The sequence below is a fragment of the Podarcis pityusensis genome, assembly GCF_964106645.2.
Source record: "Podarcis pityusensis genome assembly, chromosome: 7".
Taxonomy (NCBI): domain Eukaryota; kingdom Metazoa; phylum Chordata; class Lepidosauria; order Squamata; family Lacertidae; genus Podarcis; species Podarcis pityusensis.
In genome coordinates, this window is record NC_138031.1 from 88,897,021 (window position 1) to 89,440,455 (window position 543,435).

At 44.1% G+C, this 543,435-nt stretch overlaps 4 protein-coding genes and 5 long non-coding RNA genes across 27 annotated transcripts; 4 read left to right on the plus strand and 5 right to left on the minus strand.

The window, feature by feature from the left end:
- Positions 1–109,993: 109,993 nt before the first annotated feature.
- On the minus strand, positions 109,994–112,775 carry LOC308481175. Its single transcript, XR_013988504.1, has 2 exons — positions 112,682–112,775; positions 109,994–111,407 (listed from the first exon to the last, which is right to left on the minus strand). It is a non-coding gene; the product is annotated as an uncharacterized lncRNA (long non-coding RNA).
- An 89,254-nt stretch (positions 112,776–202,029) lies between these two features.
- Positions 202,030–205,557, plus strand: LOC308481176. The gene is made up of 3 exons (XR_013988505.1): positions 202,030–202,109; positions 202,554–202,632; positions 205,393–205,557. It is a non-coding gene; the product is annotated as an uncharacterized lncRNA (long non-coding RNA).
- Positions 205,558–209,357: 3,800 nt separating this feature from the next.
- LOC308481022 lies at positions 209,358–417,552 on the minus strand. 7 transcript variants are annotated; one of them, XR_013988404.1, is made up of 5 exons: positions 228,814–228,893; positions 228,244–228,343; positions 227,247–227,351; positions 215,792–216,962; positions 209,358–212,394 (listed from the first exon to the last, which is right to left on the minus strand). It is a non-coding gene; the product is annotated as an uncharacterized lncRNA (long non-coding RNA). The 7 variants fall into 7 exon arrangements; XR_013988399.1 differs by lacking the exons at positions 215,792–216,962; positions 228,814–228,893 and adding an exon at positions 417,525–417,552; XR_013988400.1 differs by lacking the exons at positions 215,792–216,962; positions 228,814–228,893 and adding an exon at positions 228,964–228,981.
- KIZ (kizuna centrosomal protein) lies at positions 228,979–414,068 on the plus strand. 8 transcript variants are annotated; one of them, XR_013988396.1, is made up of 15 exons: positions 228,980–229,130; positions 241,482–241,544; positions 245,050–245,212; positions 246,377–246,466; positions 251,469–252,096; positions 253,246–253,489; positions 257,601–257,735; positions 265,135–265,299; positions 266,540–266,690; positions 267,039–267,195; positions 268,334–268,399; positions 287,183–287,287; positions 295,416–295,501; positions 296,891–296,934; positions 298,239–298,308. XR_013988396.1 is itself a non-coding variant. In XM_081012953.1 (15 exons), exons 3-15 carry the CDS (start codon positions 241,513–241,515, stop codon positions 298,340–298,342), a joined length of 2,079 nt encoding a protein of 692 aa, XP_080869079.1. In that variant the 5' UTR covers positions 228,992–229,130; positions 232,536–232,571; positions 241,482–241,512; the 3' UTR covers positions 298,343–298,931. The 8 variants fall into 8 exon arrangements, 7 of the variants coding, with proteins under 7 accessions (XP_080869076.1, XP_080869074.1, XP_080869077.1 ...); XM_081012953.1 differs by lacking the exon at positions 295,416–295,501 and adding an exon at positions 232,536–232,571 and having other exon boundaries at positions 228,992–229,130; positions 287,183–287,282; positions 298,239–298,931; XM_081012950.1 differs by lacking the exons at positions 295,416–295,501; positions 298,239–298,308 and adding an exon at positions 414,053–414,068 and having other exon boundaries at positions 228,979–229,130; positions 287,183–287,282; positions 296,891–297,016.
- XRN2 (5'-3' exoribonuclease 2) lies at positions 312,023–384,040 on the plus strand. Its single transcript, XM_081012946.1, has 30 exons — positions 312,023–312,185; positions 323,760–323,887; positions 323,966–324,077; positions 326,434–326,545; positions 327,342–327,400; positions 329,397–329,486; positions 330,611–330,683; positions 331,661–331,711; positions 332,474–332,631; positions 333,255–333,329; positions 334,878–335,011; positions 336,776–336,833; positions 336,923–337,030; positions 338,002–338,046; positions 339,748–339,882; positions 341,173–341,291; positions 343,525–343,660; positions 346,670–346,777; positions 346,876–346,965; positions 349,142–349,214; positions 362,505–362,588; positions 363,848–363,945; positions 364,031–364,110; positions 364,939–364,995; positions 366,146–366,214; positions 366,402–366,536; positions 369,978–370,114; positions 374,345–374,414; positions 378,822–378,966; positions 383,464–384,040. Exons 1-30 carry the CDS (start codon positions 312,111–312,113, stop codon positions 383,518–383,520), a joined length of 2,871 nt encoding a protein of 956 aa, XP_080869072.1. The 5' UTR covers positions 312,023–312,110; the 3' UTR covers positions 383,521–384,040.
- On the minus strand, positions 320,591–327,180 carry LOC308481038. The gene is made up of 3 exons (XR_013988422.1): positions 326,563–327,180; positions 325,790–325,896; positions 320,591–320,658 (listed from the first exon to the last, which is right to left on the minus strand). It is a non-coding gene; the product is annotated as an uncharacterized lncRNA (long non-coding RNA).
- On the minus strand, positions 394,623–396,963 carry NKX2-4 (NK2 homeobox 4). Its single transcript, XM_081014360.1, has 2 exons — positions 396,513–396,963; positions 394,623–396,152 (listed from the first exon to the last, which is right to left on the minus strand). Exons 1-2 carry the CDS (start codon positions 396,895–396,897, stop codon positions 395,431–395,433), a joined length of 1,107 nt encoding a protein of 368 aa, XP_080870486.1. The 5' UTR covers positions 396,898–396,963; the 3' UTR covers positions 394,623–395,430.
- Positions 417,553–447,634: 30,082 nt separating the features above from the next.
- On the minus strand, positions 447,635–471,283 carry NKX2-2 (NK2 homeobox 2). Of its 5 annotated transcripts, none has more exons than XM_081014385.1 (4): positions 470,113–470,474; positions 460,480–461,186; positions 458,903–459,211; positions 447,635–447,916 (listed from the first exon to the last, which is right to left on the minus strand). In XM_081014385.1, the coding sequence occupies exons 2-4, from the start codon at positions 460,805–460,807 to the stop codon at positions 447,798–447,800; spliced, it is 756 nt and encodes a 251-aa protein (XP_080870511.1). In that variant the 5' UTR covers positions 460,808–461,186; positions 470,113–470,474; the 3' UTR covers positions 447,635–447,797. The 5 variants fall into 5 exon arrangements, with proteins under 5 accessions (XP_080870511.1, XP_080870510.1, XP_080870509.1 ...); XM_081014384.1 differs by lacking the exon at positions 447,635–447,916 and adding an exon at positions 449,050–449,546; XM_081014383.1 differs by lacking the exon at positions 447,635–447,916 and adding an exon at positions 453,386–453,783.
- A 58,617-nt stretch (positions 471,284–529,900) lies between these two features.
- Positions 529,901–543,362, plus strand: LOC308481029. Of its 2 annotated transcripts, none has more exons than XR_013988412.1 (5): positions 529,901–530,000; positions 536,449–536,568; positions 536,732–537,161; positions 538,144–538,203; positions 543,289–543,362. It is a non-coding gene; the product is annotated as an uncharacterized lncRNA (long non-coding RNA). The 2 variants fall into 2 exon arrangements; XR_013988413.1 differs by lacking the exon at positions 543,289–543,362 and having other exon boundaries at positions 536,732–536,789; positions 537,122–537,161; positions 538,144–538,307.
- The last annotated feature ends 73 nt before the right edge of the window (positions 543,363–543,435 follow it).

Sequence of the window (543,435 nt, forward strand, 5' to 3'; positions counted from 1 at the left end):
TTTCCATTCCTTTAAGTAGTTCAGTCGGCTCACGCTGAGATACATGCTTTCTTCAAACTGGTACAATTCTACTGATACTGAAGCAGCACGAGTTTCCTTAATGTCTTCATTTTCCAATGTTACTCTCTTTCAGCAAAAACAACATTCTTTAAGGTATCATCACCATCTTCAATTATCTGAAAGGCTGTCACGTGGAGGATGGAACAAGCTTGTTTTCTCCTGTTCCAGAAGCTAGAACCAGAACTTATGAATCCAAGTTACAAGAAAGGAGATTCTGACTAAACATCAGGACGAATTTTCTGACAGTAAGAGTTGTTCAACAGTGGAATGGACTCCCTCAGAAGGTGGTGGGCTCTCCTTCCTTGGAGGTTTTTAAGCAGAGGTTGGATGGCCATCTGTTATGTATGGACTAGTTGAGATTCCTGCATTGGGGGGGGGGGACTAGATGACCCTAGGGGTTCCTTCCAACTCTACAATTCTATGGTTCTATGATTCTGTGATTCTAAGGTGCCACAAATAGTCTTTGCTGTTTTTGCTAATGTCAATTATGTCAGTGTAGAATTGATTATACACTTTATGGTAAGCTGCATTCATTAAATTCATAAAATTGTTGTTAGCATTATCAAACCAAACCAAATAATAATCTGCTTTATTAGTTTTCCATGATTTATTATCCATGTTACTCTATATGCATTCCCAGATGTCTGAAAATAACAATATTTTTTCTTTACAAGCACACAGCTTAGATATCCATTTCAGTCTTGGCAGGCTTGGAAAAAATTATGCCAAATACCCTTTCTATCTAAGAGTAATGTTATAAGCTTAATGAAGACAGAACTTTGTGGAATTGTGGACCATGCTCCTGTAATCTTGATCTAGAATTATTTTTTTGAGACAAAATCTAACCCTTAGAACTAGATCATGCTGCAGAATGAAAACTTTAAATAATGAGTATCTGGTGTCTAAACTGGTCACATTTTGCTGTAAAACTTTGATTCAGCTGAGGATTTTACTATAATATGGAGCAGCTTTAAAGCAGTAAAGTCATATCTGCTGCTTCATTCAAACATAAAAAGCAAAACAAAGCTATGAAATCCTCAATGAGGTGGAAGAAAGGCACAAAACAGACTATTCGGGGAGTTACTCATGCAGTTACCTGTGGTAAAGAAGATGGTGGACTTCTTGGACACATCTAAAGTAGAAATATCAAAAGCCTACCTCTACACTAGTTATAACTAGTACCAGAAGCATGCAAGTGACAACAGGGAAAAATAGATGACAATACAAAACCCTGGAGTTTGCCAACAGATTGAGGAAATGAATCAAAGAAATGCTCCCCAATAGAAACATGATGGGAATGGCTGGAGTGGTAAGATGATAACCATGCAGAACAGCACCCTAAAAGCTAAGTTTACAAAATGATGACAAAAGAACAGCATGATTAGCAGCAGGAGAAAGATCCAACAGCAAGAGAAATGAAAACAAGTGACACTGTTCAGATAGGGGAGAAGTCAGTAATATATGTTAAACAAGTTTTCAGTAGAATTAACAGGCTAAAAACTAGATGAATCAGAGGAAAGAAATTGTAAACCTTGTGCAAGCACAAGCCACTCCAAAATTTTAGGAACCAAAAGCAGTAGGGGCCCTGCTAGAAAGAGAAGAGGGTCCCCCCCCCCACACCAATAGGAGTATAAAGTTATTCTTATAGGCAAAGTTTACTTGATTTGACCCTACTAGCACAATGCACTTGAATGCTGTGAGAAAGTAAAGTAAGAGGCCCTCAAAGAACAAAAAACGGAAGCTGTTTTTGCTGCATTGGCTTTTACCGTGCTGCAAAGGCAGTGGCGATGTCTGACAGGGCCAATTCAGGGAAGGTAAACCTTCAGACCCCTAGGTGACATGACACTTTGCACAGATGCTCATGAAAAGTGAACTAACAGGCTGTTCCTCTAGAAATGATCCAAGGAAGAATTCATACACACTCCAATTTGCTCTGTATCCTGTGCTCCCACCACTTTTTTAGAAAGTGGTGTACACATGATGTTAGCCACAATCCATAACTTTTTATCCATCCTGTTGTTTCTTAGGAAATACTCTTTTTTAATGTATCCTACCCCCTGCTAGCTTTAATCCAAATTGAGAAAAATAATGGCCTAGTTGCATTTTCAGCCTGTAATGTGTACACAGTCTAAGTCACTCTTTAAAAGTGTTCATCTGTGTCCATGCAATTTCCCATGAGAATATGTTTGAGAGAAGGAAAGATGCCTCTGAGTGAATCATGAAATACACTTTGCCCCCTGTTCATAATTTCAGAAGCGTAGTCTGTAATAAATAGAAAACCTGCTAGGGACACATAGTGTCTGTATTTGTGTGAAGGCAGAATTACAGGTATGAACAAACTTCTGTTAGAAATATCCTCCTTTTCTGTCATTAAGGTCATCAAAACAGCTAATAAATATAGATACAGCAAGATAATACACTTACATTGTAAATAAAAATGTAATCCAAACCAACCCAACCAACAAAAACAGTGAAGCAGAAAACAGCATCATGTTATATGCCACCTAAAATCAAAACTAGTTTTCAGTTCCAAGAGAATGAAATTTTCATTTTTTTTTAAATGATATTTATTAAAGTTTCACAAAAATACAGAAAACAAAGAAAAAAGTGTAAATTACAGCAAAAAAGCAAAAAGTAAGAAAAAACATACAAAATAAAACAGTTAAAAACACAATAATGTTCCATAACCTATCTTCCTTACTCTTATTTCCCCAGACCTCCTCATACCTCCCTTCTTTGTATTCCAATTCAGTTTGTTGGTTCAGCAAATCCTTACCATTAATCTTTTACCCAATTGTTAACCTTTTTTTTCCATGTCTCTTAAAGCATTACAGCTAAAAACCTCTTAATTTCTATCCAGCATCCTTCTAAAGTTCCTTAATTTTACAATATTTCTGTAAATAGTCCTTAAATTTTTTCCAGTCTTCTTTCACCGACTCTTCTCCCTGGTCTCGGATTCTGCCAGTCATTTCCGCCAATTCCATGTAGTCAATCACCTTCATCTGCCATTCTTCCAAAGTGGGTAGATCTTGTGTCTTCCAATACTTTGCGATAAGTATTCTTGCTGCTGTTGTAGCATACATGAAAAAGGTTCTGTCCTTCTTTGGCACCAGTTGGCCGACAATGCCCAAGAGAAAGGCCTCTGGTTTCTTCAGAAAGGTATATTTAAATACCTTTTTCAGTTCATTATATATCATTTCCCAGAAAGCCTTAATCTTTGGGCACGTCCACCAAAGGTGAAAGAATGTACCTTCAGTTTCTTTACATTTCCAACATTTATTATCGGGCAAATGATAAATTTTTGCAAGCTTGACTGGGGTCATGTACCACCTGTATATCATTTTCATAATATTCTCTCTTAAGGCATTACATGCCGTAAACTTCATACCTGTGGTCCATAACTGTTCCCAGTCAGCGAACATAATATTATGTCCAACATCTTGTGCCCATTTAATCATAGCAGATTTCACCGTTTCATCCTGAGTATTCCATTTCAACAGCAAGTTATACATTCTTGACAAATTTTTAGTTTTGGGTTCTAACAATTCTGTTTCTAATTTTGACTTTTCCACTTGGAAGCCTATTTTCTTATCCAAATTATATGCCTCCATTATCTGATAGTAGTGGAGCCAATCTCTCACCTTATTTTTTAATTTTTCAAAACTCTGCAGTCTCAATTTATCTCCTTCTTGCTCCAAAATTTCCCAATATGTCGGCCATTTGGCCTCCATATTGAGCCTTTTCAGAGCTTTTGCTTCCATTGGTGACAGCCACCTTGGGGTTTTATTTTCCAATAAGTCTTTGTATCTTATCCAGACATTAAACAATGCTTTCCTAACAATAAGATTTTTAAATGCTTTGTGTGCTTTGACCTTATCATACCATAAGTATGCATGCCATCCAAATACATTGTTAAAACCTTCTAAATCCAAAATGTCTGTGTTTTCAAGAAGTAGCCATTCTTTCAGCCAGCAAAAAGCTGCTGATTCATAATAAAGTTTAAGGTCTGGCAGGGCAAATCCACCTCTTTCCTTGGCGTCAGTTAATATCTTAAATTTTATTCTGGGCTTCTTGCCCTGCCAGACAAATCTAGAAATATCTCTCTGCCACTTCTTGAAACAGTCCATCTTATCTACAATTTGTAATGTCTGAAACAAAAACAACATTCTAGGCAATACATTCATCTTTATCACAGCAATACGGCCCAGCAACGAGAGTTTCAAATTTGACCAAATTTCTAAATCTTTTTTCACTTCCGTCCAACATTTTTCATAATTATCTTTAAATAAGTTCCCATTTTTGGCTGTCATATTAATCCCCAAGTATTTCACTTTCTTTACCACATTCAGTCCTGTCTCATTCTGAAACCTCTCTCTTTCAATCGGTGTTAAGTTTTTCTCTAAAACCTTAGTTTTTAACTTGTTCAATTTAAAACCTGCCACCTGACCAAATTCCTGAATTAATTCTAAAACTCTTTTAGTACTAGATTCTGGCTCCTGTAACGTCAATACTAGGTCATCTGCAAATGCTCTCAATTTGTACTGTTTAGCTCCGACCTGTATGCCCTTAACCAACCGGTCCTTTCTAATCATATTTAGCAAAACCTCCAGGACCGATATAAAAAGCAGTGGGGAAATTGGGCACCCCTGTCGTGTCCCTTTTTCTATCTTAAATTCTTCCATAACCACATTATTTACAATTAATTTAGCCTTTTGTTCAGAGTATATTGCACCTATACCATTTTCAAAACCTTGGCCTACCCCCATCCCATGCAGATTCTTCTTCATAAAACTCCAAGAGATATTATCAAAAGCTTTCTCCGCGTCAACAAATATCAATACTGCTTTGGTGTTTATATTCACTTCTAATTTTTCCAAAATATCAATTATATTCCTCAAATTATCAGACAGGTGTCTTCCCGGGAGAAAGCCCGCTTGGTCTTTATGAATATAATAATAATAATAATAATAAATTTTATTTATATCCCGCCCTCCCCAGCCGAAGCCGGGCTCAGGGCGGCTAACAACACTAAAATAGTGCAACATTATAAAAACATCAAAGAATTAATTAAAATCAAAATTGATGGCAACCATAAACTAAAGTATTGTAAAGATTGCCAAAGGAGGGAGTCAGGCTGCGCCCTGACCAAAGGCCTGGTGGAACAGCTCTGTCTTGCAGGCCCTGCGGAAAGATGTCAAGTCCTGGAGGGCCCTTGTCTCTTGTGACAGAGCGTTCCACCAGGATGGAGCCGCAGCCGAAAAAGCCCTGGCTCTAGTTGAGGCCAGCCTAACCTCTCTGAGGCCTGGGACCTTCAAGATGTTTTTATTTGAAGACCGTAAGTTCCTCTGTGGGGCATACCAGGAGAGGCGGTCCCGTAGATACGAGGGTCCTAGGCCGTATAGGGCTTTGAAGGTTAAAACCAGCACCTTAAACCTGATCCTGTACTCCACCGGGAGCCAGTGCAGCTGGTATAGCACCGGATGAATGTGATCCCGCAGCGAAGACCCCGTAAGGAGTCTCGCTGCGGCATTCTGCACCCGCTGGAGTTTCTGGGTCAGTCTCAGGGGCAGCCCCACGTAGAGCGAGTTACAATAATCCAGTCTGGAGGTGACCGTCGCGTGGATCACAGTGGCTAGGTCAGGGCGAGAGAGGTAAGGAGCCAACTGCTTAGCTTGGCGGAGATGAAAAAATGCCGCCTTTGTTATAGCTGCAATCTGCGCCTCCATGGAGAGGGAGGTATCGAAGATTACACCCAAACTCTTAACGGACGGTGCTGGCACTAATTGCACCCCCGCAAGAGATGGGAGTTGCCCCCTCAATCCTATATCGTCCCGTCCCAGCCAGAGGACCTCTGTCTTCGAAGGATTTAACTTCAACCGGCTCCCACGTAACCATCCAGCCACAGCTTCCAAGCATCTGATCAGTGTGTCTGGGGCCGAGTCAGGATGGCCATCCATCAACAGATAGAGTTGGGTGTCATCAGCATACTGATGGCAGCCCAGCCCAAAACTCCGGACAAGCTGGGCGAGGGGGCGCATAAAGATGTTAAAAAGCATCGGGGAGAGTATCGCACCCTGGGGCACTCCACACACCAAGGAGTGGCGGGATGACAGTTCCCCCCCAAGCGCCACCCTCTGTCCCCGACCAGAGAGAAACGAGCGCAGCCATTGAAGGACTGTGCCCTGGATCCCCACGTCGGAATCTCTTTCATCAATATTTTTTTCAATCTCTTGGCCAAAATGTCTGCAAAAATTTTGTAATCCACATTAAGTAACGATATAGGGCGATAATTCTTAAGCTGAGTCTTTTCAGTCTCTGTTTTCGGTATAAGTGTGATATACGCCTCTTTCCACGATTCTGGTGCCCTTTTCCCCTCCAGTATTTCATTGCAGACTTCCTTCAAAGGTTGCAGTAACCACTCTTTCAAAGATCTATAGTATCTGGAAGTCAGCCCATCCGGTCCTGGAGATTTGCCCAATTGCATATTTTGTATGGCACCTTCTACTTCCTGTTCAGATATTTTATAATTCAGCATTAATTTACTTTCTTGAGAGATTTTTTGTAGGCCATTTGTCTTCAAAAATTGGTCTATGTCCATTTCCTTCTGTGGCCCTTGTGTGTATAATTGTTTAAAGTACTTCTGGAAGCAATTTCTAATCTCATTTGGATTATGTATACTCTTTCCTTCCACTTCTAAATTTATAATAGTATTTAATTTTTGTCTTTTTTTCATTTGCCAGGCCAACAGTTTTCCACATTTATTAGCTGATTCAAATGTTTTTTGTCTTATTTGTTTGATTTTCCATTCCATTTCCTGATTCATCATTTCCATATATTGTACTTGATATAATTTTATTTCTCTCAAAATCTCCTGGGACTTTGGTTTTGCTCTCAATTTCTTCTCTCCTTCTTTTATTTTTTCCAAGATTTTATCTTTCTTTTCATTTTGACTTCTCTTCTTTATTGCATTCTGTTGTATCAAAAACCCTCTCATCACAGCTTTGCTTGCGTCCCAGATTACTCTTTTTTCTACATTGGTATTCATATTTATTTCAAAATAGTCTCTCAAAGTCTTTTGGGCCTTTTTGTAAACTTCTTCATCTCTAAATAAGGTGTCATTCATCCTCCATCTAAAGGATCCGGTTGTTGTTTGTTTCATCTCCATCCTTACAGCATTATGGTCGGAACAAGTTTTTGGGCAGATTTCTACCTTCTTTATCTTTGGTGCCATTCCTCTAGTTATCCATATTTGGTCAATTCTAGTCCATGTCATCTTGGCTTCAGAAAAAAAGGTTCCTTCTCTTCCCAGGGGGTTCTTTACCCTCCAGATGTCCACTAAGTCCATATTGTCTGTCATCTCAAAAAATGTTTTCGGTAGTCTACCATCCTTGGTGACTACCTGTCTTTGAGCCTTGTCCATATTTGTAGATACTACTCCATTCATGTCCCCCATCAAAATCAAATTATAGTCCAAATGATCCAATAAAGTCTCATGCAACTTTTTATAGAATTCAGATTTCCCCTCGTTCGGTGCATAAATTCCCACGATTAAGAATTTCTCTCCTTGTAGTTGAATTTCAATTGCCAAAAATCTTCCTTGATCATCTTTAAAGATAAATTTCGGTAAAAGTCTCTCCTTTGCATAAATCACGACTCCTCTTTTTTTAACTTTGTCAGATGAGACAAACTCCTGTCCTAATCTTTTATTAATCAATAACTTCCTATGTGCCCTTGTTATATGTGTCTCTTGTAGACAAATCAAGTCCAATTGTTCTTTTTTTAATAAATGAAACACACTTTTTCTTTTTCGCGGAGAATTCAAACCGTTACAATTCCAGCTTAATAGTTGCAGAGCCATGGTGGGGGCTACTTCACTTTACCTCCAACTGCCCCAAGTGCCGCTTCTTGTTCTGTGGGTAGTATCACTTTTTCTGGACCGTGCAGTCCAAAAGATAAATTTGATATGTCTAGTATGCCTTTTGGTTCTTCTTCAGATTCCCCTTCTTTCAGTAGATCTTCCTCGTGATCTTTCAAGAATCTGTCTTTTTCCTCAGTTGATTTTATTTTTATCTTTCTCCCTTTATATTTGAAGGACAGGCCTTGCGGAAATTCCCACCTGAAAAGAATTCTGTTTCTTTTCAATAAGGTCACTAGGTCTCCATAATTGGACCTTAAGTCCAGCAAATGTTTTGGGATGTCCTTAAAAATCACTAGTCTTGAGTCATCAATTTCCAAAGTTTTTTGATAGTGCAAATTCAGAATTTTATCTCTCTCTTCTTTTGTTCGAAAGGTAATCAAACAGTCTCTCACCTTGCCCTTGCCTTGTCTTCTTCCGAGCCTAAATGCATTCACTATCTTAAATTCTTCCTTCCCCGGGTCCAATTGCCAAAAATCTGTAAATTCCTGTGTAAGAAAATCAGCCAAATTATCTTTCTGGCGCTCTGGAACAGCCCTAATTCTCAGATTTCTCTGTCTATCTTTTAATTCAAACATGGAAAATGTCACATCATGGTCCTCCAATTTCTTATATACAGGTGGAATTTTCTCCTGAGTAGCAATTGCAATATCTTTTGCTTCCTGTGCAGTTTGTCGAATCAAGGCAGATTCCTGTAGTAATTTTTCGATAGTCTCTGTGTTGGCATTCACCTTCTGTCCCAAGGTATTTATACTCGCAGTATTTAAATCAATTTTATTTGATGCTTCCACAACTTGTCTATTTGTCTCAACTACTTGCCTATTTGTTTCTGCTACTTGTCTATTTGTCTCAATTACCTGTTTACTTAGGCTTTCCAAAGATTCATTAATTTTTGCCAGAGCCTGTGCCAAAACTTCTTCTGACGTCACAACTTTTGATTTAGACTGTGGGAGTGGGGCCCCTAATGCTCCGGATGCTCCAGATGTTGAACCCCTTCGCGGCAACGCAGTATCTATCCGATAATGTCTGCCAGATCTAGTAATTTTTTCCTGCGATTCCGCCTTCTTATCCTCTGCCATAACAGTCTCATAGACATTCAAGGTCGCTCCCACAGTCAACCAATTGTTTTGACATAGAGTGGAATTTTCCTCTTTGTAACTATTGTTGTAACAATGTCCAATCTCCTCTAGGGGGACACAGTAACAGCCAGAACTTGTAACTTTTTAGAAACAAAAATAGTCTTTATAAATCCCCCAATTTACTTTCGAAGTCCACAGTCTCAATACATTTAAACGGTTACTTTTAAGCCAAAAGAGGTTCGGAAACACTGTATCACTTTTGCAGAATTGGCTGTCAGAAACAAACTTTCACTATAAACCTCTATCTTAAGGCAGTCCGTTCTGAATCTTAAATTGTAAATTCTTCCTTCCTCTCCCCTTCTTTACTGCAGGGAAATTCAGCTCAGTCTTTTTCCCCCTCCTCTCCTGCAATCCGGAGGGGGAACCACTTTCAAGATGTTGGAATTTAGCACATTTAAATGACTTTCCGAGTTTCTGCTTTGAAGTCTCTTTGCTTTGATCTATTTACAATTCAGGGGAGGTAGACTTCCTGCTTGTACTTTCCCCGCTCGTGCCAAATTAACTTTTTTCCCCCTTTAAATCCAATTTACTCCTACTCACGGGTAGTTGTTTTCAGTGCCAATTATCCCAGGAAAAAAGGCAGAGCTCTCCGGTAACAGCTTCGCGGCTTCACTCCACGGAAGAAGCAATTTGCTCACAGCACCACGCCACCCCCGCTCCGCTCCGGAGCCCGTTGCCGAGCTCCTTTAGCAATTGGGGGGGCGCAAACGGTGCCCGCTGAGTCCCACGTTCACAGGCTTCACCCGCCTGTGATTTATTTGGGGGTCCCCGCTGCGCCGTAGCGACAGGACCCAAATTCCGTAGAGCTAGTTCTCTCCAAATTAGAGAGAAGCAGCCATTACCGTTGGCTCCACCTCCGGAAGTCGAGAATGAAATTTTCAAAAGCCTTTTGGAAGACAGTGGTGTTTCCCAAATGCTAGTGATGTGGATGTATGAAAAAAGTCTAATAGTTAGCTTCTTATGTAACCCACCACTGTATATTGTTCGGTGGTAGAGTTGAAGCAGCGAGTGGCCTCCTTTATGGGCAACTAGCTTATTACCTCAGAACAGTTTGGACAATACATGTTGTCTCCTTTCTGCAGTAAGATTTCCCTAAAGTTTTAAAATGAGTTATGAATTTCCACAGCAGTACGATTTACTTGCTTATTGAAGTTTTTCTATTATTATTATTATTATTATTATTATTTATACCCTACCCATCTGGCTGGGTTTCCCTAGGACTGTAAGGTTAATTGCTGTGTCACAGCCCATTTGAGCCCTCTAGGTTACTGTAATACTTTATATGTAGGATTGCCTCTGAAAATGGTTTGGAAACTTCAGTTGGTACAGAATTTGGCAGCCAGGTTGCTCACAGGGACAAATGGCTCAGGACTGCAATACCTGCTCAAGGACTGCCTCTCCCTATATGAACCAACCTGGTTCCTGAGACCATCATCTGATGCCCTTCTTCATGTGCCTGCTCCTCAAGAAGTCTAGAGGGTGGCAACACCAGATGTTTAAGAGTTTTATGTTATTTACCTCTGTATAAGTCCTTTCCTGTGAGTCCCTTAACTTTTGGTAAACTGAATAAATGAATGAACAATATAAAGGATAATTTCACTTATATATTGACTATTTAGATAGAGGTGAGAAATACTACAGTTTTACCTGAAGGGGGAACTGCTACCATGCAAATGATTTATTGGTTTTCATTTTCCAGTGTGCAGTCACACATAAGCACCAAACTACATGAAATGGGAGTGGGGGGCTTGATGAGATCTCAGGTGTTTTTATTCAAAAGCCGTTATAGGGGACACCAAATTTGATCAGAGTACTGGTGGTAGGAGAGTTGGTTGTTGCTGTTTTCCAGTTTGGGTATGTCCTCTTCTCCTTGTGCCACCCCCTCAAGAAATATTGCTATATCACAGGGGAGACGGGTTAAGCAATACTTCCTTCCCCAGAACCATTGTTCCCATCAAATTCAGAAGCCCTCAACATAGCTATATTCAAGTTAAAATCAAAACATTGACAGTTCTGATCACAGATCTGCTGTACAGTTTCTTATTTGGACAATAAAGACAACTCGACGGTTTGTTTTAGTGAAAAGAGAGCATTGTCTATTGTTTGAGACCTTGAGCATAGTATAGATTCTGGGGTACTAAGCAGCTTGGAAGCTACATTTCTTGTTCGGAGCACCAAGTCCAGGTGTTTCCTAGACTACCCTGGAGAAACTAAAAAGTCCAGCAGCACCTCTCAGTGCCTCTGGAAGGCATTCCAATGGTTTAGATTATCTGCAAAATTTTAATTCATGTTTTTGAAATGCCAGTTCAAACAATGCATAGGTAACTTTAATAGTATCAGAGAAAGGGGCAATTCCCACCAAGCAGGCCCTGCCTCCTACCAGAATATGCTGCAGCTGTTTAATCAGCCCTTGATGTTTCATGGCTGAGTAGTGGTCTTCACCCTGAATTCCCAAGTCCTGGTCCACTTATCCCTGCACTTTATTCCACTTTCGGGGGGGGGGGAGATGTAGAGATGAATAATGTGGGGGTATGGGGGATAGTCTTTTCTCACCAGTCTGGAAATGTATGGCTTTCTTTGTTAACAGTACTGTGTTGCAGCTTTAAGACTAATTCAGACTGCAATCCTGTACATATCAGGGAGCAGTCCCGGTGGAATTCAGTGATGCCTACTTTTGAGTAATGTACAATTGTTGTAGGATGAATCCACACTGCTGGGCCCCCACTATCCATGCACAGGGGAGGAAGTGGGAAGAGGGGAATCTACATGTTCTGGGCTTCTAAATCGCATGGGGAGTCCACACCTATAAATCAGCTCCATGTCTCCCAGATTCTCCCAGCAGGAGACTGGGGTAGCAGGGGGTGCAGGAAAAGCACTGAAGCCTAATTTGATTAATAGAATACCTGGCCTCTCCTTGGCAGGTCTTTTATGCCGTCCTCTAGAATCGGGCCCTTCCTTCAGGTCGTCAGACTAACTGTCCCTTGTCTCAAGATGTGTCGTTTCTCTCCATCAGTATGTTACTATGTTGCATTTTTCTACTATTAAAGCTTTGTTTCATGTATGTACATGAGCTGTTTACTCCACTGGATGAAAAGACACTCTGCTAAAGAAGGAGAAGGTGGAATATATTGCACTGGGTGAGTAAGGAGACATTCCCCTGACAGGAGGACTCATTTTGAGTCACTCCCCTCCACAACAGGGGTAGGGGCAGCAATGGGGGGAGAAGCAGGGATGGTCCCATTTCATGCGCTCACATGCGTGTTAATCATATGAGAAGCAATGAGTGAATTGTGCTAGATTCTGCCCTGTTTTTGTTACCAATTCAACCTTAGCAGCATCACCCGGCTGCGACTGGAGTGAGTGCTCTGATGGGGCAAAGAAAGTCAAGCTTTTCAAACTCCTAATGAAAGCAATAAGAATACCTCAGGTTACATACGCTTCAGGTTACAGACTCTGCTAACCCAGAAATATTACCTCGGGTTAAGAACTTTGCTTCAGGATGAGAACAGAAATTGTGCGGTGGGGGTGCGGCAGCAGCAGGAGGTCCCATCAGCTAAAGTGGTACCTCAGGTTAAGAACGGTTTCGGGTTAAGAACGGACCTCCGGAATGAATTAAGTACTTAGCCCGAGGTACCACTGTATAAGAAGATTACTGACCAGGCCAGGCCAGCAACAGAATTGTAGAGTTGGAAGGCAGGAGCAGAGGAAGGGGGTGCGGTGGGTGCAGGCTGCCCCAGGTGCCACCACTGAGGGGGGTGACAAAATGCCGGGCGGCACTCGCCACAGGGTCTGCAGTGTGCCTGAGCCACGCGTCTCTCCAGACGCTGCCCAAACAGTCCTCCCACTGCCTCCCCCCCAGCTGTAGGGTGGCTGTATGGGGGGAGGCAGGCAGACTCCGGCTCTCCCCACCCCTGGGCACTGCCCCAGGCACCCAAGTGGCTTCCTCCACCACTCTTGGAAGGGACCCCAAGGGCCATCTAGTCCAGCCCTCTGCAATGCAGGAATTTCAACATGTGGTCCCCAATCCAATTTGAAACCACCTTGGGCCCTGCTTAGCTTTGCAAATGTTCCAGCACCTGCAGTTCCCAGCAACTGGCATTCAGAGAAAATTATGTGCTTTCCATGGAACATAAGCATGTCTGATTTTTTCTGGAATAAATCCAATAACTAAGTAGCTTTACATATACAAATTTTAAATAATTTTATTATATAAATTGTTGGAAGAAAGATAGACAGGTTATTTGAACACTTGTTTACCCGGAAGAGCAGAAAATATATGTTGGTGTCACTTGGACACCCACTTTTTGGCATATCCTACAGTGCAATAAAGAAACCTCACCACTTCAAAGCATCTGCTTCTATGAATCACAGCAGTGCCCTGAAACTTTCCTAGTTAAAGCAACTGTAATCGGTTTCTTGGAGGCATGAATTAGGATGTATAAGTTCAGAAGCACAGCAGGTGTCCACAAGGAATCAATATCACAAAGATACACAGTCCAAGCTTGCTTTGATGTGTAAGGTCTTATCTCGTTTAACATCAAAACATTCTGAGTTTAAAACAAAAAAGAACACGTGCTGCTTTTATATCAAAGAGTTCCCAATTAAAGAGAACACTTGCATATCACAGTGTCTACCAGTAGCAGCAGAACAGATGATATCAAGATCTAACTTGCATTGTCTTGAATCAAAATTAAGTACAGATGGTGGCATATCAGGGCGAGGGAACCTTTTTCAGGCTGAGCACTGTATTACCTTACTGAAAGCTGCTGGGGCTGTATTTCAGTACTAGTGAATGGGACCATAACCACACACACACACCCCACCCTTAATACAGAACCACACATATACAATTACACATACATGCACAACTCTTTTCCTTGGAAAGAGACATATATTTAATTTTAGTAGCTCCACTCAAGTTTTACCTTCCATTTTCTCCACAGAAGTGTGTGTGAAGGCTCCTCCCAGCAGGAGGGCCTCGTCATGTGACCCCTGAGCTTTTCCACAGAGGTGGGACTCCCATGCAACCAGTCCAAGAGTGGTGTAGATGACTGAGCCTGTGGCATGGCTGTTTTATCTACACTTTAGAGATAGTTTTGATTAGCTGGTTTCTAAAAAAATAAGGATGCCCCATGAAGATTTTTCTGTCACCCAGCTAATGTATAGTGTATGTACTATTCCTGGCACCTCCCTGACATTTGCCTCTGATAGGGCTGTTTCTGGCAAGTAGCAAAGCCAGATGTATCCATGGTGCAACTGAAGCAAGGCCCTGAGCTTGCTTTCTTCTCTCCCCCGAGTAAGTCTCCAGTCCTTCCAGAAGGCAAACTGTGAATCAAAATGTTGCCCTGAAGTTGGCAACACGGGTTTCACACCACTCTGCAGAGCAGTCCCAGAAGGGGCCCCTTCCTTTCCTCTTCCCCTTCTCTTTGGAAGGAGCTGTTGTGAGTTTGTGTGGTTGCAGCCGAAGGTAGGCTGCCTGCCTCTTGTGGGTTTTTTGGAGGGTCTTTGGGGGCACATGGTGGTGGTGGAGTGGTGGCAGAAAGGTTTTTGAAGGGTCTTTGAAGGAAGGGAAAGAGAAACAGAGTGCCATGGGGGTTCCTTCCCACTTTGCTTCCTTTTATCTTGCCTACCTAATGGTGGTGATGGTGTCTGGGAGCTTTGCCAAGAAGGAGAGGGGGGAGAGAAAGGTGATTTCCCTCCTTATCTCACTGTATCTGCTGCTTTGCCCTTTGGAAGACGTGGGTTAAAGGGTTAAAGCGATGGTTCTTTGCCTTGACATGATCTGATGATTTGCCCAGAAGGGGTTTCTGATGAAGGTGGGAGGTAGAGGCAATGGGGTGGTTGCTTCCCTCACTGTGTTCTGCCTTTGCCTTTTGAAAAGGAGGAAGTGAACATAAGAAGCGCCTCCTGGATCAGGCCAGTGGTCCAGCTGGTACAGCATCCTGTTCTCACAGTGGCCAGCCAGATGCCTGTGGGAAGCCCACAAGCAGGATTCAAGAAAAGAGGGCTCTCCCATTCTGCAACTGTCCCCAGGGCTGGCCCACCCATGAGGCAAGATGAGGTAGCCACCTCAAGCAGCAGGATCCACAGAGGCAGCAAATCTGCTCTACAGGGAATGCATCCCCTGCTACTGCGGCCACCATCACTGTCACAGTGGCAGCAACAGCTGGGCTGGGCTTCTTGGAAGCCAGATCTTTGTCCTCCTTGACGGCCCCCGCCAATGCCTCCTCCACAATGGCCCCTTGGGGAAAGGGAGGCACTGCTGGTCTCCTCCCACCCCTAGGAAAGAAATGGTGGGGTCTCCTGGGCTCTGCATCCATCTGGTGTGATTTAGAGCGCCCCCTCCTGCAACAGCCTTTGATTTCTACTGCAGCCACTGAGGACGGTTTATTTGACCCCCCCCCCCCCATTCCTGGTGTAGATCTTCACTCCCCCTTCTTCTCTGGCTTCTGGGGTGTGCCATTTTATGGTTTAGCTCAGGTGCCAAAACTCCTTGAGCTGCCCTGGTCTTCCTCTTCCTGTCTGCAGGCTCTGGTTGTGCAATTTAGGCATGAAGAGCTATTACTGCAGTAATATAACTCCAAAACCTTCCCTCATCCTTCTCACCTCAACCACCCCAAACCATATTTTTAAAATGCCATTTTCCAGGCAATTTACAGTGCAATCCTAACCAATCCTAACTCAGAGGTAAGTCACATTGAATTCAGTGGGACTTATTCCCAGAGTCCCAAGTATACGGAGTGTGGATTACAGGTTTTATTTTACTGGAAGTTAGGAATCTAAAACCAGCTTGATAAAGATTGGTTGAATTCTTTGAGCTGTTTCCAGCTTCTGAGGGTGAGGTGCAGAAAAACACGACCCTTTATTAAAAAAAACCCCTTTATAAAACAACCTCTGGTTATATCTGGTACATTTTAATAAGAGATGGAACACTTTTTTTATTCATTTCAGTGTTTCCATTCTGGCTGGTCATATGTGAGGAACACTCATTCACATTGTGTTGGGGGTGGGTGAGGGAGGTTTATATATGTATATTTCCACGGAAACTCTTTATCGGTGCTTTTTTTCTAGAAAAAATATGTGCCAGTACTCACCATGAAGTTGTTACAGCAAGTGTCACACTTTTTAACCTCCCCAAAAGAGGTGCCGGTACTGCGTACCCACGAGTACCTCCTGATAAAAAGGCCTGCCCTTTATAATAGAGAAGCTGAACTAATCAGGAGCTTGCATGGGAAGGCAGATATTAAGGCCACTGCTCTGGAATTCAACTGTACAACCACAAGGTGGCAGTAAACAGAAGCAAATAAAAATGTCTTTCTATTAGCAACAACAGCCTTAACAGGAGAGGCACAAGGCACAGCGATTGGACCATGACAACTAGTACTCAGGTACAAAATTCTCCTTGACCATGGAGAAGTTTGCCAACACCGTGAAATCTTGTTGCAACCTTTCATTCATAAGTGGATTACGAGGATCACGGTTTGAAATTGGAACACTTACATATAAAAGCTTGTACCCATTGGCCTTAACCTGTGTTTCAACTCAAGAGCTCCAGCTATTTGAAAGGTAGTCTGTAAATGTGGGATGTATGTGCACAGAAGAATCACAATTCATGATTGAAGCAGTGGGAAATTAAATCCAGCTGCGTTTAATTGTTAAGTCAGGGCATGCAGCAGGGCAACTCAGTTTCTTTACACTGGTGCATGTTAACAAAGGTGGTATCCAGAGTGGCATCTTCATTATCCTATTTATTACATCAACCAAACTTTTTCTAGGCGCAATGAAAACCTTTACCCTTGATTATCTAAGGGCAAATGCCACACATTCCCTCTCTCCCTGAGTCAAGCGTTGCTTTTGTTGTTGTTTTTTACCACGAGCATGTTAAGTAACAATCTTATCATATATGGACACATACCCATTATAACCTTACGCAAATATGGTTGCACAATCTTATGCTTTTGTTGAGCCAAATATCAGGTTATAATGTTACACACACACACACACACACACACACATACAAGGCAGCTCAGTTTCGAGCCAACCCGACCGTTCAGAAGTAAACTGGGATTAGCAAACAAATGAAGATATCATACTGTGTCACACACACACACACACACACACACACACACCTTGTATTAAATATGTCAAGCAGCAAAACATACAATTGCAACCAGAATTAGAAAGACAATCCTTTGAAAAGGAAAGGGCAGAAAGATTGTTCTACAAAAACAGACATTCAGCTCTTCCATGGTTAGACATAAATTCCATTGATGTCAATGGGACCTGCTTTCATGTAACATGCTTAAAATGGGGGGGGGGGGGTTCCTCATAGAAACCCCTGGAGATGTTTTTCCGACCCTGTGGCAGCTGGTGCTTTACTTCTGTCCCGCTATGCTGCCCTTACTTAAGCCTCTAACTTAACAGGGTAAAGTCCAGCCTGTTGTTTACTGGCCATGAATAAGTGCAGTTCTTACACAGTCTGTGAGCTTGAGGTGGGGAACGCAAGTAACCAAAGAACAGCAAAAAGGGCTACATCATGGTGAGTGATGGTGCCACTATTTCATTGTTATAGGATTGCCAATAATCCAGTTTTCTAGTGCTTCAGCCCTTCAGACTGGGGGTTGGCAAGCAACAAGCACTGGGTGAAACAGCAGTAATAAACAGCAGTTATAAAAGCCAACTAAGCAGAGTATTCTCCTCTTCAGCCAAGCCCTGTGCCCCAGCAGGCTTTTGCCTCTGACTGCCAGATTCCCATTATATGTATAAGCATATAAGAAGAACCTTATATTCTGGACTGGGCCAATGGCCCATCTAGTCCCAAATCCTGTTCTCCCCGTGGCCAACCAGATGCCTGTGGGACCTGAGCACCTCGGTCATCGGCCTCCCTACCAATCCTGGCAGCTGGTGCTCAGAGACATCCTGCCTCCAACTGCGGAGGTAGAATGGAGCCCTAGTGGCCAGGAGTGGCTGATGGCCTTATCCACAGTGAATTTGTCTCAGCCTCTTTTAAAGCCAGCCAGGTTGGTGGCCACCACTGCCTCATCTGCAAGCGAGTTTCAAAGTTTAACTCTGCATTATGTGAAGAAGAACTTTCTTTTATCTCTCCTGAATGTTCCCACATTCAGCTTCACTGGGTGTCCATGAGTTCTAGAAGAAGAAGAAGAAGGAGGAGGAGGAGGAGGAGGAGAGTTTGGATTTGATATCCCGCCTTTCACTCCTTTTAAGGAGTCTCAAAGCGGCTCACATTCTCCTTTCCCTTCCTCCCCCACAACAAACCCTCTGTGAGGTGAGTGGGGCTGAGAGACTTCAGAGAAGTGTGACTGGCCCAAGGTCACCCAGCAGCTGCATGTGGAGGAGCAGGGAATCGAACCCAGTTCACCAGATTACGAGACTACCGCTCTTAACCACTACCCCACACTGGCTCTTCTAGTGTTTTGAGAGAGGGAGAAAAACTTTTCTTTAGTCACTTTCTCCATGCATTTAAAATAATGAGTTGGTGATACTAAGTATGTTGTTGTTGTTTAGTCATTTAGTCGTATCCGACTCTTCGTGACCCCCTGGACCAGAGCACGCCAGGCACTCCTGTCTTCCACTGCCTCCCGCAGTTTGGTCACACTCATGCTGGGAGCTTCGAGAACACTGTCCAACCATCGATACTAACTATACAGTACAGCAATGCGGGATTCTGTGTCTTACTCACTGTACTGTATTTAAAGCTACATCTCTCTGCCTATTATGTTTGATTTACTGAAACCTCTGAAACTTGCAGAACCGGCCTCCACATTTTTATTTGTTCCTTTCTTCCTACCCACAAAGTTGTACAAACTGCTTGGAAGGGTTTAGTTAGTGTCTGCCACGGAGGCTGGGCAGGGTTAGAAATTCTGTACCCTTCATAGCCCCCTAAGGCAAGTATTTCCTCTTCCTTCCCATTTCCTAGGACCTGACATTTTGAAAATCTGAAGCACTTGAAAACATGAGCTTTCAAGGAAGAATAAAAAACACAGATTAAAGACATGCAATTAAAGAGGTGTCCTGTCATATAAGTGTGCTTAGGATTGCAAGCAAAGTAATATAGGTATCTTAAATGTTCAGTATTGTTGTAGTATGAAAAAAGAGGGAAATTATTTGGAGTATGAATGCCAACCCCCTGGCGATATTAAAATATCCATCTTTGCCACTAAATTATGTTTTGTTAGGCAAGTTTAAGAGCACCTTAAAGGTAAAGGTAAAGGGACCCCTGACCATTAGGTCCAGTCGTGGCTGACTCTGGGGTTGCGGCACTCATCTTGCTTTACTGTCCGAGGGAGCTGGCGTACAGCTTCTGGGTCATGTGGCCAGCAGGACTAAGCCGCTTCTGGCGAACCAGAGCAGCACACAGAAACACCGTTTACCTTCCCGACGGAGCGTTACCTATTTATCTACTTGCACTTTGACGTGCTTTCGAACTGCTAGGTGGGCAGGAGCAGGGACCAAGCAATGGGAGCTCACCGCGTTGCGGGGATTCGAACCGCCGACCTTCTAATCGGCAAGTCCTAGGCTCTGTGGTTTAACCCACAGCGCCACCCACGTCCCTAAGCTCATCTCTAAAAATGTGCTGTAGAGTTCAAGACCAGAATTATGCACAGATTTACAGAAGCAGCTAAGTTCTCCCAGTTGATACTTGAACACAAAGGTGGTGATGGTGGTAAGATACTTTCTGAACAGGAAATAGTTCCTGGATGGCCATTGAAATATTATTCTGAAACTAGATATACTATAATGTTTTATCATACTGCCAAAATCAGTGTGTCCTACTTACTCCTTTGTCATGTTTCTTTTCCAAACAGTAATATGTCTTGTTACATTCACTTGAAATATATTCAGGTGTGTACTAAACCACTAAACCACCAGATGTCATCCTTGGCCTAGGGGTGCCGCAGGGCTCCATTCCCTTCACGCTTTTTAACATGTACATAAAAGCAGCTGGGTGAAGGCAACTGGAGATCTGGACCAAGGTGTTGTAACAAGTATGCTGCTACTCAGCAGTATCTAATTTGCATCAGAGGCAGTGGAAACCCTGGAATGATGTCTGGTGGTGATAGGGATTGGATGAGGGAGAACAATGAAAGTTCATTCAGATAAGACCTAAGGACTGCTGGTTTGGGGTGTGGGTGAGTCTGGGGTTAGATGTGCAGTCTGCATCTGGGGTCAAGACACAGGTTCAAGGTTTGATGGGTCCTCCAAACCCCCCTCATGCGAATATTGTTAGAAGCTATATTTGGGGTGTCTGTAAATTTCAACTGGTCCAAAATGCCACAGTCAGACTTTTGTCTGGGACTGGTTGGAAGAGCATATTACTTCTGATGGTTATGATTACTTCACCTGCTTCATTATGGGTTGAATTCAAGTATTGGCTCCTATATTTAAAGCACTACGTGACCCTGACCTGGGAACCTCAAGGACCATCTTCTCCTGCCTGTTCTGTCTTGTGAATTCCATTCATTACCTGTGGATTTGCACTGAGTTTACCCACTGACTCTTAAGATAAGGTGTCGTGGATCCTTTATGTTATGGTGCCAACAGTGTGGAATGCCCTCTCCAGACAAGTCTCCCTGGTCTTCCTTTCTTCCTTGTAACCTTGCCAAAAGGTGGTTCAGCGGTTTAGTCATGCTGACCACATGACCCGGAAAGCTGTCTGTGGACAAACGCCAGCTCCCTTGGCCTGAAGCAAGATGAGTGCCACACCCCATAGTCACCTTTGACTGGACTTAACTGTCCAGGGGTCCTTTACCTTTTACCTTTACCTCTTTAGGAAGACATTTTAGGGAGGCCAATGACTGACCTGTCTCCTTTTTTCCTTCTGCTCTGAGTGGAGATGGCCCTTTTATTTTGCTGACTATTTTGGTATCTGCCATTTTTTTTAATGAATAATCATTTGCCAAGTTTACTTAATGCATCATGTTGTTGCTATTTATATTTTATTGTTAGCCACTTTGAGTTCCTATAAGAAAGCTCGGTACAATTTTGTAAAATAAAAGATTAAATAACAATAAGCTATATCGACTCAGTAAAACAGTCTACCACTTCACCACCGGGTGTCAATGTCTCAGTAAGATACCATTTTGAACTTTGCATCATCCTGGCTGTTGATTTCATATACAGTCATACCTCGGGTTGCAAATGTGATGCGTGCGGGAGGCACGTTCGCAACCCACGGCGTTCGCAGCCTGAAACGCCACGTCTGCGCACATGTGTGACATGATTTGGCACTTCTGCGCATGCGCGTGATGTCATTATATGTGCTTCTGTGCACGCGTGAGGGCCGAAACCCAGAAGTAACCTGTTCCGGTACTTCCGGGTTCGGCATAGTCCTCAAACCAAAACGCGCAACCCGCAGCGTTCATAACCTGAGGTAGGACTGTATTTATTTTCAGTCCTGATTTTCTGATACCTGACCAGTCTGGTGAGTGGCTGGAGTTTTGGGGAACTGCTTCCTAGTGTGAGTTGCAGGCATCAACTCATTCCATTGGCTTTTGTTTCTTTTTTGAAGGAAAAAGTCAATTAATCTGGGAATGAATGCCAAATCAAAAACACTTGTGCCCTTTCTGGTGCATGTAAGAATACCTGAGGTTAGGTCCATTCTTGTCTCAATTGCACATGCATACAATGCTGTGAACCTGCCATTGCACTTGCTGCAGCTTGCATGGCCTATTGTGAAGAAACAGGACAGGACAATTGTTTAAAGTATATTGTCATCATAAAGAACAAAATTCTCATTGATTTTAAATCAGTGCAGATTAAGCCATTGCAGAGGGTGATAGAACACAGCATAATTCAAGCAGCCCTCAGCCAATGCATGACATGGCAGTGCAGGGGAACAGAAGTGTTATATGCACACACACAAGTGATGCTGTTTTCATTTTTGAATGCTGCAGAATATAAACAGCATTTTATCCAGCAGGGGGAGCAGGAGCTACATCATTGGGTTCAAGATATTTGATGCATAGTAATCCCGGAGATGGTTTCTTCTTTGGCTGTTGTCCACTGCAACTAACCTCACAGAGGGAGTGAGTCACTGGTGGAGTTAAGCACAAGGCTCAAGCAGGACATTTTTTTATTGCTTTTTGGCACTTTGCCTTGTTAGCCCCCCACCCCACCCCCCACTCCAGTGCTTCATCTTAAGTTGATAAGACGGTTTATTAGTGGTGTGTGTTCAGCCTAAGGAACGGCGCAAATCCCTGGAAATGGTCATTGAGTAAGCTATGGGCTTCTCTGTGTTATTGACAAGTCACTAATTAATTCTGCTTATATATACACAACATTTGTGAAACTTGTTAATCTGGTGTTTTATTCATAGCACTCTGCAAGCTTGAACAAGGCCATCCCAACCACTTACCACAACCCAATACTATAAAATGGGAGCTGACAGAAAGGGACGTACAGAGATTGTGCCTGGCTCTGTGAGTGAGGTCTTATTAAAGGGGTGAAAGGTTCAGTGACATCCATGCAGCATTTGCAAAGCTTCCATAGTTTGCCTGCTAGCTGCACCCTTCATCAGTGGAAATGGTGAACCAACAAGGCCTGGTCTGAAATGCACATGGCTGCTTACAGAATCCTGTGCTGTGCTAAAGAAACAGAGCATTCACATTCAATATACTGTAGCTGCTTAAGAAAAAAGTAAGCGCCAATTCTTAAATGGTTTCTATCACTAAAGTACGTTTGTGTTGCCCTCTCCTTTACTTACCCCTGTATCAAACATACATCACTTTTTTGTATGTTGTATGGGCAGAAATGAACATTCCCCCAGCAAATTTGTGTTTCCAAACCCATGTTTGCAGAAATGTGAGGTAGTTGAGTGGGAAAACTGGGTAGGATTCAGCATTGCTCCCTTGCCCACTCTGTGTTTGTCTTGTAATATGTAGTTCTGTCTGTATGTGTTTATGGACAGGGAACTAGGCTATTCTCACCCTCAGATTAAAAGTGAAAGAGATGAGCTAGGTCCCTTTGGAGAAAGAGTGAAGTTGATCCAAGCATATTCATGACCTCTGCCCTGCTGCATTAGCTTTGCTGAAGTAATTTCCTAATTACTGCCTGAATATTTTAAAAATGGATGCCAAGACACAGCTTGACAAACTCCAAGCTCTTCATTTTTATTAAAGATTTTTGTTGACTTTGAGTCTTGCAAGCAAAGATGATGGGAACACAGTTATTTCTGTTCATGTATCTCAGTCTGTCTATTATTTGGGCTAGGGAACACCTGCCATGAGCTGAAAATGAGTATTTGGTTTGGATGTGAAAGTTGATGGAGGTTCTACAGAAAAAAGGCTTAATTGCTTGCGATGCTGCCCAGGAAGAAACTGAATCCCCAATTTAAATAGGAGTTTTGTAATACAACTAGTATTTCTGCAAGCAGCAATTATATTTCCCGCACTGGTATGTTAGAATTTGGGTCTTCCCAGAAAATTGTATTTTTAATTCAACAAGTTGCACAGTACTACCTCCTCATTTGTTGACTAGGATCCAAACCTCTGTCCACCAGATAGCGCTTTTGTTGTAGGAATGCAACACTCAAGCTACAATGTTTTGTTGCTATGATAAACAATTGTGTGTTCTTTGGCAGATGACTACAGCCCATGCAATTAAGTAAAGTTAATTAGAAAGAAAGTAAAATTAATTAGAAAATATGACTGGAAAAACAGTATCAATCCATTAACTGTTACTGTTCAAGTTTGCTAATAAGAAAGTCAGTACTAAACTGGTCAATGTTCTAATTATATTCTTTAAAAAAGAAAATGGTGGCATGATGGCTATAACTGACAATTCTGCTGAGATCATGGCTGACTCCTGGAATGAGAAAATGTATCGAGACTCATTTGCTGTCACTCATAAGAGTCAACACAGACCCCTGTTTTATGGGGGAATCTGAGGGTGATACAGTGGCAGGGATGATGGCAAGGATGATTCCACTGAAATCTTTGCAGCATGTTAGCTTGAGACTCAGCAGAGGAGAAGTTAATGTTATGAAACACATTTCCAAAATGTATAAGACCTGGATGAGGGGCTTTTGTTTCTCCACCGCTGAGGCTGTTCCGTAGGTGGAAACAGACATACTTGGGTGGAGGGAGGCGGGACCACTGTATTGGCTCTGTTGAGCAACCAGTTGCTTTTGGCTCTTCCGCATTTGCCACCTAGCTGCAGTCATGCTATCAGAGGGAGAAAGTGGAAGCAGGACCCACTCTTTCTGCTCTGCTGGAAGACCAACTCCATTCAGCTTCTCTCTCCTTCAGCTGAGTTGTGGCAGTAGGTATTCTAGCAGGGAGAGATGGCAATCAGGGCTCACTGCATTGACTCGACAAGAGAGAACAGCTCCATTTGGCTCCACAAACCTTTTGTGCATTCCAGCTTATCAATATACAAAATAGAATTTTAAAAACTTGTACCTATGTCTGCTTTTCTTTTCCCTCATTTTCTTTTCATTTTGTGTTGTGTATTTTAAATTGTACACCTGAGAGCAGAGACAGGCTTTTCAGCTGAAGAACAGGGTACTAGATTGCTGGACCTTTAAAATAATGGCCATTTGGCAACACTACCTTAGGGCAGCTGTAATGGTGGTGAATGTGCAGACTAACTTTTCCAGCCTCCTTCTGGAAAGGAACATCATGGAAATTCTGGAAATTCCGGTCTTGAATCTCAAAGCAACAGTCACGTCTTTCCCAAAAGAATTCTTGGAGCTATATTTGGGCAAGATGCTAAGAATTCTGTTAGAAAACTCTTCAGAATTATGAGTTTCCTAGGAAGAAGCAATGACTATAAAATCACTTTAAATTAGTAGTGCAGATATGTTGTAAACTGCAGGGACTATATTTTCCTTTTTCCAGTACAGCAAAGTTTATTTGAAATTTTGTACATAACTATGTACAAATCTTGTGAATATTTCAACAGGATTATTATAAAGAGGAAAAAAATATGGGCATATTTGTTTCTAGACCCGATTTAAGGGTTATACTGTCTTGAAGCCCTGGTGCCACATCAAGTTCCTTGCTCCCCCCCCCCCCAAGCAGACCTTGGTGGATTATGTGCACTGTGCTTGTTCTCCTGATTGCAACATCATTTATCAGATAAAATGCTGGAGATGGTGTTTGGCACAATTTCAAGTTGGCAGCCATCCAGCTTTTCTCATTCAAAATATTACATATTATCTCCAGATCTGGAACACCATTATTCAGTGTTGAGCTGGCATATGTTCCAATGAAATTATTTTTGGAGGTACAGATTTTTTTTTAAAAAAATGTGAATCATTTCTGCCTGATGAAAAGGTTTATGTAATACAAAAGCTTGGAAATTCCTACCCCCACCAGTAGTTTACTTGCTAAAAACACAGCAACTTTCCCTTTCCTTAATTTTGGAGGCAAAGAAGGCAACTGTTGCATACAGCACAAAGCAAGTAATTTTTTTAAACAATATCTTAGTGCTTTGACAGAATAAAACAATTTTTATATCTCAGAAGTGCTCCCCCCAACACATATGGGCGCCTATTTAATTGATTAATTTCTTCTAAGATGTTACAGAGTTGCTAATAAGCCTACCTGATTTGTGCATCTGTCTCATTGATAACAAGACAACAGTGCTCCCACAGGGAGATGACATCTGCTGTTGTGAAGTCAGCTGGCAGATCACAGGACTGCAACGGGTTGGTTTTCATCTCTAGGTATCACTTCACATTCCTTGGCTGTTCTTTTAAAAAGAAAAGTGTTGATGATAAATGTTTTATTTATTTATTTCATTTATTTAATAAAATTTATACACTGCTTATTATTATTTTAAAAAACCCTCAATGCGGTTTACAAAAAGATAAAACAAGAAATCAAGAAAAAAAATCACAACCATGCTTTAAAATATACAAAAATTGCTTTCTAACCATCTGGGTAAAGGTAAAGGTAAAAGGACCCCTGACCGTTAGGTCATGGTGAACGACTCTGGGGTTGCGGCGCTCATCTCGTTTTACTGGCCGAGGGAGCCGCGTACAGCTTCTGGGTAATGTGGCCAGCGTGACCAAGCCATTTCTGGCAAACCAGAGCAGTGCATGGAAACACCGTTTACCTTCCCGCTGGAGTGGTACCTATTTCATAGAATCATAGAATCATAGAGTTGGAAGAGACCACAAGGGCCATCGAGTCCAACCCCCTGCCAAGCAGGAAACACCATCAGAGCACTCCTGACATATGGTTGTCAAGCCTCTGCTTAAAGACCTCCAAAGAAGGAGACTCCACCACACTCCTTGGCAGCAAATTCCACTGTCGAACAGCTCTTACTGTTCCTTAGTAGTGAAAGTGCATACTTCACTCATATATTATTTCCTTGCACATTATTTGAAAACTTCACTTTTATTAACTCTGCATCAGAACTTGGGATGAATTCTGTTGTATTACTAGCAATGGATTCTGTTGTGTCTATAAAATACGCATGTTATTGAAGTAAAATTAGCCCTTTGGCATAGGACTATTTTTAGGATTAGGAATCTGCGCCCAGTGGGACAAAGTAGATGTGGCAGCAGGAGTTCCGTGTGAGGCTTTTGCAGCGCAAGGGGCCTAGAGGCAGGGAGGGCTGGATCTTCTGCATGTCCGCCTCCCTCTCCTCCTTCTCCACAACCACGTCTCACCCAGTTGAGGTGATGTCTTATATCAGAACGGGTGGTGCTGGAGACAAATGCTGCTAGAAAAAAGGATTCTGCAGTTGTCACTCAATACCCCCTTTTGCAGTACACTAGATGCCCACTCTGCCTTTCTATGGGATATGAATACAGCTCCGTCTTTAAGCACACAATACTTTGCCATGATTTGTCTGCAGAGTGCACAGTAAATAGTGGTGATGGTTGGATGACAGCATTTCCCCCAAGCCTGAAGAACATCATTGTGTGAATTACAGACTTCTTAGCACATCTTCATACATTGGCCTTGAGTGTATTTGTCCATCCTCCTTCCTCTTTTTAGCTCTGAGCAGTGGGAAACCCCCAACCACACGGCCTCATCAGCTGCCCCTGCTGCTTTAGGTGCATTTTGATATGAGATTCTAACTCATGTGGAGGCATTATGGGGGAGCAACCAGGACTTTTCTTCAATGCACTGACACTGAGAGCGCAGGTGTGCAAACACAGCTGTAGCAGCTGCTCTGTGCAACTGTCACTTGTAAATGATTGTGGTGACCCTGTCTATAATACAGATCAAAAAATCCAAGATAAAAGCAATGTGGGTGCAAACAAGCCTGATTTGAATTATGCAATGTGGATGATGCCCGAAAGAAAAGTGACTTGTGATTTTAAATGGAACATTATCAAACACTAAAGGGACAAGAGAAGCAGATGAAACATTCTTGTAAGGTACAGCGACAGACCAAACCCCAATTTCTAGTGCTTTGAACAGAATTTTACAAATCACTCATGCTCATAGGGATTTTAATATTGTTTTGACATTCTAAGTTGTAACTTCTAATGTCCTTGAAAATGTTGGTTTTACTTAAGATATTTTTTGTTGCATTGTCTGTTTACTAAGCAGCTCCAAAATAATAAGATGCTAAGTGCACATAGGTGTGATGTCATGACTCAGGTAGGGTTAGGAAAGAGGACAAAAATCAGTGGGTTAACTATGTATTTAAAGCTGTTTATGTGTTTGGATGGAAATGGTTTGAGAATGTTAAATGTACACGAATGCTTTTTACAGGCTGCTTTGTGTGTGTGTGTGTGTGTGTGTGTGTGTGTGTGTGTGTGTGTGTTTCCTGGCTTGTGGGGAGGCACCATGCATGTTGACCAGCTACCGTAAGTCTTCTACATTTCAAGGCAGGTATTAGGCACCCAAAGATAAATATGTTAAGTGTGTACTTTATGTTTAAAGGTTCAAAGCTCTGTTGATAATCTATTTTTCAAGTGCCTGACTTTTGTTGGTTTTATAATCCCTTAAGGTGTATAACAAGGTTGTTGTTGTTGTAATTTAATGTGTATTAACAACAATGTACTTGGTGTTTATATAGTGGTTCTTGTGCACTGGGTGGTGCCTTACGCTGAGCTGTGGTGTGTGTGTGGATTGAGTGGAGTCATCCTTCTGTCTGCTTCTGCCAGCTCAGACAGCCACCTCCTGCTGACCACCCCCTTCCACCCACCAAAAGGGCATGTGGGCAGAAGGTATCCCTGCCAGTGGAGCCCAGTGGGAATCCTGAAACAATGTGTGCTGGGCATGGGGTGCGGCTGAGCCAGCCCAGGATCTGGTACTGCTGATCACTGTGTCTGCCTGGAGCTGGTGCAGAGACTGGGCCCAATCTGTCTGCCCCCCCCTCCCCCGCTGTTGTGAATGTCTGGACTGCGGATGTGACAATGGCTCCCCAGAGCCCTGGCAACTGCAGCAGGGACTTGTGATCACTCTGCCAGTGTAAGGCCCATTGAAATCACTTTGGGCACATAGCTGAGGGCACCCACCTGCCAATCACATGATGTCAGGCAATTCAGAGTACACTCCAGTTTCTCCCTTTCTTCCTTTGTAGGCGTGGCTTCTTCAAGCTGCACCTGCAAAGAAATGTTTCTTCTTTGCAACCATGGCTTGAGTTGAAGCTGTGACTGCAGTTGCAAAGGGAGAACTGAAGGAGTGCATTCTATCTGCCCACTGCTGCCCCAACATTTTGGGAGGAAAATTTGGGGCATCCCCTGTCAGGAAAAAGCAGCAAGGCAAAAGCCAGCTCCAGATGGCTGGAATGCAAAACAGGATGTTGTGGTTTACAGATGTACTATTGGGGAAAAGGTGGAGCCTATTCTCTGTACTGAGCACCGGATGTTAGCTCAGAGTGTCATATGACCTGTACTGGAAGTACAGGGGAGGAGTGTGAGACTCTTCTAATGGAGACTGAAGGGTGCAGTCACATTTCTATGTACTGTTGAGTGACAGGAATAAAACATGTAGAAAGGACTCCTGTCTGTCTCATTTCTCCTCCCTGGGAGAATGCAGGGAGGGAGAGAGAAGCAGAGAAGCAGAGGGTGTGTTCTATCTCACGACTAATGAGAAGAATCGCCGGGTTTGTTTACCTAGCCTGCCGGAGGTCGCAGACGGACGGTAAACACAGTATCTCGCTCAATTGCCTCGGGGGAGGCCAGGTACCTCTGACTGTGAGCCGAAGATACTAACATCCCCCTACCACCCCACCAACCCCGTCACTCACCCCCTCCTGCCAACCCCTTCCTTGCCTACCCACTCGCCACAGCATCCCGCTCACTTGCTCACCCCCCTCACGCTCCCCTCTCCTTCGCCTGCTGTTTTCTGTCTCCTGCTCCACAGCCTCAGGAGATGGCAACCGGCACAAAGAGGCCTGCTGGAAGGTTGCCCTGGCCTGCACAGCCTTGGGAGATGCTGGGGGAACCAGAACACCCTCCACCTCCTCCTCTGGTGCCACATTCAAGTTTATTTGAATCAATAGCTGAATAATCACTTTTTGTATAGTGGCATACCTTGTAGGCTTATTTTCTTCAGACTTTGTTGTTGAACCTGTGGTGGTTGCTTTTTGATCATTAACAGTTGTTGTTTTTAAAAAAATTGCTCTTACCCTCGTTAATTTTTCTACATCTTTGAGTCTTTGCTGATTCTGGAACCATGTGATTATTCCCTGCTGTGGAACAGGTATGCATGCAATATAAAAATATGTTTTTGAAATCAAGTAATCATCTCAGAAGGAATGTCAAGCAGAACTGCAGCTAAATTTAGTGTTTGCTTAGTTAGAACATTTGCAAATAAGCTGCATTGTGTAGAATCCAAACAGTGTGAACAAATAATACACAGGGATTATAGTAAACAAACCTACTTCAAAAGAAAACCCATCTCACATTTGTGAGTTAGAAATGCTGTTGACTTCCTTTTTCAAGTTACTTCGAAAAAATAAAAAAATGAATTTGTCTAAACAATGTAACTCTGAAGTAGATATAATGAAAAAATGTCAGTATCTGTGTCTCCAAATGTAATAGTGAGGAACTTCATGTTGAAGGCAGAAGTATGGGTCATGTGCCCTACTTTATAGTTCTCTTTTGGGGCTTGTAAGCACATGTGGAATTCTGATAAGGTGTTGTGGGCACCGGTCATCAAATGTCTGCAGCGGAGTTGTGGCAATTCAGAAAATGACAAGCTCTTCAAGGGACTTTTTAATAAAGGTGTGTTGATTGTAACATTCTGCAAATGTTTGTTGCTTCTTGAGAAGAGAAATTGTCCAGAAAGTGCATGCTAAAATCTTAATTATATTTCCAACATGAGGCATACGTGGGTTTTTCTTATCCTAATTTTTCCTGATAATTTGTGAGTTTCCCATCTGCATAGGAAAGCAGTATTGCTAACAGAACATCCAAGAAACAATTTTTTGGACTTTATGCCTAAATAGATATTTTTTCTAGAAATACAGAGAATGTCCCTTTGTTTCCCTTTGCTGAGTCCCCCCCCCCTCTTAATGGCAGTATCATTGTGCACTTCAAGGATAATATAAATTCTTTCAGTGTTATGTGCTGGTCTTCAAGGCCTAACTACAGATGCTCTCTATCAAATCACCAGATGTTTTGCCCTCAGGAATTTGTGCACAAGAGCAATTTTGTGATTATCTACATTGCATGCAAAGGACTAAGAGTTATGTCAGCTGCTGTCTCTTATTTTTCAAGATTCCTTGTCAGGACTGTTTTTATTTGTTTTCCTCATGGTGCCATCTTAGTTGGCAAGAGGGCAGAGCAGGTTATGTAATTGCTTCAGAAGTATTTGCTTTTTATGAAGGGATTGTCGATGCCCTCTCTGATATATCAACAGTAGAGACTTTAGTTCTCTCTCTCTCTCTCTCTCTCTCTCTCACCATCCAACATTACAAGAGGCTGTCTCTTCTTGAAGTTAATCATAACAAGAATCACATTAAGTTGGATAAATTATATGTTGTGAAGAAACGGATGTATTGTTATTTTTGTAAACATACAGCTTATAACAGTTTTTCACATATATATGATTTAAATTAAAAAGCATAATAAATTATTTCATATGTAAGCTAAGAATGATTAACCTTACCTATTTTGTAATCTAAGAATCAACTCCTAGCCCCCCCCCCTTTTTAAGAGAAGATAAAGAGTTATCAAATTATAATAAGTATTCTTTGGAGGACATAGACTGATAGCACAGAAATTAAAGATCCAATCTGTGTAATCAATCTCTATGGTTAATTTTTTCAGCATATTTTCTCCATCTCAAAAATATGGTAGAGTAACATTGCTTTTTGTTTTTGCTAAACATTCTCACTCATCATTTGGTTCCATAAATGTTGCCAGCACAGAATAAGCTTCAGAACCCCTGAGGTTCACCTACTTGATTGATGTGCAGGTCTGGATCTTTCTGTGTGTAAGCTAGAAAGTGTGCTCCAAGCGGCCATTAGGTTCCCATGGGAAGCCATCAAATTTGCTGTGGACATTTATCTAAGCAAAACATTGTTATAGTAAACATGCAAGGATTTGTATGATCGTCCTGGATATAAGCTCAAAAAGCATCATGAAAGGGCATCTTCCATCTTTTTGTTGTTTTTGCTAAGAGCTATAGGGCAACAGGACACATATATTTTCTTTTTCAAGAATGCCAGGTGATGATTCCCCCACCTCCATACCTCAGAATGATGCAGCAGTTGTTTCCTCTAGAGTGTTACATAGCTTCAGACCACTCTTCGTACTTGAAAGGAGTCTTCCTGCCCCTTAACTAAGCGCTATTGCGGGAACTTCTATCTGACAATGTTGTGGTGTGTGCAGAATGCAGTAGAAAATAGTATGAAAACAATCATAGTGCATTTATACAAATCTGCAGTATGCCCTGACAGACAGTGGTGCTGTGGTCTAAACCAACAGCCTAGGGCTTCCCGATCAGAAGGTCGGCGGTTCAAATCCCCGCGACGGGGTGAGCTCCCGTTGCTCGGTCCCTGCTCCTGCTAACCTAGTAGTTTGAAAGCACGTCAAAGTGCAAGTAGATAAATAGGTACTGCTCTGGCGGGAAGGTAAACGGCGTTTCCGTGCGCTGCTCTGGTTCGCTGGCCACATGACCCAGAAGCTGTAAGCCGGCTCCCTCAGCCTATAGAGCGAGATGAGCGCTGCAACCCCAGAGTCAGCCACGACTGGACTTAATGGTCAGGGGTACCTTTACCTTTTACAGTATGTGCTCCCCTGAAATACAGGGCATAAACACACGGACACACTACTAAGTTGGGTGGGTTAAGAGGAGAGATGCGAAGATGGCTGAGGATTTAAAGAAGCATAGATGGAAGAAGGCTAGAGACCTAAAACATGAGAAAACATGATAAAGCAAAAGGAGTAAACTAGCTCTGAGTCAAACTAAATCTGTAGTGAGGATACAGTGAATAGTATCAAAGGCAGTTTTCCTCTATTTTATTAACTGCTAGGATTCTTTACTATCTGCAACCTTTTAAGTAATATTTTGAAAATGTTTGTGTCCTCATACATGCATCTGAAGGCAATCATGTATCAGGAAGCTTTTGATGTGTGATGTTCTGTTGTATTTTTATATATTCTGTTGGAAGCCACCCAGAGTGGCTGGGTCAACCCAGTCAGAGGGGCAGGGTACAAAAAACAAATTATTATTATATTATTATATGCATCTCCCAAGAAAATAGCTTGTTTGCTTTGATCTAAAATTCCCAAATCACTGGCCAAACAACTATATTTCTTATTTTTTAATTACTTTTTATTTACAAGCGTACTCTACAAATGTCAATTAATTTGCCCCTTGTCCTCCACATTATGTCCCAATAAAACTTAGGAGACTAATAGGAGGAGAAGGTAGTGTTGTGCTTTGTGGGGACTATCTCATTGGCTTGCAATAACATTTATACTGCAAGATATAGCTCACAAAGGTTGTAATTTTCCTATCATCTAAATTGCAGGCTGAAAATTGTGTTAAGAAAGGATTGTCGAGAATGAATCACTGCTTTCAGAATGAGTCCTGTTCACTGACAATGTAACTGGCAAATGATTGCCAAAAACAGGATGTTTTTTGTTTATAACGTTTCATCAGTTGCAGACTGGATTTCTAAATGCAATTCAGTTTATAGTATGTCCATGATAATTCTGAAGTGCAAATGACGACAGTCCATCAATAAAAGGAAATCATGGTACAGTGGCAGTGAAGTACAGGATCTAATTTGTTCTGCAGGGAACAAGATTAATATCACGATGAAGCTGAGAGTTAGGTCTCCTTCAGCCTATTTATTTCAATGAACTGAGGCCTAACTCTGTCATAGACTGTGGCCTAGAGTTGATAGATGGCAGGTTTGGCTTTCCATTTCAAGGTTTTAGCCTTCTTTTCAGGGTCTTTAAGGGAAGAAATACAAAAAAGGCCAGAATTAATGTGGCATATTATTTTATTATGCTTGGCCTGAGAACTTCTTACCTCCCTTTCCATGTCCTTTGGGCTCCACCTTGAGACACGTCCACACTCTTCCTCTCACCCGCCATGACAACACTGCCATTTAGTCTCGGGATCTATACCTGGATCTCCATTGTGACCCAAAATTGCATATTAAAGTGGGAAGCAAAATGGAAATTACAGGTGAGGTAGTAAATTTCCCATTTGTAAACTTTGGACACTTCTTTTGCCACAGAAACTAAACATTAGTGGAGGCCAACAATGGCCAGTTCAGAGTATTGAAACTAAAATGATAGAATGGTGTGGTACACCCATTTCACTATGCCCCCTGTTTAAACAGGTTATTCAAGGTTTGTTTTCATTTGTTTGTTTTGTGCCTGTTACACAACAACCTCTCCAACAAAAGTGAGAGGACTCTGTATTAAAAGAAAGTCTCTGTGGTTTTAGGTACCACTTGTGAAGAGTTTTAAGACCCAGTTTTCTGGCCTGGGCTGATACTGATTTAAAGGGAGGTTTGGGTTGTATTTGATTCCAGTCTTCTTCATCAATTTATTCTCTCACATCCCTTTTAGGTCAGAACACTGCCTGAAGTCCAGTTTTTATATTGCTTATACTTGTCCGTTTCCCAAGTCACAATTTTCTCACTATCGGTTGTACCAGTTGCCTTGTGGCGTTGTCATGAGTCTGTGCATAAAAGAACACATCTGAGCCCACAGTAGCCATGACAAAATAATTTCCTTCAAAATATTTTTGAGTTCTTTTGACAAAGGATAGTTGTTACAAAAATCCTCCAAGTGGTATACATATTTCAGCCTTCAGCCATCGATATTATACAATCTGCATTTATTTTTGAAGGATGTGTAGGTGGGTATAAGATCAGGCTGCCTTGAGATGAATCATGGGGCTGGCCCTGGGCAGTTTGTTACTTGAGGTGAAGGGCAAAATTCCTCCCATTCTTCCTTAATGTAGCACTAAACTGTTTTCTCCCTGCCCCTTTACCTTCCAGTAAGCAGCAGGGGAGTGCTGCCCTGCTGTATGCTACTGCCTGGTGTTAAGGTATTTTTTAAACCTACAACTCTTCTAGATAAACCTTACTTCCTGCATGGAATGAGTTTGCACGTTCACAGGTTTAAGGATTATTCCAGTTGCTAGTGTGACAGGTGAAGTTGGGGTAGTGGAAGAGAGGGAGGAAAGAGGAAGGCAGGGGTGGCTAGCAAGGAAGAGGAACGTGCTGCTGTGAGTTTGTGAAGGGCATCTGCTGAGGGGAGAACCTGTGATCAGGTTCTGGGTTTGGCGGTGGTGGAAAGGGACAGCTGACACAAACAAATGTAAGGTGCAGGAGGACAGAAACATTTGGACAACACCTTGGCGCCATTAGGGACTCAACTGTGAGAAAGAACTGGAGTGTTGGTTCAAATACCAGAAAGAATGTTGCCTTGGAGGGGTGTTATATACTGGAGGAAAGTATATTCCTTCCCTCATTTATAATTAAGATGGTTTTCACCATGGTGTTTGTGTAGGTTTCCGAATTGCTTTCCTAGATTGTGAACACTAGCCTGGTGTAAAATATTTTATTTAAGTACATTTTGTTTTTCTTTCTTCCAAACAAGAGCAAATAAATATATGTGTATAGATATTTAACCTTTAAAAACATTTTAACTCTTTCTTGTAGGACTTTCTGTGTGACATGTCACCAGAGTCCTGAAAGACTCAAACTGTCTGGTGAAGAAAGCACTTTCCTGGCCCATGCCATCATGTGTGCGTGTGTGTTTAAAAAAAGTGTTTTGAGACCAAAATGATTTTGTTTAAAGTGTGGATAATGAAGGGTTTAAGTTTTTGGTTAAATTAAATTAGCAATTATTGTGCAAAGACAGTCCCGTTTTCCCTTTCAGCTTGTGTAGATTACCTGCAAAGATAATAAATTAGTGAGCATTACAGGTGCCTCTTTATTTGAGCTAAGGTGGAGAGTGTTCATTTATTACTAGCATCAAATGTGTGACGCTGGAAGTCAAAGCTCTCTGGTTTTTTTGCTCGCTGTTAGTCTGGACCACGAGGCAATCAAGCCATAAGGGTCATTTTCTGCATGAGCTAACCTTTTCCTCTGCTATGGTTTGAAGCCTTTGTTGACAATGAGATGCTCAGTGGGAACATTAAATTAACACTCCATATTCGTGCCTGTAAATTTACTGACAGGCTGAGGAAAAGTCAGGGAAAACAAACACTTCATCATTTCTGCTTCATTTAGCTTGTGAAGGGGGACACTCTCACCTGCAGAGAAAAGAGGTCAGGGCAGACAGGGATAATTTTAATCTGACTCTTAGCTGAGTCTTTAGTTGTAGTGGATTGTGTTACACTCTATGCTTAAAGTATAGGTGAGAGAGAGGTGAACACAAGACAGAGAAAACTAAGTACTAGTTGAAATGCATGGGAGAAACCTAGTTGCAGACAGTAACTTGGAAACCATAGAAAGGTTATATTCAGTTGTTTAAAAAGTGAACAGGTTAAATACCATTTGCTTACTAATGTCTGTAAAGTTTTATCATGTTTTCTATATGGGCACTGATAATAATTCTCAATACCCACCACAAAACTCTTAAATGCAATGTACAGTTTCTAATAAATAAACTGATGTTTGTTTATTGATCTCTCCTCTGCTCTTCTGTCTAAAATAAATGGCAGCTACAGATCATAGACTCTTTAGAATGAGATGGAGATGTGTGAAAGCTTGCTTTTCAATGTAGCATGTGCTTTTAAGAGATCAATGATTTTCAATGTATTTGGTGAGTTGCACCTTTTTAAAGAAGTTCCTCTCCATATATATATATATATATATATATATATGTATATATATATATATGAAAGCCCCATTCACATGACCAAACAAGGATACTAAATGTGTACTATTTGTATGCATCTACAAGAGTTGACAAAGACATGGATGTTGTCTTTGGTTCCCCTCTACACATTGGTTCCCCTCTTTGGTTCCCCTCTACACATTGACTGTGCTTGAGCACTAGAACAGAGCTGGAGAGGAAAAACTCATTCAGGTTCAGAAACAGTCAAGAAGCTCATATTCAGGGAGACTTCCTTGTTCATTTTAGCCAGGGGACAGGTCTCCACAGGCAACATATGAATGAGCAGGTGTGTCTTTAGTCTTGAAGTGACTGAGGGAACAGGTGAGGATCCCTCTGGACACATTGAAGTTCCTTTATCCAGAAGCAATTGGCGGATCTGGGTGAAAATGTATTTTTATCCAAAGATTGTATATGTGATGAAATCTGAAATATAGGCTGATTGAACATGCCCAATTGATCACCCAATATGACTTCTATCTGGAGAGGGACAGGGGAGTGCAACCCTCTTGCTCTTACTAGATCTCTCATCAGCTTTTGATACCACCAACCATGGTGCCCTCCAAGACTGTCTACTAGAGAGGGGCATTGGGGCACTGTTCTGCAGGATACTCTGCTCCTTCTCTCTGTAACATCTGCATAAGGAATGGCTAAGAAGGCCCTGGATGATGTAGCGGTGGGCTGGAAGAGGGCTTATTAACTGAGTCTGAATGCTGGGAAACTGGAAGCTCTCTTGGTGAATAATTCCTGGTTCTAGAAGTTGGTAAATTGCCTGTCTTGGCTGGGGTTGTGCTGTCCCTGAAGAAGCAGGTGCATCACCATCATCAGTTATTTATACTCTGCCCATCTGGCTGGGTTTCCCCTGCCACTCTGGCTGGCTTCCAACAAAATATTAAAAATACAATAAAACATCAGACATTAAAAACTTCCCTAAACATAGTGTATAGTTTGGGGATGCTCCTGGATCAAACTCGGCCACTGGAGACACAGGTGTCCTTCTACCAACTTTGGCTAGTAAGACAGTTACAGTCATACCTCGAGTTGAATGTGCTTCAGGTTGAGCACTTTCGGGTTGCGCTCTGCGGCAACCCGGAAGGAATGGAACGTGTTACTTCTGGGTTTCACTGCTCGCGCATGCGCAAACGCTCAAAATGATGTCACACACATGCACAGAAGCGGCAAAATGTGGCACGTGCAGATGCACCGTCAAGTCTTATGTTCCATTCAGGATGCAAATGGGGCTCTGGAACGGATCCCGTTCGCATCCTGAGGTACCACTGTATAGCTGTTCCTGGATTGGGATAGCCTGACCAGTTGACTGTGCATTGGTAACCTCTTGGTTAGATTTCTACAGATGGTCAGAGCATGGCAGCTAGGCTTTGGGGGATGGATTACCTCCAGCATATAAAGACTCGCTTGCAGGGTTTTCACTGACTGCCCATTTGCTGCTAGGCCAAGTTCAGGGTGTTTGTGTTGACATATAGATCCCTATACAGCTCAGGACCAGTTTACTTGAGAGATGGCCTTATCCCTTATATATGTATACCCAGTGTTGTTTTTTTCTAAAAAAATGTTTAGGGATACTCTCATTTTGACTTAAGGAAATCACCATTTTATAGTGCAGATCAGGGAAAATAAATACAGTATATGGAGAAAAGTACAAAGATTCACACAATGTTTAGGGGTATGTGTACCCCTGTGTACCCCCAGAAAAAAGCACTGTGTATAGCTTATGTAAAGGTAAGGTAAAGGACCCCTGGATGGTTAAGTCCAGTCAAATGGTGACTATGGGGTGTGGCGCTCATCTCGCTTCAGGCCAAGGGAGCAGGTGTTTGTCCACAGACAGCTTTCTGGGTCATGTGGCCAGCAGGACTATACCGCTTCTGGAGCTGTGGAACACCGTGAGAAGCTGGGACAGGGCAACGGGAGCTCACCCCGTCACGTGGATTTGAACCACCAACTTTCTGATTGGCTTATGTATACCCAGTAGCTCACTGTGGTCTGCAGTACAGTTTCTCCTGCAAGCTCCAAAAACCTCAGAAACCCAGTCTGCAGGGCTTTCATGGTCTGCTCTGTGGAATAGCATACCTGTCAAGATATGACAGGTCCCACTAGTTGTACTTTCTGGGGGGAAATGGAAGAAAATGTTGTCCCAACTGGCTGTCCCAGATGTGTGTCTACTTTGCATGGTTTTACTCTTGTTTTAAATGTGTTTGATGCTTTTGTGTTTTTAACAACTTTTAATTATCTATAGTGTAAATTGCATTGAGTTAGTTGTTTAGAGGGTGATCAATAAATCCTTGATGATGAGGATGATGATAGTGATCAGAGTTGATCCTTTGTCCCTAGCAACATGTGCATAACCCCAATCCAGTAAGAGCTCCTGTGTGCCCAGCTCCAGCCCTGTATGCAGAGGTCCATTGGCACAAAGAGTGAAAATGATGGCGGTGGTGTAAAGGATGCTACCTTGTTTCTATGGATGCCTTAGCAATGCCAGAAACAGAAAAGCATGTTTTAAAGCCTTTTTAAATTTGCATTTCATTTCCCCAACCCACAGTTTACCATGTTGTTGAAGCAGTTTGAAAAGCACTAATGGCAGCGCTGCAAAATTTTACTTGTCTTCTGCAATGACAGCATCTTCTTGGAGACAGATAGTGAAAAGTAGCAAAGCCCATTCATATTCCTGGGGTTGTTTAAGTGAGCAAGAAGAGTCCGATATGTCATGCTGCTTCAAGTAAATTTGTGATACTTAGTCTTTATGGATGGGTTAGCAGACTGCTGTGATTGAACAAGCAAACATGAAAAGGTGTACATTTTGTGTGGCCTAATTATTGCATGGCCTATTTTGCACCTCCCCACACCACTTTTTTCTCTCCAGGTGTCGCCACAAAAGGGGGGGGGGAGCTAAATTCATGTAATCTATTATTGCATAGTCTGTGTTATGTTACTTTTTGTTTAATTTGAACTCTTCCAGTGGGTTAGTGAATTGAGGAATTCCCCTGCCTTTCGGCTGTGTGGGAGAGCAGAGCACTAAGTGGGGGTGCTGAACTGGTGTCATGTTAAAATTAGCCTACCAGGTGGTCCCAGAAAGTAGACACAGTGTGTCAAGTAAACTGAAAAGCCGGGGCTCTTTTGGAAGAGGGGGCAAGGCTGTGGGGGTGGCACTGCAATAGCTATTGAGAATTCAGACAACTCTGTGTCCGGCTTGGTTTACTACAATCAGAGCAGTGATTAGGCCTCTTTTGATCACAGGTTTAGCTTTCAGCCTATCAAGGGATTCGGAGGGTAGGGGGCTGGGATACATATTAATGTCTTGCACTGGCCCACATAATTTCCCAGGGGGTCATGGGGTCAGGTTTGTATTTAGTTAGCATTAATGATCTCGTTAAGGATCTGAATGGACCACCATCCAAGCTCTTTCAGGGATCTGAGCATATCCTGGCTTCACCGTCCTCTCCCTTCGTTGTGTGGGCTTGCACAGGGCATGAACTGTGATTAATAGACTTCCAGTGCTTAATAATTTGCAAAACAGTATTAAACAAGGAACGTTGGGGACAATTGCGATTGGACACAGCAGGGACAAGAGGTTGTTGTAAACAGAACCAGTGCAATCCAAGTGTATGGAATTAAATAAGATGCTTGCATACAATGTCACAGCTGGCAACTGGCTGGGAGCCAGACCTGAGTGTAAGCTCCATTGCTATGCCCAGGTGGTCAGACTGAGTCTAGTCCTTTTAACTTTGGAAGCATAAAAAGAGAGGGGAGGGGAGGGAGGGAGTCACACAAACACACACACACACACACGCAAGGGGGGAAGGACTTACTTCTGCAGTGGGAAAGCAAGCAAGAGGCAACCATTGAATAAGAGAAAGAAAGAGATTAAGAAGCTCAGAAAGTGACAAGCAGATAATGGAAACCACTTTCAATAGTAGTAATCCTTGACATACAAGGACAAATATGAATACTTTTGTTCTTGAATTTAGATTAACTTTCAGCTCAGGGGTAAAACTTGAAGTTACTTCATGTGTTCATATCTTTTGGTCTACTGTGCAAAATGGGAGCCTCGTAGTTCATTACTAGTGACCTTGTAGAAGTGGCACTTCAAAGATAATTTAAGGGAGACAATACGAGTTCGGTGGCAAATAAGATTAAAATATAGGGAATGATCATTTTTAAAGGGATCTGTGCTGATTTCCGCTGAATTACACTACCATGGGTGTCCTGTATTGTTCTGATATATGCATACCATTGCTGATTACATAATGCAGATCTGATATTGTAATATATTTCTAGAACAAATGTGCTTAGGAGAAATATAGTTGATGAAATATGTTCACTCAATATTCACTGGTATTTCATCCAGAATCAAATCTTAAACACATTCACATTGCCCCTCTGGAAGATAAAGAATGAAAATAAAAAGGACAATTGGCTCAATCTCTGGCACATTCTATCAGTTTGAATGGTAGCTGCACAGGAGCCCTACCCTATAAATCAGGGGTGGTGACCTGTGCCCCCCAGATGTGTTTGCACTCTAACTCCCATCAGCTGCAGCCAGCATGTCCAGGTGGTCCGTGATTATGAGAGTTATAGTCCAGCCATCAAGAGGGTTCTCCACTCCTCCTGTAAATGAATGGAAGCTGTCAATGAACACTGTCCCACAGCTGCCCTTCATTTGACTTGGGTTTGCCCAGGAGAACTTCCGGGGGGGTTGTGTCCTCTCAGATAAAACATACATAACATGGCAGACCTAAACCCAATTATGCATATGTTTAACTTGTTATTTTAACTGTCTGAATGTGTGTAATATTAGCTTGTGTGTGTGTGTGACTGTAAAAGTGTATGGGATTTTTTTTAATTTATTGCTGTTTTAAGGCTGAATATGGTTTTGTTTTGTTACCTATTTTGATAGTTTAATTTGTGAACCACTCTGGAGTTTTCTAAATTAAGAACAATATATAAATGAACCACATAAATACTTTTTAACCCTCTCTGAAATGAACGGTACAAAGTATGTGTAATTTGTGCAGAACTGCATCCTGACTGAATGGACTTTGGCATTATATGTCACAGAAAGAAGCATAATAATGACTTAAAATGAAAATATGATGAACAAGCACAAATCTTTTTGCTCCCTCAACAAGGTTAAGTTTCTGAACCAAACACAATAGTATTAGAGCATGATGTTACGAGTATGCTTTTCTTGTATGGAAACATCATATAATACATTTTTCCCCTTTTTCTTTAAAACTGATGTACATGTGGGTCTTGATATTGTTATGTAAAGCCAAAAAGCAACAAAATATTTCATTAGGGTCATTAAAACATTGTTCCTCAAAAAATAGCCGGTGAGCTTCTTCTGGCTTTGTGTCATTTTTCTTCCATGTGGAAAATGCCAAATGAAGTACACGAAAAACTAAATATTTTTCCAGTTTTTCACCATTTGGTGGCCTGGGAGTGAGGAGAAATTTTGAATGCTGATAAGAATTCACAGCAAGGCAAAGACACACTTAAATGATATATTTATGACATAAATTGTAAAAAAAGAAGAAGCATATGTTGTAGTTGATGCTATCTATACAAATCCATCTATAGAAATCTATACAAAGCTTTCTTCCCATTTGTTGTTAGAATTTAATGTTATTATTTCAAATCATGTATAGCTCACTCTTCCTGTATGCAATAGTAAGCAACAAAATTCACAGCAGCCAAAATACCTTAGAAGGCTTAAAAGCCTGATTTAAAAGAAAAGCTTTAACCACTCTCTCGTGTCACATGCAAGCAGTGGCAAAGCTGTGCAGATCTGCCAGGGGAAAGGGCTCCTTTGACTTTGGTATGTCTCTCTGGTGCAAGTCCCTTTCTAAGAATGATCAATCAATGTGTAGAACCCATAAGCTAGTGAGAACTATAAGTCCTCCTGGGAAGTGATCACATGTGGTCTGAAACATGGTCAGGTGCACTGCTGCCATTGAGTTTCCCAAATGACACTCCTAAATATTGCAGGGAGTAATAATAATATTATAATATTATTTATATCCTGCCCATTTGGCCAGGCCTCTCCAGCCACTCTGGGCAGTTCACAACAGAATATTAAAAACACGATAAAAACATCAAACATTAAAAACTTCCCTAAACAGGGCTGCCTTCAAATGTCTTCTAAAAGTTGGATAGTTGTTTATTTCCTTGACAACTGATGGGAGGAGGAGGAGGAGTTTGGATTTGATATCCCGCCTTTCACTCCTTTTAAGGAGTCTCAAAGCGGCTAACATTCTCCTTTCCCTTCCTCCCCCACAACAAACACTCTGTGAGGTGAGTGGGGCTGAGAGATTTCAAAGAAGTGTGACTAGCCCAAGGTCACCCAGCAGCTGCATGTGGAGGAGCGGAGACGCGAACCCGGTTCTCCAGATTACAAGACTACCGCTCTTAACCACTACACCACACTGGCTCTCACAGGGCCTTTCACAGGGCGGGAGCCACTACCAAGAAGGCCCTGTGCCTGGCTCCCTGTAACCTCACTTCTTGCAGTGAGGGAACTGCCAGAAGGCCCTCAGAGCTGGACCTCAGTGTCTGAGCTGAATGATGTGAAGGGAGACGCTCCTTCAGGTATACTGGGCCAAGGCCGTTTAGGGCTTTAAAGGTCAGCACCAACATTTTGAATTGTGTTGTTTGGTAAGAGATTGTGTGTTTGTGGGGGGGAGGCTCGTTTAATTTCATTTTACACAGGTTGTACAATAACAATAAAGGTATTGTTGTTGTTATTATTATTATTATTATTATTATTTGAATTGTGCTCGGAAAAGTACTGGGAGCCAATGAAGGTCTTTCAGGACCAGTGTTATATGGTCTTGACAGCCACTCCCAGTCACCAGTCTAGCTGCCACATTCTGGATTAGTTGTAGATTCTGGGTCACCTTCAAAGGTAGCCCCACGTAGAGCACATTGCAGTAGTCCAAGTGGGAGATAACTAGAGCATGCACCACTCTGGCGAGACAATCTGCAGGCAGGTAGGGTCTCAGCCTGCATACCAGGTGGAGCTGGTAGACAGCTGCCCTGGACACAGAATTCACTTGCGCCTCTATGGACAGCTGTGAGTCCAGAATGACTCCCAGGCTGTGCATCTGGTCCTTCAGGGGCGCAGTTACCTCATTCAGAACGCTACACCTGTCTGTCCTCTGTCTGCCCAAAACAGTACTTCTGTCTTGTCAGGATTCAACCTCAATCTGTTAGCCTCCATCCAACCTCCAACCGCTTCCAGACACTCACACAGGACCTTTACCTCATTCACTGGTTCTGATTTAAAAGAGAGATAGAGCTGGATATCATCCACATACTGATGAACCGTAGCAGTTTCATGACCACCTCTTTCAGTGGGTCTGGGAAGGCTCCCTCACAGAGGAAAGCATTCACCACCCCGCAGAGCCCATCACTCAGCCCTTCCCAGCTCGCTTTTATGAGCCAGGATGGGCAAGGATCAAGGAGATAGGTGGTTGGTTTCACTCATCCAAGCAGTTTGTCCACATCCTTGGAGGTAACAGTTTGGAATTGATCACATGCAACTTGACTAGACAGGACTTTACAACTCTCCCGCCCTAGCCCTGCTCCCATGGTAGAGTCCACCTCTTTCCGAATCTGAGCGACTTTATCTGCAAAAAAAAAAAACAAAAAAAAAAAAAAAACCTTTGCAAAATCATTGCAGGAGATCTTTGGGTCTTTACCAGGCCCCGATGGCAAAGGTGGTTCCATTAAATTGCAAACCATCTGAAAGAGTTTCCTGCTGCTGTTTTCTGCAGATTCAATAGAGGCAGTGAAGATGGTCCTCTTCGCTGTCGCTATCGCCACTTAGTAGGCTCAACGCTGAGCTCTAACCAGTGTCTGGTCCGATTCAGAATGAGCTTTTCACCACCAGCGCTCTACCCGTCTCAGCAATTGTTTCATCACCCTCAGCTCTGGGGAAAACCACAGGGCTGTCTGGGCTCCATGCAATCGGAGAGGACGCTTTGGAGCCAGACAGTTGATAGCCCTGGTTAACTCTGCATTCCAGTGGACTACCAGGGAATCAGCTGAAAGGCCATCAACAGGGGATAAAACATCCCCTACCACTCTCTGGAAAACATTTGGATCCATTAAGTGGCGGGGGTGGACCATCCGAATCAGTTCCACCTTCCGACAGAGGGGAAGGGCTGCGGAGAGGTCCAGTTGCACCAGGAAGTGATCTGACCATGGCCCTTCTTTTGTTTCACTTTTACTTAGTGTCAGATCACCCACATCCATAAATGTGAACACCAGGTCACACATGTCCACAACTGTGAGTTGACCAAACTTATTCAGGGACAGCTTTCCATGAAGTCCTGAGCGGCCCCTTGTTGTGTCGGCATGGATGTTAAAATCCCCTAGGACAACCAAACTGGCTGTCTCCAGGAAAACATCCACCACAACCTGAAGCAGCTCGGGCAGGGAATCCTTGGTGCAGTGGGGAGGTCGGTACACCAGAAGGAATCCTGTACTGCGCCTATTGCCCAACTTCCAGAACATCAGAGAACTGGGTCTTCCCAATAGGATGCCTGGTGCAAACTAATGACTTCCTAAAAATAACTGCAATCCCCCCTCCTGCCCACATGACCTGGGTTGCTGTGCGTAAGAGAAACCTGGTGGACAAGCAGTGGCAAGAACAGGCCCATCTGCTTCATTCAATCAAGTCTCTGTTACACATGCCAGATCAAGTCGTGGTTGACAGCAGTCTTATGAATCATTGACCTGGCATTGCACGGCAGCACCTTCAGGTCATGTGGGTCTCCCTTGCTGATTCCAGTATCCTTCCGTCAAGACCAGACCTGGAGGCAGGGATAGTCTTCAAACAATGACTAAACCTGCGTCCTCGGTAATGACATGGTTAGTTAACTAACTAACTAACTAACTAACTAACTAACTAACTAACTAACTAACAAAATTTACAATTATACTAAAATTAAACTAATCCCCAGCCCCAACTAAATGTTTATCCCATCCTCAACAGAGCAAAAACAAACCAAACCAAAACCAAAACTTAAAATGCAACTGATTGCTTAAGAACATTTTAAAACACATTCGACACTTGGAGCAGGGAAGCAATAGCAGAACAAGCCCCCCCCCCCGCACTTCCCCAAGGGTTTGTTCCAGTGAGTCCAGCCCCACCCTCTAAGCCCTGCAGTCCTCATTGCTGGAGCTGGGCCAGGCCTTGTGAGGAAGCAGGCCCTGCAGTCCTCACCGCAGCTGATGGTCCTTAGTAGTGAGTTCAAGAAGTCTGTCATGCTCTTTTCAACATGAGTAAAAGCAGCCTCACTACCCTGTTCTTCTGCTCCAGAATCCTGACTCTTTGGCCAAGAAGGGGAGCAAAGCTTTCCATAAAAAGACGGACAACAAGTGGAAAAATGAGTGGGAGTGAGACTAGCACATAGCCTATGGTATTTACTGATGGCGAGAGTGCCAGTTGTATTATCCTAGTCATTTATTAGAGTTTTACTGATGTAATCCTTCATGTCCTATGTTTTGTCCAACAAGAATGACTGACAGCTTTATTTAGTGAGGATTTTTTCTTTGACAGATATCCATACAAGGTTTGTGTGCATCCTTTCAGGGAATGTCAGGCTGTGTGGGGAAAAGACTTCAACAATTCCTTTCAGCCCCATAAGCCACCTTGGAATTGAGTGAGGGTGCAGGTGTGATAACAGGCATATGGTTTTGGCAGGTACACCCGAGCTTGTCTCTTTATCCCCTAGCTGGGAGCTGCTCTGGTCCCTGTTTCCTCACAACAGAAGCACCAGGACAAGCAGTGGTGGGATGACTTTTCCACATGCCAACTTTTTCTAAAATTTTACTTTTTCAGGGCCAACTGTTTTGAACACTTTGGCATGGGCAAAGTTTCTTTTGGACACTGCCAAGTGGAATGTGGCTCATATGATTTAAAACTGGCCACAAACCAGCATACTGAAATTGTTGGTACTTCTTTCAGCTTCAAATATCTTTCCCACAAATGTATGCATTTAAAATGTTAATTTTCCCATATATTAGGCACTTGAACGTTAGCACCCTGAGTAACAAATGTGAGAAAATGTGACTTCCTATGTGTCTCAGGAAATAATGTATGGTCCCATAAGTGAGGCCTCAAGAGAACTGTGGTTTAAAGCATCAGAAGGCAGAAGTTTGGAGTAGGCTAATTTAAAGAATGAATGTTGCTGGAATCAACAATGTCCTGTAATGGTTATTTCACTATCATTAGTTTCAAAGTTCAAACAGATGTTCATAAGTACTTCAAATTCAATAGAATTTACAATTTCTTAATCGAAAATGCGTTTTATTTTCAACTTTTAATCTCATTAAAAACAACAACTAAGAACTTTAGATTCATTGGTACATCTTAAATAATATTGACTTCCAGCTATCAAATATAGTGACATTAAATAATGATATATATAAAAGGTCAAATTCAGCCAAATATTCAATATAGTTGCTATTTGTTATTGCTGTTGTTACTGTTTCATGCTTAGAGTGTTACAAGTGCTCCATGTGCGTTGACGTAGGTCAGACATGATGCCCAAGCAGTGTTTGTGGCAGATGCATCAACTTCGCCAGGGAGCAGGGATTGGCTGTGCTTCCTTTTTCAAAAGGAACTTTGCTCAGTGGCAAAGTTGAGTTTTCTGGTGCGTGTTGTGTGTGTGGGTTGGGTGGGTGGGTGGGGGGCTGCCGATCAGATGAGGGAAAATAAAATATACTTTCAAGGAAGTGTCAAGAGCAGCTGCTCCTTCTCTCACAGCTTCCATTGAATTTGTGTTGTTCATAAGAACTAAGCCGTATTCTCAGTTTCGGTCCCTGAAGTACCTCAGAAGCTTCTCAGCTTTTGCTTTATCAGGCTCAGCAATGTGATGTCATTCTACACCAGCTGAGAGTCTTGGGCTGTCAGTTAGTCTTCATTTCTACAAATAAATTTATTTTACAAAATGGCTAAACAACTCTACAGCCCGTGGACCAGGTGATAAATAGAGCAACTAATAGGCATGCACTCTTATTTATATGTGATAATTTTGTACAGCCATGTTTTATCATCTTGTGAGAATTAGAAGATGCTTTATAAGGTATAAATCATAATGTCAAGACCAGCCAGCTTTGTCACTTTGCACTAGTTGCAGTGTCTAAAATCAAGCATATCTTGTGTATCCTCTTTTATTAAAATCATGTCTTTCACTAACAAAGAATTCTGTTTTTGTTCAGATGCAAGAGAAGTGCCCTTGCATAAGTATCATTTTCTAGGAAACATATTGTGTGGACTTCCTTGACCAAAATGCCTTGTTAAAATTAAGCATCATTCAATACACGGCCTGCCATTAATATTTGTTACTTGGTCCCCAAAGAACACCTACCTGCCCCCTACCCAAGACTGGATGTCAGGCACACACTTCTGCCACACAACGCAAAACAAAAAGTAATCACCTTAGCAAGACCGAATAGTTTCCTCTTTCCAGTTATGTTCCACTCACACACCTGGACCAGGCAGGTTCTCCCTCCCTTCACAGCAGCTGATGCTGTGGGGTTTGGGAGCAGGGAGCTCTCTTGCACACCCAGACCAAGCAGCTCTAGCTACTTTTCTAGCTGTGGCTTTACCTTTTTAAAAGAAGTGAGCTGGATCTCAAATGATTGACTGCCAGTATAATTTGAAATAATTAAGGAGGATGAAGAATGCCAGATAGTAAGGGACTGTCAACTCTGCTGTTAATGTGTTGAGTTAATTTATAAGTGGGTAGAACCTGTTTTATTCATTTTTGTTTATTATTATAAATAATAATAATAATAATAATAACAACAACAATAATTGTAAATAAAAAATAGTTTGGATATTGCAGTGGATTATACTGTTGGCTTATGCTTATTTGCTTATGAAGTTCAAAACTTCTGCTAGAGAAAAAAATTGCATTTATATTTCTTGAAAATAATTCACAATTTAAGGAAGGCTTGTGTCGGACTCCCTGGGTAGCTATATCCACTTCCAGTTCCCAGAAACAGAGTTTCTAACTATTTATGGGTAATTAAAATTAATGATCTACTGCTGCATCTAGCCTTCAAAGAGGAATTCATCTTTGAATTTATAATGACATATTAGAAAGTATGGCACAGGTCTTGTAATGAAAATCCAGTTTACCTCATCACCATTACTGTACATTTCACTTCTGACTGGAAAGTACCGCACTTCTTGATACTGAAGGATCTGGATCTGAAGCTATGTGTTTTTGTAGGCATCCATGTTCATCTGTATTGCAAATGTCATTGTTGCAACAATGCTCTTTGATCATAAAAATATTACCTGTTTTCTAGGTAACAGCTTGGTCTTTGATGGGTCATCAAGCCACGATCACAAGATGCACGCACATTTTGAATGGCAATGTCCATCAACTTTGGGGGAGTCTGGCCCCCTCAAATATTTTATGGGGGGCTGAAGGGACCTTGACCCCTAGCAGTTGGCTCCTGTGACAACTACTAATGTCAAATCCAACGTCCTGGGTGGGAAGAAGAGACACGTTTTAATTTGGCTAGAAAGAAAGGAAAGCAGTTGGAGTTTGGAGTTTGGAGCTTAGGGTGCTGCAAGAGTCATGCAGTGGTTCTTTTGAGGGACATGGCAGTGCTGCTTTAATCATAGCAGTACCTGTAGGTTAGTCTACTTCTGTGGTGGAGAGCCTCCAGCCCGTGGGTTTAAGTAGGTTCACCATTTGCCCTGTGATGTGACATCAGGTGTGGTGCAGGTAAAGTTGCATACAGGCACTACTGGTGCTTTCAGAGGGCTGCACATGGTGCTCCTACTATCAGTTGATTGTCTGGACTTCAAAGTGCCACTCAAGGCACCTCGTGACAAGTGACTGACTGGTGGGCAGCTCCACCCACATATCAAACTTAGCTTGGAGGGGAGGAATTGGATTTGACCTGCTATCTCCCCATCCCAGCCAAATTGCTTCCCATCTACCCACCTACACACTGGGAAAAACAGATATTACAAGAATGCCATGTCACCAGTGCTTATTCTGATCCCTTAAAATACTAAACCTTTAAACCTTAGGCCTAAGATACAAGAACTGCTGTTTCCATATAAACAATTCAGTTTACCGGTAGGTCTTCAGTAGTTATGTCTTCAGCATTAACAAAAAATGGAAGTACATCACCAAAAAAGGGGCACAGATTCGAATACAATTTACAAGCGCCAATTTATATGACCAGATGCACATTTAGGAATAACTACTATTCCTGGGACGCGGGTGGCGCAGTGGGTTAAACCACAGAGCCTAGGACTTGCCGATCAGAAGGTCGGCAGTTTGAATCCCCGCGACGGGTTGAGCTCCCGTTGCTCTGTCCTTGCTCCTGCCAACCTAGCAGTTCGAAAGCACGTCAAAGTGCAAGTAGATAAATAGGTACCACTCCGGCGGGAAGGTAAACAGTGTTTCCGTGCGCTGCTCTGGTTCACCACATGACCCGGAAGCTGTATGCCAGCTCCCTTAGCCAGTAAAGCGAGATGAGCGCCGCAACCCCAGAGTCGGCTATGACTGGCCCTAACGGTCAGGGGTCCCTTTTCCTTTACTATAATTTTAAATAGAAATGCATCTCACCATAGCAGGGAGGTCTGGCTGATCTGTGTGCCTGCCCAGTCTGCTGGCAACAGTATTGTAATGATCTCAGGCAGGCAAGCAAGCTCTGATAAGAATTAGTTAGTCTCCGGCAGTTTAATGATACAGTGGTACCTCGGGTTAAGAACTTAATTCGTTCTGGAGGTCCATTCTTAACCTGAAACTGTTCTTAACCTGAAGCACCACTTTAGCTAATGGAGCCTCCCGCTGCCGCCACGCGATTTCTGTTCTCATCCTGAGGTAAAGTTCTCCACCCGAGGTACTACTTCTGGGTTAGTGGAGTCTGTAACCCAAAGTGTTTGTAACCTGAGGTGTTTGTAACCCGAGGTACCACTGTACTTTCAACTTGAAAATGAAACACTGTGAGAAATGGAAATTGTCAGTTTAAAGACTTTCAGAGATTATGTTAAATGAAAGCCAAAAATACACTGAGAAGTTAGTTGTTATTAGAAAATCTAGAGGAAGTCAAACCATGAGATTACATAATGTCTGCTCATTATTTCCTCTTCTTCCCCATTTTTTCCCTATCAAACAAACAAAAAAAAAGTCAGGCAAGAACAGGGAATAGAAATGCCACTTCAGAAATTCTAAGGCAAATATGAAAACATTCCAGCTTGGGGGAAGAATCCAAGAAATTTTGCAGGAGGCAAGAAAAGCTTTGATTAAACTTATATCATTTTTTTAGGGAAGTTTCTCCTGTTGGAAAAACAACCTGAGGTGCCTGCAAGCCCCCAAAACTCTGAGCGTCCTCCGGTATGCGCAGCACTGGAAAAGGCATTTCATAGAATCATAGAATCATAGAGTTGGAAGAGACCACAAGGGCCATCGAGTCCAACCCCCTGCCAAGCAGGAAACACCATCAGAGCACTCCTGACATATGGTTGTCAAGCCTCTGCTTAAAGACCTCCAAAGAAGGAGACTCCACCACACTCCTTGGCAGCAAATTCCACTGTCAAACAGCTCTTACTGTCAGGAAGTTTTTCCTAATGTTTAGGTGGAATCTTCTTTCTTGTAGTTTGGATCCATTGCTCCGTGTCCGCTTCTCTGGAGCAGCAGAAAACAACCTTTCTCCCTCCTCTATGTGACATCCTTTTATATATTTGAACATGGCTATCATATCACCCCTTAACCTCCTCTTCTCCAGGCTAAACATGCCCAGCTCCCTTAGCCGTTCCTCATAAGGCATCGTTTCCAGGCCTTGGACCATTTTAGTTGCCCTCCTCTGGACACGTACCGGTTTGTCAGTGTCCTTCTTGAACTGTGGTGCCCAGAACTGGACACAGTACTCCAGGTGAGGTCTGACCAGAGCAGAATACAGTGGCACTATTACTTCCCTTGATCTAGATGCTATACTCCTATTGATGCAGCCCAGAATTGCATTGGCTTTTTTAGCTGCCGCGTCACAGTGTTGGCTCATGTCAAGTTTGTGGTCAACCAAGACTCCTAGATCCTTTTCACATGTACTGCTCTCAAGCCAGGTGTCACCCAACTTGTATTTGTGCCTCTCATTTTTTTTTGCCCAAGTGCAATACTTTACATTTCTCCCTGTTAAAATTCATCTTGTTTGTTTTGGCCCAGTTCTCTAATCTGTCAAGGTCGTTTTGAAGTGTGATCCTGTCCTCTGGGGTGTTAGCCACCCCTCCCAGTTTGGTGTCATCTGCAAATTTGATCAGGATGCCCTTGAGTCCATCATCCAAGTCGTTGATAAAGATGTTGAATAAGACCGGGCCCAAGACAGAACCCTGTGGCACCCCACTAGTCACTCTTCTCCAGGATGAAGAGGAACCATTGATGAGCACCCTTTGGGTTCGGTCAGTCAGCCAGTTACAAATCCACTGAGTGGTAGCATAGTCAAGACCGCATTTTACCAGCTTCTTTACAAGAATATCATGGGGCACCTTGTCAAATGCCTTGCTGAAATCAAGGTAGGCTACATCCACTGTGTTCCCTTCATCTACCAGGCTTGTAATTCTGTCAAAAAACAAGATCAGGTTAGTCTGACATGACTTATTTTTCAGAAATCCATGCTGACTATTGGTGATCACAGCATTCCTTTCTAGGTGCTCACAGACTGTTTGCTTAATGATCTGCTCCAGAATCTTCCCTGGTATTGATGTCAGACTGACTGGGCGGTAATTATTTGGGTCCTCTCTTTTCCCCTTTTTGAAAATAGGGACAACATTTGCCCTCCTCCAGTCTGCCGGGACTTCGCCTGTTCTCCAGGAATTCTCAAAGATGACTGCCAGTGGTTCTGAGATCACATCTGCCAGTTCTTTTAATACTTGGCTGCTCCTTTCCACTGTATAGTAAACTTCAGAAGAGCATGATCACTCGCGCCTAATGATCCTTCCACTTCTACCCCACTAACCAGGTCATCAACATTGGTTAGGACCAGATCTAAAAATGGCTGTTCCTCTTGTTGCTTCTCCCACTTTCTGGACAATGAAGTTGTCTGCAAGGCCAGTTAGGAATCTGTTTGACCTTATGCTCTTGGCTGAGTTTGACATCCAACAAATATCCGGGTAATTGAAGTCCCCCATTACTACTCTCTCCCTTCCTTTTGCATGCTTGGCCATCTGTTCCAGGAAGGCATCATCTATGTCCTCCGTTTGGCTTGGGGATCTATAGTAAACTCCCACAATGAGGTCACTGTTATTCTTCTCTCTCTTAATTTTGACCCAAATGCTCTCAATTTGGCTTTGAGGTTCTAAATCTTGGATCTCTTCACAGGTATACACATCCCTGACATATAACGCCACTCCTCCTCCTTTCTTGTCTGGTCTGTTTCTCTGAAATAGATTGTATCCCTCCATTATTACATTCCAATCGTGGGACTTATCCCACCAGGTTTCAGTGATGCCTATTATGTCATATTTAGTTTGCTGTACCAAGAGCTCAAGCTCATCTTGTTTATTTCCCAAGCTTTGCGCATTAGTGTACAGACATTGAAGTCCATTAATCATTCCCCCGTGTCTCTTATTTAAGGATTTTTTCCTCCCACCACTAGGTCTGTGTGCTGTTTGCTCCATTTGGTCTATGACATTTGGATGATCATCTTCATCAATTGATAGACTCCTACCTTCAGGAGCACTGTCTCCCTCCCCCACATTAGTCAGTTTAAAGCCCTCCTGATGAGGTTTCTGAGATTTTTGGCAAAAACATTCCTCCCAACCGTTGTGAGGTGCAGCCCATCGCTTGCCAGAAGTCCATCTTCAAGAAACTGCAGTCCGTGATCTAAGAATCCAAACCGTTCCTGTTTACACCATTTGCGAAGCTAGCTGTTCACTTCCACTATTTTTCCCTCTCTCCCTGGGCCACGTCGTTCAACTGGGAGGACAGATGAGATTTGTGCATTTAATTGCTGCATTTAATGCAATTTGTGCATTTAATGTTCCCCAATCCTCTTCTCTTGAACCAGGAGCTGGGTTTAAATGCACAGAAAGATGCCCTAAGCTGCAAAGCCTATGCATACTTAATTGGGAATAAATACATTTGAACTGGGTTGTCTTACTTCCAAATAAACAAGCATGGGCTGTAGAATCACAGAATCATAGAATTTTAGAGTTGAAAGGGACCCCAAGGGTCATCTAGTCCAACCCCCTGCAATGCAGGAATCTCAGCTAAAGCATCCATGACAGAAGGCCATCCAACCTCTGCTTAAAAACCTCCAAGGAAGGAGAGGCCACCACCTCTCATAGGAGTCTGTTCCACTGCTGAACAGCTCTTACAGCCAGAAAGTTTTTCCTGATGTTTAGTCAGAATCTCCTTTCTTGTAATGTGAAGCCATTGCCTCAGGTCCTTCCTCTTAAGAGCAGGAGAAAACAAGCATCCTCCCTCTTCCATGTGACAGCCCTTAAGATATTTAAAGATGGCTATCATGTCTCCTCTCAGTCTCTTCTTTTCCAGGCTAAACATACCCAGCTCCTTCAAGTGCTCCTCATAAGGCTTAGTTTCCAGATCCTTGATCATCTTGGTTGCCATCCTCTGCACACGTTCCAGCTTGTCAGCATCCATCTTAAATTGTGGTGCCCAGAATTGGACACAGTATTCCAGATGTAGTCTGACCAACGCAGAAAAGAGTGGTGCTATTACTTCCCTTGATCTGGACACTAGACTTCTCTTGATGCAGCCTAGAATAGTGTTTTTGCTGCTGCAGCACACTGTTGACTCATGTTAAGCTTGTGGTCCACCATGATCCTTAGATCCTTTACACATTTACTGCTAGTAAGCCAGATGTCCCCCATCCTATATTTGTGCATCTGTTCTTCCTGCCTAAGTGCATAACCTTACATTTGTCCTTATTGAAATTCATTTTGTTAGCTTGCACCCAGTTCTTCAATCTGTTAGACTCATGTTGAATTCTGATTCTGTTACTCCTCGCAGTTTGGTGTCATCTGCAAATTTGATGAGCATCCCCTCAATTCCTTCATCCAAGTTATTTATAAAGATGTTGAGCAACAATGGGCCCAGGACAGAACCCTGTGGTACCTCACTTGTCACTTTTTTCCAGGATGATGATTAGCCATTAATGAGTACTCTTTGGGTTCGGTCACTCAACCAGCTGTATGACCAGATAACTATATCTTTTGGCTGATGCGCAAAGTGGTGAACTCAAATCTATGCCTCCTTTTTCTTCCTAGTGTTTGCAAAACATATGGCATGACTTCATGGTGATGCCATTTCCACTACCACTGCAAATGTCCACTAAGCTAAGCACCTGGAAATTAGGTGTTCCAGTGTTCCTGTCCTCCAACCCAGACACAAAATGCAATTTTCCAACTTGGGAGGTGGGCTAGAGTTGGTATCCAGTTTGTACTACATTAATCCAATCTGGGGTTTTTAAAGCACTTCTTACACTGTCAGTCAAAAACAGTATCTTCCTAGTAACAAATCAAATAAAACCATAAGAGTGTGCTAAAGGATGTTGTAATCAAAGCTCTCCTGTGGCTTTGTGATATCTCACAGAGGCCATAACTTGCCTTTAAGGACACTGCTATAAAATTTACTTGAATCAAACATCCTTAGATAGTCCAGCTAAACAGCACAGGGTTTCACAGCAGAGCCTGCTGTGCATTAGAGATTATGCTTAATAACTTTCCAATTCCATCCCACTTGCAAAAAGAAGGGTGTAAGTATGTTCAAAAAGTCAGTGACCCTGCTCATTCACTCTGGAAGGGCGTTCCTGAGATTTGTTGAAAAGTTTGCTACATTTTTTGTGGATCAAGAAGATGGTTACTGTATACCATGTGCTGGCAAACTAAGGTTCGCGGGCCGGATCAGGCCCAATTGCCTTCTGGATCCAGCCCGCAGACGGTCCAGGAATCACCATGTGTATCACCAGCATGCGTGTTCTTTCCCTCTCCCTCACACAGCGGCAGCGGTGCCTCCTCCCTCCCTCCTCCTGGCTTCTCCCCACCCTGCCTAGAGGAGGAAGGGGACTGGGCTTTGTTGGTGCTAGAGCTCAAGCGGCCGCCATTTTAAGCAGCCCCTCTCTGGAGCCCTTTCATGTGCCACTCATTGTCCCCCCCGCTGCCGCCGCCGCCAGCCCCTGCCGCTCGCAAGACACAGGTAAGCAGCCACTGGTGCTCTTGCATCATTTCCCCCCACAAAATATAGTCTGACCCCCCCACAAGGTCTGAGTGACAGTGGACTGGCCCCCTGCTGAAAAAGTTTGCTGACCCCTGCCGTATATGAACGAAGGTATGCAACAGTTTTGACTACATTCCAAAATTTACACATCAAAACTGCAGAAAATAAGGATTTCAAAATATTAATGAGAGTAATGAGAATTCTTGTATATTATTAGAGGGGCATTGTGCCCAGATAGGTGCAGTTCATTCCCGTTTTTGTTTAGATATTGGTCCTTTTAGAGCAGGGGTGGAGAACCTCCAGTCCATGGGTCCAATAAGTCCCAGTCTGGGTCCCTATTTGGCCAAGGCCATTTCCCTAAAATCACACCCACCTGCCCCACACCTGCTGTCATATGTCATGTCAAGTGATGCAGGTAGCAATGCAGCTGTGCATGTATGGCCAGGAGCCTTAAAGTGTGCCTTGAATTGTGTATTGGCAGCAAGGAAGGCTTGCTGCTGCCCCCAATCTGCTGGCTGGTGGTGAGAGAAAGCCCACCCGGCTCAGCGGCACTGCAAGGTTCTCCAGAGGGAACTCAGCAGTGCAGCCTCTCCCTGTCCCAAGTGGGGCTTCAGGTCATCACTTATCAGCTGACTGGCACTAACGTCAAGCTGTGCTACTGAAATCCTCATGGATAAAAGTCACCTATGGGTATCACCTGTTCTCCTGTGAATGTATTAGACACTTTGAACAGCCTTCTACAGATGCTTCTACTCTAAGAGTTTTGGCAGGGAAAGAGTTAGGATTGCCTAGTTTAAGTTCAGAAATGTATCAGAAGGGAGAGCAGAGGCCAGGAAGCTGCCCCCACCAACAGTTAGTACTTGTCAGAGATGTGGCTGAATCGAATGTCTGGGAAGAGTCTGACTCTGGAGATGAAGGAATACCAGTACAGAGGGAGCCAGAATCTGACTCTGGAGACAAGGGAATGCAGTCACAGACAGAGCAGGATTGGGTTAGTTTGGCCTCCCCACAGCAGGAGGGAGGCAGCGTTTAGAGGACTCTTCATTTGAGGGGGGAGAGTCCACCCACCTTCTCCCCAAACCAGAAGAGCTGAAAGGGTTAAAATGCAACGGAAGTACAAGAAAGGAAGGACTGGACTTTGACGCCCTTCGTGCTGCAAAAGGGGCGGAGACTCAGAGTGACCAACTCATAGCTAAGAGCGGCAGGTTCGGAGCCGCTCTCTGGATGTTAATTGTAAATAAACATACAATGGTACCTCAGGTTACAGACACTTCAGGTTACAGACTTGGCTAACCCAGAAATAGTACCTCGGGTTAAGAACTTTGTTTCAGGATGAGAACAGAAAACACACAGTGGCAGCAGGAGGCCTCATTAGCTAAAGTGGTGCTTCAGGTTAAGAACAGTTTCAGGTTAAGAACGGACCTCCGGAACGAATTAAGTTTTTAACCTGAGAAGAAGAAGGGTATCCAAGAGTATTAAAAGAACTGGCAGATGTGATCTCAGAACCACTGGCAGTCATCTTTGAGAATTCCTGGAGAACAGGCGAAGTCCCGGCAGACTGGAGGAGGGCAAATGTTGTCCCTATTTTCAAAAAGGGGAAAAGAGAGGACCCAAATAATTACCGCCCAGTCAGTCTGACATCAATACCAGGGAAGATTCTGGAGCAGATCATTAAGCAAACAGTCTGTGAGCACCTAGAAAGGAATGCTGTGATCACCAATAGTCAGCATGGATTTCTGAAAAATAAGTCATGTCAGACTAACCTGATCTCGTTTTTTGACAGAATTACAAGCCTGGTAGATGAAGGGAACGCAGTGGATGTAGCCTACCTTGATTTCAGCAAGGCATTTGACAAGGTGCCCCATGATATTCTTGTAAAGAAGCTGGTAAAATGCGGTCTTGACTATGCTACCACTCAGTGGATTTGTAACTGGCTGACTGACCGAACCCAAAAGGTGCTCATCAATGGTTCCTCTTCATCTTGGAGAAGAGTGACTAGTGGGGTGCCACAGGGTTCTGTCTTGGGCCCGGTCTTATTCAACATCTTTATCAACGACTTGGATGATGGACTCAAGGGCATCCTGATCAAATTTGCAGATGACACCAAACTGGGAGGGGTGGCTAACACCCCAGAGGACAGGATCACACTTCAAAACGACCTTGACAGATTAGAGAACTGGGCCAAAACAAACAAGATGAATTTTAACAGGGAGAAATGTAAAGTATTGCACTTGGGCAAAAAAAAATGAGAGGCACAAATACAAGTTGGGTGACACCTGGCTTGAGAGCAGTACATGTGAAAAGGATCTAGGAGTCTTGGTTGACCACAAACTTGACATGAGCCAACACTGTGATGCGGCAGCTAAAAAAGCCAATGCAATTCTGGGCTGCATCAATAGGAGTATAGCATCTAGATCAAGGGAAGTAATAGTGCCACTGTATTCTGCTCTGGTCAGACCTCACCTGGAGTACTGTGTCCAGTTCTGGGCACCACAGTTCAAGAAGGACACTGACAAACCGGTACGTGTCCAGAGGAGGGCAACTAAAATGGTCCAAGGCCTGGAAACGATGCCTTATGAGGAACGGCTAAGGGAGCTGGGCATGTTTAGCCTGGAGAAGAGGAGGTTAAGGGGTGATATGATAGCCATGTTCAAATATATAAAAGGATGTCACATAGAGGAGGGAGAAAGGTTGTTTTCTGCTGCTCCAGAGAAGCGGACACGGAGCAATGGATCCAAACTACAAGAAAGAAGATTCCACCTAAACATTAGGAAGAACTTCCTGACAGTAAGAGCTGTTCGACAGTGGAATTTGCTGCCAAGGAGTGTGGTGGAGTCTCCTTCTTTGGAGATCTTTAAGCAGAGGCTTGACAACCATATGTCAGCAGTGCTCTGATGGTGTTTCCTGCTTGGCAGGGGGTTGGACTCGATGGCCCTTGTGGTCTCTTCCAACTCTATGATTCTATGATTCCTTGGGCAGAAAGACGCTACTAGAATTTGATGTGTCCAGCAGCACACCCAGCACACTCAGACATTGCTCTCATGGTTTATTATAATGTTAACAAACTCATTCAATGTATTTAATTCACAGTTAGCCATTATTTATTCTCTCCGTATGCATTGTGTGTTTATGTTCTACATGTATATTTATATATATTGCTATTCACCAGGTTCATAAAATATCTTCTAAGAGAGTAGATGTGAGTCTGACCCAGATGTAGAAGAGAGGAAATGTTTCATATCTCAAGGAGTGCCTTATGTGCACCCTAGACAGCACCTCCCCCTTGTGTACCAGACGTACAACTTAATGGTTTTAAAAATTAGAACATCTGCTTTGCTTAGAATTTATTACCTGCTGTGCGTAATGAGTGGAATTTTAACACACAATTAATGAGGCTGCTTCTTGGCAGGTTAGGGAAGTTTGCCTTTGTTTTAGTACCACATTCAAGGTGCAAGGATAATTTTATGAGATATCAAGTTTCTGATCTGTTATCTATTGCTAGTTGCAGTTGCCTGGAGCAGAGGGGAGGGTGTGTAATTAGTATATATTGATGGGCGATTTGCATTAGAGTGGCAAGGATTTCTGACTACCAATGTTTAATAGCAGCAGCAGGGAGCCAGCCAGCCCTACCATTGGGCAGAAGATGGGGTGGCACTGCCTACCTTGACTCCTGCCAGTGCTCCTGCCACTGTTCCTGCCCTGCTGCCCTGCCAGGCACTACTGCTTCACCTCACTGTCCTATGGACCACAGGCTTAACTGGGGTTTTAGGGTTTAATTAGGATTGAGGGGCCATGCACAACCCTAATTTCTACTATAAGGCATCCTGGCATCTTTGACTGGTGCTGGTGCCAACCCTGCCCAGGTATTGTGGTTGCGCAGCCTCTGCTGTCTCTGTCATGCCCTCCTCTCTATATGATCTCATATAGGCTTGCAATGGAAGCAGTGGGGGCAAGCAGGATAGGGTGACAGCATATCTGCAACTGGCGTTTGAAGGGAATTTCAGCTGCTCGTTAATTACTCTCTTTTTTCATCATTAGGAACTGCAATGGATTCCCCTGAAATGTAACAATAATGCACCTTGTTCTTTGTTCCTCTATCTCTTAAGCTGTTTATTAAAAGAAGTACTATAAACTATTGCTATTTTTTTGTTTTAATAACCCCCTGCTAAACCCTCAATGTTTCTATAATCTTGCCATTCAGAATTATCTATCATTTACTCTGTTTTTCAGGCACTCAACAGGAATTATTACAGTTAAGGCTCTCTAGCCACACACTATGTGTGCCAGATTAACATGCTTGTAATAAGAAAGTAAATGAAGTCAAATACAATGGGGTACTTTCTTATTTTAAATGAGAACCTTTGTCTTTTTTTAAGCAAGTTGCTTATGCAAAGCAATAAACTTTCAAAATATAACAAAAAATAGAAATGGATAGAAACCCTTTTAGCCCAGCAGGTCAGATCCTTATCTACCCCACCCCTGGGGGACCATTTTGACATGTTGTCTAGGTCACACATCTATCAATCACTTGAAATCACTATTACGTCAGATAACCCACTTTCCCTTTGCTGCAAAGGAAAATCTCAGCTTATCCAAACAGGGCTTGGAAGTCACTGCAAAGGAAGATCCCAGCTTTACGGCTTGCCTTGTGTGGCTGCACCCTGGGCAGCGCATCCTTGGCAAGTTCGGCACCTGAGCCTCCCAGCCTGTGAATGCAAGAGGGTTAGGGTTGCCTGCTTTGTGGGCAAGTTGTGGTGCCAACTGCAGACCTAACTGGAGGAAACTGATTATCAAGTCCAATTCTAGTCTGGATTCAGACCTGGGTTTGGGAATGAGTCAGTCTTTGGGAGCAGCAGGGGGGATGCAACCCTGAAGCTTGTGCTCATGCTTCAGTTTTTGATACTATCTACTGCTGCACTGTCTATGAAAGATGAGTATTGCAGGCATGGCTTTGCAATCTAGGAAGTCGTTTTTCTCAGCCTACTGGCTTTTGAGCAATGGGGTCCTGCACGGCCCTAAATCGTCTTCAGTGCTATTGAAGTTGTTGGGCGCAATCATTAGGAGCAAGGTGACATTAACATGTTAATGATATCAAATTCTAATTCTCTGTAACATCTGAATTAGAAATGGCTGAGAAGGCCCTAGGCTATGGATGGGATGGAAATTTGGTTCAGTCTGGGTTTAAAGCCAAATTTATCAAATTCACATTTTCCAAAACAATATGAGAACCAAAACATAGTCTTATTTCAAAATTCACGCTTAAATTTTGCAAAGCAGCTCTCCATGCAGCCAGTGTTTACAAAAATGCATGTATCGGGTAAAAGCATGCTTAAAAGTGGATCTGTTGGTGAAAATAATGTACAAAAGTGTATTATATTGCAAGAAACTGCTTGTAAAAGCGCATACATTGGACAAAACTGTTTATCAGGTGAAATTCACCAAAATGCTTAAGAATTTTCACGAGGGCTTTTAAAAAGAAAATTAGCAGATTACTGCAGAAATGTTCAGACCCACATTTAAGACCAGAAAGAATAAGAAACACAGAGAGCCAAACTTAACAGATCCTTCTATCCCTTCCCTGTCTGGATGGGGGCAAATGAACTGGGTTTGAATGCTGCCAAGATGGAATCTCTTGTTGGGATTTGATTAGATGCTAGGAGAGGATATATTTATTATGTATTATCCTTCCTTTCTCATGATTGTCAGTTCAGCAGAGTGCTACCCCTTTGCAGCTTAAAGGGAAGCTAAAATAGCCTTTTAGTTTAAGTAATTCAGGATTCTTTAAGGCAGACTGGATTTTCCTTTTCTCCCCCTTAAAATAATAATTACAGTATTGTAAAAGTAAAATAAATAAATAAATAAAATTTGCTCACTCAGAATATGTCTTGAAGAGTAACAGGTACAGTAGCTTGATGCAGGCAGGCTTACAATGGTAAGCTTAAAAATGGTAGCTTAAAAATGGAGCCTGAATATGGATGTTTGGGGAAGGGTGAATTTATCAATTTGAGGAAGAGTTTCAGTTATGAAAATGAATGTATTGCCAAGAAAGTTATTCTTATTTCAAACAATACCCGTGGTCAGAGAAGTGGGACACTTCAAACAATGGCAAAAATACATTTCTAAATTTATCTGGCAGGGGAAGAAACCAAGGATTAAATATAAATTATTAACATATACAAAAAAAGAGGTGGCTTCTCTTTGCCAGATTTGAAATTATATTATGAGGTGTCATGTCTCTGCTGGCTTTGGGAATGGACAACTTTAAAAAATACAGATATCTTGGAGCTTGAGGGTCACGATGATGGACTCAAGGATGAGGATGATGGACTCAAGGGCATCCTGATCAAATTTGCAGATGACACCAAATTGGGAGGGGTGGCTAACACCCCAGAGGACAGGATCACACTTCAAAACGACCTTGACAGATTAGAGAGCTGGGCCAAAACAAACAAGATGAATTTTAACAGGGAGAAATGTAAAGTATTGCACTTGGGCAAAAAAAATGAGTGGCACAAATACAAGATGGGGGACACCTGGCTTGAGAGCAGTACATGTGAAAAGGATCTAGGAGTCTTGGTTGACCACAAACTTGACATGAGCCAACAGTGTGACGTGGCAGCTAAAAAAGCCAATGCAATTCTGGGCTGCATCAATAGGAGTATAGCATCTAGATCAAGGGAAGTAATAGTGCCACTGTATTCTGCTCTGGTCAGACCTCACCTGGAGTACTGTGTCCAGTTCTGGGCACCACAGTTCAAGAAGGACATTGACAAACTGGAACGTGTCCAGAGGAGGGCAACCAAAATGGTCCAAGGCCTGGAAACGATGCCTTATGAGGAACGGCTAAGGGAGCTGGGCATGTTTAGCCTGGAGAAGAGGAGGTTAAGGGGTGATATGATAGCCATGTTCAAATATATAAAAGGATGTCACATAGAGGAGGGAGAAAGGTTGTTTTCTGCTGCTCCAGAGAAGCGGACACGGAGCAATGGATCCAAACTACAAGAAAGAAGATTCCACCTAAACATTAGGAAGAACTTCCTGACAGTAAGAGCTGTTCGACAGTGGAATTTGCTGCCAAGGAGTGTGGTGGAGTCTCCTTCTTTGGAGGTCTTTAAGCAGAGGCTTGACAACCATATGTCAGGAGTGCTCTGATGGTGTTTCCTGCTTGGCAGGGGGTTGGACTCGATGGCCCTTGTGGTCTCTTCCAACTCTATGATTCTATGATTCTATGATTCTACGATAATAGATTTGGTTGGCATGCATATTTATGATATGAGAAGACCAAAGTGCATGAAGGGTTTTTGAATCACTTGGTAAGAAAAGCAATTCATGGTGTATGGGAAAAATGTAAAAACCTGTTAGAGCAGAAGACACCATGGTGGCTTTCCCCAGTGGGAGTGATATCCCTGAAAATAACTAATGCAAAAAGTGAATGGGCAACCTATAAAGAGTTGCTCATGGAAGTAGAACAACAATTGAAATTGGAAAGCTTTGAGGAGATAAGACTGTTAGTAACAGACTGGTTGCAATACCATCAATTAAATGATGTGTTTAAAATAGATAAGAAAAATGGATATAGTCAAGAAATTTCAAGGTTTGAAAAATATTTAATGGAAAATAATATGAAGTTACTTTCAAAAATGTACAAATTGTTGGTAGAGTAGCATACAAAAGACAAAGAAGTTAAATCTGTAATGATACAATGAGCACAAGATATTGGGCACAATATCCAATTTTCATCTTGGGAAAAGTTATGGAGGGAAGATTTAAAATTTACAGCGTGCTGTATGTTGAAGGAGAATTATATGAAAATGATGTATCAGTAGTATTTAACACCTGTAAAATTAGCAAAGATGTACAGAACTACTTCAAATGTTTGTTGGAAATGTAAGAAGGAAGGCACATTCTACCACATGTGGTGGACGTGCAAGATAACAAAAGCATTCTGGGAAATGATATATAATGAGTTGGAAAAAAATGTTTAAAATAACTTTTGTGAAAAAACCAGAGGCCTTTTTGCTAGGTATTTTAGATGCAGAGATACAAAAGGAGCAGAAACAAATGTTTATGTATGCGATGACAGCAGCGCGGATACTACTGGCCCAGAGATGGAAAGAAGATAAAGTCCTGGCCAGAGACGAATGGCTGATGAAGATGATGGACTATGCCGAAATGGTGAAATTGACCTGGAAAATCAAAAACCAGGAAGAGAAGAACTTTTAGAAGGAATGGGAAAAATTATAATGTATTTAAGAGAACACTGTAAACAACTAAAAACTTTGGCAGGATTTGAATAATGCTTGTAATGTGTGAAAAACTATGGTAAAAATGGATTATTTTTTAAAAATAGAGAAAATAAGAGAAGCAGTTGGGAAAAAAGATTGATAATGGTAACCATGGAAGGGTGGAGGGGAGTCAAAGGATTCAGGGAATCCTAAATGATGATTTTGATCTTTAATGTTTGAATTTAAATTTGTAATGTAAAACTTTATACACACACACACACACACACACACACACGGAGCCTGACCTTGATCTCAGGTTTGCTGTTGTTCTTATGTCTTAGGCATGGTGAAGAAGAGCAGGAAAAGAGTGTGCCCAGGCAGGGAGGAGCAAATATAGCCACGCCCTCTTCCTGTCAGGGCACAGAGGGGAGAGCTCTGTGAGCCTCGGCCCCTTCATGCGTCAATCTCTCAAAACATGAATTGTGGGTCTGACTGCAATTTAAATATCCCACAGCTCTGTGGGTGACACTTTAGTATGGGACGCTGAACAGTTGCCTGCTCTGGATGGGGTTGCAGTCTCCGCAGCCCCTTTTACTAGCTTTGACAGGCAAGATAGGCTGGCATCCAATGACCCAGGATTAGACAATATGCATCCTCATCAAGGGATGCGTGTGTGTAAATAAATAAACAAATAACTTAATGTCAGGGGTTCAGGGACAGAGGCACAGGGTAGGCAGGAGATGGAGAGCGATGGGGATGAATCCCAGGACAGCGAGGAAGAGGATGACAATGACTCTAGAGATTCCATGAGTCTTTCCAGCGAATCAGAGGATTCCCAGAAGGGGGCGCCGGTGGTCAAGGCCAGGGGAGCCCCAGGGGGGACTTGTCTTTGGGTGGGTGTTTGATTTTCGTTGTTGTGTATACTGTGTATATATGGACAATGACAATAAATTTATCTTAATCTTAATCTTAATCTTAATAGTCAGGAGCAGGGGGCCAGCGGGGGATCCCAAAGTGGCAGCTGGGCGTCAGGACCAGCCTCCCCGCCAGAGTGCAGCGAAGGGGGTGGAGGTTCCAGTGTATCAGGGGAGGCGGCTCCGGCAGTAGAGAAAGGAGGGAGGTCGGAGCAAGCCACCCTCCCGGAAGGGGAGGGGAGTAGTGAAGGGAGTAGCGTAGCTGTCAAAAGGAAAGTTAGAGGTTGGGGGCGCGCGCCAAGTTCAAATGTAGAGGCGCGCGGAAGTACAGGGAGCCCGGAGGAGGGGCCAGGTCCCAAAGCCCGCAGGAGGGGGCAAGAGCAGTCTGATTCCGCGTCGGAGGAATCCAGGAGGGGCGAAACCCCAGCGGGCAGAAAGACCCTGCGGAAAAGGAAAGAGAGAAAGAGGTGGAGCAGCGCAAGCCTCTTAAACTGGTGCAGGGGAGGGACAGATTCAGAAGGGACTTCAGCGGTCTAAGCCTAGCAGACGTAGGGCCGCGCGCCTCGGATCTGAAGCAAACAATGAACTGCAATAAACACTTTTGTATATAAGAAAAGAAAGGCGTTGGTCTTTTGTGAGCTGAGACTTGAGGCAGCCCTGACACTTAATATAATAATAATAATAATAATAATAATAATAATAATAATAGGGATAGCCATGACCATTCCTGTATCGAGATCACTTAACCACAGCTGTCTATTAGAAGACATACTTTGAAGAGCGAAATTGAGGATTTGCCGACTTTTACATTTAACTATGACGATTCTCATTTTACATACCCATGAAAAAGAGGATGTGTCCTGGAAAAAGAGGACATATGGCAACCCATCAAGGCTGGATTACAACCATGTGCTCTATGTGGGGCTAGCCCTAGCAGCTAGGTTGCTGGGAGCAAACTACTGCCAGCATAGAACACCTTGTTTGTAGGATTTTCACTTGCTGCTGATCTGCTGCCATGCCAAGTTCAGGATGTTGGCACTAACACGGAAGGCCCCCCAAAGCCCCAGAAGTCCACTCCACAGTAACTCAGAAAGGGACTTTCACTGTGGCTTCCCCCTGTGTTGTGAAACCACATTCTTGTTGAGATACAACAGGCACTCACTATCTGCACTGTCTGGAAACAACAGAAGGCTTTTTTTTTTGTTTGTTTCAACAAGCTTTTCCAGCTGGATGAAAAGGACTCTGCTTAGATATTTATTTTGTGTTGTTTTTGTGCTGTTTTTAAAACTATGTTTAGCTATTTATATGATATACTGTAAATTGATTTGATATGTGTGTGGAAGGCTGATTAATTAATTTAAAATAATAACAGCAGGGAGAGAGCCATCTTACCGGATGTGAATACTAAGGGGCCAGAATACATCCCTCTTTAATGTCTATAGCATTTATTATGTATTCATTATTTCCATTTATATCCCATGGTTTTACCAACGACACAATAAAAACAAAAACACAATAAGCAATAATAATGCACATCAATTGATAATTACTAGAGCAAAGTGGGTTGGGGAATTAATCAAGGATGACACAATAAAATAATAAAACACCAAGCAGCAGCTAGTCAAAATATATTGAGCTTTAAGAGACTAATCAGCTAGAAGGCCTGTCTTAAAAGAAGAAGAAGGTATTTGCCTGATGGTGGAAGGATAGCAAAGAGGGGGACAAACGAGTGCTCTTGGGGTTCAGTCAAAGTACATGAAACATGGAGGGTTGTAATACACAAAATTGAATAAATAATGGGAGGAGACCATGTATGCTGCTTTGAGCTTTCTGGAGGAAAGGCAGAATATAAATGCAATAAAGAAGAAGAAGAAGAAGAAGAAGAAGAAGAAGAAGAAGAAGAAGAAGAAGAAGAAGAAGAAGAAGAAGAAGAAATATGACTGTAAAGATAAATGGGTTTAATCATTACAGAAACAGAATATTCCTTAACTGTGACGTCAGACACTGACAACAGCACTCTTAAATTAAAGGGAAGACTTCAGTTATGATTTTGTTTATAATCTCTTTAGTAGCAGTGTGTGATAAGTGGATTATATGTCAGGCCAAGGAAAGCCTGTCACAATTAATGCGCTAATAAACTGGCAGCATGCAATACTATTAACTCAATCGCAAGGGAATTAATGTATTTACAAAACCTAATTAGCAGTTTGTTACTGTGCTAAGAAATTTAAACAAATCTGTAGCATCACTGACCATCTGGGTTAGAAATCTCAGTTTGGGATTTAATTAGGAAATAATTGTGATAGAAAATTAGTCCTTATTAGTTAGCTAATGATCAGCTTTGCACTAATTGAAATGACTCTCCTGCAGTTTGGGAAATCGTTTACATGTGGGGGTGAGAAATCAAAAGACTCTTTATCCTTTGGGACACAGAAAAGCACAACAATTGATTAAATTTAAAAAGTAGATATTGTATCGACTAAAATGCAAATGACATATTTTTAAAAATGTGTGCAAAAAAAGCAATTAGAGGGAGAGAGGTTGCCTGTATTTATTTTCCTGTACATACACACACACACACAAATTTTTGCAAAGCTACAACAAAGCAAAACAAAAGCTAATAGGATGACAGTACTTATAGTTAGTCTGAAATTTAAACCTCAGCCCTGAGTGGAGGTCCAAGACTGATTTCCTTTAAAGTTGGAATTAAGATAACAAAGGTGCTGCAAGAAGATAGCGTGTGTGATCAAAAAGGGTTTATTCTCATCTTGTTTCTTCTTCTCCGATTCTCCCTCTCCATGTGACATGGGATGTCACAGAGCAACATGACATTTCCCTTCCCCTGAGCTTTATATGTGGCTCCTAAAGAGGGTGACAAATTAGGCACCACCACACACAACCCCCCCCCCAAAAAAAAACATTTGCATAAAATGTGCATCATCTGATTTATATTTCTTGGGTCAGATTCAGTGAAATAGCTGCTTTAGCAGGAGCCAGCAAAAGTCCCACTATGCAACTGGGCTTTCCATGCCCCTCTTTTGCCCATGCCATCCCAAATCAGTTCAGGGGTGAGGGTGGCTGTCAAGAGAACCCCCAGAACAGCAAGCAGGGGATGGAGAGGGGATGCAGAAATGCTTGCCCTGATGAAAAGATCATAATAGTGTGACACTGAGGTTCTCCCATAGGAATTATTATTACAAGTCAAATACTGTAGAAATATTATACTTCTCAGAGAAGCTGTCCCAGTTTCTTATTTGATCCCAGGATGTTCCCCTTTTCCTTAGGATGTCCCTATTGTCACTGGAGAAATGTTGGAGGGTATGGAGTTACCCGACCCCCGGGGATCCCTTTAAATAAAGCACAACCCACACTCTCTCTGTGCTGCAAGAACAGCAGATTTCCCCAGACCTTTCTGTTAAACTGCTTTTGTCTATTTAAAAACTGAGCCAGGCGGCAGGGATTCAAAAGGGCGCCTTCCCCTTCTGACTCTTGATTCCTTGACCTCATCGCCAGAGGAAGGGGAATCGGACACACAAACCTGCTGGGATCATTACATGAGAGGACTTAGTTGCAGCACAATCCTATGCACGTTTACTCAGAAGTAAGCCCCAATGTGTTGAATGAAGTAGAGCCTTACATGGTACTCTGTGGCCCTTCAGCTGGTCTATAGAGGCCAGATGCTTGCAGATGTTGTGTCCCAAACAGTACTAAATGGATTAATAGCATTTACCAGTTAATTACATACCATCCAACATTCCTCAGATGAAATTGGGGACATTTCTCACTCCCCACAACAGACCTCCTCGACTCCCCATTTTTGTCTGCTTCCTCCCCCCCCAACAGAGCATTTCCTATCAGAGGAGGGGCGAGTGCCGCCACCACGACACCAACGGGACACAGCACACACGCCCTCCACCGTCCTGAGGAAACCCCTTCATCCCAATTTTATTATATTTTATTCTTTAGTTGATTTACAAAAAGAAAAATACATACCAATAAGTTTTAGAAAGGGGCAAGATTAACACAGATGCACAAAGCATTTTTTTAAACACACACACAACTCCTTATGCTCTTCCTTTCTTCCCAGCCAGGGCAGCCCTGTCCTCTGCCTGCCCCTCAGAGTCGGTGCCTCACACGGGGCTGGACCTCAGCAAATGCAGCCTCTCCTCCTCCTGGCCCCTCTCCAGCAGCTGCTAGGAGCTGCCCAAGGAAGGAGGCCGGCAGCAGCAGCAGCAGCCATAAAGAGACCAGAGAGGCCACGGAGAGGCCAGAATTGCTCCCTCACAGCTGCCATTATCGCTAGGGACAAGTGCCGGCTCATCCTCCTCCCCAAACTTCGCAGCAGCAGCAGCACTGATGGGGGAAATAGGGACATTGCAGGATCAAATCAGAAGCCAGGATGGCTTTCATAACTTGGGGACTGTCCTTGAAAAATTGGGACGCTTGGGGGTATGTAATTACATTGGGGAGAAGCAGGTATGGCAACAGGTTTAAGGGAGTTCCAGTCATGGAGCAACCCAGGACAACCTCTGGGTGCCTCTGCGGCTTCCCCATCACCCACACCTGCCTCCCAGGTGATCTGCACCTGCCCCTCAGCCAACTTTGAGGAGAAATGCCACTTAGATCAGCCCCCAGGCCACTGGATAGAAAGGACTGGGAAATACGATAGCCACTGCAGCTGCCTGGACCCATACGTCTTTTTACAGCACCAATTATAGAAAAATGTAAACTTTTAAAAACTTTAAATAATAATAATAAAATAATAATAGGGCTGCCTCGGTCAGGAAGAAAAGGGGACTGGAGCGGAGCACAAGGAGTCTTGTGTTTTTTAAACAAAAAAATACTATGTGTGTCCATGTCTAATTTTGCCCCTTTCTAAAATTTATTAATTGGTGTGTGTCAAATAATAAAATAATAAAGTAAAATCAGGATTAAGGGATTTTCTCAGGACGGTGGAAGTTATGTGCACTGTGTCCCATTGGTGTAGTGGTGGTGGAAATGCTCTGCCGGGGTGTGGGGACAAGAAAATGGGGGTTGAGAAGGGTCATTTGGGAGGGGAGTGAGTAATGTCCCTATTTTCATCTAAGGAATGTTGGAAGGGATGACAGTAGCTCATTGAAGTTCACTGTTTTAAAATAGCTCTCTGTGAATTGCTGGTAAGTGTTCCAGATTAAAGCAAATTGTATAAATTGAACATTTTTAATGACCAAATTGTTACTTTTTCAGTAACATGTTATTTAGTACCAAGAAGCTGTTTACATATGCGAAAAACTGAATCAGGGGTCTTGTGAGGGGGGGAGGTGTAAATCACAAAGTATTGAAAGGAACTCTCAGCTGGCCTTATCAGTCTCTATGTAAAATTGTTAGAGGTCTTCACCAGCTAATAAATTTGATTTGGGACTGGTTCTGTTGACATTTGTGCAAACTCTCCAAGAATAATTGTTGCTGTAGTGTACTTTCACAAAATGTATTCAGAGCTGAAATGCTACATTCTGCATTTATAGTGACTGAAGAATGAAACTCTATAGTAGTTCTTTACATCTGTTCATTAATATATTTCCAGAAAGTGTTGGCGTATCATCAACAGCTTTAAAACTGGCATCTTTTGTAATCTTGAGAACTGCAATAGGGAATTCTTAGCACCCCTGCAAAAAAAAAACCAAAAACAAAACACCACAAAAAAACACCCACCGATCCAAGGATTCTTTAGGGAGAAGCTAGGATGGGTAAATTGGTTTGAAACCAATTTATGTTTGCTGTAGCATAGATATATCTTTAGAGCAGGAAGCAATAATTCTTACAAAACACGACTGCTGCAAAAGTATACAATTCAAATGGATTTGCCAGCATATTTTGAAATACACCACCAAGCAAAGAAATCAGACATTGAGTGAACACTAGACTGATGAGCGTGCACTAATGCCTCAAATATTTATTTTCAACACAGGCTGGGCCTGTGCATCTCTCTATTTATGCTTTGCCCTTAGGACCAAGAGAAGAAATCCTTACATCCTTGGTAAAATTTGTGGGGAATAAAAAGTTAAAATCTCCCTTTCTCATGACTTGTGTGTGGAGCATCTGCAAAGCTGCACTGAGACTGGCAAGTGCCGCCACTTCCAATACTAATAAGGTAGCAAGCACAGACTGAGGCCCTGTAATATGCAAATATTTCACAGAAACATAGAATTGTAGAGTTGGAATTTCCAGAAAGATTCTTGGTTACAAATTATATCTGCATTCTAAAGGCTAAGCTTCTTAAATTCTAGGTCCTTCAAAACTAAATGTTCAGATGATGTTTTCCAGAAGAAGCGTTCTTAAATGGAGAAAATTGCCTACTGGTCATTAAGAAGAGTCTGAAATTTGGGGCAGTTATCATATGGCTAACTGTGTGTTGGTGCCACAGAAACTCTGTTGGGGGCAAAGGAGGCAGGGCTGATCCCAAAACCTTGACTGCTGGAGGTGGGACAGCAAATGGTGCCTCAATGCCCCCAAGTAAAGGTGTATAGTATCCAAGATTGGTTAAGTTGTTGTTTTGGTACACAAGGCAGGATATCTCGAAAATGCATCTTCACCTTGCTGGCAGTAAAAATACAACAATAAATTAAGTAATAAACCACTTGCTGTCCTTTCATTCCACCCCAAATCAGCCACTGGAGGTGACCACTTCCCTCTACCTAATTGTAGGGCTGGCCCTGAATACCGGATGACCGATTTGGATTCCTGTTACCTATCCCCATCATAAATGCATCTGTGTTGTTTCTTCATAACAGCACTGGCAATTCTTTGCCTATCAGCTTCTGAGGCAGCACAAACAAATAATGGGATGAGGCGCCTCATCACCAGAAACTGCAGGGACTTTTTCTTCACAAAATGTTCAAAGTCCTCAAATACACTCTGAACATCAGCATTTTAAAATGCTGGCGTTTTAAAATATGAGAATGGGCTAGATTCTGAACCTGAGTAAAACAGCATATGTGCATGTTTATTCCAGTGTTCATCTCTGCTGCTTCTCCTTGTATTGTGTGTTTGCTTTTTTAGATCATTCACCTAAATGAGAGGTTTGAAATTGTCTCCTCGATTGGAACTCTGAGTGAAGCTCCTCATCTGCACATCTGCTTGTCAGACAAAGATGGCAAGACTGTTGGGGGGCCTGTTGTCAATGACCTGGAGGTTTTCACCGCAGCCGAGATAGTGGTTGGGTAATGTGATGACCTGAACTTCACCCGGGAGATGGATGGCAGCACATGCTTCCCAGAACTTGTTATTAGTTCTTGCTTAGCAGTTCCTGTCCTGTAAATTATGTGCCCCCTTTGCACCAAAAAGTGGATTAAATAAATGGGGCTGGAGCATGCCTTTCTTGCTCTAAGGCTTGAGCTTATTGATCTGGGCATATTTTCACTTGGAGAATAAGGCAATCCTTCAGTGAAAGGACAGAATAAAATAATTTCAAATCAACTCTTTGTCATTAATTTGCCTTTTGCCAGCACTTGTTCACGCCAAACGAGCTTTGTTTAGCTTTCTCCAAGTATGAGCTGAGCAGAGCCCCTGGGAGATTTGTGGCACTGATTAACCATGAAGAAGGGGCTGGGGCTGGGGGTGGGGGAGGAAGGTTTGAGGTTGGCAGGGAGCTAATGAATGCACTATGTTTGCTCATCTTTACAGAGTTACTTATTACCACTAATTGGGAGGGACAGTTCAAACAAGCACAGAGAAGCAGTTGTCACACAAGCGTGACATGGTTTTAAAAAGGCAGTTACGGAGGATTGCACTGCCTGGTCCTGGCCCCTGATCTCCTCCTGCATCCTGGCTTGGAGCCTAGCACACATCCGACTCAAAGCGGAGCCTTTGTCAGGAAGCCCCATTACAAGTCAGCAGTCTTTTAAAAAAATCAGGGCAAGACAAGTCATTTGAGGGAACTATAGACAGACGCACAGCTGTCTCAGACACTCAGAAAGTCAACAGCTGACGGAAGGGGCGGACTTCGGCTTTGGCTCCAAAAGGATATAAAGATGTGATTGGAATTAATTAGTTGTGCATAGTTTGGAGTTGTTCTTTATTAAAAGCCCTTTCCTTGAAGAGCACCTTGTGGCATTAGGAAGCAAGTATTGATATTAGAACAGGAATTGCTCATTATTTCTCAACAGCATGGTGACATCTTTTGATTTCAAACAAATCCAGATATATTTCTGCCTAGTTTAACTTTCTTCTTCCAAATTGTATCAACAAAGAATATTTATAGTTAAATGTATGGTACTATATAACCTTAAAAAACATAAAAGCCCACAAATACCACTTTATTTTACATATTTATATTTCCTTGTTGCTTTTCTTTACAAGCATTATTGCTGTTTCTCTTGGCGTTGTAGAAGTGTATCTTTCACTTCAGTTCAACTCTGTTGTGTTGTTTTGTCGAAAAGATGGCACGGCATTTACCAGCCTGGTGGCACTGCTTTGTGCCAGCAGGATTGACTCACTAAGGCTACCTGAGCAACCCAGCAGCTCACAGAATCAGGCTTTTAGATTAACATTGAAATTCTGCAACTATTATGCCTTAAAAGCATTTCACAAAAATAGAGACACACCTCTCCCATTACAGAAACAATGTATTGTAAATTCATTGTTCAACCCAGGTTTTTCTGTGATTAGCTTCTACCCATTTCCATGTCCCCCCAGCATGGATATTCAGTGCTATTTGGCTGCTTACCAGTGGATGGAACTTTATGTAGGTTTTCATTTGTCCCTTCCCTCACTCATTCCTCTCTCATCCCCCATATATGCATGCAGATAGCTGGGCACACATATATTAAAATAAAAAATATCAGAAAGTACACAAAAGCAAATGTTTCATGTTATCATGTTTCACAGTGGTCAAAATGGAAGTTTGTGGTTTTTTTGTGGTGTGGGGCAACATCAATTTCCATTTGGTGCTTTTAAAAAAGAAATAGTACTGAAGTATTGCACCAGCATGATAAAGAGGTCATGCACGGGACCTATTTCTTAAAAATAAATAAAGTGCAGGTACTGAGCACAGTTTCCAAAGTATTCATTTTATTTTATTTTTTTAATTTGTACACAATCCTTCATCTGAAGATCTCAGGGCAGTTCACAGCATAAAAATATAGACTAAAAACACAAAATACGTAATAACCTCCCACATGGAGATCTTGAGAGAACTGCTCTCTCAACAGCATCAGCTCTTGCTTTCAGCATATGCCAACTGGTGAAAATAGCCCTATGTTGTGCTCAGGTGAGGAGCCAAGAGAAGTTGGGTGTGATGTTAGAGGCCTCCCAATGAAATGTCAGCACACACATGACAGACCAGCCACCATAAAAACGTGTTGATGAGCTTCCACATCACCAGCAGTGACAGCAAATGTATACTGGGTTATTTTTGCTTAAAGGACAATTAAAAAAAAAGCATGAGAATCCATATTGATGATCATGACTGTATATGGACACTGGGAGGAAAACCACATGCCTGCATAGGCAGCACTAATTCTACAATAAACTCCCATTTGGGAGCATTCTAAAGTAGGAGCTTGACAGACCTCTTTGGGAGGGTATTTCACAACCAAGGAGCCACTGCTGAAAAAGCCCTCTCTCTTAAAACCACCCACCATATCTCAGCTGGTACTGGCCATTGGAGAAGGCGTCTGACAATTATCTCAATACACACAGATGGATACATGTGAGAAGAGGCAATACTTTCAGATGCCAAGGTCAAGATCTAGCATAGTAGGGAGCCAAAGCTATTTGGTGCTTTCATTTTCCATTTTCATCAGCTGCGTTTTTGTTGGCAATGTGTCCTACTTTGCAGAGGATAGTTCTCTGTTTGAAGGACTGTCTGGTCCAAATCTAGTTTAAAGTTAAACTGCAAACATAAAGTGTGTGGTGGGGTCTGAGTTAGGGGGTGGGAGGATGAGGAAGGAAAAATATGTTTCCCCTCACCTAACAAGCACTGTTCTTAAATATCCCACTAGCCTACCAAGGAAATAATCTCAGCACAGACTTTTAAGTGCAGCAGTGGCAGGAATACCAGAGACCTGTGGAGATGTTTAAAGAAACATCTGTGCCACTTCAAGGCTTTGAGGGGCCTTTAGGCAAGATGTCCTCACTGGGGTCCTGTCCCTTCTTGCCACTGTCACTGCTGTTCATTCAGTGATGCTCCCTCTCTGGACCCTCTCAGTAGCACTGCCAGAGGGGAACAAAAGGCTAGTTGAAGGTGCTGCCCCATCTCCTCACTCCTGGGGAAGGCACGTGAGCAGACAGCAACAGCAAGGAGGAGGGTAGGTGTCCTATTTGACAGAGGGCAGCCCTCCAGGTGACAGACTGTCAGAGGAGAATCTTCTGTTTGAAGGATTGTCTGGTTTACAGACAAAAAGCCCTAAGAAGGGAGAGGAGGACCCTTGAACCTGCCCACCTACATTTAGCATCTGGACCACACTCAGCAAGCCCAAGGTCACCTGGTCACCATCTTCCTACTCTGTGGTGAGATGTATCATATTTTTATTTAAATTATACTAATTATTTCTAAATATGCATCTATGCATATAAATTAACATGTACACATTTTATGTAAATGTGCATCCTCTTTGGTCCTCTCTTTGGTGATGCCCTGTTTCTTTGTTTTTCAGCAGTATGTAAAGCGGCCACCCTAAGGAAGAGGAAGAAGAAGGAGGCCTGGAGGCCCTGCAGGGTCCCTGTGAGGGGGAGGGAGGGGGCCCACCAGATTCCCAGCCATGCTGCCTCCTGGTGCCAGCCTGCTTAGCATCATGTTGTGCCGTGTGCTCTCTTGGACTCCCCATAGTCCATCTGGCCTGCATGAGGAATAGGGCTGCCAGACCTCCAGGGCTGACCTGAAAGGGTGAAGTAGGATATATTTTTGATATAGACAATAAAGGGCTAAGGGACTTTGTGGTAGCAATACCTCTCCGGCAGCGACTGGTTGACCTGCTGTGATATCCGGGCAGTAAATTGTTTTATGTGGTATCTGTTGTAGGGAAGGGTTGTTGTTGTTTTTCCTTGGCTTTTATTGCTGTTGTTTTAGATTAGTAATAGTTTCTTGCAGTAAGCCACCTGGGGAATATTTACTGATGGTCAGCTACATAACTTTAAAGAAGAAGAATATATTTGATGAACATAACTATTGAAGGCCATTCTGCAGGCCTGACTTGACATTGCAAGGGGCAGAGAGGCACTGATGTAAAGGGAGGGAGGGAGGGAGGGAGGGAGGGAGGGAGGGAGAGAAAATAGGAATGTGTCAAAATGGACTTGAATCAAAAAGGTAAACAGGGCCTGTACAATTTGTGACAACACTGCAGTGTATTCTGGCCTGCTTGGTGGTTGATAACTTTCATCTCTGTTGTTTTGCAGTTCCAAACAGACTGTGGCTATCATTGCATCCAGAATTGCCATATTCAAGTTCTCCAACTCTGGGCAGCCTAATTTGGGGTAAATGTATGAAAGGTGTGTGTTAATAATGCAAACCAACCACCTTACTATTGGGTGGGTGGGTGTTCTTAGCGCTTGCTCCTGGCAAAGAGCAAGGGAAAGATGACTGACCATTGCTTGTGCCAGTTCCATACCCTCCAACATTTCTCTGATGAAAATAGGGATGCCCTATTCCATAATGATAATAATAATAATAATTTTATTATTTATATCTCACCCATCTGATTGGGTTACCCCAACCACCCTGGGTGACTTCCAACATATATAAATACATAATAAAATATTAAAGAACTTCCCTATGCAGCGCTGCCTTCAGATGTCTTCTAAAAGTTGTATAGTTATTTATCTCCTTGGCTCAGGGGGTCGCATAACTCCATACCCTCCAACATTTCTCCAATGGAAATTGGGATGTCCTAAGGAAAAGCGGGACATTCCGGGATCAAATCAGAAACCAAGACAGCTTCTGTATATCTAGGACTGTCCCTGGAAAATAGGGGCACTTGGAGGGTCTGCAGTTCTGCCTGCCCTTTGTCTCTGACTGGGGCAAGATGTGCCCTCCTAACATGAAACCTGCCTCCCCTAACATAAATCCTGGCTATGCCCATGGAAAGGGTAGATGGGGTGAGCCTCATGCCCCTTTGGGTTCAGCCAGATAAAAGGGGGTTGTTTTGCCAAGCTCCGCCTCCTCCGAGATGACCGCTTCCCTCTCTGACCATGATGGCCAGAGGTAAAAAACAAAACAATGATTAGGTGGAAAGGAAATGAGGGCATCCTTTATTCCCAATATGTTTGAGAAAGAGTTTATCTTGAAAGGCAGTTCTCTGTACAATTAAGTAAGTCTGCCAATGCTGATCTTTTTTTAAAAAACACACACCTATATTGCTAACGGGATAAACTACACATTGCACTCAAGCCCCCCACCCCCACCCCGCTGCTTTAAGAACTGAGTGGCTGCAGTTGTCATTAGAGGGAGGAAAGGGTTCTCAGACTTCTTTCCACAGGCAATTTTTCCTACTCATTGTCCACCCGCAGCCCCACCTGCTTTCCCCATGGGATTTCAGGTGCATATTTATAATTACATTTTTATATGCCAGGTTTGCAATTGGTACCAACCAGTCCAAAGCTTCCCATGTTTACAAAGACAAAAACAAATTAAGACAGCCTTTGGAAACAAATCGTGCACCGTTTAAATGGCTTTTTAAAAGAATTAAGATGTGTCCATTAAAGACCATTAGCCAGGTGAAACTTCCTTGTGCAAAGGCCGGTTGCCTTTGAAAGCCAGGACCAATCAAGAGAGGAAGAAACATCTGCCGGCTTTGGAAACAGAAGGCTTGACAAGAGATGGACTTATGGCCTTTAATAACAGTCAACCCCAACGGCCACTCCTTACATATTCATTTCCTTCCCAGACTCCTCCCCAAACCATTTTCCTCCAAATATTTATTGCTCCTAGAATCCCTTCAAATAAATTTTCCTCTCTGCTTCCTACCCCCATCAAATTATTTGTTTCCAAAGTACAAAAAGAACAGAAGCTGAAATATACAGGGAGTCGTGTAGTGATTTCATGCTCTTTATGGCAGCTCATACAACAGTGAATCTTATTTCCCCGCAGACCTCAGGCTTATATCCATTATTTACACAATGGGTTCCATCTGATTGGCTGATTCTGCTTCCCTCTTGGAGCCTGATTGGTCTGCTCCTGCAGGCCAATCAGTTGTTGCATTCTCGGATCCTACCTGCATATTGTTCTAGGATCCAAGCTTAGCACATAACAGAAGCTCATCTCCTTCTCCGCCCCTCATAAACTATTAAGGGAATATGCCATTCCCACCCACTCCAGCTCATGCTGGCTCTGTTCCTGCTTACATCTTTAACTTGAATGCAGCCCAGTTGTATACGTGCTTGCTCAAAATGCCTCTGTTCTGCTGCCTCCAGTATTATTTTACAGTTCAATCAAATTAACAACCAACATTTATACCAGGGCTCACTAGTTCTGGAACTTGTGTTCAGTACCGGGGCATGACTCTGAAATATGTAAGTAATGATGGACATCCCTTGAGCATGTCAAAAGTGCCTTTCCTCCTCTGATCTTCCCCTGCTTTGCATAGATACAGGAGGTGAATGGATGTGTTCCAGGGCACATGCTTAATTAATCAAGGGCAGTGATGAGGACACCAAATTTTGGCAGGTACTCAGCATAAACTGAATGTGCACCCTCCCTAGAACATGATTCAGAATTTCCTACACTGCACAGAGGTTCTGCAGGAGAAAATGGGAAAGGTTCCCTGAAGGCAAAGATTGAGAGCCATTGTTGTAATAGACATATGAGACCCGTTTTCAGTCTGCTTCGTTTATTTTCCCTTCAGAGATAATCTCAGTACACGGAGATGCACCCTGGCATGTATGTTGTCCCTTGTGAAATATCATGCTACCCACAAGTGTGTCAGGAGGAAAGTCATGTTATACATTTAAGTGTAGGAAGGTCATGTGTGAATTGACCCTTAGACAGTTTAAATTGTGTAACTGAATCAGGAGTGCCTAGCAAAGCATGTCCACATGTTTGAATAGGATGTCTCTGGCTTATATAGCTGCTCCCTGCCCCCCACTACAAGGTTTTGAACGAATTGGCACTTACTTAGTGCGATAATCGGGGGGGGGAGTATTTTCTGATAGAACTTCTTCATTCAAATCTTTTAGAAATAATATAAGAAATTAATGGTTTACAGTAATAATTTTAAACACTTGAAAGGAAGAAAGCCAACCTGGAGACTTCTGCTGTTCCATGAATAACTTTTGCCTATGCCTAAAATTGGTATTTGCTTTTTATTTAAACCCTGAATGTCTGATGTTCTTAAATGATATTTGAAGGGGGGGAATCAGCCCCCCACATCTGCAGATTATGATTAGCATTTTGAAATAGACTGCTTGAATTGAAGAAGGATGAATGCTGCTAGTCTCCTTTTATTCACTCAGTTTATTTAATGAAATGCTAGAGGTCAACCCTTTGTCCTTAAATTAGTTACTATAAAAATCTTTTTGTACTTTCCTACTTGTTATGATGTCTTATAAGCGGAAGAAAAGGTTGCCATTAATTATGCCTTTGTTGAATATGGATAGCTATTCAGAGTTAGTTAGACAGTTTCAAACAAAATTAGCATTGAACAACTCTTAGGCCGGCGTTAGGTTGGTTATCAAGAATTTTTTTTCCCTAAGAGAATGCTCTTCTGCAAGTGTGCATTATCTAATATATTCAGCTTTCAGCTGCTAATTTTTTTTCCAGATGAAGATGAGCTTAATTGAGGTTGTGCTTTTAAGTTTGTAGAGCTCTTCAACGCCTTATACAAAAGCATCTAGAGGCTTTTCATTTGTCTTGAGTATGTTTCAGATGTACAAATATTATTTACTTTAAACTCTAAATCAAAAGGCATACTGTAACTATTTTAAATAAAACATTACTCTTGCCTGAATATCTGAATATATATGTATACACAGACATATGCATGGGTACATGCAAAATTATCTCTCAATATGTTTGGAAGGACACCTTAGAAATTATAGTGAGTGATATTTGGGCAGCTAGCTTTTATTTGGCATTAAATACTGTACTTTTTGAATGCTAAAACTAAGATGAACCTGCAATCAAGGCTTCTGTGAAGTGCCGTTTTGAGTATGGATTTGAATATGTATCTGTTTCTGGACCTTTCCAAGAGGTCCCTTTGTGAGTATAGTGAAACAGCAATGATCATTTGCTCATTGTGCTAATTTACACTGGTGTTTTTTATATATAAAATTGGACTCCCAGCCACTATTCCAAACTCATTTCCTTTTTCATCATTCTGTCTGAGTTCGGTATCAGACTGGAGCCTCCCAGCTAGTTGGGCTGTTGTCCCTGTGCCTAAAGAAGGGAGTATCAATCCATCCTTTCAGCACATTTCTGAGGAACAAAATTGCATGGTTAGTAATGACTTGTTGTGCAGTGTTAAAGTCAGATAATAAAGGACTTGATACTTTTTTAAAAAGCATAGAGTAGAGAAAAAAGCAAAAGCTACTAGGCAGGCAACTTAGAAGATAATTAGGGAAAATAATATGAAAGCCCTGCGCTAGCAGAGGATTAATCCTGGCCATTGTGTATGTAAATGAGCATTTTAAAATATAAAGTGTATATCTAATTCCCCCCTTTCAATCTCCTTCCAAAGCTTCTCTTGGATTAGCTTCTTTTCTCAATCAACATTCCATATTCTTGGAGATGAGACTGTAACCTTGTAATGCTTTTAGGTATAATGTACATTTCACTCCTGCCCCCCTACAAGTACACATATTTTTTAAAGGCTAGGTTCTAAAGACCTTGTGGGGAGGGGATTCCAAGTCACTCTTATTATAGTGGTGTCTACTTGAGCAGAACCTCGGAAATATGTGTGAGTGAGACCTTTTGAAATGTACAAATCATTTAGTTATATGTAATATTTTTATTAAGACTGAGCAGACGCACAGAGCATGAGAAGAAGGGAGGCGAAATCACTCTTAATGAAGCTGTTAAAAACATCATAAGGAAATATTTTATAAATCACCCATATGCATTTCTTTCATTAGATATGTATCTAAAGAATGTAACATCCACGTTGGATTTAGCAGTGAGACAGGTATAATAAAGAGGTGTTCTGATAAAATTGGGCAAAGAGGTTTGTGAACAAAGCAAAACTTACTCTTACAACAGCCCTGTTCCCACTGCCCCCTTTTTCTTATGCTTTTCCACCAAAATATTAAAATAAAGTTAGAGCTCATAAAAAGATCTCATAAAAAGGCAGAGGGTCCTATGGGTGGTGGTGCATTTGATAAGTAAAACTTTGGGATTGTTTTATTTAATGATGCACATTCATTGTTGCAAACTGATTTTGTTTTGTTACTTAAAAAGCCCTCTCTCACATCCCATTTCTATATATTGTGGGGGGATGGTAGCACAGGGGATGCAGCCTTCGCCCTATTTGCTGGAACAAATTATAAATTTAGTAGACCATTTAAAAAAAATCTTCAGAGGTCAATTCTCCACTTGTGCCTTGTCTCTTCAGCAAGTGCTTTTATGGTTTCCTCTAATATATAGGATTTATCTTCAGCCATGTGAAGAGCTTTTAAATTTAATCCAGCACTGGAGTAGCAATTTGTTGCCACAGCTTTAAAATAAGATTTTCTTTTAACTTTCTCAAGATGCAGACACTTTTGTCTAGGCAGTTTGAAAATGAAGTGTTAGTTTCGGGGGGGACAGGGTGTGTTGTGTCTCACTCTGTAACTCATAAAATATGGGTTTACATTGTTACAAGGATGATATATAATTGTTTAAGATGTGATACTCTAAAGTTAAAAAGAATTCTTCTGATTGGTTTAGACACACAGTTTTCTTAACTCCATCAAAACACTAAAAATCAGAAGTCTAAAAAAGATGTTAAAATCTTTTTTCACAATTTTACCCTCACATTTGCACATGGTAAAGATTGGTATCTACCTTTTTAAAATTAAGCTTTCCTATGTCTGCTCTTACTTGTAGCTAGATCTGTAAGCACAATTACTAATCTCTACTGAAATCTAGAGGAGTGTTTGGCTCGCGCTAAAAAAATTGCAAGACTGTCTTACTTGATCAAATATTTATGAATCTCTAATATAAATGTACATTTTGTGTAAGAGTTTGGCGGCACAGAAGGTCAAAATGATGAGTATGAAAGAGGAAAATCATAACAATTGAAAATGACCTCTTAAAAACTAAAACCTTAGTGTAAGTGATTTACAAAAAATAATAATAATCAAGGAAAGGCTTTGGTTAAAAAAAAAAGGCTTTTGCTAAAACAAAACAAACAAACACCTAGTCTCAAATGTAAGAAAATATACCTTTGGCAGAATATTAATAGCATTTTTTGTTCAAAATGCCAAATCATAGCTGGATTTTTTTAAAAGACACACAGTATTTTTGAGCCAGCTTTATAAAATAACTTCTCAGAAATAAAGTTGCCGAACCCCAAATATTAAAGGGAATAACAGAGGCAGATTTTATGTTTTATTGATATATTAATCTTCACTAGGGTGTATTATTGCAGTGAACGTTTCTGTAGCAAGATCTGGGGATCTTATAGCATTTACTTACCCAATTAGCATTGTAGAACGCCATATATATATATATATATATATTCACATGTTCATATGTTCTCACAGGCTAATTGCTATTTTTTGCACAAGCTGAGAAATGTACTAAAGGGGTAAAATAACAATCTGGAAGATAATACGGTTGCAAGATGTCCCCATATTTTTTCATGGGGGGAAATAACTGTTCTCAGACATGTCTGTTTTTCTGCTTACCACACTTTTTTGTTGAGCAAAATCATTAAAGTATCACTGGCAAAAACTATGAGGGGAAATATGGGCCCAATGTTTGATATAACTAAATGAACCCTGTGCTATAGCAGGTATAAATTGCAAATGAAAGGGGCAGGAGACCCCACCCAACCTCAACAGTCAAAGGAATGCTAAGTGAACATTTTAACTCTATTGTTTAAACTCAGGAACGCACAAAAATCTTCCACATCTATTTGTCATGTAGTTATTTTAATGTAAACATTTGCCCGTTTAGATGAAGTGTTTTCATTATTAAGCTAATTTCAACATGTTTCAGATAGACTGATGAGTAAGAAGCAAAGCACTTGCTGATGAGAAACGAAATCCTGTCTTGGCTCTGCCTGCTGTCAGATACATCTTCATTAGTTTTTGTCATTCACCGATGGCAAATGCTGTATAAATGAGATGACGATCAGGTCCGCCTTGATAACTTGCCTTATCTCATTAGTTTTCACATCAAAGTTAATCAGCAATGTGAATTGTAATTGCTGGAAGAGACAATGCAGTAGATCACTGGCCCTGCTCTCTCTCCCCCCCCCCCCCCAAGCCCGGTATGGCATCTTGAAACATCAGCAGGCTGGTGAGCGGAGATAGGCTCAGAAAGAAAATGATGTGGAAAGCATAATAAGCAAGCTGCTCAGAATTAATGAGCTTAGCCAATAAGAAAAGAATAACCAATCAATGTGAGCTGGGCAAATATAATTTAGGAATAATAGCTTGATTGGTTGTCTATAGTAGACTGATTTGACCACACACAAGGATTAAGAATTAAGATGTCAAGGCAAAAAAAAAAAAAAAAATGGCAACGAAGGGCTTGTAATTTTTGTTTCTTTTTCCTTTATAGCTGAAGAAGACGGGCGTTTGATATGTTATTCCCCAAGAATGAAAACATTAGCTAGATACACACTGTCTCTCTCCTTTACGGGTCCCATATAATTAAGGGTTTTTTTTCAAACCCCACCGGTGATATTTCTCTATGGGACATTTCAAATAAATAGGTTGTTTTAAAGAGGGGAATAGTTCTAAATTTGTTAATGTAGAAGCCATGATTTAAATATCTGTAGCTGTGTCAGACAGAACACATTTTATTTTCTTTAGAAATTACAGCAACTGCCGTGTGAAACCAGAAAGCAATTCTTGTTGTACCTTGTCCTTTTGGTATAATTTCCCCTACAGCCTTCACCAATTACTATTAAATGCAACCCTTATATGCTACTGTCTAAACTATTGGGAAGGTTCCACCAGAAGGTAAATTTGCTTTGATCTACATTACACCTAATTGAGTCACCACCGATGTCTCTATCCTAACATCAAGAAATGTGAAAATGTTAGATTATTTCACTGGGGATTAAACCTAATTTTCGCGTGTTCTGCATTAACCTATTAGGCTGACTCATCTGCATTGCTAATGTAGCTCAGGCAGCTGTCACTGCTAAAGAAAAACATGATCATGCAATCCTTGAATGAATGATTTCAGCTCTGATTAGTGTTACTGAAGTTAGCTGAGCCCTAGTGATAAGGAAAGAAAATTCCCAGGTTGCCAATAGCTTTGAAAATTATCAGACTGTAGGCAAAAAAAAAAATGCACCTCCTGACTCACAGGCTCAAGTCCAAATGGAGAGATGAGTGACATTATTTAAGGCTGCTGCCTATTAAGGCTAACAAAAAAATATGCCCTGAATAAATGTGTTTGTTTCTTTTAAGGAGAACTAATGCAAAAGATACATATTAAAATGCTAATAGAAAACAACCCAAAATAAAAAAATGAAACTGTTTACCTTTACTCTATTAGCATTTTTAAATGGTTAGAAAGCACCGCATTGCTTGTATATAATATGTTTCCATGTAATTTACATATTCACTGTTACTTTAAGTCCCCCACCCTTTTGTATTCTATTATTAACAATGAAGAAAACAAGACAGGAAAATAGGATTAACATATCTTGTATTATCTTTTAACATTTAGTTTAATTGCAATGTGTATATCAATATATTTTACTATGTTACAAACACTCTTGTAACCTTGAGCCTTCCTTTATATCTTCCTATCAGATTTAAATAGTAAGAAAACAATAACGAGACATCTCCTTGAGATGTGAACATTTTTTTGGAATGAGTTCGCCTCCTAGCAATGGAACCAGGAGCCAATTTAATCCGATTAGCACCTCCTAACAATAGATGTTCCTCACCCATTGTGGACAAAGGCTTTTACTTTATTTGTTTCTATTAACCACGCAATCTCCACCATCAGAAAAGTGGAATTTCACCCACAACAGAATGCTCAGGCAATCAACAAAAAAACAAATTTGAGAAAATAGTCTAATATGTCAATATTTATCTTTTGCCCCTAATTGTCTGTAAAGAGGACTTGTTGAGTGTGCAAAGTTTGCTGCACTGGTTTATCTGTGCGCTATTGATTCTCCCTATTGTTTGGCTTTAGTGGTAGCTGTTTGCCGTGTATTAGGAAGGGCAGCAGCAATAGCAGAGGCAGAATAGGCACATTTTAAAGGAAAAGCACTTGGACTTGTAGACCAAACCATAATCCTAGAAAGAAATATATATAGAGAGAAGTTTAAATAGAAACCTCCATCTCATTCAGAATGAATCTGTGAAGCTGCATATCTATGTAACTTTTTAAACGGCATGGATTCTTGCAGTAGCTTTCAAGTTAACCGTTTAACTTCTGCCGAGTCCTTGCCCACTAGCCTTTTCACCTCTTTTCCTGTAATGAGTTTCTGTTCTGTTTCTGTTCCAGAGGAAGCCGTTACTGTGAATCTCAGGACCACCTCTACTTTCCCCACTTGGAGGAAAGACAGTGGGCGCAATCTGGTGCATTTTGCATACAGCTCACCAAGCCAGACAAGGACTGGCTCTGGAGTCCAGGTGGAGCTGTGCAGCCTCCTTTGCACCAAAAAGCCACATCCAAACAGATTCATTGAGGCCCAGATGACCTTTGCCATGTAGATCTGAATGCCCATCTAGAGGCAAATCAGCATCTTCACTGAACATACACACAGAAACCCGTTTCCACATGTGGATCTATCTTCCTGAAATGGAGTGACATCTTTCAGTGAAACATGCTTGCAAGTCTGTATGTAATTGGAAACCCAAACTAATTTAACATTTAACCACTAGTGAGGAGGCTCCCTGTCCTTCCTTTCTGCTTATGTGCATGGAATGCTTGCATCTCATTTCCCCCCACAGGTGAAATACAAGACACCTCTGCACCAGGAGACTGCTTAGCACCCACTGGTGAAAATGCAAGTGCTGCATTTCTGATGTGACATAGTTGCATAAGAGTAGGCAGTATGGCAAATGGGCATGTTATCCACAGCCTCTTTTAGAATGGCATTTCTTCCAATGTAGATTCCAGCTACAAATAAGCAGTGAATGTGACAATCAAATTTGCCTTATATTCTTGTAGAATATTTGGAGAAATTTCATAATGGTTCAGGTCATAGCACTTTTTACCTTTTTTGGCATAATGCATAGTTTGGTTCACTTTATTGAAGTACCTGCAGTTATCTCATGTGCAACGCATCTTGTGCAGCTCCTTTCTGTTCATGGCATCCTGCAGTCTGGATTATGCAGGTTAATCTGAAGGGCACAGATATGATGACGTGAGGGCAGTTGCAAGGTTCATTAAGATTTGATGGCCTCTTTCTTGCACCATACAGCAATGCATCAAACAGCAGTATTTCTCAAGAAGCTACAGGATACATATGGGTTCTAGCTAACACTCTGTTTACTGAACTTTAAACATCAGTTGTGGAAGTGTACTGGAGCTGCAATAGGCAGTAATATGTACACAGCTTCAGATTTGGTGCTGTTTTTTACCCTCTCCCATATGGGTGCTACTTCTTGCCTGAGTGATATCACCTCCTGTATAAAGTTTCCAAACTGACACTTTTCCTCACCTGGATCTGAGACACCTGCCACCTGGGACCATTGCTCCTGATGAGCTGTTGGATAGTTATAACATGGTTTATAGCTAGTTTCCACCTTGAAGGGCATCTAGAAGGAAGGCATGGTTGTCCCAGGTTGCATTCTGCATTCTTGTCAGGAAAGACGAGGCTGGATAATCATTCACAACATGATCTTTAGAACTTTCTTTGCAATAAAAAAAAGAAAAAAGTTTGTGTAGCAGCAGTGTAAAGGGCTGCTGGTGGCACAGTGGTCTAAACCACTGAGCCTCTTGGGCTTGCCTATCGGAAGGTCAGTGGTTCGAATCCCTGCAACGGGGTGAGCTCCTGTTGCTCGGTCCCTGCTCCTGCCAACCTAGCAGTTCGAAAGCATGTCAAAGTGCAAGTAGATAAATAGGTACCGCTGCGGCAGGAAGGTTAATGGTGTTTCCGTGCGCTGCTCTGGTTTTGCCAGAAGCGGCTTAGTCCTGCTGGCCACATGACCCGGAAAAACTGTCTGCAGACAAACGCCGGCTCCCTCAGCCAGTAAAGCGAGATGAGTGCCACAACCCCAGAGTCGTTCGCGACTGGACTTAACTGTCACGGATCCTTTTTAGCTTAAACTTAAGCTGCACCTCCTGCCTCCCCCAGCTGAAGGCCTTGTATCAAGGGAAGTGACTGAGTATTGCTGGGATGACATGAAAGATCAATGTGTGGGAAAGTGAAGGTCATGCTGAGATGCATATGAAGCATCACTTTAGAAAGGAGTAGCACTGCCCATTCTGACCAGCACTTGACCTGAAAGGTGGTGCTAACTTCTGGTCCAGTCTTTCAAATGTCTACATCATTGTCAAAAGTCTGTATGAAAGGCAGTGTCAACCCCAGCCTGTTCATGCTATGACAGAAATAGAAATATGGGATCAAAGAATGGTAGGTCCTCACACAAAATGGTAGCTGGAGGTGCTACCATTCTGCAGCCAAAGAGCCTTTCTGGACAAACAGCTCATCATGTCTTCCTCAACCAGACCCTTTAGGCTGCAGGTGGAGTTTATATACAGACATATATAGGAGTGCTTATTCAATCATGTGAACTCTCCCATCTGCAGTCTGGAATTGTGCTGTCGAGAAAGAGCTTTATCATGTGGTCAGCTGTGTCCTCTCAGGAATCTTTGCTTCCTTGAAAGTTGGAGCTGGTGAGAATTTTCACCCCTGGCACCATTTTTATCTTATTTTTTGTTTCATATAATAGGTGCCTGGGGGCTATTGCTTTCATTTTCCAACACTGTGTTTCCAACAGCTACAATCAGAAAAAAGTTAAGGGGAGAAAAGCAAAACAGAAAACAGAAATGGTCATTCTGCTTTGCATGATGAATAAGAGGTTAGCTAAGAAACAACTGCCACCCATCCAATAATCTTCTGCAAAAACTGGAGGAACATTCATTTATGAAGTGGAAAATGCATGTTATATCAGTCTAATTAAGGGATGGAATTAAGAGGAATTTGAATTTTGCTTCTTTATGGGAGAACCACTAATTTACAGTTTTAAAATCTCAACAGGAAAAAACATCACAAAGTACTCTGTATGAGTCAATCACACACTGACACAAAAGTGAAATAATGGAGTGTGTACTTTTCATTGCTACAAATTTTCTTCTTTTTTGTCTCAAAAAAACAAGTAATAGGAAATAGAATGATCTTTGAGCCCCTGATATCTCCAATCTTTATACTGTTCCCTACAGCCAACCATTTATTAAACAACTTACATATTAAATACATTTTATTTGGTTCTAGAATTTTGCTTAATACACTTGGGAGATCTGGATTCAAATCCAGCCTCTTTGTATAACATTGACCACGCTACTTCATTGCTCTGACCTCTTTTCCTTGTCTCTACAGTAAGGGTAATCACCTCTCATCTCCTGCTCCCAAGCTCAGAGTTCTTCAGGTAGAAGAAGCACCTAACTCTTTGTTCATATGGCATATAATATAATGTGTTTTGAATCTTGATAAGATTTTACAATTATTTCTGAGAATACCACAATGGACCAGAAAATCTACTTGGATATTTCTAACCTTGTTTTTAATGTAGTTCAAGTAAAACTGGGATTTACCATTTCAGAAAAAATGAAGAATAGGAAGGGATGCAATCATTAAAAGTGAGGTGTAGAGAATACAAGATGTTCAGCATAGTTGTAAAAGTTACATTACAAATGCAACTATAGAGGACATGCATCAAAAATATTGCGCTACTAACCCTACCCCACAAGCACAGAAGAAAACCATGAAGAAGACGAGGAGAAATAACAAGGAGGAGTGTGTAGCTCAGCTGGTGAGAGTGTGGTGCTGACCATGCCAAGGTTGCAGGTTCGATTCCCCATAAGGGACAGCTGCATATTCCTGCCTTGCAGGGGGTTGGACTAGATGATCCTCAGGGTCCCGACCAACTCTATGATTCTATGAGATAAAGCTTCTGGATTTTTCTTCTCCTCTAGCCTTATATTTGAACTATTCTTATTGGCTGCCATGCATCCGTATATATACACACAGCCTTGGGTATGTAACAAGTTTGCCCCCTCCCTCTTCTGCGCCTGAGAATGTGGCCCTCAGGCAGGATTCCCCCCAACAGATCATTGGTTTATGACTGCTGTGGTGGCAAACTGATCAGTTCCTGGCACACGTTCCTGGTTCAGGCATAGCAGGGAACCCTGCTTGATGCAAACCAGTTTTCCAGGGTCAAAGCCCGCACATGAGTGGGTGCGAGAAGAGGATGCAGCCACCATGGTTTTATGAAGCCACAGAAGAACGTGCAGATGCAGCCTTAATCTTAAGTGATGCCCAGTACGAAATAAGGTAACAATGCAATCAAAAAAACAAGCTAAACACTGGTCTGCATTGCATCACTGGTGAAAATGGGGAAGCCTGCACTTGAGGAAGGGGTTAGTGCATGCGTAAAAATATAAGGAGAGCTATGCTTGCTCAGACCATCAAGGGCTTGTCTTGCCCAGCATTCTGTTTCCAGCAATGGCCAGTGATTTGTAAACTAGTTCATAAGCAACCGTCCTCTACCATCCGCCCCGCCCCCGCCCCCCACAATCTGGTACTGTAACATATATGCTGCCTCTGGTCATGGAGGCTCCATTGAGTGTCTGGTAGTTGTTAAATAGACCTGTCCTCCATTAACTTGTCATTGTAGCACCAACAGAGCCACAACGGTTGACGGTTGTCCCCAAGTGACTTAGAAGCTCTCTCCTAGGGAACCACTCTCCTGCCTTTATTAAATACAATAATGTTTAAAGTAGGGAATTTTAGGCTCATTAACTCATTCCTGCTACGTGGCCATTCATATTGTTTTCCTGTTTCAGTGGTTGCTTATATTTGTAGTCAATCTCTTTGGATTTGAATATAATATTAAGTAATCTCATCACACTTAGTTCACATTATCTCAACAAGCCTCACAAACAATCCTGTGAGGTAGGTCAGCCTAACGACCCTCATAATGCAGACTGAAAGACTTAGAAGCATAGTTTGCCAAAGGTTACTTAGTAAGTTCATGGCACAAACAAGATCTGAACCAGATAAAATTCTGGTTCACCCAGCACATCTTGTAGCCACAGTGCTTATACAAAAAAGATGAAAAATCGTATCTCCGAAAAAAGAGACTGAAATGGCTCCTAAAATACCACCCTGTTATTCTATCAAAAAGAATTTGTCTGCAGCTTCGCTGAAGCACACACCAGCCAAGTCATCTGGTTCTGGTACTGAAGAGAGTGATGGCTGAACAGTGTTGCCAAACAGATGGTAATTTATTGTCCTAGCCATTGCTTTGATTTACTGGCACGCTGACAGCACTGTATTTCCTTGAATGGATGTCTCGGTCTTTATTTCTTTGTTTTCAGCTGTGCAATGTGGGTGGTGTTGATTTGCAGTGGGACAGCAAATTGTAAGAGCAAGAGCTGCATTCCACTACTTTCTCTGTGCTCTTGCCTAAAGCAGATTTCCTTGAAATTTGGAATTTGACAAGATTCCTAACTCTAAAATATCTGAATTCTCATTTTGGCTTTCTAAAAAGCTTATAAACTTTGCACTTTTAAGCACACATTTAAGCACTGAACCCAAAATTTAATGTTGATGATGCTCACGTTTCCTCAAACACAATTTGTTACAAGTTTGTGTTCAATCTCATGTTCTGAAATTTTGATTCTCTACTTCAGGGGCAAGGCACTCATGGCCTTACAGAAGTTGTTGACCGCAAACTTCTTTCAGCCCCCACCAGCAGAGACAGAGATGAGGAAGTTGCCATCCAACAGCACCTCTGATCTACTTTATTTTCTCCTATTTGGGGGAACAATTGATGGTAGCTTTTAAAGCTGTGACCAGTTTTTAAATGTGGCCACAAGCCACCCAAAGTAAAGTCTTTTTATTGGTAGCAGAGAGTAGGCTGTGGTGCTGCCACTCACCTGACCAGGAGGAGGTTGCATCACTGCTGCTTACAGGGAGGAACAAGACCCTTTGGGGGTGTTTGTGAACCCCTCTCTTTGTAGGCTTAGGTTGTATTTATGTGAAAATAAGCCATATATTATAAAGACACCACGGTCTGCTGTGCCTCATTCCCAAAGGAAACACAAACCCTGGGCAAATGCCTGGAGCCCCTGGAAGCTCTCATCGCTTGGAGATCGGGGTGGCATGCAACAATATGTTTCCATTCAGCCTGCTAAAGAGAGAGAAGTCTCAAATAAACAGCTTTCTCAAAGCTTTAATTTGCTGGAGCATGTTGCTAGTATATCCTGCCATGAATTTCAGACTGCAGAAGATTCTGGTATACCCACTATGGTGCACACTCCATTTGCATAGGGCAGACACCAGGCCTCGTATGCACCCAAGTCTCCCCAGAGGCTACATATTGTAAGGGAAAGTGGATAATGGCAGACAAGCTGTCTTTCATGGAAGCTTATCCACTATTACAGATCTTTTAATTGAGGAAGCCCTGATAAGCTTCTAAGGAACCACACGGAATATCACTGGTACTGCATGCTGTGTTGAATTATCAATGGACTGGGAAGGTGCCATGGGGCTTTTTTTAAGAACACACACAAAACAACACAATTTCAGTCAGACACAGAGCCAAACATTTATTATCATCTAATCCTGTTAAGAATTTGTACACCATATGTCAAAACGACGGGACATGTGATGTGTGTACTAATAACTGCAGCCCGTGTCATGTGTGTACATTTTTTATACTGTCCCTGACCTTTTAGTTAATGACTTCACATTATATTCATTGACCTGAAAGAAATTGAATTCCGTTGCAGTCACTCAAGATCTGAATTACAGAGTCATCTTAATTGGTCTATTACGTAAATGTAATAAGAGTTTACCAACTGGATTCCACCCCCCCTCACCCCCCAAGACATTCCTTAGGTCTGTGTGCCTGGGTTAATAATAGTCATACTAACTACTAAAGCTGTAGTATTGGCAAAATATATACTAATGAGGGGGAGGGGAAGCAGCAAGTCAAAGAAACAGAAAGCACTTCCATGAGTGCTTGAACATTTCCAAGATTGCAACTGCCCTTCCAGCAGACAAGGTGCTTCCAGAGACCCCACAAGCTGGCTCACGAGGCAGAGAGAGGGAAGCCTGTGCTCTCCGTCTCTCGGTGTGGAGAATTTCTAGTATGGCTCTTCAGAGCTTTCAGATGCGATTTAAGCAAGGCTGTTAAAACAGACGTGTGGCAAGGCACGCTCCCCTTTAGTCAGCTCCCCATTAGGCACAGAATATTTGGGGAGTCAGAGATGTTGCTGCAGATTGGGCAGGCGTCATTCCAGAAGCTCTCTCTGTTATTATTTCTGTAGGCAACGGGGAAGGTGGAGATGGATTGACTGATTTCTGACAAGGATCATATCTGAATAATTCCAATGGAACATTAATTGCCAAAACTGCAGAGAAGATTCTTTACTTCCTGTGTTGAAGTTAAAAATGCAAATGTTATTAGTGCCCCGATCGTTGATAGGAGTGCTTTTTTGTGCAGTGCTTTAACCTCCATTAGGGGGGATTAGGAGGACACAACCGCATTGGCATTTTGTAAGTGTCGCTATGACAGCACTTGCTGCACAAATGCCTGGCTGTCACACTGAGGTTTATCGCAGTTTTTCCCCCTCCGAATGCAGACTAATAAACCCAGAAATTACAATTGCCTCCCTGCCGAATCTGTGATAGGCGGAAATAATGATATCAGTGGCCCGCTAATCTCCTTGCCTCCACGCTTGGCACTAGCCTATTGAGGCACCTGTCACCCTCCGCTTTGATGAGGCGAATTCAATCTCAGCACTGTAATGACAATGGAGCCATTTTCATGTTGGGAAATGATTAGGGGAAGGGTGTGCCTTCTCTGGCATGGGGAGCGCAACTGGGCACTTTGCTCTGTGAGGGGGACATGTGCCAGCCTTCTCCAGGGAAACAGGGGACAAAGCTGCAGCCAGAAGCTGTTCCCTTTTGCTCTCTTAGGTTTTTATACCTCTGACTGCTAGTTACTGGTGACAAACAATGGGGCCTGGTTGTTGCCTCGTGCCCTGCAGTCTGTCAGCTTCTGAAAGCATCTCTTTGGCTACTCTAGGAGACACAATGCTGGAACAGAATGATCCTTGGTCTAGGCCAGCAAGGCAATTCTCATCTTTGCTTTCAAGCAGCCTCCTGTTCTCTCTCACATTCACCCTCAGTATCACCATAGCCAGCAGACATCTGAGGAAATATTCATCCCACTGCACTTCAGGCACCCAAACATTTATGCACATACCCCTTTCCCTCTGCACACTTGCAGGGCACGTCCAGCACAGCATATAACTGCACTAGTTAAGCACACACCCTAGTAATAGGGACAACAGTGACACTCTTGACAGAGTCCTCTGTAGTAAGGATGCTCTGTTTTCATGAATCGGACCCAGACCTATAATGCCTTTCCCTCTATGGTCTGCCAAAGTCTGAATTTGGGAATGCATTGTAACCTATAGATAACCAATTTATTCATTGATGTCTGGTTGGTTGATATTCTGCTCCATCTGAAAGGTTCTGAGGGGCTTACATGTTTTAACATCTACATTTCTTAAAAGGGGAAAAGACACAAATAAATTTAATTTTCCCTGAACACCTCCAAAATAGCTTTTCCCCTCAGTGATTCTGAGAGTAGCTTGTATCTGTTACATGTATCTGGAATTAGAAGGACATTAATGCATAAATTAGGATATGAATTCATTGAACAGAGGCCATTGTTACATTTTCTGCATAGGACTACGCAAATAACATGACACAATTAATAAATGTTATTGAAAATATTATTACGCTTGGAGATGACTGGCTGGTGCCTGAGGCCAGATTATCTTCCTGTTCCCTTCTGCAGCCATGGGGCAACTGAGGTCTTCCAGGAAAGGAGGAAAGGAGAGGCAGACCCCCCAAATAGTTGTTGGTCCTCTGGGTGATCTTTAAATCAAAGTGTATTACTAGGTTTGCTTAAGATACTTTTAAAAAGGCACCTTAATTACCTATTTTGTTCGCTTTTTAATATTTACATTTGTTTTGTCATACTGTATGCTCTCTTAAAATTCCCACCTGTTGGATGAGACAGTTAGGATGAGCAGCTGCAGGCATAGTCAGTGTTTGCCGAAGTAAATATATTTCAAAAATAAAAAGCTAACTAATGAGGTGTATTCAGTAATGTCAGCTACATAAGATTCCTCCAGGCTATAAATCTACTTCCTTAAGGGAATGTGATCCAATGAAGAACAGGAAATTTCCTCAACTAACTGTTCCATTAAGTCATCCCCCCCCTAAATTCTGTCTTATATGGATTGACCTTTGTTTTGTGGGATGTAATATAAGCAGTCAAGTACAACGCTTCCTGTTTGCCCAGAGTGGACACGCAGGGGGGTGTTACTCCAGCCAGGAGGACTTCCTGTCACACCTGGTCTGGAGTTTCCTCCCCCGGCATGTGACCAGGTAGATGGGCTTGACCCTGGGAGACCCCATAAAAGCGCCTAGTCACACAGCCATATCCCCCCCCTTTGTTGTTTTTCTTCTTCTTTTGTTGCTGATACTGATGTATTTTGCTGTCTGCTGGCTCTCAGCCAGCAGCACATGGGCTCAATCTCCATATGGGATGAACTCAAACTGTCTTCTGTAACTACAAGCTAAAGCCTGCCTTCAGGGATCCAACTGTGAACTAGATGTGAGTAAACTTCTTATTACTTTTCAAAGAAGATGGTTGTGTTTTTATTCTTTTTAGGAGGGATAAAAGGGGACTTGCCAGGAACAAAACCCAATCTGGACAAAGCCAGATTGGATTGCTTAAGTAAAGAGATTCAAACGAATCTACCAACTAGCTTCCTGCTATATACTGGGGAATGTCGTTCTGCTGCTGACTCACAAGTGTGAGTTAGGAAGGATACTATTAAATCAATATATCCTCTCCTAGTATCTACAACATTCCCACATGTTTATCCTCATCCAAGCTTCTAGATGCAGATACTTATTTCGGAAAGCAGCTGGCTCACCTGAACTGGATGAAAAGAAGAAGCTGGGTGTTGGCAGCATATTGGTAGCATCTTGCTACATAAATCCAGATGATCCCTCCTAGCATGTAGATGTTAAATAGGGTGGAGGACAATACCAAACCTTAAAAATGCAGAATGGCAGCAGTTGGAGAGAAGTAACAGTACCTCAGTATCATAGTCTGAAACTTGTATCTCAAGAATCAGAGCCTCTACAAAGCAATGCATCCCAAGTCCTATATAAGCAATCCCAATTGCGGACAGCCCCTGCTGCTGTATCCCTGTCAGTCTAGCCACCCTGCCATTCATGAGTTTGGGGGTGGGTAGGTAATCTGTAGGGAGGAGCCTGCATAGATAGACTCCCTTGTGATGTGGAAACCTGACTGAACATCACAAGAGGAGTCTATGGATGTAGGACAGGTTCACCTTTACAGACGTTGCCTCCCAAAGTGTAAACAGTGGAGGAGGGAATGTGAGACTACCAGGCAGGGGCCCCCAGGTGAATCTAGGGGAGCACAACCAGTTCAGTCACACCAGGTGTGGAGCTTCTGTCACACTGCAACGGGCTTCATAACTATGGTGTTCAATGGAAGGCGAGAGGCGGTGTGGGGGCACTGGATTTTGGCGTCACACAGGAACTGCTGAAAATTGAGACACAAGGTCTGTCACTGATGACCCACTCTCCTGCTCATAAAATTGTGGAGCGGCTAATTTCTCAATGCAATGCAATGGATCAGAAGGGTACCATGATAGATTGCCGACAGCTCCAGAGGAATTGACAGGGCCATGCCCCCCACCTTTTACTCTTGGAGCATCTCATCAACCAGCGTGATCTCAGAACCCAACCAGGCTTAAAAGCAGATTGAAATGGATCCAGATAATCAGCTTAATTTGATTATTGGGTGTTCCCTGTGTCACATGTGTTACTGTCCCTTTGAGATAGCCATCTATCAGTTGTTTTTTTCCACTTAAGAGAAAAGAAAGTTGTAGGAAATGTCACTTATGTCACTCCCAAGCAAGCTGTTTATTGAACATTCATTCCAATTTGTCTGCAGGGACCTTATATGATGTTGCATCAAGAAATTGTTTGCCCACGTTTTCCAGTGCTCTTCCCCATCACTTTTTGAAATATACTCAGAGTCGCAAAGTGATTTCATGCTCTTTATTCAGCTCATAGTAGTGAGGAGGAATGAATGAATGTCCCCTCACAGTATCTGCTTTATATACATTATTTACACAATGGGCTGCACATGATTGGCTAATTCTGGAATTCTACTGTAAGCCAATCAGGTTGTGGATTCACTTCTATCTGGAGCAGGATTGGGTGGTTCCTGCCAACCAATCATACTGCTGCATTGTTCTAGGACCAATCAGACTGCTGCATTCTGAATCCTATTGTTCTAGGACCAATCAGACTGCTGCCTTTTGGATCCTATTGTTCTAGGACCAATCAGACTGCTACAGTTTGGATCCTATTCAACTCAGTACATAACACCCCTCCCCTCTAAGTTCCAGTCCTGCCCGGGAGGTCGCATTCATAGTCCTCAAGGTATGCCGGCGGCCTACGTGTGCGTTGTGGCCTGGGGTGTTCCCTGGTCCGGGCTCCGGGTTCTGGCTCGTGTTCCAAGGATGCTGGCTGTGATGCGGCTGTTTGGTCTGGTGCAACCGGCTCGCTCAGTCGTGGTTCTGGTTCCGGTGTCCTTTCGGCCTCACGGGTCCTCTCTGTATTTACTGATTCTGCCTCTCCTGCTGGCCCCTCCTGCTCTATGGGCCTCACTGCCCCGCTGTTCCCTTGGGACTCCTCTGACCTGTCCTCCTCCTGGTTTTCTCCCGGGAATCGTCGCCGTATCTGGTCGCAGTGGCGGCGCCAGCATTGCCCCCCATCCGTTAGCACCTCGTACGACACGGGGCCAGTGACCCTGGTGATTGTGGCGGGTACCCATGCTGGGCCTGCCCCAAAATTCTTTGCGTACACTGGGTCCTGGGCCTCGAAGGTCCGGGGGTTCCTGCCTTCCCCCACCACTACCTCATCCTGAGCTCTATCGGGGTGAAGGCGGTCCAATCTGATTGCAAGGCGCCGACCCATTAGTAGTTCAGCGGGGCTCCGGCCAGTCGTTGAGCTGGGGGTGCTGTGCTGTGCTAGAAGGAATGTGGCAAGGCGGTACTCCCAGTCCCCTTGCGTCATGCGGCGAAGGGTGTCCTTGGTGGTCCGCACCATGCGTTCTGCTTGGCCATTGGTGGCAGGGTGGAACGGCGCCGAACGGATGTGGCGGATGGCGTTCTGCGCTGTGAAGGTTTGGAATTCTCCTGACGTAAATGCAGTCCCGTTGTCTGAGACGAGAGTGTCAGGGAGCCCGTGGGTTGCAAACAGCCTGCGTAGTACCCGGATGGCTGCGGACGTGGAAGTGGACGGTACCAGTGCGACTTCCAGCCATTTGGTGTAGGAGTCCACCACTATGAAGAATGTTTTCCCCTGAAAGGGGCCAGCGAAATCCACATGCAGGCGTGACCATGGTGCTCGGGCGGACTCCCAGGACTGGACTGGGGCCCTTGGGGGATCTGGGCGGGATTCTTGGCAGGCCTGGCAGTGTTTGACCCAGGCCTCTATCTCTCCATCGATCCCCGGCCACCACACATAACTCCTGGCAAGGGCCTTCATTCTTACTACCCCTGGATGTGTCTCGTGTAGGGCTGTGAGGACCCTTTTGCAGAGGGGCTGGGGAACAACGACTCTGCTTCCCCATAACAGGCACCCCTTGTGGGCCGACAGTTCATGTTTGCGGGTTGTGTAGCCGGCGAATTCTGGCCCGGGGCTGCTGCTGGGCCATCCCCTCCACACCCAGTCCAGGACCCGGGAGATGACCCTATCTTTCTTGGAATGGTGTGCAACTTCTTGTGCCTGAATGGGGCGGTCGGGAAGCAGCTCCAGGCTCATAACCTCTTGTGCAGGTGCTGGGTCAGGGCCTGTTTCCGGTAGTGGTAGCCTGCTGAGGGCGTCCGCATGGCCCATCGCCTTCCCAGGTCGGTGAATCAGTGCATACTGGTAGCTGGCAAGGAAAATTGACCACCTGAGGACGCGAGGAGACAGCACTTGGGGGGTCTGCTTTTCGGGGGCAAACAAGCCAAGCAACGGCTTGTGGTCAGTCACCACGGTGAAGGGCCGCCCGTACAAGAAATCATGGAATTTTTTTACTCCCTTTACGATTGCCAGACCCTCCTTGTCGATTTGCGAGTAGTTCCGCTCGGTTGTGTTGAGTGTCTGGGAAAAGTACGCCACCGGTACCTCTCTTCCATCCGGGAGTTGGTGCCCCAGGACAGCTCCAATGCCATAGGGTGAGGCGTCGCATGCTAGCACCACCGGCAGCCTCTCGTCGAAGTGTGCCAAGACCGAGTTTGAGACAAGCAAGTCCTTGACTGCCTGGAATGCGGCCTCCTGGCGCTGGCCCCACACCCAAGGGGCCCGCTTGTCCAGGAGTCTGTGTAGGGGCTCCGCTACCGCCGCCTTGTGGGGAAGGAAGGAATGGTAAAAGTTCAATAGTCCCAAGAAGGCCTGAAGTTCAGTCTTGCTCTTGGGCGCTGGGGCATCACAAATGGCCCGTACCTTGTCCCCAGTCGGGTGGACCCCTTCTGCGTCCACCATAAATCCCAGAAAGTCCACCTGAGGCACTCCTAGTAGACATTTTTCCCGCTTCACCTTGAGACCCGCCGTCTGGAAACGGTGCAGAACGGTGCGGAGGCGGTCCTCAAACTCCTCTGGTGTGGGGCCGGCAATCAACACATCATCGAAGAAGGGGGTGACGCCAGGAATCCCTTTAAGGAGAGAGTCCATTATATTCTGGAATATGCCTGGTGCCACGCTGACACCGAATTGCAGCCGCTTTACCCTGAACGCTCCTCTGTGCGTCACAATCGTCTGTGCCTCTGCTGTGGCCTCATCTACTGGCAGCTGTTGATATGCTTGGGCCAAGTCCAGCTTGCCAAAAATTTTCGACCCAGCCAGGGTGGCAAGGACATGGCTGACCACTGGCACTGGGTATGCGTGGGCCGTGAGGGCCTTGTTTATGGTACATTTGTAGTCTGCGCAGATGCGGACCGAACCATTAGGCTTGACGGGTGTGACGATTGGGGTTTCCCAGGGAGCATTAGGCACCGGCTCCAGCACTCCTTGCTCTACGAGTCGGTCCAATTCCTCGTCTATACGGGGTTTCAAGGCGAACGGGACCCGGCGGGCCTTGAGCCTGACCGGTCGTACTGCGGGGTCAAGCTGTAGCGCAATGGGGGGGCCCGTATACTGGCCCAATTTCCCATCGAAAACCCCTGGAAATTCCTTGCATATGGCGTCCACGTCCACTTGTAAGCTAGTGTGGTTCACCCCGGTGACAGCTAGCCCCAGTGGTCCAAACCATGCCAATCCCAGTAAGCTAATGTAGGGGCCCTTGACCACAAGCAAGTCCAGTTGCCGCGTCCGCCCTCGGTATTGCACCCTGAAGGTCCCCACCCCCATTGTGGGGACCTTACGTTTCTGGAAGTCCCGGAGGGTGAATGGGGCCGGCCTGAGTTTGGGACCCCCAGTGGGACACAGTTTCCTTAAGGTCCTTGCCGAGATTATGGATAGAGTTGAACCCGTGTCAAGCTCCATGCGGCATGGGGCCCCCTCTATCTGTACCTCTACATAAATTTTCTCTACGTTGGGGTGGGGCAACTGGTATACCTGGAAGTCCGTGAGCTCCGTCGAGTTGCCTTGGTGCGTTGGGCCCCGGGACCTGGGGCTCTTGGATTGGTCATCTGATGCCTGGTGTCGGGTGGGCCGAGCCCGACACACCCGGGCGATGTGTCCCGATTTTCTGCACTGCCTGCACTCTGCGTTGCGGAAACGGCAGGTCCTCCTCTCGTGACTCTCCCCGCAGCTTGCGCAGTTCCCTCCTTCTCGTCGAGGCAGCTGTGGTCTGTGCGCTGCTTGAGTGCGCTGCTGTACTCGGTGCACCTCCTCCCTGTTGGATCCTGAGTCGTCGGTGAGGTCTTCATGGTGGACCCTCGGTTGGGATGGCAGGCTCGGCCGTGCCTCTTGGGTCGACCTCTCGGCAGCTTCTGTTGCCAGGGCCTCCTCCAGAGCGACCTGGAACGTTAGGTCCTTCTTAGCGTAGAGGCGTCGTTGCAGCTTCTCATCCTTCAGGCCACCGACGAGGCGGTCACGAAGCATGTTCTCCAGCTCTGAGAAGTTGCAGAACCGGGCGGCTTGGCGGAGAGAGGTCACAAACCCAGTTATGGTTTCCCCAGGGGCTTGCCGCTTTGCGTAGAAGGCATTTCGACGAGCCACCACTGAGGGCTGCGGCGAAAAGTGCCCCTTCAGCTGTTCCATTATTGTTTTGTATGGAACAGTAGCGACGTCTTCAGGCGCAAGGAGAGCCCGGGCGATTTCAAACGTCTCCTCTCCGCAGACGCTGAAGAATATCGCCCTCTTCTTGGCGTCTTCTTCGTCGGTGACCCCTTTGGCTTCTAGGAGGAAGGTGAAACGGGAGGCGTACGCTTCCCAGTCTCCAGATGCTGGGTTGAATGGCGAGAAGCTGCTGTTGGCTGCCATTCTGAGTTCCTTGTGCCCCGGAGCTGAAGCCTGGATACACGGTGCGAGGCAGCGGTGCGGCAGTTGGCGGTGCTGCGGTGCTGTGTGTGGCAGTCAGCTCAGCGGGATCCCATCCTCGTCGCCAGTGAAATATACTCAGAGTCGCAAAGTGATTTCATGCTCTTTATTCAGCTCATAGTAGTGAGGAGGAATGAATGAATGTCCCCTCACAGTATCTGCTTTATATACATTATTTACACAATGGGCTGCACATGATTGGCTAATTCTGGAATTCTACTGTAAGCCAATCAGGTTGTGGATTCACTTCTATCTGGAGCAGGATTGGGTGGTTCCTGCCAACCAATCATACTGCTGCATTGTTCTAGGACCAATCAGACTGCTGCATTCTGAATCCTATTGTTCTAGGACCAATCAGACTGCTGCCTTTTGGATCCTATTGTTCTAGGACCAATCAGACTGCTACAGTTTGGATCCTATTCAACTCAGTACATAACACTTTTCTTACTGCAAAAAGACTGGAAGTGATAGAAGCAAGTTTATTGTGCAAGAGCATCAAATCCTTAGATTGTGAAAGAGCATCTTAGGGGGACAGAACTGTTCACATTTAGAAGAACTCCAATATGCCACTCTGAGTTATGGGAGATAGCAGGATATACCGGTACATCAATTCACAAAAACAATCTGTCTGGGTCAGTTCAGTACTGTATAGATTGAATTGCATAGTGACAAGAAAGCTTGCCAAATCAATAGAAAACTTCTCAAGCTGGGCTAGAAACTTACTGGAAAACAAGATATGCTGAGTTGGGGTGTGTGAATTTTATTGGGGAGAATTTCTGCTATAAAAAGGAATGTGTTGCCTAAGATGTCATTTTTATTCCAAACAGTACTGATAATATGTAATATTGGGTGTTTAAAACAATGGCAAAAAGAGCTGTAAAAGTTTATCGGGCAAGAGAAGAAACCAATGATTAAATTTAAAATATTAACAGATGCTAAAGAAAGAAGTGGATTCTCCCTTCCAAATCTAAAATTATATTATAATGCAGCATGTTTAACATAGATAAAGGAATGGATGGTATTTAAAAATACTAGATTGTTGGATCTCGAAGGATCTGGTATGGCAAGCATATCTGTAGTATGAAAAAGCAAAGGTCCATAAAGACTTTTAAAACTGTAAGGAGTTTATTTGGCGTATGGGCCAGGCATAAGAATCCACTAGAAAGGAAAACACCACTGTGGTTATCCCCCTACAGAGGCTTGTGCCCAAAAAGAAATAAATATGAAATAAAATAGAATTGGGGGAGTTATAGAGATATATTAAGTTATACTGAAAGCACAAAAAATTAGAAGAAATCCAAGACCTGGTAGCAGGTTGGTTTCCATATCATCAAGTAAATGAGCTATTTAAGAAAGATCTGATTTTGAAATGGGGTTGCTTAAGAGTAATGAATAACTGATTTTTAAAATCAGTATAAAATGTTATTAGAATGGGACACTGAAGATGAATTAGTTAAGACAACAATGATACAGTGGTCCAGACAGGCCCAGGTCATAAGATTGATATGGCTTCTTGGGAGAAGTTATGGGAAAAGCATACAAAATTTACTGCGTGTTATACATTAAGAGAAAACTATCTTAAAATGATGTAAAAGTAGTATATAACACCCATAAACTGGCCAAGGTGTATAAAAATATGTCAAGTAAATGCTGGAAATGTAAGCAGATAGGTGGTTCATTGTTACGTATGTGGTGGACATGTAAAAAAGCCAAAGGTTTTTGGAAAATTATATATATATATATATATATAAAATGAAGAAAATGTTAAAATCAGTTATTCCCAAAAGACCAGAAGTCTTTCTTATAGGTATAATAGGGACAGGTGTTCTAAAGAAGATTTCCAAACTATTTATGTATTTGACAACAGCAGCTAGAATATTATATGCTCAGAAATGGAAAGAGGAGGTTCCATTGAAGGAGGAGTGGCTTTTGAAAGTAATGGAATATGCAGAAATTGCAAAGCTGACAGCCAAATTAAGAGATCAAAACAATGAACTTGCCTTTTGTGGGCTATTTAAAAATACATCAGTCAGATGAAATCGCGAGCAAGATTTGATATAAAAGCAGCAGCATAAAAATGACAAAATAATTGTAATAGAGAAACTTTTGTAATAAAGATATAATGCAGTAGAAAAGTTTTGAGCAAAAACACTGTGGGAGGGTGGGAGGTCAACTTATGAAATGTATTGTGAAAATGTGTGAGAAATTTAATTTTAAAAATTACATATGCATGGAACTTACTGGCTCTATTGGCCTCCAGGAGTCCATCCCCTTAACCAGTCCATCACCCCTACACTCATCCGGTAATGAATTGCATCCAGTTGTGTCCTGGCCTTCACACGCAGAAGGTTCTTTGATCCAGTGGAGGCGTCTGTGGGCAGAAAGGCAAAGGAGGTGGTTTTTACCCCAAAAAACCTTTCTTCTGTAGCCCAAACACCACTTTCCATGCTGTTCCAGGGAGTTCTTCAACCCTCTAGAGCAGATAATAAGAAGGCAGGAGGGTGAAGAGAAGGGAAACAGCAAAAATACCTCCCCACCTTTCCATTCACAAAAACCTCTGCTGGATCAAAGAGCCTTCCACCAAGTAGAGGGACACAATGGAATGCAATCCTGTTTGTTTGTTTGTTTGTTTGTTTGTTTGTTTGTTTGTTTGTTTGCTTGCTTGCTTGCTTGCTTGCTTGCTTGCTATTGATGTTTCTTAGTTGCATTATGATGAAACCCCAGACGTCATAAAGTAAAAATGTTTTAAAGCATCCAATAGTTAGGAGGATCCAATATCATCTAATTATTTACCTGATCCAAGGAGATTTGAGATGTCAAGGGTTTTGAATAAGGGAGTTTGTCAGGGTACTCTCTGTACCATCATGGTAATCTGCCAGAGGAAGGCACTGTTAACCTCTTCTCTGCTCTACTACTTCACCACTACCACCCATTACCAGAGAGTGGTATTGCAGCTACCTGGGACTCCAAGAACCAAGCCCTATCAGTTTGCTGACTGGGGTCTGACTTACTACTCCCAGCAAATTGTTGCTTAGGCACAGGCTTGTTACAGAGATTGCAGACCTCCCCAGTCTCAGTCAAGCAAGATTCCAGCACTGGCGGAGGAAGAGGAGTGCGGGGGGAGCGCACCGCACCCGGCAGCGCAATCCCGGTGGGGTGCCATCGCAGCTGCCCCCCCCCGTGCTGGGTGCCCCGCCCCTGGGACGCGCTCCAGCCCCGCCCCGCCCGCTCTCTGCTCCGCCCCTGGATGCCAGGGGGTTCTAGGTGCTCACCCAGGGCTGTGTTTCCGTTGGGAAATCAAGGCACAGGGGAGACTAAAGCCTTCAGTGGAGGGGGTGCAGAACATAATGCCTCAAGAGCATCCCTCATAGCTGCTGTCCTAGCTTCAGCAGGCTGGGGTCCAAAGCGGAAGCCGGTCATGCCCCCTGTCTCTCAGCACATCCTCCTCCAGCCAGCGTCGCATGGACTTGCCCTTACTTCCTCCTTCTTGTTCCCAGGACCCCATCCATCTGTTCACCCCACTTCTCCAGACCTCTGTGTCCTGTGACCTCCCCCTCCCAACTCTGCTGTCTATTCTGCTAACACACACAGAGCTGCAGGGGCAGACAGCACCTGCATGGTCAGGTACTGTCAGGGAGCCAGCCAGCAATAAATGACAAGGAGTCAATGGAAGTTAACTCTTTATTAGAAGAAACAAGGCCTGTTCTTAATGGCATCGCTATCAAGGATCTCCTCAGAGGTGGTGATAGGGTAGTGTGACAGGTTCAGCTACACTGGGCACCGGTATTGCAGCGAGCGCTGCAACAATGATGTAGAATGGAGCACGGGAAGAGAAAACTGCTTCACCCTGTGTTTTAAATCTAATGCCTTTGGCATCTTCCCTTTAATATTCCAAATATCAGCTAATTTCTACCCCTTTGCTAGTTTCTAATATTCAATGACTCTTGCAGTTGTGGGTGCCCCTGCACCCCCAAACTGTGTTACCCCAGATCTGTCACAGGCTCTTAGATTTGCTGCTAATGGATGTGATCGTTTTCAGTTCCAGCTAAACTTCCTGTATGATCAGGCATTTGTAAACAAATGAATTCAGTTTGGCTGTCATTTTCACTCTCTTTTGCAGCTTTGTTTCTGCTTATTGGTTTTTCTTTCTTTTGTGTGCATTTACTGTTCCTGCTGCAGGACCAGAAGCCTAACCTGCCCCTCCCATGCGCAGATGCAACAAAGGTGTGTGTAGAATAGAGGCAATGTTCATGTCATTTTTAATGTCTGACGCCATTCATTTCCTAATTATGCCCATTGATTAATACAACATTAATTTTCTGAAATCTTGCCTAACTCTTTGATAGGAGATGAATAGAGAGGTGGAATTTCAGGTGTCAAGCTTCTTATTAAGGAGAGTGTTCAAGGCCACCTCTAGATGGATATTACAAACTGCATTTACTCTGCTCTCTAGTTTGTGAAAAGCAATTGTTTAGCTGTATAGGGAGTACAGAACAGAATTAAATTGACCTGCATCATACAGAAAGTAGCACTGAGCCCATTTACCTAAGAGTCTTTTGAAAGAATTCTTTTTCTTTTTCTTGTAGATGAGTGCTGACATGATTTCAAGGAAGTGATTATCTGTGTAATAGTTTTAAATGGATGAATTATTTCAGTGTATGAACATTAAGGTCAGCTTGAGCTATCATGTTCTTAGCTTATGTTTAAAATGTGAAAAGCTATCCAGCTATGTTGATGTTGTTGGGTTTTTTAAAGGTGGTTTGGGAGAGAATTATTTCTGGCAATAACAGAGGGTCAGGGAACCGAGGCATGTCATGGAAGGAGCCCATGTTTGTGTGCTTTGGCAACCTTTGGCTCAAATCAAATAATAGTAATAAAAAAATCCACCACTGTTTTTAAAGAGCACAGATCTGTGGTTCTTTGGAAGCGGGTATTCATAGAATGGCAGAGTTGGACGAGACCAGTCATCTAGTCCAACCCCTGAACTGCAGGACTCATTTGCCCAACATGGGGTTTGAACCCACAACCCTGAGATTGAGTCTCAAGCTCTACTAACTGAGCTATCCCAGGCTTCTCATAATGGTGAGTTTTAAACGATTTGCAAACCAGTTAGTTGGACCAGTGTGACATAGGCAGCCCTTAGCCCAGACTCTTTATTTGTGCAGTGTTCAAGTTTCTTTGGAGTGTGACTCCTTTATATATTCATGATGTAAATGCACTGATCATACTCTTCCTACACCATCTTTTGTGCTGGAAATTAACCAAGGGTTAGTTTTAAATGTTTATAACTGGTAGGAAAAACAGCTAATATTTGCTGCTAGCCCAGCTAGGCAGTCTCTCTGCCACTGTGGGCTTCTCCGCTTAAAGAGAGGCTAAAGTAGATTTATTAATAGGCAGGAACAATCGTCAGTCACAAGGGGCGTGTGGGCCAGTTCACCCAGATCCAAAGGACGCTATTCACACTTCTTTCCAACAAAGCCCCATTGAGAGCCTCGTGTTTGGTCAATGGTCCCATTGAGAGTGTGGCTTGTTTTTCACAGCAGACTTTCAAGAGGGGACAAATAGATTACTAATGGAGGGGGGCAGGCAAGCACACACAGTGGGCTATGGGAGAAGGTGGGGACTTTTATTATTGCAAAATTGGAATCTTGAAAAGTTGCCAAAGATGGGGGTTTCTTAATAAAGCAAACTGATGCCCGTTAAATGAGTGCCTATTTTTGGCAATCGACCCTGGACAGGAGCCTAAAAGCACAGTGTGGAAGTGAGTCCCATTCTGGACACAAGGAACTCTTCGGGGTTGGGGGCCTTGCATTCTGCTTTCTAGCTTTTCTGGGGAGAGCTATGGGCCATTACAGCTTGACCACTGTTATGGTACACTTCCCATAGCAGGGGGGAGGAATCAAAAGTGGGGAAGAGGTTGGATATGGTTTTAAAGAAACACAGGCTGAAATTTTCTCCTGAGGGCACACATTAATTTGGTGACTGAATTCAGCTTGATGTTAACTGTAGATCAGGATTTCATAAAAACAGTGAAGACTATGGCCCACTAGCCTGCTTTTCATTAGTGCTGCAGGATGCATGCAGGGGACTGGTTCTTGTAACATAAATGAATTGGAGGACAAAGGGTCTCTAGCTGCCAGGTACACTGATCCAGCCCAGTAGACACCTATCAGACTGTACCAGTGCAGTTCCCAAATGATACACTGGGGAATAGCAAGATATTTGTGGGTTTTGAAGTCCAAAACAGCAACTCTAATGCAATTTCTCTCATTCTACTTTTCACTCACTGTGTTTGTGCACACACACTATTTGCATCTGTTCCTTGCAGGGTCTTTCCCCTACCATTAACAGGAAAAAACACCCATGGGACAAGGTCTAACTTTGGCAGGGACTTGCTTTTACACTGATTCCAGATGATTACTGCAGAATTACTGAATTCAAGCAGTCACCCCATGTATGCAGCCACAATACACTCAAAGTGACGCAAGGGATCCAGACAGGGGTGAGGAATCTGTGGCCTTCCAGTTTGCTTGTTTATAGCACCCAGAGCCTGTAACAAAAATCATTCCTTGCCCTCAGGTTTATAATCCGAAAGCATGTACTATGAAGAAAAGGGAAGGGGGTGAGAAGCAAGGCCAGGCACCCGTTCTGAAAGTTATAGTTCTTACGATGCAGTTATATAGTTCTAAATTTGCAGATTCTGCTGTCTAGCAGAGCAGCCCCTCCCCCTCTCCCTGTTCACCACCCACAATCAGATCCAGAAGAAGAGAAGGGACCATGTTCCAAGTCAGGAGGACAAGGCACCTTCTCTCAGAGAGCTGGCTTGATGGCATTTGGTATTCCCATAGGAGAGAACTTGATGGAGCTCCCTTTCTCCCCTCGTGAGGCCTGTGGCAGCTCTGACAAAGAGCAACCTCACCAGTGGCATAGTGTGGGTGGGTTTTCGCCCCAGGAACATTTTGGGAGGGGCACAACCAGATGCCCTCACAAGATTCCTTGCCCCCAGCCACAGTTCCACTCCCAGGTCAGGGCAGAGTGAAGGAGAGTCAGGGGCAGCCCTGCCACCCCGCTGCTCCACTGGGTTACAGTGAGCCACAGTGGGCTCCCTCCGTGCCCCTGGTGGTGGAAGCATACGCTCTGCCACTGAACCAGGCCCTGGAAATATCACCCTTCACAATCAGGTATGGGAGCAGAAAAGAATGACCTGGCTTGCACATAACCACAACATTAAGCCATGGCTTATTAAATCATGGCTTTGTTCTCTGAATACTACACAGTAGCTTAACTATCATTTTGTTTACTGAAAGCTATGGTTTGTTGTTGGCTTTCAAAGTTTGGTTTTTAAAAACTATCACTCAGTTGCATGTTAACCCAGCACTCTTCCTTAAACATAGGTTGTTTGGTCACCATGCCCCAGATGTATATCAAGGCACAAATGCAAGGGCAGCTGGAAAACAAACCACACTTTGGAGTAACATGCCATGGTTTGTCTGTGGACCACTCATGGTTAAACAAACCATTGCTTAGTGTTTTATACAACTACAAACCAGTCAATTACAAGGTCAGGAGGACAAAGCTGCTCCTACCACAGTTCTTGTTGGTGGCCAATGGCAGCTGTTGTTGGACTCACTTTCCCATCAGCCCCTACCAGTGGTCAGAGATGATGGGAGTTGTAGTGGGAACACCTTAGAACTATGTGTGGGGTAACTGACACTCTTGAGAGCCAGTGTGATGTAGTGGTTAAGAGTGGTAGTCTCGTAACCTGGGGAACCGGGTTCGCGTCTCCGCTCCTCCACATGCAGCTGCTGGGTGACCTTGGGCTAGTCACACTTCTTTGAAGTCTCTCAGCCCCACTCACCACACAGAGTGTTTGTTGTGGGGGAGGAAGGGAAAGGAGAATGTTAGCCGCTTGGAGACTCCTTAAAGGGAGTGAAAGGCGGGATATCAAATCCAAACTCTTCTTCTCTTCTTCTTCTTGATACTAATCTTATGCATATGATCAAGTGGTTGGCATAGATAAAATCAGGAGACACTTCTGATCTTCTCACTTTATAAACATACTGACTATAGCATAGGGGAAAGAGATACGTAAGATAGAGAGAAATAACAAGGGATAAATGAAAGCAAATATAGGTACACATACTTGGGCTTCATTTCAGTTGGAGATACAGGCTAAGGAGTTAATCCACTGGCTTTATAGAAAATACTGTTTTTGAGCTAAGGTTTGAAAGGAGGGAGCTGCTATCACAGTTGTTCTAGGAGTCCCAAGAACAGGGGACAGCAACAACAACAAAAAATGTTTTACAGCATAAGCCTATTCATGTTTACTCAGAAGTAAGCCCACTGAATCCCAGTGTGACGTGGCAGCTAAAAAAGCCAATGCAATTCTGGGCTGCATCAATAGGAGTATAGCATCTAGATCAAGGGAAGTAATAGTGCCACTGTATTCTGCTCTGGTCAGACCTCACCTGGAGTACTGTGTCCAGTTCTGGGCACCACAGTTCAAGAAGGACATTGACAAACTGGAACGTGTCCAGAGGAGGCCAACCAAAATGGTCAAAGGCCTGGAAACGATGCCTTATGAGGAACGGCTAAGAGAGCTGGGCATGTTTAGCCTGGAGAAGAGGAGGTTAAGGGGTGATATGATAGCCATGTTCAAATATATAAAAGCATGTCACATAGAGGAGGGAGAAAGGTTGTTTTCTGCTGCTCCAGAGAAGCGGACACGGAGCAATGGATCCAAACTACAAGAAAGAAGATTCCACCTAAACATTAGGAAGAACTTCCTGACAGTAAGAGCTATTCGACAGTGGAATTTGCTGCCAAGGAGTGTGGTGGAGTCTCCTTCTTTGGAGGTCTTTAAGCAGAGGCTTGACAACCATATGTCAGCAGTGCTCTGATGGTGTTTCCTGCTTGGCAGGGGGTTGGACTCGATGGCCCTTGTGGTCTCTTCCAACTCTAGGATTCTATGATTCTATTCTAGGTAAGTATGCATAGGATTGCAGCCTCAGAGGGCAGCATATGGTGGTAGAACGAGCAGAATAAAGATCACGGGTGGATATATTTTATAAGGAAGGGCTGCAGAGAGTCTTAAATGTAAGGACAATGTGCATTTTGGTATAAGAGAAATGCGTTCTTGCTCTAGTCTAGAGAGATTGCATGGCGGGGCAGTGGGGGAGGGCAGGGGAAGTTTTTTTAATGGGAGGATATTCCAAATTGCATGGGTTGGTGATGTGTGTGCGTGCTTCTTGATGTAAAGCTCTGGTGTGACTCGGGGTGAAGTCACTGGTACTATCCAATAGCTACCCATGAGAAGTATTTTCATGCCATATTAGCACAAGGACAGTTACACATATTGAGGCAAAAATAATTGATTTAGTGCTTGGGGTGCTGAAGAACTGTGATTCCCCCACAACGGAAGCACTTGTTGGGACAATGTTGTCTAGGCCTATTAATGACAGCTGTACAGTCCCCTGTCTGAAAACAACAGTGTCTTTTTCTCCTCCTCCCCCCCCCCCCACTTGTTTTTGTGTGAAAGGAAGCATGGAGCTGGAAACCTCTGCCCAGGGCTTGAATACAAGGAGTTTGTTTGCATGTCCATTGTTCACTGCTGTCCTTTTGCTCACTGCTGCTGTCCTTGGCATTTCAAACTATTTGTGCATGGGGTGGGGGTGGGAGCCAATTGTGCATGCGCCGTTTTCAAGCTAGGCCTCATGAAAACCAGGAAAGCTCATTCTACTGCATTTGGTGAACAGTTCCCTTCTTCCACCCACCCTCACATAACCCACTTCATTGCAAGTTTTGTGCAGGAGGATGTTGTGTCTGGTGCAGATTATGGCAGACTAATAAAAGTGTCCCCTTCAGATTGTCCTGACGTCCTAGAAGCAGGCGTTGTGACAGAAAATGCACACACCCCATGTGTACAATATTTTCTTTTCCTTTAGTAGCTCCACCTGAAAGTCCACCATGTATTTCCCACATGGACATCTCCAGCGTAGTGCTCAGTCTTTAAATCAATGCTGGAACTTGAACCTGGGGCTCAAAATAACCAGGCCTAAAATTCCATATTCCCAATCAGAGCTGACTGGCAGTTGTCTGTGAGGATTCTGTGTTGTAGAAAAGGCATTCTGCACATGCTCAGAGGCATGTTCATACATCCGACACTTGAAAATCTCGACAGTTCAAATAATTAAACATTTGCACAGCTCGGTTTGCTCCTTTCATGTGCCTTTAAAAACAGTTTTGCCTGCAGAAATGTACCAGATAAAACTACTCCCATCACTCCTCTCCATGCCATGAGAAGCGTCACCCGACAATTTCTTTCCAACTCATATTATATGCAATAAGTTCTTTATGTGTGGGTACATTTAAAAATATGCCCGCCCCCCGCCTGACCTGCGAAAAATAAAAGCAAGCAAGCCCAGTAGAAAGTCTGGTGGGCGCAGGGCCACAGTGTTGCTCCACTCTCCAATTCAAGAGACGCTTTTTGATCAGTCTCCAAGAGCCAGTCATAATCATCGAGAGTCCTGGGAAAGATCTGAATAATCACCATCATTTGTTCTGGCTGCAGCTTTGTCCTAGGAAGCTTTGGTGCAACCTGGAATCTTTGGTGGCTAATCCGCCTACAAGGGAAATCCTGCATCTGAACGGCCATCGCGCAGGCATCAGATGGGCTTCCTTTATGCCCTCTGCAGGCATCCCCCCCCCTTCCACTTTTGCTCTGACACCCGGGGGGGGGGCATGGGCGTAGCCAGGGGGCAGGAGCCCCTCTAAATCAAGGAAGAAAATAGAAAGGCTTCACTACCTGATCACTTGCCTCACAGATCTCTTGGTTCAGCCCCCCCCCATGAAGCCTGGCTACGCCCGCGGGTGGGGAGCCTCAGGCCGAGGGGGTTCAGCCTCCCGCCCCCCCCCCCGCTCGCCCGCCCGAGGCCGGATCCGGGCGGCGCAGGCGGAGGCGGAGGCGGAGGGGGGCTGGCTGGTCCCGGCGCCTGGCCGCCTTGCGCTGCCTGGGAGGCTCCGCCGCGAGAGGCCTCCTTCATTTGCTCGGCTGCCTGCTAGAAAACCAGGCGGACGCAATTAGCCGGAGTTCAGACAACATCCCTGTAATTAGCAAGCCAGCTCCGAGCACAAGAAATGGAAATTAGTCACAGGATGCTAAATTAGCCCGTGCATCCATTAGGCGGCGCCGGGCCCCTCGGGGCCTTCCCTGCGCAGGCTTCGGCGCGGAGCCTCGGCGCATCGCAATAAAGCGGGCCGTCCCTGGCGATTAGGAGGCAGCCGAGGAAGGAAGCGTTGCAAACCAGCGCATTACAAACGGGGCACAATTTGGATTTGGTTCCTTGGGTGAGGGGAGGTTGGAAGCCCACTGCCGCCCCGTCTGCCTGCCCGCCTGCCCGCCTGCTTGCTTGGTGCTGCTCTTTCTCTCTGTGTATAGGAGATAATAATTCCTTTCTAGGTTTTTCAAGATCCCTGCCTTGTTTTTTCCCTTAATTAGAAGCAGGAGTTGAAGAACTTATTTCCATCACCCCAATTTTTGCACTATTTTCCTGTCTGTGCAAGAGAGGAGAAGAGGAGGGGCGCTGGTTGAGGCAAGGCAGGAAATTGGACTGGAGCAACACATAACATAACATTTGCATCAAAATAATACGGCGGGCAAGAGAAAAATCACAATCGCATCACTCGGAAGGAAGGAACGGAATACAAATTAAAGGGAAGAATGTAAATGTTGTGCCATTAAGCTTCAATGGCCATTGGAAATGGTGCAAAAGCACAAAGGGGTTTCTTTTTTTATATGAGCATCATCCACTTTGATTATTCATACTTGTGTTTCTGCTTGAATTAAAGCAGGAGTGCTAGAGCCTGTTAAAGCAAAAATATTTGAATTGATAGTGAACTCTCACCTTTTCTTGCATCCATTTACTTTTCAAATGAATACCAGATAAGTTAGTGCATTTTCTAATCGGCCTGTTTTTCCAGTGAGTGCTGCCATTACATACCAATTTCTTTGAGAAGTGCCTCCTAAGAAACATTAAATACTTACAAATAAGGATGTGTCCATCACTTTCAGCCAGGCTGCAAGAGCTGCTTGAGCTCCAAGACTCAGGCTTGTTTGCCCCCTTCTTTGATGGCCTTGCTTCAGCCTCATTTGCATCTTCTTTCTGAGGAGGGGACAGACATAAGGACAATTGCTCCCTTTGGGGGGGGGGGTTGGTTGGTTTTGTTTCTTTTCACTGGCCCTGTGACTCAAACCGTAGCCTGGCATTCAGAATTGATTTGGGGAATCTTTTCCTGCTTAGAAAGAGCAATGCTATCTCTATGCTAGGAAAAGCTTAATCTGCTCAATTTCAGTGTGCCAAACTGCTGGTAAAATAATAAGAGTCAGGGATCGGGGTCTGAGAGGGTGTCGAAATTGTAGCCCTTCTGCATGGGTCTGTCTTCAGAGCGGGGCAAGTTCAAAGTGGTTGGCGCTCACATTAACATGGCAAAATCCAGTAAGGAGGAGAGAAGCCATGGCTCAGTGGCAGAGCCAGTGACAAAGGATCTTGGGTCGCAGCTGGACTGAAGAAGACTCCTACCTGAAGCCCTGGGAGATGAAAACACTGGGCTGGATGGACCAGTGATCTGAATAAGTATCAGAGAGGTTTGTTTCTTTCCTGTGAAAGCCTTCAGTGAACAGGAGTATGGCACTTATACTGGATAACTTAAGGGTAGATTGCATTCCTGACTACTTTGCCACTTGTGCAGACTGATCCTGTGTGTGTTTGTGCAATTACTCAAAAAGAATTCCAACTATGTTGTAACGAAAGGGGCAGGGAGCCCTTTAGCTCCCTTTCATGACTCTCAGCCTGGGTAAACCAGTGGTGCCACAGGCTCTCAGGCTGGCTGCCACAACCCCTTCGAGAGGCTCAGTAACAGTAGTAGCTTCTTGAGGCTCCAAAGCATATTGTTGCACACCACCCCAATCTCAGAGCGGTATGAGATTCCAGGGGTTCCAGGCACTTACCTAGGATTCGTGTTTCCTTTGGGAATGAGAGATAGTGGAGACTATGGTGTGTCTTTATGATATATTTACACTCACACAGAGAGAGCCTGAGTCTGTGATGGTCACAGCATCAATACCCCAAAAGGGTCTTGTTTCTCCCGTAGCTGCAGCCTTGGATTCAAAGAGAAATCAAATGTTGCTCTGACTCTCTCTCCAACTTGCTGCTTACATCACTGCAACTCTCCCAACTCCCAACTCTGGCCTTTTGTTTTTCTAACAAATAGTGCGTTGGCAGGGCACCCATTTGCCATCTCGCACAGAGGCCACTTTCCTTTGTAGCCCTTCATGACCCATCACATCAACAGGAAGCCAGCCTGGCTTATATTTTAACACTTGCTGGATCCAGGGGTTAGGAGGGTCTCTGCATACTGCCCCCCAACTCATAATAATATTCTTAGGAGGGGAAGCAGAGGGTGCATCCAACTTACCCCCCTCTCTCTCAAAACCAAGATAGCTTGCCTTGCTCTGTCAAACCCCTTGCTCTGTTAAATTTTGTGTGAGGACAAAATTTCCTTTGCATCTGGCAGAAAAGCACCCAAGATCCCAACAGCCAGATTTTAGGAAGTTTATTAAGAATAAAAAAGATACTAAAGATAAACAAAGCAAAATGTTGCTTGAAGAAAATAATAACAAACCGTTTAGTTCAAGTCTATACGATAACAGCTATAGTTACGTTCTGGACTCCGTGTGCACTGCTGGAGCGTGGGTAATCCCGCTCCACTCCACCCAGCACCTGTTCCTCCCCCTTCCATCCCTTTTCAGGATGTCTTCACGATGTTTTGGGGCTACTTCCAGGCTCGATGCCATGCATGCCTGTGTGTCTGTTTGTCATTCAGACATGCCTGAATCAGTTGTTGCCTGTATAAACCATATTTATATTTATTATGTTAGGGATCAGTAATGAGAGCCAATAAACAAGCTCAACCCTGACAAGATGGAGCTACTACTCTTGTAGGTTTTCTGCAGTGCAACTAACCCTACATAACTGGGAAACTGATGGATCCTCCTTTATAACTGGGTGCCCAAGTAGCCTCCATATTCCACCAGCTGATAACCACCTTTCCTGGACAGAAATAGAGCAGTCATAGTTATCCATGCATGAGAAAAACAATAACCCTTTTTTATTTTTGCAATATGTTATACTAGTGGGAAGTATCCTGCGGCTGCCCAGGAATTTGAAGAAAGAAAAACATATAGTGGTTTTTTAATTGGATGGTGCAATGTGTGAGTTGTCAGGCTGCATGCACACACCCACCCACCCACCCCAACCTAGGATTCTGACCTGGGGAAGACCTGATCCATCCCTGAATCGATTTGGTTTTTGTGGGAGCTAATATTGGGGTTGATTTGGTCTGCCATCTTAATTCAACGAGGCACCAAGTGGCCAAATGTACATAGAAGAACACTGCCTCTACTTTGGGAACCCTTGAAACAATATCTCAAGAGACATCCAAATTGGCACAAGTTGGAACTATTTTGCCAAACTGGGCAACAACCCCTTGAGAACCATCCAGTTTGGTGCAGTTTGGACCATCTGGTTTTTTCTGCCATCTTGATTCAACACGCTGGCCAGCATCCAAACATAAATGGAGATTGCTGCTTCCCCCTTGGTAACCCGCATACAGAGTTGGGTGACAATATCTAAATTGGCGTTGGATGGAGCTGTCCTGCCAAATGGGCAACACTATCTTCAGAGAAATCCAAATTAGCAAGATTGGACCTGCCACATCCAAAATCAGGTGAAGTCACACCAAAGTCATGTTTCTGTCTGCCACCTTGATTCAAAATGACAGCCCAGTGTTGACAAAAACCACTGCCCCCACCTTGGGAACCCTCATGCCACTTAGCGATGATACCTTTAGAGGCAGCCAAACCTACTGTATAGAGAACAGATGGACAGGCAGACAGACAAATCACTTTCCAAAACATATAGCAGATGCTGGGCTGCCTTTGAAGACTACTCAGAAACTTCAGCTAGTACAAAATACAGCAGGACTGAGCTCATAAAACAAATCCTACCAGTCTTAAAATAATTGCCCTGTCTCCTAGTCAGTTTCAGGCATAATTCAGAGTGCTGGTTTTAACAAATGGTTTGGGACCAGGATGTGTCATGGTTGAGACTTCTACCACAAATTCTTGCCCGCATGCTCAGATCATCAAAAGAAGCCATTCCGTGTACCTTTGCCATGGGGCTAATGATGAGGTGGATTGTGATGATAGCCAGAGGTCTTTTCAGTTGTAGCACCCAAGCTTTGAAAAGCTCACCTTAAAAAGCTTGCTTGGCACCAGATCACTTGTCCTTTCAGGACCAGGTGATGACCCTTTTAGGTGGCTAGGTTGCTGTTTCTATCCGAAATGCAACAGACATGTTTCTGAAGCTCTTTTGTTTTTATTGTATTAATCTAACTGATGCTCTGTTATTCTTAAATTATGTTAGCCACTCGGAATGTCTTCAGGCTGAAGAGTAAGATAGAAACCTCCCAAATAAATTAATTTTGAAATGGAGTTGCCAGTTTTTATTCTGCCTTTGCATCTGTACCTTTCATTATTAATATTTTGCTCCCCAGGGAAGGGAGGAAAGTACAAAAGGGATGGATAGGTTTAAAAAAAAAAAATGGAAATGGGGTGGGTGGGGGAAACAACTAAAGGGGTATTATTGTGGCCTTCACTATGCCTTTAGCAGCTGTGTGACATACTGAAATTAAGCAGATGGATTTCCCCCCATCCATTTATCTGTATGCTCAGAAAAGATTCACCTGCTTAAATTTCTATATGTCAGGCTACTGCTTGTAGCTTAAAAACAATTCTAGCTCACCATTTAATTGTGAAAAGCCAGACTGCTTGAGGATGGTCTTGCTGTTGGAGGAATTCATCAAAACAGCTCTTTTTGAAACAAAAAAGCAAAACAAATAAGCAATGAAAGGGAGAAAGAGAGGGAGACATAAGGAAATGAAGTTTCTGCTGCAGTTGGTGGTTCACATGAATCTTTGACTGGCCTGTTCCTTTTCTTGTTTCCTTTATTGAAGAAATAATAGAAGTGTGTATTCCTAAGCACACAGATGAGAACTTTGAGAATAATGCATATTCATCTAGAAAAATAAATAAATAGAAATTAATTGTAACAATGGTTTGATTTAAAACGCACCTGTGTTAAAGTAGTTTTTGCCACAGTTCATTCCTTCTGGGCTGCAAAAGAAGTTGGTCTAATGAATAGTATCCCTGTATGTGTCCAATGGGTTCTTTCATTCATTCTTTTAAGCTCAAAAATCAGTATCTCTTTTCTTAATTTTTTTTGTTAATTGTATTGCTTTACTGTTTTTCTGGGGTGCTGAATTGAAGCTGGTCTCTATTTGAAATTTCATAGAGAGTGTGGTGTTGTTGTTTTTTACAGATGGCGTTTACAGACTTAGATGACTTTTAAACTTCTGCAGTACTAATAACCCCTTTCCCTTCCCTGGGCACAAGAGAGAGCAGAGAAAGGAGAGCCATGGCTGACTTTCAGTCATAATAAATTTGGTAGCCTTTAATGTGCCGCGGGTGGTGCTGTGGATAAAACCTCAGTGCCTAGGACTTGCTGATCGTAAGGTCGGCGGTTCGAATCCCCGCGGTGGGGTGAGCTATCGTCGTTCGGTCCCAGCTCCTGCCCACCTAGCAGTTCAAAAGCACCCCTAAGTAAATAGGTACCCCTTTATAGTGGGAAGGTAAACGGCGTTTCCGTGTGCGGCACTGGTGCTGGCTCGCCAGTTGCAGCTTCGTTACGCTGGCCACGTGACCCGGAAGTGTCTTCGGACGGCGCCAGCTCCCGGCCTCTTGAGCGAGATGAGCGCGCAACCCTAGAGTTGGTCACGACTGGCCTGTACAGGCAGGGGCACCTTTACCTTTTTTAATGTGTCACAGAACAATTTGCTTTCCCTACTTCACTGCTAGTGTTTTAACTATTATTGTTCGGTTTGAGGAAGGCTCTGCCTCTGATTTATTTTAATTTTCAAAATACTGTAAAGGTTACACACACTGCAATATCCTCTTCTTTGAGCAATCCTTATACAGAAGCAGAATATACAGCTACGCTACTAACTGATTTCTGTGAGATCAGCCAGCCTGGCTGCTCCCACCTTTCAGTGTTTTTTAGCCACTGAGTGAAGTCAGAGTTGTGATTGCCAAGTGAGTTGTTTGGCACCTGTAGTAGGAATCTGTGGGGTCCTTTAGACTTGCTGCTTTTCACTCAGTGGTAGCACACTTTTCCAGCTTCCGACTTGTTTTCTAGTATTTGAAGCCGCTGTAGCTTTCCCTTCCTCCCCCACCCCCCTCAACAAGGATGCAAGCCTTCAGGATTCTAGCCTAAACTTTAGGTAATAGTTGGCATTGGGTGAAAGCAAGGTTGCAGTACCTTTAACAGCTATGTGGGAGGCAGAAATTCAACAGGTTAAACTGTTTCTAGTATGGAAATACAATCATGTGGAAAGCTTTGCCTATTCACATTCTGTCTGTCAGAGACTGTATAACACGTGTGGCCACTAATTTGTTTTTGGGCCCTCCACTCCACCTGCAAAGGAGGACGCAAATTTCCGTGTGACACAGAACATACGCATTTTAAAAATGCAAATCATTGTCCTCTTTCATTACCACAGGATGCCTGGATTAACTCTGCGGGAAAGTATAGCCTATAGCTTAGATTGCTGAAAAGTAGTTGCCAGTTGTCAAAATACTATAAAACAAGTCTTAGGTTCATGCACACTTCCGCTTGTCCCATGCCTAGAAAGCACAGGTCTGAGCAGTTTTCCCCATGCCCAGCTCCATTCCCAGGGAAAACTTGCTCTTTAGCTTTAAATTGGAGCAAATGGCAATCCATGGAAACCCCAATTGCTGTTTGCTCTGATAGAGCACTAGAGAGCGGTTTTCCTCCCAACGGGATAAGACGAAGTGTGAATGAGCCCTTACTGATCCTCATACAGCAGATGTAACACTCTCACACGGACTTACCCTTGTACTTTTTGCCCCATAACCAATCAATGGCACTGAAGTTTTAGAGGGGAAAGGATGGGAACTTATAATATGATAATAAAAATTTATTCTTTATACCCCACCCATCTGGCTTGGTTTCCCCAGCTACTCTGAGCGGCTTCTAACCGAATATCTGAATAGATCAAATGTACTGAATGCAAAATGTCTGTACATTTCAAGAGATTTAGCAAATATTCTTGTATGAGTGGCAGTGTGATATGTTTTGCTTCAAGAATATCTGAAACTATATCATTCTTTGTTTTTTCTCCCTGTTTGTTTTGGTACTTGGGAAAGAAGTGGGATTGTCATCTTCTATTACTGACCTCAGACCAGAAGTACTGCGTTCAAGAGAAGAGCCTTTTAGATTTCACTCCATAGCAGAAGTTTTAGCAATATGACACTGTAATACCCAATATGAAAGTTTGTATAGTATTTATTTTATCTTGGGGAAAACTGATGAACCTGCCTAGTATTTGCTGGGAGTGCATTTTGGTACAACTTAGAGCTGATCTTTTAAATGCTAGTACAGTATCAACTGGAACTCCATTCTGCTTTACTTGGTAAAAAGAAAAAGAAAAAAGGCAACCCTACTGGATCAGGCCAGTGGCCCAGCTAGGCCAGCACCCTGTTCTCACAGCAGCCACCCTGACGTCTGCAGGAAGCCGGCAAGCTGCTCGTGACTGCTGCAGTCCTCTGCCCACCTGCAATTCCGAGCAGCTGGTGTTCAAAGGCATAATGCCGCTGCACTTTTTATTACAAGGTACTAATTTTGCAGGCTTTTTGCAGGCAAGAAGGCCACTTGCTTTCCTCAGCAGTAGATCTCCCTGGGTCATGCTGACAGTATCCAAACCTGCTGATGTTTTAATGGTAGCTGCTCTTGTAATAAGCTCAGACATGGGGCACAGTTAGGACAAATTTTGTACTCCGTGGTATTTCTTTGTTGTTACAACTTGTGGTGTAATCAGTTACTGACCCTGCTATCATGCCTTTAAACCACAGCTTGGTGGTCTTGAAATCTGGCAATGATATGAGTCCATACAAGTGTATTTACTTTCCCAAAAGTATGATATGCAGAATTCTACAAGGATAAGTCTGTGATCTTACACTGATGCACACATGGAGCACAGAACTGGAAATCTTCAGGTCAAATAATACTTCCTCAGCTCTCAAAGCATGCCATATATACTATATCTTCACCAATGTCTGTGTTGCTATTCTCCCTATGTTGTGTGATGCAGAGATGAATAGACAGTGACTTGCCTGGGGAAACCTGCAGCTCAAGTTCATTGAGACTTCCTCCCAAATAAGTGTGTATCAGTGCAGCTCTTGCAAGTTGGTTGCTGAAGTGAGATTTGAACTGGGTGCTTTCCAGCTTATGCTCTTAGCATTCTGCTATGCCAGCTTTGGAAGGTACCACCCCTTATAGCAGGGGTGTAGGCTGCTTATCCCAGATCAACCTTCAGAAAAGTGCTTAGAGTAAGTAGCTCTTAATGCATACCCTCTGACATTTCACAGAGAGACATTCTTTTGTGTTTTACAATACATTTATTCTGAAACCCAGGATCACTGCCTGAGCTCTCCCATCCCACTAGACATTAAGACTCTTTTCTGGCTGCTGTATTCTGTATTCATATCCTCTGCAATAGTTTGTCCTGCAGTGGCTTCTAAACCAAGTTGTGTTAATAAACTGACCATTAAAAGAGCCCTTTTAGCTTCAGAATGTAGAATGGAATGCTTTAAGATTCCACTGGAACTAGTTACTCTTATTAAATAAGTTACACATTAAAGAACCTCTTCAAAAACATTAGTGTCTGGAAAGGTGTTCTACTCAGAGTTGACCCACTGAGATTAATGGTTGGTCATGCTTATTAACTTCACTGGGTTTACTCTGAATGAATACCACCCATAGTTACAGAGGGGGTGGAAGGAGAATGATACACAAGTTTTTAATGTCTGTGTGCGTATACTTATTCATATTATTATTTCATTTTATAATGTATATAAATTTGTTGTTGGCATCAGTCTGTCTCAGGAGACAATGGAAGAGTATGCCTTTGGGGTTAAAGTAAAACTGTTGGAAAGTTATAGCTCCTGCTGTGGCTGTGGAGACATGTTTTATTACAGGTGGGGCAGAGGAAGGCGTTCATTTTTGCTGCTCCAGGTGCACCTGGTGTCTCTTCTATCTGCACTCCTCCCAGTGATAATTTAGTATAGAAAACAGAGATAACAATTATAACAACAGACAAAAGATCCCAGGTTCACTTCCAGGTTGTCTCTAGGTAGTGTTATAAGAAAAAAAAACCTGCTCCTTTTCCCTGGTGGGGTATCCAAGAGCCCGTATGGAGTCCTTAAGTGGGTCCCCTATCGGTAGGAGAAAATAACAGAGGCCAACCAGAGTATATTAAAAAGCAAAGTAGCTAGCAAGCCTGATCTTTATTAACTGTTGCAACACGGTCCCCACTCACCACATACAGGAGGGAGGAGAAATCCCTGGACAATGGTGTGCAAGCCCTTATACAGACTTTTGAAATTGCCCATCCTGTAGCCCAAGACCACCCCCCTGAAACATCATACATATATCACAGAAGGAGGTGGTCTACAGCAGAGGAGGTGGTCTACAGCAGAAATCCTGTTTGCCAGGATACCTGATAATGGTCACTGATTGCATTACCTAGGCAGTCTGGCCATTCTTTTGTGATGGTTAATAGTTAGTTCCTGAATCCAGGTCACAGGCTCACCCTATTCATACCCAAATGTGGCCTAAAGACAGGATTTGCAAGCAAAAGACAACGTTTAGGGAAGTTTTTAATGTCTGGTGTTTTATTGTATTTTTAATATTTTGTTGGAAGCTGCCCAAAGTGGCTGGGGAAACCCAACCAGATGGGCGGGCTATAAATAATAAATTGTTGTTGTTGTTGTTGTTGCTCTTTCTGAAGAGGAAAATTTGGGGTCATTGGGAGAGTCAAAATGGTTTCCGGATTGCTCTCCTGTACTATTTCAGACACGAGGTTTATATACTTATGTATGTGCGTTGTACATTTAAGAACATTTAATTTATATTTGAGACCTTAGAATTCTTATAACAACTGGAATTCCTATAACAATAGGGATGGGTATGATCCTTCTGGAAACCCCGGAGAGCTGCTGCTTACATGGGGACTAACACAGAGCAGCTAGTGACAGAATGGAGCTTACCCTCTTAACTCTCCTCTTTCCTCCGTGTTGCAAAATGGTAATGGAAGAGTACATTTTGAGGCAAAGAAATGGTGCTCTGGAAGAAAGTGCTTAATCCTTTCACTTACCACATTTGCCAACGCTGCACAACACCACCTAGCACATTTTATCCCCTCCCCCAGCACCCAATGGCTGACTTTGGGCTTTAAAGTTTCAGCGGTGCGTGCCCTGTGCAGCACCAAAATCCTGTGCCCCCCAGCCTCTTGCATGCCATGGTTTGCCACTGTTGCCGTGTCCCCTGTGGCATCCTCTGGGCTTGGTGCCCAGTGCAGGCAAAATGGTCATTCTCCCCTAAATCTGCCTCTGAGGCAGCTCAGGTTCACAAGCAGCCCCATGTGTCTTGTGGGATGCCTGTTGGTGGAACTCGCAACATGGCAGTGAATGGATATTTTTCAGGTTGCAGTTACAAACCTGAATAAGGCAGGTGAACTCTCATGTCATTCTGCCTTATTGCAGTGCCACAAAAAACCCTCTGGGGCGAGCCAGTGTAAGGATGATGGGTACCAGAAGAGAGCTCACTCTAACTCTTCATCCTGAGGGTGTGGAAGCTTTTTGGCCTGCAGAGCCACATTCCTATCCCGCCCCCGCCCCGCCCCCTTGCCAGTCATTTGCAAACCAGCTGCCCTGTCCTGAGCACTGAGCATACGGCCAGCAAAGTGCCTTGCACAGCAGTGCCCAAGTGCCCAACAACCAGCTGGTGGTTGGGTGTATGGGGAAAGTTGCCCAAGGGATTTTGGCAGCTGTCAATCACCTGTGCAAGGGGCTTTGCTACTGTTTTGCATATTTTTCCATTTCATTTGCTTTCTAACTTTGTGTCCTATCCTCTTCCATAAGCTGGCAATTCTAGTTTCTTTTTTTTTTTTTTAAATGATATTTATTAAGATTTTCAAAAATACAGAAAGTAAAGATTAAAGTACATTCAAAGCCTTATTTTCATACATCCACTTTCCGGGACTCCCCCCTTCCCCCACCCCTACCATATTCCCCTTTCATATTGTTGGCTCCACAAGCTCTCAGTTCTAATTGAAACTTAATTTGTTTAGACCATTATTCGAATTTAAAATTTATACACTCCTCATCAATACCCTTAATAAAAGACAAAAGTTCTCTCCCCAGGGCCCACCCCATTTTCATTCCACAATTTCCCTTTTTTTAATGATAAGGACACCCCACACAATAGAAATATAAGAAATAAGAAATAAAAAGTATAATAGATGAAAAAGAGCCAATTCAGAAAAAAAAAGTTGACAAGCCTTTGGATTTTAGTTCTCCCCCCCCTGTCCCCGGTTTAATTTCCCCCTGACCACCAAACCATGTTATCCGCCTGGAATTCTTAAAGTCCATAAATCACCTATTTCCCCCAACTCCTTGCTGGCTTTTTCTTTTTATAGTTATTTTTTAAGACATTTAACTTCAGATCTTTAATAAAACTCCCCCCATTGTTCTTTCCAAGTTGTAGTCCAATTTCCTCTTGTTCCGCTGCTGAAACGTTCTAATTCAGAAGTTTAGTAACTCTGCAGGGATTATTGTTATTCAGGAACAAAAACTTGCGTTCAGTCCCTTCCTTTCTTCAATAGAAAATTCTATTGTCTCCTTTAGCTGAACACCCTGTAGACAAAATATTATTTCCGTTTTGCAGCTTTCCCAGAAGATAACCAGTCCTGTAAAATTCCAATGGTATTTTTCCACTTACGACCATCTTTGTAATGTCCCGAAACTCCTCTAGGGGGATTGTTGTAACTTTGTTTTCTCTAGTCCAAAAGTCCGATTGTTATCCATGTTTTCGCCATTTTGTATCCAAGTTTTAACGAGTTATAGCAAATTGTAACAAATTTAACCAGCAAAGTTCTCATAATAAAATCCTCTCTGCTTTCCGACTTTGACAGCTACTTTGACAGCTGTCAAAATCTCCGACTCTTTTCACCAGGCTCTCTCTTCAATCACCCCGGTTCCCAGGGGGGGGGGGTTACGTTTCCCTTCTCCCTCAATTCTTCCTCCAGCACAGTTCTTGTAGTTCCCCATCGTGGAATTCTTAGTTTTTATCAGCAATACAAATCTTTTTGGACCTTGGTTTCCCCGTCCTTGTTTTGGAAGGTTTACAGTAGGGAGGGGGACTGACTTCCTTTTTGGATCCCCCCCCGCTCGTGTCCAATCCGAAAAAAAATTCTTTTTTTTCTCCTTTTGAACCCGGTTTCCAAATTACTCACGGGTTGTTGTTAAGAAGTCCGAATTTTCAATGGAAGAAGTCAGCGCTCTCCGCCGGATGGCATGCGGCTTCGCTCGGCAGGGATAGCAGAGGACTCAAAGCACCACGCTTCTCCCCGGCACCCGATCCGTAGCCTTTAAAAAGGCTCCTTCACGAGTCGGGAGGGCGCTAGCGGTGCCAGCCGAGTCTCCATGTCCACGGCCTCCGTGGCCGTGGTTTTTAAGGGTCCCCGCATCGCCGGTGCGGTAGGACCCAGCCCCTGCCGAGCAGGCTCCCTCCGGAGCTCGGAGGGAGTCCGCCATTCGGCGATGGCGCCAACCCGGAAGTGTCTGGCAATTCTAGTTTCTTATTTGGTCTTTGTATACGTCAGTGCCTCCAAATCATTTAACAACAAAGGCTCTCAAATTGCTTTTGTTAAATTGGAAATGTTCTGATTGGGAAACATAAGGCAGAAAGCTGAGCACACTTCTTCTGCCACAAACAATTGCCTTCCGGAATTATTCCACTTGACCAGCTATAAGAAAAACTGATCTTATAGAAACTATTTTATAATAGTTGGAAACTTTTATAACAGTGCAGTACAGTTGGAGCTTATTTATTCTAATATGCCAGTGTGGAGAATTGTTATTCACTAAAGCAGAAAATGGAGCTGGTTTTCGAGAGTGTTTAAAATCAAGCAGCTCTGAAGTCACAAGCTGATTATTTGGGTAATCGTTTGGTGGTAAAGGCAATCAGCTTTCATTATTGAGTGGTGCTCTTCTCCAAAGTAATGAGAAACCAAGATGGAGTGGGCACATGCTCACACATACTGGCCTGGTTAATAAATTGCAATGCACATTCTTTAAGATGTGGTCAGTTAAGCTGCATTACAGTCCATTCAGTAGATGCTCAACCGCTGGGATGTGCAACTGGTAGCTTGCGGCCTCATCTGACCCCCAGGAGGCTGCAGCATGGTCACCTCAATTCCCACCCGCTTTCCTGCACTGCTTTCTCCTGTGCAAACTCCAACATAGGCAAAGCCTCTTTAATTCCATCCTCTCCAGTAAGAATAGCAACAAAATGATTGTCCGAGTTTTTCCTTCTATGCATCTTAGTTGCTCACTCCATGACATAAATAGGTCCCTTGCTCCACCAGTGTCAACAGAGGCTCTGCCAGAATTCTCCCACTATGCACCTTAGGTGGCTGGTCCCACTGACCCATCTCTTAGTTCATTATTTCGTAATCTTTTTTTATCTGTGCATCAGAGTGGGCAGCCAAAGTGTGGAAGGGGAGAATTCTGTCATAATCTCTGTTGCTCTTTAGAATGTGGGGAAATAGGTTAAAGAGCTATTTATATTTAGAGTGAGTGACTAAGGAGGCATAATGGACTGCGCCAAAACCTCTGCTGCTGTTCAGTGGAGAGAAGGGGTGAATGAATAAAGAGCCTTTCTCCACCAAGTGGGAGCAGGATAAGAGCCAATATTCCTGACCTTTTAGCCCTTGTTCAACTCAAAACATGACTGCTGTTTTGAGCCCTGCTGGGTAAGACCAACAGCGGTCAGTCAGATGTTCATGGGAAGCTCAGAAACACAGCAACCATAGTAACATCCAGCCTAGACTACTGCAAGGTGCTGCATGTGGAGCTGCCTTTAAAGACAATTCAGAAACTTCAGCTAACCTTAAGAGTGAAGGTGGTCCTTCAGATAAGATGGCCAGAGTTTTTTTTTAGGGCTGTAAAGATCATTACCACCAAATTAGGCCCATAAACACACTGGCAACTGGTACAAGTATTGTGTGTTCCAACCACTTTGCCTCTATTCAATAACTGGGCAGCTGCATCTTGCACCAGTTGACATTCCAAAATCATCTCTAAAGGCAGCTCCACATGCAACATGTTGCCTCAGTCTGATCTGGATGTCATCACTACACAGGTAACAGAGGTAAGGTAAGGTCCACCCTTTCCAGACAGGTCACACTGGTGTACAAGCCTGAGCTGGTAAAAGGCACTCCTGGCCATCACGACCTGTGCTTTTCCAGGCAGCTCCAGATCCAGGATAACTGTCTTGACAAATGTGCATCTGGAGGAGCAAAGCCTCCCCACACCTGCTGTAAAATAAAGGCCATGGGCTGGAACAGAAGTGCCCCAGCACCACTTTCTGGGGTTTACCTTTAATCCAGGAAGGATTAAAGCTACTATGTTCCTGGGTCGCCTGGGCCCAACACAGCTGGGCTGTCCAGAAGGAAACCAAGGCCAGAAGGTGATGAAGAGAGCCAATATGGTTGCATTCCTTCTGTCCATTCCCCAGCATGTCACCCACCAGGGCAACCAAAGCTGCTTCCTTCCCAAATGGAGTGTGGTGGAGTCTCCTTCTTTGGAGGTCTTTAAGCAGAGGCTTGACAACCATATGTCAGGAGTGCTCTGGTGGTGTTTCCTGCTTGGCAGGGGGTTGGACTCGATGGCCCTTGTGGTCTCTTCCAACTCTATGATTCTATGATTCTATGAAACTGGACTGGAATGAATTCAAATGATCAGTATACTCCAAAAGCACTTGGATTTGAAAGACTGTCACCTACTCCAACAGGTAGCTTAAACTTTTATTTAACGCACTTGTCTATTATATATTTTAATTACACATAGCTGCATTTTCATAACTTTTTATTCTTTTTATTTTACTGCTAGTTTTTAATTGTTTCTGAACTGCCTTGGTATTTCATATAGAAATGAAAGGCAGTTTATAAATTCTAATCATCATCATTATCAAAATAATATATAACTATTGACATCTTCATGATTCTCTGCATGTGCTTAATACATTTTTAAAGATTCTCTTGTATATAAAAAACCCCTGCTAAGCATAGAGAAACATCCCTGTGCCGACCTTCTCTGTCCATATGACACCTGCAGATCTGTCTTTACACAGTAGGTGAGATTGTTTGCTTCATGGATCAATAAACTTGTAAGTCCTTTGGTTGTGCAGCTAATGGAACTTATGGACCATTTAAGCTTGAGATGATTAGAATTCAGCCTGTATCTAGGTGAAATAAGGATTTGTTCGTCCATAATTCCTTTAATACATTAACTTGTTCCCAGCTTTGTAATCTCTGTTATAACAGCAGGCGTGTGGCCACAGAATAAGAGCCTGAGAGCTGATTCAGAAAGTGAGGGTCTCAGCTGCGTGAGTGTCGTGCGCTTCCGATTCCCCAGTTCTACTCTTAATAGGAAAAGCCAAAGTTTGGGTAACTTTTGGGGTCACCATTTAGGTATGAATGTTCTCAGCACTGAAATATGAGGGTCCCTGTTAGTATTGACATTCTGCCTGCTTTTGGCACGCATTCCCCTGATCTCCTCCTTGACCCTCCTGCTTAAATTGTATTAATTGCTGTTTAACTGTCTTAAAGGTTGTGCTGTTTTATTGGGCTTGTTTATCGAACATTTTAATTATGGGTGTTTATTTTAATGTTTTGATGACATTGTTTAATTGTGTATTTTTAATCATGTGTGATTATATTTTGATAATTGGTTTTATGCAAGTAAACTACTTAGAAGCCATTTTGGCAAGTAAGTACTATATCAATTAATAAAGCCTCTCCTCCTCAGGGAGGGGAGGAGTTGTGAGCAGGAGCCATTTCCTGCTTTGGCAGGGGGTGTTCCGCCCCCTGCCCAACTGCTCCGGCTGCCATGCCACGCCCCCAGGTGGCCAGCCAATCGTCTGGAGGCTTGGGGTGGGGTTTAGCTGCTAAAAAGCGGCCCGGCAGCGTTTCTCAGCCATTGTGCTGCTGGCGTGGCTCCCATAGCCCTATGGCCGTTGAAAAAGCCAGGAAAACTTTAAACCGTGTGGTGGCGCGCAAATTGCAATATATGAATGGCCAAGTGATTCAGCATGCTGACATCCGGTTCAGCGAATGGTCTTTATTTCGTGATGACGGAGTTCACCTTTCAGACCTCGGCAATGATATTGGGCTGGCCACAGCATCAGAAGCCTTAGGGATTGGTTTCAGCTGTGAGGGTATTGGCAGCAGCCTCTTTGGCTCGGGTGGCGATTAGGCATTGGAATATGGTTGTGTATTGGAGGGCAGGGTGTGGCCATCGCCTACCCCTCCATTTTATGGGTATTCCGGTAAAGGAAACTGGCGGTCATGGATCCTGTCCAATGCCCTTGCTGGTGGCTAGGGTCATGGCACGACCCCCGGTGACATCAGGGGGAGCTTCCAGTTGTATTTGAGGAGATTTCACCCCTCCCATACCCAAGAATCTCCTGATGATCTCCTGATGGTCTCTGCTGACTCTCCAGAGAGGAGGAGGCGTGTCCTGCCTATCTACTTATTCTGCCCAGCAACATATCTGTGTGTGTGTGTGTGAGAGAGAGTCAGTCAGTCAGTGTATCGGAGAGAGTGAGAGTGTTGGAGATCCTAGAGATAAGATTGCTGCTAAGAGCAGCTGCAGACTCTCAGTGTAGCATTGATTTATGCTTAGAATATTCAGCTCTGTATATAGTTTTGTATCATAGTTGTAGTTACAGAATAAAAGGAAGATATTCTACAGAGCTGCTCTCCGAGTGGTTTATACTCTGCAAGACTCTGCAAAACTCTGCTGCACAACGACTGTATTATTGAGACAGTGAATCCGGTGCTCTCAGCTCTAAGCTGTGAGTCCACAGCACTGTGACCTGTTCCTGTGAGAAGGAGGTCTCTGGCGGTGCTACCCAGCTCGCCTAGCCCAGTCGGGGTTGAGGTGCATGAGTCCAGTTGGCGCACTGGCTCTAGGGCGATGCTGACAGTATTTGCGTCAACAGGCTCCTCCCACTGGTGGTTAACCCTTGATAGACTCACCCCTCCCCGAGGGGGTGGAGTCACGCTCTGTTGTTTTATCCAATGCCTAAGCCAATACCTCTCACATGCTGTAATCAATAAAGTTGTGGCCTTTTCTAGCCCATTAACCTAATATACCGTGTCCATGTGTCTTTCTTATCCTCAAGCGGGTGGCGGGTCCTTGAATCACAATATATTATGGTTAATCTGCAGGAACAACATCTGTGGCTCACTCAGTTCACTGGTTCTATGCACTGAGTGCCTATAGTTTATAAGCAATAAAGTGAACATATGCACTATGAATTCATACAAAAGACAAATCCTTTTGCTTTAAAATAATAAAAATTGGAGGGGTCACTATCCTGTATTAATACTACAGCTATTGTGAGAGAGATGAACTGTGTCAATTTACCTTATTTCCTGTTTTGAAAGTTAACTATGATCATTGCTTTTTTCAGCCAGAGCACATTTCCAGCTCCTCTCAGGTAGGCCCCATTGCGGGCTGGCACTCCTCCTCCTGCGTCTCCGCTCCTCCACCTGCAGCTGCTGGGTGACCTTGGGCCAGTCACACTTCTTTGAAGTCTCTCAGCCCCACTCACCTCACAGAGGGTTTGTTGTCGGGGAGGAAGGGAAAGGAGAACGTTAGCCACTTTGAGACTCCTGAAGGGGAGTGGTAAAGCAGGATATCAAATCCAAACTCCTCAAATCCAAAATGGAAGCTGGTCAGCATGTGTGTCTACACTTTTTTTAGACCTATGACTCCACCTACTCCTAGCCACCCTTGGTCAATCTACAGCAGGGGTCAGCAACCTTTTTCAGCCGTGGGCCAGTCCACCATCCTTCAGACCATGTGGGGGGCCGGACTATATTCTGGGGGTGGGGAAATGAACGAATTCCTATGCCCCACAAATAACCCAGAGGTGCATTTTAAATAAAAGCACACATTCTACTCATGTAAAAACATGCTGACCATCCGCGGGTCGGATTCAGAAGGCGATTGGGCCGCATCCGGCCCCTGGGCCTTAGGTTGCCTACCCCTGATCTACAGGGCAGAGCCAATTCCTATTTCCTTTTCTTCTATCTGTCTTCTGTGTGGTGGAAGCAGGCTTTATGTTTCCAGCCCTGCACACGTTTGCGCAAGGGCCCTAGCCATCTGCCTGAATCAAGGAGAGGGAGGGAGGCGGGGGCGCATTTATTTGACCTGCACCAGAACTAGGGGCAACCCTAAAGCAGCTGGGGAGACAGCTTGCCATAGTTTTAGCACTTCCGTGGGCAGTGAACGCAGCTGTTGTTAAACCGGCATCTGTTCAGGTCTTCCCCTTTTTGTGCGGTGACTTGCTGTAACAACTTCATGGTCAGTTCTGGAACCTATTTTTCTTGGGGTGGGGGGAAAGCACTAGTCGTGATAATATACAAGAGAGGACTTGATTGATTTTGCTTCTCCCTCACCCCCAAACCGAAATGCGGACTTTACCAATTCAGTAGTGCTTCGTTAGAGTGCCACTCCATGTGCTTGTAGCTGGGGGCTCTACTCCACTGCCAGGGCCACGTACTCTGTCCCAGAGAATGATAGGCTCCTTTCCATCTGAAGCATCCATCCATGGTTGGAGAATTGGCATCTGGACTGCTCAAACTTTTTGATCCTCTCCATTAAGCTCGCTAGTCATGCTGAGAAAGCTGGTTGGTGGCAGAGTGAAAGAACACAGTGTTTAGGAGTGAGCCCCACCTAAAGTTGAGGAGGAGAGATGTCAACAAATGTAGGGCTTTGTACATGGGAGGTTTTTTTTCCATAATACACATTGACAGTTTTGAAATTGGTGCTGTGTTACCCAACAATGAGGGACACTGCAGCTTACATAGCAGAAAATCCATAGTCTCTAGACACTTGTTTACTGCAGAAGAGTCACTAGATGTTGACCTTCAGTCCAGTCTACACTATGAGCTGATTCAGAGAGATAAGAACCACTAATCTGTCAGTCTTCTTTGAGTTTTTATTGACTAGCTGACACACTGTTATTTCAGTGTCAATGTCAGCTGTGCCATGGTGTTGGGGGGGAAATATGATTCATACATCCATTGGGCATTTATTGGACCCAAGATTGAAATCCGAAACACCCCCCCCCCCTTTTTTAATGGTGGGATTATTTTGGGAGAAAAAGAGTTTGCTGTGTTAGTTAAATTTCCCCCAGAAAATATTCATCAGGTTAAAGTTTTAAGAGTACATTTTAAAAATATAATTGCACTACAGCTGTACAATTTGTGTTTATTTGTGTGTGTGTGTGTTTGTTTGTGTATGTGTGTGTGTGTTTTTAAAAAAACTTTTTTAAAAACTGCATGGTGGTAGTTCATACGTTGTAAAATAGTTCCACCAAGGCTGTGTTTCATGGCAAGGTAAATATTCTATTGTAAATCAACTTATAGTGAAATTTCAACATAATGTTGGGTTTCAACACCCCCCCCCCAACAAATAAAAATGAAAGTGATGGAACATCAGGAATCTTTATGGAACTTCCCAGCAAAAATGTATTGATGGAGCCATATCCATGAAAAGTCTTTTATGTACTTGTTACAGTATCTCAGTTGGGTGCCATGTTACAGAGCGATGGTTTACAAACAATTATTTGAACACTGATTCACCAAGACACTAAAAAGCAATTATTTCATAGTTTTTGTTACTCCATCTCTCCACCACCCAGCACACTTTGTGCAGCTCAAGTTGGTTTATACGATAAATTGACAAAGTTGAAAAATGTGACTCCTCTGAACTTTTTAACCTTCTATGAAAGGGAAGAATTCTAAGAGCAATGGATAAAATTCAATTAACTGAGATGACAGAAAATAATCTACTGAGCAAATACATCAGGCAATTGGATGCTTTCAAAAAGGAAATATCCCATTTCTTTTCTTGTTATCTAATGATACAGGAGTTTATTTCTCTGGCAGCAGTTAGAAATCGATGTAATGTCCCCTAAATGCTTTGGCAAGCAATTAAGGCCTTTATTGTGTGACTAATCTATTATTTCATTTCCCACATTAGCAATTAGAATACAGCATTTGTCCTGTCTGTGTCCTTGCGTGTTCAATAAGAGCATAAGAAGGGCCTACTGGGACAGGCCAATGGCCCACCTAGTCTACCATATTTTTTCACAGTGGCCAACCAGATGCCTTTGGGAAGTTTGCAAGCAGACCCTGAATGCAACTGCATTTCCCCATCCTGCAGTTTCCAGCAACTGATATTCAAAAGCATACTGCCTCCAAACCATGGAGGAAGAGCTTAGTGACCATTGATAGCCTCAGTGAATTTGCCTAATCCCTTTTGATAGCCATCCAAGCTGGTGGCCACATCTGCCTCCAACGAAATGGAATGCACTGTGGGAATAAGTAGATTCTTTTGTCTATCCTGAATTCTTCAATGTTCAGGTTCACTAGATGTCCACAAGTTCCAGTGCTATAAGAGGGAGAGAAAATCTTTTCTCTATTTTCTCCATGCCATGCATTATTTTATTTGCTTATATTTTTACATGTACCAGCATAATGGCTGTTTATTTATCTACATGTACATATTTGCTGTGCTTAGTGTGCATGCACCATGCAAACACTACTTTGGAGCAGTTGAGAAATGGGAGGAAGGAGTGTTCTGGGCACGTCTATGGTGCCTGCCATTGATAGGGGTTCCTATGGTACTTGGGGTCCATCCCATATTGACCACCACACTGTCCAAACACTACTATTTTAGCCCTTTAACAAATTTTGGTCCATTATTTACATATTTTTATGCAGACTTCAGGGCAAGAAGTCCTCTCCAGACAGTTCACAAATGAAGCTAGAACGGATTAATGAAGCAAAGTTTCCACCTACCCACCCAAATGGCCTTGCAGTGCCATTTCTTGCCCAATGCTGATTGCTGATCTATGTAATATTGGCAGGACAAAATTAGCATGAGAGCTTGAGTCATTGCATGCTTAGGGATCTGGAGGCCCTTGTCAGGGAAAGCGTGTTCTCCATCACGGAGAGCACGTGTTGCGGTTGGGGATTCCAAGACACCTTGCTGTTTCTGGGCAGATGGTTTGGCCAACTCGTAAGCAGGGGCGGGCTGTTACTGGGGGAAATTACATGTTGCCATTTAGTGATTGACAGCCCTATTTGTTAAATACAAGGCACGCAGGAACGGACGTCCTCTTTCGCTGCGTGCTTCGGATCACTAGGAGCACCTGGACCGTGAAGTGATCTTCTCATTGTCTGGTTATATTTCTTTACTTCCCCCCTTCTCTTTAATCCTCTCTAGTCCCTTAATTAATTTAATTCCACCCCTTTTATTTTCCTCTTTGATTTCCCACCCCACCCCTTACCCTGCCCTTTGAGAAGATTCTCCCTGTACCTGTGAGCGCTGCCTGTGCATAATCCTCCTTGGCTTGCCTTTCCCAATGGGGAGAGAGCCCCCATTAGGGGCTTTCTTTTGCAGAAAGGTTTCCCTCATTTTGCCTGTTTGTTAATTGTGGGGCTGGTCAGGCTGTTCCCAGTTTAGCTGGAATCACTTTCGTTTATAGTATCCCCAAAGGTGGCTTTATTTTGGGTGTGTGCAGCGCTGCTGGCCAAATTTTGATCTAGCCTTGGGCAGGAGCACCATTTTGAGCTTCCTTTAATATTGCAATGAATCAAAGATTCTTAAGAGCAGAAGCAGTGAGGCCTGCATTTAAGCCTAGGCCTGCTGCAGTTAGCAGGAAACATGTGACTCATTCCCTCTCTAAGAATGTATCTTTTGCTTGCAGGCTCAGTTGCTCTTGTATATTTGGGGCAGACAGAGTGGAGCCAGGGTCTCTGTGCCTCCAATGACTATGAGCACTCTGTGTATGCTCTTTAACTATGCTGTTTCTGAACAAGTTTATTTTCTTTAAGTTTGTTTTGCCCTGATATTGGCGACTGCCATTTTAGAGACGAGCCATTGTGGCTTAGTGGCTAGAGTGCAGGACTGGGTCCTGGGAGACAGGGTTCATATCCCCCTCTTAGCCATTGTTATAACAAAACAAAACAAACTGCTCCTTTTCGGCTATTCTGTTTCTGGGTAGTTCGGCCCATTTGTGATAAAAGAACTTTGGGTTTCTTGAAGGGGTGCTTCCCTCTAAAAGGGCAAGCAGGGGTACCTGGACAAGCTGTGGGCTACCTCAACTCTGCTATTTCACTGGAAACATTTATGCCTGGCCTAGCAGGTGATCCTAGGGCTTTGCCCTAGAATTCGATGGCCTGGAAGCGTTTCCGGCCTGAATAGTGTCCCCATGTGGTGCATGAAGCATTGGTTTCACCGGTTCCTTATATTGTTTAGTTTTTGCAGACTATGACAGAGCTTTTGCAGATGCCTCAAGAGCTTGCCTCTCCTGCAGAGGATGACTTGCGGACGCCCCAGGTGCCTTCTTCCATAAGGAAGCATCTTTGGAGGCTGCGATCCAGGAGGAGGGCAAAGAGGAGCAGGGATGATAATTCAGACATCACCTTGGACCTCTACAGGGGTCAGGGTGAGGCTGTCCTGGGTCTTTAGGGATCATCCTGGATAGCTCAGCTGCTCAGCGCATAGTGCCAGTAATGCCTAGGTTGCAGGATTGGTCCCTGTATGGGACAGCTACATGCCCCCCATTGCTCTACCTGGACACTTAGGTCCAGTGTCGAGGGCCTTTTGGTGGTTCCCTCACTGCGACGGATGTAACGGGCGCCACGTTTGCAATATGCAAGTGGGAGAAAGCACCTTTGCGTGCCCGCATTGCAGTTTGCTCTGTGCGTTGCAGGGCACGGCGCTGCATGGGCTGCAATTGCATTGCATTGCGTGAGAGATTGCATTTGCATTGCACGGAGGGTGTGGTTGCATTGCACGGAGTGAGTGTGTGTGTGTGTGTGCATTGCACGGAGGGTGTCTGCAGTGCATGGAGTGTGTAGTTGCATTGCACGGAGTGTGTGTGCACTGCACGGAGTGTGTTTTTGCATTTCACAGAGTGTGTGTCTGAAAAGGAAGCTGGCTAGGCGGCAGCTTTGTCGGGACTTCTTTAGGGGTTCTGGCCAGCTTCGGCCCTGTAAATTTACATATCATGATGGCAGCACAAGATGCCCCCTGCCCAAGCGGGGGCTGGAAGCTGGCAAGCAATAGCGCAATACCTTTTGCCCATATTCCCATTTTATTTAGGGATCCAGATGGATATCGTTGCTAAAACATACCACTTGCCTAGGGAGAAGCTGTCTGCCTTGAAGGAAGTTATTTTGTAATACTTCCTCTGTAGCAAGTGATGCTTCATCAGATCCGATCTTGCTGGGTCACTTAATTAATCTTGCATGCAGAGTGGTCGCCCCAGGCCACCCCTTCCATTCCCGCTAGGCCAGGCTGCCTGCGGCCTGAGGCCCCCTTACCTTCGTGTACACTTACCAAGTGAGGTGACAGGCAGATCTCATGCGATGGTTGCAATTCCAAAATGAATGCAATAGTAGTTTGCCATGGCAGGATACCTTGAACCCGCACAGGGATTTTCAGGTTCATGCTGGTGCTGCTGGATCTTTGCCCTTTGGTTTTTTATTTCAGGGGCTGCTGGTGTGCATAGCCATGGCCTCCAGCCCGGTGTGGTGAAGCAGTCATGTGACCTAACTTTTCTTGAGTTTTCCCCATTGTAGTAGCAGTTCACATGTGGCCCGAGGAGTTCAGTGACCATCGGATCTGCTTTTGGTCTGATAACCAGGCAGTGGTGAGCGTCTTGGCAAAGCAGTCCTCACGCTCCAGCAGAGTCTCCGCCCCTCCGCTCACGCTTCGAGCTGCGCTAAGGTTTAATATTGTGCTTTCTGCTCTCCTGATTACGGGATCCTCTAATGATGTTGCTGACACTCTATCCCATTTTCAGATGAAGCGCTTCAGATCCTGGGCTCCAGACACTCAGCTACTGCCAGACTTTCCAGACCACCTGTGGCACTTTGACAACAATTAGTTGTCAATTACAGAGAGCAGCAGCTTCCATTTCCCCTTCTGCTTTTAGCTCTTATGAGAAGGCCTGGATGGATTTCTTAGCCTTAAGCTGGCAGTCCTCGGCCATTCAGAAGAACTGGCCCCCATCCTCTAGCAGATCCTGCAATATTTGGTCCACCAGCTGCAGATTGTATGTGCTGTTAAAACTATCAGTATTCAGTCCGCTGCAATGTCTGTTATAGTAAAGCTTTAATTTGCAGAGACCCTTGTATAAAGTCTGTCGTGCGCAGGGCCTTGGAAGGTTGGAATAGGCTCCAACCTCATACGACAGTGGGCAGAAAGTCGGTCAATTTTTACCTATGCAGTATCTGCAACAAGTTATAACTTGTCTGCTGGTTAAAGATCAAGGCGAGAATCCTTTCAGTATTCCATTGCATTTTTGGTGCACTGAGGGTTGGGGAAATTGTGTTGGAGCCAGCACGGGGCTGAGAGTCTGGAGGCTTATTGCTTCTGGACTTTTTCTTATCTGCTTTGGAGCTGGTCATTAGAGTGGGGAACTCTAAAACAGACCTAGTGGGCAGGAGTGCCACCATCAGGCTTCCCCTCACAGGTGAGGAGGGCCCTTGCCCAGTTATGGATACCAGAAATATTTGGCTTTTCGTTCCCCTGGGGGCTGGCCCGCTCCTAGTGCATGGAAATGGGTTCCCGTTGCCAGGCATCAATGTGCTTACATCGTGCACCAGTTACTACGGCCTGCGGCTTGCCTACCGCTGAACACGCCTCATTCCTTCCGATTAGGGCTGCTGCAAAGGCTGCACACTGGGGGCCTGTCAGTAGACAGGATTGTGAATACGGGACATTGGGAGTCTGATGCTGACAAGGGTTACATCAGGAAGTGTCACCAATGATGTCTCTGCTGATGCCTGTCTGTTATTTCCTTTTTTCATAGGAGCAGCTGTGCACATTTGGATTGTCGGTCGAGCAGGCCAGAAAGCATGTTAATAAGGCGGTGGAAAATAAAATAAAAATAAATAAATAAATAAAAAATAAAGCATTGTACACTGGGCTGGCAAGCGCACTGACGAGTCTGGACTGGGGCGCCATCTCAGTCTTCCTGCCCATGTGAACATATACTGGGTGTCCAGATGGGGAATGCTTTGGGAGGAGATCCTTCCTTTGGTGCGGTCGAGTGTGACCTGTGCAGGTCCTCCCGCAGTGCTAGTGGGGCAGCTGGACGAGAATGACTTGCCGTCTTCTTACAGCATAAGTTTGCGTTCCTGCATGCAGGAGGACTTGGATGAGTTGGTGGCAGCTCTCCCTGGACTCAAAATAATTTAAGGCATTGGTTCAAGGTGGTCTGGAGGGGGGGTCGGAGCACCTGTCCCCTCCAATGCGCAAAGGTAATCCTTTAAAGGAATCCAAGGATTTGCCATGCTTTTGTCGACCCCTTTCGAGGGGCAGGGCCACGCAAGGGTCCCTGGAGCATTTGGGGTGCGCTTGAGTCTGATCCTGGTTCATTGCTCCCCCACGATGTTTGCTTGTACTGACGATATGGTGGGGCCCAGTCGTCAGTGCTGCCCTGCTGAGGTCAGGTGCAGATAGTCGGAAACAATGCCTAGACAAACTACCACCGAGCAGGCCAGAAAGCATGTTAATAAGGCGGTGGAAAATAAAATAAAATAAAAAATTAATTAATTAATTAAATTAAAAAATAAAATAAAATTTTAAAAAGTTCGGGTTTGGATTGTAGGCCACAGCATTGTCCACTGGGCCGGCATCAGAGCTCGGGAGTCTGGATTCGGAGCAGCACTTGGCCTTCCCCATCATGTGCAGGTGTCTTGGCTGTCCAGACGTGGAATGCTGTGGGCCGAATTGCTTCCAATGATACAAAAGCAGTTGAGTCTTATGGGGCCCCCTTCTGCTATTGTGCTCCAGCTGGGGGAGAATGATTTGCCTGCCACCGACTGCTGTGACTTGCGTAACGCAGTACGGAAGGACCTGGAGAAACTGGCTGCTATGTTGCCAGATGCAAAAATAATTTGGTCGCAGTTGCTGCAACGCTGCTTCTGGCGTGGCAGTCGCAGTCCGGCTGCCACCGAGCAGGCCAGGAAGCGCGTTAACAAGGTGGCGGTAAAGAAGGTCCTCGCCTTAGGCGGTTCTGTGATCATACACCCTGCTATTTCCTTCAAGGCTGTTGCCCTCTTTAGGGCAGATGGGGTACATCTTTCCCCTGTAGGGAACGACACCTGGTTGGCTGCGGTCGCTTTGGGTTTGAAGGAAGGGTTGCATTTGTGAGTGGTTTGGCGGTGAGCTTCAGTGCTCAGTTGGCGGTTAGGCATTGGTCTGGAATTGGTTGCTGGGGGGGTATGGATTCGGCTGTGCCTGCCCCCCAAAATGCTGCTGCTGGTGGAGGGGTATGGATTTGGCTGTGCCTGCCCCTCCAAAATGCTGCTGCTGCTGAAGGGTTTTACCGTTAAAGGAACCCAGGGGCTCCCCCATGCTTTTGTCCGAAACCCCCTGGCAAGGGGCTAGGGCCACGCAAGCCCCTGGGAGCATGCTGGGGAGAGGTGAGGCATGGTTCCCAGTCCCGTCTCTCTCCCCAGGTGACTTACCCTTCCTGACTTCGCGGGGGGTGCGAATGTCAGAGCTGTCCCCGTGCGGGGGCAGTTAGTGCTACCAATGCCTAAGCAACCACTCACATTGCTGTATTTGAATAAAGTTGTGGCCAAAATTATGCCAAAAACCTTAAACAAAAATTAAGTGTCAATTGTGTTTTCCTTTGGGGTCTATTGGGGACCTTGACACGCAACTGTATCACAGGTAATCAACCAAGCTGTTCCTTCTTACTTACCTCTTGTGTGCGCCTGGTCCCAGGGCCAGGTCATGTCTGATAAATCTGCTTTCCTTTCTACCATTTCATTAATGCCAAATTATGAATTAAATTTATGGCTTGAGTCTTGAAGCGACCTAATTCCATACATGACTGGAGCTGTTACAGGGAGATTTTTTAGCAGTTGTCTACCCAGTTACTGCTAGACAGTGGATACAGCAGCTTGTGTTGAATTCTATGAATTGCACAGTTACAAATTTGGGGGATACGTATCTTGTAATCTGATGTATGTAGACATAAATTGGAGCTGTTCCACCTAAATGTTGGTAATAGTGTGATAAGTGGAACTGCCACTGCTGTTTCATATATAAGACTGTGTGTCCTCTTCAGCAGGAGTTTGAAACTCAATTCCCTTTGGACCTTAGCAGGTACCTATTGGTCGTAATGCACTTCAGTGTCTTGGTAATCGGTTGGTAGCTGCCTGCTGTCCCCATCTGTACACTCCCGCATCACAATATAATTGGAACTTGGTTATGTGTTGTGGGGGAGGGGAGATGGTTGGCTGCCAAAATGTGGCCACTTGATGGTGGCACCCTGGCTGGGCGTGCCCTCCTCAGAAAGGCTCACTTGGTACCTTCTTTTTATCATTTCGGTACTAGGGAAATATTTCCTTCTTAAAAAAAATCTCCCAGGCATTTTAAAATCAATTTTTCAATATTTTGAATTGCAACTAACTCTTTGCATGCCGTGTATGTTTTGCCATGCTATGAAACTGGTTTTACCTCTGTCTCAACTGACAGTGTTAATGCTGAAATCGTTCTTTCAAAAGACTTTATTTTACTCTTCATATCTGAGAGCTGCCCGGTGAACAATATTATTCGGTGGCATATATACATATACATATACATATACATTATATCTATATCTATATCTATATCTATATCTATATCTATATCTATATATGCTCAGAAGGTAAAATTCTGCATGTGGAATGGGCAATGGGCTCTCTTGTCCTTTACCTCAGGCTGAAAAATGTCTTGGGCCCTTCCTGGTCTTGATGTGGATCAGAACAGGAGCTTCTTGTGGCTTAATAATATTTGTGCACTACCTCGGGGAGCCAGTGTACAGCCAGACTCCTCCCCACATTTTATAATTGCTTGATTGATGTTGCAATCAGACTCGCTAAAGGAAGATCCCAAACTGCGTAATTGTGAGCCTGGCCCTGCATTGGTTTCAGTTCATTAATGAAAGCATCACCCATAATTATTATGCCTAAAAAAGCTTTTTATATGCACAGTGACACACTTTAGGGTGTGTGATCACTGTGTCACAGGCACACTTCTCAGGTGCAGGAAGCACTTGAACTTTGACCTTGCTCCTCACAATTTCATCTCAGGCGTGCTTCGGTGGCATTATAGGCTTATGCTGTCTGCTGGTGCCTGCTCACTGAGCTCTCTGAAGTAGCCCCCTAGGCTTGGGGCCTCACTCACAAATAAGGGGTGTAGGAGCTATTTAGATGTGTAGCGCTTGCCTTTCCCAAAGGCTCTGAATGGGTGGTAGATTTATGGAACTATTAAAAAGGTCTGAGGTGAAAGTTCAAACCCAAAACAGACAAAGGGAAATGAGAGTACAAAAAAATAAGGAAACAAAAAGGATAAGGCTGAAAATACCCATAAATAAGACTGTTTAGGGAGGGCGGGGTGAAGAGTCACCAGTGTCACCCCACCCCAGGTTATTCTTCTGGGAAAACCCCATATCTTTGGCTGGCTCAGGGACTTGTTATAAATAATTATAAAGTCCTAGGTACTTTGGAGGAAAGAAAGTACACTCACAAGCCATCACAGTTATTATTGGCACTTCTGGTCTGGAATTTTCCATACTAACATCCAGTGCAAAGTATAAGGTAGAGAGGCCAAGGCCTAAGGCAGGGATAGCCAATGTGTTGACCTCTGGATGTTGTTGGACTACAACCGCCATGGTCCCTGATCACTGGCTGTAGTAACTGGGATTGATGGTGTCAAGCGCCCTGTGGATATGTCATCAAGACAGTGGTCAGGTGATGGTGCAGAATGGGAGGAGCTCAGAGAGATGGAGGAGGCTGGCCTTGGGGAAGGTTCTAGTGTGCTGGGGGATGACCGTCTAGGACTCCAGGATGGGACTGGTGCAGACAGAGGCAGAGCTAGCTGCTCCGGCACCTGGAACGGCACACATGCTGTGCACCTGGGGGCGGGGCTAGCTGCCTGCAGGGGCGGGGCTAGCCACCCGTGGTGAGCAGCGAGCCTCCCAGGGGGTGCCACCCACGGTGAGCAGCGAGCATCCCGGGGGTGGCGTGGTGATATCACCCCCGCTCAGGGATGACACCCGGGGCAGACCACATCCACAGCACCCCCCTCCTCCCCCTGTGTTTCCAGGGAAGTGTCCCAGCAGGTTGAGAGGTGGGGATCTGGAGCCAGGAGAAGAGCCTAGTGATCTGTACGAAGAACAGCCACATCTGTGATACCAAACACTGCAAGCACTCAGTCACCAGCTGCTGAAGTCCAACTGTGAGTTGGCTCCTCTGACTCCATCTCCAAGGACATGGTGGTTACACAGCCAGAGCAAGCAAAAGCTCTATATGCCCAACCTCAACAAAGGAGTACCCTTTTGCTAGCCCAGTCTGATGTAGTTGTGCCTTCCAGCATTTCAACAGGAAAGTATAGTCAAATGTTGGATCAACATCTTAGCTAAGCCTAGCCATGTTTCATAATTCTCTGCCAAACTTTACCTGTTTATAACCTGTAGACCTGCATGGGAATGTTGTTTTCATTTCATCAATAAAGCTTTCAAAACTTCCAGTCCTGGTATCAGTTGGAGTTCTGAGCCTGAAATGGGGAACCAGGGCAGATGGGAGTCCTAGAGCCAGTTCAGTCATTAGGTAGGGTGAGGCTGCTGCTTCAGACTGCAGAAGCCCCCAAGGGGTCAGATCTCACCCAAAATCAACACAATCTTGTCCCAAATCAGTGCTGATGGTAGTGCTGCTTCTCTGCCAGTGACAGATGTGTCAGCGGCAGCAGAGGAGGTGGCAGCAGTGGGAGCAGGTAGGCGGCGGTGGGAGCTGCAGCAGGGGCAGGGCATAGCAGCACTTCCCATTTTGCCTCAAGCAGCAAAATGGAATGTGCCAACCCTGGTCCTAATATATATGGGGAGCTACCATGTTGGCTCATTCTGGCCTGCTTTACACATACTCTGCTGGCCAATGGCAATTTTCACTCTTGTGTGCCTGTGCGCGCACGCTAGTTATGGATACCAAAGACAGAGCCCTTTTGCCTCAGGGTAAATTTTGTATTTTGGACCTGCATTTATAATGTATCATAGCCTATTATTATGTGAAGCAAAAAAAGTAATGATAGGAACTGCTCTGAAAATATCACTCGCCTTTTTTGCACTTCAATTTTGAATATATTTATAGGTGAGACTCTTGAAATATTGACCCTTCCAAACTTTCTGAGAATTCCAAATTAACAAAGTGAAGTGAGAGGCCAGCTCTGATAAAGTGAAGAACCTTGTTTTGTTGAGTAATTGTGAAAGTGTATGACTGTTTTTAAGATTTGCAGAGGGCAAATAGTGACTAATAAAGGACATTTTTTAAAGAGAGACAAAAGATACCATACAATTTAAAATGTAAGCAACCTTGCTTACATTTTAGATTGTGTGGCATCATTTGTCTCGTTACATACTTAGTTGATGGACATCCTGACCCACTACTACTTCAATAAGAAACTGCCTTGATTTTGTTGGGGCTTAAGGATATACAGTAAATCTGAAGATGACATTACTCTTTGCAAATAAATGGAAGAAAACTTGGGAGTTGAACCTGTCTTCAGCATTTGTGCTCCAGCGTCACGGAGGAACTGAGCTACCCAAAAGCTTTCTCCCTCAGGCTTCCCATTCTTTGCTACAGCACTCAGCGATGGGTAACATAAAGGGGCAGAGGCTGGAGACGGGGTGTGTCGATGGGTGTGCATATGCGCCCATGTACACTGATTTTAAAGTGAATAGTAGAGCTTTGTCATTATGGGCTGGGGAGGTGGATTCAGTGTCCATGTTTGAGGATGTGTGCATGAAGTGCTTGTGCGCTGCAATGCACAGGAGCATTTTTGTTTTGATGTGCTACGTGAGTGTGCCACTCTGTGTGAATTTGGGCGTCCGTGTTGGGATTGAGGGCTGACTGTCTACCTGTCTCTTTATTTTAATGTGTAGCTCCTGGGATGGAGAGGGGGCCCATTCCCTCTACCATAGTATCCCTAGATCTAGAATCTGTGCTGCATGTTATCCATAAGCTTTACATTTGCTGCTTAAATCCTCCTAATGTCTATCTACAGTGGTGCCCCGCAAGACGAATGCCTCGCAAGACGAAAAACTCGCTAGACGAAAGGGTTTTTGGTTTTTTGAGTTGCTTCGCAAGACGAATTTCCCTATGGGCTTGCTTCGCAAGACGAAAACGTCTTGCAAGTTTGTTTCCTTTTTCGTAAAACCGTTAATACCCAGGGTGCATTGCTTGAAGAGGTGCAGTTGCGACTTGACTTCGAGGAGCAACTCATAGCACGCGGTGTGGTAGCCTTTTTTGAGGTTTTTGAGGACTTTGGTGATTTTTGAAGCTTTTCCAAAACTTCTTTTGCAGCCATTTGGTAAGTTAAACTTTTAAAACTTTTTTGGGGGTTTTTGGATTTTGGGTTGGGGTATTTGGAATTCAAGGACTTGGTGTTGGGGAGGGGTTTTGCAAGAATCTGGAAGCTTGTGTTTTTTTTTCCTGCATTTTTATGATTTTCTGTGACCATTGGGCCACTCTGCTGTTTTTTTTAAAAAAAATTCTGGGTTTGAATTTCTGTGTGGTGGGTGGCTGGGTGCTTTTGAATTTTTTGGATGTGAAGCACTGATTTTTTTTGGGGGGGGGGGGTTGCGCAGGTAGGAGCTGTGCTGCCATGGGACCCAAGAAGACTGCTGCTGCAGAGGCCGGCAAGGGAAAGAAGGAGAAGGTTACGCTGGAAATGAAGAAGGAGATCATCCGGAAGCACGACGGTGGAATGCGTGTGACAGACCTCGCCAGGGAGTACGGGAGGAATCCATCCACCATTGGGACCATCCTGAAGATGAGGGAGAAGATCCTTGCGACTGATGCAGCCAAGGGAGTCACCAGGATCGTGAAGAACCGCCCAGCTGTTCTGGAGGAGGTGGAGAAGTTGCTGCTCATCTGGTTAGAAGAGAAGCAGCGTGCAGGGGACACAGTGACTGAGGCCGTCATTTGTGAGAAGGCCAAGGCCTTGCACGCAGACCTCGTCCAGGAACAGCCAGGAACCTCAGGCGAGCCAGAAGTCTTCAAGGCAAGCAGAGGCTGGTTTGACCGGTTCAAGACAAGATCTGGAATCCACAGCGTGGTCAGGCATGGAGAGGCTGCCAGTTCTGATGTTTCTGCGGCTGAAGACTTTGCAGCGGAGTTCCTGGAGGTTGTGAAGACGGAGGGCTACGTTCCACAGCAGGTCTTCAACTGCGACGAGACCGGGCTGTTTTGGAAGAGGATGCCCAAAAGGACTTTCATCACACAGGAGGAGGCCAAGTTGCCCGGCCACAAGCCCATGAAGGACCGTCTGACCCTGCTCTTCTGTGCCAACGCAAGCGGCGACCTGAAGATCAAGCCCCTGCTGGTGTACCACTCGGAGAACCCACGGGCCTTCAAGAAACACAAGGTCGACAAGGAGCAGCTGAGTGTCATGTGGCGATCCAACAGTAAGGCTTGGGTCACACGTGTGCTGTTTGTGGACTGGGTCAATCTTGCTTTTGGCCCTGCTGTCAAACAGTACCTGCTGGACAACGACCTGCTGCTGAAGGCTTTGCTTCTGATGGACAATGCTCCTGCTCATCCTAAAGGCCTTGAGGAGGACTTGTTGGAGGAGTTCAGCTTCATCAGCATCATGTTCCTGCCGCCTAACACCACGCCACTGCTCCAGCCGATGGATCAGCAGGTCATCGCCAATTTCAAAAAACTCTACACCAAGGAGCTTTTCAGGCGATGCTTCGAGGTGACTGATTGCACCACCATCACCCTGCGGGAATTCTGGAAGGACCACTTGGACATCGTCACCTGCTTGAAGATGATCACCACGGCCTATAACGGGATCAGCCAGAGAAAATTGAATTGCGCTTGGCGCGGCCTGTGGCCGGACTGTGTGGCACCAAGTGACTCTGATGCACCAGAGTCAACAGTGGTGCAGGACATTGTTGCCTTGGGGAGGACCATGGGCCTGGAGGTCACAGAGGAGGACGTCAGTGAGCTGGTGGAGGAGCACGACCACGAGCTGACCACCCAGGAGCTGGTCGAACTGCAGGCAGAGGCTGCGCAGGAGCAGGCCTCGCTGGAAGAGGAGGAAGCAACTGAGGAACGGCTGTCCTCCAAAGAACTGAGGGACATTTGCCTGAAGTGGAAGGATGTGCAGGCTTTTGCAGAGCGGAACCACCCTGACAAGCACGTGACACGTGACCTTGCGAACACTTTTGATACGAGGGTCATGTCGCCTTTCAGGGAGGTGCTGAAAAGGCGGATGAAGCAGCAGACCATGGACAGGTTCTTCAGCAAGAAGCAAAGAGTGGAAGAGGAACCTTCTTCGAGTTGTCCCCCAGAGTCTTAGAAAATGTACTGTACACTTTGTTGATTTTTAAATGTTTTTCTGTCATGTTTAGAAACTTAATTTATTGTTCCTTCAATTTTTGAAATGCTCTTTACAGTATGTGTGACTTTAAAGAGCACTTAATAAACTCTTGTTGTACCAAATTTGGCTTTGTTTGGACTTTTTTTGACCATAGGAACGCATTAATTGAATTTCAATGCATTCCTATGGGATTTCGTGCTTCGCAAGACGAAAATTCGCTAGGCGAAAAAACTCGCAGAACGAATTAATTTCGTCTTGCGAGGCACCACTGTACTGCTTTTCAGCAATGTCTAGTAATCTCTGCCTTATTGGCCGTGACTGCAATCTCATTCAGATTTGCAAGTGCCATTTTAATATGAGGTTACTCTTTTCTAAAACAGTAGATGTGCATCATCAGAAGTGCAATCACTTCCTTATGTGAGAAACTTTACAGCATCATTTAGAGGCTGCTGCAGTTTCTGTCCCATCCTGAGAGGGCTGCTATCATCTTCTAGGTCTCCACCTTTATCATGTTCACACTCTAGATTTAGGGATGGGAGTTCCTTGTTTATCCAGTTTGTATTGACCCAAGCTAAGGATGGGTCTGCTGATTTTGTTGATTTTAAATCCGACAAAGAAGGAGAGCTCTGGAGTTGTGCCACAGCCTTGGCTGGATATCTACATATCCCCCCCGTTGCATGATGTGACTTCTTTCCATTAAGATAATCTTTAGTTAAACAATACACATTTGGTGATGATGTCTTCTTCCTGAAAAAAATATATGCTTAGGAACTGAAGTGTAATGTACCATGGTGCAAAGCACTTCTGGAGAGCATGGTGTTCCAGCATTGTGCAGTTAGTGTTTCATAAGAGTAGATCCTAATCAGGACTTGTTATGAATAATCAATTTTCAGGATGGCTTTCTTATCTGGGCAATTTGTGCGTGCATAGATTGCAAATATTCTGCGTAAGGTCTAGATCAGCACTAGAGAATGATAGTTTCCTCCCGGATCCCTTCAGCCCATCTGCCAGCTGGGGGCATGCGGAGACAATGGAAAAGCTTTTTACTGATCAGTGCAGGCTCCCTGTCCAGCCAAAGGGAGCAATTTCTTTTTCCAGCGTTCCCGCACCCTGCACCCCAGATGATTAATTTCAGCATTTTTAAAAGCATTTGTTTTGAAAACAGGCATTGCTTTGGAATTTCCTCTAGGTAAATCAAGAATTATATTAAGTTAAGCTGGTGCAAAAGGCCAACGGAAGCTCCTATTTTGGTTTAAGCCAGTCAGGCTTTGCGTTTCATTCATGGGTGGATTAGGACAAGATGAAACAGGAGATGTTTACCCAGATGGTACTACATTTGAATCAAGATATACATCAGAGGTCACTGGAGTTTGCACACTCTTTTGGTGCAAATTACCTTATAAGATTTCCAGTGGAACTCCAGAAATTTGCCCTAGCTGGCAAGCTGGCTCTTTTTGTCTGCACCATCACAGAGGAACCATGCAAAGTAAAGGAAAAGAAATTAATGTGAGTTGTCTGTTGGTTGTGATATGCTATTTGCTGCCCCCTTTCCTCCTGAAACTAGCTCCTGATTCGTTTTTGGTTTGGGAAGAAAGCACTGGAAATATAATCCTTTCTCTGGGCTGCCTTCAGGATGCAAAGGAGGGATAATGCCCCTTCCGTGGGATCTCCAGCTCAGGTAGCTGGACCATTTGGTGTCAATTGTGTTCAGCAGTTTCCTCAGCACACAAAGCTGTCTCCAGGTGCAAGTGCTTTAGCAGTAAGAATGAATGAGGTGCACTTCTGGACATCACTTGTGAACCTGCTATTTCCCAGACTGAAGCCTATAGATTTGGTTCTATAGCAGGCATCCCCAAGCTCAGCCCTCCAGCTGTTTTGGGACTACAGCTCCCATCAACCCTGACCACTGGTCCTGTTAGCTAGGGATGATGGGAGTTGTAGTCCCAAATTAGCTGGAGGGCTGAGTTTGGGGGTGCCTGTTCTATAGGATGCAATGGGATCAAGTATGGTGTAGTGGTTCGAGTGTTGGACTAGGAACTGGGAGACCAGGGTTCAAAGCCATCATCAGCCAGGAAGCTCAGTGGCTGACCTTGGCCAAGTCACCATCTCTCAGCCTAACCTACCTCACAGGGTTGCTGTGAGGAGGAGGATGTGGTGAGAGGGAGAGCTCCTTGGTGGTATATAAAAGCATTAATAATAATTCAGAATACTGAGCCAGTTTCTGTATTAATGGTACCATTACACCTGCTTAGTCCTGCCTTGCCCTTAATCCCTAGTTTTAATAACTCTTCAAATTTGATGAGAAGCAGAGAAGTAAAGGAATGGATTAGTCCACTCTTAGTCTGACTTACCACCAGACACTCTCCCAAGCATGGGAGGGAACCTTTTCCCTCACTCACTACAGTAGCAATGGGAATTTCTTTATCAGTGACTAGTGGAATGGTGAGATGACAGTGGCAAATTTTTCTCACCTACATCCCCTGCTTTCCTATTCACAGTTAAAGTCATTGCAACAGGAAGAGCGTCCAGAATACTTTTCCGAAGGGCATGTGTGTGGCCTTGGTGCTCTTTATGTCCAAATCAAGGATGGCCTCTAGGCCCTACAAGGAGGTAAGGGTCATTTCCACCAGGAGTGGTGCTGAAGATGGAGTAGAGGAGTTAATGCTACAGCATTTGGAAGACAGGTCAAAGGTGGAGACACCAGTAACTCCCACACTAATAACATGCACAGAGAGCCTGCAATGGATTGTTGGGCCCATAGGATAAAATGCGGGGGCAGGGAAGAAACTGAGATAGGTATAAGTGAACCACTTCGTGATCTCTTGAATGAGCAATGTTTCATCTGCATTTCTGGAATTATAACATTCCACTCTTCCACCAAGCAGGTAATTGTAGAACACCAGAATGTTTCTTGGAGACCCTTCTTCAAGTGAGCATGCATTTGCAAGGTCATGTTCTAGATTATTTACAATGCTGATTGAATGGATATGGTCTTTATTTAGGAATCTAGTTCCTTCAAGTGCAATGGCTTCTTTTTGACAAGTCATAAAACAGGGGCAGTTAAATCCAAGGATTATGTTGTTGTCACTCACACATACTGAACTGACTTATAATTAACCTTTTATGAAATTTGTATTAAAATGAATATGAATGCAAAATCCATTGCATATGTGACCTTTGATGGACCTCAGTGTCGCGATTCCTTGCGGCGCTTTTAGCAGAAACGCTCAGAGTCCCAGGGTTTTCCAGTGCAGTCTTTTTAATGTGAGCTATATACAGGTAATTACAAAAACAGTCCATACAGAGTACCTGCTCCTTAAGGCAAACGAATACTCTCCACCACAGCACCACCATACCACAGCACAACCACCACAACCACAGTTACTGTTGAACAGGCTTTCCTTTTTAAAACAGGTGATAGCCAATCACATTAATCACACTCCTGCTGAGTCACTCTGACCCAGCACTTCACAGAGTATTGCATCATCCTGTTGAAGCCTGCAGACTTACTCAGTATCCTGCGAATCCCAACACTCCTCCTTAAGTCAAAGGCTTGAGACCTAATAATTCTCTTAAGTCTTGAAATTTAGGAGCATCCAAACATTTTGTATACAAATCCGCCACATTACATTTTGTGTTACAGTGCTGTACCTTTAACACATTTCTTTCCAAAGCATTTTTCACATTTCCGTATCTTATCGCAATATGTTTACTCTTGCTCTTAAAGTTCTGTTGGTTAGCAAGCTGTTGTGCAGCCATGTTGTCACTTAGCACAGTGATTGGCATTTCAGAAGGTATTCCAAGCTCTTTTGTTAGGCAAGCAAACCACTCTATTTGTGACACACATTCGCTTATGGCTGAGTACTCTGCTTCACAAGTACTTGTGGCAACAAATGTTTGTTTCTGGGATTTCTACTGAACCAGGGCATTTCCAATATATATGGCATAGCCAGTGGTAGACTTTCCATTTTCTCTGTCCCCCCAGCTGGCATCAGCGTATGCATACACTTGCTGATCATATCCTGTATCCAGCATCAGTTTGTAATCTTTTGTGCCTTTCAGATACCTTAGGATTCTTTTAAGTGCTACCCAATCTCTCTGAGCAGGGTCCGCACTTCTTTGGCTTAACATGTGCACTGCCAATGTTATGTCGGGTCTTGTCCAACAACTTAAATATAACAGAGAACCCAACAGAGAATGAAATGCTGTTGCATTCTCACATTTTTGTCCTTCTGGTTCATTTTTGTACTGGGTAGTTATGGGAGTGTCAACCTCATTTGCCCTCTCCATTCCATATATCTTCAGTAACTTTTCAATTTTTTCCTTCTGACTCAGAGAGTAGACACCCTCTTCATTTCTCTGAACCTCTACTCCTAAGTAATTCTGAATCTCTCCCAAATACTTCAATTTGTATTTGTTACCTAGGCTGTTTATAAACCAAGACACTTGCTTTTGTGCAGTTGTTATTAGACAGATATCATCAACATACAAAAGTAAATAACAAACACTTCCTTGCACCATTGCTGAATATAAACAGGAATCAGCCAGGCTTTGTTTGAATCCCATCTTTTTCAAAGTTGTGTCTATGCATTCATGCCATAGACGTGCACTTTGGTGCAACCCGTATAGTGCCCTTTGCAGTTTTAACACCATGCTGTCTTTTTCCAGCTCATAACCTGGTATTTGCTGTAAATACACCTCGGCGTCAATAGGAGCATTTAAATATGCTGAGGCAACATCAAAATGATTAACTTTTAACCCTCTCAGACTTGCCATTGCTAAAACTGATTTTACTGTTTCAGCCTTTGCTGTTGGGGCAAACACTTCATCATAATGTATCATTTTTCTTTGTGTAAAGCCCCTTGCCACCAACCTGGCTTTCCTCTGACAACTACCATCAGCCAGCTTTTTCACTTTAAAAACCCACTTACAGCTTATGGGCTTTTTACCTTCAGGCAATTCTGTAGGTACAAACACATTGTTGTTTAGCAGAGAGTTATACTCTGCCTGCATTGCCTTTAACCACGCCTCTTTCTCTAGAGTAGGTAACTCTTGCACTTCTTCAAAGTTTTCTGGCTCAGTTACACAAACCTGGTTTATGGTGACTGGGAACCCATAACGGTCTGGAGGTTGACCTTTATTACTTCTTGTAGACCTCCTTGGTTCATTAATCTCACCCCCTGGGCTACCTTCAGGACTGCTTTTGGGGTGGATTGACTCTGTAGATCTACCTCCTCCTGTCCCTGTTGCACTTTTTTCTCTCCCCTGCTCCATGCTAGCAGCTGGAGAAAAATGCTCAACCTTTACCTCCTCCCTTTCAGTTTCTCTGGGAGAGCTGCCAATTTTTAGCTTTGTTTCAACTGCCTTATCAGGTACGCTCGGCAGTAAAACTTTTTCTGGCAGCAGGTTTGCATGTATCTTGGGCCAATTTCTTTGCTCATTAAAGCTGGCTGATCGACTATAACTCAAAAGATTTTTATCATCTTCAAACCTGTAGGCTTTCGTACCACTTTCATACCCAAGAAATAGCAACTGCTGTGCCTTTTTCCCACCTTTTCTTCGGTTCTTTACAGGTATGTCAACCCACGCCTTTGTCCCAAAGATTCTCAAATGTTGCAAACTGGGACTTTTGTTATAGAGAATTTTATAGGGTATGTCATCTAGTACCCTTGACCACAAGCGATTCCCAATATAATTTGCGGTCTTAATACTCTCAGCCCAGTACTTAATTGGAAGATTTGCATCTGCTAACAATGCTTTCATTTGTGTCTGCAAGACACCTCCCCTACGCTCTGCTACTCCATTCTCCTGAGGCGTCGCCACATTGGTAAGCCTATGTTTAATCCCTTGGGAACGCAACCAGTTTCTTAGGGAGCTTGCCATAAACTCTCCTCCCCTATCTGTCTGAATAGAGCACACCTTTTCGCCAAGTTGCCTTTCTACCCTTCTTACCCAGAACTTCAAAGTTTGGGCAACGTCAGACTTTTGCTTTAATGGATAGACCCAGCCAAATCTAGAATAGTCATCCACTAGGATCAAACAGTACTTGTTATGGGAGACACTTGGTGGAAAAGGACCAGTTACATCAGCATGAATCAACTCCAGTGGTTTTTTGGTTTCTCTCTGGCTTGCTCTTGCTACTGGGCAAGCCCTGCTTTTAACCTCCTTGCAGATATTGCAGTCTAAGTAATTATCACAACTTTTTATGTTTTTCATCCCCCCACACAACTCCAATGTTTTGTTCAGCACCTTAAAGCTAGCATGAGCCAGACGCCTGTGCAGGAGATGAATACACATATCATGGGTTGGGACATTTTGCACATTCGCAACCTTAGACTCACACTGCAGTACATACATATTAGTTCTAAGGTTAGCATTTGCCAATGCTGCCCCATTTTGCTTTATCTGGCACTGATCTCCCACAAAGTTTACTTCAAAGCCTGCTTTTGCCAAGTCAGGAATACTCAGGAGATTGTTTTGCAAACTAGGCACACACAACATATTCCTGAATGTGTGTCCCAGCTGTGGGAACACAACCTCCCCCTCACAAACCACATTAGCTTTCTGGCCCGTAGCAAGACTTACATGTTTTTTGTTTGAAGCCCTAGCATCAATTAGCAATCCTTTTCTTTTACAAAAGGTTTGAGAAGCTCCACTGTCCAGAACCCACAGCTCTTCATTTTCTTGACCATCTGCAGACACCCAAGCGGTAGACTCTCTCTGCTGCCTCCTGTGCTTCTGCTGTTTTTGTTGTTTTCTCGGGCAGCCCCGCAGCAGATGTCCACTGGATTTGCAGCAAAAACACCTTTTTACTTTGTTGACCACCGGCTGGTCTGCAGCAGCTCCTCCTGGCTCCCGACACCTCTGCTCTTCCCGGCTGTTGTTCCCTCTGGGATGCTCCAACAGCTGGGCTGAGGTCATCTTTCGCTCTGCACGCCTGTCCTCCTCTGCATACAACCGTCCAGTAACGTATTCCCGAGTCAGCTTATCAGTCTCTACAGACTCGAGGGAATTGACCAGCATATCATAGCTGTCATCAAGGGAACTCAGGACTATAAAGACTTTGTCCTCTTCCCCCACAGGCCTCCCTCTTAAGGCTAGCTCCTGGAAACAGCCTGTTAGGAATTTTAGGTGGTTTACCAGGGAGTCCCCCGGTTTCTTCTGACACCGGTACAGTCTCCTGGTCAGTGTTATCAGTGAGCCAGCTGTCTCTCGCACATGGACAGCCTTGAGCGCATTCCACGCCTCACTTGCCGTCACCTTATCAGCTACGTAGACCAGCTGGCTGTCGTCCACTCCAAGGATGATCGTAGCCAAAGCTTTCTCATCCTTTTCTAGCTGGGCCTCTGCTAGTGCCAGCTTTTCATCGTCGTCCTCATCCTCCTCAGGGGGCTGCGGTGGAGTTTCCACCACCTTCCACAGGCCCTCACGCTTGAGGAAGTGTTGCATGCGGACCGACCAGATGTTGTAGTTCGTGGCCGTCAGCTTCTCCAGCAACACGCCAGTTCTGGACTGCTCCATCCCTGCAGCTCACCTCCAGCACCCACGGCTAGATAACTGCCACCTGTACTCTTGCGCAGCGGAAGCGTGCTGGGCCCAGAACCCTGTCGCGATTCCTTGCGGCGCTTTTAGCAGAAACGCTCAGAGTCCCAGGGTTTTCCAGTGCAGTCTTTTTAATGTGAGCTATATACAGGTAATTACAAAAACAGTCCATACAGAGTACCTGCTCCTTAAGGCAAACGAATACTCTCCACCACAGCACCACCATACCACAGCACAACCACCACAACCACAGTTACTGTTGAACAGGCTTTCCTTTTTAAAACAGGTGATAGCCAATCACATTAATCACACTCCTGCTGAGTCACTCTGACCCAGCACTTCACAGAGTATTGCATCATCCTGTTGAAGCCTGCAGACTTACTCAGTATCCTGCGAATCCCAACACTCCTCCTTAAGTCAAAGGCTTGAGACCTAATAATTCTCTTAAGTCTTGAAATTTAGGAGCATCCAAACATTTTGTATACAAATCCGCCACATTACATTTTGTGTTACAGTGCTGTACCTTTAACACATTTCTTTCCAAAGCATTTTTCACATTTCCGTATCTTATCGCAATATGTTTACTCTTGCTCTTAAAGTTCTGTTGGTTAGCAAGCTGTTGTGCAGCCATGTTGTCACTTAGCACAGTGATTGGCATTTCAGAAGGTATTCCAAGCTCTTTTGTTAGGCAAGCAAACCACTCTATTTGTGACACACATTCGCTTATGGCTGAGTACTCTGCTTCACAAGTACTTGTGGCAACAAATGTTTGTTTCTGGGATTTCTACTGAACCAGGGCATTTCCAATATATATGGCATAGCCAGTGGTAGACTTTCCATTTTCTCTGTCCCCCCAGCTGGCATCAGCGTATGCATACACTTGCTGATCATATCCTGTATCCAGCATCAGTTTGTAATCTTTTGTGCCTTTCAGATACCTTAGGATTCTTTTAAGTGCTACCCAATCTCTCTGAGCAGGGTCCGCACTTCTTTGGCTTAACATGTGCACTGCCAATGTTATGTCGGGTCTTGTCCAACAACTTAAATATAACAGAGAACCCAACAGAGAATGAAATGCTGTTGCATTCTCACATTTTTGTCCTTCTGGTTCATTTTTGTACTGGGTAGTTATGGGAGTGTCAACCTCATTTGCCCTCTCCATTCCATATATCTTCAGTAACTTTTCAATTTTTTCCTTCTGACTCAGAGAGTAGACACCCTCTTCATTTCTCTGAACCTCTACTCCTAAGTAATTCTGAATCTCTCCCAAATACTTCAATTTGTATTTGTTACCTAGGCTGTTTATAAACCAAGACACTTGCTTTTGTGCAGTTGTTATTAGACAGATATCATCAACATACAAAAGTAAATAACAAACACTTCCTTGCACCATTGCTGAATATAAACAGGAATCAGCCAGGCTTTGTTTGAATCCCATCTTTTTCAAAGTTGTGTCTATGCATTCATGCCATAGACGTGCACTTTGGTGCAACCCGTATAGTGCCCTTTGCAGTTTTAACACCATGCTGTCTTTTTCCAGCTCATAACCTGGTATTTGCTGTAAATACACCTCGGCGTCAATAGGAGCATTTAAATATGCTGAGGCAACATCAAAATGATTAACTTTTAACCCTCTCAGACTTGCCATTGCTAAAACTGATTTTACTGTTTCAGCCTTTGCTGTTGGGGCAAACACTTCATCATAATGTATCATTTTTCTTTGTGTAAAGCCCCTTGCCACCAACCTGGCTTTCCTCTGACAACTACCATCAGCCAGCTTTTTCACTTTAAAAACCCACTTACAGCTTATGGGCTTTTTACCTTCAGGCAATTCTGTAGGTACAAACACATTGTTGTTTAGCAGAGAGTTATACTCTGCCTGCATTGCCTTTAACCACGCCTCTTTCTCTAGAGTAGGTAACTCTTGCACTTCTTCAAAGTTTTCTGGCTCAGTTACACAAACCTGGTTTATGGTGACTGGGAACCCATAACGGTCTGGAGGTTGACCTTTATTACTTCTTGTAGACCTCCTTGGTTCATTAATCTCACCCCCTGGGCTACCTTCAGGACTGCTTTTGGGGTGGATTGACTCTGTAGATCTACCTCCTCCTGTCCCTGTTGCACTTTTTTCTCTCCCCTGCTCCATGCTAGCAGCTGGAGAAAAATGCTCAACCTTTACCTCCTCCCTTTCAGTTTCTCTGGGAGAGCTGCCAATTTTTAGCTTTGTTTCAACTGCCTTATCAGGTACGCTCGGCAGTAAAACTTTTTCTGGCAGCAGGTTTGCATGTATCTTGGGCCAATTTCTTTGCTCATTAAAGCTGGCTGATCGACTATAACTCAAAAGATTTTTATCATCTTCAAACCTGTAGGCTTTCGTACCACTTTCATACCCAAGAAATAGCAACTGCTGTGCCTTTTTCCCACCTTTTCTTCGGTTCTTTACAGGTATGTCAACCCACGCCTTTGTCCCAAAGATTCTCAAATGTTGCAAACTGGGACTTTTGTTATAGAGAATTTTATAGGGTATGTCATCTAGTACCCTTGACCACAAGCGATTCCCAATATAATTTGCGGTCTTAATACTCTCAGCCCAGTACTTAATTGGAAGATTTGCATCTGCTAACAATGCTTTCATTTGTGTCTGCAAGACACCTCCCCTACGCTCTGCTACTCCATTCTCCTGAGGCGTCGCCACATTGGTAAGCCTATGTTTAATCCCTTGGGAACGCAACCAGTTTCTTAGGGAGCTTGCCATAAACTCTCCTCCCCTATCTGTCTGAATAGAGCACACCTTTTCGCCAAGTTGCCTTTCTACCCTTCTTACCCAGAACTTCAAAGTTTGGGCAACGTCAGACTTTTGCTTTAATGGATAGACCCAGCCAAATCTAGAATAGTCATCCACTAGGATCAAACAGTACTTGTTATGGGAGACACTTGGTGGAAAAGGACCAGTTACATCAGCATGAATCAACTCCAGTGGTTTTTTGGTTTCTCTCTGGCTTGCTCTTGCTACTGGGCAAGCCCTGCTTTTAACCTCCTTGCAGATATTGCAGTCTAAGTAATTATCACAACTTTTTATGTTTTTCATCCCCCCACACAACTCCAATGTTTTGTTCAGCACCTTAAAGCTAGCATGAGCCAGACGCCTGTGCAGGAGATGAATACACATATCATGGGTTGGGACATTTTGCACATTCGCAACCTTAGACTCACACTGCAGTACATACATATTAGTTCTAAGGTTAGCATTTGCCAATGCTGCCCCATTTTGCTTTATCTGGCACTGATCTCCCACAAAGTTTACTTCAAAGCCTGCTTTTGCCAAGTCAGGAATACTCAGGAGATTGTTTTGCAAACTAGGCACACACAACATATTCCTGAATGTGTGTCCCAGCTGTGGGAACACAACCTCCCCCTCACAAACCACATTAGCTTTCTGGCCCGTAGCAAGACTTACATGTTTTTTGTTTGAAGCCCTAGCATCAATTAGCAATCCTTTTCTTTTACAAAAGGTTTGAGAAGCTCCACTGTCCAGAACCCACAGCTCTTCATTTTCTTGACCATCTGCAGACACCCAAGCGGTAGACTCTCTCTGCTGCCTCCTGTGCTTCTGCTGTTTTTGTTGTTTTCTCGGGCAGCCCCGCAGCAGATGTCCACTGGATTTGCAGCAAAAACACCTTTTTACTTTGTTGACCACCGGCTGGTCTGCAGCAGCTCCTCCTGGCTCCCGACACCTCTGCTCTTCCCGGCTGTTGTTCCCTCTGGGATGCTCCAACAGCTGGGCTGAGGTCATCTTTCGCTCTGCACGCCTGTCCTCCTCTGCATACAACCGTCCAGTAACGTATTCCCGAGTCAGCTTATCAGTCTCTACAGACTCGAGGGAATTGACCAGCATATCATAGCTGTCATCAAGGGAACTCAGGACTATAAAGACTTTGTCCTCTTCCCCCACAGGCCTCCCTCTTAAGGCTAGCTCCTGGAAACAGCCTGTTAGGAATTTTAGGTGGTTTACCAGGGAGTCCCCCGGTTTCTTCTGACACCGGTACAGTCTCCTGGTCAGTGTTATCAGTGAGCCAGCTGTCTCTCGCACATGGACAGCCTTGAGCGCATTCCACGCCTCACTTGCCGTCACCTTATCAGCTACGTAGACCAGCTGGCTGTCGTCCACTCCAAGGATGATCGTAGCCAAAGCTTTCTCATCCTTTTCTAGCTGGGCCTCTGCTAGTGCCAGCTTTTCATCGTCGTCCTCATCCTCCTCAGGGGGCTGCGGTGGAGTTTCCACCACCTTCCACAGGCCCTCACGCTTGAGGAAGTGTTGCATGCGGACCGACCAGATGTTGTAGTTCGTGGCCGTCAGCTTCTCCAGCAACACGCCAGTTCTGGACTGCTCCATCCCTGCAGCTCACCTCCAGCACCCACGGCTAGATAACTGCCACCTGTACTCTTGCGCAGCGGAAGCGTGCTGGGCCCAGAACCCTGTCGCGATTCCTTGCGGCGCTTTTAGCAGAAACGCTCAGAGTCCCAGGGTTTTCCAGTGCAGTCTTTTTAATGTGAGCTATATACAGGTAATTACAAAAACAGTCCATACAGAGTACCTGCTCCTTAAGGCAAACGAATACTCTCCACCACAGCACCACCATACCACAGCACAACCACCACAACCACAGTTACTGTTGAACAGGCTTTCCTTTTTAAAACAGGTGATAGCCAATCACATTAATCACACTCCTGCTGAGTCACTCTGACCCAGCACTTCACAGAGTATTGCATCATCCTGTTGAAGCCTGCAGACTTACTCAGTATCCTGCGAATCCCAACACTCAGCCAGCCCAGCTCCCATTGGTGTCAGAGAAATTATTTCAGATGACCTTGTTAAGCTTGCAGGGTACCAATAAATCTGTTACCCTGCAAATTCACATCCTTGTAATCTATCAAAAATGGATAAAGTTAGCAGAAAGCTGACAAACACTTTTGCAAATAAATCCTGATCATGTTTATTTGCTAAAATCAGTAGGACATACCTCTATGGGGGGAAATGAAATAGGGGTCAGGCTTTAAGAGTTAGTGTTAGTAGACAAGTAGGCCCTTATGAAACAACCCCGGGGGAAAGGCGCGTGCGATGCAGAGGCTAAGAACTAAGTGTTTAGTTTTGCTCTGAGTAAACTTAATGGTCCTAACTTAAGGGAGGACCATTAAGTGGATCTGCTTTGAGTAAAACCACCCTAAGACTGTTACCCTTGAAGTCCCTGGTTCAAATCACACCTCAGTCAAGAAGGTACCAGGTTGTTTTATGCGAGTCACTATCTCAATCCCCATCTGCAATATCAAGATAATGATACTGACCTATCTTACAGGGTTGCTGTAAGGTTTACTAAGAAAATGTGTGCAAATTAGTTAGAACTATTTAAATGGACCATATAAATAAGGGGCATGAAACATGGTTGGAACTCCCCAGTCAGCAAGCAGCCAAGAGCTGCACCCATAATTGTTCATAGAACAATTCATAGAACAATTATCCTCAAAAAATACCCCTTCCAATCAAATCCCAGGGTGCTCTCCTTCTATACCTTTCAGTACTAGCATTTCCTCCTCATCTGCAGCTATCAACTGCTCTCATCTCACCTTCCCTATTTAACAGGTCTTTTGCTGCAGGCTACAGGCCACCACTACCCACTCCTCACACTGCAGCTACTGGCAAATTGAATACCCCCATACATGACACGATTTTGTTGTTGTTGTTGTTTAGTTGTTTAGTTGTGTTTGACTCTTCAAGTTGACCATGGACCAGAGCACGCCAGGCACTCCTGTCTTCTACTGCCTCCCGCACTTTGATCAAACTCATGCTGGTAGCTTCAAGAACACGACACGATTTTATTACTCCTATACAAGGACTGCTGCATTGGCAATAGGTAGATCAGCTTCTTTACTTATTAAGATAGGGGTGGCTAACATTTTTCAGGTGCACAGATTGCACTAACCCATTATCAAATCCTGTTGTGGTACTAATTCTTCCATGCCATACAATGGATTGGAATTAGATTAAATTAGTTGAACTTGGGTCCCACTGAAATCAATGGAGCAAGTTAGTCATGCATTATGTTCTACTGAAGTCAGTAGGACAAGTTCAATCAACTAAGTCTCATAAAAGTCATACAACATATCTATATTGGCGTCTTTGTGAAGAGAACCACCATTTTACCAGGGAGGACAGGAACCATGTATCCCACAACCATCCCAATTTGACCAGAACACCCCAAAATTACAGAAGCTATCCCAGCTTCTGACTGGATCCTGGAATCTCGTCTTTCATTCCCATGGTCTTGTGCGACCCCAAAGATGTGCCTTGCCCCGCCCCGGGGTCTTTCATGAGCCAGGTGAAGAGCAAGCGTATAATCTTGCGAACGACAGCAGCAATGTTTGCATGCTTGGTGTGGCAGATGCATATGAGGGGAGGGGGCCCTCCACATGGCTCTTCACACTATATCTAGCAATGGTAGGGGTGCTTTATTCTATATCAAGTTTAATAATATCAGCTTCATCACTGTGTTCCCCCTCTCCCCACCATTAATGCCTTGAGTCATGCCCGTCCGTTGCCAATAGCAACAAAGACTTCCCCCTCCCTGGCTTGGGACAACATGACCGGGACCAGGAGCTGAAGCCAGTGCACTGCTCCACCTGCCACCTTCCCCCTCTCTCTGGTTATCGTGGAGGTCTGTGGGTGGGGAGTCCCTTGATGTGTAGTACTGGTGGCAGGCGGCCGGCTGAAGCAGACAGTGATAATGGCTGTGAGGGGGATGGCGGAGGAGCCTCCACAATATGGAAGGCTTGGGAAGAGGCCTGATGGAATGGGCACGCGGGGGGCGGGGAGAGAGCTTGAGGCTGCAGCTTGGAGGGAGGGAAGTGACAACCATCTTCCACTGGTAAGGGCAGCTAGGAGTGAGGCAGGTGGCCCAAGCAGGGGACTGGGAGCTTGGTAAGGGAGGGAGGCTGGAGGGTGACCGTGAGCATTCACCAGAGGTGGGAAGTGAAGAATGGAGGAATGTGGGAGGTAGATGGGGCTGGAGCCAAGTGGGGACCTTGGCAGCTGGGATAGGGGAGGAAGCGAGTGGGCAAAGGAGACTTGACATGGGGGGCATGCAGCCCTGCAAAGGTGAGTGCAGAGGAGAAGGGTGAAAATGAGCTGAGAGTGGTGGTCCAGATTGGGGAGGGTGTGTGTGTGCATTGGGGACGACAACACACAAATCTGCCCCTTCAAGGGGAAAATTGATGGGGCGGGGGACAAAAAAAAATGTGTCCAAATTTTCATCACCTGGATGTTGGAGGGTATGGAACCATATGGACACAGAGGAAAATACACTGTAAGAGCAAAGTCACAGCAGGGAGTACTGGCTGGTTACTCAGTAGGAGAGAAGCTTTCAGTGGGCAACGGAAGATTTTGTTTTGATTTCCATACCTGACAGGTGCTCTTGTCAGTAGGGCACCCCTATTGTATGTCTGGGCTGCCCTACTGGTAACAACATTTTTGGGTGGAAAAGAGGAGTGTCAACAGGTCTAGAACCCAAGTCTTTTATACCAGATACACATAAATTCAGAAGAACATGACACAGATACTTCTTTGTCATGCATACAATTGAGGGTTCCCTGCTGAAAGTTAGCCCAGTACCAAAGGAAGCATTTTGAGTGTGTGGCTGGACAGAACAACACAGTCATGCCATACAGCAGGTCTTAAGTTGGGTTTCAAGCTATGAACTCCAAGGGTAAGGACTGGGAAGCACCAGCAACATCCCCTGTAGGCAGAGACCAAGAATATCCAGTTGCCCACTGCTTCCACCACTATCTTGTGACATTCACATGGGTGTGGGCCCCAACTTTCACTTAGCAGCCACTAAGCAAAGATAATTGGGGACAATATTCCCTTTGTGTAAGAATACCAACTGCATTTTGGTAAAGATGCAGAGGTTAACAAAAATGGGCTGATGATGCATGAAAAAGACTAAATTCCAGAGGTGAATTATTAAAATGAAATAAACTATTATTGTTTACTGACTGTAGAAATCCATATTTTTTGTAATGTTGCCTGTGTGCTAAATTGAACCCTGGCAGTCGCTAGGCCATTCTTGGTGCATTGCTGGATGAACTTGGTGGGTAGAAGCAGAGCTGATGAGAAAAAGCTCTGGCCTTTGTTGACATGACCAGTTTCTCATCCATTTATGCAGTTTGGTAGAATACTTATCACCTGCAATATATTCCTGACATTCCAAGAACCCTTGGAATCTCATCTTTAGCTGCAAACATTAAATCTGCCCAACATAAATTATAGCTTTTGTTTATTTCATACCTTATTTCTCCTTCACTCTCTCTCGACCTCACTCCCCATCTTCTGAAAGGATTATAATTTTGTGGAAGTCGGTTTGTATATCTTCCCTTAATTTCAATGGAGCTTGCGCAAGAGAACTTCCCCATGGATTGTGTTCTTTGTTTGCTATTTTTTCCCCAGGATAAAAGAATGGTAGGCATTGCATTATGCTGTTAATTTTCATTCAGTGTATTTGTTACTGTGACTTATTTTGTGCCTGCTGTAGGAGTTGCCCAATTGTGTATGATGATTTTTAAATATGTTATTAGGAAAACACTTTTTATAGCCTGTGCATCTTTTGATTATGAATGAGTGCCGTGTGATACATGCAGGAGTGTTTATTATTTATACAAAATATATAAGCAGGAAGAGTTGTCATAAATCACAAGCTGGTATTATCCTAGGGCTTCATGACAGCCATATCTTTTTTATATGGAAAAGCAGAATACATTAAATAATGTAGGCACTAGGAAAAGATGTAAAAAAAACTGGATGATTGTTGTATTTCCTCCATTCATTTGGTAGCATTTAAAAATCTGACTCTCATATAAATTAATCTTTTTTTTTTTAAGAAAAGGAAAAAGGAAAAAAACAGAAAAAATTATGCAGAAGCTTATTCTATCTTTATGCATTAGCTCTCTATTTTGTAATACAGCACAGGAAGAACAATTGGCATCAAACATGCGAGGCTTACTCATCTGCGCCTCATTTGAGGGAGAGCTTGGGAAATAAATGTCTGCTGTGCAGCACCAGAGACTGAGAAGAAGCAGGCCTCTCTGCACCCAAATGGAATGGAGAGAACACATTTCTATGTTTAACCAGAGCCTAACAATATCGGTTACAGAAGAGGCTTGCTTAGGTTGCAGTAGCCAATAGTCCGGCCTTAGCGTTTACTAAACCATTTAATTAACTACATTTACCTTTTTAAAGGAAAATTCATTGCATGCAATTTAGATGGTGGTGGGCTGCATTTTTTCCCCTTGAGGTGACTAGTGCTTTTAACCACTGGCTAAAGTGCACCCAGTGTTAATTAGCATATTTATGATTAAGTAGATTTAGCATGCCGTAATCATTCTCTAATTCAGTAAGAAGTATCTCTGGTGAATAGTGGACATTAATGACAGTTGCAAGAGCTTAGATATTACATAATCACTAATTACATTCTGCACAATTAGTGGCGACTCCTCCATGTGCATCGCTAATGGCTGATTCATGTCATCAGCCTGTTCTGCCTGTAAAGAAATATAAACAGTCTGCATAATTTTCTGATTGTATTAGCATAGAGAAGGACATTATTAATGAAGTTTGGGGGCCATGAAGAGGTTTTCCTGTATGTGAGGGACAAAAGCAAAAAGACTCTTCGCATCCTCATACAGATTTTTCCTTGATATGCATGTCGTTCATTACAAACCTCAAAGCTGCACCAATTCATATACTTTTTTTCTGCTGCAGATCTCAAATGTATTTGGCCTCCACCTACAATATGCATATGGCAAAAAAACAACAACAGGAAGCTGATAATCTAAACAGTATAAAATTACAGGGGGAAGTAGGGAATTATACAACGCCTAGTTTTAAGGAAAATAAATAACAGAACAAATCTTGTTAACAGTGACTGCATTTAATCACTTGTAAACTGTGGCCTTTAAGCAAATCTGAATGAGGAACTATAAAATATGAGTCTATTCTGTTTTTAAAAGTATTTTTGTCCTTTAACCTATAACTTCTACTGCGCAATCCTCAGTGTGTTTACTCAGAAGGAAGTCCCCACAAGCTCGCTAGCACTTGCTACTTTGTGTGTGCAAAGGATCACAGCCATCCACCCAGAAGAAGGACAGGATGTGTAGCCAAGCGCCTCAGGGCACCAGGCTCACTCCTGAATGGCGGGGCGTGTGTGTGTGTGTGTGTGTGTGTGTGTGTGTGTACCCTTTATGTATATAATAAATATCTCTATTACAGCTGCTCTACAATCACAATAGGAACACCAAAATAAACTGAGAATCATTTATGTGCATTATTTCAAACTGCAGGACGTGGCGAGTGTAGGTATACTCCAGAGGTTGCAAACTCATATTCATATGAATAATTCGTAAGCACTGAAGATACACTATTTTAGCCACAAATGTGTTGAAATGTCCTCAAAATTCTTGTAAAGAATTCTTGCAAAGAGATTACTGGATTTTGGAACAAGCTCTATGTATATATACAGTGAAAAATCAGCTCCTGAAATCATTATTATTAAAATAAATGGAACATCATTTTACATCTTTTTATGCAATAAGTTAAATTTAATGTTTTACGAGAACTATCACTCATGATGCTTAATAGGAAAGTAAAGTGATTTTTAAATTCTATCTCTCAAATGCAGTTCTAGTCCTACAGAAATCAGTAGCAAACTCCCATTGATTTTAATAGATCAGGTTTACAATCCTTGTCAACTATTTCCCAAAGTGACTGTTACTGCTTCCTCTTTAATAAATCACCGTCTTCATGAATGGATCGATGTTCATTTCACTGCACGATATTCAATTAAATAATAAACATCCTCAAAAATTGGGTAAATATATTTTCTATGCAAGAGGGGAGAATGCTATTTTGGACCAGTGATTTCCATTTAGAGAAACTAGGGCTCCATTCATACTCTAGAAATGTCTGGATTCATGGTAAACAAAGAAAGCTAGTTCAATGAAAGTATTTCACAATCAGTATTTCAGAGAAAATGTGGGGATGGGGTTACTAAATGCAGTTGAGATCAACATTTTCTTTCTTGAGTACAGTGGTACCTTGGTTTACGAACTTAATCCATTTTGGAAGTCTGTTCTTAAACCGAAACCGTTCTTAAACCGAGGCGCGCTTTCCCTAATGAGGCCTCCCGCCGCTGGTGCCCTTCCACCATTCGGCTTCCGTTCTTAGGCTGAGGTAAAGTTTGCAAACTGGGACATTACTTCTGGTTTTGCAGAGTTCGTAAACTGAATAGTTCATTAACAGGGTTGTTCATAAACAGAGGTACCACTGTATTAAGGAACTCTTTTAACTAATATGTCGGAACATAGGAATCCGATGTGTACCAAGTCAAACTATTGGTCCTTCTAACTCACAGTATTGTGTGTTCTACATTGACTAAAAGCAAGTTTTCAGGCAGGGAACTTTTCCTGGAGATGCTGTGCTAGTAGTAATTATTTTTAGAACTTAGAAGCAAATTTGCATATTAAAAGCTATAGGACAGTAACTCCAGTTTAGCAGAAGAATTAAAGTTATAACAGAGCATCCTTTAAACAATAATAAACCACTGAAATGAGATTGTTTCCATTCTTGTCAATTTGTTTTTCTTTTTAATAAAAAAGTCATTTGATTACTACTAACAAGAAAGATCAAGAATATGTGGCCTTTTGAAGAACCATTCACTGCAGCATTCTCTGAACTTACGGTATATATAGAGCCACCAATGTGTAATAAGAACACTTTGGGGGTAAGGAGATAATGAGACAGCTCAAGTTCAAACAGAATTCAGGAAAGAAGGAAGTAATTTGAACATTCAGCTATTGGAGCAACATCTTAACAAGATAAAAAAAGGCTGCCTTCATAAGGCCTTGTATTTGCTTATTTCCAGATAAATATTTATGGACTACTAAGATGTAAAACCTTGGTCTACAAACCTCTCTTAAGCTGTACAATCATGCCTATAGCACTGAACTGTCATAACATGCAAGTATTAAACCCAATGTGTTTTGTTCAATTGGATGAACATCCTTTAATTCTTAGAATATTACTTAGAAGCAACTCCCATTGATTTTCTTTTGATATCTATGTGATGTGTTTTAACTGCCAGTTAACATCCTGATCATTCCAAATTATTTATTACATTTCTGTACCATCCTTCCAGGTATCTCAGAAAATCACACATGGGTCCCCCTCCCCATCTCAATCCTGTAAGGTAGATTATAGCAAATGTGACAAGACAAATTGTGTAGCTTTTTGGTGGCGTTTCTGGCATCTTATTGGGCAGGAGAGTGTTGTTTATTTTTTTAGATGGACAAATGCACCAAAAGTCGATCCACAAAACACCCCACACAAATATTATAGCTGTTTGTCACTTTGGGACTTTGTGTAGGCAGTGATGCACAGATAAAATAAATGAACAACTGAGATCAGCCAATGGGTGCTATGGCTGAGTGAGAAGTTGAACCCAGATCTCCCCAGTCAAGTCCAGCATGCTGCCCATTATAGCTCACAGACATTCCATCATACTTACATCATTCCATACTGGCACCATTATCTCAGTGAAGCAGGTTCTGAAGATCTGAACCGAATCTGCCCCTAAATGTGTTACGAATGGAAACATTGCATCTTGACCCTAAATACATTGGGTCAACCCAGAGAAAGTCAATCCTGCCTCAGTACTGCTGCAGAAAGGGGGGACTGCAGGAGAGAATGAGCTCAGGTGCAAAGTCTTAGGCTGAAATATGCCCTGTGAGAATCATTGCATTCTAAACCATGACTGGCTAGCAAGCACTTCATGCGTTTTAAGAGGCAGGCCGGCGACACCAGTGGGTACACATAGATGTAGCAGTAAAAGTACATACGACAATTAATCCCTTGTTCTTTTTGTCTTGCTCATCGTTATGCCTTGTAATCTTTGCCTTTTCCATTGCTCTCTACTTGCTCCACTGTCAAACCTTAGGTTGTAAGCTCCTTCGGACAGAGGACTGTATCATTTCTTTTTTTAAAGTAGACAGTGTCATTAATGGCAGTGCATGTATCAATATAAATTCAAACTAAAGTTTCAATACTAATTTTGAGAAATTAGTTTTACAGTGGTACCTCGGGTTACAGATGCTTCAGGTTCCAGACTCCGCTAACCCAGAAATAGTACCTCGGGTTAAGAACTTTGCTTCAGGATGAGAACAGAAATCACGCGGCAGCAGCAGGAGGCCCCATTAGCTAAAGTGGTGCTTCAGGTTAAGAACAGTTTCAGGTTAAGAACGGACCTCCGGAATGAATTAAGTACTTAACCCGAGGTACCACTGTATTTACAGTGTTCATATGCTGCCAGATAGCAGCTTACTCTGTTACTGCAAGACCACAGAGAAAGTGCTGTGACCTTTGTGGTTCCTCTCAATATAGTGCTTGAAAACTGTATGCTGACAGAACCTGGAATCTTCACTAGCCCCATCACAAGCAGCACCCCAAAAAAGTTGGATTTTAAATTAGAATAATATAGTTTACCATGGAGTAGAATTTGCAAAGTTGGCAAGTTGGGCAAATTGGTGGTTAGGGAATAACCACACTTGTGTTAGGATGTCTTCATCCAGCAATTAGTGCTTTGCAAACCACAGAGATTTTCCCCATTTTTTCTATGGAACTTCCCATAGAATAAAGCTACTATTCAGCACGCAATGTGCAGCAAACCGGGCTCTGTTCTAAGAGGACTAAATACAAATGCCATGTTGACTTAAGCATACGTATGTTGTTTTTCAGTGGGTTTATGTGACCGAACAGTGCTGGATCTTAGCCAAAATATTTATAATTCTGAAATTCCCAAAATTTAAAGAAGGATACAATGGAGTAAATGACAATGCTATCCTCCAAACTTTCCTCTTAAATTAAATTCCTATTTTCTTAAACCTCCAGTACATGGGAGCAATACATTTGTGCCCAATCCATCTTTCACTCTATAAGTATTTCACTGGCATTACAATTTATTTATTTTTACTGACTTTACTGGCTGGGTGTGCAGTTCCTTAAATGATGCCTCTTGGCCAGGCAACTATAGGCCTAATTCACCATGTAATCACTCTAATTTCATGCCCGTTAGATTCTATAGAAATCCGTGGTGTCACTCTCTTGTAAAACAAGACTTGCACAATGCCAACACTGGACCCGCGTGTCGGCTGTGTTATCAGGAGCTGGCTTTTAACAGGTTCCGATCATGCAATTTCCTCTGTCAAGGGAAGCCTCGCACTTCTCTGGAGGCTGCCAAAAAACAGCTAATTGGCAATTATTCAAGTAGATAAATGCTTTCATACTAGTAAGTTCTTACAGAAGGGGGGAAAATCACTCATGAATAATAGTTACCTTGGAAGGAGAATATCCAAATCACTAATATAAATTGGGCTAGGATTACACTCTCTCTTTTTCTGCATAAAGGAGCAAGTCATTAGATTTAGTTTCACATGATCAGATAAGATTTAAAAACAGTTTATGACATTTCCAGTGTGCATTTTGAGACAGCTGACAGATAATATAATCCATTCCCTAGTCAGAGAGCACTAGGTTTTGAGGATCAAGAAACAGTCTTCAGAGATTAGTGTTCTGCTGTAGCCTTTAGGTTCAATGGCCTGATCCTCAGCTCATGCAAGTCCAAGCAGCTACATGGTAGATCTGGCCCCAGATAGGCAGTCCTACCCATAAATCAGTGTGTGGAGTGTGTACGGAGCATAGATTTAAAAAGAAGCATTAAGAATTGTAATATAAAATGTGACCCAACTGAAGAAGTGTTATCTCTCTCACACACACAAAAACTATGCTTTGACTGTTTTCTGGGGTACAAAGACCACATTCTCTGTTGATGAAACGGCAAAAAACGTCCTGTTTTCTTTTGCTTCCAAGAAAGGATATTTAGAGGTCTCTCTTCTTCTAAAACAGTGCTCTCTTCTTGGGTGTGGATTAAATGCAGATCTTGGAATTGAAGGGAATTTACATAAGTGCTGTTTGTAAAAGCAGAAGCTATTCCTTGCATTATCACCCGAACATTTAAATCTTAATGACAGGCATTGTTGCCTAAAAGATGGCGATTTTCCTGCTGAGAAACTGCATTAGATTCAAGGGACACAGCTCATTTCCATTCACTCAGCAGTCTCTCTAGAAATGACATGCAGTGCTTGAAACTGTTTATTTCCAAATTCAGGCCTCCTCCGCATCAGTCATCAGCTTCAATTACCAGTTTTCCCGGAGCCGAGCCATCAGGCAGCCTGACATCAGGGCCCAACCTAATTCCCACCTTCTCCAAAGTCAAGAGCATAATGTGCAGATGAAAAGGTGGGAAATAGCCTGGACCTCATTAGCATGCAGAGCTCGCTTGTTCATTTGCTTGCTGCGAATGAAAGTTCTGACACTCTGGCGCTTTTCCTGCAATATGAGAAAAAGGCCTCTTCAGAGTATATGATGTCCTTACTGGCAAGGAAAGGTCATCAAACAGGCAGACACTGACCTTGCTCCCTGCTCTTCATGACTAGTTTATTGATTCCAGGAACACCTCATTACATGCTGGATCAACATATTATTGCCATGTTCAGTGACTGAATTGTTTACAAGTGTCTTTATCGCTGGCAAAAGCCATCCACATGATGCACGGCTGCACTCATTTGGATGTGACCTGCCAATTATGTGTTATCCGATATGTTGCTGGGTGTCTTGATCCTTGACCGGGTCTGCTGCCCTGCATCAGCGCAGTCCCATTTACTACTTCTTTCTAACCGCTCTTTGGGAAAGTATCCATTAGCCTGTCAGTGTGTAAATTTGTTTTCTTACCTCCGCTACTGGAAATCAGGAGCGTTATTGCGCCGTCATTTGCTATGCATGAGGTTCATAATCAGTTGAGGAAAGGATTTTTTTTATGGCGTCTCATGATAACCTGCACAATTTGCAGTCAGTATGCATGGCGCGAGAGTAATGGGACTTGTTACAGAGCCACACATATAGGCCCTACGAGAGACCTGTCATATTTTATTCAGGCACAGCTCCTGAAAAGCCATGCAAGGCCAATGATTTACTGGCAGGGGAGAAACCAGAGAAACAATCTTCTACCACCGCCACCTCCCCAAGCTGCTGGTTGCCTGGCTCTAAAGATTTGATAACTTGCCACACAGGGAATGGCTCCCCCCCCCCCTTCCCGTTCCGTGTCTGTGTCCCCTCACTTCTATTTTGCATTGTTATCAGCTAAATACATGCTTGGTTTTATTTCAACTCAAAGCCATAATTTATGGTTAGTATTATCAGAAGTAGTAGTGGGTATATAGTGCAATGCTTTAGGGCCTGGCTGGGGACACCTGGAGCCCCCCAGGTGTTACTGGAAGGCAGTTCACATCTTCCCCTTGGGGCTGATGGGAGTCCAATAACAGCTGGAGGGCACAGCTTCCCCTGCATTGCTTTACAGAGTAATAAAAGCAAAGCTCCCTCCATGCCTTCTTCTTTGTGAAAGGTGCCTTACAACGCAGTGTGAACAGGGCTGCGCTGCTGGATGCCCCTTGCCTTGTTGTAACCACTTGCCTGGCTCAGCCCCCTCCCCATATCCTTGTATTGCAAGAAGGCTGAGGGGGGAGCTGATTGGTCTTGTGAAGACTGCTCCATGTGATCCCGAGCTCTGTGTGATTGGGGCTCCCAGTCACGTGGGAGAAGCCCCCACAAATATAACCAGATCCTCGCTTCAGATAAACTTGCAGCACAGAGAGGTCAGGATTAGACTCAGACAAACTGGTGTAACATTGGGGGTGGGGCCAGCAGTCCAGCTCCATTACCCGTTGCTGTCATGGAGCCCTTCACCTGGAATAATCTGTGGAGAGGGCTTATTATTAGATCCATAATTTACAAGATCCATTTGGGGCACCAAATTTTGGGCACGCACAATGCGCAATATTACAAAAAATGACCCCAATCCGCCCCTGATAGTGGTAACATTAAAAGGCCTCAGGTCAAGCAGAAGGTGCCTATGGGGTGACTCCCCCCAAATGCCATGCAAAGCATTTGACAGGGAAAGCACCGCTGGAGCACAGGGGGAAGAGCAAAGAGATTCTGGGGCTGCACCCCTGACCATTGAGGAAGAGAGGCGGGGACAGCGCAGGTCACGCCGCAGCAGGAAACAGCACACCCAGTCCTGTAGACCTGTGCACAATCACAGTAACCTGTTTGTAGGGTTTTGTGAATACTAAAGGATTAAGCCCTTTTCGGCGTACTGTTTGACAGAAACAACACATATGTTTGGGAATGCTGTATCTAAAATCTCGGGTAGCATAGTGGCTATGTGTAATGTGTCTAGTGAGCTGGGAAATGGTTGGATGAGAACGTCCCCAAATCATTAATTTAATGGGGCCTTAGGCAAGCTACTCCTCTTCACTTCCAGCCCTTCTTCTACGGCAACATGGAGATAATGATGCTTACCTGGGATATGTTCAACCTGCTCCATGCACAATATTTCTGTAATTTTTACAACACCCCTGGAAGGTAAGCTACCAGCACTGAAAAGTGCTACACAAATCTTTGCAATGAGCCAACAGTGTGACGCGGCAGCTAAAAAAGCCAATGCAATTCTGGGCTGCATCAATAGGAGTATAGCATCTAGATCAAGGGAAGTAATAGTGCCATTGTATTCTGCTCTGGTCAGACCTCACCTGGAGTACTGTGTCCAGTTCTGGGCACCACAGTTCAAGAAGGACACTGACAAACTGGAACGTGTCCAGAGGAGGGCAACCAAAATGGTCAAAGGCCTGGAAACGATGCCTTATGAGGAACGGCTAAGGGAGCTGGGCATGTTTAGCCTGGAGAAGAGGAGGTTAAGGGGTGATATGATAGCCATGTTCAAATATATAAAAGGATGTCACATAGAGGAGGGAGAAAGGTTGTTTTCTGCTGCTCCAGAGAAGCGGACACGGAGCAATGGATCCAAACTACAAGAAAGAAGATTCCACCTAAACATTAGGAAGAACTTCCTGACAGTAAGAGCTGTTGGACAGTGGAATTTGCTGCCAAGGAGTGTGGTGGGGTCTCCTTCTTTAGAGGTCTTTAAGCAGAGGCTTGACAACCATATGTCAGCAGTGCTCTGATGGTGTTTCCTGCTTGGCAGGGGGTTGGACTCGATGGCCCTTGTGGTCTCTTCCAACTCTATGATTCTATGATTCAATGCATCATTATTTCATTGTGCTCACATCTTGGAAAGCCACAGTTAAGAATGCATGCAGTGAATAGGCATAAGAATCCTGTTTGCCCGTGACTGCATCCTCTGTTGTTTTCCTCTCTGAACCCTTGTGTGGGAAACATTCCATGTGGCAGATCCTGAGAGGCTTCCACAAACCTGGCTGCCGCAGCCTTGTTGGTGATGCAAGTCAGGACGCGCTTAGACTTGTACTTCTGGATGTGTGTTCATCCTGTCATCAAACCCCCCCCCCCCCAGGGAGTGTGAATTTTGTACACGTTTGTACGTGTGGTGCTGAGCACCACATATACAAGAAAACTGACTGCTGGTTGCTGTCTTTCTCCATATATGTATTAGAATATATGCAGATAGTATGGGTGGGGCTTTTGTGAATTGGAGCTTATTAACCTATACAGGAAACTCCCTTATGTCAGAACATTGGTCCATCGAGATCAGCTCTGCACATGTTGGCATTGACCCGTGGAGCTTTTCCATACACAGTATGTGCAGTGCCCCTGAGATCTGGCCTTTCCCCCAGGATCCCATTAAGGTCTATGGGACAAAGTAAACAGGTTGGACTCTAGGATGCTATTAAAGAGATGGGGATTGCTTGGCTCTAAACCCAGCCATGCACATCATCAGGATGTAGGGCGGGTTTCCTTTAGCCTCACTCCAGTATATCCTCAAGTGCACTTTGTTACTTTTCTCCATATAAATGAATATCTGCCATTCACTCAGTGGCTAAAGAGAGCACAGAGACATATTGAAATCCCCAGAGATCTGCAGTATACAAACCCACCCTCCTCCACACAAATCCTACCTATCAAAATGATGGTTCTTTTGCTGCTACTCTTATGAAACCAGAAGCATGTAGTTCTCCTGAGTTTGGTCCCCGAAACCTTGCCAGAGGAAAATAAATACATGCCTTTAAACTTTCACCCACCTATGACACAGTTCAGCACATTTCCTCTCCATAACTTTATTATCCTGGTACATTCCCCAGTACTTCCTTCTGTTATCTCAAAAACTCTGTTGAGGTTTTGATAGTATGAAAAGCTATTGACAACTCTTTCTCTTATAACAATTATTGAATATAGTGCTGGTAAACTGAGGGTCAGAGGCCCCAGCTTGCAAGGGTGATGAGAGGGGCGATGTCGTGTGTGTGACCAACATGCCTCCCTCCCTAAGCTGGGCAGAAGCTTCCTGGGCTTTGGGAAGGAGACACCAAGCTTTAATACTTTAATATTTTAATTTACTGGGAACATCCAGGGGACTAGCCTAGTCCCCCTAGTCCACTGACCACACACCACTGGTAAGGGGGTGTCTAGGTCCTGATCTCAGGCTGAAAGCATCTTTCAACCTATAAACTTGTCAGAGGGAAGCAGAGATCACCTTATCACTTCAGGTTCCCAGCCCAAGTTGAACAAATGTTAAAAGATCAGCTGGAATGGAATTGAAGATTACTATCAATTTGAAGATCTGCAGGTTGTTATTCTTTTCAGATAAAATTTTGGGGTTTGGATGAGCCAAAGAGATTCTTGGGTCATCCAGGCTGAATAAAACACGAATTATCTATGCCTTATACTCCAAAGCAAAGCTGCTAAGGTCATGATAGAAAGTTTGATTGGGCCATAAGAGTAATAATTGTTAGGTGCACAGCCTGATGGTACAAGGAAATGTGGGGTGTAACATAAGCAGTCAAGTACAACATTTCCTGTTTGCCGGGAGTGGACATGCAGGGGGCTGTTACTCCAGCCAGGAGGACTTCCTGTCACACCAGGTCTGGAGCATCCTCCCCCTGCATGTGACCAGGTAGGTGGGCATGTCCCTGTGAGACCCCATAAAAGGGCTGGTCATGCAGCCATCTTCCCTTCTCTTTTGCTGCTCTCTTCGAATACTGATGCTTTTGCTGTCTGCTGGCTCTCAGCCAGCAGCACATGGGCTTAATCTCCATATGGGATGAACTCAAACTGTCTTCTGTAACTACAAGCTAAAGCCTGCCTTCAGGGAACCTACTGTGAACTGAATGTGAGTAAACTTCTTATTACTTTTAAGAAAATACTGTTGTGCCTTTATTCTTTTTAAGAGGGAAACAAAGGGGATTTACCAGGATCAAACCCAATCTGGACAAAGCCAGATTGGATAGCTTAAGTAAAAAGATTCAAACGAATCTACCAACTAGCTTCCTGCTATATTCTGGGGAATGTACTTTGCTTCTGACTCACTAGTATGCATGTGGAAGGATTATATTTAATCAATATATCCTCTCCTACTATCCATAGCATTCCCACAGGAAATAGAGGAGTTCATAAACATAAAGCTGAAAATGGTTGCATTTAATTTTCCATGTTTCTTATTGAAGGATCATAAATGAAAATCTGATCTTAGAGTATCTACAGTTATGGTAAAGGTAAAGGGACCCCTGACCATTAGGTCCAATCGTGACCGACTCTGGGGTTGCGGCGCTCATCTCACTTCATTGGCCAAGGGAGCCGGCGTACAGCTTCTGGGTCATGTGGCCAGCATGACAAAGCCGTTTCTGGTGAACCAGAGCAGCGCACGGAAACGCCGTTTACCTTCCCGCCAGCACGGTACCTATTTATCTACTAGCACTTTGACGTGCTTTCGATCTGCTAGGTTGGCAGGAGTATAGAAATTAGGAGACAATATATTTGTTAGATATTATTCTTCCTTACTCATGTTTGTGAGTTCAGCAGAGTGCACCCCTTTGTCAGCAAAAATAAGGAAGCTGCTGATAAGCTAATATTAGCCTTTAAGTAATCCAGAGGCTTTATTGCAGACTGGATTTTCTGGTATTTCCCCCTTTTCTTCCTTAAAAACAATAAACCCCCCCAAACATAAAGATTTACTCACTCAGTTTCACAATAGCAATCTTGAGGCAGGCTTAAAATGTAGTTACAGACATATATTGTAGTTTAGATCAGAACTGGAGTCTGAGCTGTGACACAGACTCAGCACATGGCCTGCTACATCACTGATGAGGCATTGAAGAGAAGAGATGAGAGAGAGATCAGGAATCAGGAAGAGCACGCCAGGGATGTGACCAGCTTTATAGGCTGTGCCCCTTTACCTGGTTGGCTGGACAAAGTAGGAGTGGCTCTCACAGGGAGGATTTCCTGTAGATCTGAGATCCAACTTTCCTTGTGTGTGCCTTTCTTTTTTAAATCCTTTTTATTAGGTTTTTTTCCTCTTCTAACAATATCTGTAATCATTACATTACATTCAAATTTTGGTTTCCCCCTTTCCTACTGACTTCCCTCAACTGGTTTATTACATCTCATATTACAATCTGCTATTTGTATATACTTCCATATTGTCATATTATTATGTTTCTTGTTGTTTGTAAATAAAATTATTTATTTATTTATTTTATTAAATCTTAATTAAATTTAATTTTAATCTTGTGTGTGCCTTTCGAGTGATATAGAAAAATAGGGATGGCTGGCTTTTGCTGCCCAACTCCTCAAGGGACCGAGTCTCCCAAGTCTATGACTGGTCAGAGATGACTGGATGGAGGCAGGATGCAGTGAAAGCAATGCAGATCTTTATTTTTCTGTTGCAACAGAGTCCCCCCCCCCCCTAGCAAGGAGGGAAGAGAGACCCAAAACCAAGAAAAAACATCTCTTTTAAGCGTTTGCATTTTGGCGTGGAGTCAGAATTACATCACACATATGGTGAGGTTACTGTGGCTCAAACAGGCCAAGGTGTGATATTCCCGAGGATTTAGCAAGTTTTATAGTTCCAGACACAGTTTACACCAAACATTAGCATATGATAAGACACTCAGGATGCCCGTCAGACATCCCTCAGTGCAGAGCATCTGGGCAAACAATGACAATTAATACAAAGGAGGTTCATAGATATGGGAGAGGAATCCCCTTCAGGAACTTCCCCTGATTGCTGCCTGCCTCCGTGTTCTCAGGCAAGGGGGATTAAGGAGGCAGAGGAAATACTGAGAGTCTTTAGGAGAGCCAAGATGGCTTTTGCATTGCTCTCCTGTACTATTTTAGACATTTGGTTTATATACTTATGTATGTTTACCTTGTGCAATTATCAACATTTATTCCATATTTGAGACCTTTTAATTCTAATAACACCAGCAAACACACACTGTTGGTTTGACTGTATGAAAAATATCCCACATAAAAGACTTGAAAAATCGCTGCAACTCCCATAATAGGACCTAATATTTAGTATGTTTGGTGGAGCTAGCAAACACAATGTAGAATTCAAATTATGTTTCAAGTCTTTTAAAAGTCTTTATGAATCTACCAACATTGGACTAAGCTTCAGATTCTATAAAGCAACATTGAAAAATCACTGTAACTGTAACACCTGCTAGAAAAGCTAATTTTAGCTTTCTACTGTTGCGAAATATAGATAACATCTATGAGTTAGTGAGCGAGTAAAGACCCAAAGATCTTCATATGAAATTATTTCACCTGGTGCATGTCATGCTTTGGGGTCCCAACTGGCTCTCGTGCTACAATTAATAAATTGAAGAGTGATGTAAATCCAGCATGTTATTCATTCTTTTGAGAAATGCCTTTAGTGTCTCCAATGGCTGTATCCATACTGGGCTCATAGTTATGGACTGCCTGGTCCATAACTCCCCCCCCCCCAACCACTGTGTTATACTACCACTTTCACTACCTTTTAATTGAGATATTGCTACTTTAAGATCTATCACTGTTATATCACTTTCTTGGTTTGTCCTTCCCCATGACCTTAAACTAAAAATTGAACCCTGAGTAATTAAACTCTCATTTATATTCTGTTTAATCACTCTGCTGGCTTGCTCATTATACTTGTCCCACCTCCCATCCTGTTTTATAAATTTTTCATTCCTAACCCATCTTTGATAGTTTATTTTAACGACTATAATGCCATTTAGTATTTTGAAGAATTTAGAGCCTTAAAAATATTGTGACTATATTTTTGTTTAAAAAGCACCTTACTGTGAAACATATCCTTAAACTACACCGCAGTACTGTAGTTTATTAGTGGCATATTTTTCTTCCTCTGTCAACTTTAACATCCAATGCATAAAAATTAGAAAAAGTAAGATATTCACTCACCAGAAAGAAGCTAATCATGATTGTACTGTCAAGTGTTTTTGAATACATCTGCCAGCACCACAAACTAAGGAAATGCTCAGCTGTATCCATGGAAACTTAACCCATCTTGGGAAACATTCACTGTAGTCATTATTCCATTGGGGAAATTATATGGATGTAATTAAAAGTTTTCATATTTGTGTAATGGACGGAGTATACATTGGGCTTTGTCAAAAATTTGGTTGTGATTAGATGTTTCCCCCTATGTAAACAATTACAAATACCTCACTTGGGAAATCCCGTGCTCTGCAGCGTCCCTTTCATTAAGTAAGCGTTTCCAGTTTGTATACCACTGAGAAGCAAAGAGCAGCAACAGAGGCAGAGTTTCTATCTGGGCATGTAGGGGTGGGAGTATGGAAGAATTAGCCATGGTCCACCTCTGCAGTTATTTTAAAAAATGCATCTCTGACATTGCACTAGTTGGCTCTGAGACTACCTCTTGGGTCTAAGGGGCTATTACAAACCTTGTCCCTTCTTCTTGCTCTTATTAAAATATGGCTATCTAGCTATGCTCATTAATTGAGTAGAGGTATTAAGTCTTGAGCAGGCTCACGAGGAGACCTCACGCCAGGTCAAGGGAAGCTTTCTGGGCTGCCATCCAAGGCGTGTCTCACTCCCCTCCTGGGGCCAACTAACTGCAATCACTTCTCCAGTAACTGCCCTCAGTGCTTGGTCCTTTGGCTCTTCTTTCTCCCACCTGTAATGGATCTTACTGCTGCATCTAGAGGCCTTGGAACATGGAAAGAACTTTGATATTTGATAACACAACAGGTTTTATGCTTCATCAAAAAATTCACACAAGGGAGAAACCATTTAAATATTTAGAATATGGAAAGAACTTCACTGTCATGGACTGGCTGGATGCAGAGAAATGGTGGGAGGAACCAGCTGGGGAGCCACCAAGAGAAGAAGGCTCAGAGCCCAGGGAGTGGGAATGGGACAACAATGAGTGGGCCAAGGAAGAAGACTAGGGAGAGGAGGTGTTAGAAGCTGAAGAGGTGACAAGGCTGAGTGAGCTGGAAGAGTCTGTGGCAGAGAGAAGTCCAGAATCAGACGTAGTAATTCAAGCAGGTGAGTGGGTGAGACCAAGAGACAGAGATGAGTCCAGCTGATGAAGAGTCATCAGTGTCTCCCCCTCTTGCTGCAACAAGCACCCCTCCTCCCTTGTCTCCCAGAACCAGAAGAGAGCTGAAATGGACAGAGCAGGGGCAGGCTGTGAGCAGGCACACTCTCTGATTCCTTGGGGAAAGCCCTGGAGAGGAGGGGACTCGGACAACTGTGGGGAGGTGGGGACCTTTAGTCTTGGCAACTAATTCATGGGGAGAAGACCTCCCAGGGATGAGCTGCTGCACCTGTAACTCTGTATTTTTGCTAATAAATAGTTAACTCCAACTTGGAGTGGTGTGATTTACTGCTGACTTGTTCTTTGACATTCACAGACACCACAAATTTCAGTACACATAAAATGAAATACTTTCACCCTGATATGGGGATCTGTATTCTTGGGTGGTGTCCCCTGCGGGGGCTACTCTGCTGCCCACAGTGGCATCTTTTTTTATCCCTGACCTAAATGCCAGCCAGTCTTCTTCCAAGAAAGTGCTGAGAGCTGGCTCAGGGGTTGCTAATCAGGAAACCATGGGTTAATATCCACTCTCTTCACCTGCACTCCTGAGATGTATCTTTTGAATGTGGGATTGACATTGTATTTCATATACGGATTGGTTCCTTGTGTTTAGGATATGAAAACTGCACTGAAATTTCTACTGAAACAAACTAAATAATATTATGACACTATATGACAGAATTTAATACAAATTATTGAAGCCAAGATGCTATATATTGCATGTAACTTACGTAAAGCTGAGTTAGGACACTAGTGGAATAACACTGGGCACATATTAGGGGGGCTGGAGTGGGATCTGCCATCTATGAATCTGTCTTCTAAAATCTGTAGAGACTCCTGCAATTTGCTTCCACAATGTGACAGACAGCTATGACCTTGTACAGGACACTCCATTCCAGTACTCTTTCCAGGATTTTCTTATTTCCTCAGGATTTCCACCCCTGCTCTGTCGCCATTGAGCAGTCTGTTCTAATTGGGGGTTTTTTGTTTTGTTTTTGAAAAGGTGTTTGCACCCTTAGAATTTTTGTACTTCTGCAAACCTTGGAGTTCTCTCAAGCCAACTGATATGTCTTCTTCTGTGGGTTTGGTGTCACATTGTTTTCATAAGGATCACTATTCAGAGAATGTGTTTTCTGTTGGTATAAAGCATTGCATACCCTCCAACATTTCTCCTGTGAAAATAGGGATATCATTAATAATAATAATAATAATAATAATAATAATAATAATAATAATAAATATTTATACCATGCCCATCTTCCTGGGTTGCCCCAACCACTCTGGGAAGCTTCCTTCAGATGTCTTCTAAAGGTTGTATAGTTCCTTATTTCTGTGGCTCAGAGGTTACATAACTCTATATTCTCTGATGAAAATAGGGACGTGGGTTAAACTACAGAGCCTAGGACTTTCCGATCAGAAGGTCGGCGGTTCGAATCCCCGTGACGGGGTGAGCTCCCATTGCTCAGTCCCTGCTCCTCCCAACCTAGCAGTTCGAAAGCACATCAAAGTGCAAGTAGCTCTGGCGCTCTGGAAGGTAAACGGTGTTTCCGTGCGCTGCTCTGGTTCGCCAGAAGCGGCTTAGTCCTGCTGGCCACACGACTCGGAAGCTGTACACCGGCTCCCTCGGCCAGTAAAGCGAGATGAGCGCCGCAACCCCAGAGTCGGCCATGACTGGACCTGATGGTCAGGGGTCCCGTTACCTTTACCTTACCATACCCTCCAACATTTCTCTGAAGAAAATAGGGACATCGTAAGGAAAAGCAGGACAAATGCGAAACTGGGATGGCTTCTGTAAATCTGGAACTCTCCCTGGAAAGGGTCTGGTACTCTGGGTTTCAACTAGTGTGCTGTGGCACCCTTGAGTGACGTGAGGAATGTTCAGGGGAGCCCCAGGGGCCATCCTTCCATTAACCTGCAGCCCATATCTGTGGAGTGTATAGATAGAGCAGTTAAATCCAACATTTCCTATTTGCTAGAATGGGCGCACAGAGGAATGTGACTCCAACAGGGAAGACTTCCTGCCAAACCTGTGGGAGCCATCTCCCTTCTGGGTGTAGCCATGTAGGTGGGTGTGACCCAAACAGAAGGGCTGGGCTCACAGCCATCTCTCTCTTGGCTCATCTCTTTTGACCTTCTCCTGAGCTCCTGTTCACCTCCTTCCTGAGATGCCTCATCCATAACAAAGGATGCAGGCCCATTTGTAAGTCTGAGACTAAGCTCAGACTTCTCTTCACTTCGCTTCTTGATTTTAAACTACAAATGGTCCTGTAACTACAACTTAAGCGTGCCTTAAGTCAAAATCCAGCATTGCCTGAGCTCTGTGATTGTGGCTTTCTCCTGATTGAAGTGCAGAGTGTTTGAGGACCAGGACATTCGCAGGGAAACAAAAATGCTTGTTTACAAAGCTATTGTACTACCAACCTTACTGTATGCTTGTGAAACATGGACCACTTACAAATGCCATCTCCAACTTCTCAAAAGATTCCATCAACGGTGTCTCCAAAAAATCTTACACATCACTTGGGAAGACAGGAGAACTTATATCAATGTACTGGATGAAGCAAAGATCACCAGTGTTGAGGCAATGATTCTTCAACATCAGCTTCATTGGACTGGTCATGTTGCGCAGATGCCTAATTATTGCCTTCCAAAGCAACTACTCTATTCCAAACTTAAAAATGGAAAGCATAATGCTGGTGGTCAACAAAAGAGGTTTAAAGACTGTCTCAAGGCAAATCTAAAAAAATGTAGTAGAAATACCGACAACTAGGAAACACTGGCCTGCGAGCGCTCCAGTTGGAGAACAGCCTTGACCAAAGGTGTCATGGGCTTTGAAGACACACGAACTCAGGACACAAGGGAGAAATGTGCTAAGAGGAAGACACGCTTGGCAAACCCTTACCGTGATCAACTCCCGCCCGGGAACCAATGTCCCCACTGTGGAAGGACGTGTGGGTCCAGAATTGGCCTCCACAGTCACTTACGGACTCATTATTAAAACCGTGTTTATGGAAGACAATCTTGCTCAGCTACGAGTGATCGCAAAAGAAGAAGCTTGTGAGTAAACTTTATTCTTATTTAAGAAGACTGTTTTGTGTTGTTATTTTTTTAAGAGGGAAATTAAAGGGAAAATACTAGGAAGAATCCAGTCTGCACTAAGGCATTCTGGATTGCTTCATTAAAAGGCTGAAACCAGCTGTCCACAGCTTCCTACTATTTGCTGCAAAGGAATGTGCTCTGCTCTGTGCCCACTAATGTGAGTGAGGATGAACCTTATCTAAATATTTCCTTTCCTATGTTCATATACATTCCTACAGTATCTTCTTGCATTATTTCTCCTTTTGATCTTAATCTCATTTTGCCCTCTCCAGCCCCCCCCCCCCAATCATGTGCACACTAGTTGCAGGAAACGCAGGCTGGGGTTACCATGTGGCGTTGTGGCAGCTCAGCCCTGCAGAGCAGTGGCATTGCTTCAGTTCCTGTCAGCACATGCAGAGCATTCCCCCTTGCATGTGCGTCAAAAATGGTGCCGAAAAGGGGCAGGGCAGAATGGGCAAATCCCCACTTAGGAATATCCTGTAACAGAACCCCAGTGTAAGTGGCTTCCATGGGGGAGCCGCAGAAAGAATGTGATTGGTCAAGGGAACCGTGGACTCAGAAAGGTTGAAAACCCCTGGTGTAAGGATTAGGATTCAGTAGTGGTAGTGCTGATCTCAGTGGCTGAGTCCTGGTAATAACTGTTGCTGGAAGCACTGGATAGATTCCATTATGGTGTAACAGGCTTAAAATGGTTCACCAATTCTTCCCTCTCCTGTAAGTTCTTTCAGGAGAGCTAGGACTCACATACAAAGAGTTATCAACTTTCTCACCAAACTATATACTGTGGTTCCTGGCATTCTTTTGAAAGAGATAGTGACTATTGTGAAACAGTGTTTGTGATATAAATATTTCCTTTCAGCCCAGTTCTAATCAAGGCTATATAGAAATCTGATTTATTTCTGTGTGGGACACTTCCATGTAAGGAAGCTTTGGTTTGCATCATAAATTCTCCAAAGCCACTTCCAGGCCTCCCAGAACATTGGAGGCGCTGCTCTACATCTGCTGTGCCTACCCAAGTCATTTTTCAAAGCTTGGTGGCCTTGGGGAAAATTCATATTTCTAGGAACAATAGTTACTAAGGACAATTGAATAACAAAGCAATGGAGTATATGCCTTTTAAGCTTGGCTAGAATGACATTAACCCCTAGAATAGCTTCAGAAACCTTGAGATCTAGTTTTATAATACCATTGTAATATAATAATATAATATAATATAATAAATTGTTCAGCAAAGCTTTGGGTGAGGGTGCCAGTCCTGGAAGCTGACAAAGGCAAGTAAGAGAAGGAGCACCTGTTTTCGCAAAAGAAAATGTTGCTAAGTGCAATACTGGGTGTGTACAAAATGTGAAGTATGAAGAATACTTAATCAGGCACAATAGGGCAGAGACCGGGAAGAGGAGGAAGTCTAAGAAGGAGCAGTGTGAGATGCAGTGAGGAAGCAGATTTTGGATGCTATGGTGAAAGTATGAGACCTTGAGGTAGATGGAAATATAACACAGGAACTGCTTTTAAAGGAATGGTTCTATTAAAAGGGATTAATGCTATATTTATCATCATCATCATCAATATACTGCCTTTCTCCCAGAACTGGAATTCAAGTTATCTCACAAAAATTAAAACAAACATATAAAAGCATACTCTCCAACATTTCTCCGATGAAAATAGGGACGTCCCATTTCATAATGATAATTTTACAAATTATACCCTGCACATCTTACTGGGCTGCCCCAGCCACTCTGGGCAGCTTCCAACGTATATAAAAACATGATAAAACATTAAATGCTAAAAAACCTTCCCTATACAGGATAGCCTTCAGACGACTTGGGGGTTGGGTAACACCATACCCTCCAACATTTCTCCAATGAAAATAGGGACATCCTAAGGAAAAGGGGGGCATTCTGGGATCCAATCAGAAACCAGGACGGCTTCTCTAAATCAAGGGTGTCCCTGGAAAATAGGGACCCTTGGAGGGTCTGTAAAAGTTTATGGTTACAAAGTAATTGAACTATCTATAGAATTAAAAGAACATAATAACATTTTGAATAGTTTTAAACAATGTATTTGAAATTGTTGTCACCTACCCAGAGGGTGGGTGGTGGCAAATATTATTTTATTTTATTAAGTCAGTGATCTTATACAGCATGGGCGGCGACATGGGGGCAGCTGCCCCCCTAAATAAGTAAAAATCAATACAAATCAATACAAATCTGAGGTTCTGCCCCCCCCCCCAACAAAAGCCTGTCCCCCCAACAAATCCTGGCTACACCCATGTTAAACAGATTGTGTTAAACAGAAGAGGGTGAGCTGTTTTTCCTTCTTGACACTTAAGCCAGATACGACAGGCAACAAGTCATTGCTGGTATTAATTTGTTATCCTATGGTAACAGCAAAATATGAGCATGATCCTGCATTTTAGGGCTGAGAAATTTCAATTGGAGACTCAAGCATATGCTGGACATCTTGCATTAAAAATAAAAATAAATTTTACATTTTTTAAAAATGGGATATAATACGTATTACCATACTTTGGTTGCTTGGTGGCCTCAGATTGTGTGTGGGTTGTTTTTTTTTTTTAAATAGACCCACTTTCAACAACAACAGAAAACCTCATGGAGAGCTTTTCAGAAATCCAGTCATAACAATATTCCACCTTTGCAGCCACCACTTACATAATCAGTCCAGGCACAAAACTTCACGGGTCTTTTTGATGCCATTATTCTCTAGTGTTTTGTTGTTTTTGCCAAGGTTGCCACCATTTGAATTGTTTTGGTATTTTCATCACCAGCCTGTGAATATACATCTTTAAGTGATAAATTCACAAAAACACTTTAAATAGAGCAGGTCTGTCCAACTGTTTGCCCAAGGACATTCTAATCTGCTGGGCCTACCAAATTTGAGAAAATGTATGTAAAAAGAAAATTCCCACGGTTGTAACTCATAAGGAAAAAAAAACACATTTTCAAGTTTTAAGAAATAAATGCTTTGACTTTTCAATTGTGCACATAATATTAGTGGTATGATAAAGTGAATGTGGATTTTAAAAATCACTGTATTAGAAGTGCCATATTAAAAATTAGGAATAAATACAAGCCCAGGTTGTGGCAAAAGACACCTTTATGAATTTCACCACAAGAAGCTTTTGCCAAAAAAGAGATGACAGGCAAAAGGAAATGGATAACATACCAAGAATTAATAGAACTGCATCAAGGAGATTACAAAACTAAAACAAGGGAGCAATTAATAATGGAAGGTTACAATCTCCATTGGTTCCCTTATATGCAGTTAGTTGAGAGATTCAAGCTGGAAATAATTTTGCCGTAGAGCAAGAAAAGACAGACTTTGAAAATCAACTGTGCGCAGATGATGAACATGAATTTTGCAGAAATTTGAAACTGAAGAACAGGTTAAAGAATACATGATTAAATGGGGAGGGGAAATTCATTCATTCATTCATTCATTCACATACATACATACATAGCCACCCAACGGACTGGGTGACCCCAGCCATTTGGGCAGCTTCCAATAAATTAAAACACAATATGCATATAGAACAGTGGGAACATATGTGGACTAAGGGGTTAAATTTTACATTGTGTTATGATCTTAAAGAGATTTTTTAAAAATAAAATGATGTTTTGCTTGTATTTAACTCTTGAGAAACTATTCAGAATGTATAAGATGTTTCAAATGTTTGCTGGAAATCAGTGGCGGAGGAAGAGGAGTGGGGGGGAGCGCACCGCCCCTGGCAGCACGGTCCTGGTGGGGTGCCATTGCGGCTGCCCCCCCTGCGCTGGGCGCCATGCCCCCGCAGGCAGTGTCCCATGCCCCCAGGACATGCGCCAGCCACCCTGCCTGCTCTCCGCCCCCCCCCCCGCCCCCCGGTGCAGGAGCATGAAGCTCTGCCACTGCTGGAAATGCCAAGAACATGAAGGGACGTTCTGTCATGCTTGGTGGACTTGTAAAAGGGCTAAAGAATATTGGACACAAATACATGCATTAATACGGCAGATTTTAAAGCTTAATATTCAGTTGAAGCCATAACTCTTTCCTTTATGGTTAAATATAAACAGCTGGAAAAGGATTGTGGAAGTTTACTCCAAAATGTGATTACAGTGGTGAGATTGCTATATGCACCAAGATCAAAAGATACAGCCTTACCCACTGTAGAAGAATGCTGATAAAACTATTGGACTTGGCTGATATGGCAAAGTTAACATGCTTAATTAGAGAAAAAACATTACTGACATTGATTAGGGATTGGAAGTTTCTTATGAATTTTTTTCGTTAAAGAGCAAATGGACTTGAATAGCTGGATTTTGAAGACTGAAAAAAAATACTGATTTATAGAAGATAGAATGTTTGGCTCTTATGGAGTGAATACTATATTTAGCTGCAGAACAGAGAGTCAGAAATCCCTTTATTCTTTTTTATCTTTCTGTAATCTTTTCTCTCTCTTTCTCTTCTCTCGCTTCTCTTTCTTTAGATTTTCCTTTTTCTTGTGTTTTCTTCTTTCTGCCTTCATTCTTTTTTAGACTAAGTAGCTGTTTTATATCAGTATATTATAAAATATGCTTTGTAATTGGTAAGTATTTTTGGTATATCTCTGAATAAGTATCAATAAATACAATTTATTTATTTTTTTAACAGAACAAATTTCTTTGTCTGTGCCTGCTCCATAACTGGGCAGATCTGTGAATCCTGCACCACCACCCAAAAAAAGAGACATTCCCACAGAACCAAAAGGTGGCCAAAAGGCTAGTCAGAGGGATTCAGGATGGAGAATCTCCATGTGGAAAGTCTCCTGTTTACAGAGAAAAGAGCATTGCCTCGAAACTAGGTAGGGTTGCCACCTGTCCTGTGTAATACAAAAATGTCCCTTATTTCAATGTAAAATGTTGTGTCCTGTGTTTATTCAATACAGAATGCAGCTGGTCCAGTATTTCACCTCTTTCTGCTCTGCTCCTGTATGCTCTCTCTCCCCCACCTGGAGCCCCTCATCGTCCACCAGCCACCTTCATGGGTATCTCCTCATTAATCCAGGACAGAGGACCTAAAATTTAAAAACAGCTAAGTTAAGGAGGGAACGGAAAATAAAAAAGAGTGGGCTTCCAATTCAGTATCTGCCAATTGTATATATAGTGATCATTCAAATTATTCAAAACCTATACTATAGGATAACATCTATCAGGATTCAAAATGACCTTAACTGATTGGAGACTTGGGCTGAAACTCACAAAATGAATTTCAGTGGGGACAAATGTAAGGTTCTGCACTTAGGCAGGAAGAACTAGATTCACAAATAAAAGACAGAGGACACCTGGTTTGCTAGCAATACATGTTGATACTTTAAGCAATACTTTAAGAAAGCCGACTTCATAAAACTTAGGGAAGTCCTGAGTGAGATCCCATGGACAGTAATACTAAAAGGAAAGGGAGTTCATGATGGCTGGGAGTTTGTTAAGAGGGAGATAGTAAAAGCACAACTTCAGGCAATACCAATGAGACGGAAACATGGAAGGTGCCTAAAGAAGCCAGGGTGGCTATCTAAAGAACTTTTAACTGAGTTAAGATTAAAAAAGGATGTGTACAAAAAATGGAAAAGGGGGGAAACCACCGAAGAGGAATTCAAACAAATAGCCAGCACGTGTAGACACAAAGTCAGAAAAGCTAAAGCACAGAATGAACTCAGGCTTGCTAGAGAGGTTAAAAGCAACAAAAAAGGCTTTTATGGGTATGTTTGTAGCAAAAGGAAGAACAAAGAAACAGTGGGGTCACTCAGAGGAGAAGATGGTGAAATGCAAACAGGGGACACAGAAAGGGCTGAACTCCTCAATGCCTTCTTTGCCTCAGTCTTCTCCGATAAAGAAAACAATGCCCGACCTGAAGAATTTGAAGCAAATGATTCAGCAGAGGAAACACAGCCCAGAATAACTAAGGAGATAGTACAAGAATACTTGGCTAGTTTAGATGTATTCAAGTCTCCAGGGCCAGATGAACTGCATCCAAGAGTACTAAAAGAACTGGCAGATGTGATCTCAGAACCACTGGCAGTCATCTTTGAGAATTCCTGGAGAACAGGCGAAGTCCCGGCAGACTGGAGGAGGGCAAATGTTGTCCCTATTTTCGAAAAGGGGGAAAGAGAGGACCCAAATAATTACCGCCCAGTCAGTCTGACATCAATACCAGGGAAGATTCTGGAGCAGATCATTAAGCAAACAGTCTGTGAGCACCTAGAAAGGAATGCTGTGATCACCAATAGTCAGCATGGATTTCTGAAAAATAAGTCATGTCAGACTAACCTGATCTCGTTTTTTGACAGAATTACAAGCCTGGTAGATGAAGGGAACGCAGTGGATGCAGCCTACCTTGATTTCAGCAAGGCATTTGACAAGGTGCCCCATGATATTCTTGTAAAGAAGCTGGTAAAATGCGGTCTTGACTATGCTACCACTCAGTGGATTTGTAACTGGCTGACTGACCGAACCCAAAGGGTGCTCATCAATGGTTCCTCTTCATCCTGGAGAAGAGTGACTAGTGGGGTGCCACAGGGTTCTGTCTTGGGCCCGGTCTTATTCAACATCTTTATCAACGACTTGCATGATGGACTCAAGGGCATCCTGATCAAATTTGCAGATGACACCAAACTGGGAGGGGTGGCTAACACCCCAGAGGACAGGATCACACTTCAAAACGACTTTGACAGATTAGAGAACTGGGCCAAAACAAACAAGAGGAATTTTAACAGGGAGAAATGTAAAGTATTGCACTTGGGCAAAAAAAAATGAGAGGCACAAATACAAGATGGGTGACACCTGGCTTGAGAGCAGTACATGTGAAAAGGATCTAGGAGTTTTGGTTGACCACAAACTTAACATGAGCCAACAGTGTGACGCGGCAGCTAAAAAAGCCAATGCAATTCTGGGCTGCATCAGAATAGCATCTAGATCAAGGGAAGTAATAGTGCCACTGTATTCTGCTCTGGTCAGACCTCACCTGGAGTACTGTGTCCAGTTCTGGGCACCACAGTTCAAGAAGGACACTGACAAACTGGAACGTGTCCAGAGGAGGGCAACCAAAATGGTCAAAGGCCTGGAAACGATGCCTTATGAGGAACAGCTAAGGGAGCTGGGCATGTTTAGCCTGGAGAAGAGGAGGTTAAGGGGTGATATGATAGCCATGTTCAAATATATAAAAGGATGTCACATAGAGGAGGGAGAAAGGTTGTTTTCTGCTGCTCCAGAGAAGCGGACACGGAGCAATGGATCCAAACTACAAGAAAGAAGATTCCACCTAAACATTAGGAAGAACTTCCTGACAGTAAGAGCTGTTGGACAGTGGAATTTGCTGCCAAGGAGTGTGGTGGAGTCTCCTTCTTTGGAGGTCTTTAAGCAGAGGCTTGACAACCATATGTCAGGAGTGCTCTGATGGTGTTTCCTGCTTGGCAGGGGGTTGGACTCGATGGCCCTTGTGGTCTCTTCCAACTCTATGATTCTATGATTCTATGTGAAAAGGATCTAGGGGTCTTAGTGGTCCACAAGTTTGACATGAGTCAACAGTGTGATGCAGCAGCAGCAGCAAAAAAAAGCTAATGCTATTCTAGGCCGCATCAACAGCAGTATAGTGTCCAGATCAAGGGAAGTAATAGTACCCCTCTATTCTGCCTTGGTCAGAACACATCTGGAATACTGTAACCAAATCTGGGCACCACAGTTTAAGAAGCATACAGTATTGACAATCTGGAACTTGTGCAGAGGAGGGCAACCAAAATGATCAGGGGGGGTGGAAACCAGGCCTTATGAGGAAATGTTGAAGGAGCTGGGTATAGTTAGCCTGCAAAAAATGGAGACAGAGAAGATATGATAGCCATCTTTAGATATCTAAAGGGCTGTCACATGGGAGATGAAGCAAGCTTGCTTTTTCCTGCCCCAGAGGGCAGGCTTCTAAACAATGGCTTCAAATTACAAGAAAGGAGATTCTGACTAAACATCAGGAAGAAGTTTCTGACAGTAAGAGCTGCTTGACAGTAGAATGGTCTCCATCGGAGGTTGTGGACTCTCCTGCCTTGGAGATTTCTAAACAGAGGCTGGATGGCCACCTGTCAGGGATGCTTTAGCTGAGATTCCTGCCTTGCAGGGGTTTGGACTAGATGACCCTCAGGGTCCATTCCAACTACACAATTCTATAATTCTATGATTCTATGATCTAGGTATATCATATTATATAGCTGCTTATCATTCTGCCAGGCATAATTTTTCTCAGGCATCACCTACCCATCTTTTTTCAATCCAGAAATCCAAAAGTGGTTCTTAAATTTTTATGGAGATAATCATATACTCATGAGCTGAAAGTGCTATGTTTAATTCCTAGCTTGTCTGTTTCATATGGTTTCTTTTTTAATACAGAAACTTCCAAATAAGCTGACACAAGAGAAGGGTGAGTATCTTCAAGATACTGTAATCCAGTTCCACTTTGTGGTCTGGAAGTAGTTAACTATAAAACGTGGAGTGCTAGTATTATCTGACTTGACTCCTAGAGCAAAACAAAAAAGTTCTTATGAGAACTTTGTTATTACTAGAGAAGGCCCATTGTAATATCTGCTATATCAGTTCAGATCTCACATAGAACTACTTACCTACCACTTGTTACATTCAGACAAAGCAACTGAATTAAAACCGTCAGAAGGTGGGTCAGGGCCTTTCCACTCCTTTTTTAATTGCCTGTGTACTGAGCCTTTGGAAAAGGACTTTTGGGAAATGGATCCCACTGCTGGGTCATGCTGGGTCCCATTCTCTATACAATCTGTTGCATCCAGCCCAAATACAGCACTTAAGCTAAAGAGCTCAAATTTTGCTTTCCACAAGAGTTGCATGATGAGAACTTTATTTCCCCTGTGTCTGCAGTGAGAAAATACAAAAGAGATGGAGGACATCATCCTGTATTCAAGTGAACACTCCTGGCAATTTTTTTGTTTTGTGATATTCACCCAGCTCTAATAAGCGAGGTTTCTCTCATTCAGCCACATGCCTGGCAGTATGATCTTTTAAAAGAGGTCTGGGAAGTGGATTGTTATTAGGGTCTTGAAGATTGTTTGCCGGTATTTAAGGATCAGCAGTGCCATGTTCTCATTAAAGTGCAAGGACATCCAGTGTATTTACTTCTTATTCAGAACTCCTCTGAACTGTTGGGTGTAGTTTTCAATGACTTCAAGTGTCCATCCAGCCAATGCCATATTTAAGAGGGAAAGAACACTCTTCTCTTATGTACAGCTGACTCAGCTACAGAGTTAAACAAACAAATATTAAAAAGGCAAACTTAAGTGATGGTCTTGCCAAGTTAAACACTTTGAACTTTGTTGGTTTCATGAAAGAGTTAAGCACATGCTTAACTTTCTCTTATTACAATGATAGGGTTTAAAAGTAGCTGGATCTTAGCTGGATTGCTCACAATTTACTCTGAAAACATACTTTAAAGGATGCCTTTATTATGTGAATATTTGAGAGGGTAGCAGTATTAGTTTCAACAAAAAAGCAGATAGTTTTGCGGCAATCAGTTGATTTATTGTGGCACAAGTTTTCATGAATTTGAGCCAGATTCCAGATTTCTTGAATGTGTAACTAACTGGGCTCTGGTTCACAAAAGCTTATGCCAAATAACTCCATCTTTAAAACTGCTGCAAGACTGTGCTGTGCTTACTATGAAAAATAATCTCTGTAGCAATATATTAAGTTTACTATTATAATAGGACCCATTCACACAGGCATGTACATCACTTGATTAATCTGAGAATATTCACATGCATACAGTAATGTGTGAACTGACTCCAGTGGAATGCACTGTATCTGAGGTGAACACCTGCTTAAAGTCCCATCTGTGTTGTTAGACCTGTGATAACACATTCACACACACAGATCTTCACCATGTTGCTGCAGTCATCAAGCAATGAGCATGAATGTGTGAAACAGTCATGAGTTCCTCTTCTAAACTTCATTACAGTTTTTGATGAACAAGGCATGGGAGGAAAGTGGAGAAACTGAACTGAGAGCTGCTGCTTCCCTGTATTATCAACCTTGAAAAATATTAAAGCTCTACATGAGGCAGCTTATTGGGGACAGGGGCTGCTTCATCTAAGTGGGACCAGTTCACACATGAGTTCATTTCTATTCACTTGATTACTCATCTCTTAATGGCTCACAACTGAATGCTAATTCTGTCCTTTTCGATGTCTGGTTTCGGAAGTGATAGCCAAATTCTGCCTGTGGCTCCTCCACGCATGCAATTTCCAGAGTAATAGTCATGTTAGCCCTTTGCTTATTTATATATTTCATAAAATTTATATACTGCTTGATTGTAAAAAAAATCAAAGCAGTAGCAAGAATCATTGTGGCACCTTAAAAACAAAAGGTGCTGTTGTGGTATAAGATTCTGTGGTACTGAAGTCCACTTTATCAAATGCTTGAACCACTATCCACTGCTGGAAGATAATATCTAATATTAGCTGAAATAGATATGGCGTGGGATCCAATGCACTCCCTCCATTAGCATAAGGATATCCCTCCTTCCCTGTGCACACCCCTCACCCTTCCAAAACCACTGAAGGGTTTAGGAAAACTCCAGAACAGATTTAGGGTGTGGGTTGTATACAAGGAGAGGAAGTTCCAATGGCACAGCCCACAGTCCTTGCACTGATGGAACAAACTCGTTGAAATAGATACATGGCAACAGAAACGGGGAACGGCTGTTAAAAAGTGAGTCCAAGAAGTCGGTACAAAAGGCCCTATCATGCAAAGCATAACAGAATAGACTTGTACTTGCTGATAAAGCCTGTTTAACCTATTTTAGGCTAGAGCAGGCATCCCCAACCTGCAGCCCTCCAGATGTTTTGGCCTACAACTCCCATGATCCCTAGCTAACAGTACCAGTGGTCAGGGATGATGGGAATTATAGTCCAAAACATCTGGAGGGCCAAAGGTTGGGGATGCCTGGGCTAGAGCCTTCCTGCTCTTGTATACCTACAGCAGGACTGGGGAACCTGAGAGCCAACTCATTCTAGTTTTGTCCCCATCCTCCCTGCTGAATTCCACCAGAGGCAACCCTGAGGAGACTGATAGGCAGTCCAGGATGCCCAGGACTGAATGTTGGGCTCCTCCAATTCCCATCATCATTGTCCATGGCTTTTGGGGTTGATAGGACCCACGCTGCAGGTCCCCCAGTACAGTGGCAGCCCTCCATTGCAGTGGGCAAGGACATTAAGTACTTGTGAGGGCCTCTCCGTCACACATTCAAGCCATCACCAGATGTTCAGCAGCTGATGAACACATGAGCTAGTGCAAGGACCCCTTCCAGTGACAGGGCCTGCTGCAGACCAGGATGTTTGCATTCAGTTCAGTGCTTGTCCAGAGGATGCTTCTCCTACTTGTCTGAGGAGCATTTTAGACCCCCATCTCCTTCTCCTGCCCAGGTTGACCTGCCTACCCCACCCCACCCCACCATGGGTGCAGCCAGGATTTATTTTGGGGGGAGCAGAACCGAGTTATCTGTGACACAATTGGTCAGTTAGTTAAGTTAGTTAAGTATTTTTATTTATTTACGTGATTTGTGGGGCAACTGCCCTCCTGCACCCCCTGGCTATGCCCCTGCCCATGCGCCCCACCTTCCCCTGGAAGCATAGGGGCCAACTCCTAGGGGCCGAGGGGCCTTCACCCCCCTAAAATATTTGAAGAAGTTAGGCTCCCCAAAGTTGATGGCCATTCAAATGTTGTGTGTGCACTGAGTCATGTGATCGATTATGCGGGGCAGGGCTTACCTGGGCTCCCACAATATTTTTTCAAGTTGGCTGGAAGCATCTTGAATCAGCTCTCCCAAGCAGCCTCACAGTCCGCCCTTGTTGTTAATTGCTGGTCGTGTCCCCCCCCCCCCGCCCCCAGTGGGCCTTTATTGAAAGGCGCTGGTTCTGCAGCGGAGCAGGCAGGCGGGAGCAGGGCGCCGCCCGGGCAACTAGGGCGCCCCAGGAAGGGAGGCTGCCCAGCGGCGGCGAGGCGAGCCTTGGCGCGGGAGGCCCTGCCAAACGTTTCAACCCTGAATAGTCCCGGCTTGGCAGATAATTCAGAAACTATTTGTATGAGCTATTTATCAAATTATTAACTGCACAGATGTTGTTTGGCTGAAGAGCAGCTGAACCTTCTCGCTGCCAGCCGCGGAGACAAAGGTCTGGAGGAATAATTGAAGATGTGCATGGAATATTAAATTAATTTACTGCTCTTAATTCTTATGCTAATCCTGACCTCTCCTAGAGCCTATCAATTACCCTACACAGAGGAAGAAGAAAGAAGGGAAAACAGTTTCTTCTCGCGTCGTCTTCTCCTCCTCCCCCCCCCCCTTTTTTTTGAAGGGAAATATTTGCAATGAAGCCAGAAGCAAAGACTGGGATTGTTTAATTGAAGCGCCGCGTTGCAATTACGTGGTGTGGGAAGCAAGGTTTACTCAGTAGTCTAAAGGCGGCGGCGGGGATCTGGGGAGAAGGGAGGAGAGCGAAGGCGAGAATCTTCTGAAATAGCTACGCATCTGCGAGGACTATTTTTTAAATAAAGGAGGGGGGCAGTCTTAGTGCTGGGATAAAGGAACCCGGGCTGGTATATTGCATCCTTAAACAGAAAATACAAGCTTTTGGGTAACCACCGGGTTTTTTGTGTATGTCTGAATGACCAAGACGCGTGTATTTGCTTTTACTGGAGGGGGGAAATCCCAAACCCCAAAAGAGTTCGTTGTCGACCTCCTTCTGAAGCCACACAGCTGAGCGAAGGAGGACGCGCTCTTGCACAGCTCCAGCTCCTTGCGGAGGAGAACGTCCTGCTGAAGCAAACCATTTTTTTTGGCATTCGAGTTGTTAGCTAAGGACGGCTGCGTATTCCGGGCCTTTGGGCGTCTCTCCCTTTCGCGTCCCTTTTCTCACTGCGCTTATTCCACAAAGGGCGGTGGCAGGAGGCGGCAATGGAGTGCGCCGGAAAGGTTTCCGTCCCGCCGGCCCCCACCGGCCCGCGAATATTTGCTTGGCCCTTTTTCAAAAGAAGAAAAACAAAGCAGACCTCTTACATGTTGTGATGTCATGACAGGCGGGATTAAATCAAATTGTCTTTGGGAAAGGGCTATTTTTCTAATAAGCAAAGGGGAAGGGGAGAAAAATAGAGCGGGGAGGGGGCTGTTTAGGGGCAGGGCGCTGCCCCACCCGGCGCGCTCCGCAGCAGCATTTCTTCAGCAAAAGGCTCCTGGCTTCCCCCTCGCTTTCGTCGCTTTTTCTATTAAGAGGTAAATAAATAGGAGCAAATAAGCGCGATCCGTCTCGTCCCTCCTCCCCCCGGGACGACCTTTGCGGGACCTCGGCGGCGCAAAGGCGGTCTCTGCCGCGCCTGGGCTGGGGCTCCTGCGCTGCGCTGCCTTTTCAGCAACGCGCTGGCGGCCCCCCTCCTCCTCCTCCGGCCCCCGCTCTAGCACAATATCAATTAATCATGCGGCAGGCAAACAAGGAGATTTATTCCACTACAAATAGCCTCAAAGAGAGCTGCTGAATGGAGGTGATTAGCATGAGAAAAGCGGAGCAAAACTCCACAGTTCAACAGCTAAAGAGCAATTTGATGGGGCTGGGATGGGGAAATTACTTGATTAGCGTCTGTTGGAAAAGGATCACGCTGAAAGAGCCCCGCAGTCGCGAAGCCGGAGAGGCGCGGATCAAAACGCTGCGGCCGAGGAAACCAAGGCAGCGAGAGCCCTGGGCGCTCCTCGGGGCAGGCCTTTCTGCCGCTTGCTTGCTTTTTTGTCCGCACCTTGTACGTCCTGAGCGTTCTAACAATATAAGCGCTGTAGAGTCGAATGGCAAGTTCTGTTTGGGGTTTTTTGTCGCTCCGTCTGAAGGAACCAGAAATCACACGGAAGAAATGGCACCTTGTTCTGCTGGGAAGCCCGAGCCTGCGCGTCCTAAACGCTGATCTGAATTCTGGGTTTCAATGGGACTTGCTTCCAAATAAGCGAGTGCGCGGGAGCAGTTCTAAATATCTGCGTTCATTTAAAAGGCAATTACTCCCAAGTAAGCGTATACAGTGGGTCAGAGTGTTGGACACGATCCTGGCAGAGTTAAACATCATTTAATGCACTTCATTTCAACGGGAGAGATTTAAGCACTTGCTTAAATCGCGCGGGTGCAGAAGGCAGCAGACATAGAAAGGACAACAGTGTCAATTGAACAGAGGATTTCATTCCTCTCACCTGGAAGCGGCCCCGTTGGATACGGTGTGATCTCCTAACGAGCAAATATGCATAAGATTGCGTTGTAAGGCTGCTATATATGTATACTTGAGTAAACATGGACTGGACTGCAGTTTTGGCTTTACCGTGTCCTTTAGCGTAGCCAATGAGACAATGGCGGCTTTGAATCCACACACTTCAGGTCGATAGGGTGGGATAAAAGTTAATTCGACGTTGCCGCCAACCTCTCTCTTTTTATTAGCTGTAAGAATCACGCGCCACTTTTCCTGGAATTAGATGGGGACCGGTCTTCCGATGCCTCCTTCCTAAACTGCTGCATAGTATGTGCCAAGAGCACGTCAGGTGCTGCAGTCCTGAGAAAAAAGAGCATAACAGTGGAGCCAAGTCATCTATCCCAAAAGGGAGACCGAAGGTTCTGTTTCTTTGGAAGCAGAAGTGGTACCTAGAGTCCAGAGAAGGAGAGAGGGAGAGAAAGAGAGAGAGCGAAACCAAAGGTTTGAGCCATGCAAAAGAGAGCAGTAGGCAAGTTACGGTGCTAAATATGCTGGGTTTCTCTTATATGCGGGGAATATCGCTTTCTCTCTGTGCAGAGAATCACATCATTATAGAAGGAACGTTGGCTCTACACGGGAGATCCCACAAGATCTACAAGGAAGGAAGCGTGCAGCTGCTGCTTCGCTCACAGGTGGCGCTATAGCGTCTGCTTTCAAGTCTCCAGCGATGGAGAACCCAACCACCTCCAGAGGCTGTCTGTTCCAGAGGCCAGCAGCTATTGCCGTTAGAAGGTTCCTCACTGTGTTTTGGCTGAGCACTTCTTCCCTGCCGCTTCCACCCGTTTCTGGAGCAAACAGGGAACAAGTCTGCTCCTTTTCTGTATTGCAACCCTTTATATGAAGATAATTTGATTTATTTCGTATATCTTTCTAGGTAACATATATGAAATGTGACTTCTTCTTGGCTGCATCTTATAGTAACCAAACTATTCTGGATTATAACGGATGCATTTCACAAGCACCTGTATCCGAAATCTTGAAATCCAACCAGATATGTCATCTGGGTGAAGAATGTCCACGGCATCAAAGCATATCCTATGGATTTCAGTGGAAACTATTTCCAGGTCATAGCCTGCTCATCATGTAGGCATGCTTTCAACGATAAGGGCTGCAGCAGAGCTAAAGATAATGACTATGGATGTGCATTTTAAACTACTGCATGGCAAAGCCAATGGAAATGGGCAAACCCATCCAAACTTCGGCAATAGCAAGTGTTTCCCAATTCAGCCAGAGCAGCGAGCTGCTTCTGCAGTCTCTCTCATGCTGGGTCCCTCGTGTGTTTTGCTTTTGGAGTTTAGAGACATAGGACCCTGTGCAAAGGCGCCCAGTCTAGCTTTCTCCCTAATGTGTTACTTTTCAACGCGCGGAGAGGATCCCACTGGGCGGAGCATTGGGAAATCTTCAAATATTCCGTTCTCCATTAGAATTCGGAAACGCGACTTTTAAAAACTCCTAGAATAACGGAAGTGGAATCCTATTCAGGCCTTTCCTGAAATATACTCCCACTGAGCAGAGTGGGATATTTCCTTATAAACATACATAACATCGGACTGCGTGGCTGAAATCCAAAATAGGCATAGTTAGAAGTAGACCTATGAAAAGCAACACGGTACCAGATTGCTTCAAAAGCAAGTGACAACTTGCATATGTGAATAAGTTATCACAGACCTCATAATACAGCCATAAAGTGCATAGCTCTCCCAGTCAGCTCAAACTCAGTGCTTTTCAACTGGAACCAATTTACATATTCAACTGGAAGTCATCCCGTCTGCAGAGAAAATAAGATAATCAGGGCACGTGGGAGCCCTCTTTATCCCATGTTAACAGGTATCGGATCTGTTGATTTCGCTTTCAGGAAGATCGAAGCAAAAAACGTTTCTTTACATTATGGTTTTGCAGAAGCTCGCTCTGCTTTTCTTAGAGACACAGGTGTAACCTGGTCGTGGGTGGTAGTAAAGAGGCGACGTCTGGCCTCTGTAAAGACGCCTATTGTAGTCATCGCAAAGCCTGAGCACGTTGCAAAGGATCTTAGAGGTCCTTATCCGGGGGAAAGCTGTGAATGGAATAAATGGCTCATCACCTGCCATGAACAGCTATCTCGAAAAACAAAATCAACATCTCAAGTCGTCCACAAACCTCAATGGTAATTCGGTATTTCCTTTTCCTTTAGATTATTTCAGTGCTACAAGGATTGCCTTTGTTCTTCCAGGAGGCTTAAAGAAGCGTGGTCTTTGGTCAAAGAACGGAATGATCTCGCACTTCTGTCTGTGAAGAATTCTGGCTCTCAACCTGGCTTTTCAAATTAAAAGCAAGGAACACGATGCGGCTTGCAGAACTGTCTCCAGAGAAATAAGAACTGCCCTTCAGCCGGGGTATCTGCTTCCTGCCGACCCAGACCATAAAAATATATGTTTACCCCATCCTGAAGAGATTGGTGTCACTTAGCGGCGGGAGAAACAAACCTAAAAAGTCCTGAAAACTCCGGTTAGCATCTCCGCTCGTCAATAAACTCACATTCGGAAGGGCCTTATTCTCTCGGCCTCCGTCCTCCATCTGCAACATGGAGGGAATAACCCTAACGTACCTTTGCTACATACGTAGCTGTATTATAGGAATTACAAGAAGATAACGCCTTGGACCGTAAGATCTATAGCCGGGAGGCGGAGAAGTTATAGGAGACCGGAAACCTACGCTCGTGATTTAGCCTTAGGCTACCGTCCTTAGTATAATTTACTTAGGAGTAAGGCCTGTTAAGTTCAATGGGACCGTTCCGAGCAAACAATGCACAAACAGTATAAAAGGTTCAACTTGCCTTTGTTCACTTTCCACGTGCTGGGTTTTGTTTTTTTAAAATATGTTTTTTAATTTATTTTCAGAAGCGGATCAGTCAAACACTAGGATGCAACGGAGTTCTGATCACGCACTTTCTTGATCTGAAACAGATCCATTTGGGAAGAGCTGGTGTCCTGGGCAGGCACAGGCTGACGTTACATCCTCGCCCCTGCGGGGGTTTCTTTGTCCACTGCAGACAGACGAGCGCGGGTGGGAGACGGCATCGGCCATTCCTCAGTGGGCTCTGCGCGAAGCCCGAGAGCCGGTGTGCGCAGGGCAGGGCAGAAGGTCTTTCAGAGCCACTGACCCATAGGAGCCAACTCCTAAGGGCCTGGGGACTTCGTGGCCCAAATTAAACATTTTGATGGGCATTGCCATTCAAATGTCGTGCGTGCACCGCGTCATGTGATCGATTGTGTGGGGCGGGGCTTACCTGCCCCCCGCAATATTCTTGGCCCCCCTGCTCTGACCAAGTGGCTCCGGCGGTTCTTGGTTCTCACTCAGCGAGGCGCTTGCGTCCTTAAGGCAGAGACTAGCGCTGTGTGCGGGTGCGGACTTAGCGCAAGCCTTGGCCCCGAGTCGCCTAGGTTCAAAACCTCACTCAGCCACGGAGTCATTGTCTTGGAGCCTAAACCACCTAAGGGGGTTGCACCTAGGATAAAGAATATATATTAGTTCTACGTGGTTATTTTGCTGTGCCATTGTATTGTTTTTGTTTCTTTAAAGTAAAATTTATCACTACGTTTAATATCAGAAAACAACAACACCCTATTAAAATGTCCAGTCTTCAAAATGGTTCCAGTTACAGATAGGTAGCCGTGTTGGTCTGCCATAGTAAAAAAAAAAAAAAAAAAAAAAAAAAAATTAAAAAAAACGATTTTTTTTATTCTTCAAAATGGTGTTTGGGTACATATAATGATAAAAACAGTAATATCATAATGATATTTAATGACAATAATTTATAAGCAATGTAAAATGTAGTCTTCGGTAAATTATTCGAAAACACAAAGCTGATGAAAAATAGTTGCTTCAAGAACTGAGAAACTGATTAACTACCCATCCGCGGGATAGACTTTTTAGCGGGCACGATCCTGGCTGAGGTTCTCCTGCGCGTGACCCACTGCAGTGAGTGGGACCTGCACAGGAGCAGGAAATGGCATTTCGTATTGAGCGCGAAATATGGGGAATTGTGCACGACTTTTGTTTTGCTGCGTCTCAAATTACGCTGAGGCTGTATCCCGATAATTCAGCGTTGGATCGGACCCACAGCATTTTCTACGCGTTTCCGTATTTGTACTGGAACCCACCGCAAGCGCGGAGGATGAGAGTGGAGGCGCCCATCTTGTACACAACTCGTTCCCTCAAGCACGTATTGACTCCGGACATTTCCGCAGTTCACACGGTTCATTAGGCGGAAAAGCTTCATGTATTATGGGAGACCATGCACTCCAGAGGACCAGCTTCACACCACAGGTGTAAAACAGAATACCCTAAAATAGTTAATTACACGTTTTACTTGTTTTTAACTTTTATTGTAAGCCGCCTTGGGCAGCGTATAACTACCATAAATAAAGATAAGTAAATACAGCTGTTCATCAAATCACAGCTGTTTACAAACTACGGGGAAAGAAAGGCTGTAGTCCTCAACACACTTTTTGTGGAGTCAGCTCCACACGTGAATAGGCTCGCACTGCAAATCAGATATCATCATTTATCACAATAGCTATGGGGTTCTCCGGCTTGGGCACTGATGAAGGGAAAGTAGGAAAATCATGTGGTTTTCTGCAAGAGAGTTGATTATTTTAGTAGTGGCGGGTTGAAGTGCAAGACGACCACTAGTCTAGGATGGACCAGCGAGATGGTTCAAAACAAAGGAGGAGAGCGAGAGTTAACAGGTAGGGCTGGTGGCGCCACTTTTTCGTGATTTCTCAAATGCCTCCACAGTCACATCCTGTGAGCGAGAGGTTTTCAACCTTTTTGAGTCCACGGCTCCCTTGACCCAAGTACATTCTTTCTGTAGCTCCCCTGTGGGGCTCAGGAGCCCAGTTATGTCCCCCCTTGCCTGCAGAGCTGGCAGCCTCTCACCCTTTTTCGAGGGAGGGAAGGAAAGAGGGATAGAGAGGCCAGTGTTGCCCACGGCACCCCTGACCATCATTCAAGGCACCCCAGGGTGCCACGGCACACTGGTTGAAAACCACTGCTGTAAGCCATCAATCTTCCTTTCTCAGGCTGTCCATTCATCGTACTTCCTTTACGCTTTTGTTGTAGCTGGAAAACTTTTCATTAAAAGCTATGTTTTAGAAATGCACTTCTTTTACTAATTCGACAATTGGGTGATCAAGGGGCGGTTAATTTGTGCTTTGTGAACTCTTCAGCCTTGGTCCTAGCCCGCATATTCTTAACCTCTACCTTTAATAGCCAGTGACGACGGTGCTGCTTGGAAGCTGCTCGAACTCAGGTTGAAAGGAAGAAACGTGCTAAGAGGAAGGCACGCTCACCACCACCAACTCTCGCCCAGAAACCTATCTTCCCACTGTGGAAGGACGTGTGGATCCAGAACTGGCCTCCACAGTCTCTTACGGACACACTGTTAAGACTGTCTTTGTGGAAGACACTCTTACTAGGCTGCGAGTGACTGCCAAAGAAGAAGAGGCTTGGTAGGAGCAGGCCTGCTGCAGGTGACGAAAAGAGTTGAAAGGAAGAAAGCCAGGGAGGAAGAGAAAGCCAATCCAGTTTCTCTCTGGATAGTTGAGATTTATTCCCATCCAAGCTGAGTTGCGACTGCTTCCAAACTCAAGCTTGGGGAAGACGTAGCAGAAATAAAGTACTTACAGATTTTCGCCTTTGGTTAGACAGTCGTTAATTAACTGGGGCAGGGGGTTAAACAATTGCGATCCTGAACGTAAGTGCAGCACAATCCTATGCATGGTTACACAAAAGCAAGTCCTCTTGGACTCAGTTGGATTCAAGTGCGCATGGAATTGTAGTTTTTCTAAGAAATAAGCCTAACTGATTTAAAAATCCTTATTTTTGGCTGGGTCCAGCCCAGTGGATGTAAGAAACGTGCGTGATCAAATTTAAGTACTCCGAAGGCTGTAATCTCAAACCTGCCAATTAAGAAATAGATTTCATTCCATGAGTTTTTCTTATGTTCAGGACAAAACAGCAAAGGGTCTTGTGGCCCCTGAGAACCGAAGCAAAGCATTTCGGCAGCAGCTTCCGCGGGATCGTCTTCGAGGCGCCACAAGGCGGCTGTTCTGCTGAAACAGCGGCGTCCAGAGGAGCCAACTCCAAGGGGGCCGAGGTCCCTTCGGCCCCCCGTAAAATATTTGAGGGGCATTCCAATGGTGTGGGGGCACCCCGTCGTGTGATCGATGGGGCGGGGCTTCCCGTCCCCCCCATATTTCCTTCCCCGGGGCCTCTGGAAGGGGCCTCCCAACCTCAGGGCTCTCCTGGGGAAGCAGCCTCGAAGGGGCCTCCCTCCGGCCCAGGAGGGGGTCTCGGCCAGCCCCCAGGCCCGCCCCAGAGCCCCTCCGGACCTCGGCCCCGGAGTGCCTGTCCGCGCGCCCGGGCCAGCTCGGCGCCCCGCATCTCCCAGGCCTCTCGGCTCCCGCTCCTCGCCCGGGACTCCGCGGCGGAGACGAAGACAAAGCGGGAGGCGAGCGAGAGGCGCCGCGCTGGGAGGGAAGGAGGCCGCCGCCCGGGGGCGAGGCGGGGAGCGCGGGGGGGGGGGGCGCCAGGCCGGGCCGGGGGAGGAGACGCGCGGCACGGGACGGCGCTTTCCTGGGCCGCGAAGCCGCCGCCCCCCCCCCCGCGCCCCTTCCTTCCGCGCCCCCTCGCCGCGCCCCCGCGCTCCCGCCCGCCCTCCCTCCCTCCCGCCGGCGCCCGGCCGCCTTTCCCAGGCCCGCAGCCCGCCCGGCTCCCGCCGCTGCCGCGCGAGGGCGGCTCTGGAGAAGCCGGCAATTGGAGGCGGCTGGGCGTCATTTAGTGCAATATGAAATCAAATGATCCTATTTCTGAAATAACAGTGTCTGCGAGGAGAAGGGGAGACTCCGAAAGGGGTAATTGTCTCCCGGTGCTCCCGCCATTAGCCCAATCTCGGCACTCGGGCGCGCGCCTCTCCTCGGGAAGCCCAGGCAGGCGGCGGCGGCGCGGGAGCCGAGCGGGCGCGGGCCTTTCCCCCGTCGGGAGTCCGGCCTTCCTCGCCCGCGGGGCGCCTCCCGAGGCTGCTTCGCCCCAAGCCAGCCGGGAGAGCCAGCTTCCCAGGCAGCCTCCGAGGCCGCTTGGCTCCCGAAAGGCGCCCCGCGCCCGGCCCAGAAGAACAGAAAGCGGCGAGGCGACGAGGCCTTGAGGACCTTGCAAACCGGCCTCATCCTGATCTGGTTTAACGGCCTTTCTTAAACCAGTACATAATTTGTGCTTCCGGGTTGGAGAAAGTTTAAGGTAGATTACTTTTATATTATTTGCTTCACACACTCCTCCACCCTTTTTATTATCTTGCACTAGAAAATAAATGCTCCTATAGCCGACATCTCATTTATTTCGTTTTACTCTCCTGATAATGCAGCCCCCCCTCCTTCTAAGAGGCACGCACAACACTCAGATGAATTTATAAAGGGCAGTTAAATAATTCAATAATTCTAAATGTATTACAAATAAACTATTAAAGTAACATTACTCGGACCAGGGCTTTCGCAAGTAGAAATACTTGGCACATACTTTCACAGTGGTTATTTCTTTCACTTTTGCCTTGCTTTTTTGGGGGGGGGGTATATTTATTTACAACTTCAGTGACAATCCGGTTGCATCGTGGTCTGTAGACGCATCTTTTCCGGTTTGATTAGAATACAGTATAGATCAGACTGTTCTAATTATTTTCTCCTGCAGGCGGCACTTTAAAAGCTGGACTATGGAGAGCAGCGGACCAAGGCGATCGGCGAGGAGCTGTCCACTATTTCAGCAACCCGTTAGTTTTTATTACTACGCTTAATTCGCAATTTTTTCCTAAAGCTGCTCATACATCCTGTCAGTATACTTAACAGGGCGAATTACAGAATAATTGGGTTTTGTTTTGGTTTTAAAAAGTCTGAACTTTTGAGGACTTTCCTCTTCCTTGGGCATAATTGCCCGTTTCTTTTTACCCATGGAAACCACTTCATTGTAGTAGTTCCGGCATACTTCGGAATATTTTGAGTGATCTGAATGTGCACGCATGTTTGGGAAAATATGCACAATGTTTCTCTTTATGAGTATATATGCTTGTGGATCGTGTGTGTATTTTACACTATTTATATTGCAGTGTTGATGCTCTTCCTCTTTGTTTGTAAATGTCCGAAAACCCTTACATCCAAATCTCGGTTTTTAAACGTAACACCGGTGACTGCTGACAGCTACGTTAGGTGAAGGAGAGCATTAATCTGTGTCTGTGACCTCCTTTTCGAAGTGTACAAAAAGGGACCACCAAAATTGTCGGCATTCCCATGTGGTCAAGGACCCTGCATTTCTGACATTCAGTGTAACATAATTGCTCTCTTCCAAGTAATATCAGGCTGTTTGGTTTGTGTTTTTTTAACCAAAACAAAACCCCTGATATACAATATATTCTTAATATCCTTAAGGGCGTTATGTGGGTGGGTACATAAATTCGCTGAATAAATTATGCTTTTCAAAATCCCAGTGATCAGTGTAATAAGTTGGCGCACTGTCTAAGCAGGGGAAGTCTTCCTGTGCCAGCTCCATTCAAACAAATGGGAGCTGCTTTTGCGTTTTACAGGTCATTAGTTCCATTGAGGGTTGTGCAGGAGACATTCCCGCCGGGTGATGGCCTTAGATTTACGTGCATAAATTTTTGCGTCACTTCTGTCTATTTTCCTATTAGAATTCCACACCAGGATGCTAACAACTGAAAAGTAAAGGACTGCATCTAGTGGCACGATCCCACCACCGATTCGCCTTTCCTTTAAGGGCGCTGCGATGCCCCCCCCCCCCCCGGTTTTTATATCTCTTTAGGTTCAGGAATGGCAGCTTTCTGGTACAAGTGCAACACTAATTGTTCTCTTGTCTCAGGTTTCATACCTTCCCCCCAATACTTGGAAGCAACCCCCTCCTCTAATTTTAACGGAATTTACTTACAGTGCATAAGCACAAAGCCCGCTGGAATAAATTATTTTGTCCTCCTGAGCATCATTCGACAAAGAATTGCTTGTTGCTTATTGTTCTAGCTTTTTATTTTTTAATACCTGATCGCAAACAAAGGAACTTGAAATTACTTTTTAATTGATTTTCACTGGGATTTTCGATACCAATAAAAGGGAAAGAAAGTGCAAACTGTGGAGTATGTGCATAATGAAAAGGTGGGCAATGGCTTTGCCCGCAGGATATTAATTTCTTAAATGCAGCTCTTCCAAATGGAGGCGAACTGCTCGCTCTCAGACCGATCCACAGCGCTGACCGCCTGCATTAAAAGCAGCACGTAGAAAATGGAAATACTGCTGCAACTGAAATAAGGCTTCGAGCTGAAGAACACGCTTATTTACAGGGGAGCACATCGTCACACTAAATAAAATGGGCTTAAATTCCACGAAGTGGTTTAGGATTGGTACGTATCGGTTTACTCCCGAGGTGCTTTGTTTCACTGGATTGGCTGATTTCCTTATTCCTTCTTATTGTCCTGCCAATGTGCGCGGCGCTTTTAACAGGGCTTAAGTCGCCGTCATGGTATTACTATACTTAAAGAAAAGAAGCAGCAGTCCGGAGAGAAGCAAACAAACCAATACAGAGAAGCTCCAAAAAGCAAAGGAGACCTACCTGAATCCACTAACACCTGAACGAGTAACCTCAGCCCAGCAAAGTAGATTTTAAGGTGTGATGGAGATGGGGAGACGGAGAGATCTGGCACTCTAAGCAATTTCGTCACCCGTTTAACAGAAACTCAGCACTATCAACGGACTAAAGGCTAGCTTTCACTCCCCGCCCTCCCCAGTAAACATAATTTTGACAGGAAGGATTAAACCGTGAGCCTTTTCCCGTGTCCAATATTCCCTGAAAAGCATGGGCACCAAAGCGGGAAGAGATGGGAATCGGCTTTACCTGCGGAAGGCAAAAGCTGCAAATTTAACTTCCTACGTTTCTGCTCCCGGAGCAGCTTTCTTCCGCTTTTAAAGGAAATGTATATTTACTGACATATTTAAGAAAAGGAGAAAGGAAAAGGAATTAACAACGATTCACTGGAGTACGCATGCACTCGTTAATATACAGATAGTACGAGGTCTGTATAGGAAAGATCTCCGCAGAAAGTCAGCCAGAGATTGACCTGATATTGGAGGCCACACTGGCGATCTCTTTGGAAACAGGATAGCGGCCCTCTAGGGCGACCCCGGCGGGAGCGGAGACCGGGACGGAGAGGGAGGGGGCAAAAGTCCACGTCCCCTCTCCGGGGACAACCTCCGCCGGTGACAGCATGCAAAAAGAGGGAGAAGCCGCCTACCTACCTCTGGAGTCTTTGGCTTAACTCCTTAGTCCAAAGAGAACCAAAGAGAGCTCGCGTTTGCGCATAACCACCCGCTGTTATCTTTGCCTCTCCGCCCTCTCAAGTCTGCCGAAAGTTAGATTGTAAGCTGCTGGGAGAGGGACCTGTCTTCTCTCCACATATGACACCGCAAAAGGCCCAGCCGTGAAACAAAAACAGCAACAATAAATATTTGAAATAGCTCATCCTTCCCCACAGACGCAGACACGTACTTCGGAACTCTTCTTGGGGTCCTGGCGCCGCTTTTCCAGGGATGTTCAGACGGCGCATTTCAGGGGCTGGATGTCTCAGTGCAACCCTTGGGTGGAAAACTCGGAGATGCCCAGAATGGCCTCAGGCTCGGTCGCAGCGCTGCCTGCCTTCCTCCCTCGAAGGCTACAGCCCCAGGTTCCCCCACTCTTTGCACTGGCAGGCAAGATTGGCTAAGGGGGTCTCACCAACCAGAAGGTCCAGGTACCCTAAAGCATAATCCATGCAGAGTGCCCCCCACCCAGTCCAGATGTGCCCCTCTGGAAGACACGGGAGTTTCTCGCTTTCCAAAAAGGACAGATCCAAGATCTCCATCTGCTTGCAACTGAATTATGATTGGAGTTAAAATTATCAGCGAGTTAATCATACCGTGGTTAAATTTTAATACACAAAACAGGGTGGGCTCTTTCCCGTTCTTCTTCAGTGTCCCATACTGAAATTATTGTTGACTTCTTAATAACTTAAGAGTGACATCCTTTACAACTAGTAAATTAGGGATCCTCTTTTTGCCACTTTCCTCACAGGCGCCTTTGAATTTGTTGATATTTTTGTGGGGGCAGGGGAACACCACCACAAACTCTATCCAGTGTACGGATTTGTATAAATGTTTCAATTATAGCCCTAGTAACAATAACAATACGAGACATTTATTTAGAGCTCTTGTGTAAGTCCAAAGCAGTTCACACACATTATTCCAGAGGTCCTTGAACAACTTTGACATGTAAATGGGACTGTTATCCCATATTGCAGACACGTCTGCGTTTGGAGAAAGTGGTGGTGCAAAGCTTGAAGTTGATAGTTTGTTCACTTCCTTTTAAAAATCGAATTAATATTTAATTAATCTTTCCTCTGTTAAAATTGCAGAAACAGTGTACAACACTTCCTATAATGCCTGTTTGGAATTTGATGTGAACAAGGTTCACCAGAGGAGGGTTGCTGGAGAATAGGCTGTGCAGGCAACAGCAACCCTTTCCTTGGAATTGTAATGACTGCAGGACATCCATGACAAGTCTGGACACAGTGAAACATTCAAACAAAATTGTGCAGTCGCTAAATGTAGTGAGCAACATATCTAAAAACAGTCAAGAACCACTCCCATTTCAGCCATGCACTCCTTAGGCCTCCTTAGGCAATTCTGTACCCTCTACTCAGAGTCCCACCCATTAGGAGGATTGCTGTGAGACCAGCCTATTGCTTAAAACTTGAAATGCACCTCTATAAAAATGAAAAATGTGAATAATTTCTTATATATCTTCTTCCTATTCCTACTGCACTAGTGTTAGATTAGAATTTTGGAAAGCTTACTTTCAATTCAAAAGAGGGAGGCATTAATGATGTTTATTCAACAATATTCAGTTGGGCTCTTCCAACCTGTAAGCGAGTCTCCAAGTTTGTTCTTGGAAAGTATCATTTATCTTGCAGACTAACACATGCCAATTAAAGTTATGGGTAGGTAGGTGAAAACGAACAGCCAAAGATAAGCATTCAAATGTCCCAGTGATATTTTAGGGAGAATCAAAACATCTGCTGAATTTAGGCTGAAGATTTCAATCCTTTTTTCTTTCTTTTGTAATGCACTCTGCTTATGAAGGTGGCCACACTCTTTCTCAGTGATTCACTTACACCTCTAATGCACACTCAGTCATAGGTACCACTTGTTGTAGCTGCTGACTGTTGTGCTCTATTATCCCTGATCTCTCTACGGACAGCCATCCAGTACTTCCAGGATGTTCCCCACTTGTTGCTTTGAAGGTCACAAAAGATACTGACAAGCAGCAACCAATGGGAAGCTAGTCGTTTCTATAGGGTTGCCACCTTTCCCCTTAATAGAGCTCAAGTGCTGTTCAAAAGTGCAGGCAGAAAAGAAACAGGTGCCGGTGTTCTCAGCATGGGGATGCAGTGACAGCAGAAGCTGTACCTCCTCTGTCAATCAAGTAGCTTTCAAAAGATGCAGGATTGTTAACCCTATACTTACGTGATGCTGCCACAATTCACTCTACAACCAATGATATTCAATAAAAGCTCTGTTTCCATATTGTCTCTGTTCCTGTCAAGTTAGCAGACAGGCTGTCCATCTTCTATCTCAACTCAGATGTGACCAACACATTGGGCGCACAATGTGAGCAGCAGGCAATGGGCCTTCTACCATGACACTACCAATCCACCAGCCTCAGGATGGAAGGTCTGAATTTCTTTTTGCCTATTGCAAGCCATGAACACTGGAAAAGGTGACTGGTTAGGCCCCAAGAGCTCACAGTCCTTTTGACTCCCCTCGTGGTAACTGCTGGCATGATAAATCTGAACTGAAACCCTCAAAAGGTGAAAAAATTGAATTAAATATGTGAGAAAGGAAACGAGCAGGATTTTTATTTTTATTTTAAAGGAGGGAGGGAATGATCAACCAAGCAAGAATGTTGCTGTGCAATGATACAATGATGCTCAAGGCATGACAGCAGATTCACCAGTGAGGTGTTGCTGGAATCAAAAACATTGGTTCGGTGTTGCTGATTTTTAAGGTGAAAGAAAATACAGGTTTTTGGATGGAGGAAGACTTTACCTAAATAAAGTAGGAAATTGCTGGAGTGAGGTCATTACAGTGGTACCTCGGGTTAAGTACTTAATTTGTTCCGGAGGTCCATTCTTAACCTGAAACTGTTCTTAACCTGAAGCACCACTTTAGCTAATGGGGCCTCCTGCTGCTGCCGCACCGCCGGAGCCTGATTTCTGTTCTTATCCTGAAGAAAAGTTCTTAACCCGAGGTACTATTTTGGGTTAGTGGAGTTTGTAACCTGAAGCGTATGTAACCTGAAGTGTATGTAACCCGAGGTACCACTGTAGTCCATTTGCCAGCCATTCCATGTTCTATGACTGGTAAGGATGTGTCTGGCTCCTTCCCAACCCTTTCCCCTAGGAACCAGTAGTCAGTATCAAACCTGCCATTTCTTGTATGCTGAGCCAGTCAGGTTCCATTGACCTATAGTTTCATGTAGTGGGTCCAACAGCTAAGAAGGTGGTTTCTGCCCATGCTGTAGAGGGAAAGGTCTGATCCTAATCCTCCACTGCCTTGCAGGATATCTTCTGGAAAAGAAAAGGCTAAGGAGCAAAACCCTATACAAATCTGGAGTGGAACCTCCTTCCAGCAACTCCTGTAAGGTAAAGGTAAAGGGACCCCTAACCATTAGGTCCGGTCGTGGCCGACTCTGGGGTTGCGGTGCTCATCTCGCTTTATCAGCCGAGGGAGCCGGCGTACAGCTTCCGGGTCATGTGGCCAGCATGACTAAGCCGCTTCTGGCGAACCAGAACAGTGCACGGAAACGCTGTTTACCTTCCCGCCAGAGCGGTACCTATTTATCTACTTGCACTTTGACATGCTTTCAAACTGGTAGGTTGGCAGGAGCAGGGACCGAACAACGGGAGCTCACCCCGTCGCGGGGATTCGAACCGCTGACCTTCTGATCGGCAAGTCCTAGGCTCTGTGGTTTAACCCACAGCGCCACCCGCGTCCCATAGCAACTCCTGTAGCTGGTGCCAAACTTATTGCTCTGCTTTTCTTTGGACCATATCAGCAAGGCCAAAAAGGGGGAGGTCTTGTCTGGTCACCCAGGACCTCCACACGCACTGCTCAGGCTTATACCCTGGTGAGGTCACTTTGGTGCTGCTAACACAGTGGTTTGACTTCACCCCCAGGGGCAAACTCCATTGTCTCTCAAGACAGTGCCAATGCAACAATCCTTCCTGTTACTCATGTCTGTGAGTGAAACATTCAAAGCGATTGGCTTAGTGTTTAGAATTAAAACACTTGGCTAGCAGAGTTTAGATCACCATCCTTTGCAGCATTAAGTGGAAACTCTGGGAGCTAGGCTGTTTAGCATTATTACCCTCTTAATAAAACAATCAGGCAACAGACTGTAGAATAAACATAAAAAGTATTTACTTACATAAAGTACTTCACTTGATTTGAGCTGTAGCAGCAACCAAAATAAGGCAGTTAAAAACTACTTCTAAGTTACAAAATACAAAATTAGCTTCTAAAATGAAGTCCCGGCTCAGATGGAGCACAGACACATGCCTGGCCCGTCTCCATCCTGGGAAGAATGAGGAGGGAGGCTAATATATCTTTAATCCTTCCCACCATGGGAAAAGACATCACACAGACCCCTTTCTACCAATTACATTCTATGGTCTGAATCCAATTGTCTAGAAATTTGAACTTTTAATTCCTTACCCCTACAGTTATGATTTGTGGGTTCCCACTTAATTTTAATTTGATTTTAAACATGACTCGAATTGTATTTTGAATTAATCGTTTGATTTTGTGTTTTAATGTATTATATATTTGGTGTTAGCTACCCTGAGCCCAGTCTCGGCCGGGGTATAAATAATAATAATAATAATAATAATAATAATAATAATTACTAAATTTGTAGCTCTGTGGTTGTTAGACCCTAGATGCAGTTATCACCAAAAGTATGCACTGTTAGTTTTGGATGCAAATCTCCCACAAACCCCTTCTCAGACAAATAGAACCACCCAGCCACCCAGAGTCCCATCATGATTTGAAGGTTCTCAAAGCTATCTCTATGTAGAGGTTTGGTGAGAATATCATCTGTCATCTCTTTGGTATGGCAAATAGGTCAACTCGACAAGTCCATCTTGCATCTCCTCACACACAAAGTGGTACTTCACTCCAATATGCTTGGTTGTTGTATGGAACCTCTTGATCTGTGTTAGCTTCAAACAGTTCTGGTTATCCCCCATCAGCTGAATGGGCTTCTCCTACACCAGTTGGTTGAGCTAGGCTAGCTCTTTGCATGCCTCAGTAGCAGCTACATACTCAGATTCTGTAGAAGATAAAGCTACACAATTTTGTTTATAACTGTCCCAAGAAATGGAACCATTTCCAAATAACATAACCACCTATTTACTTATAGTCTTTAGTGTCCCCAGTCCATCAGCGTCCAAGTAACCTACCAGTTCAAGATTACTGTCTGCTGGCAGCTTAAGTTTGCAGTTCTTTGTTCCCATCAGATATCTGCACAACTCTTTTGATAGCTTACTCCACTGCGTTTTGCAATATCTGCTCTACTTGTTGTGGTCAATTACAGTGGTCCCTTGGTTCTCAAACTTAATCCGTTCTGGAAGTCCGTTCCAAAACCAAAGAGCACTTTCCCATAGAAAGTAATGCAAAACAGATTAATCCGTTCCATACTTTTAAAAACAACCCCTAAAACAGCAACATGAATTTTACTAATGAGACCATTGATCCACAAAATGAAAGCAATAATCAATGTTCTGCACTATAAAATAAATAGGACAGTATTGTAGATGATAAAAATTAAAATAATTTTTTTTCTTACCTGCACCGATAGTAATTGTTTGGATAGGGGGCTTTTATCCATTTCTACAGTCACACAATCAATCAATCATTCAATCATAAAACGAAAAACAAGCCACAGACACAAAGATAAAAAAGGCACACAAAAACATAAAAAATAGTGAAAACAAAAGACCAAATATCACCTCAGAACACTACAATCAGAAACGGAAGGCTTTAATTATGATGGGGCGGGGGAGACTTAAATTTGCTGCTTAAGGGTAAAACGAGAGGGGGAAAGCCTTCATTACGATGGGTTTTTTTAAAAAATTGTGGTGCAAGGGTAAAATGAGAGGGGAAAAGCCTTATTTACGATGGGGGGGGCTTAAATTTGCAGCTTAAGGGTAAAAACGGAATGGAAAAAGTCTTATTTATGATGGGGCGTACTTAATTTTGCTGCTTAAGGGCAAAACGAGAGGGGGAAAGCCTTAATTACTATGTGGGGGACTCAAATTTGCTGTGCAACAGTAAAAATGGAAGCTCAGGAGCACATTCGGCTACCTGGGCAAAGTTCGAAAACTGGAATACCTTCTTCGGGTTTGCAGCATTCGGGTTCTGAGTTGTTCAGGATCTAAGATATTTGGAAACCGAGGTACCACTGTACAAAAGTTTTCCTATCACTGACCTGTACTGATTGCTGTCAATTAAGAGTTTAGATTCATATTGGCTCTTTAGAAAATCAGAGGCCATAGGTATGGTTACAGCTTCAGCCTGCCAAGCAATTCAACAACTTGTTTTTGGCTTGGAAGACTGGATCCATCCTCTGATCCTCCTCTTTCAATTTAGACTCCTAGGTAGTAGGAGACTTTTCCTGATTCTCTGACTGACACATCCTTTGCCACATCCTTTACTACTAAATCTCAGTCACTCTTAGTTGCAATGATCAGGTCATCCACAAATGCTAGAACATAAGGACATCGTCCATTTTTGTGTTTTGTGTACAAACACTTGTCTGTGTGACCTTGTGTGTGACCTGTGTGAGCTGTATGAACATGCTATGCAAATTCTCATCCAACAGCAGCTAAATTAGATTTATTTGGTTTGACAAAACCATTCGGCTGCTTCATGTAAATTTCTAAAGGTGTTCTAAAGTAGTGTATCTGAATACTGGAGCAAAAGTTTCATCAGTCCTCTCCAAACTTTGGAAGGAAGTCTTTCCCCACAAGCCTTGCTTTGCAGCACTGAACTTTGCCTTCTGCACCCTGCTTTATCTGGAGTACTTCCAATTGCCTTCTTCCCAGGAGGCAGCTTGGTGAGGGTCCAGGTCTTGTTCTGGTGCAGGGCATCAAACTCCTCCTGCATAGCATCTTTCCACAGAGCAGCTTCAGCGACTGGCATCTGCTCTATCTCTTCCCAGGTGGAAGGTTCTAGGGGCTGCTCCAACCCTGCAATGCAGGATAGTCGCAGAGGTGGAACACTTCTGTTGAGTCTGTCAGACCTCTGGTTCTGGAACTGCATCAACATCCTCATATTCACCCTCCAGTGGTAGTATCTTGACATCACTCTCCATCTCATCCCCTCCGGTGGTGCTATTTGGAGTCTGGTTTTCTGCTGCTTCTTTCTGTTCATCATCTGTGCTAGAAGGTATGAAAGTAAAAGCTAGATCTGGACTGCTACGTATTGTGAAAAGTACAAAGGGTCTTGTGTTTCTTTCACTGACTGCTGAGAATAATCTATCACAGTTCCTCTTTTATCAGCTTTACTGTGCTCATCAAAATGAACCACGTCTTACGCTGACCTTTCCTGTTTTTAAGTCCATAACTTTTATCATTTTTGCCCCCAGAAGCATATCCTACCATAATTCCTTGTTCTGCCCTGGAGTCTGGGTTGTGCCTGCTCTCTTTGTGTACAAAAGCATAAGCAATACTGCCAAATATACTTATGTGTGACAAGTTAGGTATTCTTCCATGCCAAAGTTCAAAAGGTGTGTGTAACTCCCTTGATTGGCAGTCAGTTTTGGAGATACACAGCTGTGGCTACTGCATCTCCCCACATGTACTTGGGAAGGCCTGCATCATTCAGCATGCATCTTGTCATTTCCAAAGAGACCTAAACCTTCTCTCTGCATCTGAGTTCTGTTCAGTGAATTTTTTTGGGAATAAATGTGCTTTTTTGATTAAGCTCAAAAATAAACATAACATAAAGTGTGCATTACAACTTGAGAAAAAAAGAACAGAAAAAAAAACACAAGAAAAAACAGTAAAAACTTTTAAATAGGCCAAAATAGCAATCATCTTCTATTCTGTTATTCTGTATTTTATAGCTTTATACATGACTTCCTGTCAACACCCAATGAGTTTACCTTTTCTGCAAAACATTTGTAGATTTCATAATTCAATCAAATTTATCATACACCTTACATATTTTTCACTAATCCTTTTCTCTAATTTTACTTCAAACACTGTATTGTTTACAGAGATCATTCAAATGCTGCCATAGTTGCCACACCCTGATTATAGTTCTGTAAATATTTTTTAAACATGTCCCATTTCTGAATAAAGCATTGATTTGAATTGCCTCTCTTGTCATCTGTGCCATCTCAACATATTCTAAAAGTTTGTTTAAACACTCTGATTTGGAAGGAACCCTTTCCCCCTTCCAATTCATTGCAACCAGGGTCCTTGCAGCCGCCGTACCATATAGAAAAAATTCCTTAAGCCCTTTTGGTATTTTTTTATCTAAGATGCCTAGAAGGAAGTCCTCCGGCTTTTTTGGAAAAGATACTTGCATCATTCTTTTCAGTTCATCATTTACGATATTCCATAATTCTTTAATTTTTATACCGAGCCACCACATGTGGTACATATTTCCTTCTGTATCTCCACACCACCAGCATGTGCTCAGGATATTTTTATACATCCTAGATAGCTTTGACAGCGTCAAATACCACCTGAACTGCATTTTCATGAGATTTTCCTTAATATTATAACAGGCCGTAAATTTCATATTCGTTTTCTACAAATTTTCCCAGTCACTCATCAGAATAGTATGACCAACGTCCTGGGCCCACCTAATCATCACTTATTTGACCTCCTCCTCCTTGACTTCCCAGTCAAGGAGGAGTCGGTACATTTTAGGAAGTATCTTAGTTTTATTATTTAACAATTCTGTTTCCAATTTAGAGGGTTCTTTGGCAAAGCCCTTCTTTTTATCAAGTTTAAAGGTCTCGTTTAGTTGGAAGTACCGTAGCCATCCTGAAAAATGTTCTTTCATATCATCATACTGCTTTAAATTTAGTTGGGTGCCTTCCTCCATTAATAATGACTTATACGTGAGCCAGCCTACCTGCATATTCTTTTCTTTTCTTTACTGCATTAGCCTCCAAGGGGGAGATCCACCATGGGGTTTTAGGTTCAATCAGGTCTTTATATTTTATCCAAACCATATATAGCGCTTTTCTAATAATATGATTAAAAAATCCCTTGTGTGCCTTAGTCTTGTCGTAGTTAGGGTAGGCATGCCAACCAAAACAATTGTCATGCCCTTCCATATCAACCAAGCTCATATTTTGGAGTAGACATCAATCCCTTATCCAGAATAGGCAGGCTGCCTCATAATAAAGCTTCAGGTCGGTTTGTGTAGCTCCCTTGGTTGGCAGACAGTTTTGGAAATACACAGCAGTGGCTACTGCATCTCCCCACATGTACTTGGGAAGGCCTGCATCAGTCAGCATGCATCTTGTCATTTCCAAAGAGACCTAAACCTTCTCTCTGCATCTGAGTTCTGTTCAGTGTTTGAAATTAACCAGGCGCCAGCAGCATTTTGTGACAAGCAACTGGCCTTTTGAAAAGAAGGGAAAAGGAGGAGGAGGATGATGATGATACCCCAGCCATCTGGCTGGGTTTCCCCAGCCACTCCGGGTGGCTTCCAGCTTAATATTATTAATAATATTAATAATAATTTATTGAATTTTGAAACATAATAAAACGTTCAACATTAAAAACAGAGTTGCCTTCAGATATCTTCTAAAAGTTGTGCAGTTCTTTATCTCCTTGACATCTGATGAGAGGGCATTCCACAGGGAGGGCGCCACTGCTGAGAAGGCCCTCTGCCTGGTTCCCTGTACTTCTCGCAGGGAGGGAACCACCAGGCGGCCTTTGTAGGTGGACCTCAGTGTCCAAACTGAATGACGGGGGTGGAGACTCTATATCCCCTTCAGGTGTACTGGGCCAGGGTTGTTTAGGACTTTAAAGGTCAGCACCAAGACTTTGAATTGTGCTCGGAAACATACTGGGAGCCTTTAGGACCAGTGTTGTATGGTTCCAGTGCCAAGTTTGGTGCCTAACATCTCCATCTGGCTGGCTGGCGTGGCTGCAATGCTGCACCATTCAGCTGGACTTTGGGGCAGCAGGGAACAAAAAGATATGCCTGTTTTGCTGCTGCACAAATCACCAGGTCAACAGGGTAGCATGGCACCAGAAGATGCACGTCCTTTGGTGCCGCAGTGCCCTATGGATTTCCTGGCTCACGCAGCACTGAAAGAAAAATGTATTTTGGTGCTGCGTGAGACAGCTGGCCAGTCACTCCAGCTTGTTGGGCTTCAGCGGCTCTTCCTCCATGAGGCTGGCATTCTCCCTGGCTCTCCCTGTTGCCAAAACATCTGCCGGTGCCCGTCCAGCCATGTAGGGGGCCCTGCCTTCCTTAAGCCTGCTCAGGAGACAGCTGGCTGCCTCAGCATTGATGGAAAGGAGAGGTTCTGTGCCAAATTTCTGGATCTGCTTCATCCTTCTGACTTCATCCTTCTGGGGTCCTGAAAGATTGGTCTCATATACACCATTAGTTAAGTGTGCCCCCATCTCTGGTCACTTGGCACTTCCCATATTTAAACAGCCTATCAAAACCTTTTCAGTCCAAAGCAGACATACTAAGCATGACATATTTCAATTGTGGGACATACAGGACCTGCTGCACAGTATTCTCTCTCAGTTCATTGCTTAGCTTGCAATTTAAGGTTCATGAACCTGTGCCACATACCTTTATGGTTTTGTGCTCTGCAATTTGGATATTACCATCTACTGATTGTTAATGCCTCCAAAGAAATTTTTATCATAACTCATGTGTGAAGGGCACCCAGAATCAACCAACCATTTGTTTCATTTCTCATCATTAAAATTTGCAGTTAGATTCATCTGTTGTTCCCCTTATTTTGTCTTGGTTGCTTGTTTTCAGGGAATTTCTTTGACTTTTGTGCTTTATAAAATTTGGCTATGTATCCCTCTTTGTAGAAACTGTAGCAAACAACATTTCTGGATATGGCCTTGACTCTCTTCTGGGATTGGGACACATAAATTGTGTCACTTCCATTCCTGATTCAAGAGTGTTCGCTCCTTTTCACATTTTCCTCTTAGGTGTCCAACTGCATCACCAAGTGATAAGTTTGGAATGTTATAGCCATGTGAGCTATAAACATAACAAATTTGTGTCCTAGTGACCCCAGGAAATAACTAATTTTGCATTCCTCATCCATTTTGTATTAGGAAATTTATATCTTTTCAATAATGGTTAGGAACTGTGTTTCATGATTTTTACAGTCCTCCTTGGATTCATGCCCTAAATGAATCTCTCATGATGTGAGTGCTTGCTTGTAAATCCAAATGCCTTTTCCAAGTTCTGAAGCATCTGAGCAGCTGTTTTTCTTTCCTTTGGGCATCTGTTGGATTTTCCTAGATAATAGACACTGCTAATTTATCTTGCTCCTCCCATAACTTTAAGGCTTCAGCCTCACCAGGTTTGGCTCTCTTGATACAATCTAAAATACCCACTCTATCAAATCTGGTTCTCAGTCATCTCCTCCACTGCATGAAATTTCCTTCTGTTGACTTAGGTAACTTGGGGCTTTCTTCCTCAACTAAATTCTTCCTATTCATGTGCACATTTGTTTTTCCAGGCAGCCTGCTTGTCCGTTCTGTGTGAAATAGAGTTAATAGGTTGGGTAACATTGTCAGCCAGTGTTCCTGATGTTGCAGGTTTATTTTGGCACTGTTGGTGCTTTTCATGCATGTCTGGTGGGGAGAAGCATTGCTAGGCAGTCATTGTGACTGGCAGTTTCCAAGGATGGTGTATGAGTTAACTGTAAATGTTGTGACATGCAAGCCTTGATTCACAAAAGGAAGGAACTCATACAGAATAGTGCCATTTAGATTGCCTGGAAGAAGGAAGGAGAAATGGTTAATGGAGCAGGCCTCTTCTTCAAGGAAGCTGTGTAGGGTCAATACTGGAACTTTAATTGCGCCTAGAAGCTAACAGTCAAAATGGGGCAACATGATCTCCCTATAACAGCTGGGTCTCGGCATTCTGCACCGGTAGAAGCGTTTAGACCATTTTAAAAGGCAACCATAACACGTTACAATAATCCAAAATAAAGTTGATCAGAGCTTAAATGAGAGCTGCTGAATCCCACTTCCAAAGGCTTTTGCAGCTGGGAAGTTCTATTAAATACCTTGATAAGAGAGACTTTTCTCACTTTTAGCAGCCCTCCAAGGGATTACTTTTCTAACTCTGTTTTGGATCATCCTCTGGAAAATCAGCCAAGGGGCTCCTGACTGCATGAAGAGTACACAAGGTCAAACTAGGAAAGACCAAGAAAGTATGATACAGCTGTTACTGAATCCACACCTTCCTTTTCCCTAGACAAGGAAATGCAAATTATGAACACCTACTATAGGATGGAACCAATATTTGTGAATTTACCCTCCCCATTGTAGCCCCCCCCCCACTGCCTTCAACCTTGTTCTGGGAGGTCCCTCAATTCTCTGGAGCCCATTTCTGGGAGGGGATGAAGCTGGCAAATACTTCTTCCCTCTTTTCCCATTAGTGGAAGCACCCACTGGATCACTCCATGAACACAAGGCCATCAATGGGATTACACCCATATAAAGGAAAAATACATTATTAAGCTGTTCCCCGCCCCCGTACTATGCAATGTCTGCTTTCAGTAGACGCTTATAATTTAATGTTGAACTTAAGTAACTTTCTAAAAAAGCAGTTATAATTTTCATGCATAAGGTAGATCAGGAAGTTTATGTTTCAATGTTGGCATAAGCCTAAACCATTGGAGTGGGAGTGCTGAGCAGCATAATTCACATACTTTTAAAAATGGTACACCTGGAACATAATCCAGCCAAAATTAAATCAGTTTTAGATTGATTTCAATAGGAACAGCTGCTTAACTGGTAACATTAGTTAGCCTAATATTGTGCCTTCATTGATGCTTAGCTCTTCCCACAAGATCAGTTTAACCTAAAATTCCTTACCTTTTTATTAGATTGCACCTCATGTTAGCTGTTTGTTGGGTTATCAAGTTGCAAACATAAATTGATTCACCAACAGATTGTTACCACTTTGCCTCTGATCAGAAGGCAAGGTGAGTAGAAAGCATTGCAAATTTTCTGCACTCTGGAAGTGGGGCATTCGGGACTGAGGTCTTCTTTGTCTTTGGCAAAGCTCAAAACAATGGACAGCAGATGTTTCAATCATTTACCCACCACCCTCTGGTTGCCTACCTCTTGTGGGGAATGTTTGCAGCAGTTTTAAACCCATGATGCAGTAGTGTCAACCTGAAAGCTACACTTGGGGAACTGAATAGGCTTTTGGGTTCCAGCCAGCAAGTGGAATGGGGTGGGGTGGGGAAAAACAAGGTGGCAATTCAACTGGCTGGTAGCAGGAAGATATCAGTTACTCTACACACCGTCACTCCACTTCCTGGCTGGCTAGCAGCTGCTCTCTTTTACATCAACAATGGAACAACCCAAGGGTAGACCAAACACTTCTTTTATTTCAAACTCTGTTAAGCTTTGTGTACTTGTTCAACCTGCTGAGAAGGGTATTCAAGTGGCAGATAATTATAGATATCATAAACAAATTTAACTTGAAACACTCACATTTTACAGGATAATCCTGTCCTATGTGCGGTAATTTATTGATGCTGTTATCATATTGACTATTATTCATAGCCCTCTTAGTCTTATTGTACTAGAGCATTCCATAGAAAATGTATTATCCTACTATATAAAGGATCCATTAATCAGAAAAGTCAAATCTGATTTTTTTTGGGAGGGGGGAGTTTGAGGGTGGGGTTTCTTTCTTTTTTTCCTTCTTTTGTAAATCAACCTTTCCTATGATAGCTCATTTCTGTCAGCAGAGAAATTAATTTTGGGGGCAGGGTGATGGTGGAATCAAACAAAATGCCTTGTAACTTTCTTACTCAGAAGTAGATTAAAATATATTAAGTTTTTTGTAGCTATATGTAGATATACGACATAATTCAAGTAGGTCAGTTTATGTAATGCTAAACCATGGTTTGGTGTTATGAGAACAAGCCTTGTGCTCATGTGCTTTGATTAGTTATGCTGTAGTTTGTGGAAAACCATAGTTTGCTGTGACATTTGGGGGGGGGAGCAAACTATGGTTTACATTCTCCCTCTAAACTATTCCTTAAGCTGGTCTGAAATTCTGGTTTGGAGGGCAAACATAAGTTTGCGGATTTGGATGAACAGTAAATTATGGTTTCTCAGCAACAAACTAGGAAATGACTAATCAGAGTGTGAAAGCACTGACTGTTTGCCTCCATTTTGTGATGTGCACAATTTGTTACCTGAAGCGGCTTTTTTCATTCATATAACTTGTTATGCACCAATTCAGCCCACTGGATCTGAATACTGAGTCAAACTAGAGATTAAACAGGAGAGCCAAAATCAAGGTTTTCTAGGAGCTAAAAGCAGCCACAGGAGGAAGAACTGAACTGAGGAAGGGATCGTGCACAAGAGGTTTTAACTGCTTGCTCCCATTCCATTTGCTTCAAACAGGGGATTCCTTCTCATAATATGCCTCAGAATGCCTGTTGCTGAGAACATGAGTGGGAGTGCGCTACTGCATCTGTGCCTTGCTTGTGGACTTCTACAGGCATTTGGATAGCCAGTGTGAGAACAGAGCTGGACTGTGTAGGCTTTTGGTCTGATCTAGAAGTGCCCTTCCTATTTCTAGTATCTATCTGCCTGTCTGTATAGCAATATCATAAATATATTAAAAATTAACTATTTATAATATTTAAAGTACAGAATATGTGACAACATAATTCATATGAAGTCACAAATTCTTTATATATTCTGCTCTCATACATCTCCGCTTCATATTATCTACAACAAGGAGACACGCACTATTTTACTTTTCCAGGAATCTCCTGTCCTTTACATAAAGTTAATTTTACCAATTAATAGTAGTTTTAACAATTTCTAATTGTATTATGCTTGCATTTCAATATTTTGTATATAGTAGCTTGACTGCTGCTAGAGATTTAAGACTACATCTTGATTCTCACTCCCCTCCCCGACTACACAATCCTTCGTGTAATAACAGGCCAGAAGAACCTTTGGAATAAAAATCCTAGCATTGCTCTGATGATTTCAAGGATATTTCCCCCAGACTTCTTAGCTTTCATATTCTCTCCAGATGCATGAAATCTCATTACAGTACTAACAGCTGTGTTAAATCATTCCATAAATACTGTTTAACTTCCAAGGTATTAGGTGCCATTGTGATGCAAAGAAAATACTGCTTTGAGATGGTGAGACATGAAGTGTCGAACTCCCCCTCCATTGTCTTAGATTGTTTACAGCACAATCCTCTGCAAGTTTACCCAGAAGTAAGTTCCATCAGCTCAGTGGGGATTACTTCTGGGGAAGAGTGGTAAGATTGCAACTGTATACACACTTTCCTGGAACTGAGTCTGAGAAAACAAAGTGGTATCTGCGTAGGCATGCAAAGGATTGCACTGTACAGTGGTACCTCAGATTACATACGCTTCAGGTTACATACGCTTCAGGTTACAGACTCCGCTAACCCTGAAATATGTTGATGACCTGGTTAGTATGTTGATGACCTGGTTAGTGGGGTAGAAGTGGAAGGATCATTAGGAGCGAGTGATCATGCTCTTCTGAAGTTTACTATACAGCGGAAAGGAGCAGCCAAGCATACTAGGACTCAATTTCTTGACTTTAAGAAAGCTGACTTCATAAAGCTTAGGGAAGTGCTGGGTGAGATCCCATGGACAGTAATACTAAAAGGAAAGGGAGTTCATGATGGCTGGGAGTTTGTTAAGAGGGAGATACTAAAAGCACAACGTCAGGCAATACCAATGAGACAGAAACATGGAAGGTGCCTAAAGAAGCCAGGGTGGCTATCTAAAGAACTTTTAACTGAGTTAAGATTAAAAAAGGATGTGTACAAAAAATGGAAAAGGGGGGAAACCACCAAAGAGGAATTCAAACAAATAGCCAGCACGTGTAGACACAAAGTCAGAAAAGCTAAAGCACAGAATGAACTCAGGCTTGCTAGAGAGGTTAAAAGCAACAAAAAAGGCTTTTATGGGTATGTTCATAGCAAAAGGAAGAACAAAGAAACAGTGGGGTCACTCAGAGGAGAAGATGGTGAAATGCAAACAGGGGACACAGAAAGAGCTGAACTCCTCAATGCCTTCTTTGCCTCAGTCTTCTCCGATAAAGAAAACAATGCCCGACCTGAAGAATTTGGAGCAAATGATTCAGCAAAGGAAACACAGCCCAGAATAACTAAGGAGATAGTACAAGAATACTTGGCTAGTTTAGATGTATTCAAGTCTCCAGGGCCAGATGAACTGCATCCAAGAGTATTAAAAGAACTGGCAGATGTGATCTCAGAACCACTGGCAGTCATCTTTGAGAATTCCTGAAGAACAGGCGAAGTCCCGGCAGACTGGAGGAGGGCAAATGTTGTCCCTATTTTCAAAAAGGGGAAAAGAGAGGACCCAAATAATTACCGCCCAGTCAGTCTGACATCAATACCAGGGAAGATTCTGGAGCAGATCATTAAGCAAACAGTCTGTGAGCACCTAGAAAGGAATGCTGTGATCACCAATAGTCAGCATGGATTTCTGAAAAATAAGTCATGTCAGACTAACCTGATCTCGTTTTTTGACAATTACCAGCCTGCTAGATGAAGGGAACACAGTGGATGTAGCCTACCTTGATTTCAGCAAGGCATTTGACAAGGTGCCTCATAATATTCTTGTAAAGAAGCTGGTAAAATGTGGTCTTGACTATGCTACCACTCAGTGGATTTGTAACTGGCTGACTGACCGAACCCAAAGGGTGCTCATCAATGGTTCCTCTTCATCCTGGAGAAGAGTGACTAGTGGGGTGCCACAGGGTTCTGTCTTGGGCCCGGTCTTATTCAACATCTTTATCAACGACTTGGATGATGGACTCAAGGGCATCCTGATCAAATTTGCAGATGACAACAAATTGGGAGGGGTGGCTAACACCCCAGAGGACAGGATCACACTTCAAAACGACCTTGACAGATTAGAGAACTGGGCCAAAACAAACAAGAGGAATTTTAACAGGGAGAAATGTAAAGTATTGCACTTGGGCAAAAAAAATGAGAGGCACAAATACAAGATGGGGGACACCTGGCTTGAGAGCAGTACATGTGAAAAGGATCTAGGAGTCTTGGTTGACCACAAACTTGACATGAGCCAACAGTGTGACGCGGCAGCTAAAAAAGCCAATGCAATTCTGGGCTGCATCAATAGGAGTATAGCATCTAGATCAAGGGAAGTAATAGTGCCACTGTATTCTGCTCTGGTCAGACCTCACCTGGAGTACTGTGTCCAGTTCTGGGCACCACAGTTCAAGAAGGACACTGACAAACTGGAACGTGTCCAGAGGAGGGCAACCAAAATGGTCAAAGGCCTGGAAACGATGCCTTATGAGGAACGGCTAAGAGAGCTGGGCATGTTTAGCCTGGAGAAGAGGAGGTTAAGGGGTGATATGATAGCCATGTTCAAATATATAAAAGGATGTCACATAGAGGAGGGAGAAAGGTTGTTTTCTGCTGCTCCAGAGAAGCGGACATGGAGCAATGGATCCAAACTACAAGAAAGAAGATTCCACCTAAACATTAGGAAGAACTTCCTGACAGTAATAGCTGTTCGGCAGTGGAATTTGCTGCCAAGGAGTGTGGTGGAGTCTCCTTCTTTGGAGGTCTTTAAGCAGAGGCTTGACAACCATATGTCAGGAGTGCTCTGATGGTGTTTCCTGCTTGGCAGGGGGTTGGACTCGATGGTCCTTGTGGTCTCTTCCAACTCTATGATTCTATGAAATAGTGCTTCAGGTTAAGAACTTTGCTTCAGGATAAGAACAGAAATTGGGCTCCGGTGGCGCGGCAGCAGCGGGAGGCCCCATTAGCTAAAGTGGTGCTTCAGGTTAAGAACAGTTTCAGGTTAAGTACGGACCTCCGGAACGAATTAAGTACTTAACCTGAGGTACCCCTGTATAGGACTTAATATAGGACTTAATTCTAGTGCAATCTCTCCCAAGTAGTATCTGAGCTAGAAACTGCCTTTTTCTTTAAACTATGAAAACTGAATTTAATAAGTTCTTAGTCATCTTGCTTGCCACTGTTAAGAAGTGTTGGATTTGAAGATACTGAAAGAATAAAAACAAAGAAAGATATGTTGGTCCATAAGAAAAAGCTTCAAAATCCGGAGTTAGGCAAATATACCTATTAGGAGCAATCAAAATGTCAAATATAGGGAACAAGCTTTTGAGTTCTCTGTATAACCCTCAAAATGCAGGCCACCTTCAGGTGATAGAAATGTTTCCTTTGGCTTTAGATTCTTCCCCAAACAGTTATGTTTGGTATTCTCCAAGGCACAAAAAAGACCAAGGCAGTCAATTGAATTCACACACACACCAACTAGGAATGCCCTGAGAAATTTCACTAATCTTATATAACCACCTTTCTTCCCACAAAAATTCTGAGTTGTTTCTCCTGGACAAATTCTCCAAATTTATGTGGGACAAAATCACAGCTCTCATCTCAGGCAATATTAGCTTTCTCTACTTCCTCAAATCTTTTTATTGGGCAGGAACCACCAAATTTTCTTAAAATGTTGCCTTGCAAGCAATGCAGTGCAACTGTGGTAGCAACATGTAAGTAAGTTCTCATCTGCTACAAACACAAGAACAGTCAATGTGGTGTATTGGCTAGCATGTTGAAATGTGGCCTGTGCGATCTGGATTCAAATCCCTAGCCAATCTGGAGATCTTAGGCAAATTACTGTCCCTCAAAACAAGGTGGTTCTGAAGATAAAATGTGATGACTTTATGTTCCTAATCTCCTTGGAGGAAGAGCAAGGTACAAATACAATGGATAGAATTATTCTAGCAACACGAAGGATCCAGGCCTCCATGTGCAGTGAAGAAATGACTCTGAAAACATTGGTATTTGAACAGCTGTTTGTAGCTTGATTATATCTAGGTTCTACACACTTCAGTAAGTGTTCCTGAACATGAACCATCTTTGGTTCCTAAGCAGCATGTGCAAACTTATTCTAAAATGGATGATGACCTCTTCACTGAGAGATTCCTTTGGCCCAGGCCCTAAGATTCTTACAAAACATCTGAAGATTAAAACCAATACAGTCTTGTTATTCAAGTTTTAACACTTTTAGCACAAGCTTCTTCTGAACTGAGAACTGTCAGAGCTCATTTGACTGATACTGCAGTATGCAAAATGCCTATTTTTTTCCAACAAAACAATATATTTGTACATCAGAGAAAAGCAATTATTCATTTCAAGGAACTGTAGGCCTGAATGAAAGCGTTTCATTGCATATAAATTTATTAAAATTTAAACATTAAATTCAACATGTTAATTAGGACTGTATGCCATGCACTGACACTGACAGTAAGAAATGGATCTCAACAACTGCTCTGTAGAGATATGTTCACTGGTATTATTTGCTCTTTGATTACTAATATATTTATAGCACTCTTAATTTAAGACTTTTCATTAAAAAAGGTCTTATATGGGCATTATGTAAATTTGCTGTATGTCTTTTACATCAGGACAAGTGCTACCAATTTAAAGGGGGATGGTAAATAAAATGCATTTATATGTATGCCAAATGGTGCATAAGACTGCACAGTTAAATCAAATAAAGAAACACAATTTCATTTTAAAATATATAGATCACAGTTGAATTTATGCAAATCCATGATCTGCAAAACTGCAGAGTAACAGAATCGGTGCAATTTACCAGAAGCAAAGGAGTCTTGATACAACAGAGAACATCATTTTCAGATTTCCCCCCCTTCCCTGCCACTTGCATATAGTCTGTTGTTTTACTGCTCCTACTTTTAAAAGTTCATTTTGCATTGATGCAACCCCAAAGCAAGGCAAGGAGAGGTGGTTGCCTCAAGAGATCTATTTCCAAGGCAGCAGACAGCAGGAGAGCAGAAGACAAACAGACTTGAGAAACGGAGTCTGTTAATCCATCAGCAAGTTCCGCTGGGGAAGCTGGCTGAGCCTTAAAAGAGAAGTGAGACACTGAGACCCCCTTCATGTTCTTGGCTCGGACAAACCGTCATTTAGCTCCTCCCCTCCTAGAATAATCCCCACAGCAAGCTTCCACCTGGTCCTTATGTAACAGTACTGTGTTGTGTTAGGTAAGAAAGAGTTGCCACTTGGATTTGCTGGTCTTCCTGTTTCATCTCGATTCCTTTTAAAATTATGTCTCTTAAGATTATAAACTGTTCTTATAAAATGTAAACTACTGTGAGTGCTTTGGCATAATGGTGGCATGAAAATACCAAAACCAATAACTGAAATGAACATCACATTCCTCTCTCTCACAAAGATATATCAAATTGATATTTCAAGGCAAAGCAGGCTTTCCACACCAATATTGTTCTTGAAAGTAGTACTGGGTATTGATAAGCAGGTTAATACTTCTCCTTGAGAAACTAGATTGAAGTGCACTTCCACAATTTGCTTCAGCAGCATGGATAAACAGCACATCATAGTTACTGAATATCAGCATTGATACTTAAAAGTCCAGTCTGGACTTTGGAATAAAGATAATGATATCAAACTGCGTGGTTATCTACTCTGTACTCCTTGCTTAGACCTGAACCTTATATTTCCCTTGTAAAGCAATTAGAAGCTGCAATAAATTATATGCCAGGACAAAAAAGGCAAGCAATGTGAAAAAACAGACAAGTATAAAAAACAACAGGGAGCTTGTTGTGGGGAATTCTGTAGACAGTGTACCAATCAGAACATATGTAAGTTATTATTTGTAAAGAAATGCTCAAGGAATAGCTAAGTCTGTATTCTGTAGTTTGGTAGGCTCTAAGAAAAAACTCCTGCATGGGAGCAATTGATTTTTTTACTGTGTAAATCAAGGCAGAAGCAGGTCTTTTCTGTCTGAATACAAACAGGGGGTTGGGGGTTGGGTAGTACCTCTGGTGTGGGACATGTCGTGCTCCTTCTGGCTTAGTTTGTCCATCTTCGGTTCCCACCCTACACTCAGCTCTCACCTGTGGCTCCTAGGCTGTCAGCATGTGACAGCAACCATACCCCGGGAAACAGCTTCGACTGGCCAGCTGTTGGGTCTCAAAACCTCAATGAATTAGGGACTTCCCCTGCATGCGAGGATAGGCTTCAGCAGATTGAGTGGACGAGACCAATAGTAGGTCCAATGGAGCAAAATGGCAGTTTCTGCATGCGCTGTAGAGGGAAATGAGGGGCAGATGGGGCTCATCAATCTGGGAAGGGAGCCCATCTAAGAGAAGGAAAACTCTGATCCTAATTCCCCACTGCCTTGCGGCTATGCTCATGTATGAGAAAGGCTTCAGGAGTAAACCCTGAGCAAAAATCTGCACCCACTGCCTTGTGGGACACCATTGGGAGAAGAAAAGGCTAAGGAATAAACCATACACAAATCCAGAGTGGAGTTGCTAAAACAGCTGGATGGTGCCTTGTACGCCGCCTCCTGGCAAGTCCTGTAGCTAAGCTGGTGCCAAATGTATTGCTCTGCTTTCCTTTGGACGACACCAGCAAGGCACAGAGGGGGTTCTTGTCACCTGGATAGCCCAGGACCTCCATACACACTAACCAGGCTTCCACCCTGGAGAGGTCACCTTGCTGCTGCTAATGCAGAAAAAACAATGCAGCAGGCAGCAGTTATGAGTTACCAGTCCTTGCAGTCACTGTGTTTCTCCAGTAATTTAACTTCATTCCTGGAGTTAGCTTCATTCCTGTCTCTCAAGACAGAGGCATTACAACAGGTGCCCCTTTCCAAAGGAAAAGCAGAAGGACCTCCAGTAGACAGTTATGATTTCCCCATGCAGAAGCAGAGAATGCTAGATTTTTTCTCCTTTCCTGCTGGACTAAACTTGATGCTGAATCTATTAGGCTAAAGTAGACATGTGGAAAATGTGGGGAATTCACTCCATTATCTTGCTGGTTTCCCAGCTTTCTTCCTGTCCTGTGGCTTTATGGTAAACCCATCTTTGTGTCCACGGGGTACATAATCTAAGTATTGTTTCTGAGTGCGGATTAAGTAAATAAAAGGATCCACTAAAAATATTAAATGCATTATACTTACTAACATTCTCATGGTGCTGTTACTTCCTTTATCCCAAAATAAAGTTCTCTTAAACATATTTTGTTCTACTTCTGTTTCCCTCCATATCGCCATTCTTATCCCAAACTAAAATAAAACAAACACAAATATTAATCATACAGATCCCAATTTATTTTTAGATCTCAATTATACCACAATTCAGAGAACATCATTATCAAGGTATAGTAGTGCAAACAGGCAGTAGTTGGCTACTGCTCTTATCTGCTTAGGTTATCTTCACTCATCAGCTGACCAAGGATGAATCCAAAGGATTGTCAATATGACTACGTACTCTTATACATTGTGGTTTTTTTATTACTGCTCCTTAGTATATAATCTCATGTGCATTTGCTCAGCATTTATGTAGATAGCTCTCTGCAGTAGCTGTTGCCTTGTATTGTGCAACAGGATTTGGTGAAGTGGAAGGTGATTTCACACAAGAAGGGTCTATAGTTTTGAGAGATAGATGGATTGAGGACATTGTTCAACAAGCCATTTTATTGTACTACTTCATTGTAAGGGTTATATCCAATTGTTTTCTTAGAATAGACCCACCAAAATTAATGAACCAAATTTAGTCATGTCTATTAATTCCAGCGGGCCTACTCTGAGTGGAACTAACATTGGACAAAACCCTTAAAACACAGTAATAAAAAAGAACAAACTGCAGAAGTGTGCTGACAGTAGAATCCTGCTACGCAATGCAGGTTTGCAGTGATAATAAATTAGTTCAAGCCACTTCACAGCATTAGAACTGCACCGTTGGAAGGGACCCCTGAGGGCCATTTAGTCCAAGGTGTTTGGACACTGAGTTTGACCTCCATTTGGTTCCTCTCCTAACACGATTTTATTTCGGAGGCACTGTGGGCAAATCCTGCGACCTCCACTAAACAACATCTCTGAAATACACCAAGCAAAGATTTCATGGCACAAACTGTTCACACCAAAAAGGAAGGAATGTCCCTTGAGACACACCTACCTGGGACCAAACCCCTTTCGATGCGACTTACTCGTGGGAAACAAGGCACGTGATCCGGCAGCACGCTTGCAATCCAAGGTTAAGCAATCCAATTGAAGCACTTAAAAAACAAGAAGAAGAAGATTTTATCCGGTAGGAAACTTACGCAGGAGCTCTGCTCTGCACTTACTACGGAGGTAGTCCAACTGGACTCGGCAGGGCTTACTTCTGAGTAACTGCACACAGAAGCAGGCCTCAACCAGGGGCGGAGCAGGGGGGGCAGTTGCCCCCATCAAGTAAATACAAATACAGTGGTACCTCGGGTTAAGTACGTAATTCGTTCCAGAGGTCCGTTCTTAACCTGAAACTGTTCTTAACCTGAAGCACCACTTCAGCTAATGGGGCCTCCTGCTGCCGCTGAGCCGCCGGAGCACGATTTCTGTTCTCATCCTGAAGCAAAGTTCTTAACCTGAGGTAATATTTCTGGGCTAGCCGAGTCTGTAACCTGAAGCGCCTGTAACCCGAGGTGCCACTGTACTGAACTGACCTCGCAGTGAGCTCGGCTCTGCCCCCCCCCCCCGCTCCCCTCACCTGCCCGGCGCCGGGCTTCCTGCCGAGTCGGGACGAGCCGGGACGCCCCTCCCCCCCCGCAGTCCGAGGGAAGAGAAAGGGGCGGGGCCTCTTCTCGGCCTGGCCGCGACTGGCTGCCTGTGGGAGGAGGCGGGGCTAGCCGCGGTGCACCTCGGGAGCGCGGCCTCGTATCGCAGGAGACGCCCCTAAACAAACGCGGCTGACAGGCCCCTTCGCCGCGCTCGCCCCATGGCCGGCAGCGCCCGTGGGACCCCCGGCCCTGCCGCGGCCGCTTGCGGAGGGCAGCTCCGCCGCCTTCGGGAGAGTCTCCGGGACAGGTGAGGTCGCCCCCTCCCGCCCTCAGGGGAAGCGGGGTCCTTTCCTGGGCTCCCCCCCCCGTGGGCCCCGGGGGTCCAGTCCGGAGCTCCCGCTCCCCTTGCCCGTTGCTGGGCGCCCGGGCGGCTGAGGGCGGCGACGCGAGGGTCCCGGGCCGAAGGGGCGGAGTTTGCGCGGAGCTCCCGATGGACTCGCTCGTGTCCTTTTTATTGAAATACTTTACTTCCTGGGCGCAGCCAGGCTTCATTTTAGTAGGACGCCCACCTGTCACCCCCCTCTGTGGGGCAATGAAATGTCTCAGCGACCGTTGTTTTAAATTACTTTCTTTTCACCCCAAGTGCTCAGAAAAATACAGTATGTCTAAATAGTTCTACAATTTCTACATTTAGTTAAGTATTTTTATTTATTGATGGGGGGCAGGCAGCTGCCCCTCTGGCTATGCCAATACTTTATTTAAATATCAACTATTCAAATGTGTTTTCCTGTGCAATGTCCCGTGGCAGCTGCCACAAGAGGTACAGGCTTGCTTGTAGGAGGACAGAGTGTACAGAGGCTACAAAAGCTCTGGTGCCAGGCTATTTTGTGCCATAGGCAAAGCTAGCTACTTGCATGCACACTTCCCCCCCCAAAATAAAATTGCTAGCTTCAGTTTTCAAAAACAGATGCTTTGCAGGAAAAACAAAAAGCCGCAAAACTTAAAACAGCTCAGTTTCTTTTAAATGGCAAAACTAAGTAATGCAACTGTATTTTATCGCCTTTCTCAAATACAAAAGAAAATGCTTGCATCCACAAATCATTTTGAATAAGCTTGCAGATTGCAATGTTAAAGTTTAAGTCTCTCAGAAGTTTCATTTCCTGGCACATCAACATCTCATTTTCTCTTTACTAGTTTTCCTTCAGGTCAAGTGCTAGTGCTTGGGCATGTGCAATTGGCATAGTTGCCAAGCCCACAACATTGTAAGTTTTTTTAAGCTTGAGCTTCAAGAAACTGTGTTCAAAATATAAAATAAAAGTAAAATATTATCAGGAATGTATAAGATATAGCAACAGCAAATTGTATGAAACTGTGGCCCTCTGAGGTCTCTTCTGTAGGCAGCAGCCTAGTTGGCCTAATAATAGTGTCCCTGGGTGTCTGCATATGCATTTTAATGCCCTGCTCCTGCTGCCCAAAGAATCCTCCCTGGAAGCAGAAAACTTGCACACACACACACACACACACACACATATATATATATGGCTGTTTTACAGTCTGGTGTGCAGGGGAGTTGGTTTTTTTTTAACGTGTAGCGATTTTTGTGTGTTTTCTGGAGTGCTCAAAATCAGAAGCTCACCAGGTTAAGTCTTACACTTAATGATTCTTCCATCTCATTCTGGGGTGCGTGTGCTTACCTGTGTTATGGTGGCTAGGTCTTGGAGCTGTTCTATACATTATGCTGAATGAGATGGAATAAAGTGATAGAATTCTGGACTGAAGCACTCCAGGTGTGAGAGTCATATTTTTGAATGCGCCACCATGTGAAAAAGTTTCCTACCAGTGTTAGAAACTCAGGTATATGATCTAGGCACCAAATGGCTCCTTAAGCCAGGGTTATAGTTGCAAAAATGGAATACCTAGCTGCCATTTTGGGGCCAGACAGCTCGAAAGTTTTATTTTTCTGTAAAACTTGTTGGTTCCTGAAATTCATTCTAATTGTGCAGATAAAATATAATGGATAGCATTCTGCAGCATATTGCTGGCGTCTCCCCCCCTCTCTCTGCTTGTATATCCCTGCCACCTTCCTTTTGTTTATTTTTCTGGACAGCCTGGATGGCTGTCTCTGTTGCCGCAGCCTCTCAGGTTGCAGCGTATCTCCAGGATAAAACAACTTCAAAGAAGGGCCTGGTGGCTGGAGTCGCATACCTAGTGGTGCTCTCCCTCTCCCTCTTGTTTGCCGGAACCGGCCCAGCTTTTGTGGAGCCCTGACAGGGGTGGCAACAGTTGAAGGAGGCAGGCACTGCCTGAGGCGGCGGATGTGTTGCGCTGGGTGTGCATGTGCTTCCATCACTCTTCTTGGAATGTAGCTGCCACCTGAAGGGCTCACTCAACGTTTGTGGTCATGGGATGGAAAGCGAGGCATATCCTTTTGCCGTGACCTGTAAACCTGGCGGCAGGCTGAAGCAAGGCACAGCCCTCCCCTCACTCACCTGCGCCATCTCCCTCCCTCAGCATGCCTTCCTTCTTGCCCCAGAATGGAGCTTTTCCAAGCCAAGGACCATTACTTCTTGCAGCAAAGTGAGCAGGAGCTGTGATGCAGATGGCAGAGCCAGGCAGGCTGGGCAAGAAAGGAGTGCACTGCTGCCGCCACTGCCTGAGTGGCTTCAGTCGCTCTGGCGGAGGGGGAGTAGCAACTCTCCTCAGATGAAAAGACTGGAGGTCAGCTGGTTGGTGCTGTGTGAGGGAGCTTCGAGTCCGGTTCATTCAGTGCCCCCCCCCAATGCCGCTGAGGCGGTCTGACACCCTCGCTACAATAGTGTAGCTGGCTGAAGTGTAATTATTGAACTGGCATGATATTGGCACACGTGTTTAAAAATATAGTAATACAATTTTTTCTTAACCATTTTGATGATTCCTGTTTGTTGACATAGGTCGTCAGATTCATGTCAAAGAATGTTGAATATTAATAGCTAAGTGGATAGATACAGTTATGGAATATTGAGGTTCTTAATATCCTATTCTTAAATAATGCTCTTGTATTGAAGTCACTGCCACTTTCTAACAGTAAAAACAGTGCAAGAAAATTCTGTTAAAGGGATGGTTTTAAACTTGCATCTAGACTTGGTTGCCAGTTTACCTGGAGCTTTCTTCTGAGTAGGCAAAAGATTTCTTCTGGTGCTGTAAATCTCCCATTAAACATATTCCAAATTTCCACCAGCAACATCCAGGAGATACCATACTCACCAGGATAATCTCCTCAGTGTACCTGGGTAATCTTATACCATCCAACTACCGGTATATATATTATACCATCCATCCTGGGCACGTTCAAGTCTTACTCAAGTGGCTGCCTTGTTCCTACTTCCATGCCTCTTCCTTTCCCAGGAAGACATTAGTGAGACTTGAACCACCCATATCCTTCCCTGTCTTTGGGGCTAAGCTCAGATTGACCTATTCACACAGATTCTATGGGCACGTGTCCAAACTTAGCTAGGTCTGCCTCAAGGTGACTAGCAGTTAAGTGCATGGAGGATGAGCACTTGAGCGTATACATTACTGCACATGAAACGTATTTCATATAAGAGTACAGTATGTTTAAAAATTAATTAGAAAATGGGGGGGGGAGTCAGAAGAGATTCACTTCATTCTGTCATTGCAGCAAATGGGAATATAGCAAATGCATATCAACTGTGACTGAATTTATTCTTAACAGGGTCAAACAGGCACCATGAATGGGGAGATAAAGCAGGTAGGTTACTCATAAGGAAAATTAAAATGCTTTCATTGAGCAATGTAATAATGTAATTTCTTGCCTATTACTGGGAGATGGAAATTCCACTCTTGAAGTAGGAGAGATCAACAATCAGGTTAAAAATTATGTATTCTGTATTCTTCACTTTGTGATTGACAGACTGATCCTACAGTCCTGCTGTGCCAGTCAGGGCTAATGTTTGTGGAATGTCATTGAGAGCTTATACATGCCGAGCAGCAGATGTGAAAAATACATCTGGACTACAGCATTATGATACATGCATACATATATACATTTATTTAAATCAAATGATACTTCTAAATAGCAAAAAAGTTGTCCATAGACTCTCCATTTGAAAGGTAAAGTTTTAAAATGAATAATTTCTTAAACTTATTACCAATTGACAGTAATATTTACTAATAGATCATCTTACAGTTAACAAGAAAGCATACAAAGGTGGTATAAATGTGAAAGATGGAGATTTCAAGAATGTACACTTAATCACATAAATTGTAGTCCTGTTCATGTATTCTTAAATTTGTGCAAGGGCAGAGAGGCAATTGCAGGGTTCCTGATTGTGGGGAGCATTGCAATTGCGTTCAGCCCAACTTGCTTACCCCACCCCGCCCCGCTCAGTCGCAGACCTTCCTGTTCAACATGTGGACTCTCTGTCCTGCTACAGACACAAATTAAGATTACCTGAATAGGGGCTGCCAGATCCATGTGTATCTAGAGAGTTCAAGGATAAAAAGATCTGCGGTATAAAGTTTTACATATATCCTTTATAAAGCTTCTTATCTAAGTGCCATTGTGTATGACTGCAAACTTGAACCCTTTGAGAATGCTGGAGGAGTCAGATTGCTATAATTTGCATCCAGGCCACTGGAGAATGCCATAAGGTCAGAATGCTTTTGGCAATTTGGATTTTAGTCTATAGTGGTGCCAATGTTGAGGGCTTTAACAGCAGTAGGCTTAGAAAACTATTGGCTTTGAAATTTTAGCTCTTGAACAGAGAGTCTTTGTACAACTTGCTTTTATTGTTTTGGTGATTTTGAAATATGTTATTAATGTTTTAAATATAGTTATATGGGTAGCTTATAATATAGCCTTGACTTACTTTTTTTGTTTATTAGTTGCTGTTAGGGACAGTGTCTCTTTTTCCTGTTTGTGCTCAGTGGCAATACGACTTAGGTCATATTGACACCATACATTTAAAGCACATAGCTCCGCCTCCTGCCCCACCCCACCCCCCAAATCCTGAACTACAATTCCCAGCATTCTTAACAACTTACAGTTCCCATGATTCTGCGGAAGGGAACTATGTGCTTTAAAGGTGATTGGTATGGTATGGTATGGTATGGTATGGATGTATGGTGTGGCCATGTATGGTGTGGCCATACACTCGTGGCCATGTATCTGAAATACTGCAGACTGGCTTCTAGTCAGTCTGACTGGCACCTTGACCAGTCTGATAAATAAGCTGATATAACTGTTCAATCCATTCATGCCACAGGGTATGTTTCATCTTGCCCTGCCCCTTTCAGCCCAGCCACCCCACAACCCTCTTCATTTGTTGATTACCAGTATCTGCTAAGAGGCCAGTTATCTTCGTCTTCTCACTGCTTCCAATTTATGCTTCTTAATGCTGAGTTGATTAGTTGGGGTGGAATAAAAAGAGAATAAGCTACTGGAATAGAAGGAGAGTAAGCTGTTGGTGTATGGTGTCGCTTGGATTGAGTCTCTCCCCATGTTACTTAACATAAACATAAACGTGGAGAGGTCAGTCAAGGTTTGAAGTATGCTGTGATCAATATGACAAGCTGTTCTTATACTTAGGAAACTTTTGGGGTTCTGAACCAGTGTCTGGAGGTGGTAGTAGGCTGGGAAGCTGAATCCACATGTGAGAGATATGTTCCTCCTCAGGCGGGAGGGGAACTCTGGAATTGAGATCCAGTTTTAGATGGAATTTCATTCCCCTTGAAAAATCAGCTTTGTAGTTTAGGAGCTTTACATCTGAATGATGGGGTGGCTTTGTCCAGTTTAGATTGGAACACCGCTGGGCTAATTCCTGAGGAAATCAGACCTGGTTATGGTAACACGTGGCTTTAGTTACAAGATTGGATTACAGTAGTATGCTTTATTTCCTGCTCCTCCCCGGCTCGGGTGGCGAACCTATTTGGGCTCGTCCGCGAAAAATGATGGATCCTGATAGATTCCGACAAGCCTTGCGGAACCCTGCTCCTCCTGGCGACTCATTAGATGACCTTGTTGAGGACTGGAATAACCGGCTCTTGGCAGCCATTGATGAGATCGCGCCTAAGTGCCCTCTGCGACCCTGTCGAAACCGGGCCCCTTGGTTTACTGAGGAGCTCTGGAAAATGAAGCGGGATCTCAGATGGCTAGAGCGAGTATGGCGACGGACTCGTGACGGAGCCTCAAGAACATCTTATAGGATGCTTATGAAAGCCTATGAGATGGCTATGAAAGCTGCTAAGAAATCTTACTTTGCAGCTTCCATTGCATCCGCTAGCTCTCGCCCGGCAAAACTTTTTAGAATAATTAGGTCAATAATGTCCTTAGGAGGACAACCAAATTTAAGCACAAATTCGACCTACAGCTGTGAGGCATTCGCGAGCTTTTTTGCGCAGAAAGTCCTGTTGCTCCGCCGTGACCTCCCTGCCAATTTAGATACAGTGACTGAACTGGAGGCCCCTCGACTGACTTCAGGTCCAGTGTTGGACCATTTCGATTGGATACTCCCTACTGATGTGGATAGATTCCTCCAAGTTGGTAGGCCCACCACCTGCCTCCTTGATCCGTGCCCGTCTTGGCTGATTAGGGAGTGTCCAGATGTTGCGCGGACCCCCCTGGTTGAAATTATCAATTTGTCCCTTGACACGGGGACATTCCCAGGAGAACTGAAGGAAGCAGTGGTGTGTCCACTCTTAAAGAAAACTTCATCAAATCCCTTAGACCTATCCAATTACCGCCCAGTTTCAAATCTTCCATACCTGGGTAAGGTAATTGAGAGAGCGGTTGCTGAACAGCTTGGTAGGTTTCTGGAGGAAACATAGGCATTAGATCCATTTCAGTCCGGTTTCCGTCCTGGTTTTGGGACGGAGACGGCTTTGGTTGCCCTAACAGATGATCTCCGTAGACAACTGGATCGAGGCGGGTCAGGACTGCTGATCCTTTTAGATTTGTCAGCAGCCTTTGACATGGTCGATCATGATCTTCTGGACCACCGCCTCGCAGACGTGGGGATACAGGGCATAGCCCGTAACTGGTTGTGCTCTTTTATCTCTGGTCGGGGACAGAGGGTGGTAGTAGGGAGGGAAATGTCGTCACGCCACTCCTTGGTGTGTGGAGTGCTGCAGGGCACAATTCTCTCCCCGATGCTTTTTAACATCTTTATGCGCCCCCTTGCCCAGATTGTCCGGAGCTTTGGGCTGGGCTGTCACCAATATGCTGATGACACTCAGCTCTATCTGCTGATGGATGGCCACACCGACTCGGCCCCGAACACACTGACCAGATGCTTGGAAGCTGTAGCTGGATGGTTTCGTGGGAGCCGATTGAAACTAAATCTTTCAAAGACAGAGGTCCTATGGCTAGGTCAGGATGGCATGGGGATGAGGGACCAACTCCCTTCTCTTGCGGGGGCCCAATTAGTGCCATTGCCTTCCGTTAAGAGTTTGGGTGTAATCCTTGACGCCTCCCTTTCCATGGAGGCGCAAGTTACAGCAACAGCCAAGGCGACATTTTTCCACCTTCGCCGCATCAAGCAGTTGGTCCCTTACCTTTCCCGCCCCGACCTGGCCACAGTGATCCATGCGACGGTCATCTCCAGGCTTGACTACTGTAATTCGCTCTACGCGGGGCTGCCCTTGAAGCTGTCCCAGAAACTCCAGTGGGTGCAGAATGCTGCAGTGAGGCTCCTCATGGGGTCTCTGCCATGGGAGCATATTCACCCAGTGCTTTTCAAGCTACACTGGCTCCCGGTGGAGTACAGGGTCAGATTTAAGGTGCTGCTTTTGACCTTTAAAGCCCTTCACGGCCTAGGACCCTCCTACCTACGGGACCGCCTCTCCCGGTATGTCCCACGGACAGCCTCAAGGTCCATAAATAGCAACACCCTAGTGGTCCCAGGCCCTAAGGAAGTTAGATTGGCTTCAACCAGAGCCAGGGCCTTTTCAACTCTGGCTCCGGCCTGGTGGAACGCTCTGCCTCATGAGACCAGGGCCCTGCAGGATCTGATTTCTTTCCGCAGGGCCTGTAAGACAGAGTTGTTCCACCTGGCCTTTGGCTTGGAGTCAATTGATTCCCTCCCCCTCTTTCTTTTTTCTTTTCCTTCTCCTCCTGCGATGAGGCTACATTTTAATGTTCCATTATTTTAATGTTGTATTTTATTTTTGTTTTTAAGTTGTAATCATTCATCTTGTTTTTATTATTGCTTGTAAGCCGCTCTGAGCCCGGCCTTGGCTGGGGAGAGCAGGGTATAAATAAAAAATTATTATTATTATTATTATTATTATTATTATTTTATTATTATTTCTTTACTCATTCATCTTTTTATGCTGCATAACCGTATAAATATATCTGGTGTAGAAAATGTGAAATTAATACAAAATAAAACAAATAAATACAGAAAACATACTACATTTATGTTTGCATAAACCCAGAGGAGTAATATATGGGCCAGCTTCAAGAGAAGGCTTAAAGGTAAAGCGACCCTTGCTGACGACTCTGGGGTTGCGGCGCTCATCTCGCTTTATTGGCCGAGGGAGCCGGTGTACAGCTTCCGGGTCATGTGGCCAACATGACTAAGCCACTTCTGGCGAACCAGAGCAGCGCACAGAAACACCGTTTACCTTCCCGCCAGAGCGGTACCTATTTATCTACTTGCACTTTGACATGCTTTCGAACTGCTAGGTGGGCAGTGGGTCGAACCGCCGACCTTTTGATCGGCAAGTCCTAGGCTCTGTGGTTTAACCCACAGTGCTACCCGCTGGTGCCTTAAAACCCATTACAGGTGGTGCCAGCCTAATCTTAGTGAAGAGTTGTATATATGGAGCTACCTTCTGAAGTATCTTCAGAAGCTACAGTTGGCATATCCGCGGTATTTAGCTGCTGGTATATCACAATGTTGAGAACGAGGTATTGTCCAGCCCTATTATTTACATCTACCATCTTTCTTCCTGCCTTCAGTGGCTTCCTTATGATGCAGTCAAGCACTAGTTATTGGTGTCTTCCCCACCCCACCGCCCACCAATGAGACATGATTGTGACTTGGATAGTAACTATGGGAACAATTCTAAGCATGGGAAGCCTAAATCTGTGCCAACTTAAAATTGTCAATGCATCTTATCTCAAAGCAGGAACTCAAGTAACATTCACACACCTCCCTCGAATCCATGGATATGGTACATTGCCTCTACAAGCAAAGCCAAATGGCTCTGTTACAGAAGAACAAGCAACTGTTCCTCAGGATTAGGATCTAGTATAATTCTACTCTGCCCACTCCCGCCCTTGCCACTCCTGCAGAATGCCCACTTTTCAGAGCTTATGGTGATGTAAGTTCCCTGGTCTCGGCTCAGCCCACTGAACCCCAGCTGAAGACTTGCCTCTGCGTAACCCATCTGAGCTGGAGATCTGCCACATCCTAACTTGTTTATCCCATCAGATCTGGGGTTAGGATTGCACCCTACATATTTTATATAATCCTAATATATAATCCTAATCCTATATATATATGATGATATGTAAACATTTCCACCTTCCCTGATCATAAAAGAAATGAGACTATTCCAGAGTCCTTGTGTTTGCTGCAAGTAAAATCAAAACTGATCACCATTTTAGTTTCGTTTGTGCTTTCACTTGCAGTCTGAGACTATACAGTGGTGCCTCGCAAGACGAAATTAATCCGTTCCGCGAGTCTCTTCGTCTTGCGGTTTTTTCGTCTTGCGAAGCACGGCTATTAGCGGTTTAGCGGCTATTAGCGGCTTAGCGGCTATTAATGGCTTAGCGGCTTTAAGAAAAAGGAAACAAACTCGCAAGAACTCGCAAGACGTTTCGTCTTGCGAAGCAAGCCCATAGGGAAATTCGTCTTGCGGAACGACTCAAAAAACGGAAAACTCTTTCGTCTAGCGAGTTTTTCGTCTTGCGAGGCATTCGTCTTGCGGGGCACCACTGTATAAGAATTTTAGCTTTGGTTTTTGTTTGACCTGCACAGTCAATGAGGAAGAAGTTGACATTTGGTTTGGATTTATTTTAGAATTTATAAATACTGTCTCTCTAAATATGTTCATGTGCATTATATAATCATTCCTGAGGAATGGTTGTAAAGTTATGGAATTGTCATGTTTAACATACCCTTTTACATATAGATAAATGAGTTAAATAGTGACTATCCTCTGGGAGTTTTCTTCCCTTGGCCTCAGAAATGGAGAAGAGAATGTTAACATGTCATTTCTTCCTCCTGCTCAGTCTTATGTCCCAGCATTGGGACCTAAGCTGCCTCCTTAGCATCCTGCCCACACTTGCCATATATAATGCTGCAACCAGTACATTCTCATGAGGGTTTCTTGACTTCTCATGAGAGAAGATGAGTTTGCATCCCAGCTGCCATGGCAACATGACTGCATGATCCCAGATACCTAAGAATGGGAGATATGAAACTGGGTGGTAGGTTTTTTTAAATTAATCTTCCCGTCCTTTCTTTTTGTTCTCCCTAGCTGTTGAGCGTGCAAAAACCCACATCACTGAAGTTCCCATTATCAGATCCCTCACTATGTGCTCATAGCACACTAGATATGGGAGCAGAGATTTGTAGCTCTATGTTGTGTGGCTTTGTATTGCATTTATGTTCCATGGGTGGTTTTATAACCTTGTGTTGTGCTGTGATTGGCTGCAGGGTTCGTTGAAATCCTACCTTTTGTAGCTATGGTGGCAAAGAGGAAGGGTGGGAGGTAATTCAGGACTCTGCATTTACTCTAATGAGAATACTTAAACTTATGTCATCTCTTTTGCAGGTGTAACATTGTACCTGTGTTGGGAGGGGACAGCAGGATCACTGATTGAACTAGGATTCTAGCAATGGCCTGTTTATCCCTAATGATGCTCCAAACTCTCCCCAGTTTTCCTCTTTTGCTGGCTGTCTTGATGATATAAAAGTTATCTTACCAGTGGCTTCTAATTGGGGCAAGGGTATTACTAGATGGGTTTAGTATTTTTCCACTAACATAATGTTATAGTTTGCCAATACAGGTTTTTTTTGGAGTGATGCTGTTCCTACATATTGGATATAATTTATGGGCAGAATTGCTCTAATAGATTACTGTATGATTTCTTTGAGATGTTTGGGGAAGGGTCACCTTTAAATATACTGACAGCACCATTGGTTGAATATATCAAAGAAAATACATCCATATAAAAGATTAAAGAAAAGAAGCAATTGAACCAATTGCTTCACAGAAACCTTCAAGGGAGGTAGATTTTTCAGGCTTATAGAAAGCAGTGTTCTACAAGGTTGTCAGGAATCTACTAGTGCCAATCTTCCCATCTAAGAACAGTGAAATACTTGTTTAAAAGTGTTTGTCCTAAGATAAGTGCTGAGGTGGGTTTTATTTGATAAGTGTATATTTACTGCTATTAACCATGACAGCAGATGGGGAGACACCCTCAACATGTTTTTAATTTATTTCTTAGTATTTCTAATGTTGTCATATTTACATTCTACTTTTCTGAAGCTCAAAGGAGATTACAATTAAAAATAGCATTAGCATGAATGAACCCAGATTTACCACCAAGTGTACTGCTGTTGTTGTTGTTAACATTTATTTATATCCTACTGCTCCTCCAAGGAGGTCAAGGTAGACTACATACTTCTCTCCCCTCCTAATTTCATCCTCACAACAACCCTGTCAGGGAAGCAAGGCTCAGAGATGGTGACTGGCCCAAAGTGAACCTTTGTGGCTAGGTGGGGATTTGAACCTTGGTCTCCCAGGTTCTAGTCAAGCACTTTTACCACTGTGCTACATCGTTAGTGAGCCACAGCCGGTACAGTAGTGCCTTGCAAGACGAAATTAATTCGTTCTGCGAGTTTTTTCCTCTTGCGAAGCACGGTTTCAATTTTTTCAAAAAAATCTTCAAAAACCTCAAAAAAGGCTACCACACTGTGTGCTATGAGTTGCTCCCCGAAGTCAAGTCGCAACTGCACCTCTTCAAGCAATGCACCCTGTATTACTGTAACGGTTTTAAGAAAAAGGAAACAAACTTGCAAGACGTTTCCGTCTTGCGAAGCAAGCCCATAGGGAAATTCGTCTCGCGAAGCAACTCAAAAAACGAAAAACTCTTTCGTCTTGCGAGTTTTTCGTCTTGAGAGGCATTCGTCTTGCGAGGTAACACTGTATCTACTCTCAATGTGTTAAAGATATTTTGTAAGAGAAGGAGAATAGGATGGAGGCTCTGTTAGAATCCTATGTGTGGTACATGCATGGGAAGCCAGTTGTCTTAGCCATGTAGCAGGGAGTACTTAAACCATATGTCTGTTTCTGCATCCTTGTAAGCAGTAGATGATGTTATTCCTCCTACCATGTGGCCAAATGTTATAAATGACTGATTTCCTACATCATTTCAAGGTGTGCTTTCCAAGAGTTGGTAATCCTGTATCTACCTCCAGAAGAGGCAAGTTGTTCCGGTGATAGCTGCTACCTCAGATAGATTAGGATCAAAGCAGTTTGATTAATAATGATAATGATTCTTGATGGCTTGGAATTCACAGTGAAAAAATAATGTTCCTTGGGTGTCTAGCTCTTCTGAAACCTGTAAAATATCTTCCTTTTCTTTACTGCAAAGTGATTTGTAGTGTACCATTTGTATAATAACTTCATCACTCTGTACTTTTAGTGAAACAAAGAGGTTGGAGTTGGAAAGAAAAATGCTTGAATACACCACATGTGATACCCGCACGTAAGTCTGCTTAAGCAGATTTTGCATTGTTTTATTTTTTATTGATAATTTATTTTAATGGATCTGTGACTGCATAGTATTGACACGACATCATGCCTCTGCTGAGGGAGCTGCACTGCCTGTCAGTATACTACCAGGCCCATTCAAGATTGTGCTTTTAGTATTTAAAATCAGCTTGGGACCAGGTTACCTCTTTCCCCCCATATATCTCTGCCTGGCAACTGCACTCTTCAGATGGGGCTCTGCTGAGGAGAGTACCACATGCACCAGATGTGCATTTAGTTTGTACCAGAAACCAGAGTTTTAGTGTTGTAGCTCTAGCCCTCTGTAATCAGTTACCAACTGAAATTAGGCATGCACATAGCTTCATGATGTCTGGGTGGGTACCTAAGATGTTTTTGTTTAAGCAAGCTTTTCCTGAAGTGTGACTCAGTCATTTATGGAATATTAATTGTACATCTGTAGAAATGATTTTATTGCTTTTAGTTTGTAGAAATGGTTTTATTGCTTTTAGAGCTTGTATTTTTTTCTCAATTTCTGATGACTTCAGCTTGTGAAGTGGTTTATACAAGTAAAACTTGGTTGATTCACAACCAATTCTTGTTATTACAATTTTTGGAAATTCTAATTTATTATAATTTTATATTTGAAAAACTTTATAATTGGTTAAAATTAATATTCACATAACAATGCTGATTGGCATCTGTCAGCAAAGGTTGATACTGCATCCTCTTGCTTTTCACATTGGGGCCCTCTGGCTGGCATTTCCCTGTTCTATCTTCCTTTTTGCCTCCGCCTGTTCTGCTCTAATGCTGGAAGTGCCAAAGGAACCTCACTTCGCTAGAGGCAGCAGACGAAAACCCAGCCTGGTCCCTGCCCATACCCCACGGCCTGCCCATCTTCCTTTCATGGTGAATGACAGCCAGCTGCCCAGTTCCCTCACTTCCCTCCTTGGAATGAATACAGAGAGGAGAGAGAGAGAGAGAGAGAGAGAGAGAGAGAGAGAGAGAGAGAAAGAAAAGGGATTGATATAATTGTTGCTACAGTGATTTTGTGAATTACTGAAGGAGGAATAAAATATGCACAAAAAGGAATAAATTAATTGAAGCCAGAGGATCTGGAAAGGGCAAGTTTGGGGGGGAAGGGCAAATTGATTTGCTGTGATACCTGGGTTCAGTATATACAGTGTACACTGCTATTTTTCTAGAAAATGAGATGCCGAACTCATCATGAACGCTTCCCTTGTTCTCTTATAATGGCAATGGCACCCACATGAGAGGTGTCGGAACTGGGTTTTTGCTGAGTTTCGACTGAAAAAAACCGCCCTGAACGTATATGTGTGTATATACGCTAGCTACAAGCTGTAGCCAAGATAATTTAACCATGAGCCTGGTTTCAGACCTTGGAAGTACAGAAGCAGAAAGGATCGAGGAGCAAAACAGCTGCAAGCTGTTCTCTGGAAGCCCACACTGTTGTTTGGCTTACAGTGTCATGCAAACTGGAGGGAGAGGGAGAGAGGTGGCTCTGCCCCACCCACTTTTTGGGTATGCTGCCGCTGAGAGATTACCCCAGGGATAAAGTGGTCTTGGGAGGAATAGTTTTGTATGCGCCCCGGTGAGGGTGGATCTTCACTTTAATTGATTTGAATTAAAGAGTGATTTGAAACACCATTAACAAAGGTTAGGATCTCAGTGTAGCTCATTTGTGGGTGTGCTCCCTTTGTGCACCATCAAGGTACAGTGGTATCTTGGGTTACGAACAGCCTAGTTAACGAACTTTTTGGATTATGAACACTTCAAACCTGGAAATGAATGTTCCAGGTGGTGTATTTTATTTTATTTTAATTTTTTGGTATATGAACATACTCCGTTTGGGGGTGCACTTCCGTTTTGTCGGCACGGCCTTCTGTCACTCAGCGCCGGCCGTGGCAGCATCACCCAGAAGCAGAGAAAGGGGATGTTGATGCTGCAGTGATGGCGGCAGCAGAGGGACCCAGGGCTGGGTAAGACAGAGGGAGAGAGAGAGACGCACAAGAGACACCAGCTGCTGTGCGCCAAAGCGTGCTTTGGAGAGACCCCTGTTGGGACTTGGAGAGGAACACACGGCGGCCAGGGTGGTTATTTGGGCGAGGCAGGAGGGGGTCACTTGTCCTTAGGATCCCACGGCAGATAGAGACGGGAGGGTGCCGGGAGGGGAGTCCGTGGCGGAGAGCCTGATCCGGGTTGAGTTTCCTTTTGCTTTGCACACGCCTCCCTCCCCGGGGAGTGGAGATTATCGGTTCGCCTTGGGCCTCCTTCTCCCCCGAGGTGTGATGCCTTCAGGGATCTCCTCATGAGTCGGCCTGGCAGCTCCACCGAGTGCACTGTTGCCAACGTGGACCGGCAGTGGCTCCCCGGAGTTTCAGGCAAGGAATGGGCTCCCTCTCCCTCCCCCCAGCCCTTCTTGGAGGTGCCGTCCTCCAGAACAAGATGCCATTCCTCAAGGATCTGGGCTAAGGGTTGAAGCGGAGAAGGGGAACGTTGCCTTGCCATGCCGAGCAGGGATGTCGCTGCTGCTCCCCGGCAATGAAGCACAGAAGGGGGACGTTGGCATCTTGTCCCTCTGCTGCCACCATCACAGCGGCATCGAAGGCTGTGCTGCTGCTGCAGCAACCACCCCTCCCCCAGGACCGGGTGTCGCCCTCCCAGTCGCTGCTGCAGGCCCCAGAGCAACGCCAAGCGGCTCGGCCCCAGAAGTGACTGCCATGGCATTCCCTCATAGGACACAGGACGGTGTGGGCAGGATGCTGGCACCGCTGCTGCAGTAAGGGTTTTTATACTGGGTAGTAGATTGCAGCCTGGTCTATTACTTTCATTTTATGAATCAATGGCCTTGTTAGATAGTAAATTTCAAGTCTACTTGCTGTTTTAGGGGTTGCTTTTCATTGTCTGGAACGGATTAATCCGTTTTCCATTACTTTCTATGGGAAAGCACGCCTTGGTTTAAGAACGGACTTCCAGAATGGATTAAGTTCTTAACCCGAGGTACCACTGTACCTGTTTCCTGGAGCAGCAGAATTTGAATGGCACAGAGATGGGAGGACTACATGGGGCTATGGAAGGCATACATGGATCTCTCAGTCTCTGTAAAGGCAGCTTGCACTACCCATGCACATGAGTACATGGAAGGGAAAGGGGAATGGAACGGAAAGGGTTGTACTGAGCCCTTTATAAATCCTCTGGGCACTCCACGTGAAGTGGATCAGTCCCTTACTTTTAAAATAGGAACTTTAATTTCATAATTGTAGCTTTGGACATTTTGTTGAGGAAATTGATATGAGTGTTTAAAATGAAAAGGAGCAAAATGTAAATATCGTATTGGAATTCTTCCTTCGTGGATTTTTCTATGAATGATGGCTTTTGGCAGGATTCCTGTCAGAATCCTAAGTAAATATTTCTCTTCCAAGAATAAGCTCATATACACGACATGGAATTGTTTCTCTTTTTGTTTCCCACTCCTGGTGTAGAACTAAAATGAAATACAGAAAGTTAAAAAAATACCTAGAAGAAATATGTGAGCGTCAGAAAAAGTCTTTGCTCCGAAACCAAGACTTGTTGAAGGAATTTGATTGCATTGAAGCTCAAATTCAGAAGTTTGCTTCAAGATCAGAGTGCCTTCAGAGGCTGAAGGTATTATATACTTTACTTTAATAACTATAAATGATTTTGATGAAAACAGATTGGGTGTACCCACACTTTGATATAAATCAGCTCTAAAACTTTTTTTAGAATAATTTGCTTGCCGTGTGAAAAATGCAGACCTGCTGTATAAGTAAAGCGGTGAACCAAAGTGGCCTTATAGCTTTGGAAATGAGGGAGGGTTGAGGGCACAGAGAACCTTGAATACTCTTTATATACTATTGAGGCTCTGTGCTCATGTTCCTATTTGCTAAATATATGGTGTTTTGGTTCCTTGACCCATGTAACTGGATCCAAAAGAATAGAGGAAACACCACCAGCATTTTATTACAATTTCTTATGATGTTGTTTTTTCTTGAGTAGTATGTGATTTTTATTTTTACTGGCTATTGAAGCATTCCGGAATAGCTGCAGTGGATTCTGACCCTGTTGTGGTCTTTATGAGAAGCTTGTTTGACAGATTGAACTGTGCTGTTTTGGAGTTAACCACATTACCATTCCATTTTGGTTTCTCTTCCATCAGCACTCACTTTTTGTTGGGATTTATTTCGATATCAGAGTTACCATTATTTTCTTTTTGCCATACAATCTGTACAATACTAGCTTTTTCCATATATGCCACCTGGAACACAGAACTCTTGTGACATATGAGTTGTGTATCCATGGTAGACTATAAAGATAGTATAACAACAAATGTTACAAAATGAATTACAAGATAATACAGTAATATTGCAATGTGTTCAAATGCATTGTCAGTTCATTTGTATTTTGAATTGAATGAAGTGTCATACGTAAAGGTTTTACATTTTAAAACATGCCTTTCATCTAGTTCAGATTTCATATTGGTACAGTTTATCATCAGACAAATACAACAGTAAATAGATAAAATGTTTCAACTACATTAAAACTTTAATCAGGTAAACTGCTAGGGTAAATAAGTAATGTTTTGAGAATTCTGTTCAGAATGCTTAATATATATGTTTAATATTTGTTTCACTGCCTGTATATTTATTACAATCTGATTGCAGTGGAAAACTATATGTTTTACCTTTCCTCAATGAAATCAGTAGAGCATACTTAAGTTTGGCTGGATCACAGCCTGAATCAATATGCAGACTATTTATCTTAATTTATGATGCCTTTTTTATATATTAGGCAGAGTATGAAGGAGGATTTAAGAGAGAGCAGATTCCTGAGAGAAAAAATATTTCAAAAAGCAATCAGAGTGATGTTATGAAACACCTGGTAAGTAAAAATATTCTAAAAGGTATATCTAACCAGAGCTAAACACTTTGGGCAAAGCAATCCAAACTGGGACTGGGGACAAGTGGGATGGAGCAGAGCAATGGACCCATCACTGCATCCCAAGCACTGCCTCCTTGTGTGACCAGAGCAGAAGGCAAGGGGAGCCATTGTAAAGAATTTCCTCCCTGAATGCGTTTTCTGTGCTTTGACTCCAGCAAGTCCAAAGCCACCAGTACCCTATCCTGTTTGAAAGCTATTTTGCTAGCTACCAACTGAGTGATGCTGAGGCCTCTGTTGCGGCAGAGCCACCCAGCTGGTGGCACTCCTTTCCACAGATGTTGGCAGAGAGGCAGCTATGCACCAACCAAATACTGGCCCCACGAGCCATCAGTGCAGCTGGGTTGTGATCTAAATTCATTTCAATGGTGGAGTTAAAAAGGCATGTTTAAGTCTCTCCCTCTGAAATCAATGGGACTGGGAAGTAGCTCTGGCTGGAACAGATCTGTAGTCTATTAATTGGGGAGCTGTTAGAGGCGTTTATTTTATTCAGGTAAAAAATATATTTTGCAAACCTCTTGTGTAATTACTTCCGCCATGCAGTTTAAATCGTTCCATAGTGCTGGAAAAGAAACAAATGTCCATTGTGAAATTTAAAAATACTATCTCACACACACACACACACACACACACACATACACACACACCATGTATGCCAAATATTTAAATTTAAGCCCCCCAAAATTAGCATTTATAATTTTGTACATTTTGACTTTTTCCTTCCAAAAGACGCCAAAAAGAAGAAAAACAACAACAGTCACAGACAAAGCCTGACGAGAAATACTCAAATATATTCTGCTATATATCTGCAGTAGTGCAGCCTTCTAATCCCTCCTCCTATCTCCATATAAATGATACAGTTCAAGACCAGAGCTGTTTTTCTTCCCTAAAAGCAGGAAAGCTCTTTTAGATGAAATGTCTAAAAACATCTTGTAATAACTTGGAGCATGCTGGCAAGAGTAGTCACTTGTGACTATGTGTGAAACCCCCTCAGCTAGTCGATATTGTAATAAGCCAAAATGGGTAGCATCACTCCATTATTCAGAAAAGCCAACAGCATGCTTGTCCCTTAGGCTACAGCATTCATTAAGGAAAGCTTACTGGGCTGAAAGCTGGAAACAGATGATAACAGGATATGATTTTCATATTTAATGCATTCCTTGGAAGAGTATGTGTGCAGCAGATTGATAGAAGAATCAACTGCTACTTTGCTAAAAGACTTTCTAGTTTGCCCTATAGCTACCGATGGAATCATTCAGCCAAGAAATTAACTTTTTCTCCTTTTACCTGCTTTATGTATCAGCTAAGCAGGCTGTCTTGCTGCCAGTAAATGTTATTATGCATTTAACTGTTTGGTATTTAAGACTCTTATCAGGAAAGAAACAGAGGCAACACTATTTTGTGTTTTTGTGTGTGTGTGTGTTTAATAGTATCAGGAAGGTTTTCATTTTTCTTTCTTCATTGCGTTAGCAGACGTTAATCTGAGTTTATAGATGTTTTTCCTTCACAGTAGATTAAAAAGGTGGAAAAACCTTGAATTTAGGCCCTTCTTAAAATATACATGGAGCAATGAGCCTCACCAGCCTTGACCTATATAAGTATGCCTTCTACAATGTTCAGATATTTAGGAAGCGATAGTGATAGAGTTCTGAAATACTAATTTTCCTGTGTTGTTTTTAAAATATTTGTCCTTGAAGTTTTTGATCTTAAATAAATCTACATTTCATTGCAGCCCTACTTACATAAATATCTGTATATCAGAACTACTAGAACCCTTATGATACCATGGTACTTTAGTACCCCATGTCATAAATTATTGCAATGGGTACCTCTTCATTTCTTTACTTACCTTCTGGAAGTAAATTAAAAAATAAACAGGCAACTATAACAACAGTTTATAATATGGGGCACTATAGTACTGCAGTCATAAGGTGTTCATTTATTTTATTTTTAAAAATTCTGTCCCACCTATTTCTCCAAAGGAACTAAAGGCAGCCACTAAATATTAATGAAAACAGAAAACAAACATAACCCCTAAGAAGGCCCAATATACACTCAGAGTTAAGAGTATCAAATCCGTTAAAAAAATTCCAGCAGCACAAAAATGACAAGGAACAACAGTGATGTGTCTATATAGAAGTGGCTGAGATCCAAACTGGCCCATGTGAAAGTGGAATGAGCCTCCACACATGCATTGGACTGCAGCTAGAGAGTTGGTGATTCCACTTCCAAGCTGCATTTCCCTATTCTGGAGAATCCCTGATTCCCAGGAGCAATTTTTCTAGGGGTGCCAGAGGTTGCAAGTTAACTGGAAAATTCTTGCAAATAATATAACTTTTAAAAAGATGTGGATGTAAAAACACCAGCATTTCCCCTATTAATTCCACAAACAATCTCAAAATAGCCAGAGCAACCCAGAGAACAACTGACAGTTCACATGGAGCATGTGCTGTGAGGGTGATGTCAACTCTCTACAGCTGACAGTCCTCTAGCCCAGTGGATTGGGAATCATACTATCTTTGCCTATCCTTTTGATGGACTGCTTACCGGAAGGGCCTTGATGGACTTCTTAGTAGCCATTGGGCCATGGGTTGGTGGATTATGCCATGTTGTGCATTTTCATATAAATTAAATTGTGCAGGGCCATCCTCCCAGTAGTAAACCTGAAAGCAGAACCTTGGTTTCAGAATGTTGCAGAAGGTCATGTATTACTTGATTGCCTTTGTGACTCAGAACTAGGGAACAGATAGATATCTGCCAGTACTGTAGTTATCTGTTTAGTGGTAGATGGTGGGTGTAATTCACTGGAAGTTCTGCATAGGTCCCATTGAAATGAATAGAACTGTATAGATTCTGTTTATTTCAATTGAATTAACTAGTTGTGCCCATAAGTCCTTTGTCCTGACCTATAGAATCATAGAATCATAGAGTTGGAAGAGACCACAAGGGCCATCGAGTCCAACCCCCTGCCAAGCAGGAAACACCATCAGAGCACTCCTGACATATGGTTGTCAAGCCTCTGCTTAAAGACCTCCAAAGAAGGAGACTCCACCACACTCCTTGGCAGCAAATTCCACTGTCAAACAGCTCTTACTGTCAGGAAGTTCTTCCTAATGTTTAGGTGGAATCTTCTTTCTTGTAGTTTGGATCCATTGCTCCGTGTCCGCTTCTCTGGAGCAGCAGAAAACAACCTTTCTCCCTCCTCGGTGTGACATCCTTTTATATATTTGAACATGGCTATCATATCACCCCTTAACCTCCTCTTCTCCAGGCTAAACATGCCCAGCTCCCTTAGCCGTTCCTCATAAGGCATCGTTTCCAGGCCTTTGACCATTTTGGTTGCCCTCCTCTGGACACGGTCCAGTTTGTCAGTGTCCTTCTTGAACTGTGGTGCCCAGAACTGGACACAGTACTCCAGGTGAGGTCTGACCAGAGCAGAATACAGTGGCACTATTACTTCCCTTGATCTAGATGCTATACTCCTATTGATGCAGCCCAGAATTGCATTGGCTTTTTTAGCTGCCGCGTCACACTGTTGGCTCATGTCAAGTTTGTGGTCAACCAAGACTCCTAGATCCTTTTCACATGTACTGCTCTCAAGCCAGGTGTCCCCCATCTTGTATTTGTGCCTCTCATTTTTTTTTTGCCCAAGTGCAATACTTTACATTTCTCCCTGTTAAAATTCCTCTTGTTTGTTTTGGCCCAGTTCTCTAATCTGTCAAGGTCGTTTTGAAGTGTGATCCTGTCCTCTGGGGTGTTAGCCACCCCTCCCAGTTTGGTGTCATCTCATAATTGTGCCCATTTAACTTTGGGCACTGAGTAACTTCAGAAGCTTGTAAAAACTCCATTCCAGGGTTTGAGCCCTGAGCTTTTATGCCTTCAAAGACTCCTTATCTCGGCAGCTCATAAATCTTGAGGCCTGCTTGGCTCCACTCCCAGGCCAATTAGCCGGCCGGAGTTCAAAGAGACTTTGCCACGTGATTCTGGGCTCGAAACCTGTTGTTGGGATACTGCCAGGGAGACAAAGTCCATCATGACTCCACGTCGCTTCCGGACGTCCATCGATCTCCCGTAGACACGCAGTATCAACAATTAGCGACACGAGCTCCAGAAATAGCTTGCCACATTCCAGAGCTGATGCACGCTCTATCAGCAGATAATGCACAGCGAAAGATGCACTCAGGAGAGCATATTTACAAGTTTATTCAGCGTTGGTCAGAACAAAGAAAAAACATGACTGCCTGCTTCAGTGTCTCAGACACAGAGAGAGAAACGAAAGCATAGACACAACAGAAACATCCTGTGAACAGGAAATACGCAGGCTGTGACACAAACATCCTGCTCCCTTTTAAGGTGGAACGGAAATATCCTAACATGCAGTTGGTTCTAGTTTTCTCTGCCCATAACCACCACACTTACATACTTGACTTTGTCTATCTGGTTCTCTCTTGGAAATAGTTAATGCTTGTTCTTGGTGAGCAGGTGATTGCCAGCTTACATGTTTTTTTGGGGGGGAGAGAAAAACCTGCATATACAAATGCAAGTTTTCTGATATTCTGTCACCTTCTCACTTTAGTGTGACCAATTAACTATTTGTAATGTAGTTGAGAATATGGTCAAAACTGTCAGCCAAATGGTAGAGCAGCTGCTTTGCATGCAGAAGATCCAAGATTCAAAGTGTAGAATGTAGAATTCAAAGGCAATGTGTAGAACTGTACACAGTACTTGCATTTAGAAAAGAGTGGGATACAATTCATTGGGATGTTTTCTTGTGCTCGCCAACTCATTTCAGCGGGCTTTACATAAGAGACCATCTGGTTTGATTGTGCCTATAAGAGAGCCTTGCAGGTGTGCACATATATTTTAAATGGATAACACCTTGTTCATTTTAAAATCCCCATCCGCAACAACAAAAATTACTCTGGTTTCAAACTGTGTTTTTCAGATGGTGCCAGAAGTAAGACAGACAGGAATTAACAGCAGGACAGCCATGTCAAGAGGACTGTATCATACAGCAACAATCTTTATGGGACGCCAAATGTCAGCTGTCTCAAGCGTTGAAGATTTCAGTGTGCCGCCGAAATCTTCTGAGCTCACAAAGAGCTTTTCAATTTCTGACCCACATTCACATAGACAACCATCACAGAGCAGTTATGTGACAGACAGCTGTGTAGTACGAACTAATAGTGATCTACAGCGCTCAAATAAGTCTGACAAAATAGATGGAAAGACATATCTGCTGATGGGCAAGGAAACGCCAGTCACATCCAGTGTATCATATGAGAATGAAAGAACTTGCTGTTTAACAGTAGAAAGCAAGACAAATAATTGCAGTAGTAATTTTGTGGAAAGCAAAATGTCTCCTGAACTTAACTCCCTGTTACATGGAAGATTAAGTCCAGAGAACAGAACCACCGATTTAAAAAGTGACAGTTCCTGCAAATCGTTGGAAGAAATACTGACACATGAGTACTCTGTACGAAATGAACAAGGATCTAAACGGCCGATCTTATTGGTGTGTCGCCCTGAGCAGCTTGTTTCTGGAAATGAGCACTCGAGAGCAAAATTCCCAGGTATAGTGATGATGTGTGTAATGGAAATAGCTCTCCTCCTGCCTAGTTGGATTTTTACAATGGTATCCATCACTGCATTATCTGCAGATGCAAAGGAACTGCATTTTTATATACTAACAATGGCAGGGACGCATTGAGGGCTATCTATTGCTTGCATTAAGTTTTGTTTACTGCCTGAGCAACTATAGTGAGAGTCCATGCAAGAGACCTATGTCCTTTATTTACTTTTTGGGTGCAGTTTTCTAGATCTCTTTCATGTTCTTGAATAGAAATATTTGTCCTGTTGTCTTCATTACTTTCTGAGGAACACAGTACTGTAGTGGAAAAGAATTTAACTTGACAGTCCTTTAAAGGGGCATTCAGCAGGAGTACACAGTTACCTGGCCTCTCTAAACACCCAGTTCCATTGCTGTTGATCTTGCTGTTCAGGAATGAAAGTCAGACTTGTTTTTGTCTGTCTGCTTATTCCATGATTTTTAAATTGGATTTCATTGAACTTTTCAGTGCTATAACTGATTTCTCTCTCTCTGTTGGTTCTTGATTGTATTTTCTTCTTCATTAGTTTCTGTGGTAGAGATATCTAGCTTCAATTCTGAATACGTATTCCTCGTTATTTGTTCATATTTATAGCCTGTCTTTTTTGAAAGAAAAACTCAAAGTGGGTAACATAAGAAGTATAAAGTATACAAGAGGCCTTGTGGTCTTATTCGATTGTTCTATAGGAAAACTAATCATTGGTGAAATATGCTGGTGGAATTGACTCCAGCAGACAAACAGAAGACAATCTCCTTTGGTCTCTACTTTTCCATTGATTGAGTTTTTCAGTACAGTTTTTAAAAATTGTATATATTTCTAAAACTTTCTTCTTTAGACAGACTGTGAGATGGTTTGTTTTTATCATTTACTTTTGTACTTGGTGATGAAGATTTTGAATGGCCTTGACATTACAGTATATTTATGTATTTTACTATATATTGCTTTCAACCTTTCCTTTTTTGAAAACACAGGATTTAACATTTTTTAAGTAGCCAGTTATGACCTATGTTTGGGGATGTATTTTTAACTGAAATATATATACAACTATTATCAAATTTGAGTTAATATTTTCATTGTAATTTATTTTTATTTGTAATTATTTTTAATGTTAAGTTTCTGTTACAGTTCCTGAGGATAGTCTGATGCTGGACAAAAATGCACAGGAGAAAGAAGGTGGAAGTTCAGGTGGAAGTAGTGACCTTACTGTTTCTCTCAGTGAAGAGGATGAAGAAGGGAAACCATTAAAACTACAGGATTTAGGCTGCAGCACACCATATAATGAGGAAGAACATCCATGTTCACAAGCATTATGTCATTATAGCTCAAGTGGAGGCTCATCTGCTAGTCTCACAATAAGGTAAAACCAAGCCATTGATTTCTTCATTCCTTTCAGTTGAAACACCATTTGGAACATTTTTTCTAATGATATTTTAGCGCAGGTGTGCACGACATCATTGGAAGGTTTTGCCACTTTGCCTTCTTTCTCACTGATCCTCAAGCTGTTTAACCTCCCCCTAAACCTTGTTCACTTCCAGCAATAAAACTGTGCTTGATGTCACAGTTTTACGCTTCCAGCAAACATGGTACTATTGAGAGAAAGTGATCTGTTGTTTCACTGCCCCTTGTGGCAAGTCATTCAAGGTTGCAGAGATGTGGCTGAAACTTCCTGACAGTAAGAGCTGTTCGACAGTGGAATTTGCTGCCAAGGAGTGTGGTGGAGTCTCCTTCTTTGGAGGTCTTTAAGCAGAGGCTTGACAACCATATGTCAGGAGTGCTCTGATGGTGTTTCCTGCTTTGCAGGGGGTTGGACTCGATGGCCCTTGTGGTCTCTTCCAACTCTATGATTCTATGATTCTATTCTATGATTCTATTATGTTACCCTTTTCTGGGCAACAGACAGATTCTCTCCTTTTGGTTTGGGTCTCCAAGTAGCTGCAAGCTTTCTTGCTTAGTTCTGGTCACTCTACATGCCTTTTCCATCCTGCCTAGTCCCCCTGCAAGTGTTACCACAATATAACTGTCTGAACTCTGTCTTGTTTCTTCTTAAGCAACCAGAAATGCTCATTTTCTGACTAAGTGCTAAAACTGAGGAATTTCCAATGGTATTTGTGATGCATCATAGTCTTTGTGTGGTTCTATTTGTGCACGGGCAGCGCAACGTTACACAGGAGGAGCATGGCGATTGAAGTAATATCCTCCGTCTGCGCCTTTAACTTCAACAAAACATCGCGCCTTGCGCTCCTCCTGTGTAACGTTGCTCCGTCCGCACACAAATGGAGCCGCACGAAGACACCACACGGCAAAAACGGACTTCCTACAGCCTCCCTCCCAGCTGTAGGGCGGGCAGAGTGGAGGAGGCAAGCAGAATACTGTACGCAGGCTCCATGGGAAAGGCAAGAAGTGGTAAAAGTAATTGGAAAAAAAAGCTTCACCACTCTTCCCCCCCAGCTCATATCTGCACCCCCCCCCCCAAAGCTCAGCGATTGCCGGCAAAGGAACAGCTGATAGGCGGCCTGTTAGACGCGTGGGGCTGTTAGCCTCTGGGCAATCTTCCCCTCCTAAAATTTCAACGTCAGGGCAATTTCCCCCCATTTTCTTAATTTGGGGTCCCCAAAAATAGGGGGCGTCCTATACATGGGGGCGTCCAATACATGGAAATATATGGTAAATGTAATTAGTCATCTTTACACACAGCATAATTTTGTACCTTATTTGAAAATAACCTCTTTGTGAAGAAAACGACATAATCAGCCTTTATTGTAAGTGAAGATTCTGTGTTTAGTTCAAGTGGTATGTTGCTACAGATAATGGATTTACTTTGTATTTTAGACCTAGACTAGCTCCCCTTCCCCAAAAAATAAATAAAATGATTTTAAGCTTTATTCACAGCACATTTCTTTTATGTTTCACCATTTGTTTTAGTACATAACAGTACATCCAGATTTCCAACCTCCCCCAATCACAAACTGAAGTTTTGTGCTCTGAGCTTCCTACAAGATGTCTAAATAGTGCCGTCTGGTAGTTATCAATCTGTTTCTATTATTGATACTTCAGGTCTCCACCATCCGCCATAAGAAATCAGAAAGAAATTTGATAGTTCAGGGAGTTGTGAAATTTGCTACATGTCAGTATTGTCAAACTCTTAAATGAAAGTCTTGTCCAGCACTTTGCCAGTTCCCATAACTAACCTGTGCTTCATTTAGAGCCTTAAAAACTTCAGCCTCTTGGATTTAGCACTTAGGAAGATAATGAGTATTTCAAGCTCATGTTTAAGAAGGAACAAGGCAGAGACCTTTTGCTTGTGCTGCTTCAGCTGCATTCAAGAGGACTTAGCACAGATGGATTGTGCATTACAAAATGTAACACATAATTCAAGCTGTCAGCTTAATCAGACTGTTTCCAGGAAGCAACCTGTAAAAGAGAAAGACCCCTTGTTTGCTGACCCCTGATCCATAGCCTGCTGCATCATGTCATCCATTTTGCTTTTCTTTATTTATGTGTCCCTTCCGTCCCCTCCTTTTTATTAATGTATTCCCTTCAAGTGGCACCCTGGAAAGACCACCCAGAGGGAGGAGCACAATAGGGAGCGAGCTAGCTGAAATAGAGATTTTGTAAGACTTCAGTGCAATGAAAAGCCCTGTTGAACTGCCTGTGTGTTCTCACTGCCTCAATGTGTGTTAAGTCTAAACTTGAAAACGTCACTCCCGCACCATCTTCATTTTCCACTGTTCTTAGTCACTGTTGTGGAATTGCATTGCAGTAGAGTTTAGCAATTTGGGAGAATATTTTACAATTTCATGTGTGTAATTTGCAATATATATTAAAGTTATAGATTTTTCAAAAACCTTGATAAGGCTAATGAATGTTGCTGCTGCTGTTCTTGAACAGTTTATAGGCTAGCTGTGTGTTTTGCTTTGTGGAGTTCTGCTGTTGAATGTGGAAACAAAACAGGCAGTCTGAAATAAAAACCTGAATAGCTATTTACACCTCTGTAAAAGGATTAGCAATTCCCCATTGTTAAAAAGCTTAAACTTCAATTTGCATCATTATAGAGGTATCACTTACTCCAATCTCTCCAGTAATATTTTATACCTGTAGGGAACCACTAGCTTTGTCCATTTATATAGTTGTAAGATTTATAAAAATACAATCATGCTTGGGTACTGTTAAATTAGAAAGGGCTAAATGCTAAGTTGTTTGAGCTATCATTTGCAGCTCACTGCCTCATTGTTAAAACTTACATTTGAGATGTATTCAGTGCCTGATCTGAACATGAGGTAAGTTTTATATTTTTAAAGAAGACAAAGCAATACACTAATGTATTATAGCTCTGGAGGTTAGGACTCGAATCAATGGCTTCAAGATACTAGAAAGGAGATTCTGACTTAAACCTCAGGAAAAACTGTTTGAGCTGTTCGACAGTGTGACCTTCTCCCTTGGGAGATTGAGAGCTCTCCTTCCTTGGAGGTTTTTAAGCAGAGGTTGGATGGCCATCTGCCATGGATGCTTTAATTCCTGCATTGCAGGGGGTTGGGCTAGATGACCCTTGGGGTCCCTTCCAACTCTACACTTCTAATATTCTAAAAGGGTCACAATTTCTAATAATAAAATCAGGACAGTGTTTGCTGTCAGATACAGAAACCTGAGGGCTGATGGGAATTGTAGTCTAAATCATCTCAAGGTTCAGGAAGACTGCTTTAATGTCTAGGTCCTGTTTGTGGACGTCCCACAGGCATTTTGTTGCCTACTAGGAAAACAGGATCCTGCCCTAGATCAACTTTTGGTCTGATCCAGTATGGCTGCCTTATGTTCTTAGGTGGGGATACCCAGTGTGCATGATGACATCTTGACACTGTGTCTCTGCCTGTGCTCTGCTTCATGGGCTAGAAGCTCACAACGTGATAATGCCCTATAGTTTAGAAACAAGAGCTGGGCCAGTCCTCATGCACACATGAATCTAAAGGTACTGTAGAAGATTGGGGGTGTGTGCTAGAAATGAAGTGATCCATTCCAACTTTCCTGCTCTTTATCAAAAGTGCTAGCTCCATTCAAAAATATGAATATATGGAAGATAGAATAAGTTATCCCATTGTCATTTTATACAACACATTCATTACCATGAGCACACAGTGCATATTGTAATTATTATTTTTTAAAGTGTTCATATTGTTTCATGAAGTTTTCAAAATCTTTTTATTTATGTGAAAAATTAGATATGACAGATTTGTGTACACCCCATTCATGTATAAAGTGGAAAATGGAGACTGTTCTGTTTTATTATACCAAAGGAGGAGGAGGAAGATTCACCTGATTTTAAGTGGAAGATCCCACCTTCTTCTTTATATGCAAATACGTCATACACATGAATAAGCAAATATGACTCCCTCCCCATTTACAGTTGTGTGCCCATTTTGGTTTTATATGTGAATATTTTAATAGGTTATAATAACATTTGTTTATTTCTGCAGAAAATCTTTGACATTTGAAGGATTTGCTCATGTCTTGACATTCATAGAGCAGTTTGTGGCCACAGCAGATCAGGAACACCTAATGTTATACCAGAGGAAAGCTGTGAATACAGTAGAGCTGGAGACCCTTATAAGGTTCAAATATTATTTTCTTTTAATTGGGAGACAGTAATAGTGTTTGTCTATGTATCAAATCAAATCTTTATTATGGTCATAGACCAGCATAAGTAGGGTGGGGTACAATCATTTAAAAATCTGTAAAACGTTTTGGAAAGCTGAAATTATTAAAACAGAAGGTATATATATTAAAACTATAAGAAGCTAAAAGAAGGGTTAGGAGCATTAATCGGCTGTGGAAGAGCATACAAGGTTAGTATATAAAAGACTATGGCTATCAATTTACAAAGCACTCCAATATGAGTGTTCATTAAATCTAGTTTGTGGCACAGGTCATCATTCAACAACTTTTGAGCACTGCTATGCAGAACCTGGCAACATTGTTTGTTGTAGCAGGGTTGATACCTGAAAGCATCAGGGAGGTATAGAATTGCCCTGTGCACCCTGGGTCCTTATGGGGAGATGAGGCTAATACGAATGTCTCTGTAGCACAGGCACTGGAGAAGCACATGCTCTATTGTTTCTGTTTGTCCAGAATTACAGGGGCTTTGTCTCTCGGAGCAAGCAAACTTCCTGGCGTGACATCGTGCCAGGGTAAAGGCCCTCCGATGCTTAGGGACTTTAGTTAGATATGCCATGGGGGAGGCAGAGTATCTGATGGATTCATTGGCAATAAAAGTTGGGGTACTGGCTAGATCCAATTGGCTGTGTGTCTACTACACATTGTTTAATGAGTGCTTTGGCCTGATCATATCCCATGCTGAGTAGAAGACCTGGAGAGAAGCCCAGGGATGAGATTTTAGTTGCCACTGCCTGTTTCCATGTGGATTGAAAATCATCACTCATAGTTAGTGGGGCAAGGCCAAGGGGAAATAGAGATAGTCTGAGCCAATAGTTGAGTATAGTCACCCACACTCTAGCCTCCACTTTTGTGAAGCTTGTCTAGTCTCAGAGTGACATTAAAGACACATTTTGGGACTTGAAGGACTGATCTTAGAAATTTGGATTGTACAGGTTCTAGTGTAGTGAGAGCCAGTGTGGTGTAGTGGTTAAGAGCAGTGGACTCGTAATCTGGTGAACTGGTTTGATTCCCCGCTCCTCCACATGCAGCTGCTGGGTGAACTTGGGCTTGTCACACTTCTCTGAAGTCTCTCAGCCCCACTCAACCTCAGAGTGTTTGTTGTGGGGGAGGAAGGGAAAGGAGATTGTGAGCCGCTTTGAGACTCCTTAGGGTAGTGATAAAGCGGGATATCAAGTCCAAACTCTCTTCTAGTCGTACAAAATTGGAGAAGGGGCCCAGCCGGGCACCATAGAGAAGTTGGCTTGGCTTCAAATAATTTGAGTGCTGCAGGTATATAGTGGCCACCTCTTGTTTTAAAAAAATTAAGGATTGAAGATGTGCTCCTCTGAGCAATAACAGCAACATAGTCTCCATGAGCTTTCCTACTGCCAGCAGAATGAAAAACTACCCCCAGATATTTGAAACAGGAGACCTGCTCAATCTTATAGCCATCTATGCTCCAGGAGTGGCTCCTAGGCCTTTTGGCAAATGCCATTATTTTAGTTTTCTGATAGTTGAGTTCTAGCTGGTCCTCCTTGCAATACTGTGTTAGTGCTCTCAGTGCTCTTTTGAGGCCAATAGGTGTTCTTGAAAATATTGCTGCATTGTCTGCATAGAGCAGAACAGGGATGTGTCTTCCAGCAAGTTTTGGGAAGTGAAAGTTTGTGCTATGGAGGTGGCTTACCATTGAGTTGATGTAGAAATTAAATAAGAGTGGGGGCCATATGCAGCCTTGCTTGACACCTTTCTTGGTTCCAGTGGCATTGGTGAGATGGCCCCGGGGGTTACATTTTACATTAAGTGAGGTCCCTTCATGTAGCATACAAATTAGATGGAGTAGACGTCTATCTATTGAGGTGGCCTCCAGTTTTTTCCACAGTTTAGCTCTGGGTATGGAATCAAATGCTGCTTTGAAATCTATAAAAGCAGCATAAAGAGAAGTTGTGTTGTGGGAGGAGTACTTCTCAATGAGATGATGGAGTACTAGGCATTGGTCAATAGTGGATCAGCCTTCCCTAAAGCCAGCTTGCTCCTCTCAAAGTATATTTTCTTGTTCCATCCAGTTGTGGAATTTCCATTGTTAGGTGTCTTGTGTAAAGTTTGCTACCCCAGTGTGGGGTAGTGGTTAAAAGCGGTAGTCTCGTAATCTGGGGAACCGGGTTCGCGTCTCCGCTCCTCCACATGCAGCTGCTGGGTGACTTTGGGCCAGTCACACTTCTTTGAAGTCTCTCAGCCCCACTTTGAAGTCTCTCAGCCCCACTCACCTCACAGAGAGTTGTGAGGGAGGAAGGGAAAGGAGAATGTTAGCTGCTTTGAGACTCCTGAAGGGGAGTGGAAGGAGGTATATCAAATCCAAACTCTTCTTCTTCTTCTAATCGGTCTGTAGTTTGCAGTATCATCCCTTTTTCCTTTTCTATATATGGGGGCAATGATTACAAGCCCCCAGTCCTTGGGGGCTCGGCCATGGGTGTCAATGCAGGTGAAGAGTGAGGCCAGAATATAGGCCCAGAAGTCCATATTGTTTTTAATGGCCTCTTGAGGAATTAGGTCTTCCCCTGGGGCCTTCTCCAGTCTTAGCTGAGCTACAGTGGTGCCTCGCAAGACGAAATTAATCCGTTCCGCGAGAGTCTTCGTCTAGCGGTTTTTTCGTCTTGCGAAGCAACCCTATTAGCGGCTTAACGGATTAGCGCTATTAGCGGTTTAGCGGCTATTAAAGGCTTAAAGGCTTAGGGGATTAGCTGCTAAAAGGCTATTAAAGGCTATTAAAGGCTTAGCAGATTAGATAAAGGGGGGGAAAAGCGAAAAAAAAATCTCTAGACTCGCAAGACATTTTCGTCTTGCGAAGCAAGCCCATAGGGAAATTCGTCCTGCGAAGCAACTCAAAAACGGGAAACCCTTTCGTCTAGCGGGTTTTCCGTCTTGCGAGGCATTCGTCTTGCGGGGCACCACTGTACCAGGTTGTTAATCTCTTGTTACCATCACTGGTGCCCACATAGGCAGATTCTCTATAGTTTGACTAGAGTCTCCACTTTTAGCAGAGGTGTCCAAGTAGAGTTCCTGAAAGTGAGCCTCCCAGGTCCCTGGGGGGATGTGACAGTCCACCATGGTTGGGCCATTGCTTTGTGGGCTGGATGTAATATGCCAAAATGTGGCTGAATCATTGGATTTGGCTGCCGGGATAAGTCGTGTCCAGGTGTTCTTCATGGCATCCCTTTTCTTTTGTGCCAGCAGATGCTTATAGTATCTCTTCTGCTGGAGGAGGTCCAATGCAGCTCTTGGTTTGCTCTTGGATACATAAGCCTTGTAAGTGTCAGCAAGAACTGTGTGTGGCACCCCCACCCTGCCCCTCAGTTGTGGGACCTGAGGCATATTGAGTGACCTTTACTATTTAAGATGAGCAATACAACTAAATGTTCTCTTCCTCTCTTCTTCCCTTGATTCTTTGGCTACTGGCAGTGTCACTGTCCATGCAGAGTTCTTTTGGAGTTTGCTCCCTGAGGGGTGTGAGCAAAACAAAACAAGCATTAATGCATCTGAATCTGAAAAAAGAATTTACAGGACTGTTTTTGCAGAGGGGACACACCCAGCTCTAACCCTTATTTTTCATGTGCCTGCTAGCCAGCAATGTGGACTGTGTTTTTCCCACATGCATGACTTTGTCCAGGGGTAGTCAACCTTTTTATACTTACCACACACTAATGCATCTTTCTTGATGGTAAAATTTCCTTATTGCCCACTAGGCCTCAATGGAAGGAGGACTGTGCCGTAGAACTCCCTACCGCCCACCTAGAATCTTGAAACGCCCACTAGTGGGCAGTAGGGACCAGGTTGATAACCCCTGGCTTAGTCAGTAGCAAAAAGGAACATTGGACCTACCTGAGTTCTTCCTCCTGATCACTCCAGAAGCCAGGACATATACCTGTTGCGCCCTGTGTGTGAGAGAGTGTCTCTCCCACAGGTTCAGGATGTAATACAGCTTCACACTGATGTTGGGACCACTGTTCGCTGGGCTGGGATCTGGGTCTGCTCTGATTCTCTGCCTTCTTGGCCCTAAAACCACTGCCTAAAGAGATGAGAGGAACTATTCCCAATCTGCTTTTTTCTTCTTTGGATCACCTTATTTTTATCCTCCTCAAGAGCCTTGCCAAATAGCCTGCCCCCTTTTAAATGGAGTGGACGGCAGATTAATCTTGGATTAATCCAGCCAGGAACCTGGGAGTAAACTGCAAAGAGTCTTAAACCAACATCCACTATAAAGGCATCAGTCTCAGTTAGCTTCTTAATATCCTGTTTGATCTTAAGATTGGTTTTGGGACCTCTCTGTGTAGTTTCTTCATCTAAAGGAGAGAAGGCCTGACAAATATTAAAATAAAAGCTGCAGTCCTGACAGCTGGAGCAAATGCCTCATAGGACTTAAGCAAAATGTATCACTTTTACGGTGTTTTAAAACCTCATTTCCACTACTGGATACTACTGTCCCAGACACTACTACTGCCACAGGAGCATTCATGACGGCTTTCTTCAGGTTTTTCTTAGGCAGCATGTAGGATTTCATTGAAACAGTCTCACTTGGCTTGGATGACTTTGAGTTTAGCTCACTCACCGTCTGCAATATGCCCTCAGGAGGGGAACAGTCCTGCCACTCTGAGTATACTTCCCCGCCCCCCAGTTTGTGGCACTAATAGTTCTAAGCCCTAGCAATGCCTCTCTGAATGGTCCTCAGAACAGTCCTGAAAGAGAACTGGGTATCCCCTCCCTGTGTGAGGGCCCAAAGACATACTCTCATAACTAGACTCTTCCCATAAGTCTCAGGCTTTGCTGATGTGTTGATTACAGAACAGTAAAAGGCAGAGCTATAAGGAGAAAGGACATAAAATGAGGGAGAAGTGAACAAATTGAGAAAAATAACAAGGGGGGGGGATCAACTATAGAACAGCATTGCCTGAGTCTGTTGATGAGGCTGGACAGAAACAGGGAGATGGATGCTGTCCCAAACAGGGATAACAGTTGTCTGATTTGTATAGGTTCTGCCTTCTGGAGTAAGTGGGAGGAACAACCCAGACACCCATGGGAAAATTATTCTCTGATATTACTAGAAGCTGAAACTACCTTTTGCAAACACTCTTGGCTCAATAAAATACTTAAGGAAGGCTAAATGTAGCCCCTGATTCATGTGTCTTCCAGCCTAAAGAGAGAACTAAAAGGGGACCAGCTATATCAGTAAGGAAGCCTCTTTTCACTAACAGTTCACAGCAGGTTGTGTGATACTCTCTGACCTCTATAGAGATTTCTGGATTGAGTTCGGCGGCAACTTCTCTTGCTGGCTGTGAATTGCATTCACTACCACACTGAATTGCCCTGCACTAAACTCAAGTACTGTGTCTGAATCCCAAACTAAAAGTTAATCTAAATGCATATAACAGCACCCCAATTAAAATATGAAAACACCATTTCCTGTGGGAATTAGGAATAGGAGGAGGTTTTAGATCTTTTTCAACCTGCTATTTCCATGTTGCAAATCTTCCCAAGTAGCTCTCCCACTGGCTGGGGTTTCTAATGCACGTTTCATCACATTTTAAATCTTGCCTGCAAATAAGCTATCAAAGAGGTCGTGATGATTCAGAACAGGAAGTGTGTATGTTCTCCCTTCACCCTGCCATTTCTGTATTCTGATTTTCCCGCCTCTCCTGCCCTTTAGAAAGTTTCCCCTATACTTCAGGGCCCATTACATCCTGTTACATATACTTTTAAGGTAGGTGTAGTTTGTGCTTGACTTCTGCTTGCCTTTAGGAACAGCGAGTTTGTTTGTTTATCCCACTCTTCAGCTAAAAAAGGTTCCTAGAGTGGCTTACAAATCACTACAAAGAAGTGTTAGTGATCACCATACATGAGCAGTCTGCTTGAGAGAATCCATGTGTGGCACAGATAATTTGGTTGCTTCAGAGACATGGATTCCTCATGAATGTTCAAAATTAGTTGAAATGCACAGTAAAACTAAACATTCATGACTCTGGTTCAGGTTAGTGATATGATGGTTATACCTGGACACTGTCCCATTGGGCACACTCCAGTTCAGGCCCCTGCAGGCTGTGTTTCTCCATTCCATGCCAAAATAAGTGAAATAACTGTATGTGTGTTTTCCTCTTGAAAGGAGTACACTGTTGGAAATGACTGACTAGTCTCCTAATTTCCCTTGAACTCCAGTTCAAAACCCTCTGTGGGTTCAAGCCCTGAAATAAAAGAAAGAATCATCCTTTCCAAATATCCCACCATATACTTCCTCAAAGGAGACTTCACTGGAAGAGTTACTCTACTGAATCACCATCATCATCATCATCATCATCATTTTCATTTATTACTTATACCCCACCCATCTGGCCAGGGCTCCCCAGCCACTCTGGGCGGCTTCCAACAGGATATTAAAAACACAATAAAAGGTCAAACATTAAAAACTTCCCTAAACAGGGCTGCCTTCAGATGTCTTCTAAAAGTCAGATAGTTGTTTATTTCCTTGACATCTGATGGGAGGGTATTCCACGGGGCGGACGCCACTGCCGAGAAGGCCCTCTGCCTAGTTCCCTGTAACCTCACTTCTCGCAGTGAGGGAAAGGAACTGAGAATCATGACTTTAGTTGTGGTTATTCTTTTGGCATCAGAAGGGGAGAACACTAACTTTCAGGGAAATAACTTTTAGGGTAATAAAAGTACAGTGGATGCTCGGGCTGTGATCGTGATCCATGCGGGAGGCACGTTAGCAACCTGCAGTGTTCGCAACCCGCAACCCATGCGTCTGTGCACGTGCGGATCGTGATTTGGCGCTTCTGCACATGGGCAAGCACTGAAATCCAGAAGTAACCCATTCCGGTACTTTTGGGTTCGGTGCAGTGCGCAACCCAAAGCATTTGTAACCCGAGGTATGACTGTATCACAGAAGAAGAAGAAGAGGAGTTTGGATTTGATATCCTGCTTTATCACTACCCGAAGGAGTCTCAAAGCGGCTAACATTCTCCTTTCCCTTCCTCCCCCACAACAAACCCTCTGTGAGGTGAGTGGGGCTGAGAGACTTCAGAGAAGTGACTGGCCCAAGGTCACCCAGCAGCTGCAGGTGGAGGAGCCGAGACGTGAACCCAGTTCCCCAGATTACGAGACTACTGCTCTTAACCACTACACCACACTGGCTCTCACAACTGAGGAGGTTGTTCTAGATGATATTCGATATCTTCTAACTTTGCTGTTTACAGTCTATATTGAAGCCAATTGCTGTGGGAACTATTATAGATTACATGGATAAGAATGGTGCTTATAATTAATGGGTTTAAGCAAATACTTCATTAAGCACCTGTTATTGTTTTATAGCGTCTGTAATGAAATTGGCAGCTTAAAACCAGAAGGCCTTGAGGTATGTGAAGCACTTGTCCTTCATCATCTTGAGAGATTATTGAAATTTACAATTGATAGATGCCTTCTACCAGAGAAAACGCTTAAATACAAAAGTGGGACGCTGGATGAAAAGCATGATAGGTATGATCATTGTTAAGACTTACACAATTCACTTTATTTTTGGTCATGCTATTGAAATCAGAGAATTTATAGGGAGGAACTTCATATACCTGAAATATCATGTGTATGATTTAACCATTCAAAATGCACTGTTTAAAGATTTTACAGCTGAGATGGCTAACCTGTGGCTCTCCAGATATTCCTAGACTTCAGCTCCCATCATCCCTGCCTATCAGCCATGGTGATGGGCTGGTGAGAGTTGGAGTTCAACAGCATCTAAGTGGCCACAAGTTAGCCCTGCTGTAGGTCAGGTGACAAGACACGAAGGGCCACAGGTTAGCCACCCCTGTTTTGCAGCATAATCCGAAGCGTGTCTACTCTTGTGTTCAGTGGAACTTACATCCAGGTAAGTGTGTGTAGGGTTGCAGCTTTGAAGGACATACTGAACAATTGTTTTGTGTTTTATATGTAAAGCTTATGCCTTGTCTATAATCGCTTAGGGTTCATGAAGCAAACTGATGCTATGTGCCAGGCCCAGAGGGGCGAATAGCTCTGGATCCTCAGAGGAGTGCTGCAGAGGGATGGGAAAGCAGGACTCCTCTTGTGTTGCTTGCTTGTTTTAGTCTTGTTTGCAGTTCCATGTTGTTCTTGCTTTTTATCTTTTAATTTTTATTCAAGTTGAAGAGGTCTGCTTTTCACCAATGCTTGTAGATGACAGGGCTGTAACTCTGAGATAGGGATCTAGAAACAGTTACTCAAGCATTCATAATCTTGAGTCTTAAACAATGATGTGCAAGCCATATTCAGGCATTATCCCTCACACCAGTTGCAGGGCGGGGGGCTGAATCACTGGTCCTGCCCCCACATGTCACACAACCTAAGCTATCTCACCCACATTTGAGCATATGGGTGAGATAGCTTAGGTTGTGAGCTACATGGACATGTGAATATGGACTATAGTTTCCTTGGTCCAACTCTACAATCTCTGCTACTACCTATGCTATACTGACCACTAATATTTAGATACTAATTATACAGACCTTAATTTTAAGTTTTGCTTGGGATGAGTTAAAATACATGTAATTTCAGTTCTTCTCTTAGTGTCTATTTGAGCAAATAAGAATTTCAGAAAATAAGTTAATGGTGTTTTTATTAAATAAATTTGTATTTCATTATTTGGCTAACAGTGAAGATTGATAGTCTTACATCTTTATTGGTATGTGCTGTTTTGTCTGCCATATTTGCTTTTTTCTTTCCCTAGGTCTGAATTGACATCTTATTTTGCTAAGACATGGAAACGTTTAAGTGAACATATTTTATTGTTGAAGAAGTACAATGTTTTATTCGAACAAGAAGTGAAAGACATGCTTAGTACCATATTGACTTTGGAGAGCCACAAGCAACGTGGCCTGGTCAGTTCTTGTTTCATTTTCTTTTGTTCTTTCCAAAATATACCTTGAAGAAACAGATTGGTGACAGTAGAAGTTTGGTTTTCCAGAATGCCTACGAAGCAACAATACAATAAATTGTGTAGGAGACACATTGACTAGTGTATATATTAAGGCAAAACCTGAATGAGATTGAGCTGTTCTTTTTCATTTAAACATGTTATTTCTTGTTCTAGTTACTGTTATAATGCTTCTAAATATTGTGACAACAGCAGTTTTTAAACATTTTCCTGTCTAACGGGTTACAAAAAGGAATAGTAATGTACTTATTGTTATTGTTATAATCATACAGTTTTATTTCTGTTTCTGTAGGCTACATCATTATTGAAAGAAAGCTTTTCAGTAGAATATGAAGACAGCTCACTTGCTTGTAGCGATAAAACATCTTGTGATTTGCAAACAAACAATAACACAATAAAGCAAGGAAGATATGAACAACGGCTTGGTAATAATGTTGAAAGGGAAAAGGGTAATTTTTGTTAAGGCTCATTCTTAGTCTAACATACTATAACACATTATAACATAATATAATACCTCAGGATATGCAGTAGTGAAAACTGCAGGATATATTTTCCCCACTCCCCCCTGTGGACGTATAAGAGTCCTCGTGTGCTACCCTGCTCACAAATGCAGGGTTAGGTGTATGAAGCTAGAACAAGGCAGCCCCAGTTCCTCTGAAGCTCCATGTGTGCAATTGAGTCCTGGCTTTATGAAGTGAATAGAGAAGTATATTTGAACTTACCTTTGAGTAAGGTGTTTTTGTTTGTGGCTTATCTACAGTAGTAATTTCTGTGTTTCGGAAAATCATGTGTTCTGTTTCTGGTGTAAATTAGAAATGGAATCATGTATAAACTCATTAAAACATGTTATGAAAAGGAAACACCTATAGATTGTAAAATGCATTTTTCTACAAAACATTGAAGAACATATATACAGTATTAGAAACATGCTTATTAGTGCAAAGGAAGCATAGGCAGACCCCCCCTTTTTTTTTAGAAGAAGCTTCATACTGAGAAAAACATGTATTGGCTTTAAAAAAAAATTAAATGAATGTTAGATGAATTTGTTTTGCTAAAGGAAGTAATTTGATTTAGGAGCGGGAGATGGTGACTCAGTGTGTCCTTGCATCAAAGCCCAGAAAAGATGAGCAATTAGGACCCAGATGCCTTTACACGGCAAACATAAGCAATGCTGTTTAGGTTGCCTTTCTAGATTTTTATTGATAAAAGAGAGGGGCTATGATTTAAACTAATTTTCTGGGTAAATTTGTTTTATGTATATCAAATATTGAAAATGGGTTAATAGCCAAAATGGCGAAGTAATCACAATTAAAAAGAAAAAAAGTCTCATGACCTAAACTATTCAAGGTATTTTGCCAGTTTACTGTTTTCTTTGGCAGTTGCACAGAGATACAGTAACAGCATATTTGGCTAAAGTTCACAGTAGGGTCCTTTTGTAAAGAACTGTAATAGACATTTTCGATCAATAAACAAGACATAACAAAAGTAGGGCTTAAAAGAAAGGGAATAGGGCTTAAAAAGAAAACAAACTGGTCTGATCACTGTGACTTTGAAATGTGCTTCATTATTGTGTGTGTTCACATACAGAAGTCACAAGCTGGTGTGAAGATGAGAGCAAGGAAGAAAGCCTGGTGGAAAAGATTCCTATTACAGGTAAAAGTCATGGCTGCATAATAGCCTCAAATGCGGGGTTTGACTTTATTATATAATCAAAACATTGCATTTCAGCAGCTTGTGAATTCCCCTAATAGTGAGTAAATTCAGCTACTACATACTGAGCACAGAGATTAAACGCAAGATCATAAAGTCCACGCTTATGTTAACATAAACCAAGATGGAAAATAACAGTGCCTATTTTAATTCCTTGTAATCATGTTATACATTTTAAACCTTGTGAATATCCTGTTATTTTAGCCTTTCAGGTCTTGGTATCGGTGTTACAAAGGTCAGTCTCCATGGGGAAGAATCAGTAATTAGATGGCAAACTACAGATGTTTCTGATTTGACTCTTTTCTTTTCTGTAGTAATTGAATGTGTATCATTAGAATAAGAGAAGGGAGGAAAAATTGTGCCAGACAAAAAGCCGGGTTTGTGCCTCAGTTACAAAGGCATACTGATAATTTAAAAATATTTTGCAATAAGGTCTCATCAGGACCTGTTAAGACCTCTTTTTCTGGCAGCTAATTATGTTTGTTTATAAAGAATATCCAAGATATCATGGCAGTTTTGGTTTGTGGATAGTGTGCACATTAGCATCCTTGACAGATATCCATTTCTTGTAAATAAATGTAGAACTTCCTCTCTTATACAAAGAATAAACACCTTAATTGAAAATATAGATACTGGGGGGGGGGGGGTGCACGTGCACGCGCATGCGCATACAACATAAAAGAAGCATGCTACTTTAAGTAGCTGTTTTGTATTTTTAATGTGAAAGTGCTTACACTGATATATATATGGCATGAAATACGTGAGGAGAAGAATCGGAAAAGATTTACATCCTACTTGCATTACACCTACCGTGAAACACCCAGTTAGTGTTGTGATCTGGGGTTGTATGACAGCAAAAGGTGTGGGCAGAATTTGTGTCACTGATGGGAATAAAAGGTAAATGGACCCCTGACAGTTAAGTCCAGTTGCGAACGACTCTGGGGTTGCGGCGCTCATCTCGCTTTACAGGCTGAGGGAACCGGCGTTTGTCCACTTCCGCAGACAGTTTTTCTGGGTCATGTGATCCAGCAGGACTAAGCCGCTTCTGGCGAAACCAGAGCAGTGCACGGAAACGCCGTTTACCTTCCCGCCAGAGCAGTACCTATTTATCTACTTTCACTGCGTGCTTTTGAACTGCTAGGTTGGCAGGAGCAGGAGCTCACCCTGTCGCAGGGCCTTGAACCGCGACCTTCCGATCGGCAAGTCCAAGTGGCACAGTGGTTTAAACCACAGCGCCACCTGCATCCCAATGGGAATATAAATGCCTAAAAATACATAGCCCAGACCTTAACCCAATCAAAAATCTATGGCGCTGACTAAATAAACTTGTTAGTCAGAAGCAACCCAGCAGTAAAGCCCAATTAATAGAGACAATAATTCAATCTTGGTTTCACATTATTACAGCTGCAGAACTAAAAAAAACTTGGTTTACTCTGTGGGAAGGAGTTGTAAGGCCGTAATTAAAGCTAAAGGTTACCCAACTAGTATTAACTGGCACGAGAATTTTTGTATATCTCATTTTTTCTATGTGTTTCACGTTTCTTCTTAATGACTGCTGTTGTAATTAATAATCCTTCATAAAAGTTATTGCATTACATTCTTCATTAAATTATCTTTCCATTAATATATAATTTTAAGGTATTACTAAAAAAAAAAGAAAGGTGGTGTTATGTTCCATCAAACCTTGGAAATACACTTCCCCAAAAAAGGTTTCCACAATTTTGGTCACTAGTGTATGTTTTATTTCACCCTGGTCAAAGATCCAGCTTGGCGCACACACTCATGCACATTTGTGTACACACACGGGCTGGGACCCTCTGGAGGCTTAACTCAGCACAGAAACCCCAGCTCTGCCTTATGCTTCCTTGCTGCTGGGTTTTTCCAGGGGAGAAATTAGTGCTTCTGTAACTTCCCTATTACTATTAGTATTACTATTAGTAGTAGTAGTAGTATACCACCCTATACCTGTAGATCTCACTTCCAGGTACATCTGTTCGCTGTTGTTGAAACTTCTCTGCAGTTGGGTTGAAAGTATTTTTATTTAAGAAGTGTTGCCCTTCCTTCTTTTACCCTCAGTAATTCAGATGGGCTGCTTTCTGCATATCAGTCAGTATTCTAGGGAGGAGAAACTAGCCCTAACTCCAAACCAGCAATAGATAGGATAACAGTGGAATTTTAAAATTGTTGAACTATGATATATTTTCCCCACCCTCAATTAATTATTGCCTAAAATTAAAAGAGGGAAATGCTTAGCACACTATTACATTAAGCAGGGAAGTGACATGATGAGATGGCAGCTGCTTTCACCTCCCTTTTTCATTAACTCCAAATATATCCAGTGCTGACTCTCCCTGTTTTTTCCTTGTTTTAAAAATGGTCTGTGCCGACAGAGAGCCTGTAGAGACTAGCTTCAGAGCAAAGAGGGACAACCAAAAATGATAATTGCAGACAGCGACCATTGGTGTAGGCTCATATTGTTGGGATTACTTCAAATGTTATGCGTTTTGTTTGCATAAACTACTTCAGTGCAAGAAAAAACCTGTAGACCATGGGTCTGATTCAGCCACGCTTATGCCTGTCTGTGACCAGCACCCAGGGCTGGAGCAGCAGCTGAGCTAGAAGCAGCTGGAGCAGGTCTTGGAGTTCAGTAGGGAGCTGTTGTCCCAACAAGAGCCCAGAAGAATCTGGCTTTTATTCTCACTGCCAGGCCCTTCCTTTCCATCTGCTGGCTTGCTGTTCTCAGCTGAATATTTTCCCTTCTCCTGAGAGACCCTCTTTAGGAGACAGTTGACAAGAAAGCCTCCTGGCAGACAAATGTGTACTCTTGTGCCAACTGGGCTTCCCCCCGGGGTCTGCTATCATTTTCACTTTTCTGGTCTGGGGGTAAAGGGGGAGAAGTGGTAGATGAGGCAGGAAATCCAGGACAAGCAATACAGAAAGGAAGGCATCATCAACCGTGTCACCTTGTTATCTTCTCTCCTGCCAGGTGCATCCGTATTCAGTGCTGCTTTGCCTGTTCATCATGGACAGGAGAATTCTGCAATTGTGTTTCTCTGTCTAATGGCAGAGCTTCCTAGCAGATGGGTCACTTTTACTACCAAGAGAGCGAGGGGTGGGGAGGTCAGTCTAATGCAGATGTGCCAGCAGAGCCAACCCAGTGCTCCTGTTAATATGTTTGCATTGCTTCCTCTCATCTTCGCCCTCTTGGTAAGCAACAGTGACTCACCTGCCAGGAAGACAGTCACCTGGCAAGCCACTTCTGTATTGTGGTGCAGACTACATTTCTTCTGAATTACAGGTGCTGGGCATGCAAAAACTGATTTAAGTGTCTTGTGGAAACAGCTATTTGAAGGAATACTTGGAATTTAGGAGATCTGAGATAACAGGAACTGAGAAGAGAATGGTGTGCTTAAGTTTGATATATTGTCATTCCTCTTTTTTAAGATTAGATCGTACAGCAATATTGAAAAAGGATGAAAGGGCAATTTTCAGTTAACCACATAATAGAGTTCTCATTTTTCATAATCTTGATTTCATAATGATGATAAGATTTTAAATTAGGGAATCTAAACTTACGTGCAACAAAAGAAAAAACTTGCATGTTGAAATAGAAATTTGGGATATTAATAGCTTTGTTTTCATACCATATTCCCAACATAGACTGGGATTCAGGGAGGTTCGTGTGTGCAAAGTGCTTCTGTGTGTACATCTCTGCATATGCATGTAGGTACATATGTGTGTGTTTGTGTGTGTGTGTGTGTGTGTGTGTGTGTGAGAGAGAGAGAGAGAGAGAGAGAGAGACTGAAATAACGACCGAGACCAAGACTGACTTTTCTTTCCAGTGTCCCCCTCTCTTGTGTCATAGGGTGCTACTACTTTGGAAGGCTCCTGACCTTCAAGGAGGCTTTTTAGGGAAGTGAGGGTCTGCCACTCTTGAATGTGCACTGATATCATTAAGTGCATGTTTTCAAATTATTTTCCACGTAGGGAAAGTAGGATTTTTCATCTCTCTTTACCATTTGATTATTATTCAGCAAGGTGGCTTAAGTTGTCTTTTGCAATGTAAAGTATTTGAAAGATCTGATGGCTTGATATTTCTCCTGCCATTTAAGGGAGCAATCACTTAATGCAGACCAGCTGCCCCTTAATGATACCCTTCTCTTCATCTCCTCCCAGGCAACATAGTACTTGAAATCAGTGTGGTTAAGAAGTGGTTTAATTCTTTTCCATGCATGCTTATTATTGGTAAAGCTCCAATTCTGATCTTTGCTAGTGATTTAAAACTTCAGAGGCTGGAGAGGGTTAACACAAGGCATTATTTGTCTGTATGTGTCCAAATGTGCATGCGACATAGCTTATTGCCATGTGGCTAGAGCTTAGGTTTGACTCAGTTTGTCTTCTAGCACAAGAATTTGCCGGAAACTTAGGTTGCTTGTAATTATCTGGGGGGAAACTACAGCGGTAAGGGAGACCTTATAGTATTTGAGCATTTTAGATGTTAACAAGAATAGGATGCTGGGCTTCTGGTAGCTGAGTGTAGCTTTTAAGGGGGTGATGAGTAGGGATTGCCTTTAGATTGTTTTAGGAAGCCAAGAAGCTTGCATCCACTTCAACTGCAGCACCACCTAGTGTCCAATAACTGTGCTTTACTGTTTTGGAATGAAATGTGTGTAACTAGATTTTGATGGAAATGGCGTAGGGCAGAGCTTTCCAAACAGTGTGTCGCACAAACCCTCCCCACACTCCTCCAGAGGCTGGAAAGGGGTTAGTTTAACTTTTGGTTTACTAGTAAAACTGAATTACTGTGCCGTGAAATGATGCATGTCTAAACAGTGTGTCACTAACATGAAAAGTTTGGAAAGCTCTGGAGTAGGGGAACTGTGGGTAAGAAAATGAGATTCACTGCTAGCTAATATGTCCCTGCTTTGGTTCGGTGCATGTTTGGCTTACAGATTCTTGTAGAGATGGTGTTCACAAATCAACCTTCAGAAGACGATAGCAGAGCCTAGCACATTCTTTGGTTGGTCTGTAGCTAGAAGAGACCTAGACTTTGGAAAGTGAAGAATTTTGATGTCAGTGACTAGTACAGAATTAACCATTCCTCATCTTTTTAATTCTATATATAGCTTTCATAATCTTTTGCATAGTTTTTGGTTTTGTTTTTGATTCCTGGGGGAACATTTTTTCAGCCCAAGGGTTATCTTTTTTTATGGGCAATCCTGTGGGGTGGGGGCATATGCCAGTGGTGGAAGGAGCTATTGGGCAGAGCACTGAATGTAAGTTTTGCCCTTTGTCCAGTAGGCTAAATTTTCGTACACCCCTCTCTATCCTCCACCCTCTCAAGCCAGAGTCATCATCAGAATTCAGGGATATATTCCAGCCAGGCAAAAACACTGAGGGTGTGTGTGAGTAAGTCCCAGGGAAGGATGTGGTGTGGAGAAAGAGGCAGAGGAGTGGGTGTGGCTTGGGGGAGGTCCCATAGGTCAGACAGAGAGGCCTGAAGAGCCACATTTGGTCCCTGGGCCTGACTTTCCCCTCCCCTCCCCTGTTCCGCATTATGCCTATTTAAATATGTGTGTTGTTTTGGTTCTATCTCAGCTTGCTTGGTGTTGCATCTATATTAAGAAATGTTAATATGCACCTTCGCCGCATCAAGCAGTTGGTCCCTTACCTTTCCCGCCCCGACCTGGCCACAGTGATCCATGCAATGGTCACCTCCAGGCTTGACTACTGTAATTCGCTCTACGCGGGGCTGCCCTTGAAGCTGTCCCAGAAACTCCAGCGGGTGCAGAATGCTGCAGCGAGGCTCCTCACGGGGTCTCTGCCATGGGAGCATATTCACCCAGTGCTTTTCCAGCTGCATTGGCTCCCGGTGGAGTACAGGGTCAGATTTAAGGTGCTGGTTTTGACTTTTAAAGCCCTTCATGGCCTAGGACCCTCGTACCTACGGGATCGTCTCTCCTGGTATGCCCCACGGAGGACCTTAAGGTCCATATATAGCAACACCCTAGAGGTCCCGGGCCCTAAGGAAGTTAGATTAGCCTCAACCAGAGCCAGGGCCTTCTCAACACTGGCTCCGGCCTGGTGGAACGCTCTGTCTCTAGAGACCAGGGCCCTGCGGGATCTGATCTCTTTCCGCAGGGCGTGTAAGACAGAGTTGTTCCACCTGGCCTTTGGCTCAGAATCAGTTTGATTCCCTCCCCCTTTTTCTTTTTCCTTTCTCCTCAGATTGCTCCCTAATTGTTTTAATATTGTATCTTAATCTTTTAAATTGTATTTTAATCAACTTGTTTTTATTATTGGTTGTTAGCTGCCCTGAGCCCGGTCTTGGCTGGGGAGGGCGGGGTATAAATAAAAAATTATTATTATTATTATTATTATACACAGCATCTAATCTTTCCTGGGACATTGTTGGGAGTTAAAGAAGAGCCTTTGCAACAGATCTGACGTAGTGAGCAGGCAGGCTGGTGTCGGAGTCAGGCTTTATTTTTATGCCTGGCAGCTTTTACTGTTGTGGATGCAGCTTTGTGGACTCAGGCCTAGATTGAACTTAGACAAGTGCCTAACATTTTTGTTATTTGGTAGCTGTTGAATACATCTTTTAAAGAGTACTTTCCTTCAAGATTAACTCAGCCATTTTATATGACATACTATACGGAATCGGCATGATTTGATGTTTTTAAGATCAATTTTTAGATAGTTATGGACTGGCAACTCGCAACATATGTGCATTTAGCTTGCACATTCAGTTTTATGCACTTGCCTAAAAAATTAAAAAATAGAAAGGGTGTGTGTGTCTGAGGAAAAAGACTTTGGCAGTCCTACCTGCCATTGAACCCAATGTGTATTGACTATATGCAGTCTTGGCTTTGGCACTATTCCCAGAACAGAACCCTAGTGTAAGTTAAGAATCACCTGCATGTACATTTTTTTGATATTCCTGTTGTACACTGCTATGGAAACATTTGCTGGGAAGTAGTATATAAATATTTAAATGAACATGCAGCTAACTTTCCCACAGTTGCCCATGCCCAGAATGACTCACAATAAAGCTAAAATGCAACATCTTATCTGAAAAACCAATTTGTCCCACAACATAACAGAAACAGAACATAACAGAAACAGAACAGAAACAAAAAAGTCTTCAATAAACAAATTGTAGCATAAATTCAGTTTCACAGTAAAATCATATGAAATGCAAAAACAGCATTAACCTAACCCAACCCACACAGCTATTCCTTGTCTCCCTGCACCAAGACACCACAACAGCCTAAATTTAAATAGAGAAAGGTCCCTATAGCTTAGTGGCTCAGCACATGCTTTGCATCCAAGAGCTCCAAAGATATCTGAGAAACTCTCCTGTCTGAAACCCTGGAGAGCTCCTGCCAGTCAGCGCTGCGACTCTGTAAGGCAACTTCACATACCAGGCTAGAATATTCATAGCTGCCTCCCTAATCTCGCCTCCAAGGAGGCCCTGGTAGCAGCCAAGGGGAAATGTTGGGGAGTGGTTAAGGCTTCCCGACCCAGCTTTCTAGTGATGGTCTTCTTGAGAGAAGGCAGTCTTTTAAATAGCCTGGACCCAAGCCATTCATTGCAAAACATTTATGAAGATATTGAGAGCTGTTCAACAGTGGAAAAGACTCCCATGAGAGAAGGTGGACTCTCCTTCCTTGGAGGTTTTAAAGCAAAAGTTGGATGGTCATCTGCCAGGGATGATCTAGTTGAGATTCCTGCATTGCAGGGGGCTGGACTCTCAGAATCCTTTCAAGCTCTACAATTCTATGAAATGAGCATATGTATAAAGGTGATCCAGTTCATTCTGAAACTTATACATAACTAGAAGTATAAGGCTGCATCCACCCCTAGTTCACTAATGGGTGAATTAAATGAACAGCTTTCAGCCGCAAATAATGCTTAATGAAGAAGTCTTAATAAAACATGGGTCAAAGCACATATATGAATATGTCTGTTAAGGATCTGAATACATTTTGAGCTGACAATATTTAAAGATCTTAATTATTCCAGTGAAATTCCATATGACTACTTGGGGTATTTGCCCTCTTTCCCTTGACCTTTGCCCATCCCTTCCATCTACTGCTTCAGTATTTCCCCCTTTCTTTTCTTCTAAGAGTTCTTACATAAATACTGACATGGTAAGTCATAATCTTGAGTTTAAAAAAGGAAAATGACACACTGCTGCAGTTCATGTGGCACAAATCCTGTGTCTGCTCAGAAGTAAGCCCCACCTAATTAACTTGGGCTTACTCCCAGGAAAGTATGCATCTAGGATTGGAGCTTGTTCCTTGTGCATTAGTGTGTTTACTAGCTTACATTCTAAACTACCAAGTACAGCTGGATGAACATCGGGCTGTAAGATGGTGGTATATAAACGTCTACTAAAATACATATCATGACCAATCAAATAATATACAAATATTGGTTTCTGCCTTATAAAAGAGACAGAATAATAAAACATTAGTAAGCTCATCAGTCATACATGCCACAAAGTGCAATATCTAGAAACACTGGATCAGAAAACCAATGCATCCTGATCCAAGAATCCACCTCCTCACCATAGCTGTCAACTTTTCCCATTTTTAAAGGGAAAATCCTATTCAGAATAAGGGAATTTCCCTTTAAAAAATAGGAAACGTTGACAGCTATGCCACACACACACACACACACACACACACACCTTACTACAGACAACCAAATACCACCAACCAAATGCTAGGCCACCGCCAACCTCTCTCACCACCAAGGAAATGTAACAAGCGAACAGAAAGAGAACCCACACAAGTGACGCTGACACAAAACCCCACACATACAGTAGAAGAATAGAAGCATTGCCACCCCCCTCCCCCTCCCCCTCCCCCTCCCCTTTTTCTTTCCAGCCTTATACTGCATGCAACACTAATGTCTCGCAACAGATGAAACTGATCTGTAGAAAACTAAGAAATCTTTAATAAAAAATATTTTTTAAAAAAGGAAAGAAAACCAATGCAGCCAACTGTTCCTAAACAACTGTTCTGGATAGAGAAATGTCCTTTAAAAAAGAGAACTACCGTAAGAATCTTTAATAAGTACCATTAAAATCCTGCATGGATGGCTTTGAGGAACTTTGTGCAGAACGCATGGTTTCTCCACTTTTATAGTCTGCCTATTTTAAGGTTCACTACTCCGTTTGCTCTCAAACTATTTATGCCAAAGTTTAGACTTTAGAGCTCTATGGGAGCTCAGGCTGATTAACTCTGTTTTAAAGGAGACTTCTTGATCATGAGCATTCAAATGATTGAAATACTAATTTGTAGCAGTAGAACCTAGGCTTGCATTGCTTAACATCAAATGCCTATATAAGTAATGATTGGAGGTTGGCTGTCTTTGCATGGTACAAAGAATAATCACATGGTTTTGCCCAGAAAAGTAACATATAACTTTGCTTTCCTATTCATTAGTGAAGCAACACATAACCAAATGATTAATGTTTAGGACGATGTAAAATGCTTTCTTGTATAAGATATGTCAAATCAGTGATGATAGTGGGTTTGGGGAAATGTTTGCTCAAGGCAGTAACTGGGATGGAGATTTATATGATTGTAAAGATAAGCTGAACTGATCTTTTTTAAGTGTGGTTTGTTGAGCTGAAAGTGAGTCATAGGCCTGGCTGACTCAGGGGCACACCTGTTGCATTAACATTTTTGCAGTTCCTTTGTTGCCTTTCTTTTAGAAAACTGGCATAAAAATGAATTTAAAATAGTGAAAACATTGCAGACACTGGGATAGTTAAACTGTGACCATATGCAAAGCAAACACACATTTGAGTCTGTTAAGATAGGTAACAGTGGTTCAGATGTTAGGTTCAGTGGAATAAAATCTACATTCAGATGTAGCCCTTAGTACCATAGGGTTATCTTGGATGCTGTACTATATGTTCTAGAGACATTAATTACCCTTGGATGAATGAGGTAACTCTTTGAGAATTATTCTTCTTATCTTCAGAATATATTGTTGAACTGGGGCAGAATTTAGCCTAAGTTCAGCATTTTTAGTTCCCCTAATTCCAGTGGAGCTAAGCATGTAGTTAGCTGTCACCACTGAAATCAATGGGGCTTTAGGTTTGACTAAATTTTAGTCCTAATGTTTCTACTCAAACACTTTATGGCATTTGGACTTATGTTCTTGTATCGATTTGAAACACTTTAACCCCCTTTTTAGCCAAAAGGTTCCTAGAGCAGCATACTAAAATGAGCAGTAAGACATTATAATGGCAGAACAACCCAAATCTCCTTTGAGGTCCTCTCCCCTAGCATGGAAGGAGGCTTTGAGGTCCTCTCCCCTAGCATGGAAGACGAAGAGCAGACTCCATTTGAGGATCTCTCCCTCATTACAGTCGATCAGGTATATGAAGACGAGCAGCAAAGTCAGTCCTCAGGGAATGTGCAGGCAACCTTGGAACAGACAGCTCACGGAAGAACCCCGACCAAACCTAAGAGGAGGCGTGTGGTGGTGATAGGGGATTCCCTACTGAGGGGAACAGAAGCAGTGATCTGTGGGCCTGACAAGATGTCTCGGGAAGTGTGCTGTCTCCCCGGGGCTAAGATCCAAGATGTAACTGAACGACTGCAAGGAATCATAAAACCCACTGACAAATACCCCTTCCTCTTGGTTCATGTGGGAACCAATGACACTGCAAGCAATAGCCTCCAGAAGATCAAAAGAGACTACGAGGCTCTGGGCAGGAAATTGAAGCAATTAAATGCACAAATTGTCATCTCATTTGTCCTCCCAGTTGAACGACGTGGCCCAGGGAGAGAGGAAAAAATAGTGGAAGTGAACAGCTGGCTTCGCAAATGGTGTAAACAGGAACGGTTTGGATTCTTAGATCACGGACTGCAGTTTCTTGAAGATGGACTTCTGGCAAGCGATGGGCTGCACCTCACAACGGTTGGGAGGAATGTTTTTGCCAAAAATCTCAGAAACCTCATCAGGAGGGCTTTAAACTGACTAATGTGGGGGAGGGAGACAGTGCTCCTGAAGGTAGGAGTCTATCAATTGATGAAGATGATCATCCAAATGTCATAGACCAAATGGAGCAAACAGCACGCAGACCTGGTGGTGGGAGGAAAAAATCCTTAAATAAGAGACACGGGGGAATGATTAATGGACTTCAGTGTCTGTACACTAATGCGCAAAGCATGGGAAATAAACAAGATGAGCTTGAGCTCTTGGTATAGCAAACTAAATATGACATAATAGGCATCACTGAAACCTGGTGGGATAAGTCCCACGATTGGAATGTAATAATGGAGGGATACAATCTATTTCAGAGAAACAGACCAGACAAGAAAGGAGGAGGAGTGGCGTTATATTTCAGGGATGTGTATACCTGTGAAGAGATCCAAGATTTAGAACCTCAAAGCCAAAGTGAGAGCGTTTGGGTCAAAATTAAGGAAGAGAAGAATAAGAGTGACCTCATTGTGGGAGTTTACTATAGATCCCCAAGCCAAACGGAGGACACAGATGATGCCTTCCTGGAACAGATGGCCAAGCATGCAAAAGGAAGGGAGATAGTAGTAATGGGGGACTTCAATTACCCGGATATTTGTTGGATGTCAAACTCAGCCAAGAGCATAAGGTCAGATTCCTCACTGGCCTTGCAGACAACTTCATTGTCCAGAAAGTGGGAGAAGCAACAAGAGGAACAGCCATTTTAGATCTGGTCCTAACCAATGTTGATGACCTGGTTAGTGGGGTAGAAGTGGAAGGTTCATTAGGCGCGAGTGATCATGCTCTTCTGAAGTTTACTATACAGCGGAAAGGAGCAGCCAAGCATACTAGGACTCAATTTCTTGACTTTAAGAAAGCCGACTTCATAAAACTTAGGGAAGTGCTGGGTGAGATCCCATGGAAAGTAATACTAAAAGGAAAGGGAGTTCATGATGGCTGGAAGTTTGTTAAGAGGGAGATAGTAAAAGCACAACTTCAGGTAATACCAATGAGACGGAAACATGGAAGGTGCCTAAAGAAGCCAGGGTGGCTATCTAAAGAACTTTTAACTGAGCTAAGATTAAAAAAGGATGTGTACAAAAAATGGAAAAGGGGGGAAACCACCGAAGAGGAATTCAAACAAATAGCCAGCACGTGTAGACACAAAGTCAGAAAAGCTAAAGCACAGAATGAACTCAGGCTTGCTAGAGAGGTTAAAAGCAACAAAAAAGGCTTTTATGGGTATGTTCGTAGCAAAAGGAAGAACAAAGAAACAGTGGGGTCACTCAGAGGAGAAGATGGTGAAATGCAAACAGGGGACACAGAATGGGCTGAACTCCTCAATGCCTTCTTTGCCTCAGTCTTCTCCGATAAAGAAAACAATGCCCGACCTGAAGAATTTGGAGCAAATGATTCAGCAGAGGAAACACAGCCCAGAATAACTAAGGAGATAGTACAAGAATACTTGGCTAGTTTAGATGTATTCAAGTCTCCAGGGCCAGATGAACTGCATCCAAGAGTATTAAAAGAACTGGCAGATGTGATCTCAGAACCACTGGCAGTCATCTTTGAGAATTCCTGGAGAACAGGCGAAGTCCCGGCAGACTGGAGGAGGGCAAATGTTGTCCCTATTTTCAAAAAGAGGAAAAGAGAGGACCCAAATAATTACCGCCCAGTCAGTCTGACATTAATACCATGGAAGATTCTGGAGCAGATCATTAAGCAAACAGTCTGTGAGCACCTAGAAAGGAATGCTGTGATCACCAATAGTCAGCATGGATTTCTGAAAAATAAGTCATGTCAGACTAACCTGATCTCGTTTTTTGACAGAATTACAAGCCTGGTAGATGAAGGGAACGCAGTGGATGTAGCCTACCTTGATTTCAGCAAGGCATTTGACAAGGTGCCCCATGATATTCTTGTAAAGAAGCTGGTAAAATGCGGTCTTGACTATGCTACCACTCAGTGGATTTGTAACTGGCTGACTGACCGAACCCAAAGGGTGCTCATCAATGGTGCCTCTTCATCCTGGAGAAGAGTGACTAGTGGGGTGCCACAGGGTTCTGTCTTGGGCCCGGTCTTATTCAACATCTTTATCAACGACTTGGATGATGGACTCAAGGGCATCCTGATCAAATTTGCAGATGACACCAAACTGGGAGGGGTGGCTAACACCCCAGAGGACAGGATCACACTTCAAAACGACCTTGACAGATTAGAGAACTGGGCCAAAACAAACGATGAATTTTAACAGGGAGAAATGTAAAGTATTGCACTTGGGCAAAAAAAAATGAGAGGCACAAATACAAGATGGGGGACACCTGGCTTGAGAGCAGTACATGTGAAAAGGATCTAGGAGTCTTGGTTGACCACAAACTTGACATGAGCCAACAGTGTGACGCGGCAGCTAAAAAAGCCAATGCAATTCTGGGCTGCATCAATAGGAGTATAGCATCTAGATCAAGGGAAGTAATAGTGCCACTGTATTCTGCTCTGGTCAGACCTCACCTGGAGTACTGTGTCCAGTTCTGGGCACCACAGTTCAAGAAGGACACTGACAAACTGGAACGTGTCCAGAGGAGGGCAACCAAAATGGTCAAAGGCCTGGAAACGATGCCTTATGAGGAACGGCTAAGGGAGCTGGGCATGTTTAGCCTGGAGAAGAGGAGGTTAAGGGGTGATATGATAGCCATGTTCAAATATATAAAAGGATGTCACATAGAGGAGGGAGAAAGGTTGTTTTCTGCTGCTCCAGAGAAGCGGACACGGAGCAATGGATCCAAACTACAAGAAAGAAGATTCCACCTAAACATTAGGAAGAACTTCCTGACAGTAAGAGCTGTTCGACAGTGGAATTTGCTGCCAAGGTGTGTGGTGGAGTCTCCTTCTTTGGAGGTCTTTAAGCAGAGACTTGACAACCATATGTCAGGAGTGCTCTGATGGTGTTTCCTGCTTGGCAGGGGGTTGGACTCGATGGCCCTTGTGGTCTCTTCCAACTCTATGATTCTATGATTCCTTTGCTGAGGAAGTGAATTGGGTGGAGGTTGCATCTGCCCAGCCCTACAGGCCTCCATCAGCCTCCTGCTAGACACCACCTTCAGAGTGATACATGGAGCTCCTCCTTCCACCCTCATCAGATCTCTAGCTTATGAAATCTCTTCCATCCATATGACTATGATATTATAAGCTGAATCTTCTCATTGCTATGACATTAGCAGAGCTGGCCCAGTCATTAGGCAGGGTGAGGCTGCTGCCTCAGGTGACAGAAGCCCCTGCAGATGGCACACGCATTGGGTGCCTTGCCACTTCTGCCAGCGGTGCCAATTTTCAGCAAGATCACATCCATTTGGGGCAAGATCTCACCTGAAATTGTGTGAGATCTTTTGGAGCGTACAAGATCTCACACAAATTTGAGCAAGATTTCACCCAAAATTGGCATGAACTTGCCTGAAATAGGCACCGCTGGTGGCGTCTCTTTGCCAGCAGCAGATGTGTCAAGGCAGGCGGTGGTTGCAGGAACAGGTAGGTGGTGGTGGGAGTGGTGGCAGTGGCAGGGCAAGGTTGCACTTCCTGTTTACTCTCAAGCAGCGGAACGAGATGCACCACCCCTGAACATTAATCTTGTTCAACTGCAAATTCCAGTACTAATGAAACTGCAGCGTTAAACAACTAAAACCAGTCATTGCCTGAGTTCCACATTGAACACTCCAGTCCTCACCATGCCATTATATATATTGGCAGCTCAATAACTGATCCATGCCAAGGATGAGAGGCATATGAAGGCATGAAGAACACATTTCAATATGAAAGAAGAAACATTTTGGGGGCTGCCTCCCTGCTTATCATGTTAGAGCAATAGGAAAGCCATGAGCTTCTGAGACTAGGTTTAGAGATGTTCTGGTGTCTAACGGTTGCAGTCTTTTATTGGCAGGACCAAATTCCACTCTCTAGAGCTCTTGTTCAGTTATTGAGCTGGTTCACAAGTAATATTAAACCACATTTGAAGCATGAGTGCCCTGCTCCTTCTCTGTCTCTGGTTGTGTAGCACAGGAGAATAAACCTAGGAACAAGCCTGAATCTGATTTATTGTTAGGTGTGAACCCAGGGTCATACAGGACCCGATTTGTTTCTTTCCAACCAAACCAGGAGCCATAAGGAACATTGGTTATGGTTTGTGGTTTCCCATATAGTGACAAGGTCTGGCTCATGGGTAGGCAAACTAAGGTCTGGGAGCCGGATCTGGCCCAATCGCCTTCTCAATCCGGCCCGCGGATGGTCCAGGAATCAGCGTGTTTTTACATGAGTAGAATGTGTGCTTTTATTTAAAATGCATCTCTGGGTTATTTGTGGGGGATAGGAATTCGTTCTCCCCCCCCCCTCAAAATATAGTCTGGCCCCCCACAAGGTCTGAGGGACAGGTTTGTTGACCCCTGGTCTGGCTTGTTGCCGCCTTATACCTTCCTCCATGTGGCACAGTCAGGAGCAGGGGCACGCAAAAGTGCTTGTGCATTTTAAACTGTGGTTTAACATGGCATGTAAACCAGGCCAAACGGAGGACACTTGTGCCAGAGCTTATACTTCTAATTCTGCCTGGCTGAGCCCAGAACATATGTATAAGCAAGCCCAGCCGTCATAGACTGGCTTCATGCGGAGGAGTGAGGGGAGGCATCAGCTAGGGAATCCCCAGGGAAGGAAGGCTCAGAGCCAGGGGAGTGGTGTGGGATGATGATGAGTGATCAGAGGGAGAAGAGGGAGCAGACTGGAGGGAAGAGGTGTTGGAAGCTGAAGAGGTCACAGGAATTAGTGAGCAGGAAGAATTTCTGGCAATGAGCAGTCAAGAATCACAGGCAGAAGCAGAGGCTGGAGAGGAGGGGGGGTCAAGAGGCAGAAATGAGACAAGCTGCTGAAGAAGCCTTCCTGTCCTGCTGCAGCCAGGCCCCCCCCCCCCCCCCAGTTTCCCAGAACCCAAAGAGGTATGAAGAGGGCAGAGGAAAGACAGGCAAGATGAAGGCGCCTCTGGTTGCTTGGGAAGGAAGCAGGGGAGGAGGAACCTTAGGAAGTGGTGGGAAGGTGGGGACCTTTAGCCTCTGGACAAGTTGCTGTGCTCACCGGACCTGAGCTGCTTTGCTTCTTTGAATAAAGACTTAACTTCAGTGATACCTTGTGAGTTATTGCTGACCTGTTCCTGATAGCCTCCTTGAGACCAGCCTTCGGAAGAGGATGAGAGAGTTTGTTCAAGGCAGGCATGGGCGTAGCCAAGGGGGGCAGGGGATGCAGCTGCCCCCCATCAAGTAAAACAATAGAAATACTTAACTAACTGACCAAACACGTTGATTCTGCCCCCCAACAAAAGTCCTCCCCCCCCCAACAAAAATCCTGGCTACGCCCATGGCCAGAGGGGTGCAGTGGGGGCAGCTGCCCCCCTAAATCAAGTAAATAAATAGAAATATTTCTAACTGACCAGGTGCATCACAGATAACTTGGGCCTGCCCCCCCCCCAAAATAAATCCTGGCTATGCCCATGAAGGCAGGCCCCACCTTTCTACAATGGATGGCAGTGGCCCTCAGTTAAGTTCTCAGTGGCTTTGCTCACTAATGTAGGGTATCATCCATTATATATACCGTTATTTGGCTGTGCTTCTGGTATTGTAGGGTTGTTTTTTATGAAGCTCAATCCTATGCTTGTTGAATCAGAAGTAAGTTCCACACAGTTGGCACCTTAACAATATTTAGGATTGCAGCCTTAAATTCTTCTTAACTGTTTGAGCCCTTGGAAAAAGGTAGGGAAGAAATTTAGGTACAGTAAACCTGTGAAGCTGCCCTATACTGAATCAGTCCAGCTGCTTCATCTAGCTCAGTATTTATCAACCTGGAAATGGATCTCAAGGTCTCAAGCAGACAATGACAAATTAATCCATTCCATGCATGATTTTATGTATACAAGGTGTGTGTGTGCTGTGCTGTATGGAACAAGCAAAGCTAGACTTCCATGTGAGTATAGATGTTTGCATTAGACCAAAACAATAAAAGGGTGGGAAAATGTATTTTTAATATATTTTGTCCATTGGGTTGAATTTAGACTTGCCAGTTCATGAATGGAAGAGTCCTTCTATGAATGGAAATGAGTTTGATCCATTGGAGATTCCCACTTTTCAAATTTAACACTGCAACACCACTTCCCACTCTGTTCTGAAGGGTCTCCCAACCCCACAGAGGAGGTTTGTAAAGACTGCAGGGTGAGGGAGAAGATGATGTTGGGAAACTGTGTATGTGCAGCTACTCACACAGAGTCAATTAAGGTTTAGCAGACAGCCAGAAGGTCATGTGAAGGAGTAAGTCTGCCTGGTGGTAACAGAGACATGGAAACAGCTCCCTGATTGGTCAAGCTCTCTCAAGGGAGTGATAATGGCCTACTAACTGGGATGTGTTAGTTCAGTATTTCAGAGGTTCAGAGTTCTGTGTGTCAGTGTAGGAGTTGTGAGTCGTGTCAGAGAGAGCCAGCTAAAGATTCGTGTTCTGTTCCTGTAAATAGTCCACTGTATATAATAAACACCTAACTCCAAGTTCCTGATTCCTGCTTCGTCTATCCTGTCTGCAGCCAAGTCGCCAATTGCTTCTGTGGATTCTGCGTTTACTCTACTAGGTCTGGCTAAGGTCCTGCAACTAGTCAGAAAGTTGCGAAACACCAAATAGGTTTTGCCAATAGATGAATCTGGAAAACCTGCTTCCCCGCTTCCACCCATGGAGTTCATGGACTCCCACTCACTGCAACTCTGGATCCAACCCATTGTTCCATTAATTTGTATTTTGATTTGGGTGTGTGTGTTTTGATTATTTTGGTAAATTTTGTTTACTATAAACTGATTCTCAGAATGTTTGTTCCATAGTGAGTAGAGTGGGACTTGCTTCCTGGGATATTTGCCTAGGTTTATGATCTTCAGGTGTCTTCTCATTGAATGCTTGATAGTGTTTAATATTACAATAGTTGGAACAACAACCTCATGATGACCCCTAATTATCTGTCTGCTGTATGAAAAATTCTGTTTAAATGATATTATTTATAATTCCCCTCCCCCCGCCCCAAGAAAATTATATCCAGAAACAGGTTCAGGATGGCCCAAACACTTATTGCCTGTGTGCTGATCCAGATAGGAATGAGAAACCTTTGACCCTCCAGATGTTGTTGGTCTCGGTGGTCAGCGATGGGAGTTGCAGTTCAGCAAATGACTGTGCATTTTTACATGCCACACTAACAGCCCAGATTAGTAGCATATTTGTGCCTAGCCTTGTCACCTGAAAGTTATTTTAAAGAGAGTGATTGTGAGCTTGAGAAATTCACAGAATTGTAAAAAAAGAAGAAGAAGAAGTTGTTCATATTAAGACCAGGAGGTGGAGACAGTTGTGAACTACAAACAGTATGGATAGAGCAAACTGCACTGAACAGAAGGACAGGAAGCATACAGTGCAAGGGCAGTATAACTTGTCAGATGTTTGAAATTGTGATACAATAGTTTTGTAGCAATAATTTGATGGAACTGAAGCCAGAAATGTCCTATAAGGTGTTTCAAGATATGAGTTGATGAAAGAGATGTTTTTGTTGTTCATGGAAAATTAATTATTACTTATTTTGCAAAATATATAACGCAAAATACATTTCCCTCTGTTGCCTATATAGTATCTGTTTCCACTAGCTTCTGCTGGAAACTAATTAAAGTTTTTTGGTATTTATCCCCCTTATAGCTTTGAAAATTGACAGCAGTAGTTTAAAGGAACAGAAAAGCAATGGAACCAGTTCAGAACCCAGTGCTTCATCTCTGGAAAGAAGAAGCCCTTTGTCAAGGTAAAGTCATTAAAGGCTTTCCTTCCTGAATAGTTTCAACCTAGTAATAAATGCCTCTAGAAAGTTAATGAAGCACTGGCAAGAATATTTTGATGGATGGCCTATGGTTCAGATTTGTGTTTCACTACAACAACTTAAAATTTTGTATACCTTACAAAATATTTGCATTAAAGCCAGGTATTGTTTTGCAGCTGTTGTTTTCTCATTTTAAGACTCAATTGACATCTCAGTGAACCACAAATTAGTGTGTACAGCTGCTCTCAGTAGGACTACTTAGAGACCAAACAATGGAAGTTGTCAGGAAGAGGGCAGACGTAAAACATAAAGTCTTGAAGAAATAAAGTGGTGTGTCATCTTCTGGGTGTTGCTGAGATGTAAATGAGCTTCAGCTCAAAACATATTTTTGTATCTTTGTAAAAGAAGTATTTGATACTAGATTATTTGTTACTTTCTTCTTTTGTATTTCCAAATTGATAACATTTAATTAATGTCCTTGGGTTTTTTCCTAAAGAAATGCATTTTATCTTTTTTCAGTTCTTTAAGTAATGTTTTGTTACTTTTTTCTGTTAGCATGACTCAAATGACTAGCATTCAAGCGATAATAGCAAATGAAGTATGGTAAACAATTGTGGAATTTTACATTGGCTTTAGATTGTTACGTGATTATTTGTTAAAGCACTTCCATTGCTTGGTTCCCTTTGTTTCTACCTTCTTGGAAACACCCGTTTATAATACCTGATATATATGTGTATGTTTGCAGACACAGGGTGAGAATACTTTTCACTGCTTTAAAATATCCTTGAAGATATATATTGTTTTATTTTTTAAGGTTCTTAGAATTTGAGAAGAACTGGCCTTGGAACAAAAGTAGTTGGCCAGTATAATGTATAAATAGCATTATAATACATTACAAAATGTAATAGAAAATGTGTTTTATGTCTGATTTTCAGGAGTTGGGGTTGGAAAGTAGTACCTTTAAAATATATTTGTTGAGGTATATTTCTTAACATTTTCTTTTCCTAAGGTAATTGTTATTTGAGGTAATGATATTCTGCAAAAGTAATAATTGTTGCCCAAAAAATTAAAATAGTTTTCAGTTATTATTTCTTGTGTAGAAAGAACAAGCAAATGTGTAAACAACATGAATGTTTTCAAGAAGGGATGTTTTGCATTATGATATATGTCAGCAGTTTCTAGCATTTCTGAAATGCTGCTCATACAGTACAGACTCTGGAGTGTCAGTATTATTTCTGTAAATTTGTATGCACGGCAGAAAGATTTTTGGGAAGCATTTATGGCATCATGTGATTTTATATCTTTGATCTTAGGAGAAAATACCATTTCTAGTACAGTATGAATTATTAGGGTTTCTTTTAATGAATAGTGTGCATTTTAGCCTCCTCAATAACTTGGCAATAAAATACTTTTCAAAACCAAATCAGTTAGTAACACTTATAGCTTCACACTTGACATCTGTCTTAGAAATATGTTTACAAACACAATGCAGGAATAAAGTGTGAAAGAATGGAAAATTGCTCAGGTGCTTATTTGCAGTTGGGACACAATGAAATTTCTTAGAGGCTGATGTCTAAGGATTCCACTTATTGTACTCACTTCTTGCGCTTTATTGCTTTTACAAGTGGTCTCGAAACTCAGTACTTGAAAATAAACATAACAGTCTAGTACCACTGTGGTACTCCCCCCCCCCCCTTGCAGTGTTTAGTCACTGAGCTGATGAGTGGCCTCGAAAAATACCCTGATGGACCTAAATAATAATAAAAAAGGTTTCCTCTGATGTCCTACAGACAATAATTATGATGTGCTAGTTAAGCCCAAACTACAGCTGAGGGATTTTACTTTAAAGCAGAGGCTTGGGCGCAAAAATGCATTTATAGCTCTTTGTCTGGCACCTCATTATGCGTGGGCCTGATTCATTAAGTAATTGGTTTGCAGTTGTTTACATGAGTATTAAGGCTTTCTATTCAGTAGTCTTTGAGAGATACATTGTGCAAATGTTGCATGTTATGAATGCAGAATGAGGGGCAGCGGGCGAGCCCTATTGGCTAAACACTGCACTCTGTTGAAAAGCAAGAGAAAGAGATTGGGTGCTGCTTTGCATAGCAATGACTTTCTTAATAAGCTTTACAGATTAATACACACAAGCTATAAAAGATGCAAAGAGATACTCTTAGCACATTTATCCATGCTCATCTCACTATTATGGCACTGGAGATGGGAAGAATTGAGTGCTTTCATATTCGCTTTTCTTTTTTCAGTGCAACTTCGGTGCATGAGACTTAATAGAATCCAATGTTTATTGTATTATAAATCATGGGGGAAGTAGGCAGACCTGCAACAGTTTATTATTAAAGATTCTTTCAGTGTAAATCTTTTTCCACCATTGTGTGTCCTACAGCAAAATCATTTTGTGGTTGAGTGGGGATGAAAGGCATAATGTACGAAGGAGTGAGTCTTAATAGGAAGCTGCTCTCCGATTGAAGGCCACTTGTTCCCTTTTGTCTGGAGGTGCATGCCGCAGCTTCCTCTTCTCCAGCAAATATTGCCCCTTGGATCCTAGCTTAAAATCGCTTTCTCACAAGATTTCTGCAGCTTGATACAAATACGTTTAAACTGAGGTGTGAATTTGTTAATTGCTGGATTATATATTCTCAAAGGAATCAAAATAATTATTTTGCAGAATGGGTTTTCTTAGTGTTTTACTCTCTAAACCAAATGGCTGCAGTGCAATGTGTGTGGCATTTTGTAGTTCTGTAGCAATATAGTCAGCCAGCGGAGGTCAGTAGCATTCTATTGTTGCAGTTTTAGGCTAGATGCAATGCCTTTTTCCTTTGGCTTCTTCGCTTTGCAACATTTGATAGTTAAAGAGCTAAATTAGGGACCCAAATGCTGATATATTCCACTTGTAAAATAATGTGCACTGTTGACTTTAAGTTGGATTCCAGAAGTAAGCCATTAAGTTGGTTTTCAAATTTACTCCTTAAACAGAAGCTAATTTTAAAAACGTTTTTCACTTGACTAAATCACTGGTTATCAGTGATGGTTGTTTGTGTTAATGACTTCAAATTGTAATGTTTAAGACATCTATGCAATGAATGTGCCTCTAATAAGCGCCTTGGCACATTCTTTGCAGACAACCATAATGGCCATTGGGGGTCACTCTTTCTTTGCTAAATTTCAACAGCTTTAATTCTTAGTCTCTTTCTAAACCAGATGTAAATTGTTCAGTATAATCATTGTGGCACTTTATTTCATTCTTCCCTATTGTAATTGTTTGGATAGGGGAAGGAGTATTTTGTGCACAGATATATCACCAAAACTTAGGAATGTGCCTATTGAAATATTTTGTTTAATTTTATATATGATGCCCATTAGACATTTCTTTCTTTTTTAAAATACGATTTTATTAAAGCTTTTTCATAATACAATAAGATAAAATAAACTCATCTAAATAAAAAACAAAAACAGAGAAAGAAAGAGAGAAGAAGACACAGAACCTACTCCCAAAGGTAGCTCTTAACCCTTGTCACTCACAGAACGTGGTGGACCCTCCCAGCTCTCACCTGGGAGATCTTCTCTTCCTTGCCTCTCACTCAGGGTCCTTCCACCACCTAACCATCACCTTCATGTGAGTATAATCCTTGGTCCCCAAGGGAGGAGACTAAAGAAAAAAAGAGGGGGGAAAGGAGAAAGATAAATAAAAGGACTTCTGATTTTCTGTCTGTTAGCTACATAAAATAAATTATTCAAAACATTCACTCTGGGATAACATCCAACTGTTCTGCTTTCTGTTAAGCAATAATTTCCCAGTCTCCAGGCCCAGATGTCTCAGATTTGTTTATTTTCCTTTTCACACAAAAAGTAAAAAAGTGGTTCTCTAATTATTAGTAGTATAACAAATGTCAGCAATGGTTTTTCTCTAATCAAACATATCAACTTTGCCTACAATAACTTCAACAACCATTCCTCCATACTAAACAATAATAAATCTTTCTTATTTTGTCCATGTAAGAGTATCACTGTGCTCATATATTAAAATGATATCCCATAGTTCTTTCTTGTTATGTATCCATTAATTTGCACCCAGTTCTGTATCTTCCATTCCCATTTCCTGTTGTGTTTACCATGGTTTTCCATCCTTATCTAAAAAATTATCTCTTCCATTTATGCTTCTTCCATTCTTTTTCCAAGAAAAGCACCAGAAATTTTGTAGTTTTTTCCTCTGAGTTCACTCCAAGTCATACACAGAGCCCTTTTGCTCTCAGCTCTATCAATGCCAAATCAAGATGTCTCTCCACATCTCCATCTCTCCATCCAGGGCTCATTCCGCTCCTCCAGAATCACAACTCCACCATTTGGCTGTTTCATTCCTCCAAACACACCTGTGAAGGACTTTTCCATTTCACCATCTGTTCCCTCCAACTCTACCATTTCACCCTCCTGATCTGCCAATCTTTTATTCATATTCTTCTCCAAAGTCTCTGGGTCTGTGTGATTTTGCTTTCCATTTCAGTCGTCTCTGGTTTACTTGCATTCCCCATTCCATTTTCCATTTAATCATTCTTAGTTCTAATCAATTTTATTTGCTCATCAAACATTTGCTAAAGGATGCTAACAGTCAGCAGAATGTCCAAAGGTATATTTGCCATACTGATTGTTTTTGATCTTATTAATAATTCAGTCTCATTACATCACCTGTCTCCACCTTAAGATTTTCACAGTCTTATCTCCTACTAAAATAAACACATTCCTTTCCCATGGAGGAAGTATCAAGTGGCAGAGTTACTTTCGATTTCTAAGCAACATTTTCATAAATAAAAAAAATCATAACATACAGAACTCTTCTGTTCGTTTAAAACTTTCTTGACTCAAACCATTAAAGCAGGCCTTTTTTCTGCTTTCAGCCCTTTTAAGATCGACTTCCCTTCTAATTGAAGTCAGAAAGTAGCTCATGCTCCAAATGTAAATTTCCACTGGCAGACAGATAAATCTCTCTCAGTTATAAATTATAACTGTCTCAGAAATAATTAAGAAAGGAAACCTTTTGCAGATCCCATGCCCATCTCGTGGGTTTTGGGTGAGATGTTGATTCCTCAGCTCACAAGTTGCTTAACTCTGTTTCCAGGAGCTGACAGTTTCTTGGTCTCTTGACACAGAAAACTGCTTTTTCAGAGCATCAGAAGTTATTTCCCTGCTAGCTCTTTTCTCTAAAGTGAATTTGATAGCCAAGACTTATGTCTGGCTATCATCAATCAGCATGTAATCATCTCCGTCAGCAGCTTGCCGACAAAAGATGCTTAATCTGCCATGATCCTCCCCCGGAAGTCAATAGGCGTTATGTCTGAGGTTCCACCCCTACCCCCCAAGTTTGTTGTTTTGTTGGCTAACTAATGCAAATAATTACTTTGGGTATCTTCCTGTTTCATCTCTTTGACCATATCTCTTGAAGTTCCTTCATCTGTCTTGTCCAAGGACAGGGAGACAGGGAAACTGTTGGACTACAGTTCTCATCAGCCTCAGCTGGCATGGTCAGTGGACAGGGTTTATGGGAGTTGTATTCCAGCAACATCTGGAGAAGCACAGATTCCTATCCCTAATCGAGTCCCTTTCTCCCACACCTCTCTTGGCCTCTGTGCCTCTCTCCCTCAGTCCTCCACTGATTCTTCTGTACAAGCTGTTGTACAAAAAGAGAGAATATAAATGGAGAAGTCCTATATGCAGCTGTAGTTTATTTCCTCCTCCCGATCATGGTCAATAGAAGAAAACATAGAACAAAAACAGGGAAGAAAATGCTGCTTTGAAGGCAGTTGAAGTCATCCATGCTGTATGCCTTCCTGATTCCACACACATACCCCCACATATTTCAAGACTACACCTCTTCCACTTGAGTTTTGTTGCAGTATCTGTGATAGTATGTTCCTAACACTGTATGTGGAGGGCTTGCTTGGAATACTGAGGACCAAATAAAATATGATGGCAAAAGGGATGTGCAGCTGAGGGGTACTGAATGCTTCCTTGCCTTATCTTCCTGAAGTTCCTTGCCCTCAGGCACTACTGACCAGTGCGGCTTACGTCCAGCATCTGACCGAAGCTGGAAAGAAAAAGGAGTTTTGTTGCTGGGGAGGCAGAGTGTCAATAAAGGGTGACAAAAATGGAGAAATGTTGCCCTACTTAAACGAGGGGGGGGCTATTAATCAACCTCACAATAGAAATGATCATGGGAGCAGGAAATTATGTGTAAGCTACACAAAATGGGTGCACTACTTCAGACACTGCTTTGAAAAAGCTGGGATACAATTTGCAGCATGAAAGGCAGATTGAGGGGGGTGGTACATAAAGTACACATTATGTGCAGTTGCATGCTTCTTTTCCTCACTGGTTCTCTCCACCCCACCACAAAAAGAGAACACATAGGAGATTAGAATTATGATCAGAGAACCTATAAGAATAGTTGCCTAACTCTTTCCCTGCTGGTTATTTGTGAAGCAGCCGCTTCCCCCATCACTTTTCCCTTCAAGATTTCAATTTCCTGGAAGTGCTTTTTGGGGGGTGGGAGGCAGGGAGAAGACTTATGCAGCAACTTAGCCCTGAGGAATTGGACTTAGGTTCATCAAAGTTGAAGATTGATGTGTGAAAAAGAGAATCTTTGAATTGTGCTTCACAAATACGTTTTGTATTAAATCTGGAGTAAACTCACCTAGAAGATATTGTTCTGCAATATTATTCTCTCAATTTTAATTTGCCTTTTTCCATCTTCTTTCTGTGGAGAAATTATTTGTCTTTAATTATGAAACAAGCACAGTGTCAGATTGTGATGTTCTTGATTGTATTTGCTAGTTTCTAAATGTAAGCATTAGCTGTTAGCAGGCTTCTCACCTGTTTTCTCCGTCAACTACCGTATTTTTCGCTCTATAGGACGCACCTGACCATAGGACGCACCTTGTTTTAGAGGGGGGAAACAAGAAAAAAATTCTCCCCCTCTCTGCTCAGTGCCCCTTCAACGAAGCGGCAGGAGAAACAGAGTCCCTTCCATTTCTCCTCCCGCTTGGCTGAAGGGGCGCTGCACAGCTCTCCCTCTCTGCTGAAGCCAGGAGAGTCTTGCTCTCCCGGCTTCAGCAAAAGGAAGCCGAAGCCTCCGGAGCACAGCGGAGCCTCCCGCTGCGCTCCGGAGGCTTCAAGCGGCTATCCCTGAAGCCTGGAGAGCGAGAGGGGTCGGTGCGCACCAACCCCTCTTGCTCTCCAGGCTTCAGCGAAAGCAACGCAAAGCCAAGGAGCGCGGAGGGAGCGCTCCCTCTGCGCTTCGGAGGCTTCGCGTTGCTATTGCTGAAGCCAAGGAGCCTGCATTCGCTCCATAGGACGAATTTTTGGAGGGGAAAAAGTGTGTTCTATAGAGCGAAAAATACGGTACAGTGGTACCTCGGGTTACATACGCTTCAGGTTACATATGCTTCAGGTTACAGACTCTGCTAACCCAGAAATAGTGCTTCAGTTTAAGAGCTTTGCTTCAGGTTGAGAACAGAAATTGTGCTCTGGCGGCGCGGCGGCAGCAGGGGGCCCCATTAGCTAAAGTGGTGCTTCAGGTTAAGAACAGTTTCAGGCTAAGTACAGACCTCCAGAACGAATTAAGTACTTAACCCGAGGTACCACTGTACTTTCAATGTGCTTGTACATTTTGGAAAAACCTATATGCCCCTCCCTCTGCGGACATCCTCAGCCACAGGCTCAGTACACACAGCTATGCATGGAAGATCTCTCTCTACCAAAAGGATGAGTAGTCCTGGAAACGTCAACACAGCACTGATCCCTTGTGGAAGGAAAGCAGCAGGGAAGAGAATAGCTGGAATTAGATTCCCCCAACTGGTGGTGGTGGAGTTGACAATGTTATCCATCCATTTGGCAGTGAGCATATAGGTCCAGGAGTCTGTGCATGCATTGCCAGTCATAGATTCAGGGGTTTTACATTGTGCTGATACCCGTGGGGGGGGGGCCTTTGTCAGATCAGCGTATATGGCTTTACAGAATTCCCAATTTTAATTTTAATTTTGTTAATTCTCACCTCTCCCTTCATTGCACTCTGTCTCTTCCATTATTAATTAAAGCTTTTCCACAAAGAAGGCCTAGTGTGTTGCACTGGGGGCTGCAGTAGGAAGGGTGAATCACTACAGATCAGGGGAAGCAGCTTGAGAGGGTCATGCATGAATGTCAGAAGAATTCTCCAGTTCAGCTTTTAAAACAAAATTTCTTAGAATATGCTGTGAAGAAGTGCTACTGAGAAAGATCAAATTTGTTTGTCCTCCAATTCAAAGCAATTTGAATTTGAAACTTGATATTTACAGATTAATAATTTTTTGATGCAGGTTTGGTGACTAGACTGCAGTGAAAATGTATAATGTTTGTATTCCCAGTTTAAGGAGCTTTTGTCAGAAAACGCCATCTTTCCTCTATTAGATCTCCCACAGTAAAATAGATTGGAGGTCCATTTTTTTGGTCCTTTATCACAAGACTCTTAATAGAATAGTTAATTCTCTAACATCATTGCCCCTTATGAGATTATTTCACAGCAACAGCAGCACAATATGCATGCAACACACAAAAGATCAAAATGATTCCAGCTTGTTTGGCAGATTCAAAAGGGTCTGTGATGCTCAAGATATGAGAGCATTCATTTAGCAGAACAGAATGGTGACTGTATTTGCATCAAGGTAGATCAAAAGCAGCTGAAAGCCTACATCATTTACATAGGAACGGGGTGAGACTATGGGAACCCAACTGTTGAGTCCTAGCAATACATTTTCAAGCTGGAGAATAAGAATATAGTGGATAAATTAAATTTTATTCTAATACCTTTTAGAATCCAGATTGTTGACTTTTTAAAAGCTCAGGTATCTTTAGCCAAGGACATTCAGTATAATAAATTGGAAACTGTGAATAAATTTTGAAGCCCTTTTATACTTACAGTGGAACTAGCCTTCAGATAAAATCTGTTTCCTACAAAATGAAGGCAGTTTCTGTGTAATATATGTTTTAAAACTTATTTACAGGTTTGGGCTTCCCATGGATATTAGAGTGAAGATGCATAACATTTTAATATTGCCACTAGTGAGTCCTGTTTCTGAGCTTTGAAGCTGACTTCTCAATTTGCCTTAGCATTTATCAGCTTGTGTTACATGGTGTGTTTGTATTTTATTGTTTTATATATATTTATGGCAAATACATGTTTAGATATCTATATATTATTAAATCACAAACAATTGCAAAACTACTCTGGGTTTGAAGAAGGAAGATGTGTTGCTAATGTTACAAGCTGCAGCCAATAAACATCCTTCATGGTTTCTGTCCTTCATTGAAAGTGAACCATGCTGAAAACTTGCAGAAATAGTTTTTCAGAGCTAATGCTTGTATAGAAAAAGGTAAATATGTACAGAACATGATGAAGATGCTTTCAAGGTGGCCACTCCTCTTAAAAGGATCCATGTGTTCTTGCCCTGTGCGTGTTCAGTTTCACAACTGTGTCCAAGTATGTTTGGGTATAGTCACAGAAGCACTGATGTTCAATGTATTTCCTAACCCATTTAAAATATCTTTTATAGGGATGAAAACCAAAGGGGAATGGTATCAACAATAAAATCCAAAGGTAAGTATAGAGTTTGTAATAACATAAACAATTGGGGTTGCCTTCCACCTTGGTTTGTAAGAACATGGGAAGATTCAAGACGGTTTAACAAATGGTTCATCTAGTCCATCCAGCAACTTGTTTCTACCAGTAGTCAGCCAGTGATCTGAGTTGTTTATAAGCAGGACCTGAAGGCAACAGCCCTCCAACATTTGCTTGCCCAGAGCGGTTGGTATACAGAAATCATAGATAATAGTTGCATATAACCCCCCCACTTTTGAATGCAGCCAGTGGCAATCATCACTTGTAGCAATTAATTCTATAAGACTAAAACTCCTGTCATCCTTGATCACGGGCCACTTTGGCTGAAGCTGATGACAACTGTAGTTGAAAACATCTGGAGGGCAGCAGGTTGGGGAAAGGCTAGTTTACTGGGATATTTGACCAGGCATCAGAAGAAATTTCCACCATGATAGCAATATCCCTTTCCCATCAGCCCAAGATCATTCTTGTTCTATAGGATATATACACACACGATACACCAGCACCTGAATAGTAGGATATTCTTTGCCCCAGTAGTCATAACATGCTGGAAAGGCAAGAAGTATGCATGGCATTTTTGTGGGTCACCCAACAACAACTATGTTGAGAAGCTAACAGATAACTTAAAGTTCTTAATAGACCATATAGGAGTAAGAATTTAGAGTTAGGGTAGAGTTCTGTGAGTGTAAGCCATCCATACCAGCAGATCCCAACTGGAAAATGTTAATGAAAATGAAATAATTTATTCTTCAATTGATTATAAGCAGCTCCCCATCCCACAGTTTCTGCACCAAAAATCTGTTTCATGAAACCAGTTATTATTACCAGGGTTTCCCCCAAGAAATCTGAGACTGTGCCTATGTGAAGCCAACCTCTCCTCTGCACTTTTCATGCTTCTCCTGGTTGTGGGAGACCAGCAGGGAGCTTGTTGCAGCAGGAGGGGGAGACACCTGTCTGACTCATCTCTGTGTCTTGGCCTCCCTCATCTCACTCTCCTGCTTCAGCCTCTGATTCTGGACTTCTCTCTGCCACAGACTCTCCCAGCTCACTAAACCCTGTTACCTCCTCAGCTTCCAACTCCACCTCTTCCTACTCTTCTCACTCTGACCACTTATCGTTGTCCCACCACCACTTTCTTCTTCTTCTGTCCCACCTTCTTCCCTTGGGGGTTCCCCAGGTGGTGGTTCTTCTCATCATTCCTCTGTGTCATGACAGTTGCCTGTTGAAAACCGGATATTGCCATTTTTATTTGTTATATGCTATATTTTGTTTTCCTAATGCAGCCTTCTGGGGTGATTCTGATGACAGTAACTCTGAGATTGAAGAAGCACTGCGTCCTCAATTGCATTCCTCACAAAAAGATGAATTTGATGACTTCTATGATTGAGGACCAACATTTCCCCCACATACATGTGCTAAAAAGCTCAAAGGAAGTTTTTCCTAGGGGGTGATTTAGAACCAAGGTGAATGTAATGCTTTTCCTTGTTTGAAATTCACAAAACTTGGGCAGGGGGCACACAAATCAATTTGAAACAGGAAAACTGAGGGTAGGGTACTGTTTTCCTTCCCTCTTTGTTGCTGATTGCTCCACTAAAAGCAGGGGGGTGTTTTCTTCAAAAAAAGTCTAACAGACTACAGTTATATGCACTTACCTATAATGTGCAGTTGGGCCAAATTTCGGGGGGAAACAGATCTGTTGTTATTCACAAAATTACTAATTGTGTGATGTTTAAGTGATTAGCAGTCATGGGAAGGTGTATGTGATCCAGACTGAAACCATGGCCTGCTGCAGTACTGATCCAGATTTCTATTCATTTCTGTCCTAATGCCCCCCTGCAATTTTGTCCTTTTCCATTGGGATGTAGGAATAAACCATATTATTTCAGAAATCAAAGTTTCAGATGTGTGACTCAGCCACATGTTTTCTTTTGTATTTACTTTGTCTTGTTCTAATAAAATGCACTCTTGACAATGTACTTAAAGAAACTCTAATTACTGTTGTGTATTTAAAGTATTGACCTGTGTGATTTTTGTTTCATATACTGAAATCTATAAAGACTATAGTTAAGTATTGTTCAATGGAATATTGGGCTGCTTGCAACTGCCCTGAGCATGATGATGTCACACCTCCTGCTCAAGAATACATAATGGGATCCAGAAATGTACAACAACTGTTGCCCAGTCACTAATATTTTCTTCTTGGGTAAGGTGATCAACAAACCACTTCTGATGCTGCTCCTCAACAGCTCCCCCCACCCTGCCGCTGCAATGAATGCAAATAACCACCCCAGGATTCTTAGCAACTAGTTAGTAGTATTCTTCGGTCACTTATGGCTTACTCTGTGGCTTACTCCACTTATATGGATCAGGAGAGGCTGTAGCCTGCTCACCAGATGCAGCCATGGCAGTCAGGATGGGTCCAAAGAACTTCCTGTGGACATTAAATATTTACAGTGCTACATTGGTTCTCAAACTTAATCCCTTCCAGAAGTCTGTTCCAAAACCAAAGCATTCCAAAACCAAGGTGTGCTTTCCCATGGAAAGTAATGCAAAATGTATTAATCCGTTCCAGACAATTAAAAACAACCCCTAAAACAGCAGTTTAATATGAATTTTACTATCTAATGAGACCATAAAATGAAAGCCATAAATTAGGCTGCAATCTACTTTTTGTTGTTGTTTAGTCGTTTAGTCGTGTCCGACTCTACGTGACCCCATGGACCAGATGTAATGGTTCTAAGGGGTTGCTCGTGCGTAAGCAGGTGCCTATCTCCCTGGCTGGGTGCAAACACCTGTCTGGGCTGCCAAAGTGAACTTCCTCTGTCCGGACAGCCACTCACCCGTGGCTGACTCAGTCGCAAGATCCGTGAGTGGGCGTTTCTTAAACTTCTTCCAGCAAAGAAGCTCTTTGACGCCTAGTCTCCGCCTACCCTCTCTACACGAAAGCCTTCTGTGCAGGGAGGGCGTGGGCAACGGAGGACCCCTACCCTCCCCGCTGGTCCCAGGCAAGGAGTCATGGGACCGCCTCACCACTTCCCCCACCTGCCCCCCTTCTCCACTGGTGCTACGCTGATTCTCTTCCCCAGAAGATGGGCTGCTTCTCCCGATCCCTGGACGCTCTCTGGAATCCCTCTGGCTTTTGCGCCCCCCCTCCAGTACTGATGGCAGTTCCCTGACACCAGAGCAAGCCAAGCACTTCTGTCCTCCACTGCCTCCCGCAGTTTGGTCAAACTCATGCTGGTAACTTCGAGAACACTGTCCAACCATCTCGTCCTCTGTCGTCCCCTTCTCCTTGTGCCCTCCATCTTTCCCAACACCAGGGTCTTTTCCAGGGAATCTTCTCTTCTCATGAGGTGGCCAGAGTCTTGGAGCCTCAGCTTCAGGATCTGTCCTTCCAGTGAGCACTCAGGGCTGATTTCCTTAAGAATGGAAAGGTTTGATCTTCTTGCAGTCCATGGGACTCTCAAGAGTCTCCTCCAGCACCAGAATTCAAAAGCATCAATTTTTTGGTGATCAGCCTTCTTTATGGTCCAGCTCTCACTTCCATACATCACTACTCGGAAAACCATAGCTTTAACTATACGGACCTTGCAATCTACTACCCAGTATCAAAAACTGGCAGTGGTCTACCCATTGCCATTGGAGGGACGAGGCGGAGGGAGGAGTTTAAGTGGAGGAGAGGAGAGCATGGGCTGCGTGTGGGGAAGGAGGTGGCCAACTGGATGCAGGAGGGGGAGTTTAAGTGGGGAGGAAGGAAAGCGAGGCAAAAGTTTTCTCCCCACACCCAAGCCAGCCCTCTCCCCCCCCCTTGCATGTTTTCCAGCATCTGCCCACGTTCCCCACTTTGGGCACTATGACTTTGGGCACTGCCTGTGCGTCCCTGGCATGGCGACACTTAGACACAGCAGCAGCACTGGAGCATGAAGAGGAGGCAGTGGCGGCTGCTCTTGGCTGCGCTCCTAGCTGCTGGACGCTGAGCTGGGTGGGCTGGAGCCTGCATGCAGTGCGAGCACCCCGATCCCCTGCTCGGGAATGTGGTGCCCACACTGCCTCACCTGGACCTCGCTTGGGGTCGGGCTTAGGACGGGAGGGGGGAAGGCGAGGTGGCAGGAATGTCAACCTGCCCAGCACAGTTCCCCCACCACACACTCCCCCCCCCAACACTGTCTCTCTGCGCGCTGGGGGAGAGTCACCAACTTCCAAGTCTCCCTACTCCAGTCACTTACATTCCGAGGAATCAGCGGCGTAGCATGGGTTGTCAGCACCCGGGGCAAGGCAAGTAATTTGCGCCCCCTAACCTGGGGCAAGGCAAGTAATTTGCCCCCCCTAACCCGGGGCAAGCCAAGTAATTTGCGCCCCCAACCCCTAACCTGCCGCCGCTGCCAGCTTCTTCTTGCTGCTGCCTGGTCTGGTCTGGTGTGGTTCTCTCCTGCGCTCAGCGCTGCGCTGGGCGGCCGCTGCACTGTCCCTCCCCCAGATAGTCCCTCGCTCTCTCTCCGCACCGCACGCCTGGCACCCACCCCCTCCACAGTGGGCGGCGACCCAGCGGCTCGGATCGGATTGGCACAGCCAGCACTGCAGTGAGAGAGAGTGAGTGAACTTCCGGGGTGTCGCCATCGGTAATGGCGGACTCCCTCTGATCCGGAGGGACTGGCTCCACGGAAAACGGGTCTGTTCCGCTACGGTGAAGCGGGGACCCTTCAAAAAATCACAGGCGGAGGAAGCCTGTGACCATGGGACTCGGCGGGCACCTTTTGCGCCCCCCCAATCCGTAAAGGAACCCAACTACGGGCTCCGGAGTGAAGAGGGGTTAGTGGCGCGGTGCTGAGAGTCAGCTGCTTCTTCCGTGGAGCGAAGTCGCACAGCCGTTGCCGGAGAGCGCTACCTTTTTCCTGGGACAATTTGGTTACAAAAACAACTACCCGTGAGCAGATCAAACTTGGACAATTGAACTTTAAACAACGATCTGTGAGTAGAAGGGAAAATTGGATTAGAAATTTTTGTTAATTTGGCACTGAAGCGGGAAGGTCTGAACAGGAAGTCAGCCTTCCGTTTCTTGTAGATAGATTAAAGCAAAGACATGGCAAACTAGAGTTCAGAAAATCGTTTGTAAAGGATCAACTGTCATCATCTAAAACTACTGAACCCCCTTCGGAAGCAGGAGAAGAGGGGGGATTTTTTCCGGATGGTTTAAACTTGCAGGAGAGAGTGCAAAGAAAAGTAATTTTCCACCGTCTTGAACCTGGGAGCGGGATGTCAGGACAGACATTTTTAGGAAGTTCATTGACTATAGACAAATGTTTTTGACAGATAGTTAAAAGAAGAGAAACATGATTCCATTGTTATCTTTCGCATTTTAAAGGAACAAATACTGACAAAATATCTGAAAAAGGAAACTTTGTTGTTAGATCTGCTGTTAAAAAAAAGAAAGAAAAGAGATTGATACAAATAGAAGTTCTTCCCCTAGAGGGAGCTTGTGAAACTGTTATTAAACTTGAATTGGGGAGCTTCGCAGCTGCAAACAGATTAAGATCGTGGGAACAGACTTCTGACCTTGCATAACAATGTATTCAGAGGCTCTGGTGCATACTTTCTGTAAGACAAGTGCTTTATTGGAATAGTTACATGAGAAGACGGATTTGATGACTGTGGCGATTAGAAATTTTGGACAGGTAGTGGGTATCTATATAGAACCCACCCAGGAATCAACTCAGGAGTGTGCTCTGACAGATCAGATGAGGGAGGAGATCGTTGTTGGACCTCGGGTGGCAGAGATGGAGGGAGCTGTGGAACTCAGGAACATGAGTTGGGCCACAGCTCCCTCCCTCTGATCTGTGGAGAAGGGACAAAAATACTGTCTTTTTATATATATATAAGATATTTATTGAAATTTTCAAAGTGTTACCACATAAAATAAAAGCAGTAGAAAATACAAAATAAGCATAATTAACTAAGTAGAAAAAGAAAAAAAACAAACCCCTTCCAACCATATGAATACAAATTCAAAGATAAGAAAAAGTGAAAAAAAAGAAAAAAAGAAGAAAATATAGAAATACATCACACACAATTAAAAAACATTTAAAAACAAATTCATTATTCTCAAATCCTCAACTGTCATTACCTTCTTTCTTTGACCTCCTCCTCCTCCCTTTCTTTGCATCCTAGTTATTAATTATCCCAGCAAATCCTTTCCATATTTCATAATATTCTGTCATTACATTACCCTAAAACTGTTTTAATCTTATCTTTCTATAATAAAATAAACCTTAAAGCTTGAAACTTAAATCTTATCCTTACCAACTTCTCATAACCATAATATTCTTTCATAATTCTTTAAACATCTTTACTAAAGCCAAGTAATTTCATTCCAACATTTTTCTGACATTCATCAATTTTATAAAACAGTTCTAATGGTAGAAAAAAGAAATGCAAACAAATCCAATCTTCATCCAATGTCCCTTCCTCCTGGTTCCGAGTTTTGTCAGTCCTTATTATCCCGTCGATCTAGCCCATTAACCTGGCAGCCTTATATCCGAAGCCCTCAAGTCTCTTCCATGTCCCTTCCGCAGCTCTTCTTCATATTTGTAACTGTATTTTCCCTTGTCTCCTGCTCGTGGTAACTCCAGCTTGGCAATATTTTTAACCCTTCTCGACAGGTCAGCCCCTTTTCCATATTCAACACTAAATTCCATATGGTATTTAAAAGCATGTTTCAAAGACCCTCCAAAATTAAGAGCCCCCACAATCCCAAACATCTCACGGCCCATTGCCAGATTTGAAAAGTCCAAACATCCCAGTATAGGGGGGTCAATCCAGCCCCCCATTTCCAAGCCAAACCAAACTTTTTCTTTCCAAATCTGGTTTTTTCCAAGTTCATTTGTCAAATCCGAAAACTCATATTCCTGTTGGGCCTGTTCTGTCAGGACACACTCCTGATTTAATTCCTGAGTGGGCTCCACATATTTTCCCACTGTCTGTTCAAAATTTCCCACTGCCTGTTCAAAATTTCTAGTCGAAGTCGCCATCCAATTCACCTTTTCATGTAATTTTTCCAGTAGGGCATTTGTTTTGTAGAAAGCACACAACAAAGCTTCTGAATACATTGTCCTGCAAGGTCAAATGCCTGTTCCCAGGATTGTTATCTGTAACAGCTGCCGGCTCCCTGGAGTTGGTTACAGTTACACAGTCTCCCTCTAGGGGGAAAACTTCTATTTGTTCTTACAACAAAGTTTCCCTTTTTGAGATACTTTGTCAATATTTGTTGCTTAAAGATGCGAAGGGAAGCAGTGGAATAGCTATGTTTCTCTTCTTTTAGCTATCTGTCAAAAACGCTTGTCTCTGGTCAATGAACTTCAAACGTCAGTCCTGACACCCCGCTCCAGGGTTAGGACGGAGGAAAGTTACTTTACTTTAAACTCACTTTAAACAGTCCGGAAAAGAACAGTCCGGGGGTCCACAATTTTAAATGATGAAATCCAATCCTTTAAAGGCGATTTTCTAAGCTCTAGTTTACGTTGTCTTTGCTTTATTCTGTCTACAGAAGAACGGAAGGCTGACTTCCTGTTTAAACCTTCCCGTTCCGTACCAAATTTAAATAGGTTTTTAAAATCCAGTTCCTTTCTGCTCGCAAGTCCTTATCTAATGTCCAGTTGTTCAAAGTCTAAGTACTCACGGGTGCTTATTTTAGAGTCCAAATTGTCCCAGGAAAAAGGCAGCGCTCTCCGGCAACGGCTGTGCGGCTTCGCTCCACGGAAATAGCAGTTGACTCACAGCACCGCGCCACTTCCCCCTCTTCACTTCGGAGCCCGTTGGTGGGTTCCTTAGCGAGTTGGGGGGGTGCTAAAGGTGCCCGCCGAGTCCCATGGTCACAGGCTTCATCCGCCTGTGATTTTTAAAAGGGTCCCCGCTTCGCCGTAGCGGAAAAGACCCGTTTCCCGCGGAGCTAGTCCCTCCAGTTCAAAGGGAGTCCGCCATTGCCGATGGCGCCACCCCGGAAGTCCGGACAAAAATACTGTCAAGTTGGAGTTTCCACGAGTGAAAGGACCAGGAGACAAAGTAAAGTACAGGTATAAATATGAAGAAGATCTGCGGAAGGGACATGGAAGAGACTTAAGGGCCTCGGACATAAGATTACCAGGTTAATGAACTAAAAGGATGAGACAGAAAGGACTGACAAAACCCGGGACCAGGAGGAAGAGACATTGGAGGAAGATTGGAAGAAATTTTTTTAAAAAAAATTTCTATTTAGGATTGTTTTGTAAAATTAATGAGTATTAGAAAAATGTTGGAACGAAACTATTTGGCTTTAGCAGAAATGTTAAAAAGAACTATGCAATAATGTTATGGTTATGAGAAATTGGTATAAATAAGATTTAAGTTTTAAGTTTTCGGGTTTTTTAAAGTAAGATAAGGTTAAAATAGATTAAGGTAATTTAATGACAGAATATAATGAAAAATGGGAAGGATTTGCTGTTATAATTAATAACTGGAATACAAAAAAGGGAGGTTTGAGGAGGTCGATGAAATAAGGCAATGACAGTTAAGGATTTGGGAATATTGGATCTGTTTTTAATTGTTTGTGGTTTACTTTTGTTTTTTGGATTTTGATGTGTTTTGTCTTTGTTTTTTTATTTTTATTGATTTGTATGGTTTGACTGCTGTTTGCTTTTCCTTTGTTTTTTCTTCTTCTTTGTTTCTTTGTTTTTTTTGTAACTTTAAAATGCTTAATAAATATCATTTAAAAAAAGAGAGAGAGAGAGTGAGCCAGGTAGGGGCAGAGCGCTGCGAGTGCGAGCACGCCCCCCCCCCGATGTTGCGGCCGGTGCGGCCGGCCCCCCCTGCACCCCCCACGCTACGCGACTGCGAGGAACGTAACTCCACTTCATACCAAGGAAATAGGCACTTCCCAGCAGAGGGAAGGGAAGGGAAGGAGGTGGCGGCAGTCATTGCTGGAGCCAAGCCGCTCGCTCAGAACAGAAGTGTGCACGCAAATCAGAGCACGTTCGGCTTCCGGAAAAAGTTCCGGAACACTCATTTCTGGGTTTGAAGTGTTTGAGTTCCAAGTAGTTCGAGAACCAAGCTGTTAAAAAACCGAGGTACCACTGTATAAAGCTTTGTACAGAGTCCAACCCATAACACTTCTGCCCCCCCCCCCTTTAGAAGCAATATGCCCAGTCCCTTGTCCTCTGCCTTTCACCTGCAGGTCTTAGCAAACAAGCGATACCTTGAGTGCAAGGCCACACTGACTCACAACTGGTATGGGGTAGTAAGGAATGCTGCTTCTCACTGCCAGCCAGCCAAGCTGAACAGTGAATCCTCTCAAATAGCCAGCACATTTCCCTCATAGTAGGTCTGCGCTGTAAAGCAAGAATAAAAGGCTTTGGTGGGGAGCGGGGAGGAATGAAGATCGCTACAGACATCAACAGCATCCAGCAGCCTTGACTCTCAAATGCTGGACAGCTCCCATGGCACCTTGTCAAGGCAGGGAACTGTCCAACATGCTGAAGGTTGAACACTGGCCTAGGCTGGTGCTCACTGAGTTGGCAGCAGCAGCAGGCAGCCTGGGCATGAGGCCAAGAGCACACCCAGTGCAGATTCTCTTCTACAGAGCCTTGCAGCATGCCACTCAACACCTGTACTTGGCACCATTGTGGTTCTGCTGCACTGCTAATGTGGTGCTGTCCTGAGCCAAGTTGGTGTGGCAGCTGTCATTAATGTCAAGCTGGGCAGAGGCCCCTGGGACCAAGGATGGGATGAAGGTGACCTCTGCATGGGAAGATTTGCATGGCACAAAGGCACATGACTGTTGCCATGGAGTTATTTGGGCTGTGACGCAGCCCTCTGTACAGCCCCAGCACCCCAGCGGCATCCTCTGGTGAGCCCCATGGCCCTGGGCCCCTCAATCAGGCATGCAGAATATCAGTAGGCTGTGATGACAGCTCATGCTACTTTCTGCTGATGTTTCCCTCCACGCTCCTTCCAGCTTCCCCCCCTAGTTGCATCTGCTCTGCTAGAGGTAGTCCTTTTCCACTTGGGAAATGGGCCAAGTGTGGCAAGAAGCGGATGGTTAAAAAGATTATAAAACTGTTCCATAGGAAGGAACAGAAGTGCAAGGGAGGAAAGCAGAGATAATGGCAGATGGCTTCTCCAGCTGTAGTGTCCCCCCCCCCCCCCGTATCAACAGATTTATAAAGGCGCAAGTGGAAATTTATAAAGTAAAATGTGCAGGCACCCCACTAAATGATTTCCTTGAAGTCAGCCTGGCTGCTCCCAAAGTTCAATATTTTTAGCAAATGAATGAGGTCAGAACTGTGAATGATGAGTGAATTCTTTGGACTGGGGTGCTGAAGACGGGCTGTTTTGGCCTCCTTTATAGTGCACATTTCTTTCCTGCTTCTAGTCCTTGGAACAACCATAGTTCTGAAGACCTGCTGGATTTCTGCTTTGGCTTTCCTTTCCTCCAACCTCAATGTTATTTTCTGCAAATGCTGAAAATACACAATAAGTAGCAGACACCCAAGCAGTCATTAAAAAAATTCATTGCAGAGTTAACTTACCATGCAAAGGCCTACATATATACTCAGAAGTCTCCTTGTGTCAATGGGGCTTACGCCCAAGTTGGTATGTACTGGATTGCAGCCTTGGTTTTCTTGTGCAGAAGGATCAGATCTTAAATACAGGCAACCCACTATGGGTAATGTTATTTTACCTTGTTACTGACTAGATAACACCTCGCATTTTAGTATCAAATGCAAAATATGTCAAATTTGGAAGTATGAAGGAAGCAATAATTTAGTTCTTGGTATAAAAACTGATCATGAACAAATATGAGGCACTGACAGCCATTTCACATAATATATCTGAATCTATTTGAGCGTTATTTTTAATTTAAAAAACGTCATGAACTAAATAGATATGTTATTAACTGAGTTATAGCTCTTGGTATTGACATGCCTAAATATTTAACAGATTTGGAACAAATGTGGAATTGATATTCCTTAAATGTATGGGTGAGGGACGCAGGTGGTGCTGTGGGTTAAACCACAGAGCCTAGGACTGCCGATCAGAAGGTTGGCGGTTCGAATCACCGTGACAGGGTGAGCTCCCGTTGCTCAGTCCCTGCTCCTGCCAACCTAGCAGTTCGAAAGCACATCAAAGTGCAAGTAGATAAATTGGTACCGCTCTGGTGGGAAGATAAACGGCGTTTCCGTGCGCTGCTCTGGTTCGCCAGAAGTGGCTTAGTCCTGCTGGCCACATGACCCGGAAGCTGTACGCCGGCTCCCTCGGCCAGTAAAGCAAGATGAGCGCTGCAACCCCAGAGGCGGCCACGACTGGACCTAATAGTCAGGGTCCCTTTACCTTTAAATATGTGGGTAAGCAAATTTTCACCTATTGGCTTCAATTTCATATTTGTACCAGCTAATGGAGCACAAAATATGGTCTGAAGCTCAACATCAAAAAGCTAAGATTATGGCCACTGGTCCCATCAGCTCCTGGCAAATAGAAGGGGAAGAAATGGAGGCAGTGATTTTACTTTCTTGGGCTCCGTGATCACTGCAGATGGTGACAGCAGTCATGAAATTAAAAGACGCCTGCTTCTTGGGAGAAAAGCAATGACAAACCTAGACAGCATCTTAAAAAGCAGAGACATCACCTTGCCAACAAAGGTCCATATAGTTAAAGCCATGGTGATGTATGGAAGTGAGAGCTGGACCATAAAGGCTGATCGCTGAAGAATTGATGCTTTTGAATCCTGGTGCTGGAGGAGACTCTTGAGAGTCCCATGGACTGCAAGAAGATCAAACCTATCCATTCTGAAGGAAACCAGCCCTGAGTGCTCACTGGAAGGACAGATCCTGAAGCTGAGGCTCCAAGACTTTGGCCACCTCATGAGAAGACTCCCTGGAAAAGACCCTGATGTTGGGAAAGATGGAGGGCACAAGGAGAAGGGGACGACAGAGGACGAGATGGTTGGACAGTGTTCTTGAAGCTACCAGCATGAGTTTGACCAAACTGCGGGAGGCAGTGGAAGACAGGAATGCCTGGTGTGCTCTGGTCCAGGGGGTCACGAAGAGTCGGACACGACTAAACAACAACAGCAAATGGAGTAACTTGATATTTTACCAAAGGCATCTATCATTTGCATCAACACAGGAATAATAGAACAAGAGAACTGTAGAGTTGGAAGGGATTCTGAGGGTCATCTATTTTTTTTTTATATATAAAATATTTATTGAAATTTTCAAAGTGTTACAACATAAAATAAAAGCAGAAGAAAATACAAAATAAAAATAGTTAACAAAGTAGAAAAAGAAAAAAAAACAAACCCCTTCCAACCATACGAATACAAATTCAAAAATAAGAAAAAAAGACAGAAAAAAACCAAAAATACAATTTAAGAACATTTAAAACAAATTCATTATTCTCGAATCCTCAACTGTCATTACCTTCTTTCTTTGACCTCCTCCTCCTCCCTTTCTTTGTATCCTAGTTATTAATTATCCCAGCAAATCCTTTCCATATTTCATAATAATCTGTCATTACATTACCCTAAACAGTTTTAATCTTATCTTTCTATAAAAAAATAAACCTTAAAGCTTAAAACTTAAAACTTATCCTTACCAACTTCTCATAACCATAATATTCTTTCATAATTCTTTAAACATCTTTACTAAAGCCAAGTAATTCATTCCAACATTTTTCTGACATTCATCAATTTTATAAAACAGTTCTAATGGTAGAAAAAAGAAATACAAACAGATCCAATCTTCATCCAACGTCCCTTCCTCCTGGTTCCAGGTTTTGTCAGTCCTTATTATCCCATCGATCTGGCCCATTAACCTGGCAACCTTATATCCGAGGCCCTCAAGTCTCTTCCATGTCCCTTCCGCAGCTCTTCTTCATATTTGTAACTGTATTTTCCCTTGTCTCCTGCTCGTGGTAACTCCAGCTTGGCAATATTTTTAACGCTTCTTGACAGATCAGCCCCTTTTCCATATTCAGCACTGAATTCCATATGGTATTTAGAAGCATGTTTCAATGACCCTCCAAAATTAAGAGCCTCCACAATCCCAAACATCTCACGGCCCATTGCCAGATTTGAAAAGTCCAAACATCCCAGCATAGGGGGGTCAATCCAGCCCCCCATTTCCAAGCCAAACCAAACTTTTTCTTTCCAAATCTGGCTTTTTCCAAGTTCATTTGTCAAATCCGAAAACTCATATTCCTGTTGGGCCTGTTCTGTCAGGACACACTCCTGATTTAATTCCTGGGTGGGCTCCACATATTTTCCCACTGTCTGTTCAAAATTTCCCACTGCCTGTTCAAAATTTCTAGTTGAAGTCGTCATCAAATTCACCTTCTCATGTAACTGTTCCAGTAGGGCATTTGTTTTGTAGAAAGCACACAACAAAGCTTCTGAATACATTGTCCTGCAAGGTCAAATGCCTATTCCCACGGTTGTAATCTGTAAACAGCTGCCGGCTCCCTGGAGTTGGTTACAGTTTCACAGTCTCCCTCTAGGGGGAAAACTTCTATTTGTTCTTACAACAAAGTTTCCCTTTTTGAGATACTTTGTCAATATTTGTTCCTTTGAAATGCGAAGGGAAACAGTGGAATCACTATGTTTCTCTTCTTTTAGCTATCTGTCAAAAACGTTTGTCTCTGGTCAATGAACTTCAAACGTCAGTCCTGACACCCCGCTCCAGGATCAGGACGGAGGAAAGTTGCTTTACTTTAAACTCACTTTAAACAGTCCAAAAAAGATCCCCCTTCTTCTCCTGCTGTCGAAGGGGGGTTCCACAATTTTAAATGATGAAATCCAATCCTTTAAAAGCGATTTTCTGAGCTCTAGTTTACGTTGTCTTTGCTTTATTCTGTCTACAGAAGAACGGAAGGCTGACTTCCTGTTTAGACCTTCCCATTTCGTACCAAATTGAAATAGATTTTTAAGATCCAATTCCTTTCTGCTTGCAAATCCCCATCTAATGTCCAGTTGTTCAAAGTCTAAGTACTCACGGGTGCTTATTTTAGAGTCCAAATTGTCCCAGGAAAAAGGCAGCACTCTCCGGCAACGGCTATGCGGCTTCGCTCCACGGAAATAGCAGTTAACTCACAGCACCGCGCCACTTGCCCCTCTTCACTTTGGAGCCCGTTAGTGGATTCCTTAGCGAGTTGGGGGGGCGCTAAAGGTGCCCGCCGAGTCCCATGGTCACAAGCTTCATCCGCCTGTGATTTTTAAAAGGGTCCCCGCTTCGCCGTAGCGGAAAAGACCTGTTTCCCGCGGAGCTAGTCTCTCCAGTTCAGAGGGAGTCCGCCATTGCCGATGGCGCCACCCTGGAAGTGGGATTCTGAGGGTCATCTAGTCCAACCCCCTGCCATGAAGGTGTGGGGGTCAAACCTTGGTGTTATCAGCACCACACTCTAACCCACTGAGCTAGCCACAGGGAACAGTAATATGACGCTTAGAAATAAACAGAAGAATATCATCTGCAAATAAAACCAATATATATTCAGCTGAATTATAGATTGCTCCATAGATCTCCCTGCATTGTCCAATAGCACAAGCTAAAGGGTTCCAAGCAAATATTCAAAAGCAAGGGTGAATCATATACTGTAATACCTTAATCCATTTTATTAATTCCAACGGAAATCCGAATTTCTATAATGCAACCACCATATACCTTTTAGCAGCTGAAAAAACCTTTGATAAAATATATAATGTTAAAATTATAAATTGATTTTTTGCATAAGTCTGTTAAGACTACAACTATCCTGATATTATTATACAAATAAATAGGCCTGACTCGGAATTCCAGCTCCCCGCCTTCCACTCTCCCTCCCACGTGGCTCCCGGGAAGCCGCGCGCCCAGGCGAAGCAGTCAGGCGCCCGAGCCTTCGAAGCGCGCATGCTCCCACGGCCGCGCGCTCCGAACCTTCGCTTTCTCCTTGTGCGCATGTTCCCGCCAGGTTCCAAGATGGAGGCGGCAAGCGAGGTCGCCGGTCACGTGGGCAGGAATTTCAAGGCGCCCCTCCTCCTCCCCCCCGTCACGGCAGCCCCGACCCGCTGACCCGGAAGCGCTCCGCAGCCTGCGCCGGTTTCCCGCCTCTCGCTGCCTCGCGGTGCCGCCGGCTGCGCGCAGCGCGAGAGGCGTCCGATGGGGGTTCCGGCTTTTTTCCGCTGGCTGAGCCGCAAGTACCCGGCCATCATCGTGTCCTGCGTGGAGGAGAAGGTGAGGCGGGCCGGCGGGCGGGCGGGCGGGGAGGGCCTTGTCGGACCCGAGGCCTTGTCGGACCCGAGGCCCGGCTGAGGGCGGCGGGAGGGCCGGGCGCCAGGGGCCTCCCCGCAACCCCCCCGCTCGGGCTTCTCCCGGTCCGCGGCGCCGATGCGCAGAACTTGGCCCGAGAGCAGCCCCTTCGGCAGGCGGGAGCGCGCTTGGGAGCTCGCGGGCGATGCAGCCCTTTCCATCCTGAAGATGCGTCGTGCGAAGACGTTGCCTTCAAAGCCGTGATGGCTTTGCCCTGGAAGGGATGGGGGGAGGGGGCGGCCTTGATGGGGTTCCACTCCCGCTGAAGTAGCGGGGACGGAGCCTGGGAGTCTTCCGGATCCTGGGCCGCTGCTTGAGGCTCGGAAGGGCCTTCCCTCAGCTTCCGCTGGCGGCCCACCTTCACCCCTGTCTGGACAGGGATACCTAACTGCTGTCATCTGTGCCCTGGTAACCTCTAGGTTCGGTTACTTCCACGCATAGTATGTGGGGCTGCCTCTGAAGACGGTGTGGAAACTTCAGCTGGTGCAGAATTCAGCGGCCAGCTTGCTCCCTGGGGCAAGATGGTTTGAGCATATTACTGCAATCCTGGCCAACAAGCCTGTGTTGGTTTTAATGTTCCCCATGCACTGAATACAAAAGTTTTTTTGGTTTTAATTTATGGTTTTTGTACCATACATGATCCCCCCCCAAGCACTCTCTCCCACTTTGTGGAGCCCACTTGGCTCCTTGGTATACTCCAGAACTTAGGGCGAGGCAACAAGCTGGAAGGTGGCTTGAATGGGAGTGGAGGAAAACTCCGGTCAAATGGAATCGAAATCTGTGAGGGCTCATCATCAAGCATATCTAGTGGCACGGAAGGCAGCAAAAAAGGCATACTTTGCTGCCTCCATTACATCCTCATTGTGTCATCTGGCAGAGTTTTTCAGGTAGTTTGGGGCCTTTCACGGTCTGGCCTGAAGGAAGTGGTATCTCACCGAGACTTGTTTGCGGAGCGCTTTGAGGAAAAAATCACTTTCTTTTACCAGGATCTTGACTCGTCTATCACAACAGATGAAGCACGATTGGTGTCCAGAGCAGTGTTCGAAATTAGCCAGGCACCAGGCGCATTTTACACCTGACTATCTGCCACTTGCGACCAAGTGAAAATGGCGCCTGGCATCATCTCCATCTGGAAGTGTGTGCCTGGGGATCCTTGGATCTTGACTGTTTTCACACACTAAGACCACATTCTGTAGAATTCTCTCGGTTGTATTTTATCTGCACTATCAGAATGAATTTCAAGAATCAAAATGCTTTTTCTGTGCAGCCTGAGCAGGAGCACTGAATGACATTATAGTTAATTGTTGTAGCTTGTCTTCACTTACCCCACCCCACTGCGCTGCTCACAGTTAGGAAGAATATACTTACGTTATGAATGGTCCATGTTACCATTAAGAAAAAGAGGTAGGAATAGGCCAATATATATGTGAACTGTCCCTGAATCAAATGACTTTTCTTCTTTAAGTTCTCAAAGTTCTTTTTTTTTTTTAAATTGATATTTATTAGAGTTTCCAATAAAGAGAACACATCAGTAAAAAAGTTAAAAAGAAAAAAGAAAAATACATAGTTCAAAAGTACACAATACATAATCCAAAAAAGAACAAAAAACAAAAGACAAAAAAGAAAACAGTTAAAAACAATACCACCTTTTCATCACCATTTTTAAATTAACTTATTTTCTGGACCTCCTCATACCACCCTCTTTTGTATTCCAGTTCAATTTTGTTTGTCCAGCAATTTCTTTCCCTCTTTTTTAATCCCAATCCTTAATCTTAATATAGTATAACATTAAAATTTTTACCTCTTAAAAGCCAAATTTCCTAATCCTAATCCTAATCCTTAATCTTGATCTATATACAACTTTAAAGCCTGTATAGCTAGAAGCCACTTAATTTCAATCCATCATCACTCTAACATTCTTTAATTTTGCAATGTTTCTGTAGATAATCTTTAAATTTCTTCCAATCTTCTTCCACCGACTCTTCTCCCTGGTCACGGATTCTACCAGTCATTTCCGCCAGTTCCATATAGACCCATCAGTTTCATCTGCCATTCCTCCAGTGTGGGTAACTCTTGTGTCTTCCAATACTTTGTGATGAGTATTCTTGCTGCTGTTGTTGCGTACATAAAGAAAGTTCTATCCTTTTTTAACACCAATTGGCCGACTATGCCCAGGAGAAAGGCCTCTGCTTTCTTCAAGAAGGTATATTTAAATACCTTTTTTAGTTCGTTATATATCATTTCCCAGAAAGCCTTAATCTTTGGGCACGTCCACCAAAGGTGAAAAAATGTGCCTTCAGTTTCTTTACATTTCCAACATTTATTATCGGGCAAATGGTAGATTTTTGCAAGCTTGACTGGGGTTATGTACCACCTATATATCATTTTCATAATATTCTCTCTTAAGGCATTACATGCCGTAAACTTCATACCTGTGGTCCATAACTGCTCCCAGTCAGCAAACATAATGTTGTGTCCAACGTCTTGTGCCCATTTAATCATAACAGATTTCACTGTTTCATCCTGAGTGTTCCATTTCAACAGCAAGTTATACATCTTTGACAAATTCTTAGTTTTGGGTTCTAACAGTTCAGTTTCTAATTTTGATTTTTCCACCTGGAAGCCAATTTTCTTGTCCAAATTAAATGCCTCCATTATCTGAAAATAATGAAGCCAGTCTCGCACTTTGTTTTTTAATTTTTCAAAACTCTGCAATTTCAGTCTATCTCCATCTTGTTCCAAAATTTCCCAATATTTCGGCCATTTGACCTCCATATTGAGTTTTTTCAAGGCTTTCGCTTCCATTGGTGACAGCCACCTTGGAGTTTTGTTTTCTAATAAATCCTTGTATCTTATCCAAACATTAAACAATGCTTTCCTGACAATGTGATTTTTAAATGCTTTATGTGCTTTGACCTTATCATACCACAAATATACATGCCATCCAAATACATTGTTGAAACCTTCTAGATCCAAAATATCAGTGTTTTCAAGAAGCAGCCATTCTTTCAGCCAGCAAAAAGCTGCTGATTCATAATAAAGTTTAAGGTCTGGCAGGGCAAATCCACCTCTTTCCTTTGCATCCGTTAGTATTTTCAATTTTATTCTGGGCTTCTTGCCCTGCCAGACAAATCTAGAAATATCTTTCTGCCACCTCTTGAAACAATCCATTTTGTCCACAATTTGCAAAGTTTGAAACAAAAACAACATTCTAGGCAATACATTCATTTTTATCGCAGCGATACGGCCCAGCAGTGAAAGCTTCAAATTTGACCAAATTTCTAAGTCTTTTTTCACTTCAGCCCAACATTTTTCATAGTTATCTTTAAATAAATTCCCATTTTTTGCTGTCATGTTAATCCCCAGGTATTTAACTTTCTTAACCACTGTTAAACCTGTCACATTCTGAAACCTCTCTCTCTCCATTGGTGTTAGATTTTTCTCTAAAACCTTAGTTTTTAACTTGTTCAATTTAAATCGTGCAACTTGACCAAATTCTTGAATCAATTCTAAAACCCTTTTAGTACTAGATTCTGGCTCCTGTAACGTCAATACTAAATCATCTGCAAATGCTCTCAATTTGTACTGTTTAGCTCCGACCTGTATACCTTTAACCAACTGGTCCCTTCTAATCATGTTCAGCAAAACCTCCAGGACCGAAATAAAAAGAAGTGGGGAAATTGGGCAACCTTGTCGTGTCCCTTTTTCAATTTTAAGTTCTTCCGTCACCACATTATTTACAATTAATTTAGCCTTTTGTTCTGAATAAATTGCACTTATACCATTCTCAAAGCCTTGGCCTACCCCCATGCCCTGTAGATTCTTCTTCATAAATTTCCAAGAAATATTGTCAAAAGCTTTCTCCGCATCCACAAATATCAAAACTGCTTTAGTGTTTATGTTCACTTCTAGTTTTTCCAGAATATCAATTATATTCCTCAAATTGTCAGACAAATGTCTTCCTGGGACAAAGCCCGCTTGATCTTTATGAATCTCTTCCCTTTTTTAAATCTCTTGGCCAAAATGTCAGCAAAAATTTTATAATCCACATTAAGTAATGATATAGGGTGGTAGTTCTTAAGCTGTGTCTTTTCAGTCTCTGTTTTCGGTACAAGTGTAATATATGCTTCTTTCCACGACTCTGGTGCTCTTTTCCCCTCCATTATTTCATTACAGACCTCTTTCAAAGGTTGTATTAACCATTCTTTCAAAGATCTGTAATATCTAGAAGTCAATCCATCCGGTCCTGGAGATTTACCCAATTGCATATTTTGAATGGCACCTTAAGTTCTCAAAGTTCTTAACCTAGCTCAAGGTTGTCATCTGAACCAGCCAGATGTTTAACTGATAATCGATCACAGTCAGTTCATCATTTGAAAAAAAGACTTTAGAGCTGTTTTGCCCCAAAATGGCAACTGGATGTTCCATTTTGGTGACTGTAACCTTGGTTTAAGTAGCCATTTGGCACCTAGTTTATATACCTGAATTTCTAACACGGGTCCAGAGCATTGTCCAGCAGGTAGATCGTGAGTTACCGGTAGATCACTGGATGTCTGTGGTAGATAGATGGTAGATCTGCTTTTTGCCTTCCACAAAAAAAGCCCAACAACTTTGCCTGTCAATAACAATGGCTAGATCACAGCCAGTATTTTTATAATGTGAGTAGATCACAGTCTTTTGGAAGTTGGATGTACCTGGTCTAGTCCTATTGTGTTGGATGAGTTTCATTTGGTAAGACTTGAGGACATGGACAAGCTGACACGTGAAAATGTTTCATTTAGTCAGGCCTTTGAGTATTCTGTGGTCCTTTAAATGCTTGTGGGAGAGGGGTTATTGGGTTTATAAATGTATTTTGTGTTCTCATTTTATATTTTTATCTTGTTACTGCTCTATGATCTTTGTATAAAGGATGGTATACAGATTTAATTAACAACAACAATAGCCCTGAGACTAGGGTCCCAGGTTTTAGCAGTAGCCAGAAGTGCATTAGCACATTGAAAACTAGTGCATCAGCTGCATCCATCTCTGGAGCTGTCTGTTCACATGGCCAGATCGCTCACTGGATTCAGTTAATTAATTTAATTTATAAATTTCTATACAGCTTTATATTTTTAAGAAAAACCTCAAAGCGGTTCACAGCATATTAAACATCAATAAAACAATCCAGAATCAAGCATTTCTGAAGAAAATAAAATATAAAGTACATACTCAAAGCAACATAATCAACAAGAAACCAAAATACCATCTCAGAGATTTCAAAATAAAACACTACAAAGGTGGCAAACTACAGAATACATATTTAACACAAAGTAAGTTAACAAAAAACAAACAAACAATCTTAAACATTAAAAAAAAAATTAAATGTGCATTTTATAATTGACTTCACTTAGCAACTAAAAAAGTTGCTAAGTGAAGTCAATTATAAAATGCACATTTAAAACAGCATAATTAACAAGAGAATAAAATATTATAATAAGCATGACATGCTGTTTGACAGGCACAAAAAGATGGGGCAAAAGAATCCAATAATTAGGATTGGTTGTCAGGCATAGCAATGTCCCTCCGGTCTCACCAGGATCCTCTTTAGTAGAGCTGGGTGAGTCTGGGCTCTGCCCCCTAAGCCAGCTGGAAAGGGCCTTGCAGGGAGTGGCCTTCATGACTCACAGCCAGGCAATGTTACAGGGAGAATGGAAATTCCTTGATACGCCAGCTTACTGGCTTTCTATCTATTTCTGGGCACAACTCAAAAGTGCTGGTTATGACCCACAAAGCCCTATGTGGTTTGGGTTCAGGCTATCTGAAGGATGATATCTTCCTATATGAGCCTGCTAAGACTTTGACGTCTTTTGGGGAGGTCTTTCTCTTGGTCCCACCACCTCCACAGGCACGATTGAGGAGGATCCAAGAGAGAATCTTCCTTTTGCTGGCAGGCAAGTGCCCCCCCCCCCCCAGTCTTTGGCCACTAACAGGCTATTGTGGCAGGGTCTTCTGAGGGTGGATGTTGTGCTTGCCAGCCAGCTGGCACATATGGTGGCAATTTCACTCTCAAGTTGTGCAGCAGCACCAGCCAGCTGACTCGCACTGTGGCATGCACCTAGATGGTGGAGATGTCAATTGCATTACCTGCAACAAGACATCTCAAATTGGTTGCAAGCAAACCCCAGTTGCGAAATGTGCCTGGCGACCGGGAAATTCCGAACCCTACTTGTTTGTGTGTTGCATTTGTGTGTGTACATGCACACTCTTAAATGGTTTTAAGTGTTTTCAGCACTGTTTTTAATAGGATTACTTATTTTACTTTTAAAAATGTTTATATTGCATGGCTTTAGTTGTATCTGTTTTAATTTTTGCTATGAGCCAATTTGCTTCATGCATTGGGAGAAAGGTGGGATATAAATAGAATAATCAACAAATCTTGTACTTTGCTCTCTGGAGAACTTGAGACTGGAGCTATGTTGGTCTTAGTAACTTTAATCTTTTACTTAGAGTTTCTAACTTTTCCTTGCTGATTTCCTCCCCTGCAGTTCTGTTGAGTTCTTTGCTGAAAGCAGTTTGAGTGTCTTTGCCATGCTGGATTTATGCCAGAACATGATTAGTATCTATCAGCTATAATGATGTTTGTCCTACATGTGGTGAATAACTTTGTGGTCCTAGGCAGTGTCTGAAACTCTCCATGTGCTAGGCGTGTTTTGCAACTTGGCATGGTCCAATTGTGACCAGTTTTAGATCTATGGAGGCGATGTATGGTGCCTAAGACTCAAGAGTAAAACACCTGCCTCCCATGTGCCGCAATGTGAATCACCTGGGTAGTGTGAGAGTAAAAATGCCGCCCTGCACAACTTACAAGTATAATTGCTGCCATTGAGTGAAACTGCCCGTGCCTGTGCCACACCACAAGTAAAAATGGTGCTGCAGGTGGTGCAAGACTCAAAGTGCCTGACCCACAGGTAAAATTGCTGATGCTGAATGAAACTGCCCCACACGCTGCATCATAAGTCACCTGGGTAGTGCTGTGGGCAGCACATCAGTCAAAATGCTATCCTGTGTGACTGCACGATTTCTGTTCTCATCCTGAAGCAAAGTTCTTAACCCAAGGTAATATTTCTGAGTTAGTGGAGTCTATAACCTGAAGCGTATGTAACCCAAGGTACCACTGTACATACATTGGAATAGGTCTTAGTGTTTTCTGTTGCATTACTTCCAATAAATGCATATGGGATTGCAGTCCTTGAGAGATGAAAGACTTACAAAATGGCAGGTAGTTGCTTATCTGCTTTATAAAATCGGGGGACATTCTGCAAACATAAACTGTATTGTTGTTTTTCTTCGTACTATATATTATTGCCTCTGCCCCCTGCAAAGTGTTTTATTTTTAAGAACAATTCCTCTTGCTTGTGAAAAGTTTCCAGTTGCATGATTTGACAGAGTTCTTCTACAAGGACTTGCAAATGTTCAAGAAAATGGCCAGAGTTTAATATCTGGTATAATTTTATTTGCTAGCTAACTTTTAAGGTTGTTCTGTTCTTGATCAAGTATTTAGTTCCTGCACATTCTGTTTGTTGCTTATTGCAGATGTAATACCAGTAATTTAAGATGCACGTAAGCTCCTTTGGGGAAAATGTGAGCATTTGGGATTCTGAACAAAGTCTGGAGGAAACTGATTTGTGGTGGGAGTCTTAAGCAATAAGTAATAAATATTAAAGGGACGCGGGTGGCTCTGTGGGTAAAACCTTAGCTCCTAGGACTTGCCGATCGCATGGTCGGCGGTTCGAATCCCCGCGGCGGGGTGCGCTCCCGTCGTTCGGTCCCGGCACCTGCCAACCTAGCAGTTCGAAAGCACCTCCGGATGCAAGTAGATAAATAGGGACCGCTTACCAGCGGGAAGGTAAACGGCGTTCCATGTGTGCTGCGCTGGCTCGCCAGATGCAGCTTGTCACGCTGGCCACGTGACCTGGAAGTGTCTGCGGACAGCGCTGGCTCCCGGCTTATAGAGTGAGATGAGCGCCCAACCCTAGAGTCTGGCAAGACTGGCCCGAACGGGCAGGGGTACCTTTACCTTTACCTTTTAATAAATACAGTGGTACCTCGCAAGACGAAAGAGTTTTTCGTTTTTTGAGTTGCTTCGCAAGACGAATTTCCCTATGGGCTTGCTTCGCAAGATGAAAAACGAAAACGTCTTGCAAGTTTGTTTCCTTTTTCTTAAAACCGTTAATACCCTATGGGGAAACCGTGCTTCGCAAGACGAAAAATTCGCAAGACGAAAAATCTCGCAGAACGAATTAATTTCGTCTTGCGAGGCACCACTGTATTAAAGTCAATAAGCAATAAGTAGCAGATATCCAGGTTGCTAAGGCTGAATCATATGCAGAAGAATGGGAACAGCTTCCAGTGTGAATCCCTAGGAGAGAAGAACAAAGGTCTGAACACCTAAATAGCCATTGCATAGCTGAGAGTAAGAAGAAGAACTTAAAGAGGCATTACCTTACCCAGAACTTGGCTCTCTAGCATTGCTAAGTGGCTAAGATACACCCTCTGTCTTCTCTGCCAGGTGTCTCCAGAAGAGCTGCAGGGCCTTGGATGGCTGCAGGCATAATACATCTGTAGATCTGGGTTTTCACCTTAAGAATCTGATCCCACGGTTTCAAGTGAATAGTTGACTTTTTGGTGTGCGTGGGGCCGTTCCAGTGATAGAGTGTCTGCTTTGCATATGAAAGATCCCAGATTCAGCCTCTAGCACAGGGGTTGGCAAGGTTTACCTCGCCTGGGCCAGTTCACTCTAGTGGAGGTCCTTCCATGGACCGGATTGCGCGCACACGCCTGCGATTTCCGGCATCTGCACATGCGCAGGCGCGATTTCCGGCGTCGCAGAAGCGAGTCCCCGCACCGCCAAGTGGGCAGCTCAGTTTGGAGGCAGCTCATGGGCCGGTTAAACGACCCCCGTGGGCCGCTTGTGGCCCATGGGCCTTAGGTTGCCAACCCCTGCTCTAGCATCTTCAAGTAGAGTTGAGAAATACTCCTGTCTGAATTCCTGGTTACTGCTAGTCATTATCTACAACACCACTCCCATTATCACACCACCATCCTTTTGCTCAGAAGAGAGATCTTAAATTGGGAGTGTCCTACCACATGCATGGGACAATGACATTTTGGGACAGCCTTATAGTTGTCGTGGTGGCCATGAAGTCTTGCAACACCCCAGTTGAAGTGAGCTTGGCATACATATTGAGATCCCCCAATGCTGCTGTTCTGGGATTCTCAAAACCAAATCCAAGACCATCTTCATATGTAGTGAAATAATAGAATTGTAGAGTTGGAAGGGATCCCTGAGGGTCATCAAGTCCACCCCCTGAAATGCAGGAATCTCAGCTAAAGCATACATGGCAGAAAGCCATCCAACCTCTGCTTAAGAACCTCCAAGGAAGGAGAGTCCACCACCACTCTTGGGAGTCTTTTCCACTGTCGAACAGCTCTTACTGTTTGAAAGTTATTCCTGAGGTTTAGTCAGAATCTACTTCCTTGTAACTTGAAGCCATTCGTTAGAGTCCTATCCACCGGAGCAGGAGAAAACAAGCTTGAGAGTTTTAAATTGCAGGGGCAAGCAGAATGTGATGTTTGAATGGCTCTCTAAACTATGCCTGTGTGGGTGAATAGTGTTCCTTTACAATCTGATCATAGCATATGTGCTCAGTTTCATAGAAATGGTAGAGGGAGTCTATCCTAATACTCAGTTGGCCTGGGATTCTGCATTATGACATAGGAGGGCTTTGCTTACACTCAGTTATGTCCTCTTAACTCGACCCCCACAGCACAATCCCCTGAAGACTTTTTACACCTTCAGCCTTTTAAAATATTGCCTACATTTAAATTGGCCTCTGGCAAATTGGCGTTCTTGACAAGAACAGTTCAGGTGCTTAGTTGCATAGATAGTGAAATTTGATTTAGGTGCCTGGGCACCAGGATGGTGCCTGGCATCATCGGGATCCTTGGATCTTGACTGTTTTCACACACTAAGACCACATTCTGTAGAATTCTCTCGCTTATATTTTATCTGCACTATCAGAATGAATTTCAAGAATCAAAATGCTTTTTCTGTGCAGCCTGAGCAGGAGCACTGAATGACATTATAGTTAATTGCTGTAGCTTGTCTTCACTTACCCCACCCCACTGTGCTGCTCACAGTTAGGAAAAATATACTTACATTATGAATGGTCCGTGTCACCATTAAGAAAAAGAGGTAGGAATAGGCCAATATATATGTGAACTGTCCCTGAATCAAATGACTTTTCTTCTTTAAGTTCTCAAAGTTCTTAACCTTTTTTTGTTTTGTTTAATTTATTATAACATATAAAACATTTACATTTAAACAATACATATATGCAATACACTACCTTATTTTCATAGCATAAAACATACCTACAATACTCTACATAATACATACTTATACTATACATATCAACATACCTACACACCTACCCCACACGGACACCCACCAAGTGACTTGACTTCCAGCCATTCTTGTTACGCTACTTTATTTTTCCAACTAGCTTAAACACATTTCATTGTTTCTTTGATCTCTTCTTCTATCTTAATTTTACTCTCCTTTCACTCTAATCATTTTCTGGATTCACTCAGTATCTGTCAAAAATTCTATTTTTTCCATATAGATTTTGATGTATTCCTTAAAGATAGTCGACTCCTTATTCACTTTTTGTAGCATATCTCCTCTTATCCTCCTGTTAATTCGGCAATATGGAAGTATTCCATCATTTTAGATAGCCAGTCTGTTTTAGTTGGGATGCTGCTGCTTTTCCAATTTTTGGCAATTAATAACCTTGCCGCCGTAGTCGCATACATAAATATTGGTCTGACCGTTCTTTTTATTTCCTCTGACATGATACCTAGGGGAAAGGATTCTGGTTTTTTTTCCAAATGAGAATCTAAACATCTTTTTCAATTCGTTATAAATATTTTCCCAGAATCCCACTATCTCTTTGCACTCCCACCACATGTGTAGAAAGGTTCCTGCCCCGTTTTTGCATCTCCAACAGACATCACTACAGTTTTTATACATTTTTGCCAGTCTAACCGGACTTCAAAGTTCTTAACCTAGCTCAAGGTTGTCATCTGAACCAGCCACATGTTTAACTGATAATCGACCACAGTGACTTCATCATTTGAAAAATAAGACTTTAGAGCCATCTTGCAAAAAATTGAATATTAGACATTCCATTTTTGTGACTGTAACCTTGGTTTTAGGAGCCATTTTGCACCTAGCTTATGTATCTGAGTTTCTAACGCTGGCTAAAAGTACTTGTGCCGGAGTAAGAGAGAAAAGATTCCCATAGGCATGTGGTGAGATAGCTTAGCTACCTTTCATAAATCACAGTCTGCCTTTCGAATTTCCTTTCCATTTCCACCATGTTTCCTTGATTGTGTTTTTCTTTCAGATTTGAATGTGATGCATACATCTAAAAATCTTTTGCTATTCATTGTTTGCAGCCTAAAGAATGTAATGGTATCAAAATTCCCATTGACTCCAGCAAACCAAACCCCAATGAAGTGGAATTTGATAATCTGTATTTGGATATGAATGGCATCATCCACCCTTGTACACATCCTGAGGACAAGTGAGTCACATTTGTACTTTAAATAGGTAGCTTTTATTAAACATTGTTTGGATATTGACACAATTTCTTACATTGCAGACCAGCACCCAAAAATGAAGATGAAATGATGGTGGCCATATTTGAGTATATTGACAGGCTTTTTAATATTGTGAGACCGAGGCGGCTTCTCTACATGGCAATAGATGGAGTGGTAAGTACTTAAGTGGTTGCCATTGATGTATTTGGGTCAGGGTTAATAAAAATTGTGTCTGAATCGTTTGAAGTGCTATTTTCTGCTGCAGTTTAATTTCCACTTTATTTACAGTGCTGTTGGACACAATGACTAAATTCCATTCCTGCATCTGTTTTGCCAGTTGGTGAACAGAGTCAAAATTAAAGTAACTGCATTTATATATGAGATGATTTTATTTTTAACACTTTGTGAGTGTGAACATTACTTATGCCACCTAAGATAGATTGTGAATGGTGGCTTCATTTAAGGTTCATTAAGGAAGCTGCTCCGGCGGGAAGGTAAACGGTGTTTCCGTGCGCTGCTCTGGTTTGCCAGAAGCGGCTTAGTCATGCTGGTTACATGACCCGGAAGCTGTACGCCGGCTCCCTCGGCCAATAAAGCGAGATGAGCGCCGCAACCCCAGAGTCGGTCACGACTGGATCTAATGGTCAGGGGTCCCTTTAAGGAAGCCACTGGTATGTGATCTCAGTTTGTTGATCTTCTTATAGCCCATCCCAGTGCTTGTCAGTGCTTAGTGTTGTGGCATACATGCACAGTCTAGAAAGGTATTGCAGGATAAGATGAGTTTGTCAACTCCCCTTCAATTTCTCTCTGAGTGCAGTCTGAACTCAAGAGTGGTATTCTTTAAGGCAGGTCCTTTTAGAATGATGTATAACCTTATTGTTCAAGAAGAACTCCTTTTTATTTCTTAATCTTGTCTTTGCATTTATTTTGGTCTTAATCCTAACCCCTGAGTGACAGCCACAGGGCACGATGGAACGGCACAGCCAGAGCTATAGCTATAGCACTGGCACTCACACCAGGTCTCAGGCTGGTACTGCAAAGGGTCATAGATCAGACCTGTCACTGTCACATGATAGCAGCTGGGTCTGCACAGGTTCTAGCCAGTCCTGTGCTGGCCCAGCCTTACCCCTCCCTGCCTCCATTTTGGGGTTTCCCTTGGCTACTGCTGGTGGGAATGCAACTGGCAGCAACTTCCATCCCTGTTTGCATCACACTTTGTCAGCAGAACTCCACCACTTACAGGGTGATACTTCTGCTCCATTCAGACGTATAGCTGTCAACTTTTCCCGTTTCTTGTGAGGAATCTTATTCGGAATAAGGGAATGTCCCTTTAAAAAAGGGAAAAGTTGACAGCTATGTTCAGACATGCTCCAGAAATGGTGGTAGATCAGGGGTTGGGATTGTTCTGCTTAAAATGATAATGCGTTATACCCACTCTCAGTTTGCATTGCATATACACATCTGAACTAGAATACATTAATTTGTAAAATTATAAGCCTTCTGTTTTAGATTGCAAAACTGAAACAACCCCAAACACCTATTTTCATGTTCACAAGTTACTAGCGATATCTCAGTGGAGGATCCCTTAACTGATAAGGATTAATGAATGAAAAGTATATTTACTCAGGGGCTATTCCAGATTGTTTTAACAACCAGTTTAATCAGTTTAGCTGTAGACAGCAGCTTGTGAAACTGTTCTTGCACACAGGATGTTTTAGCTAACTTTCATTAACTGTTACTGGTCAGGAAGCCTCCTTGTTCTGAGATCAGTTAAAGAATGATGAAGCAATAATTTTCCAAAGTTGGATCCAGTCATCTGTCCTGGACTTAGTAATGTGTTTCAAGTTAGTTTTTTAAAACATGATTAATTAGTTTCTGTCACATACCAGTCTTTCCAGCTGGTAGACAAAGGGGAGAAGGCAAAAATGTCCCTGCCTATCCCAAAGCTTCCTTTGCTGTTGCTGTCTCCCTCCACCACTGCTACCAGACTCCACTGCAGTAAGAAAGAACAGGCAACTGTGTATAGCACAATGGTAAAAAAAACAGTGTTAACTGCATCATAACAACATATATAAAGTAGCAATTGCCAGCAAGAAGGTTGATTACATTCCACAGGTAAACAAAAAGGTTTTCACCTTGCACTAAAATGAAGCCAATGTGAGGACAAAGAAATGTTGCAGCTGCTGCAGTATATGTGGCAAAAAAATGAGGCACAGCTGTATTACTGAACTGGAAGCATATTTAATTGTTGTAAAGTTTCTCATGGGTAATGGAAATCGCCCCATGTTTAAATAAAATAATAAATGCAATTGCAGTTTCTCTTTTGAACGTTGGCTTAAGCTCTTGAGTATGTATTTTAAAACATAAATGGAAAAAATATTGCTACCAGCTGTTAAGGCTTCCTCAATTGCATACATAAAGTAAGTAAGCTCTCGTTACGTGAATCATTCTAAGGTTCTCAAATTTAATAAAGTATAGAAATTAAGTATAAAGGGTGAAATGATTAGTCATGGTAATTCTATTCTTCTAGGCTCCCCGTGCAAAAATGAACCAGCAAAGATCTAGAAGATTTAGAGCATCAAAGGAAGGAGTGGAGACTGCAGAAGAGAAGCAGAGAATCAGACAAGAAATTTTAGAGAAAGGTATATAGATTTGTTACCTATTCAGTTTAGTTCAGTAACAGGTAACTTGAAGAAGAGTTGCATCTTCTGAAGTATTACTCTTGCGACAGGCTCCATATCACAGATATCACATGACTGGCCTAGAGAAAAGACTGACATGCACTTAGTTTTGTATTAAATTTTGCATTAGCAGTTGTTTGTGTTCTGTGATTTCTTGGGAGTGTAGGAAAGCTGTGCAATATGGAATTGAGCACAGAATTCAGGTTCCTAAAATCTAAGCATATTTAAAACCACATTTCTAACCCTTATTTTTACCATTTATTAAATTTCTATACCACCCTTCATCTGAGGGTCAGTGGGAGGTTTACAATAGTTGTACAGATGTGCATGAAATTGTATTAGCAATGCATTGTAAAAATTGAAGAGTTGCTGAATTAAAATTACCATTAGTAGAGAATAGAGCTACAATGGTCTGCATCACCTTGTAACTAGAAGGAGCTTAATAAAGTATGCAAAACAAAAAGTCAAGCAAATTTGCATGATTTTGTTATTGATCACTCATAATTTATACTTATAACAATACAAATGCATCCCTATGCAAACTGACCTGAAAGCTCCACTGAGAGCCGTGGGACTTGCGCCTGAGTTTATATATATATATATGTATAAAATTGTGGTTTTGATCACAACTAGTTGTGATTCCCATAACTGAGTGAAATGAGATATTACATGTTCAAAATAACAGAGGGAGTATGTCTGTCCCCCTCCCTCCTGCAGTTATCTGTCTCAAACTAGTTAAATTATGTTGCTTTTAAAGGTGGCTATCTTCCTCCAGAAGAAATAAAAGAAAGATTTGATAGCAATTGCATTACTCCAGTAAGTATTCTTCTAATTCTAATTTGGGAGTTGTCACAGTACTGATCATGGTATTGTTGCGTGATTCTTGGCTAATCTCTGACTGGCTGTAGGTTTCTTCCCTCCTCCTATCTTCAGAATAGCTGTGTGAGGATAGACTAGGATCCAACAGCTTTTCTCTAGGCAACAATACTGTTTGATGGCATTCACAGAGGAAGAATATTCTTCTCTTTGGCCTCTCCTGCTGCACTATAAGAACGGGGAGGAGAAACTGAAAGGCAGCAGCAAAGATGGGGTGCTTTTTCAAATTCATGGTTTTTTTCCATGTGGAAAAATCTAAATTTGTTGGCGTATTAAGAATTGCCCTGCCAATGTCAGCACAGGTTTGGGGAGCTGTGGCATACAGGGAGTTTCGGCAGTTCTATAGGGTAATCTGTTGTTAATACCGTAGGTCAAAGAGGGAGCCTGCACCATGTTTTGGCATTTGCCTAACAAGCAAGCTGTAGAGATGGAGGCACGGGCATGCATGCAAGATTTGCCTTGAAATGGTTTGGTATTTGAAGAGGTTTTTTAAATGTGTTCAACTGACCAAACTTAAACTCTCCTGTAAGTGGGAACCTTCTTTTACCAGATAGCTTTTTCTAAGTGCATTCTGTCAAACATGCTTAAGAATCTTCTTCAAGCCTTTGTGCTAGTTGTACAGAACTTTGCATTACAGTTCCTATGTTCCGTTAGGTGCTGGAACATGACTTTAGGCTTATTTGGATTTCTAGCCAGAAATTTCCCATACAAAAAACCTTGAGCTACAACAGAGTTATCTCTTCCAGCCCTAATCCAGTGTTTAGTTTCATGCAGAAACCTTGTGTGAAGGTGTGTTCAGCACAGAAATCCTCATAGGCTTAAGAAAAATAAACCTTTTTTCACTAAGCAAGACCTGAGTGATGAAGAGCTCATTATGTGATGGATTTGGTTGTAAGGGTTTCAAGTTTGGTTTCCTAGTAAACTTCAGACATAAAATGTTAACCTAATCATTAGCCAAGTTGTATGTTTCTGAACCTCTTTGCTTCCTAGTGGAAAAAACGTAAAATATAAATGAGGCATGAGGAATTTCCTGTTGAGGAGAGTGTTCTCCGCACCGCAGTGCTTCATCTCTCAAGGGCTGTCTGCAGTGGGCAGGACCACAGCCAGTATAAATATAAAAGTGGGGGTTTCCCCTTTTCTATTTCTGACACATTTTTTCTCTCCCTTCCTCTACATTCAGAGGGCTGCTGGGGACAGTTTTATCTTGCCAAGGGGTTTGAACTGGTGACCAGGAGGTTCCCCACATATATAAATGCAGATGCAGATTGTAGTTGTGTAATAATAATATTTTTTTAAAAAATAAAATAAAATACTGTGTTGTAAATTTTGTGGCTGTGCTTGAGGTTAATTACTTAGTCTTGAAATTCTATGCCTGTAAAATTGTAGTACAGTGGTACCTTGGATGTCAAACTTAATCCGTTCTGGGAGTCCGTTCAACTCCCAGAACCATTTGAAAGCCAAGGTGTGACTTCCGGTTGGCTGTAGGAGCTTTCTACACTCAATTGGAAGCTGCGTCGGACGTTTGGCTTCTGAAAAATGTTCCCAAACCGGAACACTCACTTCTGGGTTTGTGGCGTTCAGGAGCCAAGCCGTTTGACAACCAAGGTACCACTGTACTAATTGGAAGACTATGACTAGGCATTGGTATGCCTCCCCTGATGCATTTTAGGGCTTGAGCTGTGTTAATGCAGCTGTGGATTTATACTTGCTTAGGCATAGCACTCTCTATATGGTTCAAGGAGTGTAGTAATTGGGGGCAACTGGCTCTGCCCCCAAGCTTTCATTTTGCTTCATTTGCTTGCCCCTTCAATTGTTGGACTTTTGTGCTCTGCTTTTTTATTTTTTTAAAAATAAGATGGCTCACATCTGCAATCTGCCCATCACAATCTAAATTTTGTATTATTTTCCTGTTTTGTATTATTTCCCTGTTCTTTAGGGGACTGAGTTTATGGACAATCTTGCTAAATGCCTTCGCTATTATATTGCTGATCGTTTAAACAATGATCCAGGATGGAAAAACTTGGCAGTAAGTTTCATACCCGTATTGTTCAATAAATGGAACTTGTACTATTCTTGACTGATGCAAATGAGTTCCAGAAGATAGTTGTTTTAATTGAAGAAGATAAACCAACAGTTTAACATCCAGGTATAGTTTAAGAGTTCCCAAGGTGTTTAGCTGTTTTATCTCAGATGTGGAAATTTTGGAAACCTATCATTAGATCAGATCCATAGTTACTTTTGGAGTGCGTGAGCCCAGTGGCATTTTGACCCCACCTGTACCATATCAACTTTGAAACACACTTGGCTTAAAAATCAGCTTTTCATGTGTGGTGTGGCAAGGCAAGATGCGGGGGTGGGGGCATGTGCCCGAATATACCTGTGTGCTGTAAGAGGGTCTGGTGTGCCTTGAAAAATTCACTACTAATAACTTAAGAGCCTGACTGGACCAGGCAAAAGCTCTGTCTAGTTCTCTCCGTGGCTAGCAGACTCCTATGGGAATCCTGCAAGCAGGACCTGAGCACAGCAGCACTCTCCCCACGTGCAAGCCCCAGCTACTGCTATTCAGAGGCATAGAGTCTCCAACCATGGAGGTCGTGTATAGTCCTCATGGCTAGTAGACAAATTCATGGAGGAAAAGGCTAATAGCCTCTTAAAACCATCCAAGTTAGTGACCTTCACTACATCTTGTGGAGCGAACTCCATAGTTGAACTTTTGGATGTTTGTATGTGATGCCAATAAAAGGTTTGATGATTATGATGGTAGTGGAACTGTGTGCTATGTGAAGAGGCCCTCTATTGCCTTGAAGCGGGAAGCCTCCGCCCCCCATACAGCCTGCTGTATAGCTGATAGGCATGGTAGGATCACCTGGAAAGGCTTTCTGCCTGGGAAAAATGGGGGAGCAGGAGGCATTATTATCCAGACCATCTCATAGTTGTAAGGAGGATGTGTGAATGTTGTTTTGAGGAGTGATGTGTAACTTTGTGCATGCGTGCAATGCGCTTCCAGTTTTGATTTATTTTTTAAAATGTCCTAGGTCTTCAGGAACACTGTGCCAAATAACACAAATTAGTAGTAATTTTAATGGTGTTGCAAAGTATTGAGTGTTTCACTCTACTTTTTATGTTTCCTTTTTGTGGTGATGTTTGTAGGTTATTTTATCTGATGCTAGTGCTCCTGGTGAAGGTGAACACAAAATCATGGATTACATACGAAGGCAAAGAGGTATTTTTTTGCAGTTTCTACAGTAAAAGTTGTATCTACTGATATTAGTAAAAGTGGGCTGTTCAATGTGAATAGATCTACTTTTTCTGAATATTTTTATGCAAAAGTGCATAAGCAAAACAGATGTGAAAAAAGGTGTTTAGAACAGTAAAGAGAGGGTTTTTTTTGTTTTTTTTTTTGATGAATCATAAATACTATAGTGGTTTTAGAACATTAGATACAGTACAGTATTAGAATTAAAAACATAGAGCACCTTGGAATGAAATATTGACCTTTAAAATGGGAAGGAAGGAGAGAGTGAGGAAGACTGGCAAAGACAACACCAGGGCCTGCTCCAGTTGGGCTTTGGGCTTAATCTTCATGAATTTGGAATCTGATTAAATGGCAAACAATCATTAAATATCTTGGCAGCTACAGGTATTCATATTATCTTGTGAACCGCCCTGAGATCTTTTGATGAAGGGCGGTACAGTCGTACCCTGGTTCTTGAAGAGAATGCATTCTGGGAGTCCCTTTGACTCCTGGAACCATTCGAAAACCAAGGTGTGGCTTCTGATTGGCTGCAGGAGCATCCTGCAGCCAATTGGAAGCCGTACCGAACGTTTGGCTTCCAAAAATCATTTGAAAACCAGAACAGTCACTTCTCGGTTTCAATTGTTTGGGACCAAGGCGTTTGAGATCCAAGGTACGACTATATAAATCTAAATAAATAGTATTCTGGTGAAAACGCCACTAGGTCTGCCAGTTTTATCAACTTTCTACTTCTGTATTGCCTTTCTGACCTCTTGACTGTCTATTGTGCTTTTGCAATTTATTTATTTATTTATTTTATACACTACCCTTTCCTACCAAAAGAGCCAAGGGCAGCATATGTAATTTTATTCAACCTTAGAGGTCAGCAATAAGTCTTCAGTAATTATTTCCTTCTGCCTGAGAATAATAAAATGTATTTAACATTTCTTTCTTTTTTGCTTTAGCTCAACCGAATCATGATCCAAACACTCACCACTGTTTGTGTGGTGCTGATGGTAAGTCCATTTCTTAGTTTTCTTCCATTAGTAATTACTGTATTCTAGCAGTTAAGTAGAGAATGATTTGTATGGGTCAGTACTGTGTATACTGAGTAAATCACATTTGTAAAACGTGGTAATGCCATCTTGGGGTCTACAGTTATATTTTGGAGGTTACTAAGGTTGTTAAAAAACTTATGTCTACATAATTAACATATTTGTGATTGCTTAGAGCTTTTATTTACAATTAGTTGGTTGGCATCTGTCTGTTTTGGAAGACAATGGAGGAGCACACCTTTGGGTGTGAAGTCAAACTGTTGGAAGGTTACAGCGTCTGCTGTGGCTCTAGAGACCAGCACAGGAGAGACATGTTTTATTGCATCTGGGGCAGAAGAAACCATCCAGTTCTGCTGCCGCAGATGCACCAAGACATTTCTTCTGTCTGCGCTCCTCCCAGCAATCATTTCTCCTCTGGGCACTGGTGTAGATGCATGACCTGACTCTGTTTTCAGGTCCTGCGGTCATCTGTTACGGATTCTCACATGATGTGGTTGATATTGCCAGCCTTCATAGCATGTTTGCAAGCATCATTGTAGCGCATTGTTTGCCAATGGGTCTGGTGCCTGAATTTACAGTTAAGCAGTATACATATTCTGTTATGAAAAATAATAATGTTATACTGCTAATTGACATACTTTGTTTTGTTTGAAGGATCATCTGCATTGGCCATTATTGTAGTTATTTACTTAGTATTTGATTTTTGCTTTATTTCTTTTATAGCTGACCTAATTATGTTGGGATTGGCTACACATGAACCAAACTTTACTATAATTAGAGAAGAATTTAAGCCTAATAAACCAAAGCCATGTGCTCTTTGCAACCAGTTTGGACATGAAGTTAAGGACTGTCAGGGTCTGCCAAAAGAAAAACAAGGGGAGGTAGGTTGAACAGTTTGCTCACTTTCTCAAGAGCCAGTGCGTTATGCAAGAGAATGAAATGATAGGTTTGAATGAAGGAGATTCCTGTTCAGATCCTTCCTTAGCCATGAAGTCATTGTGTGGCTTTGAGTAATCTCTGTCTCTCAGACTAACATTGCAGGTTGGCAACAAGGACATACCGAAACCCATTCTCAATTATTTGTAAAGGAAGGAACACAAAGCAGGATTCATTTCCTTGAAATAAATGTGGTCTAACAAATTATGGGACTTGTGGGGAGGGGCAAATCAATTCAGCAGAAATGCCAAAGTGCATTTAAATATTGTGCAGCAAAATTGGAATGGGATGACAGATTAGAGTCAGCTCTGCAAGTTTAGACTTCATCCCCTTGATTTCAGAAACAGTCCCATATACTCTTACCTGAGAATAAAGCATGCACAGGAATTTTCTGTAATCTTAATTTATTATTGAAGTGGCATTCTGAAACACACCTTTCTAGAGCAAAGAACTTAGTGAATTTAGCAGGACTTAGTTCTGAATAAACATGCTTAGGCCTGTGCTGTGGGAGAAGGTACTCTAAAGTAAAGCTTACATACAAATAGTATACTATTTTTCTCTTTCGTAGCACGATCAATTTGCAGATTGTCCTCCTGGTTCGGAACAAGAATTTATCTTTATTCGCTTATGTGTTTTGAGAGAAGTAAGTAATATTTGGATGTGTTTGAACTAAGGCTGTAATGCTATGCAGTGGGTCTCTGGACCTGTTAAATACATCAGGACTAACTTCCAAGCCAATGTGCACAAGTTGCCATGGCAACCAAAAAATTAATTCTGGCAATCGGCCAGGAGAAGCCATGTGTCTTGCCCTTTGTTTTTTGTTAGCTACCAGCATTTTCCCTGTTCAGCAGCAAAAGGTGGTTTCAGGACATGCTGCTGCTGAATTGTCTTACATTTAATCCTGCCCTGCCTGCTCTTCTCTCATTCCTCCGACTAGGTTGGCATTTTGAAACATTACTTCTATTAGTCAGCTTTGTTCAGCTACCATACAAGGGTTTTGTGTCTTGCTTCTCCAGAGAGTCTTGTCTGCAAGGTCTTTCTCAGTTCCCAGCCTTCGCTCTCTTCTTCACAGCTGGCATCTCTCTTTCACGCACCCCACTTTCCATCTCAGAAAGGAGGGGGGAACTGCCGAAGTTTCACAAGGGCTCCCCACATTTTGTTCTTCAGAGGCTGATAAAGGAACGAAAAAGATGAACTGGTTGTGATGTAAGCTGCAGCAAAGGAAAAAACAAAAATCTGGAGTAGACTTTTTTGTGGCATGGAAAGATCATGTTCCTAGCCTTTTTAGCCATGACAAACAACTTAGAGGGAAGGAGAAAATTTTAATTTTGCCAAGCTGCTGGAGGTGCATTTGGAAAAAATAGGACTAGGGGTTTTGGAGGATGAAATTGTTGGGGGAGGACATTATTTAATTTCAAGGAAGAGTTATGCAGGAATTCCAGTTTGTGGGGAAAGAGTGTCTTTGCTAGATTCTCACCTTAATTCTGTGAGAGAGACAGATTGCGCTTGCTTGATGGAAATGGCTACTTACCTGAATCTGTAATGGATGGAAAGAGATAAGCATTTTCCATATGCTCTGATAGCTTAGCCATGGTGGTCTAGGCACTGGTAACCTCAAGCTGTATTACTGCAAGGCATTTTTTGTGAGTCCAAGATTAAGGCTGGTTTGGAAGCTGCAGCTGCTGCAGAATGCTGGTTATTTACAGCAATTGACATCACTTTTGAAGAACTTGCACTGGCTTCCAATATGCTACTGGGCCACATTTAAGGTGCCCTAAGCAATTTCAAACCAGCCTACCTGAAGGGTCACCTTTCTCCTTATATTCTGCATATTCTTTGAGATGGTGGGTGTTATTGTTTTGTCTCTTATTAGAGTTTGTATTTTGTATTTTTATACTGTAAACTGCCCTGTGATCCTTGGATCGAGGGTGGTACAAAAATTTAATAAATAAAATATGCATAAGTCACTTTAGACATCCATTTGGAACGGAAGTGGGACATTTAGCATAGCAGTACCTTTATTGTGGACTTGATGGCCTGTCAAGGCAGGTTTTTGTGCCCCACTTTGAGAATTCCCTCGATTTAGTGGTATAGAACTTTATGTATAAGTAACTGCACACTAACATTTTATTTCTAGTAGCATCTGTAGAAATGTGTTCCATTTATCTCTCTCTCTCTCAAATAATTCTAGTATTTGGAAAGAGAGCTAACGATGGCCAGTTTGCCTTTCACTTTTGATGTTGAAAGAAGTATCGATGACTGGGTTTTCATGTGTTTCTTTGTGGGAAATGACTTTCTTCCTCATTTACCTTCGTTAGAGATCAGGTATGGAAAGCAGCATTATATGCAAAGTTACTTGATGTGGTGAAAGGTTGTACAATGAATGTTACAAGAACGTGTTTAGGTGTCCAAAAGACTTTGGGCTCTTTCTGTGCAATTTCCTCCTATTTTTCAGAACCAATAGCATACCATAACCTTGTTTTGAAAGTTCCTTCAGTTTCAAAAATGGTTTGCTATGTGGCATAGAGTGGGGCTGATATTTGAAAAGCAAAAGCCTAAAGCCCTCTTTGGTGTACAACATTTAGCTTTTAGATTTAAGGCAACCCTTACCACAAACTGAATATGTGTGCTGTCTCTGTTTTCCTTAAAAACAAAACAAAACTGTTTTTATTTATTTTCGTGGTAGAGAAGAAAATTTTTGAGAAAACAATTGTTACAATAGTAAACAACAAATTACAAACTTTTATCATGCCATGTGTTAAAGTTTCATTTGATTCCTCTAGAGTTCACACCACGTTTTCCCATGAGTGCTGGGTAGATTCCTGCCAGCCTGAACAATTTATGTATTCAGTAAACATTTGCCATACATTATAAAAGGAATATGGATTGTGTTTGCCCTCTACCGCTCTCACCTGGCATGTCAGTTTCTCAGCCAATTCTATTGACCATACTCTGTTATACCAAGATTTGTAACAATAAAACTTGGTGGTTATGTAGCAATTCTGAGTCTTCAAGATGTGTCAAGTAACAATGTTGCCTTGTTCTAGGAACCTTACGTAACTCTTCTCAACCTTGGGTTCCCAGATGTTGTTGGACTACAACTCCCACCATCCTCAGCTGGCCAAGGGTGATGGGAGTTGTAGTCCGGAAACGTCTGGAGATTGGAGGTTCCTGCCAATAGGAGCAGAGCAAGAATGGTTTTAGACAAGGGAACGCTGAGATTCCTGTATTGCAGGGGGTTGGACTAGATGACCATGAGGGTCACTTCCACCTCTACAATTCTGTGGTTCTGTAATAGGGCATTAGCTGTTCCAAACTTATTAACTACAGTTGGTTATCAAGTGTGTGTGATTTGAGGCTTTTAAAATGCATGACTTCATATAAATAATTACTGTATTTTTCTGTGTATAAGACTAGGGTTTTCCCCTAAAATAATAATGTTAAAAATTAGGGGGCGTCTTATACTCTGGACCATCCCCCCCCCCATATTCTTAAATCTGAGTCCCCCAAAATAGGGGCATCTTATACATGGGGGCATCTTATAGACAGAAAAATACGGTACTTTGTATTGTTTATATTTATCCTGCACATTACATTGAGGCTTCTTGAACGTCTGATTCCTCTGTGCCATGGACTGGGCCTGGGCTCATTCACTCCCAGTTTAGTAGCAAGCTTGCCCTGTCATGTGTGCAGGTGGTTGTTGGTGTTTTGCCTTTATAGTACAGGTGATTCAGAAGTGCTTTATCCTAAGTTGAGTTTAGAGGTTTTTTCCAGACCCCTGCCTTTTCTAGTTTCCCATAAGATAATTATAACAACTAATGAGTTAGGTCGCTGCCCAGTTAAAACCTGTTTTCAAGTGAACTTGTGCTGCTTGCCCCAGAGAGTAAGGGTGGGGTTCTCTCTGTCACTGAAGGAAAGCATTCATGGGTTTTCCTTGTTTCCAGTGATATTCGTTATGGGAAGGAATGACAGCAGGCACTCTGTGAGATCGGCACTGGTTCACAGATTAGTAACTAAATGCTGGTTCAGACTGTGTGTGTACAACATCCTGTAAAATGGCTAAATGAATTCATTATATTTGTTTCACAGGGAAGGAGCAATTGATCGTCTAGTGAACATATATAAAAATGTTGTGCACAAAACTGGGGTAAGCCATCTCACCCACCCACCCCAATTTAATCTCGTGGAACTTTAGGAGAAGGAAAGATCGTTACAGTTCTGTTTTACAATTTACAGGGATACCTTACAGAAAATGGCTATGTCAACTTGCAAAGAGTGCAAATGATCATGTTATCTGTTGGAGAAGTTGAAGATAATATTTTTAAGAAGCGAAAAGATGATGAGGTAAAAGAGTTCCTGTGACATATTTATTGTGTATCTATGTTTTATAGAGAATAGTTTAATTTAATTACATTATTGAAAACAGTGAGTGTGGTTTATTATTATCTTCGTGGTACTCTAGTATGCAATAAATTAAAAAATCATGTTTTAACCAGAGACATTAAAGGATAGTTTGCCTCTGTAAGCTGTCAATGAATGTGTGTTGTATCTGGGGTTTATTTGATGTTTTGAATGGCTGGTGTAATGTTTTTAAGTCAGTTCTGTGAGGAAAGGAAAAGAAACAGGAGCCGTGTTGGCCCATGAGAGAGAGAGACAGAGAGAGACACAGAGAGTGTAAGGACAGCAAAACAAACAATAACTTCATTAGGACCGACAAAAATAATAAATAAGTATGCAAACCTTTGAGTTGAACAGAATACTTCTTTCACTTGAATGTGAGGGGGGAATGCAAAAACAGAAGAAGATTGTTGCTGGGCAGGGTGTTGCATAAGACATTCTTGGACAAAGAAGCAATGGGAAGCTGTCTTACAGCAGACCTCAACTTCCGCTTCCATTATGCTGAGCAACATTTTCCCATTCCCTCCACACCTTTTGATTTTTGCTCAGCGTCCAGTCTGTAGAAGACCTAGTAAACATGAAAGCTTGCATGTTGCTTTGTGATTGACGGTGATATGTTGGGTGTGGAGTGTCTATGTGTGTTATATGGTAGGAAAGCACCTGGAGATTTAAATAAACAAATGGATACTCCTAAACATTTTTATGAGTATTTTAGTTGGATTCCAGTTTTGTTTAGAACAACAGCATTTTTTGTAGCAGGAAGTAGGGAGTTCTGCATATGACAAGTATGAATAATTGTTTGAGCATTTCCCCCCCCCCCCCCAAGAGATGACCCTAATAAATATTTCTGATGTTTTTGGTTTTTCCCATGTAATTTGTATGGTACACAGTTCTAATATCTTCATTCTTCATTTTAGGAAAATTTCAGAAGAAGGCAGAAGGATAAAAGAAAAAGGATGAAAGTAAATATAGAGCTTCTAGCCCTGTTGTTTTTCCTTGCAACATCCTGATTTAAGACAAATATATCAGTTTGGGTAAAAACAGCCTTAATATGGTTATTTGTTTATGTACGCCAACTTCTTGACCATTTTGAGTTAAAATGTAGGCTCAAAATAAATAAATAATGTTGCAGCTTTTTGCAATACCCATTCTATCCCAAATCACAAACTACCATTGAAGTTTCTCTTGGACGCGTAACATGGGGGCCTTTGAGAAACGTGCTTAGTGCTTCATTAGGCTCATGGAACTAGCTGAACAATTATTTATATCTCAGCTATAGCAAATGATCCAGACTCCAAATAACATCTATGTGCATGCCCAAGAACTCATCTGCCCCCATTAGATCTTTGACTTTTTTCCCTATCTTAGTACAAAATCTCACACACTGCGTCTGGACCTACTTTCACTTAGGAAAGTGTCTTGCTGAGCAGCATGGAATGCTGCTTGGGTACATAAACCCCTTAGCTATAGGTTCCTTAGATGCTAGACTAAATTCAAGGCATACAGAACAATCTTATGCCTGTTTTTCAGAAGTAAATCCCATTTAATTAAATGAGGCTTTCCATAGGATTGCAATAATAAAGACTTCATATAAAAAAGATCATGTTTTTTCTTGTGCTATTTTTACACTTCCTCACCCTCCCCCCAAAACTTTTTCTGGTAACTTTTATACAACACTTGAAACACCATGTTTTCCACTGCTCCCAAGGCAGGGGGTGTTGATTGAACTCCTCTAAGTGTAGTCTTTACGGTAGATTTGTCTTCCCATCACTCTCATATCTCTGCTTTAATGCCACCAGCTTCCTCACATATGCCACTTGGATTAATAGCAGCTTATTCTAAGGCCAGGTCTCATATTTCATGTGAAACTTCTCAGAATTGTCTAGGAACACTGATGTTCGTGACTTAAATGTCTTCTTATATACATAAAAATATAAGAATGTTGCCATGCTGAAGTTTGGTTGGCTTCTGACAGGTGGCATGATGAACTACGGCTTGACTGCCTTTCTCCTTTGCCCCTGGACTGGTGAAAGGGAAAGCCCAAATCTTTTGCCCCTTCATTTCCCACTCCCCTACATTTGCCACTGCTGGAAGGGAGGCAGAGCATGAAGGAGAGAAAGTGTTTCCACCCTTGCATCCTGCTGTGTTTCCTTCCTTCATCCTCCCCCATCCTCCCACCCTGCCTCAGGCTTCCCTCAGTGGCAAGGAGGTCTGAGGGAGGTTGGCAACCTATGGAGGGGGGACAGGGTGTTGGGGTGAAGTGAGGAGGGGCGGCAGCCCCGTTTATGCTTAGGATTGTACTGTTCCTCTCCTGGTTAGATTTGGAAATGCAGCCAGTGACAGATGGCTAGCACATGTTTAGATTTTGGTTCTAAGCTTATTTCATAGTTGTAACACTTGTTCTGTTCTTTACAACTGTTTTAGTAATGGAGATAACATAGTGACAAAACTGAAGCACTTTAACCAATCTACTAAAACAATCTAAATCCAAGTGGAAGCATTGGATAAAATGTATACTGCTACTTACTTATTTTATCAGTGGAACCCTAGGCTTTTGTATACATAATTGCAGCCTCTGCTGAGTCTCAGCATTCAAGAAATATTTCATTCTTGCCTGGAAAATGATGATAAACATTTCTGCTAATGTATGTCTGCTCACCTAGAGGGAACAGCATTCTATGCCTGGTGGCCAGTTCACCCCACAACCTTTGGGGAGGGGAAATAGAGGAAGTCATCAACCAATCAATAATCCAAGACATGCAGCCTTTGAAATGAGAATGCAAGACAGACAGAGCACTGTAAGTGATTGATCTGAACTTTGTCACAAGCATAGAAGTAATGACTAAGTGAGTTTATAGACTTGTGGCTTACTAGTGGCTCAATTTTATTTCTGCAAGTGAATCTCTTTTAAGTACAACTTCAAGTTCTTTTAAATAGCTGTAGGTAAGCAACTGTCTTCTTGAACTTCACTATACATGTCACACCTTTATTTATTTATTTATTTGTTTGTTTGTTTGAAATATTTACAAAACATCAGAACAGTTATTAAAATAGCTGACTACTCAGAACATTGTAAGCATCTGAACAGGCCTGTTAGCACAAACAAATTTCAAGAGATTGCAGGGGGTTAGAATAAATGAACCTTGTGGTCCCTTCCAACTCTGCAATTTTATGATTGTATGAAAGTGAGGTGCCTGAGAATTCCAAAGAGAACACAATACTTCTGGTTTCTGTTTATTGTAGTTTTCTACTGTTAATATTTATTGTTTTTGGCACTCTGAAATATCATTTATTAACTCTTTCCCCACCATTCGTCCAAAAATCCCTCCTTTTTCCTACTCCCCATTTTCTAATTTTACCTTTGCTCCCTTGGTCCTAGAGGTTAAACCCAGGGTGAGACCAGGAATTGCCTTTGTCTCCTTACCATGTGCCTCTGTGCATATGTTTGTATGCAAACATTAGTTTTAAAATGTTTAAAATGTGTTGTTGTTTTTTAATTGTTTTGATGTTTGCTGTCCTGGGTTCCTTTGAGAGGAAGGACTGGGTAGAAATTTAATCAATCAGTCAAATTAATGAACTCTTGAGACATACACATACACACCCCAGTTTCATGTACAAAGAAGTTTGCTCCATATGTATGGAGCCAAGACTGACATTTTCCTACACAAATTTTCACTGTTTACATGAAGTTAAAACAACATATATGCACTTTTAATGGTTTTAACTGATAGATGCACCTAATAAAATTGTAACACATAAAGTAGTCTTCAGCTATGTTGAGCTGGGGGAGCAGGATCTCTAGTGGTATGTTTTCCTTCTTTTAAACACAGCGACTCTCCCTGCCTGCCATATTACAATCTGCTTTTGAACCCCCCCCCCCCCGGTGGCTTTTTACGTGGAATGGAATGCTGCTTGCTCAAAGCCACTTGGGTGCCTGGAACTAGCTTGCACACGATTCTTTTGGATCCCAGCTTCTGCACCTCAATAAAATAGATGGTTCTCTTTTTATTTCTTTATGACAAAGCCATTAATTTTATAAGTGTAATGAAACCTTTTTCCAACTATCTGCCTGACAACTGCATCCCCAGACTCCTTCAGCGTCTCCTAATACGAGTTTCACCTCTGATGGTTCACCATCCCCAGCAGGAGGAATTAAGCGGAAAGTAGAGGACAGCGACAGTGAACCTGAGCCTGAAGATAATATCAGGTGATACATTTGGTACTTTGTTAGTGAATTGTCAAAAGGGAAATCGCCTCATTAATACTGTTTACCCTTTATCTATAGCACCTTCTAATGCTTTTCCATGATCTTTTTATCCACCAATAATTAATGTGGAGGGTTGGGATACTCAGGAAATTCCAGTGAGATGTGTAGGCTATAGCTGTTAAATTTTAAGTGTCTCCATTAGTATGCATGAAGGTTTTCGTCCTAAAAGCTACTTCTCCCTTTGAGACTCAGCACCAGATTGGCTAGAGGTTCAATATTCAGCTCCGCCGCTGTGAGCAGAATGTCATTGTTTTACAGCATAAATGAAACTGTTTAACTCTTAAAGTTCTACAACCAAATCTCTTTACTTAAGGCTTTACTTCAGCTCCTTTGGGGAATTGGATTATTGCTAAAGGATATACTTTTTACTCTCAAAATTCCAGGCTAAAAACCCAGCAGCTCCAGTTTAAAAAGCCTCAAGCTGGAAGCCTCTGCCTGTCAGGGTAGACAATATTTGGCTAAGTTGACCAGTGATTTGATTCTGTATAAGACAGCCTCATGAGTTCATATATTCTTCCGTGTACTCTTAAATATGTCAGAAATTGTGGCATGGATCCAAAGTAGCACAGAGTCACGGCTGCTTGTATATGGGCACCTCTTACAGCAACTCCCCTCTAAAATGCTTTCCAAAAGCTGGGGGATTCTCCATTATAGCTTTTAATGGGGAGCCTGTAGTTTTTGGGAGGACTTATGTACTCTTTTGTGCTTGTTCACAGGGTGAGGGGGTTGGATTCAGAAAATGTATTTTAATATACATGCTTCACTGTTAGGTTAACTGCTCCCAAGAGAATAATAATAATAATAATAATAATAATAATAATAATAATAATTTATTATTTGTACCCCACCCATCTGGCTGGGTTTCCCCAGCCACTCTGGGCGGCTTCCACAGAAACAAAAAATACACTAAAATCACACATTAAAAACTTCCCTGAACAGGGCTGCCTTAAGATGTCTTCTGAATGTCAGGTAATTGTTGATCGCTTTGACATCTGATGGGAGGGCGTTCCCCAGGGTGGGCGCCACTACCGAGAAGACCCTCTGCCTGGTTCCCTGTAGCTTTGCTTCTCGCAATGAGGGAACCGCCAGAAGGCCCTCGGCGCTGGACCTCAGTGTACGGGCAGAACGATGGGGGTGGAGACGCTCCTTCAGGTATACTGGGCCGAGGCCGTTTAGGGCTTTAAAGGTCAGCACCAATACTTTGAATTGTGCTCGGAAACGTACTGGGAGCCAAAGTAGGTCTTTTAAGACTGGTGTTATGTGGTCTCGGCGGCCGCTCCCAGTCACCAGTCTAGCTGCCGCGTTCTGGATTAGTTGTAGTTTCCGGGTCACCTTCAAAGGTAGCCCCACGTAGAGCGCATTGCAGTAGTCCAAGCGGGAGATAACCAGAGCATGCACCACTCTGGTGAGACAGTCCGCAGGCAGGTAGGGTCTCAGCTGGTAAACAGCTGCCCTGGTCACAGATTTGACCTGTGCCTCCATGGACAGCTGCGAGTCCAAAATGACTCCCAGGCTGCGCACCTGGTCCTTCAGGGGCACAGCTACCCCATTCAGGACCAGGGAATCCTCCACACCTGCCCGCCTCCTGTCCCCCAAGAACAGTACTTCTGTCTTGTCAGGATTCAACCTCAATCTGTTAGCCGCCATCCAACCTCCAACCGCCTCCAGGCACTCACTCCAGGATATTAGTTCCACAAGCAAAACTAGGAGCTCCTATTTCCTTCAAATAGCACACAGTTGTACTTCATGCTCACAACAAACTGTGTGGTAGCTTAGGCTGAGTGATGATGAGTTGTCCAAGCTCTCCACCTGCCACACAAATGTCATGGTCGAGCAAGGCCTGGTGACTGAGAACCAAAGAAGCTTTTTGGCACATGTCTCTATGTGTGTACAGAGACACATGCTGGGGAAGGAGTGGTTTCCCTTCCAGCTGAATCTGTTTCTTCTACCGTGTGCCAGAAGGACCTCTGTGAACCTCTATAAAAGCTTCTTAGATGAAGTGAAGGGGGCTGCAGAAGGAAGAGGGACCCGAAAAGCCTCTCTTTGAATCCCAGTCTATGTGATGCTGTTATACTACTTAATCTTGTATTAAAACGATTTTAAAAATTGAATTGTATGTTATTTCAAGTCATGTTATACAAAAAATAATAACAAAGCTTGAATTGTTGTACAGGTTATGGGAAGCTGGCTGGAAACAGCGCTACTACAAGAACAAATTTGATGTTGATGTCTCTGATAAAAATTTCCGTCGTAAAGTTGTCCAGTCTTATGTAGAAGGGCTTTGCTGGGTTCTCCGGTACTATTATCAGGTACTTACTATCTTCCATTAAAATTTATATAATTTCAAAAAACTTCATTTGCTTGTCTCCCAAATAATGTAATAAGACTCAGCAATGGCATAATTAGAGGTACATCTAGCATCATTGCTGGTATAGAATTGACAGAGGAGTATGCAAAGACCGGAGCAGGTTTTCATTGTAAATCTGGATATTTAGACACAGAGGAGACCCTGTGACATTTTCATTACTTGCTTGAAGCTGTCTTCATGAAATTGATTTTAGTAGCCATCTTTTTTCTTTTTTTAAAAAAGTATTATAATGGTTTAATTCTGTTAGCTATATTGAGCTCTTTAAAGCTTAATAAAGCAAATCATGTTGTAGTGTTGTAATGATGTTTTACAGCAACTTTATTTTGGTAAAACCCTGATACCACGAATGATCAGTCGGGAGTGCAATTATTATGTTATCTTTCTACAGAAGCATATTGAAAAGTTTAAATTAAGATTTGGGGCAATTATAATGCACTGCTATTGTGTGTGTGTAATGGTCAGAAATGTTTCATTCAATTGGAGTCTGAAGAAATGTTTAACAATAGATAATGAAGGATAGTTATTATAAAGATAAATAAAACAGGTCTGTTGTGCAGATTCAGAAACTTCTGGATTAGTTAAAGCCAGTAGACATTAACCACATTTAAATAAGATGCCCTCACACCCTGGCCTTCTCTCTTTGCCATAGGGTTATGTTGAGGTAGTAGATTTGGTTTAGATCCAGGCATGTGTTTTGGAAGTTATTGGTGTTTGCTTTGAATTAGCACTTAGTGTTACTTTTGTCTGAATGATTTCTCAAATCACATCTCATGCCATTGTTTTTTGTAACTTCAAACTTCCTTAATATAAAAGGAACATGTTCTATGATTTCATGGGGACGTCACTTTAAACCATGATTTAACGCAGTATAAATGAGCTGAACCTCTTCTGAGGTTTATGCTTCCCTGCACAACCTTGCCTCTTGTTTGGTGTGGGAGACATCCACTGTGGGTTGTGCCTTTTCCAGCCACCCAGAAAGCAAGGATGTGGTCTAGATTTTTCCCCCCTTTATCCTTTCTCCTGCTGGTGGCTCCTCAGTTCATTTCTACCCTTTCCAGCATAGAAGTTGTGTTCCTCTCCCCATTATTCTTAGCTCAGGCCTCTGTTTTTGGTATGCATCTCCTCTTCTTAAAAAATGTTCCTGCCTTCTTTCTTCTTCTTCTTCTTCTTCTTCTTCTTCTTCTTCTTCTTCTTCTTCAGCTTATTACAGCTATCTCTCTGTAGTGCTTTTGATTCCACAATAAATAAATAAAGCCTTTTTGCCTCTGTTAGTTTTCTGTCTGGCCTTTGCCTTCTGCTCAACAATGGCTCCGACAACAAAACAGTCTTCTGGCAAACTAGCTGCAAAAAGTAAAAGTGCATTAGGATTGTTGGGAAGCAAACTATTGTCAGCTATAATTGCAACAGTCAGTGAGTCAGGATTCTGTGAGCTTGAAAAGTCTGAACTGTTTACTGACTGAAGGATTCAGCAGAAATGCACTCAGCCTGGCTTTATCTAGAACCTATAAGCCAGCTGTTCTTGCTCTTTAGATGACTTCTACCTCTTCTATCTTTGCTAGTCTCCTTACTGTAGCTGGAGGATCTTATTCAAAACCAAAACCTGGACTGCAGTGTAATGCAGCAGCAAATAAAGCTAATGCTAATCTAGGCTTCATCAACAGAAGTCTGGTGTCCCAATCAAAGGAAGTCAGAGTCCTGCTCATTTAAACCCTGGTCAGACCAAACCAGTTCTGGGCACCGCAGGTTAAGACACTGCAGGTTATTGACAAGCTAGAATGTGCATAGAGGAGACTTTGGCTAAACATTAGGAAGAACTTCTGTATAGTAAGAGCTGTTCCACAGTGGAACAGACTCACATGAGAGATGATAGACTCTCCTTTGGAGGTTTTTAAGCAGAGGTTGAGTAGCCATCTGTCATGTATAATTTAGCTGAGATTTGTGCATTTCAGGTGGTTGGACTACATGACCCTCAAGGTCCCTTCAGACTCTACAATTTTATGTCATTGACCCAAGGCATGTGACAGGCCACATGCTGGATCTGGTTTTCTCAACTGGGCAGCAAAGCACTCTGTATATATATACAAAATGATGGCATCATATGCACGGTTGAAAGCAAGCTAGTTGAAGTCCCACAAACTAATTGCACAAAAAGCAAAGAGCTTAAAAGCTCCTTTTGCAGTGGGTTTTCCTGGTGCAGAAATAGCTTTTAAGCTCTCTGTCTTGCTTACAGGCTCAGGGAGGCTCTTGCAGGAACTCCGGCGGCCCTGTGAGAGCTTCCCAGAGCCTGGAGAGCAAGGGTGGGTGTTGGCGCAAGGGTGTTTTGGGTATATGTAGTTTTGCCATTTCTGGAACATAACCCCCACACAAGATACAGTTGTGCTGCAGGCATATAGATATAATTGTATAGCCATATGCTTCCTTGACACACTCCTGAAAAATGATAATTAGAATTTTGAATCTGTTGAGTTTAATTAATATGGTATCCATTATTAAAAGCAAATTTTGAGAAGCAATGCTTTTATAGAAACTGTAATGTTTTTGTTATGGAAAATGTTCTGCCCCATGCTGCTGACCGTTGGTGAATTGTATTATAGATGTTACAATCACTTGATTTCTTTTTCAGTGAGTAAGTTTGGTATGCCATCTTTGCAGTATATTACAAGAAGTTTTCAATATGTAAAGCGGTGGCAACTGAGTTAGTAGTAATGTAAAATGACATTGCCACTGGAAAAGAGATTTGTGGTCACTGTTTCATTTGTTGAATTGGTATATTGGTCCCATATCTTAAGTTGGTTTACCAAAAAAAATATATTTTGGCAAATACGTATGTTGCTTTAGAAATTGATGTGAATTAGTCACCAGATGGCTTTCAGTCTTGCCTGTCTCCCTACAGAAGAGTTACTGGGTCTTCTAGCTGTGACTTGGTTTCTTCTTACATTTTGCAAACTAGGGGTGTGCCTCCTGGAAATGGTATTATCCATTCCATTATGCACCATTTGCTTCAGATTTTGAAGGAATTGCAGACATGCCCTCAGACTTTGAAAAAGGAACCAAACCGGTAAGATTACTGTTCATCTTTATAATTATTTGGAAGTCACTAATATTGTTATGGGGGTGATCAAAGTAGTTATTGCTGTTGACTTTTGTTTTTGGCAGTTCAGACCTCTTGAACAACTTATGGGAGTCTTTCCTGCAGCTAGTGGTAACTTTCTCCCACCAACTTGGCGGAATCTTATGACTGATCTGGTAAGAATTTTGCTTTTGTTTATTCACCTTTTCATCTATTCAAAATTGAAATGTTTGTTTGGATATTCTATTAATAGCTTCAGTATCTGTCTGAATAATGTGCCTGTTTTACTCTGTTTACTGGAGACAGAAACTTGGAAAACCATACTGACTTGAGGTCAGGGTACACCTCTTCCAGTTGGAGCCCAATTTGTTCTTTGCTAGCTGTAGTGAACTGAGGAACAGTTAGAGCTAGGACAGTGTTTCTCAAACTGGGGCCTCCAGCTGTTGTACTGCAACTCCCATCATCCCTAACCACTGGTCCTGCCAGCTAGGGATGATGGGAGTTGTAGTCCAACAACCGCTGGGAGACCTAAGTTTGAGAAACACTGAGATAGGATGACCTCAAATGGCCCCTCCAGCTGTCCCAATTCTGGTCAAGCCACATTGTGGAGCATGTACCCAAGATAAGCAATGAGAACTACAACTGGCAAGAGAGATTAAGGCTACTGTCTGAAGTGTTAACATTTAGAAAATGTCCAGAACTTGCAGTTTGAAATTTCAAACTTTAGAAGTGGTTATTGCACCAGAGCTTGAAAATTGTCAACAAAGTACTGTTCATTTTGACCTGTTCTTCATACAGTGGTACCTCAGGTTATGAACAGCCTAGCCAATGAACTTTTTGGGTTGCAACCACTTCAGACCCGGAAATGAGTGTTCCGGGTTGTGTGGTTGTTTGGGGGGGGGGATATATGAACATACTGCAGAGGTACACTTCCGTTTTGAGTGCAGCGGCAGCGGAGAAGAGGGTCATCACGACGTTTCCCGTAGCAGCAAGGGAGCGAAGCTGCGCGCCCGCCAGCCAGCTGGCTCTTGTCTTGGGAAACCGTGCGGCCTTTCCATGCACCTCCGTCTCCCTCCGCCTGGCCGGGCTGTGGGAGGAAGGCGCTCTGCTTGCACAACAGCGATGGCTGCTCCCCGGGAACCATGCAGAGGCGTGCTTGCAGCTGCCTTAGCCGTCCGCCCCGGTAGTCGGAGGGCAAGGAGGAGGCGAGTCCAGCTGGCCGGGCGGAGGGAAGTTGCACAGCGCTTACTCCCAGGTGCACAGAATGGTGGCCATCTGGACTTGCTCCCTCCTCCCCCTCCGACTTACCGGGGCAGTCGGCCAAGGCAGCTGCGAGCACACCTCCACATAGTTCCCAGGGAACAGCCACCGCCATTGCATGAGCAGAGCGCCTTCCTCTCACAGCCCAGCCGGGCAGGGGAAATTTTATTTGCTGCCAAGCTGCTTGGGAGATGGAGGTGCATGGAAAGGTTTCCCAAGACAAGAGCCAGCTGGCTGGCAGGTGCGCAACTCCCCCCACCCCATGCCGCTGCGGGAGCATTTCCCGCAGCAGCATGGGGGGGGGGGATCTGTGTGGATCCCAGTTCAACTGCTGAGTGATTGATTGTGTGACTGTGGAAATGGATAAAAGCAAACAATGACTATCATTAGTACAGGTAAGAAAAAAATTTAATTTTCATTTTTATCACCTACAATACTGTTTTATTTATTTTATAGTATGGTATAGTACATTGATTATTGTTTTCATTTTATGGATCAATGGCCTTGTTAGATAGTAAAATTCATGTGAAATTGCTGTTTCAGGGGTTGCTTTTCATCGTCTGGAACGGATTAATCCGCTTTGAATTACTTTCTATGGGAAAGCACGGCTTGGTTTAAGAACGCTTTGGTTTAAGAACGGACTTCCAGAATGGATTAAGTTCATAAACCAGGGTACCACTGTACTGAGTTTGAAAAGAAGAAAAGAAATAGCTTATATGTATTATTATTTTTAATTCAGAAAACTTTATAGACCACTTCATCAAAAAAGATGATGAGTCAGTGTGGTGTAGTGGTTAGAGTGTCAGACTGGGACCTGGGAGATCAGGGTTCAAATCCCCCATTCGGCCATGAAGCTCACTGGGTGACTTTGGATCCGTCACTGCCTCTCACACTAATTTACCTCACGGGGTTGTTGGGATTAAAGGAGGAAGGACTGTGTGGACCACCTTGCACTCCTTGGAGAAAAGGGGGGATGTAAATGCAATAATAACTAAATAGGGTCTCTGAGCTTGTGCAAGATTAATCTAATTCCTCATCTGTTACTGTACAAATCTCTGAATCGCTGTGATGATTTTGTTTTTTAAAAAACAGGAATCAAGTATAATTGATTTTTACCCCGAAGACTTTGCTATTGATTTGAATGGAAAGAAATATGCTTGGCAAGGTAATACTTAAGATCACAAAATTAATACTTGTTCATCAATATGTCTTTGGAGTCATTTGAACAAAACAAGAAAGAATTTATTCTGTAAGTCATGTTTGCAACCACTTGCCAAAATGATTTATGTGTCTGTTATCAGATAACATTATTTTGGCTTGAAATTAACCAAAATACAATTCATTATTCATGTATGTCAGAGCTGCTTCCAGATCCTAGCTCACAGAGGATCACGCTAGCCAGCGATCATTAAATAAAAGTCTTTATTGAGTTACAGTTTCCATTCTCAAGCTGCTGCGTGCAACTCTACGTCTCATGGTTAGATCGGCGAAGCTCCATCTGAGTCTCCGCCCCTTGTACACCAACTTAATATCCTAGCCTTGCTCCACCTTTTCCGCCTGACTGTTCTTCTCTGGGTCCCTCTGCCCCCCGGGGTCTCTTCCTTCCGGGATTCCTCTGACGCTGACGCTGACCCCCCTGACTCTTCTCCCTCCTTTCGGCGGGCTTTAGGACCTGGCTCCCTTTCCGGGCTGCCTACTGCGCCACCTTCCTGTGCATTTGAACTTGGCACGCGCGCCCAACCTTCCACCTTCCGTCTGACCGTTTCTTCGCTCCCCGATGGAGGTGTGGCCACTCCTGACTCGTGCCCTCCCCCCTGTTGTGAGCTGCCAGCGCTTGATCCCTGGCGCCCTTCCTCTTCCCTGCTCTCTGGCGGTGACGCTGGTCCTGATTTCCAACTGCTCCCCTCTGAGTCCCCTCTGGCTCTATCTTCCTGGGGTGTCCCCCTAGGCTCCCCCCTTGCCCTGGCCACTGGTGCTCCTTTCTGTGAATCTTCTGATTCACTGGAAAGACTCGGAGATCTCGGGTCGTCGTCATCACTCATCTTTTCTTCTGCCTCCTCTCCCTCGCTCTCTGTTTCCTCCCTTGCCCTTGCCTCTGCTCCTGAACCCCTGACATCCATCCCCCCCTCGAAGCCCCCTCTTCCCCCCTCCCCTCCTTCCGGTGCGGGATCTGGGTGCTGCCGTGTCAGGGGGACGAATGTCGGATACAGTTCGCTTCCCGTGGCGGGCCGCCATCCGAAGTCTTCCGGTTCTTCCTCCCTGCTCTCGTTGACGACGGTCACCTCCGCTTCCATCTCTGTGCCGCCGTGCTCGAAACCCGGGTCGTCCCCGAAAACGTCCATGTCCGTCTCTCCCTCGTTGCCTTCTGGAGACGTTGCTCGTCCTGGACCCTCCAGCCACCTTCTGCGGAACTGCTCCTCTGGTCGATCATCCCACCAATACGAGGGTTCTGAAGCAGATCCCGAGGGTGACCCCTCTGGGGAACGGGCGTCTCGTGTCGGTTCCTCGTCCGAGTCGAACCCCCGGAACGTGCTGGCTGAAAGCGTGGGCGTGAAAAGCCAGTCGTCGAAAAAGTCTGCTGGCATTGGCCTATGTGGGAAGAGGGCATGAAACTCTTCTTTGAGCAGAGGTTCGTCTAAAGCGTAGCCCGGCACCCAGCTGTTGGCACTGGCCGGGGTGCCCTCCTTGGCGAGAAGGTATTCTACCCCCTCTTCCCCCCATCTGGAGTCCAAAATCTCCGTGACTTCGTTGATGCGCTCCTCCTGTGCCACTCCCCCTTGCCCGGTTCTCTCTCGGAGCGGACCCGGTGCCGTTCCTGGTTCCTGAAACCTGTGAGGTGCCTTGTAGGGAGTGAGCACCGATCTGTGGAACACCGGATGCATTCTGGAACCCTCCGGAAGAGCCAGCCTGAAAGCCACCGGGTTGACCTGTTCGTCGACTTGGTAGGGCCCCAGTTGTTTATGCCCTAGTTTCTTCTTCGCCAACGACCTGGCCGGCACTGCGTGGGCTGCTAACCAGACCCAGTCTCCCACATGGATCTCTTCGCCAACCCTTCTGTGTTTGTCCGCTTGTACCTTGTATGCGTGTTTAGCCAGCTCCAGGTGCCGCCGCAGCTGATCGTGGACCTCCTGCAACTCCGACGCGAACGCATCTGCTGTCTGCGGCTCCCCCTCCCCCATTCTTTCCAGTCCCGGGAAGGTTCTAGGGTGCCTCCCGTTGTTGGCGAAGAACGGCGTGACCCCCGTGGACACGTGCTTCGTGTTGTTGTAGGCGAACTCGGCGAGAGGCAGGTAATCCACCCACGTCGCAGGCTGTTGATTCGCATAACATCTCAGGTACTGCTGCATGATGGCATTGACCCGCTCCGCTTGCCCGTTGGTCTGCGGGTGTCTAGCCGACGCCAGGTTGATCTTGACGTTCAGGAAGCCCATCAGCCTCTGCCAGAAGTTTGAGATGAACTGTCGCCCTCGGTCGGACAGAATAGACCGCGGCAGACCGTGAACCTTGAACACGTGGTCTATGAACAGTTTGGCGGTTTGTTCCGCCGTGGCCACCTTCGCACACGGAATGAAATGTGCCATCTTGGAGAACAAATCCACCACCACCAGCACAGCCGTCTTGCCCCTCGAGCTGGGCAGATCCGTGACAAAGTCCAGGGCCACTCTCTCCCATGGCTCGAACGGAGTTTGCAGCGGTTCCAGCAGTCCGGCCGGCGGTCTGTGCACTGGTTTGGCCCTCTGGCAGGTGTCACACCTCGCCACGTAGTCCGCGACTTCCCCTCTCATTCCGGGCCACCAGAAGTCTCTGGCTACTAATTCCACCGTCTTCTCCTTGCCAAAGTGCCCGGCAGTGGGCGCGTCGTGCAGCTGCTGCAGTACCTTGGCGCGAAGTTCGTCTCCCGGCACGTAGATGGCCCCTTTACGGATGAGCAAACCATCTCGCAGCTGGAACTCGTCGGTCGCTGCCGTGCCCCTGTGCACCTCTGCCATCTTTGCTTGCGCGAAGGAGTCATCCTGCAACGCTCGTCGCACCGCATCCAGGTCAACTGTTGCCGCCGCGCACGCCCACACTGTCGGTGCGAAGATGTGCATGGCGGCCGCTGGCGTTGCCTCCTCCAGATACTGTGGCTTACGGGAGAGAGCATCCGCCATGATGTTGGTGTCCCCCGGGACATACTCTATTCGGAAGTCGAAATTCGCAAAGAACTCAGCCCAACGTATCTGCCTCTGGTTCAGGAACTGTGCCGTGCGCCAGTGCTCTAGATTCTTGTGGTCCGTGCAGACCTGCACCGTGTGCTTGGCGCCGATCAGGAAGTGCCTCCACGCTTTGAACGCTGCATGAATGGCCAGCAACTCCCTGTCCCAGATGGTGTAGTTCTGTTCGGACTTGCTGAGCTTCCTTGAGTAAAACGCTCCCGGCCTCCAAACCCCCTGCGGGTCTTTCTGCAGCAGGACTGCTCCCACGGCTCTGTCCGAAGCGTCTGTCTCCACCCTCATCGGCCTGCTGGGGTTGACATGAAGCAGCTGCTCTTCCGACGCGAAGAGACGCTTGAGTGCCTGAAAGGACTGCTCCGCCTGCTCTGTCCAGATGAACTTCTTTTTCTTGGAGCTGAGCGTGTCCGTGATGGCCGCTGTCTGCATCGCAAAGCCTTTGATAAACTTGCGATAGAAGTTCGCGAAGCCGACAAACCGTTGGACCTCCTTCCGGTTGCGTGGGCTTTTCCAATCCAACACTGCTCGGACCTTGGCGCTGTCCATGGCGAGCCCTTTATCAGACAACTTGTAGCCCAGGAAATCCACCTCGGTCACGTCGAATTGGCACTTCTCCAGCTTGGCGTAAAGCCTATGTTGCTGTAGCCTGCTCAGCACTTCCTTGACGTGTCTGTCATGCTCCTGCTGCGATTCCGAAAAGATCAGGATGTCATCCAAGAAACAGACGCACGTCTTGTAGAGGAGCCCCGCCAACACGTGATGCATGAAAGCTTGAAAAACGTGGGAGCCATTTTGCAATCCAAAAGGCATAACTCTATATTCGTAGGTGCCCAGGGGCGTGAACATGGCTGTCTTCCACTCATCTCCCTCCCGCATGCGAATGAGGTTGTATGCCCCTCGCAGGTCCAACTTGGTGAACACTCTGCCCTTCCGTACCTTTGCGAGGAGGTCGTCGATTCGGGGCATGGGGAAGTCCGATGGCTTGGTCACACTGTTCAAGATGCGAAAGTCCACTACAAGTCTTTTTTGGGGCGTGTCCCGCTTCTTAACAAAGAATACCGGACTGCCCCCCGCTGCCTTGGACTCTCGGATGAAACCGCGCTCCAAATTATGATCTATGAACTCTTTGAGTTCCTGCAGTTCGTCCTCAGACATGGAATACAGCTTCCCTTTGGGCAGCGCCGCCCCCGGCAGCAGGTCAATTTTGCAGTCATATGGTCTGTGGGGGGGTAGCCTGTCTGCCTCTTTCTCGCAGAAAACCTCCAAAAATTCTGCGTACTTGTGGGGAACCGCTTGCAGCGTGCCTAGCTGCAGCTGTGACTCCTCTTCCCCTCCTTCCTGCCTGGGCACGATGCAGTGTTCAGCGCAAAAGGAAGAGCCGAAGGTCAGCTGCCTCTGGTACCAAGCCAGCGTCGGGCTGTGCTTGTCCAGCCAACTCATGCCCAATACAATGGGCGTGTCCGATAGTTGAGTGACATTGAAGCTGATGATTTCCCTGTGATTCCCAAGTCGCATCACCATTGGTGGCGTCTGCTTCACCACTTGCCCCCCTAGCAGCTCCCTGCCATCCACCGTGACAACCTGCAGGGGCAGCGTGGCAGGCAGCAACTGTATAGCGTGCCGGTCGACAAAGTCCTGCCCTATAAAGTCCGCATTGCTTCCGGAGTCAATGGTGATTGGCACGTCCATGGTGATTCCATTGGGCAGCTGGAGCGACGCGGTGAGCTTCACTACCGGTTTGGGCGGGAGGGGGTCCATGGGCTGTAAAATCTCTGGGGACTGCTTCACTGACACGTCTGGCTGGGCCCCAGTGCCTCTTCCTCCAACCAGACTCCTTCGTTTCCCTGCTGTGGTTGTCCTTGCTGCGTTGCTGCAGTTACCATTGCTGAGGCTGCAGTGTGCTTGTGGAGCCTCTGGGGACACTCTTTCGCCATATGCTGTGGATCATCGCAGATGTAACACTTCCTGTTCCCTCTAGGAGGCTTCGCTTTCACTGCTGCCGGTGCTAGGGCTCTGGCTGCTGACTGAGCCCTTGCACCTCCAACCTCCATAGGTTCCGCTCCTCCTCCTGGCGGAGGCGTGGATTGCACACGCGCTGCTTCTCTGGGAAGGAAGGAGGAGCCCCTGGCTGGTTCGCGCCCTCCACGCCCTTCGTCCCTGCTCCACGGACGTCCTTCCAGCCGCACCCCCACCGCCAGCGCCCTCTGAACGATCTCCTGCGTGGTCCGGGGTCTCTCCCCCCTTGCAATTTCATCTTTAACCGAGCCGTGCAATCCCTCCCAAAACAGGTCTCTTACAGGAGCCGAATCTCTGTCCCATTCCAGGGCACTGACCAAAGCGAAAAAGCGGGCATGGTACTGCCTTACGCTGGCCCTCCCTTGCTTCAGTCCATGTATCTCCTGCCGAGCAAGATCCACGTCAATGCTTGATAAAAAGCACCCATCCATCGCTTTAATAAAGGCATCCGCATTTTGGAGCGCCGGATCCTTATCTCTCCACAAATTGCGCAGCCATGCTTTAGCATCTCCATGCAAATGGGACATGATGAATCCCACCTTCTCTTGCTCATCTCTAAAGTCTTTGTTCAGCAGTTGCAGTGCACACATTACATCTGCTCTAAAGTTGGGGTACTGTTGCAAATTCCCATCGAAGTGAGAGACCAGACCGCCTGTTCGTCTCCCCAACCCAATCCCCTCCGGTTTGGGTGTCAGTTGCCCTTGCTTCGTAAGCACTTCCAACCTGACCTGGAGATCCCTGTAGGCGGCAGCTGCGTCCTCCTCTCTCTTCCTGGATGCAAGAGCCTCGGCATTCAGTCGTGTCACTGCTTCTCTGAGTTCCACTATCTGCTGTTCGGCCGTCATGTTGTCTGCCGTTCGTGAGCTCGCTAGTAGGCACCCGCTTTCTCTCCTCTCCGCGAGGACGTAGATGCCCACAATCTAGGGATGGAGCTTACTGTCAGAGCTGCTTCCAGATCCTAGCTCACAGAGGATCACGCTAGCCAGCGATCATTAAATAAAAGTCTTTATTGAGTTACAGTTTCCATTCTCAAGCTGCTGCGTGCAACTCTACGTCTCATGGTTAGATCGGCGAAGCTCCATCTGAGTCTCCGCCCCTTGTACACCAACTTAATATCCTAGCCTTGCTCCACCTTTTCCGCCTGACTGTTCTTCTCTGGGTCCCTCTGCCCCCCGGGGTCTCTTCCTTCCGGGATTCCTCTGACGCTGACGCTGACCCCCCTGACTCTTCTCCCTCCTTTCGGCGGGCTTTAGGACCTGGCTCCCTTTCCGGGCTGCCTACTGCGCCACCTTCCTGTGCATTTGAACTTGGCACGCGCGCCCAACCTTCCACCTTCCGTCTGACCGTTTCTTCGCTCCCCGATGGAGGTGTGGCCACTCCTGACTCGTGCCCTCCCCCCTGTTGTGAGCTGCCAGCGCTTGATCCCTGGCGCCCTTCCTCTTCCCTGCTCTCTGGCGGTGACGCTGGTCCTGATTTCCAACTGCTCCCCTCTGAGTCCCCTCTGGCTCTATCTTCCTGGGGTGTCCCCCTAGGCTCCCCCCTTGCCCTGGCCACTGGTGCTCCTTTCTGTGAATCTTCTGATTCACTGGAAAGACTCGGAGATCTCGGGTCGTCGTCATCACTCATCTTTTCTTCTGCCTCCTCTCCCTCGCTCTCTGTTTCCTCCCTTGCCCTTGCCTCTGCTCCTGAACCCCTGACATCCATCCCCCCCTCGAAGCCCCCTCTTCCCCCCTCCCCTCCTTCCGGTGCGGGATCTGGGTGCTGCCGTGTCAGGGGGACGAATGTCGGATACAGTTCGCTTCCCGTGGCGGGCCGCCATCCGAAGTCTTCCGGTTCTTCCTCCCTGCTCTCGTTGACGACGGTCACCTCCGCTTCCATCTCTGTGCCGCCGTGCTCGAAACCCGGGTCGTCCCCGAAAACGTCCATGTCCGTCTCTCCCTCGTTGCCTTCTGGAGACGTTGCTCGTCCTGGACCCTCCAGCCACCTTCTGCGGAACTGCTCCTCTGGTCGATCATCCCACCAATACGAGGGTTCTGAAGCAGATCCCGAGGGTGACCCCTCTGGGGAACGGGCGTCTCGTGTCGGTTCCTCGTCCGAGTCGAACCCCCGGAACGTGCTGGCTGAAAGCGTGGGCGTGAAAAGCCAGTCGTCGAAAAAGTCTGCTGGCATTGGCCTATGTGGGAAGAGGGCATGAAACTCTTCTTTGAGCAGAGGTTCGTCTAAAGCGTAGCCCGGCACCCAGCTGTTGGCACTGGCCGGGGTGCCCTCCTTGGCGAGAAGGTATTCTACCCCCTCTTCCCCCCATCTGGAGTCCAAAATCTCCGTGACTTCGTTGATGCGCTCCTCCTGTGCCACTCCCCCTTGCCCGGTTCTCTCTCGGAGCGGACCCGGTGCCGTTCCTGGTTCCTGAAACCTGTGAGGTGCCTTGTAGGGAGTGAGCACCGATCTGTGGAACACCGGATGCATTCTGGAACCCTCCGGAAGAGCCAGCCTGAAAGCCACCGGGTTGACCTGTTCGTCGACTTGGTAGGGCCCCAGTTGTTTATGCCCTAGTTTCTTCTTCGCCAACGACCTGGCCGGCACTGCGTGGGCTGCTAACCAGACCCAGTCTCCCACATGGATCTCTTCGCCAACCCTTCTGTGTTTGTCCGCTTGTACCTTGTATGCGTGTTTAGCCAGCTCCAGGTGCCGCCGCAGCTGATCGTGGACCTCCTGCAACTCCGACGCGAACGCATCTGCTGTCTGCGGCTCCCCCTCCCCCATTCTTTCCAGTCCCGGGAAGGTTCTAGGGTGCCTCCCGTTGTTGGCGAAGAACGGCGTGACCCCCGTGGACACGTGCTTCGTGTTGTTGTAGGCGAACTCGGCGAGAGGCAGGTAATCCACCCACGTCGCAGGCTGTTGATTCGCATAACATCTCAGGTACTGCTGCATGATGGCATTGACCCGCTCCGCTTGCCCGTTGGTCTGCGGGTGTCTAGCCGACGCCAGGTTGATCTTGACGTTCAGGAAGCCCATCAGCCTCTGCCAGAAGTTTGAGATGAACTGTCGCCCTCGGTCGGACAGAATAGACCGCGGCAGACCGTGAACCTTGAACACGTGGTCTATGAACAGTTTGGCGGTTTGTTCCGCCGTGGCCACCTTCGCACACGGAATGAAATGTGCCATCTTGGAGAACAAATCCACCACCACCAGCACAGCCGTCTTGCCCCTCGAGCTGGGCAGATCCGTGACAAAGTCCAGGGCCACTCTCTCCCATGGCTCGAACGGAGTTTGCAGCGGTTCCAGCAGTCCGGCCGGCGGTCTGTGCACTGGTTTGGCCCTCTGGCAGGTGTCACACCTCGCCACGTAGTCCGCGACTTCCCCTCTCATTCCGGGCCACCAGAAGTCTCTGGCTACTAATTCCACCGTCTTCTCCTTGCCAAAGTGCCCGGCAGTGGGCGCGTCGTGCAGCTGCTGCAGTACCTTGGCGCGAAGTTCGTCTCCCGGCACGTAGATGGCCCCTTTACGGATGAGCAAACCATCTCGCAGCTGGAACTCGTCGGTCGCTGCCGTGCCCCTGTGCACCTCTGCCATCTTTGCTTGCGCGAAGGAGTCATCCTGCAACGCTCGTCGCACCGCATCCAGGTCAACTGTTGCCGCCGCGCACGCCCACACTGTCGGTGCGAAGATGTGCATGGCGGCCGCTGGCGTTGCCTCCTCCAGATACTGTGGCTTACGGGAGAGAGCATCCGCCATGATGTTGGTGTCCCCCGGGACATACTCTATTCGGAAGTCGAAATTCGCAAAGAACTCAGCCCAACGTATCTGCCTCTGGTTCAGGAACTGTGCCGTGCGCCAGTGCTCTAGATTCTTGTGGTCCGTGCAGACCTGCACCGTGTGCTTGGCGCCGATCAGGAAGTGCCTCCACGCTTTGAACGCTGCATGAATGGCCAGCAACTCCCTGTCCCAGATGGTGTAGTTCTGTTCGGACTTGCTGAGCTTCCTTGAGTAAAACGCTCCCGGCCTCCAAACCCCCTGCGGGTCTTTCTGCAGCAGGACTGCTCCCACGGCTCTGTCCGAAGCGTCTGTCTCCACCCTCATCGGCCTGCTGGGGTTGACATGAAGCAGCTGCTCTTCCGACGCGAAGAGACGCTTGAGTGCCTGAAAGGACTGCTCCGCCTGCTCTGTCCAGATGAACTTCTTTTTCTTGGAGCTGAGCGTGTCCGTGATGGCCGCTGTCTGCATCGCAAAGCCTTTGATAAACTTGCGATAGAAGTTCGCGAAGCCGACAAACCGTTGGACCTCCTTCCGGTTGCGTGGGCTTTTCCAATCCAACACTGCTCGGACCTTGGCGCTGTCCATGGCGAGCCCTTTATCAGACAACTTGTAGCCCAGGAAATCCACCTCGGTCACGTCGAATTGGCACTTCTCCAGCTTGGCGTAAAGCCTATGTTGCTGTAGCCTGCTCAGCACTTCCTTGACGTGTCTGTCATGCTCCTGCTGCGATTCCGAAAAGATCAGGATGTCATCCAAGAAACAGACGCACGTCTTGTAGAGGAGCCCCGCCAACACGTGATGCATGAAAGCTTGAAAAACGTGGGAGCCATTTTGCAATCCAAAAGGCATAACTCTATATTCGTAGGTGCCCAGGGGCGTGAACATGGCTGTCTTCCACTCATCTCCCTCCCGCATGCGAATGAGGTTGTATGCCCCTCGCAGGTCCAACTTGGTGAACACTCTGCCCTTCCGTACCTTTGCGAGGAGGTCGTCGATTCGGGGCATGGGGAAGTCCGATGGCTTGGTCACACTGTTCAAGATGCGAAAGTCCACTACAAGTCTTTTTTGGGGCGTGTCCCGCTTCTTAACAAAGAATACCGGACTGCCCCCCGCTGCCTTGGACTCTCGGATGAAACCGCGCTCCAAATTATGATCTATGAACTCTTTGAGTTCCTGCAGTTCGTCCTCAGACATGGAATACAGCTTCCCTTTGGGCAGCGCCGCCCCCGGCAGCAGGTCAATTTTGCAGTCATATGGTCTGTGGGGGGGTAGCCTGTCTGCCTCTTTCTCGCAGAAAACCTCCAAAAATTCTGCGTACTTGTGGGGAACCGCTTGCAGCGTGCCTAGCTGCAGCTGTGACTCCTCTTCCCCTCCTTCCTGCCTGGGCACGATGCAGTGTTCAGCGCAAAAGGAAGAGCCGAAGGTCAGCTGCCTCTGGTACCAAGCCAGCGTCGGGCTGTGCTTGTCCAGCCAACTCATGCCCAATACAATGGGCGTGTCCGATAGTTGAGTGACATTGAAGCTGATGATTTCCCTGTGATTCCCAAGTCGCATCACCATTGGTGGCGTCTGCTTCACCACTTGCCCCCCTAGCAGCTCCCTGCCATCCACCGTGACAACCTGCAGGGGCAGCGTGGCAGGCAGCAACTGTATAGCGTGCCGGTCGACAAAGTCCTGCCCTATAAAGTCCGCATTGCTTCCGGAGTCAATGGTGATTGGCACGTCCATGGTGATTCCATTGGGCAGCTGGAGCGACGCGGTGAGCTTCACTACCGGTTTGGGCGGGAGGGGGTCCATGGGCTGTAAAATCTCTGGGGACTGCTTCACTGACACGTCTGGCTGGGCCCCAGTGCCTCTTCCTCCAACCAGACTCCTTCGTTTCCCTGCTGTGGTTGTCCTTGCTGCGTTGCTGCAGTTACCATTGCTGAGGCTGCAGTGTGCTTGTGGAGCCTCTGGGGACACTCTTTCGCCATATGCTGTGGATCATCGCAGATGTAACACTTCCTGTTCCCTCTAGGAGGCTTCGCTTTCACTGCTGCCGGTGCTAGGGCTCTGGCTGCTGACTGAGCCCTTGCACCTCCAACCTCCATAGGTTCCGCTCCTCCTCCTGGCGGAGGCGTGGATTGCACACGCGCTGCTTCTCTGGGAAGGAAGGAGGAGCCCCTGGCTGGTTCGCGCCCTCCACGCCCTTCGTCCCTGCTCCACGGACGTCCTTCCAGCCGCACCCCCACCGCCAGCGCCCTCTGAACGATCTCCTGCGTGGTCCGGGGTCTCTCCCCCCTTGCAATTTCATCTTTAACCGAGCCGTGCAATCCCTCCCAAAACAGGTCTCTTACAGGAGCCGAATCTCTGTCCCATTCCAGGGCACTGACCAAAGCGAAAAAGCGGGCATGGTACTGCCTTACGCTGGCCCTCCCTTGCTTCAGTCCATGTATCTCCTGCCGAGCAAGATCCACGTCAATGCTTGATAAAAAGCACCCATCCATCGCTTTAATAAAGGCATCCGCATTTTGGAGCGCCGGATCCTTATCTCTCCACAAATTGCGCAGCCATGCTTTAGCATCTCCATGCAAATGGGACATGATGAATCCCACCTTCTCTTGCTCATCTCTAAAGTCTTTGTTCAGCAGTTGCAGTGCACACATTACATCTGCTCTAAAGTTGGGGTACTGTTGCAAATTCCCATCGAAGTGAGAGACCAGACCGCCTGTTCGTCTCCCCAACCCAATCCCCTCCGGTTTGGGTGTCAGTTGCCCTTGCTTCGTAAGCACTTCCAACCTGACCTGGAGATCCCTGTAGGCGGCAGCTGCGTCCTCCTCTCTCTTCCTGGATGCAAGAGCCTCGGCATTCAGTCGTGTCACTGCTTCTCTGAGTTCCACTATCTGCTGTTCGGCCGTCATGTTGTCTGCCGTTCGTGAGCTCGCTAGTAGGCACCCGCTTTCTCTCCTCTCCGCGAGGACGTAGATGCCCACAATCTAGGGATGGAGCTTACTGTCAGAGCTGCTTCCAGATCCTAGCTCACAGAGGATCACGCTAGCCAGCGATCATTAAATAAAAGTCTTTATTGAGTTACAGTTTCCATTCTCAAGCTGCTGCGTGCAACTCTACGTCTCATGGTTAGATCGGCGAAGCTCCATCTGAGTCTCCGCCCCTTGTACACCAACTTAATATCCTAGCCTTGCTCCACCTTTTCCGCCTGACTGTTCTTCTCTGGGTCCCTCTGCCCCCCGGGGTCTCTTCCTTCCGGGATTCCTCTGACGCTGACGCTGACCCCCCTGACTCTTCTCCCTCCTTTCGGCGGGCTTTAGGACCTGGCTCCCTTTCCGGGCTGCCTACTGCGCCACCTTCCTGTGCATTTGAACTTGGCACGCGCGCCCAACCTTCCACCTTCCGTCTGACCGTTTCTTCGCTCCCCGATGGAGGTGTGGCCACTCCTGACTCGTGCCCTCCCCCCTGTTGTGAGCTGCCAGCGCTTGATCCCTGGCGCCCTTCCTCTTCCCTGCTCTCTGGCGGTGACGCTGGTCCTGATTTCCAACTGCTCCCCTCTGAGTCCCCTCTGGCTCTATCTTCCTGGGGTGTCCCCCTAGGCTCCCCCCTTGCCCTGGCCACTGGTGCTCCTTTCTGTGAATCTTCTGATTCACTGGAAAGACTCGGAGATCTCGGGTCGTCGTCATCACTCATCTTTTCTTCTGCCTCCTCTCCCTCGCTCTCTGTTTCCTCCCTTGCCCTTGCCTCTGCTCCTGAACCCCTGACAATGTAGCATATTTTGTTTTGGAGTATTTTAATTATTTGGCTGCTTTGAGTTACTTTTATAACAGAAAGCCAGATAGAAATACTTGAAAATAAATTTTGGGGTCTTGCATTCTTCAGTAATTTTATTAGGATTCTGAGAACCTTTATAACTTGGAATGTAAAACTTCAGTGTTCTGAAATAGCAAAAAACTAAAAGCTAATACCATAATGAACTGAAGAAAAGTTATATATTTTCATGTATACTTTGACACAGTTCATTGGTACAGTCTAACCAAAGTTAATTTTAAATCTTCTAGTCTTCATTTTAAAGAGTGTTTATTGACTAGGTTGTGCTTTATACTTTCGCAGCATTTATTTCTGTTGACTAAAGAGAGTTGAAATGTGACTGTGCCCATAAGGAATATATACATGATTTCATGTATGCCTTGGAACGTAACCCCCCGCGTAAACAGGAGGTTGCCTGTACTATTAAGTCTCACTAATTTCAGTGAGAGAGCTAAACCATATGCTTAGCTTGGCTTGATTTGGTGAGCCACTGTAAGAACAGGATGTTGAACTAGGTAAGACTAGGGTCTGATCCATTAAGGATCTTTTTATGATTTGGGGACAATTTGGCTTGATCTTGCCAAAGTTTCTTCTACCCTTTTGTACTATTTTGTAACCTTATGTTTTGTACTATTAAAAAGAAAATATGAACTCTAATGAGTTGTTTTCTGTAGGAGTTGCACTGTTGCCTTTTGTTGACGAACGCCGTCTGAGAGCTGCTCTAGCAGAGGTGTATCCTGACCTCACCCCTGAAGAAAGTAAGAGTTGCAGGATTAAAGAATCTTTCTGAGTACCAAGGCTTTTGGCAGTGGTACTTTTGTGCAATGCTACTTTTTCCTACTATAAAACCCGCATCTGCCTTTCCACACCATAAAGCAGTTTGCTTTTATTTTGATCTCAGGTGCCAAGAACTGTTACCATTCTCAGCCTTAGTGCTCAGCCTTAGTAACCTGTATAGAATGAACATGCAGCCTCTGCATTAGTCCTGATGTTTCACAGTTTAAGCTGAATCTCCCTTTTTGCAGTATTCTGACTCCTATTTTGACCAAATATGTCAAAATGCTCCACCCAAAGGCTAAGAAGGGTTGAACTATTGCTTTCTGCCTCTGTTATGATACGGACTGCTCTTCATCAAGGGCAAGACAACCAGAACCACATTCACATTGATTATAACTTCAAGAATTGTGCTTGAGCTTGCTTTTCCTTCCTCTCATTCTTCCTTCCTTGTGTGTCATGCCTTTTTAGAAGTCATCTAAAGGCAGCCCTGATTAGGGAAGCTTTTTAATGTTTTTATATCTGTTGGATGCTGCACAGAATAGCTGGGGCAACCCAGTCAGATGGGCAGGGTACAAATAATAAAATGATGATGTAGAAGAAGAACCCGAGGGGGGGGGGCATCCTTAGAACTGATTTTTCCTAAGTTACTTGGAGAGCCTTTTTGGTTAAAGGTTTTTTTTCATTCATTTATTATTATTTGCCCAAAGGCCTATGCAGTTGTTTAAATTTTTATTGAGTATCCCATCATTTTAATTACTGTTTTCTACAGCTTTACATTGGTTTGTACATTTACAGATTTTTGCATTGCTGTGCCCCCTGTTTTATGAGAGGGCAGTATATAAATACTTTCAGAAAGACATCTGGTGCCAGACTCCTAGAGTTCCTGGCTTGATCCCCATGGTGCATGACACCTTGTAAGCAAATGGTTAAGTGTGTACCAAATGGACAGAAACTTCATTGTGGTCCCACACTAGTACACTGATAAAACAATGGAAGGTTGTTCAGTTACATTAAGCACTAGTATAAGACAAATGGATGCTCTCCTCTCCCCCATTACTCAGAGTAAACTTGGATGCTCATCAAAGCAAACATCCCTGTACAATGTCAAATCAATGATAAATCAAGAGAGGACTTTTTTAGTTTATGGTGCCGGTAGTAAGCAACATGAGCCTGTTTTGTAAGTATTACACCTTAATTAGGTTGCTCTTAATGAAGAATTATCACCCCCTTCTTTTTTCAGTCAGAAGAAATAGTCTTGGTGGTGATGTTCTCTTTGTTGGGAAACAGCATCAACTTCATGACTTCATTCTCGAACAGTACAAGTCTGGTGAAAAAGAGGTGCGTCAAATTTTTTCTAATGGATATTACATTTAATTCATTCTTGTCTGGCTCATCTGATCAGGATTTTATTATTCCCCAATAGGCAGTAGGCCTTCCCCCTGAACTGTGTCATGGTATTCAAGGAAAATTAGCCAGGAATGACAATCCAGTTCTTCCTGATGAGTAAGTATAACTTACAGCAGGGTTTATTTGCTGATTAAGAATCCCTCCTTGTTCAGTGTTCTTCAGACAAAATAAAAGTAGTTTGTAGTTTATTTTCCTCCTTCACAATGAAGATCAAAAGCTGCCTAATGCATGCCACTAGCTTTCAGTTATTGAATAGACACGCATAGATGGGTCATGCCCCAATTGAAGATGGTTTGCTAAAGTTTTAAAAAGAAGGAGGGAGATCTGGTAGAGGAAATTGGCTAGAGTGAAGAATAAGAGAATAAAAGGCTAACAGAAAGTAGGTCCCATGTTGGAGGGATGGGATTAAAGGTGAGTCTGAAAACACTGAGAAGTGTTATGGACACCAAAGGGATGGTTAACATGAGCTGATGTAAGCATGGCAAAATTTAAAATGTTTTTGGTTTTGAAAATGGACAATCAATTTTGATTAAATTTTGCTGTATTGTATTCTATTAGTGCAGTATTGATTATTCAACTTTCTGTACTGTTTGATGACATATTACGTGTGGTCACTTTGAAATGTTAATATGCTGCCCTTCCCATTTCTTTACCATTTAGCTTGGATTAAAGCATATTGCCTTAGCTTCTTTTAGTCTTCCATTTCAAGCCTTGTTATTTGAGGTTTTTGTCTTAGAAATATTTAGCGTGCAAAATACTTGTGCAGCTCTCTTGTCAAGAATTTGATCCCTTCAGTCAGTTAAATGTCATTTGGTATTAAGTGACCATTGCCTGCTTACATCAGATACATTTTCCATTTTTCTCTACAGCCAAGAGAGTTTTTCTTCTAAATGAATAGTTGTTCCATTTTTCCATATCCATTAGGACATTGCACTCTCCTGTGCCCATGCTGCGTGACCTGACACAGAATTCTGCAATAAGGTAAAATGTGTATGGATGAAGTTACCCAAATGACTTCCTCTAGGTCATGATGTGAAGTCCTCAATAGTTGAGGTGTTCACCAGTTCCTGGTTGGCTTCTCCTCTTGAGACTAATGGGGTATATGAAAGGGAGAGGGAACCAAATTAATGAAGTTAGATGTTTCCGCATTTCTCAGGCTCTTGCTTATGTGGGCTTGAAGGCAACTAAGCTGCTAAATCTTGGAAAATACGAGTGCTTCCTTAGAATGATGGATCAAATATTTTTTATTCTAAACTGTATTCAGATTATGAATATAACTGCTGGTTTCCCTTTCCTTATTGCAGAGGGATCTACTGACTCCTCCCAGCTGTTATCTTAGCAATAGTGATGGTCTGTCTTAATTAACTCCTTTTTCTGAGTCATCCACATAGTGCATGAATAAATGCATCTGACTAGGGCTGAAAAAGAGAGAATTTTGCCTACACAAGTGTTGGGGGACCACATGATTGGCCTTATCAAATAGTGACCAGCCTTTCACAGACCACATTTGACAGGCCATTATGATGTCAGGTGGAATTGATCCTGCCCCCAAGATGTGCTGGTTGCACTTGGCACCAACTTTAAGCCTTCCTCAACCAGATGTTGTTGGACTCCAACTCTCATCAGCCCCAGTCAGTATGACTATTGGTCAGGGATGATGAGAATTTTAATCCAAAGCATCAGGAAGGGTGGGAACCAGGTTGTACACATAATTGCTCCTGTACAGCCCCAGTTTACAATTGGCACTGAATGCAAGTCATACAGGCAGAATCCAAGCTCTCAAGAGGAACCCATCCTGCCTTAAAGCAGTGGATCTTGTATTCGGTGCCAGGTGTAAATGACTAGATGCAACTCTGGGTTGCAAAGGAACAATTCAGAGCGCCCTGTAAGTGGCTTTTCCTGTCCTGCCCATGACACCCTGTGATATGAGGTGAGTGACAAGTGGCTGTGGCCATTTCAAAACAGATCAAATCAAGAGGCCTGGTGAGCTCTTTTTTCATCTTTGGGCCTGAGTTGCTTTCTACTGATCCTTGCTGTATTCTGAAGAGAGAAAATAAGTTACCAACTTTAATGTCACATAACAGGCAATGTGTTAATTCTTCATAATTGTTTCAAATATTTTCATTCTTAGTATCAACTTTAAAGACCCACAATTCCAAGAAGACTTTATTTTTAAGGCAGAGGTGTTATCTGGAGCAAAGTAAGTAACCCTTCTGTTTACCCTTACCAGTTCTTCTGAACCACTTGCAGCGCTGTAGAATGGGTGAGATTGATTTTGTGGGTGGTCCTATGTCTTGTTTCAGAGAATTGAACTTGATGGCCTTCAGGCCTTCCAACTCTGTGTCTCTAGTGCCTATTAGATTGAACTTCCTTGTCTTATTATTTAGAAAGCCTCCACCAGTTCTGAAGCCAGGTGACTGGGAGAAAACTAACAATGATGGCAGACCTTGGAGGCCACAGCTTGGCTTTAACCGCGACAGGAGGCAGGTTCACTTGGACCAGTCATCATTCAGAACTTTGGGGTAGGCAACTGATTTAACTACTGTTCATCTAATGTTCTTTGTTCATATAGATTTATGCACTCAATTTTAAGTGAGGAAGACATGGAACTGGAACTGAAACCACTCAATAAACCATCCCTGGTTTTGGCACAGAAACTGATTTGGTTTTCTTCATGATGACATCTGTCAGAAGAGAGTAAGGGAAAATGTGTCCCTGTTAATTCTCCTCAACCTCTCAACAGCTTTCAATACCATCAACCATGGTATTCTTCTGGAGTGGCTGTCTGAATTAAGGGTGGGTGGCACCACTTTGCGGTGGTTCCGATCCTCCTTGGATGGTAGTTTCCAGAGGGTGATTCTTTGGCCCCGTGAAGCCTTCAGTGTGGGGTTCCACAGGGTTCAATTTTATCCCCTATTAGTGATATGAGGTGAGAATATTCTCTGCTAGAAAATTCTCCGGAAAATATTCTCCACAAACTGTAAATTCTAATGTAAGAACCAGTTTTACAACCCACATTTTAAAAAATCTAGTAAATAATAAGTCAAGCTGTGATATTGCCAGTGTAAGTAATGAATAATGATTGTTTTTGATCCAGTTACATTACTGGGGATTGTGTTATTCACCATTGGCAGTTCTGAAATGTGAGCTACAGAAAACATTTTGGGGTTTTGGGGGGGGGTTTGTTTTAAAAATGCTATTCATTTAATTTGATGAACATTTGAATTCATATGTGTTTCAAACTATATGTAATAGCCTTTTTTCCTATTTTGGTGTGACCTTATTCTTAGCAGTTCTATACCCTTGGCCATACATTGTGATTTTTTTACAGAAAGTAGCTTTAATGCTTTATACACTTAAAGTACCTAGGCCTATACAATTATATGAGACAGCATGTGAGGTGGCCTTGATTTAAACAGCTGACGTTTCTATATTTTTACTTAGTGCCGAAACTAGTTTTCTGCAGTCCTCTGATTGTCAGTTCCCCTTTACCAAATCAAAGAATGTGAATTCACTGCATTGCCCCATTGAATAAAAGTATCTGTACGGTTTTTGGTTGCCATCTGAACAAGTTTACTCATGAATAAACATGTATATTAACTAATTATATCATTTTCAATGCATTAAAATGAATATTCTCCTATTTTAAATGAAAATTCTCTTATATTCTCATTAATCGAGAATATTCTCCAAACGATTTGGAGGTCTTTAAGCAGAGGCTTGACAACCATATGTCAGGAGTGCTCTGGTGGTGTTTCCTGCTTGGCAGGGGGTTGGACTCGATGGCCCTTGTGGTCTCTTCCAACTCTATGATTCTATGATTATTCTTGAGAATTTAACATCTCTACCCACTATGCTATTTAACATTACTTGAAATTGCTGAGTGGGGTTATCCGGAGGTTTGGAATACGCTTTCAGCATTATGCTGATGACACACAGCTCTACTTCTCCTTTACATCTGCAAGTGGGGCAGTGGATGTGCTGGACTGCTGTCTTGTATCAGTTATGAACTGGCTGAGAGCCAACAAACTGAAGCTCAGTGCAGATACGACTGAGGTCCTGTGAGTGGGCAGTTCCTCAGACCAGATGGCTGGGAGGTGGCCTGCTCTTGACGGGGTTACACTCCTCTGGATCCTTGGCTGTTGCTTGAGGCTCGGGTGGCATCTGGTGAAGTATGTCTTCCATCAGCTTTGGCTGGTGGTCCAGTTTCGCCCCTATCTGGACAGGGATAGCCCAACTACTGTTGTCTGTACTCTGGTAACCTCTAGGTTAGATTACTGCAGAGGGCTGCCTCTCAAGACAGTTTGTAAACCAAGCTGCTCACCAGGGCAAGATGGTTTGTACCTATTACACTGACCCTTGACCTGTCTGCACTGGCTATCAATTAGTTTCCAGGCCCAATTCAAAGTGCTAGTTTTGTTCTATAAAGCCTTAAACGGCTCAGGACCACAGTACCTCAAGGACCACCTTTCTCCATATGAAGTAATTTAACATTATTCTGAAATCATCATCTGAGGCCTTTCTTTGTGTGCCTCCTCCATGAGAGGTCTGGAGGGTGGCAACAGGCCTTCTCTGCAGTGGCTCCCTGTTTTGTGGAATGTTCTCCCCAGGGAAGTTTGCCTGACGCCTTCATTATACACCTTTAGGCACCAGGTGAAAACATTCCTTTTCAATCAGGCCTTTGGCTGATTAATATCTGATACCATTTTAAACATGTTTGTGGTGGAGAGAAGGGGGGTTATTGGTTTGTTATGTTCTTTTTGTTTTTATTGTGTATTTTGAATTTTTTACCTTGTATTTTTGTGTTGTGAACCCCTCTGAGATCTACAGATGAAGGGCAACATACAAATTTCATAAACAACAACAATAATAAACTGAACCAGGCATATATTAAGTGTTGAGTAGATTAAGGTTAAATGCAACATTCTTCTTATTTTAATTAGATTAAGGGAATTGCTAACAACAGCAATTACATGTCTTGTTTCCAGATGGGGAAGTTCTGTGAACTTCTGAAAGACTGTTCATATTTGTATTATCTTGGAACAAATTGTGTCCTTCCATGTCAAGTGACTAGGGAACTTTTTAATGCCTACTAAACTTTAGAACCACAGTGCCTGATGTCTGAGCATCCCAAAGCAATCCCTGATCTGCACTGTTAGGAGAAGCCAAGGGGAGAAAAAACCCCAGCTTTCTGAGGAATCTGGTTCAGTTGTTCAGTTGTGATCATAATTGAATAAATCACCTAAGAGACACCACTTTTTAAAATGTTACAATTCTGTTTTTCCATAAGTTGGGCCAATGGAAGAGAGAGTGAGAACTGTTTCAGATGTTAATGCTACTGGGCCGTTGTTATGTGCGTTCTGCTTGACGGTGGTGAGCTCCCGCTGCTCTGTCCCAGCTTCTGCCAACCTAGCAGTTCGAAAGCACACCAGTGCAAGTAGAAAATTGGTACCGCTGCAGCAGGAAGATAAATGCCGTTTCCATGCACTATGGCTTCCATCACATTGTCCCGTTGCACCAGAAGCGGTTTAATCCTGCTGGCCACATGACCTAGAAAGCTATCTATGGACAAAGGCCGGCTCCCTTGGTCTGAAAGTGAGATGAGTGCCACACCCCATAGCCATCTTTGACTGAACTTCCTATCCAGGGGTCCTTTACCTTTTTTACCTTCACCTAACAAATGCTCTTTCTGACTGTTTCTGGAGAAGAAAGAATTGAAGAAATCAGTCAGTGTATGTACAGATGCCCTGGGCACACAACTCTTGCTTTGTACAGCGGTGGATGTGCCTAACGTCGGCTGTGTATCCCGTCATTCATAGAAGATTTGCCGACCTATTAATGTCTCGCCTTGCCTAGAGTTGAAGGAATTTACCATTGTTCAGGTTTGGAATGTAACACTGTTGCCATGTGTGTAATGCCTTTTTCCATGGATACCTTCATTTCTCTTCCCTTCCGTATTACAGTCATGCAATGTCAAGAAACAGAGGACATTCTGGAAGTGGAGTTTACAGCAATATTGCTCCCCCTGGAGCTTACAATCAGGGAAATACTTACAGACCACTGCTGGGAAGACCACAACAGATTCCAAAATTGCTTTCAAGTAAGTTTTTCCCCCCTTTCTATTTTAATTTTTTAAAATGGAACTCAAGGTTCTATTTAATCATTTCGCCAGTTGGAAGCATATGATACTTGGTTTGCTATTGCCATCTAGTACTTATGTTTAAGTTAACCTTCCTGTTACTGAAACTTCACAGTCCTACATCATTGTTGCTGGGCCTTCACAATCGTACATCTTTTTATCATTGTTTGAACATGTCCTCACAGTACAAGTTGAGAACTGGTGTAGTGAGTGGCTAAGAGGATGATCCAGGAATTCCTCAGTACAGATTTTATAAGAAGAACAAACCCACTTGTAGCCTTAGGAATGACTCTCTCTCCCTTTCTCGGGCCCACCCCTCTGTAAAGCAAGGATGGTAGTCATACAAACCTACTTTAGAGTGCTGTTATGGGGTGTCTAAAGCATTATACAGTGGTACCTTGGGTTACAAACACCTCGGGTTACAGACACTTCGGGTTACAGACTCCTCTAACCTGGAAATAGTACCTCGGGTTAAGAACTTTGCCCCAGGATGAGAACAGAAATCGCACAGCAGCGGGAAGCCCCATTAGCTAAAGTGGTACCTCAGGTTAAGAACAGTTTCAGGTTAAGAATGGACCTCTAGAACGAATTAAGTTCGTAACCAGAGGTACCACTGTAAATGCCTTTTCTTACTCATGAAAACTTGGGAAAATACAAAAAATGTCTAGGAGTTTGAGTTTGGTTGCTCTATTTAGGTAGTTTTTAAAAATAACAAGACAGGTGCCTTAATTTATGTAGGAAATTTAATAAATATAAATTCACTTCTGCATTGCAGGAAAAATGTTTTTGAATGATATTACAATGATATCAAACCTCAGTAATAAATACAAAAACGACTAAAACCAGCTGACTGGTAGTAGAGGAAAAAGAAAGGGGAGATTTTGTCCAGTGTTTATGGTCTTGTATTTATGCCCAGTTTTGAAGATGATTTCTGAATTTGAGCTTCTGGTCTTCCACAACCATGGTCAGCAACAGTCCGATATCCCTCAGAAAGGCCCTGCTAAAGGGAGATGAGGAGAAATCATTCAATTTTGTGGCCTGCTCCTGACCACTCAACCATAGTTTTACATACTAGTAGGTCTGCCAGGACTCCAGGATTCCTAGCAATGTGGTTGGTTAGCACTTGTATAATTATCATTATGTGTTCATGTATCATTGGGCTTGGTAGGAGTGTTGGTCTGAGAAATAAGGGTGAAGATATTTGTCAATATATTGGTTTGTCAAGATCTTACTCCATCTGTGTGATAAAATTATTCAAATCCACTTCACTTTTGTTTCCTTAAATCTCATCATATTCTAAGAACATTAACTTGTGAACTTAGCATACTAAGCTTTTTATTTTCCAGGACATCTTTTTGTAAGTGAATGAAAATTAGAGTATAGCAGGGTAATACAGTCAATCCAATCTAAGCTCTCTCAGAGCTAGCTGTGGGGGTTAGTGGTGTTCCCTGATTTCACATTGATGTGCCAATTTTCAGCTGATGAATAATTGTATGCTGGTAGCTTGCAGGAGTCAAGTGGAGTCTGCTAGTACTATGCGAATACAGGCTTGGATTTTGCTGTCAGAGTGTCTGATTTTATTATTTTCATTTCAGTCAGTAAACTTGTCAATTAGCTGACTTTCCACTAATCAAAAAGAAAAAAGGGGGGAGCATTTTTCAATCAGTAAACATGAAGTCTTGGCTTTGATTGCCATGCTGATTACATAAGTTATCACTTCAGTTGCTACTGGAGAGGGCAACTTAAATCGTTGCATCGGTTCTAGGAATTGCTTGCATTTTCAAGACCAATGAAATATTAACTGTCATTTCTCTCGTTTTCTGTACCTTTTTGAAATGTCAACCTCTTGTTTTTATGTTTCCTCACTTACCTATTTTCTTACATTGCCATGATGAAAGGTAGAAACTTGGCATTGCAACTCTTTCTGTTACGGTATTTAGGTGTGTGCTGTGTACCTTGAGTAAGAAGAACTATTTTCAGTGTTGTCTCTTTGTGTGGAATTCTGCTGTTTATACAGATATTTGGATAACAGTGTCAGCGCTGTTAGAGAAGTGTCCAAACCAGTAGTTTTTGAGCTAACTGCTCTTAGCAATTATGAAAGCAGATATCAGAATGCATCCAGATTATTATTTACTCTCATTTAGCACTTCACTTCTGTGTTATTCTTTTTGATATCCTGAGTTTTACCCTCTTTTTGTGAGCGAGGCAGAGGTGGTGGGGGATAATGGAATGGAGAGGGGTGAGAATGCTTCTTCTCCCTTGACCCTTCAAAAATACCATCCCAGCGCTGCCTATCGGAATAGGAGATGAAATGAGCCGGGTCCCTGCCCATGTAGTGTGCTTTTTGCTAGTTTTCCAGAAATGTAATAAAGATATGTGAAATGGTTTTGTATAGGAAAGGTTACCAAATCCTTTATAAACCATTTAAGTTGTATATTTCTCAGAACCGGCTGACTGTTCAATATTAATATAATTTAATAAGTCTTGATACAGACTTGAATTTAATACGTACATCTCACATGAATATTTGAGTTTTAAAAGATTAAACTACCATTACAATAGCAGTTGCTTCCTAAAGTAAATCCAAGATTTGTACTGTCTTAGTTTCATTAATTTATGATGGTGCTGTCTTACGTTGTTAGTGCATAAGGAACCTCAAACCTTAAGGGCTTCAAATCCTGGCCACAAATGTATTTATATGTTGAGGTTGGTATAGGGATGTCCCTAATTTAGCCTGACCAGTTAGGAACATAGTGCAAAAAGCTTTGTTCATTGGCCTCTATGAATTACTCTGCTCCAACAGCAGCGAAAGCAGGAATTGCCAGTGTTGAAAATTAGGCTGGATTTCCACCAGCAAAGTTACATTGGTGTCAATCAGACATGCCTGCACTGTACACGGTTTATTCAACTGCTACGATAAAAGGTTTTTGTTTAGGTCAGACCATTAAAGTATAAGCCATCCAGTCTGAATGTGCCTGGAGAGGGGCTCAGGTTTCCTTCCAGCCATGCCTTTTTTAATGCTCGGATTCACAAAGGCAGTGTGGCATTCCAGTAAATTATTGCTAGCCCCTGGTGTTCTTGAATATTAACCCATTATCAGGGACATTACTGTCCTGTCATAGTAAATCGATTGGACAACTTCTGAATCCAGCTGTTATAATTAGGTGGCACTTAAACATCATTGAGGATAATCAAAGATGTCACTGAAACTGAAGCTTTTGATTGATAAATGATGTAAGTGTTTTGAACTCACCAGGGATCTATTGATTAGATATTTCTTTCATTCTGTTTACTGGTCCGTTTATTTAAAAGAACAGAAGCCATTTAATTGCATGGCTTGTTAAATGATGTTGTTGCTGGTACATCTTTGTAGTATGTTGTACTTTTGAGCTAAGAAAAGACGTAAGTGGGTGGTCTTTTAGTAGCATCAGATGGTTGCAATTCCTGGTGTCCTTAGCCACAGTTCACCTAGTGTGTAGCTTTCTAATACAGATTATACTAAAAGTACTTAGTTTCTCAGATTTATAGCCACCTCATCTGGAAAGTTTGGTGATGGGTAACAAACATGCCTGGAAGTTGGCCTTTCTTGCTATCTTCTGAGTAAAAAGAATGAGATTGCCAATCAATTAATGATTTGGTTTATTTTCATGGGGGCAAATTTTAATTGATGGGGCCCCCTGCAGTTGTTGGGCTTTGGGAGGGAAGGGTTTAAAAAGATAATATATTAAAGTGGTCTTTCTAAGAATGAGTGGTTGTTTTTGTTTTGCAGTTGAAAGTTATCTCACATTTCTCCATGTCACAGAAGGCCACCTGAGATTTTAATAATATTACTGGAGTTAAATTTAATTGGCAATATGCCTTTTAACTGATCAGTGACAGCAATAAAGAGGTTAATTCTCCCCTCACATCTGCCATGCCAAAGTGTGTTTCAATAGAATTTTGGAAATTAAGCCATTCTTACACATCATATGAGAGGCAGCTTGCTTTCTCCCTTTACCAAAATTTTTGCTAAATACTAACTTTTTGTCACTGTGTTCTTTGTAATTCTTAAAACTAAAAGTTCTAGAATTCTTATCTGTGTAAGGATTTAAAACTATTTGTTTTTGTAATAAGTCTTAAAATACACCTATTTGTGGTTCACTGTGATATGTTACATCTGTGTTTATATTTTATTTTGCTTTAATTTCACAGATATTGGTCCCCAAGACTCATGGCAAGGTCCTACACCTCTCTTTCAGCACCCACCACAAAGATTTGACAGGTATTTGTTAAAAATTTCCTTTTAATTACATATGTTAGTGTCTTAATGGAAACCAACTCCTAGAATTTCTGTAAGTGTTATTTTTGTTATAAAGATCTCTCTAAATATCTCTCTAAACCCATCTTTGGATGGTTTCTGTAAGACCTTTCCTTTAATAATCAGAAACTTCAAAATTAACTTTGCTGTTGATGCTTCTGCTGTAGCATTCTTGGTTCTTTGGCCTCTCTCTCTTTGAAGCACTATGAATTTCAACACAGACAGCTTAAAATTGCATTAGGTTTTGGACAGGCTAAACAAATTTCTTTTTAGGAGAGTCGTGGAGCTTAATGAGGCATAACTAATGGTGGTCCACTTTTATCATCACTGTGCAGGAACCACAGCATTAGTACAGACCAGCCATTGATTCTTGCTACAAACCTCTTGAAGTCCTAATCAGCTTCTTTGGTGCAGCTTTTTCAGGCCTGACAAGTCTATTGTAGGCCAGTGTCACTGTAGGTCAGTAGTTATTAGTTGCCACTGAAAACAGTTTCTTTAACTACTTAAGACTGAACTGAATTAAATGCAGGAGGGACTCTGAGGAGGATTAAGGAATCTGCAGTCCAATAAGTACCATGGAACAGAGAGAATGTGACATGGTTTGATAATAAGGGATGTTTTATATGTGTGTCCCTTCATTGAGAAGCTGATTGTATGCCCTTAAAACCAGATATCCTGGGGTTTGGAAAGTGTATCTGTGAATAATTCTGTTATATCTGTAGAGCAAAATAAGATAATACAAATAAAATAGTTGCTAAACTGAGCATATGTTTTCTTTGTATGTATTGTTCCTTGCTATAAGAGAACACCTAATAACAAAAAATTGAGTAAATTGCCTTCTAATTTTGCTATCACAGTTCCAAGAGTATATGGGAATTCTGATTTGAGGGGAATTCTGATTAATTATTTAACTTGAAGTGCTTTACTTTCCTTATATTTGTAGGCCATTTTTTTAAAAAAAGAGTTCAAGAACATTGTGACTTGTCTCTTTATAGTCATAATCAAAAATACTCATTAATGTGCTTTCATCGATTTTTGTACTGCTATTAAATTAAATCAGTTAAATCATAAGTACAGCATAATATGCTATGCTTTCATTATGATACCCCTCCCCCCTGTCAAGAGTAAATAAACCTTTCTGAGCCCCCCTGCATTTAACTGAGACCAAAAGCAAGCAGTTTGCTTAGCTGTAGTTGTTCTTGTTCCAAGTTAAATGGGAAGGCAGGTCAGATTTTTTAAAAGGAGATTACACATTTAAGATTCCTGCGATATTTTACAAAAAGGCGAGAGTGCTGCCTTCTCTCCCACCCCTGGCACTTGCCCAGTTAATCTCAGTGGGCAGTTAATGTCTGCAACCTCTGTCGGTATTCTGGTCTGCTTTTCAGTTAAGATGGGCTCACCACAATGGCAGGTCAAGGAGGACTATATCATTCCTTTTGGAGAAGCCTCCACCCCCGCCTTTAAGAACCATTTACGTAAATGTGGTATTCTCAAAGGACCACCTGCTTGCTATATCATGAACTTGATCGGCTCCCTGAAACAATTTTATCTCACTGTGGCAGACCTATCAAATTTTAATCAAGATGGGCTAGAAGATACATCCACTGTTTCACTTGTTAGAAGGAGGAAATAATTCTCAAATGTCACAACAGCTGGGCCCATTTCAGATATTTCATTTCATTATAGGACCTGACTACCTGTGAGGTTGTATGATGAAATACATTTCTACCCCCCACTGCTGAGATGCTGTCTGAGACTAAGAATGCAAAAGCTTGATTTTTCTTTGTATTATCAATTTCACACAATGCTGTGTTGGTATCAGGTGACCCGGAGCATGTTCAGAAGGTACCTTGCTGAAGTTAAATAGGTCTGAGTCTGGTCAGTCACTGGGGGGGAGGCTGCCTGAGAATCTCATATATTCTGCCTTGAGTTCCATGATGGAATAAAGGTTGGGGTATAAATAGACATTGGTGGTTCTTTGTTTCAGGCAAAGTAATTTGCATGAACGGATTTACATGAAAGTGCCATCCCTGTCTGTAAGATAGGATTTCAGCTTTTCAACTTCTGATTTACTTGCTAGGTTAATTTTGAAAGTTGAAGCTTTTCATGGCTTAATCTTGCATCTGTGAGAATTAGGTATTGGGGTCAGGCGCCATTTTGCTTTGTTTTCAAGTGCTTGAAAATATCTACTTGGCCGCTGCTGGAAGCAGAATTTGGGGCTAGGTGGATCTTTTTTTAATCCAGTAGGGCAGTTGTTCCATTCTTATAGAATGTTGCAGAAAAACTTTTTTTTATCTTTCATGGACCAGAAACACCACACATATAGCCAGGTTCACCTCAGAGTATAAGCCATTTCATAGTGGACAACCAGGAATCCCTGACTTCTCACCACATTAGTGACTTACGAAGAGTGCTGGTTGTCAAAAGTAGTGCTCTGCTATCCTCTGCTAAGTGGCAACTCAAGGGGAAGAAGGGCCCTATTATTTTAATGGTGGGTATTGGTGCAGGAGGGATGCGGGTGGCGCTGTGGGTTAAACCACAGAGCCTAGGACTTGCCGATTAGAAGGTCGGCGGTTCGAATCCCCGCGACGGGGTGAGCTCCCGCTGCTTGGTCCCTGCTCCTGCCCACCTAGCAGTTCGAAAGCACGTCAAAGTGCAAGTAGATAAATAGGCACCGCTCTGGTAGGAAGGTAAACGGCGTTTCCGTGTGCTTCTCTGGTTCACCAGAAGCGGCTTAGTCATGCTGGCCACATGACCCGGAAGCTGTATGCCAGCTCCGTCAGCCAATAAAGCGAGATGAGCACCGCAACCCCAGAGTCGGTCACGACTGGACCCTTTACCTTTACCTTTATTGGTGCAGGGGTGTCAACTTGAATAAAATATTGTGGGGGCCCAGGAAAGCCCCACCCCACAAAATTGATCACATGACACAGTGCACACACACTATTTGAATGGGAATGCCCATCAACTTTGCAGGGACCTGCCCACCTCAAATATTTTATTGTGGGGGCCAAAGCTCCCACAGCCCCTAGGAATTGACTTCTATGTATTGGTGGGAGGCTGGAGTTACTGAATAGCCTTCCATTCACATAGACTTCCTATCTTGGTAGGAGGTAGCAGCCATGAAAGCAGCAGTTTCAATAGATGTTTGCTGGTGCTTGAGCGAAGCAAGTCTAAAATTCTGTTGGATTTGCAGAACAAGAAAAGTGCATCTTTGAATCCTAGCCTACTAGCTTTGGTAGAGTTCCACTAGGAACTCTTGAGAAATGTTAACTCTGGCTTATACAACAACACTAGGCACTTGATGACTGTTGCTCAAAGTACATGAAATGGTATTTCCAGTACTTTCCCCAAGATACTGATCATGTAACTAGCCAGATGATACATTTTAGCTACTCTATATTATTTGGTCCTGCTAATGATACATCATTTTGCTCAAATGTATCTGTCTTCAAATGGATTTTAAATTTTTGGTTAAGACAGATGAAATCCTGTGGGTGACAGAGCTTAGGTCTTAACTATAACTAAAACAAACTACATTTTCCTGTATATATGTGTATATGACCTCTTGCTATATACTGGTACAGTTAAAACAGTACTTGTTGGTAATCTGGGATGGCATTCTTGGTGATAATAAGACATTGCATTTGTGTTCCCATATAAACAGTATGCCAAATGTTGGTTGGTCCATGCCAATTAGTGCTTACGTTGCTAGGTCACTGTGGTCAATTGAACACGGCATCAATAGAACTTGAAAAGGTTTCCTCCTGATCAGACCTTCTGACATATTGAGTAGAATAATGGATGGGGGGAGATAACGCTTAAAAAGCCCTTACCCTGGATTCAGACTACTCTGCAGTAAGAATTCATTTGCAACCTGCAATTAACTAGAAAGAATGGACTCCCAGATTAGCCTGGATGTCCACAAAATAAAGCCTCATTCTGGCGCTTGTTTACTCTTGAGATAATGTTACATTTTGCTGACGTGATTTTTTTCTTTATACTTCAAATCCCTGCACAGAGGCAGGTTGGGGAGGCAGCAATACCGAATGGACTATATTCTTTCAGGACATCTTTAAAACCTGAATCTGAATTTGACAAAGATTTTTAAATCCTTAGGTTTGTTCCCAGTGAAGCATACGGGAGTGAAAAGACAAACAGAAACTTTTGTTTTTAGTTTAGTTTTTGTTTAATGTTCCACTACCAGGAAAGAAGCAAAATTGTTCTAATATAACAGTAAGTTTGGTTTTTAAGAGGCGCTTAATATTTCTGTAAATAAGCTGAGGTGTGCCATATCCAACGCCACTTACGATAGCTTTTAGACAGATGGTAAGAAAACTTATACATATGATATACATGTTTTTTCTTCAGAAATTCAGGGGCCACTCCGCTTCTTGCATGGAACCGCATGCCTCATTCGCAAGGACAACCCTACCAACAGAATCAGTACCAACGCCCAGGTGGACCAATGAATTACCCACAAAGGCCCAATGATCGGAGGGAAAGGGGAAGACAGGTAACAAAGTGCTGTGTGGTTGTTCTTTGTGATCCTTTAGCAAGCTAGAAGAAAGTGGGGTATAATGTAATCTCAATCCTGAAAGCTAACAGGATGTTCTTTGGCTAAAGAAAAAATCATATGTATAGTCATTGAATGTATGGGATATATTAAATACAAGCAACTCCCAAGGAGTGTTCCAAGGCACTATGTGTTTAAGTGAAATCGTGTATATTTGAAACACCATTGAAAAAGCCTACAACACACACACACACCCGTTCTGCCCCCGCCTCTTTTTGTGACGTTTTTGGGTCGCTTGCAGGTTCTGCGCGATGTGCACATGTATGGTTGCACACATATCAGACATACCTAAAACAGTGGCTTCCTGTAAATTAATCATTTAGCAAAGAGTACATTTTCACAGTAAGGTACTTGAACACCCAGTGAGTTTTTCTGTGGATCTAACTGTGGTTAAGACTCATTATAATTAATGTTGTCCTGTTAATTTTATTTTATTTTTTTATAATTTTTTATTAAAGTTTTAAGCAACAAAAGAAAAAGAAAACAACACACACAAAAAACAGTACAAAACTCAACAATAAAAAACACAAAACATAACAATTAAAAACAAACTCTCTTTTCCATTTCCAAATTTAAAATACTTATTTTCTAGACTTCCTCATACCTCCCTCTTTTGTATTCCAATCTACATTATTTGTCCAGCAGTTTCTTTTCCACTTTTTTAATCCCAATCTTTAACTTAATATAATGTTAAAATATATAACTTCAACTTTTTTAAACCTAATCCTTAATCTTAATGTCATATAACTTTAAAATTTTCCCTTTTAATATCAAATTTCCATTTCTTTAAACATCTTTAATCTTGATCTTTAATCTTAATCTATCATTAACTTTAACCTGTGCAGCTGGAAACCATTTACTTTCAGTCCAACATCCCTTTAACATTCCTTAATTTTGCAATGTTTCTGAAGGTAGTCTTTGAATTTCTTCCAGTCTTCCTCCATCAACTCTTCTCCCTGGTCACGGATTCTACCAGTCATTTCCGCCAATTCCATATAGTCCATAAGTTTCATCTGCCATTCCTCCAGCGTGGGAAGTTCTTGTGTCTTCCAGTACTTTGCGATGAGTATTCTTGCTGCTGTTGTTGCATGCATAAAGAAAGTTCTATCCTTTTTTAACACCATTTGGCCGACTATGCCCAGGAGAAAGGCCTCTGGTTTCTTAGGGAAGGTATACTTAAATACCTTTTTTAATTCATTATATATCATTTCCCAGAAAGCCTTAATCTTTGGGCACGTCCACCAAAGGTGAAAAAATGTACCTTCAGTTTCTTTACATTTCCAACATTTGTTATCGGGCAAATGATAGATTTTCGCAAGCTTGACTGGGGTTATGTACCACCTGTATATCATTTTCATGATATTCTCTCTTAAGGCATTACATGCTGTAAATTTCATACCTGTGGTCCATAACTGTTCCCAGTCAGCAAACATAATGTTATGTCCAACGTCCTGTGCCCATTTAATCATAGCCGATTTTACCGTTTCATCTTGAGTATTCCATTTCAGCAGCAAGTTATACATTCTTGACAAATTCTTAGTCTTGGGTTCTAACAATTCTGTTTCTAATTTGGATCTTTCCACCTGGAAGCCAATTTTCCTGTCCAATTTAAATACCTCCATTATCTGATAATAATGAAGCCAGTCTCGCACTTTGTTTTTTAATTTTTCAAAACTCTGCAATTTCAGTCTATCTCCGTCTTGTTCCAAAATTTCCCAATATTTCGGCCATTTGACCTCCATATTGACCTTTTTCAAGGCCTTCGCTTCCATTGGTGACAGCCACCTTGGGGTTTTATTTTCTAGCAAATCCTTATATCTTATCCAAACATTAAACAGCGCTTTCCTGACAATGTGGTTTTTAAATGCTTTATGTGCTTTGACCTTGTTAATTTTAATGGGATATAAGGATGAATAATTTTATCTGGACTGTGGCTGATATCTAGACTTGTAACAATTTTCACACATCCTATGCTGAAAATATCTGCCACCACAAAATGTCAAAGGATTGTCATTACCAGAAGAATATGTTTGATGACAGGGTCCTTTTGCTGCCTCCATTCTCTTTCAGAAGTGGCCACTCCGTGGGGAGGAGGAACTGGAGCAGCTCCTGCCCCTGCCAGCTAGATAGGAGCTCTGTCGTGTTTTCCAGACCTTTTTTGCCTTTGTGGGACTTGGCATGCTTCCTTTGGTCATGTAGGGCGGTTTGTCGTGGATGTGCATATGCTCTTTGTGTGATGAGCTTGCATGTGAAGGCCCTGCTTTTGTCTGGGACTGGGGTGGAGGACCTGCTCTCCATGTCTTGCTGGACTATCTCCCATCTTCCTTGACTATTGGCCATGTTGGCTGGGTCTGGTGGAAGTTAAAGTCCAACAAGAAGGCCACAGGTTCCTCATTCCTTTGAAGAATCTCTGACTTCTTTTATTAGCCATACATATTTTGCCTAAAATCAAAATGATATTTTTATCTCAAGGCCTGAATTGCTACTAATTTTTCTTTTTTAACATGCAATAAAGAATCCAGTCAATATAAGTAGGCATACAACATGCTAACCAGTTGAAAACTGTGTACATAGGCAAACGATAACTAAAAACATTAAACTAAACAATGTGGAAATTATTGAGCCACCTTCTGGGACTGATCTTAGCTTTTGAAATAATATAAGAATCAAATTTTAGCCTTACGTTCTCTTTCAAGAGTAACTGAATAGGTAGAAACAGGTAGCATTCTGAAGAGGTTTCACTTCTCTCTAATGCTAGGATCAGCTATCATTCTGTTTTAAAAACTTGTTTCCTGTGTAATTTTCCCCTGTGGTAGGTCTGCATAGTCCCTTTTTCAAAAATAAATTCTTACCTGGCATAATTTTGGATAATCTGATATCCCTCTTATAAGACTGCACACAATCTGAAAGACAGATCTTGCATTCCAGATCTTGATTCTCTCCCCAGCCCACCCCCCCCAAGTTCCCTTGATGCAATGACATTTCACTGCTGGCACCAAAACACAGTAATCCATTGATATCTCAGGTCTGCACTTGTGCCTTTACTGGGATGATTGCATGAGAGTATAAGTGTTTTCGCAATTCTTACCTTAAACACCTGATACTGAAAGCTCCTATTGAAATTGCATCAAACTGTTGATAAGCTGTCCTGAGCATTTGGTGGATGCTTCTTACCACAGTTGCGAGGGGGGTGGAGCTGTCCAAACATTCACACAACCATCACTTGGATGTACATCCTGGTCTTGTTCAAAAGCCATTCATCGGGGAAGGCTATTGAAAATGAAAAACTGAAGTTCTCCACATCTGGACATGTCTCACATGGAGTGAAGAATGCAGAGTTTTCTGTAAGGCACTTTGCAAGTTGCAAATGTTAGGAATGGTTCCTGATTATTACTTTGATCTTTTGTCTTTCAAAAGATAGCCTAAATAGGACCCCAGAATTGGATTCAGGTTTGGGTTTCATTTGTAAAATTTTCCCCAAAATATACCTGCCATACTCAAGGACAGCATTAGATTCCTTTTTGTCTCTAACACTTTCCAATAGATCTGTGGGCAGCCCATCAAATGCTTTGTTCACCTGTCACAGGATTGCCACAGACGCACTAGGTTGCCTATGGAATAGCAGTTGTTGGGGCATCAGATAGAAGTCTGGAGATCGGATTTTGGCCACAGGCCTCTTTGCTAACCCTTTGCATAGATGCAAGTACTGTTTATTAAGCATAGCATGAAATAGTTACCCTAAGTTCCCTTTCAGAGAAACTATAAGGTTATTTACTACTTTGTACCCTATGTCAAAATGTATTTTATTGAAATATTGTACATATTTGCAAAAGAGTCCTCTTTTACAATTGCCGACTTTTGAATTAACTCTTAGTATTCTGTTGTTCACATAGCTTAATGACCCTTTTGCATGCTGCATAATGTAGTGCAAATAAAAGAATGTGAACAATAATTTCATGTTAGTGGTCAAGAGTAACTGGTCAGTTCAAGTATCAAGCAGTTAATTTAATAGGGTTAATGTTAAACTTAAACTTCCATGTAAATATGTTTTGTAATATGTTTTGTAATGTTAATTTACCAAGTTTCCATTTTAGGTTCCCCTTATACTTTTAAAGTCCAGTTTTACTCAAAGAAAAAAATGGCAACTTTAATAGTAATAGTAATAAAAATAGCTATAATGGAGTTCAAGGATTGGTGGCAATTGAGGGATATGATCCAAGGCAAAGTTAAGACCTACTGATTTAGAGAGAAAGATAAGCACATCCTTAATTCTCTCTGGGTTTGATGAGGCATAACATTGCTTAACTTTGGGCTGAATTGTGCCTCCATTTGCATGTCATTTTATTTTTCTTGTACCACTTTTCTTGTAATCTCTTCTTTCTGTTTTGTACTACCTTATGACTGGAAAAAGAGTAATACTATCTTTCTCTTTTGCAGGGTTATGGAAGGCCTTACCCATTGCCACCATCTTCTGGAAGATACAACTGGAATTAGGCTTTCGGCATTTCCACCATTTAAAATAATCCTTTTTTAAATACCATCTTTATCATCTGAGTACTTTCTAGGTGATAAACTTTCTTTTTAAACTGTGTACATTTTTACTGATAAGATTTGATATGATACAGATGTTACTTTACAACTGTACTGCAGAATACAAGTGAAATTAGCACTTTTTTGCTTGTGTGAAAAGTCTAATGAATCAGGAGTCCTGTTCTGTCTTTACTGTGTGGTTTTTATTGCATTACTACATTGTTGATGCCTTTCGTATTCACATAAGAATATCCCTTTGGTTCACAGCTAGGAAAAGGTTTGTCCTATGAAGAATAGCATTGAAAACACACAGAGAAATTGTGTTTTAATTGTGGAAGTTAGCTTAGAGGCTATCTACAAGCACAATGTTTTAAAGACTTTTGGTCAGCATTCCTTCTAAAGTGCTTCATTGTTGATGTATTTGTCCCTTTAAAAAAAAGTTGGCGAAGTTTTGAAGTAAAAGTTTCATCTTTTGCAACATCAATGTATCTTTGTTATGCAGTTTGTTTCATATTATTAGACAAGAATTAGAAGTTCTCAAGTTTGGCTGAGTCATTCCTATGCTACTTCATCCACAGGACCCACTTATGCTGCCTGCCTACTAAAGCAAACTGTGTGTGAGAGAGACAGAGAAAGAGAAAAAACACTCTTCTTTCCTTCAGTAACTTCTTAAAGCTTGACTTTGAGATATTAAAAATGAATGGTCTAAAATAAAGGCCTCTTCCTCCTGAAGCACTTACCCAACTATTAAATTAGATAAATTAGCAATGCTTTCCCCACTTCTTTTATAAATACACTAAAGGGAAAATTTATAGTTCACCCCTTACCACATCACTAGATGTATACTACTTTCGTTCAATCCCAGCTCTCTGCTCTCAGGAGGTTTGCAGCAGGAAACTCCCACACCAGCCGTGGCAGGAAGGGGAGTTGAATTGGGTCCCAAAACATTTAATTTAGAAACGTTAATAGAATTGTCATCTTCCTATATGCAGGGATTTTCTTTTTCTAGGAACTTGCTCATTTGTTTTCTGTGTTTATATGCCTCCTTTTGGGCAAGGCATTCAGAACAGGTCACAGTTTATAATAATAAAATGTCCAAAGCTAGGATAAGACAGGACTAGTTCACATGTATGTTCATCGCTTGATGGCTGCTACATCAACGGATGAATTGCATGTGTGAATGAGGCGTTGGAGGACTAATGCTACAAATAAGAGCTTTAATGTGCACTAGATGTCACTCTAAAATGCAATGGATTTCTTTCTTTTTTAAAAGAATATTTTTTATTGGTTTTTCCATGAATACATCCTCTAACAATATTTCTCTAACAATTTTCCATATTTCCCCCCTCCTCCTCTGGACTTCCCTCACATTCCCATTTTGTTTTATTTCCATATTACTCACCCTGCATGTTGTTTCCCAAAATTTTCCCAATACATATAGTCTTACTTTTTGTTATATACAATTGTGTTTGTTTATTCAAACCCTGCCAATGAGTCCAATTCTTTATGCTGCCTCTTCATATATGTTGTAAATCAGGGGTCAGCAAACTTTTTCAGCAGGGGGCCGGTCCACTGTCCCTCAGACCTTGTGGGGGGCCAGTCTTTTTTGGGGGGGAGGGAATGAACAAATTGCTATGCCCCACAAATAACCCAGAGATGCATTTTAAATAAAAGGGCACATTCTACTCATGTAAAAACACACTGCTTCCCGGATCGTCCACAGGCTGGATTTAGAAGGGGATTGGGCTGCATCCAGCCCCTGGGCCTTAGGTTGCCTACCCCTGTTGTAATTGGTTCCCATTCTCTTTTAAAGTCTTTGTTATCCTTTTCATGTAGTTTATCTGTTAATTTTGCCAGTTCTGCATATTCCATAAGTTTCCCTTGCCATTGTTCTTTCGTTGGTATTTCTTCTGTCTTCCAAGCTTGTGCTAATTCAATTCTTGCCGCTGTTGTTGCATACATAAATAATTTCCAATTTTCTTTTTTTAAATCTTGATCTAAAATTCCTAGGAGGAATGCTTCTGGTTTCTTAACAAAAGTCTTTTTAAACATTTTTTTCAATTCATTATATACCATTTCCCAATAATTTCTAACCCTTTTGCATTCCCACCACATATGTTAAAATGTACCATCTTTTTCTTTACATTTCCAACAGATTTTAGATCCTTTTTATACATTATTACCACTTTCTCTGGCGTAATATACCATCTATACATCATTTTCATATAATTCTCTTTCAACAAAATACAATCTGTAAATTTTAAATTCACCTTCCACATCTTTTCCCAATTTTCCCAATTTTCCTGTTATATGGGGAAACGCTGGATGAAATGGTAAAGTCAGCACAAATAAAGTGGGCTCATGATTTAGGTCACAATACGTGACCTAAATCATGAGCCCACTTTATTTGTGCTGACTTTACCATTTCATCCAGCGTTTCCCCATATAACAGGAGATTATACATTTTTTGTGTAATTTTGTATCACTCTCAATTATCTCTTTTTGAAAGTTTGACACTGTGTAGCTGAAACCTTTCTTATTGTCTCCCTTAAACTGTTCATTTAATTGTCTATGATGTAAGCAACTTTGGAAAAAAAACTTTAGTTTAAGCCTTTTTCCACCTCTATTAATAATTCTCTGTACGTCGGCCAATTTCCTCTCTTACTAAGAGGTTTTAATGCTAATGCTTCCACCTGTGGAAGCCACCATGCATTTCAACATTGTGTTCAGATATTCACCTACTAATAATCTATTGTTGAAAAACTGAAGCTACAATCTTGCATATGCTTACTTGGGAGTAAACTGCATTGAATTTAGGCATTTCAACTCGGAATTCAGTTTAGGATTGCACTCTAATGTAATGGACATGGCACTCACCCCATTAATTATTACTTTTAAAATTAGGCGTATTTTTCACTATTGATTTGAGGATTGGTTCTGGTTCCTCAGCAGGAATGTTAAGAAATTCACTTCATTTTCAACTATGGTTTTATTATCTAAAGTTAGTCGTACTCTTGAGTAGAAACACTGAAAACAATGGATTGAGGTCAGTTGATTTCAGTGAGTTTACTTTGAGTATGACTAACACTGGGTATAACCCCATGTTTTTTTATGCCTAAACTTTAGCTAATCTTTAGCTTATGCTCGTACCTGGATCCAATATGTTTACTATGAGCTAATTCAAGTTAGACTTGGTATAAATAGACATGCAGCAGAATGAGGTGACGGCGCAGACTGGACTACCATTGCTTGCTCCCTTCCTCCTTTTTTATTTTTACTTGCATGGAATTTGTTTAGGGGAGTACCAGCAATCTGTAGTCTGAAGTAGTATAGTCTGCTCTATCATATCAGTTTCATTCCTCCTCCTCCTCCTCCTCCTTCAGTAGATCAGAATGTGGGATGGAATGCTTGAAAGAAGCCCTGGGCCTCTTTTGAAGTAAGGGTGGCCCCGCTAGAAAAGAGAACAAGCCGCCTGCATTTTTGTGTGGAAGAGAATTTCAGCATTTTTGTTTGTCATGGATCATGGAGGAGCCCTGTTCCCTTTTGCAGAATAGGACCAAAAAGTGCAGTGGACAAAAATTAAAGCTGGTGTGGGAAGCGAGGGACCAAGCTGTGAAAAAGGCAGGTCTCTGAGACAGCTAGACATGCCAGGGAGAGAGTTGCGGTATTGTTTGCCCATGAATGGAGGGGTAGACCATTCATGGGGGCTTCTTCATCGTTCACAGAGTGCCACAGTAAAGTGAAAGCTTGTGTGTGTAGGTCAGTAAAGGTAAAGGTAAATGTCCAGTCAAAGGCGACTATGGGGTTCGGCGCTCATTTCGCTTTCAGGCTGAAGGAGCTGGCGTTTGCCCACAGACAGCTTTCTGGGTCATGTGGCCAGCAGGAATAAATCGCTTCTGGTGCAATGGGACACCGTGATGGAAACCAGAGCGCACGGAAACGCCGTTTACCTTCCTGCTGCAGTGGTACCTGTTTATTTACTTGCACTGGCATGCTTTCGAACTGCTAGGTTGGCAGGAGCTAGGACAGAGCAATGGGAGCTCACTCCGTCGCAGGAATTCAAACTGCTGACCTTCCGATCAGCAAGCCGAAGAAGCTCAGTGGTTTGGACCACAGTGCCACCTGCGTGGGTTTTTTAAACCTTTTTTGTGTGTGTAAATTAGCCATCTCACAGGTGTAGGCTTACATACACACACACATATCCTGCAGCAGTAAACCTGAGCTTGATACAAGTGTATATTTGACTGAAAGCTGCAGCTAATCCTGACAAGACAGAAGTCCTGTTTTGGGGGGACGGGACAGGCAGGTGTGGAGGACTCTCTGGTCCTGAATGGAGCAACTGTGCCCCTGAAGGACCAGGTACACAGCCTGGGAGTCATTTTTGGACTCACAGCTGTCCATGGAGGCACAGGTCAATTCTGTGTCCAGGGCAGCTGTTTATCAGCTCCATCTGGTACGCAGGCTGAGACCCTAACTGCCTGCGGACTGCCTCGCCAGAGTGGTGCATGCTCTGGTTATCTCTCGCTTGGACTACTGCAATGCGCTCTACATGGGGCTACCTTTGAAGATGACCCAGAAACTACAACTAATCCAGAATGTGGCAGCTAGACTGATGACTGTGAGCGGCCGCTGAGACCATATAACACTGGTCATGAAAGACCTTCATTGGCTCCCAGTACGTTTCCGAGCACAATTCAAAGTGTTGGTGCTGACCTTTAAAGCCCTAAATGGCCTCGGCCCAGTATACCTGAAGTATACCTCCACCTCCATCGTTCTGCCTGGACACAGGTCCAGCGCCGAGGGCCTTCTGGCAGTTCCTTCACTGCAAGAAGTGAGGTTACAGAGAACCAGGCAGAGGGCCTTCTCGGTGGTGGCGCCTGCCCTGTGGAATGCCCTCCCATCAGATGTCAAGGAAATAAACAACTATCTGACTTTTAGAAGACAGCTGAAGGCATCCCTGTTTAGGGAAGTTTTTAATGTTTGATTCTATGTTGGGAGCTGCCCAGAGTGGCTGAGGAAACCCAGCCAGATGGGCGGGGTATAAATAATAAAATTATTATTTTTATTTTATTTTATTTTTTATTATTGTAGCTTTCTGAGGAGTGTTTCTGTGTGAGGAACTGTTTGCAAATGCTTGCTGGTTGTGTTCACACTTCACATTTTAGGTTTATCCTCTACAAATCATGTGAAGCAGTTACAATTTTCCCTGCTTAGAAAATGTCCTTGCCAGCCATTCAGAAAAGCTGCTGCCTTTATAGACACTTTCCTGCGACTCTTTCCCAGCACCTTTCCCTTCGGAAGGACCCTAGCAAAGATACACCTGTTCTTTATAGTTGAACAGAGCCCCAAATTTCTAGAGCTCTGAATAACAGGACGGAGAGGAATGATCCAGGAAAGGATTGATTTATTCTCTGTGACTTCTTTGCCCCTAGCCAATGACTATACCAATTCAAAAATATTATCAATCTGATAGATTGTTTTGTGCTCCCAGCAAGGTAGGCCTGTCAGCCTGTCACAGCAAAAGAACTTGTGCTATAACAAACATGTCTGTCTTTAGGGTGCCATAAGAATCTTTGTTATCAATTTGTGTCAGTTATTGTGGGGAAAGGCCCTGTCATTTCTGCCTCTGTACAGAGCCTGGTACACAGGAGAGAGGGGTTTTTTTGCAGGGATGGTTCTGGATGGTGGTTGTCATACACCCCTAGGTTGAAATTCCCCTAAGAGACCATAAAATAATCCCTATTTGCCTTCAGAGTTGCAGCAGGAGGAGCCGGTTCGTCCAGCCCCTTCTCCCCCATGCAGGTGCCTCTTTGCAGAGTTAAATGCAGGTCTCTCTCCTGGACAGTCTTGGCCGCCAATTAAAGGCCTGCAGGAGGGAGCCTCTCGAGGGCCCCCAACTCCAGGGGCTGGAGAGGGAGAGTGCTCCTCCAGCTGACTTTGCCCTCCACTGCACCAGGGAAACTTTGGGAGGCTCTTTGTTCCCACTTAAGACCCCTTCCTGGCTGGGCCGCACCAAAGACACTTATCCACCTCTTCAGATAATGAGCTTCACCCAAGTCTGCCTGGTTTGTCTTCGCCTTAAGGATCTCGGCAGCACTAATTGCAGGAGAAGCCCTTTCTTTCAAGCAGCCCGAAAAATGCCGCAGCTGAATGGAAAGGAAGGTTCCTCTGGGCCGAGGAAGACGAAGAAACCCTCGCTGCTCCCCAAAAATAACCAGTTTGGCTTTTCAATCATAAAGGGGTTTTAAGTTGGAGGGCAAATTAGCACCAGGAACCTTTTACAATATATTTATACAGGCACATGCAAAGACTGCTTTCAGTAGCTAGCATATATACTTTAGCTATGGATGGGCAGAGTAGTAAAGACTTGCAATGGTTATAATATTTGTTATTTAAAAAAATAGTTTTATTCTGCTGTTAGGAGCTGCACAGGGAACAAGTAGATATGTTCTGATGCATTATGGTGGAGAGTGCAACATGCCCTTTTCAGTTTAGTAGTGTTGCTTAGTCATCACAATTCCTGAGCAAATCTTGCCAAGCTAAACTTAGTATGCTTTAGACATGCAGTTAAATAGTGATGTTTCCTTGCTTGGTGCCTTCCTTGCCAAGGTGTCAGGCATTCAAAAGACATCTCTCAGGCTTCCCATTACAGCTTCAGAGAAGCCAAGAGCTCTCTTTGACTCACTGCGGGTGAGATAAACATTTTTAAATAATATATGTGTGCATTCACACACAGAATTTCTAGGTTTAAAATGAAACTTTCCCAGACTTGCACACACTGGAAAACTTGCACAGCCTTTGTGCAGGGACTAAGAAAACTGTTGCTGCCTTTGTGCAAGGACAAATTAAGAAACTCATTTATTTAGATTATTAAATTAAACATTTTTTTCTAGAGATAAAAGTTGAGAGCAAACACCCGATATTCAGGCCCCTTCCTTCCATTTATCTCTGGCTTTTTATTCACATTAAAAAGAAGTGCTAATGCCATCTCCTTTCCTCCACTTTATTATGGTGTGGAACAGGGCTTGCAAAAATGGTCTGATTGGATTTTAATCCCACACAAGAAATGAATAATAAACCTACGAATAATTTGGCACAAATCACCGGGCAGTTTTGCAGCGCCAGCTCCGCTGGAGTGACCAGGAGAGCCCTTGCCCAGCGCCTGTTCCTTTCAAGTCCGCAGAAGTCCCAGGGGAGTTGGAGCGCCTGTATCTGCGTCGTCACCCTCAAGTTTAGGCGAGCTGGGGGAGCTCCTGGGCGCACGGGAAAGGCCTTTGCAGTTTGGGGGATGCCCCTTCGTCTCTAAACTGAATTGCTGTAAATACCAAGAGAATCCTTTACCATTCCGAGGGGGCCCAAGCCAATGTCGCTTCTTCACTTGCTCGTCGCTCTTACTCTTTGGGCTCAGCCCCGCAAGTTCAGAGCCCAGAACAAGTTAGACCACCTGAGGCTCTCCACCTTGGTATACAGATATTTGCGCCTGGCGATGTCCCGGTCCACACGCGCTTTCCTCCCACAGGAATGGCCTGCCCAAGCAACAGCTTTTTCCTGATCACCGCGTGTGGTCCGGTTCAGAAGTGCACATTCCTACCTCGCGTGTCTAAATGAACTGTGCCAGATCAAACCACGGAAGACAAAATTCTCGCGTGGCCCCAAACACATCATTTCCCCGCGGTCTCGGTTTCTATATTCGCTTTAGTGTTTTGTGCAGTCCAATCCGACAGATGTTCACTTAGAATAAACTCCCATTGGCTTCAGCGGGAACGATTTCCAGGTAGTTTACAGCCCCAGTGCTGCTCATAAACTTATGACTTTACCCATTTCCGCTTCTATCCTAGGAACATTTCTGGTGGGTGGGAGAGTACGTACTAGTAATTTTAATCAGGTTTAGGCTGCGATCCTATATCCACTTGCTTGGAGTAAGCCGCACTAAACTCAATGGATGTTACCTTTAAGTAGACGTGCATATAGGATTGTCGGGTCACAGTACGCACATTTACTCGAGAGTATTGCCACGTCCAATGGACTTTCGAGGCAATGCATTTAGTTTTTCAGGTAAGTAAGCGTACATCTTAAAAACAGGCGAATAACTCACCAGTTCCCTAATAATTATGGAATTGTTTTTCTGTCTCCATCTCGCACGCTTTCCTTTTCCAAAAAGTTCTTTGTCGCTGATATTTCCCAGCCCCCGCCTTATCCTCTCTTACTTTAAGACAATTGGATGTCACTGTCTTTTAAGTCCCAAAGAACAGTAACTTAATAATGAATATTTATTGGTCTAAATAAAGTGATCCTAGTCAAGATAACAGGGAAAATAAAACTGGTGTCTGCAAATGGCTAAAGTATGTTTTGTCCAAACGTTTATTTAGGATAGTAAATACAATAAGAGGTGGGAGGAAAGTGAGGGTGCAGCAGGATTGTAACATTTCATGCAACCCGGTCCTTTTACTGTTAAGTCCAAATTCTTGGATTTAAGTACTTACAGTCCGATCCTGTGCATTTTTCCTGGGAAGCAAGTCCCAGTAAGTTCAGACTTACTCCCAGGTATTTGTGCCATCTCATAATTATTATAGTTGAATCGCAAACGGATTTAATCGGAAAGAGGTGTGCCATTTGTTACAGGTAGCATTCCGGGCCTCGGTCCGGAGCAGCGAAGAAGACGAAAATCCCGCATCAACCATACACCACAGAATATGCTAAGCCTATTTCGTCTCTCTGCAGTCTGAGCCTCTCTCTTTCTTCCCCATGCATTTTCTAACTGGCGTTCCCAAGCACGGTAAGACCCACTGAGTTCAATGGGACTGATTTCCTAGTATTTAGGATTGCAGCCTTAAGACGTTCGTTCACAACGTGGTTTTGCTTTGCTTTTCTTTTAACCCGACTTCTAAACACAACACGGTGTCTTAGTCCCTCTAAGACTAACCTGATACAGCTAAAGTAAATTCAGAGCCACTAACTTTTAAGTCCCATTGACTGCAATCACCTTAAATGCCACGTGCGGCAGAACATGCGCTTACATAAAAGAAAGTGCCATTGAACTAAATGTGGCTTAGGTAAGTGGCGAGTGCAGCCTAAATCCCTCTAAATTCATCGCAGTCTAACTTGCTCCGAATGGACAGGATCCAGCCCAAGTGTGGTACTTCAAAAACATACTGGTGTGAAACGAGAGACAGAGATTTAAACTTGAGCTTTCTCGTTTAAAAGACTTAAACAAGAGCCTAGCTTTGGTTAGATCACGTCCTCTTGGTTCCGAGTTTATTTTAAATGACACATACTGTATTTCCAAAGATCCAGTGTTAACTTCAAAAAGAACTATCCATTTGTTTTAATGGAACTGACTTCCCAACTAAACTTAGCAGTAAATGTCACTTTGAGGAATACGGAGAAAATAGAGCAATGGAAAATGCCCAAATTTATCTTAATTGTGGAGACACGGAAATCCATCATGCCCAATAACGTGTTTACAAAATAATTACCTAAAATGCACTGAAAGCGTAGTCTTTCGCGTGTCTACTGGGAAGTAAGTCCTACCGGACTTCCTCCCAAGGAAATGTCTTTCTTCTTTCTGAGTAGACGTGCATAGGATCGCGCCATTCCAGGGCGGGAGGGGAATTCTGTGCGCTGGGCAAGAGTACTTGGCTTGTGCTCTGAGATCCTAAACAGAACTCTTTACGCGGAAGAAACTTCAATTCAGCACCGGCCAGAAGCACTTAGAGCTGGGTGGTAGCAAAGCCCCATTCAGCTCGGTAAAGCGGGACCTTGAAGCTTCCTGGAAGTTCTCCTGCGCCATCTCCACGAATGTGAGCCGGGAACTCCCTGGTTTCCCGTGGCTCCTGGTCCTGCCAGTGGGGTTTTGGCAGGTGAGCTTGTGCCCGCTTTAAAGCTAATGGCATAAATTATATAAATTAACTCCTATGTTATCAATTTTTTAAAAAGCAGCAGCAAACCGGGAACTTCCCTCCAATAGGCCTATAACAACCGCGGCACCACAAGCGTCTCTCTTCTTGGGCATCCTGTTTTATGAATTTCTGATATCCCCTTGCTTTGCGTAACGTAGGCAGAATCGGCTCACTGACATGGTTGTGATCAGATTTCGATCCAGCCTTCACTTTGTTCGTGTTATTTTCAATCTGAGGTTTCAAACTGCACCCACTTATTTAAAAGTCACACACACACACACACACACACACACACACACACGGCTTCCGCCAAGCAGGACTTCGTGGGACATTATCTCTTTGCTTCTGATGACCATTTGAGGAAAAATGGTTACGAACAAACCTCGTGCTAGTTTTGAGAACGGCAGATCTATTTCAGACCCAGCGTGTTGGAAGGAATAATAATCCTATTCTTTAAGAACAGCAAACAACAGCAAACAGCAGCCAGCCAATTAAAACAACAGAATAACCCCCCCGCCGCCCAAAGAACAGACTTACAAAATTATGTAAAAACGATTTTCCTGCCCACGCCAGAGACTACAAATGACTTTGGACGCAATCCTACACTGGGTCAAGACTGTTTAAAGCCCACTGCAATTTAAACTTTTCTGAGGATTTCAGCCTTCAAAGGCAAACATAATTTGTTTCCAGTTTCCGGGCCACCTTCTCCTGCCTGTGGATTTTATTTCGATCCTTTGCTCCCAGTCTAATGGACAGAGGAATTCTGCCCTTTCTATCCGCCCCGTCCATGTTTACTGCTTCTTTCGGTCCTCTTAAGAGCTCAGCTCTTAATACAGTCCTAACCCTATTTTGCCAACGTGGAGATTCCAATTCAGTGAGGCGCACGTCGCTCCCCGAGGAAGTTTATTCGAGCTCCTCCTCAGCTCGCATTGATTTCAGTGGGGTTTGCGCAGGAGAACTTCTCACGGAATTGGACCTGTTATGGGAACTAGGCAGGGAGCGGTGCGCATCTCTCTCATCTGTTCATGTATCTTTCAGTGAAACGAGGCGGCCGTTTGTTTTGCCTGCTCTTTCTACAATGGCTGGGTTTGTATAAGGTTTTGCCAGTAATACATTCGAACACATCGTAAATAACAATAATTAAAAACTTTTCTTTCTGTTTAAACCTGCGCGTCCGCGTCCAAAAAGTTGTATTGGAAATTACCCCTATGACGGGGTATCCCGAATGTCAGGATTCCTCTCTCTCCCTCTCTCTCCCTTTCCCCGCCACCGTCCAGGCGACACTTGCGCCTTCCCTTTTGTAAAAATGGCGGATCATGCTGATAGTCGACCTCGAGTTCCAATTCAATCAGCTCTCAATCAATAATAACGAGATTGCACTTAAGGGACTCCCATATAAAATTATTATTAGTGTTAGTAACAGGATCTCTTCCCTTTTTTTCCAGAGATAAGCTGCACTTCATTGTTGATCTTGCTCGGTTGCCTTGATCGGATATGTACAAAACACCGATCCAGCCCAGTTCTGGAACCACCCAGGAACTGTCTTGCTGAACATTTTCAGATCAAGCTTTGCTGGGGTTGGGGGGCTTCTCTGCCCCGCTTTCCCGCCCACCACTGGAGCGGATGACAAAATTACGCCAGAGAACAACCTGCTCCCAGCGGATAATCCCCAACTCCGCGTTAACAAATCGTTCCTTAATCCCCCTGTAGTCTTCAGCAAGTAGGCAGATACCTGGGCTTGTGGCCTGAGGATGATCTGGAGCCGAGGAGGACTTAGACGGCAGAGGGAGCTTGACCCTGTCTCCCTAAGCCAACCGAGTCCAGTTGGTTGCCGTCGGAGCCCGCCAGCGCAGGAGAAGGTCGCTGCGTCCCGGGAGCGGGCATCTCTTGCGGGGGTCGGGGGAGGAAGAGCAACAGGGCGGTTCGGTTTATTTTGGGGTGTGTGTGCGGGGGTGGGTAGGTGTTTGTGGGGTTGTTACCATGTCCGGCCATAGAGCAAGCTGGCGTTGACCAGGCCGCCGTTATACTCGACGGCCGCCGCGTCCATCTGCGCCAGGGCGCCCACTTGGCTGTGCAGCGAAGGCGGGCTGGGGGACATCTCTTCTAGGTCCGGCGCCTGGCCCAGGGAGGTCACTTGCTGCTGCTGCTGGGGGTGCTGGGCAGCGCTGCCCCCGGCCCCGCTGGCGCTGGGAGCTTGTCCGGCAGACTGACCGGCGGCGGCAGCGGCGGCGGCGGCGCTGTGCGGGCAGGGCTTGCCGTCCTTGACCAGAACCGGCACGGCCACGCGCCTGGGAGACGCCGCTTGGGCTTGCTGCTGCTGCTGCTGCTGCTGCTGGCACAGGCCGGGCCCCTCGGGAGGCGTCTGCGTCTGCGGCTGGTGCTGGAGCTGCTGCGCGGCCTTGTCCTTGGCTTGCCTCTTCATCTTGTAGCGGTGGTTCTGGAACCAGATCTTGACCTGCGTGGGCGTGAGGTGGATCAGGCTGGCCAGGTGCTCCCTCTCGGGCGCCGACAGGTACTTCTGCTGCTTGAAGCGCCGCTCCAGCTCGTACACCTGCGCCTGCGAGAAGAGCACCCGGCGCTTCCTCCGCGGCGCAGCGTGCAGCCCGGGCGCCAGGGACTTGGCAGCCTCTGCGATGCCCGACAGAGCCCCCATGCCGGCCATGTTCATGCCCCCCGACGGGCCCATTAGCCTGGAAACTGAGCACACACACACGGGAGAGTTAGGAGGCGGTTAGAGTAGAGGGCAATCTCGGGGAAAGGGACCTGGGGCCGAAAGCGTCACCCTCACCAAGCATGGAGAGCTCAGCTTTATTAAGCGCTTAAGGCGACTGAGTCCCAAAGAGCTGGGACTCTTATGCGCCCTGAGATGTCAAGAGTGTCCCTGAGCACGTCCAAAGTATTTTCCCCCTCCCCACTGCGGAATTCCAATTAGCTCCCCAAATTTAGGGGTAAGGGCGTCCAGATTTGGGGTGCGGCGCTGGAAGAGAAAATGCAGTCTGAGTACCCAGCCCCACCAGCCCCACCAGCCCTATTCCCTTCTAGCCCCTCCCCGCTTACTCGTGGGGTAGCGGGGATCCGCGTTGGCTCCGTACCAGCCCGAGGCGGCTGCGCTTCCGCGCACGCTGTCTGGATAAGGTGCCAGGTCGCCCACGTTGCCCAGCCCGCCGTTGCAGTAGCCGGCCACGGGGCCGTGGGCGAACTGCGAGACGCCGGCGTGCGCCATGGAGTGGTAGGCGGCGGCGGCGTTGTGGGCGCCCATGGGGTGCTGCTGCGGTGGCGGAGGCAGGGCTGCGCTCTGGGGCTGCCGGTAGGCGGCGGCGCCCACGCCCAGGGGGGCGCCCAGGCTGCCGTCCATGGCGCCGAACTTCTTGTAGGTCTCGTCCATGGGGCTGAGGATGTCGGAGACGGAGAAGGGCGTCGTGTGCTTGGGGCTGAGCGACATGGCTCGCCGGGCGAATCTCCTGGGCTCCCTGCGCGCTCGCTCGCTCGCTCGCCCGGCCGACGCGGCTGCCCAGTCCGGACGACAAGGGGGCTGAGCGCCGCCGCCGCCGCCCGCCGCCGCGGGAGCCCGGCCAAGGAGAGGAGGGGGCGGCAGCAGGAGGAGGCGGCGGCGGCGCGCCAGCCCTCCCGCAGCTCTCGCCTCCTAGCTGGGGTTTCTTTTAGTCCGGCGGCACCCGCTTTACGACAGACACCGGCGGGGGCGGAGCCACAAGGAAGGCTGCCCCCCCCAGCAGCCACTCGCTGACTCTGCGGCTGGAGCCCCCTCCAGTGGAGAGGGGGGTCCCCCGCCAATTAGAGAGGCACCTCCCGCTGCTCCAAGGTAGGAAACCACTCCCCGCGTACAAGGAGCCCCCACCCCAAGCTCCTCAAAGGGAGCTAAGCACAGGGGACCCCGCCTCCCCGAGGCCCTCAGAGGGAGAGGGACCCCAACTCGGAGGGTTCCCTCAGCAACTATTCGGGACCCCGACCCCGCTCACTGGGAACCCCTGAGAGAGCCAGGCGGAGAACCCTCGACGCCGTCTCTACTTCTTGCTCCAAAAGCTGGGGGAGGCCGAGTCCTGCGAGGCCCGGGGCAAGCAAGGCCTGCCTTGGACACCATCCTAAAGGACATCCAAATGGATGGGTGGGTGGGCAGGCCTCTGCCCTGGACGCCTCTTCAGGCTGCTGTACCGACTGCTCCAGGGGTGCGCTCCAGGCCCGTTCGGCACGACCCTCGGAGTCAGCGCACACCCGCCTGGCGCCTGAGAGCGCCAGCCGCTCTTGGACTGGGTCCCTTTTGCGCCCTCCAGCAAAACTGTGGCAGCGAAGTTGGCGAAAGAGGAAATATCCCCCGCTTGAAAGCAACACCTTGAGCGTGCGCGCGTGGATGAGAACGTTTCTCCTGCCTTACAGGGTTGTTGTAAAGATGACTGAGATAATAGAAGAGGAGCGCTTTGAGCATGGAAAAAGCGCGTTATAATTGCTAAGTAGGATATGATTTGAATTGAGGGTTGTTTGAAACACCTAACTGGAAGCAAGCTTTGAAGTCCTCCAGTTCTCTTCCTTCAATATTGGGCAGTGGGAAAAGAAAGCGAGAAGTCGAAAGTCTTGTCCAAGGAAAAGGGATGTCCAAGTACTGTACAGGACAAATTGCGCCTACGAAATCTGCGGATACTGCAGTGTGGGGACTGCATGCCACATGCGCTTACTTCACTGGGCTAAAGAAAGAAAACAGCACTCCCCTCCCCCCCGGTACCCAGGAAAGGATAGATTTCGGCTCCCTGCTACAACATTGCTTGAATTTTCCGGTCCAACCTAAGATATCGAGTGAAAATGAGCGTGCCGTCGGAGCACGGACTACAGAGAGTGGCACCGTTTGGGAAGCGTGTCCCGTGGAAACGAAAGCGGATTTGCTTCGACCTTGTGCTTAAGGATGAGGATTGGAGCTTTCCCAGTTCTCTGTCCGTCCAAGAATCCGATTCTAAACGCATACCTCGGGAGAGAGTGCTTTTGTTCCAAGTCACGTCGGAGCCGGATGATGAAGAACAGCAGCTTTTCCTTAGCGTGACTTCTCGGGCAGAGACCACGTTCTCCTCTGGAAGCTAGAAGCGAGATCCGCCTGGCAGCTGGATTTACTAAAGCAGGTGTGGGTGGGTGGGTGTGGGTGGGTGGGTGTAACCACGGAGAGGAGAATCTGGGTTGACAGGATATTAAACGTGTGCCAGACCCGAACCCGTCGGGTCCCCTACCGTCGGATTCCTAACTAGGGCTGAGTCTGATTCTAGCGCTGGGTCTCCTTCAAGTGTTTTGGTGACGGCTCTTATCTTTAGAAGAAACGCAGAGGTAAAAAACAAGCGCCCTCCATTTACAACCCGCTAGAGACCGATCCCCTCCTCTCTCTCTGTGTGGCTTCACTCTTTTGCTTGAGAAGGACCGGCGCTCTACCGCTGTGGCCCTCGAAGAGTTCCACGTCCCGCGCCTTTCCTGTCCTCTCTGAGTAGGACTGAACGCTGGCTGGGGAGGTGAGACTAGACGGTGCCGACTTCTCGTTGATCCAGATGGAGCGACCCCTGTGAGGATGAAGAGCCGCCAGTGCTCCCGTTTTCTAGGAGCAGCCCTGAAAGCGATCGCCTTTGGCCTGGGAGAAAACGTGTGTGGAGACGAGGTCTAGCGGCAGTAAGAAAAAGTGAGCGACGGTCAGGTCTAGTCCTGGCTCTACTGCAGAAGCTCTACGAGCTACAAAGTTGCTCGCTGAAGAAGGAAAATGAAACGCCTACCGACTCTTGTCAGGGGCGATGCGGAGAGCGCTTCATTCGGGAAAGGAGAGGGGAAGGGGGAATTCTGCTCCCTGTGGACTGCCCGCTGGCAGTTGGAAGTCTATAAGGTTGTGGGCACTGTGGGCATCAGGGTGAAGAACTAACACTCTGCACGCGCCCAGAAGTACTTACCTGTGTAACACAATAGCTAACAATAGCATACGTTATTATGTGACTCTCCATACGTCTTGGCCCAATAACACCAAAGGGTGGTGCTGAGCGGGCATCCCCAAAGGAGTTGTGCCTGCCACAACGCTAACAATACCTGCGATATCGAGGTGCTTTGGACAAATGCTGGTGCAAAGTGGGCAGTGGCGAGTGGGCAGCAAACAGCAGCCGGACCAGGCAAGTAGGTCACTAGCCTATGGCTTTCTTGGCTCCGATGCCAAGTCTCCTCCTCTTCCAATTTTCTTTGCCCGCTCTTGGAAGAGGCTTGCTGTTGAGCTTACTTCGGAGAAGGGCACCAGGAGATGTCAACCTATGTCTGGCTGATGTCACTTCAGATGGCAGGCTCCACACCAATGGAAAACCATGCTCTCTTGACTGCCTTGATGACGCGCTTGTTTCCTGGGAGTAAGGATCCTGTTGGGGGAAGCATGCCATCACATGTGTCATCTTCTGCAGTCTGAAGTGGCACTGTCAGCTCAGGCAAGGGTCCCTGTCTGCTGCTTGAAAGCACGGGCATCTCTTTCAGAGACCCCTTTGGGACAAAGGGGCACAGGAATCTAGTCAAGGTTCAGCACTTTGGAGACCCATCGATTTCAGTGGGAGACTTCAGCTCTTGCTTAAACCTCTCCCACTGAAATCAATACTTAATTTAGGCTGCAAGTCCTAGACCTACGTACATGGGTGTAAGTCCCACGGAACTTCTGAGCAGGCGTGCGCAGGGCCGTGCTCTTAAAGTGCTGGGTGTTGACTGTATCGGACCTTTACAGGGTGAACTTATTTTATGTAAGGGTTGTGGTGGTGGTTTTGCTTTTTTTTTTTTTACTTGTGGTGCTTTTAACAAAACCTGTATTTCGGTCGAGAAGTTTAGGGGGGCTTATGTTTTATACATATGTGGGGCGGTGTATATGTGGTAATGAATGGAGGAAAAATGAATTACTTTCAGCAATGAAAATGAGATCCACCTTGGAAGCATTTTGAGTGCCTTAAACATCGGGGGAACCCCGCAAGGAAATCCCTACTCAGATTAAAGGTTTATACTCTACGTGATCTGCTGTTCAGGGGAGAAGCTTGTTCTGGGTGCCTTTATAAAGACATCGGCAACAAAGACGGGGATCTTTCACGACTTGCTCCTCGCAGGAGTTAGTCTCAGTCTTATATATGTGAAGACCTCAAAAGGTTCCATGGAAGTTCCGTCCCAGCAAGAGCGCACTATAGTTATAAAAATTATCAGTCGCGTTTCTAAAACTGTTCAGATCCACTTAGAGAAACAGTTTTAAACGCCATGGTTTAAAACCCTTTAAACAAGTTCGCGCTGCTTTGAGACGCTTATTGCAACCCACCAGAGAGTTATCCTGAGCAAACGCTCAATATAACTTTCTGATTAATCTTGCCAGTTTTCTATCCATTCTACTGCTACTTTATAGAGCTCAAAATTTGAAGATGATTTCAAGGCCTATAATATTTTCGGCTGTTGCAAACAGTCGCCTTTCCTAATCAAACCTGGCCAAACACCATAAACCCGACGTGAAGCGTTTTTCGCATGTAAACTAATGGATGTTAAAAGTGTTGACTTTTGGGGGTTTTTTTGCGATTCCGACCGAAGCAACGTAGCTGTCTTGCTGGTACATTTGGAACTGTTGGCTGGGAATGTTTAGGACTGGCTTTTTCGAATGGGACGCCGGTAAACCGCCTCTCTCTCAATAGGTTACTGGGTTTTAAGAAAATTGGGGTCACCTCTTTACACCTCGCTGCTGTAACTCTCAGCACAAGTAACCCAGAAAGGAGTTTGTAGATCGCTGGCCTTTCCACGTTACTGGAGTATGAGGGAAGGAGGAAACCTCGGTGAAACGTCGCCTCCTCGTTCGCCAGGGCACCGTTTGGAAGAGGCGCACGAAACTGCGACTGCCAAGTCCATTCCTACAAGGAGTGCGATACACACCTCGATATAAGAACTACCTCCACCCACCCGCAGGTTCAAGATCAAAAACTCCCCACGTCTAGGAGAATGTAAGAGCCTGAGAAGAAGAGTCCTGCAGGATCAGGCCACTTCTTTCCGAAGAGACCAAGCATTGCCTACGGGAAGCCCACAAGTGGGGACCTGAGTCGGGGATGGATGGGGCGCGAGGGCCCCTTATCCAGCCATTGATCTACGCCAGGGAATTGCCCTCTTGGCTCTGGGGAGCCCCGTCTGGTGTCCCTGAGTCACCATTCTTCCTGTTGCAAACGTTTCTGAAAGGGGAAAAGGCACCTACTATTAGCCTAGACGTGTTTGGGTTCCGAGGCTCCATCCTCCCAACCTGAAGCGGTTGCGGGCGGGCGGGCGGGCGGGCGCGGAGATGTGAAGGAAGCAGAAGAGATGAAGGTTCGGAGAGGTTTCCGATTTCGTGGCCCGTCGCGGCGGCGGCGGAAAATCCACAGAGAAATCAAGGGCGTCAGGCAGGGGGAGCTGCTGAGGTTGGGGGCAGGGGCGTGGGGTAGGACTCGCGGAGCGGCTCTGACCAGGGCTCTAAGCTCAGGGCTCCGGATGCATGAAATTCACATTTTTAGGCTCGTTTTTCTATTTTTCTTCTTTTATAGGCTGGCCTGCTGCTTCACTCAGAAATCTGTACAAGCCAGCGGGCAAAAGGTTGCATCCTGTTTGGGTGGCGATGCAAATGGGAAATCTGCACGAATAATCCTAACATAAATAGCCCATCGGGGACTCCAAGTGAAAATGATGACAGGAAACCCTACAGTCTCCTTCTCCTCCTCCTCCTCCATGGCCACATTCCTCCATCCTTTCAGCATTCAATTGCTTTCATAGGAAGGCAAGTTCCCCAGGGGGTTTCTTCCCCTCCTTACTGGAAAGTGTAGGTGAACTTTGTGGGAATGTTGTAGATACTAGGAGAGGATATATTGATTTAAGAGTATCCTTCCTAACTCACACTTGTGAGTCAGCAGCAGAGCGACATTTCACAGTATATAGCAGGAAGCTAGTTGGTAGATTCGTTTGAATATCTTTACTTAAGCAATCCAGTCTGGCTTTGTTCAGATTGGGTTCTGTTCCTGTTAAGTCCCTTTTTATCCCTCCCAATAATAATAAAGACACAAGAAGCTTCTTTTAAAAGTAATACGAAGTTTACTCACATTCAGTTCATAGTTGGATCCCTGAAGGCGGGTTTTAGCTTAGAGTTACAGAAGAGGGTTTGAGTTCATCCCATATGGGAATGAGCCCATGTCTTGGTGGCTGAGAGCAAAATATATCAGTATCAAGAGAGCATGGCATCAGGAGGAAGAAGACGGAGGTGGCTGTGTGACCAGCCCCTTTTATGGGGTCTCCCAGGGTCACACCCACCTACCTGGTCACACACAGGGGGAGGAAGCTCCAGACCAGGTGTGACAGGAAGTCGTCCTGGCTGGAGTAACACCCCCCTGCGTGTTCACTCTGGGCAAACAGGAAGCGTATTTGACTGCTTATGTTACATCTCACAAACTTTATCATACAAACAGAGAGTAACCGACTGCACCTTCCACTATGACACTGAAAGCCCCATTGCATAAAGAGCATGCAGATGCATGCAAAAATAGTGGCAGACACACCCACATGTAAAAATATTCAGGAGAGGGAGAATTTCACTAGTAGTCAAACCACTTTATGTCCTCTGGAACAAGAGTACCTTGTGAATACTGCTAATGCAGAAAGAAAAGTGTGTGTATAGGTTCTTCAAAGAAAAAGAAGACATATAGGGTAGCTAAATTAGAAGGAAGGAAGGAAGGAAAGAAAGAGAGAGAGAGAGAGAGAGAGAGAGAGAAGAAAGAAAGAAAGAAAGAAAGAAAGAAAGAAAGAAAGAAAGAAAGAAAGAATTCTTATAGCCTAGGAAGCCTTTCTCATCTCATTGAAGGGATACTCTGAAAAGGAGAAGGTATGGGGAAATCTGAATTGACAAAGGATAAAATATGGGAAGGCAATGATTTAGAGGAGAATGTCATATCGAAGTTGGAGAATCAATGGATGTACAAGAAATGTACTATCTACATTAAATAACAGGATGGATGAGCACATTATCATAGAACCATGGAATTGTAGAGTTGGAAGGGAACCTCGAGGGTCATCTAGTTGACATTTCAGCCCAGCAAAAGAAGAGGGAATGCAGAGCAGGGCTGGCGAGAGGGTACATGGCCTGGGGAGACCCCTGGGGGGATGCGATCTCGGGCCTTGTGTTCCCCACCTTGTCCTATTGGAAAAGAAAGGAAGCAGCCAATTGTTTATCCAATATATGCACAGCAAACTTTGAAGGTTCAAGATTTGCAGTGCATAAGCAAGATAAATAATTGGCTCTTGACTCTCAAAACAAGACAGGAATCAAAAGATGACCCAATTTATCAGCAGTTAAGGGTGGCTTGAGTTAAGGGTCATCTGGCCAGAGGCCGCCAGTAGCAGAAATCCATGTTCCAAATCATTCAGATCCCTCTTCTTAGTTGACATGCTTTAATCTTTCTTACTGTTATTTTATGTTTTAAATTGTTTTTAACCCTTTTTGTTGATAATTTTAATACTTCTTGTAAACCACTTAGCGGCTTTAGTACCATCGAGTGATATATAAATTTTGTTTTAAAAAAGGAAACAAAACAAAACATTCATTTTCTATGTTGCACTTTTGCAGAAAAGGTAAAAGACAGTTTGTGGATAATATCCCGCCCCGCCAGGTAAACAGAATAAGCTGGATGTTACAAGTCGAGGCAGTCAACATCATCCATTTTTGTCACAATGATATAAACAACACAGGAGTGCATAATTGCTAGTGTTGTAAAAGCATTTTTGTTTGTTTGTTTTTAGGAAACCTTTCCACAATTGTCCATGTATATTCAGAGCATGACAGCCATAGTCTTTTATTAACTTATATAATAAAGCAAAACCAGATAACATACAAATTATATTCTGCCATTTATCCTCTGTGCATCCACACTTGTTTAGTTAATTTCCCCACACTTGGTGGAATCAGTTCTCAAAAACAAATATTTTCCAGTTCTAGCAACTGGAGGTCTAGTGGCCACAAATAAAAATGTCAGTGATTCCTTATGCTTCAGATCTTTTGTATTCCCCATACAAAACGATAGTAAGAGAAACTAGGGTTTATACGGGATAATTTTGCCACAATTTCATCTTTACCAAATGTCACAGACACCTCATACAGCTGCCTGTCTCCTGGACTAATTGCAGCCAGCATGGATGGGGTAGTGGTTCAAATCCCCACTCAGGCATGAAGCTCCCTGGGTGACCTTGGGCCACTTGCCGTCCCTTAGCCTGACCGACCTCACAGGGTTGTTGTGAGGATAAAACGGGGAGGAGGAGAAGTATGCACACCACCTTGTGCTCTTTGGAAGAAAGGTGGGATCTAGAACCATAGAACTGTAGAGTTGGAAGGGACTATGAGGGTCATCTAGACCATCCTCCTGCAATGCAGGAATCTTTTGCCCAACACAAAATGACAACAATGTCTACTTAGAAGTAAGCCCTATTAAATTCAATTATGTTTACTCCCAGGTAAGTGCAGTTAGGACTGCAACCTTTGTTGTGAACTTTACATGGGATCTAAGGAGAACCTTTGTACAACTTTCAAGGCATTTCTTTCTACAGTGGCTTTGTCAGCCATTCTGCTCCATAGGTCATTTCTAGGTCATTTCCCCACACTATATTGTTGTAGGTTTTTGGGTACCAAAGTTTGTGCTTAGATTTAGTAAGTGCTAGAATTTAATCAATGCCTGGCTGAATTTAGCAGTGTCAAAATTGCCAAGCCAGTCTGAGAATGACAGAGATGTTAAGCAAACAAGGACAGGGTTATCAAGAAAGCAATCAGCAAGGCAAAGACTCGTGGGTAGTTAGCAAAATACAATGTCAGTGTTGGGAGGGGGGAGTTTCAGAATCACAGTGGGTAAGCAAGAGGAAAATTAGTTGTGTTCTGCAAGCAGTTTACAAGCTAGAGAAAAGGGGGGCAGAGCAGAATGGGGGCTGGAGTATAATCCTGGGAACCCCTCCATCCTAGGTTCAGGTCCTATATATGTAGAAACCATGACAAACCTAGACAGCATCTTAAAAAGCAGAGACATCACCTTGCCAACAAAGGTCCGTATAGTTAAAGCCATGGTGATGTATGGAAGTGAGAGCTGGACCATAAAGGCTGATCGCTGAAGAATTGATGCTTTTGAATCCTGGTGCTGGAGGAGACTCTTGAGAGTCCCATGGACTGCAAGGAGATCATACCTCTCCATTCTGAAGGAAATCAGCCCTGAGTGCTCACTGGAAGGGCAGATCCTGAAGCTGAGGCTCCAATACTTTGGCTGCCTCATGAGAAGAGAAGATTCCCTGGAAAAGACCCTGATGTTGGGAAAGATGGAGGGCCCAAGGAGAAGGGGACGACAGAGGACGAGATGGTTGGACAGTGTTGTCGAAGCTACCAGCATGAGTTTGACCCAACTGCGGGAGGCAGTGGAAGACAGGAGTGCCTGGTGTGCTCTGGTCCATGGGGTCACGAAGAGTCGGACACAACTAAATGACTAAACAACAACATTCACTGTTTGAAACATGGCAACCCCAACCACAGTCCCATTTCCAAAGGAAAAACAGAGCCTGCTAAGTGCCTCCACCCCTGGAATCTCACACTGCTGTGGAGATTGGGGTGGAGTGTAACAATATGATGTCCCTCTAAGACACCTGTCATCTCCTTTAACAAATGTAATACATTGTGCAGATACTTCATACGGGGAAATTTACAAAATCAAGTTTTCAAATGAGCTAAGCACTTGCATAGCCGTTCTATTGATTTTTGTTGTTATTAAAAAGTGAATGGTTTGGTGCAGCTGTAACCAATTATGCTGCAACCTCCTGGCCGTTCCCTAATTTGCTCACTTTTCAGAGGAACTTGAACAAATCCCCCTTCTTGTATGTTCCTGCTCCTTCACAATCCTTAAATTAAATGTAAAAGTACTGCTCCTGTCCACGCCTGTCTAAACAAGGAAGCATCATGGATGAAGGCCTCCAAGCTGAGGACACAGGTAAAGAGAGCTACCCCTCTCCACACTTTCCATCCCAGCTGCCTTCTAACCAATCAGAATATTGATCTATGTTACTCAGTGATGTCTACAATGACTGGTTGTGGCTCTCCAGGCTTTCAGAAAGAATCTCTCCCAACCATATGTAGATATTCCAGGAACTGAACCTTCAGTGCGGAAAGGAGATGCTTTGTCACTAAACTATAACCCTTCTCTTTGCTCCTGATTTTTATTTAGTTATTTACAGGATTTTGAGACTGCTTTTCACTAAAGACCCCAGAGTGGGTTTCCAAACAATAAAAATAATAGAGATTATGCAAACAAGTGAAATTTAAAATCAAAGCCAACTAATACAGACAATTCAGATAAGGGCATCTGGAACTCCAGGGCAGGGCCATGAGCCGAGCAGCACAGCATTATTGGGGTTGGATTGGCAGGCTCTGGAACAGGAGGAGGAGGAGGAGGAGGAAGAAGAAATGGGGGTGGTGGAGCTGATTGGGTTGGATTAGAGAGGATTGCTCCTTTCTGCCCTGACGCCAACCACTTTGGAAGACGTTCCTGAAGAGCTGTACTGCTTGCCAAATTGTGTTCTTGTGCTAATTCACAAAACCTTGAGGTCCACAATAGACAAAAGATTCCTGCATTGCAGGGGGTTGGACTAGATGACCCTCATGGTCCCTTCCAACTCTACCGTTCTATGATTCTATGACTGTCTGATCCCTTATGCTCTACCTTGATCACTGAGATAATCTGATGGCATACTTGTGGGAATGTTCAGGGTGGCAGGAGAGGATATACTGTTTATTAATATCCTTCCTAACTAACACTAGCAAGTTCCTTTACTTAGCAGAGTGCATTTACACAGCAGAAAACTAGTTGTAAACTCGTGTGAGTTTCTTAAGACAATACGCAATTCAATCTGGCTTGTCCAGATTTAGATGTGTTCTAATATTTTCCTGGTAAGACCCCTTGAATCCCTCCTAAAAGAATAAAGACACCACAGTCTTATTCATAAGCAATAAAAAGAAAGTTTACTCATGATCAGGCAGGGCACAGTGTTATCCCTGAAGGCAGGCTTAAGGCTTAAAGTTACAAACTTATATCAATAGGTTTATCCCATAAGGGAGATGACCTGGGGGACTGCTTCATTCCACGAAGTCCGCAGGACAATAAGAAGATGGAAAAGAGAGAGAGTGGCAGCATGCCTTGTCCTTTTACCAGGTCTGGAAAGGTCACACCCACCCACTAGTTAATGCAAGTAAGGATGCCCCAGGCCAGGAGGAACAGGAAGTTCTGACTGGCTGATCCAAACATCCCCTTGCATGTCCACTCTAGGAAAACAAGGAATATTGTATTTGACTGCTCTCAGTGGATTACATCCCACAATACCTCTGGTGGTTCCCCATGCCTCTGAGATTTAGGATATGAGACTTCAGTGTAGCAGGCCCTGCCTTGCGGAGTTTCCTGCCAGAAGAAGAAGAAGAAGAAGAAGGGGGAGGAGGAGGAGTTTGGACTTGATATCCCATGTTTCACTACCCTAAGGAGTCTCAAAGCGGCTAACAATCTCCTTTCTCTTCCTCCCCCACAACAAACACTCTGTGAGGTGAGTGGGGCTGAGAGACTTCCGAGAAGTGTGACTGGCCCAAGGTCACCCACAGCTGCATGTGGAGGAGCGGGGAAGCGAACCTGGTTCACCAGATTACGAGTCCACCGTTCTTAACCACTACACCACACTGGTTCCAGTAGAGGCTCTGTGGGAATTATCCTTGCCTACTTGTAGGTGTTTCCCGAAAACTGATTATTTAGACAGACCTTTGAATGATTAATTTCTTTTCCATAATCAGTTTTTAAATTATGCTTTTATTTATGTTACTGTAATTTTGTAATCACTGTAATTTTGTGAAAAGTGCTGCCTACAAATATTTAAATAAAATCTGGTCCTGTTGCATGGAATCAGTTGTCAGTTTCAGTTGCTGTTGAGCTGAGAATGTGCCCTGCCTGTCCTGGCTCTTGCCTAACCCAAGCAGACAAAGGCTCTTAACCAGGAAGTAAGAAAAAGATTGTTATTTAAGCACATAATGATACAGACTCAGCAGCAGATACAGGGCTGAGGAGTCACAGTTCAGGCACTGAGGAGCAGGGCAAGAAGGTCAGGACTGGGTGGAAGCAAAGAAGACGTGCCAATGGGTTTTCCTGCCTGCCAAGCTTTAAAGACAAGGTGTGGCATGTTCACTCACGAGACTCACTCAACTTGGCATGTCTGCTCACCAACCTCCCGCACTGCCAATGAAAACCAATACATGAATAGATTATGAACCTATTCACGTGATGCTGACACAAAACTCCACATGTACACAATGCAAAAGGAAAGGGCACTACCCCCTTCTCTCCCCTGCCTCTTTCTCTCCTCCCAAAATTCACAATGCCTATGGCAGCAATGTCTCACACCAGATGTAACTGATCTCTAAAAAAGACTCTATGAACTGAAAACAGAGACACTATATGTAGCTTTGTCATTCATGAAAATCTTTCAATAAAACCTTTGTGTTTTTTCCAAAAACTTGGATTTTCAGGACTGTGCTCCATTGAAGCTGATAGGTTCGCTCCCATCTGCAAAGCTGGGGCCAAAGGCAAGTCCTTCGCAGTGGCTGCTGCCAGACTTTGGCACTCTCTCCCTAGAGAAGTTAGACTGGCTCCATCCTTTTTGTCTTTCTCCTGGCAGGTGAAGACCATCTTGCTCCAACAGGCTTTTGGGAACAGACAGCTTTTAATAAAAGGGCTGTTGCTGCACAGTATTTATTATAATTATTGCTATGGTTTTAATAGATTTTACATATGCATATAATTTTACTTTTTAAAATATTTAATTGCTTTTTAATGATGCGCCTTTTCTATGTTTTTAGCAGTTCTCATTTTTATATATAAGCTGGCTTGAGTACCTTCAGGAAAAAAGGTGATTTTGAACATGTTAATAATAATAATAATAATAATAATAATAATAATAATAATAATATTATTCTGGGCAACAAGCCTACACCCTCCTGTTTGATCACTGCTGCCTCCTGTTCCACCACTTCCCTCGGCTGCATTGAGGAGTAGCAAGTTGCCATTAGCTTATTCCAGCTTCTGGGTCATATTCAAGGGGAGCCCCACACAAAGCGTATTACAGTAATCAAGTCTTGAGGTAGCTTCCCCTCCTGGGCTTGTCCCCTGCCTCCACTCATTCCACAAGTCTCTGTGGCTGAGAAGAATGACAATGGGACAATGTCAGAAGTCCTGCACAAATCCACTTGCACAGATTCCACTCATTTCAGTATGGCTTGCACCAGAGAACTTCACACTGGATCGTGCCCAAAGTCTTTGCCACGTTTAAGGCACCTGCTCTTCTTTGGCCTAACGCACAGAAAACTACCCTACCTAGAGTATGATAACAAGCTGAAAGAAAAATGCTACGCTCTTTGGGCAACGCTATTGAGTTTAACAAATATCGCTCTAACAAGCCCAAGGGAGCAGAATTATTGTTGTTGATGAATGGAGCAGCGTATAACTCAACACATACAACACAAAGCCTGGCAGCAACGATGAAGGTCGTTTTCTTGAAACATGCCTTTATTCAGCCTAGTGCAGTAATTACATTAGAAAACAAAACACAGGATGGCTGCTATTTCAACAGCCATATCTGTGAACACAGCAAAAGTGTCCAGACTCAACAGGTTGGCCTTAATAAAAGCCTCCATGAAAAAGTCAATGCTTTTATATATATATGTAAAAGTTAAATAACTTGGCTTCCATGGTACTTGTTTCACATGTTCAAGGCTTCACTCTTTCAGAAGGAGTTTGATACCTATTGTCACAAAGTAATTGGATTCTTTCTTCTCTGCTCTACAGATGCACCAGAGCACAACAAATAAAATTCACTGGGTCCTTAGCTGTAAGTCTAAAAATGGCACTGATGTGGTCATCACCATGGATGTATTTTCTACAGAATTATCTCCGCATTGAAATAAATAATGGCCTTTAACCCCAAACAGCAACACAAAACACCACAACAACCCACAAAGGAACCCAGCCAACTAAGGACTAATGGGAGAGGAATTTCTTTCTCATTGTGATCACTAGGTGGAAGCCAGCACAGGTCAGAGCTGATCAAGGCCGATATAAACCTACAAACAAAGAAGCAGCTTGGGGAGGAGCAGAATGTGAGACAGGCTTACCTTTTCACTTCCACAGCTTTAGATCTGCAACAGGCACACAAGTAGGAATATATGGCTATTGATTTCAAGAGGACAGCACACTTATACCCTAAAAATAGGATTACTGTACATGACTATTTCTGGAGAAAGGTGCTAGCACCCCCCACCCCCTGTTGAGGCTGAGAGTGGCCTGAGCAAGTGCTTTGTCACATAGCACACATTCACTGCTCCAGTTTGTGATGATAATAATGACCAATCTCTATGGCTTTAAATGAGGATTAGATAGTACACTGAACCATCAATAGCTACTAAACGCAAAAGCCAAAATGGAACCTCCAGGTTCAGAGATGTTGTACCTTTGAACAGAAGATGATGGCAATATAGTGGTACCTCGGGTTAAGTACTTAATTCGTTCTGGAGGTCCGTTCTTAACCTGAAACTGTTCTTAACCTGAAGCACCACTTTAGCTAATGGGGCCTCCTGCTGCCGCTGTGTCACCGGAGCACGATTTCTGTTCTTATCCTGAAGCAAAGTTCTTAACCCGAGGTACTATTTCTGGGTTAGCGGAGTCTGTAACCTGAAGCGTATGTAACCTTAGGTACCACTGTAAACAACATTTGCTCCCATATCCTGATTGTGGATTTCTGGACATATCTGGCTGGCCACAATGGGATGCAGGATGGTGAAAGATAAATATTTGCTCTCGTCCAGCAGGACTACCTTTATGTTCTGAATCACTGTTGCTAATTACATGCATACTAATCCTACTATTTTCTTTAGAGACAGTGTTCTATGGTGTTTTTGAAAGAGTGCTGTCACCTTGCAGTCCCGAATACTGTGCTTATATCTTTAAATCCCTTGACAGAGCAAGAGACAAGGGGCAGATCCACACCATACAATCAAAGCACATGACTTCCCCAAAGAATCCTGGGAACTGTAGTTTGTGAAGGGTGCTGGGAATTGTAGCTCTGTGAGAGGTAAGCTACTATTCCCAGGATTTTTTGGGGGACATCATGTGTTTTGAATAAATATAAATAAATAAAAATTTCATGTGTGTTGGGTGTGGATCTGTTCTTTGTGGTTACTTCCAGCTGTTCTCCAAAGGTGCTGCAGGTGTGGGAGGAGATGTTGATGACAGAATTACAGTAGAATGAGTGGAAGGTTCCTCCACACAACATTTTGTGGCAGACCCCACTTATGCTTTAACTAACTCTAAATAGTTTCTAAGCATTACTTCTAAATATCCAGTTCAGTCCTGTCCTTCCATGTCCTCTGCCATTCTTCTCTGTTTCACAGGACATTCTTTCTGTTCTGAGATAAACTCCACTTTTCTTGCCTTCAGTTTACCAATATAAACCCTTTGCAGATTATGCTCTGTTGCTATAATGATGCTTTATACATTTCTCACAGCCTGTCTTATCCTTTCACAGCTTTGAACTTTTGTTTGGATTTAAAATATTCCCCCCTCTTAACCTTTAACTGATTCTGCATACTTTTCCTTCTTGTTCTCTTTCTCATCTTCTCCTAGATTCACCATCTAATCCTCTATGGTTCACTCAAAAATTATTTCACTTTCTTTCATGTTCTTGCAGTTACTTCCTCAAATAATTTAAATTCTCTCATAAATCTCATTTTTCTTATTACCAGAGATGCTTCCTCCTCCTCTCTGTTCTGTTTCTTTCTTTCCTTTTATGGCATATGATAAAATAATTTTTCAGACTGAGAAAGTGCTGCACCAATCTGTTAAATATTTCACTCTTATGTTTCCATCTCTTATTCAGCATAGGATTTGGGTGTGGTTTTTTTAAACAAAAAATGTCCTGTGGCATCATGTTCTGTGCCATGGCAGTCTCCACAAGAGAGAAGATGGGGCCAGGTGGAGCCAGCAACCTGGAGCTGCCATGGGGCTCAACAGTTTAGGGTTCAAGACTGCAGGGATAGTGCTGACCTTTGCCAGTCCCTGTGCAGAGCCTCTGCTGAATGAAGCCGCAGGAGACTGGACAGAAGAAAATGGCTGAGAGATGAGATGCTTTGTCACTCTGCTGTTTTTGGGAAAGTTCAGTGGGAGATCTGGGAGACTCTTCTAAACCCTTTCTTACTGCTCACGAGGAACCCTTCCCACGTGTTCTTCTGCTCCCTGCTCTGGATGGTGCTGTGAGGTGGAAGCTGCTCTAGGCTGCTTGTTCAGGCTGCTCCTGCTATAAAGCTGCTCTGATATGCTGAACTGGGGAACTCCTGACTTCCTGCTCTTTTGTTCTCACTCTCTCCCTCCTCCATCTTCCAAGAAGAGGAAGGATGTTAATAATAATAATAATAATAATAATAATAATAATAATTTATTTATACCACATCCATCTGGCTGGGTTTCCCCAGCCACTCTGGGCAGCTCCCAACAGAATATTAAAAATAGAATCAAACATTAAAAACTTCCCTAAAGAGGGATGCCTTCAGATGTCTTCTAAAAGTCTGGTAGTTGTTTTTGACATCTGCTGGGAGGGTGTTCCACAGGGCGGGTGCCACCACCGAGAAGGCCCTCTGCCTGGTTCCCTGTAACTTGGCTTCTCGCAGTCAGGGAACTGCAGAAGGCCCTTGGGACTGGATCTCAGTGTCCGGCTCTTCCTTGATGAAGAGGTTTAATTCTGACAGCACTTTTCAAAGTTGTTCAGTAAGTTAACATTCCTTTTCAGATGTCCTCAATGCATTTATCAGCTTTTTCAATTTCCCTGTATCAGGAGCTGCCTGAAGTACACGTGGTGGGCCTCAGGCTCACATGACTCAAGCGGAAAACCACACAACCAAAGTTCTGGAGAGCTGGACGCTGCTCTGCAGGAAAAGGAAGACATGACTTGAAGGCCTCAAATAGAAAATGGCAATTCACATCTAATTCTGCAAGCAGATTGAAAGTGCTGTGTGGAAGAAGAGTGAAATATCAATGATAAGGATTTGACACTCATTGGTTATCAATTATTGTTGACCTGAGTGTCTGGGCTGAAAGATGGAGGTGGAGATGCTCCTTCAGGTATATTGGGCCTTTGAGGCCGTTTAGGGCTTTAAAGGTCAGCACCAACATTTTGAATTGTGCTCAGAAACGTACTGGGAGCCAATGTAGGTCTTTCTTTAGCAGCACTTGTGCAGAAATCCCGCCTCCTCCTCCTCTCACCTGCTCTGCCAAAGACAGTGGCTCTTTTGGATTTGGAGGCAATTAACACTCTTATGGACAAAGATTATGGGCTTTATTGGTTGCACAGCAAGTATAAAGCTACCAGGCTAGATCATATTAATGCACAACAAGAATAAAGCATAAGGCTACTATCAAGATAGTAATTCTTATGCCCCTCCAGTTGCTAATAATTCCTTCCTAGGAATGACAACAGCTGGATCATAGAATTGCAGAGTTGCAAGGGACCATGAGGATCATCTAGTCCACCCCCTGCAATGCTGGAATCTTTTGCAACACAGGAATCTTTTGCCCTCTGTGGGGCTCAAACCCGTGACCTTGAGATTAAGAGCCTCTTGCTCTACTGACTGAGCTATCCCTCAGGGTCTGGACCCATAGATAGCTGGAACTTTTGTCACATAGTACCAATCTGGATCTCTCCTCTGGGTCTCCTGCTCAGTGCTTCCAGCTCTCACATTAGTAGCCTGCATCCTGCTGAGTAAGCTAACTGGTGCATTGCTCATGCCCACCTGAGTCCTAAGAGCATGGGTAGGCAAACTAAGGCCCAGGGGCCAAATCCGGCCCAATCGCCTTCTCAATCCAGCCCACGGACGGTCTGGGAATCAGCGTGTTTTTACATGAGTAGAATGTGTCCTTTTATTTAAAATGCATCTCTGGGTTATTTGTGGGGCATAGGAATTCGTTCATTCCCCCCCCCCCCCCAATATAGTCCGGCCCACCACATGGTCTGAGGGATGGTGGACTGGCTCCCTGCTGAAAAACTTTGCTGACCTCTGCCTAAGGGCCTCCCATCAGGATCAAAGGGATGAGTCAGGACTGCAGCTGCCTCATGATCTCACCTCTCAAGGCCACACATCTCTAAGGTCTCACACCTGACAAGGCCTCACACCTGTCATGCACACTTTCCATTCTACTGATTATGCATTTCTACAATAGTTCTGGCTGGACAGAAACAGCTTCAACTCTTTCAGAACTCATGTGTACAAGCTTTCAAAATTATTCCTGCAAAGCATTCTAGTTCCATGTCTTCTTATATGGCCATAAAAAGGGGAATTGATAAGCATCATTCTTAATGCCTCATGATACCAAGTTCTTCTGGACATGCCCCCAGACACCTGCCTGGCTCTTTTTGCTGCCCTGCCCTCATTTTGGCAGCTGTGGTCTGCATTTTGCTTAAACTGTGGGATGGCTTGGCTGCTATGGGTGAGGCTAGGATACCATGGAAAGTAAAAAGGGACGCGGGTGGCGCTGTGGTCTAAACCACTGAGCCTCTTGGGTTTGCTGATCAGAAGGTTGGTGGTTCGAATTCCTGCAACAGAGTGAGCTCCCATCGCTCTGTCCCACCTGAGCCAGTGTGGTGTAGTGGTTAAGAGCGGTAGTCTCGTAATCTGGGGAACTGGGTTCGCGTCTCCGCTCCTCCACATGCAGCTGCTGGGTGACCTTGGGCCAGTCCCACTTCTCTGAAGTCTCTCAGCCCCACTCACCTCACAGAGTGTTTGTTGTGGGGGAGGAAGGGAAAGGAGAATGTTAGCCACTTTGAGACTCCTGAAGGGGAGTCAAAGGCGGGATATCAAATCCAAACTCTTCTTCTCCTGCCAACCTAGCAGTTCGAAACGGCATTTCCGTGCAGTCTGGTTTCCGTCACAGTGTTCTGCTGCACCAGAAGCGGTTAAATCATGCTGGCCACATGGCCTGGAAAGCTGTCTGCTCCCTCAGCCTGAAAGCAAGATGAGCGTTGCAATCCCCTAGTCGCCTTTCACTGGAATTAACCATCCAGGGTCCTTTATCTTCCCTTGACTTGCCACGGGAAGTCCAGTCCTTGGTGAAGAGGCATGGAGGATTATGTTGGTGGTTGGCAGCAGTGGGGCATAGCCAGCTAGGGGCCAACTATAATCATAATCATATTAATTTTATTATTTATACCCCTCCCATCTGAATCATAGAAAAGTAAAGTTGGAAGGGATCCCAAGGGTCATCTAGTCCAACCCCCTGCAGTGCAGGGTTAATATTTATTTCATTCTCATATAGACAAGATGACAAACCGGTTTCACTAATCATTAGCTGCTTTCTTTCACTATTATCTAGCTGGGGAGCAACAGACTGGCTCGTTAATGCAGCTAACGAAAAAGGTTAGTTTAAGAATTCTGCCAAGTTTCTGATATTTTGACAAATAGCATAGCTAATTTCAAGGAAAAAATGTTCTGTGGACAAAAAGGATCAGCTTTTTTGTATGAACTGTGTTTGTGAATTCAAAACCTGATCTCTGTGTTTTCATAAACAAGGGGAAGGAGGAGGTGTGACAATTGCAGTATTCAGCAATGTACAGCTGCATACAGATGTTTGAAAGACAACACCCTTGTCCTAAAAATGTACCCAGGACAGTTGCACAACATCTGCTTGCACAACTGCCATGTTTGTTCTCTGCATTGTTTCAACTCATATAACAATTGTGTGGTGCTCATTCTAGTGTTAAACTTCTAATTAATTATGACATTTCTACAGTTCATATTTTGCTTTAAATTTGGGAACCTGAAAGAAAGTTAATTAGCTCTCTCTATGCAAAGGATAGAAAAACAGAATCTTGAGAAATCGCCATCTTGCCATTTCAAAAAGGTCTTGCCTGTCAGATGTCTTGAGCTCCTTTGAACTGGCATTTTCTCTGAGGCTGTTCCGATAGCTTTTTAATTGAATTTTGGTTTGTTAGTTTTAACACATTTTTAGTCTTATTGCATTGGGTCTCCTATACACTGCTTACGGACAACTGTGATAAAGCAGTATACAAATTGTTGAAATTGTTGAAATAAAAACAAACAAACAAACAAACTTGAACACAAAAGAAAATACCTTATTAGGCCATCTTCATATATTGTCTTTTGCATTGATGGATGAATTCACCCTCTGAAATGATTTCATTCATAAACCTCTGTAGCATGATGTTTCTCATATGTAGCCCATAGCTTGGATTATGTACACAAGATAAATGTACAGTACTCTGTTTATTGTTGGAACTGTAAAAAGCCAAGCTACAAACAAATGTCCTACAGTTGGAGAGCAATTATATTTAAGCATTCAGTTTCACAGTACATCAAAAAACAGTGCTTGAGACCTAATTACTTCTTTTCTTTTTTTGCCCAAAATACAGAGGCAGGAATCCTCATAAATACCTTTCCACTGAAAGTTTACACATAAAAGCATGCTAATGAATACCGTGATAACGCATTTTGTTCTTTTTGCGTCTGTGATAATCTGGAGAGCATAATCAGAGATATGAGCTGCAACTGAGAGTGTGACTCCATGGCTATTCTTTCAGCCGCAAAGATATATGAACTGAATGAAGCCACTCATATACACTTATCATTACATTTGTGGTAGAATAGGGTTTTCCATACATTATGTTCCCTGTTCATCCAGGATTCTCACTTTAGTTCCTCGTATGTTCAGATGCCATGGATTGGAAAGAAACGTGACGACAGCCTTTCTCAGGAGGGCTGCCACCTGCCACTCAGCTGTAGCTCCCAAGTACTTCTAATTTATACTGGCTGCTTTAGGAATCATTTAAAGTGGGAAAGTATTTCATAAATAAAAACATAAAAAATACATTGATACAGTGGTTGTTGTTGTTGTTTAGTCGTTTAGTCGTGTCCGACTCTTCGTGACTCCATGGACCAGAGCATGCCAGGCACTCCTGTCTTCAATACAGTGGTACCTCGGGTTAAGTACTTAATTCGTTCCGGAGGTCCGTACTTAACCTGAAACTGTTCTTAACCTGAAGCACCACTTTAGCTAATGGGGCCTCCTGCTGCTGCCGCTGCACCGCTGGAGCACGATTTCTGTTCTCATCCTGAAGCAAAGTTCTTAACCTGAGCTAATATTTCTGGGTTAGCGGGGTCTGTAACCTGAAGCGTATGTAACCTGAAGCGTATGTAACCCGGGGTACCACTGTAGGATCATTTCAGAAACACACCCACCAAAACGACACATATCTGTTGTAATTTTGCAACTGGGACTTTTATAAAACACTGGAACTGCTTCCCACCCCACTCCTGAGGCAATAGCAGAATGCAACTGAGCACCAGTCAGGCAATACGTTGCCTGACAATCTTGCTCTGGGTCTTCATAATGGATGAAATAAGAGCATAAGAAGAGCCCTTCTCGATCAGACAAGGGTCCCATCTAGTCCAGCCTCCTGTTCTCATAGCGGCCAACCAGATGCCTGGGGAAGCCTGCCAGCAGGCCCTGAGGGCCACAGCGGCACTCTCCCTTCCTGAGTTTTCCAGCAAGAGACATTCAGAAGCATATTACCTCTGACCATGGAGGCAAAGCACAATCATTGCTACTAGTAGCCACTAAAAGCCTTGTCTTCCATGAATCTGTCTTACCCTCTTTTTCAAAGTCCAGCTTAGTGGCCACCAATGCCTGTTGGGAGGGTGAATTCCATGGTTTTAAATATGTGCTGCATGAAAAAGTACTTTATTTTGTCTGTCCTGAATCTTCCAATCATAGGAACCAACTCCTAGAGGCCAAGGGGTCTTTGCCCCCTCAATAAAATATTTGAGGGGCCAGGCACCCCCAAAGTTAATGGGCATTGCCATTCAAATGATGTGTGTGTGCCGTGTCGTGTGATCACTTGTCAGGGCAGAGCTTACCCCCCCCCCATATTTTATTCAAGTTGGTACCCCTGCTTCCAGTATTCAGCTTCATTGGGCTCTACAGTTAGAATCATAGAAATAATAAGATTGTAGAGTTAGAAGGGACTCTGACGGTCACCTCTGAGGGTCACCCCAACAATGCTGGAATCTCAACTAAAGCACTCATGACAGATGGCCACCCAACCTCTGCTTAAAAACCTCCAAGGAAGGAGAGTCCACCACCACTCTTGGGAGTCTGTTCCACTGTCGAACAGCTCTTACTGTCTGAAAGTTCTTCCTGATGTTTAGTTGGAATCTCCTTTCTCATAACTTGAAGCCATTGGTTTAAGTCCTACCCTCCAGAGCAGGAAGAAACAAGCTTACTCCATCCTCCATGTGATAGCAGTTTAGATAATTGAAGATGGTAATCATATCTCCTCTCAGTATCCTCTTTCCCAGGCTAAACACCCCCAACTCCCTCAACCATTCATCATAAGGCTTGGTTTGCAGACCCTTTCTCCACCTACTTTCTCCATGCTCTGCATAATTTTATTATTTTCTGCCATATTCCCATACTCACCCTTTCTCTGAAGCCATAAATGCTGTACCTTTTCCACCCAGTGGAGCTGCCTTTGATCAGTTTGGTTCCCTTTTCTGAAGCCTTTCATGTCATTTTTGAGGTGATGTGACCAGAACTCCACTCAGTATTCCAAATGAAGTTACACCATAGATTTGTATAATGGCATTAAAATATCAGCAGTTTTGTTTTAAATTCCTTTCTTAATGATCCCTAACATGGAATTTACCTTTTTCACAGCTGCTACACACTGGGTTGACATCTTTTTTTTTTTTAAGTTCTTTTTATTGAGATTCATTTAAATAACCAAAAGAAAAAACAAATCAACAATTTCAAAAGAAATATCCAAACATAACACAAAAATAACATCAGTTTCCGTTACAGTTCTTTGTCTTCTTCCTTGAATCTTTATATCTTTAAATATTTAAATCTTTCCTCTACACACCTATTGACCTCCTTCCCTCCCGATTTCGGGCTTCTTAATAAAAATTCTTTCTTTTTCCTGCAGCTATTAATTGTTGATGGTTTACGCATCGTAAGATTTATATCAAACCTGCTATAGTTTTTAAGTTTCTATAATTCCCTTCAATGTATACCATAAATTTATTCCAGTCACTAATAAACTTTGTATTTTTTTGGTTTCTGATTTTTTGTGTCATTTTTGCTAATTCAACATATTCGAATAGTTTTATTTGCCAATCTCTGATCGTTGGGGTATTTGGACTTTTCCAGTTTTGTGCAATTAATATTCTAGCCGCAACTGTAGCATACTGGAATAATATCTTATCTTCTTTTTTAATTTCATCCCCAATTATTCCTAGTAAGAAGGCCTCTGGTCTTTTAGGGAAAGTGTATTTAAATATTTTTTTTAACTCATTATAAATACCGGTAAGTTCCCAGAATTTCTTCATTTCTTCGCAGGTCCACCACATATGGTAGAAATTGCCTTCTTTGAATTTACACTTCCAGCAGGTCTTATTTCCTGTTTTGTACATTTTCCCTAGTTTTGCCGGTGTGATGTACCACCTATACATCATTTTTTCCAAATTTTCTATGAGTGTGACACATGCCGTGAATTTCATTCCACTAGTCCATAATTTCAACCACTTATCATATTCTATATTGTGTCCCAAGTCCATTGCCCATTTTGTCATGACCTCCTTTATTTCTTAGAATCACAGAATCATAGAATCATAGAGTTGGAAGAGACCACAAGGGCCATCGAGTCCAACCCCCTGCCAAGCAGAAAACACCATCAGAGCACTCCTGACATATGGTTGTCAAGCCTCTGCTTAAAGACCTCCAAAGAAGGAGACCCCACCACACTCCTTGGCAGCAAATTCCACTGTCCAACAGCTCTTACTGTCAGGAAGTTCTTCCTAATGTTTAGGTGGAATCTTCTTTCTTGTAGTTTGGATCCATTGCTCCGTGTCCGCTTCTCTGGAGCAGCAGAAAACAACCTTTCTCCCTCCTCTATGTGACATCCTTTTATATATTTGAACATGGCTATCATATCACCCCTTAACCTCCTCTTCTCCAGGCTAAACATGCCCAGCTCCCTTAGCCGTTCCTCATAAGGCATCGTTTCCAGGCCTTTGACCATTTTGGTTGCCCTCCTCTGGACACGTTCCAGTTTGTCAGTGTCCTTCTTGAACTGTGGTGCCCAGAACTGGACACAGTACTCCAGGTGAGGTCTGACCAGAGCAGAATACAGTGGCACTATTACTTCCCTTGATCTAGATGCTATACTCCTATTGATGCAGCCCAGAATTGCATTGGCTTTTTTAGCTGCCGCGTCACACTGTTGGCTCATGTCAAGTTTGTGGTCAACCAAGACTCCTAGATCCTTTTCACATGTACTGCTCTCAAGCCAGGTGTCCCCCATCTTGTATTTGTGCCTCTCATTTTTTTTGCCCAAGTGCAATACTTTACATTTCTCCCTGTTAAAATTCATCTTGTTTGTTTTGGCCCAGTTCTCTAATCTGTCAAGGTCGTTTTGAAGTGTCATCCTGTCCTCTGGGGTGTTAGCCACCCCTCCCAGTTTGGTGTCATCTGCAAATTTGATCAGGATGCCCTTGAGTCCATCATCCAAGTCGTTGATAAAGATGTTGAATAAGACCGGGCCCAAGACAGAACCCTGTGGCACCCCACTAGTCACTCTTCTCCAGGATGAAGAGGAACCATTGATGAGCACCCTTTGGGTTCGGTCAGTCAGCCAGTTACAAATCCACTGAGTGGTAGCATAGTCAAGACCACATTTTACCAGCTTCTTTACAAGAATATCATGGGGCACCTTGTCAAATGCCTTGCTGAAATCAAGGTAGGCTACATCCACTGCGTTCCCTTCATCTACCAGGCTTGTAATTCTGTCAAAAAACGAGATCAGGTTAGTCTGACATGACTTATTTTTCAGAAATCCATGCTGACTATTCTTCATCTTTAGTGTCCCATTCTAGTAATATGTTGTACATTTTGGATAATAACTTGGATTTACCTTCAATTATTTCTATCTGGAATTTAGATTTTTTCTCATTTATCCCTACTTTTTTGTCTTCCTTCCATACTGCATTTATTTGATGGAATTGCAGGCAGCCTGTTAATTTGTCCTTCAACTCCTGTTCTCAATTTCCATCCGCTTTCTGATCTTATCAGTAGGTCTTCATAGGTCAATCTTTCTCCTTCCATATTTGCTTTTTTGGTTGTTAATATGTCGATTGGTGATAGCCACCAGGGTGTTTTCCATTCCAAAAGTTTTTTATTTTTCTCCCAAACTTCATATAGTGGCCCTCTGATAATATGGTTTGAAAAACCTTTGTGTACCTTTTCTTTATTTAGCCACAAATAGGCATGCCAACCGAATCTGTTGTTGAAGCCTTCTAGGTCTAGCAAGTCAGTGTTTTCCAAATTGATCCAATCTTTGATCCAACAGAGGCAAGAGGCCTCGAAATATAATTTCAGATTAGGTACCGAGAATCCCCCTCTTTCTTTCCGATTGTAAGTAATTTGAATCTAATTCTCGGTCTTTTCCCTTGCCATATAAATTTTGAAAGAGTTTTTTGCCAATCTTTAAACATTGTGGAGCCTCTAATCACTGGGATGTTTTGGAACAAAAATAACATTCTTGGGAGTATGTTCATTTTTATTGCCGCCATCCTTCCCGTCCACGAAAGTTTCACTCTATTCCACGTATCTAGATCTTTTTTAATTTCCTTCCATGTTGTAAGATAATTATCCTGAATTAAATTTATGTTTTTTGTAGTTAGCCAAATTCCCAAATATTTTATTTTTTTTGCCACCTTGATTCCATTCTGTATCTCCAGTTTTTCTCTTTCATCTTTTCCCAAATTTTTAGTCAACATTTTTGTCTTTAATTTGTTTAATTTAAAACCGGATAGTTTGCCATATTCTTCTAGTATCTCCAAGGCCTTACTAACACTTTTTTGCGGGTCTTCTAGGGATAACATCAAATCATCTGCGTACGCTTTTAGTTTGTATTCTTTCATTCCTATTTTGATCTCTCGAATCTCTGGTGTTACTCTTATTTTGTTCGTAATTACCTCTAATACCATGATGAATAAAAGCGGGGATAGAGGGCATCCCCGTCTTGTTCCTTTTTCAATTTTGAATGAATTTGTTAGATTATTATTTATAATCAGTTTAGCAAATTGGTTCGAATAAATTGCTTTTATTCCTTCCATAAACTTGCCCTCTAGCCCTGCTTTCTCCATACTTTTTAGTAGGAACTGCCATGAAACATTGTCAAATGCCTTCTCAGCATCGATGAAAATCAGCGCCGCAGGTACATCTTCATCAAACTATCCACTACAACACCATCATTCCTAGTCAGCCACTGCCAGTTTGACCCCATGAGTCTGACCCATATGTTAACTTAATTTTTTTCCCTTGCCTGTACATGCATCACTTTGTACTTGTTTACACTGAATTGCATTTTCCATTTTACTGCTCATTCACTCAGTTTGGAGAGGTCCCTTTGGAGCTCATTGCAATCTCTTTTTGTTTTAACAATTCAGAATCATTTGTGAATATAGCCAATAATTTGCTCACTCTAAACTCTAGGTTAAAATTTGTGGGAATGTTGTGGGTAGCAGGAGAGGATATATTGACTGAATATTATCCTTCCTAACTCATGCTAGTGAGTTTATTCATATGGCACAGTACATCCCCCTCTTTACACAGCAGAAAGCTAGTTGCAGATTCGTTAGAATCTCTTAAGTTCTATTATTCCTGGTAAGACCCCTTTGATTCCCTCCTAAAAGAATAAAGACACAACAATCTTGTTCATAAGTAACAATAAGAAGTTTACTCACATTCAGTTCACAGTTGGATCCCTGAAGGCAGGCTTTAGCTTAGAAGAGGGTTTGAGTTCATCCCACATGCTGCTGGCTGAGAGCCAGCAGTGCAGTCCAAGAGAAGAAAAGGCATCAAAAGAGAGGAAGGTGGCTGCGTGACTGGACCTTTTGTGGGGTCTGGAAGGGTCACGCCCACCACCTGGTCACATGCAAAGGAAGGATGCCAGGTATAAAAGGAAGTTCAACTGACTGGACCAACATTCCCCTGCATGTACACTCTAGGTAAACAGGAAATGTTGTATTTGACTGTGTCAGAGCTGCTTCCAGATCCTAGCTCACAGAGGATCACGCTAGCCAGCGATCATTAAATAAAAGTCTTTATTGAGTTACAGTTTCCATTCTCAAGCTGCTGCGTGCAACTCTACGTCTCATGGTTAGATCGGCGAAGCTCCATCTGAGTCTCCGCCCCTTGTACACCAACTTAATATCCTAGCCTTGCTCCACCTTTTCCGCCTGACTGTTCTTCTCTGGGTCCCTCTGCCCCCCGGGGTCTCTTCCTTCCGGGATTCCTCTGACGCTGACGCTGACCCCCCTGACTCTTCTCCCTCCTTTCGGCGGGCTTTAGGACCTGGCTCCCTTTCCGGGCTGCCTACTGCGCCACTTTCCTGTGCATTTGAACTTGGCACGCGCGCCCAACCTTCCACCTTCCGTCTGACCGTTTCTTCGCTCCCCGATGGAGGTGTGGCCACTCCTGACTCGTGCCCTCCCCCCTGTTGTGAGCTGCCAGCGCTTGATCCCTGGCGCCCTTCCTCTTCCCTGCTCTCTGGCGGTGACGCTGGTCCTGATTTCCAACTGCTCCCCTCTGAGTCCCCTCTGGCTCTATCTTCCTGGGGTGTCCCCCTAGGCTCCCCCCTTGCCCTGGCCACTGGTGCTCCTTTCTGTGAATCTTCTGATTCACTGGAAAGACTCGGAGATCTCGGGTCGTCGTCATCACTCATCTTTTCTTCTGCCTCCTCTCCCTCGCTCTCTGTTTCCTCCCTTGCCCTTGCCTCTGCTCCTGAACCCCTGACAGACTGCTTATGTTACATCCTACAAAATTAAAGGTTTGATAGGCCAAGTGTCTGCTGAAAAGAAAATGTCATTGTACAATGCTGGAAGGACATACTGTAATCAGCAAAGAAACAGCTTCCCTTGACAGGAAGTCATAAGTCTGAGCATGGCCTCAGAGAAAGTCCTCTCTAATGTATCAAGCATATGCAACTCAGATGTTGCTGAAATGCCTTAGTAAATCTCCATAGAACAGGAGTGTGGCGCTACATCCAGCCAATGGACTGGATCCTTACGTCTCCAAATGGCTAAGTTTGACAGCTTGGTGGCACCATTCAAACATCAGTCACCTGATGTCACAATGACCCCAGGTGACCCATCATCCTTTGCCCACACAGTTTGAAAAGAAACCACAAAGGAACGGTGCTTTCCAAACCTCTGAAAATCAGCTGTATGGTGTTGCTTGCAAACCTTTTTTTCGGCAAAGTTGCATCTTTATCTGCCGCAAACCTGACATTATGCATTATGCATGGCATCAGAAGTGGGGCAGTGTCAGAAGCAAGGCAGCAGTAAATCACACCATGCAAGTTGGAGTTAATTTTTATTAGAAAGAACACAATCTGCACAGACTTGACGAAGTGTCAGGCCTAATGAGCACAGCAGCTCACCCCCAGTATGTCTTGTCCCATGGATCAGTTGTCAAGACTGAAAGTATCTGCCTCCCTACAGCCATCTAAGTCCCCTCTGCTCCAGGGTTTCCCCCAAGCAATCAGAAACTGTACCTGCCTGAAGCCAACCTCTCCTTTGCTCTTTTCATGCCTCTTTTGGTTCTGTGAGACCAGGGGAGAGGGGAACTTGTCGCTGCAGAAGTGGGAGTCACCCATGACTCTTCACCAGCCTGAGTCATCTCTGCCTCTTGGCCTCCCTCCTCCCCTGCTTCAGCTTCTGCGTCTGTTTCTGGTCTTCTCTCTGCCACATACTCCCCCTGCTCACTAAGCCCTGTTACCTCTTCAGCTTCCAACACCTCCTTTTGCCAGTCTGCTCCCTCTGACCACTCAGCATTGTCCCACCACTAGTCTCCTGGCTCTGAACCTTCTTTCATTGGGGATTCTCCAGCTGGTTCCTGCCAGCAGTCCTCTGCATCCAACCAGTCCATGACAGGCAGGTGGGCATGGCTTGGCTGAGATGACCTTGCTGGCCAAATGGACAGGTCTGATGGGTTTAATTAGGCCTGTGGATAGTGGTTTCCATTTGCTGCACAGAAGAGCTTAATAGGTTGCAGGCTCCTGTGGTAGAAGATGGTCTTTAAATATTTATGTTTTAAAATTGGCAATTTACAATCTCTTGTTAAAACCATTCTTTCAGTCCTCCCCCTCCAGTCCTGGTCATAAGCATGGCTCTGTGTTGCTCCAAATCCCCACTCAAGCAGTAAGTTCACTGGGTGACTTTGGGCCAGTCACCATCTCTTAGCCTAACCCACCTCACAGAGTTGCTGTGAGGATGAAATGGGGAGGAGGAGAGCGAGCACACCACCTTGAGCTCCTTGGAAGGAAAAAGGTGGCAAATAAATAAATAAATAACTTCTACTGAGGAAATGACTGAGGAGGCTGGTATGTTTAATCTGAAGAAGAGGAGGCTTGTGGGATATTTAAATTCAGTGGGTTTTTATCTTAAATTTTCCTACTCATATTGAAATACTGCCCCTCAATGAGGCCAAACTTAGATTCGCAAAATGTTCAGGGAAATGTGTCCCCCTGCGTCCCCCCAGAAAAAAGCACTGTTTAAATTGCAGTCAAACCAACAATTCATGTTTTGCCAGAGAGGCACAGGAAGGGCTGAGGCTCACAGAGCTTTCCTGCTAGAGAGAAGTCTGTGATGTCACTTCCCTTTTGTGCCCTGACAGGAAGAGGGCGTGTCTATATCTGCTCCTCCCTGCCTGGGCTTCCTCTATTTTTGCTCTTCTTCACCATGCCTACAAGTTTAAAGCTAGACTTAGTATATTTTAGTAACTTAATTACCATTATAAGCCTGCCTGCATCGGGGCTCCGCTAGGGGCACCTTGGAAGATGGCCGACAATACCATCTCTCCAGCTCACACGAGGTAATTAAGGGGCTGAGATGGGAGTAAATCAGCCTCCCATTTTTCGTCCGCACCCTCGTCCGTGGTTGCCCATAAATCACCCCCGAGTTCGAAAGAAGGAGGGGGTGAGGGCAGTGGACGGAAAGCCTTCGAGCGAGCTTGGATTTCCCGGATGCTGTCTCCGAGAGTGACCCAAGTTGCATTTCTTAAGATAAAAAATTGGAGATATTATTGCACATGCTTCGAGAGAAGAAAAGGGTACATTAGCTGCTTATTAAGCCTGCCACTGAGAAGTTAAGAGTAATGGATTGGACTGGAAAGAAGATAACATCTAAGACGGTATGTTGAAAGGGAACAGAAAGGGGGGATAAAACTTCTTCTTTTCTTATTACGATATTACCTAACAACCCGCCCCCCCAGAAGAACCATCAATACAACCTATAGCAAGTGAGATTGGAAAATAAACTGTGGGGGGGGGGGGGAATCAACTAAAGCCTTTGTTTTTTTAAATATCTAGAAAGAAAATAAAAGGCTCTCCTGTGACAAAGTTTTTAATCGGGATCCGCCATTATGAGACAGACTATGTTGCAGAGATTAACAGTCATAGGGGGAGGCGAGCCATTACTTTGTTATCATGTTTGTATTCTAAGTTCGACTTGGCAAATGTTCTCTGGAAAGGCTATTTTATGGTGCAACTTGTCTGGGGAAATTAATGAGCAAATGCCTAGATTTTATTTCATCGGAACTGAGAAAGATGACGTCTGCCGCCCGAGGAGGACTTTTGGATGGATTCGGCATAAATAACAGCATGTGAGGATTTATTGCAAACAAAAGACTTACCAGCTTTTTTAAAAAAGGGAGAGCCTTACAAAGTTCACCCAGAAGCATAATATTGCTTACTTTAACTCGCCTGTGGAAACAACTCAGAGAAGAAAAAGGATAAAAACAAGAAGATTGAAAGATGGGACTGGTGAACACTAAAAGCAGCAGATATATGAGATGATTGGACCCTACTGAACTCGAAGCATGGGAACCCCAACAAAAAATTATAATTTGGCAAAATATTTGGCCTTTATGATATGTATTGGTATAATTTGGGATAATTAATGTTATATGATTGGATTGTTAAATGGAAAACTTAATAAAAATTATTATAAAAAAAATAAAAATAAGCCTGCCTGCATCAAGCTATTGTACCCGTTATTCTTCAAGACATATTCTGAGTGAGTAAATGTTATTTTTTACCTTTTACAAGACTATTTATATGTGATTATTATTTTAAGGTGGAGAAAAGGAGGAAATACCAGGGAAATACATGCCTGAAATGCCTTAAAGCATCCTGGATTACTAATGCTAAAAGGTTAAAACTAGGCTATCTAAGCTTCCCTTTAAGCTGTGAAGGGATAGCACTTTGCTATTTTAAGGGGGCAAAGTTGTTGAGCTCCTTTTGGGGGGCAAAATCGCAAAAAGGCAATTTTTAGGGGAAATCGGCAAAAATGGGACTGCCAATATGGGCTGCCATATGTTCATATTTTCCATGACATTTTTTTGCCAATTTCCACCCAGATACTGCTAGAGACAGCAGTATTCCAGATAAGTCCGGGAAATTCCAGATGTATGGCAACCATAAATATACCCCCTCTTAGCAGCTACTCACATCCCAACAAGACTGAGAGGTGATATGATAGCAATCTTCAAGTAACTGAAGGGCTGTCACAAGCTTGTTTTCTGCTGCTCTAGAGAATACCGCTTACAGCACCAGAATCGTGGAAAGAGGCGTATATTACACTTATACCGAAAACAGAGACTGAAAAGACTCAGCTTAAGAACTACCGCCCTATATCGTTACTTAATGTGGATTACAAAATCTTCGCAGACATTTTGGCCAAGAGATTGAAAAAAGTATTGATGGAAGAGATTCATAAAGACCAAGCGGGCTTTCTCCCGGGAAGACACTTGTCCGATAATCTGAGGAATATAATTGATATTCTGGAAAAACTAGAAGTGAACATAAACACTAAAGCAGTATTGATATTTGTGGACGCGGAGAAAGCTTTTGATAATATCTCTTGGAGTTTTATGAAGAAGAACTTGCATGGGATGGGGGTAGGCCAAGGCTTTGAAAATGGTATAGGTGCAATATACTCTGAACAAAAGGCTAAATTAATTGTAAATAATGTGGTCACGGAAGAATTTAAGATAGAAAAAGGGACACGACAGGGGTGCCCAATTTCCCCACTGCTTTTTATATCGGTCCTGGAGGTTCTGCTAAATATGATTAGAAAGGACCGGTTGGTTAAGGGCATACAGGTCGGAGCTAAACAGTACAAACTGAGAGCATTTGCAGATGACCTAGTATTGACGCTACAGGAGCCAGAATCTAGCACTAAAAGAGTTTTAGAATTAATTCAGGAATTTGGTCAGGTGGCAGGTTTTAAATTGAACAAGTTAAAAACTAAGGTTTTAGAGAAAAACTTAACACCGATTGAAAGAGAGAGGTTTCAGAATGAGACAGGATTGAATGTGGTAAAGAAAGTGAAATACTTGGGGATTAATATGACAGCCAAAAATGGGAACTTATTTAAAGATAATTATGAAAAATGTTGGACGGAAGTGAAAAAAGATTTAGAAATTTGGTCAAATTTGAAACTCTCGCTGCTGGGCCGTATTGCTGTGATAAAGATGAATGTATTGCCTAGAATGTTGTTCTTGTTTCAGACATTACAAATTGTAGATAAGATGGACTGTTTCAAGAAGTGGCAGAGAGATATTTCTAGATTTGTCTGGCAGGGCAAGAAGCCCAGAATAAAATTTAAGATATTAACTGATGCCAAGGAAAGAGGTGGATTTGCCCTGCCAGACCTTAAACTTTATTATGAATCAGCAGCCTTTTGCTGGCTGAAAGAATGGCTACTTCTTGAAAACACAGACATTTTGGATCTAGAAGGTTTTAACAATGTATTTGGATGGCATGCATACTTATGGTATGATAAGGTCAAAGCACACAAAGCATTCAAAAACCATATTGTTAGGAAAGCATTGTTCAATGTTTGGATAAGATATAAAGATTTATTGGAAAATAAAACCCCAAGGTGGCTGTCACCAATGGAAGCAAAAGCTCTGAAAAGGCTCAATATGGAGGCCAAATGGCCGACATATTGGGAAATTTTGGAGCAAGAAGGAGATAAATTGAGATTGCAGAGTTTTGAAAAATTAAAAAATAAAGTGAGAGATTGGCTTCATTACTATCAGATAATGGAGGCATATAATTTGGATAAGAAAATAGGCTTCCAGGTGGAAAAGTCAAAATTAGAAACAGAATTGTTAGAACCCAAAACTAAAAATTTGTCAAGAATGTATAACTTGCTGTTGAAATGGAATACTCAGGATGAAACGGTGAAATCTGCTATGATTAAATGGGCACAAGATGTTGGACATAATATTATGTTTGCTGACTGGGAACAGTTATGGACCACAGGTATGAAGATTACGGCATGTAATGCCTTAAGAGAGAATATTATGAAAATGATATACAGGTGGTACATGACCCCAGTCAAGCTTGCAAAAATTTATCATTTGCCCGATAATAAATGTTGGAAATGTAAAGAAACTGAAGGTACATTCTTTCACCTTTGGTGGACGTGCCCAAAGATCAAGGCTTTCTGGGAAATGATATATAATGAACTGAAAAAGGTATTTAAATATACCTTCCTGAAGAAACCAGAGGCCTTTCTTTTGGGCATTGTCGGCCAATTGGTGCCAAAGAAGGACAGAACCTTTTTTATGCATGCCACAACAGCAGCAAGAATGCTCATCGCAAAGTATTGGAAGACACAAGATCTACCCACTTTGGAAGAATGGCAGATGAAGGTGATTGACTACATGGAATTGGTGGAAATGACTGGCAGAATCCGAGACCAGGGAGAAGAGTCGGTGAAAGAAGACTGGAAGAAATTCAAAGACTATTTATAGAAATATTGCAAAATTAAGGAATTTTAGAAGGATGTCGGATAGAAACTAAGAGGTTTTTAGCTGTAATGCTTTAAGAGATATGAAAAAAAAAAGGTTAACAATTGGGTAAAAGTTTAATGGTAAGGATTTGCTGAACTAATAAACTGAACTGGAATACAAAGAAGGGAGGTATGAGGAGGTTCGGGGAAATAAGTGAAAGGAAGATAGGCTATGGAAAATTAATGTGTTATTAACTGTTTTATTTTGTATGTTTTTCTTTATTTTTTATTTTTTTGTTATATCTTAAAAACTTTATACTTTTTTCTTTATTCTGTATTTTCACGTATTTTTTGAAACTTTAATAAATATCATTATAAAAAAAAAAGAGAATACCGCTTACAGATGTAGACTTTGTTTGGATAAATATGACAACATTTGGAATGAGTTTATACAGAATGTACTAGGCTATTAACATCTATATATGTATTAGGATAATAACATATCAATTTATATAAGAATGCATGGGAGTATATTACATTGCATTTTTGTATATATATATTTTCTTTCTTATAAACATCTTTGCCCCCCCACTCCCCCCTTCCCCTCTTTGTGGCACTTTATTTCTTTATAACTGAAATCATTTAAATCATTTAAATAATTTAAAGAGCTGATTGACAGTGGAATGGACTACATTGGAAGGTGGCGGTTGATTATCCTTCATTGGAGATTTTTAAATAGAGGTTGGGTGTCAGGATGGAATTGTTTAGCTGTGATTCCCTCATTGCAGAGGGTTGGACTAGATAACCCTGGGGATCCCTTCCAGCTGTAGAATTCCATTATTCAATGATAATCTATGAACAAGTTAAAAAGCACAGGTCCCAATACCAATTCTTCCAGGACTCTACTTTCTATCTTCTATTCAGAGACCTGTTCACTCTCTGCTTCCTGTTACATAACCAGTTCATGATCCACAGGGTGACATCCCTTTATTCCTTGACCACTAAACTTCCTCAGGAGTTTTTGGTGAGGTACTTTGTTAAAAGCTTTTGGAATGTCCACGTACACTATGCCAACAAACTCACTTCTATCTATATGCTTGTTAACACACTCAACTCTGTTAGATTCATGAGACAGGACTTGTCCTTGCAGAAGCCATGCTGGCTCTGCTTCAGCAAGGCTTATTCTTCAATATCAGGGGTAGGCAACCTAAGGCCTGGGGGCCGGATGCGGCCCAATCGCCTTCTAAATCCAGCCCGCGGACGGTCTGGGAATCAGCGTGTTTTTACATGAGTAGAATGTGTCTGTTTATTTAAAATGCATCTCTGGGTTATTTGTGGGGCATAGGAATCCGTTCATTCCCCTCCCCCCCCAAAAAATATAGTCTGGCCCACCACATGGTCTGAGGGACGGTGGACTGGCCCGCGGCTGAAAAAGTTTGCTGACCCCTGTTCAATATGCTTGGTTATTTTATCTTTAACCATACTTTCCACCAGTTTTCCTGGGACAGACATTAAGCTAAACAGGATCCCTTTTTAAAAATTGTTGTTTCATTGGCCACTTTCTAATCCTCAGGTGTAGAACCTGATCTTAGGGGTGTTACATATTTTTGTTAGAAGATCAGGAATTTCACATTTGAGTTCTTTGAGAACTCTTAGGTGGGTGCCATCCAAACCTGGTGATTTGTCAGTTTTTATTTTGTCTATTAGGCTTAGAACTTTGTCTCTAAACACTACTATTTTTCTCAGTTCCTCAGATTCTCCACCTGCAATAATGACACTCCTGTTATACGGAGAACCCTAGTTGAGATACATATTCACCATGCTTCTCATAGTCGAGACTCATGGAATCAGGATCTACCCAGCAGCCTTTATCTGACCTACTCTGACTGCCTGGAAAAAAAATGAAAACTAACAAATTCTGAATGAAATAAATTAACATATCCAGTTCAATTAACATATCCATTCATGACTGTGGCATTCATTCCTTTGCTAGAAATGAAATATGTGAATGAACCACATTTGTTCCAGTTATTAATTTGTTTTAAAATGAATATGTACTCCTAATACCCACTACTTAAGGTGACTGCTTCACCTCATGGTAAGGTTGCCCTTGCATAGCATCTAGACAGGACGAGGCGCCTGGCTTCTCCCAGCAGTTCTCCTTTTTAAGCATGTGTGACCAGGGAACATGGATTAGATTTACTGTGATTTAATAGTGAAGAAGTTGTTGCCTTGATTTCTGAATAAAGTTCAAGTATACAACTGATTTCTTTATTCCTACCACATTCCTGAAGCATTTACTGTTATATGAGTGTTTATTGTGTCGGCAACATGATGGCGATGATGGGGATATATTAAGGAAAAACCCTCTTACATTTTTTTCTTTCTTTCAGTAAAATGTCAACTCTATTACTGGTGTGTCAACCCCATTACTGCAACATCATGTATATAATCATAAACCTTTTCAGTGCAACAAACAAAACATTCACTTCAGGTCATTATAAGAAACAAGCAATAGGCAGAGGGGGAGATGCTCTAGGTGCCTGTCCCTATTAGCAAATTTCTTATGTCTTCTGTTCTGCTACAGTGGCAGTGGCTGATTTTGATGATGAAGAAAGAGTATGCAACAGCTGGAGTAAATTTTCTGATTCTTAGTATTTCCTTTAATTTAGATAACATATTTTTCATCTTATGATACATCAGCCCATTGACATTTATATTTCTAATATAATACTCAAATGGTAAAACACAGAGATTAACTTTGGATCAACACATTCAGTTCTTAAACCCTGAAAAAGTAATTATCTTTTCAGCACAATGAAATGAAAATATTATCATACTAACAGTCAGCAAATGTATCATCAGAAAAATCAGGTTTAGTCACAGTCTCCAACTTACCTACTTTTAAAAGATATTTACAATATGACTCTTTCCAGAAATACAGAACTTTCCCTGCCTTCAGCTTGTGGGTTTTGACTTAATTATAATTAGCACAGAAACAAATGTTTCCAACTACAGTTCTACCTCCTACCTCAGGTTACAAACACTTCGGGTTACAGACTCCACTAACCAGGAAGTAGTACCTCGGGTTAAGAACTTTGCTTCAGGATGAGAACAGAAATCATGTGGTGGCAGCGGGGCGGCAGCAGGAGGCCCCATTAGCTAAAGTGGTACCTCAGGTTTTGAACGGTTTCAGGTTAAGAATGGACCTCCGGAATGAATTAAGTTAGTAACCAGAGGTACCACTGTATTTTAAAAATCACCATAATGCTGTACTTCATCATTTGAATTCTGAATGCATAATTTTGAATTTGCAAAGTAGAATTTTGAAAGTGATTTCCCCTTCAAATATAGAATTTCAGTGCTTTAGAATTATTAACATCTTTTTCTTGTTTTGATATTGAGATATAAAAAATGAAACCACACGAGGTGTCACAAATACTACCGATACTAAGTACTATTGCATGCTGAGTAGCACATGCTGTCAAATATTAAATGCTGCTGCATGACAACTATCAAATTCCCTCAAGTATCACCTTTTAAATATTAAGACCAAGATTCTAAGAGAAAGATAAAATAATGAAATGAAATGCTGCTGGATGTAAAATAAAGATATCAAATATTCATCTAGTCTTTCAATATCCAGGGAATATCTGTCAATATTTAGTATTTGAATTCCAACATTTGCAGAGAAGAATTCATGGGAGAAAAATAAATTCAGGTCTAACTGCTTCCTCTGCACTGGGTACAAAGTGTGTGCTCATCCTCACAAACATGTGCCTGGAACCTCACGAAGCTCAACCGGGAGGATTTGGGGCAGCACGGCACAGTAACCAAGCACTGATTCTGTGGACAGCAAAGGGGCTGGTGAAGCATCCTCTTCCTTACCCTGCCTCTTCTCCAAACTGCCTCTCAGCTGAAGCAGGGTGTGTGTGTTTTGGGTGGTGGGGAGATATCCTAGGAAGTTGTGAAGTCTAGTTAAAATTACATGTGCTTAGGAACTAAGCTGTATGGCCTTTGAATCCAACCCTTTGGTCTACCTTGTGTGATTACTTTTCACTATCGCTGTCCCATCTACGAAACAGATCCATAGTTTTGACTGCAAAAATCTCCCACAGAAGAGACTCAAAGCCCATATTTCACTTTGAAAATCTTGATGAATTTCTGCAGGAATTCAAACACTGGTTTATTCGTGCAGGAAATAAAGGTCCTGCAATAAAGTAGTAATTTGCCAGGTCAAAGGCGATATGCCACTTCAAAATATTAAGGCCATCAGTAACCAGAGGCCTTTTAAAAATGGAATATGAAATGATTACATTCCGTGGTTAACATGACACAACTATTTTGGTGCTGATTTTCTGTAACTGCAGAACTGCGGGGCAGAGAAGTTGTTAAGCATTTTGAGAGATCCTTGTTGTTTGTCTTGTATTCATGTACATGGTCACAATTTCTTCTGTTTAGATTTCTCCAAGCTGTTGAGTCTGACTCTGTGTATTTACTGGTTTATACCAGACTATAAAAAGCAAGCTCTGTGTTGATTTTAGGTTGCTGCACAAGTGCTTTAGACCTTACTGGGGCAACAGTGTAGAGTTCAAGTAGAGTTCATTTGCCCTTTCTTAAAGTCACTTTGAATAAGGAGAGCTGGTGCAGCCTTGCAATGTGCTACAAGCCAGGAAGTCTTCCATTTACATCTCATGAACTCACTAGGACCACAGGAACAGAGCCAAAAATATTTTGCTGCCTGAGGTAGAGCAGGAAATGGTGCCTATCTCCAAAGTCCAAGGTTAGTAAAGTTCTTTTGGCACCTGAAGCAGAACCCCCCCCCCAGTAGGCAAAAGACAGCAATAACATACGGGGGGGGGTGTATAGGGCTGGTTGCCAGGTGTGCAAAATGTAAACCCCCAGTGCTGGTTCAGTACAGCTGAGTGCTTCCGTCACTGTCCTCCATGCGAACCACGAAGTGACCTCTCCAGACAATGGAACAACTCTCCTTATCTCTGCGCCTGCGATCTTCTGGGTGACGCAGGCGCCATTTGGCAGTTGAATGCACATGTGTACTCCATCCATTTCCCTCCCTCCCCACCCTTCGCATGGCTCTGGGCGCTGGCAAACCCAGACTACTACCAACCTGCTCTCCTTTTAAGCCTAACTCTGTCCAATAATAGGGCCAGCCTTCCACAGGCAAGCTGCCAGTGCTATTTTTCTATAGAAAGAGGTGCCAGAACTCACCATGAACGCCTCCCTCATTTTCTTAGAATGGCAATGGTGCTCACATGAGAGGTGCCGGAACTGAGCTCCAGCTGAAAAAATTCCTGCAAGCACTTTCAGACTCAGATGCTCCCAGTCTGCAATATGGGGCTAATACTTACTTTCTAAACAGCATCTTAAAAAGCAGAGACATCACCTTGCCAACAAAGGTCCGTATAGTTAAAGCCATGGTTTTCCCAGTAGTGATGTATGGAAGTGAGAGCTGGACCATAAAGAAGGCTGATCGCCTAAGAATTGATGCTTTGATTGAGGGCACAAGGAGAAGGGGAAGACAGAGGACGAGATGGTTCTTGAAGCTACCAGCATGAGTTTGACCAAACTGCGGGAGGCAGTGGAAGACAGGAGTGCCTGGTGTGCTCTGGTCCAGGGGGTCACGAAGAGTCAGACACGACTAAACGACTAAACAACAACACTTACTATCTTACAAAGATACTGTGAAGGATTGCAAAATAATGAATGCGAACCATTTTGAACACTTTATAACAGTTGTGGTGGGGATTTGTGGCACTCCAGGCATGCTAAAGCACTATTCCTTGACCATTGGCAGGGCAGGTTGAGGCTGATAAGAGTTGGAAGGCCTGAGTTAGCCACCCCTGCTCTAAAAGAAACCCTGTAGGAGAATGTGCTGAATGCCGTTCCATCTTGATTTTTTAAAGTAATCTTTTAAGCAGGGATGTGGGTGGCACTGTGGGTTAAACCACAGAACCTAGGACTTGCCGATCAGAAGGTCGGCGGTTCGAATCCCTGCGACGGGGTGAGCTCCCATTGCTCGGTCCCTGCTCCTGCCCACCTAGCAGTTCGAAAGCACGTCAAAAGTGCAAGTAGATAAATAGGTACCGCTCCGGTGGGAAGGTAAACGGCGTTTCCATGCGCTGCTCTGGTTCGCCAGAAGCGGCTTAGTCATGCTGGCCACATGACCCGGAAGCTGTACGCCGGCTCCCTCGGCCAGTAAAGCGAGATGAGCGCCGCAACACCAGAGTCGGTCACGACTGGACCTAATGGTCAGGGGTCCCTTTACCTTTAATGTTTTAAGCAGGCAGCACAAATACTTCCTCAAAAATCTTTTAGTTGTGAGAATATGCAGGGCTGGCCCAAGACATTTGGGAGCTGACAGTGGCAGAGCTTCATTCATGCTCCGGCACGTGGTGTGTGTGTGGAGAGAGCAGGCGTGGGCGTGGCTGGAGTGCGTCGCAGGGGCGTGGCACCCAGTGCAGGGGGGGCAGCCACGATGGCACCCCACCAGGATCGCTCTGCCAGGGCTGTGTGCTCCCCCTGCACTCCTCTTCCTCCGCCAGTGGCAGCTGAGATGAACCACAAAATGTTGTCCACATCAGGGAAGAAGGGGCAAGTGAATATTTATATTTGGAATCAAATCAGCCTTATCTGACAGTTGAAGTGGGAATCAGAGGCCATCATTAGGGGGAAAGGGGCTTGCTCTGAATCATATCAGATGGGAGCTGAGCCCAGGAGACCTCGGAGGGCTGCATTGGCCATTTCCTCCCTAGAGGGAGGAGGAGACCAGCAACCCCTCCTGTTCCCTAAGAGGCTATGGTAGAGGGGCTGCTACCCGGGCAGCACATTCGGCCTCCAAGGAGCACGGCAGCAGCAACAGGCAGTGCACTTCTTGGAGGACAGTTCTTCTGCCCCTGTTGATCCTGCCACCTGAGACCGTTGCCTCATCTTGTCTCATGGGTGGGCCAGCCCTCTTGATTGCTCACATGGAAGGATAAGGTTAAGAGGCAAGGAATAAGTTCAGTACCCTTAAACACCTTTGAGCAGGCATGTCCAAGTCCGTTTGGGGGGGCCTAATCCGGCCCACTGGTCAGTTTAATCCGGCCTCTGTGGCAGTTTATTTCCAGGGGTAAAATCCTAAAAAAACTCAACAGCTTCAATCCTAAAAGAAGCTCAACAACTTGAATCCTAAAAAAAGGTCAACAACTTTGGTTGGCCCTTTGGTTGGCCCCCATGGCCCTTCACTTCATCAAATCTGGCCCTCTTTGAAAAAAGTTTGGACACCACTGCCTTTGAGGATGGCCGACGCTTCCTTTTTTTTTTTTAATGATATTTATTAAAGTTTCAAAGAAAAGATTACATAAATAAAAAGAGAAAAAAAAGAAAAAGAAATAGAAAAGAAAAAAATACAAAATACAGAAAAAAGATAAAAAACACTTAAAAACACATCAATCTTTCCATGCCTTACATTTCATTTCCTTGCTTCCCTGACCTCCTCACACATCCCTTTTTTGTATTCCAGTTCTATTGGTTAATTCAGCAATTCCTTTCCCTCTTTGTTTTTGTCTTAATCTTTTAACTTAATATATTATAACTTTGGATTTTCACCTATTAACAATCCATTTTTACATACACCTTTATAACATTGCTACTAAAACCACTTAACTTCATTCTGACATCATTCTAACATTCATTAATTTTGCAGTATTTCTGTAAATAGTCTTTAAATTTCTTCCAATCTTCTTCCACCGACTCTTCTCCCTGGTCTCGGATTCTGCCAGTCATTTCCGCCAGTTCCATATAGTCCATCACCTTCATCTGCCATTCTTCCAGAGTGGTAAATCTTGTGTCTTCCAATACTTTGCAATAAGTATTCTTGCTGCTGAGGATGGCTGACGCTTCCTGAGTCTTGCAGCAGGATGTTGAATTCTCTCTACTCACTTGAATGGATGGAACTTAAGGGGCATGGCAGGGATAATTCACAGAGTTTTTCCTGGAATGTCACTGCCCTGCTCAATTAATAAAATGTCGCCCTATTCCTATCAAGCCAGTGGCGTAGCGTGGGCTGTCAGCACCTGGGGCAAGGCAAGTAATTTGCACCCCCTAACCCATGGATTTGCGCCCCCTATCCCTAGCCCCCGGATGTTGCGCCCGGTGCGGCTGGCCCCCCCTGCACCCCCACGCTACGCCACTGTATCAAGCTACTTGTATTTTGCCTCGTTATTCCCACCTCAGTCTGCAAATAAATATATGCTCCAGAATCAACATCAACTCAAGTTCTGAAATCCTGGCCAAATAAATATCTGTCACTTTGGACTGAATAAAGTTAGTGTGGAGGACAGCAGAATAATATTCAGGAAGGAGTTCCATAAATCTGACTCACCTCACTGCCCTGCCATCAATGCTGGCTGAAAGGATCATAAGCAGAACATCCCCTGCTAGCTGTAGGGCTCTGCTGGGAAGCATTGGTGAAGGTGGTCCTTCAAATACCTGGGTCTCAAGTTGCTTAGAGTTTTATACAGGTTTTGGAATGCTATTGGGGAACTTGGTCTAAAGCAGGCATAGCTAACAGTCAGCCACCCCTCTGAGAGCCATGTGCCAGTGTATTCACAGATGCATAAACTAGACATAAACCCTACACACAGAAATATACTCATGACACATGCACGTTAACCACACACTCGCCAGATATACAGCACACAACCACCAGACATCCAGCTTCGCATACATGCAGTCAAACCTACATGTATTTGCCCCCACACACTTGAGCCCTCCCCACACCAGTGCTGGGAATGATGCCTCAGCTACAGCAATGGCTCAGCTCTCCAAAAGGGTATGGGAGAATGTGAGCTTAACAACCAGTACTAAGATGAAGGTCTTCCAGGCTTGTGTGCTGAGCACACCGCTTTGTGGATGTGAGTCGTGGAATGCCTCAGTGCCTTCCATAGGAGCTGTGCCCACATGCGGGCATCACATGGCAGGACAGCCTCAAACAAAGAAATGCTCTCCCAAGCAAACATTCCCAGCGTGCTTGCACTTCTGCCTCAGCAACCCTAGCTCAGTCATGTCCACAGAATGGAACATGGCAGGACTCTCAAGGATGTGCTCTACAGAGAGCTGGCTTCGGGCACTAGGCCTGTTGGCAGACCAACTCTGTGTTACAAAGATGTCTGCAAATGTGACATAAAGGCTGGCAACTTCAACCTTGCCATATGGGAATCCCTTGCAGACGACTGCAGAGCCTGGCTGTGTATCCACAGCAGTGGCCAGGGGAGAAATGACCACTGGGAGAAGTGCGGAGAGAAGAAATGCCACGATGTATCTGTAACAGCCAAAACGGATGCCTTCATCTGCCCCAGCTGCAATAAAACATGTCTCTCCTGTGCTGGTCTCTACAGCCACTAACGGCAGTGTATCTCTGTTATGATTTGACTTTACCCCTGAGGGTGCACTCTTTCATTGTCACTCAAGACAGATAGATGCCAATATCAACAACTTTCCACTGACTCCTTTTGCTCTGAAGGAGCAAGCAGTGGGTCTTAATCTCCTGTCTTAGTGTTGTGGATTGGTGCTTAAGATAAGAGAGAAATGATTCCTCTCACTGCTCTTTAGAAAACATCTCCCTGTATTCCTCCTTTCACCTTAAGAAATAATGATAATATAGAGCAAAATAATAATAAAAGTTAATAATACTGTATTACTATTATTGCTAGCAACTAGTAACAATGAAATTTAACATTATGCCTAATATTATTAAGTGCCATGATTAATTCTTGCACATTTATTAATTAAAAAATATAAAATATTTTAATTATTAATCAACAATAATTGATAACTGTCAGGGAACTGCCATCGGAGCCAGGGGGAGAGGGAGGGCTCCAGAGGGATTCCGGAGAGCGTCCCGGGAGGGAGAGAAGCAGCACATCTTCTGGGGAAGGAAATCAGCGTAGCACCAGTGGAGAAGGGGGGCAGATGGGGGAATCGGAGAGGATGCTCCAAGACTCCTCGCCGGGGACCAGCGGGGAGAGCGCGGGTCCTCCGCTGCCCACACCCTCCCTGCGCAGAAGGCTTCCGCGCAGGGAGACTAGGCGGAGACTAGGCGTCAAAGAACTTCTTTGCTGGAAGAAGTTCAAGAAACGCCCACTGACGGATTCTGCCAGCGATTGAGACAGCCACGGGCGAGTGGCTGTCCGGACAGAAAAGGTTCACTCAGGCAACCCAGCCAGGTGTGGCGCCGATTTACGCATGAGCAACCCCTAGAACCATTACAGCAATCCGTCAGTCACTGATGTTGCTTGTGCGCAGCCCCTGAAAGGCAGCACGATGAGCCAAACAGGAACAGCCGAAGAGACGGAGCAGCCAGCTGCGGTGCGGAGTCTGGTCGAGAGGAACTGAGACTTGGAGACGCATGTAGCTATCCTGACGGCGCGGCTGGAGGAAAGACGGGCTCAGGATGCATAGGTCAGAACCACCCCCATCGCAAGGAAAGTACCGGGGCTAGTTTGGTGGAAAACCCCAAGACTACAATGCTTTCCGAACAGAAGTGCAGTACGCTTTGGAGCTGCAGAAAGATGACTTTGCTGATGACGGGGAAAGGGTGGCTTACATTGTGGGGCATGTGCAGGATGGGGCGCGCGAATGGATCAGGCCCCTAATGGTGACGCAAAATGATGCCTTGAAGGACCTTAAGAAATTCTTTCAGGGGATGGACGCGATGTTCTCCAGTGAGGTGGAGCAAAGCGTGACAAGGCGGGAACTGATGGGGTGCAAACAGGGGAGCCAGTCCGTCAGAAACTACTGGTCACGTTTTGCGATGTTAGTACACCGGCTCGGGTGGGATCTGGACTCTGAACCGATACAAATGTTGTTTGACGTCTGTCCCCCGAAGTGAAAGACGAGTTGTCCCGAGCACCCCGGCCACGGTCGATGGACGAGCTCACAAAGGCTGTGCTCGCGATAGGTGTACGCCAAGAAGCGTGGGCGCAGGAGAAGCGGGAAATGAGAGAGGAACGTTTCCATGACTACCGCATTCCAGAGATACCGAGGGAGCCTTCCCAGGCGGCGGAGCCAATGGAAATTGATGGCGCGCGCGCGAGGTTTCAAACTCCGGTGAAGGTCGAAAAAGGGAGGGAAAGGGGTGGAAAACTACTAAGAAGTGTTTCCTCTGTCAACGACCAGGACATTTTGCTAAGGTCTGCCCTCAACAAAAGGCCTGGCAAGGGATGGTGGGGACTGCAGGCCTCGACGAGAAGGGGGAGGAAGGGCAGGCGCAGGGAAACGACAACGCCTGGCTGCCAACCAGCAGGGGCAGCAGCCAGGCCAGCAACCAATAGAAGTGCCCCAGCCTGACCCCCCCAAGGCAGCTATAGCCATAGAAGTAGTGCTAGAACTCCCAAATGGGCACCCTGTCAAAATTGAGGGACTGCTGGATTCGGGCAGCTCGTGTAATTTCTTCAGCAGAGACTTCGCTCTGGAGCACCAACTCCACCTGTTGCCTCTAGATTTTCCCTTGCAGGTGACAACCATCGATGGCAGGGAGCTTCTGGGAGGGGAAGTGACACACCAGACCCCGCCAATGCGAATGAGGGTTTCCAGGCACATGGAGACCATTGCCTTTCACGTGGCCACACTGGCAGGACCCCCAATAATACTGGAAATGAGCTGGTTGGCACTGCATGATCCCGTAGTGTCATGGCATCAGCGGTCAGTCACCTTTGGGTCAGCTTACTGCTTAGGACACTGTCTGGGAGGGGAGAACCCAAGAATGACGGTGGCCAGGGTGGCTGGGCTGGCCGTGGAACAAAAGGGGGAGGTGCCACCACAATATGCTGACCTGAAGGAGGTCTTCAGCGAGAAGGAGGCAGATAGACTACCCCCCCCACAGGCCCTTTGACTGCCAAATCAACCTACTCCCAGGGGCTCAGTTGCCGGTGGGTAAGCTGTATGCCATGTCCGACCGGGAGATGCAGGAGTTGCGGCAGTTTATTGACAAGAACCTGAAGAGGGGGTTCATAAGGGAATCAAAGGCGGTGGGGGGCAGTCCGGTGTTCTTTGTGGACAAAAAAGACACTAATCAGCCTAGATTGGTCGTGGATTATAGGGGGTTGAACCTGGTGTCAGAACCCGTGACCTTCCCAATGCCAAGGATTGACGACATTTTAACACGGGTGAGGCAGGGGAAGATTTTTACTAAGCTGGACCTCAGGGGGGCATACAATTTAATCAGGATAAGGGAGGGGGACGAGTACTTAGTTATGCCATTTGGATTACAATCGGGCTCCGCCTGCTTTCAAGCATTCATGCACCACGTGTTGGGGCCCCTGCTGTACAAGAATTGCGTAGCCTTTTTGGATGACGTCTTAATCTATTCGGGCAATGAGAAGCAACACGTCAAAGATGTCAGGGAAGTGCTACAGAGACTGCAGAAGCATCAGTTGTGGGTCAAGCTGGAAAAATGCCAATTTCACGCCAGGGAGGTCGAGTTTCTGGGGTACAAGTTGTCAGATAAGGGCCTAGCTATTGACCCAGGCAAGGTGAAGGCAGTGCTGGAATGGAAAGCCCCCAAAACCTGGAAGGATGTGCAGAGGTTCTTAGGGTTCAGCAACTTCTACAGGAAGTTCATAAAGAACTTTGCTCACTTGACAGTGCCCATAACAGATTGTCTCAGTAGCAAAAAGAAGTTCGCGTGGACAGAAAGTGCCCAGCAATCCTTTGAAAGGCTGAAGAAGGTGTTCGCTTCGGAAGAGCAGCTCTTGCACGTGGATCTGGAGAAGCCCATGAGACTGGAGACAGACGCGTCCGACCGAGCTGTTGGAGCGGTCCTTTTGCAGCCCGGGGCCAAGCAGGACTGGAGGCTGTGAGCCTTTTTCTCAAGGAAGCTGAGCAAGTCAGAGCAAAACTACACAGTGTATGACCGAGAACTGCTTGCGATCTATGCGGCGTTTCAGCAATGGAGACATCTGTTGATAGGGGCGCGGCACAAAATCCAGGTTTGTACTGACCACAAGAACTTGGAATACTGGCGGACCACGCGGGTGCTCAACCAGAGACAGATTCGATGGGCCCAGGAGTTCGCCAAGTTTTCCTTCGAGATCAGATATGTGCCGGGAGAGGAAAACGTAAGAGCAGATGCTCTCTCCCGGAAACCGGAGTACCTGGAGGGAGAGGGACCACCAGAGATCCGACACGTGTTTCCCGAGGACCGGTGGGTGTGTGGGGGAACGTTGGTTGGAAAACGAGAACTGGCAGGGCTTACTAGAGACGACGCGTTCGCTCAAGCAAAAATCAGGGAACTCTGGGACGGAAGGGAAGACCATGGAGGGTTTGAGGAAAAGGAAGGGCTACTGTATTATAAGGGGGCACTGTATGTACCGGGGGAGACCTTGAGGGGGAAGGCACTTAAACAACTCCATGACAACCCAACAGCTGGGCACTTTGGACAGCACAAGACCATGCTGCTCGTCACCAGGCAGTTCTGGTGGCCAAAGGTGAGGGAAGACGTATGGGAATATGTATGGGGTGCGACTGATGCCAGAGGGCAAAGGGAGAGAGGGCTGCCCCCGCAGGGCTACTGGAATCCTTACCTACACCGGGAAGGCCCTGGGAGGTGGTGTCCATTGATTTTATGACAGATTTGCCCAAGTCAAGGGGGAAGACAGCAGTCATGGTAGTAGTCGATCTACTGACAAAAATGTGCCATTTCATAGCTTGCTCACACACGGTGACGGCGGAGGAGACAGCCAGGTTGTTTGTGGATCACATTTTCAGACTGCATGGGGCTCCCTCGAGGGTAATCTCGGATCGCGGGAAACAATTTACTTCCAGGTTCTGGAGGAAGCTCATGAGCTTGCTACCGGTCGAGGTGAGCTTCTCGACGGCGAGACACCCAGAAACCAACGGACAAGCAGAAAGAGCAAACAGTGTACTCCAGCAATACCTACGCTGCTACGTCAGCGAGAGACAGAACGATTGGGTAGAGAAACTAGCCTTGGCTGAATTTGCGTACAATAACGCTGAACATGTGTCCACGGGAATGAGCCCGTTTATGGCCAATTATGGGTGTCACCCCAGGGCCTTCCCGGGGAGGGGGGAGGAAGCATGGAGTGTACCCGTGGCCGAGCAGTTTATAGAAGAAATGGAGGCCTTGAACCAGCAACTCAAGATGAACTTGGAGCGGGCCAAGGAAGTTTACAAGAGGCAGGCAGACAAGCACCATCGGGAGGGGGAGGCCATATGGGTGGGAGACCGGGTGTGGTTGTCAACCCAAGGGTTACCCCTAAAGGGAGGGTGCAAGAAGTTGCAGCTGAGGCGGCTGGGGCCTTTTGAGGTAACACAGCAGGTGAACCCAGTGGCATTCAAACTCAAGTTGCCGGACAGCATGAAGATACATCCGGTGTTCCATAGGTCCCTACTTTCACCGTACAGGGAGGGGCGGGAATTTCCGGGGCGGGAGGGAGGAGTCACCACCCACCCACAGGTAGAGGAGAGGGAACACCGCAACCAAGCCACGGAAATACTCGATTCAAGGTGGCGAGGTCGCCAGGTGGAGTACTTGGTAGCTTGGGAAGGAGAACCCAGGTCAGAAAACACGTGGGTCCCCGCTGAGTCAATCAATGATGGGTATCTGGTGGAAGAATTCCACAGTTTGTTCCCGGATAAGCCAAAACCACTAGCGAGATTCTGGGAGGAAGAATTTGGAACCACAGACGACGAAGGGGACTTTCTGGGTTTTCCTGCCTCCGAAGAGGAGGGAGGAGATGTGTCAGAGGGAGAAGAATCAGACTGGGAGGTCCACCCTGAGGGGAGAGATCTGAGCGGGTGGGAGGCTGGTTTTGAATCCTCAGAGGATGGTGACAGCTCCTTCAGGGGATTCCCCGCATCGTCGGCCGAGGAAAGAGATGAAGTTATATCAGAAAATCGCACCGGGGGTGGAGGGGGTCCTGGGGAGGAGGTGGATGTCAGGGAACTGCCATCGGAGCCAGGGGGAGAGGGAGGGCTCCAGAGGGATTCCGGAGAGCGTCCCGGGAGGGAGAGAAGCAGCACATCTTCTGGGGAAGGAAATCAGCGTAGCACCAGTGGAGAAGGGGGGCAGATGGGGGAATCGGCGAGGTGGCTCCATGACTCTTTGCCGGGGACCAGCGGGGAGAGCACGGGTCCTCTGCTGCCCACACCCTCCCTGCGCAGAAGGCTTCCGCGCAGGGAGACTAGGCGGAGACTAGGCGTCAAAGAACTTCTTTGCTGGAAGAAGTTCAAGAAACGCCCACTGACGGATTCTGCCAGCGATTGAGACAGCCACGGGCGAGTGGCTGTCCGGACAGAAAAGGTTCACTCAGGCAACCCAGCCAGGTGTGGCGCCGATTTACGCACGAGCAACCCCTAGAACCATTACAATAACCAATGAGTGTCAAATCCTTATCATTGATATTTCACTCTTCTTCCACACAGCACTTTCAATCTGCTTGCAGAATTAGATGTGAATTGCCATTTTCTATTTGAGGCCTTCAAGTCATGTCTTCCTTTTCCTGCAGAGCAGCGTCCAGCTCTCCAGAACTTTGGTTGTGTGGTTTTCCGCTTGAGTCATGTGAGCCTGAGGCCCACCACGTGTACTTCAGGCAGCTCCTGATACAGGGAAATTGAAAAAGCTGATAAATGCATTGAGGACATCTGAAAAGGAATGTTAACTTACTGAACAACTTTGAAAAGTGCTGTCAGAATTAAACCTCTTCATCAAGGAAGAGCCGGACACTGAGATCCAGTCCCAAGGGCCTTCTGCAGTTCCCTGACTGCGAGAAGCCAAGTTACAGGGAACCAGGCAGAGGGCCTTTTCGGTGGTGGCACCCGCCCTGTGGAACGCCCTCTCAGCAGATGTCAAAGAGAAAAACAACTACCAGACTTTTAGAAGACATCTGAAGGCATCCCTCTTTAGGGAAGCTTTTAATGTTTGACAGACTATTGTATTTTAATATTTTGTTGGAAGCCACCCAGAGTGGCTGGAGAAAACCAGTCAGATGGGTGGGGTATAAATAAAAAGTTGTTGTTGTTGTTGTTGTTGTTGTTGTTGTTGTTGTTATTAGCGTGAAGTACTAACTTAAGAAGTACAGATTCAGGAATATGCAAATGTCTGTGACAATTAAGACCCATTCTATTCAGGAACTCATTTCACTCATTTTGTTTTGCTATTAAGGTGTTGGATTAACCAGTATATAAACCCCAGCAAAAATAATAATGCAAAGTCCTACTTCTTCCTGAGTGCCAGTTAAGCAGGCAGGAAAATTTGCTATGGGAGTTGGAGTGGGGTAGTGTAACTGGTAGTAGTGTCAAAGCTGCTACCTTCATAGACCAAGTAGAAGTTTTGGAGGAAGGGATTGAGTCAGGATCATGTCCTGGAGGGAAAGCCCTTCTCTCTGCACTGTGGTCCCAGTCCTGATCATTGCTGTTCTCTTCAGCTGGTTTAGTGATACTTGGTTTGGAAATGAAGTATAAGGAAGTAGTTGCTATGTACACTGAACTATAGAAGTTTGTAAATTTGAAGAATTTGAATCCCTAAATTGTCAAAAGCTTTCAGAATGCTGATGGCAGCTGAGCTGAACGGGGTGGGGAGGAGTAGAGGTATAAAGAAACTAAAATGTAGAAGACTGAACAAAGGCCAAACTTCATGTGATGTTAACCCAGAGGTTTGCCCTTGATTTTTCCTGCAGAAATAGCCCGTGCACCCCAGTATGAATTGGGACCCTGTTGCTATTGAGCAGCATCGAACTGGTGGTTGTGAAACCAACTCATAACATTTATTTGACACTTTAGAATACTCAAAGCAGTTCACACACATTACCTTAGTAAACCTTACTAGCAACCATGCAAAGCAGATCACTATTATTGTTCCTAAACTGCAGATAGGAAGAGGAGGAGGAAAGGAACTGAAACACAATAGGTTGCTGGGGTGTCACACAGTGTGTGTGTGTGCACGCGCACGCATGTGTGCGTTTGTGTGTGTGTGTGAGAGAGAGAGATAGAGAGTGAGAGTGAGTGAGAGTTAGTTTTAGTTAGTTAGTTAGTTCATGGTAGGTTGTCCTGGTATCCGGCTCAATCTCAGCTGCTGTAGAGCCTCTACTCACAACAGAATAGACCCAGGGATTGGCTAGACACCTTCATTTATTATCCCAGTAATTGAAAGAAGGCTCTCCTGTGGGAGAATCTGCAGCCAAAACCACAGATGCATGATTTCTAGAGAGCCATAAACAGGACTATATGATGTCACAACCTCTAAACATTTGTGGTAGGAAGGAGAACAATAGAAAACTTCCTCTTCCTGTCACTGCACACTCTTCTTACCTATGATGGGATAAAGTTGTCTGTGGTCTCCTCAAAGAAGCACATCATTTTGAATTGAACTATGGACTACTGTAACTTTTAAGGATTATTGCCAGCCTGATTTTCATTACTGTATCTCTTTGAATCCTGGCAAGTATTTTAATGTGAGTAAATCTTGTTTCTTGTTTCTTTAAACAGTCTGAGAGGAAAACATAAAAGGGAGATGATCCAAGTCTGCCAAAGCATCATTGGATATCATAATTCTTCCAGGTTAAACAGCCTTGTCTCTAAAAGCTTCTAAAGATAAGCTGTGCAGGGATGGGATTTTTAACTCTGCTGAAATAGGTATTTGCATTCTTACACAAGTAAGAAGATGAAGGATAATTAATAAATAACATATCCTCTCCTACTCATCTAAAACCATCCAACATCTGCAACCGGTAGGGGAGGTGAAGGTGACTTGATGGAAAGGAAGCCAGGACTCCTGTTCTGCAACATGGTGTGTAGCACTTTCTCTGCCTGCGCTCATCTATAAGCTGTGCCTGCCAAAACTCTCTTGCACAGCCATGGTGCTATAGAATAAAGTAAACAGGTCACTGAAGTCTGGAAGATACAGAACCCTTTGTCCTACTGTGCATATGGAGATTCTGCCGTCATGCAGGCCTTTGCCTCCTGAGAGAAAATGTATTGGACTGGTTAGGGGAGGGGTGTGTGTGCAGAAATAAGGTTAGCTAGAGAGCAGTACCCTGTTTCCCAAAGATGCTCCTCTTGCTGAAATTCCTTAGAAAGACCAAGGCCAGGATTCTGCAGATAATTCATTCCCTAAATAGATTACATCTGCAGGATCATGGTATGTGAACTTGGGTGGATGACTTCTCTGTTCCTGCCATCTGGGAGGAGTGTCCACAGTTCAGATGTGGAGATTTGTGCACAGAACAGTCCAATATTAAATTCTAGCTATTTTCAGTGAAAAGGATCTCAGGCAGTGAGGCTGAGAAATACCTTTTCTAGAGATGTTTGAAAGCTGAGCTAGAAGATCTGAAGCAGCATAAGGAAGCCTCATATTTAGAGGAATCAAAAAGGCTTGTAGACGAAATCATAGAATTGCAGAATCATAGAATTGTAGAGTTGGAAAGAACCCACACAGATGCCAACTCCACCTGCTGTTTATATGGGGAAATCCAGCCAGAAAGCTTTCCCTGACCATGAGAGGTGTCCTATGCTTACTCTGCATCTGTTTACCCAGCGGGGTGTTCCTGCCCCACCCCTGCCATTCAGATACAGCACAAACACTATTTCACAGTGAGCTACCTTTTGTCAATATTTTTTGTCTTCTCAGTGAGATTCTTTATTCTAAGGACCTGATTTGATGATTGCCATGTAACAATTCATTTACTAGGAATATGTGATACAGTCACATTATGCAACATTTCAAATAAACACCTCTCTGTATGACAGATGAGTTTTCAGATGAGTATCCTTAACCTTCAGTAGGACACAATTTCTGCAGAGGGAAGGAGCAAATCACAGGAATGCATTACTCACTGCTAAGGCATTGCTCTACAAGAAAAGGGCATTAGATTTTTTTACAACAATTTGTTTTGGCTTTTTTTTCTTTAAACAAAAGAAACATACAGAATTGTCAAGTATTTAGACAATAAAAGACAAAGACCACAAATTTAAAAAATCAAGTGTGTGTTCTGTGATACTGCAGGGTAGATAAATCAGATTGGGAAAGACTTTTATTGGCAGCCAATCTTTGTCACTGCTGGAGGAGGAAGCCAGAGAATGCATTTCTTCCAATACTTGGACCGTGCTCCATCTGAAAACTGGTACAGAGAGACAATGATTTGCTTATACCTGAAGCTGAATGAATAATTACAATTGCTGTTATCCCATTTAAATTTTGAAAGAAACACATCAGATTTAAATTCAAATTAAAAATATGAATGTGAAATTCTCTATTCAGAATTCAAGATTTTACCTATTGGCAGCCTGGGACTGTTTTGGTATTGGCAGGTGCTGGGTATGAATTTTCAAAAACTGAACAATGCCAACAACTGTAAAATGTTAAATACCATTGAATACTATCAATCATCTAATGCCAGACATGGAATACCATCACATATAGCAAGCAAGTTTCCTCTTGCCCCCGTCTGGGCATGTGACCCCCTCCAAATCCCAGGCACATGCAGGAACTTCTCTGACTTTCACCACAGGGATGCTTTGATCCAATTCCAGGGTCCACCAGAGTAAAGAATGACCAAGCATGTCTGAAGGAGCCTCACAAACATTTCTGGGCTAACTTTAACGCAAGAGCCTTGTGCTTTTTGACGACAGTAGACTGTTGAGCATTTGAAGTTCAGTTAGATCACTGGCCCGTCTGTTGAAATGGGTCTCAAGGTCTGAGACTTTCCAAACCCTGGCACTTGAAATCCTTTTAACCAGAGGTACCAGAAACTGAGACCTAGGCCTTCTGGATTCAAAATATTACTTGTCCCATTCCCCATGTTGAGGAAATTGGTTCTCTTCGTAGGAATGTTGACGGATGAACCGTTGGGTCACTTTGCATGCATATCTCAGTTTTTCTCCAAAGAAATTGTATCATCTCACATTTGGCTCCTCTCTGGGGAGGTTGAGCATAAGCAAAAGGCATTGACAAATCTTGCTCTCAGATGCATAGATGATAAATCCAACATTTAAGCAGCCAGTGCCTTTTCCCGCTTTGTTGAAGGGCTCTGAGGCAACTCAAGCAATCTTTGCCTACAGGAAGTCATTCAAAACCCCTGGTATACCCCTGGATAATACAACTTCATTTCACATAGGATACCAAATGGCACAAAAATCTGTCTCGGATGAGATGCTGCACTATTTTTGATGCCCTCTTCTTATCCAATAGCGCCTCTCTGTGGTTGGTTACAGTTTTGCTCCCTTTCCCCCTTTCAGATCATTTTAACAGATAAAAACAAAGCCACAGGTTCATGCATCATACTTCTTGATTCAGAACAAGAGGGGAATGACATTTTTAAAAAGAGAGAAGTTAGTGTATTCTGTTGTACAAGTGGGGTGTAAGGAGACAACCTATTCCTTTATTCCTAGACCCATGCTAAGCAGTGGTAGCACATAGAACATTCTAGGCCTTGCATGTGTATCTCAGTAACCCTTACTACAGTTTTGCAAGGTGGAGAGGCAGGCTAACATCATTATTTGAGTGTGGATCCTTATGCAATCAAAATGGGCAAAATCCCCAAGGAGATCCACAGCATCAGCATACGTAGGGAAAATTCATTGTGCAAGCTCAGTGGGCATGAAATGCTGGCAGTCAGAATGGTGGAGGAGGAGGATGGAATGGAGTATTCGAGAAAAGGGTTTATCTTGTTGGCTGGAATCCTGAACAGGATTGCTGCTACAGGGGCAACACAAAGAAAAAAGAAAAGAGAGACCAGCTTTCTATGATAATCTCTCTCTACTCAAATTAATAATTTTTGTTCTGGGGACTTCTTTGCTTTATAAATGAGAAAGGACGTTGATTTAAAGTTAGGTGGTCTTAATGAGAGATAGAAAGGCAGTTACTCTCCTAACAGTTACTCCTACTCTCCCCTGACCACTTGGGAATATATTAATCACTGTTCCGTCTATTAACCCTGAGTAATAACATCATGGAATAACTAAATCTGTTCTTGTTCATGGGGCAGTACTCAAGCATCACCCAGAAACTGACACACAGCCTCTTTGTAGTCTTCTGATTAAAAAGAGCTCACAGTTGTTCTCACAAAGAATGAGGAGATAGATCGAGGTGGTAGAATTCTGGATTGCATTATTTCAGACTACAGTTGGGGTGTGTGCATGCCATTTTTTTATTTAAAAAACCCCCAATCCTCACATTAAAAAACTCTTTGCATGCAGGAAGTTGGCACCTTAAGCCAACGGCTTTACTAAGAGAGGTTTTGTTTCATCACAGATGAGCATTGTAAAACATGACCCCCCTCCTGAAGCCTGAAGTGGTACATTCCAGAATCTCCCACCTCCTCAGTCTACTGCATCATTCCGTTTAGTGGGTAGAGTGGATGATGACTATCTGTGCTACAGAGGTACATCTGGATGTTGCCTGGCAGGGCTCAGGTGACCCCCACTGGGTGCGTCTGATTCAAACAATTATCTACATCTTCATCCAGGGCCACTGTCACCACCAAGATTCTGCTGTCCTCTCAACCTTGAGATTCATTTTATATGTACAACTCTGCAAAGTCCCCTTAGAAACCTGTGACAGTTTCTGCACACTGAAGCTCACAGGCAGAAATCTTTCAGGCGTTGACTTTATGTGCAGCCTGGATGCGAGTTCACCACCACAAGCACAAAATGCCTGGTTTGTGTGCTCTGAAGTCTGCTGGAGATGATTCACACAACCAATTGCTCCACACTTTCACAGATTCATGCTTTTGGTAAATGGATCATCCAAACAATCCTGGAGCATTATTTTCTCCCCAAAGTTGGCCTGCATTTTGAACGCGGTTCTACACAAGTAAGAACAGCATCTGAAAACCCCCGCTCATGCTGTCGATTATCACACCAGTTGTCGCTTATCACATTTTGAAGTGAAGTAAGACCCATTATCATCTAAAGAGCACCCACCTCCATAGGACAATTACGTTTAGAGACTGAAGCTGCCTGACTGCACTGCACACAACCAAAAATAAAACTGACCCTTGGCATTCAATGTGAATTCCAGCTGCCTCCTCCCCAAAGCAGGCAAGTGGTCTGGTCATTCTATGTGAATAGATAGAATTTCATCACCGAGTGACGATGTTTCGCTTTCCAGCCAAGCCACGTTCTGGCCCTGCTTTGCCAGAGGGTCAGATAATGGACAGTGAGCTCCCCTCAAGCCATGGGCGGACTATTATGCTTGCTTGTGAATTAAAGTGAAGAACGTATTTCGTTTGCTTTGTGGCGAAGGAAGTTGACAACCCCATTGCAGCGTTTTTATTTTATTTTATTCCGGAATTGCACTGAGTGAAACAAAAAAGCAGCCGCCCTCTTATTTGACAGGAGCAGATACATGGGCGTAGCCAGGAGGAGGCAGGCCTAGATTAAGCAAATAAATAAAACAATACTTAACTAACCAGTTGCATTGCAGATAACTTGGTTCTGCCTCCCCCTAAAGCCTGCCACCCCAAAAATAAATCCTGGCTACGCCCCGGAGCAGATAACAGATCAGAAAATGAAGATTATACTTTTGAGTCGCTGCAGCATTGTTAACCCAAATAAAATAGTTGGATTCAGACATAGCACGTCCCGGGCGCTTAGAAACTTCGGACACCAACTTCGGCAGTGCTGAAATAAATAAAATAACAAACTCTTTCTATCCATCCCCTGTGATCAACATTTTAAATCCTAAAAGGTACATCTATGCCGGCTCTGGATTTCCAACGGGGGTGGGGGGGTGGAGAGTCAACGGCGCAGAAATGAAGGGCTCTAGTGACCCCTTGTGGCGAAAGCGTGTCAGTAAAAGGGAGAGACTCGTCCGGAGCCTGACGCTTGTTCCTCCCCCGCTGCTCCCCCGCCTCCTCCTCGCCCGATTGTAAGCGATTAAAGCTCGCCTAGCTAGCTTTATTAATAACAGCGTTTATAATCGAAGAAGGCCTCCAAGAGGAAGAGAGGGAGGGAGGGAAGGAGAGAAATAAAGCAATAAAACTAAATTGTTTTCTTTTGATGGGGGAGATGAGGGAGAGTTTATTTGCAGATGCTGGGATAAAGCGAGTTGATTTATCGACAGAGTAAGAGTGTCGCTCTCAGGACGCCACAAGTACATATTTCCTGAAATATTGCTCAATACAATATCTAATACACACCAACACTTCACGAGTATCTGCTGCTACATCGCTCCGCGCGCGCGCTTCTTGAGCTGGGCCCCGCGCAGGAAGTTCGGGGTGGCGGGTGGAGGCTGGAGCGGGGGGGGGGTGTCGGTGAGGTCTCCAACCTGCTGCCACCAACCGAGAGTCTGCTTTCCTCCCCTCCTTTCTGCCTTCTCCTCTCCACCTCCTCCAAGTAATCGCACGGTGATCGGTGCTTCATAAATACAATTGAGAATTGTCTTTATACTTTGTAAATATTGGATTAGCTTCTCATTGACCAGGCCTCTTGAAAAGACCCTTTAAAAAAATCCCACGCCAGGTCTAAACTAAGCCTTACAGTCAATAGGTAATGAAAGTAGGTTATTTCCTGAGCTTAAAGGGGTTTTTCAGCTCATTATCAGGCTAGCTGATTCTCCCTAAATAGCTACTCCAGTGACGGGATGCGGGAGAGAAAGCGATGAGGGGGGAGGAGAGTAGAAGAAAACGGCTCAGAGAGGAGGCGGCTTAGGTAGCTGTTGGGAGCGGCTCTCCAGTGCTCAGGAACACGCGCGCGCAGAGACCTGCAGCTCCAGGAACAATCCATCAGTTTTCAAATGCACGGAACATTTTTTCATTGTCTTCTTTCTCTCCCTTCCCCCGCTGTAGTTCTTTCAAATTGCCTCCTGCTATTGTCTTCAAAAACCTATTGAGTAACAGCGACCGCTTAACCAATGAACACAAAGATTTCGCTCCGGCGTTTCTATTGAAATACCGAAAAATGTGCTTTCCTTCGAGGAGGCTGGGCTGGTGGGGCCCGATCGAGCCACGAAAACACACAGCTCCTTTTGAGGAACCGAGGAGGCGGGAAAGGGGCTTGTTTTGGTTTCGCAAACTGGCGTCCTTTGGAATGCGAGTCAATCGTTATTCTCAATATGGCATTACTTGTTATTCGGTTCCGTGGCTTTCAGTGGGAAAGTTAAGCAAGCGCTTAATCACCCCAGTTTAAGCAGTATTCGCACTCCGAGCCTAGTCAGATTTACCAGGAAACAAGGCCTGTTGGTCTCCATGGGATTTACTTCCCAATAGATATGGTTGGACTGCCACCGTCAAACGGCGTAACTATGCGTGCTGCGTCCTGGCCGTTGGTGACTCGGAAGAAACTGACTGGCTAAGGAAGAACTGCAGGTTTGGAATAAAAGCGTATCATCAGTGATTTTTGAGAATCACACCCCGGTATACTAAGGAGGAGGGTACTAAACCAGAAACGCCCTGGCTTTCCTAGATAGACAGAAAGACAGATGTTGGAATAACATAGTAAGAGGTACAAACCCAGTTGTACCGATTTTTCGCAATGGCCTGCTATATTAACCTAAGAGCTGTGATTAAAAAGGCATGACTCAAGCACAAAATTAAGCACCTTTAAATCTTATCGATTTCCAAAGGGCAGATATAAGCAAATGCTTAACTTTCCCCGTGAAATCAGTGGGACTTACAAGCGCTTAAATTTGCCTGGATGATGTCCATCAGTCGTCCTCCAGAGAACTTCCTGTGGTCATTCTAGACAGCATGGGGCTGGTTTTCGATTTCTCTGGAGGAGGGCAGAGAACCACACACATATATCAGCAGCCAGCAGCAGCCAGCAGCAACCGTATCCAGTTGTGATCTGAGGAGTCTCTGCATAACATCACATCTCCTCGTGAATGAGATTCCTTGTTTTCTCGGCCCAGCTCAGCGAGCTAAACAGCCAGCTAAACAGTTAGACAGGCAGCCAGAGGAACTACAATTAGGATGGACCGGGGGGGGGGGATAGGGAGGCATAAAACCAACGTGTTTTTTTTTTAAAAAGTAATTTTATGGGTGAGTTTTTGTTTTAACCTCTGTGTAGATACAAGAACCTAATTGTCTGTGAAACTAGAGGCATATTTTCAGTAGACTCTAGAGAAAAAAAGAGGCCATGTTTGCTTTCAAGAAGAGGGAGGGAAAGGACTCTTCTTCTTCTTCTTCGAATAGATATAGCACGGATTTTTAATTCGTCTTCCTTTCACAGACAACAATACCGGTTTTGAAAGGCGGATACAATTTGGGTTTTGTGAAGGTCCCTTTCTGCCCTCTCCCGGCCCAGCTGTCCATATGGAATACGGCATGTGCAACGTGGCTCACAATGGCACCAACTGACAGGCGGAACAAAACCCGAGGTAGTTCCCCCTGACTCGGGGATGCTCTGCTCATTCCAGATACGCCAATTGATGAATTGCATTTAAACACACGCACACACCCACACCCCGAGAAGAACAAGGGAAAGAAGAAGAGAGAGGGAAGGGAAAGCGTTCTCTCCCCCCTCTCTGTCCCTTCCGTGGCTTTCTTTTCTTTCCCCCACCCCAACTTAATATGCACGCCTCTAACATCCTCAACTCCCAGCCTCCCTTATTGTGCCGTTTTGTGATGGGTACTGTATATTGTGCAAAGATAGACTACCCCAAACTCCCGCGCCACCACCGGCGTGTGAAATGGAAGGCCACTGGGGGTTAGGGCCACACAAGACTTCGCCAGCTTGATAGACTTAGTAGAGATCGGAGAGGCAGCGGCTCCCCGCACTCCACACACGCGCGCGCGCGCGCGCGCACAAACACACCGCCCCTGCTCTGGATGGAAGGTTTGCTTTTGGAAAGAGGGGAAAAGAGAGCATTTCACTGGGACGCTGCGCTTAAATGTGAACCACGATAGATCAGTTCTAAATATTGGGTTTCTAGGAGTCCAGTCTGAAATCGGGGCTTGAAGCAGGCCTGCAGCTGGGTGCAAGCAAGTCGGACAGAAGCAGCAGGTGAGCTCCTATAAAGACCCTCCCTAGCAGGGGAAAAGGCTCCTTCCTCCCCCCACCCAGAAAAGCAAACTCAGCTTCGAGGGACAAGCTGCCAGCCCACCGGAGGCAGTTTCGACGGCCCCAATCCCAAATGGGCTGCCCCACAGAGAAGGCTGCAGCTGGTCCACGGCCGGACTGCTCTTTTGCGAGAGACTAGCAGAGAAGCCACCCCAGAAAAGGAGGCAGATTTTCTGCTTTGGCCTCAGAGTTGGCGGCGGGCCCTCGAGTGCCGCAGTCGAAGGCTGGCTCGCTCAATCCCCAGCCTCTCCGAGAGGCGAGCGAAGGCTGCAGCAGAAAGAGATCTCGGCGCCAGATAATTGTGTTTGCTTTGGATGCGGAGTTGAAACGTGGCCAGCTCTGGAGGAAGCTCCACGGGGACTGCTTTCCGTGCCCAGGGTGCCCCTTCTATGGATCCACTTGTTTGCTGAGCTTCGGAAAAGAGCTACAGTCTCCGACATGGCGCAGCATTGACATGTGAAAGTGCTTTCGACGGGCCTGATTTCAAATCGCATTCTTCGGGCAAAGCAGACAAGCGGCCCGGATAACCTGTCAGCTAACGCTTTCAGCTTGTATCAAGCACCACCCGATCCGAATTAAGTCCCCATCTCTCTTTCTTTCTTCCGGATACGAAATGGACGTGCTCGCGGTCTCCTCTTAAGAGGAAGGTCTTTGGGGGTCTTAAAACGTCTCCACCAGGCACGCTTCACCTCATTAAGCGGCTCCAAACAATTCCCACTGTCTAAAATGTCTTTCCCTGCCCAGGAGGGGAGCAGAAAAATCACACCTTAGTGAGGTTCAGATGCCCCCCAAAACAAGACCCTGAAGCAGCCCGCGGTTTCGTCTGCGTGGACGCGTGAACATTGGCCTCCCTCGCCAAAGTCGCAAAGACATGGCGAGAAGTCGCGGAAGGGAACCTCGCGGCGGGACTTCCAGTTTCGAAGTAACCAACCTCAACCCAGCTGAGAAAGTAAACGCCATTCAATTGCTATTAGAATCAAAAGCTTCTCATCTTGAAGGAGCACTCTTACATTTAAATGAGGCGGCGGGAGGATGGGGGGGGCAGAGGGGAGGCTTATTTTTCATTTCCACCCGTCACTTTATCTCCTTATTAGTATCTCAAGTAGATAAACTTGAGCAGGCAGAAGGCAAAGAGGACGAGATTATATTCAGCTTCAGATTGAAGAAAGTTTGGGCCGGGGGTGGGGAGGGAGGGAGGGAGGCCCCGTTCCTGTCTCTGTCCTCGTCCTCAAGAGTTCTAAGACTCCGAGTCCTCCTCCGGCTACGGCGCACAAGCCCTGGGCAAACTTCGCTCGCAAGGCGCTTAGGCCTCCTCCCACAGCCCCTTCCACGGATCCAAACCGGAGACCCACCCGCTTCCCTCTCTGCTGTGTCTTCCAGCAGGAGCCCCTTCCTCAGAGTTTGTTCCAGCGTTACTAACAAAAGAAAAAGAAAAACGAGAGAGGCTAACTTAATGTTTAACCACAACAAAAGCGTTCCGTTTAATGTGAATTTAAAACAAAACAAAACAAAACAAAACACAGCATTCTGATTAAAATTCTTATAAAAGTCTCAAAATCTCCTAGTTTTCTGTTCGGATTTGTACATGTATATTTCTATGGATACTTTTTCATTCCGTATGTGTGTATGCATACATATATACACGCGCGCGCGCTCTCTCCCCCCCCCCACGGGGTGGGAATTTCCTATCCAATCAGAAACAAACCAAAATAAAGGCCGGCCTGAATTTATGTCAACAATCACTAAATAGGTTTACCGTTAAATAAAATAAAAGTAGAAGTGCTAATAGTGGCCAGAATTTTATACATGACCATAAATATCTCTGCATAAATGAGAAATAACGTTCTATTTTTAAATTACTCGCTCCTTGGTTAATATACAGCTGACAACAGCTTCTACGGCACACAAACATACTTTACAAAAACCACAAAAGCGTTCAGTTTTTAATCGTTTTTTATTATTTTTTTAAAATCTGTAGTTGTAGGTAGACAGGACCACTAGCAACGGCGTATTCCCTCCCCCCCCCTTGTAAACATGGCGCACAAAACGACCAAAATAATGAAAACTGACCCCCGCCCCCAAATAAGGAAACCCCCTCCCCACCCCAGCCTCGGAATCTCAGTCTTGACCCGTCCACACGCGCGCGCGCGCGCGCGCACCCTCCTCCCCCAGCCGGACTGACTTGGAATCCTTGTCCTTGGAGTCTCTGTGTCTCTAGAGAGAGTTCACCAAGTCCATTGCTGGGCTTGTACCAAGTGGTGCGCTGAGGGGTACTGGGGGTTGCTGGCCGAGCTGTACTGGGCATTGTATTGCATGTGCTGGAGAGACTGGGCGCTGTAGGCTGAGAAGGGGATCCCCGCCTGGAAGGTGGCGGCAGCCAAGTCCTGTGCCTTGAGCGTGTGGCACGGCTTGCCGTCCCTGACTAAGACGGGCACGGCTACCCGGCGCGGGGAGGGGAGAGGAGTCACTTCCATACCTTTCTCGGCCCGGGCCCGCTTCATCTTGTAGCGGTGGTTCTGGAACCAGATCTTCACCTGCGTCGGGGTGAGGCGGATCAGGCTGGCCAGGTGCTCCCTCTCGGGCGCCGACAGGTACCGCTGCTGCCTGAAGCGCCTCTCCAGCTCGTAAGTCTGCGCCTTGGAGAAAAGCACCCGCCGTTTTCGTTTCTTGCCGGAGTCGCCGTTGCTCGAAGTTTCCTTGTCGTTGTCCGGAGACTCGTCCGCCGAAGGCTCCGGAGATTTGGACGCCGAGTCCTGTTGGGAGTTGCTGGATGCCAAGCCGTGCACTGAGGGGAAGCCACAAAAGAAGCAGATCAGAAGAAAGCCGGCCGGCCGGCCAGGCAGACAGGCGAGCAGGATCGAGCAGGATCGCAGGATCCCCCCCTTCACCCTCTTGGTGACCCGCCGGGCTCTGCTCCTTCTCAACTTCCCAACCCGGAGAAAGGAAAGTGACGGGGGTCCTCTGCAACCCCCTCGTTTTGGGACGCCCACCCTCATCCTCAATAAGAAATGAGCCTCTGGGTCTCCAAAGGGAGGTTCACCAAGACTAAACGTACAACAAATTGCAACGGGGAAACCCCAGTTGAGTTCTGCATATATGTGACAACTAAGTCCCTAACAGCCCTTTGGATCAAGTGTGTGTTGTTGGAAACATCTCTGTCTGATGCGTGTTTGTCACAGCCACACATTCTCCTTCCCCTGTGAGGTATAGGCGACTGTGCGTTTTAATCTTCTTTCCCTCTCGGAAAATTACAAACACAAATAGAAAGCATAGAGGCAAAACAAGGTGACTATATATGCCATGTTAATAAATCTGTTAGGAAACACAGTACAGAACTAGTAAGAGATAAGGATTTGTAGATATAGACAGACCATGGTCACCATAAAAATCTTGGCGCAATCCACAGCGGTCTTGGGTAGCTCCCAATCATTTTAATGCAGTCTTGCGCAGGAGAATATCCCGCTGGAGCCCCCCGCCCCCGCTTTTTACAACGTTTGGACTTTGGTCTCTTCCTTTAACAAACAAACAAAACGGACTTCTTCTTTCTGGGCTACGTGGATTGATTTTTAAAGGATAATTCAACAAGCCATTCTTTGATCCAGCACAGCCAATGGGACGGTTTACAAACGTCTAAAGCAAAGCCATCCAAAATTTCCCCACAAAGCATACTCTGTTGGTTAGAGAAGTAGAAAGAAGGATTCAGGGGAAGCGGGTGTGTGTGTGTGTGTGTGTGTGTGGAAACACGGTTGGGTGGCTGGGAGAATTTTGGAAGGCACATTTTAAAATCTTTTCAGACTGGGGTTTTATTCTTTCTCAAACAAGGATTGAAAGCCATTATTTTGACTCGGTTCAGGTAATTAAAGAACCCAGATCTCCCATTTGTTCCCGTCCTTTCCAAGAAGAAGTTAAAACACGCAAGACACACAACAGCAAAAGGAGGAATTTGGCGAGGGGAGAGGAGCGGAGGAGAAGCCGCACGGCCTCATCCGGGCTCCTGGCGAGGGCGAGAGACTCACAAAGAGAGGAGTCCCCAGTGTAAGTTTGGCTACTTACAGGAATACTGGATGCTCTCGGTGGTGGCGAGCCAACGCGTGTAGGGATTATCGGTATTGTCGTAAAAGGGATTCTTCAGAGGTAGCGTCTGAACAGAGTCCAAGGCGGTTGTCCCCAAAACCCCGGGCTTTTTGGGGGGTTCCGGCCCCTCCGCCTCTTCGTCGCCCCCTTCCGCGATGGATCCGTCTTCGTCATTGGTGTCAGGCAAGTCCAAGATGTCCTTTACAGAAAAGCCGGTCTTTGTGTTGGTCAGAGACATATTCCGGGCAAATCTGAGGCAGGAAACTTTGAAGGACCAGATTGTCAATCCTCTTGCTTCGCCAAACATACACCGGTTTGGGGGGGGGAAGGTGGGGGGGAGAGAAGAAGGAAGTGGGGGTGTTGGGTTGGAATAGAAGAGGGGACGCGGTGGCAGCGGCGGAGGAGGCGGAGGAGGGGTGGCGGTGGTGGGAGGAGGGGGGCAAAAATCAGCGGCGGTCTTTCAGCATCTAATATCTGCGCTTTTCGGGCTTGGCTGCTAAGAGCCGCGGAGCACAAGGGGGGCAACTGGCGGGGCTTCCGCAAGACTTTGTAACTCCAGGAAAAATGCCAACGTGCGTTTACTTGAGGGTCTGCTTTAAGCACAGCGCGCTGACGGTGCCTCCTCGAAAAAAACAAGCCATTGCTGAGACGGGCAGTCCATATAAGGTTGGTCTCCGCACATGAACCTGCCGAGAGGAGGGAGAGAGAGAGAGAGAGAGAGAGAGAGAGAGAGAGAAAGGGGGGGGAGAAAAATGCATTAAAAACGCAAAAGGTTGGCCACGTGTGGGCGGGTCTTAGGAGTCAAGTGGATGAAGACAGTGTTTGCAGATGTGAAATTGCGGGGTTTTTTTGGGAGGGGGGATGCGAGCCTACACCATTGGTGCTGTAGCACATGATGAGTGGTATAACGTGTCAATTAATTACAAAGATGGGGAGGGCCTTTTCTCCACAGTATTTACATACAAAGGAGCTGCAAGTAGCCAGATATTCCACATACTTGAAAGTACATTTTAACAAATTGCCTCTGGTTTTGTTTTTTTTTAACCCCCCCAACAACCATCACTACCATCTCTAACCCGATTTTGCATTCATTTCCCATTCTCGTTGCTGACATAAAGCTGCCTCTGTTTCTCTCTCTCTCTCTCTCTCTCTCTCTCTCTCTGTCTTCCTTCTTTCTTTCCAAGCAAGCTAGAAAATTGACTGTTTTACAGTGGCTTGAGCTAAATCCGCCACTTTTAGAAGAAGAAAGTGCAAAGAAAAGACAGAAATGGGGAATCTATTCAAATTAGTGGTTACCTAAACAAGATGTTGTTGGGATGGCAAGAGCCCAACTTATGTAAACCTCCTAGGTCAATATTTTGGTTGAGGCTTAAGGATGAGTGCTAGAAATTAAACAGCAAGTAATTGATTCCAGTTTGCTCCGAAATCAGCTAAACTGGCAATAAAGAGGGTAATTCAGCTCCTAGATAGAGTCGAACGATTTTTTGGTGTTTTCTTTTTTTATTTGCACATGACTAATTTATTTCACTCTTCCGTTTTCTGGAGAGATTACTTGTGCGTTTAACAAGGCATACCGCTGTAAAAGCCAGAGCTAGCCTTTTTTAAAAAAACAAAGAAACAAAAAGAAAACCAATTCTGTTTTAAACTGGAATTTTTGAGACCCCCCCCCCCCCGCTGGAACACGCATTTCAAAGGCATTCTTAAAAAAAGGGAAACCAATGAATTTTACGTCTTTTAAAATAGCACCTAAATTCTCTCATGTATGTGCCCAGAATACGATGCTACTGCTTATTCAGACAGTATTAAATAGCCTATCTTAGGGACACTGAAAGGACAATAAACCTTGTGGATGGGAAAATTCCCAGCATTTTCTGTCTTCACTTGAACCAAACTCCCCCCCCCCCCGCTGCTGACTCTCCCCTCCCCCTCCGTTCTCCCCCTCCCCCCCCACTTGGTTTGGTCCCCAGAGGTTCACGGCTCGTAGCCTTTTCTTGGGACTCTCCCCCCCTCCCCTCCTTTTAAAGAGTGAACTCTCTGTCCCTCGCTCTACGGCTGGAGGCGGAAAACAGCAGCATTGTTTATCTCCGAGGGAATCTGGGTGGGGTTGCGGGGGCGGCGGCGATGCGGACGGCAACATTTCGGGCACAGCAGAACTCGGTGGATGGGATCCTCCTGGGGTCTTCAAAGCCGGCTTGGGGGAAGGATGGTTTTCAAAAAGGGAATCAAACAGGACTGCCCCACACCCAGTAAAAACCGCTTCTCCCCAAAGCCCCCTGACACTTGCGGAGACGATCAAGATGCTATAGTTGTCAGAGTTTCTCAACCGCTTGGAACTGGGACTTGGAAACTGGGACGCGGTGGTCTGGGTGTGTTTGTGCTGGAGCGTGAGGTGGGCGATCCCCGAAGACCTTCCGAAGCAATTAATGGTGGTTTACCAGTTTATATCTCCCTGTCCCATCCCCCCCCCCCATGCCTCCCATCTAGTATGTGATGTGGATGACAATGGTTCGGTTTCGGGGTGTTTTTTTTAAAAAAAAGCTAGTCCCTGAGCGCATCCTGGGTGGTCGGACCGGGGCAAACACAAATACAAACCGATTGCTAAGCTGCGGACAATGGGCGAAATGTAGACAAATGTCCGGCTTCTGTTGGAAGCCTTTGTCCTAGACCAGGTTTTGCATTTATTTCACTGGCGAAATAATACATGATTGACGCCCTCTTTCAATGTGTTCTAACTGTTTGGAATAAATCTGAGGTTGTTCCTAGTTGTCATGGCATTCAACGTCTTTCAATGGACTATCTCTTCATTCATTTAGGAATCTTGCCACAATATTAAGGAAAGCCCCTTCATGTGGATGCGACCGAGCTCCTCTCCTTTTTTCACTCGACTAAAAAATAAAAAATACACATTTTGTATATGTGCGTGCGTGTCTCTCTCTGTGTGCGGGGGTCGATTCAAGGAAGCACTAAATTTTAAAATGATACGCATAGTTTTTTATTGCATATACTGAGAAGGGGGGAAAGCGATGAAAAGCCGGCATTTGACATGCATGCAGGAATTATTCAAGTTAATAGTAAACGTGTCTATAAAGTGACCCCCCCCATTTTAAAACACATGAGCTAACTTGAGATAATGCACTCAAGTAATTTAAGGCAGCAAGGCAATCCAGTGATTATGAAGGGAAAGATTAAGCAGCAAATGTAGTAAATACATGAATTATAAATTTTACTTGGGGAGCGGTGAGATGAGGGGAACCTTGATTGTTCTTCCGGGTTGTTATGTAATTTTTTGAGGTTTGGGCGGGCGTGAGGGCGTGGGGAGTAACCCGTCTCTTTGGCTCCAGGCCAAGGCGGCAAGACCCGCAGTTAAAGAACAAGATTTTTCAAAAATGTTAGCAGCACAGTTAACAGCAACAAACCCCACTGAGGACAAGCAAAATACAACTTCCCCTCCAGTTCCTGTTCCCTTCTCTTTAAGACAAAGGTTGTGATGGGGTGGAGAGAGGTGAGGAGGTGGAGACAGAGGAACTACTGCTGCCTTAGCTGCTCTCCTCCTCCTACTATGGGCCCTTCCTGCGGTTGGGAAATGGTTCTTTCGTCCCGTGTCGTCCTTGTTCGTGCTTGCTTTTAGGTGAGGCTGGAAGTGCCCACCTGGACCCTTGCCGTGCTTGGGCAGTGAACAAAAAAGCAGCGTGTTTTCTTTAAAACCCGGATAAAAGTCTCACTAGTTGAATTGTATCAATAAAGACCTCCCGGCAGAGTTACACTCTGGAGCACACGCTTCCCATGTGATGGGCTCGGGGCAGATTCGCTCCCTCCGGCCACCTGATAAACAAATATTTTCCTAAGGGAAAATCAGGGCTCCTGCAGAACATTAATCAGCCGCCCTTCGAACGGCGGTGACAATAGGCCATTGAGAAGCACACACACACACACACACACACACTGAGCGACACAGCTGGACTGTGACCAGCTATTCTCCTTTGTACACAAAAGACCTGCAATAAGTCATAATTTCTATTCCCATCAGCACCACTTCGCCCTCCCCGTTCCGAAATCAATCTATAGAACTTACTTACAAGTTTGCCTTACATACGAAGTTCCCACAAGAACAAAGGAATCGCTTAGTAGGAAGGAAAACCTCTCCCCCCCCCTTTTGTTAAATATTTTCACCCAAAAACTTCTCTCTTTCTCCCCTCGGTCCCACGGAAACCTTCGAGTGGAGAGGGAACGTGAGGTGGGGGCGGGGGCGACAGGCCTTGGGGACTTCGCTGGGGGGGGGGTGTTCAATGAAACACAGGGGTTTCCACTCCTATCTTTCCACTTCTATCTACTCTCTGGTAGGGATAGAGAGGAAATGCTACATTCCGGCCTAAACGGGTGAAATGCAGCCAGCGTCGCATGGAAAAATCTCTGCCCAGTCTGTCGCCGGTGGGAAAAGCCACTCGGAGAGACGGAGGCAGGCTAGGGGGGAAGCAGAGGAAAGACGTCCACGACCAGGGCGTCCCAGGTCAGGTCTGGTTGGATTTGTCCTGAGGGTGCGACAGATTTTTAGCCACTACGGTGAAAGGCCGCTAGACCTTCTGAAATAGGCCTTCATATTCCTAGAGATTATTCTTCCCTTTCAAAAGGGGGCCTCGACTTTTTCTCTGACCTCCTTTTAGTGGGCCGTAAATGGCCCTCATCAGACCCCCTGCTTGGTCGTTTCCACCAGCCAGTTGCCCAGGCCTTCCTTGGCCTTCTTCTCGTGGGCTGGTTTGTCCCACAGATTGGCGTCCCAACCAAGCTATTGGCTTGCGTTATGCAGAAGGGCATTTAGCCTGTCTGTCTGTCTGTCTGTGCTGAGAAGCGGTGCTCTTAAGCACCTGCCAGAGAAACCGATCTGGAACGTCAGAATATAGAGATTCTTCTCCAGGCTACATTCGCGTGTTTTGTTCTGTTTCCCTTCGCGGTTCCTCGTATGCGAGGTCTAATGGACTCGGCCAGGGTGGTTCAGGGTGATGATGACATTAAGCGACCTTCCTAGGAAGAACTGCATGCAATGAACCGGGGCTCTTGGGACCTGCTTGAAATGCCTCTGCAGATATTACGGAGGGCTGAAATCTGGTTGTGGCATTGTCTCCTTGTTCGCTAGTCGAGAAAACTCCTGCGGAACAGCGTGCCTCAGATGAGCGCTCACTTATTGAGCCTCCCTCAACGACAGCAATACAAATAAATCTGGCAATGGAGGTGGGGCAGACCCGCGGTTGCGGCTTCTGGAGACCCAGGGCGAATCGAGTAGCGATTCTGTCCGCCCATCAGTTTGAGAATCCTGGAAGGCTCCTCCATCCAGAGACTTCGGAACCCTAAGCCCTGGAATTAAAGGATGGAGGGGGTTATTTGAACACTTGAACAAGAGGCTGAAAAGGAGAGGTGCGTGTACACAGCGTAAGTGCTTGTACTTCAGCACAAGTGCCCTCTAGGAGCGAGGAAGTGTTTACCTGTTTACTTTTACAGGTAGCTCAAACACCAGGCAGCCGTCTGCTCACTGATTTCTGCAGAGGTCTTCACCACCCTTCGAGCTTAGAGGAAGTATTCAGCGTCCGAAAAGGGGATTTAAACAACAGCAACAACACAAGGGAGCCAACAGTTTGCAGGGCATAAGAGCAGGGAAAGAGGCCCTCTTAGCCACCACACTCATGTAAATTGCTTGTGCACTTCTAACATCGAGAGCTTACAGCTCAAGGAGGGCTTGCTGAAGGAAGCCGCACCACCGCCAGGAGAACTCAAGGTTCTTCAGCAGCGGGAGAATTACGGTGAATTCGGAGGCAGGACTCGAAGGTTTGCAATGCAGGTATTTGCTCTTAAAACCAGGAATCTGAAGACACGAAACTTATAACATACCATTCGATTTGTTAAAGTGATTGGTCCTGAAGTTTAGTCCTCAATGAACACTGCACTTTAGGATCAATTCCTAGTCAAGATTTATAGCAACAGCGACGTGATGCTGTTTGGTATATATGTCTCTGCAACGATTACAGTTGAATTCCAGCCAGGGGTCACTATGCAGTCTAATAAGCCTCACACCCTGCAGGATGTGGGGAAAAGATGCTGCAGGCAGCCAGATGCGCCCCCCAGGGCTGCCAACGTGAATAAAATATGGGGGGGATATGGGGGGGGAGGTAAGCCCCACCCCACATAATCGAGCCCATGACGCGGCAAACGTACACCATTTCAATGGCAATGTGCACCAACTTTGTGGGCCATGGTCCCCTCAAATATTTTATGGGGGGGGGGTGGACAGAAGGGACCTCAGCCGCTAGGAGTTGGCTCCTATGGCTCCGCTTGGCCTTGATGCTAAAGAGCGAAAGGCATTATCTTGGTCTCCCCTTCTTCTGCTAGTGGACAGAAGCATTCCCAGCCATTAAAAAGTTCAAGGTCTTTCTATTCATCTTGAGGCATAGGATTGTTGGGCTTGATTTGTGTGCGTTTTTCTTTGACTGGAGGAGGAAAAGGAGTTCCCTCTTTGTGGGTGCGCGCGCGAAAGACAGAGAGAAAGAGAGCGCACTGTACAGTATATAGGATTGATCTTTCACCCATCACAAAATCCCATCTCAGATAACAGCCTTCAAGTGGATTAGTTTATTGTTTGATTAGAGCAAAGGTGCAAGCAAAATGTTTTTATTCGCTCTGTGCAGACAAAAACACACCACACCTGTAAAGCTTCTTGTGAAGATTAGTTAGAGGCAGACACAAAGCCTTGGTTGTGGGAATGGCGTGTTTTATCTCAGGATAGGGTATAGTGTCAGGATAGGGTATACTTAAAATCAATAGGAAAATATACATAACAGGTAATATGTAAGTCAACCTACTTATGATTATTGTTTTCAAGTGATTCACTTCCGCAACACACCCTGAAAACAATGAAGTCGCGTAAGCCTTTGTTTTAAAAGTGTATTGTAGGGACAGGGCTGGGGGAGAGATTGATAATTAATGAGTGCCATCTTTTGAAGCTGATAATAAAGCGTCATTTGACAAATGCAAGGCACAAGAACCACCCCTAAGTAGACAACTTAAAATTGCATTTGACTGCAGACCACCCTGTCCTTTTGCTGATGTGTGCGTGTTCGAACATTTTAAAAGGGCCAGATTTATCTCTTGACGAAAAAGCATTTTTTCTGGTTTTATTTGCCGAAAAGCAATGTGCAAAAGCTACTGACGTCAGAAAAGATGACAATAGCAAAAGTAGTATACTCTAAAAGAAATATTCTGAAAGTAGAAAGCTTGGATGGAATTGTTTTGGTAGTACAGAGGAGACTCCTGGAGTGAGGAATTTCTGGTTTTGGAATAAGCCACCAATTAAGCTCGCTTAACTCCGGTTGAGAAAGTTCTGAGCTGTCAGTGGGGTGGAATTGCCTTCACCTTACTAGAAGAACAACACAAATATTTCCACAGTTCTAGGAAGGGAGGAAAAGAGCCAGTAATCGCTACACTGTCAGGATGGGTTATCCCCCGAACGCTCTGAAAAAGCAATCTGTTCCTTGTCATCCGCATAGTAGAGGAAAAAAAAGAAAAAAGAAATTGTGTTCAGGATCTCTACATCTAAATGAGCTTTTTATTATGATGGTTATTATGAATTTTTCGCCCCCTGCAGCCCTCGCTTTGATAACAAGCTTTCCCCAATTCTTTCGGAAAATCTCCCAAGGTCATAAATTGTAATAGACGTCATGGATTTTTCTTTCCTGCAGGCTAATCGGTTATTTACGGGCTGAGAGAAAGCCAGAGGGCACGTGTTAGGACTTTGATAAAGCGACTTTAATGAGGTTTTCACAGAAATACCCAAATAATCTAATATAATATAATAAATTAAGTTGTTCCACCAGCTACATAAGCAACCAAAGGAGAGTCTTGGCGTTACCATATAATTCCACGGGGGCTGTAGAAATCGGACTCGTCTTTCCGCTGTAAATATTATTTTCTGCAAAAGCTAAGTCTAGCCTCCGGGCATCCTTTCGGTTCCAGACTATTATGAGCGTTTTATTTGTAAACTAAAAGCTTCCTTCCCTCCAGCCAATCCTTCAGCTTTATTCGTTCGCGTCTCTCTAATGATTAAGCGTGCCTCAATGAGATTAAACATTGTCAGCTTGCCTTCAGAGCTGTCTCTGCACAGATCCATCCCTTTCGTTTTGATAAGAACAATTTGAATAGAAGAGATTTCTCGTTCTTTAGGCAACACAGAACTGAAAGCACTTGGCTATCAGAATTAACTTTGTATGTCCTCTACATGTAGCTCGAATGCGGGTGAGTAGGGGGACAGGGGAAGCCAGTCACTCAAAATTCACTCATATTTGAAGCGATTTTACGAGCGATATTCAATTTATACACTCTCACGAGTTCTGTTAAGGTGAGCTCAAATAGGTAGGCATATGTGAAAATAATGATCACACCAAGTACACGAGCGAAAGTTGAAAGATGGGGAACTCTTGGATTACCACATTGCAGCACCGAAATGCATCCCCCCAACGGGGGAAATGAATGAAATGAAAGGCGAGGTTTCCTTTCAAATAATAAGAAACGGGAGAAAGTCAACTAACTGCCGGAGAGGGATTTCTAGCTCCGATCCCATCCGGCTGATTCTCAACTATTTCTGATACTATGGCGAACTCTGCTGACTCCCTCGAGAAGTGTCTCTCCCCCCGCTCCTTTTTCCTAACAGTTCCTTTTTCGTTCCTAGTAAAATAATCTGCGTTAGAGAAAGGGACCGGAGCAGACCGTCTGTCCCAGCCAGGAAGGATCCCTACGCTCAGCTCCCTAAGAGAAGCCAGGCGAAACCGACCAATAGAGCTCAACGTTGCTGCATAGAGTAAACCGGCAGGGAGCTGAGGGGCGGCAGCCTTGTCAAGAAGCAGCGCGGAGGGCGCGCGCATCCGTCCGCAGGGGCGCGTGCACCCCAGGCAGGTAAACGTGGGTCTTGCTTCCCCGCGAGACTCTGCCGGAGGGGCGGAGAAAGGAGGGAGCTCTCCTCCACGCGCGCCTGCTCTCCCCTTCGCGGCCAGCCGGCTGGTAGAGAAAACTCACTCTTCTCCGAGACAGGAGCATCTCCCTTCGCGCTGCAAGCAGCCTCTTGCCCCTCCCTTCCTTCCCTTGCAGCAGCTTTGAGGCAGCACCTGATCTTCCCTTGGCCAGGTGAGGAAGCCCCAGGGAGCCAAGAGCTTCTTTCGGGCCAGGCTCTCCGTTGGCTCAGCTCCTTCAGAGGCTCCGTCCGCACCACCTGCCCGGAAGCGAGGGCATGGCCTTTGGCTCCCCCCCCCCCCACCGCCGCGTTGCCTCTCTTTCCTCCAAACCACAGCCGCCTTTACGCGACCCCTGCGACCACTTCGCTTCAAAGGGTCGCTTGACTTTTCTCCCCAGGCGACGCGCCTCCGTGGCCCCGAGGCGCGCCCAGGTCTCTTCACTTTCCGGCGCCAAAGTTGTTCGGCCAGGTAACAGACCTGCCCGCGCCCCGCTCCACAGAAAAACACCGCCCGGACCTCAGTCCTCCCCGTCCCGACTTGACTTGCTGCGTTCGGGCAGCTGTCGCGGCGCACAGGCCTCCCCTCCCCTCTCCCTTCCTTTCCAGAAAGCGGAGCGCCTCACCTGGTGGCGGGGTGTGCGCGCCTCTGCCCCGCAGTTTCCCTGCGCTGCTCGCCTGCCTGGCTGGCCAACCGGGCGCGAGAGATGGCTTGTATGTGCGGGAGAGAGGCGAGGCGGAGGTCAGGAAAGGCTCCGCCAGCCGAGGCGAGGAACTGCTGGGAGCGCGGGCTGGCTGGCGCGCGCGAGGAAGATGCAGCTGCGAGTGACTCTGTGTGTGTGTGTGTGTGTGTGTGTGTGTGTGTGTTTGTCCAAGCGGAGGCTGCTGCTGCTGGGCTTTATATAGACACCCTAGAAGCCTGGACTCCTTCCTTCCTCCCTCTGCGCTCCCTCACATTGTCTCAAATCAGCCAGCAGCTCTTGACGAGCCGGGTTAGCTGGGGGCCCCCTGCGCTCTCGCTCTCTCTCTCTCTCCTCAGCGACGCGATCTTGTTTGCTTTGCTTCCCGCTCTATGACGTGGGACAAAATATTGGCCATATGTTCATCGGTAATAAATTGGTGCGAAGCGCAAACACAACTGTTCCTGGATGGCTCTCTCTCAGCTGCCTCCGCCCCGGCTCTGCTCCTGAGCAGATGGACCTGCACGCCGCGCCGCCAGCCCTGTCCAGCCCCGCTCTCGCACTCCCTCTCCGCCGCAGCCCCTCGCTCAGATCCCGCCGGATCTGAAGGTCTAGGAACCACAACTACCGCGGGACCCTTTCAGGCTTTCTCTGCCTCCTCCCCGCTTCTCTGGCGCAACCACCCCCTAAACTTGGAGGTTTTTCAGGCTTCTCCGCTGCTCACTGCCCAAATTCCACCCCCGCCGCCTCCATTTTTAACGAGCTCACCTCCCCATAAATCGCTGGGTAGCTAAGGCGCTATAAAACCTCCAGGGGCCAGATGTGGCACGTTATTTATGTGTGAAAGCTCGTTTACATTAGATATGCTGATTCAAGCTTTGATAGCGCGCTTTGCAAGAGATTAAGACTGGTTTTCCATCGGTGGCTCCAGCTGCAGCTCCCTCCCCCCCGCCGGGGTAGTGGTGGAAAAGGAGCTGCGCGGAGAGAAGACGGGGGTGGCCTCGGTTCCACAGTGCCTAACCTCAGACAGCAGGAGTCCACACGTTCTCCCACTCGCTTGATGCTGATAGCGGAAGCCTTGAAGAGGTAATCCTGGCTACAACTCACGGTTGCGCCTTTCCTCTTTTCCTTCAGGCATTAGGTCTCACAGGACGCGTTTCATTCCGTATTTACTACCTCGAAGAGAGCAAAAGAACACTAGCACTCCACCTACAGGAACACACCTCTGTGTGCTCCGTATTAATTAACCCGGAATTACTAGTCACGTCCCTGGTTCCTTAGCGATGCAGACGCCCCTACTCCACCTCAAGCAGGCATCGGAAGGGTGAAAAATGTCCGGGGGTTTTAGTCCAAAGATCAAAGACGGGTAAACACCATCCTCATTCCATTTGATAACTGTTGCAGGCCTGGTAATAGTACATACAAAAGTGCGCGCAGGCGCGCGCACACTGTTAAGATCAGAATTGGGACCGGTAACTCACATAGGAAAGAGCTCCTGAGGTTAACGCTAAGATTGCTGGAGATGGCAACCCAATAAAAAGTCAATTCGAAGAGTTATTAGCAAAAGAGAAAATAGCAGCTGCGGCGAGGTTACATTTCGAAAACTGTGTGCAGTTTTGATAACTCAATCTAAACAAAACCCAGCAGCTCATGGAGCTCGAAGAAGTGTAGGAAAGGACAGCCAACGTGATCGCGGACTTGGCTGGAGGATCTTTCATAGAAGAAAAGGCATTCGAGGGGTTTTTGCTTAAACATTAAAGCAAAAATGGCTGGGGGGGGGGGGAGTAGGCCAACCGAACGGCGACGGAGAGGTACGACATTTCCATCCTCTTTTCGAACGCTAGACCTCGGGTGTGCAACGAAGGTGACGGGAGGGAGGTTCAGAACTTCGCCACAGAACTTCTTGCCACAGCATGTGACGATGTAAAATGGGAGCAGATGAAGACATCTGCAGGATTGCAATAACACTCCTCACGTAGCAAGTACTATGGAGATAATGGATTCATATAAAATATGGACTATTGAAAAAGATGCAGTAGAAAAAGTTTGAGAACAGGACCCACGGAGGGGAAGGTGGGAAGTCCAAAGGTTTGGAGGAATCTGTAAATGTATACAGTATGGGTATGGCTGTATTGTTATAATTTTATATTTTTAAAATCAAATAAAAATGTGAAGGTTTGTAGTGAGAAGGTCGCATTCTTAAGGACTAGTGCCAAATTGCACAATCTTAATCCAAGTCTGGAATTTTTAGTTCAGCGGCCAGGCTGAACACACTAGCTGAATACATTGTGACCAAACTGGATAAAATTATATTATAATTAAAATTATAACTCTACCTTCAGCTTCCCTGTTCTCTTCTGTGGGATGTGTAGAACTAGAACTAGAACAGTCAAGAACAACACTTTCCTGTTGCCTAGAATGGACACATAGGGGAATGTGGCTCGACAGGAAGGACTTCCTGTCATACCTGCTCTGGAGCTTCTTCCCCCTGTGCATGACCAGGTAGATGGGTGTGACCCAAGATGACCAGATAAAAGGACTGGCCACACAACCATCTCTCTCTTGGACTCTTACTCTCAGTGCTTTCCCCCCTCAAAAAATGTTTAGGGGTACTCTCATTTTGACTCAAGAAAATCACCATTTTATAGTTCAAATTGGGAAAAATACAGTAAATGGACAAAAGTACAAAGATTCACAAATGTTTAGGGGTATGTGTACCCCTGCGTCCCTCCAGAAAAAAAGCACTGCTCTCACTCTTGGACTCTCGCTCTCCATGGCTCAACATAGCTTCACACAGGATGGAGCCCACAAGCGGAAAGTCTGAGGTGTAGCTCAGACTTCTTTTCACTGTAACCACAAGATAAAGCCTGCCTTCAGATTACTGCTGTGAACTGAATGTGAGTAAAACTTTGTTCTTACTTTTAAAGAAAACTGTGTTGTGTTATTATTATTTTAAGAGGGAAATAAAGGGGAAACTTACCAGGAACAAGCCAGACTGGATAGCTTAATTAAAGGATTCTAATGAATCATCAACTTGCTTCCAATAAGTTGCAAAGGGAGTGTGCTCTGCTGTTTACTCACTAGCGTGAGTGAGGAGGGATAATATCAAAACAATGTATCGTCTTCTACCTTCCTTAACATTCCCATAAAGGTTTATGGGGCCCAGAGTTGAGTATTTTTGGTAGATGGCACTGGATTGAGATCCTGAGCTGAAAAGTATTTTTCTTTGTCTACTTCCTGGTAAGCACATGGTCTATTGTTCCATTGTGTGAGGGGATTAAGCCCCCACTATTCCCTCAGAGTTCACAGTAGCTGAGGCATTGAAGAGTTATTTTTATTTTTGAGATTTAGATTTTGACAATTTTGACAATTTTTTCAAATTTTAATTTTTTTCAACCTTTTTTCAAATTTCAATTTTGAGATGGTGAGTGGAATTAATCTATGAGAAGATCAGACTGACCAAGGCAGAGCTACCATTTTAAGTGCAATTACAGATGTGCAAATGTCACATTAGATGCTGCTGCCAAGATCCTTAAAGATTTGGAAATTGTGTATGGAAGTACCAGCAAAAGGTCTCACAGAAAGTTGATGTGAAGCATCCTCAAATTAAAATTAGATTCAAAGACAGACTCTCTCAAACATGTGAATGAGTTTATAGCAGTCATTCAGAAACTTGAATCGACACAGTATAATTTGGTTGAAAAGCAAATAATTTGCTATTTCCTAGGGTCACTAGGACCCAAGTTTGATACTCTTGCAACCCTGATGGATGCTAAAGAAACGTTAACATTTAAAGAATTAATTTCATATTTAAAAGACAAATGTGAAGGAAGAGATGAGTCTCCAGTTAGGAGTGCAAGGGTAAATGACTTAAACTATGTGGCTAGAGATCATGTGAAGGAAGTTATATTCATTGTCATTCATTGTGACAAGGAAGGCCACATTGCAAAGAACTGCAGAGCTCCAAAGTCACAGAAATCCTTCCTTTTAAGCAACAAAAGCAAAGAAGGGGAATGGTCAACGTACCTTACTATTGCAAGAAAAGAGCTTAACTGCTAATAATCATGAAAACAAATAAAACAAGTGGTTGATTGATAGTGGGGCAACGGCGCATTTTTCATATAGTAATAATTTCTTTTAATATATTAATAATATTGATAAATCCCAAGGTGTTGATTTTGAAGTTGCAGATGGCTACATTGTAAAGGCTCATGGAGCCGGGTCAGGGGTTTTAAAATGTACAGTACAAAGAGAAATAAAATATGGTGGAGAGAGTTATTTATGTTCCAAAGCTAAACTGCAACATGCTCAGTGTGTCTACTTCGGACATAAAAGGTTTTGAAATAACATTTGAAAATTTAAAATGCAAGGTAACTAAGGATGATGAGATGTTTGTTCAAGCCAATCTAAAAATGGTATTTATGATCTTAACCTTTCAGAACTTCAGTCTGCTAAAGAGGCATGCTCAAATCAGAAGGATGAGGTGGACCTTGAACTCTAGCACAGAAACTTCGGCTCCCAAAAAAAACTCTAAAAGGTGCAAAACCGGGCTCTCCTTCTCCCCCCTAAAAAAAGCTCAAGAACTTTGACCTGCACCCCAAAAAAGGGAATAGATCACAGTCTCTTAGGAGTTGGCCGCCCCTGACATATTGGATCTACAAAGGAAAGAGCTTGCAAGAGGACTTCAGGTAACAGAACAACTCAGCACCAACAAAATGTGTAAGTCGTGTCGCTGAGAAAGCTGTTAGACCTTCATTTTCTCCTTGTACTGAACAGAGAAGCACCAAAGTGCTTGACATAGTATATACTAATTTTTCTCGATGATTTTTCCAAGTACTGCGTAGCATATTTTCTCTTTTTTTAAATTTTTAAATTAATTTTCCAAATTTATAACAAACAAATAGGACAAAACCTCAAAAAAACCCAAAGAAACATTTATCTTAACTGTAATAATTCCATTTTTGTTAACATTGTTAGGTGACTTCCTCGAATCCCCCCGGCTGAGTTTCTATATATATCATTGTAGCAGTTTTCCAAAACTACTTTCATATAAAATTTACTCATTCAATTAACATCTTTCTTTCTTTTCATTTAAACTTTAGACATATTATTCTACAACATCACATATTTGAATCCTAGGGCTATCTGATTTTCGCAAGTAGTTCTATTTAAATTATCTCAACATATTTAGCTAAATAATCTTTAAATTTCTTCCATTCCTCTTGGTACTCCTCATCCTTCTGGTCGTGGACTCTTCCGGTCAGGTCAGCTAGCTCCCAAAAGTCCATCATCTTCATCTGCCATTCCTCCACTGTTGGTACTTCTTGTGATTTCCAATTTTTGGCCAACAAAATTCTAGCTGCAGTTGTGGCATACAAAAACAATCTAACATCTTTCTTGGGTAATTCCAAACCTATTATTCCAAGTAGAAAGGCTTCTGGTTTCTTAGTAAATGTATATTTCAACATTTATCTTTTCCCAGAAGTCTTTCACCTTGGGACAGGTCTACCACATATGATAAAAGGTACCTTCCTTTTCTTTACATTTCCAACATAAATTATCACTCTTATGGTAGATCTTTGCTAGTTTTACCGGGGTTAAGTACCATCTGTACTGTACTTCAATTTCATAACATTTTCCTTTAACACCGTACATGCAGTGAACTTGACCCCTTTCCTCCACAACCTTTCCCAGTCTTCAAACATTATATTATATCCAACATCTCTTGCCCAGTCTATCATCACAGATTTAACTTGTTCATCCTTTGTATGCCACTCCAACAATAGGTTATACATTCTAGACAGATTTTGAACTTTAGAATCTAACAACTCTGTTTCCAACTTGGTTTTTTCTGATGCAAAATCACTGCGTAGCATATTTTCTCAGAGAAAAGAGTGAAATGCTGGAAATGTTCAAGAAGTACCTTGCCATGGTGAGAAACAAATTCCAGAGAGCACAAGCTGTGTTAATGACTGATAATGGGGGTGAGTATTGCTCACGTGACATGCAATATCTCCTAGAAAAGGAAGGAATTGAGCATATAACCACTGTTCCTTATACCCCACAACAGAACTCAATAGCTGAAAGAAAGTTCAGATCCATTATGGAGGTGACAAGGTGCATGTTCAAGGAGGCATCTCTACCCCAACGCATGTGGGGAGACACAGCAGCAACTGCGGTATATCTCCAAAATAGACTGCCAACAAAGGGAGCTAACCTTAAACCTTTTGAATTTTGACATGGGAGAACTCCCAACCTGTCACACGTTCATGAATTTGGAAGCCTATGTTTCTATCACGTTCCCAGAGAACATAGACATAAGCTTGACTCTACAGCGCAAGCAGGTATCCTTCTGGGATACGCCATTGGAGGAAAAGGTTACAAAGTAATGGACCTGGAAACAGGAGAAGTGAGTGCATGACATGCAGTTTATTTTGATGAACACAACCAAACTGACACAAGAAATAGTTCTGTGGACTTTTCTGAGGAATCAGAAGAAACCAAAGATCTTGTATACTTCCCCTCACTAACTTTTCAATGTCCAGATCTGCCTTCTAATGTCATAGCCCCCTCTACAGGCAATGCACAAGAAGAAGACCCAGAGGACCAGACTCATAGCAGCAGCAGCACCAGAGATGAAGAGGAGCAGCTTTATATGCCTGCATGGGAGCAGGAGGAGGAAGCTGATGTGGTTCCAGGACCACAGGTCAGACATGCATCCAGAACCAACTGGGAAAGATCCAGTACTAACTTTGAATTCAAGTGGAAAGAGAAGGCAGTTAATTTCTTCTTAGCCAAAAGCAAAAGATTTCTGAACTGATCCAAAGCATGCAGATGCAAGAAACGTACCCAGTTGCCACACCCATGACTACTGACTTTTTAAGGAATCAAGATGATTTTATAGTTCAAATTGGGAAAAATACAGTAAATGGACAAAAGTAGAAAGATTCACAAATGTTTAGGGGTATGTGTACCCCTGCGTCCCTCCAGAAAAAAAGCACTGATCTCACTCTTGGACTCTCGCTCTCCTGGCTCTTAGCCAGCGCATGGCTCAACATAGCTTCACACAGGATGGAGCCCACAAGCAGAAAGTCTGAGGTGTAGCTCAGACTTCTTTTCACTGTAACCACAAGATAAAGCCTGCCTTCAGATTACTGCTGTGAACTGAATGTGAGTAAAACTTTGTTCTTACTTTTAAAGTAAACTGTGTTGTGTTATTATTATTTTAAGAGGGAAATAAAGGGGAAACACTGGATAGCTTAATTAAAGGATTCTAACGAATCATCAACTTGCTTCCAATAAGCTGCAAAGGGAGTGTGCTCTGCTGTTTACTCACTAGTGTGAGTGAGGAGGAATAATATCAAAACAATATATCCTCTCCTCCCTTCCTTAACATTCCCACTTCTTCTTCTCCCCACCCCAACCCTTGAGCAGCAGCTACAGCACTAGAGATGCCTAACCGCCTCCAGGCTTGCTCGCCAGACATGGAAACTGTTTCTCGTTGTCAGTCATTGGAAAAGGTGAAAAAATATCAATTCTTCCTTCATTGAATAGCTGTGGTTAGGTAACATATAGGAGGGGGTTGCGGGAGAAAATGAGTCTGAATGTGGGAAAGCAGACAATCCAGCAGGTGCAAATAGAGCTATAAAAAGGCACCTTTTAACCTGAAGTGCTGAACATCAACAATAGCTCTCTAACCGTGAGTTACCTCTTGGCTCTTCACAGGGCACTGAGAAATCTTTAATTACTGCTGTAAAATCTCAGGCCACGCTGATGCCAGCAGTAGCTGTTGATCTTGACATGGTTACTATTGTACTTCACACTTCCTCACGGAAATTAAGTCTTTATGGTTAAAAACGGGTTACACAGTTTTATCGAAGGGTTTATTTCACAGGTAGGTAGTGTGCTTGTGTACACTCTTCATGGAAACGTTATTCCTAGCATCCTAGAATTGAAAGGGACCACAAATGCCATCTAGTCCAATCCCTGGCAATGCAGGAATCTTTTTGCCCAAGGTGGGGCTTTGCCCAAGGGCCCCTGAGTCTCATGCTCTACCAACTGAGCTATCCCAGGGATGTGAGACGAAGGCCTGGATTTGAATTCCTCTTCCCTCTGGACGAAAAGACCTTAATTACATCTCTCTCTCCAAGGAACCTTGTTCTTTGCATCTCACCACCAGCACCACAGCTAAGAGGCATGTGGGAATGAATTCAGGTACTGGGGGGGGGGGCAGACAGTAGGGGGTAGAGGGAATGAGGTCCTTGGCTACTCCAGGAACAGTCAACCACCTCACTAGTACTCAGGTTCGGGTGAGAGTTTAAGCTTTGATATATTGAAAATGAATAGTCATGTTTCAGTATGTGTGTACGGCAGAGAATGTTCTGGTGCAAAATATGAATTTAACTCCCAAGGGTGCCATCTAGCCAAAGTGAAGCGCTTTTAAGTAGCAAATGCAGGAATCTCAACTAAAGCATCCCTGACAGATGGCCATTCAACCTCTGCTTAAAAACCTCCAAGGAAGGAGAGTCTACCACCTCCTGAGGGAGACCATTCTATTGTTGAACAGTTCTTACTGTCAGAATTTTTTTCTCTGATGTTTATTTGGAATCTCCTTTCTTGTAACTTGAAGCCATTGGTTCAAGTCCTACCCCCCAGAGTAGGAGAAAACAAGTTTGTTTTCTCTTCCATGTGACAGCCCTTGAGATATTTGAAGATGGCTATCCTATCTCCTCTCAGTCTACTCTTTTCCAGGCTAAACATACCCAGCTCCTTCAACCGTTCCTCATAAGGCTTGGTTTCCAGACCCTTGACCATCTTGGTTGCCCTCCTCTGTACATGTTCCATCCTTCTTAAATTGTGTTTAAGAAGTTTTTGAAAGTTCTCCAGATTAAACAGCAAATATTTCCCAGACATCATGGTTGTGTAATACATGTTGAATTTACCTTCTTGTTCATTTTTGATAAACATTTTTGCTAGGTGGTCCAGTCCAAACAGGAACAAATAATGGAGAGGGGATTCTTGCTCAAGACCTAAATTTCTGACTTTATTTTTTTAAAAAAACACTCTAAAGTATTATTGCATACCTTGAATGTGCAGTACTATTAAACTCACATCTCAAACTTTAAGTCCTGAACTTACAGAAATTGCCAGATTTTAATGCATACTTGGCAGGGGAGACACCTTGATCATGAAAGAGATTTTTCCAGGGTGAGCCTCATTCATTGCACAATGGGTGTACTGACCCCTGAGATGCCCCCACAGAAAAAAAGAAAAGAAAAAAAGAAATGGACATATTTTAAAGGATTGTAAAGAATCATTCCAGTGAGTGCTTTTTCAATGTTCAAGTTTATTACATGGCCCCAGGGTATGATTTGAAGGAATATTAGCCCACCACTTTGCTGAAGCTAAGTAGGACTAAATCTGGTCTGTGCCACAATGGGTGGCCACCTGGGAACCACATGTCTGCCGTGCTGCTTTGGGTTCCATGATGGAAGAAAGAGGAGATATAGATGTAGATAAAACCAACAAACCAACAAACCATTTACCTAAAATTATAAAATGAACCATGCTCATTGATTCCATGAACAAGAAAAAGAAAAAAAGGGAGGACATGTTCCCAAGGTACAGACTGCACTCTCACGCCATCTTGGAACACCAATACATGCCACAGTGAAAGAGAGAAGTGTTGAGGTTGCTTCAGCAAACAGTTAATAATAATGCAGTATGCTTATAATGTATTACAATATATTTTCTACAGCGCAGTATATTTTTCTACAACAGCATATGCACAAAGCATAGCTAGATAGATGAGATACTAATTTATTTTCCCCTTACATTGATAACGCTTTATTTTTTAAGATAAAATGTTGCATTTTAAACCCTTCATCAATATGCACTGAATTTGCGTAGCTAAATCTATCCCTCTAAGTAGCTTTTCTGAGTATTTAAAGAATGTGAATAATCCTTACATCTGTAAGGTAGGCCTGTATTCTTGCCTCTTTATCACAGATGCTTGTATACAAAGGCTGAGGTTGATAGATGATAGCTTTCCTAAGGCACTTGGTGAATTTGAAGTTAGAAGATGTCCTGCACAACACTCCATGAAGGTCTTACATAGAGAGGTTGTCACCAAATTCGGCTGGCATCACTGGTACAGTGGAACAGAAGGATTTGAACTCACAATGCCACGTGCACACTATTGCTGAAAATATCACTCCTAACCTAGTGAGGCTGCATATGAAGGCTTCAAATAATTCAGAAATAGACAGCATGAGATGAAGAAGGAAGGTGGTTGCAATGGTAATCTAGAACATTTTTAAAAAGAACAACAGCAACTGGAAGAATGCTGGTCTTCCAACATCTTTTTCTTTCATTAAGGTTGGTCTACATGCTGCCGAGTCATCAAAGGATAATTTCTCTTTGTGAGTGAGCTACTTGCAAATGAATCATCAGAGAAAGTTCACATTGCACAGTAGCAACTTGAACATAATACTATTTAATGGAGATGGTTCACCCATCTGGTTGTGAGTCCTCAACTGTTGAATAACCAAAGTGAAAAGAGACCAGTGCATGTGTCATGCAAGTGTAAACCAGCTATATGAAATAGTGACTACACATATCAGCTGTGTGCAGGAACATTGGCGCAATAAGGAAAGTATGAGGTTGGCATATAGACCTTGATAATTTGTGTGTCACCAAGCCAAACACAGCCTACTAAGCATGTTATGGCAGCCATCCAGGAAGTCAATAGGCCACCCTTTTTTTTTTGCCTGTAGGTGGAAAAAGGGTGTGTGAAACACCTGAAAACAGTAATATGTGACTAGTGTACTGCATTTGGCTTGGTAGGTCACAGGATGTGCATGACTGCCTCAGTCGGGCTCAGTTCTGACTCCCATGATGACAGATGTGAAAATACCAGCTCATATTGATAAAGCCAGAATGTTACACAATATTTATAAGTGTCATAAACCAGTTCTGATTAGAGCTCATTTTTGCTCCCACTTATTTCAATGACAAAGATCCTTCTGAAACACCTTTGTGCAATACTTCAAAACAGGTACGGCAATCCCTTCACCTCTGCATGCATGTTGGCGTCGGCTATCTCTATATTTGGGCAGCCAAGCATAACCATATCTCATCTAGTAGATACACACCTGTGATTAACAGATGGTCATTGCCTATGATGCCTTTTAAAAGCACACAAAACAATCTGGCAACAGCAAGCTGTAATTAGTTTCATATTTACCACTTTGTAGTTTATTATGACTCTGATGTAATGATAGCTACAAACATGGCTCTTGCTGCAGTTTATTTAAGACCCTTTTCACTTTTGATAGAATTCTGGTAAAATTTCCGAGAACAGAGAAATTCCAGTTGCTTTACAGTTTAATGCTGATAAACAATACTTGTGCAAAATAGTTCATTGTCATGATAGTAATAGCCACTGCCATGGTGTTGGTGTCTATCTAGACACTGAGAATAGTTCTTTCGAAGCAATTGCTGTAACTAAATTAAGTGAGACTTGAGAACTTTTTTGACCTGGAGGGTTCAGGTAGCAGGGAAGTCCAGTTTTTAGGAGGATTAAGGAAAGTTACTGCCTCACACATAAATAAAGGGGCCCTGAGAGAAATGCAGGAAGAGTGGAATCTGAGCCCCTCCCCCAATGCTTCTAGGATTTCTTTGGCTTCCTCTTTACAATTTGCTTCTGCTCTTATTGGCTCTTCCCCACACTTCCTTTGACATTCTTCAGGTTTTTTTTTTAACAGCAAAAATGGTTTTTCATTAAAGCAACAACATGGCCCGGAATGCTCAGATGCTTGAATGGCAATTGTGATATTATAACAACAACAACAACAACTGCTACTGCTACTACTACTACTACTACAATTTTTGAATAATGATTATTCCTTGAAAAACAATGGGAGTCACATGTGAACACATGCCCATGAATGTTCACACATCCTTTTCCATGATATTCACCATGGTTGTGGGGCATCGTTTTGCTTAAGTTGTAGACACTCATGTGCAAACAGCATATGGTCCCCAAAGGGGGAGCATGTGCTTAAGTCAAATAAAACACACAAAGAACTAACACAAAAGACAAATAAGAGCTCTGTATGATACACATGCTTTTGCTTTTTATGTTAGCTCAGTCCCATGTGAGACTGGATCATGTTAGTAATGTTTACTTTGTGGTCTAATTACACAGAAGTGACTGGCAGAATGATTTTGTCATGAAGTTTTTATGCAAATCACAGCTGATCAGCTGAAAATACACATGCCCTAGAAGGGTGCAGGTTTTATTCAGATTATTCCTGATAGCCTGATAATTGGAGAAAGGGAAGAAAAAGGGTTAGGGGAGATATAGTGAAATAAATGATCCAAGCCAGTTTACTGAGCTCTGGAATTATCTGATATTTTAACAACACACCCTAGAACACTTATCTTTCACATGCATGACATCATGGGGATATGGCTATGCATTTTTTTGTCGAAACCCATGTTGGGTTATACTCTTATAATCTCAAGATGATTTAGCAGCTTACAGTACAAGCCCAACCATGTCTAGTTAGAAGTAAGTCCTATTAAATGGGATCTACTCCAAAGTAAGTGGAGTTATTATTGCTGCCTAAAACAGACAACCCAATACAAATATAATAAATAACATATACACCCACACAATTATCAATTAAATCACTACAAGTGATCACACAGTGATCAAAACCACTTCCCCCCAGAAACTTAAGTATGGTCACCATTAGAATTAATCAGTAAAAAAATATCCTCACAACAGTAGTGATGTAGTGTTAACAACTGAATGCCAGAGAAAGGAGAAAAGACTTTGCACTTTTCAGTCAGATTCTGTGACAAAGGTTTTTAACATTCCAGCCTCCCAAAGAGGCACATGCGCTGTATACTTCTTACTTGCCTAAAACACAGCTAGGTTGTTATTTTTTCTCAGTTTGGATCAGCATTTCCTAAGAAGCAGCATGTTAGATACAGGATGGATATGGATGATGGCTAATGTTGTGTCTGCTCTGCTTCTGAATCCAGTGGTGGGAGTGCACTGGATCTGGATAGCAGTGTGTACATAGCCTTGGTCTTTTGAAAGGGATCAACACATGCTAAGCTTCTTGGATAAGTACAAACATCACTCAGCGCATCAGGCTCTGTCAGGCTTGGCCTCCTGACTGAACCTGCTCCATTTTCAGGCTTCCTCTTGACTACTAAGACCTACCTGTTGACCCTTGCTCTTCCAGGCCAGAGCTCCACATTGTACAAGCAACCACTGATAATAACCTTGCATGGCTCTGGTAAGGACCATCAGAGTGAAAACATGTGTTCTATGCTTCTTCAAGATTTCATTCAAATCCAGAAAGGAGTTTTGTCAGGGTTTTGATGTGACGTTCAGTAAATCGGATTCAGGCCTTCATTCACGACTTGTAACTTATCAAACAGAACACAACCCACCCCTTTAATCTTGCCTTTCCCCCCTCCTTAGCTAGGACTGCATAAACAGTGCCCAGGACCTGGCAGACTTGCTGGATGGTCTGTGTCCACCTTGGCAAGTAGGTGGCAGCCACCTTAGAACTATGGCCAAAAACAGTAACAGTGATAAAATATAAGATAAACAGCGAAAAGATTTTAAAACAGCAGATAAAAGCGGCACAAAACCAATAAAATCAATGTGAGAAATTCTTTAACAGGCTGGGGAAACAGACAGATATTCAGATGGTGACATAAACATAGCATTGTGTCACCAGACAAGCCTCTCTGGGAAGCATATTCTATAGATGGAGCACCACCACCAAGACAGCCCTCTTTCAGTGGCCGTTCACTGTACCTCAGTCCACGTGGTGCCCAGTGATGAGCTCTGTGCATGGGTGGCAGCTGCAGAGGTAGCTGGTTTTTCAGGTACTCCAGTCCCAAGTTATGAAGGGCTTTAATAGTCATCAAAAGTACTTTGAATTGTGCCTGGAAATGGGCTTAGAGAGCGAGTGCACTTGTATGAGGCTGGTAAAATATGTCTCAGCGTGCAGCGTGTTGGTATGTGAATAGAGGTTAGGAGAGGATGTATTTATTAGATATTATCCTTCCTTCCTCAGGTTTATGAGTTTAGCAGAGTGCCATCCCTTTGCAGCTTAAAAGGAAGCTTAGATAGGCTACTTTTAGCCTTTTAGTTTAAGTAATCCAGGGTGCTTTAAGGCAGACTGGATATTCCTTGCATTATCCACTTTTATCACCCTTAAAACAATAAAGACACAAACAGTTTTGTAAAAAATAAAAATAACATTTACTCATTCAGAATCAGGGCTGTAGCTAGGGGGTGGCGCAGGCGATTTGAGGGGTGGCGCAAAATCAGCTTAAAAATATGTCCATAAATATAAATATTGATTATTGCCTCATAAGAAATGGTTTTAAATAGAGGGTGAATTGAATGGGTGGAGGAGAGGCGGAAGGAAGAGCTAACTTGTCCGTGGCTGGGGGCGCAATCTGGACGGTTCTGCCAGGGGCACAAGATCACCTAGCTACGGCTCTGTTCAGAATAATTGTTGAAGAGTAACAGATGCGGCAGCTTTGTTCAGGTAGGCTTAAAATGGTAATTAAGTTACAAAGGCATACTTAAGACAAGCTTAAAATGGAGTCTGAGCATGCAGCTCAGGAAGAGACAAAAAGGAGGATGTGCCCATGCAGGTAAGGTAAGGGTAAAGGGACCCCTGACTATTAGGTCCAGTCGTGACCGACTCTGGGGTTGCGGTGCTCATCTCGCTTTACTGGCCGAGGGAGCCGGCGTACAGCTTCCGGGCCATGTGGCCAGCATGACTAAGCCGCTTCTGGCAAACCAGAGCAGCGCACGGAAATGCTGATAACCTTCTGCCAGAGCGGTACCTATTGATCTACTTGCACTTTGACGTGCTTTCGAACTGCTAGGTTGGCAGGAGCAGGGACAGAGCAACGGGAGCTCACCCCATCGCGGGTCCTCGAACTGCCGACCTTCTGATTGGCAATCCCTAGGCTCAGTGGTTTAACCCACAGCACCATCCACGTCCCCGCCCATGCAGGTAAGAGACTATATATAGCTACTTCCTCCTTGTCAGGGCACAGTGGGAGTGTCTCACAGAGTTCTTTCTAGCAAACTTACAGGAAAACTCTGTGAGCTTCAGCTCCTATCATGTGCCTACCTAGCACAGGGGTATAGTGTGGGGAGGGCCATAGCCCTGGGCGCATGATTTGGGGGGGCATGAACCAGGATCTCAAGGATCCCCACCCTACCTGCTGCCGGGGGTCTCTGGGCCCCAGAGCCCAGCCTGGCCTTGCTGCTGACCCCCCAGCCCCGTCGCCACCCAGCCAGAGTTGGGGGGATGTGCCTGCCAAGGGTTGTGTCGGCTAGATATGCTCCCCTGAGGGGGTGGGCAAGCGGTGCAGTGCAGCCCAGTGCAGCATGGCTGTGCCAACCCTCTGTGTCCCATGCCCACCTGCCTGGCACTGGTGGCAAGGCTTGGGCTGGCACAGCAGGGGTTTTTTTACCCTCTGTGTATGTACACATGCACACCCTGGGCACCAAAGAAGGACATAACACCCATGATCTAGCAAAACATGAAGTGTTGGTTTTGACTGCACTCTGCCACACAGAAAACTATAGCTAGCAAAATAGTAGCTGGTTGTTGTTGTTGTTGTTTAAATCAAGTGTTATTTCCAGGTAGTTTATAAGGGCAGCCTCATGCACAACACATTACAATAGTCATATCTGAAGCTTACCATGGCACAAATAACAGTGGTGAGGTGATATCAGTCTAGAAGATTTGCTGCACCATTGGCAGTGACAGGGTCGGTGGTATTTCCACAGGCCCCATTTGATGGCAGTTGAGTTGCTGCTGCATTCTGGGGCATTGAAGGGGCAGTGCAGTGATGTTGGGGCACTTGAGGTGGCCCAGCTGCTGGAAGAGCTGGTCTGTGGCATCGCCTCTCCTTACTAGCAGCTCCTGGGCAGTTTAATCTGGTGGAAGTCACTCCATGCCATGGAGACCATTTGGAACCTTAGTGACAAAGACGGATCAAGAAGCATCTCCAGGTAGCAAACGTGATCCCTTAGGGGGAGCTTAAACCCATCAGCAAGGTAAAAGGACAGCTTCCTTCTCTTACATCCTGATCTAAATGAATGGCTTGTTGCTAATGAAGAATGGAAAAGACCTGGTTATTAGCCATGAAAAGAGGCCTGAAGTTTTGCAGTAAAGTAGAAGATGTAAAAAGGATTGGCAGAAATATTATAAAGTGAAGTAATTCCTTTTTAAACTAAAATTCCTTTCAAGAACACATCAAAATTAAAGTATTTCCTGAAGGACAATGGAATATCCAACAGGTACGACACATGGGTCTTAGCATGCTTAGCTTATCCCAGCCACCCCAAACTTGGCCCTCCAGATGTTTTGGGACTACAGCTCCCATCATCTCTAGCTAACAGGACCAATGGTCAGGGATTATGGGAATTGTAGTCCCAAAACATCTGGAGGGCCGAGTTTGGGGGTGTCTGGCTTATCCTTCCCCCCCTTCTCTCTCTCACCCCCTCCCACCAGCGCTCCAATAATCAGGCAATCCATCTGAAGAATTATCAAAGCAAGGGGAAACAAAAGCTATAAGATGAACATTTTTTCTCTGGGTGGTGGTTTTGTACAACCCTAACTGTGGTGGTCATTGGAATTTTGCAAAAGATATATAGCAGGTGTGGGAATCCTTTGGCCCGCTAGATGTGGCCGAACTACAACCCCCATAATCTCTGACCATTGACCATGCTTGCTGGGGCTGATGGGAGTTGTAGTTCAGCAACATCTGAAGGCCAAACGGTCCCCACACCTGTGATATGGGAAGCAAATTTGGGACTATCTCCTCACTGGGGCTCAGAGGGCTGAGGGCAATTTTCATCTCCTTGACTATGAAGTCAACCAATACATCTTTGGAATAATTAAGTAGGTCTCTATAAAAAATGTGTGCAACAAATTAGCCATGTCTTAGAAATAAAATGGAAAATTAGTATGATGTGTGGCATAAATAAACTACAGAAATGTTTCAATATGCTCTAAATTGTGAAATTTAGCAACAAGTATGCAAACATTAAGAAGTGCTGCAGAGAGTCAGTGTGTGAGTGTTAATGGATGCCTGCAGCAAAGATAACAAAAGGTACAGAGCAAGTGTGAGGACAACAACTATAGCGAGATCTAAGCCATTAATGCAAGTGAATTTCATTACTGGAAGGTTAACAAATGTCAGGGAGAGCGGGAGGAAATAGCAGAGAGTAACGATGCTCCATACAAAGCAAAAGAAATTGTGTTTCAGAGAGGCAGATAGTCAAGAGAGCCACATCTCTAGGTAACAGTCATCTGGAAGTATAAAATGTAATCATTGTTTTGGCTGTAGTGTGTGTGTGTGTGTGAGTGTGTGTGTGTGTGTGTGTGTGTGTGTGTGTGTATGCTTCCACCTTGTAACGAAGCACACAATTCTTGGCCAACTGCAGAGGTGCTAAAAAGAGCCTCCAAAGCATAATTGTTTTGCTGTATATTAGTTCTATAGGCTAACAATGCAAGGAGTGTTCAGTTCATCTAGCCCAGACCCTGCTACTCTACATAAATGATAACATGTAGAAAGAGCTGCAAAACTGATGTGGTGAAGTAGTCACCACGGCAAAGAAATAGAAATATACCTATATTGCGTTACCAGTATTGTAGCCATCTTCACTGTGGAAATATACATCTTGGCATGCCCAACCTATACTGCCTCAAATGGTTACAATTTCCAGGCTTTGAAACATTCCAACACATTTCACGTACTGTAATATTCCACATAAATTTCTATGGGATAAATCAGCCTCATATAACCAACATGGTTAAGTCTAATTAATGCATGAAGGGGTTAATACCATAGAGCAAGCTATCCTAGCAGGCTAGATAGGTCACTTCCCCTTGATTTGGGAGAAAGAGTTATCAAACACTGTTATCTCTCATTTCTACCATGTGAACCCTACCAGTAAGGAGATCTAAACTGGATGCTCCAAGCTTAGACCACAAGGCCTAAGCCAGCCATCTTTGTGTTTCTATACAAATAATTTAGACACTCTTACCATTTTGGAACCTAAGTTATACTGCCTGTCTTTTCTTGCTGCTTTTTAGAAAAGCACATGAACCTGACCTTTGAAGAGTTTGTAAGTAAACCATTCTTAACTTACCAAACGTGGTCTCTTTCTTGTGGGATGTATCAACACTGTAGCAGTCAAATAAAACAGAGTGGACAAATAGGGGAATGTTGCTCCAGACAGGGAGGACTTCCTGTCATACCTGCTCTGGAGCATCCTCCCCCTGTGTGTGACTAGGTGGGTGGGCATGACCCTACCAGACCCCATAAAAGGGCCAGTCATTCAGCCATCTTCCTCTTTTGCTCTTTGCCTCTCTTTTGGACTTTTTGGTCCTTTGGATCTTTTGCCAACTTCCTCTCTGCTGGCTCTTAGCCAGCAGCACATGGCTTATCGTTACAGAGGATGGAAGCCACAAGGTAGAAAGTCTAAGGCCTAGCTCAGACTTCTTTTCTCGACAAATGTAACTGTAACGACATGATCAAGCCTGCCTTCAGGACAATACTGTGAACTGAATGTAAGTAAATTTTACCATTACTTTTAAAGAAGACTGTCATGTTATTATTATTTTTAAGAGGAAAATAAAGGGGAAATTTACCAGGAACAATCCAATCTGGACAAGCCAGACTGGATTGCTTAACTTAGATGATTCTAAAAAACCCATCAACTTGCTTCTAGCAATGTGCAAGGAAATGTGCTCTGCTACTTGCTCACTAGCGTGAGTGAGGAGGGATAATATTTAATCAATATATCCTCTCCTACTTTCCACAACGTTCCCACATTTCTATGCTAAGGGAAGTGGGGAACTTTGGAAGCAACTTAGAAGGGGATATTTTAAAGGTATCAGGCTATATTTCTCCACTTTGCTGCAAGTTTTGTGATTTTGTGATTTCAGATCTCTTCTGGAGTTCTCCCACCAAAAGTACTTGCCCCAAACAAGGGAAAATTCTTTTTTATTTAACCAATATTTTATCATTTTACCAAAACCAACAATTTCTACATTTGATCTTTGGTTACCACTAGCCCCCTCATATCAAACTTACAAATTTAAATGCATTTATATAAATTTGTAATTTTGATCTTTTGTTCCCTCTTGCCTTCTGGGCTTTCTTCCTGAGAGGATAACAGCAGGTGTTGACCTTTGTTTCACCCTGCCTAAGAACCTCAAGTCTGGTTTGCCTTTGTGTCAGTTTCACAGTTAGGTTTGAATGAGTAGAGAGTCTGGTCTTTTGAATAAGTCTCCAGCTTCCAATCGCCAGCTTCCTGTTTTTAGTTAGAACCCATTTCCCAACTTTCAGTGGCATGAACATTGTTGTATACAGGGCTTTTTTTCATCTGGAACTCACTGGAATTCAGTTCCGGCCCCCTCAGGTGGGCACCACTGCCATTCTAAGAGAATGAGGGAGGTTCATGGTAAGTTATGGCACCTCTTTCTCTAGAAAAAATAGCAATGGTTGTATATATGCATTTCTGTGGCTACTGCAACTCCAGTTTTCAGGATCTAGCAACCTTCTCTACTCTCCATCAAAGAGATCAATCTCAGACTCTAGTTCCAATGGATTCTGATCTCTGGACAGATGATCCCAACTTGAGATATCGATTGAAGGAGCAGCCATCACAGGGCCCTGAAGGTAGAGTCACACCACACACACCACCACAAATGACTTGTGAAGCTAATGGGAATTTCCAAAGTAGTTTGTGGTATGTCAGGATGACCTGCTGTTCAGTTTCTTTTAAAAATTACCTTGCAGGCAAAATCCACCAGGTTTGCTAAAGTAGTTTTTTGGATCCATGCCAAAGCATGGTTTCACATGGTCTTGCCTGTTAATACTGAAGGAAGGGTAGGTAGAATGTGGATTTCCAATTGGACCATTGGGCTTATTTCTAGCCTGACTGGGGGAAAAGAATAAACACTAAGTGGAGTTAGCAATGCCTCATTTAGGGAAGTACTAGGGATCACATCTTAACATTCTTAAAACACAGGCCTTATGGTACTAAATGGGACCTCAAGTTCTTAAATCACAGATCACTTAAAACTTTCCCTCCCCCATGAGTAACTGAATGAAAAATATTTTCCGTCAAATAAATTAAATCTTCGGTTGTCTTGTGCTTCAATCCTTTTGTTTAAAAGCAGGAGAAAATTCTTTCATAAGAAACTTTCAGTAGTGGGTCAGATTATTCTATGCAAATCTCCAAGGAGCATTAATACCAATCAAGATGCCGAATACAGCCTGTAAGCCAAAGTTTTACATCAAAGTGAGAGACCTGTACAAACAGTAGAGCCCAGTAATGAGTAGGAGGAGGGGATCCACATTTTAAAGACTCAAAAAAATTGATCCGGTTAAGATAAAAGCTTACTGTAGGGGGATGTGAAGACAACCCCCCACCCTGCTATAGATTTAAGGGCCCTTATCTCCAAAAGTGGGGTCTATAGATAATGCTGTTCTGCTTCCCTGTCTCCCCTTGCCTCACACATGCACTTTCTCTTCAGACAGTATGCATACAAGATTTCATTCCTTACAGGTGCCAGGTGGATTCTGCTCAGCAGAATGCAAACAGTTCCCAGTTTCCCTGCATACTAGATTATAAATGTGCAATGAGTTTATGAAATCCCCTGTAAATCTGAAGCTGCCATTGATCATCATAGTGCTTTGCATTTATATAGCATTGTTCACAAACTTCACATACATTATCTCAGAACCCTACCAAACTTGTAATTAGCGTCATCCATTGCCCCTCAAAGCATTAATAGCAGGCATGCTCCCCACAATTTTTACTGGGATCACAGGACTTCGGAAAGGGGAGGTTTAACTCTTTCCTTCCCCCAGCATAGTTACAATGAAAATAGCCCTCCACACTAGCTAGCTGACTTGGAAAGGAAACTTCCATTGGCAAGGATGAATTTTTTGTCAAGACAGAGGCATGGGAGTAGCTGGGGGGGGGACAGGGGGGCAATTGTCCCTCCTAGATCCACAAACTTTATTGGAAAGCATTGAAAGTACTCAACTGGCTGCCCCCCCCAAATCCTAGCTGCGCCCATGGACAGAGGTGGGGAGAAAAATGTTAAATTTCACCTTCCTTGGTGCTCTGGTCTCTACAATATTTGCCCCCTACTGCTACTGATATTTTTCTAAAATAAAAAGGACATTGTTGCTTATGATGTAAATATTGTCAGTTCCACCTTGACCCTCAGTATCCCTTACAATGGCCAAACAAGCTGGAATAGTATTATGATCCTCCTGTGGCAGAGTGGTCAGGTAGACTGGGGGCTGAAGGGTTAATTCAGGAAGCTCCCCTTTTTTAAAATTTTCATATAACTTTTATTTTGACATATATATTACAGAAACTACCATTTAACATTTACTTAGTTCCAGTAGTGTGCCAGGCACTTCACAATTCAGAAGTACCTAGAAGGCATAGCTTTCCAGTAAAACACCCCAGTGCATTCCCCATGAATGCCCCATGCAAGGAATGCTGGAGTGCTCACTTGGGGAGTGTGAGGCACCTTCGCTGTATCTCCAAAGGCAGTAGCACCACCATGCCCCCATGGAGGGGTCAGATCTTGATGGAGGTAGAAAGGCACAATTGTTTTTTGCTTGGTGCATGATGTGATACACGCAAGAAACCTTATATACCCAGATCCAATAGAAGGGCCCCCCTTTCTTGGCCTTTTGAGACCAGAACAACAATCTCTGCTAGATGTCTGTGTTGTATTAAACACTACAGAGGGACATCTTTCCAAATCCCAAAGCAGTCTGTGTATACAGCAGGAGAAGTGCCTTTGAAGTCCTGGCAGGGGGAGCCTTGAAGCAGGACCAGTTCCTGGTTCTTCCATACCTCAATTTCTTGACCCCTGTTGTTAGTTCTCTTCCTTTTGCTGAAGGTGTTCCCTGGGGGAGTTGGTTTTTGGATCTCGTTCCAGATCCAGCTAACAGCTCGAAATAACATGTGTGGTTTCTGCATGGATGCCTGTGTAGCTAAATGTACACTTTACACTCCGATTGATCTCTCTCTCTCTCCTCTGCAGCCATTACACCATTTACAACTTAAATGAGAAGAGTGGAAGTGCTAGACTGGTCACTGCCTAATAGTCCACTGTATGCTTAACAAAGCACCTGCCATTCTGTTGGATGGGGGATATTGAGAGATCTCTTTACTGTAAACCCCCCACCATTAGACTCACTGTCTGAGGAGGCCAGGACACCCAGTGTCAAGAGCAAAAAGCAAATTTTCAGTGAAATGCTTGGAGTGAGGTGGTTTCTTCTACATAGTTACAGGTAGAGAAGGAAGGATAAGTAACAAGTAAAGATTCATACTGAAAAATGCTTAATAGTATCTCTGTTAAGTGCTTGTGTCCCCTCCTTCCTTCCACTTATAGATAGCTCTCAAAATCATGTAGTAGGATGAAGTCAAATGAGCCCCTAGGAACTATATTTGTGTTTCTCTCTGTAATCTCTATGTTTATTTAAATGTTTCTGTTGTAGTTATTTTCTGAAACTCATTTTTTATTTGCAACATCTCCTAGCAAATAACTCTCCTTACACTATAATTTCAGGATCAACAATAATGTTGACAATGGAGGGGGGAAAAATCACATCTGTGAGAAAGGAAGAGAGAGAAATATATCCATGCAACTGCTTCTAATATTCAGAAAAAGAATAACTTACATAAATATAGTTATTGAAAATCAAATTGGTAATACTTTTTTTTTTTTTTGGCCCAATTTTGCAGCAAAGGCTTGAAGTACAAAAGGTATGCAAAACATCATACAGATTAATATTAAATGTGTAAGTTAACACAGAAGCAACTAGAGCTCCTCAAGGATAAGAGGGTAGGTATGCAGTCTAATTCACTAAAAACATAAAAAGAAAGAAAAACAAAAGTCTTTTTTCTTTAGGGCAGGGATGGAGAATGATGAGGGAGGAAAGTGAATGGAGCAAGGAAGAAATGTGAGCGCAAAGCCTTCTGCAGTTCAGATCATGGGCAAGAGTGATTTTTCCCTCCCCTGGACGCCCTCGGAAGGAGAAAAGAGGGTGTTCAAGGGGGGCAGGGAGAGAGAGACATGATGGCCCCACCAATGTTTGGCTCTGGCCCTGCCCACCATTGCCAGGCAAGGTGCCCAACAGAGTACTCCAAGGGAGCGCAGCCCTTGATGGGGATTAACTCTAACCAGCTAAGCTATCCAAGATGACTTGGATATCGACTGAGAGAAAGGCCTTGCTTGCTATTTTCGTTGGCTGGTACTTTCAGTAAAAAGGAGAGTGAGAACGTCCTCACTGGTTCAGGAAGCCTTAACAACGGTGCAGGCATGACCCAAATGGTGTCCTGTGTTGAGAGCAATGGCAAGAAGATGGCACAGATGGACGCAAGTTCAAAGAAGATGTACTAGGAAAGAATGTGCTGACATTCTGATAGTTTGTGAAACTTCAGACAAGCATCAAAGGACCCCCAAATGGACTATGCAGGGACACTCCAGTTGGGTTAAAGGATACTGTAAATGTGACAGTAATTGGGACAGGTGGACATTTCACATTCAATTGGTGGATAATTTAATCACTCCACCGTTGTGACTCCATCTCTGAATGGAACAAAATTATCTAAGTCCATGTAGCAGAGGCTGACAGGCAGTTCTTTGCCTCACCACCAGTGCCTTCACTTTGCTCCTGATTCCTCACTGAAACCAAAGGATCTTGGTAACTATGGACTCAGACTTAGGGCTTAGCTTAATTTCTGAGCATAATAATTACTTGCTGAACTTATTTTAGTGCCTAATTCTACCGAACACCTTAAATACTTTGAAATACTTTTTGAATTCTGGTAATTCTGCTGGATGGTTGCATTTTGGTTCTCATACTGTTTCAGAAAGCGTAGATTTGACAGATACAGATTCAAATGTGAATGGAATCAAATTTATCCCCTACCCCTAGTAATAAATTACAACCACACAGGCCACTTGCTCTGTACTCACAGGGGGAAGGGGAGATTGGGAAAGGCCTTTGAAGATTTTGCTCATGTCTTGGCACCATGGATGTTTCCCTTGAACTTCATTCCACCATTCATAAGCGCTACATTATTTTCTGAAGGACACCAGAGATAATTTTTTATTCAGAACTGTGAATGTTTGCAAAACTGTAAAAGAAGAGAGTGAAGATGCAGGGCAGTTACACAACAGCCTGCCACAACTGTAGCATTTCTTTTGACATGTAATATCTAGGTATGTCTCTGTCGCTGTTGCTTTTTTAAAAAAACCTTAAGTTGAGAAGCTTTAAATGTGTTCATAACTACAGAAAGAAAAACCAGCATGTAAGTGAGGTGGTAAGTGGCAAGTGACTAAACATTTTAACATTTTTATTATGCTAAATGCCAGCACACAATGAATAAGTCAAGGTTTTCAATATAATGTACAAGTTTCTTGTACATTGTATAATGGGCTCTCTCAAGCTAATAGAAAAATGATCAAGTGGTAGAACGTTTTACTTCAGTGCCTATTCTGGACTCCTGCTGAAGCAGGCTGCAATCAGGTTTGCTTATAGCAAAACTTGGGGCCCATTCTTATTCTGTCCCTTTTTTCTCTCACTAGAGCTGAAACGAATCTTTCCTCCTGTTCCTCCTGTTCAGGACATTCAGACCTGAACACAGGACTTCTACGAGTTACAGATAATTCTGGGGTGGGTGTTCTACAATGTGTACTGTTATGTACTGAGTTGAATAGGATCCAAAATGCAGCAGTCTGATTGGTCCTAGAACAATAGGATTCAGAATGCAGCACTCTGATTGGTCCTAGAACAATACAACAGTATGATTGGTCTGCAGGAGCCACCCAATCCAGCTCCAGGTGGAAGTTAATCCACAACATGATTGGCCTACAGGACAATTCCGGAATTAGCCAATCATGTGGGGCCCATTGTGTAAATAATGTATATAAAGCAGATATTGTGGGGGAACTTCCATTCCTCCTCACCACTATGAGCTGAATAAAGAGCATGAAATCCCCTCTCGACTCTGAGTATATTTCATGCACTCAGGTCACTTGAGCCACTATCAGACACCCATTCACCTATTGTGAAATGGGGTGTGGCCTTGAGGTCAAATCCAACATTTGCCTGTGGTTGAGGGCCGAAAGTGAAGGGTCATGGGAAATCCATGGCTGAAGAAGAAGAAGAAGAGTTTGGATTTGATATCCCGCCTTTCACTCCCTTTAAGGAGTCTCAAAGCGGCTAACATTCTCCTTTCCTTTCCTCCCCCACAACAAACACTGTGAGGTGAGTGAGGCTGAGAGACTTCAAAGAAGTGTGACTGGCCCAAGATCACCCAGCAGCTGCATGTGGAGGAGCAGAGACGCGAACCCGGTTCCCCAGATTACTCTTAACCACTACACCACACTGGCTGGATCTCCCTTTGGCTGTTTTCACTACAGAATAGCCCTGTGGGCTCGGAGTTTGCCTGAAGAAGTTGGGCAAGGACAGAGGGCATCTAACCTTACTCCAAACCAGCACCTTTGACTGCTGTTCATCATGCTGCTAAACGGCTTCAGATGGTTGGTCTTAGCTGGTGTTCGATGAGCACTTTACGTAGGCATTGGACCACCGGCTGCCTGAAATCACACTTTGATGACTTGGCAAGCTCAGGTCCCTTTTCACTTTCCCAACACCATTTCTGAAGCTACCTCTCTCTTTCATTCTGCAGTACCGCTTTGCTTGCACCCCTGTTTTCACCCTCATCTTCCCTCTCCTTTTTTTACAGCCCCCCTTCCACACAAACCAAGCCCATGATAGCTTCCTGCATCTTTTCCCTCCTGCACATTAAAACTACTTAGCACACTTTTCACATTCCATCCAATTTTGAAGCCACCCCCCTCTTATAGGCCCAGGACCGGTATGAGGGGCAGAGCATGAAGGTGGCTCCACAGAGCGGGATATTGCAAGTGAACCTGCTGCTCCCGAATCCCTCTGCTACCAGTGCCGCTTTCAACATTGGGCTGCTGGTGGCAGATGGACTTAGGAGCAGCAGCGGTTTCACCCACGATACATTGCTGGGTGAAGTCGCCATGCTCTCCCCTCATACTGCAGAGGGAGGAGCAAGCTGTATCGCTGGGCACATTCAGCTTGTCCCTTGGCTTCTTTAAACTGCTCCACTAAGGCATGGGCAGCTGCGCACTCCTCAGCAGAGCAGTTTAAAGCAGCCCCCCACCTCTGGCTAGCACAAGCCAGAGGTGGGGGGTGGGCTCCGTTAAACTGCTCCCACCCCCCAGGTGAGCTAGCCCCGACACCTTCAGTCTGGAGAGGCATTGGGGCTCACTTGGCTGGGGGACAGGAGCAATTTAATGCTCAGCTGGGGGGGGAGCCTTTGTGCCTCCCAGCTGAACAGCGCAAGAAAGTCCCAGTAGGGAACTGGGGTTGAGGCAGCCTGTTCCCTCCACGGACCAAGCGCCCAGCACTGGAACCAACTGCATTAGCTCCAGCCCTGTGAGGCGTTGAGGTGAACCCTTAGTGAGAGCGGTGACAGTTTCACCCCAGCGCTTTGCGGGACTGGGGCCAATGCAGCTTGTTTCAACATCGCAGTGTATTGCCAGATCACAATGTTTGGCTGGTGATACATCATGATGTTAACAACCTGACGACCTGAGAGTAACAACCTACTCTCTTATTCAAATGACCCCCATTTCCACACTTCTTCCTCCCTCCTGTTCTGCAGGATCTTTTGCACACAGACCCCGTGATTCTCTATGTTGCTCTATCTTTAAGATGAGGTTCGAAGCCCCACGACGGGGTGAGCTCCCATTGCTCAGTCCCTGCTCCTGCCAACCTAGCAGTTCGAAAGCACGTCAAAGTGCAAGTAGATAAATAGGTACCACTCCAGCAGGAAGGTAAACGGCGTTTCTGTGCACTGCTCTGGTTCGCCAGAAGCCGCTTAGTCCTGCTGGCCACATGACCCGGAAGCTGTATGCCGGCTCCCTCGGCCAAAAAAGCGAGATGAGCGCCGCGACCCCAGAGTCGTCTGCGACTGGACCTAACGGTCAGGGGTCCCTTTACCTTTTAAGTTCATTGGATGGATGTTGTAATCTTGCCTTCTCTTTTGTTTCCCTGCCCCAGCCTGGCTTCGTGCAAATCCAGGATTGTGATGAGGCACTGCAAATCCTGCAGTGGGGGCTGTACTCTGACTTCACATGATGACACTCTTACATTTTTATTACAGTGGTACCTTGGTTCTCAAATGCCTTGGTTCCCAAACAGCGAAAAACCGGAAGTAAGTGTTCCAGTTTTCAAACATTTTTTGGAAGCCGAACGTCTGATGTGGCTGTCAGCTATTGTTTCTGGGCCGCCTGCACCAATCAGAAGCTGCGCCTTGGTTTTTGAACATTTCGGAAGTCAGACGGAAGTTTGCTGCTTTTGTTTTTGCTATTTATTTAGCGTTTTTGTTTTTGAGGCTTTTTCAGTTAATTTTTTTTTGTGACTGTGTGGAACCCACTTCAGCTCCTGATTGATTGATTGATTGTGTGACTGTGGAAATGGATAAAAGCCCCCCCGTACAAACAATCAGTGCAGGTAAGAAAAAAAATTAATTTTAATTTTTATCATCTACAATAATGTCTTATCTATTTTATAGTACAGTACATTGATTATTGCTTTCATTTTATTGATCAATGGTCTCTTTAGATAGTAAAATTCATGTTAAATTGCTGTTTTAGGGGTTGTTTTTAAAAGCCTGGAATGGATTAATCCATTTTGCATTACAGTCATACCTCAGGTTACAGACGCTTCAGGTTGCGTGTTTTCGGGTTGCGCACCGTGCCGAACCCAGAAGTACGTGAATGGGTTACTTCCAGGTTTTGGCGTTCGTGTATGTGCAGAAGTGCTGAATTGTGACCTGCGCCTGTGCAGACGCGGTGCTGCGGGTTGCGAATGTGCCTCCTGCGTGGATCACGTTCGCAACCCGAGTGTCCACTGTACTTTCTATGGGAAAGTGTGCCTTGGTTTTGGAATGGACCTCCAAAATGGATTAGGTTTGAGAACCAAGGTAGCACTGTATATGTAAGTTATCAACCTTTGTCAACCTAGCGCCCTCCAGATGTTTTGAACTACAAACAGTGCTTTTTTTCTGGGGGCACTCAAAGGTACGCAGAACCAGCACCTTTCTTTCCTGGAAAAAAGGCATTGGATAAAGGTGTAACAACTTCATGGTGAGAAGAAAAGCCCTGACTACAACTCCCATTAGCCCTAGTCAGTCTCACAGCAAATGATAAAGTTTTTGAATATAGCTATATTTTATTACACTTCTTATGATTGCCAGATAGATATAGATATAGATGATATAGATATAGATATAGATATAGATATAGATATAGATGATATAGATATAGATATAGATTTTCTAGCATTTTAATTCTGTATTTTACAGCTGTATTAATGTTAGATTATATATTTTCAAGCATGGAGAGAACATCCATTATTGTTTCTTTGCCAGCTGGCAGCATCCTGCATCCTGTCTTGCACCCAGTGAGGCTAAGCCAATTACTATTCTTCATTTCATTTCATGTATGAATCACTTCCCAAGAGGCATCCTGAAGCAATTTAAATTTGCACAATTCCCCTGTGCTCCATTTTAAGATCGCTACAAACTCCAAACTTTGGGAGCAGTAGTGTCACACTCAGCTTTTTCTTCTCCCCCACCCACTTGATTTTGTTTTGTATTGTTTAATATGTAGCTTGATGAAGAGTTCTGGGAAAGCAAAAGTGTACACATGACTTTGAGACATTTTAGCCAGCCCCTAATAAAGGTATTACCATTCTGGGGCTTTTGGATCCAAGTATCTATGTTCCGACATGACTCTAGAGCAAGATTACATTCCGAGCAAGGTGTTAACGTAAGACCTCCATTTTTATTCTTGAGCCTCTGTGTTTATTTAGCTGAATCAGTCTGCTGCTGCTTAGAGCGGTGGCACTCAACCTGTAGCAGGCCAAGAGGCACTTCATCACTAAGCAGATGCAGAGAGGTGGAGAGCTGTCTGCAAACTCCCAGAAGTATTCGGCACGCTGAACACCCAGGCAGGCGCATGGAGGAACTTTACAGCACATGAATAATTCATAGCCTTGTCAAACCAGCTCAAGGAAGGTTGCGACCAGAGAGGAGTTCTGTAGAGCTCAGGGACAAACCAGCAGCAGAGGAGACCTTTGTTGTTGGACCAGGGAGATCTGAGCAGTGGTGTTATCAGAGAGCAGGTCTCTGGATGCAAAGACCCCTTTCAACAGAATGAGCAAGAGGGCTACCAAATGCATCAGGGAAGGTTTATTCCATCTTGGAAATAATTAAAGTATTATGCACTGATATCTCAACATTCCCCAACCCATGTGGCTCTTAAGTGAGAAGTTTAAAATTACCTTGCTGCTGGAGCTGGCCCACCTATGAGGCAAGGTGAGGCAACTGCCTCAGGCGGCAGGGCCCACGGGGCAGCAGGTCTAGCTTCCAAGGAATGCACTGCTTTCTGCTGCTGCTACTGCAGGGGCAGCAGTGGTTGCAGCATGCTCCTTGGTTGCTGGATCTGCCTCCTCCTTGGCAGCCCATGCAGTGGCGGGGGGGGCAGGGATGGTGAGGGCTGCCCTCTGGGGTCTCCTGGGGTCTGCACCTGCTCAGTGTGATTCAGAGCGGGTCAACACACGCACAGCTTAGATGCTAGCTAGATACCGAACTGTAGCATAAATGTTTATAATTAGGTGATGGCTCTGCTTCTCAAAGATGCAAGTTTGAAAGAGAAACGAAAAGGCACAAACGGTCACTTGATTTTTGTTTTTAAGGAAGAGCTCAGGTTGCATAAGCTGTGAAAAGTATCCATTATGACGTGACCCAATGGAGCACCAGCCACATATATCTCTGACTCTGTCTCAGCTATGGCATCAAAGTTGGCATGGACACCAGCTAATTTACATGCAAAATATACAGCTGCTGCTTCCCATTAGCCTTTGGGACCTGTTTTGGGATCCTTCACCACAAAAATGAGCACCGTTGGACATCAGTGAGCAGACTCAAAGGTAGCAGGGAAGTATGCTTTTTTCACTGCTATCATCACCACAGAGTAATATTGTAAGTGGGTCATATATACGCTATAAGACTTCTGCCATTTCCACTCTAGTCATCAACCCTGGTGTTTCCTTGCATTCAGCTCCTGGTAACACCGATGACATGGCCATGGCTGGGCTGCGGGTGCCTGGGTACAATTGTATCAATAGCCTACATCCTATCTCTGTTCCAGTCAGAGAAGAGGGCATCGACAGGACTTCCAGCTAGACCTGCAGGAAATACCTCAGAAAACACTCTGGATCAGTCAACTGCACTAGGAAACCTGGAGGGCACATCTGGAAGAGAGACACCCTCTACCCAGCCCGTGCTCGTGTCACTGTGGGACTTTAGAGGCTTGAAGTCCTATATCTTTTCCTAGTATGTATTACAAGTTAGCCAATGAAATGAACAGGTGGGACATTAAAAACAAAGCAGATGCAACTCTCTTTTTGCCTCCCATAATGGATGGCTGCCTCCCAGTGGGGCTTAGTGGGCTTAGTGGGGCATCCAATGCAAAGGATGGCCAAGGCCCTCTCTACCTTCATCAGAGGTTTCTTCAGGCAGGTGCAGCTTCTCATGCGGAGGGGACAAAATCTGCACCAGCTGAAAAACAAACAATGGCCAAATTCCATATTATATGCAAATGCATGTGGCTCTAACAAATGAAAAAGCTGTTCTAGAGGGGCACCAGACAGCAGGGAAATGACAGACAAGTGAAAGAGTTAAGCGTCTCCGCGCCAAACTGATTCTCTGCCACCCCCCCACCTCATTTCTGGTGAAGCATTTCAATCTGGGGGCAGGGCCCTGCAGATGGGTTACATGCCTTTGAATGTAACAGAATTCTCTGCTAAAGGACTGTCCAACATAAAAAAGATAAAGATAAAAATGTATTGTAAAGGCAAGAGGTTTATGCCAATGTAGCAATAAAGATTCAAATTGTATGTCTGTTGCCCCCCTTCCCCACCTACTCATTTGTGTTTGGGGCCCTGGAGTCTTCTGGCAGGAAGGGTGGGGAAACAAACAAACAAACAAACAAACAAACAAACAAACAAACAAACAAACAGCAAATAATAATTAATATGCCCTGTAATTTACCAGGAATGTCTGTTTTCAGTTGAAAAGGACTGGAACTAAGGCTTCATGGAAAATGTGGGTTCTGAGGAGAGAAAGAGTTGGCAGAAATGGGTGGGCACAGTGTGTAGGAGAGGAAATTTTGATAGCACAGCTTGTTGTGAAGTGCCTAGAAAAGCAGTCCCTGCTAAAATTTCCTCTTCTATATAATTATTTTGGACAGAAGCCACCTGCCCCTTCCTAAACTGTTCATTAAGGGATATATAAATTAGCAAATGGCTTGCTGTATTATAAATAATCACAAAGGTGATTTCCTAATTTCCCACCATGCTCAATTTTTTATTTAAACCACTCATTCCCCATCTACATATTGTATTCTGTTAGCAAGCGAAGAATAACCTTTCATGGGGGTGAAAGCGTTCTGTCTGTGGAAAAGTATAACAATCTCTAGTGACACCTTGTGGAAGATGATGAGGAAGTTACTAAAATAAGGACCTTTGTATACAATCCATCAGCACATTCTCCTGCACTAGCCAAACTCATTTATAAAGGGCTTTGTCTGTCTGTCGTCCGTCTGTGAACAGGTCAGTGATGACGATAGCATCTCTTTCTAATATACTTTTCAGCATAGATGAGCATTAGGCCCTGGAGCTGAATGGCTCAAGAGATAAGATGCAGGAACCCAGATAGAAGGAGGACTCTCCCCACCCTCTAACTGTTCCAGCAATGACTCCCAAGGCTCTTCAGGGCTCTTCTTCTCTCTTTCAAATCACAGTCATATTGGAGAACAGGGTGTAATTAATCAAACAAAGAATAAGGACATTAATAAATTTTGCTCATCATCAGGCATGACAGGAAACAAAATGAATAGAGGTGACCCATGACATACAGTCCTCCAGAAGTTTCCCTTGGCTGAGTGCTCATTAACATGAAAGGGAGTTTTGCACAAGAACATTACAGCTAGAGGGTTCTTTTAAGTGCAGGTAAGTCCTGTGACAGGGATGGGAAAGCTGTGCTTGCCTCCAGATGTCGTTGGACTACAACCATCATTGTCCCATGCTGACCATGCAAGCTGGACTTACAGGTGGGGGCACAGCTGTCCCTTCACTGTCCTACAGGGACTAATGCTTTGCAGATCTATAGGAATGCTATGAGCCACAACAAGCGAGTATGATGCACAGAACTATGGATTTTCTATCTGGGGCCACGAAAGGCTTGAACTGTCAGATCACAGTTGACAGCTGCACACAACAGGGTGTTCATTCTGCTTGGCTACTGCCAACAGCTTTGGTGGCAGAAGGAAGGAAACGGCAAGTTGGTGCCACCTGTGGTGGTAAAACATATCTATGAATGTTCCAGATTTGGGGCAGCAAACTATGCTTGGGTGGAACAAGACAATTTTTAGAAAGATTCTGTAGGTCATGGACACTACAGATCTGGCATGTTTAACCTTTAGAAACATGCCACTGTCATCCTCAGTATAGAGGGCAGCATAGAAATTTGAAAAATAAATAAATAGCAGGGGTTTTTTGTGGTGATGCATTTCCTGTGCAATTCCTTCCTCCAAAAGGCCTGCTAGGACTGTTCTGCAAAGACTTTTGGAAAGTTTGTAGAAAACCTTTGGCTCCACCGGGTTTTTGAGGGATGATGTGGTGGTTTTCTTTTGTATGTTTTTGTATGTTTGCTGCTAGCTATATTTTTACTGTTATTTTTATTGGCTTTTATACATATTTTGTTGTTGTTTTTATGATATTGGGATTATAATGTGAGCCATCTGGTGGTCTGTTAGGTGGAAAGTTGGGTTTCTATGTGTCCTATTTTACAGAGGACAGTTCTTTATTCAAAGGGCTGGTAGGGGACAGTTCTCTATTTGAAGTTGTCCTCTGTTTGAAGTACAAGTCTAATTTAAAGATAAAGAACCATAGGAAGAGAGAGTCAGGCTTTGAATTGGCCCACCAACAGTCTGCATTTGCACAGTTGACTGAGCAGATACACAGGCCCCTTGATCACAATCTTCCTCACTAGGGTGAGAGCTATTGTATTTTTACTTAATAAACAATAATTGTTTCTAATTTCACATCTCTCTATATAAATTAGCATGTCCAATTTTAATGGAAATTTGCACCCTCTTTTGCTCCGTTTTCTGGATGATGTGTTTCCTCTTCTTTGGCGATGTGTAAGTGGCTACCCTTGTAGAAAGTCAGGTTGCAATTATGAAAACAACAAAACCTGAAATCTATGTAGCCACTCTTTCTTAGTGTTCTGTGTATTCCTTGCCAAGCTGGTTTGTGTGGGAGGTTAATTAGTACAATTAATACTAATGAGTACCCTAATTATAGGCATTTAAGCAGGAGAGTTTGTTGTTATTATCTTGTATGAAGTCATTACCAAACACTTGGATGTCTTTTCATTAAAACAAATAAGGCAACAATTAGGCACAGAGTAATCCAAATGCTAGCAGGGGAAATGTATAGTGAAGACAAAAAAAGTCTCTAGAGTTATTCATACACTTAATGAATTGGGTGATACCATGTCTGTTCACACAATGCTTACTCATCACTTGATGACTTGGTAGTTGAATGTACTCTCTGACTCCATTGAACAACATTATTTTGAAGATGAAATGAAAGAGAGACAGTGAGGTGTAGTGGTTAGAGTGTCCTCAGCCTTGAAGTTCCCTGGGTGATTTTGGGACAGTTGGTGCCTCATCCAGCCAGCCTGACAGGGTTGTTTGGGGGATTAAATGAGGAGCGGGAGAACCTTGTAGGCCACCTTGAGCTCCTTGGGAAAAAAGGTAGGATGCAAATGCAGTAAATAAAGTTTTGTTGATGATGCTGAATTTGAGAAGATTTATTCACATGCACAGTTTCATGCATGTGTGAACTGGCTTGTGCAATCTTTACTTTTGTACAATCAATCAATCAATCAATCAATCAATAAAAAAATGTTTTGACAAACCTTAAAGTTATGTGAATTAATTACTGGATTCTTTATCTGGCATTGAAACTCCTTGGGTCTGCAGAAAAGCAATTATATATTCAGTCTGGGAAGGGTGTGTGTGTGTTTATAGGGTTGGCAGGGAGAGCTCACACACAGGTCCTGTCATATGGGGGGTATAAGGGGCGGAGGAAGGGGGTGTGATGGGGTGGTCTGCCCCGGGTGTCACCACTGAGGGGGGTGACAAAATGCCAGGCGGCACTCACCGCGGGGCCTGCAGTGCGCCTGAGCCATGCGTCTCAACCGTCCGTCCACTGCCTCCCCCTCAGCTGTAGGGCAGCTGAGTGGGAGGAGGGAGGCAGACTCCTTGGAGGCCCCTGGGAGCGTCCTGCCCCTGGGCACAGGGCACACATGCTGCCCCAGGCACCCGATCGGCTTGCTGCGCCGCTGGGTATAAGAAATGGAGCTTGAGAAACAGGGAAATTGAAGATCAAGAAGCTGAGGAGAGGATGTAGACATGGGGGACAGCTTACACAAGAGAGGAAGGACTAGGTCTGTTTGTGAGAAGTGATGCAGGGATATGTGAAGGGCTGGATCTAACACTGATCCATAAGAACCAGCCAGGCTTTGGGCTGCAGGCCTCTTTCCAAATTCAGCAGGCATGGAACAAAAGCCAAGCCAAATGAACATTTGCTCTTTCATGCTGAGTTCTGTTAATGAAAGCCTCTTTCTGATAAAATTAGTATGCAGTTCAAATATGGGTAAAAGGTGAAAGGTAAATATGTGTAGAATGTGCTTATAGGAACTGAAGTTTAGTGATAGCAACTACATTATAAGCAAGGCATGACACTGTGAATAAGAGTTTCTTCTCTCCTTTCAGTGACACGATTCACACACAATTTATCTCTTTTATGGGCCTGAAGATTTTTCCAGATACATATCAAAGACCTTTCCATGCCTCTAACATGAATAATAGATTCTGCTGCAGCTTATAATAAATCATCTTAGTTCCTCATTTGGCTGTGAGCAAACACTGCTATTTTAAGCACAGCAGTCAGAACCGCATTGCCTTTTCGCCCATTCAAAATGGTTCCACTTTCCTTATGTTGGCTTTGATACAGTTGTTCAAAATTGGCAAGGCCAGAATGAAGTAACAGGTTTAAGGTTATGACAACAGCTTTCAGTCAGGAAATCTTGCCAGCATAAAGAAGTATGAATGCATTTTGATTTCTCCAGGACTGCTCCATCCTTTGTATAGGTGGATGTGAAACCTACCATTTTGTGGCTGGATTCATGCTATATAATGACACTCCCATTCTAAGCCTATGCACTTGGTGGACGGAAAGTCTAGTTCACCCCCTCGGCTGGCTAAGGAGTGTTTCATGGAGGGAGTGGTTCCTAGTTGCTAATACTGGGGGAGACAGAATATACCTGGGTGGGACCTGAGGGCCCAGCCCGATGGGCCATAGGACATTTGGTCTGAGGTTGGAGGTAAGTAGCAGAGCCCAATAGTTTGGGGAAAGTGGGTGGGGTGGGGTGATTAAGCCAATCAAGGAGCAGGGTGTAGAACAAAAACTATCTAGCTATACATCAAAATGTACAGTTGAAAAATGGTGGAAGTCAAAGAAAGAACACATAAGCCTTTCTTAGCTTTTGGGCAACTGGTCCCAAAGCAGAAAGCTAGCCCAATAGACAGGCTTGTTTCTTTATTAAATTTATATCCTTCTTTGCCATATAAAATGCACAAGGTAACTAACAACAATAAAATAAAGAGCACAGAAGAAGCTTTCCCCCTGTTAGTTGGCAACCATATGTGGTGGAGAGGTGCGTGGCCACTTCCTCTGTCACAAGGACATTGTGTGAGCTAGGAACTCTACGCACCAGCCTCTACACGTATGGTCTTAATCTGTGCAATACAATCCCCCCATTAAATGGGAGAGAGTTCAGAAGAATCGACTCCGCAGATACCCAGGCCATCATGTGGATTGCATAGGCTGCATCGTGTATTATGTAGTGAGTAGACGGTTAGTAAAGTCACTTTAGTGTAGTCAGAGTCCAGTGGGAAATGTCTTGATAACACTTTACTGAATAAATTGAACAAAACTGTATAATTTGAGGAGAAACGAACAAAGGGGTCTTGTCTTTCTTACTTCCGGCCTTGTACATAGCAGGAAGGCATTCAACAACACATACTGAGGATGCGGGTGGCATTGTGGTCTAAACCACTGAGCCTCTTGGGCTTGCCAATCAGATGGTTGACAGTTTGAGACCGCATGACGGGGTGAGCTCCTGTTGCTTTGTCCCAGCTGCTGCCAACCTAGCAATTCGAAAGCACGCCAGTGCAAGCAAATAGGTATTGCTGCAGTGGGAAGGTATACAGCGTTTCCATGCACTCTGTCTTCCATCATAGTGTCCTGTTGCTCTAATAGCAATTTAGTCCTGCTGGCCACATGGCCCAGAAAGCTGTCTGTGGACAAACACCAGCTCCCTTGGTGAGGTAAGCACTGGACCCCATAGTCGCCTTTGACTGAACTTTATCGTCCAGGGGTCCTTTACCTTTCCTTTACCTTAGTGAGGAGAAACTCCCTCAGAACTACACAGGCTGCAGTTACCTCAGTAAGGATCATGTCACATTGCCTAGCACCATCTCACTTGGTTGCTAACTGTAAACTGAACTAACCCTTAGGTTATTAACTGAATGATCCCTGTTATCATACTTCCAACATATATATGATGGGGAAGAGTCACATCATAATCCCTCTCTACCGCTCTGCAGGCTCAAAGACCTTTTCCATCTCTGCTGTCTGATGCTTTTTAAACTGTAGTGGTAGGGATTGAACCTGGAATCTCCTGCATGCGGTGTGTGTGCTCTGTCATCAAGCTTCCCTTCCCTGTTCTTTGTGCTTTTCTCTGATGGCTCATCCAATCTTCTACATGTCCCGTGTTTTCTTCTGCTTGCCCCATGATTTTTGTTCATCCCACTGCTTTCCCTGGGAAAACCTCCTGTTTCCTGCTGAATCGGAACAAAACGTCAATCTGCAGACATCTGTTCTGATTCAATGGGAAACAGCAGGTTGCAGAGGGAAAGTGGCAGCAGGGGTGGACTTTGTCTTTCAAATTTCAGCAGCACCCTCTCTGTGTGAGGCCAAAATTCAGCCCCCCTCATTCCATTCTGCTCAATTCACTATGACTACATCATAGATGTGACACCCTGCAGCACCCCCTAGGCTCAGCGCCCAATGCAGCGGAATTGGTCACTCTGCCCTAAATCCGCCTCTGGTGGAGGGGCAAATGAAAAACCTCTCCACCGCATGCCTAGAAAAGATGCCATGAGCGGAAGTGTGGTCGAGCCCTTATAGCATCACTGCTGCCACATGTTGCTCCTCCCTAAAGACTCAGAAAGGCGTGTTCTAATCTTACAGTGCTTACACTGCTTCATCACCACACACATTCCTGATCTATTTTCACAATTCTTACAGTAATGTTAAGCCTTTCCTCCACCCCTGTCTTTTATGTTTCCTTGCATATTCAGCAAAGTATTCACAATGCAAAATTAATGTTTTCAAAACATCTCATGTTGACTTCAACATACCAAAATGTGATGCTGGAAATAGACTTTAGGGTGGCATCACACATGTGTGCTCATCACTTGATATGCCATCATTTAGGGCCAGACCATCACTCATGGACTGCAACATCAAGTGATGGTTGCATGCATGCATGCATGCATGCATCAATCAATCAATCAATCAATCAGTCAATCAATCCACTCTACAAGTAGAAGTTTCATGTCAACAGGTGTCGATTCAAAACACAATGCTTTAGGGTGCAGATGCCTCACTCATTCTGCTGAAAGTCACCAAGTGGAAAATAACAGATGCTATAGTCAATGACTGATAATCAGGTATGTGTCTATCACCCTGTAGGTCTGGTCTGCACATGTACCACTTCAGTTTTTAAGTGGTGGCAAGGAATACATTTTTCCTTTGTTCCCTGCAAGCAGAAATCTGGTTTAGCAGATGGTGCTATGCGAATGTCCTAGATTTCTACATTCATGCATGTTCCCCCTACACCCCACCCAAGGGAAAACATTTAAAAAATGGCACCCCCAACCTGCAACCTGACTTAGCATAGCCCACCACTCTACACCTTATGATTCCATCACTGAATTCTGCTGCATGTGGTGAACAAGCCTTATTTTCTACAAGGCTTCTTTCCTATAGAATCTTTGTCTTTCTCCTTGTAGCTACTTATATCGAGGGAGAGAATTATGAGCACTAAAGGGCTCTTCAGTTTCATAAGTATTTGGTTTATGCATTAAGATACTGTAATTTGAGTTGTTTAAAAGATTGACCAGATATGCATTTTCAGCATTATGTGATATGACAGTATTCTGAAGCAATTACATTGAGTTCAGAAATTAGAGTTTATGGTGTGCATTTTAAAATATACTGTTGGTGCTAGAGCCAGTATCTCTGTTGATTTAAAGGATTGTTTTTTATATTAAAAAAAATCACCTTGGCATGTCTTTTATCAGAATATCATCCTGAAACTTTTTAATTTATGGGCTTTTATTGCAATCCTCAATTCATCCTGAGTAGTCTATTATTAAGTGTTCTAGAGGCTCTTATTGTTCTTTATCGAAGGATTGTATCTCTGTGCAATTCATCTGTAGTCATTCTTCACAGAGAAAATCTTTCATATTAGGTTCCTTTCATCATTCGATGACAACTCTTGAATGCATCATTATTCAGCAATGGGTTTAGAAATTATAATCATTAGGCAATTTTTCATATAATCTGATTTTATAAACTGTTTCTTTTTATTATCTTTTGATGGAAAACAGTAAATGCATCTGTCTGTTTTGATCCTCCCTGATAACTGTAATAGAAAAACTAAGTAAGAACATCTTATTGAGGAAACAGCCATGCTGGATTTCTCATATGCATGAACTGAAAGGTTATTTAATGTGAAGGAAGACTCCCTCTCCTACTTAATGAGACAGTCTCAGCACAAATATCTAAACATTAGTACTCTACTCCTTATGCATGGCTGTCAAGGTTCAATTGACTTTGTACTCCAGAGAGGGTTATTGTGTCACATAAAATGTACAATTAAAAGGAAAACAGGGGGTGGGAGGATGACAGCATTTCATACATATTTAGGGCCCACTTCTTGGTTACTTTATGAGTCCTTTTATCCCTCTAAGGATTTCTACAGAAATCCTGAAGGAAAAAAGTGCTATAAGGGGGAGGCTTGGATTGATCGAATCTGGACTCAAATCCTGCTCAGCAATAAGCGCGCTAAGAGTCTGTCAATACCACAAGTGTATACCCTTTTCATACCAGTTTAATGGTCATGATTTCCCCCAGAATTGATGTCTGGTAAGGCTGCTACTGATTATCTGTTAGACGGCTCTAGCCTCTCTCGCAGAACCTTGGAAAGGGGCAACAGCTATTAAGCCAGCCTAACTTGATAGTGTAGATATTGCCTAAGTCACTGTGCCTTGCACACTTATGCAGCCCTATTCACTCATATTCTCTCCCCATGATGATGTGTGTTGTTGGGGGCTGAACATCTACTTCAGTAGGTTCATGATTCAGAACCCTGGAACAGAAGGGTTCTCAACTGTGGTGGTGCTAGGAATAATCAAGTACAACAGGATCTCTGCTGCAGATGTTCAGCTCCCAAAATAAGGGGAGGAATAGTGCAGGAATTATGGTAGGGATGTGGCGGAAAGGGTGGGGCCATTGGGCTCTTCCTGCTTTCTTGAATTGGGCTTCTGTCTGTTTTGTAATTTGTGACTGGCTGTGCTCACACAGCTAAGGGTGAGACAGAAGACTTGTCCAGAGTGAAAAAGCCCCCCAAACAGCAGCATATGTGAAACAACGGAACAGAAAAGTTTCCAAAGCCCCCTTCTTGACCTGAAAATCAAAACTCATGAATATTAGCAGAGTTTTCTGAAGATCTGTAAGGTGAAAATGCTACCTATTCAGGTTGAGGAATATAATATTCTAGGTAATGATATAACAAGGATAGGAAACAAAGCGAAATGTAAAGATGTAAAGTTTAATTCTGTGAACCATCAGACAGGAGGAAGGGAAGTCGTTAGACTCAGTCAAGCCAAAGAGATAAAACAAGAGGGTACGATGTTACGTAATGTGATTATATGTAAAACCAGTAAAAATCATATATATATATATATATATATATATATATATATATAGTAATGAATATTTGGCACAGCCCTGTTCTTTTGTACTACTAGTGCTAAAGACAATATCAGTAGCCGGGTGTGTGGTGGGGCAGAGGCACTTACGTAATTCTGACCTCCCAGCAGGTGCGTTGCTGCTGCATACCGGCAGGGGGAGGGCAAGGCAGCGATGAGGTCAGCGCAGTTTGTTTTGCTGGTGTGTTTGCACTGCACCAAACTCATCACCACCTTGGCCCTCCCCCCCCCCCCGGTAAGCAGCAGTGACTCTCCTACTGGAAGTCAGGTAAGTGCCTCTGCCCCCACCCTGACACTTGTTACAGCTTGGTACATTATACAAAGGGAGAAATGGGTATCTTCGTGCATAAAATCTTTTGCCAATAAATAGATGCAAACAGCAGTTTAAAGGTGATTTGATGTACAAAATATGCCCATGTTTTTCGCATCAAAGTTAATAGACCACCCTTCATTTGAGTATCACAGGAAGGTTTACAATATAAAACCACAAAGATACATAACACAATAACAAACAATACAATACAACCCCCTCCCAGTTTAAAAGGCTATAGATAGTTTAGTCTGCCAAAGGTTTGGGAGAAAAGGAATGTTTCTGCCTTGTGCCTAAAGATATATAATGAAGGTGCCCGGCAAGTCCCCTGGGGAGAGCATTCCACAAATGGAGAACCACTGCAGAAAAGGCTCGTTCTCGTGATCCCACCCACTGGACCTCTCATGGAGGAGGCACATAAAGAAGGGCCTCCTAGGATGATCTCAGAGTCTGGGTTGAGGAGTATGGGGAGGAGCATTTCTTGTGGTCTTGTGGTCCTGAGCCATTTGAGGCTTTATAGGTCAAAACCAAACTGTGAATTGGGCCCAGAAGCTAATTGGCAGCCAATGTAGTCAGGCCAGGATTGGTGTTATGTGCTCAAACTGCTTTGCCCCAGTAAGCAACCTGCCCGCTTAATTCTGCACCAGCTGAAGTTTCTGAGCCACATATAATGTGTTGCAGTAACCTAACCTAGAGGTTACCAGAGCATAGACAACAGAAGTTAGACTGCCCCTGTCCAGATAGGGCAGGGGTCAGCAAACTTTTTCAGCCAGTCCACTGTCCCTCAGACCTTGTGGGGGGCCGGACTATATTTTTTGGGGGGAAATGAATGAATTCCTATGCCCCACAAATAACCCAGAAATGCATTTTAAATAAAAGGACACATTTTACTCGTGTAAAAACACGCTGATTCCCGGACTGTCTGTGGGCCGGATTTAGAAGGCGATTGGGCCGGATCCAGCCTCCGGGCCTTAGTTTGCCTACCCATGAGATAGGGGTACAGCTGGGCCACCAGCTGAAGCTGATGAAGGCACTCTGCATTACCAAAGCCACCTGATGTCAGGGTCTAGGCAGAGGAGGAAGCGGGGAGACCGCCTCCCCAGCCTGACCCTTCCAGAGAAAAGGAAGAAGATAGCTCAGAATTACAACAGGGATTTGAGGGAGGTCACAGCTCAGAAGAAGATGAGGGGGAAAGTTGGGAAATAATGGGAGAGGAGGAGGAGGCAGAACCGGAGCAGCTGGCCGACCTTTGGAACACCTGGATGGCTCGGGCTATTGACCTGAGTGTCCTCTCCCACTCTGTGGAGCCTGATTGGCCCCCTGGTATACTCCAGAACTTAGGGCAAGGAAGACGGCTTGAATGCAAGAGGAGGAAAGATCTGAATGAATGCAACCAAACACTGGTAAGGGCTCATTATTAAGCCTACCTAGTGGCAGTGAAGGCAGCAAAGAAGGCTGCCTCCATTGCATCCTCATCATGTCATCTGGCAGAACTTTTCTGGGTTGTACAGGGCCTTTTACAGGCTGACTCAAAGGAGGTGGTGAAACCAATGGTAGCTATGAGTTGTTTGCAAAGCATTTTAAGGATAGAATTGCTTGCATACACCAGGATCTTGACTCTGCTGTTATAGCAGATGAATCTCATGGAGTGTCCAGAGGACAGTCTAGTCCTTTTGTGTTGGATGAGTTGCAGTTGGTAAGGCTCGTGGATGTAGACAAGGTGCTTGGATCAGTCAGGGCGACCACTTGTGCTCTAGACCCTTGCCCCTCTTGGCTGATCCCTCTGCTGGATTTTCAGCAGGGAGAAAAAAACAGCTGGCTGGGCTAGGGAGATGATCAATGCCTCTTTACAAGAGGGAGTGGTCCCTGCCTGTTTGAAGGAGGCAGTGGTAAAACCACTCATTAAGAAACCTTCCCCAGATTCAGAGAACCTAACAAACTACAGGCCAGTTGCTAATCTCCCTTTCCTGGACAAGGTTCTGGAGTGAGTGGTCGCAGACCAGATCCAGGCAGGTTCGTAGCTTGGGGGCGGGGGAGAGTCCTCTTGGATCTTTTGCTGTCGCTCGAGGCTCAGGTGGCCTCAGTGGCCCAGATTGCCTTCCATCAGCTCCGGCTGGTGGCTCAGCTACACCCTATTTGGACAGGGATAGCCTAACTACTGTTGTCTATGCTCTAGTAACCTCAAGGTTAGATTACTGAATGTGTTATACGTAGGGCTGCTTCTAAAGACGTTCTGGAAACTTCACCTAGTGCAGAATTCAGTGGCCAGGTTGCTCACCAGAGCACAATGGTTTGAGCATATTACACTGATTCTGATCTGACTGCACTGGCTCCCAATTAGTTTCCGGGTCCAATTCAAAGTGCTGGTTTTGACCTATAAAGCCTTAAACGGCTCAGGACTGCAGTACCTCAAGGACTGCTTCTCTCCATATGAACCTACCCGGTCCCTGAGATCATCTTCTGAGGCCCTTCTTCGTGTGCTTCCTCCTCAAGAGGTCTGGAGGGTGGCAACACAAGAACGGGCCTTCTCTGCAGTGGCTCCCTGTCTATGGAATGCTCTCCCCAGGGAAGTTCGCCTGGCGCCTTCATTATACACCTTTAGGCACCAGGCAAAAGTGTTCCTTTTTAAGCAGGCCTTTGGTTGATCTGATTTACCGTACATCGTATGCCCTTTTAAAATGTTTTTTTTTGGGGGGGGGGGCTATTGGGTTGTTGTCTTTATTTTTATTATGTATTTTATGGTTTTATATCTTGATTTTATTCTGTGAACCGCCCTGAGACCCCTGGGTATAGGGCGTTATATAAATAAGAATATTAATAATAATAATAGTAACAACTAGAAAGCATTCCAGACCCACCATCTCCCAGAACCCAGCAAGCCTTAAAAGTAGGAGAGCAAAGGGCTCAGAAGCAAAGGGCCCTCAGCGTCACCCATAGAAGAGATGATGAATGAAGAAGTGGGAGTGAAGGGGCGTGGAGATTCACTCGGGACAACACCGTTATTCCAAGAGGCTGCGTTCCCAAGCTTCTCTCTGTAAATATTGAATAAAAAGTAGATGGTAAGGGCTTTTCCTTGTCTTATCCATTCCTGGCAACCTGCCGCGGGGGCTGGGTCCTCTGCAGCCGGACACCTCAGCCTCAAGCAACAGCAAAGGATCCAGAAGTATCCCCAAGGTATGTACCCACTCTTCAGAGGGAGTGTAACCCCATCCAGAGCAGGCCATCTCCCATCCATCCGGTCTAGGGAACCAGCAACCAACACTGCCTCAGTCTTATCTGGATTGAGCTTCGGTTTGTTGGCTCTCATCCAGTCCACAGCCAAGGCAAGACAACGGTCCAGCACTCAGGAGCGGAGCTTCATGTTCCAGCACGGGGGGGGGGGGGGGGGAGAGCAGGCGGGGGTGGGGCTGGCGTGCGTCCTGGGGGTGTGGCACACCGCGTGGTGTGGGGGCAGCCGTGATGGCACCCCACTGGGATCGTGCTGCTGGGGGCGGTGTGCTCCCCCCGCACTCCTCTTCCTCCGCCAGTGGCAGCACTTTCACTACCACATCTGCAGATGTAAAGGAGAAGTAGAGCTATGTGTCATCAGCATATTGCTGATCTGAAAGGAAAAAATATGCCTGTACTGCGTATCCCTGAGTACCGCCAGAAAAAAACAACAACACTGATTGAGATAGAGTTCAACTGAAAGCATTCACGGGTAGATGAATGTGCAAAAAACAGCAGATGGGAAAATTGTATCTCTGCAACCGTTATACAGCTCCAGTCATGTATTAGCAATGGCACCCAGGAATCCTGCTGGATTAGTTGGATGGATGAAGCAATGTGGAGTAAAAGTGTTATTAAAATGAGATATCAGAACATAGTATCTCAATACACTCTTGATAATTTTGTAGCCTGACCTCTGCTGTCCTTATGCTGGTAACCTTCAGATTAGATTACTGCAATGTGCTCTGTATGGGGCTGCCCTTGAGGCAGGCCTGGAAGCCGCAGCCCCATTCCGTTTCAAACCAGAACATCTGAAATATTGTCTCAACCCTTATATATCCAATTGATCACTACGTTCTGCAGATACCATCTTATTGGATAATCTATTCCATACATAGGAGCCAACTCCTAGGGGTCAAGGTCTCTTTGCCCCCCAATAAAGTATTTGAGGGGGCCAGGTCCCCCCAAAGTTGATGGGCATTGCCATTCAAATGGTGTGCATGCACCACGTCTTGTGATCAATTCTATGAGGCGGGGCTTAGATGCCCCCTTCCCAATATTTTATTCAAGGGCACCCCGCTTCCATAAAATATAGGAACTGAGCCTTTGGGTTGCCATGTCTGGAATTTTCTGGACATAGCTGGGAATTGGTTGTCCAAAACAGTGCCTGGGCTCAACAGCTTTGGGCAAAACTTTAAAAAGCTCAATGGATTTTCACTTTTTGAAATATGGCAACCCTACCTTTGGTGTGATGGCATCTACCTGTTAGAACCCCTTCCTGTTGTGGGATGTAAACGCAGGAGCAGTCAATGACAACATTCCTAGAGTGTACATGTTAGAACATGGGGAGGGATGTCTGTCTAGCAAGCAGGTAAACTTCCTGGGGACGGACTTCCTCCGCATGTGACCAGAGGTGGGTGTGGCCTTGTTATGTAGTGTAGTTTCACCCTGGGCCAACAGGGGGATACTGTATATAGTTTTCACTCAGGTCTGTAGATAGTTTTCACTCAGGTCCGCGGCAGTTATTTTAGGCGGGAACTCTGGGCTGTTGTGGTTACAATGTTGACAGCCGGCTGCCTATAAATACAGGCCGGCTGAGCTGTTCGCAGTTAGTTCTATTCCAGCTTACCATAATAAAGAGCTACTTGAAGAAATCGCTGTGCCGGCTGCTATGTCAACCCACTACCTAACACTGGCGACGAGGATGGGATTGATGGACATCAGAGCACAGCCAGATGCGGCCAGCCTCTGAACTGAGCTGAATCACTGAGCTGAATCACAGAGCGAAATCACTGAGCGAAATCACTGGGCAGAACCAATTCAGAGCTGACTGTTCTGGCTAGAGCACTGTGTTCCATCCATCGCCCTTCACGCCGGCATCGGAATCATGGCTTCACTTGTGCCTCTACCGCCGTTTGCGCCAGCCTCTGAATCATGGGACTCCTACCTCGCTCGGTTCGACTGCTACCTCCAAGCCAACGAGCTGACAGAAGTATCACAGGAGCGGAAGCGGGGCCTATTCCTCAGCCTCTGTGGGCCTGAGGTGTTTGAGACGGCCCGAGCGTTGGTTGCGCCTGAAGCAGTCCAGGCAACACCATGGGACACGATCCAAGAGAAGCTCCGCAACCACTACGCACCAAAGCCGTCCAAGATTGCTGCCCGCCATGCGTTCTACCACCGGAACCAGGCAGAGGGGGAGTCAATCAACAACTACACCACCGCCCTGCGACAGGCTGCAATGCACTGTGAGTTCCGAGACTTAGACGATGCCCTGATGGATCGAATCGTCTGCGGGGTCCGGGACATCCATCTGCAACGGCGCCTCCTAGCCAAGCCAGACCTCACGCTACAGAAAGCCATTGAGGAGGCTGTGGCCTCAGAAGCTGCTGAACGCTCCGCCCAGGAGATCCGCAAGTCCAGCAGCCCGCGTCTTGCTAGGGAGCCAGTTCCGGTGCATCATGAAAAGGCCAGCAGTGAGGAGGCATCCTCCAGTGAAGACGATGACGTGCACCAGACAAAGCGGGAGCGCAGGAAGTTCCAACAGAAGTCCAAGGGCCAACCGGAATGTGCTGGCTGCGGAGGCAACCATTCCCGTGCCAAGTGTCGATTCAGAGACGCCATCTGTAGGAAGTGTTCCAGAAGGGGCCACATCGCTAAGGTCTGCCGATCGGCTCCGTCTGACACCCCCCCTTCATCGATTCGCAAGTCCAAGTCTTCACTCCAGTCTGCCAAGGAAAGTTGTTTCGCTCTCACCAACTGCCGCTGCCCGTCTGGAACCACGATTGGCCAAACCGACTCGCCTACGCGACGCAAGCTGAACGTCACGGTGCTCATTGAAGGAGCTCCATGTGACATGGAGATCGACACCGGGTCTGCCCTGTCCATCGTGTCATGGAGCACCATCAAAAGACTGGTACCCAGAGTGTCCAAAAGGCAACTCGACTCTTACCGCGTACACCTGAGAGACTACCAGGGAAACGACATTCCCGTGGTAGGCGTTGGCCGGTTCCGGATCGCCTTCAAGGATTTTTCGGGCCTGCTCCGGTTGGTGGTGGTCGAAGGTCAGCGGCCAAGCCTCCTAGGGCTAGACTGGTTTGATGCCCTCGGCCTGGAAGTCACCGGCATCAACTGCATCTCTAACGCAGAGACTGAGGGTCTGGTCAAAGACTTTGCCGAGGTTTTTGACGGCACCTTGGGCCAATATACAGGTACGCCCATCTCCTTTAGCCTTGATCCACAAGTCGCCCCCATCAAGCTAAAGCCACGCCGGGTTCCCTTTGCTCTCAAGGCTAAGGTGGATGAACAACTGGACAAACTGATCGCCCAAGGAGTTTTGGAGCCGGTTGACCACGCAAAGTGGGAAACCCCCATCGTCACGCCTGTCAAGCCAGATGGGTCGGTGAGAATCTGCGCTGACTACAAGTGCACGATCAACAAGGCACTTCAGCAGCACGCTTATCCGGTTCCTGTTGTCCAACACCTGCTGCATTCCCTGGGTGAGGGTAAGGTCTTCGCTAAGCTGGACCTTGCCCAAGCCTATCAACAACTGCCAGTCGATGATGCCACTGCTGAAGCCCAGACGATCGTCACCCACCGGGGGGCTTTCCGTTGCCGCCGGTTGCAGTTCGGGGTGAGTGTGGCTCCTGGCATCTTCCAAAGCCTTATGGAGCGTCTCCTGCAAGGGCTTCCGGGCGTGGTACCATATTTTGATGACGTCTTGGTGTCTGCAGACTCACACCAGCAGCTGTTCGAGCGCCTCCGTGCCGTGCTGACCAGGTTCCAGGAGGCCGGGCTCAAGGTAAAGAGGGAGAAGTGCCAGATCGCCGTTCCACAGGTAGAGTTCCTGGGCTATCTTATCGATGCCTCCGGTCTTCATCCAACCACATCCAAGATCCGCGCTATCCAGCAGGCCCCCACCCCAAAGAACAAAACGGAGTTGCAGGCATTCCTGGGGCTGCTGAACTTTTATAACATGTTCCTGCCCCACAAAGCCACAGTGGCTGAGCCTCTTCACCGACTCCTTAGCACTAAGACGCCTTGGGCCTGGGGTCATCGGGAGACGGCGGCCTTCAACGCGGTCAAGGCTCTCCTTTCTTCAGACAGTGTGCTGGTACAGTACAGTGAATCCAGGCCGCTGGTCCTTGCCTGCGACGCCTCACCTTTTGGCATCGGTGCTGTCCTTAGTCACCGTTTTCCAGATGGAAGAGAAGCACCGCTCGCCTACTTTTCCAGGACACTATCTCCGACGGAACGGAATTACAGCCAGCTCGACAAGGAGGCATTGGCACTTGTGGCTGGAGTGAAGAGGTTCCATGAATACCTCTATGGCAGGACTTTTGACCTCATCACTGACCACAAGCCACTCCTGGGCCTCCTCGCCGGTGATCGTCCAACTCCACCGGTCCTCTCACCACGCATGCTGCGATGGACTGTTTTCCTGGCTGCCTACCACTACCGGCTCATCCATCGCCCGGGGAAATCGATGGGCCATGCCGACGCCCTCAGCCGTTGCCCTCTTCCAGCATTTGTGGAAGACCCGGCTCCAGCTTCATCGCTCCTTCTGATTGAGGATCTTCCGGCAGCGCCTGTATCGGCTGCCACTGTGGCCTCCGCATCTGCCCAGGATCGCACCATCAGCCGGGTGCTCAACTGGGTGTGGAGGGGGTGGCCACAAGGGCCTTTTGCATCGGAGTTCCAGCCCTTCGCAACCAGACAACATGAACTCTCAGCTCATCGTGGCTGCCTGCTGTGGGGAGACCGCGTCGTGATTCCCCAGGGACTCCGTCAGCGCGTCCTGGAGGCTCTGCACGTTGGCCACCCGGGAATTGTCAAAATGAAGGCGTTGGCTCGGTGTTACGTCTGGTGGCCTAATATGGACGATGCCATCACTGCCTGGGTGTCCGCCTGTCAAGCGTGCCAGGAGTCGAGGCCTGCACCACCGGCAGCTAAGGGACACACCTGGGAGACGCCAAAGACACCCTGGTCGAGGGTGCACATCGATCTGGCTGGCCCCTTTCATGGCCGGACCTTTATGGTAGTGGTGGACGCCTATTCCAAATGGCTGGAGGTCGCCCTGATGCCCTCCACCACTACCGAAGCTGTCATCCGGGTGCTGCGAGGCCTGTTTGCAACGCATGGGTGTCCTGATGTCCTTGTCTCTGACAACGGACCGCAGTTCACGTCAGGCACGTTTGAGCGGTATCTTTTGGGACTGGGCATCCGCCATGCCCTAACGGCACCTTTTCATCCATCCAGCAACGGGCAAGCGGAAAGAATGGTGCGCTCGACAAAAGAGGCACTGGCGCGCCTGGACCGGGGAGACTGGCATGAGCGGGTCGCCGAATACTTGTTCGTGCAACACATCACCCCTCATGCGGACACAGGGAGGAGTCCTGCTGAACTGCTTATGGGCCGCCGCCTCAGGTCACCGCTCGACCGGCTACACCCAGACTTTGCCGTGGCTGAACCCCCAGGCTGTGCCAATGCACCACGGTCATTTGTCCCAGGAAACCAGGTCTTTGCCCGGAACTATGTGGGGGACATCCCTTGGGTGCCAGCCACAGTAGTGGGAGTCACTGGACCTCGCTCGTACCAGGTGGCACTCGAAGACGGACGCTTGTGGCGACGGCACATAGACCAGCTTAGGCGCAGGGTTGGGGACTTGGACACTACCGAGGTGCCCCCAACTGCGCTTGCGGCTCCAGAAGAGACACGTACAGATGGCGAGGCCCCACCTACACCTCCCTCACAAACTGCCAGCGTGGAGCCGAACCAAGCCGTTTCAGAACAGACTCAGACCACTCCACTTGCGGAGGCTCCACCCACAGCAGCGGATCCAGGGGAGTTGGTTCCAACGCCACCTAGGGTCGCACCACAGCCTCAGCGAGAACTGTGTGGCCCTCCGGACTTGGCTACCAGTCCCCGGTGGTCTGGCAGAGTTTCCAAGCGCCCAACTTATTTAAAGGACTATGTTGTTGGACAGGTATCACTGTTGGTCTAAGTATGGGAAATGTAACCGATATGCTTTTGTGCTTAATTGAACCATTACGCGTAGTGCTGTATATAAGGAAACCATTACGATTGTAACTAACGCCTTATCTCGGTGGGGAGGGGTGTTATGTAGTGTAGTTTCACCCTGGGCCAACAGGGGGATACTGTATATAGTTTTCACTCAGGTCTGTAGATAGTTTTCACTCAGGTCCGCGGCAGTTATTTTAGGCGGGAACTCTGGGCTGTTGTGGTTACAATGTTGACAGCCGGCTGCCTATAAATACAGGCCGGCTGAGCTGTTCGCAGTTAGTTCTATTCCAGCTTACCATAATAAAGAGCTACTTGAAGAAATCGCTGTGCCGGCTGCTATGTCAACCCACTACCTAACAGGCCTCACCTGTGCAGGTAATGACAAAAGCACAGGGCAGGCAGCCATCTCTCTCTCTCTGCCATTTTCCTTCGATGAGGAAACATCTAAGGATGCTCTCTTGGACTATCTTGCTACAAGATAGATTCTGAATGTATGTAACCTTTTTAAGCTGTCTGCCTTCTGGGATCATATTGTGAACAGAACGTGAGTAAACTCTTTTATACTTTTATAAAGACTGTGTCGTGTCTTGTATTTTAAGAGGGAACAAAGGGGAAATTACCAGAGTAATTATTATAGAGGTTCTAGCGAAACTGTGCACACGTTACCGTTGCGAACTTAAAGGGGAATGTCTATAAACTCTGCTGATATTTTGGGAACTTGTTAGCACAAGTTGGATAAGGATATAATTAGTCAATATATCCTCTCCTGCACCCCTGAACATTCCCACACCTGTTTCATATCAAACAGGTGAATTCTCTATTGTATTTTTGCTGCCCACTGAAGACCTTCCTTTTTCAACAAACCTTTTAAGTGGAGATCTTTATCTCAGACTGCACTTGCGTTGGAACCAATGGTTTGTTTTTCATTGTTTTATATATGGAACTGCTTTTAATTGCTTTAACATTTTTTTTTTGCTTTATTGTTTTAACTGTTTTATTTCATTTTATAATTGTGTATTTTGTTGTAAGCCACTCTGTGGCCTTATGGTAAAGTGTATGTAGGAATTCTAATAAACAAATCAATAATAAAATAATTAATGTGCTCAGAATGTGATGAAACTCAGGAGATAAGGCAGAAAAAATGGGAGGCCAGCTCTGGATAAAATTAATGTATCTACTAGATCCATTTTTGTTGATGCAGGAATATTAATGCCTTCAGTTTGGACAAAATTTTCTACCTATTGAAGTTTCATACACTGCCAGACCAACAGACACCAGCAATCCTATGCATGAAGTAAGTCTAGGATTCCATCCAATTAAATGTATTACCTTACCCAATTTGTATCTGTGTCTTAAATATGTGGGAAATAAATGAGGAAATAGTTCATTGGGAATATCATTTTAATAGATTGAATTCTGCTTTGGGGTGTAAAGAAGAGTAAAACTATACTCAAATGTATAAAAGAATAGCTGTAATAAAGCCCAAAGATCTCACTTTTTCAACTGAAAATGTATCGGGCAGCAGGTGAGAGAAAGAGACACAGCCAAACCTCTCTGCTGTTCAAACACAGCAAAAAACAAACAAGCGGTTTTATCACTTCCTCCGCTTGCAGATTGTGGGCATTGCCTGGTATTTTCACAGTTGGGGGATGGGCGTTTTTCCTGCAATGCTTCTATCCCCCCCCCCGCCCCCATCAAATGATGGATTGTTTCTATATCTTGAAGGACACATGAGAAAGAGAATTTGATAAAATGTACAAATAGGCCCCAGATGCCTCAGAAAGGCATGTAAGTTCTGGTTCTTCCTAGTTCACCACTGACCCCATAGTGTGGCTCAAGGCTAGAAATTGTCCATTATACACAATTTTGGTGGTGTGAGGCTTGCTAATCAGTAAGTTTGTGATGATACTAAAATGCTCAAGGTCATTAAAACAAAAATACATTGTGAAGAGCTCCAAAAGAACGGTTTTAAACTGAGTGAATGGGTGGCAAAATGGAAGATGCAATTCACAGTAAACAAATGATAGGTTGGGGAAAAGAATAATAATCCTAATTTCACACATACACTCATGGGGTCTGAACTGGTGGTGATGGACCAGGAATGAGACCTTGGTGTTATAGTGGAAAGTTCAATGGAGATTTCAACCCAGGTGTGTGGCAGCTGTGAAAGAGGCAAGCTAGCTCCATGTTAGAGATCATTAGGAAAGGAATTGAAAAGAAAACCCTCCAATATTATAACATTATACAAATCTACGGTGCAACCATATTTGGAACATTGTGCACAGTTCGGGCCACCTCACCTCAAAAAAGATATTATGGAATTGGAAAGGTTCAGAAAAGGGCAAACAGGATGAGTGTGTGTGTGTGTGTGTGTGTGTGTGTGTGTATGTGGAGAGAGAGAGAGAGAGAGAGAGAGAGAGAGAGACTCCCCTATTCAGGGCTGGCCCAGGAGTTTTTGTCACTAAGGCAAAACAGAACATGTGCCCCCTGCACTCCCACCGCTGCTGACTTCCCCCACAACCCCTTTCCCTTGCTCTCCCCCAACCCCACCACCTAGAAAAAGGATGCCCAAAGGAAGGTGGCGGGGAGAAGTAGTTGTTCTTGACAGTGGGTGGAGTTGGCAGCGTTGGCGAGAAGAGGAGTATACTATGTATGACTGAAGCACTGTATATGACTGAAGCACACGGGTGTAATTAATTTTATTTACAAAATGAGTGCAGAACATACAAAAACATTATGATAAGAATCCCAATCAATGGCTAATATTTATTGCAGAGCAATGGGAGATTGCATTGCAAACCATAGCCCTCTCTTGTATCCCTGTCATATTGGTAGCAATCCTGCTTATATCCTGGTAGCAGCACATGCTCAGGAAAGACAAGGCTATCCTGTAGCGCATGCCCAACAACACACTCTTCCAGCACAGGCAGCCTAGAAGTGATGCACCTCTACTGTGTCTTGAGTCTGCCAAAGACTTGCTCTGCTACTTTGCAGCAATGTTGGAAACTCCTGCTGTTAATGGTCTTCCCCTATACAGTTGCAAGAACCACTTCCACTTAGGGTGGGTGCCTTTCAATCCAGATCATGATTGTTGGGTGCCTGGGATCTAAAGTGCCCTCATCCATAGCCTGGCAGGCTGGCACAGATAATTGCATTGTGGTTTCTCACACGCCATCCTCCATCAATGTCAATAACGTGCCTTGTGTGGGATGAAATAAAAATTATTGCAGTTGATGAACTCATTTGCCTGCCCAATAGCAGCAAGTATGGGCAGATGTGCTTCATCAACAACGGCAGTGCAGTGAGGGAATTCCATTCATGAGTTATAAAGGAAAAGAAGTAGTAAATTAAATAGGAAATTGTCTCCCTTGCTGGATGAGAGGTTAAACGGATGCTTGAATCTGCTTCCCATCAAACAAAAACCAAATAATAATTTGCAGTATTGTGCAATAGATTCAAAATGTAATAGTTATTTGTTCAACATTGTTATATTTATATTTGTTTACTAATCCCAGAAATGTAAAATGCTCAATTTTTCATAGTGAAGTTAAGAAAACACATTTGAAAAGAATGTTCTACTTGCTGATCTTCTCCTTCTCCTTCTAACCCTACTAATGCTGTTAGGCAGCTATTTAATTAAATAATGCTAAAAGCCACCAATTTACTAAGAGTCAAAGCTATTCTGTGCAGCTTCTTTTTCCAAGGTGAAATCCATAAAGTATTTACAATGCAAGGTTTAGGCAATGTGAGTGCTTTTAATATTCTATTTATAATTGACCTGGCTTTTCTTTGGCCTTTTTTGAAACAACATGAACACACAGAGAAATTCCAGTGCTAAATAATATACTAGAACTGTCTCTCAAGAAGGATAAATATGCTAGGTGGTAATGAAATAGTCAGTAAAGTTAACATTGTGCTTGCCAATCTTTGTACTATACACATTGCACTGTTCTTTAGACAATATACTATTATTGGGTTTGTGAAGTAGCAGATTCCCCTAACTTCCTGGGTGCCAGATCCTCCCCATAATTCCTGAACTTAGCAGAGGTTAGAACTAATCAAAGTTTTATTAAACATTTCCAAACATGGAAAGCCCCTGGATTTAGTTAGGCTAAAGAGTCAAGCTGGCTGGGCATTAGAGGGAACAAAGGCTGGTGAAGGCCCATCCAAGAAGCCATCAGAGGGCCAAGGGGAGTGGTGCCCCTTCTTTGATGGGTGCTAGTGGACGCGGGTGGCGCTGTGGTGTAAACCACAGAGCCTAGGACTTGCCGATCAGAAGGTCGGCGGTTCAAATCCCCGCAACAGGGTGAGCTGCCATTGCTCAGTCCCTGCTCCTGCCAACCTATCAGTTTGAAAGCACGTCAAAGTGCAAGTAGATCAATAGGTACTGCTCCGTCGGGAAGGTAAATGGCGTTTCCGTGTGCTGCTCTGGTTCGCCAGAAGCGGCTTAGTCATGCTGGTCACATGACCCGGAAGCTGTCTGCAGACAAACGCTGGCTCCCTTGGCCAGTAAAGAGAGATGAGCGCCACAACCCCACAGTCGGTCAGGGGTCCCTTTACCTTTAGTGGACAGAGGCAAACACAAGGTTTAGGGCTTCAGCTTTGAGTGCCGTAGGCTTGGGGAGGCCCTTGGATTTGGTTGGCAGTGAAAAGAAGAAGGGGCAGAAGTCCAAGTGAGCTGGGCAGGAGTGACTAGCTGGAACAAAGAGATACAGAGGATGCCTTTTTTGCTGTCCTTTGAATGCAATGTTGCCCTTAAGGGAAAGCCAGGCCCTCATAGGATGGGAATGCTCTGCACTCTCTCCATCTAGGTTCAGGTTGGCCGGGGGGGGGGGGGGAACAGCACAGTATACAGATCATGTTTGAACAATTGCACAAAAACAATCTTCTTAGAATAAAACAGAGTTTATGCACACTTCACATTCAGTAGCAATCTGTAGGCAGGCTTAGGTTGCAATTACAAGTGCATTTGTAAATATCTAAGGATGATGGAGTCTGAGCCTTTTTGCCTCAGATGCAACAACTAGCAATATCTCTGTAGAGATGCAGTGGTAGCAAGATGCATGTAAGAGAGAGAGGGGGGGGAGGGAGGGAGGGAGGGAGGGAGAGATGACCATGATCAGCCTTTTATATGAGTTACGCCCAACTCTACCTGGCCGCACCCAGGGGAAGTGGCTCCCACAGGTTTGCTAGGAAGTCCTCCCTGCTGGACCCACATTCTGCTGAGTGCCCATTCCAGGAAACAGGAAATGTTGGATTGGACTGCTCTTTCTGGATATCTCATACTGCTCAGTAGGTGACACAGTCAGTGCCTTAGTGTCATCTGGCAGTAAATGGCTAAGTACAGCACTGACACAATAAGGTGAAGTATCAGCAGTAAGGAGTAATGGTTACTATTCATCACCATGTATAAACACTGAACCGGCAGTCAGGAACTGCTTGACATTCTGGGAAACTTCCTCATGCTGCTGAGCCCAACTCCAGGGAACTCTCTTCCCCAGCAGGGGGTGAGGTGGCTCCAAGATGGTTGCCTTATTTGGGAGAAGCGCATGGTAGCAGTTAGGCAGCCTGAGGAAGGCTTGCAGCTCCTGTTTTGATTTTGGTGTAGGTGCATCATGGATTACATGTAACTTACCCTGGGTAAGCATTTGCAATAGCCTAAGAATGTGAAACTGGGAGTTTTAATTTCACATTTCTCTTTTTAAACTCAGGCTCCTGGTGCATCAAAATGCCGTAGGGCTTCCTGGAGTCTTTCAGGAAGTTCGTCCTCAGTTCATCCCATAGTTAGAACATCATTAAAGGATGGCTCAACACCTGAATTTCCTTTGAGTAAATATTTGAAAGTGGATCCACACTTCTTCAGCTCTCAACAGGATTCCACCTTCAGCACCAACTAGTGTTATGTTCATGTATTTGTGGACATCTAATGAAGCCGAATGCTAGAATATTCAGTTTTCTTTACATAGTTAAACTATGGAACTCGCCCCCACAGGAGAAAGTGATGACCACCAACTTGAAGAAGAAGAGTTTGGATTTGATATCCTGCCTTTCACTCCCCTTCAGGAGTCTCAAAGTGGCTAACATTCTCCTTTCCCTTCCTCCCCCACAACAAACCCTCTGTGAGGTGAGTGGGGCTGAGAGACTTCAGAGAAGTGTGACTGGCCCAAGGTCACCCAGCAGCTGCATGTGGAGGAGCGGAGACACGAACCCGGTTCACCAGATTACGAGTCTACCGCTCTTAACCACTACACCACACTGGCTCTCTTGAATGGCTTTAAAAGTGGACTGGACAGATTCATGGAGATTAAGACTATCCATGGCTACTAGCCATCCTGGCTATGGTCAGTAATGCTTCTGAATAGCAGTTGCTAAAAATCACAGAGGGGGAAAGTGCTCTTGTGCTCAGGCTCTTCTTATGGGTTGAGGTTCAGGGGAGAAGACCATAAATAGTTAGGCCTTCAAACACAACCATTCTTTCCCCTAGAATGAGGGGAAAGCTCCACCCAACAGCTACAACTGGAAGAGAATTACAGGAGCCCCATAATCAAAAAGCAGTAACGTAACCCATTAGTATGAGAGCCAGTGTGGTGTAGTGCTTAGGAGCAGTGGACTCGTAATCTGGTGAACTGGGTTCGCGTCTCCGCTCCTCCACATGCAGCTGCTGGGTGACCTTGGGCCAGTCACACTTCTCTGAAGTCTCTCAGCCTCACTCACTTCACAGAGTGTTTGTTGTAGGGGAGGAGGGGAAAGGAGATTGTTAGCCGCTTTGAGACTCCTGAAGGGGAGTGGTAAAGCGGGATATCAAATCCAAACTCTTCTAGTATGTGGGATATTTAAAATGCAGTCAAAACCGACAATTCATGTTTTGCTAGGAGCTGATAGGAGCATGATAGGAGCTGAAGTTCATAAAGTTTTCCTGTAAGTTTGCTAGAGAGACTTCTGTGAGACACTCCCACTGTGCCCTGACGGTGGGGGGGAGGGTGTAGTAGCTATATATTCTCCTATCTGCCTGGACACAGCATCTTCCTCTCTTCCTTCCTCACCAAGTCAGCAATGTGAAGAAACATCTGCTCAGACTCCATTTTTAAGATAGGCTTACATATGTCTTTGTAACTGAACTAACATTTTAAGCTTGCTTGAACAAAGCTGCTGCATCTGTTACTCTTCAACAAGTATTCTGAGTGCGTAAATGTTATTTTTACCTTTTACAATACCGTTTGTGTGATTTTTATTTTAATTCTGGGTTACTTAAGCTAAAAGGCTACAAGTAGCCTATCTAAGCTTTCATTTTAAGCTTCAAAGGGATAGTGCTCTTCTGAACACACAAACCTGAGGAAGGAAGGACAATATCTAATAAATATATCCTATCCTAGCGTATGTAAGGTAAAGGTAAAGGACCCCTGGACGGTTAAGTCCAGTCAAAGGTGACTATGGGGTGTGGCGCTCCCTCAGCCTGAAGTGAGAGCCACTGTTTGTCCACAGACAGCTTTCTGGGTCATGTGTCCAGCAGGACTAAACCGTTTCTGGCGCAATGGGACACTGTGCAGAAACCAGAGCGCACGGAAACGCTGTTTACCTTTCTGCCACAGTGGTACCTATTTATCTACTTGCACTGGCATGCTTTTGAATTGCTAAGTTGGGAGAAGCTGGGACAGAGAAATGGGAGCTCACCCCATCGCAGGGATTTGAACCACCGGCCTTCTGATCGGCAAGGCCAGGAGGCTCAGTGGTTTAGACCAAAGCGCTACCCGCATCCTAGCATATAGCACACACAAGAGGTGCCTTTCCGGATTCTGCAGTTTCATTAGGCAGAGCTCAAAATGTATTTGAAGTTGGTAACTATATAATTCCTGGAAATAATCCTGCTCCACCTCTACTAATACTTCTTCTCTTTCCCCTTTTCCTCTGAAAGCTGACATTCTTGGGAAGTTGAATTTCAATATTGCATGCTTTGTTTTTCTGCACTTGGTATCCACACAGTGCAGACTGTGTGTGACCACAGAGGAAGTGGCACTCAGCAATGGAATGGAGGAGCCACTGAGGATGACCCGAGGTATAGCAGGCGTCAGTGGAGAAATGGGTCAGAGGGAAGCAGAAGACGAAGCCCAGAGATGCTTCCAAAATGAACAGGGCTCTTGCTTGAGTTATTCATTTGCCCAGCGTGCATCACGACTCTTTATCCTCCCAGGACTCTTCTCCAGCTCAGGTCTTAATGTTTGGAAGCTGTGGCTGGATGGTTACATGGGAACCGGTTGAAGTTAAATCCTTCGAAGACAGAGGTCCTTTGGCTGGGACGGGGCGATATGGGATTGGGGGGGGCAACTCCCATCTCTTGCGGGGGTGCTATTATTGCCAGCACCGTCCGTAAAGGCGGCATTTTTTCATCTCTGCCAAGCTAAGCAGTTGGCCCCTTATCTCTCTCGCCCTGACCTAGCCACTGTGATCCACGTGACGGTCACCTCCAGACTGGATTATTGTAACTCGCGCTACGTGGGGCTGCCCTTGAGACTGACCCAGAAACTCCAGCGGGTGCAGAATGCTGTAAGCCAGGGCTTTTTCGGCTGTGGCTCCGATCTGGTGGAACACTCTGTCACAAGAGACCAGGACCCTGCAGGACTTGACATCTTTCCGCAGGGCCTGCAAGACGGAGCTGTTCCACCAGGCCTTTGGCGAAGGCACAGTCTGACCCCCTCCATCTGTAATCCTCACAGAACTCTAGCCCAATGGTTGCCATTAATCTGACTGGAATTAATTTTATAATGATTTTAGAATGTTTTATCATTTTACTGTTGTTAGCCGCTCTGAGCCCGGCTTCGGCTGGGGAGGGCGGGATATAAATAAAATTTATTTATATTATTATTAATCCAAGCAGGATGGAAACTGCCTGCCTACTACCTGGCCTGGCAGCAGCTACAACTGCAATGACTGCAAAAAGAGCCCTGAGAGACCGTCCCCCCGGCCCCTTTCCTCCATATTCCTTCCTGGTGTCTGGAATACTAGCAAGCAGCATACTAGGAAAGAGGAGGAAGGGGCTCTCCCTGCCACTGCCTCTGCCATTTCAGCAGTTCCTTGTAGGCTAGGCGAAGTACACGAAGGGGGTGGAGCCTGAGCTGGAATTGCCCATCTCTAATGAGGACTTACGCATCTGCGTGCTTGAAAAAGGGAAGATCTAGTCTTGATTTTAAACAAATTCTACTAAGCATTTGTTAGAATTTCTGAATGAGTTAAGGCTCTGTCTGTCCACAACTTATACTGTGCAACAGAGCAGACCCTCAAAGCTTTTAGCAAAGAGGATGGTTTGATGTCTTACTCAGCTCATTTGTGTTCAGCCTTCAGTGACATGAACCAATAAAGCATTGTTTATTCAAAGCTTAGAGGGGCTCATGATGACTCTAATCCCTCCACAGATAGCAAACAGATAACAGAGACAATCACCTTTTCCCTACATCAGAGAATATGCTGAGGAATATAACACACAAGCTGTAAGGCAAACCCATTATTGTGTTTAATATGAGAGAAGCCATTTTAAAATGGTAAAAGGTGCCACTCAGTGCCTGATTTATGTAATGAAGAAACGTAATGTTTTGTTAAGGGCTATGAATGTTCCGCAGACAATTTTTCTAGGCGCATATGCTCAAAAGCAGAGAAAGGGAAGTTAGACCAGTGAATATGATTCACATGAAAATGCATTGTGCGCTATGAACATCACAATAGATTGTGTCTAGCATCACTGGCTGGTGAGCAAACAATGCAACCATGTTCCTTTGCCAACCTATGTACTTGAAAACATTATTTAAATGTGAAAAGCATGAAGCCATTGTGTTAAAATACACTCTCTTGCCAGTTTACAACGAGGATAGTGAGATCCTTGGAGACAGGGACGGGTTCTTTATGCATGATCATCGTTTAATGGTTGGAATAATAAGCAGTGAAGTGTGTGTGAGTGCGCCTGCGTGAATGAGCTGGAGCTGGAATGAATTTACTCTCCAGAATTCCTGAAATATACTCAGAGTCGCAAAGTGATTTCATGCTCTTTATTCAGCTCATAGTGGTGAGGAGGAATGAATGAATGTCCCCTCGCAGTATCTGCTTTATATACATTATTTACACAATGGGCTGCACATGATTGGCTAATTCTGGAATTCTACTGTAAGCCAATCAGGATGTGGATTCACTTCTATCTGGAGCAGGATTGGGTGGTTCCTGCCAACCAATCATACTGCTGCATTGTTCTAGGACCAATCAGACTGCTGCCTTTTGGATCCTATTGTTCTAGGACCAATCAGACTGCTACAGTTTGGATCCTATTCAACTCAGTACATAACACCCCTCCCCTCTAAGTTCCAGTCCTGCCCGGGAGGTCGCATTCATAGTCCTCAAGGTATGCCGGCGGCCTACGTGTGCGTTGTGGCCTGGGGTGTTCCCTGGTCCGGGCTCCGGGTTCTGGCTCGTGTTCCAAGGATGCTGGCTGTGATGCGGCTGTTTGGTCTGGTGCAACCGGCTCGCTCAGTCGTGGTTCTGGTTCCGGTGTCCTTTCGGCCTCACGGGTCCTCTCTGTATTTACTGATTCTGCCTCTCCTGCTGGCCCCTCCTGCTCTATGGGCCTCACTGCCCCGCTGTTCCCTTGGGACTCCTCTGACCTGTCCTCCTCCTGGTTTTCTCCCGGGAATCGTCGCCGTATCTGGTCGCAGTGGCGGCGCCAGCATTGCCCCCCATCCGTTAGCACCTCGTACGACACGGGGCCAGTGACCCTGGTGATTGTGGCGGGTACCCATGCTGGGCCTGCCCCAAAATTCTTTGCGTACACTGGGTCCTGGGCCTCGAAGGTCCGGGGGTTCCTGCCTTCCCCCACCACTACCTCATCCTGAGCTCTATCGGGGTGAAGGCGGTCCAATCTGATTGCAAGGCGCCGACCCATTAGTAGTTCAGCGGGGCTCCGGCCAGTCGTTGAGCTGGGGGTGCTGTGCTGTGCTAGAAGGAATGTGGCAAGGCGGTACTCCCAGTCCCCTTGCGTCATGCGGCGAAGGGTGTCCTTGGTGGTCCGCACCATGCGTTCTGCTTGGCCATTGGTGGCAGGGTGGAACGGCGCCGAACGGATGTGGCGGATGGCGTTCTGCGCTGTGAAGGTTTGGAATTCTCCTGACGTAAATGCAGTCCCGTTGTCTGAGACGAGAGTGTCAGGGAGCCCGTGGGTTGCAAACAGCCTGCGTAGTACCCGGATGGCTGCGGACGTGGAAGTGGACGGTACCAGTGCGACTTCCAGCCATTTGGTGTAGGAGTCCACCACTATGAAGAATGTTTTCCCCTGAAAGGGGCCAGCGAAATCCACATGCAGGCGTGACCATGGTGCTCGGGCGGACTCCCAGGACTGGACTGGGGCCCTTGGGGGATCTGGGCGGGATTCTTGGCAGGCCTGGCAGTGTTTGACCCAGGCCTCTATCTCTCCATCGATCCCCGGCCACCACACATAACTCCTGGCAAGGGCCTTCATTCTTACTACCCCTGGATGTGTCTCGTGTAGGGCTGTGAGGACCCTTTTGCAGAGGGGCTGGGGAACAACGACTCTGCTTCCCCATAACAGGCACCCCTTGTGAGCCGACAGTTCATGTTTGCGGGTTGTGTAGCCGGCGAATTCTGGCCCGGGGCTGCTGCTGGGCCATCCCCTCCACACCCAGTCCAGGACCCGGGAGATGACCCTATCTTTCTTGGAATGGTGTGCAACTTCTTGTGCCTGAATGGGGCGGTCGGGAAGCAGCTCCAGGCTCATAACCTCTTGTGCAGGTGCTGGGTCAGGGCCTGTTTCCGGTAGTGGTAGCCTGCTGAGGGCGTCCGCATGGCCCATCGCCTTCCCAGGTCGGTGAATCAGTGCATACTGGTAGCTGGCAAGGAAAATTGACCACCTGAGGACGCGAGGAGACAGCACTTGGGGGGTCTGCTTTTCGGGGGCAAACAAGCCAAGCAACGGCTTGTGGTCAGTCACCACGGTGAAGGGCCGCCCGTACAAGAAATCATGGAATTTTTTTACTCCCTTTACGATTGCCAGACCCTCCTTGTCGATTTGCGAGTAGTTCCGCTCGGTTGTGTTGAGTGTCTGGGAAAAGTACGCCACCGGTACCTCTCTTCCATCCGGGAGTTGGTGCCCCAGGACAGCTCCAATGCCATAGGGTGAGGCGTCGCATGCTAGCACCACCGGCAGCCTCTCGTCGAAGTGTGCCAAGACCGAGTTTGAGACAAGCAAGTCCTTGACTGCCTGGAATGCGGCCTCCTGGCGCTGGCCCCACACCCAAGGGGCCCGCTTGTCCAGGAGTCTGTGTAGGGGCTCCGCTACCGCCGCCTTGTGGGGAAGGAAGGAATGGTAAAAGTTCAATAGTCCCAAGAAGGCCTGAAGTTCAGTCTTGCTCTTGGGCGCTGGGGCATCACAAATGGCCCGTACCTTGTCCCCAGTCGGGTGGACCCCTTCTGCGTCCACCATAAATCCCAGAAAGTCCACCTGAGGCACTCCTAGTAGACATTTTTCCCGCTTCACCTTGAGACCCGCCGTCTGGAAACGGTGCAGAACGGTGCGGAGGCGGTCCTCAAACTCCTCTGGTGTGGGGCCGGCAATCAACACATCATCGAAGAAGGGGGTGACGCCAGGAATCCCTTTAAGGAGAGAGTCCATTATATTCTGGAATATGCCTGGTGCCACGCTGACACCGAATTGCAGCCGCTTTACCCTGAACGCTCCTCTGTGCGTCACAATCGTCTGTGCCTCTGCTGTGGCCTCATCTACTGGCAGCTGTTGATATGCTTGGGCCAAGTCCAGCTTGCCAAAAATTTTCGACCCAGCCAGGGTGGCAAGGACATGGCTGACCACTGGCACTGGGTATGCGTGGGCCGTGAGGGCCTTGTTTATGGTACATTTGTAGTCTGCGCAGATGCGGACCGAACCATTAGGCTTGACGGGTGTGACGATTGGGGTTTCCCAGGGAGCATTAGGCACCGGCTCCAGCACTCCTTGCTCTACGAGTCGGTCCAATTCCTCGTCTATACGGGGTTTCAAGGCGAACGGGACCCGGCGGGCCTTGAGCCTGACCGGTCGTACTGCGGGGTCAAGCTGTAGCGCAATGGGGGGGCCCGTATACTGTCCCAATTTCCCATCGAAAACCCCTGGAAATTCCTTGCATATGGCGTCCACGTCCACTTGTAAGCTAGTGTGGTTCACCCCGGTGACAGCTAGCCCCAGTGGTCCAAACCATGCCAATCCCAGTAAGCTAATGTAGGGGCCCTTGACCACAAGCAAGTCCAGTTGCCGCGTCCGCCCTCGGTATTGCACCCTGAAGGTCCCCACCCCCATTGTGGGGACCTTACGTTTCTGGAAGTCCCGGAGGGTGAATGGGGCCGGCCTGAGTTTGGGACCCCCAGTGGGACACAGTTTCCTTAAGGTCCTTGCCGAGATTATGGATAGAGTTGAACCCGTGTCAAGCTCCATGCGGCATGGGGCCCCCTCTATCTGTACCTCTACATAAATTTTCTCTACGTTGGGGTGGGGCAACTGGTATACCTGGAAGTCCGTGAGCTCCGTCGAGTTGCCTTGGTGTGTTGGGCCCCGGGACCTGGGGCTCTTGGATTGGTCATCTGATGCCTGGTGTCGGGTGGGCCGAGCCCGACACACCCGGGCGATGTGTCCCGATTTTCTGCACTGCCTGCACTCTGCGTTGCGGAAACGGCAGGTCCTCCTCTCGTGACTCTCCCCGCAGCTTGCGCAGTTCCCTCCTTCTCGTCGAGGCAGCTGTGGTCTGTGCGCTGCTTGAGTGCGCTGCTGTACTCGGTGCACCTCCTCCCTGTCGGATCCTGAGTCGTCGGTGAGGTCTTCATGGTGGACCCTCGGTTGGGATGGTAGGCTCGGCCGTGCCTCTTGGGTCGACCTCTCGGCAGCTTCTGTTGCCAGGGCCTCCTCCAGAGCGACCTGGAACGTTAGGTCCTTCTTAGCGTAGAGGCGTCATTGCAGCTTCTCATCCTTCAGGCCACCGACGAGGCGGTCACGAAGCATGTTCTCCAGCTCTGAGAAGTTGCAGAACCGGGCGGCTTGGCGGAGAGAGGTCACAAACCCAGTTATGGTTTCCCCAGGGGCTTGCCGCTTTGCGTAGAAGGCATTTCGACGAGCCACCACTGAGGGCTGTGGCGAAAAGTGCCCCTTCAGCTGTTCCATTATTGTTTTGTATGGAACAGTAGCGACGTCTTCAGGCGCAAGGAGAGCCCGGGCGATTTCAAACGTCTCCTCTCCGCAGACGCTGAAGAATATCGCCCTCTTCTTGGCGTCTTCTTCGTCGGTGACCCCTTTGGCTTCTAGGAGGAAGGTGAAACGGGAGGCGTACGCTTCCCAGTCTCCAGATGCTGGGTTGAATGGCGAGAAGCTGCTGTTGGCTGCCATTCTGAGTTCCTTGTGCCCCGGAGCTGAAGCCTGGATACACGGTGCGAGGCAGCGGTGCGGCAGTTGGCGGTGCTGCGGTGCTGTGTGTGGCAGTCAGCTCAGCGGGATCCCATCCTCGTCGCCAGTGAAATATACTCAGAGTCGCAAAGTGATTTCATGCTCTTTATTCAGCTCATAGTGGTGAGGAGGAATGAATGAATGTCCCCTCGCAGTATCTGCTTTATATACATTATTTACACAATGGGCTGCACATGATTGGCTAATTCTGGAATTCTACTGTAAGCCAATCAGGATGTGGATTCACTTCTATCTGGAGCAGGATTGGGTGGTTCCTGCCAACCAATCATACTGCTGCATTGTTCTAGGACCAATCAGACTGCTGCCTTTTGGATCCTATTGTTCTAGGACCAATCAGACTGCTACAGTTTGGATCCTATTCAACTCAGTACATAACAATTCCCTTCTGTGGATTTTGATGTTGACTGAATATGATTCACAATATTTGATGAGTATTTTATATCTGCATTTGACATCCAATGATAATTGATTTCAGTTATTTGGTATTTTACAGTATTTGTCAGTTGAAATGTAAAGATATTTATTACTTCCATATTTAAGCTCACACACCAGCTGCAGTTGGGAGATCAAACCCAATTTTGGGTAACTTCCATGGGTCAGATTAGAACCGTGATGGCTTCGAGTATGGCGTTTCCTGCTGTAGTTCCAGGCCTGGGCTCTGGAAGGATCTGCCTCCTGAAGTGAAGAGCTGTTCTCCTTTGCTCTCTTTTTGTAAGAACCTATGTTCTGCCTTGCATTTTGCTGACAAGCTGTTGGCTGCTTTTAACTATTGCTAATTTATTTTGTAGGGGCGCGGGTGGCGCTGTGGGTTAAACCACAGAGCCTAGGACTTGCTGATCAGAAGGTCAGTGGTTCAAATCCCCGCGACGGGGTGAGCTCCTGTTGCTCTGTCCCAGCTCCTGCCAACCTAGCAGTTTGAAAGCACGTCAAAGTGCAAGTAGATCAATAGGTACCGCTCCGATGGGAAGGTAAATGGTGTTTCCGTGCGCTGCTCTGGTTCACCAGAAGCGGCTTAGTCATGCTGGCCACATGACCCAGAAACTGTACGCCGGCTCCCTCGGCCAATAAAGCGAGATGAGCGTCGCAACCCCAGAGTCGGTCGCAACTGGACTCTTTACCTTTAATATATTTTGTATAGACTGCTTTGGGTGCTTTTGTGGAAAGCAGCCTAGAAATGTCTTAAATCTACATTTCACAGTCTTTGATAACTGACATGCAACGGTATTTGCACAAAATGGGTTTTGAGGTTTGGCATGCAATACTGACAGTCAGAGTAACTGACAGTCTTTGATGGATGACTTGCAGGGGTATTTTAGTATTTTTGACAGCTTGTGAGATTTAGATTAAGTTTACTACCAGAACAATCACAAGAGGCCAACACATCTAAAGCAGTAAGTTTTTCTGATTCAAAATGTGAATTTCATATTTCATATTCCATATAGAAGCCAAGCAAAATATATTTTTGAATGTTTATTTTGGCTCTGGAATAACGCATCCAAAACATGACACAATGCTCTTCAGTGAAGCAAATTCAGTCATCCAGCTGTGAATCCTTAGGTGACTGTGCTGCATACACTGGTATGAACAGGCATGTATAAAATGAGCTTTGCATGACCTATGAATCATGATCAATCATAACCAGAAAAGGGTTGTATGGTTCTGCATGTAGGGACTTAGTTGCATTAGTAAAAAACAGCGTTTTGAATGCATTATAAACATGCAACACCAGATGGCACTGGAGAGCAAAAAAAATTTGATGCATTTTTCCATAGCATTTTTCTTCTTTGGTTATAACAATTTAGTTTCAGAATTATTTATAGCTCCCCACCCCCCATGTATAGATCCACCGCATATCTCCAGCTGGAAGAGAATTGTACTTTTGGTACCCCAAAGCAATCAAGCAACTGCAGCTGTGCAAGTGGAGCCCTTAAAAAAAAAAGAAATCCCATCAACTTGCACAGGTAAGAGGCTACATTCACCAAAGGTTGACACCAAACAGTTGTTTAGTGGGCTTTTAATTGTCCAGAAGGGCTACATGCAGAACAGAGCCTGCTCTGCACATTCCCTTGTTGGATCACAGCTCTCTCTCTCTCTCTCTCCCCCCCCCCGCCATCATTTCCACAGTAGCATATAAAGGGCCATACAGCTGTTATCTCACTTAAGGTCGCAACCATCCTGTAAGGTAAGTTGCTTTGCTGATGATATGGTCCCAAAACATTGAGGTTTCATCTACACATGTACCAGAATGAGGTGGCAAAATCTTGAAGTGGACCATGGCATTATAAAAAAGAATCCCCTATGTAAGCACTTCCTTGTAAATTTAAAATTGTGATCTTCCCCCGTGTGGTACGTTACTGCATGATGACTCTCCCACCTCATTCCCCTCCCCCATTATGTTTTGTGACTATCCTGCTTGACCAGATGTTTCTTTTTAGTACAGCACAATTCTGTACAAGTTTACTCAGAAGTAAATGTTAGGCTTTAGTGGCTAGTTAAAACCTGGATTTTTTTCAGAGAAAAATGCATCTGTGGGATCATCCAGATCAGTGGAAAGGTAAGGCGTGAGCAGCTGTGTAAAAATATGCTCACCACAAAGTAAGCGCAAAGTGAACTTGAAATGCTCAAACCAGATATGTAGCGCATGTGGACCGGGTTTCTTAGAACATCTAAAGGGATGCAGTCCTGGGTGGGCATTAATACGCTTACTGTCAGGACTCTGGCTTCTGTGCATGTTTAGGGAATAAATCGAGGACAATGGAAGCTTGTGTCACTGTGTATTCTGCACTAAAAACATAATAACATTTCAGCACTGAGGCAGCTCAAATTCTGCTCCAAGAAAAAGGGTTCATGTGCAAATTATGCAAATTATCTGCATTGGCATGATTTCCCTTGTTTTGCATAATTAATTTTGGTTCTGATAGTCATTTCGAAGGCAAGCTGCTAGAAAGGGCACTGAAGAATCACCCTTAGATACTGGAAATTTTAGCCTGCAATGTTATGCACACTTGTGAGTGCATCCCATTTAACTCAATGGCTATTGCTTCTGATTAAACATGTTGTTATTGGACAATTCCTCTAGCTTTTGAGATTTTGCAGGTCTCAATCCTGTGATCTCTGCATGCTGTGGTGTGTGGGCACTTGACAATAGCGGAGCACAGAGCCCTCTCTCCTTTAGCACAAAGCTCTTTCTGTCTACACAACAGCATCCTTGGATCCCTGTCCAAATGTTTTTATTTCCCATTATATTTCTAACCCAACTGTAGGACTCTTGAGGTACTACCGTACATGAAAAATGGGGGGGGGGGGGAGGGCATTAATTTGAATAATTGAATCGAACAGAAGCCACTGCTGTAGTTACTTGGTTCACATTTTGAATTAAGGGGGCATTTCAACAAATGAAAGGAGAGAGTGCCATCTTCTGGCAAACTTCATAATTGCATTGAGTAAGTGGAGGTTTAACGTCAACAATATTTCGGATTCTATCTGTGAAATATCCCAATACAATCACATTTTCCTCTGCTTGCTTCACATTGTAGGTTGCTTCCTTCCTTTGATGGAGATGTCACCAAATCTTGTGGGCATCTGCTCCAGCTGAGGTTAGCTGATCTTCAATTTATGTCTCATCTTTACTCAGCCGAGAAAAGCATTCTTTGGGTTTATTAATTGGCAGATTTACATGCCCTGCATTCTTTTGTGTCATGGCCAGTAAAAGAGAAGTAGCAGAGAGACACATTTTGATATATTCTGCTTTACTACAGAAGAAGGTTGCATCATTCTTGATTTTGGGATTGATAAATAGCTTTTAGGATAGCTGAATGAGAATGTATTGGATGTTGTTTTTCCATTACCAGGCTCAGACAGCTGTGGCTCCACTTGCTTTTCATGCAGAAGGTTGCAGGCTCCATTCCTGGCATCTCCAGAAAGAGCTGGGAGATTCCCTGGTGGGAAAACCTGGAGAGCTGCTACAAATCAGTGTAGACTCTGCAGTGGCGTAGCGTGGGTTGTCAGCACCCGGGGCAAGGCAAGTAATTTGCGCCCCCTAACCCGTGGAGCGCGGCCCCCCAGATGTTGCGCCCGGTGTGGCCGGCCCAGCCTGCACCCCCCACGCTACGCCACTGTAGCACAGAACACCATCCCTAATCCTGCAACTGCAAAAAGTTCTGCAACACAGCACAACAGACCGTGCAAAAGGATCGTTGTTGATGCTTTTATTAAAAAAATGTAAACAACAGCCATCTTTATTTACACTATGAGCTAACTGTCTGAGATGGGTAAAACCAATCCCAAAGGGCCCTTACAAACAGTAGATTATGCTACATTTTCCTTGTTTAAATCCACAATGTTTTGGTTTTTTTAAATGCACTCTACCTCCCCACCCTTATACCCTTTCCACCCAAGACATACACCTGATGCCTTTGTCACACATTACATGCACCCAACCCCTTCCCTGCAGTCAGCTAGATTTCCCTCGCAATAAACGTGGGTGGGTAGGTACCGGAGAAGGGAAACCTGAAAAGAGGAAGTGGCTGCTTTCCTGCATTCTGCCTCAGGGTCTTACTGCCCACCCTGCTCTGTTTCGTTGCTGTGTTTGCTCAAACGGAACAAAGAGCAGGGAAAGCCCCTCCCCTCCAGGCAGAGAGAGAGAGAGAGAGAGAGAGAGAGAGAGAGAGAGAGAGAGGGGCGCCCTCCACGAGTTGTCGAGCTTGGGCAACGGCTGCGCGGCCGACGGCGAGGCGCTAAGGCGCCGGCTCCCCAGGCTGCAGCGCTTGGCCACGCGCTGCGCTTGCATGCCTGGCCGCGCCCAGCTCGCCTCAGCGCAGCGGAAAACAGAAGCAGTGGCGGAGACGACGACCCCCCACCCCAACCAAGCCTCGATTGCTTGTCCCTTCCCTCTGGACTCGCGCCCCCCCAGGTGTTGCGCCCGGTGCGGCTGGCACCCCTGGCACCCCCCACGCTACGCCACTGAGACTCTGCAGACCTAGACGGACTCATTGTCCGACTTAACACAGGGCCATTTCCTATGTTCTCATGCATGTTCCCCTATTATGCACTACATGGTTATTTGTAGGTGAGCATATATTACAATAACACGTTTCCTCACAAGCAAATGGGCCCAATAAATCGTTGCCTCTAACCAGTGCTATTTTTTTTAGGAAAGGAGGTGCCAGAACTCACCATAAACTCCTCACTTGTTCTCTTATGGTGCCCACCCGAGAGGTGCTGGAACTAAGTTCCAGTGAGTTCAGGCTGAAGAAAGCCCTGCCTCTAACACTGCCCACCCCCTAGGATTGCGAGGAGCTTCAAAACCTCATTCCTTGCTCATTGTCAGAGGGAGGCTGGAGTTCGATGTCATGGCAGCTGATCTGTGCATTTAAAGCCAGTTATGGGGAAAGGTTGGGTTGGGGGGATCTGAATTTAGATGCAAAAGGGCTACAGAGGTGAGGTGCAAACTCCTCTCCCTGCCTCCTGCTTACATCTCTGTAGCCAAAGTCCCCCCCCCCCCCAGCTAAACTTACTTCTGGCTTTGGAGCTTTTCTTAGGACATCAGTGCCCAGGGAGACAGACGCTGAAGCAGGAAGCCCAGAAGCAGAACATGAAAGCAATAGCCCTGCCCCACTGCTGCTCCCCAGAAAATGGTGCTCAAAGGCATATCATAGTCACCATGACCAGTAGTCACTGATAGCCCTATCCTCCTTGAGTTTATTTAATTCCTTTTTAAAGCCATCAAAGTTGGTAACCACCTCCAGATCCTCTGGCAACAAATTCTATAGTTTAACTCTTGGCTGTGTGAGGAAGAACTTCTTTTTGTCTGTCCTGAAGCTTTCACAGGTAAAGTGTGGGCAGAGGAGAGTTTAACTAATACCTTTTGACCACATGCACACATGCATATATTCCCTTTTGCTGTTAAAATCAGGCCCAGACTCTTACAATGTGACTGGGGCAGCATCCTGGTTTAAACAAACAGATCTGCTGCCATCCTGTCTAGTTTGGCCCTTAGTCAATGCCACTGTGAACTGTGGATTAGCTATCATGGGAGGCAGAGCTTTTCCCAGGCTTGCCACTCCAGAAACTGACAGCAGGTATCATATTATATTTGCTCAATCACAGTCTCTGGTGTGCCAGGCATCGTGTGCCTTGACAGGCATTATTTAACATGTCTATCACAGGCACAGGGTTTGGCTTGTGTGACTTGCTGGGCTCCCCCCGCCTTTTTTCCCTACGGAAGTAGGGTTTTTTGTTTTTGTTTTTACTCCTAAGGGTAAAAACCAAGATCCTGGTGTGGGAATGCTGGAAATTGTGCAGGCAGTCACTATAGGCACACAAGGTGGAGCTAATCTAGATCCAGAGTGTCATGCATGTTGGAGCTGAAAGTGTCGTTCTGGCATCCTGTGGGGTGAGGTTGGGGTTAGTGTTAGAGGTGAGACTCATGTCTGGAGTGATTCAGAATAACTGCATCCATTTCCATTAGGATTTTTTCAGTTTAAAAGGGTCAGGTCTGGTGCTCTAGGGGCAAACAGGCTGGCAAGCGGTCAAGTGTTGGGCTGGAACTCCATCAGCAGCTCAGTCAACCCTGTGCCTGAGAGACAGCTTACTCAGGCTGAAGAAGCAGGCCAGAGTCAGCAGCTATACAGGGCCTGATGGAACCCTCTTCATTCCTGGCGTCCACCCTCTGGACATAGGTAGCAGAGGTCCTGGAAGCACAGCACAAGCCACCAGCAACTGCCCTCTGAGATGCTGCCACAGAGGCACAGAAAGAAAGGAAAATGGGTCCTCCTGCTCCTAGACTCCCTGGTTCAGGATATATGCGGTTCATAGGACTCTTACTCTTATCTCACTCCAAATAATCAACATTCTGCACTGGGCACATTGAAACATCAGTATGACCTACAGTAAGACACACATGTAAGATTACATAAAATGTGCATATTCACAGCCATGCCATTCTGTATTGTTATACCGCTAATGAATTGTTTTCTGGTTAATTATATGGGGAAATCAAGGGGATTTGAAATTATAGGATTGAGATTACAGAATCATGAGACTAATTCCACAGCACAGCTAAAAGCAGCTAGGAGCGTACTACCGTATTTACTCAAATCTAATGCTCACCTTTTTTGTCCACATCACGTTGCGGAAATTAAGGTGCGCATTAGATTTGATGGCACATTTACATTCACCAGCAAATACTTTTTTTGGTTTCAAGGTTCTGAAAACTGAGGTGCTCACAGTAAGTGAGCAAAAGTACAGCAAGGCACATAGAACAAACCTAAGCAAGATTTTAAATACATAATGGATAAATACAGGGTTTAAATAGCAAATATGCTTAAATTTACAGATTTCAGCAACTATATGCTTAACTTGAAACATTTTAGAATCACAGCTTCTTAAAAAAAAAATCATGCTAGATGAATCTCATTACAAGCTTGGTGGATCAGGGGAATGCTGTGAACGTACTGTATCTTGATTTCAGTAAAGCTTTTGACAAAGTCCCCCATGATATTCTTGCAGAGAAGCTGGTAAAATGTAGGCTGGATAAGGTTACTGTTAGGCAGATTTGTAGCTGGTTGACTGACCAGACCCAAAGAATGCTAAAGGTTCCTCAACAGCTTGGAAAAAAGTGAGAAGTGGGGTGCCGTCTCAGGACCATTGTTGTTCAATGTCTTTATAAATGACTTGGATGAAGGAATTGAAGGAATGCTCATCAAATTTGCAGATGACACCAAACTGGGAGGGGTAGCTAATTTAGGGTTGCCATATTTCCAAAACTGAAAATCCAGACACAAAAGTTGAGCTTTTTAATTTTTTTATATGCTTGTCTGGATGCAGGATGGAGAGGGTTATGTGTAGAAATGTGTAGAAAGTAAAAATTACATTCACTGCTCTACCTACTTCTGCCTCTGGCTCCATCCACCACGGACATGTGGTTCTTGGGTTGAAAAAGGTTCCCAGCCCTTGATACAAAGGATTGCAGGTTTAAACTGTAATCTGCTATGAGAGCCTGGTGTGAGCCCTGGTTATTGTGTCAGGTGTAAAGGTGCTGGGACAGCTCAGTCGGTAGAATATGAGACTCTTAATCTCAGGGTCACTGGGCAAAATATTCCTGCACTGTGGGGGTTGGACTAGATGACCCTCACAATCCCTTCCAACTCTACAATCGGGGATTCTATTATTCATTCAAGTATCACAGTTCTGCCCATACAAATGTGCTGAAAGAATTTCCTGGGGACAATCCACTCACTGCTTTCCTGCTCTTGCACCAGCTCCCTTGAAATGAAGAGAAGAGAAACAAACTCAGAATTGGAGGCATGCAAAATGACTCCGCAGTTCAGAAAAAATTGGCTCACCTGCATCAGCCGCAAAGCTTACAGGAAGCTGCATGAATTGTGCAAACTGCCCTACAACCAAGAGTAAAAATCAACAAGCTGAAACACAGGCAGAGGGTCACTACAATCCCAGTTCAAACAGATCATCTTTCCCTCTGCATTTCAGGCTGAGCAGGTTTTCCTCAAACTGAAGTTGATATCAAGTTCAAACTTATAGCTGTATTGACAAAGATTTTCTCAAGAAAAAGATGTTGAAGGATGGTATGTTTGTGGAAGAAGTCATAAGAAGGTGAATCAATTAGAGATTCCTTTTCTGTGGAATAAATAGCTCCATCATTTTATTATTATTTTTTAAAGCTTACAAAGGTAACCATGACAACAGTCCAGGTCTCCGTGCAAACTGCATTGAAGTGAGGGCTCCACCACCCCAACATCACATTTTCTGTAAGATCCTGTTACAGGTATGCCTGTGTATATAGTGCTGATCACTGGGTGCCTGATCTC

Excerpts from the sequence above, each read along its gene's own strand:
- NKX2-4 (XM_081014360.1), bottom strand. The coding sequence starts at position 396,897 with ATGTCGCTCAGCCCCAAGCACACGACGCCCTTCTCCGTCTCCGACATC. Across the intron at positions 396,153-396,512 it reads GGATCCCCGCTACCCCACGA|TTTCCAGGCTAATGGGCCCG; the intron begins GTAAGCGGGGAG and ends GTGTGTGCTCAG.
- NKX2-2 (XM_081014382.1), bottom strand. The coding sequence starts at position 460,807 with ATGTTTGGCGAAGCAAGAGGATTGACAATCTGGTCCTTCAAAGTTTCC. Across the intron at positions 459,212-460,479 it reads CGAGAGCATCCAGTATTCCT|TGCACGGCTTGGCATCCAGC; the intron begins GTAAGTAGCCAA and ends GCTTCCCCTCAG.
- KIZ (XM_081012948.1), top strand. The coding sequence starts at position 229,042 with ATGGCCGGCAGCGCCCGTGGGACCCCCGGCCCTGCCGCGGCCGCTTGC. Across the intron at positions 267,196-268,333 it reads TAATGTTGAAAGGGAAAAGG|AAGTCACAAGCTGGTGTGAA; the intron begins GTAATTTTTGTT and ends GTTCACATACAG. Across the intron at positions 268,400-287,182 it reads GGAAAAGATTCCTATTACAG|CTTTGAAAATTGACAGCAGT; the intron begins GTAAAAGTCATG and ends TCCCCCTTATAG.
- XRN2 (XM_081012946.1), top strand. The coding sequence starts at position 312,111 with ATGGGGGTTCCGGCTTTTTTCCGCTGGCTGAGCCGCAAGTACCCGGCC. Across the intron at positions 330,684-331,660 it reads TTACATACGAAGGCAAAGAG|CTCAACCGAATCATGATCCA; the intron begins GTATTTTTTTGC and ends TTTTTGCTTTAG. Across the intron at positions 346,966-349,141 it reads GGAATCTTATGACTGATCTG|GAATCAAGTATAATTGATTT; the intron begins GTAAGAATTTTG and ends TTTAAAAAACAG.